General features: G+C 39.5%; 5 protein-coding genes, 2 long non-coding RNA genes and 1 other non-coding gene across 17 annotated transcripts in view; 5 read left to right on the top strand and 3 right to left on the bottom strand.

Moving 5' to 3' along the window:
- The first annotated feature begins 13,266 nt into the window (after positions 1-13,266).
- Positions 13,267-59,155, top strand: gfra4b (GDNF family receptor alpha 4b). 3 transcript variants are annotated; one of them, XM_039814295.1, is made up of 9 exons: positions 13,650-13,687; positions 43,026-43,117; positions 46,729-47,004; positions 47,290-47,370; positions 48,199-48,544; positions 49,302-49,411; positions 50,146-50,280; positions 55,697-55,863; positions 57,900-59,155. In XM_039814295.1, the coding sequence occupies exons 2-9, from the start codon at positions 43,057-43,059 to the stop codon at positions 58,041-58,043; spliced, it is 1,320 nt and encodes a 439-aa protein (XP_039670229.1). In that variant the 5' UTR covers positions 13,650-13,687; positions 43,026-43,056; the 3' UTR covers positions 58,044-59,155. The 3 variants fall into 3 exon arrangements, with proteins under 3 accessions (XP_039670230.1, XP_039670229.1, XP_039670228.1); XM_039814294.1 differs by having other exon boundaries at positions 13,669-13,687; positions 42,971-43,117; XM_039814296.1 differs by lacking the exon at positions 43,026-43,117 and having other exon boundaries at positions 13,267-13,687.
- On the bottom strand, positions 51,374-51,492 carry LOC120567492. Its single transcript, XR_005640585.1, has one exon. It is a non-coding gene; the product is annotated as a 5S ribosomal RNA (ribosomal RNA).
- A 24,402-nt stretch (positions 59,156-83,557) lies between the features above and the next one.
- LOC120567287 lies at positions 83,558-84,353 on the bottom strand. Its single transcript, XR_005640538.1, has 3 exons — positions 84,185-84,353; positions 83,770-84,052; positions 83,558-83,654 (listed from the first exon to the last, which is right to left on the bottom strand). It is a non-coding gene; the product is annotated as an uncharacterized LOC120567287 (long non-coding RNA).
- Positions 84,354-95,930: 11,577 nt separating this feature from the next.
- LOC120566767 (sodium bicarbonate transporter-like protein 11) lies at positions 95,931-122,543 on the top strand. The gene is made up of 20 exons (XM_039813404.1): positions 95,931-96,125; positions 105,631-105,681; positions 106,530-106,625; positions 106,948-106,991; positions 107,290-107,509; positions 107,609-107,690; positions 107,935-108,058; positions 108,455-108,664; positions 111,739-111,823; positions 111,999-112,124; positions 112,230-112,343; positions 112,578-112,710; positions 113,005-113,078; positions 115,098-115,377; positions 115,748-115,854; positions 116,185-116,350; positions 116,493-116,666; positions 117,507-117,702; positions 118,428-118,597; positions 120,846-122,543. The coding sequence occupies exons 1-20, from the start codon at positions 96,089-96,091 to the stop codon at positions 120,910-120,912; spliced, it is 2,556 nt and encodes an 851-aa protein (XP_039669338.1). The 5' UTR covers positions 95,931-96,088; the 3' UTR covers positions 120,913-122,543.
- Positions 122,544-122,612: 69 nt separating this feature from the next.
- LOC120566768 (ecto-NOX disulfide-thiol exchanger 2-like) lies at positions 122,613-347,141 on the bottom strand. 3 transcript variants are annotated; one of them, XM_039813405.1, is made up of 16 exons: positions 346,939-347,141; positions 342,744-342,806; positions 288,556-288,702; positions 235,503-235,634; positions 202,408-202,563; positions 190,815-191,030; positions 183,791-184,024; positions 178,453-178,665; positions 172,236-172,342; positions 168,457-168,577; positions 159,410-159,597; positions 151,623-151,760; positions 137,289-137,345; positions 136,376-136,481; positions 128,392-128,477; positions 122,613-123,309 (listed from the first exon to the last, which is right to left on the bottom strand). In XM_039813405.1, the coding sequence occupies exons 1-16, from the start codon at positions 346,958-346,960 to the stop codon at positions 123,178-123,180; spliced, it is 2,118 nt and encodes a 705-aa protein (XP_039669339.1). In that variant the 5' UTR covers positions 346,961-347,141; the 3' UTR covers positions 122,613-123,177. The 3 variants fall into 3 exon arrangements, with proteins under 3 accessions (XP_039669339.1, XP_039669341.1, XP_039669340.1); XM_039813407.1 differs by lacking the exon at positions 342,744-342,806; XM_039813406.1 differs by lacking the exon at positions 346,939-347,141 and having other exon boundaries at positions 190,815-191,021.
- On the top strand, positions 158,661-159,802 carry LOC120566771. Its single transcript, XR_005640461.1, has 3 exons — positions 158,661-158,770; positions 159,428-159,612; positions 159,715-159,802. It is a non-coding gene; the product is annotated as an uncharacterized LOC120566771 (long non-coding RNA).
- LOC120566770 (nuclear factor 7, brain-like) lies at positions 277,164-280,908 on the top strand. The gene is made up of 2 exons (XM_039813408.1): positions 277,164-277,249; positions 277,396-280,908. The coding sequence occupies exon 2, from the start codon at positions 277,398-277,400 to the stop codon at positions 279,027-279,029; it is 1,632 nt and encodes a 543-aa protein (XP_039669342.1). The 5' UTR covers positions 277,164-277,249; positions 277,396-277,397; the 3' UTR covers positions 279,030-280,908.
- A 75,753-nt stretch (positions 347,142-422,894) lies between the features above and the next one.
- enox2 (ecto-NOX disulfide-thiol exchanger 2) overlaps positions 422,895-576,716 on the top strand; it is a 192,000-nt gene continuing 38,178 nt past the window's right edge. The window contains exons 1-7 of one of the 6 annotated variants that reach the window (XM_039813277.1): positions 422,896-423,064; positions 447,539-447,634; positions 480,938-481,027; positions 523,416-523,562; positions 561,251-561,382; positions 573,528-573,683; positions 574,922-574,987. In XM_039813277.1, the coding sequence (XP_039669211.1) occupies positions 480,994-481,027; positions 523,416-523,562; positions 561,251-561,382; positions 573,528-573,683; positions 574,922-574,987 (535 nt within the window). In that variant the 5' untranslated portion in view covers positions 422,896-423,064; positions 447,539-447,634; positions 480,938-480,993. Of the gene's footprint in view, positions 423,065-447,538; positions 447,635-480,937; positions 481,028-488,160; positions 488,664-523,415; positions 523,563-561,250; positions 561,383-573,527; positions 573,684-574,921; positions 574,988-576,716 lie in introns of those variants that run through there. The other 5 variants (XM_039813276.1, XM_039813279.1, XM_039813280.1 and 2 more) reach the window with 5 other exon arrangements.

Below are 576,716 nucleotides of genomic sequence, written 5' to 3'. Positions count from 1 at the left end.
TCCACATAATCAGTAGAATTAAATAACATACCATTTAAAGTCTAATATCACACATTCAAATTTATTTATTTATAGAGCACATTTAAAAACAACAACAGTTGACCAAAGTGCACTTTACAGTATAAGGCAGATATTTAGGCACATGTGAATTAATAAATGTGTATACTCAATTTTTTTAAGACAAGCACACACACTCTCACACACACAGGAAACCACTGAATTATAGATGCAGAAACAGGAAATTCCTCCCTTTAGCCTCTGTCACTCAGGCTTCAACCTTGCACTAAATCAATTAGTAGTGCTGCAGGCAATCAGCGGACCTCCCCGGAGACTCTATGAATGTACCCTTAATTCATGAGGGCCTCTTGGACCCCTCTCCGCAGTCCCTACCTGATGGGTGGCCACCGTTCCTGTTCTTACAAACAGGACAGTCATTTCACGCTGCGCAAATCAGAGAGTAGGGGTGAGATCGTCTCGTTTCCTCTGCTGTGCAGCGGCCTGTCTTGTCCATAAAGAGTCCTCTCCTGTGTGGTCAGGAGGGTCTTGTTCCACTTGGTGACCACTGTGAAGGTCCCTCACTGTGTCCTTCAGGTGGTTTTTGTCTTTTATAGTGCTGCTTTAAGGCAAGCACTGCTATAAAAACAATTTACGGTGTGATTATCCTGGCTGAAAATGACCAGGATATATAATGTTGATCAACAATAGAATTAATGATGAAATCTCTATTGTTGTGAATTGATTAGTGCTGACACAATGAATTGATTAATTGCTAACTAATTTACCATTTGAGTCATTTATCAAGGAAAAATGCCAATGTTTACTGGTTCCAGCTCATCACATGAGAATGAACTGCAGTTTATTTCTTCCTAGCATTTCTTCCTTCCTTTATCTAGAGTTTAAATTCAACAGCGCCATTCTTAAGTGACCATTTTAGCATTTTGTCTGTCACATAACTGTCTTGGCCTCTGCCGTGTTTGTCTTGACAGTTGTGTGATTTTTTTTTTTACTTTGAGGTTGATATAGTGAACTTGTAAACAAACAGTTGCTTATTTACACATCCTGCAGGCGAAACATTATCATTCATTTCGAGAAGTGTTTGAGCCCACCTGATGAATGAATGTAATATATTTATTCTTCTTTTAGCTCAGTTTTTTTCTCTACCCCTGAGGGAAATATCTGGCTCTTAAACTGCTAAATGCCAGCTAGTCTCTAACTGTGTCTGCTGTTTGGTGCTGAGCAGGTAGTGTACTGTGGGTTTTTAGAGTTTTTTTCTTCTGAAAACAGCTGCCTGCTGCTGAAAATAACACAATGAGAGCAGTGAGAGTGAATTAAAACATGACGTTGTGGCTGGACAGCTAAACAATAAGCTAAAACTCACTACAAAGCTCTGTAAAGCCAAGGGGAGCTGCTGATTTAGGTGATAATTCTCTGTTGGTTCGACGAGGGACCCCTTTCACATTGTCATTTAATGTTATAATAAAATTAATGATTATTGCTGCTTTAAACTTTCTGTAAAACCTTATTTTTCCCAAATATGTAATACTGTCAATCAAATAAAAGTTATCATGTTTTTTGTTCTGTGTAAAATGTTTAAAAAACTCAACTCTGCATAGGAAATATTATGCAAATTATTGGTAAATAGCACACATTAGCTCTACTAATTCCACACTTTGCGGGATTGCAATTCGTCCATGCTCTGCTCCAAACTTCAGTCTGGGTTGTCTTGGCGTTTCCGTTTAGGGAACCTGACACTTACTCAAGCTTCCAGCCATTCAGTGTTTATCAGCAGGATCAATGCAGCATCTGTGTCTTTCTCCCCACGAGACTCTGTGGGATGTAATCCCTCTCTAGCCGAGCGGATCCTGAATCTTCCCATTCACTCTTGCTCCCCAGAGGACACAGAGGCACATTTCCCATGGACCTGAATAACTCGGCATGCTATTTGCACAATGTATTGCAGGACGATTGTACCATAAAGTAATGCATATGGCTCAGATGACCTTGCCTCATCCTTAAGAGTGAATGCATTTCTTGAGATAGTGATGCTAAAGTATTCACATCTTATAACCCTCAGTGGAAAAACAAATCCAGACAGGAAAGCTTGCCCTTACAACAACCCCCCATAGCTTTTCATACTTGTGTCTCACACAGTTGGAAAATACTAGATCTGAGCTCAGATCAAACAAAATGCTGTGGTTTTCTGCGTTTAACTGGGACTTTGCCGCAATGATTTCCCTTGGTCATATTTCCCTGACTAATGAATTTGAGATGCACAGATCATCAGGGAATTACACACCATACAGGGAAATAAACAGAGTAGTGTTCGGGGGAATTAACCCAATTACAACGTGAGACTTAATAAAGCAAATGATTCAATTTCAATCCATTTAATACGTCAAAGAAGCTACACACACCACACATAGAATAACACCTTGTGGTTAAAGACTAATGATACATTTTCCAAGTAAAAAAAAAGTGATATGTGAGTTTTGCTTTTGTATTTTGCGTTTAAAACTTGGCCCCAGTTTCATGCTCATAAAAGAAATTCCAGTGATTTTCTCATGTAACATTTAATTTTACCCGGTACAGTCACCAACCTTCTTGCAATTCTCAACAGCATAATGAGACCAATTATCACCTAAACTAATGGCTATTACCAAATTATCTTAATCAGCTTTGATTGTACCTCCACTTTATCGTCACTCCTATCAAGCATCCCTGTGGTTCACGCAGGTGAAGGTGAGAAGAAACCCTGGAAATGTTATGAATTTGTTCTTTTGCTGGTTTGAAAAACATTACCGAATGAAACCATTGATTGGTCAAATCCCACAGGGTAAAGCGATACAAAGAGTACAAAGTTCAGCTAAGCACTAAAAACTCACTGCTTTGACACCCTGTCCAATCCTCTCTTGGCTGGGCAATGTCATTATTTTTACGTACACCACACAAGTATTTACTTGAATCCTTCTTTAAGAACGCACTTTCCAGAATTAGTATCCATCTATTTTGTGGAAGTTTATGACAATCATTTAATCTTTTTTTGTTGTGACAATTGTGTTAAGCAGTAGAAATATTGGTAACACTTTACTTGAAGGTATCTACAGAAGAGTGACATGACACTGTCATGAACACATGACACTGTCATGACACATGAACCCTAACCCTAACCCTAACCATAACTTGTCATGACAAAAACCATGTCATAGACGTTTATGACTTGTTTATAATGTTTATGACACGTTCATGACGGGCTCATGTCACTCTTATGCAGATACCTTAAAGTAAAATATTTAGTTTGTGTTGAGTAATCTAGTAAGAATATGCGCCAGCATGTACTTCACTGGCCAATGCAGGACCTCACTCAACTAACCCTTTTGGACCATTCACTGAAGGATGAGACGGTGAGTTTTTGATTGATATAAAACATTTAGATTATTGTGGTGAAGTATTCTCATTAATCTAAAAGCAGTGTCCTGTCTCTGCCGCTTTCACTGTGACAGTTCCTGCTTCCAACTTGACATGATAATCAAAATGGAAAAAATAATTACATTATTACTTTGAAGAGGCTGTGTAATCCAAGACTATTTTGCTTTTGGCTGTTGGACCTTCTTAGTACGTCACTGTGATTCAAGCTACATGTACACTCAGCTGATTAAATCTTTAAAACTGCTACATATCAGGGGCCAGACGTATAAAAGTAGATTGCGTAGATTCACAACTAAAACTTTGTGTACGCACAAAACAGAAATATGCATACGCATTATTTTTGTCAGATTTACAAAGCTGGTAGGCGCATTGTTTATTCATAATTTTTTGTAAAGCTTATGGTAAAAGTGTTTTATTATTTATTCCAGAATAGTGCAAGCTAATGAGGATCCTAAATAAACAAACAAAAATCTGTGAAGTGCGAGCACTGTGAGATATGGGGCCCAGTTGGAGCAGTTATTTATTAAGGTAGGAGGACTTGACACCTACAGCAGATTGGCTTATTATTTATAATACTCGCTGCGCACTATGTGAGAGGTTTTACAATGACAGCTTATGAGAGCCCAGCAGTGAAGAGAGAAAAGTTAAAATCATGACACAACTTCTCTTGTGGCATTCATTGACAGGCTGTTTATAGTATTGGAGTATTTAGGATGATGTGTGCAAGTTATACTTATGTGCAGTAAACATAGTGCTGCTGGTAAAATTTACATACTGAATTTTACTATTATATATAATATACAGATTAATGATTAAAGGATCTTTTCTTCATATTAGAGAAATGAAACCATAGGAAATTGACCTTATGTAGTCAAAGACGTCTTCATTTATTAATCTATTTAAAAGTCACTCAGTATTTCTAAAGACTGCAAATACTAAAAACTAAATCTAGTTGTGGGAGCTGTGGGATATGGCTGAATAATAAAAATAAGAATGTATTTCCAATACTGATATCACAACACAGAGCACTTATGCAAAATGACATGCAGAATGATATAACTGATGTTTAATGAATGGACCTGTGTTCCACTGTTATGCATCAAATGAGATGAAACACACACAAAACATAATAAAGCTTAATAACTATTTTTCAGTTTACATTATAGTTTGCTTGGAATCACCAATTTGGAATAAATATATATGAAGATTTTAAGATAAGAAGAAACAAAAACACTATGCTGTATCTGATCGATTGCCAATACCCGAGTTCACACAGAATGAGTATCAGAGAAAAAAATCTGATCTGTGAATCCTTAATCTGAACCACATTGAATGCGAGGTATCCCTCTGCCATAACCTTCATCTCTAATTCATGAAGTAATGCGATACACTGCACACAACATAGAGTTTATCATAGAGCATGGTACAGTGCAATATTCATGGAAACCTCAGGCCAATATAAGCAATACAGGGCACAGGGAAAAACCTATACGCTGAATACTGCATGAGTTGAAGGATCACTTCTCTTTGCCTCTGGCCAAAAGAGTCAATCACCTCCTGATGCAGAGGCCTCCATAAGCCTCCATATGGGTTAAACTATGGAAAATTAATGATCACATATGGAAACCATCAAATAATCAGCCTCTCCGTACTTTTAACCTTTACAACTTTTTAACTCGCAACAAGCAGCTGCTAAATTCCCTGTTAATAGGAATCGACAAATATCATTATCATACAGTACCAACAGCAAGAAAGCGACAAAAACAGCTCAATGACAGCTTGAAAACTGCTGTGTGAACAGTCACATCCATCTGCACTGCCAAACAGCTAATTTCATGAATAACTAATTGGATGGAAGTGTGACTCATTACCAAGTGCGAGTTAATTTTCTTGCTGAAGACAGACCTCCCGACTTCAACAACTCTGCAGCCAAAAGATAAATAAAGACACAAGGTAACTTGCTACTTCAGCTTGTTTGAGGAGAAATGATGAGAAGTGATGATGACTTCAAAGAGTTTGAGATTGAATACATTATGGAAATGATGCAAATTGCTTATGAAAACTATAATATACTGTGTGTGTGTGTGTGTGTGTGTGTGTGTGTGTGTGTGTGTGTGTGTGTGTGTGTGTTGTAAGTAAAAAAGAAAAAGTGTGCTGTTGCACGCTTTTATGTACTTGTAAGTCTTTGACAAAGTGAAAATAATAATGCTCAAAAGCAACGTAGCTTGTGAGATAACAGCCAAAGTAATAGGTTTCCACTTTAGACTCCTAGAAATAACACTGCTGCTGAGCTGTTTGCTTTACAACCAGCATGGAAAACAGCAGTGATTCCCCTTTTGACCTTTGCTCTCACCAGATTTTGCCTTCTAATTTGGCTAATTGTTTTTTTTCCCAGGGGACGTGCATACACAACTGGCATGTGCAACATCAATGAGCGGGGGTCCAGGTCAGGTCAGTCTTAAAACACGGTTCATAACAAAGACATGCACCTAAAATGAGCTCCATTTCCGTCATACCAGCAACACCTTATAAAGGCTAATGTTTAATGGAAAGTGCTCTTTGTAGAGACAGACCTCTAAAGGGAGTATGGACTGTCTATATATCACCCAGGTTTTAGAACACTCAGAACGGAAACACTTTAATTTTCCTGCTGCCAACACAGCTTTCACTTAACCATGAAATGCCTTTTTATGTTAAAAGTGTAAATTTGTTAGCTTATACAGATATACATGTTGCTTGCGAAGGTGAAGTTGGTCAGTCAGCTCAAACCACTTTGTGGTTGGGTGTAATGATCAGTGTGGTCTCTCAGGGCTGTTAGCTTTCAGACCCTTAGCTTGTGTTAACCAATCTGCCGTGATTACTTAAACATAATTACTTAATTAGCCCTAAGGCCAAGTTCTTGAGCCGATTTGAGCCCTGTGTGGAAAAAAAGCAGCCCTCTCATTTATTTGAATGGAGCCAGTCTGCAAACGTCATGATGAAAGATAGAATAGTTGCCACAATGATAACTTTAATTGTAAAATCCTTTTTCATAGTTGCATAGACCTCTGTGCAGCATCTGGGCATCTGATAAACCTTTATTGTATTTTGTAGCCTCGCTTGTACCTGATTGACAAGCTGCAACTGACAATGGCTACATATGGCTATGGAACTCACAACTAGAGGTCTTGAGGGGTCCAGACGCTTTCTAATATCCAAGACCCGACTCAGCTGCGTCCAAATTACATTCAGTAATGTCCTGTTGTATTGCCACAGGCTTTGTGTCACATGTAATACCAAAGTGGGTCTGAGTAGACCCATGATCAGCTCTGATCACTGCGCATCATAATCATTGAAGCAAGACGGTGCATTGTAACACGCAACAGGTATTTTGTGTCAGACTTTGTGCTCATTTCACAAAATTTTATGAGATCGGTTTATTTCAGTTATCAATTTGCTGGTGAGCATCCCAACAGCAAAACAATTGATCATGATTTGAGCATTCATAGTCCAAAAAATGTAAGTATTTTAAACTTTGACAGAATGCTCTTCAAACTGGTTTTCAATTGCAGCATCACTTCCCACTAACATCTGCTCGGTGCTTCTAGCTTAAAAAGACGTGCGGTGAATAGCGTGAGTTCTCATCGAAGTGTCAGAGAAAACGAGACATTTATAAACACACAAAAATCTGCACACACACTTGTTCCCACACCCACACATATTTTGGTGTGTGCACTCGCATTCACAATTCCCAGGAGCATGAGTTATGGATCTTAACACACAGAGCTGTTGATCCAGGTGCCATCTGATTATTGTTGGCCACCAGGAGTGTCAGGAAATCAGTGATAGATGTTCACGGATAACCTTATCACCCCCTTAAACCTACCACAGAGATAGATTGCCCCTGCTGGAAAAAAAGAGTCTCTCATGAATTTAACATTTGTGACAGCCAACGTAACCTGATATTTTTTTACCCTTTTTCCAAGGCTCCTATCATCTTTAAATACATAAGTGATAATAGCTGAACTCTAAGGTGAAAGAAAGGGGAAGGTGTTAAGGAGATTACACTGCAGTGAAGCTAGTTAGGAGCAGATGCATGTGTCCTATATTCAGCTGTTAAAGAAAGGAAGGATTAGGAGGAAAACCATTGAGACTGTGGTGTTGCAGCAGCATTTGGTGCGAATCTTCACTGTGCTTACTATTAGAAAACTATTACAATCTTTATTTCAACACGGAGGCCCAATTCCAATCCGGTCCCTGCACTCTCCCAATCCGTGATAAGTGAAACTCTGTGTGGAGTCACACTCACAACTGAAGCACCCTTCATTAAGGTGTAGGGTATAAATTCAGCGACAAGCTTTGGGACGAACTTCCCACTGGAACAGGACCTGTCGTTACGTTTTGTAACCATGGTTTCAGATAAAGCAGCAACTGTTATACACAGCACTAATAAGGCTACATTCACTCCACAGTAGGCATTAGTCTATGGAGAAAATTCAGAATCAGAAGAAATTTGCTATGGTGTTTTGGTGCATAAACAAGAAATATAATGAATACACAATAACAAATTACAATACAAATATTTAAAATGTGTACAATGTAACCGTTTAAAATGAATGAGCTAGGCAGGAATGTACAAACATATATTCTTTTTGAGCAAAGTTTCACAGTATTAAGAATAAAAAGAATGTACAGAGTACTACTAAACTAAGAAAGGTATGTTCCGTTTCTTACAGAAACAAATGAGGGTGCAGCGCTTGAGAGGAGTGTGGTTTGTTAGCTAGCATTGATGCAGACTCACTGTTGGAGGGAGTTGTAACCCACTTTCACTCCCCACTAATTGGTTTGGAATGACATTTATTGTGGCGGACCCACCATGCAAACGCACAAATGGAGTGAGAGTGTGTAGGGAGAGGGTGTAGTGGCCAGATTTGAATTACTGCTTGATTAATTCAGTAGCGCCCTCTCTTTTCGGTTCCATGTATGTTACATCCATATGTGTGTGTGTGTGTGTGTGTGTGTGTGTGTGTGTGTGTGTGTGTGTGTCTGTTTGTGTCTGCACCTGTGTGGTCCAAATTAGGTTTAAGAGACATCTAGGCATCCGCAGAGAAGTAACATAACCTTCCACACGGTATGCAGAGACACCATCTGTTGTAGTGAGAAGTAATGGTGTCACTGTCTGTGCAAATGTCCGCCATGTAGTCTGGCACCGCTTCGAGCACTGCTCTATTTGGCATGGCACTGGCTGTGAAACACCCTTCTAGGTTCAAAATTCCTTGCATGTTTGACAAATACTGGAGTCCCTCTTGGTTCAACAATCAAGTATGGACATGACGTCACTATCCTGGGAGCAGTATGTATGGCCTGCTTCTTAATCGACTGTGAATGTTTGGAGTTGTAGAATAAAGTCCTGAAACACATGTCACAAGACTTGTTATTGCTCACTACTATATTAACTCTTGTTTCCACCTCTAACCCACCTTTCTTCCTCCTGGCCAACACGTATCTCGAATATTACATGGATAAGAGAATAAAATGTATAAGCTTTTCATGGATTATTTCTTGCTGCAGACTTTCCATTTCCTCCTCTAAATGTCAGAAAATTTACACTATTTGGAGTGTAACATAATGCCCAACCTGAAACAACATTTCTCAAATTGGACAGTGAAGTAACATTTAAATGAAGGTTTTATGTATACTGTGACAGACTATCCAGCCTGGGTAAATGTCTGTGAAACTTTATTACCATGCTGCACAACAATGAATGGCAGCTAACGTCTTCTGAAAGAAGGACAGCAAAGCTGTGATATCTCAAATTATGGTAAAAAGTAAAGAAGAGAAACAATTAAGACAACCAATTTAAAGAAAAAAAACAGGCAGATTTTAGGAAAAATAACAATATAAGGCAAAGTCAGAATTTAAAGTGACAGTCGAATATTCGATGCTTCGATCGAAGGAGCCTGATTCGACTACCAATCTCACAGTCGAATCTTCGCAGAGGTGTTATGAAATGAGGATTATGCCATTTGGCTATATGGGGGTGCTCAATGTCTGATTTTACATATAACTACCATTTTTCTCTCAATAAGTTAAAATACAGACTATTGTGATATACTGTAAATATCAACATATAATGCTGTAAATAGAAATTTGAAAATAAAGAAACTTTTAAATAAATCTTTTTAAAGTGCGTGAATAAATCCAAGCGCTCCATGACAGATTTAAGTTTCACTTTCCATGATCTGTGACCGATGGAGGAGCATCTTGGTGGCAGGGATTTAAATCTTCAAACAAAAATGTCTGAAAAAAAAATATCTAAAGTGTGGGTGCACTTTGAAATAGTAAACAATGATCCCAAAAAAGTAACACACGAGTGCAACTAGCGGACGACGACTGACAGTCCGCTGGCATGCGAGTTTCTGTGAGAACCCAAGTCCCTGGAATCGCCACTCTGAAATCGTTTAGCAGAACGTCTTGACTAAATTGTCTGGTGTGTGCATTCTTACGATTTCAATATAAGAAATCGGTTAAATCTGTTATGTCTGTGTTTTTTTTTTAAATCAGTTATGATTTGAGAATCCTCTAGTGTGCACCAGGCATTAATAAGACACAAATGGAACAGAACCTTTGTTAAGTTGCACCTGTTTCCTGCTATAGTAGGTCAAAATGTCTGAATAGGTAGGTAAATGTTACAGGGCATTTGGTGACCTCGAGTAAATTCCCGCCTGGCTCGCCCAACTTCAAACTTAACGAGGTCTAATCAGGCAAAATAAATGAAAACACCTGTGAGGCTGTGCCAGTGATGTGTAGGAGCCCAGAATAAAAAAAAAAATCCCCCAAACTAACAAAAAATTGGCATACATCAAATGGGACACTCTACTTTGAAGCAAAGGGAAATGAGGCCACTATGCTTTGGTTTGTCATGCGAAGTTAGAAGTCTGAATTTGGCAGTAAGTGTAGCTGTATGGCTCCAACAAATATTTACAAAGGCCCTTTTTATCACGCAGTTCTGGCACTTTGACATAGCAGTGATTATGAGTACAATAACTAATCCCTCATTATTGTTGTGTCCACGCTGCTGCGGCTCACTAAGATAGGAAATCAATGTACCTTTGCCTGAAGCAAGAACAGAGAGCTGTCCATCTCCAGAGCTTAAACAGCACTTACTCTCCATATTGAAAGATTGTTAGAGAAGCAAGAAATCCTGGGCCTTTTCACAGTCACTTAATATCCCTAGAACAAAATAACAATCTTTTATAAGAGGCTTTGGTTTAAGACAGTAGTTCTCAAAGTGGTCCTTGAGTGGGTTCCAGGGGGTCCCCAACAAAAAGGGGAATAATTTATTTAAACTATAATTTCATCTATAAGTAACACAATGACAGATTGTAAAACTATTTTGCTCAGTCACTCTCTGTAATAAAACAGATAAAAGCAAAAATTCTATCAGGTTGGGGACCCTGGGACAAAGTCTTATCAGATGGGGGTCCGTGTTCTAATTTGTGTTAGTTTAGGGGTCCTTGATGTGAGTTTGAGAACCACTGGTTTAAGAGACTGAGCCGGAGCTGGATCCCAGCTGAGGTGATTCAGATCACGTTAGTTTTGGGGTAAGAAAGACAAAGCCCTCTGCATCCACAATCCACTAGGAGGGAGCCAAAGACTTTATAGATTCACAGGAAAAACATTTTCTCTCTAATTATCCTAAACTGTTGATGGGGCTTTTTCATGTTTGGAACATTTAATGTTGATTTGAATTACAAATGCACATGCACATTGCAAATATATGTACTTTACCCGAAGCTCCCTATGGCTCTGAGTCGCTTTTTAAAGATTCATAAAGCACATCTTCCCCACATTTAAGCACTCTAACTCCCAATAGAGATGGTAATGTGTTGTTCCAAATATTCTCATTGCAGGCTGGTTAGGGAGTTAAAATTACAATCGTTGAGGCGTAAAGACATTTTACAGTTACAGTCTTTCCAATCTGAGACCTCAGCAAAAATAAATAAAAACTTGAAACAACTAAGGCTCTGAAAATGCTTAATGTTGCCAGCTCATGAAAGTCCAGTGAAGCACTATAGTAGAGCAGCCATGAATGGCAGTAAAGATAACACCAGCAGGCTGAAATGGCACTTCAGAGGTCTTCATTCTGTCTTTGGTACACAGCTGGATCATCCTTTTGGACCCCTGTTGTTGCATTACAGACACTGACACACATTCACAGACATATACAGTAAACCACACACACTGAGTATGTCCAATCCAACATGGTGACCCTTAGTTATCTGCTCCTCGCCAGCTTTGTTTGCATTGATCATCTGGAAACTCCATTTGTTGTTGCCGTTTTAGAGACGCACTAAAGGGGTGAGTCAACAAACTCCAAATGCACATCCTGACCCGCTGATGTTCTCTTCCAACGAAAAGAGCTGCTGAACCATAAAATGAACAGATGGTGCAAAAATTGAATTCTTAACACTGAAAAATCAATACATTTCTGTTTCAAAACAGTGAACAGCTCTGAAAATGTGCTGTGCAGCTCTGGTAGAGACCAGGAACTGGATGCACCTCTCTGTGTGGGACTTTTTACTTTTATATGGAACAAAGAAAAAAACAGTTGAGGATAAAAGAATCTACTTTTTATACAAAATGTATTTGCAAACTTTTGCCTACACCACAGGCAGTCCAGGCGACTTCCTGGTGTTCCTAACAGTCTTTTCCTCCTGTTAACATTAGAAATGTGGTGATTTGTTTTATTAAATAGCTGCTGAGCGTAAATATGGCAAATTCAGGTGGCTCACCACCTAAAGCAATATGACTTGGGAAGGAATCTACAAGAAAGGACTGTCTGTCTGTCTGTCTGTATTTGATTGTATAACCAATTAGAGGTGTGCTGTCGACATCAATTTGTACTATGAGCTCTTAAACTTTGTGCACAGGAAACCAAAATGAAATAGGTTTCTGGTTGAGAGTGCCCCACATCTGCCTCTTCTGGGAGTTTGAGTGCTATTTCTTGTATTGATATTAATCTTTTGTTTGACATTCTGGGAGAACTGAAAGACCTCTATCAGCATAAGGACACTTTTATAGAGGATATAGGCTTATTCATTGATCATGAATACTTAGGTCTCGGATTTACACTTGTAAGACATTTGATTGTGACTGACAGGAGTCAAAATTGTGACATTTCACAACAGAGGCATACAGAATAAATATATAGGGACCAGAGTGGACCAGAAAGTTATTATCGGTATGAGCACCCCAAAATAAAATATCACTCACTCCAGCTTTATAAGCTCTTTCTGCCTTTTAATTAACTCTCTGCTAAAAAAAAAAAAAAACTCACACTTTGTAATACACTATTATATAACCAAACTAAATGACAACTGTTGGACCTTGAGCTGATAAGGGAACAAATCATCACAAATCATGAAAAGGCAAGCCAGGACATCAGCCTGTATACAAGTACGGTATGAAGTAAAAATCATGTAACATAGCCTACTTTATGTTTTTAATATTATAATAAATCTATAGGATACAATAAAAGATAGCTAGAGATAGATACTTTATTCATCTCGAGGGAAATTTTAGAAGATCATATAGAAATACTATTATAATATATTATATAATATTGGAGCATCAGTTAATGCTATAACAGTATTAAAAAATACCACAAGGCAGGTTAAGATCACCATAAACTACCACAGCCACACTCCGAGTCCCTGTATTAATATTATGATAGCCTACTGGTTTTGTTTCTGAATTAACCTTGAGCCATACTTTATCAACGCCACAGAAGCCCTGACTGTGTAATCAGGCTGTGTAATGCCCTTTCCTGCACAACGCGTTCTCCCTCTCTCCCTCCCTCTTGGCAGTGGTTCTTCCCGGCAGCAGTCAGCATCTCTCCAGCAGCGGACTCAAGGACTTGTGCGACCACCTCGACGCGCAACAGAAGGCTCTCTCTCACAATACCGGAGTCGGACCATACAGCGCACAGGACAACTTTCACTCACATTATTACGCATGGCTCTGGCTTTGAGCAAAAGCGCGACTTTGACAACGTCTTGGAAGAAACAGATGGAATAAAACACAGCAAAAACAAGCTGAAAAGAGATTTTAAAAGAGATCTCCTTCTGCCAATAATGATTTCCACACATAAAACAGCATATCCTCTTCTTGCCGTGTAATCATACAGCTGTACGTGTAGGTCCGACGCGTTATCTGAAATTCTCGTTTCAAATAGAGATGGATCTGTGGGGAGTTTATCTGTTTCATCTCATAACTTTGGGTAAGTAAAAGCGTTTCTTTTAATAATAAATAAATAAACGTAGCAAATGTTGGAATTAAATGTCTTCAGCAGGGGAAATAAATAATCCAACCAGCTCCATTAGGAGTTTGATTGATCAAATCAATCCAATAGAAGGAGTTTGTCGGTCGTTTTTCCTTTAATCTTTTGAGTGCCAAGCTGCATATTTAAAAACAATAATGTAAAAAGAAAAACTTGTAGATTTATGTATAATTGTTTTACTAAATAATAATTAAAGAACATGATTTTCCTGTTCGAGATTAGCTGGGACACGGCATTATATTTGTTATCCAAAAAGAGCGTTATGCATACGCGCACGTGCTTAAATGTGTGTCTGAATACGTGTGTTTCTGTGCTATATAAAAACTGCATAAGAACGGTCCTTTTTCCCATGGGTCAGTGTGGGTTATATGTTTTTGCTTCCTAGTTTACTTACTGCAGAAGCCCATTGCATATCCCATCGATGTTTGCATCATACAATATTTATCGTAATAATCAATAGCGTTTTACCCTTAGACCACATAATATCCGTCATATTACCTACTTTATGCTTTTAAAGTTTTATACCAGACTTGCTTGATTGTTTAATCTAGTAAAGACTCTAAAAATGACCATCCTCAGCAGTACATCAGTCATTGCAGTGTCACTGAGCTACCTGCTCTCCATGTAATTGAGCAAAGCTGGAATATCGATTTCTGTGGCAACAATCCACAGTCTGGAGAGAGGAGAGCTGTGTGTTGTTGGCTCACAGTGTATCTTTGTCACCATACACAAATATGTCAATCTCAATCCTACTGCCACATTCCTAACTGTATAATTACCCACTGATGGCCATGGCACCGGAGATAATCATTCTCCTTTTAATTGGCACCAGCTTTCCTGCTTAACAAAGGCAGGAATATGCATTATGTCTTACCCCTTTATTTATTATTAATGTCCTCTTTGGAGGTCTTCATTGGATAAATGAATGAAGACAGTAATAAATGATCAATGGAAACAAATGCACTTTGCTTTTAGAATCAGCTTTTCTCTGTGTAATGACATTTGACGGTCTCACATTTGTTGGATGATTTGGCTGGTAATGGTTGATTAGAGACAGACAGGGACAGCTTGTGCTCCAGCCATATGCTTGAAAACAACTCAAGACTGCACTTGTTTTATATAAATGTAAATATATGCAGTAGTGTTGCCCTTTAGTCTGGATAAATTACTGATGAACTGAATTTAGTTCTACATATCATACAGTTTTAGGGATGCTGATTCTATCCGGTTTAGCCATTTGCTCAAATCAATTAGCAAACACCAAAAAACCAAGTTCACACATTATCCAGCTCCTCTAACTGCTCCAGATACCTGCAAGCCAAGAGAAGGATCTCAAAACCATCACAATCTTCCAGATGTTTATGGTTCAACTTAAATGTCAGTCCATTTATTAATTAACAGAAACATTACATTACTACATTACTGTAGGTATCTGATTCATGTTGGTCTGAGCTGAGACATGAACCTTGAGCAGTCATGGTGTTCAGGTCCTGAAGAAGACATTAATCTAGCAGAGGGTCAGTTGAGAAGTTCAAACTAAATTACTGTTGCCTCCACTGTTACGAAAAATAAAAACGAATCCCAGGCAAGTAGTTGACTGTCCAAGCTTTGATCTTATCCACATGATAAATGTGCACCAGGGCTCACTTTGACAGATCCACATGAAGGCTCAAAATGATATAGAATTAAGCACAATTGCGCAGTGCAAGTCTTCTTATTTTAGGTTAGATAAGCATTTTCCTACTAACTTGAAATGGTAAAAGGGGCACCATAGTCACACACAACCATTTTCTATCAAGTTGCAATTGTAGCACAAGGTGATTGCATTTAAAGAGCCCATATTATGAAAAAAATCACTTTTTCTGGGATTTGGGTGTTATTTTCTGTGTCTGGTGCTTCCACACGCATACAAACTTGAAAAAAAAAAACATCCATGCTTTTGTTGAGTGAGATACAGGTTTCTGAATGTATCCTGCCTTCAGTCTCCAGGTGAGCTGGTCAAAATGGGCAGGGTTTTCTTCGTCAGTAGACAAAACGAGGGGGCTAAACCATGCTAGCGGTTAGCCCCCTCGTTCTCAATGGCAAAACACTGCTACAACACACACAAGTTCGCCATAATCTACAAAAGAACTACTTACAAAGTTGGAAGTGCACTCTCATTTAGAAGAAGTCTCCCGGCTAATCCTGCCTTGTACTGACTGCAGTTGGAGAAACAGCTAGTTGCTAATTGTGAGCCTTACCTAGCTACTGCGCATGTTCGACTGCCAACAAAAATGTTACAGCAGTGCGATGTTTCACTCTGTAGCTAAAACAGAGACCTGAACACAGGGTGAAAAGAGGAGCTGCAGCAATGTGCAGTACAACAAAAATATGGTGTTTTTTGAAAATTAAACCATGTAAACCTATTCTGATACAACCTCAAAATACAATTATGAACCTGAAAATTAGCATAATATGGCCACATTAATATTAATGGGTCAAACTGAAAGCACAAGCGGTGATCTTAGTGGCACTCAAACTGGTAGTTGCAGTGAAAAACCAGTAGCAGCTGACAATGATATGCAAATTGGTCATAACTCTTCTCATAATTCAACATTTTCTGATTAAGGCATGTCACAGCTTTTTAGTTTGTCTTCAGATTTTTTTGCACTTTAACCTCTTAGCTTAATCAGAGATGCTTTTTTTTTAACTGCAACAGCGGCCAGCTGCAGCCTACCATCATGCTATATATATATGTTTGATTTAATGGTTTTGACATTGTGGGATATGAACTGTGTATTTAATGGAGACAGATAAGTACTGCCAAGCATGCTATTACCTAGCATATTGGCTGGCCTCTTCTAGGGCATTTGTCATGAATCTCATTTGAAGAAGGCAGTACCCATGGCAGACATACAGCCCATCACATGCTCATGCTGTCTTCATGTGGGACAGATAGGTCAGTCATTCCGTTCCCAGTGAAACGTTGGCATTATTGGTGACAGGAGATAAAGTACCCTTGACTATGGGAGTTTTACCAAGATGTTAGTATCACTTTGACCTCATGTATGACCATAGACTGTTAATATTAATGGACAAAACATCCGGTTCGGCAAAGTGCTGCAAATGCGGAAGTGCCTTAAACCTGCATTCTATCTGAATTCCAGCAGGGTGCGACACATGCAGAGCTCAGTTTCTGTAGAAGTCTATGAGAAAGTGACCCACTTATCACTTGATTTATTACCTCAGTAAACATTTTCATAATGAGTTTATGGTCTGAATCGCTAGTTTTAAGTCTTCTGCAATACAGAATGATGTTAATTTTTTGAATTATGGTCTCGTTGATTTTAAAATCGGCAATAAAGCAGGGTGTATTTTAGGGCGTGGCTATGATGTGATTGCCAGCGAAAGTGTGTAACGTAACGTAGAGTGTAAGCAGCAGTCTATGGCTCCTCCCTCACTCCTCCCTCTTGTCTAAAGTTGTCACAGCCGCAACCAGGATGGCTGCGCTCGTAACGGCAAACTCGACGACACATAGCAGATCTCCACAAACAACACTTGGTCATGCTTGTACTGTAACTGTTCAGTTTCTTACACATCACAACCAAACCAGATAATTACACAGCACCTTGTATAATTGAGTGCTTAATAGGGATGTTGTGTCAAGTGGTCACACTGATTCAATGAGATTCAATATACTTGTTATTGTGCTCAAATTGGTGGCATTTTATGGCTTTTCTTTAAAAAAAAATGTTCACCTTATGAAACGTTAATGCAACAACTGACTTTCTATAATTAGTTATATGTATTTTTGTGATTGAGGAGAGCAAAACGACTGAGAGGGCTAGAAATTACAGTACATTTTACCTACTTACTATTATATAATGCAGTAAAATGGGTGAAGGAACAGGGAAAATGCTATGGATTTTCGCATAAAAAATAGCTGCATTAATGACCTAATGCATCTGCCCTAACGGTACCTTTACTAAACTTTTAAAATAACATATTAATCCTCAAGAGTCAGTGGTGCATCTCAAGAGCCGCATGCTCTACAGGAAATACAACTATAAGGGATATGTTTTTTTTCTATCTAAACCCTGTCAATATGTCAATATTATTCACTCACTGGCAGATCTGGGGGTTAAAGCTTTAGAGACAGAAAGGCTGTTACACTTATCCTGTGGGCTGAGTCTGTTCTCCAGCCATTGTAAAAGAAAAATGCCTTTGTCTTTAATTAGTAAGGTTTTAAAATCTGCTGTTGCGCTGAAACATTGCCATTCATCTGATGTCAGTCAATCTGATGGTTCTGGCTTTTAATAGTGACAGTATTCAATTGTCTTACATAATCATCATCAAAGCTGCTCACAGTTGAAAAGACTGAGTCAAGCAGTGACATTGTCAAGGTCTGCTGGGGAAGGGTTAAAACCAAAGACATTCCATTGATTAGGCGTGATGCATGTGGATGAAAAATAAATGAGTCTGAATTTAAAGCCCTAATCCATTATCTATATTATATCACAGTTAACTCATTACTGAATGTGTTTACATCTTGAGATTTATGTGATTGAAGGCACTCTGTCAGGACAAAATGACCAACAACAAGTAATGCGAAGACACAGAATACAACTCCTGTCTATGTTACATTTATATTTCATGTTGTAAAATGCTTAGTTTGCCACTAAAAACAGGACAGACCCTAATTTATAGTTACAAAAGATGGTAAAAGCTGTAAAAACCTAATTGTCTATTCATTCATAATATTACATTTCCATCCTCATGTTCAACAGGCTTTACTACTGCTTAAGCAATTCTATTCTTATAATTTCACAAACCAATTATGTCTCATTTGTTTCTGTACTTCAGTACTTAAAGCTTCTGCGAAATCAACACTGGATCAAATTGCTATGTGTATGTGAAAAGTCTTGATTGTGGTGATGAACCCAGAGACCCTATTTACACCTGGTTTTAAATGCGTCTTGGGTGATCGGATCAAGTGGACAGAGCTAAATACAAGTGTAAATGATCACAAAGACGCATTGTGATCCGATCACTCAAACCACTAGCACACACAAACCGTTGTCTGGGACCCATTTGACCACACATCTTTTGTAGTTTAAATGCTAATGTGTCCTTATTCCCGACAAGGACATGACAGCAAAATACGTCACCAATCAATGCAGGATGTGGTTGTTGTTTTGGTGACAGCGCAGCAATGCTCTAGAACTTGCCCATTTTATGACCAGTTGAACAACATTTTGCTAGACTTTCCATTGTTTTGCCCTATGGAAGGAGATGTGTTGGCTTCTGCTGACAGCGATATCTACAGCTGTACCAACACAACCGCTAACGTGACTGGCAAGAGTGTGGATGTAATAATTGTGCGTGGGGCCCTTTGACCTTTGAGCAGAAGTCACATAGGCAGTAACAAAATCTGAACACAAGTGGTCAGCTGGAGATGCATTACAGATACAGGTGCAAACAGTGATGTGTCCGAAACACATTTTAAAACCAAGTGTAAACAGGGTCACAGACACAACTCTGCAGGTCCCCTCAGTTTTACAAAGCATTTTGGTGTCTTTCAGCTAATTGTTTTTCAGATACAGCAGGCAGCTGCCCAAAACTCAACACCGAACAGAAGGCAGACAAAGCTACTAGCTGGTTATCATAGCCTAAACTATCAAGCTCGCAAATATCATGGAGAATAGCACTAAACTTACTATTAAAAGAGTACAGCACCAATGTAACATGGCAACTTCTATAAAATTGTGGGACTCACAATGGACAGTTTTATTTTTTTAGCTTTTTGATAAAGGATCAAAATCGATGGAGCAGAGCCAGGCATATTATATTTTTATTCCTTTCATTTTTCTTCCCTGTCAAAACACAACCTACCTACCTTACCCACAATGCAACGCAAATGCCAACAGTGCGGTTTGAGATTTGGGTGTGTTATGCTAGTGCTTGATCTAGCTCACTTCTTTCTAACCCTACATACCAAAATTTATTTTCATTTTCAAACTTTTAGTCTCCCTCTGGAGCCACAAAACGCACATACAACATGCCACAGTACTGCCAATACCTGTAAACAGACTTTGATGTGTAAGATGTGCGCTTGGTGTTTAAGATTCTGCAAATTCTATAAATAGTACCAGTGCATGCATGCTAAGAATATGTTTACATAATGATATTGTAAGCCACAGTGGATATATTAAATTGCATATTGGGGTTTACAAAATCATGTAAATGATTTAAATAAATATCAATACTATGTACAAGCAACACCCTACAGTAGCCCATAGGGCTAGAATAACATCTTCCTTTCATTTGCCTTTTCCCCTGTGTTTAAACATAAGTAAACTCTCAGATGCAGTGTCTTGTTTAAAGGAAAATGCTTGTCGTTGCTTTGTTAGATTAAGCCTGGCCTATGCAACAGTAAAGGTCTTGGCAAGAAAAATCCCACTGTGGTAAAAGCTGGAGGAACATTCAAACTCATGGTGAGATGCTTTGTTTTCGTAGAAAAACTTAACACTGTGTGGTTGAAAATCGATCTTCCGAACAGTACATTTTGTTTTGTTTGATTTAATGCTTTCTGTGAACTGCTGAGCAAGCAGTTAGTTTCCATCAGTCTACTAGTTGCATTATTGGATGAAATGTTGTGGGTTTAGTGAAATAAAACACACTGCAAACGGCAGTAGAAAGGAGATGCTGTTCAGTTTCTTGAAGATGCCTCAGGATTAAGTCAATTAAACATCTGGGATGGACATGCTACACTATATATTCTCAATTACATGCAGTATCTGCTTCCACCCAACCCCCTTCCCCCTTTCCTTTGGCTGTCACAACATTACCCTCAATTATCATGTTTCTGGTCAGTGTCCGAGATCTCAAGTCTGATTCTTGCTCTCTTATACTGGCAGGTAACGTTCAAAAGTGAAATAAGGGGAAACTAAAAACAGACTGCATCACTGTCACTCAGATGAAATAAAAAAGCACCAGTGGTCATTATCTAACTTAAGTGACAGTGATATATTCACAGAATGGGTTTCCTTAAATCTGCATAACACATAGCCAAGCTTAGTAGCCTAGAAATCTAGACGCATCCTAGCAGCAGCAAATTTAATTTGCAGCCATGGGGGTCTAGGCACTCTCCTTTGGCTTGCGAGCCGGAAAAACCAAACTCTAGTCAGGCCAATCACATCGTGTATAGAGTCAGTGGATGGGCTTATGGCTGCTGCTGCCGGGAACAGCGGTCTTGGAGTTAAATTTTTCTTTGAGAAAAGAACAAAGAACGGCACTGAAATCATTCTTAAAAAAAGAAGATGTGTTCGGAGTTTTGCCGACCGGATACGGCAAAAGTTTAATCTATCGACTAGCTCCGCTACCTTCTTTGTTGCTCTGCCTGGTTGTAGCGCTATCCTATTGCGTGCAGAGGGAATCTGAAGGACAACCATTTATCCCGCTCCTCGGATTGAGCCCTGTCAGTGGTGAGTTCCCAGACCCAACATCTTGATGTGGGTTTGGCTTGTCAGGCTACAAGCTTAGAGCTAGAAGGTGAAAATTACACAGTATTTGCATAACTAGGGCTCCTGATCGGACTAAAAGCAGCATCTCCCTCTCCATTAGACCTGTTAGGAAATTCAGAAAATGGTTCAGAGGTTATAGACATACAGTGGCCTCTAAGGGCCAAACACAGGCTCATTAACACAGAGTATGCCGGTGGTTATCCAGAGAGCAAGACTCCTTCAGACAAGGAGGTACAGCCTCATTGTGACACAATTTCAAACGGAGGGCTTAAGCTCCAATTTCTTGTTGTATTTCTGGGACACTGCTAAATCTATTTGGGGTGAGTGAAGTTTTATGAAGATAGAGTGAAGCAAATTTTGGAAGAGTACATGCGACAAAGGTCCAAGGAGATATTTTCTGGTCTCCCCCCTCTAGTTAGCTGAGTGTGAAATTAGTATTTTCATTGCACACAATGCCTACAATACTGCCACTGAGTGGGCGTAAGTTATTTCACTTACTTACTTTCGTCGAGGGACAAACACCGGTGTGGCATCAGCAATACGCTCAAAACAACACTGCAGTTTTCTATTGGTGCAATTTAGAGACATAATCCTCTTAAAAATGATAAGATAAGATGTGGACTTTACTTTTACTCTATGTATATAACAATGCTCTCTCTTGATGTAATAACCTTCAGTCAATGTTGAACTTCTTTTTGATTAATATAGTGAGTTTTCTGTTTCCTCTTTGACTTGCTGGCATTAATAACCACAGGGGGCAGACAGTGAGTGACTTTTTGATAAACCAGTCATCTGTCCTATGTTATCTCCATGCAAATAGGACTGACAGCTGCTGATATTCATTCCTATTCCGCTTTCCAATGTTCCTGCTGTGAAGAGCTGCTGTATCATATAGTGGTCAGCTTTTTGGGGAGCCTTTGTTTTTTTTATAGTAATAAAAGCTTGAAAGTAAGCAGTTATTTTATAATTCCCCCCTTCTCTCACTTGGTAACCTATTCTTGCCATAAACATTGACACATTATGTTGCCCCATAAGTTTTCAAACATATCAAAGTCTTAAGTGGTGTGAGTTAAACACTGAAAAGAAATTGTGATAAAAGTTCATAAACTGACCTCAAAGCTTAGACAACGGTGCTTGCAAATGATGGATGCAGCATCCTTGTTATCATTGTGGTCCCAACACAGGATTTCGGACAGGCAGGATGAATGAGCTCACCAACTGAGCTTTTTGATATCTGTAGCTGTGCATATGTGCTGTATTATTGCTATTATTTGATCAACATAAGTGCCGCCTCAAACTTTATAGTATTTAATTACCATTATATTGTTTGTTTACATGCACAGGCAAGTGAATTATACTTCAGGCAGCAAAAGGAATAGCTTCTTATCAGCGTTCCCAGACTAGACCATATACCAGCAGAGCTATGACAGCAAGCAGTTTTTTACCGAAATTAATTCGGCATCTTTATGCCTAGAAGGAGCTCTTCAGTTAATCAAATCAGTGAAATCAGTTTGTGGCTTCGTCCTGGTCACAATAAAAAGGAATGACTGGAAATGCTTGTTTGCACAATATAAATTGAATTATTGTCTACACCGAGAAATAGTATTAGAAACCGAAATAGTGTAACCTCGCAGCAATCCATGGAGGCCCCGCGTCCTCACTCTAAACCATGTCACTTGTACTATGTCCCCAGTAGTACCGTCTACTGAATGGGAACAACAATTAGTCCAGGAAAATAGGGTCCAGGTTGAAAAAACCTGAAGTTACCCTTTAAGAATCTGTTTGCTTTGGTCTGGATATTCAATACATGTTTGTGTCTTGTACATTTTGTTCCACCAAGCCCCCTCATAAGGTGATTAGTCAACTTGCGCTGCTGTATAACCTTGTAATGTGGAGATGATAGAGGTTGATCTAAGCGCTGCTCGATTCCTCTAGTGTTCAAGGAAAGGAAACACGCCATTACCAAGGCATCAGACAGGAACCGGCTGGAGGGCACCTGTCTGTGTGAGCTGCAGTGGATTTACAACATCTGCTCCATGCAGCAGAGGATGCCACCCCGGTTCACCACTACTTGATTAATTATTTTAGAAACAGGGAATGACACAGCCAAGAAATTGCAAATTGTGTGCACAGAAGATTTCATCACAGAACCTCAGGAAGAAGTGTTTACTTACTCAACATTTGAACTTATCTAAACATGAATGATTGTGTATTATGAAGGAGATTGGCAAGCTTTACTACACATTTATATGTGGCTGGAAACCTTAGTGAGCATGTTCTACGTTCACAACTTTCTTCGACACAGCAGTACTTCACATGTCTCACTAATGGCCAGTGTGTGACGAGATGTTGGCCCGGCTTGTAGAGGCCTTTGAATCTGTCACCACCCAGTAGATCCAACTCCCTTCCCTCTCTATGCCTTGTTAGGCCCTAATTAATTGGATCAAGAGAATGCCATTATGTGCTTGACAGCTCTTTGTGAGTGATAACTGTGAAACCAGAACCACATTCCCATGGATATGTCTCTGGAGAAGAATCACTCCATATTAGGTCCATTGACTCTCTGCCACACACATCCTGGGGGATTCAATGCTGCCATTATAAGAAGCAGGAAGACCCTACTTTGAAAGCTGCAGTGGGGTTCCAGCATAATTATCTCATTGATATCAGCCTCACTGTTCACTTTCTTTACACCATATCACAGATGTATCAAGTTACTGCTAATAAATAGCTTACCGTTGTTACTTCTACTTAACAAAAGTGTTCACAGATGTGATTTTCAATTTTGGGATTCGAATATTCATTTTAAATTTTTTTAAAGTGCATGCAGGCTGAAATTCATTGTGGTGTTTTTTAGGGATTAAGCTTCTAGCTAAATGTCCGCTACAAGCAAGCAGTCTGATGTACAGGGCTGTATGGTTATAGTACTGTAGCAGCCTGATGTCATTGTCAGGCGATTTGATAAAGGTAAGCAACAACTCCTATAACAACAAAACAGTTGCTTCATCTCTCACTTTGTCTCTTTTTTTTCTCTCTTTTTCGGAATTGGACTGTGATGGACGTTTCTTTAGCCAAATGGCGTGCTCATAGAAATAAAATGGATAGAAAGGCCATTTCTATTCAAATCAACGTAACAGAATGGTCAGAGCGGCAGCCATTTTTATGTGCAAGTCGCGGAGGTGAGGTTTTGCAGTAACAAACAAACGAGCAGTGGGGAAGTAACGTTACAAGGCAGAGAGCCAGCGGCTAAATGAGTCAAATTTAACAACTTAATGCTTCACTCACACAAAGCACACATTGCTATCACCAGATGAGTGACAGATTTGTTTGGCTTGTTTTCTGTGAATGATATGGCGGAGTTAGCAAGCTAACATTAGCCGACTAACAAGTCATCTACAAGCTGGCTGGCTTGCTGGTTCCGCTGCGAATTCATACTGCATTGGTTACAGAAAATGAGCCGAACAGCGGTCGGCTGACCCATTGCTGGTGGGTCTAACTGTCCCTCCTCCTCACTCCCGCTGCTCCTTCGGGCTGCTCTCCTCCTCTTAACACATCCATGCTCTCCTCCCAGCGAGCTGCCTGCGACATAATTTACGGCCCTACTGTATTGTCACCACGACACCTAACAACAATCGCCATTTTGTTGTGTACCAATCAAATGACCACAGCCAACATTTCAATGGCCTTTCTATCCATTTTATTTCTATGGGCGTGCTCATCAATGGCACAAAAAACACACGCTAGAAGGTAGGAAAGCCAAGCAGTCAATTGCTTGTGTTATTGCTTTTGGGATATTAATCTATTGCCCTACAGTTCTCATGGTCTGCATCATAATGAGACTCAGCTTGATATCTCTTACAGCATCAGACGTTTGGTCTATAAAAGAGGAAGGGAGCTTTGGAGCCAGGTTGAGCAGGTGGGAGGTGGGAGGAGGTTTTGCAGAAAAAACTGCTGCCTGAGATTACCTGCCTCAGTACTTTTGTACATGCCCTTCGAACCTGGGAGGGACATCTGTTTGGGGTTACGGAAAACAACATATGTTGATGCTGTGCATAACAAAAGGTCATGTAAAAGCTGATTTTGCTTTCTTCAAGTCATTACAAGGCAACAAGCCTATTCAAGCCTGGTCTTAGAAACAAAGGTTGTTTCAGGATTAATGTCCCGCTCTAAGTATCTCTTGAATGCTGCAAAGGTTGGACAAAGGGACAAGACAGATGAATACACATTGAACTTTTTGGACTTTTAATCAGAAGCTAATCCACAGTGCATGTCTCCATCTATTAATGAAACTAATTTAGACATTGTTTTTAATGATATTTCATGTACTGAAATTAAACTTGAGCAACCTTTTGGGAAATGACACCACTGAAGTCAGCTTAACACGCTTTCAAGATTCAAGATTCAGTACTTTATTGCCATGCAACTAGGTTGCTAGGAATTTGGTGCAGTGTGCTCATTACAAAAAACAAAACATTCATAGCAGGACAGTCCATGCCCGTTAAAAACGCATGTAGGGCGCCTGATTGGCTCACCGGGGGCCTCATATATATAGAGGTCTACTCATCGACGCAGCGGCCACGGGTTTGACTCCAACCTGCGGCCCTTTGCTGCATGTCATTCCCCCTCTCCCCTTTCAAGTCTAAGCTGTCCTATACAAATAAAGGCCTAAAATGCCCAAAAAATAATCTTTAAAAAAACAACACATGTAGAAACATATAGACACAACCACCCCACCCCCCCACCCTTCCTCCCCGCACAAATGCATACCATTTATCCCATAATAAAATAGATAAATGTTTTAAAAAAGGAAAGTGCCAGTGCTAAAGGACACCCTACAAGTCAGTGCAGTCCAAGAGTTATAAGTGGGAATATTGTAATTTTTTCAAGCAGGTTAATCACATTGATGTGTCCATATACATTAATTTTATAACTTACACACCAGGAATCCTTGAACAAGCAGCTGAGGGGGTGACATACGTTGCATTCAGTATGAGCTAACCTTGACAGTCTTGTTATTCAGGGACGAAGGAACGTAAGGAAAGCAATCCATGTGATTATCATACAAATGGCAATGCAGCACACAATAAAATCAAACCATGTAACCTACTGCTGGCCCGGGTACTATAGCAACCGGAATGTATCGTAAATAAGAGGTCAAATCCCTATCATTCTTCTTCTTTTGTATATTCCATCATTGTTCCTTACATTCATTAAGGATTCAAATAGGAGACGCACATATGATGTGGGTCTACTCAGTGTGTGTTGGACCCACTCGCATAAGGCAGCTGCCACAAGGTAATCTCTGGTTGTCACCGTCAGCAGAGACTCCAGTCTGCAGTGTAGTTCCATCCACTTTACTGCTAAACCATAAATTACACTGAAATATATTGAATAATTACCAAAGTTAAGTTTCTGTTTTACCTCTTTCTTTCTATATGATTGCTCCCTCTCGCCCACACAGCTATGCTTTTTCTCTTTCTCTCTCTTGTTCTTTCTTATCTTTCTCTCTTTCTTTTCCAGCAGTTGGTTAAATTACATTTAAAAGTTGATAGCAATACATTTATTTCCTTCACTGATAGAAAGGCCAGTTCACCTAAGCAGCATCATCCAATATTGGCCAGCTGGTTCTAGAAGGTTCTTTCCCCACTCTGAATTTCCAACGATAACGGCAATGCTACTTGACAAGTAGTCTCGCTTTGCCAGACCTTCCTCCACAACACTGTTGAAGAGGATCTGGCTAGTCCACACAGCATTCCGGAATGGGAGAAAAACAAATCGTTATGGGAGGTGCCAAGTGCTGCACGAAGCCCTAGTGCCGCTGCAAAATAGCATCGGGAAGGAACTTGTTTTGGTGGAACATGTGTACGTTCAAAAGGTTGTTTAAGTCTTGCAACAGAAAACTCAGATTGGACAGATAGTCTAGCTAGCTGTCTCCATTTGCCCTGCAGAGATCTAAGAAGCAGTTAACCATAGATCCACCGGATTTTAGAATTCCAACACAAAGGAAGCGTTAGGTAATGGATATCCGGTTGAAAAAAAGGACATATGGCGGAATTTCCAGCAGCAACGGGACAATCCTGGAAGTGGAAGGTCGTGGATACAGACTACTTGACAAGCAAACATAGGCTCTAAATACTACAATACCCATGAGCCTCTACTGCTGTTATTATAAAGGAGAAGCCAGTTGGAGTTGAGAATCTAATCTAAAAGCTTCTTTGTTGTATTTGGAAACAAGGCACAGCACTGTGGTTGCCGAATAAATAAAAATAGACCCAGAATGTGAAACTGAATTCATTCGTGTTGCATATTGTGTCAGTTTTCTAGCTTTTGCAGCACACATAACATAAATTTAAGGTTGGATAGGATGTTTCTTACTGAAATATACATGGGAGTTTCAAATTACGTTTTTATGTGGTGATTTTTGAACACAGTTGGTTGTCTTTTGTACTAGTGATTCAACCCGGAGAGTTTCATATCCATCTTGAAATGCTCCAACTGTGAGTCACATAACATGGAGAAAATGAATGGGACTTTTACTTCTGGAACCAGGGGCGTGCAAAATCACCCCTCCAACCTTGCAACTCTATTGAGATAGACCACTGATCCTGGTCGCAATAGGGTATAAGAAAGAAGGGAGAGAAATTCCACAAAAACACTCAATAAACAGTATCATGTGTTATGTTGAAATATGCTTTTTACACCCCCTTTGTTTAAATATTGGAGGCTGCATTAGACATGTCTGTATGCATTTTAGAGCAGTTCTGGCAAACTTAAAATGCATAAAAGCAGTACAGTGAAATTTGGATAACAGTCCACCATTTTGATGGCAAAAACCTGGGAAAAAAAAAAAACCTTGGATGAAATAACTGGAACGATGCTTGGATGTCGTGTACTTGTCATATTTTTGGTTTGTACAGAGCTTATCATATTCATTTTGTCATTCTAGAAAGTTAGTCTGTCTCTGAACAGTTTTAGATTCTTCACCATTACCTACAGAAACACAGAAATTTTTTTTTTTTTTTTTTTTTTTTTTTTTTTTTACATGGTTAATGAGTATAAGTATTAATTTTATTTTTTTTTTTTCCTCAGGATGTTCTGTTTGACTAAGTAACTATGAATTTCAGAGCTGAAATTAATTAGGACATTGTTATGGTTTATTGCCAGTGGAAGTTAAATTAAAGTGACTGAAAAAGAAAATTGTAATCATTTCATACACAGCATTGCTTTTGTTCTACAAACTGTGACAGAAATGTGTAATGGGTTTTGTCCGAATAATGGATAGCTGTTTCTGTTTAGAACAAACAGCGAACACAGGATGAAGCTGTGGAAGTTAGTGTCACAAATAGTTTTCACCAGAAGATTTGAAGAGAAACAAACGTATGTAATTTAAATTTTACATTGTATATTTGGACTAATAAGGGAAGGAGAACAGAAAATGTAATAATACTGAAAAAAGTATATAGTATATGTAAGACATATTGTGCAAGTAAAATGCACATCAATAATGAAATAATTATCAAATAGATTAGCAGAGCTCCGTTACAATCTTACAAGGCCACATGCTATGTTATGAATCACTCCTGTGACATGCTAATGAGGAGAGGCTTCACTGTGATCCTATCCTTTGTGTATTCCCAGTATGTATTTTAAGATTGCTCAGCACTTCAGCATCTGACTGTAAATTGCATCTATCGCCAACAGTTTTGTAAGCATAACTGACAGTCCTGAAGATGACAAATAGGTAGCCAGGTTTTAGATCCTTGAGGAATGACTTTGACATTTCCTTTGCAATCATTTTCGGAAGTCCCACTATGACAAACACACTGAAGCACTAGAAGAAGAGATTGCTTGTTTAGCAGTGACCGTTTGTGACTTTATACTTTAGCCTGTGTTGACTGAGGGCTTATGTCCCTTTTGATCTCTAGGCCATGTGTTTTGTAGCTCTTATTCTTTTGTAGCCTTTCATCTGAGGCTTTAAAACAGTGAATCACAAAGAAGCCGTGTAACTGAGCTACTGCAGATCACTGTTGTAGTCCCACGGGTCGCGCATGATTGACAGAGTCCTGTGCTCTGGAGTCTACCTTAATAGGTTACCATCTGGTCTTGCTGACCCACATTTCACTTTTTGTCATCTTAATGTTGGCTCTGGGTGAATGATAATTTCCCTGCACTGATACTCTTGTATAAAGTGGTTTCAGTGTATGTGTGAAGACACCAATTACAGATAGAGGCAAATGGAGACAGTAAAACTGAGATGTAAGGCAGTGCTGCTTTATAAAGGCCATGTAATACATAGATAATTGACAGTCTAGACAATTGTTACACATTACCGGTGTAGTGTGCCATCTGGACCCATAAAATTAAAAAACACAGCAAAAGTCCTTGGATTTTTTTACCTTAAAAAAACAACTAGCTATGAAAAATGCCATGTTCCAACTCTTTATCGCAGTGGAGGCAAGTGGCGGCAATCAGTCCTATCTCAAGATCCATATGTGAGCTCCTCTCACTGACGCTGCATCTTCTGTATTACAACACAACAGACAGGGCTCAAGGTTTGGAGGCATGCTGGGAGTCTGAGCAACACAGAGGACTCTGCTGTTAACGAGTCTCATCAGTAAAAGTGCCCATCAATCATCGTATTGGAATGTGTGGCCCCTCCCCACTTCTGTAATCACTCTGAGTGACAGCCACAGCTGGCAGGTATTATGGTCGTGCCACAACATCAGACCCGACAGAATGTTAACACTTAATCACTTTGTTAAGGCAGCACTGCTACTGTTCTGTAAACATGTCTCTCCACTAGGCCATGGATGTATTAAGAGAACACTAGGCACACTTATGTTTTTTTTGGTACGTTTTTTGGCATCTACTGTAAAGTAGAGCGCAGATTCTAGATTTCATTTTATAACATCTTAGTTCTGATAGTAAGTTAGTTAAAATCGGCTCAATATCGGCATAGGAAAAACAATCGGTCATCGATTCAAATGGTCGACCAAATAGTTGCATTTTGTGACAATTTTTTGAGACAGTGCAAGTACTTTTTACAACTACTCACACATGTGCGACCTGCAAATTTGCCAACATTATTTTTTTTAAATTTGATGTTGAAAAACAAGGAAGAAGTGAACCTGCCAGAGTTGGCCAATGTGTATGAGAGGGGAAGGGTTCGTGGCGTCACAATCATCGTCCATGAAGTCAACCACGGGGAAAACATGCACATGCACCATGTTTCCGTGAAAATTGTATTTATATTATGGTCACACTTACAGTTTTTTTCAATTGCTTAAGCACAATTTTGAAAACAGGGACAGTCTTTTTCAAAACACTACACACAATTAGCACAACCACACACCCAATTAGCAGAACACCTCAGACCCTTTGCAAAATGAAACACTCTTGCAAAAACTATACACTAATTTATAAAAAACATATTTTGTTACCATATGAAACACACACGTTCCATATTACTTAATCCTGTTTAAACCAGTTACATACTGCTGTTGCTAACCTAAAACACTTTTAGCAATTCTACTTCTCAGTGATTAGAGTACACAGAGAAAGTGCAAATTTACAATAAGTTCACCACACACTACACTAGACCAATGCTGCAGACTGAGGAAAATATAATTTATTTCTCTCCATATACCCAAATCAGTCAACATGTCAACATGGAGAATCACAACAAAACATGTCCCAGTTTTCATGCTACTACAGTTGTTTACCTAACACTGTTAGCTCAGCAAACAACAGACAAACATAAAATACGGTATCCAGTACAGGTTACAATCACAAAAATACACAGAAATACACAGAAAAATACTAAAAATACTTCGCCTAGCTTGATCTGGCCAGATAATTTCATCAACATCACAGGCAAACATCCTCATTGGCAAGACAACCGTCTTGAATGTCGAATCCATCCTTGCGCAGCTGCGGCGTCGACTTGGTCACAGGCGTCCTCCATGGCCTCAATGAGGGGTACCTGAGCCTGGGGCCGGAGATCGTAAACCCTCGCATGAATATGGGCCCCCTTCCTCCTTGTCGTTCTCGACCCTCAATCCTCAAATGTCACAGGGAGGATTATCAAAAGTGCTGATATGGTGCATACAATGAGCAGCTGATTACTGTAACTGTAGACAGATTTCCTGTTTCCTTCCCTCGAAATGTCCTCATGACAGATGCCACTGTATATCTACTAAGATTTGACTGACTCTTAGTCCAGCCTCCCTCAGCATCAATCCGTGGTTCACAACATGGTCCACTAGTGTTGCGCAACTTTCATTTGATAAATTTGGTCCTCTTCTTCTTTGAGCATATTCTCCGGCTTCAGGTCTCCCTCTCCCTCTTCCTCTACCTCCACCTCGGCCTCTACCTCTGGGTGGGCCTCTTCCTCTTCCTCTACCTCCTTCTCCTCCTCTGTGGATTCTCCCTCTCACTCTCAGTCTTCTTCTTCTGACTCCTTCCATTTTGGTTGAGGGCAGGTGAACTTACCTGCTGCATTTTATATAGTGCTTAAACCTGACTGGTGTGTCTACAATTAAGCAATCATGTGTTTTCATACCTGGTGGCTGTGTTTAACCAATTGGTTCATGGGTGTGTTCATTTGAAAGCCTTTGCTTTGAAATTGCAAGGAAATGACATCATGATAAATGTCTGTGTCAAATGCATACAAGTGTGTTTAGTGTTTTGCAAATCACTGTGTGTGATGTTTTGCAAAAAGTGTGAAGCTGACAATGTGCTTACAGTTGTGCAGATCTAGGCTAGTGTTTTGCTTCTTGAGTGTAATGTTTTGCTACTTGTGGGAAAGTTTTAATTTTAGTGTGTAAGCAATTGTAAAAAACTGTAAATATAATTTATATTATGGTTAATTACTTTTGCTATGTTATTTAATTACATATTATTCAATCTAATTTCATGTCAATTACTTAATTACATTACATTATTTTTTACGTACGTTGGCAAGGAAAATGCTACGTAGTGATAGCCGATAAGAAGTAAGCCTACCATTAGTCCTCCTCTCTTCCCCTCACTTTGTTTAAGGTCTCAACCCCGTCTGTGAGCTCTTCCGGTCAGCGAAGACAGGTTGGTAACCCTCGTCAGTATTTTAGTACTCGGTCTCGTCACAAAATAGACCGCATTGTTGACTCGGTCTCAGACAAAAAGGACTGGATATTTTTTCAACACCACAACTGCGGGGATAACATATAATTGCCCGTGCATTCACTGATGTATTAGCATTTTTACATCAATGCTAATGTTAGCTCTGACATTTGCCACACGCGGCGGTAACGCTCCCTCACTTGAGTGTGGGTGAGAGAGGTAGAGATGTGACAGCAGAGAGCGGAGACCCTTCTATGAAAATAAAAATACATTTAAGCTGCTTGCTTTGCCTCGCCATAAGCAAACGGCACGTTACATTGATTTTGATTTTGAATACACAGTTGCCGATCAAATATATAACTATTTACCTTGTCAAAATAAATAGTGCTTGTGTGTTTTGAATGTCGTGAGCTCTTCTCCCTCTGGCTCTCTCATCACTCAATCTTAGATAATCTTAGCTATACACTTAGTTAGATACTCCCCTTTCCGTGGAAGTTTAATCACCTTAGATATAGTATGATTGTTACAGTTTTTTCCAACTGCTTACACACAAAATCTTTTCATGTCACACGATTTTTGAAACCTCTCACTCAAAGTGCAAAACTACACAGCAAATCTCCAAAACCATAAGCTATTTCTCAGCCTTTCACTCAGCTTTCAATTGCATAAAACACTTTTTTCAAAACATTAAACACAATTCTCTACCTAAGACACAAAAATCTAACAAGAAGTGACTTGCTATCCATTTCTAAACACAACCAATCAAAACGCTACACTTATTTACCAGGGCACACACACACACTCCTCACATGTGCAAACACATTATGTCATAACTGAACACTAACCAATCATTGCTTTAGTATAGGCCTATACAGAGGCCAAAGGTCAGATTACCTGTTTGGAACAATGGATGCCAACAATAGACAGAGAGCAAGAGGAGGAGGAGGGAGAGACAGGGGATAACAACGAGGAGGAGGAGGGAAGAAGAGTAAGAAGGAGAGCCATTTCTGATGATATCAGGGAGAGAAGCCCATCTTGAGTAGCTTTACAGTGGCGTCCATACTGCATGCAACTATCCAATGACTATTTCAGCATTACAAATCAATCAAAGTGCATACAATTCTGTCCCCCCCCCGCCCACACACAAGCATGCACAAACACTCACAACACTCACAACACACACACACACACACACACACACACAAACACACATATTCTTTATTCTAAAAATGATACCTTTGTCTTACATATGTTTATACTTTTTTTTTCTTGTGTCATGCTACTGTATACAACATTGGGCTACTCTTACAGACGTAATGTTTTGCCCAATACATATTTTCTGTTTTACTGTAACATTACATTGTTTTTTACAGTGCACTTTTCAACCACTTTCAGCAGACTACTTTCTCTCTAGAACATTGTAGATATAAGCCTATGAAAGACAAAAGAGCTTTAGATTTAGAACAACAGTGTGTACATGGTATATCCAAAAATTTAGTATTATGAAAAAAGTGTTTGCCATTTGATGCAAATGCTTCATTTTGAGATGTGTTTATGGTATTTTAAATGCAGTGTTTAATTTTGAAGGAGATGTGAGGCATTTTGCATTTTGTGTGTGCAGTTTTGGGAATTGTGTGTAGAGCTTTGAAAAAAGGAGACATAGTTTTGAAAACGTGTGTAAGCAGTTGGAAAAAACTGTATTTTAGTGTTAACAAAGGAGGGAAGGAGAGCCTGTATGAGGCAGAGGCAGTAATACAGCACTCTCTGAAAATCTTAGAGTTGCAAGCTTTAGCTTAGGGGCAATTAAACTTCTCAAGTAAATGTGGATTTTGCTTAGGGACGGGTTGGCTCAGTGCTTAGCACAACTAATCAAAGGCTCTGGGTTTGATTTCCTCTCAGAGAACAGGTGTTGTAGATTAGAAGAAGACGTATTTTATGAATCCCTCATTGGGGAAATTACATTCTTACACTCTGTTGTTGTTACACACATAGGCCTGAAATACACTACCTATAGACATGCATCAGTGCCAAGCATGTCTATAGGCATTTAGGGGTCCGGTGCCGGTTGCTCAAGGGCACCTCAGCAGTGCCCAGGAGGTGAACTCTCCAGCTACGAGTCCACACTCCATAATGTGGCCCATGCAGAACTTGAACTGGCCACTCTCCGGTTCCCAAGCCAAGTCCCCACAGACGAGCTACTGCCGTCTGCCACCCAAAGACGACACAGTGAGAATTTAGTCATCGTAAGACTGGTGAGAGGAGCAATTGCAATGTTAATAAGTTTGGTGCCTGTTTATTAGGAAAGATATTATATAAGCAAGACATGACTAGCAACCATCTTGCAGTGTGACAGCCACATTTTTTTTATGAATCAGGTTCAGTATGTGCACTGTGTTCTACACCCTATATTTGAAAAGACCCATCATTTGCTCAGTGCTGCAGACAGCCAGCACTTTCACACTAAGTGAAAGTGTGTGACATTGAGACCTAACTTGACAAGTCTTCACTTAGACAAACTGACGCACTCACGCGCGCACACACACACTAACACACACACACACACACACACACACTAACACACACACACACACACACACACACACACACACACACACACACACACACACACACACACACACACACACACACACACACACACACACACACACAAACACACACACACAAACACACACACACTCTAAGTATTGTCCATGAATAAACAGCCTTCATTTTATCTGGGAAAATTAATTAAATGTAACTTTCCGTTTGATGGAAACTGTTCTGCATATCAAAAGAAAAGCTTTTATAATTACATAATTATCTTTTTCAGTAACAGTGACAAGTTGCATATAAATTTTAAAAGCCCTATGCTTGGTTACGACTGGAACATAGTCTCTCCAGCAAATGACAAAGGTATCAATTACTGTAACTGGACTACTTTTAGCGGAATACATACATGTAGATATCTAAAATAATATATTTTACCAAAACAACTTTCAACCTTATTTTTATTAAATATCCACTTGAAGCCTCTCTTTTTCCAGTTCTCCTGCAAATACAGAATACTGTTGGTATGCTGAACTGCAGGATGCCTCCTGCTCAGTCAGTTTAAATTTCAATAAAAATGTTATCTGTATTTTTGTCGGATAACTTTGCCATCAGTAAAAAGTGATTGTTGTCTCAATTGAAATGATTAGTTGGTAGACAGAAAATATGTAGCAATTTTGATAATTCATTAATCGCTCTTAAAGTCTTTTTCTTTTAGCAAAAACGCAAAAATTAATTGGTTCCAGATTCCAAAAATGTGAATATTTTTTTTGTCTTCTTGATAGTAAATTAAATATATTTGGGTTTTGGACTGGACAAAACAATCAAGACCTCGTCTTGGGCTCTGAATTGTATTGGGATTTAAAAAAAAAAACTAAATGATTAATTATTTTAGAAAACAATCTGAAGATGCATAAATGATGATAATTACAGTTAGTTACAGCCCTAGTCTCTGTGCAGAAGAACTGAAATTACTGGTTCATAAAATATGTAAATATTAAAACACACCATTGTAGTATGCCAACTGAAAGAGTAAAAAGTAGAAGAGATTTGGCTTTTTCTTGTTGTTTTGATGGACAGATATCTTTACAAAAATAACCCAAAAGGCTTTTTCAGATTCAGCCAGCATACTGTGGACATATTCTTAGATAACAAAGAAGGCCTGAGTGCAAATACTATTACCATTGTTTAGAACAAACAGTTCTGGGGATTAACGCTAGCTTGCTAATTGTGCCACGCTTCCATGCTACTCTGGTTTCAGAAAATGAACAGAACAAAGTTATCACTCATCTGGCAATGTGCTTTCTACACTGTGACAAGAGGGTGTGGATGAAGCATTAAGTTGTTAAATTTGACTCATGTGTTTGAACCAATCATTGGTGTACACTTGTGTCTGGACCAATCACCGTACACTTACTGTACGTCACTCAAAGTTCTTACTGTGCTGGGAGAGGAGCTACTCTAAGATAGCTAGATCTAAAAAGTCCCTCAAAAAGGCATCCTAAGAACTACGATCATTGCTAGTTTTTTGCTGTGCGGAGGTTTTTAGAAAATGTGTTCTTGGAATTTAAAAAAAAATGTTCCTGCCTGAAAACTCCTAATGTAACTGCTTTGTCTTACTGTGTCTGCATTGGTTTTCCTCAGTTGGGAGAATTTTTTTTATTGTCGGTTTTGAGATTTGCTACCTGGAACAATTTGTCTGCCACTAATTATGTTTTATAGGAGTGAGCCTCCAACAGAGCCTTTGTCCTGTAGTCTTCTTATGGCTGAACAGGAACAAATCAAGCTGTGGATTTGTAGTCTGCTCATATGTGTGTTTCTATGTGTCAGCAGGTGGGTGGTTGTTGTGCCGGCCTGAATTTTGGCACTTGGCCCAGGGCTTTAAGAATATTTCAGCCTGCCAGTGATGTAAGCTTTGGGTGGTTCAGAAAGCTTTTAGAAACTACCTGAGGAAGAACAGTTAAAGGCTTTTGCAGAACACACACATTGGTGGAGTATGTTGCGTCTGTTTCACTTCAGTGACAATAACAGAGTGAGGAAAACAATGGAGTGACTGAGGCTGAAATTTTTCGGCCGCCTTTTTTCAGGTTAGGTTAAACATTTACATGAAATGTTTACACCAGAGCAACAACTGTTTTTCAGGTGTCTATCAATGAAACCTGATGTTTTTGCCAGACCATTGGTTTCAGGTAAAGCTGGCCCTTCTAATGTTTCATTGTAAGCAATGTTAAGCCAACCAAGATCAAGATGCTTACAACTTGGTGTAGGTTCACAACTATTATTGCACAAAGGCAAACAATAAACAATTTTTTTTGTATTAGATTAATCAAATATGTTTTCACAATATCATCTACTGTATGTACATGCATACATCAGTATCCTCAACCAGTCTATAGATCATTCAATGAGAATGGCAAAGAAGAACCACAGTTTCACAAGAGTCTCCTGCAGCACCAAAGCGGTGATCCTCTGACAACTGCACGTCTGTCGCAATTTACTGTACAGCACACATAGTTTTAATTTATCCCACTTACACCTGTGAATCATCAGACAGTGATCATTACCAAACATCAACTAGGCAATGATGATGATTTGATGATAATAATTTAGTTTATAGGACTCCTGTTAAAATTAGTTCACGAAGTGCTTTAAAAACACAGGGAGATAAAATGATGTAAAGATGAAAAAAAGACAACAATAAAGGCAGTACAGCTGAGCCCACAAAAGTAATTTAAAGTTTAGAAATGTGCCTTTGGATATTACATATTACAGGTCAAACAACCTCAAAGAATAATATTGTATATTATATTTCATCACTCACTTTATTCATTTCCACTTTTCCTGATCACAGTCAGCCTGCTATAAAAACTGTATATATCAGTCCTTCCAGGAAAATGCAGTTTTTTTGTGATTGTTGCAGGCAAAAATCCCTGATTATGCGGCACGTTTTCTTAAAAAATGTGATGGAATATGCGGGATATTTATGCAATTTTATGCGATGAAATTGCATAAAAAATGTGATTCCCCCAACACCCAAGGGGTAAGCTTTGCTTCAGAACTCAAACCTCCTATGGCGCCATTTTGATGCTACAAAACGATCACCTCCCATTAGCATTCCATTGACTGCCATTCATTTTGACGTCACTTTGACAGCGAATAACTTTACATCTGAAGCGTTTAAAGACTCTATTTGTCTATTGTTTATTTCTAAAGAAACACGACAATGTATAAAAGGCTCCATTACCTTGTACCTCACGTTATGGCTCCGTAGTAGATGTTTTTGTAAAAATAGGCTAACGATTGTGTCATAGCCATGCGACTTACTGTCGCATAGCAGAGGAATTACCGTATAGTACAGGAGAAGCTCACAGTCAGTTTCGACTAACATGAGCTGTTTAAGTTTAATTACTAATGTTAACTAGCATTTTAGTTGAATTATGCAATTCCATAATCACATTTTTCTGGAGGGACTGATATATGCATATGTACAGGGAAGAGCTCTGTATTGTGCTCTGCTTATTGTCACTGCAGGTTCTTTTTTTAGCCATAATAGCACCGTGGCGCTATGGATGGCATAAATTGAGCCATGAAATGTTGAATAGACATTCCTATTGCCTAATGATCCCCTGACTTATTATCTAGCACCAACAGTAGGTCTGAAATATCTCAACATCTACTTGATGGATTGGCCCAAATTTTGTGAAGACATTCGTGGTTCCCACATGATGTATCCTGCTGACTTTGATGGTCCCACTGACTTTTTATCTTGCAGAACCACAATGTTGACATTTGTGGTTCTAAGTGAAATGTTTCAACAACTTTTGGATGGATTGCCATTTGTTACAGACACTAATTTCCCTCTCAGGATGAATAATCACTTTGGTGATCCCCTGATTTTTCATCTATGGCCATCATCTGGTCAGTATTTTAATTTGACGAATACTTAGGTTTATAAACAAAAAACAACAAATTACATTCCAATCAGCCTCAGCTGAACATTGTCTTTGTTGCTAATTAGCAAAAACTAGCATGATAATACACTAAACTAAGAACATGATAAACATTATACCTGCTTAAGATCAGCATGGTTCCTGTTGGGTTGAACCCAATAGCCAGGCCTATAAACTCCTCCCCTAGCCAGTCACAGTTGATTAAGTATTTAAGGTGCTGCTCCTGTTCTCTAAGCAACAGAGATTATGTTAAGAAAAAGTCTATTCACTAAACCGTATGCTCTAAATCTTCATTCTTACCCTGTAGTTACCCGGCAGTGATATGATCTCCTTTTACTTTAACTGAACGCCACTGCCTGAGTCCTGTCAAAGTTGCTAATAGAGGTTGATTAACGTAATACATAATATTTAATGCTCCTTTAAATCCCAAATTCCTTAACCTTCCAGCTGCCTGTGTACTAGGGGTGCCACAGTGAGGAAATGTTCCCACAGGTTAATAAACTCGTGACAAACCTGGTGTTATCGATTACACCCGACATTTTACAAGAAAAGATATTATTCATCAATGATGCACAATATCTGTAGAGCACTTACTTTGATCTCTGAACTCTTCGGTCGAGCTTTTGCTGCAGCAGCAGTCTCACTTTTGTGGTGCACTTGAAGGTGTGTGTGTAGATTAGTGTTGCCTCCAGATGCTGCCACCTTTATCAGACAGTTTACAGATTGCCTGATTAACGTTATCAGGTTCCCAATGGTTTGCATTGGGTTTAAATCAGAAATATTGCCAAATAGGGGCATTGGCTTTAAGTTTTTACACTAAATCCTCCACCACTATCCTCTTGTCAAGTGATAAGTGAAATCTAACTCATGCGACGCGCAGAGTGGAGCAGACACCTTCAGTTTATAATTTTAGCATCTGTTCTCTGACTAAGTATTGGTAAGTATTTTACAAATTAAGATTTTTTTTATTTAATGAACTGGGTGCTGATACACAAAATGTAACTAAGTGGGTTTTATTTCTATAAAGTTGAAGGTGGTGGGCAAGTCTGTTTGTTTATTTAGGATCCTCATTAGCTCCTGCATTGCAGGTGTTATTCTTCCTGAGGTCCTTACAACTCACTTGAAAATAAGTAAGTAAGTAAGTAAGTAAGTAAGTAAGTAAGTAAGTAAGTAAGTAAGTACGTAAGTAATGTTGGAGTATGCCTGAACACAGAGAGAGAGAGAGAGAGAAAGAGAGAGAGAGAGAGAGAGAGACAGAGAGCGAGAGAGAGAGAGACTTCCGCTGTTACTAGTCAGCTCGTAGTTCGAAGAGCAAAAACAAACTTTAATGCCAGTCAGTCTGACAGCATCTAGCCCTTGGATCAAACTGACATAGTGCTTACTTGAAGCAGCCATTCGGGTCATGAATAACAACCATCATCTTCGGTGCGTTCAGATATATCATTTTTTGTTTACAATTCGCTCCCTTCACACAGCAGCCCTTGTATTACAGGATCAATTTGTACGTACGTTGGGGGGTTTAAACTGCACAGTGAGAATGTGAAATTCAAGAATACAAAAACAGAGGAAAGAGAGATGCACTTTTGAAAAGAAAACATGCCTGTGTTAAAACATGGTGAGACAACAGCATTATGCTCCTGCCTCTTGTAATGGAGAGTGATTAATAATAAGTATATTAGTCAATGCATGCGCCTTGGGGGAGAGACGTCAGCAGCATAATTAACAAGAGGCAGCTGATGGAGTTAAAGCTGAGACATTTGGTTTATTACATTTTTTATTAAATTCATTACAGTGGATGTAGAATAGCAGACATATGCAATATTGTTTGTTTTTAGGAGTTGAATGCCTGGTACTTATTATTTTAGGGATTATGTGCATTTGTTATTCAGTAAAATGTCATGTTGTGTCCATGTTTGGAGATGTGAAAAGCAGGGTGAGTTTAGACTTGGCTTCCTACAAACTGGACGACCATTTCCTCTGTAGCCGAAGCTCCTCTGAGGGAAAGCATCGATCAAAGACGGGGTGGTGGTGTTGGTGGAGGAGGGGAGATGGTTATCAGGGAACTAAATGGTTTCTATTTGGGAGCTGATGTTATCTTAGAGACGTGAGACGTCACTTAGAGGAATACAGATTTTAGTGCTTTGACAGACCTCTCAATCAAATAAGATACTTATGTGTGTGTGGTTCGGTTGTAGTGCTTAAGATTTCAGTCCTAGTTGATTTGGTGACCCTTGGTTTCTGGTGGTAGTGCAGTTCAATACTTATAATAGCTGCTCCTTTTTGTTCTGTTCTTGCTATGATAGCATTTTGCCTTTGTGGCACTTGGTGCAGCCTATACATAATCTAATTACAGTGGCTGTGAATATAAACTTGCTTGTGTTTGAAAGCATGGACCACAAACATTCAGAAGAACATTGTTTATTTCTCTCTGCCATTGGTCGTCCCTCCATCCCCAGAGCATCCTCTGTTCCAGTTTCCTAGGGTGTTTTCACATATAGTCCTCTTTAAACGAACCAAAGTAAGTCCTCTTAAATTGGACCAAAAGGGGGACCAACAGAAAAGGTACTCAGTTATTTTTGCATTAACACATTATCACTTTTCTTGAAAGAGGACTTAGTTCTCTTTTTGGTCCACTTCAGCTCTGATGGGCTAAAAAAAATTGGCCAAAGGCAAAACGAAACTGAAGCGTGTTGTGTTCACCATGCACAGGTGAAAAGAAATGCAACGCGGACTTGAAGGGAACCGTGCTCAGACCTCCTCGGGAAGAGGTTCGTTTCAGAGGGGTCTGAGTCCATTTGGAGTGTTAACATATGCCCAAAAAATGCAGACTAATAGGTCTGAGTTATTTTGGAGGGCTTAAACGGACCTTACTACCGGCTTTTGATGATATTTCCTGCATGGTGCCTCAGGTACTGCATATTGCATACTTAAGTGATATGTGTGTGCATGATCAAGATCACAGTCTTTTCTGATGAAAGTGTAAATGCTTCTCTTATTTAATATTTTGAAGTTAAATTACTACGCTTTTTCTAGGTCTTCGTGCAGTATTTGTTTGATGTCTAATATGAAGTATGATTGGAGCTGACATTGCTTTTTTTATGTAGATGGCTATTTTGCAGTCTCATTCTGCCAAATTCAATCTATTCTGCTTTGATGTCTGAAATAGCTAATTTTTGTCCCATAAAAGCAAATAATGTGGTGTTAGGCAGAGTACCAGACAGCAACATTTTATGACAGATAATACAGGCCATATCTCAGTGAAGATTATTCAAACACTGAATAATTTATATTCACTTAAGCCAGTAACTTTAAAATGTTCAGCTCCTAGAAGCAAACTATGTATAGGAAACACAAGGACCTACATCACTTTCACAATATGATGAACTTCACTTCTCTCTCGATAAAAAGTGCTATATTTCAGGAGCTTATAATGTGACCAGCAGGAGATCAAAAAAAGAATAAAATAAAATTAAATATTCACTTGGATTATAATTAAAGTGTGTCACTTACCTTTTACATTTTAATGACTTTTGATGAGTGAATTAAAATGCCGAAGCACATTTAACAGTCTAAATGTCTTTCTCCTCAGTTCAAGTTCATATTTCAAAAGGAAAACACATGAACTGGAAAAGTGTAGATTTTGAAGAAAAGAAATGTGATTGATTAAAGCTTATTTTCCAACTGCAACTGCTTGATAAGCTGGGATAGCAAAAGTAACATGAACTGAAGGAAGACAAGTTGTGTAACAAGACCAACAACATATGTATATATAAGACCTGCTACCAAAAAGACAGTCACTGCTAAATGTAACTCCTGTTGCATTGATTTTTACATCATAGACACAGTTAGCGACTAGCTGGTGAACATAGTGGCGCTTAAGAGACAGATACTTATATTTTGAGTTGGTGAAGACCAAGAAACTTGACAACATTGTCCGGTAAATGTTTGCTAACAAGTTCACCATATCAACTTAAAAGGTGATGATGGCGATGTTGTGTTCACAACCTATTTCCACTGCCACCAAGTAGCCATAAAAACAGTTGTTGCAGGTTCAAAGCCAAACATGGTACGAATAAGAAAGGTTATTGCAATAATGTCTCAATCTCAACATTCCAAATTTTGAGTTTTCTAGCTGAAAGTATGCAGAAGTAACCATGCAGTGTCTGCCCTGCTGTCCAGCCCCTTACATGGCTGCCAGTGTAAACGGGGCATGAAGAAGGAGAAGAACTGCCTGCGTATCTACTGGAGCCTTCATCAGTCCATCATACATGGTCAGTGATTACTGGATAACAGCTGTCCATACTGCCAATAAAAATCTATAAAGTTTAAAAATCATACCTTTTATTCACATACAGAAGCTAAAGAACCACCAGTCGTTAAAAAACGACAAATGAACCATAAACCATACACGCAATAGCTTAGTCTAAATCATGTGGCTGAATACACTTTGTTTGACAGCCATCAGTGTTAGAGATTAATCACTTGAAAGTGAGGTTGCTATCTTTAATCCAACCATCAAGATAATTTACAAATCTTAAGAGTACTGAAACAAATGTGATACTTATTAAGTGCACCAATATATTACCATTTTCATCCACAGCCTCACTGCTTTGTATATAGGAGTTAGGGTTACATTCCAGCTGACTTCATTAAGTTTAATTTTCCATTTTATCCCTCCTGAAGTGGACCATTAAGTCGGTGCGCAGAGGTAACTGGTCAGCTAATCTTCCTGTGATTTATGTGGCAGGGAAACTGAGGACTTAACTGAGCCTTAGAACACATTGATTACTGACATGGTTAATTGGCTAAACCCACTGGTACATTGAGACGGGCTTATTGGAAATGTCAAATCAAGTGGCTCATTTGCATTCATGATGTATGGTGTCTATTCCAGCTTCAGCCCAGGCAGCACAAACTGCAACAAAGCAGGAAGGGCCTGGGATCTCTGCCTTAAATTTGCAACTGACCATCTGGCCTTGGTCGGACATTGGCGTTTGCTGGAATTTTCTTTCCCCCAGTATCCACATGTCTGTATTGGATGCACTTAGCTGACGTGCTGATAAAGGATGAGAGCTTCAGTTATTCCTGATGTGAGTGAGACTCAGTTCACCTGTGAGGTTTGAGTAAAGATTTACCTGTAAAAGGCACATCGAACAGTGTTGACAAAACAGAAAATGTGTTGGTTTATTACTTTCTTTCTTCGAGTATGTGTGTGTGTATTTTGGAGTAAAACAGTAGCTGAGACAACTTTGCCCCATAAATACCTACAGTGTAAGCAGATGAAAGCAGCATGAAATTGAAAATGTTTGATTTAAGCAGATGAGGGTATAAGACATTATGAGAGAAAACTGAGGTGGTATGAATTTAAAGTGTTAAATAATGGGATCCTCTTGTCTTATTGCAGGTCATGCTTAGGCATACATTTTCAGAATAACCTAAGAACACAAATCTAATCATACTTCCCAGTTCTAAGGAGACAACTCATGAGTAGCACTACCAACAAACACTAATGGACAGTGTAGGGCTACAAAGAGAACATCTTTATTTTCTCTTTTTGTATAAAAACCCCACAGAGAGGGAAAGAGAAGATGGACTCAAAAGATGGGTGGCAGCTCTTTTCAACAATTCCACCTCCAGCGCAATTACCTCCAGCAAGGATCTGTATTGCTTTTGAGCTCTATAACAAAAGAATGTTGCCCATTAAAATGTTACACTGCAAATGGTCTACATTTCATTTGTACACCTGGGATCAACATCTTGATGTATGATTATGTTTTTGTAAGAACAGTTCCTATTGCTGCATATTATATACTGTAAAAGGCCTGGTTCGCAGCTGGTTGCAAGAAAGTTACTCACCCAGAAAGTTAGTCATCCATCAGGCCACTTCATGGTCTGGTTTAATACAGAAAAAGTCTGCAGTTGCTGGAATCATGAGATACAATGTGCTTATCAACATTTGACCAAAACCACAATCTTTTCCAAACCTAAAGTGCTGTTGTTGCCTAAACCAGACAGGACTCAGTATGCAAACCCCTGTCTCTATGAATATAGAGAGCTTCGTTCACTCGAACAAACGTTGCCTGTGAACATAATCAAGGCAGAGATTACGACTAGACTCAAACTCAACATACACAGCAGGATAATAAAAGCCACAGAACTTAATTACATTGGAATTCCATATTAATCTGCCTCCAATGTCAGATGTTTGCAAGAATGAAGAACAAAGAGACATACTGTATAATGCAGTCATAATGCATTTCCATTTGTCTTCCCTCAGTGTTTGACTAACAACGCTACAACTACCTCTACTGCTAGTATAGACACAACTTAACATAAATGACACTTTTTCTTTTCATCCCTCATTCTTCCCTCTTCTCACAAGGTTATGTTGGTGCACTGAGATGAAGTTCAATAAACGGACATGGTACTGCATGGGCTTTTCACCACAGCAAGGGATACTATTCTATAGTTCTTTCACTTGTTAATGTTCTCTGTATATCCAGTCACACACCTATTATTCAAGTTCTCTGGCTTGCTTAATAGACTTGACTCATGCAGCAGAACTGTAGGCGTCAAAGCAACTGTACACAGGACAAGGTCAATGAGAGCATGGTTTTACATTTGTATAATGCTGCCACTCAAGAACTTTTACACAGTAACTGCATACACACATATTCAGCATGCATTTAATACAAGAAATTAGTAAGAATGCGTAATTTAGCCAGTCCCAAAGCATGTTATACATTGTAATGAACTCAAGCCAAGTTATTATAAACTTATTAGAGGTCATGCAAAAATATACCTAGATAAAACAGCTCATACAAAAACCCTTCATAGAGTTTAGTTGTTTTTTTATCTTCATTACGAGAAAGGCTAAATATGTGTGGAAGAAATAATCTACCACAGACAAAAGACCTGATCTGTGTTATACAATAGTCTGTTTGGGATGCAAAGAGAGATGACTGTTATCATTCCTATTAAGACTCACTTTCTTCTCTTTCACTTGTAAAATATTTGGTATGAAATTTGTTTTCTTGAAGGGCTTTTCTTTATTCTACTTTACCAGTCGCTAGCTGGGCCAGCATTGACTCATCATGTTGCATGAGGTAGATTGGGTCGTCTGCCACTCACACAGCATTGGGGGTTTGATCCCAGGCTCCTCCTGTCCACATGTCAAAGTTTCTTGTTAAGACACTGAACCCCAAATTGCTGCGGGTGGTCAGGCCATCCTCTGGAGACCATGAATGTTTGTCTAGATTTCATGGCAATTCATCCAGGAGTTGTTAAGATTATGTTTGTCTAAAGTCTAGACCAAAGAAGTGGAAAGACAGATAGACATTTACATCCCTAGAGCTGGTCTGCTAGCATGGCTAAAACCACGAAATACAGAACCATACAGCAAATATTTCTTGATTGTCCCTGAGTCCCTCATCTTGAAACTATGGTGGACTGAAAACAGGCCATCACACACAATATCTTGGATTTCACCAAACTTAAGATGCATAATGCATCTCAAGTTGTGAAGCAACAGAGCAATAAGATGCATCAACTACATTGATTACATTTTTCACTTGTTGTTATGAGAGGGGTGCTGCAATGATTAAATATTTGCAAGAGAATCTCACCAGTGCATTCTCACGTTTACAGATTTACACAATGAGCCACCCAGTTTATTTAACTTAATGCTGAGTACCCCCTTACAACTGTTCACATTTCCACCCCTCAAAATATTAACTTTCCTGCACTCTTCCTTTCTTATTCCTGACATTTGTGTCCAGCTTAAGCTGACTTCTTTTTTATTCTTTATTTTCCATCTCATCTTGCACCACAACTGCCATCTCAGATCCCCCTCATCTCTCTGCTCTGTGATTTTCTCTCACAGCTCTGTTAGAGGTTATACTGGCTGGCAGAGACTGCTTGGTGGCTGGAGACTCGTGTTCAAGTGATGAGACTTGTAGTCCACGTCTGCGGACTTTGCGTCAGTGTGTGGCGGGTAACGGCAGCGTGAAGCTGGGCCCCGGTGCCCGGAGCCAGTGTGCCAATGCAGTGTCCGCCCTGCTGTCCAGCCCCTTACATGGCTGCCAGTGTAAACGGGGCATGAAGAAGGAGAAGAACTGTCTGAGTATCTACTGGAGCCTTCATCAATCCATCATACATGGTCAGTGATTACTGGATAACAGCTGTCCATACTGCCAAAAAAAATCTATAAAGTTTAAAAATCATACCTTTTATTCACATACAGTAGCTAAAGAACCACCAGTCGTTAAAAACTAAATGACAAATGAAAGATAGGCAGACTTTTATCCATGATTTAGTCGATTGGAGCTTCAGTGGCTAAATGAAAATGATTAACATTAGATAATTCTTTATTTTTCATACAGTTTAAATGAATTGTGATATTACAACATTAAAGCCAATGTTTTTACCTGTATTTTTCTTTCAGGACTCAATCTGGTGGAGCGTTATCCCTATGAGACAGTGCATAGGGATTACGACTATGTACGCTTGGCCTCTATTACAGCTGGCAAGTTCACTGACTTTCATTAAGTTTCACCTTATTTTATACAATTTTACCCTTTGAAGATGTTTTGTTCTGGCATGAATACATGACTCGACTGAATTTCCCCTGGAAGCATGCCCAAGGCAAATAGAGGTCTCTTCTGTTCTTTAGACACAGTTACACATGTATTACCAGTCATCTGAACACAATTTCAGCATCCAGATTGATATTGTTAAGAGGCTATTAAATTGAAGACCCCTAAAATTGTATTCAGATTGCGCATCTGCACTAGGGCTGGGAGATATGACAATATATCATGTCAAAACAACATAAAAATCTCTATGATATATATTTTTTCTCTATTGTTTTTAATCGCTATGCCGATAAAAACAGCGGTCAAACTGGGTTATGGCAATATTTACATTCTGATCCTTGTACGTTATGTGTATATAAAATAATGCAAAGAATCCCACTGGTTTATACTTGAGTACTTGAATACTTTGAGTACTATAAAATGAGTATTAGGAGAGGAATCGGGTCTTTTTTCATAACATAAGAAAAGAGAGCACACTCTTATACTCCTAATACTCATTTTGTTATTCTGGTCCTCAGGAAATGAGCCTCCATTGTTTATTTACAGACATTTCACCTTGAAGCTGATCTTTAATTCCAGACTACCCATCTCAACTTTCAAACTTCTAACAAGATGAGATTACAGTACATCTCAGCATGTGGAATAAACTGACTACATAAGTCACATACGCTCTTATTCATATAAACATAAAACCATTTTGATCTGTTGGTATTATATTTGCACTGATATATAGTCTTTGACCTTACTTCTATCCACAGACTCAGATGTTGGCATGACAACTGTGAATCGCTGCCTGGATGCGGCCAAGGCTTGCAATGTGGACGACTTGTGCCAGAAGCTCCGCACAGAATATGTCTCAGCTTGTATCAAACCCACTGCCAAGTCGGGCCTGTGCAACCGCCCTAAATGCAATAAGGCTCTGCGCAGGTTCTTTGACCGTGTCCCTGCTGACTACACACACGAACTGCTCTTCTGCCCCTGTACGGACACAGCATGTGCAGAGCGTCGAAGGCAGACTATTGTACCCAGTTGCTCTTATGAAGGCGGGGAAAAACCCAACTGCATTACACAGATGAGGATCTGCAACGCTGATTATGTGTGCAGGTTAGAATGGAGCTAAATGGGAAGCTTCTAATTGGGTCCCATTTATATCAATGTCAGTCTTTCTCTCATGTCTATAACATATATTACAATTATTTCTCACTTAGCCATAGTCTCATATGGATACAATAACATATTGCTCTAATATCATCAAAATCCCCAGTTTCATTTTGCTTAATGAACTCTCTCTTTTCTCAAGGTATCCCAAATCAGCAAAGCCAATGTTTCACCATTCCTAGTTTATTCAAGTACTCCTTGGATATAGGTTTTAAATATAATCACCATACATATTTGGCTCTTTGAAACCAGATAAACAGCCATTCAATCAACACAATTGCCTGCTGTTTTACCCTAAAGCTTTCTACCACCATTGGTTAGAACACCCCAGAGAGCCTGTTGGAATAACACATGAAATATTTAGCACAGATAAAGAGCCAGATGGATAAGAGTTATCGCTCATTGCTATCTCTGGTCATGGCCATTATTTTTCACAGCCCCATTACACTCAGAGGGCTTTACTAATGATCCCACGTCTAGGGGATGAAATATATTACTCTTTCTATCACTTTCACATTACAGTCCAATGCTTTCAGTCTTCACCACGTCCAACAATATTTCTTCATGTCAGAGGGGCAAACTCCCAATTAAATGAAAGTTATAGTAGAAAGAATGTATTAAAAAAGACCCAGCAAACTTTTTTACATAAAACAATACAGGCAGCTAACATGTTCTTGGTAACCAGTGCCCGTTGCTTCACTAGGTCTCGCTTGGCACAGTTCCAGTACGATTGTGAACCCTCTGAAACTTCTACTAATGGCTGCAAGCAAGGGAACCATGGAGCCTGCCTCCTCGCCTACACAGGGCTCATAGGTAGGTGCACACCTGAGAGATTATACACAGAGAGGAAACGCATAAAAGAAATTAAACGGACAGGGGTGGAGAGGGGAAGAGATGTGAATGAAGATATGTGCTATACTGTGTTAGAGAAGGAAATGTAAAGAATGTGCAACAACAAAGAGGCAGGTATAGGAGTGATAGCTAGCTACAGGGACAAATACAGAAAAAGGTTAAGGGTGTGTGGGAGAATAAAATGAAATTTCTAATTCTAAACCAAAAGACAAAGAATCAACATGGTTTTACAGAAGCATACACATTTCTCATTACAGAAAAACAGAGGCTCTTTACACAATGCAAGGTGTGTTAAATTTGTTTTATAACAGTCCGTAAAAGAAAAAAGAACAGACACTTCTTTTCCACACACACTGGAAAGAAGAGCGAACCTAAGGCATTTCAAGAACCTCAAATGGTGCCCCTCAGCACAAACACATTTCCGTTTTCATTCCTGTCTTGTATATATTAAAACACTTGAAATCACACTCTCTTGAGTATTCATCAGAATCTCTCTATTATATCATACGAGTCAGTGCACAGCCAGGCTAACCAACACTACTAGAATATTATAAGCCTTGTGCATCAGGCCAGCGTATAGGAAATGCAGTGTCCATTCATGTTTCAGATAATAAAGCACTATGAATACAGTGAAACAACTCAAAAGGACAATGAATATATAATACTGATTGAGGCCTGGTGCGGTCTCTCTGCAGGAAGCACAATAACGCCCAACTATGTCGACAACTCCACGTCCAGTGTGGCTCCATGGTGCTCCTGCTCAGCCAGTGGGAGCCGGAGAGAAGACTGTGATAATTTCCTGGGATACTTCACCGACAACATCTGTCTCCGTGAGTGTCCCTCTTATCCACAATGTATTGAAATGTACCAACACGGGTTTTGGGGTTAGTCATTGTGTTTTTATAAGGGTATAGGGTGGTAAAACATTTGACTGCTATTATTGTGTCCCGTTTAACCAGTGTTAACCACAGTTTACTACCAAGGGAAAGAACTGTTACGTGTTTCTTTTTCGGGCATCTTTATGTTTTTATTTTTCCAAGATACGTTTAGTTTCGGTTCTGATCATGACTTAGCCTAGAAATGTAGACGCACCCTAGTGGCAGCAAATTTATTTTGCAGCCAGGGGGGGTCTAGGCACTGTCCGTTGGCTTGCGAGCTGGAAAAACCAAACTTTGGTCAGGCCAATCACATCGTGTATAGAGTCGGTGGGCGGGCTTATGGCTGCTGCTGCTGCTGGGAACAGCGGTCTTCTGGAAGACTTTGGAGTTAAGCTTTCCTTTGAGAAAAGAACAAAGAACGGCACTGAAATCATTCTATTTTTTTTCTTTTTTTTTCAATTCAATTTCAATTCAATTTTTCAATTCAATTCAATTTTATTTATAGTATCAAATCATAACAAAAGTTATCTCGAGACACTTTACAGATAGAGTAGGTCTAGACCACACTCTGTAATTTCCAAAACCCCAACAATTACAGTAATTCCCTCAAGAGCAAGCATTAGCAGTGGCTATCGCGACAGTGGCAAGGAAAAACTCCCTTTTAGGAAGAAACCTTGGCAGACCCAGACTCTTGGTAGGCGGTGTCTGATGGGCCGGTTGGGGGTGTGATGAACAGTGGCGATAATAGTCACATTAAAGGTCACAGTGATGTCGAAGGTTATCGTGGAAGTTCATGTCATAGCAGGGCACATCGTGTCATACTGAGTAGTGCTGTCCCCTATACCGTATCCAGACTACTCTGTGCATAGGAACATCACAGCAGGGCGTTGCGGGATGTAGCGTGGCGCTGCAGAGCATGGGTGGATGCAGCAGGATGCAGCAGGATGCAGCAGGATGCGGCCGGGATTTGCAGAGAATCACAGAGCATAGCTCTGCGAAGAAGAAACATAAGGACTCCGGGGAGTAAACTCCCCAGAGCTAGATAAGCTTACAGCACCGGGTATTCCCAGGCAGTCTCCCATCCAAGTACTGACCCGGCCCTACCTTGCTTAGCTTCCGAGATCAAACGAGTTCGGGCGTGTTCAGGGTGGTATGGCCGTAAGCCATACCACCCTATTTTTGACAGACAGTACAACCTATGTCACCATCACAACTAACATGACATCTATATCATCCACTGTCCCGTTTTACGAATACAGAAAGAAGAAGAAAAAAAAAAAAATACAACATCATGTGCCTTACCTTACAATACATTATTCTACCAGTCAAACGCTATATTGGATTGGATCAGAACCGGTGCCTTATATTCAGACAGACAACCCCTCTATTGCCATCAGGAAGGAGCCCCAGACTTGATTAAAGATATCCTCTCTCCCCATTAATCTGTAAGTGACTCGCTCATACGTAGCCATTCTTGTCATTTGTTCAGTCCATTCCCTAAAACAGCACAGAGTAGATGACTTCCAGTGCCGCAGAATTATTCTACATCCTGTTGTAGTACACTGAAATCATTCTTAAAAAAGGAAGATGTGTTCGGAGTATTGCCGACCGGATACGGCAAAAGTTTAATCTATCAACTAGCTTCGCAACCTTCTTCAATGCTCTACCTGGTTGTAGCTCTACGTGCAGAGGGAATTTTAAAGACAGCCGTTGATCCCGCCCCTCGGATTGAGCCCGGCCAATGGTGAGTTGTCAGGCTAATCATGACTCTGACTGACTTTTCAAAATTACAGTAGTATTTTGACAGGGAAACTAGGCCAACAGCAGTGACACACCAAATGTTTCAAAGTGTACTGTAAAATGCCGTTTCTATTTAGCTCCAAGGACACACACTGCATCACCAGATGGCAACGTTTGTCCAAGATCAGAATTGCACTAATTTATTATTATGTCTTCTCAGATCATAATTGTTCATCTCACTAGCAATTATATTTTCCAATTCAAGCAGTCAAATACAACTTGCATGTCATACACCTGTAAAGCAATGTGGAATATGTTTATTTTCTTAGTCAGAAGGGGACTGAAAAGAAGCATCCTATTATCTTAGCTTAGAATAAAGACGCAAGAGGGGGGAAACAGCTAGCCTGGCACTGTCCAAAAGTAGGCTTACTACCTGCCTCCCAGCACCTCTTAAGTTAACTTATTAACATAATATTTCACAAATGTTTAATCCGTACAAAGCCGAAGTGTAAAACATGATACGTTGGGGTTTTACGGGGGGTTATGTGACTGTTTCTTTGCCAGGAGCTGTAAAAGATGACAAACAATTCCTTTGAGCCCAATTATGTACCATTTATAGATGTGGTTGGAAAAATGAGAATTCAAGCAGCTTTTTGTGTTTATGCTGCATAGGAAGCCTTAGATATACATCTCCTCAGATTAAAGAGTAAGCATATGGACACTTTCAGTCTCAGTGTGAGTATAGCAGGATGTTTGAGTATAAAAAGGCATATAAAGAAAAGCCCATCACTGCAGAGCTGCAACAAATACTGTTCCACAAATACCTCAGGTGCACCTTTGGATATGGTTTCATATAATTTCCCTTCACTACCATTACAGCCAGAGTCATTTTATTATGACATAAAATACAAAAGCGGCGTTCCCTAATCAGAATTTGCACTGATAACCAGTAACAGGGGACATAAACAGAGACTTGATATGAAAAGCAAAGTAAAAGTTTTGTGATAGAAGAAAGTGACAGGATTCAGTGAGACAGATGTTTCCCGGCATGCTCAAACAGCAGAAAATATGTATTTAAATCAGAGATCTGTGATTTTTGTAGATCTAACAGTATGCTTCCTCTGTTTCTCTCCCATTTACTCGCTCACTTCATCTTCTCTTGTTATTAATCATCCCCTTCACGCGGTTTCCTTGGTAATTCCACCTGGGTGTTCAGACAGTCACTTCTTAGTGAATTACAAGTAAGCTGGCCCTGTGATTGTTAGGTAATTGTATATTTATTGAATCGCCTCCAAACACCTGATGTACTTTCTTTTTTCTTTTTCTTTACAATTGATAGAAAAAAAGTTAGTGAGCTAACTTGTGAAAACTTTCTTTAGTAAACTGCTGATTATTTTTTAACACTAATTTCTCTCTTTTAACCCTTAAATGCATTGAGATGCAAATTTAGACAAACATTCCTTCATTGCTTGGGTCTTTAGGGACCCGTTACTAAAGCTACTAATTAATATAGCACAATTCATTCAGAATGTACTATTTACATTGACTGATGGCACTACAGTAGATAAAATGTCAGGCAATCACCAAAGTCATAACAAATTATCCCATGGAGGAAGTATGGATGCCTGAACCAAATTTCATGGCAATCCATCCAACAGTTGTTGAAACATTTCACCCAAATCCACAAATGTCAAACTCATGATGGGGTTAGAGGAAAGGTCAGGCGATCACAAAAGTCAATAGAATTCATCATCTAGAACCCTGATTCCACCTCATATTAAAATCTGTCCTGTGTGTGTGTGTGTGTGTGTGTGTACATGTCAGTTGTCTCAAAAAATCATACATTAGAAATGTGCTATGAAATTATTACAAATGTGCAATGACGTTAATGAAAAAGCGCTGTCTGTGTGCCGACATAAGGATGTCTACTGATGGCGCCGGAACCTGTGCAGAAAGTTTTTATAAATCTCAGTGTGTTCAGCTCTCAGTACGTTTGTAGCTTCTAACTGAATATCTGTGCCTTGAAGTTTAGCTTCTTTGTCTGCTTTATTTTGCTTTCAAAATAAAAACTTTATGAAGCAGCAAAATCAGGAAATGTTGGGTCTTCATCAGCAGCAACTTAACCAGACTCGAACATGAAATGAAGCGACCACTTCAAACCACAGAGATTCAGTTATCAGCTACAAAAGTACTGAAAACTAAACACTCTTGAGACTTTTAAAAACATCTTTCTCTCCTGCACAGGTCATGGTGCCCGTCACTAGACATCCTTATTTTGGCACACAGACAGAGTTTTTTCATTAGTCATCGAACCTTTCTAATGTAGATTTAGAGAGAGCTAATGTTTGCTTTAGAGAGTAACAACTGACATGTGTATACACACACACACACACACACACACACACACACACACACACACACACACACACACACACACACACACACACACACACACACACACACACACACACACACACACACACCTTATTTTCACATTATATGCATCATTGCATTTGCATATAGAGCAGAGAAGTGAGATCCGATCACAAGTGGTCACTAAAGATGTGTTTGGAGACACATTCTGCTGCCAGGTGTGAACACGTGTACTTAGAGCTATCCGCTTGTGATCGGATCACTCAGACTAACAAACTAACCGACAGACCAACATTGCCATCCATAAAGCTGAACCGATAAAATACAGCAAGAAGTTCAGAAAAAATAGTGTATTAAACAGGGTATAATATGTTCAGAGACCAGAGGTATGCATTTAAGGATTAAATGTGATTCTTGACTATCAAACATATCTAAATATTCAACTGTTACAGCCACTAAGGAAATGTTCTGAAACCTAAATGATGGGGACAGCTGCAAAGATGAGACTAAAGAATAGGATCACAATATGAATAATTTTAAATACAGGTTTATGAAGGTGAGATGGGCAATTTAGGAACAGTAGAAATAGCAGTCGTAATAAACTATTATTACATAAATAATGGAAACAATAACACAGATTAATTTCATAATATGGTGCTACATCAACCTTAATCCAGAAGTCCTGCGTGGGTGTCCTGCCATTTATTGTGTCTTCTGTTCTTCTGCCATAATTCCTAATGCTAATTCATTTATTTCCATTTCTCTTATGATCTCTGATCTGGAGTGTGAATAATTAATGGTCCCTATTATTGACTTCAGCGACCATATATCTATCATTGAACTTGTACAATGAGTATCTTTGCTTGGTGTGTGCGGGGAGGTGAATCTTTGGCCAGTCTTTCCTTGGGCCCACGGCCTAGAAAACATACAGAGAGAGAGTTGTTAGGCCAGTGCAAACGGTCTATGAGTTAATGAGGTCGATGTGGAGAGGCAGGTGCAGTTTGGATACTTGAAGAGAATACTGAGTATTTTCTGTTTTCTTTTTCTCTCTCTTGCGCCTCTGCTGACCAAATCCAAACTAGCTCTGGCCCAGCAAAACCTCACATGGAAAATTTACGATTCAGAACCGGAGGCATCTGACATGATTGAATAAGACATGAGTGGAACTCAATGAAAAAATATCAAGACGATGTTGCTGAAGCAACTGAACTGTTTTTTTTTCTTCTTAAATACTATGCTATGTCTAATGTTCTAGGGAATGCTCTTATGACGTTTGGAAGTGAATCAGACCAGCAGCCAACTGTCAGCCAGTCCAGTACTCCCAGTACCGGCCAAAGCAGCAGAGAAAACAGGAGCACTGCTTCTCCACCAGCAACCATTGAAACTATGAGGAACATTCTGGATACAATAATACCAACACAGGTGTGCAGTTTTATTTTCATTTTTAAATATTAACGCCACTTTGGGTGGAATTTTTATGTGATGATTCTAGGTATTTCTTTTTTCTAATTATTTGGGTGGCATACACTTATGTTTGTAAGAGTGGCATGCACTGTTGTCTGCCATGGTGTCAATTTGGAAACTACCACAATTATTCTACTTTTCCTTCTGTGTCACTTAGGGCTTAACTACTGACTATTTTGATAATCGATTCATCTGTCTATTATTACTTTGATTAAGTGATTATTAATCAGATAAAAAGAAAAGCTAAATTTTCATTATTTCCAGCATTTTATAAAAAAAACATTCCTGGTCTTCTTGTACATCGCTCTTTCAAACATTTGCAGTTATATGCAACTCAATACCATGTTGTTTTAGTTAATAAGGCTCATACAATAAACATTTTATTAAATTAATGATGCAGTGAGAATAAAAGGGAAATGTAATGGTATCTAAAGACCAAATAAAATTTAATTGAATTTCACAGTTTTAAATCTAAACATTCTAATTGAGTCCCAGTTTTTTTTCCTGTTGCACAAACACAAACACAAACACATTTTTGTTTGTCCATTACACAGAGACAAATCTGCCGGAAATGATAATGATATTGCTTGAGTTTCTGTTCTGAAGAAATAAAGGATTTACTTTAGACTCTCTGACAAACGGCATGAAATAATCCCCAAAAAACTGTCTATTCGACCTGATTTCCACTAATTAGCATTAGCATTAGCTTTATCTGCCGTTGTCGGCAGATTTGTGTCCATTTCATGGACAAACGCATTATTACAGGTTATTAAAAACAAACGTAACAGACATTTTGCAATGGATCAAAGTGACGTTAGCTTTATCAAACATTAGCTCTAAAATAGCATTATCAGGGATTAGTGTTATCAAGGTTAGCTTTAAAATAGCTTTATCAGAAGCCCGGCACCATTGACCCATCACATAACAGATAGAAGAGATTTCTATCCGCTATGTTTGTTTTTAATTTAAGCGGTTATCATGTGTTTGTACGTTGGCAAAATTTGAATCAATTTAATTGATTAGTTTTTGCAGCCCTAGTGTCACTGCAACATACAACAGAGGTAAATCATGTTGATTTTGATGTTTTTCAGGTTAAGTGTGAACACTTGAATGCAGTGTTTGACAAGACCACAGTAATATAAGTAATGCTGAGATCAGACTACACAATATCAGCCATATAATAGCCCAACTTAACTTGCCTCACAACGTCCTAACAAAGAGTCCAAATGTTTTAGCCTTCTCTTGCCTAGTTTAACAATTCCCATTACATGCTCCATGAAATTGGCCCATTGGATCACATAGCGTATAGCATGCACAACTGTTACATGGCAAATCAAATAAAAGAATGATGTTGTATTCCCTTTCAGGAAACCTGTAACCCTCAGGTCAGGAGCATTATTTCAAATAAATCACGCCCTTGGGTTTAACATTACCCTCTGCTCACTACATTGCACACCCACACACCCTCTCTTTAAATGGACTGAAAAATAAAACAAAGAGACCACCTTCATTGCCAAGTGACGATAAATGGTTCCAAGGTTCACTTTTATTCATAAAAACTTATATGCTGTTGGAACAGTGAGGTTCATCCATGGCACTTCACCTATGTACATCTTACATGAAAAACAGAAAGCAATGATTCTTCAAGTTCCAACGTGCATTTAGTTGTTTGACATGGCAAGAAGGTTTGACTCTACGATCATCTAATTTGATACAGTGACTATCTCATAAAGCAAAAATATTGTGTAGTCTGAGGGTCTTGTGGCTGTTCACTAACCCCTGTCCTTGCCTTTACTTTAGCCCTGTTTTTAATCCTGACCTTCAGAACTAAAATGAACCCTGACACAGATTATCACTAGTCATCTTTATAATGATGATCACCTGAAACTCAAAGGGGCTTTTTGTCACTCACTATTGTACACATTAGCAGATCATCAGAATTGAATTATCCAAAAAACTAATTGGCATAAATTGATCTCTTTGTCTCCTCCCAGGCCCTGGGAAATGAACTACTAGTGGGCCAGTCCACCCTGCCATCCAACAGCCTCCCAATCTCTGCTTCACCTCCTAGCTTAATGCTTCAAGCTGCCTTTAGCCTTCTGTTGTTGCTCCTTCATCTGCTCAACAATGGACACTAAAGACTGCAGGGGAGCATGCTAGGGACCCTCCTAGTACCAAGAAGATGGGAGGACCAGTGCAGTTGAGAGGAAAATGGACCGTGTGGCGTTACTCCTCACTCTATATATGTATAGTGACTTTGTTTTTCTATTTTTTGTCGAAGTGGTCCAGTTCCACCACCAGTGTCTCACTCAGACTGTGGGAGACCTCTGCAGATCGAAGCCATATATTGTCGTTGCGATCAAATCAAGCAGAAATTAAGTACCGCTTTTGTGGACTAACACAGCTCTCAGCTATCCAACTGTATCCATTTTCAAGACTCATTACGAAAATATACTGCAGATATGTATGACAAAAAAAAGACAAAAAGTTTGTCAGTACATGTGAAGATTTGTATTAACAGTAGGTCTTATTTCTTATTGTCAGGGAAAATTGTTGGAGTAAACCAGTGAACTTTGTGTCTTCTCTGTTCTTAGCACACAAAGTGATTGGAAAGCTGCTGCAGTATATGGGGCTTTAATACCACTCTCCTCAAGTGACTGAAAGAGAATGATTTCTGATCAATACTGGAATAGTGAAGATACAGAGAGACAATAGAGCTTCATTATGCTCCAACATCAAGGACAAATGCCATGTTTCTTACATGTATAGCAGCACTATCTGGAAGACATGCTGCAAACCACAGGACAATAAAATAATTATTGATATAATAATCATCCTCTCCATCAAAACAGCCCTTTGTCAAACTATGTCACACCATTTTACCTGTGTTTGCTAAAGCTGCAGTAGCAATTCATAGAAACAGTCCTAGCTCTCTATTGGCAAAGACAAGCGTTTGGACTTGAAAGGAAATAATCAGAAAAGCAGTAACTTTTTACTTGTAGCTGCTGTACTATGTGTTTGTGAGCGTAATACCCCTTTATTTCTCATTGTGTCTGTGAACATTACTATACGGGGGTCTGAGTCCCACAGAGGGAAGTGAATGGTTTGTCTTACTGAGCGTCGGCAATTCCAGTACGGAGCCTGTTTGAGATTAGACAGTTATGAATGATTCAGTATTTTCTGTTCTGGGGACGTGCCAGTGAATTCTGAACAGGATCAGAGGTGCCGCAAATAAAAGTTATCAGATCAATATGTTTACACATATTTTTTTTTTAAATGACACATGCTTTGTCTGGGGCTGTTGAAGTAAGTTGTGGGGAGACAGAAGCAACACAACTGGAATACATCTTTACCTAAACTAGCACATGACTTCCACAAGTACTCTGGAGTGAGAATATAACAGGATTTATAGCATCATTTAGCCATTTGTCTCTCAAACTGATCTGTCTCACTAAAAGCTCATCTACTTCACTTCAGAGCTACTGTTAATATATATATATATATATATTTTTTTTTCTGGACCTCAAATGAATTTGTTTTAGGCAAATAGAAACAAATTTCAACCGTAAAAAGGGACAGTTCACCGCAAAATCTAAAATACATATGTTTTTATCTTACCTGTAATGCTATTTATTAGTCTAGATTGTTTTGGTGTGAGTTGCCCAGGGAAACTATATGGCATTCGGCTTGTGGTGCTCAAAGCACCAAAAAATTAAATACATTTGAAAAAATCATGACCTCGTTACTCAAGATAATCCACAGACAGGGCTCCAGAATAACTTTTTGCCTTGGTTGCACTGGTGCGCCTAACTTTTTTATTTAGGTGCACCAGCACAAAATTTAGGTGCACCCAAATTTTTCCTCGCGTTGCCGTTAACGCTGAATGGCAACACACGATATATAGCTCTGTATTTTTTTACGCTAAATGTTCAGTTTTAAGTCAAAGTTACTTTTCACAAGCTCTTTTATTAAAACAGATTGTGATAAAAAAAAAATGCAAAGACAACCACTACCAGTTTGAAAATATACAGATGCAACACATGTAAATGAAAGTTATCTGAAATAAATAGCCTAGGATATATATATATATATATATATATATATATCTGAGAAAGCTCCTTCACTTGTTTTCAACAACAATAACAGATTGATTAAAAGAGAAAGAGGACGCCCGGATAGCTAAGTTGGTATATATAGAGGTTCGACTCCGACCTGCGGCCCTTTCCTGCATTTCATTCCCCCCTCTCTCTCCCCTTTCATGTCTTCAGCTTTCCTATCAAAATAAATGCCGAAATCTTTAAAAAAAAAAAAAAAAAACATACAGAAAGACATAGGGAGACAGAGGGAGCGGGGGAGTGTGATGGACTGAAGCGTATGCTCCTCACAGAGTGACGGCTGACTCATTATGAGTGGGTCCAGCACGGGTCGAATACGCTTTGGCGGGTTAGCGGCGTTACACACGTCTTGTGTAGGCTATGAAATGTCTGTATCGTCACTGCCAGGGTTCGAAATGAGGGGGGTCTGGGGGGGTCCCGGACCCCCCATAAGTCATTAGGGACCCCCTATAAGAATTTATTTTTAGATTTTGGGGGTTCCCCGACAAATATTTTTAACATTAAAAATGATTGTGAAAATTATAGGTCTTTAGTGACGTTTTATATTTATAACAATAATTAATGTATTTCCTAGCGCGATTGGGCAGCAATCAGGGCAGCTAATAGCATCACAGATTGTTGTTGTGGTCCTCCGGCGCATACAGTACAGTCTATGACGCAGACCACGTATGTTTATTGTTGGAAGGCGGCAAAAACGAAGCCTCACAAAGACTGAAATCCCTAATGAAAATCCTGTAAGTGCTTCGATTATGTTTATATCTCCATAATAATTGCTTATTATAGTAAAATATTTGGAGTTGGTGTTCCTATATCAAAAGTTGCATTAACTAACTTAGATACCCAGTGTAACGTAATGATTAGAAGAGTGCGTTTGTCAACGTTTCTTGCTAGCTGTATGTGTATGAAGCATAGGTATGAAGCCAAATAATATGCCAGCTAACAGCAGACATATAGCAGTTAGACTAGTTATTCAAAGCTAGCATAACAACCTAATTGTCCAGTCAGTGATTTTGAATAATGTGGTAACTATTGGATTATTGTCATTTTAATGGCTTTCAGTCATGTTAGAATATCTTTTTTTTTTTTTTTTTTTTTTTTTTTTTAAATGTGTCCCTAAAGATTTTAGTTCAGGTTATAGATTGACTACTTTAAAACAAAGTAAACCATCTAATGTAGGTACAGTTTTTATAGACATCATTATTATTCAATCCAGCGGCTAGTTGTTTTACAAATTCTATTAACATAAGGGATGAGAAATGCCATTTGTATTTGATCAAACCCTTTGAAGGTGCATGGTGCTGCCATAATGAGTACACCTGGTGGATTTAGGTAACTTAGTTAACTTCCTTGCTCAAGGAAAGAATTACCTGTTATCCACTTTGTCATGTCAGGGATTTATATAAGGTGCTGTAACTTTGTTGCTCCAGAATTAGAGGGTTACCTGTTAGATTATAGCCAATCCACTTCTCCAGAGACCACTACAATACTGGGACTAGCCCAAACCATGAAAAACATCCCAAGACCATTATCCCACCTTCAAAATATGTCAATATAATTTTGCCTGCAGCATATAGTGTAGCAAGGTAGTCTTCAGTATTTTTTATAATTACATTTTAGGGGACCCCCCAAGAGTCCTAAGTCATTTCGAACCCTGGTCACTGCGCTGCATTTTTATGAACTATGATAGTCTGGCCATGGGTCACATCTCTCGCCCAGGTCCAGCAGGCTCCATCTTACACGCTATTACTCAACAAACTGAAGTTAGTTGCATTTAATAACTTCTAATGTGTTTTTCGACATGGTGGCCGCAATAACAGAGAGTTACCAGCGGAAACACTGGTACCAATACAGGTTTCCCTCTCATACTTAACAATATACAGCTGTGTTAATAACAATTAAAACTGTAAAAAAATTTCAGCAGTTTGGACCAGCGGCGCTGTGTCTTTCCATGTTGCAGGGGAGCCGTGTGTGTGTCTTAGTTGCACCCTTACAAATTTTGGTCGCACTCTAGAGCCCTAACAAGTTCAAGTTCAAAGAGTTTATTGTCATATGCACAGACAGAAAGCAAGTTTCCCTGCACAATGAAATTCTTACTTTGCCGTCCACACTAAATGTCATACAATAAATACAATATCATACAAAAAATAATAAAAAAAAAATAATAAAGGAGCAATAAAAGCAATTAAAGGCAATAAAATTAAGGTAGTGCATTTCTTAATAAAAGCAATAAAAAGTGAGGTAGTGCAGTTCTAAATAAGGCAATAAAATTAAACAGTGATGTCCATGGTTGCAAACTCCTAACAGCTGTTTAGGAGTCTGATGGCAGAGGGGAAAAAAGAGTTCTTTAATCTTGAGGTCCTGCATTTCACACTTCTGTACCTCCGTCCTGAGGGTAGAAGTGTAAACAGTCCGTGCTAGGGGTGGGAGGGATCTTTGAGGATGGAAGCAGCTCTCCTGTGGACTCTGCAGTGGTAGATATTCTGTAGAGAGGGCAGTGGAGTCCTGGTGATCTTCTGTGCAGTCTTCACCACTCTCTGCAGGCGTTTGCGGACCATGACAGTAGTGCTGCCGTACCACACAGTAATGCAATTAGTCAGACACTCTCGATAACGCAGCTGTAGAAGTTGTTGAGGATCTTAGGCGACATGCCAAACCTCCTCAGCCTCTAACAGACCTAGTTGTGAGCAGTTTCATGTAGGAACTATGGTAGAAAGAAAATGGTTCCTACATGAAACTGCTTTTAATCAGGTCTGCGCTTTGAGCACCACAAGGCAGACATCTCTATGACCGATATCTCCAACACTGGGCAACTCGCACCAAAACAATCTAGATGGATAAATAGCACTATGCAGGTAAGAAGAAAAACATGCATTTTTGATTTTGGGGTGAACTGCCCTTTTAATGCCTGTCAGCATACTAACTTACAATTTTAATTTATCACTACAACTTTAACTATATTAGCACTACTTTATACTCTGCAGCATAGACAGACAGACAGGCAGCAAAAAATAAACAAGGAAATACTGAAATCACTGAAGCATTATGACTATGAGTTTGCAAGAAAGAGCTGTCTATTTCACTTCTGTTTATACACAGAAGGAAAAAAGTGATGACTTTAAGTGGCTGATTTCTGTCACCATTAACCCTCCCCTGTTTGATTGTTTACATTTTGCCTTTAGATTGCTGAAAACATAAAATTAACAGTACCTAAGTCACAACAGTCTGCATAATTAAATCCTGACAGTAACACAGGATGATGTAATTATCTGCCGTGTCAAGGATAATGACATAGAAAGACAATGCAACAATGGCAATTGAAATACATTTAAAAAAAACAACATACAGTAGGCTTAAAGGACAATGCAATTGTGCTTTTTTTATTAAATGTTCTTTAAAGAGCTACTTTTCATACAAATTATGAGATATTTGCTGTTAATTTCTTGTAAAAGAAAATGTTTTTGAAATACTGCCATTTAAATACTAGTATGTTATTGGTTAATATCACTAGTAATTATGGAGGACATTTTTTAAGCCTTGTTTTTGGAAGTGAAAAACAAAATGAGTTATCATGTTATCAATTGTAAGAAAATGAAATGAAATGAACAAAAACTATGACTGAGCTGGAATTGTTCTTTAGGCCTGTTATCACTCTAAATATTGTAAAACATTTATCAACAAATAAGCCACACCAAAAGGAGGGTGGGTTTATCTCACTGTGAAGTTAGTGTTAATGTCAATCCAGTGAAGATTTTATTATAAAAAGTCTGTTTGCTTTCTTCTACAGGGGTAGAAGACAGGATCCAACATGAGTAAGAGTGAAAAAGAGTGACAGCTTTTATCAAACTGTATATGCCTGACATATGCCTGTTGGATATATTCAGCGTACCAGACATCCTCACCCAGAAAACAATCATATAGGTCGAGTGTGCAAGCAGCTTATAACAACCCTTGTTGTTATTAGGAGACGCTCTCTATTGGCTGCAGTAAGTATAGTAAACGCAAACAAAGAAGTAATGTGACAAAATAAGAGCACCAAACTCCATGTAAGGAGTCAGGTTTGGGTTGTGGATAAGTTAAACAAACACAGGGCTGTCACTCAAGAGATTGGGCTTGTATTCCGTGTGAAACTAACGGCCACTTTTTTATATTATCCGACCTCAGTCCGTGACCTAGTTACCTCCTCATTTTAGTAGTTTTCGTGACAAATTTTAAAGTGGTGGTTCGGAGTAATTCACCCTAGGGTCCTTTGCACCATGACCTCGAGCCAAACACCCCCCCAGAAGGTTTTTTCACCTGGGTCGAACATTGGGAGAGTTAGCTATAGTAGCGTTATCAGCTGAATAGCTTAGCGCAGGGGCTAATGGACCCACGTTTGTATCTTGTAAGTTACCCCACTAATAATGCCCGAAATGATACCAAACGTCTACAAGTAGTACAAATAGGTTATGCTCTCATAAAACGATGGATTGGAAAGTTTGTAAGTACACCAGAAGTTTATGAACACAGCATCAGGTCGCACTGCGAAGACGCAGGCGACGTTACTTCCTCAAGCCCTGTCGCGGCCAAGGGGGTAAGCTTCGCTTCAGAACTCGAGCCATCTATGGCGCCATTTTGTTGCTACCTGGCCCTGGTCGCGGCATTATTTTATTTAGAAGATGCAGCAGTGAGTTAGAGAGTGAGACGAGCGTAAATGACAACAAACAAAATTAAGTCTGACACAGAAAGCTGGGACCATGGCCGGCCAGCCGGAGTTTGTCTTTGGGAGAAAAAGAATAAACGGCATTTGGAAAAACTTTCATTACATAGAAGTGGAAAAGAAAACGGAATGTGTTGTGGAAAAACATGGGAAGAAATGCGGCCACAAAATCACAGGAAAAAACACCACAAACCTTAAGAGACATTCCATAATGAAATTGAGGTAAGTCAAGACATTAACGTAACGTTACTTTCTATTTTAGAAAGCTAATGCCAACTCATGAGGCTATGATTAATGTGTCTCATTTTAACATTAGCTTTAGACGTTAGCCACTGGAGCTGTGTGTGGAGACAAATGTGTGTGTGTGTGTGTGTGTGTGTGTGTGTGTAGGTGTGTTTGAGAGAGTGTGTGGGTTCGTGGCCAACATTTTGGTTTTGTCTATACTACTAAATACTTATACTATATTGACTGGATTAAATAGAATTGCATTACATTACAGACTAAAATACAATTTTCATTAACTAAAACTAGACTAATTGTCATAAATGTTCGTCGACTAAAACTAGACTAAAATAGTCATGGATAATTCTGACTAAAATAAGACTAAAATGCTCAGACTTTTAGTTAATTACAGCTCTTCATGTAGTTTAGAGTTCTCATTCTGTTTCATATATTAAACGAGTGCTTTGCGTTGCCTAAACATAACCAATAAAATGTTAATCATGTTTATGTTTAGTTTAGTTTAACAAAATCCATTTCAGTGAACGTTAAATACATTCACTATAAATACACGATACATTTAATAAAAATATTGATTATGTAAAAAAACACGATCCAAGCAGTGTAACCTTTTCTTTCAAAACATACTTTCCGTTGCAAATTGGGGATTACTATTTGATCTAAAGAGCTCTATTTGACTGCCAATTTCACAGTCAAATAGTCAGCTGAGGAAGATGTGGTTATGAAACAAAGGAGCATGTGCTGAATGTCTGATTTTACATAGAAATTATTGGTTTCTCCCAATAAATCATGATATAGCCGATTTTAACACTATTTTAAAGAAAACTTCAATGACGAAAAATGACTGGAAAAATAGTCTTTTATTCAATTGAAAGTCACAGAATGAAAAACGAGCAGTGTGAAAGGTTTTTCCACTAACTCAACTGACTGACTTCTCTCCTGTATAACTAACCTCTTCAGACCTAATAACTGCAGTGTTTCCACCGGGAATCCAAAATGCAGCCACACAAACGATTACAACCTGGCGGGTAGGGTTTGGTAGCGTTCACAATTTTTACCAGTACCGATACAATACCTCAAATTCGTTGCCGGTACCCAAGGGTACCTTTTTCCTGTACTTTCCCTCTGTAATGACAAAAAATTATTTCAGTTGTAAAAATAATTCCAAACCTTTTTATCCTGTTTACATTGTGTTATGCACCTACACACAAAAAAAACAGAGCTGGCCATTGCTCTAAAACAGAAGTTGTATCATGTAGGTCAAAATGTGATAAGAAACTTTATTCTTTGTGCATAGTTTTAATACTAAATTATATATATTAAGCAATAAACTAGTGTGTAGCCATATCTTGAGAAGGACTTATTTAAGACACATTCAGAAAAGAGCTGAATGTAATTCCTAACATTAATGTCTTTTCTGAATTTACTTGTGTTAGTAATTAATAACACAAGTACAAGACTGGAAGTCACTACATGAAAGTGTGCGAGTTCGCATTCATTTACGCATCTGAAGTATATCCTTAAAATGACACACATTCTATGACTAAAGCATTGTGTTTTAATCCACTAGCTGAATATTTGTAAACTCCACCACTTAGTGGATATTTTATGGTATGATGTAGTATGGACTGAAATTGCAAGATGTAGGATTTCAAATATTTATGATGGGCTTTTCAGGGCTTGGTTTAAGATTTAATATAATTTGGGGTTTAGGTTTGTCCATGATCTTGTTTGAGGTAAAACAGCGGATGTAGCTTTGAAGTAAAGATGTCTCACTGCTTATTCAATTTATCAGCACTAGATGGAGGAACTGACTTATGAATTTATTATTTATTTATTTATGTGCTGGTAGAATATCCTGACACACACAAAAAAAGAAGAAATGTTTTTGTCTTTGCTTCATTCCCTTCTTATATGCCTTGTATGTTTCTATCCTTTCTATTACTAAGTTAGGGACTATTGCTTGGATTCATTCACCCCCATCGTCCTTGCCCATCCATGTACTGCAGTTTCTACCCATGATGGCTCTGAATCCAACTATGATCAATAGCAATAATCAAATGTTGCTCAAGGGTGTTAAACCCTCCTGCCATTTACCACTGGATCATTTTACCTGCAACATATCAACAAACTTTACTTGGATTTTCAAACTGCATGTGGTTCCTGTGTTTGCAAGAAAGAATAGAAATTGATTCCTCCCACTAAACACTGCAACAAAGTACAGGCAGGGCTTATGACATACACTCACCTAAAGGATTATTAGGAACACCCTACTAATGCCGTGTTTGACCCCCTTTTGCCTTCAGAACTGTCTTAATTCTTCGTGGCATTGATTCAACAAGGTGCTGGAAGCATTCTTTAGAAATGATGGCCCATATTGAGAGGATAGCATCTTGCAGTTGATGGAGATTTGTGGGATGTACATCCAGGGCATGAAGCTCCCGTTCCACTACATCCCAAAGATGTTCTATTGGGTTGAAATCTGGTGACTGTGGGGGCCATTTTAGTACAGTGAACTCATTGTCATGTTCAAGAAACCAATTTGAAATGATTCAAGCTTTGTGACATGGTGCATTATCCTACTGGAAGTAGCCATCAGAGGATGGGTAGATGGTGGTCATAAAGGGATGGACATGGTCAGAAACAATGCTCAGGTAGGCTGTGGCAATTAAACGATGCCCAGTTGGTACTAAGGGGCCTAAAGTGTGCCAAGAAAACATCCCCCACACCATTACACCACCAGCCTGCACAGTGGTAACAAGGCATGACGGATCCATGTTCTCATTCTGTTTACGCCAAATTCTGACTCTACCATCTGAATGTCTCAACAGAAATCGAGACTCTTCAGACCAGACAATATTTTTACAGTCTTCAACTGTCCAATTTTGGTGAGCTTGTGCAAATTGTAGCCTCATTTTCCTATTTTTAGTGGAGATGAGTGGTACCCGGTGGAGTCTTCTGCTGGTGTAGCCCATCCGCTTCAAGGTTGTGCGTGTTGTGGCTTCACAAATGCTTTACTGCATACCTCGGTTGTAACGAGTGGTTATTTGAGTCAAAGTTGATCTTCTATCAGCTGGAATCAGTCGGCCCATTCTCCTCTGACCATCAACAAGGCATTTTGGCCCCCCAGGACTGCAGCATCCTGGATGTTTTTCCTTTTTCAGACCATTCTTTGTAAACCCTAGAAATGGTTGTGAGTGAGAATCCCAGTAACTGAGCAGATTGGGAAATACTCAAACCAGCCCGTCTGGCACCAACAACCATGCCACGCTCAAAGTTGCTTAGATCACCTTTCGTTCCCATTCTGACATTAAGTTTGGAGTTCAGGAGATTGTCTAGACCTGGACCACACCCCTAAATGCATTGAAGCAGCTGCAATGTGATTGGTTGATTAGATAATCGCATTAACGAGAAATCTTGCAAGTGTTCCTAATAATCTTTAAGGTGAGTGTATGCACTGTAAAATATTACAGACCCATTTAGTTATTTCCACTTATTTCTTATTTTTAACTGAACAAGCTTATACAAGTTGTTTATTTTGAACTCAACTTTATGAGTTTTTGAAAGTTAAACTTGCATTTATTCGTTGGGTTGACTATTTAAAAAAATGTATGTGCTGATTTAACTTAGGTATGTAAGTTAAGTTATCAACCAATGGCAGTCAGGACTGCAACTGGTTCATTGGCTGGCCAATTCCCATGATGCAAGGCGGTAAATAGAGTTTTGTTAAAATTTGCTGAAAAGTTTGCAGTTTGTTCGAAATACAAATGTAACTTTATGAATTACGTTTATTAAACGTGTGTTTAGAATGTATTGTTTTGTTGCCTGGTAATTGTCATTGTTGTGCTGGTTTACATTTGTAACCATGAGTTAAGTGACTGTTACGTTTGGTTAGAAGAGCTGGAGTATTAGAGGTGTTAGACGTTGAGCAGTAATAGGCTTTCTTCAGCCATTAATCTGTGGCGTGTCACTTCACTAGCGGCCATTTTATGTCAAGTGACACAAGATCAGCAGAGAGGCCGCTATTTTGCACGGGCCCTGGGGTGGCCCCACCCACGGTATCTCTGCTATAAATGTGGATATGTTGTTTTAACTTGAAAGTGTGAGTTGAAATAAAGAAGAAAGGTATGTCTGTTATACTAGGCAAGGAAGGTTTCTTGCATTATGAAAGAAAATAAATTATTTGTTTGAACTTAAAGTATGAAGTTAAACCAAGTGATACAAAGTTAAATCAACTAAAAGAACAACTTTAACAAACCTAGAACACTGTAGTTACATCAACCTCATTAACTTTAATTTCTAAGTTGAAACAAAGGCAGTCTTCAAGTTGAGTGAACTTCGATTTTCAAGGCAGCAAGGGAACTTGCATTTCCAAGTTAAACTAACATGAAATTTATTACAGTGTGTCAACTTGATTGTCTCATTGCTTTCCTCTCCAACATAATAACTTGTTAGTAGTTGCAACATAATTTTACTTCCAATCAAAACCGTTATTAAAAACACACTGCAATCACAAACAAACCCCTATTCAATAGTTCTTAGAATACTGTCTGAGTTGTAAATCAGAAATGTACTCGAGAAATGAGTAATGATGATTATTAAATAGAGCGACAGGAGGGTTTGAACTGTTCACTCCAAGTTTTCTGCTAAAGCAAAACAAATTTATGTTGTTGCAAGATATCTCATTAGAATGTGAAATGTAATAGTTTTTATGTGGAGGATGGATCATGACATTTTCATTAAAAATTAAAATACACCATGACTGAATTATGTTTTGAGACCCATATCTACTGCAGCATTCGCATAAATAATGGTACCAACGACAGCTGAAATTAGCTTCAGCCTATTTAGGACTTCGCAAGCAGGATGAAATTAATATGGGTAACAATGTTCACTATAATAAGCAAAAGAAACAGGCAGCAGGTTATAACTGTTGAAAAAATATACAAAAAAAATGTATCGCCATTTTATGCCTGTCGTAGAGGCTGTAATCCCCAGAAAAGGGGCTTGTTTATGCAGTATGGTTTTTAATCAGTGTAGCTCAAGAATAATAATCTGTCTGAAGGGCATCACTGTGTTTCCCCTGCAAGAGTCAGATCCCGCTGCTATCCAGTTCTCACAGTGAGGCAAATCTAATGCAAAGTAATTATTACACTACACTACAGTGTGACATTTACAGTATAATGCGTTTTACAGAAAAACAATATCTTAGTTTAAATTTAGGGAGGTAGAAATAGTGCTTTGTAGGTTTTGTGTAAAGTAGACTTCTCTTGGGGTAATGTTTAATTATGACTGGAGATTGTTGTTTGATATAATCATTAAACGTCCTCGATATTTTCTCCTTGCTCCCATTAATGGATTTCTCTATTTCTTCAGGTGAAGTAGTGCATATTTGTAGAACAAAACTGTGACTTTCAATCTTTGACAGGTTTCTCATTTAGTTGAAAACAGAGGTGAATATTTTTGTTGCAGACACACTCCTCTAGAGTACTTTCACGTTTGTCTGCTCACATCTGTGTTTGTATGCAAGTCTGTGTGATCATGCGTATGTGTGTGAAGCATGTAGGCGTAAGTCTGCAGACATCTGTTTTTGTGTCTGAAATCTGTGTGTCCATGATGCATATCTGTGTCTTTGTGTGTGTTTGCATGAATGCACTTGCACAAATTTGTTGAATGGTTTGTTTTCTGACAGGAAGAAGAGTCAGTGTTCCTATTAATATACATATGCGCATGTGTTTTGAGTTTACAGGTGTAGACTAAAGTCTCACTGTGTCTGCATTCTTGTTACAGTTGCCAGCAGCTGTACTGTAGAAGACACCTTCATATCCCTGAGCAGGACAGCATCAGAGGGGTCAGTAATGGACCCCAACTGTGGCCTCATGGGAGCTCACTAGATTGCTCGATACTTGAGCTCTCCCTGTGGAGGCCATTTTCAGAGTAAATAACCCCTCCCCCTCACTTTTATAATTACTGCTACCGTATTTCACAGTGAGGTGGACACTTTGTAGGCTACCTTGCCATTACTCTAATGACTAACATACAGAGCTAATTTACTACCTAAAAGTAGAGAAATGTGGCTTTATTCTAGGCCAGCATCCATAAAAACTGCGTAAATATTGGACAATTCTTAATCTGATTAACTTTATCGTCATTTTGGAGGCTGCAGTTTGTGGTGCTGTTAAATTGTATTGAGTTATACTGACATGTTTCATTATTTTGACTACCCCATTTAGGCCTAAAGTTATCAATGAGCACAGACTAAATAACATAAACACCTCTCTGTATAATGACTGCATTGACAAAAGGTACCTAATAATCTGGCTTTTATCCTTTTTTTAAATCCGTAACCACGATCTTTCATTATTAGTTAGTTGCCTAAACTTAACACCTTATAACGTGATATGGCAAATGTGTGTCCAGCAGAAACAGAACAACATTACCATACATTTGAAGTTGTTTCTGTCCACCTGATGATTTTCCACTATTCACTCTGCGTCTAGCTCTGTTTTGGTTCCATTAACTTCCAGTAAAGTTGCAGGCTGTAAAACTAAATAATGACCTGAAAGGCACTAACATGTTGGGTGATTATTCTCTGAGTTCATCACTACGAGCAACATCTTTCACATTACATTGAGTCATTTGATCATTTGAAAAAAGAAATTTGATCAGAGCTTTAATCATGCCGATTGTAGTGGTGTGTGCAGTAAGATTTGCACCCTGTTGGTTCTTGAACGCACCTTAACTAGACCAAATTAGCTCCACCCAGACCAAACCCCCTCATTAGTTGAGCTTATATAAAGCACGTGTATCATCATGGTTGCCTCTTGGCTTTGTCTCTGCCTGTTGGTTGCCGCATGGGACCATCTCTGTGACTTTTAGGTAGGTAGGTAGGTATTTGTGTTAAGTTAGTTTATGCTTTTAAGGTGTTATAAGATGTATATTTTGCAGCAGTTGCTGCCTGCCTGACTGTTGTCCACTTGGGCCTGGAAGGGATTCCAAGCTCCCCTGCCTGGAGTGGTGTGATGAATTCCCTCTTAGCCTACTGAGTACATTTGAGTGAACGTATGTAACTTAAAGTAGCAAGTCTGGTATGATCACTACCTGAGCTAAATGTTATCGCCTGTTGACCACTGCTTTTAAACTTGTCATTAATGTAATCTTCTGCTGCTGGGTGGTCAGCTGCTGTTTTGTCATAGTTGTTTCTAGACTTTAATCATTTTAGTACAGCTTCGTTAGTTTCCCCAGGACACCCGTGTTTGGTTTGCTTGTATTTTAGGTTATCAAGTGGTTGTGTTCTTTACTTTGTTATTTTGCTTTGCAGTGGAGCTAGTAGCCAGCTTGTGGTGGAGACTAGGCATGTTGGTGTGGTTTCCTTCAGATTGTAGTGATAACTGCACGGTGACATTATTTGCAGTGAACCGGTTTGCAGTGACTATCGATTGCAGTGGGCACATTCGGTGGGTAAGTTGGTCTAACCCCAGCACACACCCTTAGACTGTCTCTCCACAGCTGGCCTCTGCCCACTTTCTCCCCCCTTTCCTTTTTTTAAGGATTTAAGCCATAACTGGGTGTATCAGTTTTAAAAAGTGTGTATGTATATATGTATGTGTGTATATATGTATGTGTATAAATATAAATAAATAAATAATAAAAAAAAATCTTTGCTACCCTTTTCTATTGCAACTTGATTTAACCTACATTTCTAACCATCTCTTCTACAGGCACTTCCAGTCATAAGTTATCCATTAATAAATTTATTTTGTAACCACGTCTCTGTCTTACTTCAGTTAGTGAACCGGTTTAGCCTTTTGTGTAACTGGGGTGCTTGTTGAAGTAGAAAACATATCTTGGGGTGGAAGTCCCCAGGTGGTGTTGTCTGTTAGTTACTCGGGTGGCGGCTCCTCCCCTTGCGACACACGTAGTTGCCATTTGCAGATACTGTAGAAAGAATGATTTCCTTAAAAAGTTGGCTTAGAGGTTTATGCGGAATTGTCCATTGACAACAAGCCATCCTAAAATGCTTTGAAAATAGTCAGTTTGTTCCTTTCCAAGGATGTGAAGATTTGAGAATTTGCAGTGCTCAACAATAGCCTGACGGTATGGCAGATTGTCAATAATAGAGCTGCAAAGATTAAGCGATTAGTTGTCAACTTTAAAATTAATCGGCAACTATTTTATTTATTTTTTTATTTTTTATTTTAAGACAAAAGTCAAAATTCTTTGATTCCAGCTTGTTGAATGTGAATATTGTAGTTTCTTCTCTCTGTGACAGTAAACTGAATATATTTCAGTTGTGGACAAAACCAAGACTTTGAGGATGTCATCTTAGGCGTTTGGAAACACTGATCCACATTTTTCACAATTTTCTGGCATTTTATAGACCAAACTACTAACTGATTGAGAAAATCAACAGATTAATTGAAATGCATCAAATAATAGTTAGTTGCAGCCCTAGTCAATATTTTGATGGAACATAATACTATAGGCTGCAGGTATATATCTGTACTGTAGACAAGAATCTCAAAATATCAGGAGGTAGGCTAGTTGGATTCACACTGACCTCACCTCCAGTCCAGCCTCTTCAGTTACTGTGCCATACACTAAATAAAATATAGTGCTATGTTTGTCTGAATGTGCAGTTACAGCTCAAACAAAAGGGTTTCTCCTTGCTATTCTCTATTGTTTTCCTAACAGCAGCAGAAAGTACACCCCACATCCCCCTGTGAAATGAAATCTAAACCCCCAACAGTGTGATACTACAGTACAGGGACTAACTACAGATAAGCCAGCTGGCAGCTTTGCACTTCTCACCCCTTTTGACATTTCAAAAATGCCATCTCCAATCATCCCTTGGTTTAAGTCATGTCCCACCACCATGAAGTCACTGTCCTATAATCTCTACAGGATAGCTGTTTTACGTAAGGGAATTATTGTAAGAGAACAGAATTTTCAAATGTGGGTAAAGATTCAATATATGGACCCTTCAGTCTGCATTTTAAAAACCACACATTATAAAAAAAGTCAAATTAGAATACTGTTAAGGAAGAGAAGTGAATTGATCCAGTGCAAGTTAACAATTATCCGGTATCTAATAATCCAAAAATGTAAAATAATTCAAAAAGCAATGTAGTGTTGTGAATGGAGACTTTGAGTTATATTTACATTAGGCAAGGACCTTTTATTTGTATAGCACATTTCAGCAGCGGTGCAGCTCAATGTGCTTTACATAAAACATTAAAATGGTTAGAAATTGATACAAACTAATACAAAATTAAAAATGGTTTATACAGAATTAACAATTCATGCAAAATTAAAACAATTAAAAATAGATTAAATACAGAAATAAAAGAATAAAATTCCCAGTGCAGTGCAAAGAATTAAACATAGGCTGTATCAAAAAGAAAGGTCTTCAGCCTTGATTGAAAAGAGCTGAGCGTAGGTGCCGATCTACAGTTTACCGGAAGTTTGTTCCAGATACCTGGTGCATAGAAACTGAATGCTGCTTCCCCCTTTTTTGTTCTGATTATAGGGATGGCAAGCAAACCTGTCTCTCACATTGTGTGTGCAGCTGGTAACCTCAAGCACAGAAATGCTGTGTACAAAGAAAGAAACTTGTCGACCTTCTGTTGAGTTGCACCATACAATACTCGTACTATGCCTCAATTATACTAAGAAATAAAAACAATTCTACCTGTCCTCATGCACATCTTACCCTTTGTGATTTAAGATTTGGTGTTGTTTATCTGCGTACTGCCCGGGTTTATGTCGACCAAAGTTGGTTGAGTTGTGAGCCTATTTACTTTATTTACTAGACTAAAAAAGGTAAGCGCTCAAGTTCCCTCATTAACCTCTCCAGTTCCCTTATGATGGCGAGTAATGGAGGAATTGATTACTCAAACCCATCCCTACACCTTAGCTCAACAAAATAACCTAACCTGTCCACCAGAGCACGATTGTTGAAATACTTGTACTTACATGTTCATGAACTTATTTTAGTATTAACTTTACAGAACACTGTTGCGGTTCTTCTGATTGCCTAAACAGACTGAATGGTCACTGGTCATCTTTTGGGGACGTTGTTAAGATGGTAGCACTTAATACATTGATGGGGTAGCATAATTCAGAGGGTAGATTCATCACAGAACCATATATTAGTTAGAGCGAGAACAGCAGGCGAGCGAGTACTCTTTCATTGCCAGACCTTCCTCCACAGCACTGAAGAGGAGGGTCTGGCTAGTCCACAGCATTCCAGGATGGGAGAATAATGTACTCTGGTTAATTGGCATTTCTTTAAATCAATCACAATCGCCATGGCCGGCGCTAAGCAGCGGGCGGAGCCAAGGTGCCTCTGCAAAATAGCCTCGGGAAGGAAATTGTTTTGGTGGAACATGTGAACGTTCAAAGGTTGTTTTAGTCGTTGTTTGCATGAAGAAAACTCAGATTGGACAGATAGTCTAGCTAGCTGTCTGGATTTACCCTGCAGAGATCTGAGGAGCAGTTAACCATAGTCCTCATAAATCAACAGAGTTTAAAATTACAACAAAAAGAAAGCGGAAGGTAACGGGACATCCAAAAACGGACAACTGGCGGAATTTCCAACAGAACAAGAGCAATCCCGTAAGTGGAACGTCGTGGATACAGACTAGTGAGGGAGTGTGTGAGGGAAAAGTGAGAGGAAAAAGAGACAGCTAAGATGATGTAAAGTGAGTTAACAGTAAACACTAAGCTTCTTAAGACACGGTGGCTTCATCTGTTACTGTCGGTTAAGTGAAGGGAGTTACAATGTGGAAACTGCAGTGCACACAGTGTCATGCCCACAGCACACCTTTTTGTTTACTTAAATCACACACAGTACACGCATAACAAGTGCTCAGATGCACATAACGCATGCGTTGAAATTTGCCCAAAACAACACATTCCCGATGATTCAAAGTCTTGACCTTGCACAGATTTACTGCCAACAGTAATCTTTCTGAACATTTCTGTCTGGTTTCTGCTCTACTGCTAAATGAGACATTCTGAAGACAACAGGCTGGTGGGTTGAGTGTATGGGGATGTCAGTTCACATACACCTCTGACACCAGCCATGCCCTCCCTCAGTCACTATCATTGTAGTAAAGCTGTTCAGACTAGAACATGCAGCAATTTTCCCCAAAGGGAAATCTCGGTATGGGCAAAGATAGAGGCGTTCTCTTTCTGTCTCTCCCTTTTCTGCAGTCATCCACCAACTGCTGAACAACTTTTCCACAGCTTCAGATGTAAGTCAAGCAAACACCTGCCCATTGGTAGCATATCACCTTATCCAGTCAGCCTTAATAAAACCACCTTTGCATTCCTCATCTTTGCCCAAAACAACAAAAGGAGTGATTATCATAACAGGCTTTCATGTACAAAGTTTTTTGTAGTATTGAAGTATTTTCCTCATTATTACATTCCAAAGAACTGTAGCAGATATGCTGAGATATAATTATGCTTAGCAAAATGTTCAGTACCACTTATCAACCACTTATCAATATGAAGTTTCATCTCATTTGCACTAATTTTGCAATTATAAGAAAGTGAATATAAAATTAAAAAAAAAATACAAAAGGCATTTCTAGTTTGTATAGCTCTTCTAAAGAAACTCTGAACTGGGGTTATACTGCCCCCTAATGCTTTGGACAAGGATAAAGCACTTTAAGCACAATAAATTTTACAATTGCAAATGAACAATTTGGGGTTCAGTATCTTGCCCAAGGACACTTGTACATGCGGACTACGGAGTAGGGGTCAAACCACCGATTTCCGATTAGCGGACAAACCACTCTTCCTCCTGAGCCACAGCAAATAGCTGTTTGCAATACAGCCACATCACAGTTGTTGTCACTGAAATCAAACTATTGCTCTTCCTACACAGAGTTATCCATCGTGTCTTCTGCACTAACATGACAGGTGTGATATTCAGAGCTCTTAAAGCAACCTGCAATAACTGAGGCTGTCACAGCAACCGTAGGGAACACACGCTGAGAGTCTACTCAGGTGCTTAAACATACTTATAAAGAAATGTCAAGTTGCATACACACCCAGGAGGAATGCCATTAGAAAATGGCAACTGCAAATGTCATTTATTAAGTTATCCTATTACTTTTGCATATGTCTGACTGAAAATCAGAATGAAATAAACACCTAAAAAAGATGATAGCTTGTTATTATGATAAAAATACTGTATGTAAAGTTGGCAAGGGCAATAAACAAGGCACATTTCAGTGGCATTAGGGAGGCAAACTTAAAACCTATGTTTTTAGCCATGCCTTTTATTAAACAAGTTATATCTACGTGTGGTCTATTTTATATTTAGTTTGTTTTAGTTCATTTTAATAGTTGTTTTTATTCTAGATATCTATGTATCTGTATTGTATGTTTTAACAATTTACAGTTTATGTACTTATTAGCCATTATTCAGAGCTTTTATTTATATACAGTACTGTGCAAAAGTTTTAGGCAGGTATGAAAAAATGCTGTAAACTAAGAATGCTTTCAAAAATGGAAGTGTTAATAGTTTATTTTCATCAATTAACAAAATGCAGTGAATGAACAGAAGAGAAATCTAAATCAAATCAATATTTGGTGTGACCACGCTTTGCCTTCAAGACAGCATCAATTCTTCTAGGTACACTTGCACACAGTTTTTGAAGGAACTCGGCTGGTAGGTTATTCCAAACATCTTGGAGAACTAACCAACCATTCTGTGGATGTAGGCTTCCTCAAATCCTTCTGTCTCTTCATGTTATCCCAGACAGACACGATGATGCTGAGATCAGGGCTCTGTGGGGGCCATGCTAGGGCTTTGACTTTTGTCCAAAAGTCATATTCGAAGTTTGTTTATTAATATTAATATCTGAATATTTATTAATAATATTTTGACCATTAATTGCCCTCAGTAACACCTAATTGGTAAGTTGTAGATGTTCTGTCCACCAGAGGGCAGTGTATCAGTCAATGTCAATAGGCAGGCAATGATGTTTTCAGAAGAAAAACACACTGCCACGACTGTTTTTTTTAAATTAAAAGTCAGACCCTGGATTAAACACAAACCGTATGCTTTCGACAGGAAGTTCGGAGCTTTCACCGTAGCCTACGTAAATGGTGATGTGTATACTTGTGCGCTGGTGTGTACGTCGAGCCGGCGTGTGTGTGTGTGTGTGTGTGTGTGTGTGTGTAGAGTGAGAGAGTGACGATGATTACCGGTAGCTTCAGAGTGAGTAGCGACTCTAGAGTCATAGTGAGAGGAACAAAGCGTCTCCCCTGTGTTTTCTGACTACAGTGGGAAATCTGTAGCAGGAAAAGTTAACTCTCTCCTTGATTTCACGTTGTTTATGGAGAAGGAGAACCAGGAAAAGAGTCGAGGGAAATGCAAGCCACGGCCGAGCAACGTGCGTCACTGCGACATTTTGAAATGCGTGAAAAAGCCTCGTAATATGAATTGAAAACAACGTTTACAAGCAAACACATTTACAAAACATAATGCCCATAACAGGTTTGAATATTAAGGGCTGCCTAATATTCGTTGGAATATCATTATTTTTTTAAATATTCAAATTGTATTTGAATAACGAAGTTCGGAGTCAAAGCCCTAGGCCATGCCATCACTTCCAGGACTTCTAGTTCTTCTTTACATTGAATATAGTTCTTAATGATTGTATGAAGTACATTGTGCTACATTTTTATGAATGAAAAGTGCTATATAAGTAAAGGCTGATTGATTGATTGATTGATTGATTGATTGATTGATTGATTGATTGATTGATTGATACCGCATTGTGTTATACTTGGCAATTATGCAATGAGCAGCAAAAATCATAACACTCTTCCTCACCAGAAAGCCTACATCTATAAACCAAATAGCATTAAATATAAAAGCTGAGACAACACATCTCAAAGCCCTCTATGATTATGTAATCAGCTTTAGTCATTATTACGTAATTTGCTTAGTGTCTGCCAAAAATATATACAGTAGATAAAACAACACATTTTCTTTCTTAAGATCACAGTTTCAACTCTTTGGGAACTTTTTGTATTCAATTAGCTCATCCAATTGAACAGTTAGGCTATATTAAACAGCTATATTGTACATATTTGTATCTGTATTCATTGTTTATTTTCTTTTAATATGTTTATGTACAGTATGGACCATCCACCAAGGCAAGTTCCTTGTAAGTGTTGAGCACATAACAACCAACCAGCAGGATTCTCAGCTCAAGTGAGTTGACTCGGAATCACCATCCAATCCCATTAATCTAAATATAAATATATATACACTCATGGACAAGGAAAAAAGAGACTCTACCAGTAAAGTGTACCTTATGGTTATGAAAAAGACACTGACAGGTAGGCTATAAAAAAAATAAAGTGAAAAAGGGGTGATGAAATACAGTTTGCAAAAAAATTATATTTTGTGACACATCGTCGACCAGCTTGATGCAAGTACTAGGCCTATACCTGGATTTATTTTTAGGACATGGATTTAGTTTTTCACTGTATAGGTGTGATTTGATCTTCACAACTAACAGCAACTAGCAGCTCCGAAAAAAGGCAAAATAAGGTCAACCTGTAAATAGTTTTTCCTCCTTCAGAGGAAGCTATTAAGATGTCTCTACACAAAAATACTGCACTTTTATTAACTCCATAAACTGTACAGTAACGTTAGTCACATTATAGTAAAAGTTACTTTTGAGTTTTTAAGTTACTTATTCAAGTTATAAGGGCACAAATCAACCCAAAAAAATCCAAAGATCATCACAACCTGCAACAGGTGCTGTGCAACAAGCCAAACAAACACCACAGTGAGCAAACATCTGACCACCAAACTGTATCACACTGCACATATTAATATTTAATATAATATGGGTCTTACCTTAAGGCCGGTTACACACTGGCTGCGTGGCGTGAGTGTGGCGTTTCTGTTGCATGTCAGCTGCGTGGAGTTTTCTGTCTTACACACCAGAAACATGTCTGACGCAGCGCGGCGCTGCTGCTGCTAGCCTTGTCTGGACACATGTATGTTTCCCATTGATAAAATGAAATACCATGTTAAACATAAATATATACTGATTTGATTACAGCAAAAACAACGTCGGCAGTATTGACCGCAAAATAGGCTACAGAATATTTTGTTCTGTATTGACAGGTGCAATATTAGAAAAAAATTAAATAAATGTTATTACATTTATATCTACATTTATATCAAAACCTAGACACTTTCAAACATCAACATGTCATTTATTAATATGTATTTGTGTCTAAACGACATATAAACATCTTTTCCTATTCTACTTTGCCTGGAAACGCTTCCAACACGCTTGCGTGTCGTGTGAAAAATAGGCGTCGGTTCTATTTCTAGCAGGTACGCGTGACTCAGGCGCGGCTGCATAGTATGGAAAGCCAACGAGGTCAAAAACACGTGAATTCTAACACGTTGACAACACGTTGACAGCACGTTGACCACTCGTTAACAAAGTGTAAATTTTTCAGGCGTCGTGAACATGTTAGAATTCACGTGTCTGAGTTGCGCGTGTCAAGCAGGTAGTGTGTAAGCTCTAACCTGGTAACAGGGGAGCCAAATATAAACGGACATGCCACGCAGCTGACTCTGGACGTTGTGTGAGCAAACGGATCAATCAAGTCGTTGAAGTTAGTTAACTCGCCAGGTCGGACTTTATAGCCAGAGAGTTCTTGTTGAAAATGTAATTTATTTTATCCATTTGTAAAAGCGCCATGTTGCCATGACAATAGTTTACATTGAACAGTTTTTTCATGACATTTTGAATTCATGGATGTAGCCTACTGAAGCAATCATAAGCATTAGCATCATACTAACGTTACCCATCACAGTCCTGGATTGGCATCCAGGTGAGGCACCCAAAACATATATTCGGTGCAAATAAAAGTTGATTATTGGACCAACATTGATAATACGAACCCTACGGGAGGATGGTAACTCCTCAGCAAAAGCTCAAAATAATTCACGTCGATGATATCTGAAGTGTGTAGGCTATATTAGGCAAAACGCGGATTATTTCACTTGTGTGCAGGTAAATCCCATTTAAATCAATAGAACCTGTTTAAAATCCAATATGGCGCATCATTTCTTCATTTCTCACCCACTTGACTGATTGTTCTCAGTGCTGCCACTAGTGGCTGGGAGGTACAACATTGTCTACTACTAATAACGTTACTGGACAATTTAACAACAACAGCAGCATTCCATTTGAGTTGGTGAGTTGGTATTAAATTACTGTAATACACATGAATAGCTTTGTGATATAATTTGAGAGGTGTTACAAAATATTACTGTGTAAAATTAATCCAGAACTAGCCTACATCCCCATCCAAGAAAAAGTTATTTTCTCAATTCCTTTTCATCTTTCCAGTAGCTGTCACAGTTAAAAAAGTAGGCTAAACATCTTAATATCTGGACATAAAGTTCACTTTGTTAGCTTGAATAATAATTAAAGGGGCTGATATCAACGTCTTAGCTTTGAATGGACATATTGTATTTCTGCTGCTGTGAATTTGAAAATATGCACTGATTGGAAATGAATGGATTTTCATTACAGTTTTTTCCAATTGCTAACACACTAAAATGACATGCATAGCACAATTATTTAAACAGACACACAGAGAGCAAAACCTCTTCTCAAGTCTCCAAAAGTCTAAACACATTTTCTGCTTTACACACATTTTGCAATTCAAAGTGGCACTTTTTAAATGCACTGAACACGGTTCTCTGCATAAGACACAACAATCCGACATAAAGTCACATATTTGCCATTTCAAAACACATGATCTAATTGGCCAATATATGTGCCACCTGGCCAAACACCTCAATGGTTAATTGTTACCACTTTAATCAGGAAGTAAGCATTATACTAGCCTCTTTTTTTCTATATATTCTTTCTGCAATTTTCTTTTTCAGTTTACTGTTTTTTTGTGAGCATATTTTTGTTCAGTCCAGTGTAAATATATCTGCTGTGCATATGTTGCACTGACTTGTTTTGTGAAAAATAAAAAATAAAAATGTTTCAACAGCATGTGTGTGTATCTGCAAATATTTCTGTGCATGTGAACAATCTGAAGAATCTTCTACAATTTTAACTATTTTAGTATTATGACAACACACACTAAAGATGAGAGTGCTTTTCATTATGCCCAACAGTGTGTAGTTGGTTAGACAAAAATCTGGTAACATGAATGAAGTTTGCACCATGTGGTGCAAAAGTTTGATTTTGATAATGCTAAATGTAGTTTTGGTTGCAGTGCTTCGTTTTGCAGGATATATGAGGTATTTTGCAGTTTGGGTGTGTGGTTTTGTGAATTGTGTTACAGTTTTTTTCAATTGTTTACACACAATTTTGAAAACCGGGTTCTTTTTGTCAAAATATAATCACAATTATCCAAACACCACAATCAATTTGCAAAATTCCTAGATTGTTTGCAAAATGAAACACTTACAAAAAAATACACACTTCAGTCAAAACATATACACATATTTGTAAAAATGCTATTAGTTTTCATTTTAACCAACACAGTTGTCAATGATCATACACTATTGCAGCCAGTTTCACACTGCTGTGATAAATAAAAAACACATTTGTAAAAAAAAAAAAAATGTAGGCAATTAGATTTTTGGCCAGACATTCTTATGTAAGGGATAATTTAGGTGACAAAAAATAGTGAGAAACTCACAACATCATTCATGATTTGTTTTGAGATCTAAGGAGAATGTACACAAATACTGTAGGCCAACTATAACCTTACCAAGCACTGCACAACACTTGATGCTGCAGACTGAATATTTCAAGTATTTATTTCAATACTTACAGTATTTCTACCATAATCAGTTTCAGTCATCAACCAACAATGATATCAATTACTGTAAACAAATAAAATCTGTAGACAAATAAAAATTACTGCATGAATTACAGTACATACACTTTGACTCTGAAGAAAAGTAAAGTAAAAGTAAACAGAAATGAAAGAAAGCTACAGTAAAAGCAACAAGAATACTGTAACTATTCGTCTCTCCGTCTGGCTGGATCAGGCCATAAAATTTCATCCACATCACAGGCTATGTCTTCATTGGCAAGGCACCATTGGAAGAATCGCCTTGTGTGACGAATCCACCCCTGCACTGAAGCTGCTTCAATAAGATCACATGCCTGTTCCATGGCCTGAATGAGGGGCAAACGGTCATAAGGTCACGGGTCGTATACGCTTCCATCCACCACACGCTGAAAAAAATTCTTCTATAGGATTCAGGAAGGGGGAGTATGAGGGAAGATATAAAACTTCAAAATCAGGGTGATCATGGAACCAGTTCTGGACCAGAGCAGCCCGATGGAATGGGACATTGTCCCAAACGACAATGTACCACATCTGGTCCACTTGGTGTAATGCGGTGACAATCTCAAGCAATCGGTCAAGAAATGCAAGTATCAGATTTGCATTATAGGGTCCCAGATTTGCATGGTGGTGGAGGACCACATTTTGTGTGATAGCAGCGCAAAGGGTGATGTTACCCCCTCGTGGCCCTGCACATTAGTGATTGCCCTGTGCCCTATTACATTTCTCCCTCTTCTTGTTTTTGCAAGGTTAAATCCAGCCTCATCCACATATATAAATTCATGTTGAATTTCAGCAGCATCCATTTGCAAGACTCTCTGAAACACAAGAAAATAGGATGCTATTCAATATCTATAGCACAGTATATTTTTTGTGACAGAACATTATGAGCAGTGCATGATACCACACCATAGTCAGATGAACAATGCATACCTCCACATACTCATTGCGCAGATGTTTCACTCTCTCTGAATTTCTGTCAAATGGTACCCGATACAGTTGCTTCATGTATATTTGATTTTTCTTTAGGATTCGACCTAATGTTGACAGAGAGACTCGTTGGATGTTATTGAAAATATTGTCATCATTGATGATATTGGCTTGGATTTCTCGTAGCCCGATACAATTATTGGCCAAAACCATGTTCACAATTGCGGCCTCTTGTGCACGAGTAAACATAGGGCCCCTTCCACCTTGGTGTCCTCGACCCTCAATCCTATGTAAAAAAAAAATAAGAAAAATAAATAAATAAATTTATAAATATATGACAGCCTACAGTCAAATGTCACAGTAAACAATATTGATTATACAAGCTTCAGTTTCAATTTATACTGTGTGGTTAGCTTACCTGTTTTCTCGATGAAATGTCCGAATTACTGACGCAACAGTATTTCTGCTGAGATTTGGTTGAACTCTTTGTCCAGCTTCCATCAGTGTCAGTCCATGGTTGATAACATGGTCAATAAGTGTTGCACGGATTTCTTGAGTCAAATTTGGTCCTCGTCTTCTTTGTTCAGGTTCTTCTCTTCCTCTACCTAGGCATCTTCCTCTACCTCTTTCTCCTCTTCCTCCTTCTCCTCTTCCTCTACCTAGGCCTCTTCCTCTACCTCTTTCTCCTCTTCCTCCTTCTCCTCTTCCTCTACCTAGGCCTCTTCCTCTACCTCTTTCTCCTCTTCCTCCTTCTCCTCTTCCTCTACCTAGGCCTCTTCCTCTACCTCCTTCTCCTCTTCCTCTACCTCCTTCTCCTCTTCCTCTACCGCCTTCATCTCCTCTTTGAGCTCCCCCTCTCATTCTCACTCTTCTTCTTCTTCTAACTCCTTCCATTTTTGTTGAAGACAGGTGAACTCACCTGCTGCCTTTTATAGCACACCTGAGTGCTGCGTTTTCAAATTAGCACATGTGTGCTTCCACACCTGGTAGATGTGTTTATCCAATTCGTTCATTAGTGTGGTAATTGGCAATCCGGTGCTTTGTAATGACAAGGAAGTAACCTCACAATCCTTATCTGTGTCTAAGGTGTGAAAATGTGTGTAGAGTTTTACAAATCACTGTTTGTAATGTTTTGCAAAAAGGGTGAAGCAGACATTGTGTGTAATGTTGTGCAAATCTGTGGAGGTGTTTTGCTCATTGGAGTAGAATTTTGCAAATTGTGTGAAAAATTTTATTTTAGTGTGTAAACAATCGTAAAAAACTGTAAGTATTTTGATAAAACCACACTAGTTTGCAAAATTGTGTTTTAGCAATTGGAAAAAAACTGTAACAGTACATTGTTCATCAAAACCCCCGATAAACAGGCAGGGAGAATCAAACAGGCAGGGAGAATCACAGAACCTCCCAAAACATAAAAAATTAAAGTTGGCACAAACACATACAAGGCCATTGCTTCATGTCAAATACAGTCTGAACGAAGTACATTTTCAGGATAAAGCCTGACCATGCACCGGATGTCTGCTTTGCCCCTCCACTTTAGCTCTCTGTGTTGCAGTTCTAGAAACCCCTTCGCTATGGCAAAGAACAACAAACTTCAAGCTAGCAAGATACACGTTTATTTTAAATTTGGGTCATGCAATAAGGCAGGCCTGCCTATGATTGCCTATGACTATGTGGGTATGAATATGTTTAGGGAATTTATCTAACTGAGACATTTGGGACCAATTGGCAGGATTGCTGTGGAGGAAAAACACACGGTGATACACTGGTTAGAGCAAATTATATTTAACCATGTAATGTTATCCAGCTAATTTACAGTTTTTTCCAACTGCTTACACATGTTTTCCAAACTATGTCTCCTTTTTTCAAACCTCTACACACAATTTTCAAAACTGCATTCAAAATACCATAGACACATCTCAAAATGAAGCATTTGCATCACATGGCAAACACTTTTTTCATAATAGTACATTTTTGGACATACCATGTACACACTGTTGTTCTAAATCTAAAGCTCTTTTGTCTTTCATAGGCTTATATCTACATGTACACTGTTCTAGAGAGAAAGTAATCTGCTGTGAGGGGTTGAAAAGTGCAATGTAAAAAACAATGTAATCTAACAGTAAAACAGAAAATATTTATTGGGCAAAACATTACGTTTGTAAGAGTAGCACATTGTTGTTCAATAGCATGAAACAAGAAAACAAAAGTACAAACATGTAAACCAAAGGTATCATTTTTAGAATAAAGATTATGTGTGTTCTATATGTATATGTATATGTATATATATATATATATATATATATATATATATATATATATGTATGTATATATGTATATGTGTGTGTGTGTGTGTGTGTGTGTTTTGTGTGTGTTTGTGCATGCTTGTGTGTCGGGGGGTAAAGTATGCTCTTTGTGCAAAACAAAGTCTGATTGATTTGTAATGCTGAAAATAGTCATTAGATAGTTGCATGCAGTGTGGACACCACTGTAAAGCTACTCAAGATGGGCTTCTCTCATGGTCAATCCGTGGTTGATCACATGATGAATAAGTGTGGCCCTGATCTCATCAAAGATGGCTTCCTCTTCTTCCCTCCTCCTCCTTCTCCTCCACCTCCTCCTCCTTGTTGTTGTCCCCTGTCTCTCCCTCCTACTCCCCTTGCTCTCTGTCTATTGTTGGCATCCATTGTTCAAAACAGGTAATCTGACCTTTGACCTATGTAGAGGCCTATACTAAAGCAATGATTGGTTAGTGTTCAGTTATGACATAATGTGTTTGCAAATGTGAGGAGTGTGTGTGTGCCCTGGTAAATAAGTGTAGCATTTTGATTGGTTGTGTTTGGAAAAGGAAAGCAAGTCACTTCCTGTTAGATTTTTGTGTCTTAGGTAGAGAATTGTGTGTAATGTTTTGAAAAAAGTGTTTTATGCAATTGAAAACTGAGTGAAAGGCTGAGAAATAGCTTATGGTTTTGGAGATTTGCTGTGTAGTTTTGCACTTTGAGTGAGAGGTTTAAAAAATCATGTGACATGAAAAGATTTAGTGTGTAAGCAGTTGGAAAAAACTGTAAATAGCTTACGTTGCTGTATTGTGTGAACAGTTAACTTCATTTAATATTGTATGCAGCTTTTTATTTTGCGGGGTGCAAATGTTCCACCTAAACAAGTTTCATCCTGAGTCTATTTTGCAGAGCCACCGTCATTGCGTCCAGATTGTGATTGGTTTAAAGAAATGCGAACAACCCAGAGTGTTTTTTTTTCTCCTATGCTAGAATGTACGTGTGATGTAGCCAGGCCTTACTCCACAGCACTATGGAGATAGGTCTGGCAATTCAAGACTATGTCAGATATTGCTGATGTATTACTATAATAGGATAGAAGGTTTGTACATGAATAACTCAATGGTTATAGTACGTTCCATTTATCTTGGAACTCGGAGGCCGGAGCTGGGAATGCCTATAAATAAATAAATAAAGAGGCTTTTGCTACTCTACCATTGTGAGGAATATTTACTTGCTGGCACTTCTCACTCACCCCCTGCCGAGGTAGCCACTTAGATCATATTCAGAAAAATAAAAAAACTCAAAGTAAACAATAATGACTAAATCCTAAACCAAGACTTGGAAGAGTCCACCGCCAATGAATTATATAACGAGGTTGGTCGTTATTATGTGGCAGGCCAAACTGTATGATGTCAGGTCAATTCAATTCCCACAGACAGATTTAATGAATATCTGTCCCACTGACTATCTCATCAAGTTTGGTTGTCTGGTTAGATCAGGTGGGGAGACTTGCTCTGCTTCTTAACCAATGTAATGTTGCTAGACAATGTATGTCATATACAGTGCCTTGCGAAAGTATTCGGCCCCCTTGAACGTTTCGACCTTTTGCCACATTTCAGGCCTCAAACATAAAGATATAAAACTGTAATTTTTTGTGAAGAATCAACAACAAGTGGGTCCCAATTATGAAGTGGAACGAAATTCATTGGCTATTTCAAACTTTTTTAACAAATAAAAAACTGAAAAAGTGGGCGTGCAAAATTATTCAGCCCCTTTACTTTCAGTGCAGCAAACTCTCTCCAGAAGTTCAGTGAGGATCTCTGAATGATCCAATGTTGACCTAAATGACTAATGATGATAAATAGAATCCAGCTGTGTGTAATCAAGTCTCCGTATAAATGCACCTGCTCTGTGATAGTCTCAGAGGTCCGTGTAAAGCGCAGAGAGCATCATGAAGAACAAGGAACACACCAGGCAGGTCCGAGATACTGTTGTGGAGAAGTTTAAAGCCGGATTTGGATACAAAAAGATTTCCCAAGCTTTAAACATCCCAAGGAGCACTGTGCAAGCGATAATATTGAAATGGAAGGAGTATCAGACCACTACAAATCTACGAAGACCCGGCCGTCCCTCTAAACTTTCAGCTCATACAATGAGAAGACTGATCAGAGATGCAGCCAAGAGGCCCATGATCACTCTGGATGAACTGCAGAGATCTACAGCTGAGGTGGGAGACTCTGTCCATAAGGACAACAATCAGTCGTACACTGCACAAATCTGGCCTTTATGGAAGAGTGCCGAGAAGAAAGCCATTTCTTAAAGATAACAATAAAAGTGTCCGTTTAAAGTTTGCCACAAGCCACCTGGGAGACACACCAAACATGTGGAAGAAGGTGCTGTGGTCAGATGAAACCAAATCGAACTTTTTGGCAACAATGCAAAACGTTATGTTTGGCGTAAAAGCAACACAGCTCATCACCCTGAACACACCATCCCCACTGTCAAACATGGTGGTGGCAGCATCATGGTTTGGGCCTGCTTTTCTTCAGCAGGGACAGGGAAGATGGTTAAAATTGATGGGAAGATGGATGGAGCCAAATACAGGACCATTCTGGAAGAAAACCTGATGGAGTCTGCAAAAGACCTGAGACTGGGACGGAGATTTGTCTTCCAACAAGACAATGATCCAAAACATAAAGCAAAATCTACAATGGAATGGTTCACAAATAAACATATCCAGGTGTTAGAATGGCCAAGTCAAAGTCCAGACCTGAATCCAATCGAGAATCTGTGGAAAGAACTGAAAACTGCTGTTCACAAACGCTCTCCATCCAACCTCACTGAGCTCGAGCTGTTTTGCAAGGAGGAATGGGCAAAAATGTCAGTCTCCGATGTGCAAAACTGATAGAGACATACCCCAAGCCACTTACAGCTGTAACGTCAGCAAAAGGTGGCGCTACAAAGTATTAACTTAAGGGGGCTGAATAATTTTGCACCCAATATTTCAGTTTTTTATTTGTTTAAAAGGTTTGAAATATCCAATAAATTCCGTTCCACTTCATGATTGTGTCCCACTTGTTGTTGATTCTTCACAAAAAATTACAGTTTTATATCTTTATGTTTGAGGCCTGAAATGTGGCAAAAGGTCGAAAAGTTCAAGGGGGCCGAATACTTTCGCAAGGCACTGTAAACTGTCATGGAATACTTCAATGCATTACATGGGTTTCCAAATATTTAAATAGCTATTCCATGCCTGTATTTCATGCATTCACGCATCATTCATTCACCCATTCATTAATCTATTACCCTAATCCAAACATTAGACAAGTGACTAGACAAGAAGTAACAAGCTGAATTGAGGCAAGCTCTTGGCTCTTATGTACAGATGGCGAAGTCTACATGCACTACTGTGCCTATAAGCACAGCCTCACAAAGCTGCAAGCATGGCTGTAGACTCAATATTGGCATATACTGTAGATCTTCGTTTTACTTTACCGTAGCAATTGCACGGCAGTATTTGCCTGACTGATCCAATTTATATTCCCTCCCTAACTCTCCACCAGTTAAAGCTTTAGTGCATAACTTTTTGATATTAATGAACATCTGTTACATTCAAGCCATTGCCAAATGAGTTGCTACAAAGTTAATTAAGACTATCAGCTCCACAAAACTCTCTCTATATTTCTCAATATCGCTATGTTCAGAAGATTGTGGCATCCGGTGACTTTCCCGCGCAGAAACTCGAGTGAAGATAAATACCTCTTCGCAAGAGTCCATCATGTTTCTTTAATTCATTGGTTGTGACCATTCCCATCTACCTGAAGGCCTGCCTGAAAGACCACTCATGCTGCAACTCTCACACAGGAAACACATTTTCCAATCTCAGCTCTGTATAGAGCTTTCATCGCCACATCCAAAGTATAATAGATGTTTGGCTGCAGTGCAAGAATCCTAGACCAGAAATAAGGCAAAGGAGTTCTATTTCGTATAGGTTTCGTCCTCTAAGGCTACGCTATTGGGTTTATCCCTTCGCGCATGCGCAGTCGTGAAGATTTTCTTTCCCGCCATTGTGTACAGCTCGGGCTTCAACTACGTCCGCAGATACTGTATATATACAGAGCGGACTCTTTGTTCTACTGCTGTGGGCCCACAGTCATCTGTTGTCCCTCAAAGCTGTTTACATCCCCGGGGTTTTGAACCGGGCGGCGGACCTAACAACAAGTGGAAATTGAATCCCTCTATTGTTCAGAAGCTGTGGAGCAGGTTCGGGAAAGCGGAGGTGGATCTGTTCGCCTCACGAGAGAACACACAGTGCGCACTGTGGTTTTCCTTGAGCACACGGGACAATCCACCCCTCGGCGTGGACGCCTTCTCTCACCAACCCTGGCCCAGAACCCTCCTATACGCTTTCCTCCTGGTCCCTCTGATCTCTGGCCTCCTGGAACGCATCCAGGAGGAGAATCTGTCATTCATCTTAGTGGTACCGGAGCGCACGAGCGCATCCTGGTTCCCGACTCTGGTTCAGCTGCTGGCGGGTCCTTCCTAGCAACTGCCGTGGCGCGAGGATGCTCTGTCACAGCTGGGCGGCACGATATTTCACCCCCCGGTGATAACCCAGCGGCTGTGGGGCTGGCTGCTGAGCGGGAACGCTTGCAGAAATTAGGCTTGCCTCCTGCCGTGGTGCGCATTATCAAGAATGCAAGAGCCCCTTCCACTACAGCGTGTTACGCGGGGGTGTTGGTCTGCTTTCCAGCGCTGGTGCACGGAGAAGGAAGCGGACCCCTTATCGTGTCCCCTGCTTCTCGTGTTGACTTATCTCCAAACATTACTGGATAATGATTTGGCTCCGTCTACAGTCAAAGCCTACGCAGCAGCAATCTCATCCTACCACGAAGGCTATGGAGAGAGGACGGTTTTTGCGCACCCCCTGGTAAAGCATTTTTTGAAGGGGGTCAGACGACAGAAACCTGCCGTGCCTCCTTTCGAGCCTCTGGCACAAGCCTCTCTCAGGTTGCTGTCATGAAAAACAGCACTTCTCCTTGCCTTGACGTCAGCCAAGAGATTGAGCGACTTATATGCACTGTCAGTTTCGCCGTCCTGCCTCTCCATTAGAGGGGACGGGAGCGCAGCCACCTTACATCCAAACTCCTCATTCACACCGAAAATTCTAACAAATTCTTTTCGGTCAAGGGTGTTTTCCCTTAAGGGTTTTTTCCCCCCGCCTCATGACAACGACGTGGAGGAGGTTTTCCACCCCACCTCATGACAACGACGCGGAGGAGGTTTTCCACCGGTTATGCCCGGTGCGCGCGTTATCACAGTACGTTTTACACACGGTGGACATAAGCCAGACACAGCAGTTGTTTGTACACTATAGGGAACACTCCCAAGGAGCGGCCCTTTCAAAACAGCGTCTGTCTCACTGGCTGTGCGAGGCTATCACCCAGGCCTATAACTGTGTAAATAGGCCTGTGACGGAGGGGGCGGAGCCCTCCCAGGGCATCCAGGCATATTCTACAAGGGCACTGTTGACATCGGCGGCTCTGTTCAAGGGCATGACAGTAGCCGACATCCATGCAGCGGCCTCCTGGGCATCTCCATGCCCTTTCATCCGTTTCTATCCACGTGATATGTCTGAGCTCTCTATGACCCACTCGGTCTTATCCTCACTCAACGTCGAATGATGCTCCGTTGTATGTGTGCTCTGCCTGCTGCCCCCCCTTTTTGCGCTGGGTGCTGGGAGGAGAGCGGTGTCTCATATATATGTTGTCACTGATCATGCACACCTACAATCACGGATTATGCGCCCTGCATGTGTGTTTTTTCCTTCACGACTGCGCATGCGCCAAGGTCATTAGTTTGTTAAAGCAGCATTTCATTGCTTTCCTGGCGTCTTTGTTACTGATGCTATGGTTACTGTTTGACTTATATACAGCATGGGCATGTTTTTGAGTATGAGTGGGACGAGGAGTTGAGGAGTTATCTGAGGTAATGTGCAGCTTATTCAGATGTAAGCAAGTCTTTTATTTAGAATCATAAGCGGTGTAATCCGATTTTTGATCTGTGAAAATATTGATATCATGTTAAAAGGGTAGGCAAAACATTACACAAAATTAAAAAAGTTCTGCTCTAGTGTGTTGTAATTTAAAAAGGGCGGAAGGCAGGCGATGAGACATTTTTTTAGTCAAGGTTTTTTAGGCCAGGGTTTGGTTGGAGGTTTTGGTTGGAGTTTGTGATTAGTATGCTGGCAGACTATTTCCACATGCAAATTCCACCTAAATGTTGGCTGCTAAATCTAGTTAACTTTAGTTGATTCAGTTAGTTTGCAATGGGTTGGAATAATCCCCCACACCCCCAATACACAGAGGACATGACCTCATGGTAGCTACGACCCTGTTTCAGATGACAGACATTTGAGCATTTCCATGAGCGTAGGTCTATAATCAGCTCTAAAGCATTTACAATCATCAAGTACAACTTACTTGGAGACACGCCCGCCGATAGGGGCAGAACTGGGCCCTCATTAAATTATGGAAGAATTAAAAATATTTTTTTTAAATAGGCCTATTTGTGGAAAAAAATATGTAGCATAATATTTGAATTACATAAAAGCGTTTTATTTGTTTTCTTCCTAATTGTCCTGGAAATGGTGGTCAAGAACCCCCCCACCCCCAACATAAAAATGGTTTGGCCACTGATCAAAATTTGATATTGTCACTTGATTTGAAGTTCAGTACGCTCAAAATGTCCGGTCAGCACAAGTCCGGAGCTCGGAAAAGGAAAGAAAAGAGAAGAAGGAAATAGAGGCCTTATAGATTTTCTAAACAAATATTTAAAAAAGGTGGTGACGGTGAAGCTGGAACTGTCAACGTAGAGCAAGGTAAGAACCAGCGCAGCCAACGTTTACGAGTCATGTAACGTAACGTAACAGGCCAGCTCTCATGTTAACGTCCATTAGCTTGTATAAAAGCCTGACACAACACGTTAACTTTGACAGAAACAGTTGAGTTTGGTAGCTCCATCAGTAAGGATGAGACAGAGAGAGATCCAGCTGCAGTCAGGTGACAGAGAGAGTGATGCGGGAGGGGCCCGCTGCCCCGCAACGGAGGGACAGAGTCAGGCTACCGGTGAGAGAGAAGAGAGAGAGATAGAGAGAGAGAGAGAGAGAGAGAGAGAGAGAGAGAGAGAGAGAGAGAGATGCGGGGGGGCTCGCTGCCCTGTCGGAGAGTCTGAGCAGGATGGACCAGAGACTGATTACACACTTAATTTCAGTGAGAGATGTGAGGAGAGGAAGAGCAAGGGAAAAGGAGAGATCTGGCCGCAAGGGGGGGGCCCATCTAAGATCTCGTCCCGGGCCCAGGCAACACTGTCAGCTGGCCTGCTTGGAGAAACCAAACAGCACAGTACTTTAGAGTGAGAACTATTTCAGTAACGTTCAGTTTTACTGTAAAGCTTTTAGGCCTTTCTCACCAAGAAAAGCTGCTTCTGCGATGCTGAGACTCCGAGGTACAGTATGTTACCTTTAAAGTGAGCATACAACATGGAAAACACACTTTCTTCTCAACACAAATCCTCAAACGAGTCAGATTCTGACTAATCATGTTTTTGAACAATGGACTCTGCTGCCATCTCATGGCATTAAAGGGAAAAGTCTTTCCCACACTTTGTTGTTTGCCTTGTTTTGCCTTGGGTCAAGTAATGATTGTTTTGAAAGTTAACTAACACATGTTCCAACTCTCTTACCCCTATACTCAACATGTAAGAACTTTTCTTAACTGGAGACTTGGTTTATTTTGTTCCTATCCACCCACCCATCAAAATTTATGCTGCCCTGTGTAAAATAAAAATGTACTGAGCACCTAAGGTGTGGCCTGTAACTGCCTTTGATGTCAGTTAAACAGAGCCTGTAAAATTTTACAAGGCTTGTAACTTCCAGAAAAATAACAAGCAGGTCTATAATGTGAGTAATTACATCATACAATTAGGAATTCAATGGAAGCATACCACAAAAAGAAAGTTATTGTTTATATAAGAACTATTTGTTTTGAATGCAAAATAATTTCCCTGCAGAAAATAATATACTCTTGCAAGGTCTTTCTTCTTCTTCTTCTATTTTGCTTATATTAACATTCAACCATGGCAATGAATTTGTCACTAAAATTGTCAGATAAAAACAGAATTACCATTCCTTCTTCATGTGCCCCAATCAAAAGAAATAAGTGGAGTTTGTTCCTTCAGGCCGGGTCTGAGCATTCCTCTGAAGTCAAACTCGATCAAAAAACAACATCATAGTCTGCAGAAACAAGTGATAGTTGTGTCACATATGTATCCTCCATCAGTTCAGCTTCATTCAGTCAAATCAACTCTTCTAAGACTTTTCATGACAGCCATTCAGTCTGTTGGTTGTCCCTCTTGCTATAAAGTAAAAATAAAACATATAATATATTTCTGATTTCCAGATGTATCATTTTATTGTTATGGTGTGTACGCAATTCACATTTTCTGGTCATCGTATTTTATTTCACTGTCAGCTGGGAAAAAATGTCATGCTTTGCGCTTCTCTACTAAATGGATACAATTATTGATTATGGAAACACTACTATAAAGTTTCCTGAGTAGATTTGAATTAATTAATGTAAAAGAAATCAGGAAGTAACAGCCAGTTAATGAATAGCTAAGTAGTTCTTGACTAACTCTTAATCAATACATATATAGTAGGTAATGATAATACACAATAGACTGACATAGACATATTGTGTAAAGGACAAGTTTTATTGTTTAGACATCTTTAAATCTGTATACTGACCACTTACTTTTTTATATTATTTTTGGGTATTCTAGGCCTTTATTTGTACAGGACAGCTGAAGACATGAAGGGGGAGAGAGAGAGATACTGACCACTTACTTAATGAATCATGCACAGCACCTAACTGATCACTGTACTCACAACAAATCATTGAACTAATTATGAATTCTCTATTATGTGTATATTGCCATCTGTTAAGGGTAGCAGCACGGCATAAATAATATAAAGTAAAAGCAGGAGAACAAGAGCAAGAAATATTTTATACAAAAACACCAATCTCTATTTACTTATTCATTTATTTTAAGCTACTAGAATAGTATTCAGAAAGAATAGTAGGGAGGGGGGTTGGGGGGTGCACCAACGTGATTTTGAAAAGTGGTGGAAATTACACCCTAGCATATATATAAGTATATATGTATATATATATATATATATATATATATGCACCAACGTGATTTTGAAAAGTGGTGGAAATTACACCCTAGCATATATATAAGTATATTATATATATATATATATATATATATATATATATATATATATATATATATATATATATATATATATATATATACTTATATATATGCTAGGTTGTAATTTCCACCACCCTTCAAAAACACGCTTGGAACTCCCCAACCCTCCCTACTACTATTCTTTCTGAAAGAATTTGTCATTGTGATAAACTGAAGTACAGTATATCCTGATTTTTATATCACCATTTCTATAAATGTATGTAGAAATGCAAGAGATGGGATTCAAATCAAAAAAATTTTTGCCGCGAGGACCCCCAGACACCTTTTATATATATATATAAAAAAATATATATATATATGTATATATATATATATATATATATATATATATATATATATATATATATATATATATATATATATATATATATAGGCACGAGGACCCAGCAGAGAAAAGAAAAGAAAAACACGCCTCTCACCCTCTCTACGGCCCTCCCAGTTACTCCTTCAAACAAATGTGCTGGAAGAGGGGCAGGGAGGTGGTTTTACCTCAGCATACGTGTGTGTGTGTGTGTGTGTGTGTGTGTGTGTGTGTGTGTGTGTGTGTGTGTGTGTGTGTGTGTGTGTGTGTGTGTGTGTGTGTGTGTGTGTGTGTTAAGATATTGAGAAAAAGATCACCAGTGAGTGCAGGGTATTTAGGAGCAGAGAGGAAGGATGATGTGTTGACCTTTGGAAAGCATCTTACCAAAAAAAACGTGGAGAACATGGAAGCCAAAAAGGTCCTCCATTTTGTGCCATATGGTAAGTTTTGCAGGGTTGAAGTGGGATGACAAGGTCTTTCATGGTGCAACTTAAGCCAACTGTGACAAACATGTGGAGGAACCCTCTCTACAGTATATGTGTGTGTGTGTGTGTGTGTGTGTGTGTGTGTGTGTGTGTGTGTGTGTGTGTGCTCTTTCTACAGTATGTGTGTGTGTGTGTGTGTATGTGTGCTGATAACATCTACTGTTTTTTTATAGCATATAGTGCAGGCTTTCATCTTTACAAGTACAATTATCTCATAACACTTCTATTATCTTTTATTTGCCTTCTTCTCTTGGTGCTATTTAAACTATTGATGTCTTTGTATTCTTGCTGTTAAAAGCACAGAAAATGAACAAGATGCTTTTATTGCCCAAAAGGATATGGGTCAATGTTTACAATATGGAAATAAACAGCATACTTGTCTATCATGGAAGGTTTTTACAGCAGACCTGCAAATAACTTTTAGCATCTATGTTAACACCCTTTGAATCATTCCAGAAAAGTACATTAAATTGATTTTAAAATACTTATTTGGTTAAACTTCCTGTTGTTGTATTAAGTTAGAACGTGAGAGTCATATAATCCGCTATCCCAGTTTGCTACATAACGCTTTTTCTTTTATCCTGTCATGCTGCTTTTCTTAACTCACGAAGCAAACTGAATATGTTTGAGCTATTGGTCCGACGAAGCCAGTGGCTTATACGTTATAACCTTGTTAAGAATTCTTCACTATTTCTTGACATTTTACAGACCAAACAATTTATAAATGAATTAAGAAGACAATTGGCAGATTAATCTATAATAAAACAACACACTACATATATATATATATATATATATATATATATATATATATATATATATATATATATATATATATATATATATATATATGGGTATGAATGTATTTTCTGTTCAGTGCCATTAATGGGTTAAAAGGTAAAAGGATTAGGGAGAATATACAATGAAATATAATATAAAATGTCTTAATATTCTAATTTGGCATTTCCATTCTTGTTTAAGACACGTTCTGCTTGAAATTGATGGTAATATGATGTAATTGGGATTACTATAGAAGTTGTTTCAAACCTACAGCATCCCCATCCTTTACTACTATTATCTTCAGACTTGAACCGTTATGCAGGTTTAATGTCTTCCACCAAAAACTGAATGTTATTAACAAGAGTTGGCTATTTAAAACACTTCATTTCCCAGAGCATTAATGCCACACAAACGTGTTTAAAGTCTAAGTGACAAGATAACACCTTCGGATGTATATTTTGGTTAGTGAAGTGAACTTGTGTGGCTATGATTACTGTTGGTCCAGTGGTCATATCCATCTTGCTGGATAACCAAACATCTGGTTGTTCTTATCGTCAGCCTTTGAGATGTTGAAGTGGAATGAGCTGTAGTTCCTCTTTCCTGTTATTTGCTTTATTTCAATATGAGTGTGTACATTGTGACCTACAGAGTACACACTGTTCATGGTACAGCTGCTCACGCCAAACGCTGACAAGATTGATTAAGCTTTAAAAAAAACGAGTCTTACATCTTTTATAACATGGCACGGATATGTTTTACTGCAAAGCACAGAAATTGACAAGCAGAGCTCCATATTTAAAAAATTAAAGCAGCAACGACCATGCACATTTGCGAACGCCGTGTCCCTTCTGCCTTGATGGTTTGACCTTGTACAGTTCAGTTCTCAGCTTTGTAGCTCTTGTTCCCAGAGACCCAACAAGGATTCTTCTGTTTCCTACTGCTCAAGGGCATCCTTTGCACACAGATAGCAGGCTGGCAGCGATTAATAAAAGATGCCTTAGGCTTTAAGTCAGCCTGTTTGTCCAGTGAGATTAACAGAGTGGTGGTCTGGTTTGTCAGAGTTAGAAGATAATAAATACTTTTAGATAAAAAAAAGTTTTTAAATTCCGGGGAAACAGCAGTCAGGGGCAGGGCATCTTTATCTTGAGTAATGTGGTGTATTTTGAAAATATTCCGCTGTAATGTGGAGACATTTGAAGGGAGCAATACTGTTGGCCTCCAACAACACCTCCCTCATCTGCGTTGTCAGATCAAGAGGAGGAGGATGATGGAGAAGTCAATAAATGAAAGCACAACCATGCCTACTACTGAGATCCAAACAAATACCTTTGACCCATTGCTTTGCTTGTAGTCTACATCCTTGACGTTACACTTCTGGGATTGATCCGTTGGCCCTGGAAAATCCACCTCATTTCACTCATTTAGGCCGGTTGTATCCGTTGCCTTGGGCTTCCTTTGTGTTGGCATTTTAAACTCTGTTCGATTTATGAGGACTATGGTTAATCTTTTCTCAGATCTCTGCAGGGTAAATCCAGACAGCTAGCTAGACTATCTGTCAAATCTGAGTTCTCTGTTGCACGACTAAAGCTTTTAAACGTGCACATTTGACCCGAAAAAAGGTTCCTTCCGAGCCTATTTTGCAGCAGCACCGCAGCTTTTCTCCGGTGTTTAGCACCGCCCAAGACGATTGTGATTGGTTTAAAGAAATACCACTAAACCAGAGCACGTTTTCCTCCCTTCCCCAAAAGATATGTGGAGTAGCCAGGCTCTCCTCCAGTGTGCTTTGGTGGAGGGTCTGGCAAAGCGAGACTACTTTACTCGCTACTACAACTCAAAAAGAGCTTTTATATGATGGGTGGAGTTAGCTAGTCCCCAAATCACGTTAAATTACTGCCCGTCACAGAGGGTCAACCCCGTACGTATTTTGTAACGGTACCGAGTAGCATCAGCCTCATCTGGCTCATTTTCTGTAGTTTCTGTAACGTCAACGTCTGCTGCAGTGTCACTCGAAGCAGCAGTAGCTTCAGGGGCAGGCTTATCAAAACACTAAGATTTTTGGTAAGCCTGTAATTCAGAAGTTTAACTTCTCTTTTGTTTTCTATCTCCTTTGGTGATTCACATTTCATATTTGCGAAGAGAATGACCGCCAAGCAACTGCGTTTGAAACGAAACTTACGCCCTTGATTGTACCTATAAGTAACCTGCAACACAGTGATTTTATGAAGTGTCAATCATCGTTGCGTATCCTCATGCTTTTGTAAGAGGGTATACTGAAATCCTGGAGCTTTCCTAGTGGGTATACGGCGTATGCCTGCGTGTCACGTAGACTACGCCACTGACTGTATACACCCACAAGTTTAATATGAATTTTCATTTAAATGTTACAGGGAGAGAAAGGTAGCCTAGAAATCTAGACGCACCCTAGCGACAGCAAATTTAATTTGCAGCCAGGGGGGTCTAGGCACTCTCTGTTGGCTTGCGAGCTGGAAAAACCAAACTTTGGTCAGACCAATCACATCGTGTATAGAGTCGGTGGGCGGGCTTATGGCTGCTGCTGCTGGGAACAGCGGTCTTCTGGAAGACTTGGAGTTAAGCTTTTCTTTGAGAAAAGAACAAAGAACGGCACTGAAATCATTCTTAAATAAGGAAGATGTTTTTCGGAGTTTTGCCGACCGGAAACGGCAAAAGTTTAATCTATCAACCATATAGCTTCGCTACCTTCTTCGTTGCTCTGCCTGGTTGTAGCGCTATCCTATTGCGTTCAGAGGAAATTTGAAAGACAACCGTTTACCCCGCCCCTCAGATTGAGCTCCGTCAATGGTGAGTTCCCAGACCCAACATCTTGATGTGGGTCTGGCTTGTCAGGCTAATAGCCGGGACACACTTAGCCAATTATTGGCCATTAGACAGTCTGGTGAGGTCAGTGACGCAAATCTGTTCATTGTGTCCCGTGCCGTCGTCAGTCTGGGGGGCTGTCGGCATTCATTTTGGCCGACCTGACATGATCAGTCGGCGGCAGGGCAGTCGGGACTCATCCGGAAATGGGGAGCAGAATGAGCCTGACTAGAGTCTCTCAAAATCTGACGAAAATCTTTTAAACTGACCTTTGTTGAGCTGAAATGAAGACAGATTCAGCAACTGCATGGCCTATTTCTCGCTTAAAATGTTTTCAGAAACATGTTTCAGTGAACTATTTTAGTACAATATGAGATCGTATTCTGAACGGCCGCCATGACAGTCTGGCTTTGAATTTCCGGAGAAAACAAACCCATGTGACGCGTTCGTCCAATCAGCTGCCGGTTTTCATTTCCTGGGCAACAATACAGATTAGCGCCGCCTGCTGTTATAGAGATGTATTACGTCTTGTCTCATCTCGTCTTGTTGGTGTGTTCTGTGGCACTTTTTGGACCAACACGAGGAGACTGATCATTTCAACTGGCTTTTCTGTCAACGGTCGGCCGTCGGCTATATGTGTAAGCAGCTTAAGAGAAAGGAGGGATTTTGAAATAAAAACACCTAAAAATGATTTTTAAACATATGTTTGTCATATGGAAGGTCATACAGGATTAGAACTTGTATATCACAAAATAAAAAAAACAGTTTTGCAGTAGTTTACGAACAGGGTCAGAAGACTATTTGAAAGAGTAACATCACCTACATTACATACATTCTGTCACTGTTGATGTCACTAGACAGCACAGTAAGCGTGAGGAAGTTGCCCAGCCAGCCAACAGGAAACCCATAAGCATGAGTCATCGTAACCTACAGGTCTGCAGAAAGACTGCAAAATATCTTCTCTGATAAACTTTTGCAGCAGTCTGTACTGATTGAACAATGATGAACAGAGAAAAAAAAAACAGGTGACATTTCCTACACTCCTGTCAATTCTTAGTTTTTAAGCACAAATGTCAGTCATGCCTTCACACCAATTTCACTGTTGGGGCTGATGAGAAAAGTGTGTGTTTAGTGGTAGTCATTGTCTATTGTTGATCATGATCAGAAGATTTAGTGGAGCCTATTTACAATGAATTTAGTCTATATCCATGACATTCCACTTCCAGGATTGCTCTCGTTCTGCTGGCAATTCCCCGGGATGTCACTCTTTTCGGATGTCCGTTTTCAGATGTTCCTTTACCTTCCGCTGTCTTTGTGTTGGCATTTTGAACTCTGGTTGATTTATGAGGACTGTGGTTAACTGCTCCTCAGATCTCTGCAGTGTAAAACCAGGCAGCTAGCTATCTGTCTAATCTGAGTTTCTGTTGCACGACTAAAACAACTTTTGAACGTACACGTTCCACCAAAACAAGTTTCTTCCCGAGGCTATTTTGCAGCGGCACTATGGCCATACCTGTCAAGTTTTGGATTTGAAAATAAGGGAAATTTTCCGGCGCCCACCGCAAGCAGTCCCACCACCCCAACCAAGCTCCAGTATCCCTTACATTTTAAGACAGGTGTACAAGAAAGCTAAAATCACCACTTGATGCAGAATGCTGAAAACATTTACAATTTATAACATTGCTTGTCTTTACATTTAGCCTACATTTTATTTTCATTCCACACATTCTTTTCATTTCATATTGCTTTTCTTTTACAGTTTTTCTTTTCATTTCACATAACTTTTCTTTACTCTTTTAATGAGTTATTGTATAAATTTGTTGCAGACTTTGCATTCTTTAAGATTGTTTTGGAAGGAGTGTATTAGTGGGCGGGGCCAGAGCGGTTTACAGAGTGGTTTACATGAGAGTAGAGCGCAGACAGTTCTGTTGTATGACGTGCTCCTATTCTCTGTAACAATCTTTCGTACCATGCTAAACACCCTTTTTGAACTTGCATTGCTATGGGGAATGCATAGTAAAGCCTTCAGAAGTTTTGGCAGCGCACCGTCTCTGTCGAAGCGTCCATCATCCGTCTCTCATCATCTGACCTCACACACTAGCCTCGCGACAACTGCCACCTACAGTACCTGTAGTAGGCTACTGCAGGTGGCAGTTATCGCGAGGCTAGTGACAGAGCTCAGATTGGGAATGTTTTTTTTTTTTTTTTACTCCGCCGGGCCCGGGCTATTATTATTTTTTAATAACGCAGGTTAAAATACGGGAGATTTACGGGAAAATACTAATACGGGAGGACGGCGGGAAAGAAGGGTAAAATACGGGACTTTCCCGGCCAAAACGGGATACTTGACAGGTATGACTATGGCTCCGCTTGGCACCTAGCACCGCCCAAGACGATTGTGATTGGTTTAAAGAAATGCCAATAAACCAGAGCATGTTTTTCTCCCATCCCAGATTGCTGTGTGGACTAGCCAGACACTCCTTTGCAGTGCTGTGGAGGAAGGTCTGGCAATGCAAGACTACAATGAACTTGACCAAGACAGTAAAGGTCTCAATCAGGCAGACTAAATCATTCTCCACATATCCTGTGGTACAAACAGCTCATTGCATAAGCTGTTAGGCACCCTGTAGTCATTGCAGACTCCTGTCGAGTGGAGGAGGCCTGGAAATGTTCTGTTTAATCTGCTTTGAGATATAGCCTTGCTCGGGAGCCCCCCCTGGAGCCAATCTCTGCCTCAGGCAAGGAAAAGCTCACCTGTACAGCTACAGCAGTGAGTGTTTCACAGATACATACAGATTTGTATTGCAAACGAGAGCGAAGGGGTCTCTTTTTTCAGTTTCTCAGCATGTGCCGTTTTTTTCCCTGTCCTTATTAATAACATCTTCATAACTGACATCCACTTTCTATCTTCATCATTTTGTATCATATAATAACTTTAAAGGTCATCATGGTCTGACCGAACGTGTGTCACACTGGAAATAATGATTCAACAAGCTCAGATTTTTTAGTTTCTGTGCACAGAATCTGTCCGTGTGTGCGATGGGAGCAGCTGGAGAGGATGATGCCTGCTGGTGCTGACTGTGTTTGTCGCTTGTGAAGTGAGAGCTACTGTGGCACACAGGCCAGACACAACAGGGTCAAACTGTGTCAGTCAACATGGAGTCCAGTTTCACAGTTTTATCATCATGTTCTGGTCAGTTTGTGTCTGTGTCAGACATAACAAGTCTGCAAGGATAGCTTTCATTGGGGTTTTATTATGTAAGATGTTATGGTGTTAGTGTGCCTTGGTGGCCTAGTGGCGCGGATCATGAACCAAGACTTTTGTTGCATTGCGTTCCCAGTCTCTCTCTCCCTATATTTCCTGTCATCTCTCTACTGTTGATTCTCTACTAAGGACATGAAATATACACTACTGAAATTTCCATTCCACTCCATTATAGACAGAATACCAGCTGAGATCAGTTGCATTGTTTTTTTTAATCAGGGCAGCAGTTTTCAGATTAAATTATGTTGTAGAAAGAAGTGGCTGATCTTTAATGTAATATCTACATTGCCCATTATCAGCAACCATTCAGCCAATGTTCCAAAGGCACATTCTGTTTACTAATATGATATCATTTTAAAAGGCTAACTGAGAAAACATTGGAGAACTCTTTTGCAATTATGTAAGCACATAATGTAATCTGAAAACTGCTTCCCTGGTTAAAAAAACAATGCAACTGATCTCAGTTGGTATTCTGTCTATAATGGAGTGGAATGGAAATTTCTAGGTGAACCAAAACTTTTGACCGGTAGTGTATATTAAAAAAAATGAGTATCATCAGTCTATGTCCCCTTGCAATCCACAAAAACATTTGACCAGACATACAAAAGAAATCCTCTAATAATTTTTTACTTTCTATTTTTGTTTTATTCTGCATACCATGAAATTATATTATTACATTTTCTGTAAATTTAATTGCCCTACATGATGGTCTAAATACTGTTAAAGCCTGACCTCAGTGGGTCACAGAGTATAGTATGGAAGATGACGATGGCGAAAAAAAAGTTTTGGATTCTGCATTAAGATTTATTTATTTGATTAGGACAATGCACATTAATCAACATTTCTATAAATGCACCAGTGTTAGCCAGTCAGCTAATTTTCAGCTGTAGTCCTAGTTGCATGAATGTCTTTATGGTGGGAAGAAACCCACACAAGCACAGGGAGAACATGCAAACTACACACAGAAAGGGTTGGGACGACCTGGGTTCAAACACAGAACCTTCTTGCTGTGAGGCAGAAGTGCTAACCACTGAGCCACCGTGCTGCCTTTAAATTGCTAAATTAAAGCTAAACTGATGATAATCCACTGGTAACCCGCTGGTTAGGTTTAGTAAATTGTGGTTTGGTTTAAAATACTTACTTTCATGCTAGTTAGTTAAAGGTCCAATGTGTAGGAATTTCTCCCACCTAGGGTTGAGATCATATATCGCAATCAACTCTCTCGCACCACGCAGTTTAAAGTACGTATTACAGCTACGGTAGCCTTCACGCTTCAAAAGCTGGTCTCTTGCTCATTTCAATATCCTTTTTCTTTTTCTGGGCGAAGAAGAGGACTCATGTTCCTGAAATTTGAAATTTAAATACGTGTGGTCCTCCATGTTTCCTTCTTCAAACTTGCCGGGGCCGGGAAGCTACGATACCCGTTAGCATTATTAGCAGCACCTGGGAGTTTATCATGTGACAGCGAAAATGCGAAAGGCGGAGCAGTATGTCCTGTATGTCCCTTACCGGCTAACACATTTCAAGATGGCGCATGAATATGGAGCGTCTACCCCAGTTCATGCAAATGCAAATGTAAAATTTCAAGCCAAAAGGAATACTTGGAATTGATGGTGGAGGTAGCTATTCATGAAAAGGACACGTTTGTGAACGGGCAACACAGATTTTGATAATGAACAACTAAACACGTTACACACTGGACCTTTAAGAATGTTTTGTAAGGAACGTTACATAAGAAAGTCAACTAACGTGGCCTACGTAATTTAAAAAAAGTCAACAATGACTTTTGGGACACAAACACCAGTCTCCCAGGGTTGTTTGACCCATCCACCATCAGTTGCTCTGAGCATCTAACACTGGTGCAGATGGGTGATCAAGCTTACCAATGGATGATAACGATCACTGAGCCAACTAGGAGGTAGATTAGGGCCCTACCGCATCATATCTGTGGTAGTGATAATAACTGAGGACGTCCATTCAATTGGCTGAATGATCAATATCTTTATACCAACAATGCGTCAAATGACTACTTTCAATCTGAAAGGTGTGGCTCATAGTTACCCTGCAGTTTCCACTGAACTCTCTGAAACTTTTAGCATGTTCTTGCTCATTATTTTGGTTTGCAAGGTTATGGTTTTGCTTCACTTTCACTGCTCTCACCAACCTTGTTTGCAGCAGACAGCTGTTTTTGGCTTAAAAGCTCTGATAAACCCTTTGTATGCTACCTGCCCAGCAACAAAAAGTTGACTGACAAAGTTAGCGACTATAGCTGGTGAACATAGTGGAGTATTCAAGAAGATAAATATTTCCTTCAGGAGCTGGTGGAGACCAAAAACAGAGCTGCAAGATAGTGACTTACATTCATTAGCTAAATGATATTGTTGCACTGAATCTGCTCAATGTAAATAAGCAAGTGTTTGATAATATAAGGTGATAATATATCAACATTATATATTTTATATGATTCAAACTTTTTTATAATGTGGTCAATAAAACAATAATGAACTATTATAATTTTAAATACTTTATAATAAAAAATTAAGCATGAAGTTGTGCAAATAACTTTTTTTCCTCCTACAGAAGTTCCAGCCACTTGGACGTCCAAGAATGGACATGTTTTGCAAGAAATGGGTGCGTAGCTGGAGTAATACATATTATTATGTGCTCTGATTGTTTTTCTCAGCATGCATGGGTCCTGTTATTTTATGTACATGATATGATCTGCTCTGCAAGCACAGAGGACATTATTCCTCTGAGCTCTGAGTTTTCCACTTGAGCATACAAGGGGAAATACATTCGTTTTTCACATGTAAATTTATTGCAACAGTTATTTATGCTAATGCCAATACTTCTTGCTGCTCCCTGATGACCCATTTAACATGCTGGTGAGCACAGCCTGTCCCCTCGCTGGTGTGTTGAGAGGTTAATTAATGGGTAAATAACGAGGCAGACGATCGTTGACTGGAAGCGGGAATAATCATTGCTCAAAACTTTGCTCATGAAGGGTTAAGGTTAATTCTGTAATTCTGTGGCCGTTTCTTTCTTCCCTCATAAAAACTTGCGATCGAAATGCCATATTACTTCCTCTATACAATTAAGGAATTTACGAGGGGCTGCTATTGTTATGTTGCTGCATGTCTGGTTTAAGGGGGATTTTTTTATTGGGTCTCTCTTTCTCCCTCTTGTTGTTTGCTTGTCAACAGGTGGCAGAGGGATGGGAGGTAAAATACACTGTTAATGTGGCTGGCATTGCATCTTAACCTTGTAACCTTAATACAAAGAACAGTTCTATCTCACTGTACGGTTAATCTATGAAGTGGTCTTTATCATTACTCAATTGCAAATGAATGGGAAAAAAGTACTGCAGCAAAAAAACTATAATTCTGACTAGAAACTCTGGTTCACTTGAAATTATAAAACTGTATGTAAACGGAGACTTGGTTGATTTTTGACTGTGACCATTTATTGTTTATCCACAGAGCTGCAAGGTGGGGAACAGGAGGATTGTGGGCAAGATTCACCCGTCACTCACATGGACCACATCTATAACAACCAGATCCAGATCAGTGTTTCAGGTGTGTATGTTTAAAAAGTATAACATGTTTAGTCTGTGGTGTGATTTGTTATAATAATAAATTAATAAATGAAGGTTAGGGAGAACAAATGCAAATACTCGTGTGACTTTCATTGTATGAGAATAATTTGCAGCCTCTGCAATTAGGAAATCATGTGTGCCAGCTCTGATTCCCCGAGCCATAACAACTAAGACAAAGTTCATGGACATGAACTGGCAGCTAGTGCTCTGCATTAACTACTAATACAAGAGATATGTTTTAGTTATTTCTAAGAATATGAAGAAATGATTTGTTTAGAATTCTATGTGGCTTTTATTTGCAGATCCTGAATATCCTGGGCTTGGGCTTTTGAATACAACAAGAAAAGTAAGATGTGCTTTTCCAGTCCCCCTCTCTGTGTTCTGTCATAATCATTACTGCAGAATTACTGTAGAAAAGCAGCATTTTACAGATTGTTTTTCCAACTGTCCAATTATAAAGCTAAAATTGCCAAATGTCTACCCAACTCACGCTTGATGTTTTAAACTAACTGAGAACTAAATCTGAAAGCAGTGTTACTTGCGTTGCATGTGCGGTCAAAATCCGAAAATGAACCTTTCACCTATTTGCACTATGACATTATATCACCATCAATCAAATGCCCCTTGTTTTTGGCTCACATTAGTATGTGAAGCCAATGAACTTCCAGGAGGAAGTGCGCGCCCACAGGGACCTGGACAGCTTCCCGGCCCAGGCAAGCATCCTTTTGGACGTGAAAGCTGCCACTCTGGACGAGGTCCTGAGGCGAATGTTAACTCATGTGGTGGAGGACGGCCATGGCAGCTATGATGTGGACAAGGTCATGAACTCACTGTTCACGGACGCAGGAGGGAAGGAGCGTAATGGTGAGCCAAAGATATTAGAAGCACTTTGAGATGAAGTGTTTGCTTCAGAGGATGCTTGACATAACAGCTTGTTCATTGAAATATTGAATGCTCCCACAGTTCACCTTCTGTCAGAAACCATTCAGGGGGTGACTGCTACTTCCACTGGCGTATGTTACCAGCAGTCCTGGCTTTGTGTTCTGTGAGTTCATCTACAATAATATTTATGTGAAAGGGTACTATTTTGACTAATTTTCCAGCCTCCAGCTCAGTAGGGGAAAGTTGTGTATAGTTGCTGAGTTTATTCGACTGTACAGGGACCACAACAACACATCTTTTGATGGGAAAGTCATTTTATTCATTCTAATTTAAACCTGTCAATTAGTATGCTGCACAATCAATCATGTATACACCACTGATCCAAATGAATTTTTCTATCAATTCAGCTCCAATGTGAGGAGCCTGCAGAGACGTCATGTCTGCATCGCCCGTCTGGAGAGGCCCCAGAACTGGGGAGGCAACTGCTGCGAGGCCCGCTATGTCATCCTCATCCTGGCCCCTCCTCAAACGGTAAGAGCCAATTGTCAGTTCTTATATTCAAAACTCTCTGTATTATTTTTTTAACAATCTGGATGCTTACAGCAACAATTTTCACAATCGAGTAGTCGCTTAATTTTATGGAAGAAATGTCGGAAGTTCATCACTTTTAGCCTCTTAAATGTGAATATTTGCTGGTTTTCCGAGCCTTCAATGATAGTAAACTGGTGACCTTTGGATTTTGGACTGTTTATCGGACAAACAAGCAATTTGCAGACATCCCCTTGAGCCCCTTTTCAGTATTCTCTGACATTTTATAGAACAAATGCTTAACATAGAAAATAATAATCAATAACAAAATAACCATTATTTGCAAACAAATTGACAGAACAGTCAGAATCTGTTTAACAATCTTATCATCCGTTTCAGAAAAGCACCAAGACGGCCATCGAACTTAGTAGAACATTTGCCACGATGTTCTCCGACATCTCCTTCAGACAGAAGCTTTTGGAGGTCAAGACCCAGGAGGAGTTCAAACAGGAGCTGGTCTACCAGCGACAGCAGCTCTCCATAGACACAGAGAAGCCAGTCGTAGAGGAAGTGGAGGACTCAGATCCACGTAGGGGGAAACCACTTCAGGTGTGAAAGAAGAGTAAAGTAGGAGATATAAAACAAACAGTGACATATTGGCTTTGTGCTTTAATCAGTGCACAAGTGGCCATATGACTAGCGTGAGTTGAGTATGTTGCGTAACTGTAGAACAATGATGCCAAAAAGCACAAACCTTAAAAACTAATATACAACAATACGTAAACATAACTCTCCCTAACAATGGGTTGTTTCTTGTAAAACCAACATTTATATTCTCTACAGACTGTTAGTTTCTCTCCACAACATGTGGAGACCACCCTCGTGTTTTCCGACTCCATCCAGGCATATAAGGATGTGATGCAGTAAAGTAGTTGAGCCAGATTATCTGATTATCCTGTTTCCACACTTTATCAGCCAGGGGCCGAGGAACGAGAAGCAGCTGGGCAACAAACTGAAAAAGCTGCCAAGTCTGCCATGGCTCTGACGGCAGAATGTGTGCAGCTCCATGTAATGATAAAGTATTTCATTATGTCCAGTGTTAAAATTAAGAGGAAATGTGTGTCCTCAGCAGGAGGGTGGAGAGAGGGGAACACCCAGATACTGCCTACAGAGAAAGCATGTAGTAAAAGACCAAAGTAAACAACAGATTGTGGCTACATCTGATGTCCTGAATGGTTTCAAAACAGCATTTAAATTTAGGTTATTGCTGCTAAATCACCCTTTTAACCTGTTATGCAATTCTAGTTGTATAATACAAAAAACACACAATGATGGACACTCAGGTGTGCCAGTATTTTGCCAGTTTGATATATTATACCGGATGTCAGCTACGTTTCTCCACAAATTTGAAAAAATAATAATAATAATCATTATTTATTACGTTCATTCAAAAGACCTGATATCCAGTCAGCAAATGCATTTAAATTGAGGTATTTTCAAATGAATTTCCTCAGTCTGTACCTTCTCACTCACAAAAAATCAGTCAGAGGATTTTTTTAAAGTCGTGTTCAGACCACGATTAGCACTGTGGGGATTGGAGGGGTCGTCCAATCATTATAATGGGACCACTGTGTCAGCACAGCATGGGTCTTGGTGCAGCAAAAAAGCTCCTCTGGCCAAACAAATACATGAAAGTGCACATTCCTCAGTGGTGGAGGAAGTATTCAGATCCTTTATTTAATACCACACTGTAAAATACTCTTATTTACTTACAAGTAAAAGTAAAATTTTACTTAAAGTGACTATATGTAACTTTTACACGTTTCTGAAACTGTGTAATGTTCCACCTGATGATCATAAATGACCTGTAACAGCAAACAAGACTAACAGTGAAAAGAAGGCTAGTTTTATATAGCTTTTATTAATGCCTCTGCCAGAGTCAGATTTTTCCCGAGAAGTCACAAAATGATTTACGGCAGGTAGACAGTGCTACAGAGAACACATTCTGAAGGGTCACAGATTTCGGTGTAACACCGGAAAAGCTTGTTATTGTATCAAGCCAAAGGTAGCAGGAGATTTCTTTATACAGTCCTAATTGTATTTTAATTTTATTTAAGAAGTTACCTGCTTTTGTGGCAGGGCTAGCACAGAAAATAATGAAATTAAACAACAAATTTCATTACAACAAGTACAACTAAAAGCTAAAAAGGAAAGTGAAAGACGACGGGCGAAAATGCAAGTCAATCTCGGTCGGGCTTTCAACAGATGATTCAAAAATGTCCCCGAATTGGCTTTCAGGTATGTGATAAATATTTATATTTATTATAACTTTACAATGCGCGATGTGGTTGTACATCAGTAGCCAACATTAAATTATGTCCCAATTCCATTTAGTGCGGACGTGTTATTCCTTTTAGTCTGTGTTTGTGTTGGCCTACTATTTTCTTTTCCCTTGTCCCCCTGTACTTGTGTAAAGCGTCCGTTGGTTTCATGAATTGCGCTATATAAGTTATTACGACGTTGGTTGGTACAACAATCTCTTAATGCTTTGGCTCGTGACACAGTGACAATGATAACGTTACCCAGTATAGCTCACGAGACATCCAAAGTAGGCTAAATTACTGTGTGCAACACTTGAAATGCAAAGATGCATCTGTAACATATTCTCTTTATGTAAATGAATGATTTTCTGTATGAGCAAAACATTCATTGCGACTATATGACCTCCCAGTAACGCTAACTCAGTAATCTACAGTGGGCAATACAGCACCGTAAAAGAAAAGACCTTTACGACAGCAGGTGTGGTAAAAACACTACCACTTTAGTCCAAAGCGGCTGCTAGAATCAACACAAACTGAAATTTAGCATATAGACACTTTAAGTAAAAGTATTTAAGTATATTCAGGAACATTTATTTAAAGTATTACAAGTAAAAGTACTAAATGCAGAATAATGCCCCACTGTTATACTAAATAAAAAATAATAAATGATTTGCTTTAACAATCAAAATAGTTTTTCTGCACAAATCTTAATTTGTAACTAGTAACTAAAGCTGTCAAATGAATGTAGTGGGGTAAAAAGTGCTACATTTCCCTCTGAAATGTAATGAGGGATAAAGTGGCATGAAATGAAAATAATCAAGTACCTAAAATCTGTACTTACTAGTACAGTACTTGAGTACATCTACTTCCTTTCAACCAGTGTGATTCCTGTTAGATTACTTGGTGAAATGATTGTCTTTGTAATAACTTTCCAGAGTTATAAAATCCCTTCAAATAGCATTATAGACCACTGTGCAGTGTTTTGGCATCTGATAAGCCTTCAAACTGATGGATGTATGACTCACAATGTATTCATGCTTAAAACAACCAAAACAGCCCAATTGTTTCTTTTTTTCTTGTTTTGAAACATAGTGTAATTTTCCAACTTAGTGCCAAATCTAAAAAAAAGTATTTTTTCCTCACAATTTTGAATGCTTTATGAAAATCAAGACCAGAATGTATAGTGGAGCCTTTAGCACATACATGCAAATGTCAGTGCACAGAGAACAGAAGAAGTCTTGAATTCTATGGTCCTATTAGATGACTCTCCAACTACTCAACAGCATGTGTCTCTTGCAGTTCTTTACACTAACTGAAGTGTCCTGTCTAAATGACTAAATTATGTCATGTCATTTTTCACAGTGCAAAGAATTCTTTAAAGTCGGTAAAGGTGTTTATGATGACCTCCGTCGCAGACTCCCCCTCTACCCCTCAGACTTCACAGATGGTATTAATATTTTCTTGTGTAATACTTCTTCCTTAGTGTGATCTATTTAACTTAAACAAACTGCTACAAAATCATGAAATGTCTTCTTCAAAAATCTTACGCTTTGAAGATATCTTTAGATTGTGGCTGCTTTGGCTGTTGAGTCTTTAATAAGCCTTTTAAATAATCCATCAAGGCATAACTGGGAAGGACCGCTGTCTGCTGAAGTACACTACCACTGCTATTTTCCTCTACATCGCCATTCTACTGCCTGCTATCGCCTTTGGCTCATTGAATGATGAAAGCACAAGAGGAGGGATAGGTATGGACTCCTGTCTTTGTTGTCTTAATCTGCAACAATTCATAATATTATTAGCTATTTAATCTGAAGCATAAAAAAAGTATTGAAGTTTAGTTTTTTTGACAGATGTTCAGAAGACTATTGTTGGCCAGAGCATTGGAGGAGTGATCTATTCTTTGTTTGCTGGCTCACCACTCGTCATTCCACTGACCACTGCACCACTGGCCATCTTCATAAGCGGTACGTATGATGTCCTACTGCTTAGACAGGGGAATTAATCTGTAGAGCACATCAACAGCAAAAAGGAACAGAACAACTCCATACAGTATATTACATGCAGCAAATGTGTTGCAACCCAAGCTTGATGCTGGATGTTAGGCAGCTTCAAACAACCAAGTTGGTAGCCAGGTCACCAGACATGTTATTAATTTAATGCAATCAAATGTATGTTTGTGGCTTTATGTATGTTTTTAGTCATCAGGGGAATCTGCGACGACTACGAGCTCGACTTTGATGCTTTCTACGCCTGCATCGGTTTATGGAACAGTCTATTCCTCATCCTCGGAGGCTTATTCAATGTCAGCCTGTTTATGAAACTCTTTAAACGGTAAATACACAACAACACATTTGTTACTATGACATATCACAGACAGAAGCCCCATACTTGTAATATATGTACCTAACCATTTGGCCATGCACTGAGGTCAGGTCACTGATAAGAGAAGACGCCTCTCTTATGACTTCCTGTTTTCAACCATAATTATTAGTTATGTTTAATGTGCACTCTCACTATCAGGGCCATCATTTTGCCTTGAACGGACTGTTATGACTGTGTCTGTGTTTTATTTAGATAAAACATGAATGATCACGCCATGCCTTTTCTTTTTTTTAAATCTCCCAGCTCGACAGAAGAAGTCATTGCATTGTTCATCTCCATAGCATTTGTCTGGGATGCAGTGAAAGGCACCGTCAAAAGTAAGTCGAGACAAGGTCAGATTACATTAAACTTAATGTAATCCTGGACTCCACCCTCTCTTTCCATACTCACATCAAATCCATCAGTCTTTTTTCAGCCTTTTTTCATCTGAAAGCATCTCCAGACTCGGGCCATCACTTTCTGACTCCGTGGCAGAAACCCTCATTCATGCTTTCATAACATCCCATTTGGACTACTACAATGGAGTCCTGTCTGGGGTCCCTAGCAAAACCCTAGACAGGCTCCAGTATGTCCAAAACTCTGCCGCCAGGGTCCTCACCCACACCAAAACCTGGCAGCACGTCACTCCAACCCTCATCCACCTTCACTGGCTCCCAATTAAGTCCTGCATCGCATATAAAATCCTCCTTCTCACCTACAAATCCCTCCATGCCCTGGCCCCACAGTTCCTCTCTGACCTCCCCCATCCATACACCCCACCCTGAAACCTGCAGTCCTCCGACGCTGGCCTGCTCTCCATTCCCCACACCAGACTCTGTACCTTCGGAGACAGAGCCTTTAGTGTTGCAGCCCCATCCCTCTGGAACACCCTCCCTGCAGATATCCGAAATGCTACATCCCTGGACATTTAAAAAAAAAAACTCCTGAAACACCACCTGTTTACCACAGCCTACAACCTCCTTTAGCTTAGCTACAGTAATTCTGTAAAGTGTCCTTGGGTTTCATGAAAGGCGCTATATAAATGAAAGTAATTATTAGTGCTGTCAGTTAAAAGCGTTATTAACGGCGTTAACGCAAACACATTTTAACGGCATACATTTTTTTTATAGCGAGATTAACGTTCTTTTTGGCCTAGCAAACTTTTTAGTTTTTTTTTACATGCTGTTGCAACAACTAGTAACGTTAGAAAAACTACAACACCACACCGGATCTAGCTAGACCAGAAACAAAACAGGCACGCCGCACACACTTGTTTGGACTTGCGAGCCGGCCAAAGAGTAGTTGGCTAACGTTACGTTTTGAGTGGATGGCGAGCAAGACACCGAAATGGATGCCAATAAGATTCTGAATGGAAAGTTGACTTTTAAAAAGTTGCCAAATGGTTCCACTGACAAGACCAAAGTGATGTTATGTGGTTGTAAACTGAGCTATCATCGCAGCACGTCCAGTCTGAAATACCACTTGATGGCCAAGCACACAGCTGATGCGAATTCTCCGCAACAAAAGTACAAAGAAAGTCAATCCACTTTTCTATGTTGATAAGAGCATTCAAATGAGAAAAAATAATGGGACAAAAAAGGGACAATTAGAATAGATAAAAATGTGCGATTAATTGCAAGTTAACTGTGATATTAATGCAATTAATTGCGATTACATATTTTAATCGTTTGACAGCACTAGTAATTATTATTATTATTATTATTATTAATAAACATGTTTTGAATGCAGCATAGCCATCTCTCCAAACTGTAGGGAGATGTCTAAATGTCCTGCATATCGTTTGTTATAGATAATGTAGCCCAGCAAATATACATATCCATCATGGAGTCTAGAGGAAAACCAAGCATAAAATCAAACAGGCCCCCTGTGCTTTGTGGGAAAACAGACAACCCTATAATGTACATTTCACACAGCTTCTGTTTATATCTTTTTCTAAAGGGTTTGTCACAAAAATAAATGGATGAGCACGATGGATTCTTTAGTGTTTTCCCCTCTTTATGCCTCAGGCTGTTGCTACCAAACTACATCAAAAGTTAACAAAGCTTGAATACAATGCACTGCTTGAATGGCTTGAAATATATACGGAAAATGAACACATGAAATTATATTTTGATAATGTGGTACATTATGTATGAAGACACTCAGTGTGAAATAGACATAAAGTCTACTTTTTTATATTCTCTGCATCAGCATTTTCTGCTGAGATCCAAAACGGGGCTTTTTTCCCCTAGTACTTGACAAACGTTAAATTGCACAGGTGTATTTTTATGTAAAGATATTATAATTATTTGAACATTATCTTTTCATCCCTTTCTTCTTTCTCCCTCACTTCCTAGTGTTCCGGCACTTCTACCATGGGCCCACGCTGGCGACCACAAACAGCACGTTGGTGCTTCAGCAGATTAATGAGATTCTAGAGAAGATGCAGAACCAAACAGGAAACATGCCCGAGCATCATAATGAGACCGTGTCACTGATGGGACACGCAGAAGGACATGTGTCAATCTTCCTGCCCGAGGCTCTGGTGTTGACAACACGGGAAAGGCCCATCCTCTGTCTGCTGCTTATGTTGGGGACTTTGTGGCTGGGTTACACCCTCTACATCATTAAGAGGGGGTATGTTCACTTACTGGATGACTTTATCAAATTATATACAGCAAGAAGTGGCACAAGTATATAAAGTTGGGAGATCCAGAAAAAGAGACGATTTATATCCCAGGAATCAGGCAGAAGGTAACAAATCATCTGCAATGATTTTCACTCTTCAGGTGTAATGATGTAATACATGATGTAGATAAAAGTGTGTATTTCCATGTCTGACTCCTGGGATGTTATTTTTCTTTCCCCTCCCAACATTCACTACGTAACATGGCTTACTTTTCAAGCTAAGAGAATAACTACAATAAATACAGAAGTAACACTTGTAAAATATATTACATCAGAGTTGCTAAATGTTGGAAAATGTGTGCTTCTTTTCCCCTCACAGCCCATATCTGAATTACAAAATCAGAGAGGTGGTGTCAGACTGCGCTTTGCCGATCTCTGTGCTGATATTCTCCTTCATTGGCTCCTACCTTTTCCTTGACATACAGCGTGAGTACAGATCTATCACATAAAATAACTGACAGAAGAGTACGCTTGAGACTTAAAGTCACAACCTCGGTTGTGCTTCCACTGTTCATAAATCCTCTGTTGGAGGTGGAAAAAAAGGTAAAATATTTGCTTTCTGAGAGCTTTTAACCCAGTGTGGGTTCTAAATCGATGTGGGTCAAAGACAATGTGTTGATTGTTTTTTATAAAACAAAGCTTACGAGCAGCAAAGTTCACCATTCAGGCATTTCTTTTATTATGTTTATTATTGTTTCACCTTACAAATGTGAAAAGACTGTGTGTTATTCAATGTTATGTTTTCTATTCTATTAGTTCCTATGTTAAGTGTCCACGACGGCCCTATCTTCAACTTCCCTCACTTTGAAAAGCTGTCAGGAATGAACATACTGAGCGCAGTCGGGCTGGGTTTCCTCCTCGCATTGCTCATCTTCATCGACCAGAACATCGTCATCTCACTCACACATGTACCACAACACAAGTAAGACCCTGAGTAACCATGGCGAGAAATTAACGTGTTGTAACACACACATTTCTGATTTGTTGTAGAAATCTGGAGGTTATATTGTATCTTCTTCTTCTACTACTACTTGACACACTGTGTGTTTGAATGTCTGCACCAGGTTGCTCAAAGGCACAGCATTCCACTGGGACTTAATGCTGACTGGCTTCATCAACATCCTCATGTCCTGTCTGGGGTTGCCTTGGATGCACGCTGCCTTCCCACATTCCTCCCTGCACGCCCGTCAGCTGGCCAAAGTGGAACAGCACGTAGAGAACGGACACCTCTACACGACGTGAGTAAAGTTAAAACAAGGACAAAAACCAAGTGGTGCTTTCAAAGACATCCAGACTGAAAACACCAGCTTGCCTTTAGCCGTTTGTTTGGAGGCTTTGTAACAGTGGTGTTCAAATACTGATCATAATAACTAGGCATTCAGTGAAGTAAACATATATTAAAAAAAATAGTCAGCTTTATTCATTTCAAAACTAATTGTCAAACATTTAAGTTGATCTTGAGTCTGTTTAGGAATATAAATTAAAAAAATGTTTTGATGATTATTTTTGTGTGCAAACCCTGCACATTTTTTCTATCGGAGTAGTCCTTTGATGTTATGGTGTAATGTTTATCCATTAATGACATTAGTTAAAAGAAAATACAGTAAAACATATAAAAAAGGAAAAATATATAAGTTGACCAGCTGATCAGATTTTGGCAATGTTAAAAATCATTATTTTTGGTCAGAAACTGCAAGCAGATTGGAAATTAACTTGTAATTCCAGTTTTACTTTAAGATATTTGAGGAAAATCTGTTTCATTTAGCTAAAAAAAAAAACATGCAAATCCTTGATGACATTGGTTCTCAACCTGTGGATCGGGACCCCCTAAGGGGACCCAAGATACATCTGAGGGTTACAAAAGAGATAAGAAAGAAAAACAGACATTTTTCTTACGCAAAATGAAGACTAATTTCTAATCTGTTTTTCTTGTGAAATACTGCATACTTTCACCTGTTTAGGGCCCCTAAAGTCAAAATCACTCTTTGGTTGACAAGCATGTCCATACTAGGGCCATAACCTGTGATTATATTTAACAACATATTTAAAGTGCTTTACTCTGCCTTTGTGTCAAACAGTATTGTCAGTGTGAAGGAGACTCGTCTGACCTCGTTGGTAGCCAACATCCTGATCGGCCTGTCTGCGTTCATGCTGCCCATTCCTCTGCAGTGGATCCCCAAGCCCGTCCTCTACGGCCTCTTCCTCTACATCGCAGCTACTTCGCTTGATGGGAACCAGATGGTGGACCGCATGGCCCTGCTGCTTAAGGAACAGGTGAGCAGGAAGGACACTGTGGTTTGATTAGTTGGTCTGTTTGTCTTTCCTGTTTATCCATTAAACTTCACACGGTGGCTGCACCAAATGGCACCCAGTAATTGTCTGAAAAAGTTGGATATCCAAGTATTAAGTGGGCTGAAAAAGTTTTGGGTAAAAGTTATGGCAACTTTGCTGCCACCATGACAAAAAAATGAAAAAATAAATATCATATAATATCTTGCTATGTTGTTATAACAAGTCTATATGTATGTCTATATGACTATATGATAAGTTAATTGTTTTAACAAGACATTTTGAGTTGCTAGAAAGTTTCATTATATGAGAAAAGGCGATTTGTTGTTATATCAAGAAACATTTCACATAACAAGAATAATTTGATTTATTTATTGTAATAATGAGAAAATATGTCATAATAGCATAAAAATATCATGGAAAAGATATGGTAAAAATGAAACCATGGTGGCAGCAATATGCTGCCATACAAATAAAAATGAATTCAAGCAAAAAGCAAAAATTTACATTCATGTAGGGGAAATTGGCGCCTTTTCCCACTTAATTTGTCATTCATGCTGCAACAACAGGTGTATTGTCACATATAAATATTGCCTTTACAACTGTAATGGGTATTAGTCAGTCAACCTTTATATTAGCAAAACAAAACATGAAGCAAAATGTCATTTAAAAGCATTTTAACCACATCATACTTGCACTTCTCTGTCTAGACCTCCTATCCTCCTACACACTACATCCGCCGTGTGCCTCAGAGGAAGGTGCACTACTTCACAGCAGTGCAGATGATCCAGCTGATCATCCTATGTGCTTTTGGGATGTATCCTCTGCCCTACATGAAGATGGTCTTCCCCCTTCTGATGATCTTGCTGGTCCCTGTCAGGTAACATGACCCAACAGGGGGCTGAGTAAGATCATGCAAACCAACACAGTGCTACAATGTCTGCGTAGAGTTGTCATTATGCTAAGCCCCATTCAGACCTGGTATTAACATCTGTCCTGAGTGATATCACCACCCCTGGATGGGGGTGTGATTGTCTCAATTCCCCAGAACCTCAGTGATGCAGGGGAGCCATGATTGGCCTGCTTATAATGCCTCGCCGTGGCATATGTTAAGTTCTGGGTGCGAATAGCTGTCTTATGTTCAGATACCCTTAGTTTGAGTTGATGTTTTGTTTGGCCTATATACGCCAATCCGCCAATAGAAGGTACACTACATGTGTGCTGTTGCAATTAATAAATGAAGAAATTTAATATTTCTTGCCAGTGCGCGGATGTGAAAATTCCTTCGCATTGGTCGAATTAGAGCATTGCGCACAGTTACCACATTTATAGAAACCCAGGGGTGGGTTAGGGAGCCAAGTGGTCGGAGATGGGTTGGACATGTCTGAATGGACCAATCGATCACGAATGTTGCCGGCACGCCTAAAAATAAACCTGGGCGGATTGGCGCATATGTCTTTGAGTGTCGGGTCACTCTTCAGAACATGCTAATGCTTGCGAATAATGTTTTTCATTCTTCCTGCCTCTGGAGTGTAGCCGGTCGAAAAAAATACACTGGGTGTGTGACTTAGGTTTTTTCTTCAACAGTGAGGCGCGATCTGTACTTAGAGACCATGTTTTTGTAACGTCAGATTTATCATAACCTCGTTCAAAACGGTGCGCTAAATGAGCTGCTTTGGACATAAAATCAGCTATGGTGCTACAATTTCTTCTGACTCGCAAAAACTGGCCCACTGGTATATTGTGGACCAGATGAGGCGAGTGATTGCTCTCGGCTCTTAACAGGGTGTTGCTACTAAGGGGTTTGTGATAGATGGTGGATTGTAGAATATTATTTACGTCCTTAGAAATGGTAAGATCTAAGAAATCAATGGACTGGTTATTACATTCCATAGTAAAGGACAAATAATCTGTGGAAGAATTTACATAAGTCAAAAAGTGATTTAGCTCATTAAGGGTACCCTTCCATATTAAAAGAACATTGTCTATGTATCTTCACCATAGTGATATTTTGGAATGAAAGGGGTTATTTTCAGTATTGTGTATATATTTTTCTTCCCATAAACCCATCACCAAACATAAGAGGGTGCAAAGGTACTCCCCATTGCAGTCCCTTGTAGTTGTAAATAAAATTTGCCAGAATATTTAAAGAAATTATTAGATAGAATGATCTCAACAAGATTTACAAGAAATTCTGATGGAGGCAGAACATCAGTGGGATGTTTAGCAAGGTAATGCAACATTGCTTGTAGGCCTTTGTGATGGGGTATGCATGTATAAAGACTTTGCACATCCAAAGACACAAGGAAATCATTGCTTTCACAATTCCAATCATTAATCAAATTCAGAACATCAGTTGTATCCCCAAGGTATGATGGTAAGCTGTGAACATATTTTCTTAGAAAAAAATCAACAAATTCTGAGAGAGGCTCAGTGAGGCTCCCTATGCCAGATACAATAGAGCGCCAAGGAGGATCATCAAGTCGGGCTCCCCTGCATCACTGAGGTTTTGGGGAATTGAGAAAAATCACACCCCCATCCAGGAGTGGTGATATCATTAATAAACTCCTATGGAGGGAAGCGTTTTGAATACATACACTCGGCACTTTAGAACCTCTAGGTTTAAATGAAGAATTTAATCTGACTTTCTTTCTCTAATGTCAAAGAATGTTAAAGTATAGTATTTAAGATGAATATACTTTTATTCCCATTGTATTATGAAAATTTTTGTCTGTTCTGAATCCCTTTTGACCTGTTTGTGGGCATTTGCCCTTTAATGATTGATTAATGAGTGTAACACCTTGGTTGAGATGGGTGTATCTTCAGGTAGCCAACGCCCCTCTTACGCACAATCACCCCTGATTGGACGGTTGATGATTCTTATTAAGGTCTTTATTGCCCATTCTCTCCAAGGACTCTGACGAAGATGTAACCTTACATCGAAACATTAGTCACTGTTATGCACCTTAAGAAATAAAACTATTAAGTAAGAAGACATCTGTGTTGCACCGGCAAATTTTTTGTTATTTTGTCAGAATGAATGTTTGGGACGGAAGGATTTCTACCTTTAGATACTATTTCCATACAACACACGTAACTGTACAGCATCTCTCTGTGTTTTATCTCAGGACCAGCCTGCTTCCCCAAGTAATCGACGCCAAGTATCTGGATATCATGGACGCTCAGCACATGTAGAACAGAACACACCATATGAAAGGATTAGTTTTCTCTGGTAGGAAGGGAAACAGACTCAGAACTCAATTATTGTGTTAACAACTAAACAAAATGCATTTGGACTGCAAGATTTGGATGCGAGCACTCTGCTGTTGACTGGACGACCATTTACACCCCTCATAAGCTTTCTCATTGTTCCATCATCACACATTCACTACCAATGTAGCTGATACTTTAATATCTAACATTCCTGCTTCTTTATTGTAACAAAATATAGTCATGAAGGAGTTTCTTCTGTTTTGCTCCTTTTTACAAACACACACATCTGTGGTGAGCTGGTGACTGGCTGAGTTAATGTCAGGCATCTTTGTAATATTTAAAACACGTTCATCATCATTTAATTTAATTTAAGCAACATGTTTTGCTGCTTGGTCTGTGTCCTACTTGGATTAAAGTGTGATGTGGATGAGGGGATTTCAGTGTTTTACCACCGTCAAAAATCCAGAATCATTTAACAAAGTGAGAAGGAATTTCTCACACTTGAAAACATGCAGAGTGAAGTATTACCTCACAATGATGACGTTTTAATAACACTAAAGCCAGGTATCACAAGATCTGTGTTACAGTTGTTTATATGTGAAAACTGCTATTTTAATTAATTAAGATAAGACATGTAACATTATGTTAGTATAAAGGTAATTTGTAATTTTCTGTGCATTGTAATCTTTGGATTAAATCATTTTTTGTTACACAAATAAAGCCCTTTAAAGAAACTGAATGAACATTTTTCATCATGCTGAAGCTACTCGATATTAAAAGCAAAATACTTAACATGCACCACCAATCATCGATACAGTAGGTAACAGAAGGACACCTTCTCAAATATGGTCACTCACGGCATCAGCACAATGCCATCCTTTATTGAGCTGAGAGGGACTGACAGTTCTAAAGTTCTGACTGTTAAATTTCTCCAGTAGATGGCAGTAGAAGCTCATCTTCAGGATGGTTTGAGATCAGGCTTGGCCAATGATAGATGTATACTTGCCAGTACTTTACAGACAAAATGAGGCAGATTCATATCAAGTATTCAGTATAAGAATAAGAAACTGGGATAATGACTTGGACAGACATAAAGCATGAGCAGTTTTCCCAAAATCTACCACTTTAGATTGTTGCATTATTTTGTTTCATCTGTTACTTCCTGTAGAGACAGTTTTTGAAGCCAAAAAAAACAAACACCTGACGCTCTAATTTTAAATGCATTTTACTGCCTTTGATGTGCTCAAAACTGTTATTCCACCATTAATGCATCAACTACTTCATAATGAATGTTTTTCAGGCATGTATTAACTGTCTGTTCTGAGTGCACGGAATATATTGGCAGAAAAGAAAAAAACGCAACAGTTTGAGCCTTCTGACAAGCAAAAGGAAGCTCCTTTTCACATTGTGCTACAATGAAGCAGTGGACACAATTATCATCTGTGGCCATGCGGCTGAAACCATAATCATGAACACAGCAGAAAAAAATTCACATTAAATAATTTGGAATTAAATTGTCTGCCTTTGTGAAATGAACCAGACCTGAAAGGCATCATGTTAATGTCGTCTGAGAGTGAATATGTATTCTGTTCTTGATTTATAATGATTAAATCACTGGCATGATAAAAAATGATGATTGCTGCATCCGTCTCATGTGTACTTTCAATAGCCTACACACAAAGTAGAGGGAAATATAAGAATTTATTTCACATGATTGTACAAAATCAAGAAGAGGCAAAAAAGGAAGTCAGAGAGTTGTGAGGTTGAAAGTAGACCCTGATGACCTTCCTGTGTAGCCCTTTAGTCCAGGTCTGCCAGTACAATGAGTCAACTGTGGGCTCAAGTATAAAAAATACCACCATTCCCGTGACTCTGTTGAGATTGCCTCTCTGGAGGGACTTTTAGTTAAATCCCATGATTAAAAAAAAAAGAAAAAAGGGAGAGACTGAGACATGACGCAACTGTCACCATAGAGATACATCCACCTCTTGGTCACCATAGAGATGCAGCCAATTAATAACGCCATCACAAAAACCTGTTTATTCATCTCTCTGCCACCTACACAGAACACCCCTTCCTGATCTGAGATCTGCGCTGTATAATTTGTGTTCTTGTCTGTGCAGGCGGCGTCCAGCGTCTCCGTTAGTTGTGGGCTTCCTCCACATTTCTAGAGTGTCCTCCATATACCTGTGTTGTCTTGTCTGCATGTCGTCTCTTCAATGTCCCAGAAGTGTCACCGGCAGAGTCCTACATGCTCTTGATGCCCTGAAAGCCAAAGAAGTTCCAGCGTTTCTCCAAACTGGCTCCGACACCAGTCAGCTCCTGTCTGAAGGTGCAGGGCAGCCGAGAAAGAAGAGCCTCCACCTCACTGGTGTTGATCTGCAGAAACACGCACACACACGCGCGCGCGCGCGCGCGCACACACACACACACACACACACACACACACACACAGTTAGATGCCACACAAAATTACTTTAGCACACATATGAACACAGACAACATCTCACACCTCTGCTCACACTCTTCATTATTCTCACACATTCACTTAAACAAGATGAAAAGGGCAAGCATCAAGACATTATGAGCTTCATGAAAGGATTTACGCTGGCTCACACCACACACCACCCTGGTGGGATGAGGTGAATCAGACAGGTGACACAAGTTCACTGTGAGAGCTGCTGTAGACAACCCACACTGTGTTGCATTAATAACTAGATTGTTTGAGCCCTGTGCTGATGTCAGGATGAATTAAGGTCCATCATGGAGATAGGAGTGGTGTGACATCAGAGACAATGGAGCCGTGTGAGTGTGGAGCCAGAAGATAAGCCGGGAGGATTGGGCTTGTTGTTGGAGTATCCAACAACTGACCTGATCTTCTGAATCTAGCTAGGTCACGCAGATCTCTGCTATTCCATTACAAAATTCACTTTTTTATGCGAGAAATCAACTATGTAAAGCTCAAATATGGGACGCTTCACGAAAATGGATGGCTAATTGCAAATTGGTGTCGGAGTTCAGCGCCGGTGCTGCCTGTGTAGCTGCCTCGCCGCCCGGCCTGCCTTCCTTGACAGACCCCGGCCTGCTGTGAGGTACTTGGAGCTCCGTCACGACTGGCAGCCCACAGCACTCCATACCTGCGCAAAGTCACCGTCTCTTGGGCTAATGACAACCAAATGCCCCTGCCCTGACAGAGCTCCAGGGCCTGCAACTCCCCTCTTCCTGCTAGCTAAATGCCCGGTGTATGTGAGTGAGAGTGTGGTCAGCGAGCTTGTTACGCCAGCAATCTCTTACCACAGGTTTCAGTTAATCTTTTAATGTGTGTAATTCTAATGTGTTGAGTTACTTAAACAAACGATTGGGGAAATAAACGCCTCTTGTCCGCGAGTCTCATTGATAGAGCCCGATGTATAACTTTGCAGTGTCTGAAATATGAGAGTCTCCCATGTGTTTCTATGTAGTTTGCTCAAACCAATCAGCACATAGCTCATTCGGAATATTAATGAGCATACCATATTTGGAAGAAAAGCTCTTGTTCCAAATAGAGCCATATTCACAGGGTAGTTAAGGGCCTAATAAAATAGCATTCGGGCAATTTTCAGCCCAACCAATGTTACATACCCTATTAGGAGACCTTAAGGAACAGTATAAAATACCCTATATAATGATTCTATCACCCCTTTAAAGGAACAGATAAACAGGCAAACAGCCGCACATAGACTTTCACAAAATCTCAAACACGCAACACAATCATATATAAAGCAAACCCATACAAAACACACAGGTACACCTACACATACACTACCGGTCAAAAGTTTGGGGTCACTTAGAAATTTCCATTCCACTCCATTCCAGACAGAATACCAGCTGAGATCAGTTGCATTGTTTTTTTAATCAGGGCAGCAGTTTTCAGATTACATTATTTGCTTACGTAATTGCAAAAGGGTTCTCAACTGTTGAAGAAAGAAGTGGCTGAAGAAACACTTGAAAGTCATGCTTTTTGGTCTAAACGTCATACCCAAATTAAAAGTGGTACAGCTCCCATATACTTTTACACTCAGGGGTGTGCCTGATATCATTGGAAAGGTGATTGATGCGGGTTTGTTTGTGTATTTGAGAAGTGTTGTATTTTGTAGTTTCTTGGCTTTTTTCTTTGTACTTTTTAAATGGAAATAAAAAAACTATTCATATAAAATCCAATTTTGAGTCTTCTGGCTTCTTTTTTTCTGTAGTAAGCTGAGACATGTGGCTAATGCCCTGTGTTGTCTGTCACCTGTCAGATGTGTTTACAACAGTGTATTATAATCATTTTACAGATGTATGACTTGGACGGAAATAAAAAAAACTCCATTCTAGCCTCTGTAACTCTGTGTCAGTAAGGCCTAGAATCACCCTGAAACTTGTAACAAAAACGTGAGAGTGTTTCCTTTCCAATGATATCAGGCACACCCATGAGTGTCAAAGTATATGGGAGCTGTACCACTTTAATTTGGGTATGACGTTTAGACCAAAAAGCATGGAATTTCAAGCGTTTCTTCAGCCACTTCTGTCTACAACAGTCAAGAACTCTTTTGCAATTACGTAAGCACATAATGTAATCTGAAAACTGCTGCCCTGATTAAAAAAACAATGCAACTGATCTCAGCTGGTATTCTGTCTATAATGGAGTGGAATGGAAATTTCTAAGTGACCCCAAACCTTTGACCGGTAGTGTACATGTGATGGTTTAAGGCATCAATTTGTTTGTAAAATGTATAAGAGGGCAGGAGACCAATCAGATCCAACAGAATGATCATAAAGGTTCCAGTCAGATGCAGCGAGAAGGAGTGGCAAGAGGTAATCAGAGCACGTTTAGTAAATCGAGAACGGTCTTGGTGGAATTGTGACGACAAAGCTCAGCTCAGTTATAACCCAGGAATCAGCTCAAACACAGCGCTTTGTTCAGAGAAATCAGGCTGAGAAAGAGCCTAACCTGGCAGAGGCAGGCAGCAGCAGACGGACACAGAACATGAATATATTCATCAATAGGTTGCGCATGGGGTATGGGGTGAGAGGGTCTCTACTCAGGGCCATCCAATCTCTGTACGACCAAAGTGAGAGCTGTGTCCGGGTTCTCGGCAGTAAGTCGGACTCGTTTCAGGTGAGGGTTGGCCTCCGCCAGGGCTGCGCTTTGTCACCAATCCTGTTTGTAATATTTATGGACAGGATATCGAGGCGTAGTCGGGGTGGGGAGGGGTTGCAGTTCGGTGGGCTGGGGATCTCATCGCTGCTTTTTGCAGATGATGTGGTCCTGATGGCATCATCGGCCTGCGACCTTCAGCACTCACTGGATCGGTTCGCAGCCGAGTGTGAAGCGGCTGGGATGAGGATCAGCACCTCTAAATTGGAGGCCATGGTTCTCAGCAGGAAACCGATGGAATGCCTTCTCCAGGTAGGGAATGAGTCCTTACCCCAAGTGAAGGAGTTCAAGTACCTTGGGGTTTTGTTCGCAAGTGAGGGGACAATGGAGCGGGAGATTGGTCGGAGAATCGGCGCAGCGGGTGCGGTATTACATTCCATCTATCGCACCGCAGACGGAGGCGAGAGCTGAGCCAGAAGGCAAAGCTCTCGATCTACCGGTCAGTTTCCTCTACCCTTACCTATGGTCATGAAGGCTGGGTCACGACCGAAAGAACGAGATCCAGGGTACAAGCGGCCGAAATGGGTTTCCTCAGGAGGGTGGCTGGCGTCTCCCTTTAGAGATAGGGTGAGAAGCTCAGTCATCCGTGAGGAGCTCGCGAGTAGAGCCGCGGTTCTTTCGCCCGAAAGGAGCCAGTTGAGGTGGTTCGGGCATCTGGTAAGGATGCCCCCTGGGCACCTCCCTAGGGAGGTGTTCCAGGCACGTCCAGCTGGGAGGAGGCCTCGGGGAAGACCCAGGACTAGGTGGAGGGATTATATCTCCAACCTGGCCTGGGAACGCCTCGGGATCCCCCAGTCGGAGCTGGTTAATGTTGCTCGGGAAAGGGAAGTTTGGGGTCCCCTGCTGGAGCTGCTCCCTCCGCGACCCGACACCGGATAAGCGGACGAAGATGGATGGATGGAGGTTGCGCATGGGGGGATGTGTGATCAAATTAGAAAGTGATAACTGCAACAGGACAAACGCAGGGAAGCTCTAGCTGCAAAGAAAAAACTGGCTATTGAGGTTTTACGCTATTAACGAGGAAGGAGAACCTGAGGTCTAAAAGGTCGAGACAAACAAGATTTTGACCACAGGGAAGGTCAGCGGTGCTTCGTCCTGTATCAGGAGAAAAAAACCTGGTGGGATAAACCTGCCACCCTGCTGCAACAACTGTCGATTTACTCAGCTGCCCACATTAGGTGATGTGGTTGAATCCGGTAACTCCTAGTTTGACTTTGTCACTATCACAAAGCTACTATCTGCATTTGTTTATGTCACAAAAATATCTGTATTCAGACCTATGTATTCAGAGTATACCAAAAGGGGTCATGGCTTATACCTGAAATTAGAAATCATCTTCATAGTCTACTTCATGTTCTGCATTGGATTGTTACAGATAATGGATGTCCCTTTTATATGTATAAATTAAGCTGCCAACTAAATAACATAATATCTTAACCATGTAACTGAATTAATGAAATATAGTAAAACATGATTTTTATTTTAACCACAAAAGAAAGAAGAAATAAAGTCTACACAGAGTTTAATTAGGAACTGTGCAGCTATTAATGTTTTGGGTGGAAATCAAAAGAAAAAAGAAAACAGGAGATTGGTGTCAGAATCACATAATTGCATGACTTTCTTTAAAAACTGGAGGATGTGTAATAGGCTTGTGTGTGAGTGTTGGTCCATGAAAAGAAAACAAGAACCCTATTGACAAAATAAACACGCCATAATAGCTGACAGGATCCTTTAACATATTTTTAAAATAAGCCAACATGTGCATTTGCATGCATTTCTGAAACAATCCGTAACTTTAGAACCTCCAGTTTCCTGTCAATATCAGATCATGAGCTAAAAATAACACCTGTGGAACATCAGTTAAGCTTTGTTCTGCACTCAACAACTAATCTAGTAAAGAATTATGAAATGGAAAGTGTCACTGAATGTCTGAGTATTCAACTTAAACCTACTACATCTCTGTTTTTTTAGCCTATATTCTATTTGTTTTCATACACCCATGGTATGTAACATGTATACAGTATGAGTGTGAAGCAGTGCAGCTTTAAATTGACGTGCGTGTTCACCACCCTTTACTGAGATAAATAAAGGCAAAAAAAAAATCTCAGAGTAATTGATGGCTTTCGTCTGCACTTCAGGCATGTTTGCATGCCAGGAGACTAAAATGGCACAGCAGGACCCTGGCATACAGCAGGCCCATATGTCAGCCCTGCAGGGAAATTGAATCTGTGTCACCATGTCTAGGATATATATGTGTGTGTGTGTGTGTGTGTGTCTGTTACCTTGGTGTCCAAACGCTGCAGGTAGGAACAGATGTACTCGATGCTGGCTCCAAACGGGTGGACGTGCAGGAAGGTTGAAATGATCCCTGAGGTAGAACAAATAGGTCACGCAGACATGTTAATTAAACTGTCAAAATGCAAAGACATAGCTTGTCACAAAGCTTCAACCTTTGAGTTTAAACATGACTTTAAACCACAGCTAAATACTACTAAAAATCCCGCACAACCAGGCTCAGGGACAGCATCATCCCACATGCCATTAGACTTTTGAACTTTTGAGCTCATTGCATGTCACTTTACCCTAAAACTGTCACTTTATCTTTATATACTTTTACAAACTTACATACATGTTACAACTGTTTTCCCCTCTGAATATATATATATATATATATATATATATATGTATAATAATAATTTATTAATCCCGCAAGGGAAATTACAATGTTTTCACTCTGTTGTTAGAACAGACATTACACACAGTACCTATTCATACACAAATGGAGAGATGTCAGAGTGAAGGGACTGCAGCTGTCGATGGACAGGCACCCCGACTAGTTGGGGGTTTGGTGCCTTGCTCAAGAGCACCTTGGCAGTGCCCAGGAGGTGAACTGGCACCTCTCCAGCTACCAGTCCACCACTGTACTTTGGTCCGTACGGGGACTTGAACTAGTGACCCTCCGATTCCCAACTCCCTACAGACTGAGCTACTGCCGTCCCAATATATATATATATATATATATATATATATATATATATATATATATATATATATACATACACACAGTATATATATACGCGTTATTAATGATGTTAACGCAAACTCATTTTAATGGCGTACATTTTTTTATCGGGAGAGTAACGTTCTTTTTGACCTAGCAAACTTTGTAGTTTTTTTCACATGCTGTTGCAACAACTAGTAACCAGATCTAGCTAGACCAGAAACAAAACAACAGGCACACCGCACACACTTGTTTGGGCTTGAGAGCCGGCCAAAGAGTAGTAGGCTAACGTTACGTTTTGAGTGGATGGCGAGCGCGAGACGCCGAAATGGATGCCAACAAGATTCTGAATGGAAAGTTTACTTTTAAAAAGTTGCCAAATGGTTCCATTGACAAGACCAAAGAGATCTGTGTGTTTTGTCGCTGTGAACTGAGCTACCATCGCAGCACGTCCAGTCTGAAATACCACTTGATGGCCAAGCACACAGCTGATGCGAATTCTCCCCTCGTCAAAGCCAGGCGACAAAAGCACAAAGCAAGCCGATCCACTTTTCCATGTTGATAAGAGCATTAAAATGAAAAAAAATTATGGGAGATCTCTGTATTGTGGGTCTGGAAAAAAGCCTCAGATGACGCAAAATGATGATTTTTGCGTCATCTGAGGCTTTTTTGCCCAGAGGCAAAAGACTACAGCCTGTATTAGGAGCCACATCCGCATAGCCCATAGGGGGTTGGACTGTCGGCTTTTTCCGGAGATTGCCGAGGAAAAAACGAGTGTCAGCCATATTGAATCTTCGCTTAGCTTCTCAGCAGGAGAAGAAACTGTTCATCCCGACGGAAATTTTAGAACAACAATTATGTGCATTCAAACTACCGCACACGTGTACCACCGGGATACATTGGTACAGATCGGAGAATATGCAGGACACTTTATTACAGACGCAATACTCAACACACTACGCAAGCTTCGCCTGCATGGAGACCAGCGGTGGTGCTCGATGCCTCTGGCCGGTAAAGAGACCTCATCAGTGGGGAGCGTTAAACGAGTGTGCCGGTGGAAAGCTAATGCTAGCCGGCCACCTGTTCCACCAATACTGCTCATTGAGCAAACTGGACTACATCCAACTTCAACGAAACTCCCAACGTGAGTTCAGAGACTGCTGTGCTGTGTTTTTGTTGTTGTGGAAATATTGCTGTGGACAATCCAGCCTGCTGCTCTGTCACCGGGTAAGACTACTAGTGGAGGTGGGCTGTGTTACCCATTGACATATATATAATGGACCAATAGACCCCGTTGCTCTGGACGGAGACCAGTGAAGGTTATTAGAAGCACTTTTCCAGTGATCACTTGTTTTACTGCGCAGCCTCCAACTGACAGAGACAACGTAAATGCGACGTGAGCAACGTGTCTGAAAGTTGTAAGTCTTCTGGTAGCTGTGCCAAGAGAAATCTCAATCATTCCCAATCTTACAGAGACGGAGAGTGTAGGTATATGTAAGGAGCTAACATAAGCACAGGCTAATTATTGCTAACTAACATGCTAGTTAACATTAGTAATTAAACCTAAACAGCTAATGTAAGTCGAAACTGCCTGCGAGCTTCTCCTGTATTATACGGTAATTCCTCTACTGTGCGACAGTAAGTCACTTGGTTATGACACAATCGTTAGCCTATTTTTACAAAAACGTCTGCTACGGAGCCATAACGTGAGGTACAAGGTAATGGAGCCTTTTATACGTTGTCGTGTTTCTTTAGAACTAAACAACAGACAAATAGATTCTTTAAACACTTCAGATGTAAAGTTATTCACAGTCAAGTGACGTAAAAAAAAAATGTCGGCCAGTGGAATGCTAACAGGAGGTGATACCTTTGTAGCAACAAAATGGCGCCATCGGAGGTTCGAGTTCTGAAGCGAAGCTTACCCCCTTGGTGTTACCCCGGACTGCCTGTTATAGAAATAGGGTGATTTGTATCCAACTAACTGCTAACTGCTGGTGGAGTTTGTGACTGTAAAATGCCGACCATTCTAGCTACATCCCACGCAAATTTATGGCTGTGTTTGTGATGTTTATACCACAGCCCACCAAGAGCTAATGCTAGTAGCTATGTGTTAGCCTTCTTTTATGGCTTGGTTGAATTCTAATGTAGAATGCGGTCTGTTATTTCTTGATAACAGACCGCTGCTAAGGATAACAGACCGTTGCCATGCATAGCAGAGCGTTGACATGGACACAGTTCTGTTCCCTCTGGAGCTATCAATCAATCCACTGAAAGAAGTCCGGATAATGTATCAGCTGTGGCAAAAAAGTATATGTTTTAAATGTGTAACACCACTTGAGCCACGGTGAAACGTTTTTTCGTGTATATGGTTGAAATGACAATAAAACACACTTGTTGAGTTGATCATCTCACTGTCTGTCTGTAAACAGTAGGCGTGGCTTGGGAGTAGACGCTGAAGCAGTGAAGCAAGTGCATTCTGGGATTTGGTGTCTTTCATCCACATGAGCCAAAAACACATTTTCTCGCTTTTCTCGGCCTAGAAGCAACCAATTTCTAAAAAGGTTTCACATTTCTACTACACAAGTGACCCAATTTAAATATATATTCATCTTTCCAATGGTGAAATATTCCTTTAACTATGACATTAATGCGATTAATCATATATACATATATATATATAAATAAAAGCAGACTAATAATATAGTAGTAGAGAAGTAATAATATGTATTACTTCTCATTATGCATATACATTTATTACATTCATGTTTACATTCAGTTGATTCTAGGGTTGGGACAAAATATCGATACGGCAATATATCATCGTCCTTCTATGTGCGATATGATAATCGATACGCTGGCGCCAAATATTGATATTTTAATTAATAAAACAAGGCACTCTAAATAGATTTCCCTGCTCCCAGTGTCACTACTTCATGGCTCCTTGAGGCTCAACACATGAATCAGGGAAACTTGAACATAAGTTAACTAGCTGAAGAGGAAGATGTTTTCAACAGGATGGTGGAAAGCAGAAGAAAATAACAGATGCCCCAGCCACGTTTAAATCCAAAGTCTGGACCCATAGTTGCTGTATAGTTCTGTTATTTTAATTTACAGACTGAAAAAATTGCGCTGCAGAATTGTGCTGTTTATTAACAGTTTGGACTTGCAGTGAAGAGAGAGAAAACCTGCACTTAACCTTTTCACGGGCATTTTGTAATGCATCTTCATAGGATTGTTTAGCAATATATTGATTATCGTAGAATCACTGTATCGAGATATTATCCGTATCATAAGCCATGCATTGTGTATCTTAAGGTACCCTATGATTCCTACCCCTAGTTTATTAATTTGCAATTACTGTCTTACACAAATCTATATTACCTTATTTCATATTTTCTGTTATATTTATTTATTATTTATTTTATTTTCACAAATGTAAATATGGCAGATTATAGCCTTAGGCTAATTTCCATCTGCAGACCCCCTGGCAGGTTGGTGTAACACAAAGTAATAAATACATACAGAGACACTATATGCAGACTATATACAAAGAGACAAGGACAAGAATAGTGATCACATCATGTTGATCCTATAACTGGCACTATTTAACATCTTATGTCTTAGATTGTCATTTTATTTATTTTTTTACTTGCGATTTTCTGTGACAAATCTAATTAGCATTGTTGGAGAGAACCTGAGAGCCAACATTTGAAGTGACAATGATTGCTTCTGTAATTGTTGTGCATCTGACAATAAATCATTTAAAACTTATATTATTCTTTCTGTTCTTCCCTGACTGAAAAACAAGCAAGGATGCATCAAGTGCCTTTTTCTTGTCAGACTCCCAACACTGTTAAGAGCCTCTTTTATATTGCGGCTCCAGATTAGAGGGAGTGTTTGATGACGGCTTTGATGCCGTTATCTTTCATCAAAGCTGTGTGCTACTGAAACTCTCCACAACCTCAACCAAACCATGTGCTCTCGACTCTGATAGGGCCAGGAGAGAGATAATCCTTCACCACAGCTTTTCGTTAGAGCACCACAAGGCTGATAGAAGACCCCAAAACTTCAGCTGAGATTTGGATGGTGGGTCTCCAGATGATCTGACCTCAATATGTGTGTCTGCATGTATGGCAGGCAAAGCATGTGAGCTAGGCTTAAGTTTATACGTTCTACGCAGAACAACAAGATGAAATTGAGGGATAGTTCCCAATTTATTGCAACTTATGCTTATTTTTGGCCGTTTTGGCCATCATTGTATGTAACTGATGAGATCTGGAAACAAATCATGCACGTTTGGGTCAAGTGTGATGTCTCTTGGTTTGTTTTCTCAACACACAGTAAGCCTTGATATGGTTTGGGAAATGACAGAGAAAGAGATAGAGATATCAGAAAAACAACTTTTTTTGCTCGGTTTTATTGTGGTTCCATACTAAATAACACACAGATTTGATGTACTGCTGAATGCTAAAAGATGGTGATGACGGAGTGGATTGATGACCTGCTTTAATCAAAAATCATATTCTGGTGTTGGGGTTGTAACAGGGAGTGATAAGGAAAATTGCTGTACAGACTGCGCCAAATTTATGGAAATTGCTGCAAAAATGCAGTATGCCTGTAATATCTTAAAAAATATATAATAATTATTTCAGCCTTTAGCTGAGTCATATCGGTTGCAGCATTCCCACATTGTGTGTGCAGCATTCCCACATCTCAGCAATTAAAGTGCAGGATCGTAGCTACCATTGAGGACATTGTGGTGTCCACAATAATAATTATGGGAATTTGAGGGCGGATTTTATTATTTAAACATATTAAAAATGTAATGTTTTCAGGCAGAAAACTACATAAATTGAAATAAAAGGGATATCTCCTCCTACCTGACATTGTACAGAAGGTTTTTAAAGAACATTTAGACCATAATGTAGGGAGATAAAATTAAATTGTGATATTTTGTATTTTAGTTTGGTTGGTGGCCAGGGAATAATGTCTTAGGTTGAGGTTCAGCTGGGAGAATTTGGACTCTTGAGCTCAGTATTTCTAAAATCCTAGTTTTGACTCTGTTAACTTCATTAAAATCATGTAACAGGGTAAAAATGATCACCAAATCTACAAAAAATAAGACCCAAGTTGTAATAAAACAGAATTATTATTAACAGATGATTTGATGGTGTTTTCAGAAGCACAATAGTTGTTTCATTCTTATTTGAAGAAAGAAAAAAAAACACAGCTCGTACTGGAAAGGCCTTTGCAGCTGAACAATACAAATAAAAACACTTTCATCTAGTATACTTTTGCTTCTCAGTTTTTATGAAGGCGTTCATAGATTACACAACTGTGTTCATCTACATTCACTGTGTGGAGGGAGAGAAAAGGCAAAGAGATTCAACCCTGATGAAACATTTTCCTTCAGAATTCAAGTGTCCCTTTTCTTTCCTGCGATGCTCACTTCAACTCAGCATCAAACAAGACGTCAAGAGGAGTGATTCTGACATAAAAAGGTGCCAGAATCTTTAACTGTGGCCCACCTCTTTCTGAGCAAACAGCCAGAGTGGGCATGCACAGAGGACACGCACCATTGACTACCTAACTACCTGCTATGACACACCTTTCTTCCAGTGCCAGAAAAACCTGCATCTACTGTACAGTAGATGCAGTTTTTTCTGGCACTGGAAGAAAGGTAGAACTGGACCCAAATAGAGACATATAGAAAGCTTTATTATTTGTTAAACTCTAGCATAATTTGCATTTCCTTTTTACTTCCTAACAAGACAAGTTTTATCATTCATGCTTTGAGCCAACGGATGTCCTTGACAATTAACATGTGAAAATGAAGTGCGCCGGAAAACAGGAAGCAAAATAGGACAAGGCTTTGTTTACTTCTATAAATAATGTAGTTTATTACACACCAGGGAGATAGATGTTGGCTATATTTCCCATTATCATAAAGTCACATTGTGTTATGTAATCTAATGAGTAAATCGAGCTCTTTCTCTCTTCATATCTTTCTCCTCTCTTGCTCTAACGGCTATGTAATTATGCATAATTATTACGTCAAAGCGACAGAAGCAGAAATACAACGGGGGAAAGGTTTTTTTTTTTTTTTTAAAAAAAAAAAAAAAAAAAAAAAAAAAAGAAAAAATAAAAAAAAAAAAAAATGTAATCCAATTCAACAGCTATGTAGTGTGTGTACTCCCTTTGTGAAACTATAATGTTACATTTCTGTTGAGACCACCATTTTTGAGGACGTTATTTTGTACACTTCCTGTAAGTGTTTTGGTGGCACAATTACCAAATTAAATTTGTTTAGCTCAATTTTTTAATTCAAATAACATATTAAAAAATTGTTTTAATAATATCAGAGAGCCATCATCATAAAGAACAGATTAACATATTAAAAACAGCATAAACATATGAAGCATAAGACATAAAATACTGTAGAGCAGCTTGTATAGGTCAGATAGGCTACTGAATTAATATTGTGGTGCTAACATCAGGATGCTAACATTCTCACAATGACATTGCTAACATGCTGATGATTTGCTGATGACCATTTACAATGTTAACTATACTAGTTTAGCAAGTTAGCATGCTAACATTTGCTTATTAATGTAAAACTGGAGCTGATGGAACTCTAACTAGTTTTGCAGGTTATTGGTTTATAAGAAAGTATTAGACAAAGTAAAATGGTTGACCTGATGATGGTGCTAGAGGAAAATTCAGGGAATCACTAAAGTCCTTGGGATTAACTCTTTGGGCACCGTACATAACTGTATGAAACTTCATGGAAATCTATCTGATAGTTGTTGAGATGTTTCAATCTACACCAAAGCAGAGGACTGACTCAATGACATTGCCATCCCCAGAGCCAAGCTGCTAACATGACGAAAACAGCTTAAACAGCGGATTGCACTTGGAATAAGACTATAAAACAACTAAAATGTAGGTTGTTAAAGGCACACTATAGCCACAGTTGAAAATCTCAAACTGAGTGATTAAAAGATGGAAACTTTCTGTCAGGATGTTTATACTTTAATTATATTCCTAATATTCATGTGTCCATCAACAGGTACATGTTTGTAACAGAAACTTGTAATGTTAAGATAAATGTGTGCGCAGGCAGCTTTTCATGTAATTAATGTTTTATATGGTTTAGGCTTCATTGTGGATGTGTTGTCAAAAAGACACTTTTTCACCCCCTTGATCAATTGTATTGTTGTTTTGTAAATGCAGTAATGCCATGGAGATACAGTAAGGCAGCATACCGATTAGGAGTGCATCCCTCTCGGATTGTATAGGACTGGGACGATTCTTCTCTGGAAGACCTTCCTTGTCCTGACTGCAGGACACAACTGATGATGCTGTTACATCCTGAGGAAAGACAGAGGTCACAAAACACTGTTGAAAGACCCACGTAGCACCCCAATTTAACACCAATGCTGCTGAATAACCTAAACAGGGCTCAGGGTAGTAAGAGTCTAATATTTGAGGGTGTTTTAGCAAGCATGCAAATAAGAGTGTAAGCAAATGGAAAATTAGGAATACACACAAAATAATCCATAAAAAAGGACAAGATAATGAGCACAAGATGAAGGAGCGAAAAAACAAAGCCAGCAGCTAATGTTCTGACAAAAGGGAAAAACAAATAAGAGTGGAAGAGAGAGGAAAAGGAAATGCTACGATGCTATCATGCTAATGATCAATCTGTTGTTCCTGTGAGCCTGTGACAGCCTCATACATAGATGTGAGGATAGAAGAGGAAATTTGGATCCGCGTGTGTGGCAGGAAATACATTTATGTGCGTCTAGTGAAGTTTCTAAAACGAGAATTGTGGCGATGGAAGGTGGCTTGCCCTTCAGAGTCAAGTCTAATCAGAACGCAGTGACCTTGTCTTCAAGTTCTTGTCTAATGTGAGAGTGTGTGCAAGTATGTATTAGAGTGTGTTCATTTACCCTAAATGTGCACTGTATGCTGGCCCTTCATTTTCTAACCCAGTTGTGTCTGGGTGATTTAGTGACAATTAGCCTACACTCCCTGTGAAGATTGGCCTGCAATGATATGTCATGTCAGTGGAAGAGTTACAAGGGGGGAGGAGAGGAGGTGAAATAAATACAAAAAAATAAGGGGAAGAAAAATATTTAGCGTGGAGTAGTGAGAGCTTAGTTTTTTCCCACTTACACTGACTTGATTAGCACTCTGTTCGCTCCCTCTGTCATCTTCCTTTAACGTCTCCAGCTAGAGTAAATTAGAAAAATGAGAGGAAACGTCAATGAGAAACAAGTCCCCCCACTAATGCAATCCGACACACCAAAACTCACTCTCCATCCCTCTCCAACTCTCTCAGACACACACATACACATGAACAGCCGCAGCAGCAAAAGCAGCAGCAGCAGCATGAACAAAGCCTAGATTCAGAGTGACCTTTTCTGTTCAAGTTTTGGAGACAAAGTCGGATAAAGAAAAGTCAAATAGTTTATATGAGTATATGGCTACACGTCCAAGAATAGAAACCTTGTTGGAATTGTTGGGGCTTTGTAAAATATAGTGTGTGGTCTAGACCTACTCTATCTGTAAAGTGTCTCGAGATAACTTATGTTATGATTTGATACTATAAATAAAATTGAATTGAATTGAATTAAAGGGATACTTCACCGATTTAGCATTAAGCTTTGTATCAGTAGAAACATGGTAGTATTTTCGAATGACCGTGCTTCCCTCCCTCATGTCCCCCTGAGACGAGAGATCTCTGTATTGTGGGTCTGGAAAAAATCTTCTGATGACTGAAAACGACGATTTTTGCATCATCGGAAGATTTTTTTGCCCAGAGGCAATGGACTACAGCCAGTAGTAGCAAGGGGGTAAGCTTCGCTTCAGAACTCGAACCTCCTATGGCGCCATTTTGATGCTACAAAACGATCACCTCCCGACTGCCATTCATTTTGACATCACTTTGACAGCGAATAACTTTACATCTGAAGCGTTTAAAGACTATTTGTCCATTGTTTATTTCTAAAGAAACATGACAATGTATAAAAGGCTCCATTACCTTGTACCTTACGTTATGTCTCTGTAGCAGGCATTTTTGTAAAAATAGGCTAACGATTGTGTCATATAGTAGAGGATTACCGTATAGTACAGGAGAAGCTTGCAGGCAGTTTCAACTTATTATTAGCGTTACTGTGCAGCCTCCAACTGAGCTCGAAGACGTAGCTGTGACGTGAGCAACCTGTCTGAAAGTTGTAAGTCTTCTGGTAGCTGTGCCAAGAGAAATCTCAATCATTCCCAATCTTGCAGAGACAGAGAGCGTAGGTATATGTAAGGAGATAACATAGGCAGGCTAATTATTGCTAACTAAAATGCTAGTTAACATTAGTAATTAAACCTAAACAGCAAATTTTTTATTAATAAGGGAAAAAATTCCACTAATTAACCCTGACAAAGCACACCTGTGAAGTGAAAATCATTTCAGGTGACTACCTCATGAAGCTCATTGAGAGAACACCAAGGGTTTGCAGCACTATCAAAAAAAGCAAAGGGTGGCTACTTTGAGGAATCTAAAATATAAGACATTTCAGTTATTTCACACTTTTTTGTTAAGTACATAATTCCATATGTGTTCATTCATAGTTTTGATGCCTTCAGTGAGAATCTACAATGTAAATAGTCATGAAAATAAAGAAACACATTGAATGAGAAGGTGTGTCCAAACTTTTGGCCTGTATATGGTTGAAATGACAATAAAACACACTTGAGTTGACCGTCTCACTGTCTGTCTGTAAACGGTAGGCGTGGCTTGGGAGTGGACTCTAAAGCAGCGAAACAAGTGTATTCTGGGATTTGGTGTCTTTCATCCACATGAGCCAAAAAAACATTTTCTGGCTTTTCTCAGCCTAGAAGCCACTAAACTCTTTTCACATTTCTACTGCATAAGTGACCCAATTTATATTTATATTAATATATTCATCTTTCCAACGGTGAAATATCCCTTTAATATAGGTTCCTCTGCTCTGCGTGGAAAGTCACTTATTTATTTAATAATTTTAATTTAATCAAAGTTGCATCCACAGCACAGAACACATTCACTCAGACAAAACCTTCTACAGTAAATTCATTTGAATAGAAACACACTGTTTATGATGGCACACTTACATACAGTTTAAAATGATTAAAGTATCTTCTCTTACATGGCTGAAGGCGGTGATAACATGACAACAGTGCTGACAGACAGGTGTATGATGAAAGATGACATGTTGAGAGTGGATTTAGGGACAAATATGGTAACTGCATTATAAATCAGATACACAGTATTATGAAAATAATACAGTACTGACAGCTACGATGCTGAATGCGTGTGTGTGTGTGTGTGTGTGTGTGTGTATGTGTGTGTGTGTGTGTGTGTGTGTTAGAGGAGCTGAGGCCATGTACAATGTGCTGGTATAATGTATGTCTTAGTGTATATATGTTAATGCATTTCTCCACCTAATGTGTGCCAGGAGGAAACCGTTTTATTGCGCTTGTTGCATACAATTATCCTCTACCAGATGGTGAAATAATATGAAGGAGAGGTTTCAGTAAATAAATCCACACATGTAAGTAAAAATTGGCATACTTTATTATATCCCTGTCCTAGCCTTGCTCCTTTTTTTTTTTGGTATTCTAATACTTTTTATATATTATTATTATTATTATTATTATTATTATTATTATTATTATTATTATTATTATTATTATTATATATATGTATTTTCCTGCATTACATGATGAGATAGGTCAGGTCACAGTGACCTAATAGAAGATCCAGTGCCATTAAGTGATAGCAGCAATCAGTGGTTTAGTGAAGGTAAACTGATGTAGTAAGAGCTAAAGTTTTACAGGCAGAACATTTTTGATAAAATCCATTATATGTGCTTGTTAAGGAATCGTGATCAAGATATGTACAGAGTAGGACATACCCACTTGTTCCCAAAGACTATATTTAGAGATTAGAAAAAAATGCTGCAATATGTGTTCTGATTGGTCTAAAGTCTTGGAATCTGGTACAGACATAGTTTCGACAAGTATTTAGATCACATGAAAAATTTAAAATCATATGCTTATCAATAGTCAAAGTCAGGATTTTTGAAAAATCAGGAAAACGCTACATTGTGTTTATTTAATGTCTTCCATATGAATTTGTTTTGCACTGAATACATGTGCATATCTTTGATATTGAACTTGTTATGAGTTCATAGATACCAAATACTTGATTGTGATCCTTGTAGTTTCTTAGATACAGACATTTCTTATCATACTATATTAAGTCGTTCGGCAGATGGCACTACTGTTTTTTTACTAAAATACAATGAAATATATAAAACAAACAGTAGTCCCATGTGCCCAAAGACTAAATATAGTATGATAAGAAAAACTCAGCTAAACGAAGATTTGTGCTTAGGCAAGCCCAGAAAACACTTCCACCAAAGTAAATTAAAATTGTCAGTTACAGACACAAAAGGACCTGCAGGAATGGATTTTTGGCTACTTGGGGGCAGCAGAAACAAGTTGTGTACACAACATTGACATATCATCCCCTTTGAAGTTGATATGGCGAACTGGTCAGCAAACAGTTGCTTATTTACACATCCAACAGTTACGGAGAGACATTATCATTCATTTAAAGTCATGTTTGTATCCACCTGATGAATGTTATATATTTATTCTTTTTAAGCTCTGTTTTTGGTCTCTGATTGTAAAAATATCTGGAAGCAAAATGTTCCACTATGTTCAACAGCTAGTTGCTAACAATGTCTGTGTGCTGTTTGGTGCTGAGCATATTAGAGCTTTTTTTTTTTTTTAACTGAAAACAGCTGCCTGCTTCAGCCAAAAACAACACTATGAGAGCGATGAAAGTTAGTCAAAATAGCAGTTGTGGGCCAGACAGCTAAATAATGAGCTGAAACTCACTATAAAGCTCCATTAGGGCGAGGGGAGCTGCAGATTAATGTGATTATTGAAATTATGAGTACTAACTTTAATCACACTCTTCGTTGATGGTGGGAGACTCTAATTGTTGAAGAGCGACACTTCAAAGTCATCATCCTTGTTAGGGCAGTCACAACATTTCAAGGGCTGAGACAGATTAGGAGGATGCAAACACTTTTACCTTTTACCTAGTCTCGCTTTGCCAGACCATCCACACACTACGGAGCGGAGAACGGTCTGGCTACTTCACATAGTATTCTGGGATGGGAGAAAAACGTGCTCTGGTTTATTGGCATTTCTTTAAACCAATCACAATCTTCATGGGCGGTGCTAAGCTCCGCACGGAGCCGCTGTAAAATAGTCGTGCGAGAGAAAACATGGACAGATAGTTTAGCTAGCTGTCTCAATTTACCATGCAGAGATCTGAGGAGCAGTTAACCATAGTCCTCATAAATCCAGCGGAGTTTAAAATTCCAAAACAAAGAAAGCGTAAGGAAACGGAAAATACATTCATCCAGCGGGAATTTCCTGCAGCACCAGAGCAATCCTGAAAGTGGAACGTCAAGGATATAGACTACCTTTTACCTAACAGGATTATAGAGGGATAGTGGGAGTGTTTGTTGTGGCCATACTGGGCTTGTGCTGTGTGTAGGGGCTGATCTGAGTGTTATGATTATGGTGGAGTTCGAGGCAGTGCTGCATGGTGAAGAAGTGACTGTATGTGCTCTACATGTGTAGTAGAGTCCGGATCGGGCCGAATTTTTCTGTCCGAGCCCGGCCCGCGTCCGACAGAGCCATGACCGAACCCGGCCCGAGCCCGACAGGCATTAAGAAATTTGTGTCCGAGCCCGACACAGTTAAAATCAAATTTTTTATTCATACTAATGACACATGTAGGCTACGTTTTTGTGTGGAAAGCCAACTTTTATTAAGCAACTGTAGGAAGGCATTCGGAAATGTCAACAGATGAGCGCATCAGCCCGCACGGGGGAACAAGCGCACGTTAAGCTGTTAAAATGTTCAATGTGTTAACCTTTCCTGCATGGTTCATTTCCGACCATGATCAGAAAACGTTACCTCCAGGGCCGACGTTATAACATGAATAACGTCGGGGTTAATATCCCGTTTCTGGTGAGCAAATTAATGAACTTGGCTTTCAGACTGGGGTTTATTTCGGACACCGCACACACTGTGTACAAAACTTAAACTTATTCCACCAACTCTGCTCTGGTTGCATAGCCTACGACATGTCTGCTTCCTCTTTCTCTAGCTCTCTTCTGCCCACTTTCCACACACACACACACACACACACACACACACACACACACACACACACACACACACACACACACACTCACCCACACGCACTGAGCTCTCTTAAAGGAGCCGCAGCACCATTTTACAACAAATGCCCTGATGTGACCGAGCCCGAACCGAACCCGACCATCATTTCTAAATATCTGTCCAAACCCGGGTATCCATGCCTTAATGTGTAGTCACTGTTCTCTTACTTGCTGGGAAATGAGAGGTAGGGGAGCGTGATGAAGCTGTGACTCAAGAAGCCCCATATAAAGGACAACATACTCCTCTTGTCTCTTCTGACTGACATTGCTCATGTTGCTACTTGTCAGTCTCTCACTGACAAAGGGCTCTTGGAAAGTTGAAATGCTACTGTTTTTCCAAACCTTGCAGGCTCCGCCAGCTGAAACATTTTCACTTATACTATATACACACACCTTTCTCTTTCCTACCTCTTTCTAACTGTTGTATTTGTCTTTACTTATCCAAGAATGGGAATTAAAAAAACTTCTAAAATCAGAGTGTATGAAGATGTCAATACATTATTTAAACATTAAAACTTGGAGGTCAGTTATAGTAAATAATCTATAGCTTAAAGGGACACTTCACCGATTTAGCATTCAGCTTTGTATCAGTAGAAACCCGATAGTATTTCTGAATGACCGTGCCTCCCTCCCTCATGTCCCCCTGAGATGAGAGACTTCTGCATTTGGGGCCTGGAAAAAACCTTCCGATGACGTAAAATGACGATTTTTGCGTCATCGGAAGATTTTTGGGCCAGAGGCAAAGGACTACAGCCAGTAGTAGGATCTACTTCCGTATGTTTTCAACACGCCCACAGGGGGTTGGACTGCCGAGTCTGGCCGAGGTATTCCAAATGAAAACGACTGTCAGCCATCTTGAATCTTCGCTAAACAGGCTCTCGGTTTTCAGCAGAAAACATTTACAACAATTATCTGCATTCAAACTACCGGACGTGTGTACCACCGGGATACATCGGTACAGATCGGAGAATATGGAGGAAACGTTATTACAGACGGAATACTCGGCACACTACGTGAGCTTCGCCTGCACGGAGACCAGCGGTGTCGCTCAATGCCGCTAGCCGGCTAGGGGACATCCTCATCGGCTAGGTGGAAAGCTAACGCTAGCTGTCCACCTGTCTCAGCCATCCTGCTTGCAAGTGTCTGCTCATTAAACAACACGCTGGACTACATCCTCCTTCAACGAAAATCCCAACGTGAGTTCAGTGACTGCTGTGTTTTTGTTGTTGTGGAAACATGCCTGAACAACAGTGTACCGGAACCGGGACTATCCAGCTACCAGGCTGCTCTCGCCGGCCCGTGGAGGTGGACTGGTGTAGAAATAAAATCCAACTAGCTACTGCTAACTGCTGTGGGCTGTGTTAACACCGAGTGGCGCAGAAATGTGGTGATTTGTATCCATTTAACTGCTAACTGCTGGTGGAGTTTGTGACTGTTAAATGCCGACCATTCTACATTACACACTAATTCACGGCTGTGTTTATGCTCGGTGTTTACAGCCCACCAAGCGCTAATGCTAGTATGCGTTAGCTGAACTTTACGGAGCCTATAAAGTGTGTGTACTAAATGTAGCCTGTTTTTATATAATGTCGTTTTTATATATGTTAAATGTGTAACACCACTTGAGTCACGATGAAACGTTGTTCCGTGTATATGGTTGAAATGACAATAAAACACGCTTGAGTTAATGATGCACACATGCACTATTGTTTGCACTACTGTGAAAGCAGCTTAAGTCCAGAATGAGGACAGTGGTGTTTTCTCCAGAAACAAAGAGCTTGTAGCCTTAAGATTGTCTAATGTGATAGCCCAGAAATAGTGGAACGTAAGGTACCGCCATCTCCTTCACGTCACCTGAGGAAAATGAACTCGCTGAGGTCCAGATGATGAATTATCTCTGCTACTACACAGCTCTGCTTATATAGAGAGTCCTGGGACAGAAAGAGGTGCACATAGAAGACGTAAGGAGAAATCCTCACCAGCAGAACGGTGGAAAGACTGGAAAAGCTAAACCAAAAATCTATTGTTCCTGCAGAGAGGAGATGTCAAACCTGCACTTTATTTCACAGGTCCATCGCAGAATAATTTCCTTATAATTTACTAGAAAGTTTCCTGGAAATAACTATGACATGGTTCTAAAGCCATGACAAAAGAGAGGGAGATGCAAATTGATGGCAAAACAATAACTTAGGGTGCCTGGTTAGCTCACCTGATAGAGCAGCGGCCTATATATAGAGGTTTATTCCTCGATGCAGTGGCCGCTGGTTCGCCCTTTGCTGCATCATCTCTCTCTCCCCTTTCAAGTCTAAGCTGTTCCAAAAAACAATCTTTAAAAAAACAATAACTTATTTATTTTAACAAAAGGAGCCAGGAAAATCCATAGTAGAAGGAGAACAAGCTAGAGTAAAGGAGCTCCACAAACCCATCCCTTTAGTCCTTCCCAGTCAAGAAACCGCTCCTCTAGAGGAGCCACATCAGTTTCCAACAAAACTAGAAAACAAAATCCAGATGTGGCAAATGAGGTGGTCGTTGTGGTTGCAGACGTATCCTAAAGACGTTAAGTGACGAATTCCCCACTCCTTTATTGGGTATTGTAGCACCTTATTGTGCATGGATCTGTCTCAGTGTGCTGAGGACAGGGAAGCCTGTCAGAGGGCAAGGCACAAAGAAAAAATTGCAGGGCGACATTCTATTAGCTCCCAGCAAACCAATTTGAGCAGCTCTGTGGATCAAAAAGATGACCTGAGAGCAAACAGCAAGCCACCAGAGTCATCGGGCACCACTTGCCAGTACCATTTTAGTATTATCATTATCCAATTACATAGCTGATTAAACTTGAAGGTAGATTTCATGTTCGCTCTCTTCCCTGTTACCACGCTGAGCCAAAATATGCCAGCAAGGAATTACAGCATAAGAGGTAATGGAGCACACCTGCACTAGAATAAGATCTTTGTTGCATGTCAATAGGTGACCTGCAATATGCAACATATTTGAGGAGTTTTGAAATATGTGGCTCTGTGTCTCATATGGAGCAGAAAAGCAGTTAATTTTCTTTTATTGTACGGTTCAGGACAGTTTGGTCTCTTCACAGCTTTTGTCTGTTACCTTTTGGTCTGCCTATTCTAAAAAAATCCATCTCCTACTTTATGATACAACATCAACACACAACGTTACAAGGATGAAATTGAGGACATGGCAGTGCTGGCAATGATTGTACCCGGGGTAATTTTCCCAAGATATGCAAACATTTTCCGCTTCAAACTGTAAAATAAATCTCATTTGGGAGTAAAAGTTCATTCACAGATTTGATATGCCCTTAAACGCCTTCTACCACACAGGAAACAGTTACAGGCTGTATCTTGATTTAAGAATGAATTTGAGAGAGAAATCTCAAAGTGCAAAATATAACCAGTTGAAATTTCTCTTAAGACTTCTTAGATTAAGTATAATTCCCGTTTAACATTTCACTCACATTCATTTATAACCGTTTTCATTATATCAAACCCCTTTGTTGATACCATTTATGATCAGCATTTTGTCAGCAATAGCCATTAATGCATTTGTAATTACTTCTCTATATAGTAGTTTTCATTGTTAGTGGTGGGGTCCGCCATTCCCACACAAGATTTAAATTGCCTTCACACGCATGGGATTCACAGGAAATGATACAGAAAATTATGCAGCATGTAATTCAGCAATACTGTTTGTAATTGTATCTAATGTATCTCATGTACTCTATTTACATGCACTTAAGTAACCAGGTTACTCAGACAAACCATGTTAATCGCTAATATAACTACTGCTATATGCACTTTAGTAACATAGTTACAGTAAATCTGTGTGTATTTCACGCAGGTTAGTAATCATATTTCTCCCCTACCCCCAACCTTATTTTTGAGGCATGACTTCCTTAATTTAACAGTAGAAGATGTTTCGTTGAGTTGTACAGGTTAGCTTGTGTACGTTTCAGTTTCAGTCAGACTTTGGATTTGGAGCTCTTCTTTCATCCAGCCACGCTGCTGTTTTTACATGTCTGCAATCTTTTATTTTGCACATGCACGCTTGTAAAAAGCAGTTTAGATATCTGGTTAAACGTATACAGTACATGGCAGATAAATCTAGTTTAGGAAATCAGGTTTTCCTAATCCCCTTTACCGATTACTGTAACCAGGGTTTTACATGACTGCTGGAGAAGCCTACTGTAACCCAGTTACTTTAATGCATGCAAACACTTGATACTAGCATCTCAGTTTACTGTTATCTACAACTGTATCGGAGCTGTATTTACTGCTAATGCAAACCAAACTTTTCCTTCTGCTGTCACATTAAGGGCCCTATTTTAACGATCTGAAACGCAAGTATCAAACGTGAAACGCAAGTAGCTTTGTGTGCGGATCTCAGGCGCTGTTGCTATTATACCGGCGGGATAAGTGACTCTTGCGCCCGACGCGAATCTAAAATGGGTTGGTCTGAAGTAGCTAGGTGTGGTTTGGGCGTGACGTGCAATAAACCAATCAGAGCGTCATCTCATATTCCCTTTAAGAGCAGGCGCGCTTGTTCCATGGCGGATTGCTATTATGACCGCGGATTTGCCTGGCGCACGCCAGCGGGAGCTGTCCGGGATGCGGCAAAATAATAAATGCCCATCTTGACCGGGTGGTGATGTTGCTGCGGCCTCTCGGGCGCATCTCCACAGTATGGAGAGGATTGGTGCAGCCATGGAGCGTGGGCCTCCAAACGCACCAACTGCTCCTGTTGTGCCCCTCCCTCCTCCCCCCACTCCATCTCCTCCCACTCCATCTAACGCGCCACTGACTTTAGACCAGGTTTTTCCTGGTCTGTGGCGGAATTGTTTTCTGAAACTGCAAAATAGCACCAGGGAACGTTTGCGCCGGAACACGCCTCCTCTTTTTGCTGAACCGCCCCCGGGAGCGCAAACACATTCCCTATTTTACCGACGTGCGTCTGTGGAGGGAAAAGTCCGCTGTGTGTCAGGTGCAAAATAGGAATGATACATGCGTCGGTGTACAAAGGCAATTGCGCTGAGTGCAAGATAGGGCCCTAAAAGCATTTAACTGGCAAAACACAGGATGTTTTTTTGTGAAGGTGGTATGATGGAAGAAGGCAGATTAGTGAAACCTGATTTCTTTAATGAAACAGACAAACAAAAAGTCTAAGACTGAAATGTTAAGGATGAACTTCATATGCAACCTTTGACATGATTTTGATTTAAAGGTCCAGTGTGTAACGTGTTTTGTTGTTCATTATCAAAATCTGTGTTGCCCGTTCACAACCTTTTTCATGAATATTTACCTCCACCATCAATTCCAAGTATTCCTTTTGGCTTGAAATTTACATTTGCATTTGCATGAACTGGGGTAGATGCTCCATATTCATGCGCCATCTTGAAATACGTTTCTTGTTTTCGCTGTCACATGATAAACTCCCAGGTGCTGCTAATGCTGCAAAAGGGTATCGTAGCTTCCCGGCCCCGGCAAGTTTGAAGAATGAAACATGGAGGACCACACGTATTCAAAATCCAAATTTCAGGAACAGGAGTCTTCTTCTTCGCCCAGAAAAAGAAAAAGGATATTGAAAAAGAGCAAGAGACTGGCTTTTTGAAGCGTGAAGGCTACTGTAGCTATAATACGTACTTTGAACTGCGTGGTGCGAGAGAGTTGATTGCGATATATGATCTCAACGCTAGATGGGAGAAATTCCTACACATTGGACCTTTAAATCTTTTTGTCTGTTCTGCAGATTTTTAACCTGTGCCTTAACGACCCGTATCTACCGGACCGAATAGCAATGCAGATTTCTGTACCTCATTTCGGCACCACTGATATGCCTGTGTTGCTCTCTGATGCGCCGAAGACGAATGTTAGAATAACAGAAACATCGCAGCATGTGACGCTAGTTAACATTATACTCGTCAGCAGCTAACGTTAGCCTACCATTAGCTTGCAGATGGATTAAAATGTGATTTATTTCATTGTATAGGATCCAACAGCAGTATGTTAAGCAGTGTGCTGTTGCCGTTGTTTAGCTACTTGTCTGAAGAACAACACAGACGGTGCGTCGCGGTGCATTCAAAGTTGTTGTAAAATACCCTTTTGCCATGGTGGTTGTTTTTGTCGTTCAACAGCAATTTACTAGTGAAACACGTTATTGTTATAAGTTATAGTTATAAGTTATAGTTATTACATTATTATTAAATCATTTAAATTTGACCATATGGCCTAAAGTTGTTTTCCCCCCTTAATTAGGTTTTGTTTGTCAACAAACAAAACAAAACAAAAATACATGTTTCAGGACAGTTTTTGGGAAGATGATAGACACTTTTTAGCCTTGTATCACTTACAATGCATTGAATTATTAGCTGATTTATAAAACAAATGTTAGATTTTATATCTATACCCATCTATAAAATGACTTGAAGAAGATACTATACAAAAATACTTACTCAACCTTGTATTTTCCCCCTTTTTTAGTCATTAAGTCTGATGGCTGAAAAGAAAACCACCCCCTTATGGCAGCGCTTCACCCAGCCAACACCAAAACAAAGAAATGCTGCTGGTTGCTACTGTGTGTCAGCACTACTATTGTTAAAATGGTCAATTTATTTTATTGTTCTCAGCTGTTTGATAAATGCTGCTAAGTGCACTAAACTTTATCTTTTAATTGAAAAGTTTATTCGACAAAGTTAAATTTATTTTCTTTCTTTCTTCTTACCCGTTTTGTTTACAGTGCCTTGCGAAAGTATTCGGCCCCCTTGAACTTTTCGACCTTTTGCCACATTTCAGGCCTCAAACATAAAGATATAAAACTGTAATTTTTTGTGAAGAATCAACAACAAGTGGGACACAATCATGAAGTGGAACGAAATTTATTGGATATTTCAAACCTTTTAAACAAATAAAAAACTGAAATATTGGCGTGCAAAATTATTCAGGGCCCTTAAGTTAATACTTTGTAGCGCCACCTTTTGCTGCGATTACAGCTGTAAGTCGCTTGGGGTATGTCTCTATCAGTTTTGCACATCGAGACTGACATTTTTGCCCATTCCTCCTTGCAAAACAGCTGGAGCTCAGTGAGGTTGGATGGAGAGCGTTTGTGAACAGCATTTTTCAGTTCTTTCCACAGATTCTCGATTGGATTCAGGTCTGGACTTTGACTTGGCCATTCTAACACCTGGATATGTTTATTTGTGAACCATTCCATTGTAGATTTTGCTTTATGTTTTGGATCATTGTCTTGTTGGAAGACAAATCTCCGTCCCAGTCTCAGGTCTTTTGCAGACTCCATCAGGTTTTCTTCCAGAATGGTCCTGTATTTGGCTCCATCCATCTTCCCATCAATTTTAACCATCTTCCCTGTCCCTGCTGAAGAAAAGCAGGCCCAAACCATGATGCTGCCACCACCATGTTTGACAGTGGGGATGGTGTGTTAAGGGTGATGAGCTGTGTTGCTTTTACGGCAAACATAACGTTTTGCATTGTTGCCAGAAAGTTCGATTTTGGTTTCATCTGACCACAGCACCTTCTTCCACATGTTTGGTGTGTCTCCCAGGTGGCTTTTGGCAAACTTTGAACGACACTTTTATGGATATCTTTAAGAAATGGCTTTCTTCTTGCCACTCTTCCATAAAGGCCAGATTTGTGCAGTATACGACTGATTGTTGTCCTATGGACAGAGTCTCCCGCTCAGCTGTAGATCTCTGCAGTTCATCCAGAGTGATCATGGGCCTCTTGGCTGCATCTCTGATCAGTCTTCTCATTGTATGAGCTGAAAGTTTAGAGGGACGGCCGGGTCTTCATAGATTTGTAGTGGTCTGATACTCCTTCCATTTCAATATTATCGCTTGCACAGTGCTCCTTGGGATGTTTAAAGCTTGGGAAATCTTTTTGTATCCAAATCCGGCTTTAAACTTCTCCACAACAGTATCTCGGACCTGCCTGGTGTGTTCCTTGTTCTTCATGATGCTCTCTGCGCTTTACACGGACCTCTGAGACTATCACAGAGCAGGTGCATTTATACGGAGACTTGATTACACACAGCTGGATTCTATTTATCATCATTAGTCATTTAGGTCAACATTGGATCATTCAGAGATCCTCACTGAACTTCTGGAGAGAGTTTGCTGCACTGAAAGTAAAGGGGCTGAATAATTTTGCACGCCCACTTTTTCAGTTTTTTATTTGTTAAAAAAGTTTGAAATAGCCAATGAATTTCGTTCCACTTCATAATTGGGACCCACTTGTTGTTGATTCTTCACAAAAAATTACAGTTTTATATCTTTATGTTTGAGGCCTGAAATGTGGCAAAAGGTCGAAACGTTCAAGGGGGCCGAATACTTTCGCAAGGCACTGTATTTATACAATATATGTTTTTACATTATACATGTTTAATGTAAGTATACAAGTGCAGATTGGTGTTCAAGTGTTCAATAAATGTTTTTGTTGAGAAATTTTGTGTATCTTAAGTACTTATTAGTGTTAAATTTTATCTTTCAAATAGAGGTTAAAAACAAGCAAATATCGGCCAAAAATAATCGGCAGCATATATCGGCCATTGGCCGACCCTGATTTCAAAAGATCGGCATCGGCATCGGCCTGAGAAAACCCATATCGGTCGACCTCTTATGGTTAGTACAAAAGATCTTGATGGCTTGTTCATTATTAGTGCCTTTAGCAGGGGCGTCGGACTGGTGGGAAAAAGGGGACTGAGTATATACGCCCCTCATGTGAGAAGGGGGCCCACAAAGATACTAGAATGAATAGCTGTGGTGTGGTGAGGGGCCCATAGAGGATGCCTGTGTATAGGATCCAGAATTTTGTGCTATGCCCCTGGGAAGGAGTTCCATCTCTCATCTACTGTGCTGGGTTAATTCAGGAAAAAATTATTAGGCACCAATTCAAATGCACCAACATCTTCACTAAAATGAAGCCTGTGATGTGTTGAATAATTTTACCAATATGCAACATTCGTCATGCACTGACACTCATTATGAAGTATATTCTTTCAAACTATACCACAAATGAGGCCTGTTTTTTTTAAACAATTATAAAATAAAAATAATTATAAAATAAAATAAATTATAAAATAATTACCATTTACCCAAACATAAACACGTTTGACTAAGTATGTGTGTGTGTGTGTGTGTGTGTGTGTGTGTGTGTGTGTGTGTGTGTGTGTGTTTTCTTCTGACCTGTATGTGTGTGGTCTTCAGGTTGTGCAGTCCTGACTTGAGGTCATGGATTTGGTTCTTCAGCTGCTGTTTTTCTTCTATACTCTTCTCAAGCTCTGCCTCTTGCTCCTTCAACTCATCCCTCATTCTCAGCAGTTGCTAAACATAAAGAAAAAAAAAAGAGTGGTTAGCCATTAATGTTCATGTTTGCCACGTTTCACAACTGCTGATCTTTGACAGATAAGTTAATCTGATGCAGGTTCCCAACATTAACCATTAATCAAAAGGTAAAATTTCTTGGGATAAATTCAAAATAAGCACTCCCTCATCAGCTTCTTTATTTAATGTGATGCTGAACAATTCATCAGTTACAGAGGTGCTGTGCAGTGCGTGCCAAGTGGGGTGAAAACTGAGCACCGGTCTGGAGACAGGAAGAGGGGAGGGATTCAGTTAGTTAGACCTGCACATAATGAGCTCATCTGCATATCTAAGACATCATTCATACCAAGTATTAAAAATATGTTGTCTGCTAATGTTGTCTATATAATGAATGATCCAATTACACCATAGTGTTTTTACATTATGCAGTTGTGGTCTGTGCTCTGTCTGTATCATGTTTTATTTGTGGTATACACTTTGCAGTACAGATAAGTAGACAGATGGCTGGCAAATAGCACAAATCTAATAATCATATCTGGCACAATGATGGTGGTCCAGTAAAAACTGGTGAAAGTACCGGTATTGAAAAAAGGGACATACATATACATTATGTATATGCATTGCACAACTCATGCACTGAGGCAGTTCTAGCCCTTTACATATTAAAAATAATTTAAGTCTCACAACGTCTGAAGTTAATTTGAACAATCTCTTAAGGCAGGTTTCTTTTGAAATGTAGGTTCCTGTGTCACAGGAAACCATTTGCAGCTTGAAGTATCAGCTAAGTCATCTGAACAAACAATATGATTTTACTAATTCATACAGACTATATTACTGTACATATTATTAATATACTGTATGTTAACAGGATGACTGGCTAACAAGCAGAAACCGGAAATATAAAATTAACCAGATGTAATCAGTTTAAAACCTGGTATTAACGTCTGTATTTGGAAATTTTATCAGGTAAAGGAACATATTGCACTTTGCATGTTAATGTGCAATCTGGACTGAGGTCTAACTTAAAGATGCAGTAGGTAAGTCTTATAAAACTAACTTTCTGTCATATTTGCTGAAACTGACCCTGTGTTCCAGTAGAACTACATGAATTATGTAATATAAAAAAAATCCAGCTCCTCTGGCACCACCTACAGCCTGTAGATTTTAAAGATCTGAAGAACGATGCAGATGTAGCCACATTTCTTCTCGACAGGTAACATAATTACCATGAATGATTTATCTTTCACTTGGTTATTAGTAGTCAAAAGTCCACAAAGATACGTTGGTGAGGATAATAGTAATGTTTGCACAGTGGTCGGTTACAGTAGCCTGCTAGTTAGCATCGTTTTACTTTTGGTGAGTAAAGTTAACATTGTGTTAGTGTTTAGTTATTGAAAATGTTGTCTGACATGCCTAGGCAGTTGTGTCAAACTCCCTTGTGTGGGAGGGGCTTAGGAGATGATTTGGGCTTCAGCAGAAAGGGGAGAGGGACTGAGAAGTTGTCAATGTTCAAATTTGTGGGCAAAGTCCTGGATCTTCACAATCTTACCTACAGCAGCTTTAATACTTGAACAATGACTTTAACCCTATTACTTCAAGCCTCTAATATTGACCGTTGATTTGTGTTTATCCTACTGTCTACTTTATTCCCATATAATGCCCATATTTAATGCTGTCTTTTTTTAAACTTTATCCTTGCAGTGCTATAGTTTCTATATTACTATGTCTACATTATTCTCATATTTAATGCTGATCTCTAGACTTTATCCTTGCACTATTGGACTTATTTGCACTACCACCATGACACAAACTCTAATAGAGCACCTTGCCATGCATACTGAATCACAGGGTCAGTCCCTGCCCTGTCACTGCAAGCGTCTCATGCTTATACATCCCTTATTACATTCATGTGGATTTTTTATTTAGTATCTTTGTTTTTATTGTCCATATTATTCATGTGGATTTGTTATTTTATCATCCTGTTTATGATGTATGTGTATGTTGTGTGTGATGTTTTCAAGCTACTAGGACCTTGAATGTCCCCTTGGGGATCAATAAAGTATCTATCTATCTATCTATCTATCTATCTATCTATCTATCTATCTATCTATCTATCTATCTAATGTAACAGCACATTTTGTAACTGGAATATTAATTGAACCTTGTGATTTTGTTGATTGTGCAACCTGAATCTCAGGTTGGTATAAATGTAATGTGTGCAGCAGGTGTTTGTGAGCTGAAGAACAGAAGCTGACATTTGATGTTGTCAACCATGCCCAACTACTTATCCAATTTCCTATCATGATGCAGACAGAATGCAGGTAACAACACACACTTAACAATTTCCTGATGACATATTAAGATTAAGATATATTGTGTCTTCAGTGTCAGATTAAACCGAGTCCTTATATCCAATGGGAGGATATTTTCTCAATAAGGACAATCATTTGCATAAATTGCAGTGACACCTGGCTGCTGAGGTCAGATCATAATCCAAACAAACATCTTATCAAGTTGCGTGTTTATATCTTACATTGACATTTCCTTCATGCAGATCAAACAGAGTGACTTGTAAATTAAAGCGTGGTGTGAACCTGATCGAAAAAGGTTACTACTTAACACATTATTAGATGTAAGCCCAAAAGCAGAACATTAATTTAGAGGCTTGACTCAAAACACTGACTGCAGAACTAGTGCATAATTTGTAATAATTAAGACTTTTTGCTGATTAGACTATTGGCAAGCACCAGAGGCAAATCTCCACATGATGAACAGAAGATTGTGTTTGCCCTGTTCAGCTTGCTGATGTATATGAACATGTATGTGGAAATGTGTAGCATTGGAAAAACAACAGTCAACCTTTCATAGGGAAATATAATCTTTAAAATGTTTTTGCGTTTGGCATCATTTAGATAAAGAAATAATAACAATAAAAATGTTTATTAGGTTTGAAAGTGTACATCAGAGGCCCGTTCCAGAAAGCAGGTTTAGTGAAAACTCTGAGTTGGTTAACCCTGAGATGAGGAAAACTCTGGGTTTTCCGTTCCAGAAAGAGAGGTAACTTAACCTCGGAGTCAGTTACTATGGTAACTGAGTCTGTGAACCTAACCTGGTCGGGAGCAGGTTTTCTTCAAGAAACCTCGAGTTTCTCTCAGTCTCCTCCCACTGAGAGGGAGGAGAAACTCATTTCCTCATTCATTCATTCAGTCTGTATCAGGCGCATTTTAATGCAGTTTTATCTGCATCAATAAAAAAACGAATTGGTTTATATTTGGCAGATTATAAAACGTTTTTTTCTCAAACATGTCACGTCCTTTTGTCGACGATCCCATTGATAAAAAAGCTGTATTAATTCACAGAGAGTTTACGTCGGTATTGATTCCCGACTATATATATATATATATATATATATATATATATATATATATATATATATATATATATATATGTATTTTCATTTCCACATAACCGATTTTAGAGGTATTTTTTATCACAGTCCATTAGATATGTAGATACCTTATCCGTCCTCATATCACTAACATCAACCATTGTGGACAGGCTTTAACCCTTGTGTTGTCCTTCGGGTCCCATTGACCCGAAGGACAACACAAGGATTATGTGCTTCCGTTTACTTTGTTGAGAATTACTCTCTAAAACCGGTTTCTTTTAAAGTAAGTAAGTAAAGTTTATTTCTAGAACACATTTAAACACAGTTTAAGCTGACCAAAATGCTGTACAAACAAGAACTAAGGTGCTGTATTAACCCTTGTTTAGAAAAAAAAAAAAGATATATTTTTGTCCTTCGGGTCACTGGGACCCGAAGGACAACACAAGGGTTAACATCCCAGCAGATTCTTTGTATCGCATTTTTGCAAACAGCAGTTTTCTCAACAACAGTGTAGCGGATCATACTGTAGGCTAATAGTAGGCTAAGCCACTGTATGCAGAGCAATCAGAAAAGTGTGACTCGCTCTGAAACGTTTTTTAAACTTTTTTGTAGTGTTCCCTGGACAGTAGAGCCATTAAAAAGAAATACATCATTATACATTATAGTTCTGTTAATGATCATGGTGCTGCAGCCTCAGAATGGGATTAGTATAGTTTACTTTTTCGCCTGCAGGATTGCACCTAAATGAAATTATAGGTGTAATACAATTCCAGTTTTCACCAGTAATATTATAAGTTAACTGTGATTAAATATGAAATTAATACACTGTGAATGTGTAGCTACGCATTGACTCGAGCAGCAATTTTCTCCCACACCAATTCTCTCTCTTTTGCAGCAGCAGCCGCTGTCTTGCTTTTTTAACGAAACACATGTTCAAACTCGCTGTTTGTGCGCATGAGTATTTCCGCCGACCCGTTTGTTTGTGGTTGTTACCATGGTGAATCGTAGAATCATGGCTCCATTCATACTGCCTTTTGTGCACGCGCGTAACCCTGAGTGAACATACTCCGAGTTGATTGAACCAACTCATATCAGCTGTTCTGGAACCGAAAACTCAGAGTTTCCCATCTCAGGGTAAATCAACTCAGACATCAGGGTTAGACTCAGAGTTTGTTAAACCTCCTACCTGGAACGGACCCCAGCTCTCTCCTACAGGATGCATGTTTTTCTGATAATACTTCAGGCTTTTGAAGGAACAATAACAATTTCAGGAGTATAATGTTCAAATTATCCATGTTGATGTTTTCATTTACATACTGGAGACAAATTTCATAAAAGGTGATTACAATGCACTTTGTCAACTGAGATGGAAGTTGAGAAAAGCTTTTCCACTGCCTTGAAAACTATATTTTCTATGACATCTTTACGCTTAAGGAAGAGCTGCAAGCTGGGGCTATTTGACAACACAGCAGGTGATCAGAAAAGTGGATTTCTGCCTAAGGAAGTGTTTTCTTTTTTTTTATGTGGATTACTAAATGTTCCTGAGGGTAATATTCTATTAAATATAGCCTAAAGCTGTGGTTCTCAATGCTGGTTCCTAGGATACCTTTCTTTTCTATCATTTTAGCCACTTAAAGGTGTAATTTCTGCCAAACTCTATTGTTCAATCAAACAACACATCACATCCCAACCTGTCTACAAACACATGCCTGCAGCTACCAGACATTGGATCAGATAATGGTGAAAATTATTTAGTATTAAAGAAGCAAAATGTACTTTCCCTCAAATTCAACTACAGTGAAGAAACTGAAGCAGTACAGCAGCATGTTTCACCACACTGCATTGTACAGACTAATATAACAATTAACTAATTAACTACAGCTTAAAATTAAACCATAAATGTAGCTATAAGTACGGGGAGGTCAGGATATGTTGTCGGAGTTATGAAATGTTGAAATGTATAAAATGCTAGCTAAAAAATAAAAACACATACAGCGGCAAAATCAACCAATGCGTCAACACTAGGGCTGCATATAACAATTGCTTTTATTAACAATTGATCTGATAATTATTTTCTCAATTATTAAACTAATTGTTTTGTCTCAAAAGCCGTGAGTGAGAAATACCCATCACAATCTCCAAGACCAAGCAAACATATTCAAATGCCTTGTTTTGTCCAAATAACAGTCTAAAGTCAAAAGGTATTGAATGTACTTATTTAACCCTTGTGTTGACTTTGGGTCAAATTGACCAGTTTTCAACTTTTTTGTTATATCATAAAATATGGGCGCTGAAAATGTGTAGAAGAAAAATTTTACAATTTAAAACGTTGGAAAAAGCAAAAACAAACTGTGAAAAAAGGCATAAAAAACATTGGGAAAAAAGTGTTTTTTTCAAGGTTGACATTGTGATGCCCCCACTGTGTTTCTGTTAACTCTGTGTTTTTGCAAGGAGTCTCTCAGGCAAATGGAGTATTTGTGCTAACACACCTGGCACACAGGGATATACACGGATATAAAACAGAGAAAAGCAGCAAATCCTCACATTGAAGAAACTGGAACTAGACAATTAACGGCAACAATTGACACCACATTCTAAAAACAGCAATCAAATTTCGGAACCTGCATGGCATGTTTTGGACAACATGGGTTTAAACCATTTACAGTCTATGGTTTAAACTCATCTTAAATCCCTAAATCTTTAACGTTCTGTAAAATTTTATTAAATTACATTTTTAAATTTTTACAGTTTACTTAATCTACCTGATCAGAGCTTAGCTTCTCATGACTGTGTGGGTGTGTACAGACTGTTGTCTCACTCTCTTGTTGTTGCATCTGTTAGGGCAGGAGTCAGGACAATTAACGCCTTTATCATCCTAATTGGTACATGGCGTGCATACCTCATCCCTGTATCTACTTGAGCAGAGGTCTAATCAGACAGAATAAGTGAAAACACCTGTGTGGGTATGCAGGGCCTTTAACCAGGCAAGCCAGGTGTGTTAGCACAAATACATTTGCCTGAGAGGCTCCTTGCAAAAACACAGAGTTAACAGAAACACAGTGGGGGCATCACAATGTTAAAAGTTTAGCTGCCTTCTGTTACTTAAATTCTGACAGGTGAAATCTTTGATATCCAACTTGACTAACTTAACTTTAGAACTGCCTGCAAAGGGAACATTTTCTTCCTTGTTTAAACATTTCTCAGGTTAATCTAATCTAAGTTTTTCCGTAACAGATACATATCCTTCCCACTGCTGGACAGAAAGCTTCAAGAGGTTGTTTTCTTCTTAATGTGAACTGCTTTAATACTAGTTTTAATGCTCACTGACAAACACAACAAAGTAGATAAACACTGACTTCTCAAACGAATGCCTTGTTTATGTACATTCAGGTAATTTTGCGATGTCACAGCCCTGAAGATGACCTGCAATTTCTCTGAGCTGTGAAATACAGTCTGATCTTTGATTCAATCCCTGATTACTATCAGCTGTGATTCAAAAAAAAAGTCACTTCCTATGAGTTCGCAATATCAAGGACATTACAGGAATGCCAAGATTAAAGCTGCTTTAACAGCAATAAACATTAAACTCGTGCTGATTAAAACCACACAGAAAATGGCTGAGGTTTGTTGTCAAGTCCTGTCGAGGTACCTCTTGCGTGACTTTTGTTTTGCTTCTTCTTTTCCTGATAAGTGAATAACTTCCAAGTAAGAGTGAGTAAGGACATTTCACCTGTTTTCAATGCAATTCAGTGATAGTCGGGTGAGCTCTTATTATTCTGGTAGCAAAAAAATCTTAAAACAGAAAATGCTACACGGGAAAACGAATGGTATTTGAGGGATTTGAAGAAAAAAACGACTCAAAACTGCTTGTTCAGGTGGATATTTCTTGCAGTGTAGAGGTTATGAGTATACTGATTTTGTTTAAGATACTGACATTTATTCTATTTGGTTTCATATTACCCAATAATATATTACTCATTTTAAATCATATCGCGTGTGTCAAAACAACTGACTAAAGTCATCTGTAAAGTCGTCTAAACTTGAATCACAGGATACATCTAGTGAGATGATATGTAATACAAACTCGAGAAAATTCTACTTCCAATGCTTAACTGCAGTTTTATCATAGCAGACCCGATTCTTTTAGAGACAGATTTGCATTATCTTTATGTCTCTGCATTCATTATTGTTTATTCCTAACTTCTTCCTGATGTATGAGGCATCATCGTACAGTATGTGTCTATACTACAGTAGACATTACCTTCTGCATGCCTTGCAGAGCCTGCTGCAGGAAGCTGAGCTGCTGAGAGTGTGTGGTGTCCTCCTCACTGCTGATTGGTTGGTTCTTGCCTTGTTCCTGTTTGAGCAGCTCCACCTCGTTCCTGTAGGCGTCCAGCTGGCAGCGCAGAGAGTCGTTCTCCTCCTTCAAGGCTTCTGCTTGGGAAACACCTACAGATTCATTCGGTACACAAACACACAATGACACATTATTAGACGGCATATGGAAAGGATTTATTCAGTCTAGTTTCTGTCTAAATGCCAAACGCTATGGTTCTCTCCCCCTAGGTTTCCAATTCTGGCATCAACAAGAAATGCAAACACATTTCCGTTGTTTAAACAAAAGCCGATTACCGTTTCTTGATTCTGTAACTGATTCTTGAAATTCGAAACTAATTATATACGCATAAATGCCAGTACTTTCATTAAAAAAATATACCTGATTTCTGTAAAATGTGAGATTTATATTCACAAATAGTCCACTGGTAAAAGCCAAATTGAAGCATCTGTCAACCTTACATAATACACACATTTCCACCGACTCAATACTGTAAATAACATTAACATATGTCTTTATTCTTTTAACTCATACAGAAGCATTAAAAAAGTACCATGACATTTTTCAAAATGCTGCCGTAAAATTAATTCTGTTTAATCTCAATAACAGGAGAAGAAGAACCCCCGGAGACTTTTAGACAAAGAATCATCCTCCTCCTTTTACATTTGTGAACCAAATGCAGAGTATGAGAGCATTTAAGACATGATGTTCCCATGCAGGCACTAAAATACAAACCCTTTTGAAAAATGCCTTTTATCTCTAACAGGCTTTTGACTTCAATAGGATTTTCCTTTTTCCTGTTCTTTTTTTTTTTTCCTGAATTTCCAGAAGAAATTTAAATCCCACTGACCTTAGTGTGACTGAAAGCAGAACAAAGCTGATTTATTGATTTTGATCTGAAATCCACAACTATATTAATGCTATTTTAATAAATGCCCCAAATCAGATTTTTTCTGTACACTCACAACATAGCCTTAAAGTCTGATATGATGCACACTCCAGAATAATATTCTACAATAGGTAAAGGGTTGGCTCAGACAATTTGTAGGTTCTAATGTGTGAATTAGAATAGTTTAACCTTAATCATTTCTGGCTACTAAACTATTAATAATCATGTCAGCTTCAGGCAATCTTTTAATATCTATTATTTCAAGATGCATGTTGCATTGGTGACCTTACCCTCTGACTGAATGGAAGTTAACCCTTTTACTGCATAACGTTGCCCTCAGGCAACAAACTACATGTTTGGACCTCACACTGGCCCTTTAAAAAAAAATCAAGTTAGTTAAAAAAAAATAATATCACCAGACATATCCGTAGCCAATGACATGATGGGTTGAAGTGGGTGTGGTCTTTTGTTTGGGGGTGGAGCAGTCATTTCCGGAAGCATTGCCACCAAGGGGGTAAGCCTCTCCCCGTAACGTAAGTCTCTCTCCACACCCGTAGCTCCTATGGTGCCATTTTGATGCTAATAAGCCATCACCCGCCGTTAGCATTCCATTGACTGACATTCATTTTGACAGCGAATAACTTTACATCTGAAGCGTTTAAAGACTATATTTGTCCACTGTTTATTTCTAAAGAAACATGACAATATATAAAAGGCTCCATTACCTTGTATCTGACGTTAAGGCTCCGTAACAGGCGTTTTTGTAAAAATAGGCTAACGATTGTGTCATAACCACGCGACTTACTGTCGCATAGTAGAGGAATTACGGTATAGTTTAGGATAAGCTTGCAGGCAGTTTCGACTTACATTAGCTGTTTAAGTTTAATTACTAATGTTAACTAGCATTTTAGTTAGCAATAATTAGCCTGTGCCTATGTTATCTCCTTACATATACCTACGCTCTCTGTCTCAGCAAGATTGGGAATGATTAAGATTTCTCTTGGCACAGCTACCAGAAGACTTTCAGACAGGTTGCTCATGTCACATCTACGTATTCGAGCTCAGTTGGAGGCTGCGTAGTAACACTAAGCCATCACCGGAAAAGTGCTTCTAATATCCTTCATTGGTCTCCGTCCAGAGCAACGGGATCTGTTGGTCCATTTTGTATACTGTCTATGATCGCCACATAGGAGACATTACAGCATATTGGTATGTTTACATTTAAATAATTTATTTATATAAAACAATACTTTCATGTGCATAGATATTTAAAATAAGTTTGTTTGATTGTTTAGATACTTATTTTGTTTTTATGTATATACTAAAACTGTGATCTTTTTTTTTTATTTGTTGCCTCAGGCAACATTGTGCAGTTAGTACAATTTACTTAGTCGATAGTGCAGTTAGTTTTGTTTAGGCACAATCATGCATGTGTCAATGTTTTTAGTTTACTATCTACTGAAACTCACAGGAGATGGACGCAGAAACATTTTAACTATTGTCACATACAGTAGCTCCCAAGTTAAAACACTGCTGAAGCCTTAGACCCCTCTGGAGCAAACAGCATCATGCATCTGTGTGCTGGTGGATACACGTGGATATAATAATAATAATAAATTGAATTTATATAGCGCTTTTCATGGACTCAAAGTCGCTTTACAGGACAGGGTAGATTATAAAAACATAACAAAACAAAACGAGCAAACAAAACAAGTAGAACAAAACAAGATACAGATGAAAAAGGGAGGGGGGCAGGTGGACTATGGGTAGGCTGAGGTGAAGAGATGGGTCTTGAGGCAGGACTGGAAGATGGTGAGGGACTCAGAGGTGCGGATCTCTTGGGGGAGGGAGTTCCAGAGCCTGGGAGCTGCTCTGGAGAAGGCTCTGTCCCCAAAACAGCGCAGGTTGGACTTTTGGATGGAGAGGAGACCGGCTGAGGTGGATCTGAGGGACCGTGAGGGTTGGTAGGGGGAGAGGAGGTCAGTGAGGTATGAGGGGGCCAGATGGTGGAGGGCTTTGTAGGTGAGGACCAGGATTTTGTAGGTGATCCGGTGGGAAATAGGAAGCCAGTGGAGTTGTTTTAGGACTGGAGTGATGTGGTGCCAGGATTTGGAGCAGGTAATGAGGCGGGCGGCTGAGTTCTGGACCAGTTGGAGTCGGTTGATGTTGGTAGAGCTGATGCCGAGGAGAAGTGAGTTGCAGTAGTCCAGTCGGGAGGAGATGAAGGCATGAATGAGTCTTTCAGCAGCGGGGGGTGTGAGAGAGGGTCTGATTTTGGCGATGTTGCGGAGGTGAAAGAAGGAGGTTTTAATGACTTGACGGATGTGAGGCTCAAGGGAGAGGGTGGAATCAAAGATAACGCCAAGGTTGCGGGCCTGGGGAGATGGGGAGACAATGGTGCTGTCGATGGTGATAGTGGGGTTATTGGTTTGGCTGAGTGTGGATTTGGAGCCGATCAGAAGGAATTCTGTTTTGTCACTGTTGAGTTTGAGGAAGTTGTGTTGCATCCAGGTTTTAATAGCTGACAGACAGGAGTTGATGTGGGAGAGGGGAGGATTGTGGGGGGATTTGGTGCTGAGGTAGATCTGGGTGTCGTCAGCATAGCAGTGGAAGTCCAGGTTGAAGTGGCGGAGTATCTGACCAAGAGGGAGGATGTAGATGATGAAGAGGGGGGGGCCAAGCACGGAGCCTTGGGGAACACCTTGAGTGACTGTGGCTGTGGCAGAGGTGTGGTTATGGAGAGAGATGAAATGGGATCTGTTGGAAAGGTAGGAGTGGAGCCAGCTGAGTGCAGTACCTTCGATACCGAGGTCTTTGAGTCTGGTGAGCAGAATGTTATGGCTCACAGTATCGAAGGCTGCACTCAGGTCGAGGAGGATGAGGATGTTGAGGGAACCGGTGTCAGCAAAGGTGAGGAGGTCGTTGAGGACTTTGAGGAGAGCGGTTTCTGTGCTGTGTAGGGGGCGAAAACCAGATTGGAGAGGTTCGAATAGGTTATTGGCATGAAGATGGGTTTGTAGTTGTGAGGAGACTATGCATTCCAGGGTTTTAGACAGAAAGGGGAGGTTGGATATTGGGCGGTAGTTGTTGAGAGAGGAGGGATCCAGACCAGGTTTTTTAAGGATTGGGGTGACAGCGGCAGTTTTGAAAGCAGAGGGGACAGTTCCAAGGGACAGTGAGGAGTTGAAGAGGTTAGTGAGGTAGGGGCATAGGACCGGGAGGCAGGACTTCAGAAGTGGAGTAGGGAGGGGGTCAAGGGAGCAGGTAGTGGGTTTGGAAGAGCTAATGAGTTTGGAGATTTCAGGAGGAGTGACTGGGTCAAACTGGGAGAGGAGGGGTCGGGAGGTCTGGAGGGATGGGGAGAGGAGGGTCCAAGGTAGGTGCTGGAGTAGATCCTGGGAGGTCAGATACAGGGGATAGAGATTTGTAAATGAGATTGATTTTGTCAGTGAAAAAGTGGAGGAATGAGTTGCAGAGATCCGGAGTAGAGGTAAGGAGGCTGGTGGCCGAGGCTTGATGAGGTTGTTCAATGTGGAGAAGAGGGTTCTGGGGTTTTGGCAGGGGTCGGTGAGGATGGTGGAGAGGTAGGCAGATTTGGCAGCAATGAGGGCATCTTTGTGGCATGGCGAGATGGGATTTATAGGCGTCCATGATGGACTGTGAGGGATGATTTCTTTGTCAGACGTTCAGTTGGCGGGCCAGTTTGTTTCATTTCTTCCGGGTGGTGTGTACCCAGGGTGAAGGGGTGTTAAAAGTGACGAAGTTTTGTTTTGAGGGGGGCCAGGGTGTTGAGGGAGGTAGACAAGGTGGAGTTGAGGTGGTCTGTGAGGTCATCAGGTGAGGTGAGGGTTGAGTCCAGGTGGAGAGTGGTGGAGAGCAGGTCAGAGAGATGGGGGATTGATAGATTTGAGGTCGCGGGAAGGTGATTTTCTGTGAGGAGGCGGGGGGCGGGGTTGGAGAAGGGATGGTGAACCGTATCAGTTTGTGATCAGAGAGAGGGGAAAAAGGCATGGATGGAGGTCGAGCACTGGTTGGTTGGTGGAGCAGACCAGGTCGAGGGATGTGTCCTTTTCATGGGTGGGGAATGTGACATGTTGGGTGAGAGAGAAGTTATCCAGTAAAATGGTGAATTCTGATGAGAGATTGCAGGTGGGGAGTCCATGTGGATGTCGAAGTCACGTAGCAGCAGACGGGAGAGAGAGATGAAGGCTAGTGTGAGGAGTTCAGTAAAATCAGAGAGGAAGGAGGGATTTGGTTTAGGTGGCCGGTAAAATGAGGATGACTGTCATGGAGGAAAAGAGTTTTGGAAGCGAGATATTCAAACGATGATACTGAGGGGAGGGTGTGAGTTCTGTGATCCGGAAGTTCTGATTGAAAATGACGGCGAGGGCAACCTCCACGGTGGGAGGGGGGGGCTGTAGATGTAGTTGTAGCCAGGGGGATGCTTGGTTGAGGGAGAAGAAGTCATTGGGTTGTTGCCAGGTTTCGGTGAGCAGAAGGAAGTCAAGAGTGTTGTCGAGGATTAGTTCATGGAGGGCAGGGGCTTTATTGTTGAGCGATCGGGTGTTGAGGGAGGGCAAAGTTGGCATGGTGAGAGGGTGGTGGGATGGGGGCAGGCTGGAGAGATCTGAGGTTGTCCCGGTTAGCAGTGCGTGTGGTCGTTGGGGTGTGGGGTATTGCAGTTGAGGGGGGACAGTGAGCCGATTAGCAAATGATTGGAGAGTATGATTGAGTGTATGTGAAGTGGGGAAAGCACTTAAGTCCGGTCCGGGTTTTCTGTGTAGCCTGATGATGCGTTCAACCCTATGTGAACCAGTGGGTGAAGCATTCTGATGACGTGGGACAGGTGCAACAGAGCGTGCAGGTGACCAGATGGATGGAATGGATTGTCCGTGGTGGAAGAAAACAAACTTGCGGCGAGAGCCTCTGTGGATTTAACGGGGTCCGAGCTGTTTGATGACTGGGATGCAGGATGGAATGGAGTAGTTGACGAATTGGACCAGTTGCAGAGTTGAATATTTGATCATGATGCCGAGCGGAGGGACTGAGAGCTCCGTGATAGCGGTTAGCCGTGGGCTAGGAGCACAGAGGTGGAGGTGGAGATGGTTGAATGAGGTGATTGCCAAAATGATCCACGGCATGACCGAAGGAGAGGAATGTCTAGTCTTGGTCGCGGCTCGCATCTGGTGGAGGTTGCCTATGAGGAGGAGGTCAGCATTCGGGTTAGCCGCCGTAGCTAGGGATTAGCCCCACGCCGCGTTTGGTGAACGGGGGCAGCTAGCTGCGGCTAACCGACGCAAGAGTCTGGTCAAGGAGCCCAGGCGGCTTCGGGAACCAGCGCAGAGACTGTCCAGAGGTACAGAGGCTGTCCAGAGGTAGGGGGTACAGCGAACACAAACACAAGAGAATAGCAGACGAATAGCAGATGAAATGAGCAGACGCATATAGGCGTAGGGAAGCACCCCACAGGACGGTCTCCGCTGGTGGAGTTTATGGATATAGTGGTTGCAGGGTTATGCTCAGAAAGAACTAGCTTCTATGAAGCCAGTTGCCAGAGTAGGGGGATACTGTATAGGGGATATTAGGGGGTTCTGAAGCTGTTTAACTGTCTGATTAGAAGTACTGATGGAGTATAATGGTGCATTGAAGCTTTAGTTGGGAGCTACGGTTTGAAACAACACTATTACATTAGCAACAGTCTGAGCTTTCCATCTGCTGCTTTAATCAAATCAACTGCCTGGTGACAACACAGTCTTTCCCAGAATATATTCATCCATATGGCACATAGCTCAAGAGCTTGATGTCGACCTGTGCACTTTTTACATTTCATCCTGGAAGGTAAATCTAAGTCAAACTGCTTTTTTTCTTCTTACATAGTACGGTATGATTTTATCGTTCATGCCAATAACAGCATCAGTAACATTTTTACAATGATTTTGGATATTAAGGTTTTTGTACTTTCTAAATATTTTTATTTTCTGTTTTCACACAGCTCTTAATCTGCAGATCACCTGTGGGTTTGTCAGGGCGTGAATCAAAATCAGCAAAGATCTACATGAATTAATTAACAGATAAATGTATATTCCATGAACCTTAGGCTATTCTGAGGGCAATTTCCACCAGAACAAAAGTGACACAAAGACAATTTGAGAAAGGTTGTGTGAATGAGGTTTATTCTTTCTTTCAGCACTGCAATAAATTGAACTGTAAAATCTACAGTGCCATAGCTCATTACTTTAAATGGTGTAGAGAGAGATGTTAGAACATCATTCACACATGCTGTTATTAATTAAATTATTTTCAATGTGCGCCTGCTGTTGCAATGACTGTCAGTCAAATCAGAAAGACACCCAATAATAGGATGTCTAATATTTCATCCAGAATGGCGCTGAAATGATGATGTAGATTAGACGGTAACAATATCCTGAATTGTGTTTAATATCACCTGTATGATTAACACGTGGATCACATTAAGATATCACAGTGTTTGATACTCCCATAATGGGAAGCTGTGGCTCAGGAGGTAGAGCTGTTGTCTACCAATCAAAAGGTCTGTGATAATTTCTCCTATTGGCTTTCCATCATTGTGTGAATGTGCATGATTGCATGTCTAGCTGATGAGCAGGTGGCACATGGTATGGCAGCCTTGGCCACCAGTGTATGAATGTGTGTGTGAATGGGGTGAATGGTGCCTGTAGTGTCAAAAGGGCTTTAAGTGGTCGCTATGAAACGTTTTTTTTGTCAAGAAATACATTCATTTAATTTTTATTCTTCTCAAGCTATGCTTGGAAACATTATTAAATTACCAATTTTTGATAACATAAACATGGATATGGAGACTGCAGCTTGGTGCAAATGTGTGCTTTCTCCTAGCAGTATTCACCGAGGCAGAGATGGGGTGAGGATAGTATTGATTATCAACTATGTTATTAACTTGCTCCCCAAAGAAAGCCAACAGTTTAGCCAGATTCTGTCAAATTTCCCCTGTGTGTGCTCTGAATGTTATCAACACTGACAAAGACATGTACCTGTAGGCATGCATGCACACACATACGCTCCACGCTGGGGGAATAACAACAGTTTATTTCCCCGTTAATCTCTGTGCTGTGACAGAAAACCCTCAGCCATAACTTGAGATCTGAGATTTCTTTTTCAGCTTCCTTGTGCTTATGTGTGCACCTTTTGTACCATACAGTACACCCATACATCATCTATCAAATTCCACAAAGGACGCCCCCAATGTAAAATATTTTCATTAAAGGAAGCTTCAGCAATGTTAGCGTTATTCAATATCTTTTTTTTGTTTGTTGTTGGTCTCATATCAGATTCATCAGTGCAGAGTCACTGCATTAATAATAATCCCAATATGGAGCCTTAAGGGTGCTACTTTTTTCACAAAAGAGATTTCCAAAGATTAGCTCTATTTCCTGTTTCTGCACAGCTTTTTTAAATCTCTTATTGTATTTCGAATATGAGATTACAGGATCTTCCCAGAGGTAATGCAGGCTCAGATTCTCTCTCTTTCTTTTTTTTTTTTTTTTTTTTTTTTTTTTTTTTTTTTTTTTTTTTTTTTTTTTTTTTTTTTTTTTTTTTTTTTTTTTTTTCTCTCTCTGTTTGTGTGTGATTTTAGATTTAATGATTTTTTTGTTTTCCAGGGGCTCTTTTGTGACAAACAAAATATAATGCCATTTTTGTGGAACCAATTGGATTGACCCCACTTCATCTACAACTACTATACTGAGTGATTTCCTACATTCCCCGGCATTTACTTACTTTACACATTGAAAAATTGCAAGAGACCAATACTGTGCTCCAGAGAGGAGAATCAACTGATGGTGTGTGTCAACATTTGCCATCTCTAATCAACCAGAAACAGTTTGTTAAAAGACGTAGTCAAACAGATTACAATGTACTGTTATGTAAGTTATTTTTGCTGCAATTCTGTGTATCCAAGTTTTGGTTGTACAGATTATACTAAAATTTTTAGCCAGAACCCATAGAGTGTGACGGTATCCTTTGTGGCAAAGTACCCACATCATTTAGCACCTGTACACTGTTTAGTGTCAGTCCAATTATTTTTTACCTGAGTCCTCAAAGTCTTTGCTGTTGGAACCGGTGGAATCCTCCATGTCATCATCAGACATCTCCATCTCCTCTTCTCCCCTGATGCCTATCAGCTGCTCGTTGTGCATGTTTCTAATCTTCTGCAAAACACAAAAACAGAAGCAAGTAAATATCTGCAATAAACTGCAAACCAATGCAAAATCACACAGCCATGATGACAACATCCTACACGCTTACACTGCATTTGTCAGAGGTTGAAAGTAGCAACAGTGAAACATGCCATCCCCTGGAACTCGCATTTGAGCTACCAAGGAGTAAAAAGAAATTATGAAAGCCTGCAGTGTTTATTCAGTAGATCATGATAAAATAATTTCAAATAGTGTGAAAAAACTTCGACCTTGACTCTAGACACAGTAAACCTGGTACAGTTTGACCTGCATAGAGATCATATTGTCCTGTTGACTTCTTTTTATTTGACTATTAATAGTCAAATAAAAAGAAGTCAACAGGATATAAAATATGATTTTATGATTATTGCCTGGTAAACAGATAAAAGACAACAGGATTTAAAACAGGCTATTGAGCATGTTAGAGAACTAAAGATTAAAGAGGACTATAATCTGACATCTTGTTTACACCAAGAACCCCCCTCAAATGCCGTACTAGAATGCTCCATAGTAGTATGAATAAAACATTATAAAAAACAACCTTTGTATTGTCTGTTTGTTACATACGTGACATACAACTACTGAAAGAAACATTACAATAACAATCAGCCATTTTCTGAGCAAACGCAAGGGTAGAATAACATGCAATAACTGCAATGGTGGTTACAGCTCTATATTTGTGTTCCTAAAACATCTTTTCAATTTGTCCACTTCAATTTCCTGTGCCACGTCAAAGGCGAGGGAAAACTGGTGTCCCTCAAGTGACATAACAGGCTTCACCTTAGTGAGAGCAAGAAGGGACGTGACATTTTGTCCGTGCAGATGATTTCCTCCGCAGCAGCAGAAGCCTGTACACTCGAACGAAAAACTCCATTCCATTCTCCATGGTTTTCAATACATCAAGTCTTTCACCAAACTTACAAATGTTGTTTTCAAAATAATATCATCCATTTGAAAATATGCATACCTATTTTAAAGAGCGTGTGTGGCATTTAAAACAGTGAAAATGTTAAAGAATGAAACAATTGCTGTTGAAATAACTATTTTGTTAATATCAGGGGACCTTCGTCGTCATGGGTACAATAATAACCATTTGAACATAATTACAACTGGGTTTATGGTTAAAAAAACACATTTACTGTATAGAAGTGAACAGCGGTCTGCAATATTAAAGTCCTCCATCTGTGGACCTATTACAACGTCACACAACTTCCTCCTTTGCTTCAGATGGAAGAGTTATAATTCCTACGGCCATTGGAGGGCTTGTCACTTGAAATTGAACTTAAACATATGTTTCTATGGATTTGCTGAAACTGCTGATTCTGCCTTTTTTCCTTGGAGGCTCACTTGGGCTAAATGCAAAAGTCAGCGTTTAAGATTGGATTTTGGATTTGGATTTGCTTAAATTTAGGCAACAAAAAAAACATCAAGTATAACTTGCGTCATCCATGAGATTGTGATAGAGCTAGAGCTGTATTTTGCCGCAGTCTGTCTGATGTCCAGATGGTGAAGCAGTTTGTCTTATTACAGATACAGTGATGGAAACAACACCCAGGCTGACTGAGGCACTGAGAATAATTCAGGAGCTCATTTACACTTAGGCTGAACACAAGAGGCTTTTCAACAGCAGTGGTAACAAACATGGGGATCTGAACATACACTCCCCCTGCGCTCTTAAACGTTCGATGGTGATTTAAGCCCCCAACGTCTCCTTCCAGGCAGAGCTGCAACCGTTGACTTCCAGGCACCTAACCCTAACCGTATAGTTGTCCCCTTGTGCCCGTGCCCCTCGTAGCACCCATCCTGGGCGCTGCGTTTTAACCCAAACCTAACCATAACCATAACCATTGCCTAATCCTAGTGCCTTCCAGGAAATGTTGGGGGCATAAAACACCGATAAACCTCTTAAACCTCTGATGCGAAGGCTACTGTCATTACACTGGGGGGTTAACAACAATGTGTAGAGGCATGGTGCTCCGCCTAACAGCAAATCAATATTCGTGGGTTAAAGTGGAAAGTGTGATTAATGTATCAACACTCTAATGTGGACAGCTCCCAGCAGCGGTTCTGAATGCTTGTTAATGTCATAGATCTATTTCTGGAAACGTATTAGCATTTTCATAGTTCTGCAGGGGACGAAGCAGAATAATCGCCATTCTCTTTTTGAAGCTTCATTTGCAATGACGTGCATTTTCTGTCTGTGGATATAACACATTATACACAGTGTTTCTCTGAGTGCATGAGACTGTATGTGCGTGTGTGTGTTTGTTGATTATCTGGTTGTTGATTGCACCCCTCACTCAACACTTTCTACACTCAGGCATTAAGAGACTTTTAGCAGATCAAAACTTCACCCATCAGATCTAAGCCTAATGCTGCACTCTCTATTAAATACAACACAGGCTCCATTAAACACAAATCTTCACCATAATTGACGTGGCATTTGTCTGACAGTAAATAATAATGCAAAAAAAAAAAAAAAAACTGTCAGTTTCTGAAAAGATTACGACTGGATGACCTCATTTCTGGGCCAAACAAAACATGCAAAAATGTGGTCTATCCATATATGACAGCAGGCAGCAAATGGTGAGACAGTTTAAAGCAGCAGAGAAGCATCAAAGCAACCTATACCTGGCATTAACATGCAGTCTGTTATCTGAATAATGTCATCTGATCATGGGACCTTTCAGTTTACACATGTTATTAACAAATGTTAATGTTAGCTTGATTCTGCCTGCAATACGATGTGATTTTATTTACACCTTTCGTTACCTTTCCTATCCATATGAGATATCCTGATGAAAAAGTAAAAATGACAAAAAAAAAGTCTGTCGGAGAGCTGAACGGAAATGGAGAAAAAACTAATTGCACGTTGAGTTTGAAATATACAAAAATGCACTCTATTGTTATAACGCAGATATAAAATCTGTCCTACATCTCTCAATTAATTAACAATAATGTCTAATTTCTATTCTCTTCAATTAACAAAGCCCTCTAAATCGATTCCTCACGAGCTCCTCACAACAACCAAATTTGCTGTCTTTTCCCAATATAAACTGTCTCATATTAGAGATAATATAACAATCTCTTGCAGCAATCAATCTGGCCCAGCTCCATCCTCACCGGAATTTACTGTCACAAGCTCAATGTCAACTTTCTCACCTGTTAACTCCAAAGACCTAGAGGAAGTAATTCAGTGCCTAAAGCCTAGCACTTGTTCTCTTGATTCCATCCCTACCAAACTGTTTTAATCGGTCTTTCATTGCTTTATAAATTCCATCGAAAGAAATATTAGTTGCTCTCTGCAGCCTGGCATTTCCCCTGCTTCTCTTAAGCGTGCTGTTGTCTCACCTCGATTAAAGAAAACATTCACAAAATATTCACATTTAAGAAGCTGGAATCAGAGAATCTTTACTTGTTTTTCTTTTTTTTTATTATTCCAAATGATTAATCAAAATAAATGGCAATTAATGTAATAGTTGACAACTAATGGATTATTCTTTGCAGCTCTAGAATAAACAATGGTTGATAATTAACTTTTGTATTTACCTTTTCAGATTTTTAAGCAAGTTTATATATATATATATACATACACACATGTAAAAAAATTAAGGAAAATTTAAATACCAACCTCAACCTGCGTGCGCCATATGTCCAGGTTCTTCCGCTGAGCTTTGGAGAAATGGTCCCATGCCTTTTGTTTGGAAGCAGCGTGGAATACAGACACAATCTGTTCAACTGTGGTGAGGAGGGAATATGTAGATGCAGAAAAAGGGCAAAAGAAAGAGGAAGAAAGAGGGAAAGAGAAACATGGGAATCCTTATTTAAATCATTTACAACAATTTTGAAAGTTTTGTTTGCTGAGGATTTTGTTTTTGTTTGTTTGCCTGTACTGAAATAAAAAGGTCCTATTTATCTTTTTTTATTTTTTTTATTTTGTTTAACATGTTCAAAATAAACTAAACAAAAAACAAAAAAGCTGTGGAATAATTAACTGTGTCAAAAATTGACAATACTTTATTTATTAAGTCATCATTTATTTATTTATTCAAACTAATTTAACTACTAATAGTATGGCTGGGAATTACTACAGGCCCCACGATACAATATTATCATGATACTTGTGTCACGATACAATATTATTGCAATTTCAAACATATTGCGATATTCTGCGATATATTGCAATTCATTACCTGTTTTGTCTAAAGAAAAAAATTTCTCTGGTTTGTTCATCTCACTTAAATTTTTCATCTAGTGGACTGAAAAAGCAATCAATCTTATTATTCTAGTACCAAAAGTTTAAACTCTCATGTGCAATTAATATAATAAAAGATTGATACTTGGCGTCTGTGTATCGATACAGTATTGCAACAGGTAAATATCGCAATACTATGCTGTATTGATTTTCTGCACTTATCTTAAAAATTGTGTGATTATTGGAAACACAGAAATTATTGTTTTCTTGAGAAATTGGTTCTAATAGTAGGGCCCATGAAAGATCCCTATAGTTGTTTAGAAAACAATGCTGATAGCTAAAACTGGCTACGCGGAATGAAATTGAAACTGTTTTATTGGAAGAGAATGTTTCAGATGATGAACCATAACCTGGTATATACTGTATTGTTTGGAGTATTACCGAATAATTTCCATGCTAATTTCTAAACATTGTGTACTGTAACTTGATGAGACCATCAATGAAAACATTAGCATCTACTGGCCCCAAAACTGCATTTTACATTTTGTATCAGCCAAGTGAAGTATCAGTCATCTCTTCACTGTAACAATACTCACAGGGGCAAATGTGCATTAGATGTGTATTGTATGCCATAAGGCAACAAACAGCCCACATTGATTGTTGTTTGCTCAAAGGAGAAAATGTATCTCAGATCAGACGGACGAATCATGTCATAAGACATGGCCGTGGACATTTAAAGTCCTCCTTCAGACATGTTTTAAAGTATTAATAATACATTTATTCCCTGATTACTTCAGTTTTATTGGTCAATGGGGAATGGTGGACAAGTACAGTATTAATATTACTGCATTTTTATAATAATATTGTCTATTTTACATGTTTTGACAGCATGAGGATATCTGTGTCTGCGCCAGCTGAAAACAAAATGAAAATGATAGGAGGTTGTTAAGCTTTAGAAGCAACATAAACCAATGTTTGAATCAAGTTAAAGGAACACGCCGACTTATTGGGAATTTAGCTTATTCACCGTAACCCCCAGAGTTAGACAAGTCCATACATACCCTTCTCATCTCCGTGCGTGCTGTAACGCTGTCTGATGGCTCCAGCGGCATCAGGCCAGCACAGAAAATGCAGGTGAATGGTTCCAGTAATCCTACTGCTCCAAAATAAGTGACAAAATAACGCCAATGTGTTCCTATTTACATGTTGTGATTTGTAGAGTCACAGCGTGTACAAAAAACAACGTAACATGAGACACAGCCATCTTCTAACCCTAAACAAACCGGGAACTATATTCTCAGGCGGAAGATTATAGTACTTGGGCAGAGTGATTTGCTTTGCAGCAAGCCTGTCTGAGAATATAGTTCCCGGTTTGTTTACGGTTAGAAGATGGCTGTGTCTCATGTTACGTTCTGTATACGCGTAACGACTCTAACAAATCACAACATGTAAATAGGAACATGTTGGCGTTATTTTGTCACTTTTGTCACAATTTCGGAGCAGTAGGATTACTGGAACCATTCACCTGCATGTTCTGTGCTAGGCTAAGCTACCAGTGGAGCCGTCAGACAGCGTTACAGCACATACGGAGATGAGAAGGGTATGTATGGACTTACCTAACGCTTGGGGTTACGGTGAATAAGCTAAAGTCCCAATAAGTCGGCGTGTTCCTTTAAAATACAAGTTTAAAATGCTTTGATTTAATCAACAAATCCGAGGATATTTTTATGTACAAGGACAGACTAATCAATTACTGAGTACATACAGTATGTACAAAGCCTGGAACTAATCCCCAACAAATGAATTAGCAAGTAGGGTAAGAGAACACAAGGAAGATTTGCTCAGGAAAATGGTCTATTTTATAAATTACAATTGACAAAACTACTTTACTACGACTCTTGGCTAGTTGTAAGAGGCTAGCAAACACTATGTCAGCTGGAGAAGACATAAATTAAAACATTTTCATTTGTAAACTTTAAAGGAAAACTTTAAATACTTCACCGATTTAGCATTAAGCTTTGTATCAGTAGAAACATGGTAGTATTTTCGAACGACCGTGCTTCCCTCCCTCATGTCCCCCTGAGACAAGAGATCTCTGTATTGTGGGTCTTGAAAAAAAACTCTGATGACGCAAAAATCGTTGTTTTCCGTCATCAGAGGCATTTTTGCCCAGAGGCAATGGACTACAGCCAGTAGTAGGAGCTACTTCTGCATGCCCATAGGGAGTATTGCCGAAGCAAAACGAGCGTCAGCCATCTTGAATCTTCGCTAACAGGGATCTCCGTTTTTTCTTTTCTTTTTGTTCTCTTAATACATCCATGGTCTTTTAAGCAGAAAACTTTTACAACAATTATGTGCATTCAAACTACCGCACATGTGTACCACCGGGATACATTGGTACAGATCGGAGAATATGTAGGACACTTTATTTCAGATGGAATACTCGACACACTACGCGAGCTTCGCCCGCCTGCAATGAAGACCAGAGGTGTTGCTCGATGCCTCTGGCCGGTAAAGGGACATCATCAGCGGGGAACGCGTAACGAGTGCTGGTGGTAAGCTAACGCTAGCCGGCCACCTGTGCCATCCATCCTGCTTGCAAGTGTCCGCTCATTAGACAACAAACTGGACTACATCCAACTTCAACAAAACTCCCAACGCGAGTTCAGAGACTGCTGTGTTTTTGTTGTTGTGGAAACATTGCTGAACAACAGTGTACCAGACTATCCAGCTACCAGGCCTGCTGCTCTGTCGCCGGGTAAGACTAGTGGAGGTGGGCTGTGGTGCAGAAATGGGGTGCTTGGATCCAACTAACTGCTAACTGCTGGTGGAGTTTGTGACTGTTAAATCCCAACCATTCTACATTCCATGCAAATTTATTGCTGTGTTTATACTCTGTGTTTACAGCCCACATGCTAGTATGTGTTAGCTGAACTTTACGGAGCATATAATGTGTGTGCACTAAATGTAGCTAAATGTATGTTTCGTGTGTCGGTTTTATATAATGTTGTTTTTATATATTTTAAATGTGTAACACCACTAGAGCCACACTGAAACGTTGTTTCGTGTATATGGTTGAAATGACAATAAAACACACTTGAGTTGAGTTGACTGTCTCACTGTCTGTCTGTCTGTAAACAGTAGGCGTGGCTTGGGAGTAGATGCTAAAGCAGTGAAGCAAGTGCATTGTGGGATTTGGTGTCTTTCATCCACATAAGCCAAAAAACACATTTTCTGGATTTTCTTGGCCTAGAAGCCACCAATTTCAAAAAAAAAAATGTCACATTTCTACTACATCAGTGATCCAATTTAAAGATATATTCATCTTTCCAACAGTGAAATATTCCTTTAAGTGGCCAAAACTTTGTCAAAATAAACAAAATTCCAACTGCAACAAATTAAATAAATTGCAGAATCCCAGTGTATTTATACAGTACTAGCACCTGACCCTTCTGGTGAGATATGCCTTGGTCTTGGCGGCCCAACACAGAGCACCCTTTCTTCCACAGCAGAAGGATGGGTGTAAAACAGACAACAGAGGAAGAGGATGCTTTAACTGGGCTTTTCCTACTCCTCTCTGGATGCACTGAATCGTCAAACAATCCCTCTGGTGAGAGAGAAGCACACAGGAGACGTTCCCTATGTTTCTGATAGAAGCCAGTCAAGCTTAGCAAGACATGTCAGAAACTAGCTGCGGTTAAGGCCACGACACAGCCTGTGGTAGTAGTAATACTTCTGGTCAGGTTTTTCATTTTCCCTGCTTACAGGGACACAACCATAAGGTCTTGTATTCCCTGACCAGTTAGCAGAACAGGTGTGAAATAGGAAGTCAGCACTTTATCAAATGGAGGAATGCCTTTTGGGCCAGGAAATGCTGTAACCAAGTAACTCAGCCTACCTGTTAAGATTGTGTGATGTAGGTGGTCCATAACACATTTTAAGGAAGGTGTGCAACATCTGCACAAAGCAAGTCTCTGCAACACAGGGTGCAATGACCGCTACACAGAGTATGAACATATTCAGTAAATTACACAATAGTATGTGGCTGCTTTTTGGTTGTGCCATGGCTATGTCACATTTTCAAAGCTGATCAATAAATTGACTAATTAAAAAGAAATTAAAACAGTGACAATGTCAAGAGCTTTTCAATAAAGTTAATTCTATTCAAGGTGACAGAAGTGATAATGTGAAAATTATAATGTGTCCTTGGATGGCAGCCTTTGACAAAAGCAGAGCCTGGTAAATATGGATGTCTCTTTTTTTCACAGGTGTGGTGAATACAACTGCCTCATGAGAGACCAATCTCAGTGTTGGCATTTGCATGGCTGGAACTACGGCAAGTGAAAGACAAACTCATGAATAGAAATAAGTGTTTGTATGGATTATTTTGTTGGATGTGGATGGCCTTTAATGAAAGAGAAACACAGGAAGAAAAAGAGTGAAGGAGACTGACAGAGAGAAAAAGAGCTATCTAGCTATCTAGGAAGATGACGCCCCTATTCTTAATCCTGCCTACTAAAACAAACAGCTGTCAGTGGCCACAACACCTGACCTAAATGAATCGCTGAAAAAATCTGACACGTGAAGTCAGGTTTGGAAATCTAGAAACAGGCTATGTAAGCACTGTCTTTAAGAAATGAATGACTCATTGCTAAATATTCTTTCTCTGGTCTGTATACCTTTGCTATGGCTGGAGATAGCAGCAGATAGCAGAATGGGACACACTCAATCAGCCCACATGCTCCTTAACCTGTAAACCCACTGGTCATTTCCTGTTTCTATGTTAAGACGCAATTTTGCCTTCATCACGAGTCAAGTAGGAACAAAAGCAACATTTCTAAATATAGAGTACAAACGGTGCTTAGCAAGGAAGTCATATTTCTGGAGTTAGATTGGAGATACTGAAATATCAAATAGTTGCAATAGTTGTGCAATAATTGCATCTCCTGTTGAGGGACAGAAATTAGGTTCTTTTTTTAGGTTCGATTTTAAATGATTTGCTCCTTTTTTTAACACAGTTTGAAAATTGGAACTCCCAGTACTCATGACTGGACAACCGGTCTCCTGCTGAGTAATAAATATAGCTGTGAAGCTGTTAACCCAAAACAACCATTCTTGCCTTCTTACCTGGACACTGAACTGTGAGTTTTAGATTGATTTAAACAAAAATATGTGTGACTTTGAAATCACTTCTTAAAAATCCCTTTATCCAAATTTCATGTTATAGTGTGTTTATATTCATCTGTCTTTTATATATATTTTTTATACATACAGTATCTATATTATTCATAAAATACTGTATATGTACCGCTGTTTTCATGATACCTTTTTTCTAAATTTAGTTTATTAACAGTGTTTTATAAGGTTTACCAAGAAAACTTAAGATAAAGCTTTTTTGTGTTTAAAGAAAATTAATTGTTTGCTGGTAAATGTGTGTGAGAGCCGCAGAAGAGAATGTGAATATGACTTGCATTGTCCTGTCTATGCTGCGTTACATTTAAATATGTGAAAAGTTCAAAACATTTGAGATAAAATACATGTTCTACAAAGGTATATTATACAAGTATGGTAAATTAATTGTACGATAAACATGAAGCTTCTGACCTGTGCTATCCTGAAACTACATATGCATGCACTGTGTGAGAGGACTCACATTGAGTCAATATGGTGACCATTGCGGTCTTGAACTTGTCTTTGGCCTCCTCCACCTCCTTCTCATGCTGACTCTTCTCGCTCATCAGCCGGCGGATGTGGCTGTTAGATGACTGGATCATGGAGTAAAAGTTGTTAGCGTTCCTGCGGTTGACTTCACCTCGTTCCAGCCAGGTCGAGAGCACACGCACTGCTTCAGGAAACTTACTGTCATCTGGGGAAGAAGGGAGGAGACGAGGTGGAGAGAGCAAGAGTCTGGGTCAATATTAGAACATTTCCCTCAGTATATTGACTGTCATCAGGGCAATAATGAAAGGGAAACGAGTCTATATATTAACTGCTGCCTTCACAAACTCTGTCATTTGACCAAGATAGAAGTAAAGCAGAAAGTAAAAAAGAGAAAACAAAAAGTGGTAAAAATCAATACCACAGAAGTACAATAACAAAACTGCCCCTGCCAACTAACTAAACTAAAGTTTAGTCTGGTCAAAAAGGGACAGAAGTAAAGAGCAAAAGCTGCCTGGCCAAATTTACTCTGGAACCATTTGAAGATCAGAGACATGCAGGAGGCAACAAGTTCAACAACAACCCAAATAATGAACATATTTCACAATATACACACAACAAAATTATTTCACAAAAGAAGGCAAGTAGTAAAAATCATCTCAGCTGCTGACATTTAATTTAATTATTGTTTGTGTGTTATTTTCATATTTGTACAAGCTGGCTTGACAACATCTATTCGTGTTGTATGCTGGGTTGTCTCCAAGTCGCACGCAGGAGTGTTTGAGAAAAAAGAATGAGGACATGAAGATGATGAGATGAAAATAACTTCAAGAACTTGCTGTCATTTCGGGATAAAAGGAACAGAGCGGATTAAATAAAGATTGAAGAGAAAAAATATCACATCTATACACTGAACATAAAAGATCAGGAGGTTAAATAAAAAGAACAGTGTCAGGGTGAAATCAATCAGCTCCTGTCTTTCCTATAAATATCTTTGGTAAACAACCCTTGCCAAATGTCTACAGAAAAGAGCACAGGTTTATACAGCTGCTGTTTACAAAGCTCAGGTTGTTTAGCAGTACTCCTTCTTTGTCTGGTGAATAATCAGATGATGTCAGGATACTTTATTGATTTCTATTGTTGTTATTCCAGTGTGATTGTCCTGTCCTCTGCTGCCTCGCTGGGCTGCTTACAAGTCAGAGGAGCATTGGAGAGAACACGCTCCCACACACAGATGTCAGTATACAACACAGTGCCTTAGACCTCCACAACACACACACACACACACACACACACACACAAGAGGGGTGCAAATGCATCATGTACACACATAAACATTACTTAGCATCTTTACAGATTGAGTAGCAGGGGGGGTTTTTGGGGAGGCCAGGCAAATATTTTACGCAGCTATGATCGGGCCGGGCTGGTCCGGGCCGGGCCAGGCCCTTGATCAAGCATTTGTGTTTTTTTAATCATTACTTTATTAGCCTTAATTGGTGGGGAGAAAACTATGCCTCTCCAGCTTCTCCCGTAGCTCTGGGTATGTGTCCTGCACTGACTTGAGTTTGAGGTAAACTGTGCTACATTATGTCTCCCCATCTGCAGCACTGTTGTCGGCCAGTGCGTCAGCATGCAGACCGTGGCGAAGGACAGTATTAATTAGGTGATCGAGACAAGAAAGTCTCCTATATTGTTCGAGGGCTTTGATTATGTTGCTGCCTTGATCTGTTACCCACACTATTCGGCTGAGGGAGATAGGGTCTTACGTTTCTTCATTCGGATCCATTTGCGATCCATTCCATTCTGAATAAACAAACAACACAGTTTACATGCTTCGTCCTTCTTGCATTATTAGATAATTCTAAACAGATTTCTGTAGTTCAAACAACTCGGAATTGTAGTTGAGAACGTCAGTTATAACGGCCCACGTATTAAAAAAAATGTCGGGTTTAAATCGGGCTCGGGCTCATCATTCCAGTTAATGTGTCGGGCCGACCTCGGACACAACGTGCACAGGCTCGGGTAGGGTCGGGCTTGATTTTTTGGGTCCGATCTAAGCTCTAACACACACACACACACACACACACACAGACAGACGGCATGCATGAATGATGATCTATCACAGCAACAGATATTGAATCAAGGTGTTAGCTCATGAATCCCTGAGGTGTTCCTGTTTGTTTATAGGCAGACTCTAGTCTCATAATACATGGCTCCCTGCAGCGGTATTATTAATAGACAATCTGGAGGAATATTAGTGGCATTCAATCACTGACAATGGCCAGAGGCCACATAGATTTAGATTTTCACTTAATGGGCCTTAAGCTCAGGCATTACCTGAGCATAAATACACAAATTAAGAATGTATTACCTTGGTTTTATCAGAAATAAATAACCCATTACAAAACTTGCTTCATTGTTTCTCAACATTTTTCCTTTTATGCATAAGTCAGAGCTATTCTGAAGAGAAAGAGATGGGATAGTGACAATAAACTTGCAGAAAAACGGTCCAGAACATAACAATTTTACGAGATACTATATTGTTGCGTGTGCCATTGACTAAACAACCCCAAAGAAGCTCGGTGAACAGCTGTAAGAAAAAGACTAAATCTGTGAAACATCCCAGTAAATGGTGCTGCATTTCAGCAAAAATGTAATTTTCCTGTGAAATCATCCACTGACTTTTCTCAATTAATTTTGTTCTGCCATGCTTTTTTTTTCTTTATCCAGATTCCAAAATATAATGTGAATGGAACAATCACATAACAGTTGGTCCAATGACTAGAAAATGACAAGCATTGACCTTTCCTTCAAAAATCTGACATATAGATGAGAATGGTGGTTGTTAAGTGGTCACTTAGCAGATATGAATAAAAATGCAGTCAAGGAATATGATTAAAAGGTATCATGTCACTTTAAATTCTCAGTAGGATGCAGAAGTGTGAGACACTCAAATGATAAAAAGTCTGCAGACACTAAAAGGAACACTGAATATAATGTGATGTTTAGATTACTGCCTCTGCTGGCTCTAAATAAAGTTAGAATCAACTTAAACACATTTTCATCCCTTCCTTTAATGTTCTGCACCAGGTGACATTTTGAACTGGTATATATTAAGTGTTAATATTCAAGTTACTCTAGTTATAGCTTAACCCTCATATTATGTTAAGGGTCAATTTGACCCATTTGCGTTTTTGTGTTGACCAAAATACTGGTTAACCTATCTTTTTCTCCATGAAATTGTATGACATTTCCTCATTTAGGGTCATGAACTTGTTCATAAAATCTGGACACACTGATGTGTAGTGGAATGTCTGTTCAGAGTTTGTATACAAAGATGATGTTGCGGGTCATTTTGACCCGGAGACTTTCAACACCCATTTAGGTGTGTGTGTGTGTGTGTGTGGTGTGGGGTGTTTGTGTGTGTGTTTGTGTGTGTGTGTGTGTGTGTGTGTGTGTGTGATGCTATTGACGATCCGGATTGTGAATTTTCCTATGATGAAGAGGATTCAGGGGACCAGTCTGGTGTAGTATACATTAGCTGAAAACAATGGGCAGCAATCATCCTCAACATGGACAGCTAAAGATGCTAACATAAAATGGTCAACATCAAAACACTGACGCCAAGGCAGACTGTCATCAAGATGACTCCAAGCCCCACAAGATTTTCTGCCACACTAGTTGATGATATTCAATCACCATTTCATCTCTTCATATCCCAACCAATAGATAGGATCATAGTGGACATGACCAACTTGCAGGGGAGGTGTGTATTTCAAAAGAAATGGAAGTCACTGGATCAGATTGACTTGCATGCATACATTGAAATCCTAGTCCTCTTGCGTCCGCAGCATCCACCCATGCTCTGCAGTGCCACGTTACATCCCGCAACACCCTGCTGTGATGCTCATACGCACAGAGTAGTCAGGATCCGGTATTGGAGACTGCACTACTCAGTATGACACGATGTGCCCTGCTATGACATGAACTTCCATGACTACCTCAAAGTCACTGTTCCATTATCTCTAATGTGACTATTATTGCGACTGTTCATCACATCAGCAACCGGCCCCGTCAGACACCGCCTACCAAGAGTCTGGGTCTGCCGAGGTTTCTTCCTAAAAGGGAGTTTTCCCTCGCCACTGTAGCAACAGCCACTGATAATGCTTGCTCTTGGGGGAATTACTGTAATTGTTGGGGCTTTGGAATTTATAGAGTGTGGTCTAGACCGACTCTATCTGTAAAGTGTCTCGAGATAACTCTTGTTATGATTTGATACTATAAATAAAATAAAATTAAATAGTATTAGCTGGAGTGTACAAGTCAAAGGGAGAAGCAATTGTCAGTCTGTGGAATGACGAGAGTGGAAGGCCAATATTTCTAGCAACAATGTCTTTGGAGTCAATTTATACGAAAGCTTGGGTGTTCCACAACACCAGAGCTGGTCGAGTGAAAGAGACAAACTAGCTGAGATCAGAGATGTATGGGATGAATGGGTCAAAATTGTACCTGTCTTGTACAATCCTGGTCCCCATGTCACTGTAGATGAACACCTTGTTCCATTCAGGGGGCGCTGTCCCTTCTGACAGTACATGCCCAACAAGCCTCCCAAGTATGGCATCAAAATATGGGCATCCTAGGATGCCAAATCTAGCTACTATGCATGGAATATGCAAGTGTATACCGGAAATATTTTCACTAAATAATTGGTAAAAACTGTTTTGGGGGAAAAAATGTTTGTGATGAGGAAAAAAAGTTTGTTTTGAGTGTATTTGCACTGTACGGGTCATTTTGACCCGTAACATCATCAATGTCATTTTTTTTCAACATAATACGAGGGTTAATGGATTAGTTGATTATACGATAAGTCAAGCATCAGGTTAGCAGAGCAGCTGCCCAGTGCTCCATCTACACAAGATGCATTCATCCACAGTATTGAGTGTAGGTCATCTGCGTTTTGACAGCGCTCTACACAGCCCAATACACAATCACTGTTTTTAGACACGTAATAAGAAGAAAACAGATGGGTTTAGACAGCTGGATTGTTTAAAACAGAAGCCTGAACTGTCCCGTCAGACGTGCATGAGACAGATACTGGAAAAACAAGGCTAAAACACTTTCTGTGTAGACAGAGTCTACAGCCATGCTAGTGGCTCTGTGAGTCTGTACATAGGCACAGCAGCGCTTTGAGCTAAATGGTGATCTCTGCATGCTAACATGCTTACAAAGATAATGCAAACATGCTAATGTTTATCAGGTATAATATTTATACCATTCACCCTCTTAATTTATCTAGATCAACTGACTGACATATTTGTCTATCATTGACCAACCTTTGATCTTGTCTCCCAGCTCGCTGCACTCGTGCTCTGAGTAGTGGACGATGGGAGGAGGGGAGGGCGGCCGGAGGCGATCCTCCTCTACCTTGCGCCGGTGCCTCTCCTCTCTGGCCAACATGCGCTGGCGACACTCCCACTCATAGAGGTCGTCTCTGGCCTGGGCAAAGTCCACGTGGAGACGGCCAGTGTCTTTTTTGTCTGTGCTGGAGCCCAAACGAATACGGTATCCTGTGGAGAGGAAAAGAGATTTTTAGAGCACTAAGAAAAAGTTGAGGTCTGGGGAAAATATGTACTGTAGAGATAGAGAGAAAACAGGACATGGAAGATAGCTGAGACATTTTATTGATTGGATGAGTGTGGCAACAGGGGTGACATATCAATTTTTATCAACACCTACTCAGATTCAGATGTACAGTAAATAGACAGAGATAGGCACAGACAGAATAACAAGCAAACACAAAGACAAAAGGTTACATTTACACACACACACACACACACACACACAACACACACACACACAGAAGCACGTATGTAAACAAACGTGTCTTTGACAAGGTTAAATTGATCATCTTGTCCTCATTTTCCTTCAGATTGAAAGGAACAACCTGATCTATACATCCTCTTTGTTCACCATTTGTCCTGTTACTGCAGCTAGACTCCAGGTGTATAGGCCGATACATAGACAGAGAAAAGCTGAGAGAGTCACTTGAGATATTAATTATGTATGTCCACGAGTGTGAAACACTAATTACAGCGATAGACCTGGATCACCTCACTGCCTCCCACCTGACACTCAAAGCTAGATTCCATTGCCTGAGTGTGGGTGTGAAGAGCGATCACACTCGTTTTGTTAACTGATTGGTCTGAATGATCTGTGAGAGGATGGGGTGTTTACAGTACAGTGTGAACTCACAGACTAGAAGAGCAAGCTCAGAAAGCCCTTGGCCAACCTTTCCTCCAAAAACACATGAACGTACACTCTCTTCGGGGGAAAGTCGAGATAAAGTTGGACGTTGGTGTGAGCAGAAGAAAGATATGAGTGTGAGTTTGGGGTTGTTTCTCGAGTCTGCTCTCCCTGCTTAAGGTTTGCTTTAATATTTCATAAAGGGAGACCTCAGTGTGTCGAGGCTGCTGTGAGTGTAAGGGTTTCGGGAGAAGAAGGCAGAGTGTTACGGAAAGTAGTATTTATGACAAAGCTACACAGGTCTGTCATCTGGCAAATATATATCTCCAGTCTTACCGTAGAGAAGAGGTAGATGAAATCACACACAGACACACACACAATCACACACACACGCATTAAATAATGCAGAGGGTGTTATTGCAGTGGCTGGTCTTTTAAATTAGCTTTGTGAAGACGGAAAATATGGTCTGCAATTCACAGAGAGATTTAAGGCACCTGTGCAGGAGAAGCTGCTAGATGGAGATAAAATCATATAATAAAAAAGGCCAGAAGTCTAGTAAAGACTAACTAACTCTTAGTAACTGATATGTTATATATACTTTGACATCAGGGATTTACTTGCTGCAGAATGACTGTGATTCTGACTGCATGCATATGTGGTTGTAGGGCGAGAAACAGTTATTACTCAATATTAAACGGTGTGTTCAGACTGAAAGCAATATACATTTTAGAAGCTGTAGAAACCGCTCTGGACAAATTGGGGTGAAGATGGATCCATGCAAGTTTAAACTTGAGGAAAAGGATTCTGCTTATGCCAAGCCTTTATGACTCTATGTATTGAACATATAAAGCCAGGTGGAAAAGGGCTAGGAGAGGGCTGTAGAAAAATAACAGAAAGGCCTGGTGAGTATGTCAGTAAGTTAGCTGTCAAACAAACACCTCCTTCAAGTTTCTGATGGAGATTGTTTAGGAGTCGTCTCCTTCTCAATAACACATCCAGTAAAACCATCTTCCCTGTGAAACTTCTGTTCATTGCAAACGCTGTTCTCCATAATAGAAAATAAAAGAATGTATATACAGCAATTACACAAGAGCAGTCTCATTTTCTCTAACGAGACAAGGTGAATTAAAGTTAAACTGGATGTTACTCGAGTTCTACGCCTAGTGCACCGTCGCTCTGTTTCACAGAGTAAATGGAAGAAAATAAACACAGTTACTGTGGGGAAAATAATTAAAGCATTAGACGGCCTGATCACATATGATACATCTGTTAAGTGCTTCGGTGGTAGTAACAATAGGTTTAATTGGCTAGCTACAGCAGGTTGGTCATTAACACTTTGGGCCCTATCTTTTGGGCCCTATCTTGCCCTATCAGTGCAATTGCCTTTGTACACTGACGCATACCATTCCTATTTTGCACCCGATGCACAGCGGTAAATTAGGATTGTATGTATATATATATATACAAAAATGTATTTGCGCTCCTGGTGGCGGTTCAGCAAAAAGAGGAGGCGTGTTCAGGCGCAAATGTTCCCTGGTGCTATTTTGCAGTTTCAGAAAACAATTCTGCCACAGACTAGGGCTGTCAACAAATATTCTAAATTCGAATATATATTGGAATATTATTTTAAAAACGAATTTCGAAGGCGAAAATTAATATTCAAATAAAAAAAAAAAGTGGAAAAAAACGCTCGCGGTAGCAGAGGCTGTCTGGCTGTCTGCTTTGCGAGCGGGCGCGCTAGACAAGAGTGGACAGCGCAGACAAAGCAGACTGAAATATGGGTTTCTACATGTTTATGCCTGTACAACAGGTAGGTGGGTATACTGATAAGTATTGACTAATTAGCTAATCATTGAGGGTTTATTGTAGGCTACTTACAGTAACGAGTGTAGCGTTAGTTTATCTGCGCCAGCGGAAGTAAATAATGTATAATCTGTAGCTATCGTTTCAAATCAGTTGCATGTGCTGCGTGAAGTAACGCACACACATCGGCTCTGCTGTGTGTGTGTGTGTGTGTGTGTGTGTGTGTGTGTGTGTGTGTGTGTGTGTGTGTGTGTGTGAGAGAGAGAGTGTTTGTAGCGTGGGCATCGCTGTTCAGAATCCTGTCTATCTTCCATAATGTAACGCTTGTATCCAAATGAATTGTGTTGTGAAGTTGTCATTAGCTTCACTGCTGTTAGCCTCCTCCATTGAGCCCCAGGGACTTGCTGTAATGTTAGAGCACTCTAAAGGGTGTTTACCTTTCATTTGATCGTGTTTGCTTGCTACGTTACCATCCTCTTGAACGACATTAAACACAACATATAGTTCATGAATGGTTTCATCGGCCCTGTTTAACGTGTTGAAGCTCCCCGGCGGCGCAGTAGCGCTGTAGCTGGCCGGTGAGGGCTGCTTGAAGTAGGGATGCACCGAATATTCGGCCACCGAAAATTTTCGGCCGAAAATGGCCCAAAAGGGCATTTTCGGTTTTCGGCCGAAATACCTTTATCACCGAAACAATACGGCCGAAAATGTTGTGATGACGCAAACAGAAAACGCGACCTGCACGTGTGTCAGTACCCGATCCGTTCCACCTGCAAAGCGTCTCCTAAGCAAAGAGGGTTGAGACGGACCCACGGAGTAAAAACAATGAAAAGTGCGCCTGCAGATCTGTCAGCACACGTTTCAGTGAGATCTGTTCGGATCCTCTGCACTTCATCGCGACTGTACTTGATCCGCGTTAAAAAGACCATTACTTGGATGCGGAAATAAAGCAGGGCGCACGAGAAATGATCCAGGCCGCGATGGATGAGGAGAACCCGCGTGGAGACGGAGACGGAGCAGCGCTCAGCGCAGGAGATCAGAGCGCAGAAAAAAAGACTTGTCTCGCTGCACCAGATGAGGGGCATGCACCCTCGTTGTCTGATATGTTCAGTGAAATCCTGCAAGAAAGTGCCTCAATTAATAATAATAATAATAATAATAATAATAATAATAATAATAATAATAATAATAACAACAATAGGTAAGCTATTCTGTTCTTAGGCTACTGTATACTGTATGTGACTATCAGATTGTAGCCATATTTCTGCTAGATATTTTTTTAATTAAACTTTAATATTAATTTATACAATTGCAATGCCTTGATTTTAGTAAAGTTAGTACACAGTCATAGCCATAAATGCAATGGTACTAATAATTGGCTTAATTTCTTTCGGTGTTTCGGTTTCGGTTTTCGGTCTTGGTTTCCTCTTTTTTCGGTTTTCGGTTTCGGCCAAGAATTTTTATTTCGGTGCATCACTAGCTTGAAGGCACCGTCCTCACGCTGCTGCTGCTGCCGTAAAACTGGACACGGCAACGTTAAGTGCCGCTGCGACGACATCGGGTCCTCTTCCAGCATTGCTGGAGGACAACAGCCATCTTGCACCGTCTTGTTTTTGTGTAGGTAATACGTTGTCAAATATGTTTGAACTTAGACTACCTATATAAGTATTTATGTCTCTTTGTATTAATTTGTCCTGTTATTGACGTAATGCGCGTCATTGACAAAATGCGCATGCATGCGCAACCAGATGTTCGAATAGTTAGAATATTCTGTGTTTTTTTAGAGGGAATATTCGAACGTCATTTTTGACTAATTTTGACAGCCCTACCACAGACCAGGAAAAACCTCGTCTAAAGTCAGTGGCGCGTTATTCAGATGCTATTTTAGCATGCTTGGCCATAATGTAGCGTGTGCACAACGCGCATACACTTTGCTTCTCTCATCTACATGGACTCAGTTCCCACTTTTGCAAATCATACATAATTACAAAGAAAAATATTACTGAAAATGCACTTCAGGTGTTTGGATAGGTCAGGAGGCACTTTACAGTACAGTCCTCAAAAAGCCGCAGCATTCTTTGTGGCTTGTTGTGTTTTACACAACATTTCCATGAATCATGGATGTGTTGATGACATAAATAAGGAAATATTAGAGGACTTAAGGAGACGTGATGTTGAACTACGGCGGGATTGGATTGGGATCTGGCCCGGGAGTGGCAATGCGCTCCTGGTGGAGCGGGTGGATGGAGATGGAGTGGGGGGAGGAGGAAGGGGCACAACAGGAGCAGGTGGTGCGTTTGGAGGCCCATGCTCCATGGCTGCAGCAATCCTCTCCAGACTTGGGGGGATGCGCCCGAGAGGCCGCAGCAACATCACCACCCGGTCAAGACAGACATTTATTACTTTTCCGCATCCCGGACAGCTCCCGCTTGCATGCGGCAGGCAAATCGGCCATCATAATAGCAATCCGCCATGGAACAACCACGCCTGCTCTTAAATGGAATGTGAAATGACGCTCTGATTGATTTATTGCACGTTACGTCCAAACCACACCTAGCTACTTCAGACCAACCCATTTTAGATTTGCGTCGGGCGCAAGAGTCATTTATCCCGCCGGTGTGATAGCAATAGCGCCCGAGATCCGCCCACAAAGCTACTTGCGTTTCACGTTTGATACTTGCGTTTCAGATCGTTAAAATAGGGCCCTTTAAGTCAAGTATAAACCCAGCTCCTAAAAGTTACACACATGCACACCTCGCTGGTGGTAATTAGAGAGAGGCAAGCACTTTTTTTTCGATGAATGTCGCAGTCACAGCCATGCTTCTCTGACCTTTACACCATCACTGCCTTAATTCAACTGAACATCTGTTGAGAGAGAATCTTTTACATTTGCAATAAAGGGTACAAAAGGATTATGACCTGTTAAATTGCAGCTAACTCAATCCATTTACACAATGGAGGATTGGTGCCCCTAGCGCAGAACAAAAACATATTAGGATCATAAAATATTGTATATGAGGTAACTGAACAGAAAAGAAAAACAAAACTGCAGCTGTATACTGTATATTCAAAGTTATTGCAGCTGCCAGTTGACATGGTCAGTCATTTCCACATATATGACAAGAGATAGCCTAGATATCTAGACGCACCCTAGTGGCAGCAAATTTAATTTGCAGCCAGGGGGGTCTAGGCACTCTCCGTTGGCTTGCGAGCTGGAAAAACCAAACTCTGGTCAGGCCAATCACATCGTGTATAGAGTCGGTGGGTGGACTTATGGCTGCTGCTGCTGGGAACAGCGGTCTTCTGGAAGACTTTGGAGTTAAGCTTTTCTTTGAGAAAAGAACAAAGAACGGCACTGAAATCATTCTTAAAAAAGGAAAATGTGTTCGGAGTTTTGCCGATCGGTTGCGGCAAAAGTTTAAAGTTTAATCTATCAACTAGCTTCGCTATCTTCAACGTTGCTCTGCCTGGTTGTAGCGCTATCTTAATGCGTGCAGAGTGAATTTGAAAGACAACTGTTTATCCCGCCCCTCGGATTGAGCCCTATCAATGGTGAGTTCCCAGACCCAACATCTTGATGTGGGTTTGGCTTGTCAGGCTAGACAAGAGATGCACTAATGATAAATGTGCTTATTTATAAAAAAAAAAAAAAAAAAAGTAATGACTGATGACTGACTGACTATAATAGCTGGAGTCCATTAATTTAGTCATATGCCGCTCGACTCTTTTGTTCCTCAACTATATATCAAGTATAGTTCACTTCCAAACAGTTTGTATAGAGTGCCGCAAACTTTCCATCTATCTGTCCATCCATCCACCTATCTACTGTATTTATCCGTCTGTCAAATGGTCCCGAGAGAATGTGTGAGGCTGGAGAATTGTAGTGCTGAATGATGGATATTAGCCCTTTCATTTCCATCAGAGTAAAGGTTAACAGCTCATCATTCTTCCTCCACCTGAGGTGAAGGAGGTGAAGGGGCACTGATAGCAGTGGACTGACAATATAAGCGGTCCCTACAGATTTAATATTGCCCAGGGGGGTAAGAAAGAAAGCGGTTATCCTCTGACCTTTAAACCAATACATACCTAAAAACAAGGTTGGACGTTTGTTGGGGTTTCTGTTACACAGCAGTGAGGATTGGGCATAAAAGCAACAATCTATATAGATGGCTGTGCAGATGTGTGCAGATGGCTAACCAGATGAAAAACTTTCCTTCTCTAAAAAGACATAATCAAATATACCATGATTTACCTCATTACATGAGTACTTAGAAACTGGGGCCACTGGTTTTAGAGTGAAGATATTTTACCAGAGAGGAGGAGAGCCTTGTCCACAGTAAACTCTTCAGCAAATCGGATATGGCAGAAGTTTTTCTTGCTCCTTCTGATAGCAGCAATATCCCCACACTGTCCAAAGACCTCCACGATGAGCTGCTCAGTTGCGTTCTCAGGCAAACCGCCGACAAATACCGTCTTACACCCAGGAGGGCGTTCCCTTGTTGCCGGAGGCGGAAGGTCTGTCAAACATGAAGAAAGAAAGACAAGAGACAATATTATTTCAATTGAAGGTGAAACTGTAGTCCCAGCCTCACACAGCATAAATGTAGCAGAATATTCATCAAAAGAATTCAGATTATAGTTGATTGACTGGCACTTAATTATTGAAGCTACAACATCAGTTTTAATAATGAAAGATATCGGAATACATGAGGATATTTCAGGGTTATTCTGAGTAATGCCATACTGTATAGATTCAGTCCAGCTGAGTGGGCTGGGTTTGCTTAGCAGTGCTTTCCAATAAGTCAATTATTTTCTCGTTGGCCTGTATTTCATGAGGTCGACAATCTGCCTTCAAAGATAGGTTGTGACATGATTTTAAATTTTGCTTCCATCAATTGAACCAGCAACACATAAAAAATGTAGTGCTTACAGTCTGTATTGTTTTAACTGCTTCAGTGTTTCAACCGCAAACTTTTAGCAGCGAGCATTTGTTTGCCTTTTCTAGTTCAATGTAAACCCTAAAATAGCTGGGTTCAAACGGGAAAAAAGACTTGAAGTGCGCACTGTAAGGAATACCCTGGCTGGCTATTAACTAAGCTATTGGACTCCAAATATGCATTTATGGTATTAGAAACCCAGCAGCCAATCATCTCTAATCACCTGCAACCTGTGGAGTGCTAAGTCCCTATTGTCAAACATCTTGACACAAACACCTGTCTATATTCCTAGACAATATTGCAGTGTCTGTTCCAGTAGGGCGAAGGCTAACCTCTCAGCAGGTAAGCCCCAGAAAGAAGGCCAGTTATCAACACAACCAAGTCCCTGCTCACTGCAATAACGAGCCAGCGGTTCAGTAACGTACGTTACCCATTAAAGGGCAATGATGAGATGTAGAGTAGTGGAAAGATTTCTCTATGACCATACAATGATGGAAATATAGCATGATAAGGGATGACATGGAACAATATGCTTGAATAATTTTCATATTACAGAAATAATCACATCACGCCATCCCTAGCATGAAAATCAAATCCATCTGGCCGGAGAGAGGTTGATCCTTTTGTGTCGATCGTTTGAAGCATGAAGGACATTACTGACTGAACAAAGATAAATGTTGACTGATCTAATCTCAGGAAGATCCGGCTTTCCATGGATGATATGAGTGACTCGTTGAGTCTGCACAAGGGAAACTAGGAAATTGATTGGTGCTAAACCGTCTGGGCCATCTGGGCTTTCATGTTAGCACTGTTATCTAACCTAAAAAAGATGGTATAAAGCATAACTCAAGTTTGATGTTACTATGGTTGTATAATATTAGACAAAAAACTTATAGTATAACACAATTCAACAGCAGCACAAACTGCAAACTCAAACATTACCATAAAGTTGAATTAACACCTCTCTAAAACAATTTCAACAAAAATTAACATTATAACCATCTTGAAGAAAAATTTTATTGCAGGGTATTGTATTAGACTGCAGTAGTTTTAGCAAGGTGTGCCTAATAAACTGGCAACTGAGGAGTGGTCCAAAGTAAAAAAAAAGAAAAGAAAAGAAAGAGCAGTGGTTATTATAGTCTGGGTCAGTGAACTGACCTACAGCTGTGAAAGCAACCTGACCAAATGCCCCTTATGTAAATATTCAAATAAATTGTAGCCAAGTGTTGTAGGCATAATATAACACCAGAAATAATATCCTGACCTTACAGCAGCCATCAAAAATATAATGATATTTGCTGTCCGACACACAGTACAAATTGGAGCCAGTAGTTATGTGAAAAGTACCTCAAGCAGAGCTGAAATGTAGGACTCATTCATGAACACTTTGAGCTGCTGAAACCACTTTCCCATGGCTATAAAGCTGTGGCTTAAATGATACGACTTTCCATCAATCATGTCCTAAATTAGAAAAAAATACAGAGTACTTTTCATTCAGTATTCAAAAGGTTGGACATGAAATTTTAAATTATGGGCCCAAGAAGAGCCGTTTTCCAGTCCTGTAGCTTTAGTGCTGGAGAGCCTGTAGCATAGATATGGTAAAATACTTCAAAGGTGCTTTATGGCTTTGTCCTCCTCATGTCACAGATTGCTCTGGCACATGGCCCAAATGCTGCTGTCCCCTAACCTTGGCGATGATGATGGCATTAAAACTGGAACATGCACATACTCACGGCTGCTCTCTCACTCGCATACTCAAAGCCAGAAGACAGACACACACACACACACCAATGTTAGGACAGCACCAAGGTGATAGTTTCCTGGCATTTACTTTGCAGTCAGCTAAAACATGCTGTGCTTCATTGCACGATTCAGCATTAAATTGCAATTCCTGACAGAGTTCGCTGATGAGCGAGGAGGACAATATAAAAGGACAACAAGGTAACAATCTGACATTTAGCTGACATCCTTGATTCACAAAAGCCTGCTTTTAAAAACTAAATTTTTTTTCCCCCAGACACAATAGAGATGTGACTGCATTACCAAATGTTTGGCTTTGAAAGAAGGATGAAATCCATACTGAGCACTTTTTTCGAAATGTAAGCACGTAGACAGAATGGTTTTGAAGGGCATCTTTGGTCTTTTACTTGAGGGTAATTACAAACAGACAAGCCTGACATCAATGAAAAAGTGTTGGAAAAAGAAGAGCTGCAGGAACTGATGACCATTAAAGACACACACAAAGTAATTCCCTGAAGCTATAAATGAAATGTAGGTCTTCAGCATTAAAGGGCCAGAGACCAAGATGGATTTGTGTTTGTGGTGTATAGGAGTCATGAGGAAGAAGAAAAAGTTTAATCAAATCTTTTTCAAGTGTTTCTCCAAACCCTGTATAGCAACAAAAACTGGGGCAACTGGAGAAGATGCTTATTGACAGTGTGCTTTTACAAATATAAACGTATTAACTATAAATAATATAATTCATATCACTGTCAAGACAAATCAACTTTTGTGCATTTATGCAGTCCAATCGTTTATGATTAATAAACAAGTCAAACAACAACAAAGTCATCAATCGTTGATGTCATTAAAGCCAAATAACTGTGATGTGATTTTTCTGATTTTTACTGGTATATGTGCTTAAATTGTATATATTTGTGTTTTGGACTGTTGGTTGGACACAACAAGCAAACTGAGGATGTCGCTTTGGTCTCAAGGAATTTGTGATGGGCAATTATTCCACCTTGTTTATGTCCGAGGTGGAATAGCTGGGGGGGGTGGGGGGGGTGTCCTGCTTCCTGTGATAGCTGCCATATGCAACCTGCTGCCCTCTATCCTCATCACACATACAAGCACTCACTGCTATTGCCTGCTGGAAACATAACAAATACCTTAGGAAATAGAGCACTGACTCACAATCAACCTCTAACATCACACACAGTACGTGAAGAGAGGAAAAACACACTATTGAAAGCAATATTTCTGTTCATTTTCCATGTTCTTCCTGTTATATATTTTTTTGTTCCTCACACACACATCATACTGTATACAAAAACTGTATGATACTCATTTAAAAAAAAAAAAATTTAAAGAAAGAGCATATCAGATATTTATTGTGACCCCATGCGTGGTCCCCTGTGGTGGAGCTTCATCATGCTGTGACCCCCTTAGAAGAACCCCAGAGGCTTCAATTACAGAGGAAACCTACCAGTGAGCCAAGACATCTCCTCAATGGCATCCGCTCGGTTCTGGGTGAATGTCTTTCCATCTGTTAAAATAAATTGCTGCGTTGAATTCCTAGCCTGAAATGCTGTTATTTGGTTGCCACTTTCCCTTCTTTCTCCTCAACATGTCTGCTACTGAGGTATGTCATCTGATTGTGTTCAAAGGACAGTTTTTGACACCCTCTTGGTCTATTGTAGAAGGCAACAGCGACGCCTTCTACAGTAAATTGGCTTCCTCTGAAAACTTACTTTTCAACCCACTCTTGTCTATGGCTCACTTCTTGCCTTAAAGATGACATAAAGGGAAGGGAATGAAAAATACGAGACATGATAGGAAAGAAAGGTGAGCGAGAATGAAACTGTGGCAGGAAGATGTATGAAGATGCTGTTGTATAGAAGATGGAGTGAAGGGTTAAAGTCAGAGATTTTTCTTTTTTATCCAAAATGCTTTATAAGTAGCATGAGTGCTTATATTTTGTGTTTATAAGAGGCCCATTGGAGATGGAGTCCTTAACCTTAGCAGTGTACATGAAATCTGTATCCACTGATCTGCATACAGGATGAATCTCTGGTTATGATTCTTTCTTTTAAAATCTCTTTAGATTCTTGGCTGTTTATTTTACGTATTTTGTCATATACACAATAAAAAGACTCGGAGGCTGAAGGCTTGAATTGGAGAATAACTATATTTCAGTAACATGACTCTTATAGATTTAAGAGCAAGGCTAACTTTGATTCGACAAAAAGGAGAGACAATGCCAAGTGCTAATACAATAAAAGAATGTAACCCTAGGTCATACAATGTGTGTTTATTTCAGGTTCTTGTGTTGTAACCTTGGGTGGTATGACTTCTCATTCAGCCTCAGGATTAGAATGAACTCTGTATAAACGTACACTGTTTTTCATCCCTGTGCTCATCTCTGATAACTAGCATAGCGTGTAAAGGCCTCAAGGTGTGGGGGGAATATTCATTCACTAATATATCTATCTATCGTGTGTGATAAATGTTTCTGTCTGCATTAAAGTGACAGTGATGCTTTATACTAAGGGTGAACTCTGAACTCAAACAAACTTGGTATCAAAGGCATCCTCCCGCGCTGGTTGCAGAGAGGAACTTCCACTAATAGTCTAGGTTGAAATTGATGTGGTTCATCTGACATGTAAGGCTGGCTTGAAAAAGCCTCCAGACAGACAGTTTTATCTAACAGAAGGAAGAAAGTTTCCTCCCAGAGGGAGAGAACTAGGATCACATTTAATTATTTACGGAACGCCTGTTTGAAGGAAATGTTTTACGTCCAGGGGGTTATTTTTTCTGTTTAATCCACCATATTGGTGAAACAAACAGATGTCAAAAAAATGAAATGATGACCTAAAAAATGAAAAATATATTTAAAAAAAATCAAGATTATGAAATAGTGATTAGAATATGTTCTGTAGGGCTTTATTCACAATGTCATTTGAGGCAAATGAGAAAGAGAGTTCCATAGTTTATATCTGGTTGAAAATAAACCTGCTTTTAAGAAGCTTGGATGAAGATTGAGTAGGAGCGACTGTGAATTAGTTTTACGATAAGACCTTCAATTATTTGGAAGATTTCCCACTTTGAATTTATACATGTATAAAGTATTTATTTGCAAAACATGAATATATTGTAAGATGATAAGTTTCCGTACAGATAATAACCAGATGGGGGATGTAAATGAGACACCTGACAAATCAAGGGACTCCATCGCATTGATGCAAAATATTATGATGCCATCAAGCAGTCCTGTTAATGTCTTTGCAAAATTTCCCACAATGGCCCCATAAAACCAGAGACATAAAAGGTAAAATAACTTCAGTATGAATGGTATAGAGAAATCTTCTCACAGCATACAGAGTCATATCATCTAATCCTATTTAGGTGCTTTGCTATTGAAATACGAAATAATATATTTGCGCTGCATCTTGGCATACGTTGCAATGGCGTTTTATGAAAGGCTATAAGGGGGACTGGACTTGTTGTCACAGAGGCAATGGCCCCGGTGGGAGCCATCTTAGAAACACCACTATAGTATAGGAATGGTGTTCAGTTCCTATTCCACTCCTCTGTTGCTCAGTTTTATATAATATTGGCTGTTTAACTTTTCTTGACCTGCTATTTCGTACAGTCAACACATTTTCTCCTGGTTCAGACGGCGAGCTTGCTTGCTTTTTGCAATAATAAGAAAAGTTCTCCTTTTATTCCTTCAGAACAGAGTGGAAAGATTAACCCAATTACCTATAATGGCCCACAGGGGACAGTACTGTAGTTATAAGTAATAATGGCAATTTAACAATTTAATTATGAAAGCAGGGACTTTTTGCCCCTACATCCTGATTTTCAAACCAATACATTTTGTGAAGGGTCGCAAGCCACATGCCTTACCTTGTACGGCATCTCCCGATATCACAAGATTGCTCAAGAATCACGGGATCACATATCACATGGAAATCCATCTTGTCACTTATCAAGTAATGCATTTGAGTCTGAACTACCAGCTTACCGAACTGATCAGCGTCCGGCGAGGAGCTACTGGCAGCTACGGGCGTGGTTTAAGTGCGTGTGACGGCCGCAACCGTTTGTTGAAAAACAACGGACGTAATAGACAGATGGTTCATCCAATCACCTGCCAGGTATTTGTTTGTGCTCTCACTTTTTCCAAATAGTTTCCAGTTAGGGCTGGGGGTAAACGATTATTTATTAAGGCGATTATTTTTCTGTTGCTGGATTAATAAAAACCATAATGTATCAAATAAGTACCAAAAAACAGCACAGCAAAAACTCTTCTGCTTTACACAAAATTAAATAAATACAATTATTTTACTGTTATACAAAATTAAAGGCCAGCCTGTTTACTCTTTTACAGTACAAACATAACTCTCTCATAACTCTAAAAAATTAATAAGTTATAGTGCAAAAAAATACCGTGCAGTGCAGTATAGACATTCCTGAGAGTGTTTAACACAATATAAAATTCCTGTTTTCAGTTTTACAGTCCCAACATAAATCTCTCCTGTACCATGCTACCGCAATCTGTTTGCTACTGTTAGCTAGATCTAGCAGCTGTGGTGCAAGGCTAACCAACGCATCTTAGCTCTCTGTGCAGTTGGTTCATGCTAGGTTAGTAGCTAACGTTAGCTACTATAGATAGCTGTGTTCTGCAGCCGTACGCTAGCTATGATTCAAGCCAACATTAGATGATAACTAACATTAGCTAAACACAGCTGTCTAGGCACCAGTAGCTAGCTAACCTTAACGTTAGCTACTAACCTAGCACCAGCCTAACACGAACAAACTGCAAGGAGAGCTAAGATAGTTAGCTAGCACCACCGAAATGCGCAGAGCTCAAGCAACACAACACACTACGCAAACATGAAATTATTTTAGCCAACGTTATTACGTTATTGTCTCCTTCATGAGTGACAATGGGGTGCCTCCGTTAAAGATGCTCCCACATTGCTGTTGTGCTGGTGTGGTATGCCAACTCCATTTGGCAAAGAGCGCAAATAACGACACCTTTTACGTTTGGGACTAAATTTGAAGTATTCCCATACCTTCGATGATTTAGGGCGAGCTTATTTATAGGACTTCTTATTTTATTGGGGCTTTTTGCAGGGCTTTGTTGGGAATTATGTGACGAGGTTGCTGTTTCGTTCTCCATTCTGCAATGTTTTGGTCTCCCATGTTATATACTGTCTATGGTGGCGAGCTGTGCCGCAGCGTCGACGCAAAAATATGACGTTGACGAAATTTTGACGTCGACGTCATCGACGCATTGCTACAGGCCTATTTCCAGTGACAGCTTCTTAGATGGTTCTGTGTAATAGAGTCCAGATCGGGCCGAATTTTTCTGTGCGAGGAAGACCCGTGTCCGACAGAGCCGTGTCCGAACCCGGCCCGAGCCCGACATGCATTAAGAAATTTGTGTCCGAGCCCGACCCGAGCCCGACACAGTTAAAATCTCATTTGTTTTTCCTCATACTAATGACACATGTAGGCTACGTTTGTGGAAAGCTTTTATTAAGAAACTGTAGGAAGGCATTCGGAAATGTCAACAGATGAGCGCATCAGTGCACACGGGGCAACACGCGCACGTTAATCAGCTGTTAACATGTTCAATGGGTTAACCTTTCCTGATCGCTTCGGTTCCGACCGTGATCAGAAAACCAGGAGAGACTGGTTACCTCCAGGGCCGACGTTATAACATGAATAACCACTAACTCTGCTCCGGTTGCATTATCTACAACACGCATGCTTCCTCTTTCTCTAGGCTATCTCTCTTCTGCCCACTTACCTCACACACTCACACACACTCACACACACACACACACACACACACACACACACACACACTGAGCTCTCTTAAAAGGAGCCGCAGCACCATTTTACAACAAATGCCTTATCGCGCTGATGTGACCGAGCCCGACCCGACCCCGACCATAATTTCTAAATATCTGTCCGAACCCGGCCCGTCGGGTACCGTCGGGACCCGTCGGGACCCGTCGGCCTCGGGTCGGGTATCCATGCCTTACTATGTAACAAACCATCTGGCGCGTCAGGTTACCACAAGCCCCCATTCATTTCAGATCCTGATGCACAAACATGTCATTGTAAAGATGTCCATACTGTATATGTGCATTTGTCCAGGCATGTGTGTGAAAAAGTGAGTGTGTGTTTTGACATATATATCTGCAGACCTGCCAACCTTGAAAAACTTTTTGGAGTAGCAACTTACTGATTTATTGTCGAAGTTCTGGTTCATGAACATGGCGGCACACACGTGGAAAAAAATGCCATTAAATGTCAAATCTGTATACATTTTAAACATTAGAAAATAATTATGTTCAAGTAGGCTACTTGAATTAAATAAAACATTAATTGTATTAAATACAATTAATTGGATTATAATATAATCCAATAAAATATATTACACAGTATATTTTGATAATACTTTTGTACTATTACAAAGGGAAGATGCTGAATGCAGGACTTGTCATTTGTAACTCTACAACACAGTTTTTTCTACTTTTACTGCAATACATAATCTGAGTAAATCTTCCACCTCTGGAAATCACCAACAACAGTCGTGCATGAATACCTGCAGCAGTGTTTAACACTGAAAACACACAGCTCAGTTCAGCGTTTACTTGCAGCTCTGCTACAATAGCAGATAACCTTTGACGTTACCTGCCAGTCACAAATCCTCCACGGATCAATAGGTGTTACAGTCCGACGGCTGCTCGCTCTGTTTGTTATAAGACACACACCGAGCAGATTGATGCGCTCACAGAGCCAATCTTTGCAGATGTTACCGCTCGGTGTTTGGCTAGCTAATAAGCCGTTAGTCTGTTAGCTTGAGCTTTGTCTGAAGGCGCCGAGCAGCCAGCCAAGGTCCGACAGACACCGACACATTCCGCACATCCTCCGCTCAGTTTAACCGCTTACCCCCCCGGTACCAGGCAGAGAGGCGTGTTTACTTTGTGTCTCGGTCCTCCGGTGCGTCCAGCGATGGGCTCCGGTCAGTTTTTAATTAGCCTACATTAGTGACAGTTAATTTTGTTATGGTATGAACTAGGGATGCACCGAAATGAAAATTCTTAGCCGAAACTGAAAACCGAAAAAGAGGAAACCAAGACCGAAAACCGAAACACCGAAAGAAATTATGCCAATTATTAGTACCATTGCATTTATGGCTATGACTGTGTACTAACTTTACTAAAATCAAGGCATTGCAATTGTATAAATTAATATTAAAGTTTAATTAAAAAAATATCTAGCAGAAATATGGCTACAATCTGATAGTCACATACAGTATATAGTAGCCTAAGAACAGAATAGCTTACCTATTGTTATTATTATTATTTGAGGCACTTTCTTGCAGGATTTCACTGAAAATATCAGACAACGAGGGTGCATGGCCCTCATCTGGTGCAGAGAGACGAGTCTTTTTTTCTGCGCTCTGATCTCCTCCTGCGCTGGGCGCTGCTCCGTCTCCGTCTCCACGCGGGTTCTCCGCATCCATCGTGCCTGGATCATTTCTCGTGCGCCCTGCTTTATTTCCGCATCCAAGTAATGGTCTTTATAACGCGGATCAAGTACAGTCGCGATGAAGTGCAGAGGATCCGAATAGATCTCACTGAAACGTGTGCTGACAGACTCTAAGAGCGTACTTGTCATTGTTTTCACTCCGTGGTCCGTCTCAACCTCTTTGCTTAGGAGACGCTTTGCAGGTGGAACGGATCGGGTACTGACACACATGCAGGTCGTGGTTTCTGTTTGCGTCATCACAACATTTCGGCCATATTGTTTCGGTGATAAAAGTATTTCGGACGAAAACCGAAAATGCCCTTTTGGGCCATTTTCGGCCTAAAAATTTTCGGTGGCCGAATATTCGGTGCATCCCTAGTATGAACTTAATCATAGGAAAGGCAAAACATATATAAGACCTTTGTAACAAAATTCAAGACTTTGTATACCAAATGCAAGGCTTTATTAATAATAATATAAATAATATTTCTCCAAAGTTGACGTAAATTAATTAATTTCACAATTTCACCTTTCTACATCAAATCAGTTTACTTTTGCAAGCACCGTCCTCCCTTGGGGAAACCCATAGATATATGGGGGAAACCAACCAAACTAAACGGGAATGAGGGAGGAATAAACTTGCATTTGATGCTTTCGTTTTACTATCAGTAGCCGATATCCCCGCTTGACATTAGAGGAAGGAACCCAACGCTGTGATTGGTCAAACTCTTCTTCTTTAGTTTTTTTTCCAGCATGCTCGTGGCTGCTACGCTGTTTCAGCCATAGGTTTTAGCCACCTACTACCATCAAGTGTTAGACTGAGATGGTTACTGCGCGTCAACGATTGAACTCAAAGCAGTCACCCTGATTTTCGCGTAGTTTAAAGTGAGAAATCGTATCACCATATTTTGATGTCAAAATGCGTATCTACTACGCAAAATGCGTACAGGTTGGCAGGTCTGCATCTGTAACAGTCAGAGCCTGACAGAGACCTTTTACAGAGACCTATAAGTAGTAGCCTGGAAGACTCAAAGGTGATCAAGTAATTATGTGGATTTGACCCCTTAAGCATGAAGTTGGAGAAGAGGAGATGCAGTATATTAAAGAAAAGAGCGAGAGGGAGAGCTATATATGTATATGGTACAGTAGAGTGAGCAGGTGAAGAGAGATTAGAAAAGAGATACAGCAATAAGGGTGAGTTGAGCTAAGAGGAGGACAGAGTCCATCACCTCTTCATATTGAAGACAGCATGACTGTGTTATGTGTTCACAGAGGTCACTCCTCCAATTATAGATTCACAGTCATCACACAATTGCACGCCCGCATGCACACACACACACACACACACACACACACACACACACACACACACACACACCTCAACACCTACTTTAAGCCCCCCCTTCCCTCCCTCCCCTCCTTCCTGATGCAAATCAGCTACGCTCTGCTAGACAGAGGTACTAAAGGTGACATTAAGGAAGAATAATCACTTCTTCTTTGTTGTCACACAATTTCTGGCTGAGTGGTGCATGGGTGTCTATTCAGAGCCCGAGTGTGAGAGAAGTCATAGATAATGCACACAAATGCATCAATAAATAAAACATACTCCAGGCTCACTGATGACGGGTCAGCCTGCAGCGTTTCTGTGCTGCTTATTTCTGTTACAACAGCGAGGACTTACTATGAGACTTACTGGGGTTGGGAGGAAACAGCGTGCAGCTCTTGCAGTGGATGATCTCCCTGACAACTGTTGCATCCTGGGAGAGGGGCAGGGGCGCCATGCCCAGGCCAGGCATCATGGGATTTATGGGGGTAATGCCAGTCATCAGCCCGAGATTGGGGTCAAAATCTGGAGTCAGGAGAGAAACATGGATGAGAATACGTAGCAAGAAACACAGCAGCTGCTGGGGAAGCAGTGACACACATTAAGACATTTGCTTCCTAACTGCTATTCAGTCACAGCTACCCTTTACTGTGACATCATTTGACATAATTTGAGCACTGGCTGTTTCCATGTTCAACTTTACATTGTGTACTTCCTCCATGAACACAGAGCAACACTTCTGTCAACAGTGGTGACACACAAGCAGTTTATAAATAACTGAATATATCAGCCACTCATGCATAAATCATCTGACAAAAAACATGAATATTTAAACTTTTTTTACTTATTGTCATCCTTTTTCCTCTCTCTCTCTCACACACACACACACACACACACACACACACACACACACACACACACACACACACACACACACACACACTATATTCACAGGTACTGATTTAGACTGCACCTGCACACACAAACACACAGTCCTACTCTTGCACCCATTCCCAGCTTTTTTGATATGGAAATACATTGCCCCTTCCCATGAGTCTCCAATGCACCTGCAGCAGACAGCGGCAGAGAAAGGATGTCATTGTGTGCATGTGTGTGTATGCAATGCCTTGCATACCCAGACTTCATCCCCATGAGTAACTAAAACTTGACTGAGACAAAACTGTATTGAAAGCACAACAAAACACAGATGCAATGTTCGCTCAAGAGGACTGGCATGGAGAAAAAGAAATCTAGTTTGATTATGCAGTAGAGTAGTGGGAGGGATGGAAAAAGTTATGAGTGACACAATGCTGCTGAACTAAACACTATAAAGAGGAAGAGCTGTGATACTGTGTTGGCTTGCCTGGCTTTCTCTGTCTCCTGTTGATGACCTCGACATCCATCTTTGGCCAGGTGACAGAGGGAGAGGAGGCAGCCTGAAAACACTGCTTCGATGGCAGAGCAATGAATGACTTATTCTTGTAAGGTGGAGGAGAGGAAGATGGATAACACGAAGGAAGAGAAGCAGTAAAAGAGAAACAGCCATAAAATCAGATCCAATTATACCAAGCATACCAGGATGGTACTGTTCTCATTAAAACTGTATCTCTGTATCTGTCTGGGGTGGTCACAGTTGTTGTTGTTAATTGTATTCTTATCTGTATAAGGTATAAAAACAATAGCTGGCTGCTGCATAGCAGTATATATATTTATAGCTTTCAACAGCATTACGCTGAAAGAGTGAGGTAACTGAGAAAAAAAGGAACCAGATCCACTTACTTTACTGCACTTTACTCTAATAAATAACTTATAACTTTAGCAAGTTGATTTTCATCCCATACTGAAATGAAATGAAACTAATGGCTGCTTCCAAGTTGAGAAAATTCAATAATCTACAACACTGCTGCATGGTTGGAAAATGTTCAGCATTGATGAATAAGAATACTAGGGTTGTGCCCTGTTCAAAATGTTCTATGTCGGCTCTGAGTCACCAGTTTATTACTGTGGAGGTTGAGGTTTCCGTGACTGTGACACCCCATGAGTCGCCAGTTTGGGACAAATCAGTTTCTTCTATATATGCACCTTACCAAGAATTTAGAAAAATACTATATTATTCATGTCCTTTGCCCAATTACAGTAGTAATCCAGTCCAGAGCACTGTTTTGTCTTACATTTAGGTCTCATGTTTTTAGGTCCTTGCATAATCTGTGATGTGAAAATATCGGATTTGGTCACAGTCACAGAGACAGAAAGCATTTGTCCTGATAATAAGTTCATCCTCCTCTGCATGGCAAAGTGCCATACAAACTGGACGTCACTCGGGGAAGCAGTGCCAGCATCTGCTTCACGAGTAGTTTAGCTAACATTCAGCGCCGGAACTGAGAGCATCTGCATCGCACTACTCTGCCCTTGGCAATGGGCGGCATCGCACTCCCCATCTTTTCCATTACCCTATTCTAATTAATATTAGTTTAATACTGGGATTCTAAAAGTTTATAGCATTGTTTGTGAGACAATGACACAGAAAAAAAGCAATCTTTTGACAGACTTCAAAGGCAGCCGTAGAGAATATTGTTCACTGAACAACATTTGAATTTGGACATTTTCTAGCTACATTCACAGCGCAGTTAAAATTGTTCAAAACTCAAATTTATTTCCTCTCAATATGCGTTTTCTAATCAGTAAAACAGCATTAGTTATATATAAATGCAGAGGTGTCAAAAGTATTCACATTCATTACTCAGGTAGAGGTATAGATACTACGGTTTAAAAAGACTTCTGTAGAAGTTGAAGTATTAACTCAAGCTTTTTACTCAAGTAAAAGTGTACAATTACTGGTTTCAAAACTACTTAAAGTATAAAAGTAAAAGTAATGTAAGGGGGAAAAAATGCCATTAAGACCAAAAGCTTAGGCAGCGCCACAGGGGCCTATAGTGCACTTGCCCTCCACAAAAAAACATTTCTCTAAAGGCCATAATGTACAGCCAATAAATGCTATTGAAGGGCGGGTCTTGGCATGGCCATAGGGGGATTCGTAATATCGCTGTCCGGATGGTGCAATTTATCTGGATAGGTTTTTTGTTTTTGTTTTTTTGAATGAAAACAAGCCAAACTGCAATAGGAGTAATGAGGCTATTTTTAAAATGTAAGGAGTAGAAAGTACAGATAATTGCATGAAAATGTAAGGAGTAGAAGTAAAAAGTCTGCTGTAAAATAATTACTCCAGTAAAAGTAGAGATACCCAAAATTTCTACTTAAGTAAGGTAACAAAGTATTTGTACTTCGTTACTTGACACCTCTGTATAAATGAAAAGATTTCTGTTGCATGGTCTCTTTTTTAGTTAAGAATCTGGCTTCTGAATAGGTGTTAAAAATCAGACCTGTCTGCTCTGCATACTCAGATCTGACTATCATGACGAGGAGTCAGTCTTACGTCATCAATTTGATGCTGTTGTACTACTTGTTGGCCATTGCAGTTTGGCAAGGCTGGGAGTTAGCACTAAAGATGCAACAATAGAAACAAAAAAGTTGAAGAAAAGCCTCAATGCAGCCAACACTTCCACCACAGGAAGGTATTGAAACCAAGTGGGAGAAGAAAATGGATGTGGACGTTATTGTTACTCTGTGCACGCATGACTTTTCACCATCACTGACATTTCATATTGGTGGTGGATATGGGTTACATCCTGAATGGATATGACCAGTCGTCTGGAAATGTGAGATATGAGCAGCATTTATAAGCATGAAGAACTGTTTATGCACTATTTCACCCGTGCACTGTGTCTATGTATGTCATTTATTCATACAAATGATTGTCATTAATGTATTTATTATGTTAAATTTGTGATCCTGTCCATGTCATTGTGCCTGGTTTTCTGTTACTTTTTGTACTTTCTGTAAAAAGTTTAAATAAGCCTCTGTCTGACCCAGGAAACATCGAGATCAGACAAAAAGTCGTCTCCAGGGTAACATTCCGGCTTCTCACTGCTTCTAGCACTCTGAACTCAGGTCAGCACAATTCTTTCAACAGACATGATCTGCCTGCTCAGGGCTGAGTAACTCTGCGTATATAGGCTTCTTCTACGCCTGCACATTTCTGTATTGTTACTTTGTTTATCTGTTCTGCTCCATTTGCTTGCCATGGTAATCCTATCAGACTCCAAGCATATTCCTTTACACAAGCATAAATACAGCAGGAAATGCTGTTTGTTTCTCCTGTTGTGTTCACAACTTAAATGTTGATGGAGGGCAAATTAAGTTTGTATTTTTAGTAAGAACTAATCTGATTAGGAGCATGGCCGACTCATCTCAAATGAAGCTCCATAGTGTGTTTGTTGTGGCACATCTTTAAAAAAAAAAAAAAATCATTTATTTTCTTTAACCCCTTAATCCAATGAAAAAAATTGAAAAGTTCACTGATGTGCCAATATGACAAGTATAAACAAGACTAAAATAGGACATGGTACAAGAATTATCAGTAAAATTGCCCCAGAATTTAATCTAAAACCGTTAAATTATGTGTCGGTGAAGCAAATTGGATTTCTGGGCATATTTTGGTGGTTGGTGTTGTTTTTCTTGTTTCAAAAGAGAAAATCAAACACATCTCCCGCAGAGCAGCTGTGTAGTTCAATGGAAAGAAAAAAGATTCAGCAGTATGAACCATACTGAACCAAGTCCATCAGAATCAAAGAGCGGAGGCTTGTTTCTTTTAACAGTCAGCAATCACTCTGTCAAATCATACAATCAAAATCCATAATAGAGGACAAAGAAATACATTTCTCCAAGCACCTGAATGAAACAGCCCTGAGACATAGAAAAGGTCTCCCTTTCTTGTAGAACCTTTATACTGTGCAGTTGTTGACTCTCACTCCAAAGTTGAAAATTGAGACTGCTCCAATAATAGCTGATTTAGAGCTTTGTTCAACCAGACGGGCTCCGTAAAATTTTTGACAGTTTCAGATTTTTTCATACATCAAGTCCAAAATACAACAATGTGACTGTTGCTACGACCAAGATTTACAAACCAATCAATTGTAAAACAAGACGAAATGACGCAAAATAAACTGTCAAGCTAGCATAATGCTAGTGCTAAAACACATATCTATCTTAAACTCACTTTGCAAAATCAGCATTTTATGTTTCCCTCTTATCACTGGCAGAGCACAGTTTCAATAAATATATCTCAACAACTATTTGATGGATTGACATGAAATTTGATACGGACATTCATGGTCCCCAGAGGATAAACTCTAATGACTTAGGTAATCCCCTCACTTTTCACATAGCGTCATGAGGTTGACATTTGGGGTTTTAAGTGAACTGTCTCGACAAACATTGATGTTCCCCTTGGGATGTTGTACCTTTGGTGATCCCTTCACTTTCCATCTACTGTAGCACCATCATTAGGTTATAAGTTTAATAGTTTAGGTTCGTCCAATACTTTGGTTTATGACCAAACACCTATTACACTAATAACACTACCACCAGCCTTATCTTAGCAGCCTTCCACTTTTGCAATGATCAAAGCGTTCTTGTAACATGACAAAAAAAACTTTTTATACAGTAAGTGATAACTCCTTCATTATTGTAAGTACTCACACTTTGCCATCATTACCACATTGACTAAGTCCATTTTACAGCATTCACCTGAAACAACAGTCAACCCTATTTTTCTACATCCATGCATCTACACACCAACAGTGCGCTTAGAAGTCTGTAAGAGCATGTGCATGTGCATGTGCAGAGATCAGCAGCAGCAGAGACGTGCGTGATATTATTTACTTTCTCTTCTTCCAGGGGATTTTCAGCTGCTCCGGCACTCTCATCACTATGGCAACAATGGCGCTTCAGCCCGGAAGCCATGTTTTATGTTTCATCAACGGTGCGTCGATTGAGTGTTTGAGTGGTTTCAGTGCAAAAAGGGGTCTGTACTGTGAAACTCCTCAGAGTCTCAGAGATCATGAAAGTGCCCTTAAACAAAAACATCAAGAGAAACCTTCTAGTTCTCCGACCGCCCACACAAGGCTGCCAGTCTCTGTCTGTTTATCTCTGATCTGTTTTTCTCTCGCTCACGGTTTGACTCTGTCTTTTTTATATCCATTTCTCTGTGCGCTTCTTCATTACTGCACAAGCCGCTGTTCTAAAACATTTACACAAACAGTACACCCCAATCTTGGTGCTTTTTTTCCAAATGTAAAATCTTTCCCGGAGGTTTGTTAAATGTACAGTAACTGCATTTCAGACTGCATGTGTGTAAGAAGCACAGACATGAAATTCAATTTAAAACATAAAAAATATGTTAAATAAGCTCCTGGCTATCGTTGTTGTACTCCCTTTTCCCGCTTGACACAACCTCCCCTCCCCTTTCTTCCTCCTCAAACTGTGATTTCCATAGTAAATGTTCCCTCTCAGCAGAGTCAACTATGGGTGGCGGACGGGGGGACACGGAAAGCCACTGTGAGGCATGCTGGGTAATATGGGTAATATTTTCTGATGAAGAGACATGCCTAAGCCTCCTGTAACTTGGCCTTTTACTCAACCTGCCAACTGTCCCCCCATCTGCATCTCCATTTCCCTCCTAATCTCCGCCAGATATCTCTCAAAACCCCATCAGTCTCTATTAAATACAAATAATTGATTTTCTGTATTGTGACAGATATATCACATTTGTTCAGCATATATTGTACCTCTTTAACTAATAACTCAGTGAAATTTTTATGAACCACAATTTTAATCATTTATTTTTACACTATTCATTTTTCCTCTGACTTTAGCTTATGTTAAATCGGTCTCTCGCTGGTCGCTGCAGTAGATCAAATCAGAGTATGAGAATGTGTGTGTGTGTATGTATGCTCATGTATAACTGTGTGTCAAGCAAACACAGCAGTGTAAGGCTTTTTGTTCATTCAAAAATATGCAGTAAAAATATGAAATTCTGTTATCTGTAAGATTGCAGTGAATTGCAGTGAATACTAATGTAGATACAACTATTCATTATTTACTAACAGCAGCTGGTGGTTACAGTCTAAAAACTGCAGCATGAAAAACAGTTAATCCTCTCCAGCTGACTCTGACCTCCCAATAGGGCAAGTGAGCATTGAATTTCACATCTGGAGTGAATACATCATATAAATGGACATGCTTCACCACGCAAGTTAATAAGGATATACTGAACAGGACTACACAATATAAAAGGGTATTCAGAAAAGCCACATTAAAAACATGTCAATGCCTTTTTGATGTTTTGTGTGTTGCTGATAGAGAAAGCTAATTACAGTGGTGATACCTATGAATGGGCTGCATAAGAAAACAAAAAGCTCCAAGAAAATAAGTGTTATGAGGCATGAAATCATGTTGGGTTTAGGCTTAAAGCTGGCAGCAAAACATATTGTTTAACAACCCCGCTTTTTTAAATAATGGACATCCAGGATAAATAATCACTAATTAGTTAACAGTTTTAATTCATTCACACTACAATTTTCTGCCACCGGCATTTGGTTTAGGTTAAACATTCTGTTGCTATTAGCAACCCCAACTGGTAAAGTTACAGTTCCAACTTTTTTGGTTTAAAGGTCCCATGGCATGAAAATTTCACTTTATGAGGTTTTTTAACATTAATATGCGTTTCCCCAGCCTGCCTATAGTCCCCCAGTGGCTAGAAATGGTGATAGGTGTAAACCGAGCCCTGGGTATCCTGCTCTGTCTTTGAGAAAATGAAAGCTCAAATGAGCTGATCTGGAATCTTGCTCCTTATGAGGTCATAAGGAGCAAGATTACCTCCCCTTTCTCTGCTTTGCCCGCCCAGAGAATTTGGCCCACCTATGAGAGAGAGACATCATGACTTGAAAACGAGCAAAGTGGCAGTTGGTCAAGGCCACCACTCCACCCTCCACCTTGTCCCCCTCCCCATCTCTCTCCTCAATAGCTACAGACACAGAAATGGCACATCCTAAGGGAAAGCTCATTGTGGGACTGGCACTAGTGGCTGTAATTTTGCACCAAGGCTGAATTATTGGAAAGAGACTTCAGATACAGTATAAGGGGACCACTATAAAGTTTCGTTTGGACAAGAAGATTACAGTTTTTTCCAACTGCTTACACACAAAATCTTTTCATGTCACACAATTTTTTAAACCTCTCACTCAAAGTGCAAAACTACACAGCAAATCTCCAAAACCATAAGCTATTTCTCAGCCTTTCACTCAGTTTTCAATTGCATTAAACACTTTTTTCAAAACATTACACACAATTCTCTACCTAAGACACAAACATCTAACAGGAAGTGACTTGCTTTCGTTTTCCAAACACAACCAATCAAAATGCTACACTTATTTACCAGGGCACACACTCCTCACATTTGCAAACACATTATGTCATAACTGAACACTAACAATCACTGCTTTGGTATAGGCCTATGCATAGGTCAAAGGTCAGATTACCTGTTTTGAACAATGGATGCCAACAATAGACAGAGAGCAAGGGGAGTAGGAGGGAGAGACAGGGGACAACAACGAGGAGGAGGAGGAGGAGGAGGAGGAGGAGGAGGAGGAGAAGGAGGAGGAGGGAAGAAGAGGAAGCCATCTCTGATGAGATCAGGGCCACACTTATTCATCATGTGATCAACCATGACCATGAGAGAAGCCCATCTTGAGTAGCTTTACAGTGGTGTCCACACTGCATGCAACTATCTAATGACTATTTCAGCATTACAAATTAATCAGACTTTGTTTTGCTTCACTTCGAGATGTGTTTTGAATGCATTGTTTAATTTTGAAGGAGATGTGAGGCATTTTGCATTTTGGGTGTGCAGTTTTGGGAATTGTGTGTAGAGTTTGAAAAAAGGAGACATAGTTTTGAGAACATGTGTAAGCAGTTGGAAAAAACTGTAACATTTGAGAGTAGGAGGTGGAGAATGAAATATTCCCTCTATGGTCCTTGGTAATTTAACTCGCCGTTCTGGACATTTTACACATCGCAGAGCTACAGGATGTACAGGAGTAGCCAGGACTGACCAGGGTTGATGCATTGACTGTATAAGTAAAGCCAAAACATATTGATCACTGGTGGCTGGCTGCAGAATAGGTTATAAATCCTGCCACTCCATATTAGTGGATGGGACATGAGCCAAACAAAAAAAAAATCAAAGTACACGTCAAACACATTTTTCCCAAAGATGGTGTCTGTCATTTAAAGTGGTTTTGATCACGCTGATGTTTGTTGAAGTGTTAATTTTTCTGACAGGTTTTGTTTTAGTTATTTGATGCTATATAAACAGGGTGAAGCGTCATGATTGACAGCTGTGATTGGCTCGCGATTGGTCGGGCAGGCATATGGGCGTGACTTTGGTACCGTGCCTCCACCGACCGATCACTACTGCGCAGATTCTAGCTCCAAAATTACAAGATGGCAGGATGAGCTCTCCTAATGGCTTTACAGTTTTTTTCAATTGCTTAAGCACAATTTTTCAAAACAATACACCCAATTAGCACAACCACACACCCAATTAGCAGAACAACTCAGACCCTTTGCAAAATGAAACACTCTTGCAAAAACTATACACTAATTTATAAAAAACATATTTTGTTACCATATGAAACACACACGTTTCATTTGACTTAATCCTGTTTGAACCAGTTACACACTGCTGTTGCTAACCTAAAACACTTTTAGCAATTCTACTTCTCAGTGATTAGAGTACTGTAAATTAAGTTCACAGAGAAAGTGCAAATTTACAATAAGTCCACCACACACTACACTAGACCAATGCTGCAGACTGAGGAAAATATAATTTATTTCTCTCCATATACCCAAATCAGTCAACATGTCAACATGGAGAATCACAAAAAAGTGTCCCAGTTTTCATGCTACTACAGTTGTTCAGCAAACAACAGCAAACAACAGACAAACATAAAATATAGTATCCAGTACAGGTTACAATCACAAAAAAACAACAACAAACAAAAGAATTATCTGAAAAAGTACAGAAAATACTAGACATTATCTCTTCGCCTAGCAGGATCTGGCCAGAGAATTTCATCAACATCACAGGTGATATCCTCATTGGCAAGACAACCGTCTTGAATGTCGAATCCATCCTTGCGCAGCTGCGGCGTTGACTTGGTCACAGGGGTCCTCCATGGCCTGAATGAGGGGTACCTGAGCCTGGGGCCGGAGATCGTAAACCATCATGTGAATATGGGCCCCCTTTCTCCTTGTCGTTCTCGACCCTCAATCCTCAAATGTCACAGGGAGGATTATCAAAAGTGCTGATATGGTGCATACAATGAGCAGCTGATTACTGTAACTGTAGACAGATTTTCTTTTACCTGTTTCCTTGTCGAAATGTCCTCATGACAAATGCCACTGTATATCTACTAAGATTTGGCTGACTCTTAGTCCAGCCTCCCTCAGCGTCAATCCGTGGTTCACAACATGGTCCACTAGTGTTGCGCGACTTTCATTTGATAAATTTGGTCCTCTTCTTCTTTGAGAATATTCTCCGGCTTCAGGTCTCCCTCTCCCTCTCCCTCTCCCTCTACCTCCACCTCGGCCTCTACCTCTGGCTGGGCCTCATCCTCTTCCTCTACCTCCTTCTCCTCCTCTGTGGATTCTCCCTGTCACTCTCAGTCTTCTTCTTCTGACTCCTTCCATTTTGGTTGAGGGCAGGTGAACTTACCTGCTGCATTTTATATAGTGCTTAAACCTGATTGGTGTTTCTACAATTTAGCAATCATGTGTTTGCATACCTAGTGGCTGTGTTTACAGTTTTTTCCAACTGCTTACACACAAAATCTTTTCATGTCACACGATTTTTGAAACCTCTCACTCAAAGTGCAAAACTACACAGCAAATCTCCAAAACCATAAGCTATTTCTCAGCCTTTCACTCAGTTTTCAATTGCATAAAACACTTTTTTCAAAACATTAAACACAATTCTCTACCTAAGACACAAAAATCTAACAAGAAGTGACTTGCTATCCATTTCTAAACACAACCAATCAAAATGCTACACTTATTTACCAGGGCACACACACACACTCCTCACATGTGCAAACACATTATGTCATAACTGAACACTAACCAATCATTGCTTTAGTATAGGCCTATACAGAGGCCAAAGGTCAGATTACCTGTTTGGAACAATGGATGCCAACAATAGACAGAGAGCAAGAGGAGGAGGAGGGAGAGACAGGGGATAACAACGAGGAGGAGGAGGAGGGAAGAAGAGTAAGAAGGAGAGCCATTTCTGATGAGATCAGGGAGAGAAGCCCATCTTGAGTAGCTTTACAGTGGCGTCCATACTGCATGCAACTATCTAATGACTATTTCAGCATTACAAATCAATCAAAGTGCATACAATTCTGTCCCCCCACCACACACACAGCACGCACAAACACTCACAACACACACACACACACACACACACACACACACACACACACACACACACACACACACACATATTCTTTATTCTAAAATGATACCTTTGGTTTACATATGTTTATACTTTTTTTTTCTTGTTTCATGCTACTGTATACAACACTGGGCTACTCTTACAGACGTAATGTTTTGCCCAATACATATTTTCTGTTTTACTGTAACATTACATTGTTTTTTACAGTGCACTTTTCAACCACTTTCAGCAGACTACTTTCTCTCTAGAACATTGTAGATATAAGCCTATGAAAGACAAAAGAGCTTTAGATTTAGAACAACAGTGTGTACATGGTATATCCAAAAATTTACTATTATGAAAAAAGTGTTTGCCATTTGATGCTTCATTTTGAGATGTGATAATGGTATTTTGAATGCAGTGTTTCATTTTGAAGGAGATGTGAGGCATTTTGCATTTTGTGTGTGCAGTTTTGGGAATTGTGTGTAGAGTTTTGAAAAAAGGAGACATAGTTTTGAAAACGTGTGTAAGCAGTTGGAAAAAACTGTAACCAATTGGTTCATGGGTGTGTTCATTTGAAAGCCTTTGCTTTGAAATTGCAAGGAAATTACATCATGATACATTTCTGTGTCAAATGCATACAAGTGAGTTTGATGTTTTGCTGACAATGTGCTTAAAGTTGTGCAGATGTAGGCTAGTGTTTTACTCCTTGAGTGTAAGGTTTTGCTAATTGTGGGAAAGTTTTAATTTTAGTGTGTAAGCAATTGTAAAAAACTGTAATTTTTTTTTACATCATCATATTGGTTCCCATATATACCATATGTTGATGTTAACATGTTTCCATCATTTTCACCGGAAGGCATTACAGACGGTGGTGAAAACTGCTCAGCACATAACCAGCACAGCTCAGCACATCTCCAGTACAGATCTGCCATCCATAAATGACCTCTTCACCCAGCGGTGCAGGAAGAAGGCCAACTGGATTATCAGGGACCCCAATCACCCCGGGCCACAAACTGTTCTGCCTGAGATCTAAGATTTTCATTGCCAACGACTGCTTCTCTAATTATTGTGCATATGAAAATAAATAACTCCACACAAAAGTAAAATTTCACACTGAGCTGATTAAAAGACAAAGAGGACAGGCAGCTATTGCCAAGGAAATAAACTCAGAGATCCACTTTAAAATACAGGGATGTGGCTCTGGGCAGGATTTAAATTACAGGAGGATGAGCAGCTTTGCCGAAAAACAGTAGATAATTGTGGCTGTAATTATTGGGTGTGTGAAAAATCACCCACATACGCGCTCCAGACAGGATTAAAATGACTGACCAGCACAGGTAAATACAAAATCCCCACAGCTCCACTTGAGAAATAGTCCAAATGAGGCTTGAGAAAGGGATAATACTCAACAAGTTGTACGTTCCATGACTGTAATGGATGACGCAGAGGTGAAGAAACACCTAAGGCAAAGCTGTGCATTTTATTTGTCACATGTCCTCTCTGGTCCTGCAGATGTACAATGAGTTTCACTTTCTTCCTCTTTTTCATCCTACTCATGCCGTTTTGACATCAGGAACATGGGTCCGGATCCAAGTACACATTGTCCCCAAAGTCCAGTTTGTTTAAATAATGTCAACACTGTGTACCGTACTTGAAAAGGTGGTTTTGAATACCGTTTAATGTGTACTTGGGTAGAGTTCAGGTGTGAAAACCAACTGTACCTAAACACAGAAGTGGACTGCTCTTTAACGCAAGTAGCAGTCGGCGAGTAGAGCTGCAAAGGCATTTCTCAAAGTCACTGGTCTACAAAATCTGCATCCTCTGAAATGCACGGCCATGGGCAATAAAGGAAGAAGGCAGGCCAGAGGGTCCTTTTTGACATTGTTTCCAAAATATAAACAATAGCATAATGTATAGGTAGACTTCATTGTATGGGCTTGAGATCTTGCAATGCCGCTCTTTTCTACATTGTAGCGACAACATAAACAAATGTCCCATAATGCAACAGTGCAAGTGTACTCGGGTAAGGAACAACATTACAATGTTAAAGCTGAGCGGCCGGTTTGGAGAGCGGTGGCAATTGTATTCACTGCACTGTACGAATCAATCCTACCATAATATGAAAATGCCCTTAGTTGATTTGGAAGCATAGATTCATAGTCTGGTTGACACCAGACCTTTCTCAGTTGTAACTGAGAGTGGGTCTGGGCAAGCTTCATTCACAGCCCAAAGGGGCATCACCAACGGACAACGCTCAAAAGCCTCAGGGCGCAATAGAGCTCAATAGTCCCGCCCACAGCGGGTTCCGGAAGTAAAAATACAATGCAATTTCTCCATTGACAATTGGAGTATAAGCCATAAATCATAATTGTCGATGGTAGACTTAAAACCAGCATGCCGAGATGACTAAGCGATTGTTCTCATATAAATGCCAAAAGTTCATGGGGCACCAACTTTATTTTGAGATAAATGTCTTTTATTCGCAATGTCTTGGATAAGTACTTCATTACCCACAATCCTGGACAATCCCACAATCCCACAGTGATGCCTCTGATTGGTGGAACTCATGCTGGTGAGGAGGGGGGGTGTCAGTACCCGATCTGTGCTGCCTGCAAGATCCGTCATGCGCATGTGCATGATGATAATCCTGTTTTACGAGGATTTACGACACTGCACGAATCACGATCTGTTCCACGCTTCGCCGTTAGCCTCCACCGGGAAGCTAACGTTAGTTTAGCTAACAGCTAATTTGGCTAACCGCTAGCTGACAGCTTTATTCAGTCTAAAATAACGTTACTAAACTAAACACTGGGAAAAGCAGGCTACAGTTGACGTAACAGCTGTTATATATATATTTTTTAAAGATTTTTTGGGGGGCATTTTAGGCCTTTATTTGACAGGACAGTTGAAGACATGAAAGGGGAGAGAGAGTAGGGAATGACATGCAGCAAAGGGCCGAGGTCGGAGTCGAACCCGGGCCCGCTGCGTTGAGGAGTAAACCTCTATATATGGGCGCCTGCTCTACCAACTGAGCCAACCGGGCGCCCAGCTGTTATATATTTTAACGGTTATTTTCAGGTTTTATTTTGAGGGTTTTTTAAAGTTATTACATGCCGTCTCAGCTAGCGCATAGCCGAATTAGCTGTTAGCTAAGAGAAGAGTAGTTCCTTCGCTCGATAATGAAAATATGTACACAGTCTTGTACCTTTGACTTTTTGGGGGATTTTCTGTTCGTTTTTTCACTCGAAATGATATGTTGTATGCTTATGAGTCATGTCACCTCTGGGTAGTCTAAGGCATGGTCTAAAACTTTTTATATATGGATTTTTCCAGACATCAATGGGAGAAATGAATGGGAAATTTACTTCCGGAATCTAAGTTCTCTCTGAGGAGGGGCGGGACTGTTGAGCTCTATTGGATAGTCCTTCAACCAATCAGACCAATGATCCGGGTGATGTAGCAGCTACAGCGGCATCAATGGGTTGCTGCACTTCGGTGGCCGTCATGTTGAATGTAAACAAAAAGCTGCTTGCCGTCGCTGCGCTATAGTCATTGTGTAAAGCCCGCCTCAATGGTTATGATTGGTGCCTCCATTTTGAAAAATTGGAAATGGGCTTGAATGGGCTCTTGGCCCAAGCCTCCAGGAAGAGCGCCGTGTCTATATGCCAACATGGGCTTAGCGGATAACGGTGGTACTGCACCCCAGGGCCCAGAAAGACTTTTCACATAGACATTACATGGCGAAAGAAACGTCTATATTTCAGCGGATAATTTGTTTCGGGGTATATCAACTTACCAGCTTGAACAATGAAAGGGTCATTGTTTAAAACGTTACGTTTTTAACATTTTTAACATTCACTAGAAGCGAATCCAGAATTATTAAATTTGAAATGATGAACGCGCATAATGGACACGAGCAGACGCACGGGACTGCGCACGCCCACTCACATGACTGTTCTCCCGAGCTCACGTAGCTAGCTGTAATAATGGATATAGCTAATGGTCGTAATTCACCATGTGTTCTATCAATACATCCATGGTATCATCTTATGAAGTTATGATACATCCGAGGGATGTATGTATGTTGTAAAGCCTGTTACGTGGATGTAACGTCATTAGCGTTTCCCAAACTGGCGGGGCTATCGGCTAGCTAGCTAGTTGCTAACATCAGGGTTAGCTAGCATGGCTGTATTAAGATCATGCCTACATAACGTTACTACAGACATAGTGATGACATGGCCTTGGTTCTCTCTTATGATCCATCCGAGGGCTGTATGCTGTAAAGCTTGTAACGTGGATGAGAGATGAAGCCATGGATGAGCTCTGTTCACAAAACTGCAGGCTAACTGCAAGCGCTAGCTAGTAGCTAGCTAGCTAGTAGCACGACATAATGATTAAATCTAATTGGTTGTCTAGCTAAATACATCTATCATTTATTTAGCTAAGCATGTAAACGATCAGGAACAACAAAAACACAATGTTTAACGTTAGTGAATATTTTAGACAATGAAAACGGCGAGTTCATGAATTCGCCACTTGTAAGAGCCACGAGAGATAACCTCATGAACGAGCATGTTGCTACCGACAACACAAGACAACACAAACAAATTGTTGCTAGTGCGCATGTCCACCGTGACGTCATGGGCCAAGAATGCAGAAAAGCCGAGCTCCATGTTTGCATAATGCGCTTTTGAGCACTCTCATTGGAACGTACGGGGCTTCCCGCCGAACACTGTATCCAGTTCTCTTAATACATCCATGTCTTGGCTAGACTGACTTGCAGAGCAAATCTCAAATTGCCGGAAGTTCGTCAGGGTTTTCCAAACAATATTTTTTACTGTTGCAATACTGGTGCATTAATTAACAACTGAAAACGACTTGCGTTTTACTTGTTCAGTTCATCCACACAAAAAGTAGATGTCAATATTAAGTGACCAAGAAGTAAAACTTTTACACAACTTTACAGACAAAGTCATATTTGTGGCCGGTTTGTGGCATTGTTGAGGGTTATGACAATACATTGTTGGCAAGGTTGAACAGGGGACAGAGGAATACATGGCTATAATCTGTATAAAATAAATTAAAAACCTGCCATAATCTTTCTTTAGAGTCAGAGTAATGAGTCCTCAAGTGTCTTGAAAACTCTTGAAAAAAGCTCAAATAAATCCCTGAAATTAAGTATTTTAGACATAGCTGCCAGAGTGAATAGATCCAGCCAGATTTAGAGATGAGTGTATCTGTGTGTCTGTGATAATAAGTGGTAGATTGTAAGGTTGTAAGGTCAGAGAGAGAGAGGGAGAGAGAGAGAGAGAGAGAGAGAGAGACACACCAAAATAGCGAGCAAGAAGTAATCATAATTGACAGAGAGGGGAGAGATGGAGGAGAGCCATTTTTCTGGCTATTACACGGCACTCTGCTGTCATCACAGTGTGGGTGTATGAGTCAGTGATATAACAACATCCATTCAATATCCCAATAATAACACCGTGCCAACGTACACAACCTCCATTCACTAACCCTAACTATAAAGGTATCTATTATATTGAGATCAACAGACTTCTCTCATCTTTATGGTCAACCCAACTCAAACTAAATATAAGTTTACCTGACTGAATTCAATAACATTAATCCGTGCTGACAAAATAGTACCTGGCCACAAGGAGTCAATCTATCTCACACAACCGCTGACTTAAAGGTGCAATATGTAAAACTGACAGCTAGTGTTTAAAATAGTTACTGCAGTACAAATTCAAAATACTAGAAAGAGTCGTTTCCCCCGACCCCTCCTCCACAGATTCGAAGTTCACGGAGGTTGCCAGGCTGAGACCGCAGTATCCACAATTGTGCTGCTAGACGCTTGTGTCACATAGCCAGACATTACTTCACAGCACAACGGAGTAGCTAACATGAGATACTGGCTATATTGACAGTCAGCTTAGAATTACAGTAAGAACCGCTAAAAACACAACAATCTCGTTGTCCTCTCCACCCAACGGAAAGACACACTTCCTAGGCTTAGAATTACGGTAGGAACCACTAAAAACACAACAATCTTGCTGTCCTCTCCACCCAACGGAAAGACACACTTCCTAGGCTTAGAATTACGGTAGGAACCGCTAAAAACACAACAAGCTTGCTGTCCTCTCCACCCGACGGACAGGCACACTTCTTCGGCTTAGAATTAGCTACGGTAGGAACCGCTAAAAAATAACACTACCTTGCCGTCCTCTCCACCTGACTGAACACACTTTATTGGCTTAGAATTATGGCAACAATCACTAAACAGACTGCAAACTCATAATCTCCTCTTACCGATTTACAGCCCCCCTCTCTTGGCTTAAAATAACTCACCATTGTTGGCTACGGCTGCTGAACAGGCTACGCGTTATAAACAGCCCTGGCCCACTTGCCACTGTCGCAATAGCTACTGCTAATGCTTGCTCTTGAGGGAATTACTGTAATTGTTTGGGCTTTGTAAATTATAGAGTGTGGTCTAGACCTACTCTATCTGTAAAGTGTCTCGAGATAACTCTTGTTATGATTTGATACTATAAATAAACTTGAATTGAATTGAAATTAAATTGGTCCTCCTAACGTTAACAGTTAGCAGGGTTAGCATGGCGGCGTTAGCCAGGACCAGTCAGGATCACTTTACTGGCTGTGTCTCAATTGTTTTTGCAAGTAAGCAACTCGGGTACTCTAGCTATATAATTCAATGTGAGTACACAAATGTTGACATGACATAAAATGCCCGTCCCTTGTAACGTTAGCCGTGATAAATTAGCCTGAAGCTAATGCTTACCTGTTCAGGAGGAAATTATCCAACTCTGCGTCTTTTTGGGCTCTAAACTGTTTCCATCTTTCAAATACATCTCCAATATTTACCCGTGGTTTGTTACGTCTCTGGTCATCAAACCGTTTTTTTTAGGTTGGGTAGAATCTATCTCCTTTGATCCTGTTTGTTTCTTTGCTGCTTTAATGGCTGTACTAACGTTACAGCTGTAGCGCGCTGGGTTTACGTTTTTACAGGTATATCTGGCAACCCGGCCTGGCTGTCAAACTGGGCGGTTGATAACAACACACAGATCAAAACATAAACAGAAATTCCGTCACGGAACGGAAATGTCAAAAGGAGAAAATACTGGCATTAGCATTGTTGTCAGAAAAGATAGTATTTCAACTTAGCATGTTTCCTTAATATCTGATGACGCATTGGGGTCATTTTTGGATTTATTACAGTAAATATATTACATATTGGACCTTTAAAAGTAATAGCAGTTTGTATTCTGTAAGATAACAAAGAAAAGAAAAGAACAGTCATGATAACATATCTAATAGTTCTAATGGTAAATTTGATTTAAAAAAAAAAGTAACCTGGGTCAATGGTTTTCAACTATAATTCTGTAATTTAATTTTAAAAAATGAGGGAGGAATTCAGTTGAAGCTAAACGTGCCATCCCACATAAATAAACTACAAATAACCGGATGTTTAAAACGTTTAAGTACAAAAATCGAGAGGCATATTTGCTGTTTCAAGTTTTTCAGCCTTAAAGATAGGTTGAGGTGTTGGAAAATCACATCGGATACATACCAGGGGCCAGATGTATTAAAAATCTGTATGCCACATAAACCTGACTGTAATCTTTTATTGCAGGCATCCTTTTATTTTCCTGTGTTAATGTATTTTTCTTCTTTTATTCTTCAATGTGCATCATTTAGTAAAGTTTGCTTTGATATGAGCAGTATAAACTCAACAGACTATCTTTCTGACATAATAATGGTGGTTAACAGGTATATGTGAGAAATGAATGATGTATCATCTGTGTGTAATGGTCACACATAATGACAGCTGCTCTGACATTCTTAGAGAAGTTTGCCTAAGTGGCACAATTGGTAAAATTGCACTTCTTCTTTGCTGTTCCCTCCCCCCTCCATTGACGGGTCTAAAGACAAGTGGAGTGGGCAGAAGTATTGATATAAATATAGGTGATTAAGCATGTGTCTAATTTATATTTATTTATTCAGTAAGTGTAGAAGTGGAGGCTTGTGCACATGCACCCAGTTCTACAATGATTGAGATTTACTTTATAATTCTGATGCAAAGAATGCTAATGTATAAGTCTGCCTTTGTGCGTACTTGGAGGTTTTGTTGTGAATATACAGTTTTTTTTTGCATTTGCTTATGATGTCACAGGCCTAAACTGTTTATGAGGTAAAACATAAATATACAAACAAATAACTCAGTTCCTTTCTGCACCAATAAGTGAAAAATATGATGCTTTATTTTGACCTTCAGTTGTTATACCACAAAATCATCCATCAAAGTCAGTTGATTGGTGTAATGGACAAACAAACTGATCCCATTCCTGCCTCCTGCTGCTTCATTGAAAACGTACAAAATGTAGAATTAAACCAAATTAAGCCATTTTTGTTGTGCAGACACTTTTTTACTTTTGAAGCTCTTTATTCAGTGTCATATTGTCTGTCCACACCAGTGATATTTGAGTAATAATTATCTTAATTTACACAGCACTTATTTGAAAGTGTGCAGTCTTTTGTAGCAGCTTTTTGGACAGCTCTGATTAAATTGTGGAGGATGAAATGCAGGGTCTCTTAAATCAAAGGAAAACTGTGACATTTTGGGAAATACATTTTGTTTTACCAGTAGATCAATATACATTTCATCTCTGTATGTTCATCAACATTTGTTTAGCACAGCCTAGAACTAGGCTTTCAACAACTCCAAAGCTGTCATATGTACAGATGTGAAGAAATAGAATAATGACACATTGTAGTATAATTCGCAGTAAGCTACAGTATTGGAGGTATTTACTTCACCCACTGGTTGCATGCAGCTTCTCAAAAGTCTAGCCAACGTTGTTGGGTTTAAAGGCCCTGCACAGTCATGGTACACCAACACAGGTGTTAATTATTGTGCCTGATTAGAGGTTTTCTCAAGACTGTGTGGGAATGTACAGATTTAGATTGATTGACACCTCCCTCACTCTCGCAAGTGTTTTAGCACCTTTCAGAGCGGGACAAATGACCTTATTAGTTCATGGAGTCAGGCGACGTCACATAACTCCAGCATAACTCTTCCCACATTCAATTTGAGCAGAATTCTAATCGTCCAGAAAAAGTGACACCTGTGTGGTGTGCAAGGCCTTTAAACTCTTTGATATTTCTCAACTATAACCCACCTGATGCTGAATCTTTTAGGCTGCTACCGAAATCGATATATGAGAGTTTAAAAAAATCTGTTAACATATGAGATTTGTTTTATAACAGAAACAAACCATTGTGATACAGATCCCTCCATTGTTTTTTGGTTTGTGGCCATGTTGATGGTTAAAGGTCCTATGACATGGTGCTCTTTGGATGCTTTTATGTAGACCTTAGTGATCCCCTAATACTGTATCTGAAGTCTCTTTCCCGAAATTCAGCTTTGGTGCAGAAATACAGCCACTAGAGCCAGTCCTACAATGAGCTTTCCTTAGTATGTGCCATTTCTGTGGCTGAAGCTATTGAGGAGGAGAGTGGGAGGGGCAAGGTGGAGGGTGGGGGTGTGGCCTTGACCAACTGCCACTTTTCTCGTTTGAAAGCCATGATGTCTCTCTCTCATGGGTTGGCCAAATTCTCTGGGCGGGCAAAGCAGAGAAAGGGGAGGTAACCTTGCTTGTTATGACCTCATAACAAGCAGATTCCAAAACGGTTCATCTGAGCTTTCATTTTCTCAAAGGCAGAGCAGGATACCCAGGGCTCGGTTTACACCTATCGCCATTTCTAGCCACTGGGGGACCATAGACAGGCTGGGGGAACTCATATTAATGTTAAAAATCCTCATAAAGTAAAATTTTCGTGCCATGGGACCTTTAAGATAATAAATTGTTGGCAAGTTTTAACAGGGGACAGAGGAATACATGGATGTAATCAGTAAAAAAATAAGTAAAAAGCCTGCCATAATCTTTCTTTAGAGTTAGAGTTATGAGTCCTAAAGTGTCTTGAAAACTCTTTTTCTAAAAGCTAAATTAAATCCCTGAGGTGAAATATCTTAGACAGCTGCCAGAGTGAATAGATCCAGCCAGATTTAGAGATGAGTGTATCTGTGTCTGTGATAATAAGTGGTAGATTGTAAGGTCGTAAGGTCAGAGAGAGAGAGAGAGAGAGAGAGAGAGAGAGAGTGAGAGAGACACCGAAACAGCGAGTGAAACAAACCATTGTGATACAGAGCCCTCCATTGTGTTATTTTTTTTTAAAATGTGACCAAGATACATATGCAGGTCAGTCAGCGCTCTTTGGTGGACAAACTATATAATGGTGGAACTGTTTTTAAATTACCTCAAACCTAGTATGGCATTTCTGTACTGTCATTTTATGTTTCTTATCTGCCAACATATGTAGCTCAGCGTACAGTCAGGGAGACTCCTCTTACGTTGTCTCTCTTCTCTTTACCTGATCAGCTGGGCAGTGGGTGTTACGGTTCTGTATACCAATTAGAATTGGGCACTTATGTTCTAACCAATCACAGCAGACTACCTGGTTTTAAATCTGTTCTCTCTCCTGCTTCTGTCAGTTGTATTTTCAGGCGAGAGTGCGACCCGCCTCCTCCCCTTCCGCCTCCAGGCCTTTTCGTCGGTGTTCTCGGTCTTTTCCCGGCTGACGGCTCGTTTTCTCGTCTTCGGTTTTTCTCACCACCACCAGTGTCTAGTTTCCATTGGGGGATGTGTTTGGTTTTCCTAACCATTAGATTTGTATAGATACCCCTTTACAATGGAGAATAATCTCCAAATAATTATGTTGTACTTACTTGGTTATATCTTATTATTAAATGTTGCATATCTGCAACGGAGTCTCTCCTGATTGAAATACTGTACACCAATTCCGATATATCTACAATTAGCCAATTTTGGGTGATAATGGTAATAATGGTAATACATTTTAAAGCACTTTTTTATAATACTCAAAGACACTTTAAAGAGTTCAAATTGAAAACAACACACTTAAAATATATAACACAAAATTAATCAAACATTAAGCAGTTCTAAAAAGGTTTGACTTGTGATTTGAACGTGGACTGATTGGTGCAGTCTTGGATGTATTTTGAGAGAGAGTTCCAGATTGAGGGGGCAGGTATGGGGAAGGGTCTGTCGCCCCAGGTCCAGTGCTTGGTCCTCAGTGGTAGAGGCAGGAGGTTGGCATCAGAGGAGCGGAGGCTGTAGGAAGGAGTGTGGTGGTGCAGTAGGTCGGTGAGCTAGGAGGGGCCCTGGTTATGGAGGGCTTTGTGGTGATATATCGATCCAGCTCTTCTCTCAACAAATCAAAGAGTATCTTGGATCTATGAGAGGTCTTTATGGGTTCACTTGGTTCCTAGAAACCAAGCAGTCCATCCAGGATTTCGCAATGTCGCGATCGCAAAAATTCACGTGAATTCAACCAATCACCATGAATTTAGTGTGACTCGCAATTTTGACCAATCACCGCAAATTTGACCAAAAAACAGAGTTTCCCACGACTTCAACCAATCCCAGCAGTCCCACGTGCCAGACTTTGTATCAGTATGTGACTCTGAGAGCCAATGACCAAGCGGGAGTGAGAACGTCAAATTAATTTCGCCAAATTAATTTCGCCAAATTAATTTCGCCAAATTGCTATCTGCAGCGGGCGGGGCGGCTGCTCAGTTCCCCCCACGACCGACGCGTGCAGGATGCAGGAAATAAATGGAGATGAGACGTGATGTAAAGATCAACAAGCCATTGACACATATGTTCAAATTTGATTCATTCAATAAATTATTATTTTTTGTCTTAAATCCACCAGCCATTTTCATATAATAATAACATTTGCAGCATCCTGAGCCTTTTTGGTAAGGTTCTAAGTAAAACTCAGCCCAGAGTAGTTTTATTCTCCCCAAAACAAATTTTGCAACTTTCACTGGAACTTCATTGCAACAAAAATACAAAAGACATCGCAACTTCTATCGCAACTTTTTACAAAAGCTCCCGCAAAATCAGGCATTTTTGGCCGCAACAATCTCAAAAAAAGGCTGCGAATTCCTGGAGGGACTGACCAAGACCCAACCATGAATATGTGTCAGGCCATGTCGACATTATATCACGTCTAATTGGGTTAGGTAGGATGCTGTTCTATTGCCACGGATCACACGTCTGTGTGTGAATGTGCAGTGTCATACTCATCATTTTCCTGCTCTTTTTAACAGTGGCTGCTCCTTAATTGGTAAAGCATCACACTACTGTCAGTGTTGGTCTTTTTTCGGACTGTTGAGGTTGCCCACATTTTGGGTCTGGGGTACTTAATTCGTCTCTTTCTTTCCTTGGGTCTCTTTCGGATCAGCTTAAAAAAAAGGATCCTTGAGGACGTCTATCTTTGATGTAATGATGGCTAGCTTACTCACTAACAATGACAAATTTCAATGCCAATGTCAATTTATTTATATAGCACGTTTAAAAACAACTGGGTTGACCAAAGTGCTTTACAAGGTAAAAACAACAATAATACATCAATTGAATACAGAGTACATCACAAAGAAAAATAAAGAATAAAAGGTAATAATATCTTTCCTTAACTGGAAGTAAAGGCCAAAGAAAATATGTGTTTTTAACAGTGATTTGAAGTGTTCGAGAGTAGGGACCTTTTTAATATGAAATGGTAAACTGTTCCACAAGGTAGGGACGGCCACAGCAAAGGCTCGATCACCTCTGGTTATGACGCTGGTTATTGGCACATCCAGGAGGAGCAGATTGGCTGATCTCAACACTCTTGTTGGAGAATGAGCATGAAGGAGCTCGGTCAGGTAAGGCGGCGCCAATCCTTGGATAGATTTAAAAGTTAACAGTAAGATTTTAAAATCGATCCTATAGCGAACAGGTAGCCAGTGGAGGGAGCGCAACACAGGTATAATGTGGTCCCTCTTCTTTTTTCCTGTCAGGAGGCGGGCAGCAGCATTTTGGACTAGCTGCAGGTGTTGAATAGATGGCTGGTTTAAACCCATATACAAAGAATTACAATAGTCAAGTCAAGAAGTTATGATAGCATCAACCTCTCTAAGTCATTAGGACGTAGATAGGCCTTTACCATGGCTATATTTCTCACCTGAAAGAACCTAGACCTGACAACGGAGGAAATCTGCTTCTCAAATTTAAAGGTGTTGTCGAAATAGACACCGATACTTTTTTTTTTAAGATAATTTTTGAGGCACTTTTAGGCCTTTATTGACAGGACAGCTGAAGAAATTAAAGTAATGAGAGAGGGGGAATGACATGCAGCAAAGGGCCACAGGTCGGAGTCGAACCAGGGCCCGCTGTGTTACACTATAACTATAACCTCAGTTTTGTCTCTGTTGAAGTTGAGGAAGTTTAGGCTCATCCATCTTTTAATGTCATTTAGACAATCAAGCAGGGGCTGCAATGAGCCCTTAGTTTTTAGATTTAAAGGCATATCAATTTGCACATCATCTGCAAAACTGTAGAAAGAGACCTCATATCTTTCATATATGGACGCTCATATATAATGAGTAGAGATGCACCGATTACAATTTTCTGGGCCGATTCCATTTCCGATTTTTCGTTGAGTTTGACCTGCCGATACCGATTTTAGCCGATTCCAATTTAATTTTTTCTAACCACTTTACAGCACACACAAATATTTATTTTCTATCTTTTCTTTAATAGAACATTTTACATTTTGCATATAAAATTTTTTGGACAGATAATCAATCGCTATAAAACAGAACTATATAAATTACTCCTGGTGTGGGAAATTCACACACATCTAAAGTGCAATGTTATGGAATAACCATTTACTTCTATTCACATCCAATAGCCAACAAAAAAGTGATATATTTAGCAAACTAAACCATCTATAAGCAGTAATTGTTAAGAGTGCATGTCGGAGAATAGCGCGGACACGCGTTATTTATATGCTACAGTAGTTACACTGCATTAAGATAATGTAATTAATAGTGGGTTTAATGTTATTATTTGCTATCCTATATATAATTCCTATGCATTGTGTATGGTAGCCTTTACAATGTTATTTATTTAAAGCATTTGACTGGCATAAAATCGGCATATGTCAGACTGACCGGCCGGTCGCCGGTCATGGCCGATCACATGAAAAACGGCCAATTCCGGTCACCAGCCGGTCAATCGGTGCATCTCTAATAATGAGAATAGGATAGGGCCTAAGACAGAGCCTTGAGGGACACCGCAGGTTAATGGGGCCGTCTCGGAAGAGTAATCGCCAAGGTGGACAGAAAAGCTCCTATCTGTGAGGTATGATTGGAGCCACCTGAGTACAGTACCTTAAATTCCTACACACTGTTCCAAGCGTGACAAGAGGATTGAGTGTTCAACAGAGTCGATGGAAGTGGTGAGGTCTAAGAGTACCAGGATGGCGGGGACTCCTGAATCAACAGTTAAGATTAGGTCATTAAAAACTCTTAAAGCGCCCATATTATGCTCATTTTCAGGTTCATAACTGTATTTTAAGATTGTACCAGAATAGGTTTACATGGTTTAATTTTCAAAAAACACCATATTGTTGTTGTACTGCACAGCTCTCTCTCACTGCTGCAGATCCTCTTTTCACCTGGTTTCTGTTTTAGCTACAGAGTGAGACCTCTTTTCATCTTCTTCTTCTGTACTATCTTTGATTGCACTCGCACATGCTCAGTAGCTCAGATGTAAAGCATGTCAGCTAGCTAGCTCTAGAGACAGTAAAAGAAAGGCTGTTTCTCCAACTTTGGTCAGTTACAAGGCAGGATTAGCTGGGAGACTTCTAAATGAGGGCCCACATGTAAGTAGTTCTTTTGTAGATTATGGTGAACTTGTGTGTGTTGTAGCAGTGCTTTGCTATTGAGAACGACGTAGCATGCTAGCGTTAGCATTAGCGTTAGCATGCTAATGCTAACGGTTAGCATGCTAACGAGCTAACGGTTGTGGTTAGCCAGCTCATTTCGGACTGTGACGTCACAATCCGAGCCGATTTTGAACAGCTCACTAGGAGACTGAAGGCAGGACACATTCAGAAACCGTATCTCACTCAAAACAGCATGGATGGATTTTTTTCAAAGTTTGTATGTGTGTGGAAGCACCAGAGACACAAAATAACACCCCAAATCCCAGAAAAAGTGATTTTTTCATAATATGGGCACTTTAAAAGGGCAGTTTCAGTGCTATGACGGGGTTAAAACCAGACAAGATACAACATGTCAACAAGAACATTTGGAGCTGTATTTTTCCCCTCTATTAACTTATTTGACATCTGTGTATAAAGCTAAACTTGGAACATCTCTGTACTGAACCCCTAAAGACAATACTGATAATTATCTTCTCTCCTAAATCCAAACATGACAACAAACAGAACTATTTTCCAACAGTAGAGTAGTAGTAGAGTATTCATTAAAAGTATGAATAACCTTCAAATAAATCACACACACACTGTTCAGTTGGAAAGTAATGGAGACTGGTCAGGTTTTCTGTAGTTTAGAGCCAACACTGAGCAGGATTCTTTAAGTCGTGATGGAGAGTTGATAGTCATCTGCATTAAATCAAAGACGTAAAACATGACAAGTGACTTAGTATGTGTGTGCATCTTTCTTTTATAGCTTGTGTCAAGTTATGCTCTATGTTGTGTGTGTGTGTGTGTGTGTGTGTGTGTGTGTGTGTGTGTGTGTGTGTGTTGTGTGTGTGTGTGTGTGTGTGTGTGTGTGTGTGTGGGAGGCTCATGGGGGAAGGAATGCGTGTGCTGAGTATGTTCAGAGTGGCTCAAAATGTGCAGGAGGTTCAGGGCTAACAGACTATAAATGTGTAGGTACATCGCCTGCCAAAGTCTACTGAACCTATGGATTATGGATGAAGTTCAGCAGAGGTCTCCTTTCAGCTGCCTGTTTAAGTGCAGGTAGAACAGGGATAGTAGATGCACAGTCATAACTCAGACTGCACTTAGCAGTCCACTTTGATTGACCTGAGATATATACGCTTCATAAATGGTTAAAGGGAAAGCGACAGACAGAGATGGTGGAGTCAAAGAAAAAGAACTGGTAGGAGTCCTTCAAAAAGAATGTTCTGAACAGAGATATGCATCATGTAAAAAAAAAATAACCAATGCTCTCACAAAATGACTGATAGCAGAAACGATTACAGTACTGTTTAAACTGAAGGTGTTTAAAGGAGAGCTTAATTCAAGTCCTTAATATAAGTGAAAACACATGATATCAACTTTAGATTTTAAGGATTAAGATTGAAGTCTGTAGGTTTTATTTTGTAATTTCCTTGAATTCATATGTACTCAGTTTGTAGCATGACCTACTTTATCGCATGTACCGTTTGGGTTTTTCAGTGCAACCGAGCGAAGGCTGAAACTGTGAAAGCTCTCAGCTCTCTAAAAACCCGATGAACAGCATGTGCTCTAATGTGGCTGTGGGTTGCAGCGGCTGACTCAGCTGTAATGAGACATTAATGAAGATGTTGGGTAATTTGCGCTGGCGAGGGAGAGAGGGAGGGAGGAGGAATAGGGAAGGAGGGAGGAGGAAGGAAAAGGGAAAGCTAGGGAAGCACCAGCTGCTGTTCCAGATGATCCATGAGGGGAGCCACAGCTGTCCCCTTCACCTGACCCTCCTCCCTCTCCATCTCTTTCTCCTCCCCTCTGTCCTCTCTACACCACCATTCAGAAACTGCTTCAGCAGAATGACTTTAATGAAGATATATTACCACAACTAAGGCCTTATCCATTCTTTGCCACACAGATTAAATCCCTCGATACACTTCTCCCTCTTGATGTGTGGGCAAGAGAGTGTTTCCCTCCATCTCCATCAGGGACAGCTCCCACTCTGTCGGTAATGTTTATGATACTCTTGAGAGGAGAGCTGGCCGAGGCTGTTCCGAGTGTGAAAGCAGTAAATACCAAAAATTAAATGAAATAAGTGAACTGTGGTAGTAAAGGGCAGCAACTTCCACACCCAAATTTGTAAATATGGATTCAAATGACAATCATATGCATGTATGCGAAGTGAACACACAAATGAAAAGCATGTGCTAAGTACCACAAATAAGGTAAAAAAAAAAAATAAACTACCACCAAGGACAGATAAATGACTAATCACAGAGGGAGAGCCAAACAGTGGAGCCTAACCTTATGGAAAGGGGAATTGGTAAGACTGACTGTAATGTTCTCAATGCAGAATACTTAACAATGAAGTGCTCTCTTAGTTTGTAATGACATTGTAAAATAATAAACAGATGTGCACACGGGCCAATGCTTCATTAATCTTAAAGCTCTCAGCTTTAAAATATTTATCCAGTGTTCTGAGAGTAGTTTTAATGAAGTGTTATAAGTCTCATGTTGGCTGAGCCCAATATTTTTTTTAATGAGATGGTGTGTGCTCTCTTAAGGACAAAATAATGGCACAGTGCTCTGATTGGTTAAATTTGTTCATTTATGCTCATGAGTTGAAAAAAAAGACATGTAGCAGCAAGTTTCCATGTTGAATCCATGAGGTTCTGCGTCTTTGAACAGCGTTCTTTGCTAATCCTTACCCTTATTAACTGCAATTTGAGAAAAACGGAGATCATGGATACCTTTGGTATCACCGAGGGGCCATTTGTTAATTGACTGGGCCTTCTTCAAAGTCCTAACCATGTACAGATGAAGACATGCCTGCAATGCTGCTGCACACCTTTGTCATACTCTGCAGTCTGTTTCTATTTCTGTGGGCAAGCAACCCGTACCAGCTGACAAAGGAAGATGTGAGGGCTGATTCAATAAAGCAGGAATAAAACAATTTCATGGTATTGTCAACATTAAAACTTCGAAGCTTACGATTAAAGTACATGAGCTCACAAGCTTTTTTAAACACAGCAGCTACATGAAGCTCGAAGGTCAGCTTGTCATCAATTACAGTGCCAAGATCGTTCTGCTACACAAGCTAATGATCATTGAAGTAAAGCTTGAGCTTTTTGTCTGTGACCCAAACAGGAAGATGTCTCTAGCCAACCTTTAGGACTGAGCCACTGTTCTGTGCATGTTTGTGTGTGTGCATGTGAGTGTTGCTTACATAGTCATTGAGTCGTAACTCCATCTCCCAGAGTCAGCTCAGTGTATCCAATTTAATTGGATCATTCCCACTTGACAACACAAACCAACACGGGACCTGGGCAGGGATCAAATCGAACTTTCAATTTCAAGACTATAAAATTCCCACTAATGCAATCTCAATCTTCATCTGTTATGCACAAAGAAAATAAAATAAATTTAATAAACTGCTGTGAAAGAGCCATGTGTGTGTTTAAGTTCTTCTCATTCTTCTTCAGATCACTCTATAAAAACAATTTTCTACTTGCAAAACACAAAACACAAAAAAACAACTTGTACTTACAAAGTCAAAATATATGGCAATTTATGGATCAATAAATGAATAGCCTATCCAGCAAAAAACTAACAAACACATACAGCATGTCAGCTAATAGGAATTAAACAAGAATCTCCACTGAGTGTCCCGTCATTCAATGCTTGTGCACTGTCCGATATTATAAAACGTGCAGCAGAATTTGCTCTCTAATAACGTTAAATGATGGAGTTGACGCAGGAATGTATCAGTGGATTCATTATGAGAAGCAGGGGGTGGTCATTTATTAAGACTTCAATGGCAAAATAGGTTTTAAAAATCCATCTCTCCTTCACCAGGTGTCATAATCACATGAACATTGTCTTTTCACATAAATTCGCTGTCAGGTCTGAATCAAGCAGTAAAGAACATTAATGTTAAAGTCACCGTTTGTCTAAATGACAACTTACCATTACTTTGACATATAAATGAAGCCAGCATGTTAGAAAAGGACCAAATATTAGCATGATGATTAATAACGACATAATGTATGTTAACAACAAGCCTTTACTGTGGCTGCTTTTAAAGCTTCTTAAAACACAATATAATCCGAAATGAACACGGTTGCAGATGCCAAGGCCGACAGTAGGTGTGATTCTGTTTATAATACATTAGGTGTCCACATGAGGGGACGTTTTCCCACATTTACAGTTGGTGCATTCATTAATTTTATGGCCGCATGTAGACTTATGCACAGATGACTAAGCTTACATCTCTCAGACCCTCGTGGACCCTGAGAGCTATGCAAAAAGTATAATTTAAGCTTTTAGCCCTGGGGTTCAAAGTTCTTTCCTCTGGGGTGACCTTTAATGACTACTACTTTACTGCTACTCTTGTCCATGGGAATTATTGACTCTTTGTACATGACGTACTGTAGAAAGTTAATAGAGTATAGTTATGAGACCTTGTGATTTGAAAAGTTGAGCTTTAACATAGTGTACTCAAAGTCTCTTATTGTTCAGATATGATTTTCCATAAAGAAATATCCTTTCAAATGTGGCTCAGAATAAATGTTACACTCCTTGTGACACTTTGCAAATTAATGTAGATGAGTTAAAGGTGTAGTTTATTAAAGCAATATAAGAGTGAAATTTCTCACACAAAACACTATTCCTGATGGGCAGACAACACCAGCTCCTCATTAGAGGAATTCAGCACTTTTTTAGTGTGATGTACCAATCAACACCCAGTTGAGAACTGAACTGTTGTTAGTCTAAAACTGCCTGTAAAACGGAGGTATTTGGGAGATTAAGCTTTGTTTTTTATATCAAACACAACATTACACTATGTTAATTAACCAGGGGAACTATATTCTTATTTCAGTAAAGTGGGCTGTTTATGCTTGCCTGTTCATGGTGACACCAAAACTGTCTATGGAGAAGAACATAGACTGAATGTCCATCTTGTGTACTTAAGTTTATGGTTTCTGTACAAATAATTTCTTTTATTGTTGACTGTGTTTGTATTATAGCACAGTAACTGTGCATTAGTGTTTTCAGGGCATAGCGGTACCCACTGAGTCTTACTCTTCAACAAAAGAAGTCTGCTCATGCCTCAGTTGGGGTTGTGACCTGTAGTTTAAGAAACCAGGCCTTAGAGGGATTATGGGATGTTGATGTGTTTATATATATTGACTTTAAAGGAGCTGGGTTATACAGAAGGGATTGGCATGCAGAAACATTATCTTCTCTTAAACCCCTCTGTTGTAAACTTGGCAGATTTGATATGCCAACAGACACACACTACATGCTGGCACATTATCAGCTGCTGACCAAATGTGACCTGATGAAAGCAGGCACTAGTTATACATCATAACTCTATTTCTAAGCACATAGGCTGAGCCCGCTGATATGTCTCCCATTGGAAGAGTTTGACATGTTGGGATGTAAGATAATTATTTTACTTGCAGAGAGTTAGATAAGATGCCACTCTCATATCTGTCTGTTAGACATGAAGCTCTAGCTAGCAACTGTTTAGCTTAGCTTAGCTTAGCTTAGCATAAAGACTGGAAACAGGGGGAAACAGCCAGCCCGGCTCAGTCCAAAGGTAACAAAATCTGTCTACAAGTGCCTCCAAAGCTAGCCAAGCAAGGTATTACTCTATACTTTGTTTAATCGTACAAAAAACAAAGTAAAAGACAATTTCTGTTTTTTACAGGGGGTATGTGCAAGATTTCTTTGGTGCGATCAGTAAGTCTTGTCCTTGTCCTCAAATCACTATGCTTGGCCAACAAATAGTTCCGCAGTGGCCTTTAGAGATGCTAGTAGGCAGATTTTGTTACTTTAGGACAGAGCCAGGCTAGCTCGGTTTCTTCCTGCTTTCCGTCTTTATGCTAAGCAAAGATAACCGGCTGCTGTACAGACATGTGAGAGGTGTAGATCCTCTCTTCTAGAGGACATCTCCAGCTCTCTGTGTCTCAGCAGGGCAAGGCATATAATTAACAACCCTTCCCACCCCAGTCAGCACCTGTTCAACCTCCTGCCCTCTGGCAGGTGGTACAGGTGCATAAAGAGACAAACAGACTCAAAAACAGTTTCTTCCCCTGGGCTATCAGAACTCATAATTCCTGCAAATAACATTACCTGGCAACATGGAAAAACATTTAAATTTGAAATGCATTGCTATTTTATCCCATGACTGACCCCCTCTCATGTGCAATTCTTATATGTTATTTATCTATTTATTTAATACTTATGTCCTGAATGTATGTGATGTCTTGTTTTGTTTTTATTGTTAAAACTCTTTCACTGAACAGAAGAGCTCTCCAAATTTCAATGTATGTTACCATGTTCAATGACAATAAAGGATATCTATCTATCTATCCATCTATCTATCCATCCATCCATCCATCAAACTCTGGGCAAAAAAATCAAATAATTTCAAAAACTGCATAAATCTTTCACCTATACTAAAATGTGCATTTATGTGCTCAGCCAATCAGGATGAAGCTAGTCAACCCCATGGGGGCTGGATGAGGATTACTAACTCTTCAGTAACTCGTGGAACAGAGAGGCAACTCCTTAAAGGGGTTACCACATATACTGTAAACATCCTGACCTCCTGTGAACAGTCAGACAAGGATGACTTACAGCCCCCACGGGCCCCACACAGGTACGTATAAAAGCATACACACGTCATCATCCTTTGGACACATTTGCCATTTCCAAACCTTTACTTAAGCAAGAAAATGAGCTAACAGCACATTATTCATTATAATTGCCTGGGGGAGTAGATGCAGAGGAGGGGAAGTTCTAGACATTCAAACATTGACGCATCGGGAGCTGCCCAGTGCGATGAGAACAACTTCTCCCGTGCTGATGCTCAACGACTTGCTCAAGGGCAGCGGAGGGGGAGGAAACACTGTTACTCATGCATCCTCCTACACACATTTTGTTCTAGCCAGTCTGTGGATTCAAGGCAACAACCAAAAAAGGTTCTGTAACCTTTAGGTGGCTGTTTCTCCCACCTCTAAACATGTAGGCAGCTATACCTTACTTACAGTATATCTTCCAACCACAAAAAGTGTCAACGTAAGTCTAACAAGTTCATTTTTATGAGCTGTGGGATAGAAATTCCCACATCAATATATTCCCCGTACAACACAACGCATTTCTGTGCGGGACTGTGTGATCTGTTTGGCAGCATGTAGCATGTTTTCTGTGGTACCTGGTATGGGCTGATGTCCAGTCATGCTTATCGGAGGCATTCCCAGGTTGCTCATGGCTGTTGCCCAGGCGCTGGGGTCTGACATGGGCATTGTCATGGAGTTAGAAGCCATGGTCATGTTATGGTTTGCAACTGGAGAGAGAGACACACAAGAGGAAAGAAAGAGTGAGATTTAAAATTCCCTTTTCGGATCGTTATTCGAGTTCCCCGCCCAAAAAAAGATGAGCATTGATTTAGATGGGTTAAAGGAAAGCCCAGGGTCAAAACCATAATTAAATTTAAGGTGGCTTTCGTTTGCGACAAAATTTCACACCTCACTGACACAAGTGCGTTGTGATCTCCACCCTCGTTTCAATTCTGTCACCCTGCTTTCAGCCTAACAGCCAAAACACACCGGGCGCGTAAGCGTCACATATAGCAGCGTAGCTATTTTTATTTTCGGCACCAATGTTATCCACACACACACACACGCACACACACACACACACATACACACACACACACACACACACACAATTACCACAGTTTTCTCCACTCAGCAGGTCTCTTTCTATGAGAGAGAGAGAGAGAGAGAGAGAGAGAGAGAGAGAAGAGAAAAGAGAAAAAAGAGAAAGATCGCTATATGATCTGCACGTAGAAATACATGTCTGGTGTGAATGGCCAGGCGCACGATCAGGCACGTATCTACGCTACGCGACACTTACGTACCCGGTGTGTTCCAGCTGTGTCTGTATTGACTTTTACAACAAATTCACGTCATTTACAATACTTTCCTCTTCATGAAGTTGTTTGTTCAACTACCGCACAGAGGTTCAACATCCGGCCTCTTGGCACTTCCTGTCTCAGTGACCTATGACCTCTGCTCAAAAGGCTGCAGCTGCTCGGACTGACAATGCTGTCACACACCTGTACAGACACCACACATACACTCTAAACTCTTCCACGAAAAGTTTTCATGACAACATCTGGCCCAAGAATACTGCAACTGAAAAACAGAGCACATTTTTAACTGCTAAAAGTCAAATTTTGGACAGTAAGTTAAAGATAAAAGTAAAAAATCCTTAGCTTTTACTTCTACTCATAAACGTAAGAAAAAGCCATTTATCAAATTTCTCACAACTTAAAAACAATCAAGTTGTTTAAGAGTACATCCCATTTTTTGTTTGATGTAACATGTTAAGGAGTGAGTAGCTATGTTTCCATCCACACGTTTTTATCCGAATTAAGTGATATCGAATGAAAAATGCCTTATGGAAACAGTAAAATCCGACTGAATTTCATGAATATCGACTCAAAGAAAATACGTTTGGTCTCATCGGATTTTCTCTTGATCGATATACGGCTTATGCGATAAACGCTGATGGAAACGTTATTTGCCAAATAAATAATGAATTGCGATTAAGTTTTAGTTCATTTTATGGTTGCAACCCGCCACAAAACGAAGAAGGAGAAGTTTTAGTTCATTTCCGCCCAGTATTTCCGCTCTGTTTGCACACATGACAGCTGTCAACAAAAACAGATGTAAGCGGACAAATGACGAGACGAGATACTTTTAAAATTTAATTTACCAGAAAAATATAACGGCTATTTTAGATAGCAAAAATCTAAGAAACGCCATAGGAGCTCGCGAAGGAAATGACCAACAAAGGTTACGACAGGGACATTCTAAAACGCTTAACGTGAAAAAGCTTAACGTGGTTTAATGTATCTAAACAACAATCAATCATCACCAGATGTATCATGGTCATATCTTGTCATGAACACTTAAGCCTGTCAAAAAAAACTAAATCGAAATCCAACGATTATAGAAGTTATCTCACGTTAATGTTTTCTTCATCAATTGGCCCTATGGCGAGGAAAAAGCTAACGTGGTTTAATGTACCTAAACAATGATCAATGATTACCTAATTTCTTTCTCATATTGCTCCTCATAACCACTGAAAACTGTCAAAAACTCGAACCCAAAGTCCAATTATTATGGACATTATCTGACATTAAGTGTTTCTGCTTCATTAGAGCCTATGGAAAAGCTTAATGTTGAATGTACCTAAACAATGATCAATCATCACCAAATTTCTCTCTCATATTGCTCCTCATAACCACTGAAAACTGTCAAATAATCTAACCCAATGTCCAATTATTATGAACGTTATCTGACATAAAGCGTTTCTGCTTCACAGCAGGGCAGCGGAGCGGCTGGGGGTTGACTCTCTACGGTTCTCATTGGCTTTATAAGTCCTAATGTGAAAAAGCTTAACATGGTTTAATCTAAACAACGATCAATCATCACCAAACTCCTCTCCTATATTGCTCATCATAACCACTTTAAACGGTCAAATCTAACCCAATGCCCAAATATTATGGACGTTATCTGACACAATGATGAAGAAAACATTAACGTGAGATAACTTCTATAATCGTTGGATTTCGATTTAGTTTTTTTGACAGACTTAAGTGTTCATGACAAGATATGACCATGATACATCTGGTGATGATTGATCGTTGTTTAGATACATTAAACCACGTTAAGCTTTTTCACGTTAAGCGTTTTAGAATGTCCCTTACGACAAGCCGTGGGACGTCCTGCGGAGTAAATGGAAGGCGCTCAAACAGCGATACATGTCTCAAAAAAGAGAGTTGTCTCGCAGCGGTGCCGGAGGGAAAATAAAAGGCAAGTTCCACCTTTTTGATGAGCTGGATCAGATCCTCGGCCAAAGGCCCATCGTAGCTTCCTTGGCTTCTAATATTAACAACAACTATTACTTTTGTCTAGCAAAACTTTGTTCGCAAAAGTTCGCTTGAATGTTGTGCGATTCAGTGCAAAAATAACACCTTAAAATGTCTCAAATCAAATCGATATACCAATTTTATCGCAAAACAGCATGTGACGTCATTACGCACAGGTTTTTATTCGCTTTAAAGCTGTTGGATGGAAACACACTTTTACCAGCTTTATTCGCATGAGTTTTTTTACCGAACTTCAGATAATTCGATTGACAAGTGGATGGAAACTTAGCTAGTGATAAAATAATATTCTTGGTCATGGTGAATAACAGGTTAGCTGAAGTGTATAAAGAATATGTGTGATAGTAGGTAGGGTAGTTTTAGCCAAGTATTTGTATATGATTTGAACATTTGATCCTTTTTTTGTATTTATTAGTGGTGCTAACAACATGTGGCATTCATTGTCTGGCCTTGGCAATGTGGTATTATAATCTCCAGTTTGCTTTTTTTCTTCTTTTCCTTTCAGCCTATTTCCTTTTAGGTTATATTAGGTCAGGCCTATATCTTCTTTTTTCCCTTTCTTTTTATTGCAAACAAAATAATAAAATTAAATATAAAAACACAATAAGTGCGTAGCAACACACCAAAAGGAAAAACAATATGTTCAATGTGGCCAAAATGGAGCAGGGAGAAGCCAAAGCTTGTTATTTTTCCCACACCTCATTCAACTTTAAATACTTCCTGTATATATTATATATTTTGCATATGTATGCATCATATATTTTATATTATATATTCATAGCAAGATAACAAATATGCATGAAATATATATCATTTTAAACACATTTTTTTACATTTTGCACCAACAACCCATTAACATAATCACCCACCCCAGTACAATCAGTATAATAACCCACAATATATATGGTATATATGGTATATATATATATATATATATATATATATATATATATATAAACAAGGTTAAAGACGCCTTCTCATTCAATGCATTTCCTTTTTATTTTCATGACTATTTACATTGTAGATTCTCACTGAAGGCATCAAAACTATGAATGAACACATATGGAATTATGTACTTAACAAAAAAGTGTGAAATAACTGAAAACATGTCTTATATTTTAGATTCTTCAAAGTAGCCACCTTTTGCTTTTTTATTAATAAGGGAAAAAATCCACTAATTAACCCTGACAAAGCACACCTGTGAAGTGAAAACCATTTCAGGTGACTACCTCATGAAGCTCATTGAGAGAACACCAAGGGTTTGCAGAGTTATCAAAAAAGGCAAAGGGTGGCTACTTTGAAGAATCTAAAATATAAGACATGTTTTCAGTTATTTCACACTTTTTTGTTAAGTACATAATTCCATATGTGTTCATTCATAGTTTTGATGCCTTCAGTGAGAATCTACAATGTAAATAGTCATAAAAATAAAGAAACACATTGAATGAGAAGGTGTGTCCAAACTTTTGGCCTGTACTGTATATATATATAGGCACGTTCTGTTTACTAATCTGATATCATCATAATCTGAGAAAACATTGGAGAACCCTTTTGCAATTATGTAAGCACATAATGTAATCTGAAAACTGCTGCCCTGGTTAAAAAAAAACAATGCAACTGATCTCAGCTGGTATTCTGTCTATAATGGAGTGGAATGGAAAAAAGTGACCCCAAACTTGACCAGTAGAGAGAGTGTGTGTGTGTGTGTGTGTGTGTGTGTGTGTGTGTGTGTGTGTGTGTGTGTGTGTGTGTATTATATATATATATATATATATATATATATATATATATATATATATATATATATATATATATATATATATATATATATATATATATATATATCCTTATTAATATAAGGATTCTACACAAATTAAAGAAACCTTAAATAATGAATAATAAATGAATGTATAATAAATAAATTACATGTTTTTGCTGATACTTTTAATAATTAATGGAGCAGATAATCATAGTCTGATCTTTGTTTCATTGGCTACATGGTATCACTTGAGATCTTCTATTAAAGTTCACTCTGACACAGTTTCTTGATAAATGTGTTATATTCCTCACACTTAAAACATGTTCAACTTCTAAATTGACCTTTTACAGTAGTGGAATCATTTAAAGTTTAATAAATACAAGACCTGACCAAAGTTAAACTTGACACACAATACACAAAGGGATAAAGCAGTGTACATATAACATTGCCTCAGAGCAAAGTATAAATGCATTCATTTTATCTGAGGCATAAAACACTGAAAATTCTCCAACCTACCACTACAAATACACAAAACCTCAGGCTTGTGGTTCTCTGCCAAATCTGCCAAAGTCTTGCATAGAAAAGCAAATTCAAATCCCCATAGATAAAAACCCTGCAGTAAAGTCAACAAGAACACATCATACATCCACCGGCAGCTCATTCTTCTGATCTGTAGTTCATATCACAGCTCTAAGTACTCTTACAACTCTTGCTGGTTGAGCTCCTGCTTGCAGACCTGTAAATTACCAAGGTGCAGCGGCTGCTGGCTGAGCCACAAGCCTGTCCTCCTTTTTCCTGACACTTAGTTTAACTGTTGTAACCCAAAGCAGCACTGAACAGCAATGGAATTTTACACCTTAAAAAAAGTTTTTCCCAACTGCTGGTTTAATTCTACTCACAGTGTGTGTGTGTGCGGTCCCCAGCCTGTTCATGTTGGCAGCTGTTTGTACTATATACTGTATATCAACACACTCGGCTCAGCAAATTCACTCTCCCCCTGACAGGACAGCAGCAAGAAGCTTCTTGTGCTGCTTTTCTTCAAATATGCTGGAGAGATGTTTACAGACAAAGCAGCAATATGTTTTCCACAGGACATAAACATGATAGTGTAATTATGATATTTTAACCATAAACATTTCAAGGACCCCAACAGCTTGACTATTTATATGTAATTGTTATGATTAAGGGGGAGTGATGGCCTAGAGGTTAAAGAAGCGAGCTTGTGACCGGGACGTTGCCGGACCAATCCCCAGACCGACTGGATAAAATCAGGGTGGGGAAAGTGAAAGAGCAGCGCTTGTACCTCCCTCCACTTACCACCACTGAGGTACCCTTGAGCAAGGCCCTTAACCCCAACTGCTCCAATGGAGCTGCTCAGTGGCCAGCAGATCAGACTGTGGTTGTACTGGGCAGCTTCCAGGTATGAATGTGTAACTGTGTTCATGTGATAAGTCGTCATTGCAAATGCGAATTTGTTCTCAATCGACTTACCTGGATAAATAAAGGTTAAATAAATTAACTAGCAGCTTTGCATTTTATAGCCTTATAGGCAATAGTGTTGGCTTTGACAAAAGGGAAACTATCAGTAACAGCATGCTTGTCATATAGCAACAGGCCTGTTTTACATTGCCTTTCATTCTGCTAATTACTATTCTTCTAAAAATTCCACTAACACAACAACAGCGTCCCTGCTCAGACCCACTCTATGTTGCCATGGAGAGGTCCGAAAACGCACTGATTGCTGTGGTGTCGCTATGTTAATGTTCCCGACAGGAGGTTCACAGGCCTGTTAACTGCTTACAACCCTATTAGCTGTCCTGCTGACTGGGTGGCAGTACACTCAGAGGAGAGATAATACAGTGGGAGGAGAGGAGTGGTAAAACATAAAGCTTTACTACACATCCACGATCTCTGTGATGCAGGTTTACAACACAGGGAGTGGATTCCAAATGAAAACTAATGCAGGGTTTAACAATAGACTGGCAGTAGAACGCTGATTTGGACTGGAAAAGAGGTCAGAAATTGGCCCAGTTGGGCATGTGCCCAGAAATAGTTTCCTGACTATTATTTCTCACCTTGTGACGCTGTTATCTTTCCTCTGCGATCTGCCCACTCTCCACTTTCTTACGTATTTTTTAACAAACAAGACTGCGTGCCAGCTCAGAATTAGTCAGAGCGTAGTGTGGTGCATTTGTGGGCCTGCTACTTTTGAATACAAAGCAAGAAAAGCATCAGTTACCCATTAGATGAAAACGATGAATCAATCATCACGAGGTTTGTACCATTTGTCAGCAATAAGGTGCTCAGAGCTGGCTATGTTGCCAAATACACATGCCAATAATGGCAACAAATGCCAGCAAATGTTGGCAGTAACACCTACAGTAAGCCTGAGTGATTGTAAAGTGACTAGTTGACAACCATCTTCAGTAAATGAATAATGTGTTAGCAAGATGACTATGCACTCTTGGTTTGTATTTGCAATCACACAAGCCATTAGTAGGTCAACTTAGTTGGCACCACTATAGTACAAAATGTTTACATATCAAGCCATCAATCTTAAACTATTTATCCTTCATTACATTCTTTACATTGAGCTACTGTATAAAAACACAATATTAGTTATATAAATTGTTTACAATACAAAAATGGAACTTTTAACTCCCATCTCCCAACATAAACGACCACCTGTTATCACACGACCAAAGCTCCATCCTAGGTAGAATTACATTACCCATGTTCAATTGTCAAGCGAATTTTAAGCAAACAGACAATATATAAGAAGCTCTTTCTCTGAAATGAAATTTGCATTTGTTTTCAAAGATGGCCTACTCTCTGTATCGGTGTATAAACCTTCCTCACTATATAAGCACTATACTTGTTCAAATCATGTTCGAATGGACCTCATGAATCATTCCTTTTGCCTAAATATCTCATTTGAAGCACTCAAACATGATGGTTTCAATGTCACTGATGCACAAAGTAATTGGATCCATTTCTCTAGTTGCTTTAAGATTTGGTAGCTGTATTTTGCACAACTCAATGACTGTGTTTTTATGCGAGATCTTTGCTCATCAATTAACTATTGATGGAGAACAGCTGCCCTTTTGTATCTATAGAAAGAACAAATCAGGTAAAATTGCACAAACTGCACAAAAACCATGTGCATCTCAATACAATAGAGACAAACATAGACAACGAACATAAACATAGACTGCAAACTATTTAATATTACACCAGCAAAGTCATATCTAAAAGAGTTATTTGATCTGTCAGATATTTGCTTTTCATTTCATCATGCTCAAATCCTACATCAACTGTCAGAAACAAGAGACAGTCCCAGCCAGTAATGTGCAAAACCAATTCACCCAAAGAGCCATCTTCATTCTATGAAGCTATGTGTCTCATTAACAGAGTTACGGTTGAAAGCCCCTTACTTTTAAGCTGGTGATTCAAGGGGAGATTGTTATAACAGGGTCAAGGTGAAGACAAAGTCTTATAGATACTGATAATGAGTCGAAATGCATAAAGTGAGAGGCATCTGGTAAATTTCTCATATGATGAGTCTCAGCTGGTTGCCACTATTGGAGTTTGGTTTGTCCAATTTAACATGCAGTACCATACTGTGAGTCATGAATGATTAATTCAGATTGACTCAGACAACCAAAAAGTTATTGAGAGAACGGAAAATAATGTTTATAATGTTAATTAATGTGAAAACTCATTGGGAGTAATACAGTCTGTTCCGCTCTTTATGCTAAGCTAAGCTAATCATCTTCTTGCTGTAGCCAAGTTGGTGTATCTTGAGGCAGTGTTGCTTGGCTGGGGAATTGCACGATCCAAATTCTCCTCAAAACTTGCCATTTTCAGCGTGTAACGTGCTAGCTCGAAGTTTGTTGTTTCTAGAAGCAAATAGAGTTTGAGAACGGCAACACAGAGAGCGGAAGGTGAGGAATATCCGGCGCGTTAGCCACGCAATTATCCTGGAAATATACTTCTGTTGATCCAGACGACATTCCTCCTACCATCCTTTGTCTGTCAATCAGCTAACCATGCCCGCTTGTCTAAAGACAACAGACTGATATCACAACACAAGTTACATTGCATATTTCATAAGGCAGAAACAAATTATTCCGTGCTCGTCATGTGTGAATTTTTATGACTTACATTTCGTGTCAGATACAGAACAGGCCAAAAGTTTGGACACACCTTCTCATTTAATGTGTTTCTTTATTTTCATTATTATTTACATTGTAGATTCTCACTGAAGGCATCAAAACTATGAATGAACACATATGGAATTATGTACTTAACAAAAAAGTGTGAAATAACTGAAAACATGTCTTATATTTTAGATTCTTCAAAGTAGCCACCTTTTGCTTTTTTATTAATAAGGGAAAAAATTCCACTAATTAACCCTGACAAAGCACACCTGTGAAGTGAAAACCATTTCAGGTGACTACCTCATGAAGCTCATTGAGAGAACACCAAGGGTTTGCAGAGTTATCAAAAAAGGCAAAGGGTGGCTACTTTGAAGAATCTAAAATATAAGACATGTTTTCAGTTATTTCACACTTTTAAGTACATAATTCCATATGTGTTCATTCATAGTTTTGATGCCTTCAGTAGAGAATCTACAATGTAAATAGTCTTAAAAATAAAGAAACACATTGAATGAGAAGGTGTGTCCAAACTTTTGGCCTGTACTATATATATATATATAGGCACGTTCTGTTTACTAATCTGATATCATCATAATCTGAGAAAACATTGGAGAACCCTTTTGCAATTATGTAAGCACATAATGTAATCTGAAAACTGCTGCCCTGGTTAAAAAAAAACAATGCAACTGATCTCAGCTGGTATTCTGTCTATAATGGAGTGGAATGGAAAAAAGTGACCCCAAACTTGACCCCAAACTTGACCAGTAGAGTGTGTGTGTGTGTGTGTGTGTATATATATATGTATGTATATATACGTATATATATATATATATATATACATATATTATATATTTGTTTATATAATATATATATATATATATATATATATATATATATATATATATATATATCCTTTATATAAGGATTCTACACAAATTAAAAAACCTTAAATAATGAATAATAAATGAATGTATAATAAATAAATTACATGTTTTTGCTGATACTTTTAGATTCTTCAAAGTAGTCACCCTTTGCCTTTTTTGATAACTCTGCAAACCCTTGGTGTTCTCTCAATGAGCTTCATGAGGTAGTCACCTGAAATGGTTTTCACTTCACAGGTGTGCTTTGTCAGGGTTAATTAGTGGAATTTTTTCTCTTATTAATAAAAAAGCAAAAGGTGGCTACTTCGCGTCGGACGGTTCACGCCTCGCCGTCGTCCATTAAGTAAGGGTTAATGCCCGACAGGTGTCCATTATCAGGTATTAATGGACCGGCCGGCGTGAGCGGTCCGACCCCGCGCGCCGTCGGGCCGGTTCACGCCTCGCCGTCGTCCATTAATACCTGATAATGGACACCTCGAAGGGCTTAACGACCGCTTATACCATGGTCACTTGCCAAATAACATATTTTTAAAACATTAGTTCATATTTTAATTAGTTTTACAATCGAAATCTAAAGTTTATCCAAACAATAACTCCGTTTCCCTGGTACGCCTGACGGTTTGACTAATACCTGGAACAATCATTCCCATCCATCAGGTTCTTATGCAATGCAAACGTTGTTCTCTCCCAGGAATTAGGAAGAACCTTAGATACGACTTGCCTCCCTTAGCAACCGGAGATATTTATATAGTCCGCTCAGCTGATAGAACCCTTCAGTTTAGCTACGGAGCCAGAGATACGCGCACTACGCTTGCAAGATCCAAAGTCAATAACATTGTGTACAGTTGGCAATCAGTAAAAATAATTTGACAGTATGTTGAACAACAAGACAAGCTAGCTATCCAGCCATGTCATTGTCCCCAAAACAATATAACGACTTTTACGAAGAATTTGATTCGCGATGTGTAACGTTACTGTCGGCTGGAGCGGCGCAGCCTGAAGCAGCGAGCTGAACAGTGAACGGGATGTGAGATAACGTTATTCGCTGTGAAACAAAGTCAGTCCTGAGGGCCAGTAGAACTTACTTCTTGCAGCCTGTGTTTTAGCGCCATCCTGTGGTGTTCAGAGGACGATTTGGAAATAATAAATTCACATTTCCTTTTTGATTTAATGTAGCGCATTCATATAGAACAGTAAACAGTCAGTTTCCCCGAACTCCTTTAGTAGGTGTCCTACATCACTTTTTAATGGAAACCCTGCAGCCAATCAGAATCGAGTATTCACCCAGACCATGGTATAATACCTGACAATGGACACCTCGTCGGGCATTAACCCTTACATAAACTATGTTGACATGATAATATAATAACTCCATAAAATACACCCCTCCAACAAAAAATACATTATATATATATATATATATATAGAGAGAGAGAGAGAGAGAGAGAGAGAGAGACAACCCCATAACCCAGAAAATGGTTACTCTCTGAAAAAATAACCCATCATTTTAACCCAACACAAATAACCCAGAAACTGGGTTGAAGAAATAACCCAGGAGTTTTTAGAGTGTACTATCAACATCACACAGTAAATATTGTTTTGTTTTTAAGTGCAACAATTCAGTGAGTGTTTTTGTGGTTGGCCTGAAGTGGTAAAGGATTTTCCTGCAGTATATAACATTTGATTTCTCTGCCTCTGATCATAACATTTCCTTTCCATTTTAGAGTGTACCCTCTCTGCTAAACAGGGCTTTCTGTCAACGTGGCCCCACAGCCAATTGCTTTCAATCCACTGACATTTTCTTTGCACTGTGGTAGTCAGCAGCCAGCAGAGGGTGCATTAATTATTAAATATACAGTTTAAGCAACAGGTAGGAACCTTAAGGTTCAGTATTCATTTTTTGAATCTTGCGTCTGCATGCTCACAGAGTGTTTGAACTTAAACTGCTCTTCAATGAAGCTGCAGCTCACAGTTCAACAGATAAAAAGCCTTCATCCATCTGTCTGCTTCTCTTGTGATTGGCACATTTAATACATGCATGCAGGATTATGGCTTTTGACAAGGTGTCTGCAATATTTTGCACATGAAGTTTATTATGTCATGTATCCTTTTATAATAATTGATATTGACAGGTCCTTCTGAACAGACTCTGTCTGGTTAAAATGTATTTGATGGGAAGTTGATTCCCCCTGTGCCCCAGAGTCATGAGCTCGTGAACTCTGAGGATTGATTTCAGACTAAGGCTTTACTGATCCCCCGGACTCTCCTGATTGGCCTTTAGCTCCACTAAACGCTCCCTCAGGGGAGTGAGGCTGATAGGAAATGAAGCCATTTTAAGGCCTATTGGCTGTAAACCTCCCTATCCAGAGTGAGAAGCTGGGGACCATTTTGTTAACAATGAGCAAGCTTTCAATAGCAAACCGAGAGAAAGCGAGAGGCGGAAAAGAGGGAGAAGTTTGACTGAGATAGGGAGAGAGAAACAAAGGGGGAAGCTGATGACAGAAGTATAATAAATACAAAATAACAGGCAATATCTGTCTGGCTTTGTTTGATATACTGTAAATAGAACTGCATTACTCTATGAATAAGCTAATTTTTTTTAAATACAAATAAATAAAACACCCCATTCCCAGCCCACATAATTCACCATATACATATTCTAAAAGAAAATGTGTATAAGAGAATTTGTTTGAATTCACATAATTGGTGTGGTGGGGGTGTAGACCTTTATGCAGTATTAGTTAGTTGAGGTAAGGAGACATTTGATCATTTACATGGAAAGAGAAACCCTTTGGAGAAATCCTTAATCATGAAAACACACAGCAGGCACAATAAAATGCACGGATTGCAAAACTGCCTTCTAGTAGTGGATGGCTTTTTGACCTTACTGAGAGTGTGCGTGCGTGTGTGTCTTTATATATCCTCCTCACCTACAGACAACATCAGCACAACCAAGCAAGTAAAACTACATCAGCACAAAACTCGAATCATCAACAGGAGCAATCCATCACAAATTTAACTGGAGTCAGAGTGGAGTGTGTCCATGTGAAAACAACTGTAAGGAAAGATTGAACTCTCACACCTATCTCATTAAACATTTTGCATTTACAGTAGTTTTTGGGCAAACATAATGCAGCCCAGGACGTTTTCTATAAGAAAAAGTAACTGAAAAACGTTGTTAATGAACATTTTGTGATGGCATTAAGTTTCCCACAAACTGTTAAATAGCTGCATAAGAACACAGTAATTTGTTTAACATATTATTGCACGCACACACACAGGAAAGTAAACACACAGCTGCTCTTACACAATTTTCAATATACATGTATGCTCGTCAATCAAACACTCCACCTTCTTCCCTGGTGCACGAACACAGACACAAATTATTCATGTTTTATATCTTCACTTCCCCACTGCTTTGATCTGTTACTTACAGCACAATAAAACCAGCGGGGGTCAACTAATTAGAGCTGTGTTGTGTAAGACCTACAATCTATCATTATATATAGAGCTTGGGTTTGCATAAGCACAACAAGAAGAAAAAAAACCCAAGCAAAAGAAGCAGCCAAAGACCATGAAGACACTGACACTGCTTTTCATGGAAGCTATCTCAGGATCTCAGAGTGAAATCCCACTCCTACAAGTGAAACCCCAACTAGTGGTTTTGTTGCAATATGAGATGAAGATTACTGACTGAGTCTGACTGTGTCATGTACAGTATGGAGTGTAGGTAGCACCACAACCACCAGACTTATTATTACTGTAACAGGGATTGCATCTGCCGGTACAACATGCGCATCAGTTGTGTAATGCATTAAACTAACTGTAATGCATCTGCTTAAAAACTTAAAAACTACAAAATCTGGATCTATGTTGACCACATATTTCTGTGTGAACAAAAATTCTGCCACTAAGAGTAAAGAGTAAGCATTTGTCCATACATTGAAGCAGGACCTTTCTTTTTATTAGGCTGAGGAGGCAGAGAGAGTGCAGATAGTCCATTGATGTTTGTGTGTGTGTGTGTGTGTGTGTGTGTGTGTGTGTGTGTGTGTGTGTGTGTGTGTGTGTGTGTGGGGGAGAGAGAGAGAGAGAGAGAGAGAGAGACATAGATAATAGACACAGGGAGGAAAAAGCCTGAGTTCTCTTACATCAATATAAATCTCCTCCAGCTCTGCACTTCAAACAATCAGCAGTGCATTATGAGGTTTGAGATGGACACGATTGATTGATCCTTTCTCCTTCTACCCTTGAGGGTCTACTGCCAGCAAATGTGTCTTCATCTCCCACAATTAATCTAATCAGCCTTAATAAAAGCATCCATTACCGAGGCAGCAGCATCAACAGGCAGGGGCAGGATGTTTACTGATGAATAATCAAACACAGGAAGATACTGATTGGTCTTATGATCCAAACAACCTCCAAAGCTGCCACATCACTGACCATGTATTCTGCCAGTGAGCTACTCCGTGTTCTTTAAATCAAAGTGTTCAAAAAACGTTCAGCCTGTAAACCAGCCAGTTTTATCTTAATCCTCCACAGCCAGTCAATGGTTCACAAAAATACTCAAAGGCAGAAATACCATACTTGATTTCTCAGCATACAGTGCATACATACAAATATATTACATTAAGTTAAACGGCAATGGTGACTCACTTTCTACCACTGAACTTCCAACAGAATCAACACACAATTATTAAAAACAAAAAAAGACAAGGATGATAATAGATGCTGCTTTGTAACACAAACCCTGCCATGGCTTACAGGGTTTATGTTCCCTCGCCAGCTTAAATGGGGAAAAACACAACTTCAGGCAATGTGAACACTGGGGAACAGGTAATTCTGCTATGTTCACTCTCTGTTTTGTTTTTGATGAGTAAAACCACTCAGGCTAATACCTTCAGGAATCCAGCAAGAAAAACAAGTGAGTCTGGAGACACCACCTACGAAATTGTGAATATGCCGCAGACACAAATGTCTTTTATTTTAATAAACGGAGTAAATAAAAAAAGAAAACTTATCAAAAAAAAGTAATTCAGCAACCTGTAAGCAGCTGTGTTTTGGGACTTCTTCAGGTTTTGACGTTTTATTTTCCATATTTTTTACTGTCAAAAATAATTTTTCATTTTCTAGGATGCCGGTGGCCCAGCTTGAGTCAGTTTCTGCTCTGACAACAGAACCTGCTTAGCCCGCTCTATAACCACGAGAAATAAACAAGATTGCATGTGGGCAGTACTGCAGTGAGGGGAATAACATGCTATGTAGAGAATTTGTTGGGGTTGACATAAAGCATGTCTGGGGCAGCAGGAGCCTAGAGATTAGAGAAGTGGACTTGTGACTGAAAGCAACTTCTTTGAATTTCTAGATCAACAGGGAAAATGTGGGAGGAGAGATAAAACAACTAATACTCTCACCTTCCTCAAATACCATCGATTAGGCCTTGATGAAGGTAACTTTATCGCCGGCTGCTGCAGTGGAGCTGCTTCAGGCCCAAATGTGGAAGACTTGGCTGCTCAGTGTGAAAGTGTGCAGCATGAACTTAAAGGAACCAAGAGTAAGCATGTCCAGGCAAGCTTTTACTGGTTGAATTAAATAATTAAAGTAAGTACAAAATAAACCACCTTTATATTATAATTCTCTAGTACTTGAGTGTTGGACTATATTTTCCTGTACACTGAAGTAGCGTTTAAAGGATCTTCATTAACCACAAGGTAACATTAAATGGTCGCCCCAAAGTATTTGATTGGATACATTTATGTATACATCTCTTCTGCCCTCACTATGTGTAAAGGTTCACAGCTATGCAGAGAGCTAAACAAACTTCCAATAAATGATTGAAGACAGGAGTTGGCCATTAATCAGCAGTGAAAGATCAACATTTAGTCCAAAAGAACAACATAGTGATTAATCTATTACACAGAGTCCACAAAAGTAAAAGTGTAAAAAGTTAACCCAACAGTAAATTAACAGTTAGTCAGAATGTTGTATAGCAACACATTAGCATCAGACAGCTAATGTTTAGCTTGGTTTTGATCAGCAAAACTGACTGACGTTAGCTTATCCGTCTCTGGAGCTAGCACTGCCGCAGTTCACCAGTCGGCTGTTTTGGCTCATCTTCTAAAACCAGTGTAGCATTAAAACTTAAAACATGGTGGAATAAGCAAGCTAGCTAAGTAACTAGTCAGCTATCCCCATTGATATATTATTAGAAGGACATCCCTGAAAAAAACATTGAATGTATTGTGATAAACAGTAGCCTGGATGCCAGCCAAACTTAGCCCCGCCCACAAAATTCGAGGTCGGGAAGTTCACATTCTCACTAGAATCTGAGTATGACCACGTCAGGCTAGATAAACAGTATATTCAGCAATGTTTCAGCAGTTTTTCTGCCACCATAATGCATACGCAACAACCCAAACTGTTTATCCTTTACCTAAACGACATTTGTAAAGTATCAAATGTACTGTTTTTTTTTTCTTTGCTGATGACACATACAGTACAGGCCAAAAGTTTGGACACACCTTCTCATTCAATGTGTTTCTTTATTTTCATGACTATTTACATTGTATATTCTCACTGAAGGCATCAAAACTATGAATGAACACATGGAATTATGTACTTAACAAAAAAGTGTGAAATAACTGAAAACATGTCTTATATTTTAGATTCCTCAAAGCAGCCACCCTTTGCTTTTTTTGATAACTCTGCAAACCCTTGGTGTTCTCTCAATGAGCTTCATGAGGTAGTCACCTGAAATGGTTTTCACTTCACAGGTGTGCTTTGTCAGGGTTAATTAGTGGAATTATTTCCCTTATTAATAAAAAAGCAAAGGGTGGCTACTTTGAAGAATCTAAAATATAAGACATGTTTTCAGTTATTTCACACTTTTTTGTTAAGTACATAATTCCATGTGTTCATTCATAGTTTTGATGCCTTCAGTGAGAATCTACAATGTAAATAGTCATGAAAATAAAAAGGAAATGCATTGAATGAGAAGGTGTGTCCAAACTTTTGGCCTGTATATTTTTTTGTTGCGGTGATGACTTAGAAAATATTTGCACATTGCATAACATTGCAATCAGGTTAATAAATAACACAGGGTGTTATGAGCACACTAATCATCTGTTTTTGAATTCACATTTGCTGAAATTTATAGACATTGTTAAATTCAAATTTATGTTTAAAGTTAAAGAAAATAATTTACCATGTAACATACTCGCAATGTTTAATGATAGAGACCAGAGATCTCATCTACAATGTATGTGGGGCGACCTTATGGAATGGACTGAACAATGACATCAAACAGAGCCATACTATCATTCAGTTCAAAAATAGATTAAAGAAATCAATACTTGACCAATACAGAAAGGAATAGACCGAAACATAGGAATGGAATTGTAATGTAAAGGTATTGTTGTATATTGTTGTAAGTTATTGTAAGACCTGAAAGATTGTATGCTGTATTTGCATATATATTTGTTTTGTAATAATATGATATTGTGAAGTAGGGGCAGGACCTAATAAGCTGTATGCTTCCGCCTGCTCCTTCCCCCTTTTAAATTTACCATTGGTAAATTCTGATTGTTTGTGTTTTAATTTTGTGGTTTTAATTTGTTTTGTTTTCTTTTGCAACATTGTTGATTGTTCGAGATAAATAATAAAATCAAATCAAAATGCAGTGACGCAACTGTGACATCCACTCCAAACCGGTCTATATTTATGGTTATGGAACTGTCAGCTGTGATTGCTATGACAAAAGAATGTTCAACTGAAAGCAACTGTTGGTGACAGAACAATGGCCCCTGAGTGCAGTATGAGTTTTTATCATCAATAATATTTGACAAAAAGAGAACGGAGTAGCCAAGTGTAAAAGCTGAGTGGACAAACATTAAGCTTAGTGCTCTTTCTTTATTTGAAACCTGCTGGTTTGGTGAATGCAGATAAAAGCTGTGAATCACGAAGGGGAGAAGAAGGTGCAGGGTGTTAAGAGAGGTGCTTAACCTCAAGACATGGGTTGAGCACAACAGGGTGCAATTTCACAGTGGGAAGAAGTAGACAGCAGATGTGCTTAGGATTTTGATTATTTCATTTTGATACTATACACTGATAGCACAGACCAATTTTTCTTTAAGTATTATCAGCAAACATTTTTATGATAATACTTCGGTAGGCTACTTAAAGTATCACATGTAAAAGTACTTATTATGCAGAATTGCTCATTTCAAAGTGGCTAAGTAGGCTATATTATTCTGTTTTAATCACTAAAAATACATGTAAGAGCATTTTAAAGTTGTAGTTTGTCAATGTAGAGCCAGTTTTAGATATTTTGTATATTACTGGGTAGAAGAGTATATAATTCAAGGCCATCATATATTGTTTATGTAAAACGTAACTAAGTGTCAAATAAATGTAGTGGAATAAAAAGTACAGTATTTCCTTCTGACATGTAATGGAGTAAAAGTACCTCAAAACTGTACTTAAGTACAGTACTTGAGTTAATGTACTTTCATTACTTTCCACCACTGTTAATTCTGCACACCTGTCCATCAGGTTTGCATCTCTACTGTACTGCCTTCCAGAGGTGTCTACATTGGCTAAATCCCAGCTGGCCAGTACCTTTTAAATACTCTCATTATGGCTGCTGAGAGAGAGAGAGTGCAGGAGAAGCAGTCAAGTAGATGTCTGCACACACAGTGGCGTATTCACAAGCTTGTACATGATTATCGGGTCACAGAGGTGTTTGGTAATTAAGTGGAGGAGCTCTGAGGTCCCGGAGCTGGTCAGCATCCATCCTGACAGGATGGCAGCAGGAACAGGAAGAACAGGCTGGTTAGCAAAGACAGCCACTTCCTGCTCCTGTCGCTCAAATCTCATTTCCCCTCCTGTCCTCCAGCTCCCTTTAGACCAACTGAGATTATGAGCTGTTCCTGCTGACTAGCCATGGTGGCTCTGCCGGTCTCTGGCAGTGATTGCATGTTTGCAGATGTGTGCAAGTGTGCGTTTCTCTGAGCAACACACCCTGGAAACAAACATGGTTGTCAATGGTTACACATCACCCGAATATAGTACTTTACAGTATTGTCTCCATAGAGTCATCAATTATTAAATCAGACATCTATAGACACGGAAACACACACACATAACCTTATTTTATGCCTAATTTAGTTAGTTTGACTTGCCTTTAACCCTCCAGGAAGGCTTCTCCCTTTGTTTTCCTTTCATTTTCCTGATATAAAGATGATGGACAAGCAAATATGGATTTATTTAGGGTCAATAAAAGACTCCAACTCATTTCGTCAAGAACGGGCTCCAAGCATATGGTACATCAAATACTAATCTAATCTTGCAAGGGAGCAATAAAAATTGTTTTTACTATACCGATTAAATATGTCACAGCTCAGTATGAGAAGATATTAGATGAACAATGATAGGCACACAGGTAATTACTATAGCAATGACTAGAAAACCCTCCCATAGAAAAAGTAATTGGAAAAAGTTCCTGTTGTGTGTTCATAATCAGGGTGAAATATTCAGAAGCAGAATGACAGCAGGAGACATGGATTATATTTTACATAAAAAAACAAAATACACATTAAATCATGTAAATTTAACTCTATTCGCTCCAAATCTCAAGCTGTGTGTGGAGAAAGTATTCATCAATTAAAGACAGCAGCTTAAAGGTTCCCCTCATGCAATTCATATGGCTCCTCTATTATACAGTGAGTCAGAATTTGACTTGAGGATTCATCAGAGCGGTGTGATGTGTGCTGGACGATGCATTCAATGACATTTAGCCCTCCTGCTCAACAGCCAGTCAGTCATGAAGACAAAATGGATTCAGGCAGAAAAAGAAAAAAACCTTTATGGAAAAAAAAAACAAGCCTGAAAGGAACAAAAAACACTTAATAGGCACAATAAAGTAAATAAGTCAATAAAGTCAAAAGAACAACAGCTGTCAAAAAAATCAGCCATAGAGGGCTGCCAGTCAAAACAATCCCTCAGAGATGTGCAACAGAGAAAAAACTCTGCCTCCGTCTTGTCACTCAGACAAATACAATTCTTTGGAGGCAACAACAAAAGGACAAAAACACTGAATAAGCTGTTGATTCTGGGTAATGTGGGAGACATAACAGAAGAACAGGTAGGAAGAATGGCCAAAGCCCCACTTGTAACACATTCTGAATTTTACAAGTGAAAAGAAAAAAATGAATTAAAACGTGAAATTCTTTCTCATTTATGCTTCTGTGCTTTAATTTTTTTTAACATCTTCAAACCATCCTTTAGGATTAAGAATTGAAAGGAGGGTATGCCCAAACATGTTTAAGGCTCCAGTGCTGTGTCTTCCTACTTAAATACAAAAAGGATATAATGAGTTGTGGGACTACTGCATATGTGAGATATGGACAGAGATACATTACCTTAGTCAGAGCAACATATTCACATTGATTTCTAAGTTACAAAAAAAGAACACAAAGACATTATTACAAATGTCTCTTCAGCCTATTTTAGGGCTATTGAACAGAAGAAAGAGTCAATTGGGAAACTCTTGCCGCTTACACCTCATTTCAAAATATGCCTGAACTTTGATGTGGCACACAATGGCACACAATTAATCAAAAGGCTCCACATTGAGTAAATCCCAGTAAAGGTCCTCTCCTCCTTCTAAGTGGGTGTCTGGGGAGAGGAGCAGTTGCTGTGATGTGGGCGTATGGTCAGAGATATTTATCTATACCCTCTCTCTTTGTTTCCTCCTCTCTCCCTCTATCTCTTACTCCCTGGCTTCCCTTTGAAGACTTCTCTTCAAAGTCATATGTTATTTGATTCAGAAGAGACTAGTGCTTTTAAAGGTCTGGCAATTATGGCTCCCTCACTCTTGTGTCTGAAAATAAACTTCAGCAAGTCTCTAAAAGGGGCAAATTAAACGTGTATGCGAGTACCCAATGGATGCGTTACATACATGTTCTGCACACAGCAAAATCACACACTATGCACACACAACAAAGTGGATGTGGCAGTGCACCTCCCAGTGCTTCCTGAAGTGTACATTACTATTGCTAGAAAGGTTTTTGTTTTCCAGTTGGTAAGTGTTAAGTCTATGGAGATTTGATGCATGGCCTTCAGCTGTAAACTTGAAGCTAACTATATTTATGAACACTATCCCAAACTATACACCACACTGCTGCAGGGAAAGCCAAATGTGCCATAAGATCAGGGCCAAATATAACATTAATGCTGTTCACTCCATCCATCTCTCTATCAGTGAGACTATTCCATCACTAAATACCAACTCCCAGCTGTCATTAAGATGAATGACTGTTAATAGTTCATTCCAGAACAAATGGCGATACGGGGGCTGAGCAGCATTTATTGTCTCTCTTTTCACTCTCTCCTCCAAATTGCACACAACTTTACTAGCAAACTTTAATTACTTAACTGAGCAAGCACACTTAATTTGTAGAGCACTTTTCAAAACAAAAGTAAGAAATTGCGAGAAGGTGAATTGGGAGATAAACGAAACAGAGAACACAATATATAAAACAAGGAGGAATAAGTGTATAACCCATAATCTTAGTTATAAAATCAAATGCAATTCAAATATGTGGATTGATTTGGTTTCTCTGAGACATTATATGAGGCTGTTTCAGAGTTGAGGAGCAACAACAGCAAAAGCACAATCACCTTTAGTTTTCCTTTAGTCCTGAAGACCTGATGTCTGAGATACAGAGCTGCCTGACCATGTAATAGTTTGTATATTAGGAGTAAAATTATAAAATCAATCTGTTGTAATATGTCATCTATGTTAAGTTTCTGTTAGGAGCCTCCCTGCAGAGTTCTGGCACAGTTGGAGTAGAGATAAAGAAAATTTGCAAAGACAAATGGTTGAAAGGCCTTTATTTAGGGATGCACCGAAATGAAAATTCTTGGCCGAAGCCGAACATAATGAAAACAAATGGCCAAAGGCCAAATTACCGAACATGTTTTTCCAACTTTTTCATCATTGCATAAATCAAATAGTCAAAATGTGCTTTTTACTTTTTACCATTGTTCGGTAAAATGTAATCGGCCGAACACCAAAAGTGCTTTTTTTTGCTAATTTCGTCCGTATCGGTGCATCCCTTTGACACATCTTCTTTAAATAAATTTTCATATCTTTCCAGACATCTGTTAGCCTTATAATCTTGCCAAAATTAACTGCATTTAAGGTGCAAGACTCAAATTCTGAGGCTTATTAGTCATCCAACAGTGAGATGTGAAAGTTGGCTGCAAAACATTCATGCTCTCAAATTTAAATCTTCCAGGTAAGATTTTTCGTGTCATATATGCAATGGTGTTAGGCAGCTGATCGAAATCATGGATGCTAGAGCTTCCCACACAACAACTGAGACATACTGTAATACTACAAATGCTTTGGACTGCATTACCAACTCCCAATAATGTAACTGTGACTGTGATTTATTACATATGTGAAGTAGTTTCAAGTCTCCGCAATTTTATTGTGATGTGGAACTGAACTAATGGTTTCATAAAAAGTTCATCCATCAATGTAAAACTCTGTGGCTTGTAAAATGGTCAACATAATGGGAAGTACAGTGCAGTCAGAATATATTAGGACAGCAGTATTTATTTTGCTGTGTTGGCTCTGTACTCCAGTCTATTTTTTTTAAAGATTATTTTTGGGCTTTTCTGCCTTTATTGATAGGACAGCTAGGTGAGAAAGGGGAGAGAGAGGGGGAAGACATGCAGGAAATCGTCACAGGTCAGACTTGAACCCCTCTGCGTCGAAGCATAAAGCTCTCAGTACATGTGCGCCTGCTCTACCCACTGACCAACCCGGCCACATAGTCTATTGGATTTTCACTGTAAGAATGGCTATGTTGTTTTAATGCCTAAAGATACATATAAGATACAGTATAAGGGACTGTAGTCATTTTAACTTACTCCAATTACCAATTGAAATGAAGTGGATCAGTTACCGTAATTATCACATATCATACTTTCAGTCTGGTCCTAATCAAAACACCACATCCACCATATTTGACAGATGAGTTGAGTAGCTTGTATTGACTTGGATCAGTTCCCTTTGTTTTCTCTACACTTTTGTGTTTCCATCATTCTGGTACAGGTTGATTTGTGTCTCGTCTGTGTATAAAACTTTGTTCCAGCCCTTTACAGCATTGGTGCATTAATTGTTTTGCAAACTGGTGGGGAAAACTCAAAGGTCATGCTGGACTAGTCCTCTCTTGATTGTAGTCTTTGACATCCTGGAGAGTTAACTCGATCTTTTAGATAATTGTAAAGTTTTTTGACATTGTACAAAACACAGCAAACACAGCAACACAAATGTCACACCTAAAATCAACTCTAGACCTTTTGTTAAGTTCTTGTATTTACAGTCCTGGCCAAAACTGATATTCTATTGGTAAATACTTAGAGTAGGTATACTACAAATTACATGAATGACACTTTAAAGCAGCTCAAGGAAAAAAACTAATAAAATCAATCCACTTAATGAGTCCACAGAATGCTTGAAATCCTCTCTCACACTTGCAGTTGTTGCCTCTCAATCCTCTTTACTGCAGCACATACCCATAAAGCGTTTTTATGAGAGAATGTCACCACACTAATTGTCTCAATTTCAAGCAGTTATCCATCACTTCTTTCTTTGCACATATGTTTGGCATTAGGGCATCTTGCCTGCAGTATTTGAGTGATGTATGGCAATGAACTGAACATAAAAATAAACCAACACAAATGACAACACACCGCTAACATCAGCCAACAAGAGAAAGAAAGAAATACACATCCAGATGCTACAAAGCTTAGTTACGAAAAGGCGAGAAGTGGTGAGAAACCTGTTATGAATGTGCATGCACATTTATGGTTCAGTGGTTGCTGATATGCTCTTGCAAGAGTCTAACTGTGGAGAGAAAGACCTTCTGTCTCTTATTTCTCTTCCAGACAAACTGAAAGAATAGACTGAGCTGACAAGTTAAGGCAGGCTAGAAAACAAAAGTTCAGACGTGTTCAGTGGAACTTCCGTAGAACCAGCAATTTCCGTTTCTGTGCAGTGAATCACTCTTGTGTTTCTTGTAACTCTAACCCTTTGTCAGCAGGGTGGTTTAGAGCAGAGAAACACTGTCCTAGGATGTAGAAACAAGGTTCAAGACACCGCCTCAGCAAGTACCAATTCTGTTTCAGTGTCCATGAGACATACAGTGAATCTACCACCTCTAAGGAGCTAGTAAAGTGAACTAAGTATTTTTCCCATCGGGCTCGTGATGCATAACATGATCAAGGCAAGACAGGGCTATATTCCTGACTGGCTTAAACATATTTAGGGGATTTCAGTTGGGACATAGTTAAATCCTCAGCCCTCCATCACGCTTTAACTGTGAGCACAAAAAATGAGAAGCATTTTTTTTGTCAATGTCATTGGGGTTCTCATTGGGGTATCCACAAAGTCAGACTCTGCATACTTAAAGTCTGAAAATTCCTTGTGAAAAGCCTCAACCAATTTGGCGTGATATTGCTTCATCAAAGGTGAGTGCAATATAAATCATCTTTTATCAGTTGTCAGTGGAGGAAGGCAAGATACCTTGGAGGAGTGAAATCAGCTGGAGTATTCCCCATCCTTTAATGTCAAACTTGAAGGTATCAATGCTGATTGATGTTGAAAGCATGTGCAAGACCTTGGGAGAAGTTACTTTGACTTTGGTGTTCATCATGTTTCACTGTGCAACTTTACAAGGAAACATCACAACACCACAGACTGAATGTCTATTTGATCCATTCACCACAAATGTGGTGTCTATCTCTGGGTTTTCCAGTTCCCAGGAGTTGGCAGGGAAAGACAAAAACAGACAAGAGAAATGGGATCCTGCCTAAGATATTGATTCACTACAAAATTAGAGTCCACTGGAGCCCCATGAATGAGCTGGCATACACAGAACTCCTACATATTGTGTTAACACATGATGGGTGGGGGCTCAATGAGTAGTCATGGAACTTCATCCCAACCCAGTCACATAAAGCATGTAAAAGATAGAGCTATGCATTTTACAGACACCTCCATCAGTTAGGCACTGTGGACTGCAGAGGGTGTTGCCATGTAATCAATCTGTCTTCCACCTAATGGCTCCTCCGCGATCCATTTACCAATAAAAGAAATTGTAGCTCTTTCCCAAGACCAATTAACTCATTATCTGGTCACCTCCTGCAACCAATGAGATTTCACAAAGTAAGCCTTGGTGCAAAGTTTCTTTGTGTAGAAAAAGAGATTACAGCGAGACAGAAACTGTGTTATTGTGAAGGCAACAAAAACTCTCTTTGCATGTGTTTTAGTCTAAACACAAAATTTAAACCCATTTCGTTTTTGTCATATCTAAATCTATAAATTCACCACTAAAACAGTAAAATAGAATGACCATTTCAAGGAAGAAACAGTCTGTTTAAGGCAGGCAGCCAAGTGGAGAAACTCAAAATGTGTCACAGTAAAGGGATGATTCACTGGGAAATAGCCCAGTGCCCCAAAGGCCACAATAAAACCATAATATAATGACATGGACACAGAAGATTTAAGTAGCCACATGTGGGCAAAAGTAAAGGTCTCTCGCTATTATGAGGCTTTTTCAGAACTTAAACTCCAAACGCTAATCAAAAAAGACGAAGCATTTAGACATTTATATTTTTTTTCTGTTTAGGTTAGCTGTGATTATCTAACTGCTGCTTTAGCACCCAATTATTACAGCACATAAAAAGAAGCCAGGAAAACACTGTGATAGAATACAACAGCAGCTTGTAGGTAAAGTGAACCAACCAGAGCTCTTATCTTGCCATAAATCTCCATTCAGGCAACTCTGAATGCATCGTCACAGTAATGGCAGATGATGAGATGTTGTGACTGGGGTGGTTGAAGGTGTAGGCTGCCTTCAAACATGCTAATCTCTGTTGCAATAAACCGCGAAAATAGCTGTGAGTATTTCTGAACCTTCATTATACTTGATGAATAAAAAGATTGCCAGATTTCCTCACTTTTTAAAGAGCAGCTGTTCTTATATTTATTTGTGTGAAAGAGAAATAGAAACAAAGAGAACGAGACAGGAGAAACCACGCAATTCAACAGCACAGATCCTCACGTTTAAAGAATCTTCCATAGATTATAGCTGAGGTTTTATTTTGTGAAGAAAACTTAAAAACAATAAAATAATCTGCTTCTTAAAAAAGGATGTGGGTTTAAAGTCCAAGTGAAATTAAATTGCATTTAGTTTTTTCTGCTACAGGTCGTTGACTGAGTGACCAAACCAACATCCCACCAAAGAAAAATGCAATACAACGTAATTAACTGGTGAGCAGTATATAAATATAAGTGCAAATGTCACTTGCTCCAGTAAGATGCTGGTCTGGTCCTTACTCTTCGATACCACTAACACATCTTCTATCCATTACTTATAAGCTACAGAGCAAGTTTGTTTACTTTATGTCTTGCTCCCCTGCCGCCAGTTCTGGAGCTCAGCCTGCAAGCTGCTGTCAATCAAACTCAGACACCGACCCAAAGACCCTTTTTTTATTATTTCTTTTTAATAATAAAAAACCCAGTATAAACACATTTGAAAAAGGCGTTGACATTATTTCTGACAGCAAAAAAAAATGTCTAAATGTGATTTCAGTTCAGTTTTTAGTGGGTTTTTTTTCCTGGTAGCTTACAAGGATTCCTAAAAAACAAACAAAAAAAACTGCAGTGCTGTCCCCTGGATCACCCCCCTTCAAAAACAGACATACAAACGCAAGACCAAGAACCTTTAACTCCCAGTGGTGCTGCCACTTGATGCAAAACTCCCATTGCAGCTATGCCCAGCCCATCCAGTCATTACCTCTGGGGTATTGCAGATTTTAACTTGTTTTTTTCTAATATATAAAAGGATTGCTAATTGACAGTGTTTACTTCTAAACACAAAGATTATTTTAAAGCAGCTGCCAAAAGGTGTCCATTCCTCTTGCAAGCTACATTGATAAACCAAGGTTGGACAGAAAGAGCGAGTGGCACTTTATGTTCCCTGAAGGCAACAGCAGCACACATGGTCACACACAAGTGTTCATCGGCAGAGACAGTCATGTCACGGACTGTCATGTGTCATCAAACTTGATGGAGAAACTCGACAGCCTGACCTAAACACAGACGTTTCTACAAGATGAAAAAACAACAACAACACGGGCTGAACCTCCAGTCGGCCTATCAGAGAGTACCAGTCCATCCATCTCACCAGTCCATTGTCATCATTCATTCAACACTCAGTTATACACCACCTGGATGCTCAAGGGGCAGAAGTAAGAGTCATGAGGTAAGTAGCTATGGTCAGAGGCGTTAGCCATCAAACCCATCAGAATCAAAGTTGTTATTGTTTTAATGGTTGACCTTTCTTCTTCTGGTGGGTTGACTGGAGCTCTGACTGAAAGCAGCGCAGCAAGACAAGACACTGATGGAGAGATGAGGAGTTCAGAGACAAGAATATCACAAGATGTAAAGCAGTGGCAGGCAAACAAGTCAAGTCAGGCCAAATTTATTTCTATAGCACATTTAAACGTGAGCTGACCAAAGTGCTTTGCAACCATAGGCAGAATAACAGGTCAACAGTATACAACACAACACATACATATTAATCCCTAGGGCTGGGTACCGAATGTCGATACGTTTATGGCATTTTTATTTATCTTTTGGTGCCAAATTTCGGTTCCAAAAGCGCCTGAGCGCGTAAGCGCAAGCTTATCTGTCCTCTCTGCATATTGACACAGAGCGGAGCTCCGACCGACACACACACACACACACACACACACACACACACACACACACACACACACACACACACGGAGAGGTGCAGACGGAGTAAACTGTCTGCAGTTTTGTTGAAGTCACACATGGAGACGTATTACGTTTCTCAAGTCAGTGTTGCCTCAAGTGTGTTCCGAGGCAGTTTTTTGGACCTTCGGGGACCCGACTGATCATTCCGACTGGCTTTTCTAACGACGGTCGGCCGTTTGATTGGTGTGTCTCAGCTATTAGACAAGCAGGCACAACAGTGGTTTCTCTGCCCTGATGACTGGCTGATATGCTGAGCTTGCAAGGCAAGGCACTTGTAATAATGTTACTCTGAGTGAGCAGTTTTACCAGAATTTTTTAATTTGTGTAACTGTTTTGAGTCACAATTAAGGTGGAAAATAAAAGCTTTGTATTTAATGGATTTTAAAACATATGGTATCGAAAAAAGTATCGTTAGGAACCGGCATCGAAACTGAGGTATCGAAATTGGCACCGGATCGAAAGATTTTGAACGATGCCCAGCCCTATTAATCCCCTATACCCAGGCAGAGATATATATAAGATCAATAAGATCAATGAAGGCCAATTGGTGGTGGAAATTTAAATACCTTCAAAGTCTGTGAAAAGAGGTAGGCTTTGAGCTGTGCTTTAAACAACTAAGTAGAGGGGGCAGATCTGATGCGGTGAGGCAGTTTGTTCCATTGACTCGGCCCGCAACTGAGAAGGCGGGGTCGCGCCTGAGCTTTCGCTGAGCCCGAGGGGCAACCTGAAGTGACTGGTCAGAGGAAATGAGTGGCTAGATGTGGTATAGGGAATTAGAAAGTTGAATAGGTAAGAGAAAGCCAATCCATGAAGTGCTTTATAGGCAAATAGTAAAGTGTTGAAATAAACTCTAAAACGGAGGAGGCAAGTAAAGGGGAAACAGTGGCCCGTGGGACAAATCTGGCCCTCCAACCAAAATATTTGGAACCCTGAAGTCTTACCTTTAATTCAATTTTCATAGTCAAATCATAATAGGCATTATCTCAGGACACTTTACAGATAGAGTAGGTCTAGACTACGATTTTAACTTTAAAAATGTTGTCACATATCTTCCGTAGATAACAATGTAAAGGTTCATGTAAATCCCAAATAAATGTGAAGTGTAACATCTAATACTGCTAAAACATGAAGAGCTAGTGCATGGTGCTGAAATGTAGTCAAATAAATGTACAAGATAGATTTTGTAAAGCAGGTAAATAATACAATCCGGCCATAACAGATTTGTGTCAACAGTACTTTCATCTAAACATAAAAGTAGCAGTCTCACCTCAACACTGAACATACGTTCATGTTTGCGTATACAATGAAGTGGAACAAAATGAGTATTCACAAACTTCTGTAACTCTGTAACTTCTCACTTAGTTTTTACTTTTGCCTGATGTAGGTCTAGCACCGAAATGTTAGATAGACAGTGTGCAGGAGTTTGATGGCAACTTTTGACCTATTCATCCCTTTTCTACCTACCTAGTCAGATTCACAAGAGGTAAACTGGGAATAAGCTTGCAATTGGTTGGCTATTTTGGCTAGCATTCTCCTCCCCTTCCCCTATCATGGCTATTTATTTTGCAAGGGCACCATCGCTGCTTCCGGTGCTTTTTTCTTCCTATAGCAGAATGCTAATGGGTGCTTCGAAACCTTTCTATAGCACTGACACAGCATACCTGTCTCATGAAACAAATGTGCGAAGTATTCTTCTGTTCTACTTCACTTACTAATAGGACTTATAGTATCTGCATATGGATACAATACCGTTTTATGAATAAATGTTCAAAAAGCCCAGTCTGCTCTGGCTTGCAAGAAAAATGTGGCGCACCTTTGCAAAGGTATTTCTCAAGCTGTGGTGGAGATACTCAGATGGGGAGCGGTATATTCTAGTGAGCCTGCATGTGATATATAACACATATATGAATGGCTTGTTGAATTCCATGTTTTTTGATCTGGGCAGCCCACAAAAATATTTACTGGGTTGACTGGGTAGTCTTATCTCCCAGTTTGTGGTTTGGTAGGCACTTCAGATACCTAAATGTATGTGGACAAGCAATGAAAAGGTGATTTTTTGTATGATATGTCCCCTTTAACCAAGTGCTGTGAGTAACCAAAGAAGGTTTTCTCATTATTCTGATGATGTATTTCCTGTTGCAAATGACTAGTAGAGTATATAACAAGAATCTCTACGACATAAGGTTGGTCATCAATGCCACAATATGCTCATCTCACCAATTCATGAGATTTACTTTAAAGAGATAGTTGTCTGCCTTGTTGCATGTTAAGCCCCAGTCAATCCTGTACCAGTACACCAGCCCCTAAGAGTTAAGTGTCTAATCATTTGCTGTAGTGAGCTCAGATTAAATGAACAACCCTTCCTTATTATATAAAGACCTGAGGGGAAAGGAAACCCATAAGCTGTAGCACGGGAATGTTAAAAGGCTGGTAACAAAGTGACTGCTGTGTTGATACAAACATCACAACACTACAATACCCTGTGGCCCTCATAATGAATTTATACTGACACTTCAAAGAGACAAGACTTGTTGTCACTGCCAAATTGCCCGACAGATTAGCAGAAGAGAGGACTGTACACTTTGACCATTTTCTATCTGCTGTATGCAGGACGATGTACATTAGTTGACTATAATTAGTACACTTCTTATTGAGGGTTTCCAGGGCCAAATAAAATATCCTCTGAGATACATTTTTACTAAATAAATTAACTCACATTTAGTAGATAGTGCTAATTAAGATAACATCACTGGCTTCTGCATAGCAATGTATAACAATTGTCTCTGTTGCAAAAAAGTTTTTCTCTAAAACAATCAAACCAGAGACCCGTACATTATGTTCAGTGTAGGAACAAGATGAGGAAGTCATTAAAAAGAAATATAAAAGTTGTCATTGTCACTTGTTTGGCAAAAGATCAGAGAGCAAGAGAGAGTGAAAGGGAGGAGATGCTGCACCTTTTCTTTTGGAGGAATTTAATTCTGCCACAGTTCGTCAAGCAGATGATTACATTTTCTCAGCACAGTAGATGTCTGTTGTTGTGAAGGGTCAAGGAGAGAGAGTGACAGAAACCGCCAAAATAAGCATCAAGGGAGAGGCAGAATGTCTGATTTAAATCCATCCGTCTTCTAAAACAGCAGCATCGAAATACTGCCTTTGTAAGGTGTTGCAATTTTGTTTGGTGAAAGCCATTTAAGACAATAAATAGGTAGAAGATTGTAGTGTCTTGAACAATATCTTTTATGAATAACCCATACCTGATCATAGAGCTCCTGTATCACAAGAATAAGGGCTTTGAGGTTGAGTGGTGGTTTTACAGACAACAACAAAAAGAATGTAAAGAGGATATGCAAATATGTTGGCTTGTTCCCAACATAGGGAGGCTCACAGTAATAATGAGAGGGGCAGAGAGAGACAAGTAGAGCCATGGGCCAAGAGCCGGCTGTCAAACGACAATAAAAAGCACTTGTGTGTGATAGATCAAGCTGTGAGAGGAAGAGATGAAGGGCACGCCGGGGTCAGATAGATAGAAATCCTCTGTGATCTCCCCCATATTTCACAAACACCGTCTGTGGAGACACGGAGGGGAGACAGATGGCACAGACGGAAGACAGTACAAGAAAGAAAAAAGAGGGACAAAAAGTTTGTGGTCATTTAGTCATTTTGCATTTCTTTGTGGTTGTGTTGCATGTGGTTGTTTTGCATCTTTGTAATCTTTTTGTGTCTCTTTGTTGTCTTTTTGCATCTCTTTGTAGTCCTTTTGTGTGTCTTTGTAGTTGTTCATTTCCAACAAGAAATGTTGGAAACCCTTTGGGCCCCTGGGCCTGTGCTCGGTGGACCCGCTCAGAAGTCTATCCATGGAACTAGAGGGTCTCGCAGGACATCTGGGAGATGGTTAGTTGACCTCTGGAGCTGCATAGCTGGCTGAACATATTGGATCCCACTGCTAAACCATTTGAGAGAGGGGCTGAAGGCTGCGGGAAGGAGTGAGATGGGGAAGATCTGTGGTTTAGGTATGAACCGGGCCATTCTCACATTAATCATGGTCAGGTGGAACAATGAATGAACCTGAGCAGCCGCCCCTCCCTGCTTTTTACTGGAGCTTAAAGATGATGGAACGCCAGAACCCACTGGGGCTTTCTTGGAGAACACTGTAGTGCGATATAGATTACTAGAGAAACCGTACAGGGGAATACACAACGGAATTCATTTCAGACTAGCACACCACTACTTTGAACTGTTTAACTTGTCTGCTGAAGCTCGCCGGCATTTGCCTCCTCCTAAAAATCTATTAAAGAACGGATTTACCAAACCTTATAGGAGCGTGACGACTGATGAGTATTTAAAAATCGCTCTGCCTCTCTGTGTGTCTCCTCTGCTATGGATCGATAACTCTTTTATACTGTCTATAATTGAAATGCACGGAGCCTGAGGTGATTTAGTTGGCTTTAATTTCCTTGTTCGTTATGAATACAAATACAAGCCCAAGGACATCAGATCTCCATTCATCTATAAACACATGTACTCATTCCAGCCCGTATTAACTGAGACATACCTCAGTTTAAAATATTCCACTCATCCATCCATAAAGGCTATACTATGCTAGGACTGTTGTCGATGATTACGCTGGTTATTATCTTAATTAATTGATTGTTTCATCTATAAAATATAATACAAATGGTTAGAAAATGCAATTTCCCAGGAAGCAAGTCGACAATGTCCAAAAAAATTTGGAAAGGAGATTCCGTTCACTATCATGGACGTATCAAAACATGAAAATCAAAAACAAATTCACATTTCAGAAGCTGGAGCCTGTGCATTTTTGTAATTTTTACTTGAAAAATGACAAAATTATGAAAGGATTAATTACTTATCAACATTGTTGCAGATCATTTTAATGATGTGTATTGTAAAGCACACACATGCTACTTGAGAGACATACACTTTTTTTTTTATTCAGGAATGAACTAAAATATAAGATTCTCATTCATGCATGTCTGGACGTTAAGCCAATAACAAATCGGAAAAATCTGTCTTTACCAATGCCTGGTAGGTGGCTGAGAAACGTGCAGGCTCCTGTTTAATAAAAGGCAACGAGGCACTAACCACTTACCGTTTCTACCCCTAGTTTGGCAGCACCTGTACATTTTAACCTCAGAGAAAAGCTAAATTACAGGAGGAAAGAGGGCAAAGTGGCTTCAGCATGATAGAATGAGGAGGAAAGAGCAGCAGGACTGCAGGACCTTGTTAAAAGCCCCTGTGTGACAGCCAAGCAAAGGCTGCAGCTCAGAGTCATTAAATGTGGCTGAAGTTGGGGTGAGTGACTCAAAAAAAGAGGTGGTTGCTGCAAATTGAGGGAAGGAGAACCGGTTTGAAATGGGAGATCAAGTAGTAGCTCGCCAGGGTAAAAGCATACAAGAGATGAGAACAGGGACGGACTGACAATCTGTGCGTTCTGGAAAAGTCCAGAACGGCCGTCCAACTGACGGCTGTCGGCACAAAAAAAAAAAGTCTATTAAAGCGATATTAACACCCAACAGCAGGGGGCGCAAATACAATCACTTATATGCTACGTGTAAACATTAGGCCTGGCAAACTCGATTCCTTTTTAGGATTCAGGTTATTCTGAGTCACTCACTAAACTGATCCGGGTTGTGCGAGTCACTTGAATCACTTGAGTCATGCTACATCCAAGGTGAGCTTTTGATGTGGATAAAATGCCATGTTTTCATTTAGAATCTTTTAATTTTATTTGAAAAAAATATCCATAAATATAAATGGTCTGAAAGAAAACCGAATATTCATTTAAAAATGACATGGAATTATATTTTTTAACTTTAATAGGACTGACAAATAAGAAAGCCATCTGGACTCTGAACATTTACAATGACTTAAAATCTCTTTAATGTAAATTCCATGCGCCCCTTTTTCATGTATGCACTGTATGCATTTAATGTTTTAAATGTGTATGTGCATCTGTATTTGAATAATAAAGTTTTGTGAAGTAAAAAAAAAAAAACATGAGTTGTCGGCGAGGCGAGCTTATAATGTTTCGGACTGTCTGCTCGACCTAATTGCATTTTAATATACTACATTTATACACCAAACCTACAGTAGGCCTAGCTAGGCTACGTGCAGAACATTGTATGTTATTTCAGAAGTGAAAGAATGGCTTTTGTTGTTGATTTGCATTACCCTGAGCTCGAGGAGAAGCTGCACTCGCTCGCTGCTCGCTCATCTGAATCAGATCCACTCATGACAACGTAGCCGGCTGATTCAGTTGATTCGCGGGATTTACTGACTCCCGCGAGAACTCACGAGTCATCAACAACTCATGAGTCATCGAGGGCTCGTGAGTTGTCGACAACTCATGAGTTGTCTGCGAGCCGAGCTGAGTCGAGCTTGTAATGTTTCGGACTGTCTGCTCAACCTAATTGCATTTAGCATACTACATTTATCCACCAAACCTACAGTAGGCCTAGCTAGGCTACGTGCAGAACATTGTATGTTGTTTCAAAAGTGAAAGAATGGCTTTTGTTGTTGATTTGCATTACCCTGAGCTCGAGGAGAAGCTGCACCCGCTCGCTGCTCGCTCGTCTGAATCAGATCCACTCATGACAACGTAGCCGGCTGATTCAGTTGATTCGCGGGATTTACTGACTCCCGCGAGAACTCACGAGTCATCAACAACTCATGAGTCATCAACAACTCACGAGTCATCGAGGGCTCGTGAGTTCTCGAGTGAATCCCACGGTCTGCGAGCTTCCGGCTCTGAGTCTGCGGGTCAGGACCAAGGGGGTAAGCTTCGCTTCAGAACTCGAGCCATCATGGCGCCATTTTGTTGCTAACTGGCCATCACCTCCTGTTAGCATTCCGCTGACCGCCATTTTTTTTTTACGTCACTTGACTGAGAATAACTTTACATCTGAAGCGTTTAAAGACTCGATTTGTCCATTGTTTAGTTCTAAAGAAACACAACAACGTATAAAAGGCTCCATTACCTTGTATCTGAAGTTATGGCTCCGTAGCAGACGTTTTTGTAAAAATAGGCTAACGATTGTGTCATAACCAAGTGACTTACTGTCGCACAGTAGAGGAATTACCGTATAGTACAGGAGAAGCTCGCAGGCAGTTTCGACTTACATTAGCTGTTTAGGTTTAATTACTAATGTTAACTAGCATGTTAGTTAGCAATAATTAGCATGTGCTTATGTTATCTCCTTACATATACCTACGCTCTCCGTCTCTGTAAGATTGGGAATGATTGAGATTTCTCTTGGCACAGCTACCAGAACACTTACAACTTTCAGACACGTTGCTCACGTCACATTTACGCGGTCTCTCTCAGTTGGAGGCTGCGCAGTAAAGCTGGCCATCACCGGAAAAGTGCTTCTAATAGCCTTCACTGGTCTCCGTCCAGAGCAACGGGATCTGTTGGTCCATTATATATATGTCAATGGTCAGGACTGTCTCTCTGCTCACTCAGGCGCTTGAGTTGACTTGTAGAGTTGCTGTTAACTACGAAATTGTAAGTTATAAAGCTTTTTGCAGCTAAGATGGCTAGGAATAGTAGAAGCTAATGTTGCAAGAGGTTTGTGTGTGCCGCTGTTATCATTTTAGATTGAATTGTAGTAGGACTCAACTGAACCGGGTTAATGATGCTAGAGACTCGTGATTCGTGAGTCAATTTAAAGACTCGGGTTAAAGATCCGAGTGAATCACAACTCGAACAGGTCTAGTAAACATATAACTGAAGAGGAAGAGTCGGCCTACATCGTTAGACGTGAGTTAATTTCACACACATCAGCAAAACTGGTAAGTGCCAGGAGCTGGAAACATTATAGGCTGCCTTTATCCCTATCTTAGCGAATTGCATAGTCAGCTCAACATGAGCGTGCATCATGATTATGAAAATTATCGTGCCATTTAGTGCTGTCAAACTTAACGTAGTTAATAATTTCTGTTAGGTAAATTTGAAACATTAAAACGCGTTATAAATGAATCGCGGGTTGACCGCGATTTCACTTGGTTGTATATGAGAGGTTGTAGTGAGCTCACTTTTGCTGCTAGGATGATGACTATGGTATTAAATTAAACAGGAACACATCAGGAATGCATTGGTACCACTCTAAACGTGCCAACAAACAGGGAAGGGGACTAAATAATTCACCAAATTTAACCAAAAGTTTAACCTAAAAATCATAGCTTGCACTTTCTGTCTGTCTTTCATCAGAGTACAGTTTTTCCTTGTCTTTCATATTTGCGTTTACTATTGTGGAACTGGCAAAGACCTGGGGTTTGTTTGTGAAAGCTTCACAAACTAAATTGATCAAAAGTGTAATATGACATTGAGAAAATATTAAATAGGTTATTCAATGCTAATTCTTTAACACAAAGCAACACATGTTATATACATTTATATTTGAATAGTTATAGTATATAGTAACTAACACTCTCAGTGTAGTTTTGGTATAGGCCTACAATACATCTAATCCCCATGTTCAGGTACAGCAAGTAGCCTATTTTATCTCTGAAGGTGTTGTCAGTAATACTCTGTACTGTTTTATAATTACAAGTTTGTGTAATTTGGGGTTTCTGTAGCCAGTGACATTTTATTATTTGTATTTTATTTTCAATGAAGATGTAATGGCATTGTACATTTTTAGTTTTTATTTGAAGACTGAGGCTTTATTAATAAACACAATCCCAATTATCATCATTGGTTTTGAGATGTTACTTGCTGTGAATACCTTGTCTGATAGGCTACAAGGCTACAGTATTGTGGCATAGTATCAGGACATCCTGGCTAGTGTCTGTCGTGGACTGCCACGGGCAAATGGCTAAATGATGGGCCTATTTGGGAGAAAGTCCAGGGGTGTTTTTTAGCCCCAGTCCGTCCCTGGATGAGAATGCAACAGAGAAGCAAAATTTTACTGGAAAATTAAATATTTACTCTGGTCTCTGACATTGTTATCAATTACATATATAAAAATAAAAAAGTGATGCTGGACATGCTTTATTTTCTGTTAATTCCTCAATCCTGTGAAGGCAAATAGTATCAAAAACAGGGTTTGGTTTGATGAAAATCTTATAGTTTCCTAAACATCTATATGTCCTCCAGGTGTGTTAAACAAGTGCTACCATCACAGAAGGCAACATTCACATTATTTACAGCCTGTAATATGCATTTCAAATGCTCTACAATTGAATAAAAATCTGTTGTTTTTAGCTGTCCAAGGCTCCACAAGCAGCAAACTAACGGGAGTTTTTGACCTCTGTAACAGCAGAAATATTTCACCTTATGGAATCCTCAATCATTCAATCCCTGTTACATTTTCAGTCACAGAAACTGAGTCTGGCAAATAACACAAATGAATAATTCAAACAGTTGAAGCAGCCTATCAGACAAACTAACTCCTCTGTTGTTTGGAGGCCATCTCAGATAGTGGTGTAAATCCAACAGTCGAACGCCTAATGAATAAGAGCGTAGATAAAATAGCTCAACAGCCTTTACATTTGGAAATAAGCTTTTGGATGCTTTAAATCTCCAGGCACCACTCAGGGTTCAAGAAAATGTCCAGTTTGATTTCTATAGCAGCTGAGTGGCACTGATACAATTCACAAAACATTCAGCTCTTAAAGAGTTTTCTCATGGGGTTTCTATCAGCTGGAAATACAGTATTCATTTTCTATTTAGTTTTAATGTGTCACTTAAGGAACTTTAAATAACTTCTCAACTGCTAGTGTCCCACATTTACTCATTCTTTATTTGACTTCACAAAGCCTAAGAATCTTCTTCCACACACTGCCGAATTACTAGAGAAGAGGAGAAACAATCAGGGTAGAGATAAGATGTAGTGTTACAGTTGAAGATTTGAATGGCATGATGAATGTGCTTTGAATTGACTTGCAACTTAGATTCAGTGTTTCTACTTTGCTAGACAATTTCGATGAAGAGGTGAAGTAGTATCTCTGCTCCCTCTTTACAATGATAAAAGCACTGTTTTTAACAAGAGCCGCGAAAAAAAGAAATGCTTTTAATCCGCCAACACCCTGACAAAGATGAAGTCGTCCTCGCAAGCTTTTGAGCGTTTCAAAGTCGTCCTATCAAGGTGGGAATCTAAAGCTGAGTGTCTGGGGAACAGAAACACTGGAGGGAGAGGACTCTGATTTGGCTTCAGTTCTCCTATGTTCCCTGGGCTGATGGATGAAGGGAGAAACTCATCTCATGACTAATTATTTATCTTCCCTCCAGAACTGTTGTGTCTGGGGGTTGGCAATAACACAACCCTCTGCACTGACCAAGTAGTAAACAAACTAGAATGATGGAGGTGAGCGTGTCTCCTCTTTCTCCCTCACAACACTGTAGAGCATGGCTGCCATACACACAGCCCACAGACAAAATCTGGCAGCTTATATTTCTCCCTTCGATGTTTGTGTGTGTTTCTTCAGCTAGATTACCAGTGATGTTATTACGACTATGAATTTTAATGTGAGATCCATTGCTTTTGGATTCAAACACACAAATGTTGCCAATTAGGGCTGTCACTCAAAAAATGAAGTTCATCTACGCAGTTGCAATGCTTCCACACATGGCAGCGCTATTGCTAGAGCTGGGTAACATATCAATATTCTATCTATATCGATATATGAGGCTAGATATCGTCTTACATTTTGGATATCATGATATCGTAATTTGACATGTGTTGTCTTTTCCTGGGTTTAAAGGCTGCAAAATTGTTCTAGCTGTTCTATTATTTTCCTTTATCTACCTAGTCATTATATACAGTTCACATTTCCGATTATTATTTAGCAAAACTCTCATTGTGTAAATATTTTGCTAAATATTGCTGACCTTACAATATCGACGCAATATCAACATCGAGGTATTTGGTCAAAAATATTGTGATATTTTATTTTCTCCATTTAACTATTGCCAATAGCTAGGATATTAACCAGAACAACAACTAAACAAATGTATACATTTATGCAGGGGCCAGTCAACGAACGAAAATATTTCTTTATGGACCTTACCTAGTACCCAGGCGTGTGGTCATTGTTGATACAGGAAAGGGTTTGTCCAATACTGTTGCCACAAAGTCAATGCACCATATGTTATCTATTAGTCTATTAGTCAAATGAAAAAAATGATCTATGCTATTTTGATTGTAAGAAACCTTTATGTGCTTTTCCTTGACTTAAACTTTAGTAAACTGAATACCTTGAGTTTTGGACTAGAATACCGTAATATAAAACTTGCCATGTGTACATTGAAAGAGTTATTGAATGCTGTAATCATTCCTCCTGTCACTGGCCATGTAGCGATACCATTGCTGCACAACTACACTGTAAAAAATGGGAGATAAAAGAGTCTTTTTTCGTGCAAAAATGTAATCTGAATTTTGGCAAAAACTAATACAAAGTTTTAGCAGCCCGAGTCTGCCAAATTGAGTGGATACTCATACCAAACTTACAGACATCTTAGGACAAAAGTCGGTCTTTGTGATTCCACTGCCAGTGTTGCCTAGCTAAGCTTTGGCAGAGGGATGTGTCACATGGAAATTTGTTGCCCTGTAACAAAAGACTGGTTATAAACCAACACATGATGTAGTGACCAACTTGAAATTTGACTGACTGCTGAGGTCTTATATTGGCTTCAACAGAACTTCTGATTGGACTTTTGCATAGGACCAAGTTTTTGTTACAGTGTAGTCGCTCTGCAAAGTTATCACTTCACAGGCAGAGTGGAAAAGAGGAATGATTACAGAAATCAATAACTCTTTTAATGAACATACAACATGTGAGTATTGTATTAAAGTGCTCATATTATGCTCATGTTCCATCTTGGTTGGGAGTCGCACATGTACAGTACCTAGGTAAGCACTGCTAGCTAGTCAGTTGCAGAGTATGAGGGCGTGCCACGCTAGCAGCTAGGCGAGCATTATAACTTGTGTTACAAAGTGACACTCGTTCGTCACGGAATTAAAGGCTGGACTACAATAGAGCTGTTTGGAGCAGTTTGTGAACAGAGTTTTCTGTTGGAGATGGTAAGTCCCTTTGGAGTGGACTTTGGGCTTTTTCACTTTGTAAACCTATAACGTGTACAAAAAAGATATATAATACAATAAAGGAAAGGGAAAAAGCCCAAAAGCATAAAATGAGCATTTTAAAATCCATTTAGGATTTTCCTTAAAGGTTCCATGTGGAGTTTTGGACCTATGGAGCTGTTTTTCTACAAGTGGGTCTTTGTTTTGTTTATCTCATGTGCTAATGCATGCATGCGCACGTGGGTGAGTTGATACCAAGTCCTACTTATGGATTCACACAATTCCAATGATTAACGGGTAGCCGTAACACACTAAGATATGGAGTAATGCAAGAGCAAAGGCAGGGGAGAAGAAGTCTGCTAGCAAGTAAACATGAATGTTAAAAAAATTTAAAATCCAACTGTAAATGTTAGATTAGGATGGAAATGCACTACAAATGTTTGATGGACCTCAAGGATACATGGTTATGGTGTGTAACAGTGAATGTGAACTTAACTTTAACGGGGCAGCTTTAATCGAGATGAGAACCTCAGCAGGTAGACAAGGTGTACACACATACTTTTAGCCCAATAGCTTATAATAATAATAGTTATTATTATAATAATAATAATAATAATAATAATAATAATAATAATAATGTTATTTTGTCAATGATGGTGATGTTATCCAATGACACAGTTTAGCCTGTAGTCCACCACCAGACCAGGCTTTACTGTAGACTCACACTCAGTTTAAAACTGAGCAGACACCTAGCGGGAGGCATTCAATTTTAATAGAGGAAGGTCTGTGTCTCTGGCATTTTGAGCTCCTCTAATCTCTTATTCATGTATTCAAGGTGAGAGAAGCAAGCTACAAGTGGGAGCCGACAGGCCACAGAACAGAGATGAAGAGGGAGAAAGCTCTGGTTGAATGAAGGAAGGAGTGAGAAGAAGTAAAATCATGGGAGGAGAAAAGCCCCGACTCCCTCTCAACTTTCCATGAACCAGTGGATCATGCGGAGGAGAAGAAAGGCTCGGGTCCTGGAGTTCCACACAGTCCAGGATCAAAGGGAATCCCCATCCGATCCAAATGTCGTTTGAATGTTTTATGGCAGACAAGACATTGAGGTGAGGCTTGGATAAGATGTGGCTCAAGAGAGCTCTGATCAGCGGTGGCCTGTCATTTTCAGATCAGTCACATTTCCTGAGCACATAAACTGTATATATACATAATTCAAAAATACTGAGCAAATATATATATATATATATAAATATATAAATAAGTGTTGTATGATTGGATTTTCAAAGTCTGTCTTGATACTGCCAGTCAGTGAATTCATTAACGCCTGGCGTAGGCTGTACAAGCTATTCGCATTTCAACAGTAAAGACTCCTGCAAATACACGACATGTTTAATAATGGAGCACTAAAACACTGAGAAATGATGCGTACAGCATACGCCCACATACACATATTTAAACAGACACATAACCAGTGTAACTGACAGACCAATCTGCATGAAGGCTAATTAATTTGTGTCACTGAAAGCTTAAGTACAATGTATCACTCATCTTTTTTTTCCAACCATCAGCCCATTTTCACATGCTCACACCTGCATTCCTGCAAAGCGCAGTTTGTGGATAAACCCATATGCAGCAATAGAAATACATTCAATCATACATGAATGCTGCAAATGCACAGATACTACACCGATTATTTCAGTTGTGACAAAGCCCTTCAAGGAGGCAGCGAAGCCATTGTGTTTAAAGCCTTGTTTCCTCAGAGAAGAATGTACAGGACGAGAGCATTTACAGTTCTTAATGCAGATGCCTTCACCAAGCACTCTCATGTGGTGCAAATGCACACACATGCATACTCACAAACCAATTTAGAATTTAGCATGTTGTGCTTTCTCACAGCTTTTATCTCATTTGTGCATAATACTGTACATGAAAGGGAGTTTTGAAGCACTAACATTGTAAATACATCAACAAGAAAGTAAGAAAGTGCATAGAATAATATGAATAATGCACCCTGAGAGAACCACTGCTCATATAGCTGTATACAAGCCTTTGAAGTCAAGATTGGGGACACATTTTATACCTCTAACTAAGCTCTAATGGATCAAGAAGACAAAAAAAGCTCTCGACCTGGGTCAGTAGTGAATTGCAGCCTGTAATGGGTTAACTTGTTCCAGTTAGATAAGGAAATGGGTGGAGACTAGCACTCTGACATCACTGCTGAAAGAGAAACTAAAAGGAGGAAAAGGGCCGTATGTTTTTACTTTCCTTTACAGATCTAAAAAGATTTAGACCTACATACTCCAGGTAAAGTTGCAATTTGTCATGTTTGCAGTCTGGTCTTTAGTTTTAACTAGTTTATTTCAGTAATTTCAAACAGAGCAGTAAAAAAACAACCAATGCAGATCTATTAATGTCTAACTTTTTTCAATATTTTACCTTATATTTTCTAGACATGGCTTCTGCTGCTGCTAGTAGTCTAATTGCTGAGGACAATTTTCTTTGTTCCATCTGTCTGGATGTGTTCACTAAACCGGTCTCGATTCCCTGTGGGCACAACTTCTGTCTTGACTGCATCACAAACTACTGGGACACTAACGATACTGTAATGCAATGTCCACTGTGTAATGAGAACTTCTACAGCAGGCCAATGCTTCGGGTTAACACTTTCATTGCTGGGATGGCTGCAAAGGTTAAGAAATCGATTGAAGAAAGATCTTGTGGTCCCCCTGCAAAAGCAGGAAATGGAAACGTGCTCTGTGATATATGCACAGGGGCAAAGCTCACAGCCCTCAAGTCCTGCTTAGTGTGTTTCTTGTCTTTCTGTGACACACATCTGGAGCCTCATCAGAGAATTCCCGCCATGAAAAAACACAAGCTAATCCAACCGGTTGAGAACCTAGAGAGCAGGATGTGCAAGGCGCACGACGAGCCTTTTGAGCTGTTTTGCAAGGTGGACGAAATGTTTGTATGTCAGTCCTGTAAAAACAGTGACCATAAAACCCATAAGATGGTGAGTCTGGAGGAGGAGGCACAAATGAGAAAGACCCAGCTGGGAATGGAGAAGAAAAGCATGGATCAGATGATCCAGGCACGTCAGCAGAAAATTCATGAGATCCAAAACTCAGTGGAGGCTAGCAGGAATAATGCAGCAAAGGCGCTGTCATACAACATGAGTGTGATGACTTCTGTGGTGGACTACATTAAGAGAAGCCAAGCTGAGCTGACCGAGGTAATTGAGACGAAGCAGAAAAAAATTGAAACAGAAACAAAAGGCTTCATTAAAGAACTGGAGGGAGAAATTTTGCAAATAAAGCAAAAAAGCTCGCAGCTTAATCAGGTCTCACTTACCGACGATGCCTTGTTGTTCCTTGAGAATGTCCTGTCAATTACCATCGCTTCGCCCCAGGTTAAGGACTGGTCTGATTTGACTCTTACCAATGATGAGTTTACTGTGCAAGGAGCCATGGCCATGCTGGAGACAACAGTGAGGAGAGAAGTACAGATGCTTTGTGATCCCGACTTGAAAGAAATGAAGCGACATGCTGTGGATGTGACACTAGATCCTGACACAGCAAACCCTCTTCTCAATATTTCTTCGGATGGGAAACGAATCACGCATGGAGACAGAAAGAGGAATCTCCCAAACAAACCAGAGAGGTTTGAACATGTCCTTAATGTTCTTGCAAAGGAGGGTTTCTCCTTGGGAAAATTCTACTATGAGGTCCAGGTTAAAGACAAGACGAACTGGGATTTAGGAGTTGCAAACCAGTCCATCAACAGGAAGGGGGATATAAGATTAAGCCCCAAGAATGGCTACTGGACTATATGGCTGAGAAACGGAAGTGAGTTAACAGCAAATGCCGGCCCTGCCATTAATCTTAATGTGAGGGAGATGCCTCAAAAGGTTGGGGTGTTTGTTGATTACGAGGGGGGTCAAGTTTCCTTCTATGACGTGGACGCCAGGGCTTGCCTCTTCTCCTTCACTGGATGTCATTTCACAGAGAAGCTCTTTCCGTTCTTCAGCCCCTGTGCTAATGACGGTGACAAAAATTCAGCCCCCTTGATCATCACTCATGTCAAATAAACCGGCTGAGCTCCTGTTCTGTTTTCTGGATTTGTGAAATAAAAAAAGAGACAGGGCGAGGGACTTGGAGAGAGATCACACAATAGCAGAGCGCTGAAATGTTTTTATCTGTGGAAATCCGGTGTGTCATTTGGTTTCCCCCATCCATCAATGCCAGAACTGTGTGTCGCCTGTCACACAGACAGCTGTAGATCTCCAACTGAACACACACACACACACACACACACACACACACACACACACACACACACACACACACACACACACACACGGTTACAGAAAGAAATCTTTACGAGCTTGCCATTTATTTCGATACTTTAAAGCTACTCTTGCCTGCCAACAGACCAAAGATGGGTGACATAGCATTTAAAAATATTTTATAGCACTTGTTTGTGCTTCTTGAAGTGCCTCATATCAGAACTGTTTATTGATGACACCTTTAGCAGGTTGAAATAACTATTACTGTCTTCACAAAATACTCTTTGACCTACATGGGATACAGGACAGCATGTCCCAAGATGACCCTCACAACACAACCTGCAATAGAAAACAAATCAGCGCCCTGGTGTTAACAGCATACAGAAACTATTAAATTGTTATCGTTATTATTTTTATTCAGTTCTTCTAATGTAGCTCTGGATGAGCTATTAGAATGGATCTGTCACAACACTGGAACCTGACTGGCACATAATGCCATGTTCTCTAATTAAAATCAGCCAAACCAGCTTTCCAAGTTAAAATGCAGCGAATATGTCTGGTAAAGAGAGCAACTGTTCTAATTGAGCAGAGTTGTGTTGTGTGCATGTTGTTTTTTTGGATACTGTTCTGCCAACAAGAATAGCATCAGAAGTGTCAGCAAGTGATTATTTTAACCTTAACCATCATCTCTACCTAAACCAAACTATAGTGTTGCCAAATCATAATTTGACATGACAAAGCTGTAAATAAAAGATAAAGATGTAATGATTTTGAAAGTCACAAACTATTGATGTCCTGCTGATAGAGCAAAGTATTTGAATAGAGGATTTTTATTATTTTGAATAACTCCAGTTTCTTGAGTAATCGTTTCAGCCCTATACTGTTACATTAGCCACATGTTGCACAGCATGTTGCAAAATAACAAAGTATTGTGTTGTTTGTATATGCAGGACTAGTTGTTGTTGTTGTTGTTATTGTCATGATGCTGGTTATCTGTTAAATGAGGTTGTTATAATCTCATCTGGACATACAGTAAAGTCGCTTTACGAGAGCCAGTCAGATTTTCCCACTGAATTGTTTTATCATTAAGATGCCAGAGCCGAGGGATTACACACTGGCCAAATGAGTGTGTGGACCTGTTGGAGTACTGTATCTCCATAATGTCTGTTAATAACAATCAACCGTTTTCCTTTGATGATCATTACTTTTTTTGCATTAAGTGAGGAATATAAATAACATTGTCAAATCAAAGAGGACAATGCAATGTGAAAATCCAGGTGAAAAAAACCCCACCAAAACTGGAATGGTTTACTGGTTTCAAGTTTTTTTAAAACATCAGTGACCATTTATACACATGATGTACTGTAGAAACAAATGAATAATCTGTAATAATGCTAAAACAATTAGTCAATTAATTGATTAGAAAATGAATCGCCAAAATTCTCCAATGTGAAGATTTGCTACTGTTTTATCTTCACTGTAAATTAAATTAAAAATAAAAATAAAAGAAAATCATTTTTTAAGGATGTCACTTTGAGGTCTGACAGATTGTGATGGCCATTCTCTGTTTTCTGACATTTCATTGATCTTTTAAATGATGAGTTGTAAAAAAAATAAAAATAAAAAACATTATTGATAATGGTCTGTATACTGTACGTATGTGTGTTGGATATACTGAAAAGTATCGGATGTTCACAAAATAATAAAAATGATTTACTGATTTGCAAACAGTACTCTCCTTGATTTATCTTATCTGGACCACATACTTGATAAACACAACAATCTAAGAATACTTGCCAGCAGATAAAGAAACCAAATGCTGAATTACTTCAATATGCAATCAAAGTGCATCTGTCACATTAAACACAAATTAGAGACTCTCTTGACAGCCTGAGATTACCACAACATACATTTAGCAATTTTGTAGCCACCACTCTCAAAATAATCCATTACATGTCTCTCCCAGTGCGGTTTGAAAAATGATGGTAATTCTGCCTTTCACAAACAGGAGAATGAACTTTTAATGATTTGACACAGATAATTGCATGCCATGTTGAAGTGAAAACAGGTTATCTGCAAAATGGGAATAGAAACATGGTGGTGGTGCAGATGTTGCATAAATAGACAGCTTGTGTTAATGTTATGCAAACACAGCTTTGTTTTACTGCTAATGGTCACGGGGTATTTAGATATTTCAGGGAAATAAAAGCAATACTGACATGTCAAAATGTTTCAAAAAATGTCACTTAAGTAAAAGTATTTTGAGGGTGTAGCTGGTGAAGGTGAAACTACTATTTATACTCTGTTTGGTGCTTTAACCTGCATCAGGTTTTATTAAACCTGTTTTGTATGAAAAACCTGAATCTGTAAAGTAACCAGTATGTGGAATAAATGCAGTGGAGTAAAAGAAAAAAAAAACTTTTCTGTTAGACGCTGCCTTTTATTAAATGAAGTCATTATTTATTTCTTAAACTGCACTGTAACTTATTCTTATTCTATCTTAGCTCATCGTATTCTGTTTTTAGCTTGCTTTTATTTTCTATTCTCTTTAAAGAATGTTTTAATTGATTTGAATTGCTTTATAATTTTTTCATGTAAAGCACTTTGAATTACCTTGTAGCTGAAATGTGCAATAATACAGTTGCCTTGCCTTGTCTTAAATATAGTAGCTCTACTGCATTTCAAATGTGCTCCAGTTTAATACTGTCATGGAATCAGGCTCATTATAAAGGGCCGTGTCAAGAAATTCACCATTCGTCTAAGGTTTCTGTCAAGCAACATTTTCAAATTAAAAGCGCAGTCCTGGAGCGTGCACTGTACTGCTTCGAGTGCAATAAGATATAGAATGCAATAGACAGGTGTTGATTTGTGAAGCTAACCAAGAGCACATCAGATGTTAAGTGCTATTGATCCACTCAACGAGTGAAGTCATGCTCCTCCAACACGCCAGCAGCTTTATAACTGCCCATTCTGCTCACTTGCTTTTGTTTAATCACAACAGATCTGCAAAAAGAGGACCATCGTGGACTGCTGTGAAATGTGGATACCAATAAGTTGGTACGGGGGGCCTTGAGGCAGTCTTTGTTAATCGTTTTATTTTATTTTTTATTTTTTAGAGACGCTGGTAAGGAGATGTGGAAGAGTGAATAATGTAAAGAGTTTAACTTCTATAAAAATGAACCTCAAAAGAGCTGGCAACTGAAAGGATGATAATGTGTTTGAGTCACCAACCCATCGACGCAAAGCTTTCTATAAAGCATGCACTGTACCTACGTAAGTCACTTTCCAGCTATTTAATATTAATAATTCAAAAATATTTTCTTACTCTTATACTCTAAAATATAATAATTGGTGGGGCGTGGTTGGGATTAATGTACACCTACAGAGCTTTGAAATGTATCTTCATTCAGCTGCATATGATTTCATTGATGCAGTCTGTGAAAACCTACAGTATTAGGTTAGAGTGTTTCCAACCTTGAATTTAAGCCCTGACATATGCAGAAGGGATAACTTGATACTAGCGTGGCTCTAGGAATATAAATGTCAGTCTGTCAGTCCACCACTTGGTCCAAACTGAATTATCTAAATAACCATTGGATTGCTATGTATTTTGGTGCAGATATATACATGGTTCCTAGTGGGTAAATCCTAATGACTTTGGTGATCGTCTGACATTTCCTCTAGAGCTACCGTGAGGTTAGTCATTTGTGGTTTTAACAAAATGTTTTGACTACTATTGATTGGATATTTAAGTCAGGATGAATTGTATAACTACTTTAGCTCAAATGACAACTGAACACCCCCTGGTGTGGAGAATTCGGGGACCTGTCAGTCTAGAGAAGGTATGATTTAGCTTTTCCTAACAGGATGTTTGGATGTTTGTCTCACTGTGTTAGATCATAAATACAGTCTCGGAGTACATTGGTCTGCGTAATTACAACGGCTTAATGAATGACAGTTTGTGAAAAATACAAGTACATCATGTGGTGTGTGTGTGTGTGTGTGTGTGTGTGTGTCCAAAGGACCACATGCCTTTGTCCTACAGTATGTGTATCTAATGAAGTGCCAAATGTAATGAGATAAATCTATCCATTAGGGTCCCTTAATGAGACTAAATCCACATGGCTGCTAATGAGTTGGTGCTCCATCAGTCGTCCTCGGAGGGCTGGAGGACCTGACTGAAGCTGAAGACGACATGGAGCCAGACAGACTTACACCCTCTAAGCAAGTAAATCCACAGCACCAGCTGTTGCAGACCTCCATCATTTAGCTACCAGTCCTTCAGGGAGTGACTTTAAGTAAGCAAGCGGCTACAACTGATAGACAGTGGAGTCATAGCCGACACAGGGAAACACTAATCATCTGTAATCATTGATCTGCCATTTCAGGGCCATAGTCATTAGCCTGACGGAACAATGCTGTAGAATTCAGTTGTCACCGGGCTATTATTAGCTTTCCAGCTACTGCTGTGTTCTCTACACAGGTTCTACATGCTGTGCAACATGTGGCTAATGTAACAGTATAGGGCTGAAACGATTACTCAAGAAACTGGAGTTATTCAAAATAATAAAAATCCTCTATTCAAATTCTTTGCTTCAAAGCTTTGTTTAATCTGAGTAAGTATTATATAGCAAACAAGGCTGAAAAAAAGAAAAGCAGAATCAGGCAGTGAAAACACTAGAAACCATAGAACTTTTGGGAGCATTTCAATTTGAAAGCTGCAGTAGTGACCTGGTAGCAGCACTGACAGCACTGGCAAGGGTCTAGTGCAGACCACAGGGTATAGGGATGCTGCATGTTAAAAAGAGTCAAGCCCTGATACACTGCCTACAAGGATCAGCATCCACCAGTGCCACACTAGTTTTAGAGAAACCTCCCAGTGTAAGTGGTATCTGTAAGTGCAAGAAGGGAATCATGCTGTGTAAAAAAGGAAGAACTGCAACTGGCATGTGAATACATTAATATGCCACGGAACCAACCAATTCACCAATTTAACAGCACTTCAGCCACATTCTTGTAGGTTAGTGTTTTATGATGGTGTTTAATTACATTTAGTACTCTGCAATTATAAATAACACCAACTGAGATCTGGCCTACTTGATTTTTGTCATATTTATTCTTGCTTTCAAAAAAAGACAAGAGTCTACAGTACAGCCATGGTAGCAGCTCTGTGAGGCTGTTCTTAGGCACAGCTGTGCTTTGGGATGAATCCTAAATTGAGCTAACTAGTGATGAGAAGTGCAGTTCTTTTAAGTAACACTGTTTGTGTCGTTGACCCGCCTCTAGCGAACTGACTCATGAATGACTCTTTTAGTTCACCTACATGGACAGATTTGCATTTTTGACCTGATGGTGGTGCTAGATGAAACTTTAAGGGGTCACTAAAGTCATTAGGATACATTGTCTGAGAACCATGAATGTCTCTATAAAAATTCATGGAAAATCCATACAGCCATTTTTGAGTAATTTCAGTCCGGACCAAAGTGGTGAACCAAATGACCAAATGATTTATAGAACAGCATTGCCATCTCTATAGACATGCCACTACTAGTTTAGCTAAACATACTAATAACTGTTATTATTATTTGGCAGAATGGCAGAAATTAGCTATAATTGCTGCCTTATAACATCCATCCATTATTATGTAACCACGTATCCTTTACAGGGTTGTATGGGTTTGGAGCCAGTTGAGCTGACATTGGTCAAGAGTCACCAGTCAATCACAGGGCTGACACAAAGAGACCAACAGATAAACATTCACACCTGGCAATTTAAAGTCAAGACTTTCCCTAACCTGCATGTCTTTGAACAGTGCTTACCACTGTACTAACAGCCTTTTAATTGCAATCAAAATAGTATGTGGATTTTGCCATTAAATAGAATTTTAGATGTCTCAGAAATATTCAATTGTGAATCTAAGTCATCCAGTTGCTTTGCACCCAATGCAATAAAGTAAACAGGCTTGAAGAGTACAGGATGATCACATAATGTATGAAATTCCAACGTAAAATTAATGCACTACTCTGTATTTGCAGTAGGATGTTTTTTTTGGTTATCACCCTTATTTTCCATTTTTGGACGCAAGGCATTTTTGTTTATATCGCACAATCCATTTACTGGAATTGTTGGGGCTTTGGAAATTATAGAGCGTGGTCTAGACCTACTCTATCTGTAAAGTGTCTCAAGATACATAACTCTTGTTATGATTTGATACTATAAATAAAATTTAATTGAAATTGAATTTAATTATAGGTCAACTAAATGTGCTTTACATTAAATGGACATGAAATCCATTTTTTTTGACAATTGGCAAATGGGTTGGAACTTTTCGCCCTAAGTTCCTGTAGGTTTCCGCAAGAGTATATACGTGCTACAAATGGCAGCTACGGTGGCGTGCTTTAATTATTTAATAGTATTATAAGTATGACTAACTGACAGAAAAATAATGGATGAGTTATTTTGCTCTCTATCTCTACAATGGAAGGAAAAAAACTAGGTGGCTTTTCTAGTGACAGATCAGATTTGTGCTCCACAAGGGCTTTGATCTTCAGGCTTTCTTACAGGCTTTAATCTAAGCAGACCACTCTCTCAAACACACAAGCATGCACGCACACACACACGCAAAGGTGTCTTTTATAAATGTGCCTGCTGCACCTTTTCTTTAGTCATTTTCATTGGATTTCTTGCAGCAGGTGTACATCTACTCAATATTATTAATATTTCTGTAGGGACGGAATGTCCCTGCAGAAATATTAATTTTGAGTTTGGAGGGAGAGAATGTTTTAAAAAACAAAGCGAAAATTATAAAAACTGAGGCTGAAGCTGAGTTTATTCATCTTAGGGCACCCTTGGTTGTATCATCAGAGTATGACAAAAAGCAAATAGCAGCACCTGGCTGGAAGGAAGCAGCCTTTAATCTGAGAAACAAGTGATTGAAGTCCCACACAAATAAGGCAAAGACAAAGAGAAGCTGCAGACCTGCCAGGCAAGATCATATTTCTAAACCAACTATATTTTTAATGGTCACATATTATGCTTTTCCGTGTTTTCTGTCATATCTACAATGTTATAATGTTGGATTGTCATGTTAAACGTGGCCAAATAATGAGAGAAACATATTTTAGACAAATCCCTGTGAGCTAAAACTTCACTTCGGTTTCATCATTTTTTTTCTACTCTCTGCTAAGTGTTATGCAACTCTAAACCAGCTTTCTATGACTGGTCATCTGCTCCAAGTAGGCAGGACTGTCCCATTGTCGGCATGTAACTACATGCTAACGGGGGTAAACAATGTCACCTTGGCCACCAGTGTCGTTAAATTCTCCCCAATTCCGGGTCACATTACTCCTGAAACATTTTCTGTTAGTAGTATTTGGTTTAAAAGCCTTTAGTTGTGATTTTTGACTGTAGAAATTGTTGATATATACTATTAGTGTCAACTGCTAACTAAAGTAGCTACATGGCTAACAGCAGTAAACATTGAATGTGTGTTCAGAAGCCTTTATCTGCCATTTTTGACAGTAGTGCTGCTTCGTTCCACTACGACCTAATGTTAGCATACTGCTAACTATTAAGTAACTACATGCTAACGCGACATAGCTGTAATCTTGGCCAATGCTGGTCATTTCTCCCCAAATTCCGGTCACTTTACTGCTGGGACATGTCCGGTTGTGTAATATTTGGTTTAAAAGCCTTTATTGGGGATTTTCCACGGTACAAAGTCCTGCTATATACTCAGTTGCAGTAGCTCCAGCTTCAACTAGAAGCTCCGGAGTTTCCAGGAAGCGCGCTGGCCAATCAGAGCAGACTGGGCTTTTTTCCGGGACGGAGGGATTAAAGAGACAGGCGCTCCTACAGAGCGTCTCATACAGAGGGTGAATACAGGTGCAGCAGCCATGGGCAGTATGAGAAAAACAAAGTGTTTTTAACATTAAAGCATGTAAACATGTTCTAGTACAAACACAAAATGCAAGTATAATCCTGAAAATGCTATATAATAGTTGCCCTTTAACAGTGATGTCAACATTTGAACATCCCTAAAGCAGGTTTCCTAAGTGGAGATTTACAGTGGAGCACACAAACTACTTAAAAACTACTTCATCAATTTTATTATGTAATCAACTGTGGAGGAACATGTAACTGTCTTGTTTTGCTTTGTGCTTTGTTGTACTATAATATACAACTCTAAGATGCAGGTGGATGCATGGTACACTCTGGACAGGTGTAGCAATATATTGTATATATTGTATTCATTAGCTCTTTACTATGATAATGGAGAAACAAGATATGTATTTGAATTGAAAAGCAATCTCAGCTGCCTAAAATAGCAAACCTTTGTTTTTCCGAGATTTAAAAGGATGGCACTCGCAAGGTCAACACTGTTGTTGACTGGGGAGAAACATTATTTACCTTACATTATTGGTAACATTAGCCAGTCGTGAGACTGAAAGAAAAACGGGTCTTGTGCAGATTCTCCCCAGGTGAAGACTACCTTATCTCTACCTCTGGGAATTAAATCTATAACAGCACAAAGCACACACAGATCTTTGAGGGAATTGCTGGCGACTGTCTTTGGCAAGAGAAAAATTAGCCATTTAGCCTGCTTGTGCGAGGTTCCACAGGCTGCGCTTAACTATGAGCACCACAAGTGAGTTAGCTGTTCACTGCAAGTACTGATATTAGTTTATGTGGAGGCCCTGTGTTTGTGATTGTAAATCCAGACCAATTAGTGTCACCCCGACAGATGAAAACATGGAGCAACACCTCTCTCTCTTAAGGGCCCTTTTCTTTCTACTCCTTAAAATGCAATTAATTAGAAAGCCCTTCTTTAATTAGATAGCACACTGGCCCCGATTAAAATTAGACTCTTTGAGTTAGCATTTGCACATAGCACACACACACACACACACACACAGGCAGGGGCATTGCCACAGTATTTCGTATATAACAGGTCAGTGTGTGTGAGAGGCAGGCGGATGTGAAATCTCCGACGTGCAGCTTCCTGTTTTTAGCCGTGTGACCTCCAAACAGGCCAGACAAGCAGAGCTGCGGGCTACAGCAAGCTAATCAAAAACTGCAAAGACCAAACAAGGCTACCTCTTTCAGACTGTCTCAAAATAACAGGATTATAGTTTATCTCTCACCAGCAGTTATTTGATGCCGGTAGCATTTAAATTACATTCCATCAGGAAGCATCCAACCAGACAAAGTGAGCCACTGTAATTCCAGGTAGGGCCTGTGTAGCACAATTGAAAAGCCGCAGATGACGGTTTCTTTCTTTGTTCTTTAGTGTCACGATGTCACTGTAGTGAGGTAATATTCTCAGTACCTGGAGGCAGACTGGTTCTTTTCCTCTTCTTGCTGTTTTCAGTAGTGTTTTCCAGGGAAGGACACTCCGTTACCAGTGGCCCATTAGAGCTACTGAAGTGGATAGGGTCGTTGCTGGCCGTGGGGTCAAAGGGCAGAGCGCTGAGCCCTAAAAGATGACAACAAGAACCACATTAGATGAGCCGAAACAGCGGCGTGTGATCAGCTGTGGTCACACACAGCAAAATGTATCTTAAAGACGTGTTAAAGAGTTATTTATTTTACTTTCCTATAGTACAAAATAACCATTATTTTACCATATCTGCAGGGATTTTACAGAGCTGTCTGATCAATATTGTTGTTCATTTTTATCGAAACTTAGATTGACTGCAATGGAGTGTTTGCTTTGTTACAAGACATCATTAACTGGAAACTGGAAAATGTCTTTCTTTTGAGAAAAATCATTTTGAAGACTCTTCTGAGCCAAAAGACTTTCAGTATTGATAATGTTTGCAATGGTATGGTATGCTAGATGTCTACGTACAGTAACACGCATAACAAAACATTTTTCTTTTTCACGATGACTTTTGATCCCTATTATTTTTTATTTTAAAATTTAAAACAAGACCGATAACGTCTGAAATAATGTGAATATATCTCATTGAAAGTCATTAGACAAAGTTGACATTGCCCTACAAGTAATGTCCAACAAGCTTTCTTAAAAACATGATGGACAGCCAGTAGATGAGATATAATGAGCAACAAAGAAAAAAGAACAACTAGAAATCAGCAAGGAAGCTCTGAATCCCTTTAATATACAGTATATATATATATATCCTGAGATGCTGGAGTGAGTTTCTAGATCTTATTAATGTGGGCAGACTGTCCACACACACAGACACACACGTACACGCATACACACACACACACACACACACACACACACACACACACACACACACACACTATGACTCATCAAAATATAAAAGAGCCTGGGCTTTAATGCAAATCAACCAAATCTGCCTAATGGTTCCGAGTCGTATTCTGTTATATAAATATTTTAATTTTCACCTGCTCATTTTCTCATTATTCTGTTCCTTTAACGGACTCAATAGTCTGACACAAAATGGAGCAATTATTAAAGTTACATTCTTGGGAAAAAGCAACAATAATGATGTTATTTCCAAACCCTGAGGAATGACAATCAAATACAGTCTAAATCAGCTATTGTTTGCTTGTTTTTACAATAATTTTGAGGGCTTGGAAGACACCAGCCCCATACTGAAATACATATCAACTCCTAATTCACACCTGTTTCTGCATGTCTGTTTTCCAATGGAATAGAATAGATCTATATAATGATGAGTGAATCTTCTCTCAGGTCAGCTTTATTGAGACGAAATTTCAATTTTCAATTTCAGTTATCAAACTCGGATATTGTCCTGTTTATTTTAACCAAAGGCACATTTAGAGCTTTAACTGGTATCCAGCACCACATGTCATCTTTGCAATGGGAAACAACAGAGCCATCTGGACACAAAATCCAAGAGTTTAAATGCTTCCTCGTTTATTTTGAACTGTGATGCACTACATATTTTTCTTGAAATCCAGATAACGATTCATCCTTAACTAATATTGCATGCATTTACACCTGTATTCGTCCAATCGTGAAGAAAAATGCATACTGATGTCAAGTAAATCAGGCTCACACACCACATGTACCATGTAACTTAGATTTTGTTTGTTCTAAAGGCATCTTTTTTTTCTTTGTAGATGACATGTTTACTTGTGCTCTGCTCAGTACTCACCACTCCTCACTCCTTTTTCTTCTGTGTAACTACTGCACATCAGGATGCACAGAAGGGTGCCAGCAGATGCTGACATGAGATTGGCTTCATGCATTTATAGATGCAACTCAGCCTCTATATCATTGTTGTATCTAATTCAACTTATAATTAAGTATCATATTGGACAAGACTAGGCCGATAATGTGTTTACAAGGGATTTTAATAGCTGCCTTTATTCAGCTGAGCCTCTCTCCCATTCACTATTAGACAAGGAAAGATGGAGCCTTTTGCTGCATGGTCTGTGTTTTTGTTTCACTGTATTTCTGTAGGCTTCTCCACTATCTCTATGTACATGTGGCATGTTTATATGTAAATCTATCTATCCTGCTATTTTAATGCTGACAGCCTTTCCAAATGCAGGAGAGGGTTAATGGTTTCGGAAAGAGTAGTAAAGCTTTCCTTTACACCTGGATAGCACAAATTGAAAATGGCAATAAAAGCAAAATAAAAAGGACCAAGGGTACAAACTCTGATATTAGAAGAATTATTCTATGTTTGTCTGCCTAAGCTAATGTTTTTTTCAACTAGGGAGAACAAAAAGACACCACCTACAAAGTGTTATGAGATGTGTAGCACTAATGACACTTGCAAGTACCTGAGCACAGTCTCAGAACCCAACCACATGTTGGGTCCTATGTCCAACTTATTTTATGCAATTTAGTTGACTAAAGACACAGGCATACTGTTGTCACAGAGCAGAATGATCTGGAAAGGGGTATGTAACAGAATATACTTTTAGTGGGATGAATAGATAAGTAAACTCCAGGTGGAGTGGAGCAAGGTTCAATACTGGGCACTCAGCTCCTTCAGACCACTTTAAAAGCAACAAGCAGTTTCCTAATAGGCTAAATACAGAATCCTGCCAAGCTTCTCCTGAGAGAAAAGTGTTGATATCTGTGAGACAGTCCATGTTTTCTGCATGTACTGGTCAGGTTTTGTAAAATTAAGTTATTTTAGAAGACATAATTTCGTAATATACGCATAATAGAATTGCGTTTCAACAACAACTGTTAAGCTACATTAAAATGTGTTTTCTTCACCGTTTTATGTTACCTATAGATGATGTTGATTTGTTTTTTTTCTTTACTAAAGTGATTTAAAAGGCAAACCCGAAGATACTCAGTTAACAATCATACAAGCAGCAAATCTTCACAACTGAGAAGCTGGAAGTAGGGAATGTTTGGCATTTTTGCTTTTAATGAACTTTTAATGAACAATTAAGAGAGTACTGCACCGATTAAGCATTTCACTCCTGTAACATTGTCATGCTCACATTGGACAGTTAAAAAAAAGGAACGAAAATTGATGCAGCAGAACCACAGATATTATCTTTCTTATTGAATGCATTCTTCTTTGTTGTCAAATGCTGGCGCCTACATAACCCACAATGCAACTTGACCACTGACAGTTCAGTTGGAGATTTAGGTGTGTAATGCAAGTAGCCAATAATAATGTAGCCTTAAGCCCAAAGCAGAGATGAAGATCAGGCTACAGAGGTTTGGTAATCTAACTCCACACCCCCAGTTTATATTTTTCATTTTCAAGCTTGTAGTCTTCTCAAAAATTTTGCTAATACATTTTTCTGTTGATAGACTTGACGTTTGACGTTTAATCATTTCAGCTGTAAAACTATCAAAATGATTTATGAAAAACTCCCGAAAAGCCATATGAGTGAATTGAAGACATCCATGTGTGCTTCCCTTAATTATAGCCACAAAACAAAGCGATAAAAAGGTGCCCTCAGCAGGCAGAAACACAGGCACAATTTCATGCCAAAATGATTACCAGAATTGTAGCGTGCCACCCGATAAACACAATCGCAGCTGCGTCACTTGACTTCTCTTTTAGAGCATAAACACACCAATTATTAGAAAATGAACAAATCAAAGTAAAATGGAACACCTTCATCTTTGCAGGTATTTCCATTCTAACCATTGCCTAAGAGCAGCGGTGCTTTAATCTAGAGTCTGTGGCACCAAAAACATGTTTACCTTCAGTCCCACCCTGTAAACACAGTTCTTCAAATTAACTATGTAGGTTCCCTGTTTGGAAAACCTTCCTCTGACAGTACATGTGAATACTAATGCAAGTTTTCACAAATGCTTGAGTCTGCGCCTGTACTACTACCCAAAAAGTCCTACACCTTTCTACAGCACTGAGTAACGCAACTGCCTGGGGTTACATCAAACATACCTACGCACACACACCCTTCCACCGACTCCTGAGATGTCTACAGTCTCTCTCTCTCTCTCTCTCTCTCTCTCTCTCTCTCTCTCTCTCGCTCTCTCTCTGCATGGCAGACCGAGTCAGCTCATCTTCTGTTGCTGAATTGATATTACTGCTGTCAGTCTACAAGCAGATCTTTGTCAACGTTTTATTCAAGACATTCAAACGCATAAAGAAAGGAAACATGGGGGGCAAAATATCAGAGTTTGTGAAATAAAGGAAGGAAGTGCATACTGTGTATGTACACAGGGGTGCTGCTAGAAATTCTGGGCCTCAAAACATGTATCGATGTGTTCCCCACTCTGATGTGTCTTACATCAAAAAGCAATCCCTTGCCACTCTAAACAACCACTGTAAAGATGTTGTTTTCCAGCTGTTCCTGGTATGTTCATTTTTTAGTGCATTGTGTGGATGTTTTTACTGAGCTACAATCTGTATCTCTTCTCTCCATCTGTGTCCAGACAGATTGATAGGTGTATTTTTTTTTTCCTTCAAAGGCCTTAACCTCAATTGCCTAGACTGGGTGGCAGTGTCACTAGAACTGGAGGTGGGCAGACATATTCTGGAAGGAAGCACAAACAATCTAAAAGGGAGCAAGTTGAGGTTATGGTAGTGTATGGCCAGACCCAACAGATACATTTATGCAATAGTATTATCAGCAATTAGCAATGTCTAGAAGTGGTGGTTCCATCCGAGAATTTTTTTATCACATACAGTATGATGCATTAAAGTATACTGCTGACTATTAATAAAAAGTAGTCTCCGGACCCAAATTCCTCACTGTCCCATAAACATTTTGGAGTTCCTTGAGAGAGAATAGATTGTGTGTTGTAAATTGTAAAATGGCACATTTGATGAATATTTAATGAAGCAGAGTAAAGACTCATTCGTTTTCTTTAATGTGCTCTCTGACATAGCTCTCATACATTTTACATTCAGAAAGCCTCCGCCTCTAATAATGGAAACATACCACACTCACATTTTACTGTTTGCCTGTCAAAAGTTTCCTTGCTCTAATCAAAATTTCTGTTTGAATGTATCAAATGTGAAACGTAATGTCATTTAATAGGGGTTGCTTGAAGTGCCAAACCCAAAGACAATTACTCAACTCTGCAGTTCCCCTCAGCTCTACAGTGCGTTTTAGCATCTTTCAGCTCACTGTTTGGGTTTTCTGGCCTGCAACTTTACTCTTCTGGTTCACTCTCACTCAAAATGCAGATCCAACTAAACCACTTTGCACATCTGGACAATGAAATCCTCTCTTCGTTCTTTTCTGCAAATTGCTCCAACTCAGCGCCTTTTGTCTGCATGACAAGCATCTGACAAGCATTTACAGGAGGTAGACACATTAAACTCAATACAGAGAGAGATGACCAGTAAAGAAAACCTCTTGAACCACCAACCATTAAAAAAAAAACCATGTAATAGTAATGGATCTAAACTGCGTAATAGGTAAGAGAGATCCCTGGACAACACAGCATGTCTGCTGAATATGATACCCGCTTTTATCAGTAAGATGAGACAATGTCAGGCTAAAGTACCAACACATTTAAAAAAGTGTTTAAAACATACAGAATGGCCTACTCAAGCAGCCACACCTTGTCTTTATTTGTCAGTCGTTTAAGATGCAGGGATAAACAAGGCTAAGAGTCTACAGCCATGCCAGCAGCTCTGTGAGAGTCACTTTAATCATTTTAGTCTTGGTTATAAACTAAAATATAGGGCAAATTATGAATTTGACCTGATGATGCCTGATGATTTTAGACCCCCTCGAAAACAAGATGATACATCCCAAGGGGTTTATCCTAATAAACTAATTTGAACCATGCCACTATATGAAAAGTCAGTGAATCGCCAAGGTTATTACAATTCATTCTGATGGGGACATCAATGTCTGTACAAAATTTCATGGCAATTTATCTCATACTTGATGAGATATTTCAGTCTGGACCGACTGATCGACACAAAATATAGCTAAAAAACAGCAGGGCGGCAGAGCAAAAATATTTATTAAAAGGCAGAGTTAAAGTACAAGTGACAATGTGTTTGACCTGTTCTGGCTCTGATCTGACTTTGTAAATATATCTGTTGAAAGATATGCTATTAAAGATTAATAACTGTTAACCGGTGCCACAACAGAAATGACAATTGCCACTATACCGATGAGGACTGGCAGGTTAAATCGGCCGTCCTTCTAACACAGAGTATACCAGGCAGACACACAGCCGACAACCTCGCAGCTAAACTAATTGATATGGAGGATACTTAGGGACTCACTGGGAAAGTAACTGCATGTGTCCACAACAATGCACACAAGAACATGGCTGCTAACTCTGATGAACTGGGACTCAGTTGCCTGCTTGTCTGTGAATGGTTAATCGGTTAACGAAGGCTATCAGTCAGGAAAAAAATCTAAATTGGCATCCCTATATTCTATTGTACAATACATTAACACATACAATGTAAGTAATATAATATTATGTACCCATAAGCACTAAAGCTGAAAGAAGTAGTTGAATAATCGATTACTCAATCTACATAACATTAATCTGCAACTAGATTGATAATTTTTGAGTTAGAAGCCATCCATTTTCAACCACTTATCTGGGTCATGGTGGTAGCAGGATAAGAAAGGTAGGCCAGACATACTTTCCTCTAGCCAGCTGCTGCTCCTGGGGGACCCCAAGGCCAGACGGGATATGTAATCCCTCCAGCACGCTCTGGGTCTGCCCCGGGGCCACTGCCCAGCTGGACGTGTCTGGAAAACCTCCAAAGAGAGGCATCCACAAGGCCTAGTAAATTGAGATCTTTGGCTTCAGGCTTAGCTACACAAAGACAGTCCTGTACAGTTCGAACCAACACCACCTGTCGATCTCACACATCTTACCCTCACTCATGAACAACACCCCGAGATATTTGAACTCATTTACATAGGGCAGCAACTCCCTCCCAACCCAGAGTGGGAAGTCTGAAGGCTTTTCCTGGCAGAGTACAATGGCAGCAAGCTTGGAGGTGCAGTCTCTCATGCTAACTGCTACACACAAAATGTAAATAATTTGCTGTTGCAGGTTCTACTGTGAGTATTTTCTGCTTGTGTTAATGTGGTGTGTCATTGTAAATTGAATACCTTTGGTTATCATTTGCACCGTTGGTCAGACAAAATGAGCAATCTGCATATGTCCTCCTTAGGGCTCTGTGGAATGTGCCATGCATATTTTCACAATTTTTGGGTACTTTATAAACAAATTATGAGATAAAATAATCGAGGGTAAGGGCTACATCTCATCCATAAAACGTTTAGATCTGATAACCAGGATGCTATCATGAAGGACTGTGATGACATCACAAACCAAAGCATGAATATTTCATTACTTTGATGATTAATTTGGGACACAATATCCCACTGCAGTCATTTTAGGGTCCATTCTCTGTAAGCATGTTTGAAGTGGATCATCCCACACTGTAGCTTTCTGAATGTTGTTTTATGGGCAAGTCAGCACTGGAACATGTTGAAGGAACTCGAGTCAGCTCAATATAGTATTACACCAGGTTCTCTGTCTTCCCTTCTCCTTGCTAAAAGATTTATAATTCTACATTGCACCATGTTCTCTACTGCAGCATTGGTCTGCTTTCTTTTGGAGTAAATTATCTGTGTGAATACATAGATTGTTGAATCTTGGTATGAAAATATATGCCAGTTGGCACACATTAGCAGGTGAACTTGTGCACCTGGATGTCTGTGTCCAAGAGAGAGAGAGAGAGAGAGAGAGAGAGAGAGAGAGAGAGAGAGAGAGAGAGAGATAGAAGCCAGCCATGAAAATATAAAAAAAACATGTAGATTACTGTGTGTTCATCCATCTGAAGAAGATACGGGTACATTGAAAGACATAAAACATGTACGTCATTTGAGTGAATTTAATTTCTTTTTCTACATAACTTCCCATAGAAACTCATTATTTGCCCTTGCAGCTCAGAGCATTGGACTCCTATGACAATAAAACATATCAAGAACACAGGAGGATATTGAAGTAATCATAAAGACTTCTCTGCACTGGTGTTGAAAAATATTAGAAAGAACATGCTTTATGCAGCCGTAATCTTCACAAATACACACACACACACACACATATATATATACACATATATACATATACACATATATACATACACACATATATACATACATATATACACATATACACATATATACATATACACACACACATATATACACACACACAATAGATATACATACACATACACAAACAAAATACAACACAACAAACAAACAAACACACACAAAGACAAAACACACACAGAGAGACAGACACAAAGAGACAAGGCAAGAGACAGAGAGAAGGAGCAGAACACAAACAAGAAAAGAAAAGACAAAGACAGAGAGAGACACAAACACAGCACAGAGAAAGAGACACACACACAAAAAAAAACACAATACACACACAACAGACAGACACAGAGACAAGGAGGAGACAGAGAGACAAGGAGGAGACAGACAGAGACAGACACAAGAGAGAGAGAGAGAGAGACAGGAGAGAGAGAGAGAAAGAAAGAGGAAAGAAAGAGAAAGAGGAAAGAGAGAGAAGAGAGGAAACAGAGAGAGAGACAGGAAACAGAGACAGACAGAGAGAGGTATATATGAGAGAGAGAGCATATATAGAAAGAGAGGAAGAAAAGAAAGAGACAGACAGAGAGAGAGTATATGAGAGAGAGAGAGGAAGAGGAAAGAGAGAGAGAGAGAGAGAGTATATATAGGAGAGAGAGAGGAAAGAGAGAGAGAGAGAAGAGAGAGAGAGAGAGAGAGAGAGAGAGAGAGAGAGAGAGAGGAGAGAGAGAGGAAAGAGAGAGAGAGAGAGAGAGAAGCAGGAATGGAGGGAAGGAATGGAATGGATGTGGATATGGATTGAAAAAGTAGTGAGGGAAATGGAAATGGCGGAAATGACATGGAATGTGAATGGTGGAGAAATGAAGATGACCACAAAAAAAAAAGGGGGGGAAAAAAAAAAAAAAACAAAAAAAAACAAACCCCTTTTTTAGGGGGGTCCCCCCCCACAACAAAAAAGTTTGGGGCCCCCTCAAAGCTCTTATAAGCATTGGTTCTAGAGGGCGGGGCGTTTTGGCGCGGGGGTTGTGTGGTGGGTTTTTTTTTTGCCTTTTGTGTTTCTTTTTTAAAGCCGTTGCCTGGTTACTTTGCTTTGCGTGTTTTTGGTGGGAAAAAAAAGGTTTTTTTGTGTTTTTTTTTTTTGTTTTTGGGGGCGGGGGTAAGTTGTTTGTTGTTTGTTGGCCCCCGGGGTGGCGGCGGGGTGGGGGTGTGGAAAAAAAAAAATTTGTGTTTTTTTGCCCCCTTGCTTGGTGTGTGGGGCCGGGGTGGGGGTTGTGGGGGGGGGTGTGGGTGTGTTTTTTTTTTTTTGGGTTTTGTGTTGGAGAAGTGTTTTGTTTGGTGTGGTGTTTGGTTGTGGTGTTTGGGTTTTTTTGTTTTTTTGTTTTGTGTGTCCGGGTGTTCCTTTCTGTTTTTTTTTCTGGGGAAGGTTTTTGTTTGGGTTTGTTTGGTGTTTTTTTTTTTTTACTGGCCATGTTGTAAATGAAAGGGCCGATGGTAGTGACAAACTTACATACAATAATAAATAATAAAATTTTTTCTAAATCTTTTCTGCCGTAAACTGAACAACAACTGTACAGTTTTATTTTCTCTCTCTTCTCTTCAGCCAGTGAGGCAGCGTTTCAGGAAACTGGATAAACCGACAAAATAGCCCACAAACAAAACCACAAACAGATGGCGACTGTGATGAAATAGTGGAGCATGAGCAGCTGCTAAAGAAAAAGAAATACATAATATGAGATGGACAGAAAATGACCAAACAGTATGTGAACTTTATTAATAGATGATAATATGCCAGTAGATTGTTTTTTCTTGCTTAAGCTGCCTAAATACCAAGCAAGGAATGAGCGAATATGACGTACATTTGAAAACCTCATCCATGTAATAGATAGAAGATAGTATAGAGGTGGATAAATGAAGGAGTGCAGCGGATAGGTAAAGAGGCAAGAACGCATGGACAAAGGGCACTTGTAAGGAACACTAGACATGCTGTGGCACCAGTAGTTGTGCCAATGGTACGCATGACGAATACAGGAATGGAGTAAATTTTTCTTTTAATGGAGCCAGAAAGTGTGCACAACGAATAGTCAATGGTTTGAGCTGAAGTGGTGGTGAGGTGCAGGTGCATACTGAGCAACACATGGTTTTGTGCAGTTTTGTTGAAGTCACAGTGAGCTGCAATTAAAAAACACGAAAAAAAAAAAGAAAAAGAAAAAAAGGGTTTAATATTCAATTCAATTTTATTTATAGTATCAAATCATAACAAGAGTTATCTTGAGACACTTTACAGATAGAGTAGGTCTAGACCACGCTCTATAAATTCCAAAACCCCAACAATTACAGTAATTCCCTCAAGAGCAAGCATTAGCAGTGGCTATTGGCGACAGTGGCAAGGAAAAACTCCCTTTTAGGAAGAAACCCTCGGCAGACCCAGACTCTGCGTGGGGGTGTCTGACGGGGCCGGGTTGAGGGTGTGATGAACCGTGGCAAATAATAGTCACATTAAAGATAATGGAACAATGACGTCTGGCTTAATTGACAGATATAATTGGGTGTCGTCTGCATAACAGTGAAAGTTAATTGAGTTTTTCCTAATAATATTACCTAGAGGAAGCATATATAAGGAAAATAGAATTGGTCCAAGCACTGAGCCTTGAGGAACGCCATGGCTAACTTTAGCGTACTTGGACGGTTTATCGTTAATGTTAACAAATTGGGATCGCTCAGAGAAATAGGACTTAAACCTTTTAGTGCGATTCCTTTAATGCTAACTAAGTGTTCCAGTCTCTGTAACAGGATGGTATGGTCAATAGTGTCGAAAGCAGCACTAAGATCTAATAAAACAAGTATGGAGACAAGTCCTTTGTCAGCAGCAGTTAGAAGGTCGTTAGTAATTTTCACCAGTGCCGTCTCTGTGCTGTGATGCATTCTAAATCCTGACTGAAAGTCTTCAAATAGATTGTTCCTATGTAGAAAGTCACATAGTTGGTTAGCGACTACCTTCTCAAGGATTTTGGAGAGAAAGGGAAGGTTAGATCCTAGGTCTATAGTTGGCTAAGACTTCAGGATCGAGGGTAGGTTTTTTCAGAATAGGTTTTATCACAGCTATTTTAAATGACTGCGGTACATGATCTGTTAATAAAGACAAATTGATTGTGTTTAATATTGTGGTGTTGACCACAGGTAGTGCTTCCTTAAGTAGCCTCATTGAAATAGGGTCTAAGAGACAGGTTGTTGGCTTGGCTGAAGAGACCTTTAACATTAATTGTTGAAGGTCCATAGGATAAAAACAGCTTGAGTATGTATCAGGTCTTATTGTTCTCTCCAGTCCTCCTGCGCCCAGTGGTGAGCTGTTAGAAGTTGAGGGCGAAAGGTGATGAATTTTATCTCTAATTGTTATAATTTTATCATTAAAGAAGGTCATGAAGTCATCACTACTCAGAGCTACAGGAATAGATGGCTCAGTAGAGCTGTGGCTATCTGTCAGCCTGGCTACAGTGCTGAAAAGAAACCTTGGGTTGTTCTTATTTTCTTCTATTAGTGTTGAATAATAGTCTGATCTGGCAATTCTGAGGGCCTTCCTATAGGTTTTCAAACTATGTTGCCAATCCACACGAGATTCTTCCAGTTTAGTGGAACGCCATTTAGCTACTTTCAAGTTTTCGTAAGATTTGTTTTAATTTGCGAGTTTGGGAGTTATACCAAGGTGCTAATTTCCTTTGCTTCATCGTCTTCTTTTTGAGAGGAGCGACCAAGTCTAAAGTTGTCCGTAGCAGCATCTACGAAGTTATCAATTTGGGAGGGACTAAAGTTAACATAAAGGTCCTCTGTTATATTAAGGCATGACATTGAGTTAAGTGCTGTTGGAATATCTTCCTTAAATTTCAGGATAGGCATCTAGTGTAGAAACTTTTATTTAATTTCTTATGGTCTGGTAATAGGAATTCGAAAGTCATTAAAAAATTATCTGATAATAGAGGATTCTGCAGAAGTACTATTAAATCTTCAATTTTGATTCCATATTCTAGCACAAGATCGAGGGTGTGGTTAAAACGGTGCGTGGCCTCATGCACATTCTGACTGAAACCAATTGAATCTAGTAGTGAATTGAAAGCAGTACTAAGGCTATTGCTGTCATCATCCACATGGATATTAAAATCACCTACAATAAGTAATTTGTCTGATTGAAGGACTATGCTTGATAAGAACTCCGAGAATTCAGATAAAAATTAAGAATACGGACCTGGTGGGCGGTAAACAACAACAAATACAATTGGCTGTACCGTTTTCCACGTTGGGTGTTGAAGATTAAGAACCAGGCTTTCAAACGAGTTATAATTTAGTTTAGGTTTAGGATTAATTAACAGGCTTGAGTCGAATATGGCTGCAACTCCCCCTACTCGGCCTGAGCCTCGTGGAATTTGAGTATTATTATGACTGGGAGGCTTCATTTAGACTAACATATTCATCGTGGCTCAGCCATGTTTTGGTGAGAAAAAATAAATCAATTTGGTTATCTGATATCAATTCGTTTACCAATATTGCTTTAGAAGACAGAGATCTAATGTTTAATAGTCCACATTTGATTTTCCTATTCTGTTCTGTCAGTGCAGTGGTTGTTTTAATTCCAATTAGGTTGTTGAGTATAGCACCTCTTGTGTTTATGTTAATCGATCTCAGTCGGGGAACAGACACCGTGGTTATGGGATTATGAACAGGTGGTTGTTCCAAAGGAGCAAGCACAGAGGAACACAGTCAATCATAGTTCTGAGTGTGCAAGGCGTGGTGCAAATTCTCACGGAGCACCTGGTTTCCGCGTGTATTGGGATGGGTCCCATCCCTGCTGTACAGGGAGCCACGTTTCCAAAACAGATTAAAATTGTCAATAAAACCTAGCTTGTGAATGCTGCATGTAAGCTGGAGCCAGATGTTAAGGGAAAGTAGCCTGCTAAAGAAGCGCGATCCGCGACCTAGAGATGGGAGTGGGCCCGAGATAAAAAACGACTTCCCAGTGCTTTTTAAAGCCTCAATGAGAGTGGTAAACTCTTTCTTTGTGCGTTCGGATTCCTGATAGGACATGTCATTGTGTCCACAGTGGACCACGATTCGTTTAATAGAGGTCGGGAATGAGGGTGTCAGATCCACAACTTTAGCCAGGATGTCTGCAACTTTGGCTCCAGGAAAGCCGTGTGTGACAGCATTATGAAACGTTAAATCTCTGGTGATGGAGTCACCGATAATTACTGTGGTTGGGGGGAAGAGCCGACGAAGGAGTGAGAGGGTGTGGATGGCCGGTGACGGGAGTGAAACAGTCAGTGTCGGGTACAGATGGACAAGGAAAAGAAGAGGACAACTGCTTACTGTTCGGTTGAGGAGAATGTTTTTGAGGAACGTTGTCGTGTGGCCGGTCCAAGCAGTGTATGCCACCGGATCGTCTGGCTACCGCTTCCCTCAGAAGCTGTAGCCGCGGGGTAGCGGTCCTCTTCTGTGACGGCGGCTGGTCAGTAGGCTTTGAAGCGGGTCTAGCCCGGCGAACCACATCGGCCGCTACTAGGTCCGATTCCGACAGGGTGATGAAACGGTTGGAGATGCTAAGGGCAGGAGGCGATGGAGCCCTACTCGGGGCTCTCTTTTGGCCGTGAACCACCACAGTCCAGTCGCTGTATCCTGAAAGGCCGCCGAGAGCGATGAGATCCGGAGTCACTGGTTATGAGTCACGTCCAAGCAGGCGGTTAACAAAGCATCTTTGGTCTTTAAGTCCTTGGAGAGTCGGCGAACATCTTCCTTGAGGTCAGCAATTTCTTTATTTGCGCTCTTTAAAAATGAGGAAGTTTTGTGTGGGAGTGGTGACTCGCCAAGTGTAGAGGCAGCCATGGGGCTAGCGTTGGTTTAGCACGTTGGTCTAGTCTTAATAATTTAGCGTGAAGCTAAATGCTTACTACATGTACAGATGTATCTTTATTTTTAGTTTTTTTTAAACACTATATTATTGTAATAGAAACTAGGCTATAGAGCCGATGAGTAGGAGAGTGGAGGCAGCTGCCGGCTCCCTGTTTCCCGCCAGCTGCTGTCGCTTGTGGATGACGTCGACGTTTGTTGTGATTACTTACCTGATTACTTACCTGCAGGCACAACAGTGGTTTCTGTGACCTGGGGACTGACAGGCTGAGGTTGTAAGTAGGCCTGGGCGAAAAATCGATTAAATGAATTAATTCGAATTTGTTGTTGCGGGCGATTTAAAAAATAAGTAAATCGAGTTTTTGTGTAATGGCGCATTTTTGGCTCCCCGGAGCTTCCGTAGCGTTAGTTTCACATAGCAGTATGGTAAGCGACAACAAGAACATCATAGCACACACGAAACAGCAACAGCAAGTGACAACATGGCTACCGGTGAGAGTGGGAAGTTTGTTCCCAAGAAAGGAATAAAATCATCTGTTGTGAGACACAAACAACATGGCAGCGACAGGGACTAACATTAATTAATTTCTTAACCAGTCGTTTCATTACTTACTTATCCGTAATCTCCGCCGAAATGACCGGCAGCTCGCGGTGCACTGTCCCCGGCTGACAGTCACCTATTCTGGGATAACTGAACAACCAGCTACAGCTGACCTTAAGGAGCACCATGCGGGGCACCAAACAGGAACTCTGTTGCGGCTCAACGCATCTACTAAATGCCGCTGATACAACCGAGCTGTGACGGAGGTCTGTAGCGGCTTAAACAACTTGCAATCGTCGCTCTGTTGCACGGAGCTCCGCTTCGACGTTTGTTTTTATCGCTACGAAGGAGCTTGCTACAGGTATGCTACATTCAAGAGACCATGGGATGTTAATGTACGTTACTCAGCAACAGATGGAAATAGGGGCAAGGTTGCGCAATAATGTTAAAATGATTTGAGGAACGAGAAGTGAATTACCTGTAGGCCTATGTGTGAAAACAGCTTTATCTCACGCATCCGTTTTGTTGTTGTTGAATATATAGCCCCCCCCCAAAAAAACAAAACTGGTAGGGAAAACACTCAAACCAATTTATATTTCCACAAAATTGGCATGAATAAACATAATGGTATACATGCCCCATGTGTGTGTGTATGAGTCAAAACAAAATAAAACTTGTTTTGAACAATTTCTTTGTCATCTGCAGATTGATTTTAAGTAGAGGGAGAAAAAAATCGATTTAAATCTTAAATTGGATTTTTTTTTTTTAAATCTGGGATTTTATTTTTAGGCCATATTGCCCAGCCCTAGTTTTAAGGCAAGGGAACTTTATTTCTACAGCACCTTTCAGCAACAAGGCAATTCAAAGTGCTTTACATGAAACATTAAAGAGCAATTAAAAACGGTCATGATGAAAACAAAACAGGCTAAAAAAATAATATACAAATACAAGAATACTAGTTTAATAATTATTCAATTTAATAGGTTGTAGGGACAGTTTTGGGAGGAGAGAGGGAGGTGTTTTATTTTTATTTAATTTCTGTCAGTGTAAAATATTCTGAATTAATAACAGAATGTTCTAAGTAAATAGGATAAATAGGTTTGGAATAATTTTTACAACTGAAATATTTTTTTTTGTAACAGGCAGAGGGAAAGTACCGAAAAAAGTACAGTTGGGTACCGGAACCGAATTTGAGGTACCGGTATCGATACTGGTATTGGTTCAGATGCGAAAGGTACCCAACCCTAGCCACCACATGACCAGTGTCCTGAATTCCAGGCCACCAGGATGCCCCAACTGGGCCTTAAATGTAATCACCGTTAACATGATTTAATATATAGAATAACATATATGGATAGGGCTGGGTACCAAATTCAATACTTTTTAGGCACCGACCAAATTGCCTCTAAAAGTATTGAGAATCGATAAAAGCCTTGTCATCCAATACCCAATTTACATACCTAAGGAGTAAATCTCACCAGCGTCAGCGAGCCAATAAGCATGCAGCATGCTTCTACCAAGATCTATGTCTATGATTGGCTGTCTAACGTTACACGTCGTAGAGGCATCCAGGGAAAACTCTACGTTACGCACATAGAATGGCTCACGTAGTAGGAGCTTAAAGGTCCCATGGCATGACAATTTTACTTTATGAGGTTTTTTAACATTAATATGTGTTCCCCCAGCCTGCCTATGGTCCCCTAGTGGCTAGAAATGGCGATAGGTGTAAACCAAGCCCTGGGTATCCTGCTCTGCCTTTGAGAAAATGAAAGCTCAGATGGGCCGATCTGGAATCTTGCTCCTTATAAGGTCGTAAGGAGCAAGGTTACCTCCCCTTTGTCTGCTTTGCCCACCCAGAGAATTTGGCCCACCCATGAGACAGAGACATCATGGCTTTCAAACGAGCAAAGTGGCAGTTGGTCAAGGCCACACCCCCACCCTCCACCTTGCCCCCCCCCTCTCTCCTCCTCAATAGCTACAGACACAGAAATGGCACATACTAAGTAAAGCTCATTGTGGGACTGGCTCTAATTGGCTCTAAGTGGCTGTAATTCTGCACCAAGGCTGAATTTCGAGAAAGAGACTTCAGATACACTATTAGGGGACCACTAAGGTCTATATAAAAGCATCCAAAGAGCACCATGTCATGGGACCTTTAAAAAGAAATACAAAGATTTGTGCCATTTTGTGCCAAATTGTGTAATTTATTTTTGTTTTATGAAATTGGTATCGAAAAAAATATTGTTTAGGAACCGGTATCAAAATCACGGTGTTGGTATCGGTACTGAATAATTTTTTACGATACCCAGCCCTATATATTGACATACTTTTCCGATAGGCGTTAAGGTTTGCTGAATACAGTGCCAGGCTGAAAAGTGTGCACGGTGCCATAAATGCTTATAGAATTGGCTATGCAGAGTAGGTTTTTCATGGTGACACAGTAACCCGTGGTGACAAGTATCCGTTGGCAATTGTACCAGATGCTGTTTTTCAGTTTGACTCTTTCCACAGTGATCTGAATGCAGAAAAACTGAAGATCTCAGTTGTGCCAGCTGTCAGCTGTTATACACACACAGCAAGAGACAGTACACACACAGTCACTGTCATACACAAAGACATACACATACTTGAGCATCCAACCAAGCAAACGGAGCTACACAAATGCACACAGGCATACACACTCTTTTTGTTGCGTGTGTATCACACATGCACACATGCACTTGTGCATGCAACAGTGAAAGAGCCGCACATCTTCTATGCCAGCAGTGACGACTTAGGAGACAAACTGAGCCTTGTGCGGACGGTTTGTTAACGTTCTTCTACAAAAAGGTTGGTTGCGGAATATGATGGTATCAGGTCATTTATTTAGACAGCAGAAACTGTGTGAATGAGATTGCTGGTGTGAAACGGCCTCATTTATACAGCTTTAGCAGAAGTAAAGAGGGGAGGGAAATCTAGAAAATGCTCAATGGCTATGGTTGTCATTGACAGTATAACATAGATCCTCACTGTTCTGCGCTGTGGTGATATTTAACACAAATGAGACAGGAATGAGGCATTATCCTACCAACAAAAAACTGAAAATAGATGCCTAATAGTTTGATCCAGTGATTCAACAATAAGGACTGCTAAGAAATGGAAACCATAGTTTTACTGTCAGGACTTGGCAAAATGTAATAAGTTCCCAGCTGAGAGAGTGACATTTAAAAATGAGGTTTCTTTTACAAAACATCGCCATGTGTCATATTCAGAGAATATAATTTTAACTTTCATTATTACCCAGATAAAAAAAATATTTTGGGCTACTCACAGGAGTTATACCACATCCCCACTGACATTTTACATTTATAAGGTCACTTTCTGTGTGATATTTTACCATTATTCAGGTTTTCAAATGGCTTACGTCATGCTTATGCTCGGGACACACTGTGCCTATTTTAACAAGCTTTTGTTGTGAATTCACAATGACTCCACCTCGATAACACCTCTCTTTGCACAACTTTGCCACAAGCTCTGCTTTTATCACAGTATATGATGCATGTACACACGCGCACACACCGACAACAATGTAGATAATGCTACATACCATCCTGAAAATATCAACGTCTCATTTAATCCATTTTCAATTTCCTATTCATCCCAGCTTCTCCTGTCCATCCACACAAACTCATGTTTACTTGAACAAGAACATAGTGCATTCAGGCCAGAATCATGTCATCAGTATTCATTACATCGGTGACAAGGAGAAAATTCCTCCTCAGCCGGCTTCTGTCATTCCCCCCGGGCCTCTGGGAATCCACTGAAGGTTAATTTATTTAAATCCTCCATCCACTCATCTCTATTCCATTAAACTCTACTAATAAATCTTTGGTTTGCCATGTAATCTGTTTCCTACTGTCAAAGGCCCAAGCCTCAGCTGCATTTTGCACGTATGCTTGTGGATGTGCGCTCAAAGAAAACATGGCAGCAGATAAGGTTATGTGAAAATCAGTAGATTTGATGATCTGTGCGTGTGTGTGTGTGTGTGTGTGTGTGTGTGTACACACACACTGCACACAAGTCTGCAGACGTGTGTAACTGTGCACAGACGTCTGCCCTTTGAATGTGGCCAAAAGGCCTGGTTTAATTAATGTAAGTGCAGCTCATAGTAGGGGGTAATAAAATCAAAAGGCTGAACCCTCTCAGAGCCCAGCGCAGCTCTAGAGTCCCAAAGGTCCTGTAAAGTCAAAGCCTGGTCTGAAACAGAATATCCCATCTGCTCTCTCTCCTGTTTTTATCCTATAATAAAGAATATGGTCATACCTCTCTGGCCATGACAGCGTCGATTAGTCTGAGGTACAAGGGGACCTTGGCTTTATGGACAGGCGCTGTATCATTATTACAGCATGTCATGTCAGCATTACACAGATGCTGTTATGATAATGGCTGTTAAAAAGCTCAGCTGTTGGTTTAATAGTGGGTGAAGCCGTTTGCAGTCTGCTGGAGGGGACGTCTCATTGAAGTCAATGTGGGTTTTTTTGTTCAAGAGGGTTTGTTAATGAGAGGCTCGGACTTAGCCTGATTAACACCAGACCCTTCTCAGCTGTAAATGAGAGTGGGTCTGGGAAAGGTTCATTGACAGTTCATTTCCAGAGGGGCGTCACCAACGGACGCCACTCAAATACCTCTGGGTGCCATTGGATAGTCCTTCAACCAATCAGACTAACGATCCGGGTGACGCTTTTCACATCCAACAAAAAAAATGTGATTCTGGTTTTTGGTGTCGTCGCGGACACGCGCTTCACACCGCGAGCGGGTACACGCCACACACGGCGGAGAAGTTGAGAGAAAGGAGAAAGAGACAGTGTCTCTGTCCTTGTGTGCGTGCGTCCTTGAGAACTGTAACTCGTATAACTTATGTTGTCAGTTAATTATAGCATTGACCGGTATAAAATCGGCATATGTCAGACTGACCTGCCGGTCCCTGGTCATGGTGAAGCACGGCTTCGGTGGCCGTCATGTTGAATGTAAACAAAAAGCTGCTCGCCGTCGCTGCGCTATCCTCGTCGCGTAAAGCCCGCCTCAACGGTTGTGATTGGTGTAAAGCCCACCTCAGCGGTTGTGATTGGTGCCTCAATTTTGAGGACATTGGAAATGGGTTTGAATGGGCTCTTCGCCAGACTGATCTGCAGAGCAAATCTCAAATTTGCCGGAAGGTCGTCAGGGTTTACCCAGGCTAGCTTGGACTGGAAATTGGCTCCAAAGGGCCTCAGTGCTGGTAAGGTGAGAGAGGTTAGTGCACAGTCTGAGGTGTGTTTGTGTACACATCATACCAAATACAGACAATATCAGCTCAGTGATGTCCGGACCCAAAAGTGACCATCAGGTACAACAATTGTGTAGTGGAAGACAAAAGAAGCAAATCTGGGATGCCTCATGACAAAATGATAAGTATGTCCGAATTGCCTTCTCGCATCAGATTCTTAGTCAAGAAGAAGTCAAAGTGTTAATATCCACAATGTATTTCTTATCAGATTTGTCTTCATTGAACGCAAATACTGCTGATGGAATATTGCTTCTTTACTGCCGCGTTGCTTTGCAACACTCAATTATTTCAGTCTCCAACTCATAATAACGGAGCGAGCAGAGTATAGACAGAGACAGAAGTTATGGCCACTTCATAATGGAAAGGTGCCAGACCCGTACTGACACACTGGTAATTGGACAGCAGGTGTTCTGGCAATTTACCATAAAACAACGTATTAGAGTAAAAATCTATTTCTAAGTGGAACATACTGTGCATCACTTCTGTTTAAAAGCCCACACTTTTAAAATATGCTTCCACCGGATGTCCCTCATTTCAGCCGGATGTCCGTCACCTTCCGCTTTCTTTGTGTTGGCATTTTAAACCCTGGTCGATTTATGAGGACTATGGTTAACTGCTCCTCAGATATCTGCAGGGTAAATCCAGACAGCTAGCTAGACTATCTGTCGAATCTAAGTTTTCTGTTGCACGACTTAAAACAACCTTTGAATGTACACATGTTCCACCACAAGTTTCTTCTTCAGGCTATTTTGCAGAGGCACTGTTGCTCTGTCCGGTGCTTAGCGCCGCCCAAGACCATTGTGATTGGTTTAAAGAAATGACGATAAACCAGAGCACGTTTTTCTCCTGTCCCGGAATGCTGTATGGACTAGCCAGACCCTCCTCCGCAGCGCTGTGGAGGTAGGTCTGGCAATGAGAGACTACCTCATTCATAATGATCTCCTATTCAGCATACAGTAAAGCAAAAATGTCACCCAAAGATTTCGAATATCCACTAAGCAAGCACAAAATACTAGAATTACCATGTGGCTCTCATATTACCTACCAAACATGTAACACTACCTCTGAGTTTTCCACTTGTTTCTGCCTTTTTTGCTGTGTCCACTGTTTTCTGTTGCATCAGTTTCTGTCACATCAGCCACATAGCATCCATGCCATTTTGAAAAAGCCATCAACATAAATGTAAACTAGAATCAAAATTCTTATGCTCACATGAAAGTTTATCCATCACTTTAGAAATGATAAATGATTTCCATATAGTTTCACTAAGATATCCATCATATTAAATACACCAGTGATATGGACAAATCCCATTATGTTACGTTAAAGCCCCTCCACATCCATAACTGACATGTTTTGGCTGGTGACGGCTTCTCAGGGAAGAGTGGTGTATAAATCGTGCTTGATTGACATCTTTCTTATTCTTCTGCTAGCCTCATATAACTTTTTTTCACGTTTATCGAGATCTACATAATATCTTAATACTGTAATAGACTTAGCAGTCTCAGCACGACAGCCTGACTGGTGATGGCTTTTTGAGGCCAATACCGATATCAATATTTAAAACTTTTAAAAATGTAATAACAATAAATTTATTTGCTTTACATAAACGCCAGGACTTAAGAAATAGATACCCATCAAAATTTCCCAAAGCCCAAACTATTCACTATTCACAAAAGCCAAAGATATCCAGTTAAGAAGACTTGAAACATTTGAGAACCTGAAATTGAGTGTTTGCCATTTTAATTGACTGATTAATCGACTAATTGTTTCAGCTCTAACAAACATATAAATTATACAAACATTTTGTACAAGGGTCTCTTAGATTTGGTTACTAAACATTTATGACCAAGATATGTAATCATTTTAAAATGTTACAGTTGGATAATGCATTTATCAGCACACCCTGGTGGACAAACCATGTAATTGCAAAATATTTTGGGCATTTGCGTACTGCAGAAGTAATTTCTAAATATATGTTTGTTATTGTTTTTATGGTACAAGACCGGTTCTGTGTGCATGAGGGAAAAGTCTTTCCAGACTAGAAAGCATAACACGACTTACAATTTCGACAGCAGCCAAAACTGCCAAACAGTCCAGTACTATGTGAGCTTGACTGACCCACCCTGCAGTATGCCAAGAGCACTTTTACTGTTGTTGTTTGCCTTCTCCAAAGTAATAATCCCCCTCTTTAGCATTTCTCCCTCTCTGGACCATTCATGGCATTTCTCTTCAATCAGGCAGGAAGCACAATAAGCTTACGTTCTTTTTTCCATATGAGTGTGATGATTACATATGATGGAATCTGAATCCAAATGAATTATAACCCCCGAGCGGTGACACAAGGGAGAGCTTAAGTGCCAAAAGCCGTCTTTCAAAAGAAGAGGCTTTCTCCTTTAAAGATATTCCAGTATGCAGTTAGTGAATAATCTTGGGGAGGATATCCAGATGGCTGCTTGTCATTCTCTATGAGTTTTTCACTCTGCAAACCTACAAGGGATGCTACGACATTTCAAATTCAGGGGTGTTATTATTTTAAACAATCACTTGACTTTACAATATGATGACGACTTCACACTGAGACTTAGAAAATAAAAAAACAATATTTAAATAAAATGCAAACCAACAATTCACACTACTTTTTTTTTAGAACTGAAAACAATAAGGCAATCAAGTGATTAGTTGGTATTCTGATAATCAATTAATAATATTATAGTTACTTTTTCCAAAAATGTGAGGATTTTCTGCTTTTCTCTTATACGACTGTGTATTGAATATCTTTGGATATTGGACTGTTGTTCGGGCAAATCTAGATGCCTAAAGATGTCGGCTTGGGCTCTCATTTTTAACGGTTTTCTGATATCTTACCAAAGAATGAATTGGTTAATTGAGAAAATAATCGGTAGGTTAATAGATAATGAAGACTCATTAGTTTCAGCCCCAATCCGTTTGATGAATTAAGAGAAACGTCTGAGTTTCCAGACATAATAATCCTGCAATTTAAACATTAATGGCTTTCATTCAGCATTAATTCAACAGCTCTTGTTTATGCAGTAAGTGATATGACGTATTACCTTTGACTTCATCCGTGTCTCGTTAACCAAATCGGTGGTGAGTGCAGCTCAGTCCACTTGTCACGTGTGGACAAAATAAGACTCACAATAATTTATTTGATTTATTCCGATGTCCTGGATTTTCAGGAATACATGCTAAAGCAAAGCAGTGAGTCATTTCATGACAGCTAGAACAGAGGGCAAGTCATCATTAATCATTATTAAAGTAGCTCTGTAACAAAGACAAAGAAACCAAGTGAATCAGAACTGCTGCAGGACAAACAGATGGCTTGCTTGCTGAGTAGTCATCCACTTTGTCCTAAGATTTTCTATTATCAATTTTTACATTCCAATCACTTACCACAAAGAACCTACAGTATCTCAGTTGGACAGCGGAGGCTGCTGGCTTGGGGACAGACTACACATTGCATCAGTCAGTTTCAGAGTGCTTGTTCTGACAACAGGCCAAAGTAATCCTCAGTCTACTTTTTGGGCTTAAATGAGGTAAAAAATAAATAAAAATACAACACAGGCTCCCTGTGTCGCTCTACTGAATACCTCTCACAAACAGATGATGAATTTGGATTCTTCTCAGAACCTTTTGACTTCACCATTTCCCAAACTTCTCCTCCACAGTCAAGTGGGTGCTTCCTCTGGTATTCCCCATTTCCTCCTGTTGTCATTTTGTCTCGTTGGAGGAAATGAATGGCTGAAATGCAATATGGTAGCACCAAAACACACCTGTGGAGACTACTTAAGCTTGAATTCTCAGCTGTTTGCACTATGTCTTGCTTTTGGAAAAGATGATAAAGATGAATAACACGGGCGTACTCTTAAAACAGACCTCACCGTGGAAATCTTTTACAATTTTACCACCAGTCAGACAAATGGCATTTGAATTGATAGCCACATTCGCAGGTTGCCAAGAAAAGAATCAACCTTTCAAGACAGGAAATGACCCGGTCACAGACACCATTACTGCAGTAAAGCAGAAGGATAATCAGACTGTCTATAGATGACAATTTAACGGCTGAGGAAAAAGCAACCAAGCCAGTCGGAGCTAATTTAGCTAACATTACATAGGACCTTGCAACACCGATATTTTGCACATTCAATATCCCCAAACTCGATTGTGAGGTTCACACCCTGTGATTGAACTGTCTGAAATGATAATAGCCGTCATCAAGGTTAGTTCTTCAAACTCTATTGTGAGCCCAGGATTCAGAGTTGAAAAACTGTTTTATGTAAGTCAAGTGATATTCAGTTTAATATTTCAGCTCAAGGATATAGTTTATACAAATTGTAGACTGTGATCAAAACATTTATTAGAATCTATTTAATTTAATAATGGAGAAACCAGCCCAATAGTTTGACAGTAAACAAGTCTTCAAAGGCCTACATGCTGGGAACTGGGACAATGGACATCAGTGCAGTGCTACTGATTTGTGGAGACATTGCAGAGAGATTAGCAAGGACGTTTTATTATGGAGCGACTGACCCTACTGACATCCAGACATGTTCAGACTTCCAAATACCTCACTCCCCTCGTTGTAACCCGCCTGTCTGACAGCAGCTGAAAAATAGCATGGGCTATTTCTGTGTATTGACCCAAAGAAGACCCTTCACCCTGTTTACATTACAGGCCCATCTCCTAGTTGATTTGACCTGCAGCCACTAAAACTGCAAAAGGGTAACGGTGGAATCACAGTCATCTACAACAGACGTATGTGTTCTCCCAAAGACCTAAGACCAAAGACCATAATTACTAAATATGAAACATCACAAACTACAAAAAACATGAGGATGTCACAAACACTAGCAGTGTACCTAAAGAAAAATTTAATTGGATTCTTGAATCAAAAGGGACTGTTGCCTGTCATTTAAATGAGGTACTTACTGTATATTACTGAGTGAATATGAAGGTGTTTGCAGTGACAAATTAATGTAAACAATTAAACATTAAAGCAGGATTTTCAAAGGCTTTCTGAGGTAAACAATGTATTTGGTTTGAATATATATATATAGACAAGGACGAACACATCTAGTCAGATTAAAATTTGAGTGAAAACTACTGAGATGCCCATGAGGGAAAACGTTTGTATGGTTTATGTGTGAGTAATGCTTGTCACATGTTGTTTGTTAAGTTTTTATCTGTTTTGATAGTATTGTCTGTATTGTCTATATTGTCTATATTGTCCTTTTATCTCCCTTGCCCAGGGACCACAGGTGTAAATTAGCTGTATAGCTAACTCTGGTACAGGGCCTGAACTGTGCATGGTCCCTGACAAATAAACTAATAAAATAAATAAATAAATATAGATATACAAACGTTTTCCCTCATGGGCATCTCAGTAGTTTTCAATCTAATTTGTCATTACTATATTATATATAATTGCACCCATTCCACTTTTTCTCTTCTGATACCTGTTCTGATATCTGCCAATTATGTGACTGTAACATGCAACTGTAAGAGGCCAGGGATTGCTGTATCTGAAATTAATATTGACAAAAAAAACTGCATTTAATGTGGATCCGTCATAGGGTTGCACGATATTGACAAAATGTGATATTGCGATATCGATTATGAATATTGCAATATCGATATTCATTTTTGATATTTTTAAACATATGTAAAATTACAAAAGTTACGGGAAAAAATATCAAAATAGATTCACAACAAATTAAACAAGTTTTCTTACAACACAAGGTTTATTTCAACTGACAGTCATGTGACAATGAAATGATGATCATTATACCGTTTCAAGCTCTAAATCAAACACAACTAAGCCACACAGCCAACGGATGGGACGCAGCGCTAAAATAAACTAAATATTGCATACTTATTGCAACACTTTCGATATATTGCGATAACGATATTGAGTCGATATATCTTTCACCCCTAATCCGTCATGCAATGGCCAATGCCGATCCACTTAAAAGAGTAGTATACCGATTTAGGTTTGCACTATAACACTGGCATACTTGCAATGGACAGTTTAACAAAAAGGATCAAAGTCAATGCAGTAGAAGTCTTTTCTATTCCATGCATTCTTCTGCTTGTCAAAACCTGGCAACTACCAACAGTTCAGTCGGAGATTCAGTTGTGTTATGCTAGTAGTGGTACTGAGCCTCAAGCTTCGAGAAGATACACTATGAGGAGAGGGCTCACTTCTTTATTACTACACAACCCCAGGTTTCCATTTTGAAACTCCTAGTCTACAGCCCCAACTGACAAGCCACAAAAGGCACTGTACATTTTTTTTTCACATATGCAGAGGTACTCCCTGTAAACAGATGTGTAAAAATTGGTGGAGTTCCCTTAAACCAGGTCAGTATCTGCGCAAATACCAATCCAGCTAAATCAGATCTGTGCAGCTCATATTTGTCTCATGATTAATCCTAACTTCTACAGCACAAAACAATTGTTTTGTGGATAAGACCTCCTGATAAACTCAAAGGGATTTTCTGTGACATTGTCAAAACAACTAGAGGAACTTTTACACTGAACTAAATGAAAACGCCCAAACAGTATTTAGATCTAATCCTTGCACCGCATACAGAGGCATCTCTTTGTAATAATAGAATTTGTCATTAAAACATAATTTACAGTAATATGTTAATGAAAATAGTCTGCACTTGGCGCTTAAAACTTCAACCCAGGAACATGAGCTGTGGAGTTTTAATTATTCTCAGGATTACTTGGGGCCTATTTCTCATCTTATCCAAACTATAATAATAGAAGAGTGTTGATATAAAAAGAGAGCTTAAGCAGCTTAACCTCTTTTCAGTCAGAATAGATCTCCCAGGGACATGTGAATCATGCAAGATGATTATTTGAAAAGGACTGAACTAACTGCATTAATATGTTGGTAAAAATAAAATAAGACAACACCCTTAAAAAGAGAAAGACCTGAATTTCAGGAAAAGCCAGAGTCACAGATGTATAATCTTGGAGAGTTCTTCGGAGAACTTAAACAGGGAATTGATCCTCTGAACTGTAATATAAAGTACCTTCCAGCTCATTCCCTGTAGCAAAGCTCTGAAATGGCTCTGTAAGAGTTATGATGGTCAATGCAAATTAATGTTGCCGTGATTCATGGGAAAGCCCTCCACTGGTGCCCTCTGTGCCATTTTATGGCTGTTATAAACCATAGCCTCCATCCACCTTAGAGCTGCATGCCGTATGAGACAGAACCACATGTGGACTCGAGAAATGCCAAAGAGAACAAAAAGATTGAGGCAGTAAAAAATGAGAGGGGACAAGCCCAACAGTCTGGGATCAATGCCAGAGCATTCAATGAGTATGTTTACATTCACACCAATATTCCACTATTATTCCGAATACGACAATATTCCGAATTTGATGCAGGTCATGTAAACAGCATATTCTGGTTGCATATTGCGAATAAGGCCTTTTTCCGAATAGCATTTTCCGATTAAGACGTGTGGGATATTCCGGTATTATTCGGGTTTGAGAGGCATTATTTGGACATGTATACAGCGCATTTGGAATAGGAGTCTTAATCGTGGTTTTTACCGCAGTTTATGGCCTCTTGCCTGTTTGCGGCTTATGGTGAGCTCTTTGCGTTGCTATACAATACTTTGATATTTGGATATGCGCACACATCGCTACGACAACCTTTTCAAGAAGCTGGTTGAAGGAATGAAAGAGGGACGCTGTGTTCGCACGGTCCAACGAGTCCGCCACCGCTGGTAAACATGTAAACTGCTAAACATGTAAATAGGAATATTAGTGGAATATTCACTTTCATTAGTCATGTAAACAGCTTAGTCAGAATATCGTCTTTTTCGGAATAAGGGCAAAAAACGGAATATTATGTGCATGTAAACATAGTCACTGTTCATACGACACCTCTGCCACCTGATCCCCACTTTTCACATCACTATGTAGAGGACAACAACATGTCCTCTGTGATAGTGTATTAATAGTCTTACCCGGAGTCAGGACTATTCAACTGAATAGTGTTACACTGTATTTTTTCTTGTTGGCTTTTCTGGTGCAATGCTAGTATTCCACCACGATAATCTGACGTGGGTGGCATAACAGATTTGTTAACAGTAGGAGAAAAAAACATTTAAAACAAATTACATGAAGATGCTGGGAGCTAAATGACTCATGGCATGGGCTAATGAACTAGCAGTTTTTCGCCAGCTTGACTATTCATTTTCATGTAGTTAATATCGTCAAACTGAAAGGAAATACTGAACACAAAAAGGAATGGAGCTCTGCCAACACACATGACAAAGAGCATATATGAAATGCTCTACATAGTGGCATAGCAAGGGCTGGTAAGTTTACAGTTACTGAATAAAGTCAAAAAGGAAAATGTTTCATATGTCTAAGTTCGTAAAATCTTCTAATTTGTTTGCTTAACACTGGACTGAGAGGGAAAAACAGCTTCTTGTTGTTTCAGCTCCTTAGAGGCAGTCATAGTACATTGACCTGGTTTTCTCTGAAACTGTTCATTTGAGTGACTTCAGTTGGAAAAGTGCTTTGGGCCCTTCAGGCTGTCGTGAGCAAAGAATAGAAGAGCAGCAGTTGGCATCAAACCCCTGCTTCTTTATTTTGCTGTGGCACTGCAGCAAGAAAGCCAGTTAATTAACAGTGACAAAAAGCCATCTAAATAAGGAGATGGCATTGAGGCTTGTCAGGTTTGAGCTCACTTGCTTTACAGACTCTTTTTCTCTCCAACAACGCTCCCTTGATGAGCCAGTCAAATCAAGCCAACGCCAGAGGTGGTGCACTGCGAGGTCTTCTGACCAGCGTCAAAGAATCAAAGACGACTTATGAGAAGTTGCTGCTAGGCACAAGCTACAAAAAAGCACGGAAAAAGTGTCTGACTATTATTTGTGCTATCATTTTAAGATCTGAAGGCCACCTGACTGTGCACAGCCCAGAACATCCTGCTGCTGCAGAGACCCAGGGAGCCCATTACATAGATGTTCTCATCAGTTTTGGTTGTTATAGATTTCCACAAAAAAATATTCTGATTTTTCAAATAGGAGCAGAGCAAGTTTTCATGTCTGCAAGACAGAAAATCAGAAGAAGCAGCAGAAAAGTTACAAAGTTATTCTGGATGGCTAGGTCAATTATTAATGGATCAATGATTACAGAGGCTAACTTTGTCAAATACATACAAGTACTCACTAAGAAAATAGTATTTTTCCTAAACAATCGTCGACAGTCAGGGTCCGATTCAGCCTGTATAGCCAGAATACCGTCTACATCCTGTAAGCTCAGTTTTTGATTTGAATCGATTGAGCCAGAGCATAATGCATTGGATTAATCAGCAAAAGAAGTTTAGATGACGTGGTTCGCCACATCTCAAAACTCCCAAACATTGCGAACTAATAATAATAATAATAATAATAATAATAATAATGAATAAAATGAAAGGCATACTTCATTAAATAATGAAACATTTAAACTAAATAAATCTTAACATGTTTGACATTCAAAAGCCATAATTTTTTCAAAATACATTCAAGACATTACTTATCTGAGAGCTGTACTTCTACTACTTGAATGGAAGAATCATTAGAAAAATATCAAGCCATAAGCAATTACTCTCTCCTATTGTTGCCCAATGAGCAACTCCACTGGAGAAACACAGGCAAAATAACCTTACCCGCGGCTATCTAAGTGGTGACCACTGAGGTGGGAAGGAGGGATTCTTTCTCCACATATATTTTTCCAGTTGGTTACAGATTCAGACAGGAAGCCGACCACCCAATTATTACGCTCTGATATAGCTGTAATTCACTTGTAATGTGCATACAGTGGATTATACACACCGCAGAGTAAGACAATGCCCCCTTTCTCTTCCCCATATTGTTAAGTTTCAAAGGTCTGAGCAGGTCTCCTGTCTTTCAGATGTGTTCAGGGTTAATAGAAGACTTTCTAAGCATCTGACAGCTCATCTCTTCAAAGGCTTGACCAGATAGTAGCTCTGCGGTGGGATTTGAACAGAAAACTCCCTACAGGAGCAAGTCTGCCATGGAGTGGGCACATCTCTCGTCTCAGCACTGGTCTGTTTACCTGTAGGCTATATGTCTGACTGGAGGAGTCAATGGCAGTCTGGAAACAAGGTCCTCACTTTAACAACAAACAAATAACTACTGAATGAACAGCTACATCAATTTGACTGAATAAACCATTGACATCCTGGTGTTTTACTTTGATGGCAAACGCTGTCAAATCTGTGTGTTCTTCTCTTCTTCTTTTTTCCATTTAATTGAACATGTAATTATATTACAATATCAAAGCCAATCCTAATGTAGAGTATTTATGTCATTACTCTTCAGCTGTTGGCCCACAGAGATACTTCCTGCATGCAATCATATTTAGTTCATGATCATTACTCCCCTCTAGAGCTGTGTGATTGGACATAAGGAGCTCCTGACAGATGCCATAGCCCCAAATGTCTGATAACGACAGTGACGGCTTGCCCTTGCCACATCCTCATTAAGAAAGTACAGGACAAGGAGCAAGTTGGGTAAACAAGCAGAATCCATTCTATTATTGGCTGTGGGCTCCCCTGCCACACCACCATTAATTAGCTGGTCTTACAGAGTGATAGGATGAGAGAAAACAACAAGCCATGTGCCAGAATCTTCTGCCTGGGGGCCTGACTTTTTAATTAGTTAGGCATGTCTCATGAAGCTACAACATTTCTTCCCGTATTTAATTATTACTGATGTCAAAACATTTCCAAAGTTGACCAATGTGAGGAAATAAACTGCATTTAGTACAACCAAGCAATCAACTGAGAGGTGTGACTGTTCTGGAGACTGTTGCAAACAATACAGTGATGGCATTGCAATATTCTCTAAAAGGTAAACTTAGACTTGAAAAAAAATCTTCAAAGGTCACAGTGCTTAACCTGCTGACATTTATTGCCCAACTGTAGGTCGCCCTTTGCAGCAAAAACAAGTTGTGTGTAGGTTCTGTATGTATAGGTATGTGTGAATGTGGTATCTGATGTCTCTCATGTAATCGTCTTGTGATGTACAATGTATTTATGTATCTTTGTATTTATGTGAGACCTTGTACAGACGTTGGCAACCAATATCCTTGGTAAAAGACAATAAGGAATTTTGTTTTTCTGCGACAATGTGAATATTCTATAAATAAATAAATCATTTTATAATAATTAATTTACCCTAATGCAGTATATAACCATGCAAATGTGTAATCTAAATTTAGTATGCAAAGTAGTCTGGCAATGTGTGTCCATGTGTGTGTCCGTGTGTGTGTCCGTGTGTGTGTGTGTGTGTGTGTGTGTGTGTGTGTGTGTGTGTGTGTGTGTGTGTGTGTGTGTGCGTGTGTGTGTGTGTGTGTGTGTGTGTATGTGTGTGTGTGTGTGTGTGTGTCCGTGTGTGTGTGTGTGTGTGTGTGTGTGTGTGTGTGTGTGTGTGTGTGTGTGTGTGTGTGTGTGTGTGTGTGTACATGTGGGAGAACTAAATCTTTCTCTTAAGCCTGGGTGAAACCATTCCTGATCACTTTAATTACTGAAATATGTAGTTTAATAACACCAAATCATAATTACCACCAATTCAAATATTTATCTCAATTCTGTCAACTCTGGCATCTAAAAGAGGATGGCTGGTTTCCAATTTGGCAAAACTATGTGGCCTCAGTAAATTACACACGTTCAGGTTTCTCTATCAAGAAAAAAAAAAAGGTAGTTATTATGTTAATAAATATGGGCATTAATAAAACACCCTATAATTGAGAAAATAAGTCTGCAGCCATGCAAAAAAAAGGACTGCAGAAAGAAACCTCTAGATAGTGTACACAAGTGTAAATGATAGGGGTTATTGCCGCCTTTAAGGCACATTGCCACAACATTAAGGCACAGAAGGCATTTTTTCTATTGATATTATGGTGTGACATCACATTGAGGCTGTAAAAAGATCTTCAAAGTAACTTGAGATCAGCAAGGAAGATAATACAGGTGCAACAGTGTATTGCATCAATCACTGTCAGAAAGTCTATGAAATGATTTCATTACATTTAATAAACTACAGTAAATTGCCTTCATTATTGATACCTACAATCAATGTCAGCTACGTTCTATTTGTTAGAAGCCCTCATTTTACAGCCAAAGTGGGCAAATGACCTGGAAACACAGCAAACATTATTTATATCAGTAATGTAATAAATCACTGTGGTTCTGCTGGTCTCTAAATGGCGCTGCTCTGGAGGTAACCCTCCTTATTATCCAAAGGTTCAATAGTTTGCCCCTTTGGAGCTCTGTTCCTTTTTGGTTTCATTTCTTCTTGTAAAGTTTAGATACAGCTAAGATAAGGCTTATATACTATACATATTATTTTGCTATAAAAAGGTTAAAGTCTCTCATATTCTCTAAAAATGGTGATGATGATACATTAAAATGGCAGGCAGGATTTTATATGGTTGGTCAAAACTTTAAATGTAGGCTAGTTATTTAAAATTTTTACCACAAGAATCCCATTTTCTAGCTTCTGGACAATCACCTGCTGAATCATTTAATATCTAAAACTAATACATCTTTGTCATTAAAGTCATAAAACACGACAAATGAGTCAGTCAGTCTTGAAAATAGTCTGCAGTAATGAAATTGATATGACCCATGCGCCTAACTTTAAAGGAATAGTTTGATACTTTGGGAAATACACTTGCTAGCTTTCTTGTGAGTTAGATGACAACAAATGATACCAATCGTCTGTCTGTATAGTAATATAAAGCTACCTCCAGCAGTCATTTAGCTTAGCTTAGCACAGCGACTAGAATCGAGGGGAAACAACTAGCCTCCGTCTGTCTTTTCATCTAACTCTTAACAATAATAAGCGGATTTCCCAAAATGTCTAACTATCCATCCATAGGACAAGCAAGGACAACCAGGAGCTCGGTGACACTGCCAGCTACATTGCTAAGTGGGAGTTCACAATCAGCGTGTGAGCATATGGTCTGGAGTACACCACTAAGTATGCTACATGTTTTACTCATCCTTCACCTCCTCTTTCCTTCCTCTTCCTCCTTCCTAAATTTAGAACGCTAAAAGATGGAGAGACATGCATTTAGGGGTCCACTACATTTAACTTATCAAAACAGAAGACAAACATTTATTCCTACTGTAGGTGATTGATGTGAAGCTGTCGCAATCTCAGCAGTTTGCTTTCCAATACAGCCATCACAATATACAAACAAGCATATGGAAAGCTGAAGGTCATCTGCAGGACTCTCTGTGTGTGTGTGTGTGTGTGTGTGTGTGTGTGTGTGTGTGTGTGTGTGTGTGTGTGTGTGTGTGTGTGTGTGTGTGTGTGTGTGTGCGCGTGTGTGAACACTAAGCTTATTGAATGTAAGTAGCTGTGTGTATAATACTGGTGTACCATAGGGAATAACCGAAAGCTGCAACATTAGGTTGAGAGTAAAAATGCGTGTGAATTGGCGAAGAGTGCTCTACCTTTTCCCACCGACAATTAGGCTTGATCGTTCACATTCTGCCTCTTTCTCTCTCCCTTTCTCGCTCTCTCTCTCTCTCTCACACACAAACACAAACAAGAGCATGTACACAATACTGGGCTCTTTGTTTCCCCATTATCATCCACCACAAATTTTATTTAGGTATATTTATCTCAGAAAAAAATTATCTATAAAAGATCTATACACATTCATGTGGGCAGCACCGGCTCAGCATTGCGGCGGCCAATTGTGTTCTTTATTTTAATTTTTTTTTTTTCTTTGCTGTACCTTGTATAGGATATTCCCATGTAGCAGATGTCATGCAGAGATAGAAGTGGAGTTTCACTAATGAGCTCTTTGATGTGAATGCAAGGGACAGTGTTACATGATCGAGCTGAACTGAAACAATCTGCAGCTTTAAATATTTTATTGACTGAGCAAAAATGTGTCAGGGCCATAGCAGAGTGTCCAAATCATCCAATTATGTTTGTACTATCTATTAAGTTGATATCCAATTAAGCGTATGAATCCTCTGCTCTGATTTTAACATTAAGAACTGAATTACTGTTGGCAAGGATACATAAATAGGCATCACTGGGAAATAGGATTTAAGCCTGTGCTCAATGCTGTTATAAAACTGATAAAGAGAAATAAGTACGCGGAGATTAGTACGAATGAGGAGATTGTTTGAGTATGTTTATGGAGGCGAAATGCTTTTGCTTAAAGTACAAATGCCTCTGGAGGGAGCGATTTGGTTGCCGTTTGTATCCTGCTGTATTTGCATCGCCTTCAACAGTTCATCCAATCAGACGATCCTGTGAACACCTACAGTGACATCACCCCCTCCATATCTGCCAGCGGGAACGGCAGATATCGTTCTCAACCCCATCAGTAACCAAACTCCTCCACTCACAATCTGTTTTGTCTTTAATAAATCAGCCCGGCAACACCCACATATTCCTGTGGCCTTCAGAGAGGGAATTTATCATTCAACTGTTGACCAAATCTGGCACACCCCGCGCTGTGCTGGCATCCGTCGGGGAGGTTACACACATACTGTTGATTTATTGGCATGATATACTGGACATAGCAAAATAAAATATGTTCCACGGGGCATAAGCCATTTATCTTGGAACTGTCACAAACCAATCTTCACCGCAAGGACAAGGAGAAATAGAAAAAAAAAGGAATACACAGTAGAAAGTTGACCAGGTAAGCAAAGCAGTGCCCTTAAGGCCTTCATACATTCATGCATACAGATATCTTGAACTGAAACTGCTTTATAACTTTTCGTAGGGCTGGGCAATATATCAATATTATATCAATATCGTGATATGAGACTAGATATCGTCTTAGATTTTGGATATTGTAATATCGTGATATGACATAAGTGTCTTTTACTGGTTTTAAAGGCTGCATTACAATAAAGTGATGTACTTTTCTGAACTAAGCAGACTGTTCTAGCTGTTCTATTATTTGCTTTTTCCCCACTTAGACATTATGTCCACATCACTGATGATTATTTATCTAAAATCTGAATGTGAAGATATTTTGTTAGAGCACCAATTGTCAACCCTAGAATATCGCCACAATATAATCTAGCTTCAGCCAAGTCTCTTTAGATAGCAAAATAAGTTCTTGAAGGAAAGGTTTGACTGACACCAAGGCAGACGAAGGTAGCAAAGGGCTGATGTCTTTAACAACAACAACACTGTAATCTACTACTGTATTTAGATGTTTCCAGATTTCATTTAGGCGAAGTGGATGGTGTGATTTCTGGATTTGGATGCTCATTCTGCTGACAGGGCGAGCCACAGCGTGCTCTTCTGGAGCTCTTTTTCAGTCCAGAGTGCAGACCAACACCCTCAAGCCAACTTGTCGGGAGAAAAGGAACAGATTTCTTCTAGCATATGGAATCTCAATGGGGGCCCGATAAAGCAGACCGCTGGTATTGCCCTCTGTACCTGCAAAAAACAATTAATCCTTATTCTTTCCCGCCTTGGTGGCTCTTGTTTGGACCGGTGTCAGCAGCACAGAGAGACAAAGGAAAAGGGGGGAAATCTGAAAAGATGCAGCTAGAACTCTTTGGCTACTTTTCACATTGTTTTCTCCTGTGAACAAGTATATGCAATACCAGTTTTTCTCTCTTTCTCGCAGAAAGAAAAGCCTGCTCACTCTGCCATAATAAAGAGCACAAGACAGAGATGGAGTGATAAAGGGGGTCATCTCATACTGTGCCCGGCCATGTGCTCTGACCTCTCCATTCAGTTCAGATGGCCTCAGTTTTTATGAAGTACAAAAACTCTGTGGATGACATTCCTCTCGATATCTTTCATCCTCCTAGCTTAGTCCTTGTCAGTGGCCAGCGTTTGTTGTTGCAGTACAACGAGAAGAGGGGCAAATGACTTATGAGATCCTGTGGCATATTTTCAATTTGAGCCAAACAAATGAGTCAATTAATGCAGTTTTGAATGCACTTTGATTCAAGAGGATTTGGTAAAAACCCATCAGAAATGACTTAGCCTGGTCTTCATTTCAGAAAATAAGCCAAAGGTTTAATTGCCTTCAAAAGCATGTATCATTCCAGTCAATGATGCAGGGCTTAGTTCATTGGGGATGAGTGATATCACAGTGACTCATTGCTCAACAGTTGTTTTTGCTCAGTAAAACCTCACAAAAGGTAAGAAATAAATGCTGATGCCTCCCTGCTGCTCTCTCCTGTGCCGGTTCCTCGCAACCTACAAACTACCTCTGACAAACTGCACAACAGTCCCTGAAATATTACCCATAAAGCCCAATGCCACTATAAACCTGGAGCTGTCAGCTGATTTGTGAATCCAATTAGCTTCCTCTCTGTAATGGGTGTGTTCAGTACCATGATGTAACTCAGCTGCTGCTGCTGCTGTTGGCTGTCAACAAAGATTCAGCTTTCACAGCATCCGGGACGGATAGCTAAATTAACTTTATAGCCTCACCTTTCAGGTATTGCACATTACTCCATCAAATACAGAAACTGCCATTCTGACATGAAAAACACAAAGTACTGTATGGAAGCTATAAGAAAGCCATTAGAAGCACAACACAACATGCACATGTAACATCTAACTGTGTAGACTCTCTAGCCATGCTAGCTGTGTGTCTCGATAGATACCAATCCCAGTCTGTCAGTCAGTCCACTTTTACCCGGACGGAAATATCTCAGCAATAATCGGATGCCTGAGAAAAAATGTTCCTATAGGAGACAATAAAGGCTTATCTTATCTCATCGTATGCATAGCGATGACATTTTGACATTCAATGTGCCCTGAGGATGAACCCCACTGACTTTGGTTATCCTGACTTTTACTGTAGCGCCACCAGCAGGTTAAAGTTTTCCTGTGAAATATCTCAACAGATACTCAATGGATTGACACAACATGTGTACAGACATCCAACGACCCCAGAGGAGGACATTGGAGAACCCTAGGGCTGCAACGATTCTTCGAATAACTCGAATAATTCGATTACAAAAAATCCTCGAAGCAAAATTCTTTGCCTCGAAGCTTCGTTAAATCAATGTAATTAAGGTTGTACGGCTCACTGTGTTTCCGCACGGAGGATTATTACTAACGCACAAGAGGTTTGCGCTTCTGCGGACACAAGACTGACGGCCCATATTACAAATGAAGGAAGACGAAAATAGCGAGGGTCTAAAAGGGAGAGACAGGCTAGAGAAAATGACAGAAAGTTTGGGATCATTTTAAGCTTCAAACATGCTGCTACATCACCTCTGTAACAAACCTCCAGTGTACTCATCCATTCCACGGAGCTAACCCGACACAAGGTAGCTAACGTCTGCTGCTCTCGTTCACCGCGCTGTTTACACAACTAGCCTGCAGCATGCTATTTTGCTAATAGCGATGTTTTACACAACTAGCCTACAACATGCTACTCTGCTAATAGCGATGTTTTACCAAGCTAAAACGAAAGCTGTCGGTTTGTAGTGTAACTTTTTATAAGTTTGCTTCTAATCTTTGGAAATGTAGCTGCTGCCGGAGACAAACCGGCTCCTCCCCCCAGCATGGCTACTTAATATGCATGTGAATGACGTCATCATGCATTCTTTATTCTTTCTCCTCACCATAGATATAGCTATGCTCCTCACTGTGTATTAGCCTAAGGAAAATGTGTCCCCCAGAACAGTGTAGTTGTGTAGCCCTGCTGTAAACCTTCTGGTCAGTGAACAGCTCTTTTGCATATCCAGTGCAAAGAGCCAGAGGCAATAAGGGGAATTGGCCCACCAAAAATGTACTATTGTAATGTATTTCTTTTTAAGGGTCTTGGAATTTGGCAATAAAAAATTTTGCTTTTTCTAAAAAAGGAAACCAGTCTTTTGTATATATACAAGCGACGGGTTTCCTTTTTTTTTAGTAAACAGCAATAATAAATATTTACTATTGCTGTTTACTAAGTATTTCTTACTAAGTATTTCTTATCCGATTACTCGATTAATCGATGGAATAATCGGTAGAATATTCGATTACTAAAATAATCGATAGCTGCAGCCCTAGAGAACCCCTGTCTTTTCCTCTTGCGCCACCGTGAAGCTGACATTTGTGGTTTTAAGTAAAATGTCTCGGCAAGTATCGGATGGGTTGCCATGAAATTTGGCACACACATTCGTGTCCCCCTTAGGATGAACTGGAATCACTCTGGATATCCTCGGACTTTCCATGTGGCACCATCATAAAAGTCAATACTTTGGTTTGTGACTACATACCGTCAGGACTAACAACATTCCCATCAGCCATGTATTCGCTGTACTTTGAGTGTTGTACTAACTACCAACTGTTAGCATGCTAACATGCTAAACTAAGATGGTGAACATGGTAAACATCATGCCTTCTTCTTCCTCATGCAATTGTGAGTATGTTAGAATGTCGACGTTTAGCCCCAAGTACTACTGTCGACGTTTAGCCCCAAGCACTACTGTGCCTAAGTTCAGCCTCACAGAGCCACTGGCATGGCTGAAGAAAGTGTGGTGGCTCCCATCTTCTCATCTATGGACTTTTCTCTTTAATTATGTATTTCTTTCTAAATGAACAATGGAATGTATTCATATTAAATTGCAACAGATGGGACATTAAAAAGGTCGTTAAACACATTCACACCTTCCTGCATTCATGGCCCGAACACTGAGGTGCAGAAATATATGCAGTGGAGTTTGGCATGTGATAGTGTGCTAAAATCAGTGGTAAAGAAAATGGTGTGATGAGCGTTTGCTGACAGCACTGTGGGAGTGCAAACTGAAGGTACACAACAGTTGGCATCAGTTGACATCTGGGAAAGAGACAGGTAGCTGACAGGGAGATAATCTCCACCGGAGCTGCAGCACAGTGGAAGCTGTCCATTGCAGCTGTGATGCTCCATAGGGAGCAAGGACTCCAATGTCTGCTTGGAGAGACTTTTAAAGATACAGTGAAAATTGAGGAGCAAACTATATTCTAGTATTCCAGACACTTAACATTGTCACACTAAAAGACATAAGGATAGCACATCCATCAAAGGGACTCACTGGTTAAATGAAATGCGGCTATGCAGCTATGATGACTCAGATCCCATGGGCATCTGTCACCTGCAGGAGGCCATTGTCAGGTCAGTTTGATGTAAAATTGTCAATGTGGTGGAATAAAAAGGAGAAAAAAAAGTGTAGGACAAAAGGAGGAAAAGGACAGTCCCACTGTGTGCGTGTGTGTGTGTGTGTGTGTGTGTGTGTCATTGTTCATAAGCTTTCCTTCTGTGAACGTTGAACAGATTATTTTTAGCTCTATTTCACTTTGGCATAATTCATCCAATTAAATCCTGGTCCAATATAGAAACAGTGTGCTGCATTGTATCATAGTTTGACTTATTTGTAACAGTGCCAAATGATGTCAGGACTTTGATGTTGTTGTTTTCTCCATCTTATTTCCTGCTGAGCTTGTGAAGGTCTTGCCAAAAGGCCAAGTGCCCAGAGGAAGATATTGACAGTTTCTCCACACACAGTAAGAGAGTAATTTCATTTTATTTATATTTCCTCAGGCTCAGAAAATAATCAGAGGGGGGCATCTGAACTGTTTGAGACCTGCAGCCTGCGGCCTAAAGAGGGATTCAGTTTGGGCTGACCCAGGTGGAGGTCTCCTCAGCTCACAGACGAGGCCAAATCAATGAAGGGTGCAGTGAAACGCAGACAGCAAACCCCACCAGGAAGGTGTTTGGATGCACAGCCACATGCAGAGGAGGGATGTGAATGAAAATGAGGATTCACATGGCGAGAAGGCTACAAGGATTCAAATAGGCATGAGAGGTGAATAAATGAGCCCTGACAGGAACCATAGGAGCTGATGTCTTCCACTGGATGGTTGTTGCTTCCATCTTAATGTTATAATCGTTACCATCATAGTGTCACAGTGGAACACTTTTGGAGTTACCGGGAAGAAGGGCTGGGCAATAAGACAATCTCGATGATAACGATGTTTTTTAGGGCTAAACATTTTGTTTACAAAAATCTAAAGAAATGTAGCCAAAACTGACCACTCACTTTAGTTTGCAGTTGTAGACACAAAAAAGCAAAACGTAATTGTAAGATGACTCTGTACGAGGAACTTAATTTTCTTTTGCCAGTAGAGGGAACTACTGCTCTGTTGACCGATAGGGCATCTCATGATGTGAATGTGTAATCTGTCCTTAACAAAAACATTGCGCTGAATACTGTAAAGGCATGTTTTTATTTTTTATTTTATATGTTAATAAATAGAGGTGCGATATTAAAACGTAAAAGATATTTCTCACCAAGGTGAAAAGTTGTCTCGCGATATCTGTACACAAGTGCAGAAATACGTTGGTGCTACCGAGGAACAATTCACGTTATAACTTTCCACTTCGGCAGACAGGCAGGCACAACAGTGTTCACTATATCCTGGTCACAGGCTGCCAGGCTGAGGTTGTAGGGCAAGGCAAGGCAACTTTATTTCTAGCACATTTCAGCAACAAGGCAATTCAAAACGGTTCACATAAAACATTAAAGAGCAATTGAATTAAAGACTATTTTTCCAGTGCAACTGTCAATAGGCAACTCATCTGTAGCATTGCTAGCAAGTCTACTATATACGTATACGTCAGGAAGGTAATCAGTGAAGGAGGCATGACACAACTGTCCTTGAACAAAAAATTTTTAAATCTGAAAAAATAAAAATAAAAATCATAAGATTTTTAACAAGTTTCAAAAAGTCACAAGGTGCTGATATGTGAGAGAGAAAAACTCACCACTGCACTGCAGGTCAGACACAAAGCTGAAGTTAGTTTTATGATCACCGATTGGACACGTGTCTTATCCAACTGAGTCTACATGGAGTAGAAGTTAGTTTAAAGGATGTTGTGTCCTCAGTGGCTGTCACCACTTACCACCTCCGCTCACCAATTTCTAGAGTATTACAGACTTGAGTGTAATAGACTGCTACACATGTACCAAACCACTCTTTGAAATTATAGTTTTTATGTGTACTATGTGATCTCCTCGATAAAACAAAATCTAAGAGAAAGAATGATCATAAACAGAGATCTAGGACCGAGCAAATACTACTAGTACAAATAAGCACTGCCACAGAAGCAAACAACTGAAAAACAACTCCATCATTTTGTGATGATTAACCAAGAGAGCAAGCAAATTAGAGTGTGTAAGAAATAATACAAAGCCAAAATAGTAATATGGACAGGAGAAATTGCGTTGTTAAAGAGAACGCCTGATAGACTGATATATAGGCATACTGCTGACTTTAAGGTGCATTTTACTGGTCAGAAACAGACAGAGCAATGCATTAACAACTCAAATGAAAGCTGTTTTGCTTTCCTCTTGAAATGTTACACCAGTGATGTATCACTTCCTTGTAAATGCTGACCATAATCCATTTCACAAGAAGACTTTAAAAAAAAAAAAAAAAAAAGCAACTGAACAACTTTTGGTCAGTGAGATGTGCTGAAATGCACAAAAATCCACAAAGTTATCAAAACAGCCGAAGTCTGGCCAAGCTCTGTGCGGTAAACACTCAGGTACAGGGCTTCTTTTGAGTTCACACAGTGAATCCTTCATCGCCGCTCTGTATGATATATGAGATAGACATTTACTGTGTTTATGAAAGGGTGTGCACAGTGGGGGTCTGTCAGAATGAGAATGTTTACAGCAAACAGGACACAAATTCCGATATATGATTCCCCGAAAAGTCCTCTTAGGTGAATGGAAAATTACCAAGCCGCCGTGAGGTTCCTCCATATTTTAGTAATTTTAGAAATAATTCAATCTGGAGTAGCTCTGATTCCACAAACAATCCATTATGATTTGACTTCCAGGAGGAAAATAATAATGTTATTCATTCAAAACCTGGTCTGGCAATGGCATTGTCAGGATAAAGCCTGGCATCCGGCGCGGAGCCATCAGGCTTTGCCCTTCTTAAAATCCTTCCACTACAGGAAACAACAACAACCTTCAAGATACCAAGCTACACGCTGAAAAGGGAAGGTTTAAACAAGGCAGGTCTGCTTGGTTCTTTGGGTGAATGATTGTAACTGGCATAGATCTATCAGGGACGTGTTAGCATGTTTGCCCACCAGTTAGGAATAAAGCTTATTACGCAGGGCAAGATAAAGAAATGGACATAAAAATACTGCTGACAGTTTTTGGTTTGGTTTGGTTTGGTTTATTTATGGATATAGAAAGACAAAAGCATGTAAAGGCAATGAACACTTTTTTCCAACATGGTCCCTGATGGAAGAGAACAGGACATACACACAACACATGCAAACACATACAGCCCTTCTAAGGGTAAAAAAAAGAAAAAAACTACACATCAAAAACTACCAGATAAAACACCATGAGCTAAAAAGCAATACATTACCCGGTTGCCAGTCTAGATTCTATTTTCCCTAATTATCTATTTTATTCCACAAGTAAACTCTAACTTTATGTTTAAAATCCTTTTTCCGTTTCTGCCATTTTAATATTAAGTGACTATTCCATAAAATAATTCCTGTAGTCCTGTAGTTCTACATCATATAAGAATAGTCAGAAACATATGTTACATAAGACACTACAATGGTAAGAGCAAATTACATTTAACCATGTATCCAGCTTATTTAAATAGCTCACATTATTGTTTTTGTTTATTATTGTTTTTTTCATTTTCCGGGGGAATTAGCCATTTCAGAGCTTGCCTCCCTACACGCAAACATTCCACCAAAACAGGTTCCTTCCCCAGACTATTTTGCAGCGATTCTGTCGCGACATCCAAAGCGTAGCGCCACCCAAGACAATTGTGATTGGTTTAAAGAAATGCAAACAAGCTATATCATAAAAATGTAGATTGGGTGTAGCCAGACCTTACTCCTGTGATAACACAGTGCCGTGGAGATGCCTGTCTGGCAATGCAAGACAATTCAATGTTAGACTTCCCCGAAGGACAAGAAGCACCCAGCACCCAGAGGGCTTTAGCCAGACTATTGATAATATGTTTGGTTCAAATGTCTGTATCCTCTTGGCATTATGGTTTGCTTTTCAAAATTCAAGGTATGTTTGAATCATGCAAGTGTTCATGTAGCCTGGCTCCGCCCTCCTACGTACTTCCGCTCAATTTTCATTTTCCTTCAGTACTCTGTCTGGGTTTGCGGTATATTCTTGGGTTTTCTCCGGTCAAATCTTTACCGGTCCAATCAGCGAACAGAGGGAGTGGCTGAGAACGATGACGTTGAGCGAAGCTATTCGGTCCGTTGTAGCAACGCTGCAGAATATCCAGAAGTTAAAGCCCGAGCAAGAACAATCTTTGCTGAGTTTTGTTGGTGGCCATGATGTTGTGGCCCTCCTCCCCACGGAGTTCGGGAAAAGTTAGATTTTCCAGCTCGCTCCGTTAGTGGTGAAGGAGTTAGCTAAGGCAAAAGCTAGCGATGCTAAGCCGACGTCACGACCTAACGTTAGCGATCGGTTATGGCAAATCCAGAGTGGCTCTGGGCAGATCCAATAGTTTTAAACTTCAACAGAGTACCCGCCTTCAAGGAAGTTAACACTTGTCAATGCAGAGTGGCCAGACTCTGAGTCTGGTAGGACCAGGCTAGTGTTCATGTCCCTGTTCATTCTCAAGCCGCCCCTCGAGGCATCCTATGTCTATTATGTTGGAGACATGGTTGCTTTTCAGACAAGCAATCTCAGTGGAAGCTGCTCAGTCCTGGCCCAAACCATTGAACCACAGCCTCCATGTTCCACCATTGTCGCTCCAGGGAAAATGTTCAACATATCAAGGTCTTCAGGATAAGGCATGTTATTTAAACAACATTGTCAGTAAATGCATTAAATAGAATGAGAGAGGAGTAGGCTTGATTCTTAGCAACCCTACTGGCCAATAATGTGTTTTTCATGAACGTATGGGTATTGTTAATATTCTGGCTAATATGGAACTATTACATTCTGCAAGAAATATTCACTAGTTTGACATAACTGTTGCTTTGGAGAATATATAAAAGCAATACAATACAAAAATATCATTGTATCTATTATTAAAATCTATAATGAATACAGAAGATGAGAGCCCTCATGTGTAGGACAAGGGTTGGAAGATATAATAATATCACAATAGTTCAGGGAATATCTGTGATAATGATATTCTTGATGACAAAATACTAAACACTGTTTAATAATTAATTCCAAAAATATACAATTACAACAAAATAAGTGGTATCGTTTTATTTCAGCATAAATATTAACAGTTTGCCCTTCAAATATTCAGCAAAAAGTAAAAAAGCATCTCTCTTTGGTTTGTAAACAACAGTAGCTCAAAGTGAGATTCAGATTTAGTATAGCATTTTTTTTTAAAGTACAACAAAGTGCACATCTAAACATTTGCCAAATTAACATGGCAATTACATCAACAAGTTGGAATATTGCCATTATCACGATATGATATGGCGCATCGAGTGTTGGATTTGTAAATTTCTGACTTTGGTTACCCCTAGTGGTTGTGCCAAAAATACACTTTGGCACACATCAAGCACACTAACAGGAATGTATAATAACTACATGTAAAGGATATCCTGTTACTTTTTGTTCAAGCACTTCACTGAGGCAATATCACGCTAAAACGGAGTATAAAAATCGAATAAAGTGGCACTTGTGTGGCTGTACTATTACATATAGCTAGTGGGGAATTCCAATTGTATTATGTGTCACTTTAGACGAGAGACATCGGCAGCAGGTAAATTAGGGGTGCACCGATCTGATATTAGGATCGGATATCGGCCCCAATATTGAAAAAATAGCTGGATCGGGGATCGGAAAAATTAACAGATCCACAGACCGATCCAGTTTTTTCACAGCACCGGGACCCCTGTTAACTGCGTACCCTTCTCACTCATGGTAGTAACTTTATAACACAACAATTAATAACCCACAACTAACTCTCTTTAAAAGGATAAAACACCATAGCATATAACAATTTGTGACTTAAACAGTTTCACCTTTCTAAATGTACACCGCCCAATGGCATGCTGGGTAACTGTCAGTACCCGATCCGTGCCGCCTGCATGATCCGTTCTGCGCATGCGCAAGATGTTCGCGCATGCGCAGATGATAATACTGTTTTACGACCTGCCCGATCTGTTCCACGCTAGCCTCCACCGGGAAGCTAACGTTAGTTCAGCTAACAGCTAATTCGGCTAACCGCTACCCTTTTTCTTTTTTTTTTATAAATCTTTATTAAATCTTTATGATACAAACAGTAAGAACAAAAAAAACAGAGTCAAGAGCAGAGCCAGGGGGAGTTTCAAATAAATACATAAAAAATAGAGCATAACTGAATGGTTTTAGCAGCTTTCTTATTTTTCGAGTCATAGATGGTTTTAATGTACTGTTCCGTTTCCTTACCAAAAGCAGTAAAAGAAGGTTTAGAGTTACTTAATTTGGCTTTGTGAATATGATATTTCCCTAAAATGATCAACAAATTAATTAGGTATATTTCTCATAGACAGTATATTTCTTTCTGTTTTTTACTTTTGTTGTCATGGAAACCAAACAGTACATCTTTCCACAACAAAGAAAACTCAGAGTCTAAAATAACGTTAAGTCAAACTTAATGGGAAAAGCAAGCTACAGCTAAATTAAGACTTTACAGTAATAATAAAGACAAGTATTGAGTGATTGTATTTTAAATGAGCACAAGTAAAGTAGAACTGACGTAACAGCTGTTATATATGTTAACGTTTATTTTCAAATTTTATTTTGAAGGTCTTTTAAAGTTTACATGCTGTCTCATCTAGCGGTTAGCCGAATTAGCTGTTAGCTAAACTAACGTTAGCTTCCCGGTGGAGGCTAACGACAGACCGCTACAATCAGCTAGCGGTTAGCCGAATTAGCCGTTAGCTAAACTAACGTTAGCATCCCAGTGGAGGCTAACGGCAGACCGCTATAATCCCGTAGCGTTCAGCCGAATTAGCTATTAGCTAAACTAACGTTAGCTTCCCGGTGGAGACCGCTATAATCACCTAGCGGTCAGCCGAATTAGCTATTAGCTAAACTAACGTTAGCTTCCCGGTGGAGGCTAGCGTGGAACAGATCGGGTAGTGTCGTAAATCCTCGTACAACAGCGCATGCGCGAACATCTTGCGCATGCGTAGAACGGATCGTGCAGGCGGCACGGATCGGGTACTGACAGTAAGGACGCTGACACACCAGGCCGATTATCGGCCATGGGACAGTCTGGCGAGGTCAGTGACTCAAATCTGTTCGGTGTGTCCCATGCCGTCGTCCGTCTGGGGGGCTGTCGGCATTCATGTTCGGTCGGCAGCAGGGCAGTCGGGACTCACCCGGAAATGACGAGCGGGATGAGGTGACTAGAGTCTCTCAAAATCTGACGAAAATCTTTTAAACTGACCTTTGTTGAGCTGAAGTTTTATTTATCAAGCTTTTAGTAAACATGATGACATTAACATGTTTTTGTGATATTCTATGTACTCCTGACAGTAGAATAAGCCATTATAAACCTATATAAAAGGTGGCCCATTATTGAAGGCCCATTATTGTTATTTATTTTAATTTATTTTAAGAAGTTTGATTACATATATATTTTCGATTTGAATGCACAATTGTTTTTTAAATAACAAATGAATAAGAATTCAATACATTACATCTATGTTATTTTGTCTTAGTTAGAAAGGTCTGGTGCCTTTAGTCTTATTAATTAATTCAGCAACGGTATTGGATCGGTATCGGGTATCGACAGATACACAAAGCCCTGGCATCGGTATCGGGACTGAAAAAGTCAGATCGGTGCATCCCTAAGGTAAATTTCATTCCGTTGGATTCACACCAACTCCAACCTCTGTTCCAGCCAAGGTGCTGAGAGGATGGGAAGCCAACAAACTGTCTTTAACACACTAAAGTGTCTTTTGGGTTGAAAAAGTTATAACAATAATATATAACAATAGAGCACGATCAATAAATCAGCTCTATATTAGCTCAACACCAATATATTGGTATTGGCAATATATGTTAAAAATTACAGTACAAACATGCAAAATATATGTTTGAGGTACTTTACAGTATAGTGTTGTCATTACAAGGTTCCTCCATCAAAGAGTACTGAAAAGGATCTTTATCTAAAATGTTTGAAAAAAAAAAAAAAATTATATATAAAAATATATTGTCCAAAATAGTGTTATTAGAGTTTATAATCAATCAAATATCAATGACGTATCAACCTTAAAGGTCCTGTATCTGTTAGGCTTTACTCAACTATAGTGTGAAGTAAATTTCACAATTTATTTTTATTTACAGTTTAAAGTAGCCCAAATGGTCCCACGTATACAGCAGTCTCCACCCACTGCACAGCAGCAGCAGTAGCAGTGGACACAGGCACAATCTGACATTGTGTTCTTCATCCTTAAAGTAATCCATCATAGCCTGTGTTGTGTTATTTCCAATTGTTTATCCTGGCATTGGCCGAAAGAGAAAAATGCCAGAATCACAGCAAAATCTCAGCATCACTTTGTGCCTTGAAAGAGGTCACTGTGCAGTGATGGTGATAGTCACAGTAATATTTTTTGCAGTCTTGCTGCTCCACTGACCACAACAGTTTTACCCGCACCTCCTTTATTTAAACGGGCAGAGATGGGGGTGTGGGGAATAGATGTGGTTCACATTTTTCTAAACAGCCAAACAGAGGCCTATACTGACAGGCTGAGGTGAATCCTGATATTGATGTAGCAGAGTGAGGGCTTCATTCTCAAGATATGTGAGAATAGAAATGAAAAATCTCCTGAGGTGTAATCACAGAGCTGCTCCCTGTTGAACTGTCTAAACCAGCATCCAGCTTCTTCCATCTACTCCATCTTCTCATAACTCTATTTCAACCTTTTTTTTTTTTTTTTTACGAAACTCCAATGTGTTCTTGTCATAAATTTGCCTTTTCTATTCGGTCTTCTCTCACTATTTTGAATCAGAGCACTTCAAACTCAAAAAGGGATTGTTTGCATACTAAGGGTGTCACGATTCTCCAAATCCATGATTCAATTTGACTCTCAATTTTAAGGTCACAATTTGATTACTTTTCGATTTAAACCTTGTTTTTCAACAGGAATGGCAATGCCACAATAAGAGCCACTAGATAGCAGAAGGGTATTTGCAACAATGGTTTGAGTTTCTCAAGAGTTTCTTTTAGTGGTGCAATTGAATGCAACATTAGTTTAATGACGTGTACCTGAAGGCACCAAGGAGTCCCAGCCCACATGCTTTACCTTCATTGTTTGTTTACAAAACTCACTCACAGGGAAGGCAAAATGTTGCCAATGCAATGACTTCAGGGTAGCAGGAGGATTTGCTACTGTTTCTCCGTCATCTCCGACTCCAGCAGTGGGCATGGTGTCTGGAAAAGTGCAGCTGCAGGCTTCCGGTAAGCTAGCGTTACCCTGTGCTACCAGCCGGTGGGCTACGCTTTGTCTGTTGTTGTGTTTTTCCTCAGGCGTGCGCGAGTAGACAGGGATGGAGGGAGAAAAAAATACTGGGGGAAAATCGCTGATCCTGCTTCTGATATGGATAGTTGAAATTAAAAGCTCGTTTAGATCAGTTTTCCTTCCACATATTGATTTAACACACAAACTCTGCAACTGAACTGATACCAGCTTCACACAAATGGACTTATCTGTTGAATTAGATAAGTCGCCCTATATTACGGATTGTTCAGCTTTGGGAAACTCCAAAAGATCACAAAGCTGAACAATCAGACCAGATCCCAAAGCTGAACAATCAGACCATCCCAAATGCAGTTTCAGGCAAACACAGACATCTGAACATTATTGGCAGGCTAAAACAACAGTCATTACCTAATAAAAGAAAGCCACAGGGAGAAAACAGCATGAGTGGGGAAGCAATGAGACAATGGGAAGTTATTGCCCAGACTCTGGTATAGCTCCTGCACCTGCTGCTGCAAAGTCCTTAGTTCCAATTTCTACGTTCCTTGCACGGTACTTTATCTCTGAAGTGATTAGGAACAAACAGCTCCATCAATCCGGTGGTGGAACCCCAGGGCTGATCCAAAAACATCCCGAGGCTGCCAAGTTTGTGCTGATTCTGCTGACACTCACAATGTTCAACCACACAGTCCTTCACACTGCTCTTCAAATGAACTGAGTCTGGTACTGGTAAAATATCCCACCTGTGTTGAATGTCTCAACTGGAAGAAAAGTCCAGCCAAAAAGAACAATCTGACAGACACAAAAGGATATCGAAACACAGAAAAACACAGACATTAGAGGAAATTCATTCACTGACAAACTAAGCAAGACTTTTTGCCTGATCAGGGGCTGGTTTCACAAAAGCAATTTTGCGAGGACTGCATGCACGAAGATAGCAAATGGTGCAGCGTCATATTTCACAAAAGTCTGTTTCCCACAAGTTGCAGATACATTTGAATCCCTCTCACACTCTCAAGGCTCTCACATGCTAATGACTGTGTTGCAGGTATGGTGTTTGTTTTGATGAGAGAGAAGAAAATGTTCTCATGTTGCAAATCACAGCTCGCATGTTGCAAATTTGGTGAAAAGGGGGGCCCCAGACTGAACTGCCGTTTCGTGTGACTTCATTATTCAGACTGATATGTTCATTTTAGGCAATTTCTGTTTGGGAAACGGATGCTATTTTGTTTTGCCTTAACCAATCAGTAGTGAGCAAATTCCCACCAACATCATTTTGAGTTCAAACAGAAGCTGCAATGGTGGTTACTAGGAATGGTTAACATTTGCCATGTCAATTGAAGAAATTTAGCAGCTTTTTTTTTCTATTTTCTATTCAATTTTCTATATTGACTCTACAACCTGTACAGCTACATCAATCGAATCCAATCTTGTTGCCATTTTTGTGCCAACATTTCTGGTGCCATTTTTCACTGATATCGCTATTTTTTATAGTAAGATGACATCCCAATTTTAAATAATTTGGAGGAAACAGGTGGACAGTGATTTAGAGGTATAAAACTAGGCTGAAATAGTGGTGAAGCTGCAAGGAAATCTTACATACCCACACTGTCAAAAACATCAAGCAAACAGATGAAGATTTGCAATTTCTCTATCAAGCTTTGTAATTTCCTTAGGTTTTCTATACTGGCTTTTTGATCATAGATTGAGGAGAGCTGAAAACCGAGAAAATACAAAATGTTTTTGACAGTGTCACAAAGGTGCTGATTTATTTTTATGGTACTTTTATAGTTTTGCTATACTGAACTGCATTATATTATAAGGACTTTATAATATCTTTGCTCTGCTGTATTCAGTATGTAAAGGAAGTGGACAAAATACTGCATACACCTTTTAATATGATGCAGTTCGGTACAGCAACAATTCAAAATGAACATGTTTTACAAAGGGTAGCATTTATTAGGACTGTTGAATGTAATTTGGAAGTACAGAGAAGTATTAAAACAGCATTAAGATCCACAGTGGGAACAAATTTAAACATTTACAATTCTACCCATGTAGCAATTTCTCTAATTATAATACACTGGGATAGCAACAACTGTTGTTGTATTGTACGGCCCCTCAGAGCTATTCATCTGAATATTTCACTTTTCATTATTGCTTTCATTATTTATTCTTACTTATTCAGTCGTTTGATAAATAACTTGCCAGTCAATAAAAGACGACGTTTTAAAATTCTGGGGAGTGGAAGAATTCCCAGTTTGTCCAAATAAAAACTATTCTACCATTTATTGATGCTCCAAAGGACTGTCAAATCACACTTCACAACAGCAATTGCTGCAGCATAATATATTACCTCTATTTACTTTAGTGTCTCCATATTTGCATCTAATTTCCACTGGGAAAGCGTGACAATTGGTGAAGTATAGGCGTTATTCTTTTTCATAGCATCCTTAAAAAGGCTTCAGACAGGCTAAAAAAAGGCTTCCACATGCTCAACTAGTACAAAAGTAGAAAAGCTCCATTCATTCAGTATAATTAGTTACATTTTGAGACTTTGTGATGGTGGCAGTTACATTGCCTTCACATGATTAGGCAGAGCTCAGAAACCTGGTCAAAATCAGCGTTTTAGCCACAAATCTTGTCCACAGCTACCTTTTCAAAGTGAATCTGCAATCAGCAGATGTCTGTGCTTCCTTCTGTGGTGACTTTTTTATGAAGTTGATTACAGCCCTTCAAAGCTGTCTGCTATCCTGTTATTTCTAGACTTCAAGAATACAGGTGGCAATGACTACAATACAATGACTAGAGAGCGGCTGCCAACTTGCCTTCATTAATAATTGAGCATTTCAGTTAACTTCCAAACTAATTAGCACCATTATCTATGGCACCCTACCACAATGTACCATGCAGGGTAACGCGAAAACAGGGACAACTACATGATTTACAGTACTTGTTGAAAACTTTGAAGCTACACGAGACCACAACATAGATGCAATCAAAGCCTCTCACACCGCCCACAGTCAGCCAGGAAAGAGCAACCCATCAACAATGTTGCCAGCAGTGTGAATACACAACGACAGCGCTCCATAGCACAGCTGTCCACTGCAGCGGTAGTAATTGTGGAAAAGCAACATTATGCACCAAATTCTGATGTAAAAGTGTCTCTCTCACTGTAACAAGGACATTACACCACCCTACAAGTTGAAAAAAAAAAAACAATTGCTTTTGTGGGTGTAACAACAGTACATCAGACGTGCATGAGGTGCTCAAATACAAGTGGGGAAAAGTGAAAATTAAAAACTCATTTAGAGCCAAACAAACCATGAACATGCTTTACTGCCTCAACCAAAATAAACATGTTTTCTTTCACCTGTTTTTGCAGGGAGGCACATTTAAATGAGGGCAATGTCACAGGAATACGGTTTCTATCATTGTCTTTCTGAAATGAAGACTTGGATAAGAAGCTGTTTAGGGATTCACATAAGCTCCTTGTCAGGTCGCCTGCTCAAAAGAGAAGTCTGTCTTTAGATGCAAAAGGGGGTTCAAACTGCATGTATCAATGCTGGCTTCACATGTATAAAATGCATTATGAAAATGTATCCTTGAGAAGCAAATTTGATGAAGGCCCTGCTTTCTTCATAAGTCTTTATAGTTCTGAGATACAGTATTCCTCAGATACTGCTTTAAATAATTACCCTCCGCCTTGAGGGGGAAACCCACTGATCAGAGCACTTAAAGTAATAAAAAGTAAGAGAAAAGCAATAACCTTATGGTGACCATACACCAGTCAACACTTAAGGTTGACCAAAGCCCTATTCACATGGGATTAGTATTACCTGGTGACCTCTAGTCATTTATAATAATCACAGAGGTTGTCTGTGATCTTAATCGCGTGCAAATTGGCCAGGTCCGTAATTTGTCAAGTTAAAATTCCCCCGCAAACGACCTACCATATTTCGCCAAACACTGAGGTTCTGTGATAATATTAGTGCGAATCGACATGTCTGGGATTTGGCGGGGTCATTTTTTCAAGGTTTTTGTTTCCTGTGCGCCTTTTGATCCCTCTTGCGAAGACGGATATGGGATTGCTGGGGGGCTGCAGACGCCGCCTTTGATGGCCAACCTACTCTGGACCGCTGCACGACTGGAGACCTCCGCTGCCGAGTCAACACGCTCCCCGCGGCTTCGTCCGAGAGCTGACGGTAGAGCTGGGCAATATATCGATATTATATCGATATCGTGATATGTGACTAGATATCGTCTTAGATTTTGGATATCGTAATATCGTAATGTGGCATAAGTGTTGTCTTTTCCTGGTTTTAAAGGCTGCATTACAGTAAAATTATGTAATTTTACTTTCACTTACCAGACTGTTATATTATTTGCCTTTACCCACTTAGTCATTATATCCACATTATTGATGATTATTTATCAAAAATTTCATTGTGTAAATATTTTGTAAAAGCACCAATAGTCAACACTGCAATATCGTTGAGGTATCGATATCGAGGTATTTGGTAAAAAAATATTGTGATATTTGATTTTCTCCATATCGCCCAGCTCTAGCTGACGGTGATGCTGTGTGGGTGCCACCGCGGCAGGGATAGGGTATGCACCTTTGGTAACCTCTCCCTGACCTGGCCCCAAAAGATACGGAACCCTTACCCAACTGCGGTGCAGCGGCCTCGCCCTGGCCATCCTGCGCGCGCTTCCAGGTACCCAACTCTCAGGTACAGATATGTCAGTAAATTCGAGTAAAAGCAGGCTTCGCTTATCCTGTGCGAATGCGCCACTTGAAACTCAGATGTGATGGGGGGGGTCAGTTCTAAATCACACGAGGTCCCCAGTGGATACTAATCCCGTGCGAATAGTGCTTTAGAGTGATTACACAGAAAACCATGACACAGATCTTGAACACATCTTTATACCAGCTCTACTGTGCTGAAGCTAAAACAAACAAATGGCTCAAAGCACAGTTTTGTCAGTCATACACAGTGACAAGATGTGGCTTATCTGTGTCTTTAAGAAACTCATTGGAGACAATGAGAAAAAGTAATACAGTCTAAAGCACACCATCTGAAAGCATCATTTATTTAGCTTCACCCTTTGGCTCTTGATAACAGCACTGGCAAAACTCCTCATAGACTGGCCCACAGAAAGACAAAGAGCAACTTGAAGCTAAGCTGAGGAGTTATACAGCCAGGACACTCGTTGTCTTCCTGGGCCTTTAAGGTGCTGCTGAATGATCCATAACCAGTTTACTAGAGCTGAGCATCTCTGCCTTTCAGCAGCGTACTCTCCTGAATCCTCCATTTTCAAACCGTGATATTGCCAGCGGTACTCACAGAAGGGGAGCTTCCTTTATCTCTGACTCATATTTTCACATTTCATTATGCTGCCTCTTTTCCCCATAGCCATTTTTTACTAGACGCACACTTACTGCTGAATTGTTAGCAAAACTGAGCTTACGTTTTACTCATTTAAAAGGGAGATTTACTTAAAGCTGACATATCTCTCCACACTACAATATCTCAGTCTGCTTCAGTTGTGCTTTAATTTAGCTATACTAGCACCATTATCCTGGGGCCACTGCAAAAGCAAAACAAAGCATCTCTCTCTCTCTCTCTCTCTCTCTCTCTTTTTTTTTTTTCCCCCTAAAGGCAATTCAACAATGTCCTGCTCATTGCTCAGAGAGAGGATCGGTGCAGGGTGGAGGTAAATGGCTGTCACAGGGAATGATAGACCTTAACTCAACCATGGTCGCTCCTGAGGCCACTCAGCCTCCACTTACAGTGATGGATGCAAGGATGTCGCCCATCACATTCTGGAGAGTGGGGAAGACTTTGTTCCATCGCTAGAGGAGTCAAGAAACATTAACATAAGACAACAGTTTTAGAAATTACTCGAACTGCTTTTCCCTGATGTGAACTGATGACAGGGTTGAAGTTAAACCCAACTTTGCTTTTTTCAATCTGAATGGAGCTAAAATGATTAGTCAATTAATCTTGTGGTCAATCTACAGAAAATGACAACAATTAGCTAGTTTGTCAGACAACACAGGATGTCACCATGGGCTCTTGGAACTTGGGCTGGGCCTTTTCCACCATTTTCTGACACTTTATAGACTAAACAATTAAACAGCTACTCCAGTAGTGCACCTCTAAAGTTGGATGACTTGCAAAATACACATAAAAAGATTTTAAAAATCAAAGCATCGGAGGCCGATATATCCAGACTTTTAGTCATTATACCGATACTGGATCATAATGCAACTGGTAGCATATTTTCACAACACGCTACCTGCCTGGTAAAAGGACAGTGTCTTTCATACTCCACACCCCCAGTTTGTAACACAGGCTTTCTGATAAAAACATGTTGTCTCCAGTCCAAGCCAAATGTGAGCTATCCCTGATTTGACAAAGCTCCCCCCAGAGCCACAGAAGACACTATATTGTTTCCCCAGGCTGAGTAGAACTTATCATCCTAATCATAATGAAACATTTATCTGCTAAATACAGTATCGAGGGGGTGACCTCTAGCTCACCTGGTAGAGCCCCATGTAGGCTCAGTCCTTGGCAGTGGCCTGGGATCGAATCCAACCCATGTAATCCCCTCTCTTTCCCCTCTGTCCTGCAATTCTTCAGCTGCTCTAATAAAGGCAATAAAAGCCCTAAAAATATAATCTAAACAGGTCAGCAGTATGACTGACTTAACTGCACAGCTGTGTGTACAGAGCTTCTCCCTCAGAAAATGTTTGCTTGCATACTATTCTCAACACTACGCTGGCTAGTTACTGGGGGAAATAACCATAAAATTATGAGCACTTATCCGTCATTAGACTGGCTGTAAGAGACATGGAGTAAATTCTTAATGAATCATAGCTAAATAAACTGGAGGCAGCTAAAACGGTGAGCAAAGTGTTTGACTAAAGCGGAATACTGTAAGCCTGTTTGTGGGAGGTTTTTGGATTGTATGATTCTCCAATTGCTCAGTGACCGTGTTAAAGTCTTTCATTTGACTACAGTTAAAGGATTACAAAGAAATTAGAAAATAAATGCAGGGAAAATACAAAGTCAGTGGCACTCCACTTAAACCCTAGATGACTTTAATCCAGCAGGCATATAAATGCTGAGCTCAGTAGTTTCCAAAGTGTGCTCTGGAGGCCAACAGTGTTCCTCCCCAGAAAGAATTGTTTCTCAGTGCCCATTACTAGCCTACCTAGTGAAATACTTATCTTGTAGGATAATTGTTTTTAAAAAGGTCCCATGACATGCTGCTCTTTGAACGCTTTTATTTAGGGCTTAGTGGTCCCCTAATACTGTATCTGAAGTCTCTTTCCCGAAATTCTGCCTTGGTGCAGAATTACAGCCACTAGAGCCAGTCCCACAATGAGCTTTCCTTAGGATGTGCCATTTCTGTGTCTGTAGCTATTGAGGAGGAGAGAGGGGGGGGGCAAGGTGGAGGGTGGGGTGTGGCCTTGACCAACTGCCACTTTGCTTGTTTTCAAGTCATGATGTCTCTCTCTCATGGGCGGGTCAAATTCTCTGGGCGGGCAAAGCAGAGAAAGGAGAGGTAATCTTGCTCCTTATGACCTCATAAGGAGCAAGATTCCAGATCAGCCCATCTGAGCTTTCATTTTCTCAAAGGCAGAGCAGGAAACCCAGGGCTCGGTTTACACCTTTCGCCATTTCTAGCCACTAGGGGACCATAGGCAGGCTGGGGAAACTCACTTTAATGTTTAAAAAAAACAAAACTCATAAAGTGAAATTTTCATGCCATGGGACCTTTAAGAAATTAGAGTGTCCCAAAAAAAGGAAAAGCTTGGGATCACTCAGCCATGCTGTCAGTACCCGATCCGTGCCGCCTGCACGATCGGTTCTGCGCATGCGCAAGATGTTCACGCATGCGCAGATGATGATACTGTTTTACGACCTGCCCGATCTGTTCCACGCTAGCCTCCACCGGGATTTCTTTCTGTTTTTTACTTTTGTTGTCATGGAAACCAAACAGTACATCTTTCCACCATAGACATTATATAATGGACCAATAGACCCCGTTGCTCTGGACAGAGACCAGTGAAGGATATTAGAAGCACTTTTCCCGTGATCACTTGCTTTACTGCGCAGCCTCCAACTGACGGAGACAACGTAAATGTGACGCAAGCAACCTGTCTGAAAGTTGTAAGTCTTCTGGTAGCTGTGCCAAGATAAATCTCAATCATTCCCAATCTTACAGAGACAGAGAGCATAGGTATATGTAAGGAGATAACATGGGCACAGGCTAATTATTGCTAACTAACATGCTAGTTAACATTAGTAATTAAACCTAAACAGCTAATGTAAGTCCAAACTGCCTGCGAGCTTCTCCTGTACTATACGGTAATTCCTCTACTATGCGACAGTAAGTCGCTTGGTTATGATACAATCGTTAGCCTATTTTTACAAAAACGTCTGCTACGGAGCCATAACGTGAGGTAGAAGGTAATGGAGCCTTTTATAAATTGTCGTGTTTCTTTAGAACTAAACAATGGACAAATAGAGTCTTTAAACGCTTCAGATGTAAAGTTATTCGCTATCAAAGTGACGTCAAAATGAATGGCAGTCAATGGAATGGTAACGGCGGGTGATCTCTTGTTAGCATCAAAATGGCACCATAGGAGCTACGCATTCCAGAGGCTCGCTTACCCCCTTGCTTTCCACAACAAAGAAAAATCAGAGATAGGCTAACCGCTACCCGACGGCTAGATTCAGTCTAAAATAACGTTAAGACAAACTTAATGGGAAAAGCAGGCTACAGCTAAATTAAGACTTTTCAGTAATAACAATAAGTATTGAGTGATTGTATTTTAAATGAGCACAAGTAAAGTAGAACTGACGTAACAGCTGTTATATATATTAACGTTTATTTTCAAGTTTTATTTTGAGGGTCTTTTAAAGTTGACATGCTGTCTCAGCTAGCGGTTAGCCAAATTAGCTGTTAGCTAAACTAATGTTAGCTTGCCTGTGGAGGCTAACGGCAGACCACTACAATCAGCTAGCGGTTAGCTGAATTAGCCGTTAGCTAAACTAACGTTGGTTTCCCGGTGGAGGCTAACGGCAGACTGCTATAATCACCTAGCGGTTAGCTGAATTAGCTATTAGCTAAACTAACGTTAGCTTCCCAGTGGAGGCTAGCGTGGAACAGATCGGGTAGTGTCGTAAATCCTCGTACAACAGCACATGCGCGAACATCTTGCGCATGTGCAAAACGGATCGTGCAGGTGGCACGGATCGGGTACTGACACATGCACGCCTATCAGATTTGTGGCTGGAGAGTCCGATAAAGTCAACTTATTTATCCATATCCAAGCCAAATCAAATGGTTTTTCAACAGTTCACACTGTTCCCCGGTTGCTCACAGGATGTGAAAAGGGATAAGGGAAGCGACATTATGAAGTCAAATGAGCAGGATGGATTTCATTAGTAAACTAATCCTGTCATAAAGTTTTAGAGGGGTGGAAACTTTTACATGTCATGGAACAAGTTTAAACATAGCGCCTTTACCTGAGAAAAATCGCATTTTAAATATCATTAATTAAGTCAGGGTAAGGTCGTGTTTAGGCTTCCCAAGATTTATTAAAAGGTAAATCATTGTGGAAATGTCAGTATAGTAGGTTAATATTAGTCAATAGGGATGATTTAAATTGCGCTGAATTAAGAGATTATTGAGAACAACAGTGCAACAACGGACACTGTCCAACTTTACAACAATAAATGATTTATGAAACAGAAATGTTATTACAATGCTAGCTAAAATACAACCGTCACGTTATAACAAAATAACCTGTTGGGTTCCTTCCCCAGGAACAGAGGACAAATGCCATGTAAAGCGACGAAGTCTCTATAAAGTCACTATTTACCGTATATAGACACTTTAAAAATAAATACAATGTATCTTTCTGTGTAACGTTAACGCGTGATGCTGTGAGGTTACTTAGAGCAGCCTACCGGTGTACTGCAGGAGAAACATTGTCCTCTGTCGTTGATTTTTAAGATTAAACAGTCCCACCGAAGATAAAGTCTTTCAGTCTGAAATAAATCCTTGAAGTCGTGGACTTTTCTTGGCTGTTGCGCTGCGCTGCGGTAGAAGAGACGGTGCTCTCGTACTGTATCGTATATCTGCCAGCCAACGGTGAGTGGTTATCACCTGCCCCAGCAGTCACAGCACGCTCTATGCTAGCCTACTGTCAAGTTGGCAAACGGTATAAAATAATTTCCGGTTGTGACTTTCAAAACAAATCCCACTGCGTTTTATTCGGATTGCAACACGCTTAATCAGATTTTTAAGCGTCAAATGACAATAGGGGTTTGTTAATAACTACAACAAGCAATGTTTCTTCCGCTATATCACATGACCTGAATGCCTACTTACTTTTCTTCATCTTTAAAGAGACTGCACTTTTAAATTGAAGGCAGGTGCACATAATTTCCTTTGTTGCAGATTTGGGTGTAAATATTCCCATGGGTGCAATGTACCATGGAGTGAAGTGAATTGCAGAGTGCAGTTCTTCACACCTGATAGGCTTTAATGAATACAATGACTAAAATTGTGTGTATGTGTGTGTGTGTGTGTGTGTGTGTGTGTGTGTGTGTGTGTGTGTGTGTGTGTGTGTGTGTGTGTGTGTGTGTGTGTGTGTGTGTGTGTGTGTGTGTGTGTGTGAGTGAGAGACTGAATGAACACCGGAAAATGGATAACAGCAGTCTGAACGGATAACAGCAGTCTGTCTCTGAACACCAGACCCAAAAGATCGCAACAGTAGCCCTAATAAACAAACAAATAATTAAAAAATTGGTAATGAGTAAAAGTAGTTTGACTCAAGGTCCACTCACAAGGTTTTTCTGGAGCTTTCAGACACACTTCACAGTATTTGTCAGTGGATGGAGTATACCCAGTTGTCATGTGGTAGAAATCTCCTGAAAAAGCTAGTAAGTGGACCTTGAGTTAGGAATTTCACACTAACTAACTACTACTTAAGAATAGACCATACTTAATGCCCTCAAAGAATAAAACTGGAAAAAATAAAATCACAGAGTCCCCTAAATATCTGACTTAAATATAGAGAAAATACATCAGTTACTATTTCTCTGAAGAAAATAATATTTATTGTGTTTTCTAAACATGTGATAATTTGCAAAACATAGTCTGAAGACACTATGGTATATGCTACAGCAGTGGATAACTGGGTTGTTTGTCTCTGTCCTCATTAGCACTCCCTAACCTAGCTCAGACCAAGATTGGAGGAGATGTAGGCATCTATGTTTGTGAAGCATGCAGAATGGGGGCCATGAAAACTGCATTTTCATTAGGTGAATAGGTGTTCATTATGTTACGTTGTGTCTACTTGCTATTTTGGTATCTGAATTTAAAGTTTATACATTCCTACGTTGAGGATTTTTATGTGCACTGCGAAGGTGGTTACCGCCTCCACTGAAGTCAGATTCTGGCTGGTGGAAGTGCTCCTCCCGCACCCAAACTGTCCTTGTGCTCCACCACCAACGTCTGGCTGGCTCTTTGCCTAATATCACTGAGACGTGGGAAACGGTTCTCTGAGCACCTGAGCAACACATGTTAACCAAATATGTTATCTCCTTCCAGTTAGTTTAACATCATCTGCCCTCAGTGTCCCATTTCATGTATTTTATATTTGCTTGTGGCCATTATGCACCATCAGTTTTGTAATAGGAGAAGCTTTTGTGGATTCTTCCATCACCAAAATAGCAGCAGGAAAGGAACGGCAATTTAGTCTGACAAGTATTCTCAGAACAAAGTTGTTTTGGCGGGGGTGATTTTTATATTTCTGAAGGCAGTAAAGGGGTTGTATTGGTTGATAGGTGCCCTGCCAAATTACACACCATTTACTGCAGGGGTCACATAATTTAAGAGCCTTTCAAAGTAAAAAGTTAGATGAATGCTTGGGTAACATATGACCCACAGTTTTCTCTTTACCCGGTCTGAAATGGTGTTTTGTTCCAAGGTGATTTTCTGCATTTACCAGTTGACACAAATGTCTCCTTGAAAAATGATTTTGAAATGCTGTCCCTTCACCCTGGAACTACAAAAAAGGTCAGAGATAAAAGGAATGCCAGACATATCCTAAAGTGGAAAAGAATTACATACACAGGGCATCCATCATGCCCAGCAAAGTGTTCTCAGCATTGATTTTGAAACAACTTTGATGTAATTGCGGAAACAAATGAGGCATACGCTGTTCACGGAACGCTAATGTTGATTTCTCTATCTGCACATCCATTTTCTGGATATGGAAATTATATGTTTAGAGGCAGTCTGATTATATGTCAGAGCAACACTGCATATAAAATGCATTAAAGTAAAAAAAAGACCTGATGTATGAATACATTAAAAGTCATAGCATTTTTGTGTGCCATACACAGTGCACAAAGGGTAAAATAAAATAAGAACAGGGCTTATGAGCTTAACTGGTATTTTTCTACGCTGTATTAGAACTTGTTGACCTTTTCATATTTGAAAATTTAATGTTTAGATCAACTAGCAGACCTTGTTGGCTCAGAATCTTTTGGGCTTCAAAGAGCTAATGAAGAGCAGTTGAAATGTGCAGGAGATAACTGTACGCATATGAGGTAAGGGCCTTTATTAAGAAATCTACACAAAGGTAATTGCATTCCTAAATCAGCTTCTAATGGGTAAAGCGCAATAGCTGCGTTTTTCAGTGTCACATTATCAGTAAGAATGTTTTCTTCTGAACTTTACCTTTGTTGCTTATTTAGTCATGAATATACATTTTTTTGAGAAATATCAAAGATGTGAAACCAAGTCGTTAGAGTCTTTACCAAAAAAGGAATTAGAAAGTAAAAGTATTGTAGAAAAAAATGGCACCTGTGAGTGTTTTATAATACATTATAGTACACTGTACAATACAATAGTACAAGCACTCATTTGTTCCTCACTCTATAACACTCAACCAATCAAAGAGAAGCACAAGGAGGTGATCAAAGTCCCCCCTCCCCCCACATACACATACCCCACACTTGAACTGTGTCATCCCACTCAACATGAACTGTGATTACTGGATAATGGATGAGTAAATATTTGAGTAAATATACATACTACTTTCCACCACTGCCAGCATTGTCTCTGTGCTTTAATGTAAGTGAGATATCAGTTAAGCAGCGTGCTGTAAAAGTGTTGAAAGTGCCAAAAATAGCGGTATTGATAATTTGATGCTGATGTCACTGAGCAAGGCCAGTTGGGATTTGGCTGCCTTGACTCACACTGTGGTTGAATGCAAGCGCTAAGCAGATCACAGTCGTCTTTTCTGTATGGTGCTTTGAAGACAATCTATTTTTATACTAAACATCCTCTGCTGTGTGTGCAAGATGTGCTTCATGCGTTGGCTGCGTTGGCCTTTAGTGGTCGTGCAGAAATGTACAGCCAAACGGGGCTCTCTTTTACCATCATGTTTCCTCTGAAGACAGCATTCATAAATAATCTTAATGGTTTCCAGAGTGAATTCAATTACCTTTGTCACCCAATAGAAATGAATAAAAGCCAGTATGTGCTTTCTTATTCTATTTGCATGTCCCTGGGGGATGATGTTTGCATCTCTTCAATTTTCAGACTATGGTTTGCTCTCCATGGTTTGCTTAGTCAGAAAATTCATTTAATCAAATGCTAATTTGATATAATACCTAACAGATGCAGGAAACCTTCAGTAGCTTTTATAGATTGCACTGTGCATTAAGAACACCACAGTCCTCCGTGGCAAAGTGAACTGGGTAGCTTGAAAGTGGTGGTGTAATAAATCAAAGTAATTCCTGTCAGAACATTTTCACTTCTTTTAGAAATGAGAAAAAATCTTTACCATCACAGAAAACGTCACAGTAGCCATTTCTTCAGTCAAAGAGGATGCCTTTGGCCCTGCTCATTCCAACATAAAGGCACAATTAACGGATTAGCAGGTCATTCCTGCATCTAAATGTCTTTATTTTTATTCCCCTTTGAAGGTCAATAGTATGCACCAAACACCAAGACAAATTCCTTGTAAGTGAAAATCTACTTGGTAATAAACCTTTTTCTGATTCTTATTCTTATTCTAATTAAGATAGGAAACACTCATTATTAAATGGAAACTTACTATGTTACATATGATATCTAACCCATATACTGTATACATATACTCACCTAAAGGATTATTAGGAACACCCTACTATGACCGCCTTCAGAACTGCCTTAATTCTTCGTGGCATTTAAACGATGCCCAGTTGGTACTAAGGGGCCTAAAGTGTGCCAAGAAAACATTCCATTCCAACAACCATGCCACGCTCAAAGTTGCTTAGATCACCTTTCTTTCCCATTCTGACATTCAGTTTGGAGTTCAGGAGATTGTCTAGACCTGGACCACACCCCTAAATGCATTGAAGCAGCTGCCATGTGATTGGTTGATTAGATAATTGCATTAACGAGAAATCTTACAGGTGTTCCTAATAATCTTTAAGGTGAGTGTACATACATACAACTTTCTTTATCAGACACTCCTGGTGTCCTCTCACCATTGTCACAACCACTTCATTATGAAAGTTAACCTGATTTTGAAAATGGAAATATATATTAAAGTTGAAGATCTTGGATTTGTAGATATCCTCTCTGAATGTTGTGCAGATCAAATAAAGCCATTTATTGTACTTTCACACACAGAGCAAGCTTGAAATCACAATTGGGTTCCACGTCCTTCGCAGGGTCTTCGCATCCCAGCTAACAATTTCTGGTTGTGGGAATGTTCCCTGAAGGTCAAGGTTTTGGTTAGGTTTTGGTTATGTGTGTGTGTGTGTGTGTGTGTGTGTGTGTGTGTGTGTGTGTGTGTGTGTGTGTGTGTGTGTGTGTGTGTGTGTGTGTGTGTGTGGTAACACAGTGGTTTAATAGGGTTTGAGTACTTTTTACAATGAAACTGCTGTAAGGAGGAATCATTTTCTGTAGCTTGAGGGTTTTAAGTGGAAATTGATAGAGAAACGGGTAAAGGGGTACTTGTGTGTAATATCATTTGAAGAAATATTGCAGTTAGCATATTTGAAGGGTGTGATTTGTGTTATATGTTTGTTTTTTTTGTTATTCAATCTAACAGCTAAATATTATTTGTACATTTAAGTTATTGTTCAGTAAACAATACCTTTTTTGTTAAAGAGTTGTCTGGGGTCAGTTATTCCAATACAGCACAATAGATTTGCTTGTTAAAAGTAGGGTGGTATATGACTAATCCAAAATTGGTAAACCTTCGTGGTAGCTCCGTTAAAGAAACAAATCCAAACACTTCATCATTCCAGTCTAAAGTTACTTATTGCAGCTTGGGCATTGCACTTGAAAATGCAAGTTTGTCAAGTCAAATATCCTATATGGCTTTAATAGAAAAATGTTTTTTGACGCATCGTGATGCATCGTGATACATCGAGATATCGTATCGAAGGCATGATAATCGTAATCGAATCGGGAGATCAGTGAAGATTCACACCTCTACTCTCTATTCTGTCTCTTTGTGCTATCTGCCCTTCATGCCTCATCATCATTATTCTCATTATTTCCCATCATCTGTTCTCTGACTCCTCTACATACCTTCCTGTTCCTTAGTGATTAGCAAGTGATCATTTGGACGGGGAAGGTTGAGGCGATTGTCCAGCCCGTCACAGCCACACCTCATTAACCGAGCGCCCCCCCCTATCCCAGTGAACGGGTTGGCAAATACCAGTTTGAGTGATGCAATGTACTGGGGGATAAAAAAGTGATAACAAGAAAGAGAAAGTGTGCATGAGGTGTTTTATATTCCAGGAACCTGGTGTTGAGGTCACTTATTTTAGGGGGAGGAAAGAGATTGGCGTTTTGTCAGTGGCAGCATTCAGTAAATTGGATTAAATCCACACGGAGGCCAGTCGGTCTCTAGAGGGTTTCCCAACAGCATGAATATTGATGCAAGGGTTTCATGCAGGGCACATAATAACAGGCTTAACCTCTCTCTGTCGCTGAGTCCCTGTCAACGGCAAGGGCCTCAAACCATCACTCAGAGTCTGGAGGTCACTTGAACGTAAAACATCATCAATATAGCGATGAGGGCAGGCTAAATGATTTGTTTTCATCACAAGGGGGACCAATTCCCATTAAAATGCCACAAGGATCCTGTTCTACAACACAACAGGTCCATGACAGTGAGTGGGCATTTTGGCAGCTGTGTTGCGCAGCTAGCTGGTCATGATATCTGGCCCCAAATGTGCCATCTGTGCAGATAACCATCACATACATTGGCCATTAGACAACATTACCACAAGGCTGACAGATCCATGTATAACCCATGCTAAGTTTATGAAAAAAATAACCTGGCATGTTAGCAAAAGAGATCAGGCGAGAATACTTGTGTTTAAAGGGTATTTCTGGTTCATAACAAGGTAAACAATACAAGCATTACCTAAACTGTCAATTGTAAACACCAATCACACTTTACAGACATTGAGCATTGATATTTGGCATGTAGATGCTTTTTTCTGTCAGCTCTCCACTGTCGCTATCTGCATTTACAAAGGCATTGTGTTGTTATGTGTTGTAGCGACATCAGTTCTTCCATGTGGTATGGAGGGACTCAAGTTGACTCACGTTTCTTCCAAATCGAGGGTCTAAGGATACGTGAGTGTGGCTGGATCAGATTTAATTGACAGTGGTCTGACAAAAGTCATCAGAATCTGAACCAAATGTTGCATAATCCTGATTGGTTCAAGGAAGTATATGACATCAGCTTTTTTCAGCTTTAAACCAGTGAGAAGAGCGCACACAAAACAGCACAGACAGAAGTTGCTACAGTAATGTAAAATAACAAAGACTTTTCTAACTTCGGCAGAAAATCGTTTGTATAGTAAGTATAGCTCATAATAAAAAGCTGATTGAGAAAATGTTATCAGGGCCTTTTATTGAGTATACAATGTTATCACAACAGATAGAAATAATGTCCAAAACTATGAAAATAAGTAAAATAAGACATGTATAATAAAATGGAATTATCCTTTAGATGTGCACAAATATAACCCTCCTGAACATGAACTAATCTAAACCCACATCATCTCTTTGCTTGTGGTTCAGCATGCTCATTCTCTGTTAATTATGCATCAGACACACTCCAGGTTCATTACCATCACTTTCCTTCACACGCAACATTCAAGTGCCAGTCACAACTGGTAAATGAAACCGCAGAGGCATCCAAATCCGACCGATCCTGCAAACCCTCTGCCCTGCCCTCCACCTCTCACTCTCACCAATTAAGAGGGTGTGGTTAGCAGCCCTGAACTTGACACTTCCCGTCTCTCTGCTTTAATTATGTCTGAGTCCCTGAAGGTCACAGAGAGGACAGGGTCCAATTAGTCGACAGACAGAGAGAGGGCAGTGGATGACGCCACGCTCACACAAGCCGGAATCCATCAGAAAGAGGCAATTGAGTTTGGTGGTGAATGAAAAAGCTCATCTACGGAAGAGTGAGGATAAGGGGGAGAGGGGTGAAGGATGGGAGGGATCAGAGCTGACTAAAAAGAGATGACAGATATCAGATCAGATCAGGCTAAATGTAGCTAAAATAAATCAACATCATCAGTTGGCATGTGCTGTAATCACTCTCAAGGAACTCCTCGTTTGATTTTCCCTTTATCTATCCTTGTTTTATCACCACTTCGCGTTTGATCTTTATTGCCACCCCCTCTCTCACCAAATAAGTCTCATCCCCTCTATCTCTCTCTGCCTTTTTTTTGTCTCTCACCATCTCCCCCTCTCTCTTGCAATCTCTGCTGTGCCCACGCATGTGAGCATGCTATTGTTCCGGAGCATGTCATATGTTTTTCAAGTGAAAGTTCACGCTCTTAACAACCTGTAACTTTGCAAAACACTTCTAAAAGGCTGCAGTTGTGGAGCAATGAAATAAAGACAGTCCCAGCTTGAGCTCTCAGTTTTTGGTCTCTGTACTTGTGGCCTTCAAACAAAAAATTGCATGTAATTACATAGCTGTCTTTATCAAAATGAAAAGGGCTCTCGCTTTTATCTGAGTCACAGAGGAGGCATGGAGTTGGTACATTTTGAAGAACCCACATCAGCAGCTTGTTTTAGATGGACACACAGATGCATCAGCAGGTCCTACATAGTCTACATAGAAAAACTGATTAAAGTCCTACAAGATATGGAGTCAGACAGTGTGGAGGACTGTGATGGAGAGATTGAGCTCTGGGTGTTAACACAGATGAGAAGCAGCTCTTCTCAGATCTAAGGAAAGACCTCCTCACAGGGGATAGTGACACCGTTATCAGGTGTGAAGCAGAAATGATGCCAGCTTAATCCTCTTTGTGCTGCAAAATCTGGACTATCCACGGGTTTTGGAGACCCTGCCTCTGGTGTGGTGGAACTTAACCCCCAAGCGGTTACACACACATATACAACCATACACACTCTTCTTGTGTCTCTCTAGCTTCCTCTTGAACCCATCTCCAAAATATAATAACCCTGGAATACCAATTTATCTACACAGCCACTAGTTCAAGGACACAGAGACTAATGGTTAATAAGGGTCATCGTTTTGTCTTAACCAGTCAAAAGAAAAACAAAGGATTTTTTTTTTTTGTATTTCATCTACTGCACCGCCAAGTTCAACCTTTTTGCTGACTGCTGCAGAAACTCAAGTGAGCCAGAGGAAGCTCCAAGGCGTGGGAGAGATCTGTGACTTTATAATTAGCATTCAAACGGTAAAAATGACCTGGAAGACATGAAAAAGCTGCCAGCAGATTGAAAGGAGAGTGTGATTAGCATGAAGCACCCTGAGGGTCTTATGATGTCCACAATTACTGGATTTTCAAAGTTATTATAATTTGCGTTATTAATTCGCTGCTAGTATATTCCAGCACACAATGAATGGTCACAAGTTTTACAAAGCTCCTACCACTATCCTCATACGAGAAATTACATCCTACTTTAAAGGTGGCCTGCCACACAAAACCGTTTTTACTTGTATTTTTTGAAATATGTTCGGTCCATATGTGTTTGTGTTATGTCGTGAATGTGAAAATGAACTGCTACCTCCTCTGTCAGCTCTAGCCACTGAAAAGAAATAAGCGAAGAAATCAGGCCAATTACAAAAGCTGGTCAGTGTGACGTGGTGTTGCCTGAGCTCATTACTATTCATGAGCTCGCCCAGTTGCGCTGGGTAAAGGATGCTCATAGCCAGGCTCTCATTGGCTAGCTGTTAGCCAATCAGAGTCAAGCAGCTTAGCTCGTTGAATATTAATGACAACTTGCACAAATCGAGCTGAGTCTTCCTGCAGGCTTTCTATACCACGCTTGAATGGCTTGAAACAAGGTAACCATGGCATTTTATCCACAAATTTAGTCCATGGTAGAACTTCAGACAGTACCACAAAGTAATGAAATACGTGTGGCAGGGCACCTTTAAGAAATGACACAATCAAAAGCGCTTCAACAGCCAAAGAAGACTGATGTCTCATCAGAAGTGCTTTTTTGTTTTCAGTAAAACTATTGAGTTTATTGTACAGCGAGTTGTTGCCCATCACTCAAATGTGACCTCACGGTACGAAAACAATGCAATCTGATTGATGAATGGCATTTACATTTTTTTGCATGTTTTTTAATCTGGTAGATTCCAGCTTTAGTTGATGAGTCTCTATTAAGGAGTATATGAATTAAGTTCTGAAAATGATTTTGAGTTCCTTTTTGTTTTGCAGGTATGGTCGATCCACCGCTTTGCAGCTATTCGATGGAGTACCGCAATATTTTGAACACACATTCATGGTTCCTAGATGATGCAATCTAATGACTTTAGTGATTCCCTGACTTAAATTTTTGTCCACAACTTTTGTTTATGACTAAATAAAAATCAGAATTGCTTTATTCGCCAAATGTTCAATGTACACAGGCACTGGAATTGGTGATGATGCAAAGAAAAAGTCAAGTTAAAGTTAAAAGTCAGAGAGAGGTAAATACAGAATTGCAAGAATGATATACATATAGGCCTACACAAATAGGAAATAATAAATAAGATGCATTTTACTATTGCTAAATATCTGCAAAACTAACGACAATCAAATCAACTAATTTGAAAATATTACCATGTTACATAATAAACTAATATGTACCTGCTAATCATCAGCATGTTAGCATTGCCATTGTGAGCATAGTAGCTTTCTGACATTAGACTTTAGATAAAATCACCGCTGTGTGTATCTAGAGTTGCTAGCATGGAATTAGCCTTGTTTTTTTTCCTTTAAAGCTATAGTGCGTAGTTTCTGTTGCCCCCCATGAGGAATTCTAAGTAACGACAACAACACTGTCGGCGCGTCCACATGATAAAAGCCTTACGTGATCGCGCACGCACCCCCACCCCTCCTCGATGCAGTTGCTATCAGCTAAGGATAAAAAAAAACATGATGGGGATTCTTCAGAAGAGGACTTTATCTTCACTCGAGTTTCTGTGCGGGAAAGTCACCGGACGACACAATCTTCTGAACATAGCCATACTGAGAAAGACAGATGGAGTTGTGTGGAGCTGATAGTTTTAATTAGCTTTGTAGCAACTCATTTGGCAATGGCTTGAATGTAACGGACGTTTATTAATATCAAAAAGTTACGCACTGAAGCTTTAATGAATTAGCATTAGGCAGGTAAATGCTTACCTCTGTGATTCAAATGTAATTCTAATACATGCACTAACTGAGACTCTTAATCTTTCTATTTACCACCCCTTGATCCCTTTTGTAATGGTGCTTTGTAAAGCACAGCAATCTTAAATGTGTGAAAATACTTAACTTTTTGCTTCTGCTGACCAACAGACCTTTCCAATTTATCCACAGTGTCCTCGTTCCCTCTGCCTTTCTACTCACAAGCTCAGCACCCTGCCCATCGCATTTGTTGCATACCAGAAATCCAGGCAGAAAGCTAAGGGTTTAGGACCATTGATCAATAACCTATCTTTATCTTAAATTAGGACAGGCCTAGCCTCAGCTCCAACACAAGGCCAAAGTTGTTCATTACATGTAGCTTAGTTGTCACGGTGAATAATGACCAACAAGGCAGGAACACAAGCAGTGTTGTCAAAGTCCTGACTCCAAACAAGTTTCCTTTGTTTGAGTAACTGGTCAAAAGTACAAGCTGTAAGATTGACAGTGTCTTCCCAGAGTTTTTTCATGGCTAGACATATCATGAGGAAACATCAGCGCATTTCACTGTTGCTGTTGCTCTGACAAACATATTGCGCCAGAGCCCATTTCATTTAATGAGAGGGAATTGCAAAAATCAGATCATCATGGGAGAAGAGAGGACTTTAACGCTTTTATTTCAGTTAAGACGAGGACCCGTGAGCTTTTTAATTATAATAGAAAAAAATGTAAACCACTTCTCTTAAAAGGGGGAAATATTTATAGTGGAATACAGGATTTTCTGATGAATGTTTAGGCACTGTACAATTACTTGTATATTACAAATATGAAAGTCTGACTTCCTGTTTGTTGCTTGGTGTTCAGATTCTCTACCAGTTCTGTAATTTTCCACTCTAATAACTTGGTTAGGACCTCTGACATGCACCCTTGCATGCCCTTCAGTACAGTCTATTATTGTTTTTGGGAGGTGTAGGAGGCAATCTTTGCCAAAGAAACACATTTAAACTGGGCAGTGAGTAGAGATGCTAGCTAGACACACAAAGGTAATGAAGGATAATACAGAGATTACATGACATCAGTCTAACAATGGCCAGTACTCGTGTGGTTTTGGAAACAAAACTGAGCATCTGTCGTGACATTTTATCCCGTGATGTGCATCACAGTGGAAGTCAACACCGTATCTGGGAAGCCTTGTGACATTGCGATAAAAACATTATATTGGCAACTTCTACAAGGTGTTCTATGACATTGGCCCAGAGTAGCACATAGTTATGGTAGTCAACACATTAAAAATAAAGAAAACAGTGCTTGTTGCAATTTGTGGATTATAAAGTTATTGAAGTCAGCTGCCGTCAGTGGTGTTGGAAAATGTTTTCAGCTTATTTTAAACATTAAGATGGCATAATTCAGATATTATTGCAGATATCTGCTGTTAACCTAATGTTAGCCTTTTGCTTATTATTATCATATCTGAATCATGTGTTCACAATGACGGATATCCGACTTTAATAACTTCATAAGCCACAAACCATGACAACAATAAGCGTGTCACAGCATCACTTCTACGTGTCCAACTGAAATAGTTTCCGTTGTGTTGTAAGCTTCTTGCAGCGTTTTTTCTAAATGTTGCGCATGTGTCGTCAAATTTGTCGAATTTGTTCAGGGACAACGTACATAGTGCTACAAAGAACAAGCGAAAGAGAAATTATGTTTACTATTCATTTCAGTGAACATGTAACCATTTGACTCCCATCCTCAGGTCAGTAGCGTCAGAAAGAAAAAAGAGAGATCCCACCTTCACTGCCAAGTGACGATAAATGCTTCCAGGTCCACTTTTACATGTATGCGTAAAACTGTACACATTTGTTGGTGGTAATGCACAAGTCGCTCACATAACACATTATCTTCACTGTAGCCGTCCATTTACAGAAGCAGTAGCATTCCTCAGTGAGCTGCAGTCTTTTCTGTTGTCATATGCAGCTACTACAGATTAGGCCTATTTGTGTTCAGATTACTGTTATACAGTTCAATTGTTACAGTATTGGCATGTCCTTCATCTTTCTTGGTTGATATACATGTGCTGAGCTGTCGATATTGTGACATCTAAAGTATGAGCACAATTCAAGAGGATGCTGGAGTTCTTTGGACACCAAACAATATGCTGTTTGAAAGATTTTGCTAAAGGCATATTATCCTCGGACACAACCGTTCACAGCAGCTTCTATTATGTGGAAAAGGAGAGGAGAACAATACAAAGCAGCATGGGCAAAAGAATATCTTCTGTAAATCGCAGTTCTCCACACTGAATTGGCAAATGCAAAGGCACTATACTAAAGACAGTGCAGGATGAAAGAAGCCCACATAAAACAAAAACAGCAGCATCCATTCATCACAGCCAAACTACCAATTTTCTTCGTATATACTGTATATACAGTATGCCACAGAGATTTTTCATTCCTTCGTATGTACAAGCATTCCTTTAAAGGACTTCTAACAAGCCTGACGTAACACGTGTAAGGATTATTAATGGCATGGGGCGTAGGAAAAGCAAATTCCAGCATGGTTTTGTCTGTAATCTGTCTCTGGCTAAAGAGTGCATGTTCAGATTTAAGCACATACATGAAAGTGGGGCAAATACGTAGTGTAGCTCCAGTGAGAATCCTTTAAAAGTCGTTCCAAGAGCATAAGTTCCATTAAACATGAACATTTACCATGAAAGAGGACATAACTAATCCTCTTGAAATGTAAAGTATTCCCATTTACTCTCCTTTGAAAATGAAACACTGTTAATGTCACTGTTTGTCTTAAACTTTGACTCTCTCACTGTGTTTTCACTTCATCAAAGTTGATTGGTACATTTGGGGGCATAAAAAGGTCTTGTTCAGGGATATGCTAGTAACTTAAGAAAAAGTATGCCGATTTTCTGTACCCGGAGCCGCCGGTAAATCTCAAATGGATGACTCACTTCAGAAGTGTTGAAAATCGGCAACTTTAGCCCCTTTAGTGTTTATCTTAGCGCAGCGTCATTGAATTGTGGAGAGTGCACTATTTTTTTATTCTCCCCCTCTCTTTAATCATTCCATGCAATCGCACAGATGAATCCCAGACGAGTCATGAATATTAAAGTGCAGAAGCTAGGAATCTGTTTCAAGCACTGATCAGACGACCCCCTCCATGAACACAAAGTGACCAGACAATGTCAACATATGCACCCTGTAATGGAGGAAGGAGATACACCACCACGCAGTCCATTCATCTTGCCTGGTTGAACAGCAGGAAAGCAGCAGCCCAGTGAGGCGCAAAGCAACTTACTCCACACCGGCTTCCCAGCATTGGATAAATTATACTAACTTTACCAGAACTAATTCATACTTCACTTCAAGCTAAACTCTGGTTCCTTTTCTGTAGCGGTACCTCAGTCTGCATGCTTATCTGTGTGAAGAATTACCTCATCATTTTCACTGGGAAGCAAGAAGGAACTTCTTATTTACTTCCTCCTGAGCGCAGAGTTGCGCAGAGTTGTTATAGGTAGTGGAAAAGCATGTTTCTACAAAATGTTCATCTCTGATGTCTTCTCTCCTTACCAAATAGTTTTGTATTAGAAGAAACAGTAGATTAGGATTAGGATAGAAGTGAGCTAGAAAGCAAATTTCTGCTAAAAAAAGGGGGTTCTTTTCTATGAAATATTGGATAATTTGAACAGTTATTCAAATGAAAGCATGGGTTTACTATTTCCGCCAAGGAGGTTCAATTTTAGGTTCAGTTTGTGTGTTTGTTGGTCAGCAGGGTTACTGACAAAGTACTGTCCCCATTTTAATGACACTTGGAGGAAGGGCCAAGGAAGAGCCCATTACATTTTGGAGCAAATCCAAATCACGGGGCAGATACACAAAGTATTTTTTTGCGAGAGGATGCTGCATTCATATGGAGTCCATATACCCGGAAAAAACAGTTCCCAACTGGGCATGCCTTGGATGAGGTCTGCGGTCTCTGAGTGCCCTTCTAGTGGTATTTTAGAAACATATAAGTAATGGAGTAAAAAGTACAACAAACTATATTCACCTCTGAATTACTAAAGTAAAGTACATGAACCTCAAAATTGTACTCAAGTACAGTACTTGAGTAAATGAACTTAGTTACTTTCCACAACTGATTAGAGGGGCTAAATCTTACGAAGGCCTTTAAACAAACCAGGAGGAATGAATCTAAGTCATATGGGCTAACAGGTTTTGACAGTTTTGGTCATCCCTGCACTCACATTTTTAAATTCATATATATATATATATATATATATATGGTTACCAAATGATCTGGCATGAATACATTGACTAATTATACAGATCACTCACAAGATTGCTTCCGTAACAGTTCCCTACATCATTTAATAGTGGTTAAACTTTTGAATTCAGACCCACGCTTTCAGATGGTTATGGTCTGGTTGTTTAATTAACACCATAGTACCATAGTTTGAAAGACAGCTTTAACACCAGCCTAAAGGAATTAAACCAAAAGGGGAAACACACCTGAATTATTTTGAACTGAACCAAACAGCGTATGTGTAAATGTACCCAAAGTTAAGTTGCTGTTTTCCTCTGTGGACACTCACATCACATCTAGCATCTGGAAAGTGATCACAGCTCACTTCGCCAAAATAAAAAGGTGAAGAAGGTGATTTTGAATCTAAAAAAAAAAAAAAAAAAAAAAAAATTTAAAAAAAAAAAAAATTTTTTTTTTTTTTTAATAATTTTTATAAAAAAAAAAAAAAAAAAAAAAAAAAAAAAAAAAAAAAAAAAAAAAAAAAAAATAATATAATTAATTAAATTTTTAAAAAAAAATTTTTAATATTTTAAAAATTAAAAAAAAAAAAAAAATAAAAAAAAATAAAAAAAAAAAAAATTTAAAAAATAAAAATTATTTATTTTTTAAATTAAAAATATATATAATTAAAAAAATAATTAAAAAAAAAAAAATTAATATTTTAATTAAAATTATTTAAAAAAAAAAAAAAAATAAAAAATTAATTTTTTAAAAAAAAAAAAAAAAAAAAAAAAAAAAAATTTTAAAAAAAAAAAAAAAAAATTTTTTTTTTAAAATTTTTATTTTTTTTTTTTTTTTTTTTTTTTTTTTTTTTTTTTAAAAAAAAAAAAAAAATAATAATAATATTTAAAAAAAAAAAAAAAAAAAAAAAAAAAAAAAAAAAAAAAAAAATTTTTTTTAATTTTTTTTTTTTTTTATTTTTTTTTTTTTTTTTTTTTTTTTTTTATTAAAAAAAAAATAAAAATTTTTAAGGATTATCTTTAGAGAAGGGCTGTTTGTGAGACCAGTTGGTCTTTTGTTTACAATTCCTCTTGCTCATTGAGGCTGGAACTCTTTTTGGATTGCAGGGTGACGGCACAGATTTGTTTAGTTAATGAGTCCCCGCTGACACATTTAAGACATGACAGGCACTGTCATGCTTTCATTCGCTCAAGGAACCAACAAGCCAGTGCCAGAAGCAGACGTCTGCTTGAAAGCTGGCAGAGGATCCATGCTGCAAAGCAGATGCCCAGACATAACAAATGGATCCCATCAGAAACAGAATAACAAAGGCTGAGATGGTTTGAGGGGAAAAAAAATCTGGATTTGACAACAGCGACTCCAGTATTTAATGGGTAGGAATCTCATTGTTTATAAGCAGAAAATCATTCCAAAGTGAAAACTGACTCCTCATTTACATGCTAAATAGCACAAAGAGGAAGAACAGAGTCCCACAAGAAATGTGTAAAGTGTTGGCTAAGGGAGCAAGATTCATAAAAGAATACTTGAGTAGTGCCATAGCTGCTCATCTGAACATGTCTTGTCAATCTATAACTCATTTGATTTACAAATAACTTATGCTTGACAAAATGATTTTTATTTGAAACAGGTGATCTTTATGAAATGTTTTGCAAATCATTATTGTGAGGCATTTAAGTTGGCATTCATGAGAAAATAATTGTAGTCGGAATGGGTTACACATAATTGACATCATTTTCTAGATCATCTCCAGATCATGTCAATAATATTTCATGAGGAATATTTTTTAAAAAAATGACAACGACGTTGAATATGTGATTTAAAATAACCAAACCCCTTGTGGTAATTTGTCAAGATAGAGTTAATATTTTGTGCTACAGAGACAGGTGGCAGTCATTGCTTTGGCTGCAGGATGCTGCGTGCTTGCCCAAACAGCTCCCCTGAAGTCAGGCTTGGAAAGGAGCTTTCCCACTGTTATTTATGAGAGTGCTGGGAGCCAGTGTACCTTGTTTAACAGTCTACAGCCACATGTTCTCTTTGTATCCATTTCAAGTGGGTAAGATAGGGAAATCATGCCAAGCCTTTTCTCATTTTCACATAAACATACATCACAGAGCGTCACAGAAAAGGATGCAATTTGGCAGCACCTGCCTGAATTTCTCTTAAAAAGAGAGTAGGAAATAAATACATTTTACAAACTTAAGAAGAAAAACGAAACTGCCAAAACAGTTTAAATCATTCCTGACAAGAGCGTTGAAGTAGGAAAGAAGAATGAAGCACTGCTTGGCAGCTTTAGGTCCAGAAGTATCCACGGTGCAGAGTTTCAGTTTGATTGCTCAGAAACAATAAAACGTTACATATTACCTTTTTTTGTGTACAGCTCATGTAATTCCTTGCCAACAGAATTTGCACAAAAATGAAGGACCTTTCTGTCTTGATATCAGAGTCAAGAGATTCAATGGCGAATGTTCTAAATGTATTCTTTCATTCAGGATTTCTACCTGAATACTGCTTGTATATATATATATATATATATATATATATATATATATATATATATATATATATATATATATATATATATATATATATATATATATATAAGCTTGATAAGCAATTATCCTTTTCAATCATTGACCGTTCTTCACATTGCGGATTAATGCTGCGTTCATGCCACCTCAGAATAACAGGCACTGCCCCCTGGTTACGTTGTTTTTCCGACTGGCAGCGTTCACTTGGTCGGGATGCATGTTCTTCTTCTTCTGTTATATTGGCGTTTGGCATAACAACTTCTTGCATGACTGCCACCAATGGTTGGCCGTAGCCTAGATCATCAGGCGTGTGAAAACATGGAGGCCACAATAACAAAAGATTCTCTGCTGTTTTCTTATGCGAGCATCCAAACAGCACATCGCCAGGTGTTTTTTTTGTGTTATCTGCAGGACAACGAACGGGAAAAGAAACGGATAATGTGTTGTTTTTTTATACATAGGCCTATTTATGAATACTTTTAAACATGTTATGTCTGTGCATGTTTCTTGGCAGAGGCATTTGTCCACAATAAACAGTTTATTATGATTGAAATATGTTCAGTGAACCAAAGTCGCCTCCATCAAACGTCAGCTGTCAACAACGCGTCACCAACTGGGGAACTCGGTTATCAAAATCCAGCCCAGTCCAGTTACGTGAATGGAAAAAACGTTTTTCCGATGTCTATGAACGCACAGTTAGTACTGTAGAGAAAATCTCTAAAAGAGACGTGTTCGTTTGATTTCTGAGGAGGAAGGAGAGGCTGGGGTCGAATTGAAAGTTAAGCAAAAGGTTTAATAAAACAACACGATGAAAACGACAGTCAAAACACAATCAAACATAAAACATGAAACACTGCCAGCAGTGGACTGAGTTGACATGCACTTCCACTTCAGGAATTACATCAATCAGTCATGCGACATGACAAAACAATACACTGTAAACAGCGGTCTTCAAAATGCTTCCCCTTGCGGGGTCACAGATTGAAGCCCTGGGATCATTTCAGGATCCACATTTATTCCCTACCCCTGGGTGGTTCCTCCAATCTCAGGGGCGGTTACTTTTCTCCTTTGTGAGTAAGAGCCTTCCTCATAGGCTCTTTGTTGGCATGGTGACAGGTTGGACGCATCTCGGTTTCTTCGCTGTCCTATTAGGAAGGACATGCCCTAAACTCTGCCCCCTAAGGGTCATTTGCACCTACTGATCAATAGGCTCTATCATGCAGATGTTAAGTCTTTACAAGTTTACATGAATTAACATATTGTCCTAACCCAGACTAAGGCACCAGGAGGTTGGAGACTAAAAGAAGCAGGAAGTTATTTCCTGCTGTGTAGCAGAAGGATTCTCTTTATATGATAATAGTTGGTTTTAATCTAATCTATATGCAAGAGACAGGAAGAGAGGGGGAGAGGAAGGGTCTGTCTTTACCTATTCTTTACAGAGACAAAAGGTGGTGACTGTGATAACCAAATCAGTCTCGACATTAACAGTCATATAGATTCATTCCTATTTTCATAACCTGGTTGCAGCATACAATTTATTACTTAAAACATAAAACATAAGCATGGTTTTAACTTTTTACAACCTAACAGTACCGCCTCATGTGTGAGGCGAGCATGGCTGGTCTTCATAGCGACGCCGCAGGAAACTGCCTTGACCTAACACGACACACACGCAGAACGTCGAAGGTGTGTTGAAACAAATCTGGTTTCATAAGAAGCTGGAGGCAGCCAAAAAAACAAAACACCGCTGGCTAAACTACTAAAAATTGTTTGTTCAGTACACCCCCCCGTCTGTCCCCAGTAATGATGACGCAGTGATTAGTGAGTAGATTCTCTCCGAACCAATTGGTAGTCTGCAGGTTTTTACGTCACCTTTTGGTATCGCCTCAGCTCGTTTGGAACCTCGATGGTGGTGATACAAAAAAAAAAAAAAAAGTACCTGTTAGCTCGTACCAGGTACTTTTTTTCAATGGAAAATGGAAAAACAAAAAGGCGAAGTAGAGTCAAGGCAAGGCGAGTCGAGCAGGTACCATGTAATAGAAAATCTGCACATGAATCATGACCTACTTTTATTACACACAGAAACTTACTTCCCATGTAACTGGAGGTGTAAGCCAATAATATTGTTGCAGGGAGGTGCATCAGGGGCCGCGACTACTTTGATAAATCGACATTACCAAGTGAGCGATTGTTCGCCGGGTTCCACCACAATAGATGCTACTTTGGGCAGTGAATAGCAGAGAGCTGTGAGCAGCCGGCTGTTGATACTGAATCATGTTAACTGCTCACACCTGTGCCTGCCAATTAACGCCACAGACTCTGGCACTGACAGAACACAGTCCTGAACCAAAAAGAATGACAATACCGAGTAGGAATGACGAGGAACGAAAGCAAAGTAAAGCATAAAAATAGCCACAGACGCTTGTAGCTCGAATTTCTGCATGCTGTTTGTTGTGATTTATTTTCCTCAATACTTCAAATGAAGATATCACCTTACATCAAGTTATCTGCAGCACAGTGACAATGGAATTGAATTACAAAGCAAGCTATTCAGAAAATCAATAAATGTTAAAAAAAATTATAAAAAACAATGTCAGTGTGTCGCTGAGTGTGAGCAAGGCTTCTTTCAAAGCTAACCACTTTCCACTAACAAGAATACAGAGAGAAATCCGCCATTAAAGAGGCTGCAATTTCTTTATGAACTGAACTGTTACTTTTACCGACAATAAATATTCTCCTCTCTTGTTCTTGAACCCCCTTAACTTGTTAAGGTGTTTTCAACACATGCATACCTGTTTACTCAGAACTGTCAAAATATTTTTGTGAAATGCAGCCGTACACCTGGCTCTGGGGATTTTCTGAAACTCATAAAATATAAAACGGTATCAAGCTGTCAGTGAGAACAACAGCGGACCTATTTTCATAGCGAGGTGAGAGGGAAGTGAAGTTCAGTTTTCAGCAAACTGCTTCTTTCAGCTCTCTTGAGATTTTCAGACAAAGCTCTAGTTATTCTGCAGTCAAAGCTCAAAACTAAGTCTGGGGACACACTGGAGGATTATCTAAAAGACATTGCAGTTTGGTCTATTCCTAAAATTGGGAGAAAAAGGAGAAAACCCAAAGGGAGGCTAGTTAGGAAAACACTGTATATTCAGGGAAGGTTCGAGAGGTTTAATGCTCTCAGTTTTGAAGAAAAAAAAATCAAGGCTATTACATGATGTTTCTTGGGGGACCTTAAACAATATCAGTTGACTCAATATTTATGAGCTGAATCCAATGCATTTTTTCTTCAAAGTTTCCAATGGCCAAGGTTTGGGCCGTACTTAACATATTAGCTTCCAAACAAGACACCATGAATACAAAACGTCGCCCCACTCCCTTTTCATATACCTGCTGGATAAATACCCAATTAATATGTTAATTGAAAAAGGAGTTGGGGAGACTATATTTGTAAATGCCCTTTGTGGAGAAAAGGGTCACGTGGATTTAATGAGAATCACCATTCGGGACTGACACCATGCTTACTGCGTTAGGCCTCCTGTTGTCCTCGGGTCAAATTTAACCCATTTTCAAAAAGTTTCTATATCAGAAATATGGGTTTCTATCAACCAAATTGTCAAAAAAAATAACATGGATGGTTCCACGACGCTCTTCACAAGTTAAATAAATGATCAGTTCACTACTTTCATTGAATTTTGGTGTTTTAGCATTATGTTATAGCATTTGAAAAAAAAAATTATAAAAGAGCATTGAAAAAACTGACAAAAATGTCAAAAAAAGCACAGAATACGTCAGCAAAAGCTTCAAAAACAACGGGACAAGTAACAGAAACGTCAAAAAAGTGAGTAAAACACCGGGAAAACCGACAATAGTGTCGAAACCAAACAGAGCAAAACGTTGAAAAAAAGTGTCAATTTAAAATTTGAATTTTTGTTTTTGCGTGGTCGACGGGAAGACAACACAAGGGTTAAGGCTAGCTGCTTTATCCTGCTCTTACATTAGAGTTGTGGATGTTACCTCAAATACATTTGTTAATCTCATCAGTAAATCTTCAACTTTAAAGCCACTTTTAAAGTTAAACAGTGTTTAATATGTTTGTGTGGCATTCTGAATCTTACATTTTTTGACAGATAATTTACTCTTTAAGACTGTCTTTGTGGGTTCTACTATCTTGTCTATGGTGTAGCATTCAGTCTTCTCCGATACACCGACAATACATTATGCCAAGATATAGTGTTAGAGAATTATTAGGAATTTATGTTCTACATGGCAGCAAAACATTCAAGATGAATCATTAACTGTAGAAACACTTTGAGGCTGGCTTGCAGTCACAGTTAGATTCATTCAACAGACGTATTAGACACTAGCCTAGCAACATAAAGGCTACTGTGCCAACTATCCATTAAAAAAAACTCTCAATCTGTAACACAGGAGCCAATCCTTGCTCTCCATACAAATGGGATCTGCTGTTGTGAATACATTTCTTTAATTTACAGAAAATTAACGTTCTTTTATATTCAAGTCAGTACAATCTTAAGTTGGGAACCACAGGAATCTGCACACTCATGTTTTATTTGCTCTGGCAGATACATCTGGTCCCTCTCCCGTTTAGACAGATTTCCAGCCGACCTGACCCAGGTCGGGCCAGTTAGAACCATTTATCTAATATGGGGCGTGTTTGAGAGGATGACTAACAACTTGTGGAGCTGCGAACTGTCAAACGTTTCATTGCTTTGATTTATTAAAAGGTCTATCCAGTCAATTTCAGAGGCATTTTGGTCTATGACAGTTAAAAAGAAAAAAGGAAACAGGAAATAAGAGGTTTCAGACTAACTTCAGGCTGGACTGAGGTAAAAAATCAGCCCTAGACTTTTGAGACCCAGACCCGCCCACCACAATCCGCCGGACACCAACCATCCTTGCGCTCGCCTTCAACACATGTACATACCAGCAGGGTTCAAAATTAGCACTATTTAAACAAGCCAAATAATGCAGTTAAATTATGCAAGTGGCTGGTAGATTTGCTTGACACACCAGCCAAACAAAGTAACATTTTAACATTCACTAGCTATTTGTCTGGTGGACAAAAAGTTCATTTTGAATCCTGCATACCAGCGCCTACTACTGACATTTGCGGAGTGGTATGTAAGATAGTATGACAGTGTACTCAGAGACAAAAAGGCTGCCTGGCTCTTGATGGTAAGATGGCTATAGGTTTAGGGTGGAGAGTGGCTGTCATCAAGATGTCAAGTATCGTACAGCAAACGAGTGACAAGTGTGTAAGTTAAGCTAAAGCTGCATTTTGTACACAGTATGCAACTTGTGTTATAGTGGAATGTGGATCAGTCAGAAATATATAGTACTATGTTTGCAAATGCCTTAGCTTGCTAATGCATAACTAACATTAGCTTACTAGCAGCTAACATGTCCTCTCTTGTAGACAAAGGGTGCTAAAATAATCGTTTGACATGCTTAAATCTCGTGTATTTAGCTGTTGGTACCAAGCAGGGGGTTAAACATTGATTTTAATCAAAAATGGCTCAGATTGAGCTGACTGCAGAGACAAAGGACACAGGGAAGGCAAGACAAAGGATCTTGGCCTACATGTGAATCCCAAAGCCAGTTTCACCAAACTCCTACAGGCCACCACTTGGAAGCAGAGTCGCCAAAATGGACACGAGGAGGGCAAGGCAGACTGGTGGTGAGACAAAGAACTGCTTCACACCTGTGACAAGGTTGCGCTTTTCCCATTGGCTGTCGGGCCTTTGAATGCACCACACCGCCACTAGGAGGTGGAGGAAGGATAAAAACTGTCGGCGTTTGTGTTTCTTTGATTTCCACGGTAATTCAGGAGGTGCAGTAGTCCGTACTAGTTTGACCAGTGTCACCTCGCTGGTCGAGATTGAGCTGGGACATTTTATATCTTTCTGATATACAAGGGATCCGAGGGGATACTGACCCAGTATCTCCTCACAGCGGGTTTAATCAGCCCGGATTCAAGAAAAGGACTACATTCTGCTCTTCTTGCGTCGTCGACCTGGATCGCGTGTCGTCCACTGCTCTGGACGAAACGGATCGTTAAACTCTGGCGAGAGATTAACTACAAACAACACATGTACAGTAAGAGGCTTACACAGTTCTGGGCAGACGTTAGAACTAGTGTGTTTGGTTTGTTTCATTAATGAGCAAAGGGTTCGCTACCGCTTGTTGCCATTAATGTGATCTGTGATTGTAATCATGTATTGGCCCATATCTGGTTATTAATCTGTTTCTGTGAATGTATCATTGATCACGATACTGTTGATTATGTTGTGTTAAGTAGCTGGGTAAAACCGTAAGCGCTACCTACTAAATCACTCCATTCACGGAGTTTAGTTACTGTCTGCGAGATAATCGCGGAAATCAGCTGTTAGCCACTGGGCTGGCCATTATCGATAACATAATAATAATAATAAGTGCCTCTTCCCTTCAACTTTCTTCTTTTACTAATTATATACACACACACCCCCACACACAAGCTAGCCACGTAGCTCCCGAGCTAACGCTGCTAGCTTAACCACGTGGAGTCGGGTTACGTTTGTACAGAGCTAACACATGACCTAGCATACGGTTTAAGCGTGCGCGTTGCCTAGCAACCCGCTCGACCTTTTCAACCCCTCCTCGGGCACCTAGCACCACTACCGCCCTCTTGAGGCTAAATAGTTTTGTGCAGCTCACAGGAGTAGCCATTTTGTAGTTTTTGTGTTAGAACTACATTTCGACACCCCCCCATCCACTTTCACTCACTGTTACACACACTCACTCTCACACACGCCCACACACAGACACAGACGTGTCCATGACATATGCTGCTTTGTTTTTTCTTTTTTTGGTTGTGATATTGTAAAAAGTATATAAGTTTATTATTGAAGGATTATTGATTAGCTACTGATAACTGTGACGTTAATAAATCTTATTATACTTAAATAGCAGTTGCTTGTGATTATTTGTGTACTTATTGTGATAATTTCTGGTCGAACAGGTCCGTGCTCGAATTCACCCCTTCCTTTGTTTCCTTTTAAAGGATTACTACAGAAATGAGACTGTTCCACAGTTTGATTATTGGTCCCTGACTAGCAGGGTGGTGCCCCGTTTTGATTGTTTGTCGATTTGATAAAGTTATTAATAAACATATTCATAACTTTATTAATATTGATAAAACATCTTTGATAATTTGCCAATGATCAAATCTGTACCCTAAACGTATCCTAGATAGCATAGACAGTAAAATTAATGGACAAAGCGACGCCGTAGATTTCCCACGGAGACGGGTGAAGTCTATTAGAAGCACTTTTCCGGTGATGGCTGAGCGTTACTGGGCAGCCTCAAACTGAGCTTGATGTGAGCAACCTGTCTGAAAGTTGTAAGTCTTCTGGTAGCTGTGCCAAGAGAAATCTCAATCATTCCGAACCTTGCAGAGACGGAGAGCGTAGGTATATATGTAAGGATTTAATATAGGCACAGGGTAATTATTGATAACTAAAATGGTAGTTAACATTAGTAATTAAACTTAAACAGCTAATGTAAATCGAAACTGCCTGCGAGCTTCTCCTGCCTGTACGGTAATTTGTCTACTATGCGACAGAAAGTCGCGTGGTTATGACACAATCGTTAGTCTATTTTTACAAAAACGCCTGCTACGGAGCCATAACACTAGATGCAAGGTAATGGAGCCTTTTATACATTGTTGTGTCTTTAGAAATAAATAATGGACAAATAGAGCCTTTAAAGGCTTCAGATGTAAAGTTATTCGCTGTCAAAGTGACGCCAAAATGAATGGCAGTCAATGGAATGCTAACGGCAGGTGATGGCTTGATAGCATCAAAATGGCTCCATAGGAGGTACGCTTTGTGCAGGCTCGCTTACCCCCTTGGTTTTTAGCTAGCTACCGGCACTTTTTTTCACCGCCGGTGGGGCGGGACTTAAATGTGCTCTCTCTCTCTCTCTCTCTCTCTCTCTCTCTCTCTCTCTCTCTCTCTCTCTCTCTCTCTCTCTCTCTCTCTCGTGATGGGTTGGAAGAGGGCCATAGTAGAGTGTGATTGGCAAATGTTCAGATGAGAGTGTGGTGTATGTAGTATCGATGGTGTAATGCTGTATTGAGAGGAATCCGCTGACACTGTCTCTTGATTATAAAAGTTTATTTACATCAAAGAATTCAGCATCAATTTACAAGCTCTGAAGAGCCTGGAGAGGACCTCACCCTGATTCTCTGAATGGTCTCTCTGAGGTTCTTTGTGTAAAGGACACATATCTATGCTTCATAAATTGGGTGGGATCAATAATTGACCAATGGCTACAAGCCAACTGGTCTTCTTTTCAACAATGACATCTCTATCTTGGGGGCCCCACTGATAACACATTCCAGATGTTTCCTGTGGCCATTTCCTGTGGCCCTTTTCTGTGATATTTTCTGAGTTCATTTGAATCATCATACATATAGATAGTTCAGATATAGCTTAAATACAAGTTATAGAGACTGGTCAGATACTTCAAGAGACAAACCAGTGGGCCAATCATGTGAACTCTCTCCTGTCTGTGGCCGGTCAGCCAAAGACCAAGGATGTGAATGGCCAGTGTTTACATGAAAGACACACAAGTGGCCAATCATGTGAGATCTCTTCTCTCTATGGGCCGATAAAAAAAAAAAGAAAAAAAAAAAAGTTTTCGACCAGAGTGCAGCCAACTCAGCCCACACAAATAGAGCGGCCCACTAGGAAATCTCCCAGAGGGCAATCGCACAATCTATCACGGCTTCTAACTTGCGGTGCAAGCTGCCTGATGAGAGCCTAGAGACTCTTTTAGCCTTGCTTTTGCTCAGTTTTAATGTGTCGGGTATGGCAATGTAAGGATATTGGGTTTGTAGCTTTGAGGCACAAATACACATTAAATTGCAGTTGTATCTTTTAGTAAGATAACTGCGTACAACTTATCTCACAAAATAAAAGAAATGTTGTATGTGGTAACAAAACAATTACAAATGTGAAAATTACATCTGGTAAAATCTGTGTCCTATAGTTTTTTTATTATCTTACAGCTTAAGACACACATACTATATCACACTTAAATATGTGATGCAGATTAATATCTTAATCTGGCCAACATCATTTAACCAGAACGGTAATAGAGAACCGAAAGCCATTATTGACGTCTGAATTGCTCCATTCTTTGTTCAACACTGCTGCCATTAGAAAAAAGCGTTTTTTTCGCCTTTAACATTCTTGTGATTCTCCTCTCACCACTTCACCGTGCTGCAGTCATTCGTCTCCACACCACCCCAGCAGTAGCTTCAAGCAACCCATAAATAATTCATTGTTTGAAATGGACACAATGAATACCAATTCTCTCATATTGCCCAGCACCATCATCAAGGAAGATTGCTCAACCTGAGGTCATTAACGTTTTTGGTGGCAATATGTTGCAATACCAAGCGTTCACTTTGTACTGTTGACACCAAGGTTACCCAGATACCTACTGGAAACACATTGGTTTTAGAGTATGATTGGGAGTGACATGATGAATCTATCGTGGGAGAGTCAGTTTATCTGTCTGCCTGTCTGCTTACTGACAAGCCGGACAAATAAAAATAGGAAGAAATTATTTGCTGATGGTTACATTTTTTTCAAACTGCAGACTCTCTGCCAGAAGTGAATTTGAGATCAGTGGCTGGATTGGCATCAACCACTGGTACAAGCATAAAAATAGACTTGGCACTGACCTTGAACCATGCTGTGGTATTAGAAAGTTGGAACTCTAGCAAGTTGCATGAGGGAACTTCAGGGCAACTGGGCATGTGTGGACACAATTTACATTGGTTGCTGGATTTGTAAATAAGGAACAGGCTCTTTAAATCAACTCAGCCTGGAACAGTCATGAACACCTGTTCTCAACATGGAGCTCCTCCATGCTTGAAATTATTAGCTCAGTCTTTGGAAAGTAATTCATTTTAAACAAAAAAAGACAGATACAACTTTACAAAAAAAACTTGTAACAATGGGGACCGTTAAGAATCATAGTTCTCTGTGGCGAACTCTTTGCAATTTACACCTGGGCACAATCCTCATATACAAGCCTCTCGTATATGTGCGCCTACTCTACCCACTGATCCAACCCGGCCACTTCTGCTGTCTTTTTTATGGTGGTTAACAAACAGCTTTAGGTGCGTAAGTGCCACCCTCTGACCCACTGGACTGAAGTGTGTGTCAGAATAGCTGTTTAACAAGTAGTTCCTATTACAAATACATAATTAATGGATTTTTTTGGAGACTTGGGGGTCGTGCAATCAGCTGTAAACACAACATGACAACATTAATACCTCATAAGGTTGAAACACAGAATGTGTTTGCAATAGTTAGCCAATCACACATCCACCTGACACAAAGCAACATTAGCATTCATTTTGGAGTTGTGTTTCTGGCTACCCAAAGAAAGTATGTTGATTATTCTCTTTCATTGGTGCTCTGCTTTGGTCTCCACCAACTCTTGAGGGAAGTATCTGCATCTTTAGCTGCTAACTGTGACACTATGTTCACAAGCTGAGTCAACCAGCGGAGATTCTAGGAAGTTACTGTCCCAGGTAAGAAATAGTTTGGTAGATAACCCACCATAAAATTGTTTAATTGGGATTTCCATTTAAGCTTAGCTAGCCGGCTGCAAGCTCCAGCTACATATTTACTGTCTAGACATGAGAGTGCTATCAATCTTCTCATCTAACTCTCTGCAAGGAAGCATATTTCTTAATGTCTTTTTTTTTCTTTGTTTACCTCAGCTCTCGTTTTTTTGTTCTCTGAACATACAGTACTGCAGGATAAACAGGACATGTTTCTCTTCTGAAATGCCTTAATATTGCTGTATACGACTTTTTAGTCTTGAAGTAATATGTTAATCTTTGTTTTATCATTCTCGCCATACCTACATAAAAGAGTAATGAAACTGACCTGTAATTTGCTGTTACTTGGATTTTTTCCTGATTTGCAGAAAAACTTGAAAAAACAAAGATGCCTTGTTGGAACAATATGATCTGGCATGCAGAAATCACTTTCAGTATAGATTTAGTCTTTTTGCACACAGTATATAATATAAAGTATCATTTGTAACACATGCAAAAGGCACTTTCCACTCTGCTTACCATCAAAAGACCATATCATCTTCACTTGGTCAGCATCTCTGTGACCTCCCTGTGACAACTGAAACCTGCATACAATCTGTGGCATCACACCAAGCAGTGTTATTTTACTGAATTGCATCTACAGACCAGACCTTCCTCCACAGCGCTGCAGAAGAGGGTCTGGCTAGTCCACACAACATTCCGGGATGGGAGAAAAACATGCTCTGTTTTATTGGAATTTCTTTAAACCAATCACAATCATCATGGGCGGGCAGAGCCACGGCGCCGCTGCGAAATAGCCTTGGGAAGGAACTTGTTTTGGTGGAACGTGTACGTTCAAAAGTTGTTTTAGTCGTGCAACAGAAAACTCAGCTTGGACAGATAGTCTAGCTAGCTGTCTGGATTTACCCTGCAGAGATCTGAGGAGCAGTTAACCATAGTCTTCATAAATCGACCGCCGGCCGAAAAGAGTGAAATCCGGCGGAATTTCTGGTGGCAATGGAGCAATCCCGGGAGTGGAACATCAGAGATATAGACTAACAGATGGGAACCTCCATCCAGAAACTCAAACCAAAGAAATTATTGACAACATGTTGAATCTTAAAGCAGAGACAAAAACTTTCTTTTATATTCTTTGCAAAAACGTTGAAGACTGGGCCAAAGAAGAAAAGATTCATGACTTGGAATATGCAGGATGACATGTAAAGTCTGTTATTCACAAAGACTTCGAAGTTCCCCAGCCTCCAGTAACCTCACAATAAATTAGAAAAACCTCAAAATGCCTGCATTCAATTGCCAGTTTAAAAGACAAAGCATGACTAATAACCAATTCCTGCCAACTGAAAGAGGCAAAGCTGTATCTTAACTGCTGCACATCTGAAACTTATTTTGACTGAGATTGGGACTGGTTTGTTTTTACTTTGTGAAATGAGTGGTTTCAAAATGTGATTGTGCCGATGGCACTGAAATATGCCATATTATTATAGTATTATATTGTAGAATTTCCTTTAAAATTTAATTAATTGTTAGATTTACTGTTTGTGCTGATGATACTGATTTTCTTCTATGTAGGACTAAGTACAGAAAACAACTATACTAACAACAATAGTATGAAGATTCCTTATTTCACAAAGTAACACTAAATTCACAGAGGTATGGCCGTCTTTAGTTGTGCAACAAAAACTGCACTCTCAACATGTTATGAATAGAAGCAAAGAAAGTCATTTGTCATTTGGGTAAATACTGAGATGTTTTTTGCATGTCTGTGGTATCTATATCCTGACAAGATAATAACCTATATTTGCAACATGTTGACATGACAGACTACTCAGACATAACTCAATACCAGCAGGATACAATAACACAGATCCTGCTCTCCCTCGTGCAATATGAATTTCTTCCTGCATCAGCACAAAACGCTCTCACACAGACGACACACACATTCAGAAAAAAAACTAAAATGCACACCCTCAGGCAGTAGCTCTGTCAGCAGAAGGAACAACAGGTGTCCACATCCCGGCACCGCAGTGGTCCTGGAGCGGCACGGGTTCATGCATCAGGTCAAAAATGACCAAAAATATCCTTATCCTGTTGAAACCCCAGTGGCACCTTGTTACAAACTCAGGTGCATCAAAACCCATATAACTTAAATTTAAATTCTGGTGGAGATCCCAAAGTGTCAAAAGGCTAGGAAACACATGGAGTCTTGGGGTGAAAGATGTGTGTGTTCACCAGGCAGGGGTGGTCGGTTGCCGCGGTCAGGTCATATCGTAAAGGCCGTAATCACGAGCAGCCGAGTTTGAGATACTGGGAATTTCTTCTACTTGGTGAAAAAGAACTACAGAGTTGTCAACAAATTTAGAACAAAACCATTGCCGCTAGCAGCTAAATAAAATCCAATATTAACGCTTACATAATCATTCAGTTAAGTTAACAACTTGAAGATCATGAAAAATTTCGGAAGAACAACTTCCCAACTCGGGAAATGGGACCATCCCGAGGAGCACGTAAATGCACCAATAGTTGCTGTTACTCCCTCTGCTAGTCTTGGAGAAACATCATTTAAGCAGCCTAAAGTGGTTGCATTATACTCTTACATATTTGCAGCAATTAATTAGCAGTTAATAAGTTAAAACCAGATATAAACAATGTATGCATCTTTTTAAATAACACGTTAATAGCGGTTTCCAGTATTTGTTTTCGGTATGAAGCTTTAGATCAGGGATTTTGTCCCAGACTTGTTGCTTGTCCTAAAACCACTGAAATATTGCTTTACCTGACTTTTTATCAGGGTTAATGCTAATAAATAAATAAATAAATAAACAAATAACGTTTTGAACTATTGCAGGTCACTTTACATGGACAGCAACTAACAGTTACAGCCTAACACATGAATTAATAAAAAGTGTCCTACCATCAACCAAACATTTACTTTCAACTGCCATATTTCTGCGTAATATGACGTCATCTCGGCACTTCCTGCACCAAAATGTTCGCCGAGTTGTTGTTTCTGGTTTATGTGAATTTTCCCAGTCAGAAACAAATTTTTTCTATTATTTCAAGACCACATGAATGCAGCATTTTTCTAACCATTCTGCCGACATGTGTGAATGCAGTGTAATGATGAGCTCTATCAAGTTGCATTATGGGAAGTGTAAGATCAGGCGTATATGGAGCTTGACCCAAACCGGATTTGGGCCATTTCACATTTCACATCACTGTCTCTTTCAAGCCCCTAAACTTTAAGCGAAGTATTGTACTAATTTGCTGTAATACTACTTTATAAAGGCATGTGTTCTTAAAGCCGTTTTACAGTAGCCGCAGCCAAGCTGGTGCGCGTCATCGTGACGTCAAAATGACGTAGATCGTAGATTTATGGCGCACGAGCAGAGGTCGCGCACCACTCTTTTTTTTTCAGTGGCGCGCGACAGCTTCCGGAAACAGGAAGCATGAACGAGCTCCTGGGCAACCGGATGCCAGTACTCTCAGAGTGACTGCAAGTCTCTCTTGTAAACTTACTGGGTTAAGATGAGCTCTTTTATGGTGAATGAAAGGCTTGATCCGACCAAGTAGGTCATCGAATCAAATCGAAGCATTGATGGCAATGCTGCTGCCAGTTCTGCCGTTGTTTATCTTTTTCTTCTTCTTCTAGTCTGTAGAAAGAGCAACGTCGGTAGCCTTTCCTCATTAGCGCCACCTCTGTTCTGCAACTAGTGTCGCGACCACCAGCGCGAGTATTCATAGTTACAGTGATTTCATGACGTCATATATGCGCGCGCCACCTGTAAAACACGCTTTAGAATTCAGAACAAATTGCAATGTTAACTAGAGCTGTAATCGGGCCGAAAAGGCCCGAGCCCGACAGAGTTCGGCCCGAGCCTGACAAGTACATTTTGATTGACAGCTTTTTAAAAGCCCGAACCCGTTTACAGCCCGACTGTAGGCCTACAAAAAGCCGTCTATCAACAGTCATTAGAGTGTCGGAGAATAGCGCGGACACGCGCTTCACACCGCGAGCGGGCACACGCACCACTTGGCGGAAAAGGGAGAGAAAGAAAAAAAGAGACTGCGCCGCACGCACACAGCTCCTTTGTCTTTCGTAAAAAATTAGTCATTTATACGTTTTAACATCATTTATTCATGACTAACGGAGGCTATAGGCCACTTAGAAGTTGGAACAAAGAAACCGGCTAAGTCCTCCAGAGACCAGCCTCCGTTTCACCTCCTCAGGATCCATTTTCACGCTAATCGAAACGCATCAGCTGACCGCTCATTTACCATGCAACCCGAAGCGCAAGACTGAACCCGACCGAACCCGTCGGGTCCCGACGGTCCCGTCGGGTTCGGGCAAAGATCTTCAGCTCTAATGTTAACTCACAGATATGGTCAGCCTCTTCTCCAACCATGTCACAAATGAGCATTCGTCTAAGCTTGCAAATATGTGCTATTATCACATATTCCAATGTAGCACAAACTGTGAATTACAGAGTTAGTGCTAATTTATGCAAAGTGTAAGTATTCTACTGCAGTCTGTTTCCATCGTGCAACCTCAGAAATCAAATTTTGAAAGAGAGGTCCTGACACTGAATGACCTGAAATCATGATGAGGACTAGTCTATTGTTTCCTCCCCCACTGTTTGTGTAGCTGAGCGAGCTGCTCATCTCAGTCTGGCCCAATTGACTGATGGATTTCCAAACTCTGCATCAGCCAAAGCTATTAAGTGGTCTGCTGGAGCGAAATGGCTTTACCGTTGCGGAGGTGCTGCAATTGGCTCAGCAATTCCTGCCTGCTATTGTCTCAGACCTCTGTGACTAAGTTAATTTCTTGCCAGACAAGCACAACGCGTATATGCTGACACACACAACAAATAACAAGCAAGAAATACAGTGAATCCCATTTCTAACAACCTCTTTTGTTTCCCTTCATTATCAGCACAGAATTCAGACGGAAGGTTTCGGAGGTGACCCAAACCGAATGAATTTCCCACAGAAAAGCCTTTTGTCTTTGGCTGCATAGCTTATGCTGTAACAGCTTCTTTTATATTATGATTCTGCTACAGGCTTCATCCATCATGTGTTTGAAATCTCAGAGCTCATGGTTTTTTTTTCTTGTTGATTTTTTGATTACTGTATTCCACTTTACGATTATAGCAGTAAATCCAATTTGATGATTCAGTGACATCCTACCACTGACTTAATATCAAAGAGGTATGGAAAAAGTTACGCCCCTTTGATCCTTCTTCAATACTTGCTCTTCCTGCTTCTACATAATTCATGGTCATATTTAAGTCTTAGGGAGATAAAGCCTGTCTTTACATTCATGGTGACAGACTGGATTGGCCCTGAGGAATTCAGGCCCTCTGTGATATAACTGCCTGACATGGTTGGCCAAACACAGAACAAACTGAATGCAGTTATTTCCCATAGGACCTTGTACACACACAAGGGACTTGCAGCAACAATTGCGAAACAAAAGAAAGGAAAGAAAAGACAACTTTCTTTTCTTCTTTGAAATACAGTATGTTCAACAAGGAGCCTTTAGAATGAGTGAAATTCAGAGGATTGGAAGATCTTTTACAGAAATGATCTACTGTATGCTACATAATAAAATAAATGTATATAGGCCTATAGTACATGACAACATTCAAAGGATGATAGTGATTTTTTTGTCAACTCCAAAAAATTATGTTCAGACAGCTTGGTCTCTGTTGTCTCTGGATGTCACGCTTTCTGGATTGCAAAAGAACAACAATTTTTGCCAGCGAACAGTATTGTATTTGACGTATCAAAATTCTAATACATGTATTCTGTAGGATGCACTACACTAGAGGATTCACTCAAAACAGCTGTCTTCTATGTCCAAAAACAAGCTTGATAAGAGCGGTGAGAACCAAAACAGTAAAGTTGTGGACCGTAAAACTGAAACAATGACCTATATTTTTTTGCACTTTAATTTAATTAATGAATTATTTAATTAATATCTCATTCATTTAAAGCACTGAGGACCCAATGGTTAAAGGTCAAAATACAATTCACATGAAGTTGAAGTTCAATCTCTCTTGTGTGTTATGTGCTCAGTGAATAAAGATATTTGGGGATTGTTTAACTTAATGATGTTCATCCACAGAGGACACAAACAATCCATATTAAGAAGTATGATCAATATGTTTTCCACCACTGCATAATCTTATATTAATGAATATCTCAACACTTTGTCACACAGCTCAGGTCTTTGGTGGAATTGAGAATGATTTAGCAGGAGTTGTATCAAAAGGAGAGAACTGAGAAAGACTGTCACCGTGGGACACATACTCTCTCTGGTCTGTCCCCTCCATTGTAGTGAGTGGGGTCTAGCTGCCTGGGGGCCTTATCTGGCTGTGAAGCGCCGGGCTCTGTGAAGCTGTCTCTATTGGCATGGTGATGGAGGGAAGGCCTGCCTTCCGAGATAAACCCTCCCTCTGTTCTTACTGCAGCCCGCCAGGCTTCCTGTTTGCTGCAGGCGTCTTAGTAAATAGTCCCACAACCATTAGACATCAACATGTCGGCTGGTGACAAGTTGGCCTACATGACTGGAGAAGATAAAGGATGACGTGGGAGGAGAAATGGAAGTTTGCAAGTAAACAGGTACACAGATGGCAGAGGAGGAGGGGGGAAAGTGAGGACAGGGGCATTTAAAATTCATGGAGGCACAATGAAAAAAGGCATGTTACCAAGTAATTTAGTTTAGTATTGAGTCTAAAAATCCTATTAGTTTTAGACAGCAGCTACCAAAAGTCAATTCGTTGGTCAGCCCCAAAACTTTCTGTAACATTTCAAGTTGCATTGAAGAAGTTTGAAAATATTCCATCCCACTTGCCCCTCTGAAGAGTTTTTCACTTGTTTTAAAATGTGAAAAAGTGGAACAGTAGTAAAAGTGACTGCTGTTTTCAACTGTATTACCTCAGCTTTCCAAATTTCCCTTATATGTGGAAAGGGTATTTGCATTGTAATTGTATTTATCTCTTTCAAATTAAAGAACTGGGTTTGGGCTTGAGAAAATATCTTAAGACTCAATACCAGCATGTTATAACAGATAACTTTCTGTAATGTAATAAAGAAAGACAGACTGAGGTGAGATAGATAAAAGAGAGGGATGATAGAGGGAACCCCTAGAGTTCAGGATGGAGGAAGGGACAGTAGAGGAATCCTAATCAACGTCTTTCATGAGACTCATTTCAAATGTATCGACCCTTCAGCAACACACTGAGCTGTCAGTTTGTAGGATCCACCTTCACATAAATTATACAACAAGTCCAACACAAGACTTCTGGGTTGTATTAATCAGACAAACTTTCAGTTCCATGCAACAGTTTTGTTGTTGAGCTTTTCACCCACAACTATTTCAAGGGTTTACTGAGAGTGATGCGAAAAACAGAAAATCATCATCAGTGATCCTGTAGACCAAACATGTAAGATGTGGACGGCTGACCTCGTGTGTGGTGTTGCCCCATTAAATGAGGGTTGGTGGTTCAATTGACGGCTTGTCAGAAATTGAAATGTGGGCAAAAAATGAATGTCACATGCAAATCAACAACTAATCTTATTGAATAGGTTTCAAGGTGTACTGTCGGACGCCAAAACAGATATTGATGGTACTATTGACAACATTGTGATTACAACTTTTTAGATTACAAACTATCTAGTCTCGCTTTGCCAGACCTACCTTCACAGCGCAGTGGAGGAAGGTCTGGATATTCCACATACTGTAGCACTCTGAGATGGGAGAAAAAACGTGCTCTGGTTTATTGGCATTTCTTTAAACCAATCACAGTTGTCTTGGGCTGCGCTAAACGCTGGACGGAGCACCAGTGCCGCTGCAAAATAGTCTTGAGAAGGAACTTGTTTTGGTGGATAGTCTAGCTAGCTGTGGGAGCAGTTAACCATAGTCTTCATAAATTGACCGGAGTTTAAAATTCCAATACAAAGAAAGCGGAAGGTAACGGACATCTGGCCGAAAAGAGCGTCATTCGGCGGGATTTCATGCCGCAACGGACCAATCCCGGAAGTGTAACATCATTTATGCACGTAGACTGCAAACTATCTAATAGGTGAGATCACAATCAGCAAGGAAATCTATTAAAAGGTCAGATTTGTCAACAATCTTTGAGCTCCACTGAGTTGTTGCATAAAATTATTGTAACTAAGCCGCATCACTGGTATGCTAATTTAAAGGAGTTCATTCAAAAATAGTATTGCAAAACAAATAAAAATGTCACTATGCTTTTACTATCTAGTAATTGTTGACTCTATTACTCCAACTCTGAGCGAACTCCAGGCGAACTCTCTGCTCCTCACCACGGGGATTCAGGTGCTGCTAGCAAATCACTCCGCCCAAGTAGCAGAAGTTGCAGTGCTTCGCCTTTCTGAGAATATAGTTCCCAGTTTGTATACGGTTAGAAGACGGCTGTGTCTCATATGACTTTGTTATTTTTACACCCTGTGACTATAAAAATCACAACATGTAAACAGGAACATTTTGGCGTTATTTTGTCACTTATTTGGAGCAGTAGGCTAGTTGGAACCGGTTACCTCCAGGATCTGTGCTAGGCTTAGCTAGCGCTGGAGGTGTCAGACAGAGTTACGACACGCACGGCGATGAGAAGGGTATGTATCGACTTGTCTAACTCTGGGGGTTACTGTGAATAAGCTAAAGTCCCAATAAGTTGGCGTGTTCCTTTAAATGTATTAACTTTGACATCAAGTTATTAAATGTTAAAAAAAAAACATTTTTGAGAGGAAATTAATTGTTTTACACAACATCCTGTCAACAAAAGAGCTGCATCATGACAGTTTGCCAGGGAACGGTGCCATCTGTGGACAATGTGAGGTCACTGTGAATGTGGAAAAAACATCCACCTGCACCAGGCAGCGAGGAGGACAGCAGACTGGCAGATAAGACCACCTGGCCCTGCCAGACTGTCAGCCTATTTATACCCAGGACAATAATTTGCACTAAGAATGCTCGGTGCCATTGACAAGGAGATCCAGAAGGGAGGGGTGAGGGGGGGGCTCTGTGAAGTTACCATGGTGAGGAAAAAAATTATCTAATATAGATTCACATGACCTTCTGCCGTCTTTTTCCCTGTGAGGCTTTCCCAGAGGAGTCAACCAGTGACAGTGTTCTCCTCCATCTGCTGTGACCTTCCTACCAGAAACGCCAGGGACACATTAATGATGTTTAAACATGAGCTTCGATAGATATCTGGTTAAAACTAATATGCACAGAATTCTGACATGTCACTCACATTTATTTTCCATAAAAAAAAGAAACAGTGGCATAACTGTGGTTACATGTGTGTTTGTCTCATAGTTGTTCCCATGGCAGAATGGTCCACATTACTGTGTCACGTAAGAATGACATCTGTTTAATGTCATCCCTGTATCCCTCTGAATCTTTTCTGTCGGTTTCTCACTTTTAACTATTTTATTAACAGGTTAAAAGTAACTAATTACATTTACTTTGTCTCTATAGTCAATATTTACTTTTCAGATTTATGCAAATACAATAAACATCATCACCAAATGTCATGATCAGTTTATAATACATGCGTTAGAGGCTAAACAGCTCGATGGTACATGACGCAGTTACAATTAGCACCACCTCAACCAACTGCAAAATTAAAGTACTGCTTACATGGTAATGCATCAATAAAAAATATGTAGTATTATAATAATATAACACTGACATTGTCCAATTTTCCATAATGAGTGCTGCTGCATTATGTCTGCTAATTAAGACAAAATGCTCAAAATCTGAAAAGATTAGGGACACATTTCCGTTCAAGAAGTCCCCCAAACTAAATGAAACCATGAAAAATTTAGTAAAAAATAACTTTTTTATATAGCACTTTTAAAAACTTTTTTACAAAGATTACAAAGTGCTTTGACAGACAAAGCAGAGCAAAAGCAGAATACCCAGAAGGCAATATAACAACAGGAGGCCAAACAGTCAGGCCAAACAAAAACAAGAAAACAAAAGACTCAAAAACATAGTAGAAAAAAGACAAATGAAAAACAATAAAAACATTACATAAAAGAAAGTCTATAAAAATGGGTCTCAAAGAAGAGATTTAAAACCATATGTAAAAAAAAAAGTATGACTCTTTTCTGATCTGCTACCACAGAGGTTTGGTTAAATTAAGGAACAAAAACTGTTCGCTTAAGTTTAGGAAAATATTGCGATCACGGTTACAAGAATACACTGTTGACTAAACAAGATTCCAACAGCGGCTTCCAATGTCCAAAGTTGGATTATTTATACGTGAGGTCTGGTAAGGACAGTCTTTTCCTTTAACCCAGTACATTTCCCACTAAATCAAATGCTTAAACCGGGTGTATGAAACAGTATATGGCACCATAAAATATTAAAGCACAAAGTAAAAGTAATATGTCAAGGGATAGTTGAAACATTATGTTCTGATGGTAAATTTAGGAGAAAAACACTATTCCTTGTTTTTAAATCCAAGCAAAATCTACAAAAATAATTGTAACCATCAACCTTTTAATAGTGTTAGCACCACATCCTGCTGCATAGGATTGGTACTTCAGTTCATTTTCTGCAAAAAAACAACACAGACTTAAAGTTACTTAAAAAAGTTGCTGTTACTTAAAGTGTCAAAGAGAGAGAGAGAGAGAGAGAGAGAGAGAGAGAGAGAGAGAGAGAGAAGAGAGAGGGAGAGAAGTGAAAAGGGGGGTATTTGCTGGAGCTACAATTAGTTAGCCTTTTTAATTAATAGACATCCTGTCCTTTGGCTCTCCTTTGAAAAGAGGAAAGGCTGGATGTAGGGAGGAGGCAGAGGAGGCTAAAGACATTGTAATTAGTTATTGAGTGGAGTAGGTGCGTGCTGCAGTGGACAATGTCAGCCAGTGTAACATGAGAGATTCACTGGGTGGGTGACATTAGTCTATTTGCTTTCTGTCACCTCTCAAGACACCCATGGCAGTTTTAGATAGTGTCAAGCTGTCTGGCTTTGGCTGTCTATCAACAACATTCACAAGTCCAAATGGGGAAAACAGAGCTTAACCTTAAGATCAATAAAACCTTTGTGATAATACATCAATAGTTGTGTGCTGGTGTAAAGAGACCTTTCTATTTTACAGCCAAGTAAAAGTAAAATAGCAACATATGTTCAGCTAAAATTATCAAAATATCAGCAATATTGCACAGAGTGAAGTAGCAATGTGGCTATGGGAACATTTTGGCAGCCACGTTTGTTATGCAGAGAGGTGAGAGAGAGCTCAATGTTGTTGAGCACAGTGAGAACAGGTGGGAGGCTTGTATCTGTGTGTGCATGCGCGCATCTGCACAGGTGCAACATAAAAATATCCATTCAGGTTGTGTGTGTCCGTGCATGTGGATGAATTTGTCTGCTAGTCCCAGAGGTGCACAAGTGCAAAGGAGGGGAAAATGCAGTGTTGGCAGATTGGATGTGTCTAATGCCTGATGCTTGGACACTTGTAAAGTTTCTGTTTCCCCTTTGGCTCAGTGTTGGACAGTGATCACAGGGAAGAACAGCAGAAGCTCCCGGAGCAGTGATATAGGAGCATTAGGTCCTGTGACAGCTAGTATTTATAGACAGTCTCATACTGGACCATCCTAAAACTGGATTTACATTACACTCTTTTACGGAAGACGACCGTTTCCCATTTCCCACTGACAGTTAAAGCATTAGTGCGTAACTTTTTAATATTAATGAACGTCTGTTACATTCAAGCCATTGCCAATTAACTACAAAGCTAATTAAGACTATCAGCTCCACACAACTCTCTCTGTCTTTCTCAGTATGGCTATGTTCAGAAGATTGTGTCGTCCGGCGACTTTCGCGTGCAGGAACTCGAGTGAAGATAATTACCTCTTCTGAAGAGTGCATCATGTTTTTTTAATCCTCCATGTCCTCCTTGGCTACTAGCAACTGCGTGGAGCAGGGTGGGGGCGGTGCGCGATCACGGAAGGCTTATATCATGTGAACACGCCAACAGTTTTGTTGTCATTACTTAGAATTCCTCATGGGGGCAACAGAAACTACACACTATAGCTTTAACATTGCTTTTTTTTTTAAGCTTGGTGATAATTGTTCCCTAAGCTTAACCTTACTGTAACCATGCATCATGACGTAGCTCGCCTGACCTTTAGTTAGGGCAAGTAGTCATTTTAACGCAAACACTGATCTTTCCTTTTAACCTAACCAAATAATTTTATGCTTAAATCTAACTAAATCTGAACCAGAGTAATAAGGCACTTTTATAAGTCTAAGGATTTATAAGTTGTAACTAATGCCTATATTAATGGTTAATACATAATTTACTAAGGCAATATAGATTTGAATAAGAAGAGCTTTTCGAGTGCCAGGTTGTAAAAAAAAAAGAAAAAAAAGTTGGCTGGTTGCCATCAAATCTACAGTTATAAATGTTGAGTTGTTAATAAATGGATTTTGCTCCATATTTTCCAGACAGTCACAAGTTAAACCAGTTCATTAGTGTTCTTCATGATGAATTAAGGAGGTGAAAAGACAAAGAAACTGTCATACCTGCAACCCAAAAGGTTGTTCTCAAACTGCTCTATAAAGGATAGTACATTATTTGTTAACTATTAACAAAGTTACAACTTGTAAACCCCTAGAGTGACTTGTTAGAATGTGGTACTTTTAAGATATAACACTCATCTGAGTTTTATTATTCCAAATACATTCCAAATACAGTCATAGTTTCCCAGCAGTTGCTCCATTACTCACTGTCGGTGGTTTAGTTGTAAATTACATAATTTACCACTGTCTGTCTCACTGCTATTGAGCTTGGGGAAAGCCTGATTCAAATTCACACATTCACACATTAAAGCTGAGCTGTTGGATATATCACAGTAGATTTTTGTTTTTATAAACTTGCAGTAACAATACTCACACTGTTGGTATGAGCTAAAAGACAATCACCCTCAAACATTTTGATTACAATAGCTTGAGAGAATATTTGCACAGACCAGACTGAGATCTGTCTGTTTATTTCAGGAGAAAAGAGGATTTGGAGAAAAGGATATTGGAAAAGGCACAAAATCCTGATGAAGTGAAAAGATAATCTTCAGAGAGCCACTCTTGCTTTTTTCCAAAGACAAATGTTTGTGTTTGTGACATCTGACTTGAACTAAAAAAAAAATGACTTGAAATTCTTCTAATCTCGTGACTTGGCGCTTTCATTTCAGCCCATGACAGAGCAGAGGTTACTGCTAATCTCAGGCAACACACCATCGCAAGCTGTGGAAGGCATGTTGGCTTGGACTTGCCGCAAGAGAAGGGTCCTTTTCAAATCTCAGGTCAATCAGAGGAACTCTAATTGAAACAGACCAGAAGATCTAGCCGAGGGAGAAGTACCATGTTATTAACTGATCTGTAGATAGACTTGTTGGCTTTTAAATTGAAAGGGAAAGGTTCAGACCTGATGCTAGATAATCCATTGTTCCCCCTGGACACAAGACTTCATCTGTAGCTAGAAGATAGCCAGCAGGCCTGGTATCACCTGGCTGAACCAGATAGCAGGTAGAAATAAAAATGCTCCTAGAGAAAGCTCAAAGTGTTCAACACTAATAATTTGACAGCTAAATTAAAAATAGAGAGCAACTCACGCAGGGTCCTGAGGAATAAATGCCCAGTGGTGTCTTGACAGCAAATAATATCTGCTCAGTTACAGACAGCAGTGTGTCTCTCTCTTCTCGATGTCAAATAAGATGAATATCTTACCGCCGTGTGTGACTCAGCATGCATATATGTTTGTGTATGTGGTCAAAGCATTGTTCGAGAGGCTGCATCGACTTGTGATGATACATGAGAAAAACAGCCTGAAAGGGAGGGAGAGTCGAGTTGAACTTGGCACAGATGGGACTCCAGTCAATTTGACACGAGACCTTTTCACCTTGAAATTCTCCAAAACAAAAGAAAAACTGAGTAAACCACTGCAAAAGAACACTCAGACAGCGATTCAAGTGTTTAATTTAGTAGAACTTTAATTTTCCTCCTTGTAAAGCAATAAGTATGGGACATCCCAGCGTTGTCAATATGATATTGAAATGTATCCAGGGTGAAATTAGAGTGTGGAATTAATCAGTAACAAGCCAATATGCGGGCCCCTGAATCTATTTTCTGTGCATACGGCAAGATAAATCATTGTGAACCTCATTAAATGCCCAGCAAGCTCGAGCTAATTTCCCTGGGAGGCTGCTTGGCTCAAAGCCCCCAAATCCACATGGCTGTCTCTGGCCTCGGCAGGGCCTGGCAATGCAGAGAGAAAGAGATAGAAAGAGAGAGAACCAGGAAGAGGCAGATATAGACGGAATCAGATAGAGATAGGAGGGAGGGAAAGATGGATGGCTGGGTCTTGAATGACGAGCTCTCCTCTATCTCTCTTCAGCCACTGATGGAGCTTGAGGGAGCCGTGGACCTATAGCGATCGCACTCCGCTCCAGACTCATTTTATATAATAAGCACTTCAAGCTTGCGCTCACACTGTCAGCAAATTTGACACAGTACTATGCTTTATTACATTGTTTTTAGCATATCTTGATATCACACTGTTCATTTTTCTGTGGATGTTACTGCAGCATCCGTGCGATGTCTGCAAAATTGGAAGAACAGGAAAACCTCCTGTCATTCAGACTCGGGAGAGTTCACGCATTATTCAAGATGATTGCAGCCCATTTCTAGCCTTGTAATAACACCAGTAATATACTACATTAGATCAGTCAGAGACAATTGTGTCAAAGAATTGACTTTTTAATTATGTTTATACAGTTAGATTTGGCAGAAAAGACTCTGCTCTTTGAAGGAGCTATCGAAGCTGTAGACAAATAATCTCCTCTTAATGCGTGAACATGAAAACGTTACATCAACAACATTGAAATCTTGGCACATAAGGAGGAAGTTGAGGTGCAGTAGGAAGCCGCATGTGAGCGAGAGATGGATGTTTTGGCGGCCAATTTTTGACTGAAGGTAGGACCTTGGGGAATCAGTGGGAAAACCTCCCTGAGATAAAAGTAAAGTGTTCTCAACCAAGAACAAAGTTGCAAACATGCACTTATGGAAACATGCACACCGTTTCACCAGATACAGACTGTACTGCTGCTTACTTACGTGACATACAAAAAGCTTTTGAACAAATCTATAATCCTGTTTTTCATTACAGTGTAAATCTCGATTTGTGCTCTACTGTTTTTAATCTAAAATATTTTTTCCCTGCTTAAATCCTATTTCCCTGCTCTGCAGCTAAAATGCACCGTTTGTGTCTTGGATGTGCTTGAATGACATTCGTTCAGTTCTAAACAAGTTTGCCAGTTTTCTGTCTTTAAATCAACCATTTCTATCAATTTGTCATACAGTTTACATGTTGTGGTCAAGATATCACCCGAGGGTACAGAAGCAGTCGTAAAATCACAATAACAACTCTCAGCAATTTGATCCACTCCGTTAATCACAAAAAGCTGGTGCTTTTTTAATTTAAAAAACGTAATGCTTGTTTACATTTATGAATTAAAAAAAAAATGCCTTTGGGAATCATTTCAATTGGACGTTCCATGTTGCAATCAGCCAAGCAAGACCTCAACTCAGTTTCTTGCTTCTTTCTGTTAGCTGGTGCCTCTGTGATTTATCTTACTGGAGACACAGGTCCGTTTTTTGCCCACAGAGAAACTCACGGATGGAAGCTTTACACTCAAGAGCAGATTATTACTCAAAAATGCAAGTATTCAACTTTCATCCCATCCATTTTTAATTCACGTGCTTTATTTTTATTTATTTTTTTTACCATTTTCTTGTCCATCAGGGCAGTATGAACTCTTGAGTATAATTGCTGAAACCTTGCACATCTCGTGTATGAATCACAATCACTGCTGAAATAGAGGAGTGAAACCATGCTATAAGATGCCGATAATTCATTATTGAAGGCTATTTCAATTTCATTGAGCCCTCATCAAAAAACATAGTTTTGCAGCTGTGCTCGGTTAATATCTCATTCCTTAACTGATGCACCACAAGGTTATTACAACGAGTATGCCACTGTATGTGTATGTGACACATATTCTGTGAGAGAAGTAATATGTTGTGGCGTGTTAGGCTCCAAAATGGGCTCTAGAGATCTGATAGAGGACAGTACATCCAATTCCTCACATCTCCTCTTTTCTTTCTTTTTTTAACATCAACGGATGATCGGCTTTACTAAGATTAACTAAGCCCCTCTAGGTGAAGCCATCCTCGACAGTCACCCTGCCAAAATTACCTTCTTATAGTGCTTGGTTTACCATTCAGTCAGTTGTATTGTTAAAGGAATAGTTTGACATTTTGGGAAATACAATTATTTGCTTAATTTCCGAGAGTTAGATGAGAAGATGAATACTACTCTCATGTGCATACAATAATTGTGAAGCTATAGTAAGCAGCCAATTGGCTTAGCTTAGAGGAAACATCTAGCCTTCTAGTACGTCTACAGAGTACACCTGTAGTTTGTTCCAGTACTTATTTTGTAAGGGCAAGCTCACTCATCACATTACATCTTTTTGTATGTTCATTTTGTACAAAAAATGATCTGTGAAAATTACATTTTGGGGTTATGAGAGTGGTATCAATCTTCACATCTAACTCTTACTGTACATATTTAATTTTCCTTACTTAGTGTTTTTCTTTTTACAACTATGTAGAAATAATTAGAACCCCACTACAATCAAGCAAATGCCACTTTGACAAATGGCATGTAGACGATTTTTTTTAATTGATATTCCTAAAAGGATAAACTACACTGTATGACTTGTTTTTACACAGCACTTAAAATGTCTGTTAAATTGAGTGTTTCTTCAATTGAATTTGCGTGATCAATCATTTCGTTGGACTAGGTGTCACTTTCAATTTTCTGGTTTTAGATATCTGACATCAGAGCACGCTCCTCAACTCTAAATTGGTTTGTTGACTGACAAGCCATATTGACCAACCGCAGAGGAACGACTTAGCCCTGCTGGCTGCTCGGGGATTGACTTCTAAATGATCACAGCATGTCCACCAGAGCTGTTGCAGCAGTAATGACAATGCGCCATGTACTTGTGCACCCTGCTGAGGTTGCAAACAGCCTCTCTGTACCTCTCTCATCACCTCGGTGGCAGCATCAGTCAGCAGGGACGGAGGATGAGTGGATGAAGAGGCGACAGGTGGGCTTTCAGGAACAGTCCCACAACAACAGCATGAAAAAAAACACCTAGATCACGCTAATTGGTGCCTCAGACCTTTCCTTATCTTTTTTACAGCCACAATTGAATTGTCTTTGTGCCTCTCCGACTAGTTGCATTTCTCTTTTTCATATGAACATGTATGTAATCTGTATGTGTATCTGTGTATCTGTAGGGGCATCAAAGATCTATAGTTATCCACAATGTCATATTTACTATTTCATCAACTAAAGATCTAAAGATACATGAAGCTGAACCAAATTAATTTTATCGCAGGAGACATCTGCCTACATATCACCATATAATATTAAGTCAATCATCAGTTTCAAGTTTCACTTTATTTATCCTGAAATGTAGTGTGCAGCAGGATTTCTAAAACATATACACAGTAAAGAAGCACCACCAGATGCCAACAACATTGTAAACACAACACAGGACACACATCAACACATCAATGGAGACACTCCTTCCCCCAAAACCAATGACAAAATCCAATTGGACAGTACACAGGTAAATCTGTCATAATGAACACGGACAGGAATAAATAAATAAATAATCACATACTGTATAAACATTTCAAGAACAGATAACCATCCGTACCAAAAGCGCAATAGAGCAAGATTAAGTGGGTTTCGCCACACATTGAGCAGTGACACACACACACACACACACACACAACACACACACACACACACACACACACACACACACAACACACACACACACACACACACACACACACACACACACACACACACACACACACAAAGAGTAACTAATGATTATATACCATTATATTACCACAGGTGTAGAATAACAGTGCAAACCAATTCTACAGGTGTCTTTTACATTTTATTGCATTTGTATCAATACATTTGTCCAAAAGCCCTGGTATTTGTTGTAAAGGGTTTGTTATACTGATTAACTCACTTTGCAACAGTCTCAGGTTGAAAGTTATTGTGTATTTGTTAAACTGGCATCCCCTATCAGATGGTTAGATGACTTGCTTTTGTATGAATCGATGTGAAGGGTTGAAACCTGTAGAGGATTGTCGGACAGTTAAATATGGGCACATGTTAAAACCTTAGTGCTTTAACACTGTATCCACTTATTTATTTATCTTACAAAGCTAATTTTCCCAGCTGTAAAGACATTGGCATTGAACATTAAAGGAATCTGAGGTTTTTGCAGAATCGTCAACATCAACATCCATCAACATCCTGTCTAGCAAGAGGGCTTATTGTTCATTTGTATGACAACAGTTGGTCATTTTGATCAGTTTTGCTTTGTTTTTATGATATGGAGGTGTTAGGATATACAGTAAATGTATCATTTGATCAAAACTCACACAGTGACAATCACACAGTAACCCTAAAACATTAGAAACATGTCTCCATAATGTTTCAGTATTAACTCTGTAGCCAAGGAATCAAATAGTGTAAAAAGCAATCAAAACTCAAAAAAATTGTTCAGAGTAGACATTATTTTTGGACTGGAACTTCACAGAGTATAAAGTGAAAGGTCAAGTGACTCCAATTGAACTTGCTGTAATGCTTGTTCAATCAAAAATGTAACATGACAGTCAAGCCACATATTTCCCCCTCAATACACTAAAGAGAAAATGAATTAGATTTGAGTGATAATTGATCACACTCAAGGTTGTACATATTGCACTCTTTGTACAATTACGTTAATGAATACATTAGGCCTACTGATTTTCAATAGGTTCCACATCAGGACAAAGATGATTAGTACATACATCAGCACCCATCAGGAAAGAGGTTGAATTATTAGCTTATTGATGTGGGTTCAGTGTAATGAGCACAGGTCATTGTGGAAGACTGAGTACCCAACATCTGCAACTACTAACAGTGCATGAGGACAGGAAGGTAATATGAAAAGGAATTAAGAAAAAAGACCCAATCTGTGAGGTGATGAAATGCAAATTACAACAGGAATACGGTTTGCATAAAATCTATTAACACTGGGAAGATTTTTATGGAAGGGATGAAAGGTAATGCAGAGTTTAAGGACACAGTTTGGCATGGCTGGCATCATTTGCAGTGTGGTTCATAGGCACAGGGGAAATTAGTGGAGATAGTGCTGCCTGAGTTTCAGCTGGATCGCATGGAAATAAGATCCAGTTACAGCGACCTGAGAGGCAATCGCATGTACCTGATGATATCCTGCAAGGGTGGCAGCGGTTGCATCAGGAATGTTGTCAGTGGAGGAAACCTGTGTCTAGATATACTGTACTGTGGTGAAACACACGGCAAGCCTTCGATTTAACTGCAGCAGAGGTGTCAAGTACAAATACTTTGTTACCTTACTTAAGTAGAAATTTTGGGTATCTATACTTTACTGGAGTTATTATTTTAGAGATTTTAGAGACTTTTTACTTCTACTCCTTACATTTTCAAACAATTATCTGTACTTTCTACTCCTTACATTTTAAAAATAGCCTCGTTACTCCTATTTCAGTTCGGCTTGTTTTCATTCCAGCTTGTCATCGTTCAGAAAAAAAATAAAAAAAATAAACAACCTATCCAGATAAATCACGCCATTCGGATAGAGTGAATTTGATTGTGAAAAGAACTTGAGTGAAATATCCCAACCAAGCACCAGCGAGGAGGTTGGTAGCCAGGAAGACCAGCCAACCCTTCTACATCTCTGGCCGTACCTGGAAGAATTTTTTCGAAATGGTTGGATGCAAAAACAACTCCTTTCCAATGCGCTGCGAGCTCTGCTCACCCAAATCTTTCTTCTCCTTTTTTTCCCCATAAAACATGTTAATGCTCAGTAGTACACATATATGGTTCTTTAATGTATTTGCATTGTACTAAAATGCACTCATTTTCCATGGGCATAAATGCGGCTGAAACAGGTGCACCCCAAATTTTTCAACATTAACATTTTAATATAACATTATAGTCATTATTGCCTTTAGAAAAATGGCCCCTGTGGCGCGGCCTAAGCTTTTGGCCTTAATGGCATTTTTTTCTCTTACATTACTTTTACTTTTATACTTTAAGTAGTTTTGAAACCAGTACTTTTACACTTTTACTTGAGTAAAAAACTTGAGTTGATACTTCAACTTCTTTTTTTTTCTCTATTGCAGTTTTGACATTTTTTTTTCAGTTTGGTGTTGTCAGAAGGGTTTTTTGGGACGTATCTTCTAATGCAGAAAAAATAATGCAATGACAACATACAGTATCACTAGAGGTTTTATTTTGATGTGAAGACATTTTATAGGATGAAGCTTTAAAGGAGTCAAATACCATAGACTTTTTGGTGGTTAAGTTAAGACATTTATATTTACTACAGGGTTCATACACATTTTGGCCAATAGATTTCGATGATTTTTTGTGATTTCTGTGTATACATGATAAAAATGTGTAAAAAACGAACCATGATTATTCACTAGTATATTTATATACTGTAGGACAGGGCGGTAATTCAATTTCTTTTACCAATTATCAGTGGAAGCGTATTGTAATGATATTATATAATATGGTATCATGATTGTATAACTTATACATACTAATATGTACACTGGCAATGTTTTTTTTTTTTTTTCCCAGTCCACGACATGTTATTTTTTGTATCATTTAGACATTGTAAGTCTAATAGTAGGTAGGATAGTAGGCGTACAAAGTACAGGTGTTAACAGGGGAAACCATGTATTGGGTCCCATGTGTGATTGGTTTTAGCCCACAATAACACTTTGGTTAGGAAAAGGATATAGATAGTGTTTTTTGTTGAGGGAGTGGTCCAGAGATTTAGTATTGCACTTCCACAAAGTTGGGAAGTTTGCAAGAGACACCTTTAAAAAAGAATGGTCAAAATGAATGCAGTGGAGACAGAAATGTCCTGACATTTAGTCCCTACTATAAATCAAGCTCCAGAACTTAATGGCGTCCTTTCTTAGACTTAGGCTACCCTGCCTGGTAAATGCTCACATCTTTCAAACTCCAAGCTCCATTTTATAACGTAGTTTGCTAAATACTTGTCGTCTGCTGAGATAACCCTGATGTCACTATCAGGATTCTTTTTTTTCTTCTTCATAGTTTAGACAGTTCCCTACAGAGCCACAGATTAAACTGGGTAGTAATGTCAATGACAAGTACATTTAACTTCATGTGTAAAATCGATGATGTGCACCTTTAAATATTGAAAAATCAACACCCTGTCTTTGTCGTCTTTGACTAAGACAACGATCTTTCCCTATCCTTCAAGAAGTGCCCTGAACATAACCAGAAACATGTTAATTAATCATGTCATATTAGTACATTTGTATGTAAATGTAATATTTAGGAGTCAAGACAGTCAAAAGGCAAGACCGACAGGCCTCCGCCCAGACAGGGCTGGAACTTTTAGGCAGCCTGTATACAAACATAAGAACAGAGATACCCTAACCCTTTGAAAAGCTATTTCCTCCCAGCACACATCATTTCCTGTACAAAACAAAGAATAGCACGGCAACCATCAATCAACCAGATCCTTTCAGCAAACGCGTCACTCATCAGTACAGTACAGCTGTGTCCTCAGCACTGCAGCCTTGAATTAGAGATGATGCTCTGATCCTAGGACTATGACACAAAGAAGTGAGACCTATTGATGGCGCCTGAGAATTATCCTCCCTATACTCAACAACAGAAGTACAACGTGCCCCCAAAGTAACTGTGTAGCACTCTCTCAACTGCTCGCTAATTACAGCCAAAGGGGGGAATGTAACACTCAGTTCCACAGCCCAGTGAAATATGCACAGCTATTTATTACTGTACAGTAAGAGAGAGGGAGAACAACAGCATATTAAAAATCACTGCGGGGGATAGTTTCAGTGGATTAAAAAGAGGGTGCGGCTCACTTTCATTTTCCTTTTAGTTAGCATATATTGGCAACATCTCTGAGGGGGGTGGTGAGGGATTTGTTTGTATAATCCTACAAATATGCAAATCCAGGCTGCTTCTTCATTATTCCGAGCATGATAACCTCTGGCAAATGCTTAGCTTGTGTGGAACGAGCACGGCCCGTTGCATTTTTAAGTATATACGCAGAAGCCAAGAGACACCCTACTTTCAACAGTGCAGCTCTCTACATAAAGCCCATCTCCAAGTTAGGAGAGAGTTATCTCTCAGTTTGTGCCCCTGCTGCACCAAAGCAGTGGGTTAAAGTGAAGACTTCAAACCTCTATAAGAAGAATTGATGTGGGTATAAAAGGTATTGATAGTCCAGCCCAGAAGCACCTCCCTGTGTTACCTTTCAAAGTCTGTGAACAGAGCAGATCTTCACTCCGCCAGCTCCAAATGGCAGTGCATTGATCAGAAGGTCAGACCAGATTGGATTCAGCTGTCTAATTCATTGTGTCACTCCATGTCCTCACTCCAACAGCTGTCAATTATGCTACTGGTAACGGAGGTCAGGAGCAATCATGGCAGTTCATTGCTAAGCTAAGGTTTACGGTCCAGTTGAAGGAGGATATAGGAAATGGACAGACATGGAAAGCACAGCTCTTCATGGCTGGTGAGAGGTAGAAAAATGCTTTGAAGGGAAGCAGAATAAGGCCATAAAACACTAATCATGTTTACAATGGAAGTCTCAATCAAAATTAGTTGTAACTTTTTAACCAATGGGGTCCTTGATGTCAGGCTTTTTGCCTTGGATATGCAGCTTTAGCCTTAGTATTTTAGCACAATGTCATGTTTATCAAGTGCATATTCAAGACTTTCTCAGAGTCAGCGAGAAACATTAAAAAGTCAGCCAGAGACCATGTCTTCCACCAACCTCATGGAGCTAACGTTAGCTTAATTATAGCTGATCTGTGGGGTCATCACTATGTTCCCAGGGTCCTGGATTGGTAAGTGCTATCTTCACAGTTCAAATTGCAAACAATCAAGGGAGATGGACGTTTCAAATGCAGTTTGAATGGTGAAAATTCATTCAGCCACTCTGGAAATATCAATCTCTAAAGTCAAGAAAACGGTCTGTTCCGCAAATTTGCAAGCGCATGTTTCAAGGAGTATAACATCAGCACAGGCGACAAGCTATATGTGGGTGATTTCAACATAACTGACCGAGGTAAACATACATTGAACATTAAACCTGGGGGAAAAACCATTACTGAGAACATAAAACCTTTTGAAAGGTCTCCTAAATGAGTCATATTAAGGAGATATTGAGTTGGGGAACATATAACCCTGGGGACGTACTGTAGATACGCTCCCCAATCGGCCAGTATTAGTTGTCATTTCAGCCGACAAAAATCAACAGTTGCCGGCTAGAAATGAGAAGCCTGTATTTGCAGACCTCAGTCAGAAATCAAGGATCTACTTGAGTGGGAAAACTGACACCGTTATCATTGTAAACTGCATATGTGCCATGCAAGAATTGAAAGGTTGAGTAACAGTAATTATTGTGGGGCAGGGTTTATATGGCCAGAGAAAAGACAAAGCATCTAAAGCATCAGTAATGACACTGTCAACTTGATGAACACTGTGCATGCATCCATAACCTAGATAGTATGTGTCCCATTGATCCTCATTCAAATGTTTTGTCTCCTTCTCTGCAGGGGGGTGTTGGCATGCTGGGCCACTGGCCTGAGGGACATTCAGCTGTGTCTAATGTCTTCTCAGCTTGCATCAGGCAACACAGTGTTGACACAGACAGAGGTGAACATTGAGAGTGTCCTGTAGGTCATGACAACCACACGTTTTCCTCCTTTTAACCGCAGACGAGAGGCAGATGACAGTCAGTGATGTGTCAATCTCGCTGCTGTAGTCTCAACGTTCCTCCGTCGAAGAGGGGAGAAAAACAGGTTGAATCCTTTTGCACAATAATCAAGATAGCTGGCCGCAATTTTAAAAGCCTCATTGTCATTCTCTGACATTTCGCAAGCCCCTTCTCTGAGTCTTTGCTCATACTGACTGAAATGAGGATTGGGGCAATATGAAATTTAGATGCCTCAATCGATGATCAGCCCAAACTCTGTCCTGATTATCTTTGAAAGCTTAGACAGTGTGTCAAACTTAAACAAATGAGGAGTAAAATCGAACACATAAATCAACATGTGTTCTGCATAATTTAACATTGACATTTTGAAGTCATTACTAATAGATGCCATTTGGTGTAGATTACTTATGATTTAAGATTATATTTCACAAATACCTTTTTTTTTTATTTAATGTTAGAAGCAGAACGTTAGGAACTAACTGTATTGGAGCTTTTGACTGTATTTGCTGGAGGACCATGGCTGAAACTAGCTGGGCTGCACCTGTTGTCTGCTGCCTTTTCGACTGTTTAGCTGGTAGATAAACCCTGGGGCTGTGCATGGAACATACTGCCTGCATCGACATCACCTAAACACATATGTTATGGATCAATTACTTATCCCCTGTACTGCAGAATGCCAGATGGAAATGTATGAATGTGGTTGCCAGAAGAAGCTTTTTGCACATTACCCCACATTATAATTTTAGCCTGAAGTATAACAAAAGTGATTGTTGTTTCACTGATTTGGTCTCTATTGCCCTAATTATCCTCCCCCCCCCCCTCCCCCCCCCCTCCGGAACCGTTATTTTTTTTTGGGGCGAAGTTAACAACTTTTCCACAAGAGAAAATATCAAAAAAACGGATGAACAAATTTGTTCTGTCCTCGTGCTGTTTCTTTTTTGTATGCGTCTCACATCCCTCCCCCCCGCCCCTGCCCCCCTCCCCTCCCGCGGCTCCCCCCCCAAACCCCCTCCCGGACCCCCTAAACTGCCTCAGACGCGTTCAAAACAACCAAAACTCGCCAATTTTATCACAAGTGATTTCTCTTTTTACTAGAAATTCACAAAGCATTTAAAAAACCTAAAAAACCAACCAAATCACCACCCCCATCTCTCAAAATTCTCATTCCCTCTCTTCCCCCCCGAACATAGTTTTTTTTAAAAAAAAAAAACTAAAAAAAAAGAAATAAAAATAAAAAAAAAAATAAAAAAAAAAAATACTTTTATTTTTATTTTTTTTTTATTTTCTTTTTCAAACTATTTAAAAAAAAAAAAAAAAAAAACCAAAAAAACCACCCAACCCCCACCAAACCCCCCCCCCTTTCTCCCACACAAAAAAAAAAAAAAAAAAAAAAAAAAAAACGCGTTAATTTAATTAATTTCTCATTTCCAACCTTTACAACAAATTTATTTTTTTTTTTTATAAAAACATTTTTTTTTATTTTTTTAAACTTTTAAACAAACCCCCTCAAACTTAAAAAATTCCCGAATAGGGAAAGAAAAATAAAAAATAATAATAGAAAAAAAAAAGAAAAAAAAAAAAAAAAAAAAAAAAAAAAACCACCCAAACCCCCCCCCCCCACCCCCCCCCCCCCACCCACCACAAAAAAAAAAATAAAAAAAAAAAAAAAAAAAAAAAAAAAGGACCCGCCCCCACACCAAACCCCACCCGCACAAAAAACAAAAAACACGAAACCCCAGCCACAATCATAAAAAATAAATATATTTTATTTTTTTTTGGAAACACTAAAACCCCCCCCCCCCCCACCCCCCCCCCCACCCCCCCCCCCCCCTCCCCCGGTCCCTCTTCTCAAAACCCAAAAAAAAAAAAAAAAAAAAAAAAAATTTTAAACCCCCCCCCCCCCCTCCCCCCTTTTAAGTGTGATTAAGTTGTTTGTTTCTTTTTTTATTCGATTAAAAAGTTTTTCATTTTTTTTCTTTTCTTCTTTACTCCTCCTCTCCCTCTCCCCCCCCCCTCTTTTTCCCCCCACTTTTGAGAATTTAATATTAAGGGGGGTAATATTTTTATTATTTCCTTATACTCCCTTCCCCCCTTCTTTTCTCTTTTAAAAACACCCCCACTCCCCCCCCTCCTTTCTTTTTTTTTGTTTTACATAATAATGTTAAAGATTAATGAAAACGCCCACCACCCCCCCCCCCCCCCCCCCTTTTATTTTTTTTTTTTTTTTTTTTCTTTTTTCTTTTTCTTTTTCTTTTTGTTTTTTTTTATTATTTTATTATTTTTTTTCTGAAAAAAAAAAAAATTTTTTCCTTCCCCCTCCTCTTCCTTTATTAAAAAATAAATATTATTTGTTTTTTTTGTTTTTTTTTTTTTTTTCCTCCCTCCCCCCCTCTTTCTTTCTTTTTTTTTTGTTTTTATTATTTTCTTTCCTTTTTTTTTCTTTTTTTTTTTTTTTCTCCCCCTCTTCGGAGGTGAAAATTTTAAGCGTCATTTCTAATAGGCTTGGTCAAAGGGGGCTTAGACAAAAGGTCATTACAGTATGCATAGTATACCACCTAACAATAGGATTTCTTCACAGCTTTAAGTTTGACTTGTCATAGTTTAAAGCTCAGGTGTTACTAATAGCCTTAATGATGGCTAAATGAAAACTTCAGTCATCATTAATTGTATTATTTACTCCAGGGCTTTTCCTTCTGTGACATGTCAAAATGTCTTCAATGAAAAGGGGTCATTAACCAGATACCAGAACACTAGCACTGTGTCCAAAATCACTCCCTTATTCACACTACACGTCATATAATTGACACTTTTTGAGCACACTACATACAGTAAAGTGCTCATAATTCAGACAGTCGAATAAAATGTAAACTAAAGTGCAAGATATAGTAAATAGGGAGTGATTTTAGACACAGCCTGGAACTGGCTAATCCAAATTGAATTTAGTTTTTTTTTAGTTGGACTTGGGCTTTTCCTGTTTCATGTCTAAATGCCTGCTGTAAAAAAAAAAAACACCACCCACCTAAAGCGGGATTGAGGCAGCCCAAGAGACCTACAGGTCTTACCATGTGGTTATACATAAAACATAAAAAAAATTGTATAAATGTGTCAGCTCTAAAATAACCACTCACCAAAAGTGACACTGTTAGATTGTGGCAGATACTTGCCGATGTGTGCAGACATCTAACTCCATTAGCTTGAGCTGAAAGGATGCCCTTCAGGTTATTTACGACCGGTAAGATTGACCAAGGTAAGAACCAGCAATAATCTCCTTGTCACTTTCACTAATTTATATCAAACAGCTCATGCTTCATCACTGCTGCCACTGATGGCTCAATTCCAGCAGCAAAAATACAATCAGCGCCAACATTGACCAGCTGTCTATGTGAAAAATATGGTGTTTATGAGAGTGAGGCAAGTAAGTTCCAGGAACATCGTGAGGATGAACTGCATTAAATAGCTCACAGCATTTAGGTCAACCACTGATGATTGGTAAAGGGGAAAAAAGTACAATGTCTCAACTCATGAACATCACTGTTCAGTGAATTCAAACATGTATCGTGTGCATAACACTGCAACACGCCTTTTTGTGGTGTAGGATTAGCATAGCACTGTTACCCACATGTCAACCTCAATCAGAGTGACTGCTCAGTCAGAACTGAGTTTTCAGGCTTACTGGTTTATGAAATTCATTTACTCCACACCTCTTCTCAGACTTCATCTTAAATCAGTGGCCATTCAGCTCTGATGGGAGGATCTATGGCATGTGGCTGCCTGTAGCAAATTCAGCGGAGAACTTTGCACTCCAGAAGGAAATGTTGGCAGAACTAGATGTAAGGTTAGAATAAGATGTGTCTGTGTCATCTTTGAAATAGAGATGCATAATGCATAATGCTACTAGTGTGTTTGTTTGTGTGTGTGTGTGTGTGTGTGTGTGTGTGTGTGTGTGTGTGTGTGTGTGTGTGTGTGTGTGTGTGTGTGTGTGTGTGTGTGTGTGTGTGTGTGTGTACAGTGTTGATGCCGGCAGCAGCAGGGAGCCGAGGATCAAAACAAACTCTGACTTTAGCTTTGTCAGGGACATGACCATGCCAAAATGTTTTTGCATAGAAAAACATTCATTTATATATTTATGTGTTTGCTTTTTTTTGTTTATATCCCAATACAGCGTTCCTTTGCCAACCATTGTATTGTCCTGTGCAAAATTTTAAAAAAAAGAAGTCGTTTTAGCTTAAATTCAATTGACATCAAGGGTCGGGGTGGATGGTTGGATCACCAAAACATTTGAATTTGAGTTTTCAGTTACAGTTACAGTCAGTCAGTGTTGGTTTCTTTTAACCACTCTCCAGCATGTAGGCACCTGGCTATGATAAATAGACTCAATATGGACTCAATTTACTTGTTATGGGTCATAATCTGGAAATATTTAATAGCTCTCATCTTAATTTTGTAAAGTATTAGTAATGGCTTCTCCAATTCACTACACGTTTTATTTAAATACCTATTAAAAGAGTTTTTTTCCCCTTATTTATTTACTGGCTTTACTCGAGTTTAGGTTCCTTTTGTGGCTTATGTGATGTGATTTGTTATCTGTGGGGTTTTGAATTGATGATATCACCCTTAACGGTTGCACAGTTAAGGGTGTCTGTAGGCTCTATTGCAAACATGATTTATACTCATGGCATTACTTTGTTTTCTTTTGTTATCTATTTTTACTTTTTTTGTATCATTCTATGATTACCACATTGATTGTGAAACACACTGTGTTTCTGTGAATAATTTTGGTTAATTATTTTCATATCTTAAATACAGGTTTATTAGGCTACAACATTTTTAACAGCAAACTCTCCTCACTATCCGCGAGCTGCCTGTCCCCTGAACACACTGTAAAAAAACACGGTCTCTGTAGACAGCCCAGGCTCCACAAACGGCAATAAAAACAAGCTGTGTCAACCTGCACCACGAAACATAACAAACAGTGTTCCAGCGTTCCAGCCAATAACCGACAAGAAGGATTTTGGGTTGGGGGGTCAGTGCGCGGAAGCACGGAAGGAAGGGGGAGGGGATGGGATGAGGAGGAGGGAGAGGCGAGCTAGCCTCAGATTTGTTTGACAATACTTTGAACATCAACAAGAAGTAACTTCACCCAACATCGCTTAGAGCACCTTTAATTGTTATTGTACTTTGACAAAGGCTCAGCTAATGAATATTAATTAGATGACGTTGGGTGACAGCTTGTGGAGTGAAAACGTTGCCGAACAACTGCAGTGTCACCTAATTAATATTCCCAGCTGAGCCTTCGCCCTACCGTAGGATTCGTAATTTCGCAAACCGGTAACAAGTCTCAACTACCTGCTGTACTGCAGGCCCTAATTTGAGCCCTACAGAAGATGACGTGAATGCAACATATGCCTTCATTTTGTTGTTACTGTCTCCCTTTAACATAACCTTTGACTGGTTAACATGTCGCATCAGATCAGGTGGGTGTGATTAAGTTAATATTCCTATTAAAATATTATGTTACAGTGTTACTGTAAATATGTTTTCATCGTGGTGGGTAAAAAACTGGGTAAGAATAAGCTGATGATGATATGGTTCTTAAATATCTTATTATCCTGTCACACTTCTTGACAAAATATTGGTATTGTTGGATTATGTGATTCACCTTGGCCCGTCAATGTAGTTGCAGCAGCAGGATCGTTGACTGTGACAGCTCATGGAATTAAGGTAGGCCTACCGGTACTTTAAAACCTGACTGACACACTCCTTCTCAGAATCATAATCTTTTCACATCTAAACACACAGACATGATACACATATTTTTAGAATCAGTGTGACTTACACTTTCCGAGAATGGCACTTAATCCGATGTGCATCATGAATAAAAGGTCCATAAATCTGCTTAGAAATTATAGAAAAGACGCTCCTTGTAACTGCACTACTTACCTTAGAATCATAAAAAGTTTGAGTTTTCTTTAGTATCAAAACAATCCAGTCTTAGTTATACATCACTTGATACATTGCAAGCAGAAACTGCTACTAGCTTATTCGGCATACATTTATTGGTGCCACTTTGCCAAAATGTTAACAAATATACTTTGACTAAAAAACTAGATGACTCGTGGCCGGGTTGGCTCAGTGGTAGAGCAGGCGCACATGTACTGAGAGGTTTATGCCTCGACGCAGAGGTCCAGTGTTGGACTCGGACCTGTGACGATTTCCTGTCTTCCCCCTCTCTCTCCCCTTTCTCACCTAGCTGTCCTGTCAAAAATTAAAGGCGGAAAAGCCCAAAAAAATTATCTTAAAAAAAAAAAACTAGATAACTCACTGACTTCATGGCAACATTCTGTTTAGATCCCCCAAATCCCCTAAATTACGGGAACCGTTATTCCAAAACCAAGAGCAGAATTGAATTGATGATTAGCCCCCAAATAGAAGTAGGACAATGAATAATATTAGGAGTGACAATATTCATTAATATTAAATTATTTATGTTGCACTATCAATATGTATATAGATTTTTTTAAATAACCCATCAGCATGGTTCATATGCAGACTGAAACACATCTGTGTTGAAAACGTGTGACAAAACAAAATATTATATGGCGGGGACTTTGAAAACCATTGGTCTACTGTATTATGGTACAGAACATAGAAACAGTACATAGAAATGGCATATTCTGCTTATGTGTATGTTTCTATGGAGTCTGATTTTGGTGGAATGATGCAGGAAATACTTGTAAAATTCTGTAAAACTTTGATATTTCTGCTGGCACCAATCTTCTTCTGTCATCCTAGCACACACGTATTAACCCAGATTTACTTGGGTCCTTTGTCTGACTCACCAGGTTCTACCTTCCAGGCAATTAGTCAGTCAACGCTTTATCACCCAATCAAAAGGCATTCATAATAACCAGTGGGATACCCATTAGAATGAGGTGCTCATATGTCCCACACCAGGTTTCACCCTTCTACATTAATAGGGCTGAGTTTGGCTGTCACAGACCAGAGTATTACTGTACACTTTCAAACTGAAATAGATCGGAAGCTAGAAAATCAAATAAGATTTTGAAGTTACTGAAATGGAAATCTGCGCCATGAGTCTGCGAACATATCCCAGCGATGAAACAAGTGCCTCTGCTCTGATCCACAGATATCATGTCATGATTCAGCCTGTGTCAGTGTTGTTTAGGGTAAAGATACCGCTGTTCCTCTGACAGACAAGCACAGCCTATAAAAAGCATATTGATCGAATGGAATGGAACCTCCTCACATCTACATCTTTTTCTCGTCTGGCTGATGTCCTTGAGGGTCAACACAGTGTCTTTGGTAATTGGAAATGCTGCCAAACCATCACTGTGAAGGACAAAAACAATTTTGACCAGGGTGGGTAATAAACGGGACTAATGTCTTTGCCGTTCAGATGCTGTCTGCAGGGCTGAGTTTTGTGTATACAGCCCACGGCGGTGGAAATGTTGCTCTTCTTGGGTCAGCTTTGACAAATCTCTGAACCCAGCCTGGTATAAACCTGGAGGGAAAATGAAACATCAGGCAGCAAATATAGAAGTAGGCACTATGAAAATAACCTATATCAATAATATTGACAAAGACATGGACAAGCACAAAACATACACCTTCAAAAATAACGAACTGCCCCATAACAGTGTGTGCTTTTAGTCTAAAGAAGTGTTCAATAGATCTTCAAATAAAGCATCACATCATGAACACCACTGCCACGCCAGTTATATTATATACATAATGTTATTTTATTAATAGTAACCCTAAAGACACAACAAAAAAAATGACGATAAAAGGCTATGTTCCATAGCTGTTCCATGTTCTATGTTTGCAGTGAGTGTATCCAAATCTTTACAGGAGGTGGACTTACACTAGTGCAATAGTCGTATAAAAAAAAAAAAACCTTTTAAGATTTAGCCTGGTGATATTCTATAGCACATCCCATGAAAGATTGGTGTAACCAAAGCCTGATAAAGTTTCTGTACAACAAGAGGTACTAAAGACACACCAGTGAACCACACTGGTGACATGTTCCCTCATTACCATAAACACGCACACTGTAGTTTATTTTGAATCTATCCCCCATACATCACCCTGCTGCTGTAAATACTCAGTATGGGGTATGGTTTTTATCTGCGTCTGAAAATAGTGCCCATGAAATGCAATATTTACTTCAGTTTGAATAATGTTTGCTAAAAAAAAACAGTGCCCAGCTGTTTTAGGAAATTACTCAGACTTTAAAAATAAAACATTGTATTCATGACCCGTTTTTAAAGATTTATATCTTCAGTAAGAATGAATGGGCTTGGGGCTGAGTGCCACAGACAGAGTAGGGAAGTTGGAAAGTATTGAGAGGCTGCCTAACACACTATTGATTTTGGTCTTTTCATGTAATGTGTTGACAAAAATATTATATTGCCAGCCTTATCATTTAAGCTTAGAATGTTTTGTTAAGACAGTGTCAGAGTATAGTTGACTCAACTCTGTGTTCTTTCAAAGTTTAGGATATAGTTTGTTATATTGTGAGATGTAGGATTGTACAGTGTACCTATTATTTTGCTTATAATATTTACCCCATAACTTGCATTCCAAGTAATTAGAAGAGAAAGCCAGTACACAGTAACAACTGCCGAACAAACCCCCATCTATCAATCCATCTTCTAGGTACTTATTATCCTTGTCAGGGGTGCAGTTGCAGCAGGGCGAGCTCAGCAGTTTAGGCCTCCTTTGCCCCACCAAGCTCCATCCACCTCTCCCTTGGGGTGCACAAATGGAGATGCAACCCCTCCAGCATGTCCTGGTCTGCCCTCTCCCCTCAGCCTACCTGGCTGGTCTTTTCCCATTAATTTGTGCTTGAAACACATCCAAGGGGAAGGCCCTCAGGGGGCATCCTAACCAGGTGTCTGAATTACCTCAGATCCATTGCTTCTCATGTTCAGGGCGCATGCAGCTCCAAAATGCCTCTGATGGTGTTCTGCAAAGCCAAGATTATTAACTCCTTCCCAGGACTACACACGCAACACTTTTCAACACTTCAAAGCCAAACTGTTTGTTTAACAAGGCATAGTTTGACTGATTTTCTTATTTGCATTCTTGCTGAGAGTTAGATGAGAAGCTCAATACCACTCTCATGTCTCTGTACAACACATAACTGCAATCAGCAGCCTGTTAGCTTAGCTTAGCATAAAGAATAGTGTAAAAACACTAGATGTGGTTTCATTTTCTTTGTCTTGGCTTAAAGGTGCGCTAAGCGATGTTGGGGGGCGTCACTTCTTGTTGACGTTCGAAGTATTGTCAAACTAAACGGAGGCTAGGCTCGTTGTCGTTGTCTAGGACAGCTCTCCTCTAGCTAACTTCCCTCTTCTCTCTCCTCCACCACTCCCCCTAGACACTAACTACATTCCGTTGCTCTGTACTTGTGACATGTGAATGACAATCAAATTGAATCTAATCTAATCTAAGTCTATTTTTTTCAGCATTTATATCACTGTGTGCAAGTTTTTATATATTGTTTGTGTCCAGACAAACTATCTACGAGCCTATATTTTAGGAATGATATGCAGAATCTAACGCATTACTTCTGCTAATACACTCAGTTCTATAGCACAAACAACTGTGTCATGGATGCTTAAAAGCCTCTCCATCACACATAAGTAACCGGCATTGATTTCTTAGGTAAGCTGTGGACAACATTCGACTTTGCTGCTCCTCTCCTCACAGCTTCAATCTACTGCATGTGCTGAGCTGCGACTTCAGAATAATGCAAAGCACAGCAGCTAAATTTGAACGTTGAAGAAGTTATGCAAACAGTACAACATGTTCAGGTAAAGGCCTCTACTGTATACGATTTTCTTCAGTGTCTTTACTCTAATAACTACATAGGAAACTTGCTTGGTGAGACAGAATAATAAAGTTATCATGTTGCGGAATTCACTCGTTCCCCATTTTATTGGTATAGTATCAGTCTATGATCATAGGGCTTAATAAATGAGAGAAGGGTTTATCTGTAATCCAGAGGCAGTGATTGTAAGATTAGATTGTTTATTCAGTCTCACAGTGTTGCTTATAGTCTGGTTTTTGCAGAGGAAGTGTTTTTTTTCCGTAATTGCTTTGAAAGGAACTTAGGGGGAAATAGATGAGTTATCAGCTGTACTGGAGTTTTTCTTTATTTTCATCAGTAAAATGAACAAAATAAGCAGTTGCACGTTATTTCTGCCGGTAGGACCAATTTAAATGTGTACCAAGCTGTTCAGAGGAAGAATTAAACTCATATTAAGATATTATTGAATTTACTAAACTTTAAAGCCAATTATCCAGGTGGATTTAATCTTTTTAACTAAGTCAAGGATTTTTTTTAAATATTGGGAATCATAAAGTGGAACAAATAAACAGGCCCATTTATCAGGATGAATATTATTAATGATTATTATTATTATTAGTAGTAGTATTGTTGTTTGAGCCTACCCCCCTAAAAACCACACTAATAAACACACAGATCTCCAGTTCCTAAAACCAACATACTGTAGAGCCATTTAGTTTGATGTCAATAAAAAAGGCAGATCAGGTGACAATGACATGGATGCAGGTCACATGGTGCAATGCAAGGTCATATCATATGCAGGATCAATCGGACAGATTAATGAAGCACAGCCTGCTGACATGACAAATTTGGACACCACTACTACATCAACATTCTGTGGTCACCGACCTTACACAAATCCAATGGCCTATAGTATACAGATGAATGTTTCAGCAACTAAACAACCCATGCTGGCCTGTAACAGCATTTCAAGGTCTGTTAGCAAAATTCCCTTTCTAGCTGAGAGTTTCAAAGATTTCCACAAATGCCTTCAGTATGCCTCATCTTTTATCAACTCCAAAACTACAATTCTTGCATGAATTCATGAAGACATTTTGCTCTACAGTGATACGAGGGTCAAACGCAGCAACCCAGTCTCCTTGAAATTACATTTAGCTTTTGTGGAAAACATAATTGCTGCCTTGCTCATGATCGAGGGTAAAGTATTTTTCAGGGAACATAGTGCTACATTCTTGTACCAGATGGAAGTCGTAGCGAGGTGTTCAGGGTGGATGATGGGCTTACAAAGTGTAGGACTTCAATACCGAGGACTGGGTCCTTGTGTTCTGCCTGTGGTTAGGTTTCAGCAACAAAAGACTAACAAAATAGTAGGAAAAGATTGTGGTTAAATGTTATCAACAAGAACACTTACCCACGTAATTGTAAGAAGAAGAAAAAATACGTTGTCAGTGAATATACAGATACATTCAGTGAGAACATCTTATGACTTGGCACAATACCTGTGTTGATAAAATCTTAATTGGGGCGGTATTACATTTTTTCTCTAAACATGTTTGCTGTGGCAAATTGCTAATGTATAAACGCAATTTCCAGAAGGTTGAACACAGAGCTCAGGGCTATGAAAGATGAAAATGTTTGTGCGCTGAGGGTGCCTTACTATCAAACAAGTATAGCCCCAGAAAATGTGTTTACCAATATCTTTTGTTCTACACAGATATCCAATAGAAAGTATGCTATAGCAAGCTATAATCGGATTTGTCCTGTCTGTCAGAAATGAACACATTTCTCATAGTGATTTATGAGAGCATCTGCTCAATAGCAGCAACATCCTGTACTGTATAGCAAATCTCCCAGTGGTTGATTTTTCAGTGACAATTATTTGTTGTTGGAGGTGCTGTTTGTTCTCTCACGGAGCAGATGTGGCCCTCGGGCAGCGGTTCAAAACTATATGGCAGTGTTAAAAATGAAGTGTGATGGGTGTGGAATTATGGAAACTCTGCCACACCAGACTTTTACACTCTCTGAGATAAATTAACACCTTTGTTATAGCATGTCGAGTTATCAGGTGCTGCTGCAGAGCTTTACACAGACAGAATGAAGAATACATAAGAGCTGAGAAACAAAAGGTTCTGCTTTTGGTAACAGTGAAAAGTTGTATAAATCCTTTTTGTTTGTCTCAGTTTTTTGTTAATCTGAAAACACATTAAATATGTGAAGAGAAAAACCTTCTACTTTCCTACTCCATTTATCATCTCACAACCCCCCAGATTTATCTTGTAACCCTTTGGAGGGTGCCCGACCCCTAAGTACTGGACTAAACTACCTAGTTGTGTAGTGTGCACCTCCACCTTCTAAAACCCCGATGCATCAGTATAAACAATCTAATACTGTGATATAATAATAAATCAGTCACAGGGGACATTTTTCTGCAGAAAGTTTACTTTTGATGATTTAAATACATTTTGCTGATAATACTTCTGTATAATTTTAAATGCCGTATTTTTACATAGTTGTATTTGTACTTTTATTTTGGCAGAGGATCTGAATACTTCTTCCACCACCTGACTGTCGGAACATTTGTCAAGATATTCCCCTTTCAGTGATAAAATGTTTCACCTTTTCTGAACTGAATATGAATATTTCAGTTGCTCCCATGCATTTTACAACAGCAGCTGTCCTGGTTTAATCCCTCAATCCCCTATAATAACGCAACTGATTGTCAACATGTAGAATTAAACCTGAGAAGACATGTCGCTACAGTTCCGGGATCAGTTTTACAGATATCAATATTTCACCAACTTAAGCCACAAATGTCTTCAAAGTCAGCCTCCTGTAGGTGGAATTCATCTCATCATAAACCCACTTGCAGATAAATGCGGAGGCTGCATAGGTAATGATCTGTCATGTTTTTGTCTAGGTGTGAGCTCTCGGCTTTGGTGTCCTCATCAAAGAATTATCTTCCAGGCATTTGGGGAAGTTCCATCTTGAAAAGCTCTCTGCTCTCAGATTCTTATATTCTCATGCTTAGCATCAGCACATTATCCACGATTTGTCACACTGCTCAAGGACCCAGTTGGATTTATAATTCTGTGTTCGGGGACTTTAATAAAACCGATTTTTTTCTTATTATTACTAATTTTACTGTATCATATCATACTGTAGTACTGCTAATACATATTGCCTTCCCAGCACTAGACTGTATATCAAAGCCCTTACTAGTTATGGAACAGATGTTGGCGGTATGCAATAGAAATAATTACTAATGTTTATATTTTTCTATTTAAATAAAATCATATAAGCTGTTATCTGAGGGGGTGGGAGGGGTGGGGGGGGACAACCATGGTGGCTGTGCATTTGCAGCTACGAGTACCTTTAGCACATCAGAAGCACAATGTATGCAATTGATTATCATTCCATATACTGACGAAGTATCTGAACAGAATATTTTTTCTCTCTCTGCAGGATATAAAAGAGCTACGAAATAACTCTCTGCTACTGCATCACCGATATGAATTGTTATTTTGTAACTTTATACAAAATATAATTATTATTAGCCATCAAACGGACAAAACTAATTTGTCCCTAATAGCATTCAACCTTTTTGATCTCCAATTATATGGATTACTTGGTTAAAAAAAATGCATTTCATGCATAAAAAATAAAGACAAATGTTTATCTGTCTTGATGTACTGTGTAATTACCCAATTACACAATATACCCGAATTACAAGTGATACTAATGGTGTGTTTGGTCACTTGAATGTGATTTGATCCAGGGTGACAAATTACTGCCTGGTTTCAAATCGCCCACCGGAAAAGGCATTCTTCTTCTTCCTCTGTGTCAAATATGTAAAGCAAAGTCGGGCATGGAATTCATTGAGAGCTGAATATCTGAAAATTCAAAATAAAGAAGACGTGTAAACTTTCATGTTATAGTCTTAAATAATTCTGTTTGATAGAGACAGAGCGTAACAAACTGGCTTAGGTCTTTACATAGCCTTGTGTTTTCTTTTGTTCTTCAAAGTAGTGATTCAAATGTGAACTGAGAGAAAATAAGCTAGTTACACTGCCATACAATGCAGAAAGAAGAGTCATGTGTTTTTAAGGCATCCCATTTCTTACCGTGATGAATTTCTAGTGTTTTTGCCTTTGAAGTGCTCTGACCTTCAAACAAATATGTGTTGCGAAGTGATGTTCTGATAAAATAACCCAAACATATGATGCCAATAGTCACTCTGCATCTTTTTTAGCTTTTATGTCTGTGCATATAAATATCCACTGATATTTAGAGCATGAGTAAAGTTAGTGGTAAAAAAGGACAGAGGCAAAACCATCCACAAGAGAAGGTAAAAGCTATAGAGGCAACAACGTATACTCATTCTTTATTTGGCTCCCTGTGCACTACCGTATTGAATTTAAGACCCTCCTCATCACCTACAAAGCACTCTATAATCTCGCACCCAGTTACATTTCTGACCTCCTACCAGGCTACGTCCCTGCTCGCTCCCTCCGCTCTTCCTCGACTGGCCTCCTTGTCACCCCCACATTCCGCCTCTCCACCATGGGGGCCAGGGCCTTCAGCTGCTCTGCACCAAGACTCTGGAATACCCCTCCCACATTCGACAGGCAGACACAGTCATGTTAAAGACCTACCTTTTTAAGAAAGCTTTTAATCTTTAAATCTTCATAGTACTACATCGCCATAGAAACCCTCCCAACACACTTTTTTTAACTGCTTTTCTGACGTTTTTAGCACTTTTCAGATGTTGTGTATTTTGTAAAATGTATTACTATGAAGCTAAATGTATTTTAATGTATTTCCTTCTTTTATGCCCTCTTAAACATGTAAGATGTCCTTGTGTATATAGAAAAGCGTCCGCCAAATAAAATGTATTATTATTATTTATTTTTTACAAAACTATTCAAATGGTAAAAGTACATAGCCTGTCATGTACAAATACACAATACACAGGAATGCCAATAACACATTTAGCAATTTAATATCAATATAATGTAGTTATAGAATAAAATATACTATATATAAGGTTAAATACATTAATGGAATGAATTAAAGTCAAATACATGTCAAAGTTATAAAGTAAAGTGTAAACAGTTGCTGGGTAACTTTGTGAATTTGCAGCTCCAACAGACAGCAAGAAGTAACTGTGTGAAAGCTGAAATTCAGTTTAGTGTGAAATCCACAAAGCACATGTTTACCAAGCCAGCTGGTCTGTGATGGCTTTTTACCAGTGCATACCAGAGAGACGAGAGGTGGAAAAGATTTAATTTGCAAGTCAAACTTTTCATGGTTGCTCAATTTCTGCTTTTTAGAAGTGAGCATAAATTAAACTTTTTTTTTTTTATTTTCTTAATTCTTATCCATGTCTAACACCCGAATTCAATTTGGGTAAGCACAGTGAGCCTCGTGAGTGTCAGTAATAGACGTCATGGGACGGTCTCCTCTCTAGTATTAACACTTTATGAGTTAGGATGAGAATAAAAGTTTGATTTTATAATTTAAAAAAAACTCTCCTGGTGCAGCGTTAAGGTAGAAAACTGCAGACAATAGCCGGCTATAACCAAACTATGCTTGCTTTCTCTTGCTGTGGCACGCTGCTCGTCTTGCTGGCTTCTTTATGGCTTTTCCCAAAGTTATTTTTTCTCACTGCAAATTAAGTGTCATATGTGTAAACACAATACAAATGGAAACTAAAGTGGTAAAATGTGAATTCGGCTCCCTCAGCATCTCAGGCTGAAAGCGTCTGTGGGGTTTTTCCTTAGTTGAGTGTCACAGGGTAGAAGGGTAGAGAGTGCGATAAATCCACAAAGGACTTACATTTTGCTATAAAATTATCTTCACACTGATCACTGGTAATCAAGGCACAATCCGATGCAGTGACACACGACGAATCCGTAAATGTGACCCTCAAGTGTGAAAGACTTGGATGGTTTACTTCAGCAATCACCACCGAGCACAAATACCTCATTGGGTCCATTTTATCTGAGCTCATGTAAAAATCAACTGTTTGGTAAAGAGGGATTACATGCACTTCTGCTCTCACTCAAGACAAAAAAAACATTATTTCTCTGGTTTGTGATTAAAACAACCTTTTGATTGCTTGTTAAAACTTTCTCATCATTTCCTAGAGAAGCAGTCCTGTTGATTCTCTACTTATGATGGCCACAGGCGATAGCCAATCAAAGCTGGCTGTTGCTAGGATACCAACCTTTCCATATGTGAATCACCCTGGAAATGATGAGATTTGTGCAGGCTTGACACTTGAATGCATTGCATCATTCCACACACTATGCACTTCAAAAATACTTGGGATGCATAAGAGTGGGAAATCTAATGAGAAAAGTTGAACAGACTGGTGGAGGGACCACAGACAGCAGCTTGGAAGGAGATTGGCTGCCTGCAGGAGGGCTGATATTGAATGCTCCCTCATACACTGTTGATGAGAAACGACATGTTTTCTCTAGTCAACAGCAACTTATATTGTGGAGGTAATCTCTCTTTTCACGTCTCTGCTCGGATGTTTTACCATCAAAGCCCTGTAGCTGACAGAAAGAAATCTCTTTAACAAACGTTTGAAAAGCATGCTGTCCAAAAATCTGTGTCCTTAAAATATTCTAGACAGTTTGGGTAAACAATTTTTCTTTCCACTTTAATTTCCTCAATGTTGAGGAAAACATAGCACCATTCACATCATGCTGAAATCACCAAAATTATTCTTACACATTTGTGTACTGTGGCACATCTTATGAAACAGGGATGCTATTTTAACAAGTATTCACATTTACATGCTAATGAATACATTATTTTTTCCAGCAGTTTTGTGTTTATATGTGTGAGCGGGATTTATTCAGTTTGGGAAATGCCACGGTCTCTAAAGCTACAGCTCAAAATTGTCTGGCTGACTAAACAGGAAGGGACCCATCTGGTAGAGATAGGGGCCGAGACTGAGAGAGCTACATTTAGCTACATGGATAAATATGCACCAAACAAGCCACTTTGAAATTTTGCTGTTCTCATGAATACAAAAGATGGGTGACCCTCCCCCTAGACTAAATAAAACTGGATGACCCTCCCATCAACAAAGAATAAAAAGACATGACCCTCTCCTATTTTCCTCCGGTGGTCCATTCCATAAATACAGAACGCTCCCATAGTTGAATTTTAAACATAAAATTTTGCAGCTGAATTTGAGCAGGGTGAAAATATATTAATTGAATTTTAAACATTGTATTTTGCATCTGAATTTGCTATATTGAATTTTTTTATGTTGAATTGTTGATTCTCAATTTATGAAAATAAAGGTCAAAATTAGTTGTTGAAAATTTGAAGAGTAAAATTCAGAGGCAAAACATTCAGATACATAATTTCAATGCATAAATATTCAGTGCTAGAAATTCAATGGCTTTTTTATTTCAAAATCCAATGAAACAGATTTACTTCCATACGAACAGGCGTATTTCCCATAATGCCAAACTATTCCTCTAACAAAGCAAACAGGTAGGCTTTGTAAGTTTGTAGTTAACTACTGTACAATATAAAACTCTCTCAGTTAGGAAGACTTACAAAATGCCTACAAACAATGTGACAAACCTGCAGTTGTCACAGAAGAAAGAGACAAATTGAAAATCTGGTTAGTGGACAGCCTCTTAAGGATGTGTAACTAAAATACAATGGCAAGACAACTGTATGTGCTTAATACAATAGCTTATATCACATTATAGAACTCCAGGCTTTTGCAGCTGATGCTGTGCAGTAGGCATCTAATTGAAGCAACCTGCTGTGAACAAGGTACAATGCATCTTCCAGCTGGGAGAGGCATGTTAACTGGGATTAGTGTTAAATTCGGGAATATTAATGGCTCATTAAGCATTAATAGATCTTCAGATCAGTATTTACTCTGTACCAGTTTTTCCCTTCTAGTTGGAGTGAGCCTTAATAAGTACTGATGTTTAGTCACACAGAAGAAATAGACGTTTGCTACAGAGCAAATAGTGATTACCAGGTAGTTCAATCAAATGCAAACAAACCAAGGAAGATAAATGCTGAGTTGTCAAAACATGTCAAATATCATCATGGGCCTGGGGGGAAGGGTGGGCACAAAAAAAGCATTAGCAATGGTGTAATTAGCTGTAAATGGTCCAAAACACTTAATGATGTGGGAGTGGAATGCATGCTGGCATATATGATAATCCCCTTGTAATGAGAATTCACTAGATATCACTGGCTTTGTTCATGCCCCAGCATCTCTGAAAGAGCTCAGCCCCCAGAACAGTAACAATAAGCTGTAGAGTAGAAGATGGCATGGAATACAAGTGAGAGAAAAGTGAAATTACACACAAAATGAACTAATTTGCTTAATAAGGAAAAAAGTAATACTAGAGGCTTTTAAATGACATGTCCATTATTTTTCTGCTTTTGGATGATTAAATCAAGTCATTGTAGTGGTTAAAACGAGTCAACGAGGGCACTAAGTGGTGAGACAACGAGTAGATTCAGCTTTGAGCTATTTTAGTTGTTAAAGATTAGGATGCAGACCAACTAAGTCTCACAAATCCCAAGCCCAAGGTGCCACAGAAACAAAATGAAGAATGAGGAGCAAGGATAAACATGTCACAAAACCCAGTTGTTTGGAGTCCGGCTTTTCATCTCAGTTATAATTCACGGCGGCTTAGCAAGAAAAGTTGTCATCACAACTCAGAAGTAGACAAAGTATATGTAAAAAAATAAATAAAAAAAATACACATAAAGGTCCTACATTCAAAATCCCACATAAGTAAAATTACCAAAGTATTATCAACAAAATGTACTTAAAAGTAAAAGTACTGTTTCTGCTGAAAAATGGCCTATGTGGCTGATGTATTGTTTTATATGACATTGTTAAATTGTTAATCCTGATACATAGCAGCATCTTAGTATTGAACGATCTGAGTTTTTGAGAGGGGTTATCTTTTGGTGGAACTAACAACTCATAGACATCTGAAATGCAATAAGGAGTCCCAGATGAGCCAGAAAGGTTGGGAAGCACTAGTTTAATCTTCAACAATACATTCTTTTTTTTTTTTATAAATGTATTATCTGTTTTTAGTAAAAAGTAGGGCTGTCAATCGATTAAAAAAAATTAACTAATTAATCGCACAATTTGCTGTAGTTAATCACGATTAATCGCATTTTTAAATTGAGACTGAAGCTTGTAGTAATGGATATTTAAATAATGCTAAATCACTTAACTTTACAAATATGAAGAGAAAACAAACAAGGAAAGGTTCTGCTAAGTTCAGAATGTTTAATATCTTTCAGAACAACAGCAGCAACAATTTGGCTTATTTAGTCCTGCTGAAGGCTGCTGAAACGGCTAGAAACTGTCCGACTTGGGAGCAGATTTTTGTCACCACCCCCAATATTAGCCACATACCTAATATACCATATTCTGAATAATATATATATATATATATATATATATATATATATATATATATATATATATATATATATATATATAGAATATAAATTACAATCTAGGCAGTACTTAATATCATAAATATTATAATATACATAGTGTGCTTAATCTGAATGACTAAGCAAAGCACATATATCTAAACACAGAAATGCACATCAATATCAATGTTACACATTAAACCAGTAACCCAAAACCACAAAGGTGTATGTTGGCCTTAAGGGAAAACATTGAGTGTAGTTTTAGATAGCGACGCTGTGCACAGCAATCCATTACCAATGTAAAGCGATTGACTACATTTCCCTTCCAGCACCGCAACCAGGAAGTAGCTTGTGTGACAGTGAGACGCACCAATTTCAAACATTTACTGGAATATAGTCACGGATACTATCGAGTCGACAGCGTTAAACATCAGACTGCAAATAAGGTTTTATCAGCGTGACCAACGTAACAGTTATCAAGCAAACAAATCGCGCACGTACATATCGGCAGCACAGCACGGCGCATGTAGCGAAACAGCAGCTTACCGGTGGCGCATCTCTCCTGACGAGACAACATGTCGGAACTAGTACTCGGTCCCGTTATAGCCCGTGCTCATTCATTTCTGGATTCTAACACATCATCTTTTTTCTCTTTTGGGATCTTACTGGTCCATGTTTCAACTCTTGACTGGCCCGTAGGCCTACTTCAATCAGGTAAATCCCTCCTAGAGTAGCGCCGCCTGCTCTGGAGACGTATTACGTTTCTCAGCCGCCACATGAAGTAAACAAACACAGCTGCATTAATTTCGTTATTTTTTTTTAACGAGTTAAATATAAAAAAATTAACGCAAAAATTAACGCGTTAATTTTGACAGCCCTAGTTTTTACGTAAAATCTTAATCTGCAAAGTAACTTGTAACTACAGCTAGTTTCTAGCTAATGGAGTAAAAGGTAGAATGTTTCTCTTAAAGTAGTATAAAATGAAAATACTCAAGTAAAGTACGTCAACATTGTACTTATGTACAGTACTTGAGTTTGTATTTTGTTACTTTACACTACTGTCGCTATTGTGTATTTAGTTTCACTCTATGAGCAAATGCAGACTTGTATGGGTTCTTATTAAATGTCATATGAGAAAGAGTACGCTGTCTATATTCAGTGGAAAGTTTTCTTTTGGAATGTCAGTGAATATCTTTCTCATGTAAGGACAAGTCATGCAACTTTAAATTCCATCATACCCATCTACATAATAGTCTTGTAGTCATTGTAATTTGATTTTAAAGGGAATCTATTAAATAACTGCAAAAGAATAATGACTCTTATAAAATAAAATAATGCTCTTGATACATTGAATTCAAGACTTTTATTTATAATGAAGCATTTTGTACATTATGGCATGGATCCCGACTGAACAGGGCTATTGAAAGAAGGTCATGAGTCCAAACTCATCCAGCAGAACCCAATATATATATATATACAGTACTGTGCAAAAGTTTTAGGCAGGTATGAAAAATGCTGTAAACTAAGAATGCTTTCAAAAATGGAAGTGTTAATAGTTTATTTTCATCAATTAACAAAATGCAGTGAATGAACAGAGGAGAAATCTAAATCAAATCAATATTTGGTGTGACCACGCTTTGCCTTCAACACAGCATCAATTCTTCTAGGTACACTTGCACACAGTTTTTGAAGGAACTTGGCTGGTAGGTTATTCCAAACATCTTGGAGAACTAACCACAGATCTTCTGTGGATGTAGGCTTCCTCAAATCCTTCTGTCTCTTCATGTTATCCCAGACAGACTCGATGATGCTGAGATCAGGGCTTTGTGGGGGCCATGTCATCACTTCCAGGACTTCTTGTTCTTCTTTAAACTGAAGATAGTTCTTAATGACCTTGGCTGTATGTTTGGGGTCGTTGTCCTGCTGCAGAATAAATTTGGGGCCAATCATACGCCTCTCTGATGGTATTGCATGATGGATAAGTATCTGCCTGTATATCTCAGCATTGAGGACACCATTAATCCTGACCAAATCTCCAACTCCATTTGCAGAAATGCAGCCCCAAACTTGCAAGGAACCTCCACCATGCTTCATTGTTGCCTGCAGACACTCATTATTGTAACGCTCTACAGCCCTTTGGCGAATAACCTGCCTTCTGCTACAGCTAAATATTTCAACTCATCAGTCCAGAGCACCTGCTGCCATTTTTCTGCACCCCAGTTCCTATGTTTTTGTGCATAGTTGAGTCGCTTGGCCTTGTTTCTATGTCGGAGGTATGGCTTTTTGGCTGCAACTCTTCCATGAAGACCACTTCTGGCCAGACTTATAGCGTTTTGAGATATATATATATATATATATATATAAAATTATAAAATATATATATTATATAAAAAATAAAAAATGTTTCTTTTAATATTATCCTCCTATATCATGGATTAAATGTTGTTTTAAATTGCTCTCTACACAGCATGATTCTGGTAGAGGATACTGAATAAGAGTCTGCCTTATTTGTGTGTAATTCTATCATGCAGCTCCACTTTATTAGCCTGACAAGGCAGACCCACATCAAGGGGTCTGGGAACTCACCATTGACTACGTTTACATGCAGCCAATAACCCGTTAAAAACCGGAATATTAGCAATAACCCGGTCGCGCACGGCCATGTAAACACCGACAAAAACCCGAATATGCTCATATTCCGGTTTTTAAAAACCCGAATATGCTACCTGGGTTACCCCTTTTCTAACCCGAAATTTTGGTCATGTAAACGCGTATCGGCATATCTCCATCAAAAGGAACATTGATTTGTGTTCTGCGCATGTTCTATTCGCTTGGAATCTTGGTCTTTTGAGTAGAGGAACTTCTTGTATGCGCCAGAAAACATAGTTATAATAATAATTATATACTATAATAATATAGTTATATATATATGTCAATGCAGAAAACCTGCGGGCACAGTATACCGAAGAAGTAAACAAGAAGTAGAGGTAAACATGGCGAGACGCAGCACAGCACCACACTTTTGGAGCGAGGAGGAAACCAATTTCTTTATTAGTATGGTGAAAACCATGAATATAATGTCTTTTGTTTACGGCAGAAAGTACAGAGATAGTGAGATTTATAAGAAGGTGACCGAAAAGTTATTGCGTCTTTTAAGGTTGTCCGTAGGAAACTCCCGCGATGCTAATCGCCGCTGATGCTGCCCGGGATATTGCCATTTGATTACAAATGCCATGTATACATGAGTAACTCTCTCTGCTCACGCATGTAAACGGGTTATTCCGAATGTTTCAGAAACCCGAATAGTGACCTTAACCCGACCATAACCCAAAAATTGACAGCTTGTAAACGTAGTCATTGACGTGGCTCAATCCGAGGGGCGGGATAAACGGTTGTCTCTCAAATTCCTTCTGCACGTAATCGGATATCGCTTCAACCAGGCAGAGCAACGAAGAAGGTAGCGGAGCTAGTTGGTAGATTAAACTTTTGCCATATCCGGTCGGCAAAACTCCGAACACATCTTCCTTTTTTAAGAATACAAAAGAAAAGCTTAACTCCAAGTCTTCCAGAAGACCGCTGTTCCCAGCAGCAGCAGCAGCCATAAGCCCGCCCACCGACTCTATACACGATGTGATTGGCCTGACCAGAGTTTGGTTTTTCCAGCTCGCAAGTCAATGGAGAGTGCCTAGAGCCCCCTGGCTGCAAATTAAATTTGCTGCCGCTAGGGTGCATCTACATTTCTAGGCTACCACTTTATGTCATTAAACCCCCAAAACTCCCAAAAACTATCACTGAGGACATGTCACATTAATGAAAGTAGCCTGAATGATCGTAATATTTCTTTTATTGCTATTATGGTATTTTATTGAAGAAATACTTGTTTTGCCAAAGGGAAGTTGATTATTCATCATCCTGAGCACTTTTATTTGCTCTCTCTCTGTTGAGTACATATGAAGCCCATTTCCCCGCTCTTCCTTCTTCATTGCTTTAGTTGTATTGTTGTTAAGTTAATGTTTCTGTCATTTTTTTTATCATCATGTAAAGTGCCTTTGAGTACCATTCAAAGCACTATACAAATACAAATGTATTATTAATACAGTATTTCCACCAGTAAAAGAAAAAAAAGATGAAAACTTATCCTTGTGATTAAAACAATGCAATAAGTCATTATAAGAACATTTCTCAAAAAAGTTATTATTGTAGTATCTCAAAATAATGACTTAGTATTGCAAAAATAATGACTTAGTATCTCAAAATAATTCATTTGTATCTCAAAATAATGAGAAACTTTCTCAAAATATGCTCATTATCGTGATAATAACTCATTTTATAGGCTACTATAGTCATTATTATAGAAATCTTCTCATTATAATGACTTATATCATTTTTTTAAATCACATTGCCGTAAATGGGCTTCCTTAAGTAGGCTACACGAATTTTGACCATAGACAGTGAAAGAAAAATTTTGACGGAACCAAAACGAAACCATTCTTTTATTTCGCCCACAGGGGGCTGCGAAAAAACGTCAACAAACAGCACGTGTCGGCATCACGCTTGCCGTACTTGGCTCCGCCATTGTTAGACAGCTCTCGTTGCTAACCAGAGGCTTTCCTGGATACCTACTCAACAAGAACAACAGAAAGAAACTTCTAAGGGTCCTGTGGATTTTTGAGACGACTTTCAGCGCCACAGAGAGCATGAAAGAGGACAGACGTTAACGTTACAGCCAGGTACCTCTATACTTCCTCCTTGCTTTCCTCTTTCACTTCTCAGGCGCTAACTTCCGACAACGGTAACGTCAGTTAGCGTTAGCTCTCTCAAGTTTACAATGAGGCACAATATGGTAAAAGTTGACGGCATATTATACCTACATTTGAAACCTACAAAACACTTTAAGTTTAATCTGAAGCGTTATGTTACTATGAAGTTGGTCTAACTAGCTGCCTTTTGTCCAAATAACGTAACGTAAAGTTAAGTTAGCTGACTTATCTGACTGCTGAGTTTACATTCGTGTATTCGAGCAGTGTGACATTTATTAGCGTCGTTTTGAGCATCTCTATTAAGCTAAATACTCTTTCACCTTTATACATGAATCAGTCATACAGCTGGTTTTTATGGAAGCCCATTTCCGCCAATGTGATGGAAAAAAAGATCCTGTAAGTCATTATAATGAGACACTCCCAAAACATAATGACTTAGGGATTGTTCGTTACTTATTTCAGGGGCCACCGGAGGAGTTTTGGGACCTTTTAGTCAAAATAGACATGACCCTCCCCTCGCCAGTAACAATTTTTCTATGACCCTCCAAAACGATTTGGAAAAAAGGCATGACCCTCCCCAACAATTTATCGATACCTTCTGCACTGGTTTGCGGTCAAGCCAGCCTCCACTTCAAAATGAGCGGTCAAACTAGCCACCCCTATATTTCGGCGGTGCGCGTATACACTTGCTGTACGGTGAAACTAAAAGGGGGAATTTTCTGACGAAGGCAATTTCCCATTCATTTATTCTGTCTGCCTGTCTGTCTATCTGCCTGCCTGTCTGTCTGTCTGTCAGAAAGAAAGAAGGAAAGAAAGATTTTAGCACACCTCACAACCTCTGTGACAACTGCATGATATGCTGAATTCCAAAATAAGAGCCCCCCCAAAACTCAAATATTAGCTGTTTTGTCTACACATTAAGAAAATCATGAAAATAAAAGTCCTAGCTTCCACAGACCAATTTCACCTCAGATGGAGAGGACTCCTTCTCAATGTGTGATCTACAATGTTTCAGGACATTCTGATGTTATTTTCCAAAATAAGAGCCCCCCAAAACTCATATATATGCTGTTTTGTCTACACATTCAGAAAGTTATAAAAATAAAAGTCCTAGCTTCCACAGACCAATTTCACCTCAGATGGAGAGGACTCCTTCTCAATGTGTGATCTACAATGTTTCAGGACATTCTGATGTTGTTTTCCAAAATAAGAGCCCCCCAAAACTCATATATACGCTGTTTTGTCTACACATTCAGAAAGTTATAAAAATAAAAGTCCTAGCTTCCACAGACCAATTTCACCTCAGATGGGGAGGACTCCTTCTCAATGTGTGATCTACAATGTTTCAGGACATTCTGATGTTGTTTTCCAAAATAAGAGCCCCCAAAGCTCATATATACGCTGTTTTGTCTACACATTCAGATAGTTATAAAAATAAAAGTCCTAGCTTCCACAGACCAATTTCACCTCAGATGGAGGGACTCCTTCTCAATGTGTGATCTACAATGTTTCAGGACATTCTGATGTTGTTTTCCAAAATAAGAGCCCCCAAAACTCATATATATGCTGTTTTGTCTACACATTCAGAAAATCATAAAAATAAAAGTCCTAGCTTCCACAGACCACTTTTACATCAGATGGAGAGGACACCTTCTCAAGGTGTGATCTACAATGTTTCAAGACATTCTGATGTTGTTTTCCAAAATAAGAGCCCCCCAAACTCATATATACGCTGTTTTGTCTACACATTCAAAAAGTTATAAAATAAAAAAGTCCTAGCTTCCACAGACCAATTTCACCTCAGATGGAGAGGACTCCTTCTCAATGTGTGATCTACAATGTTTCAGGACATTCTGATGTTGTTTTCCAAAATAAGAGCCCCCCAAACTCATATATATGCTGTTTTGTCTACACATTCAGAAAGTTATAAAAATAAAAGTCCTAGCTTCCACAGACCAATTTCACCTCAGATGGAGAGGACTCCTTCTCAATGTGTGATCTACAATGTTTCAGGACATTCTGATGTTGTTTTCCAAAATAAGAGCCCCCCAAACTCATATATATGCTGTTTTGTCTACACATTCAGAAAGTTATAAAAATAAAAGTCCTAGCTTCCACAGACCAATTTCACCTCAGATGGAGAGGACTCCTTCTCAATGTGTGATCTACAATGTTTCAGGACATTCTGATGTTGTTTTCCAAAATAAGAGCCCCCCAAACTCATATATACTGCTGTTTTGTCTACACATTCAGAAAGTTATAAAAATAAAAGTCCTAGCTTCCACAGACCAATTTCACCTCAGATGGAGAGGACTCCTTCTCAATGTGTGATCTACAATGTTTCAGGACATTCTGATGTTGTTTTCCAAAATAAGAGCCCCCCAAAACTCATATATTAGCTGTTTTGTCCATACATTCAGAAAATCATAAAAATAAAAGTCCTAGCTTCCACAGACCACTTTCACATCAGATGGAGAGGACACCTTCTCAAGGTGTGATCTACAATGTTTCAAGACATTCTGATGTTGTTTTCCAAAATAAGAGCCCCCCAAAACTCATATATACAGCTGTTTTGTCTACACATTCAGAAAGTTATAAAAATAAAAGTCCAGCTTCCACAGACCAATTTCACCTCAGATGGAGAGGACTCCTTCTCAATGTGTGATCTACAATGTTTCAGGACATTCTGATGTTGTTTTCCAAAATAAGAGCCCCCCAAAACTCATATATTAGCTGTTTTGTCCATACATTCAGAAAATCCTGAAAATAAAAGTCCTAGCTTCCACAGACCAATTTCACCTCAGATGGAGAGGACACCTTCTCAAGGTGTGATCTACAATGTTTCGGGACATTCTGATGTACAGTTTCAAAATAAAAGCCTGTCAAAGTCTTGAATATGAGACAAATTAGATATGATTTTGGATTCAATTTAAAAGAAAACACCCTGTTATCAAACAATAAATCCACTTTAGGGTTATATTACACGACCCCGTGGTGTGACTCATTAAGTATCAAGACATTCTGATGTACAGTTTCAAAATAAAAGCCTGTCAAAGTCTCAAATATGAGGCATATTTAGGCTGGTGACAAATGGTCAAAAAGGGCTTTAGTTTTTGAGATACCCCTACTGGAGGTTGAACTAAACCCAACAATGTTTTTCCTCATCCCTAGGGTCTCCCATATATGAAATTGATTCTTGGCTAAAGATATTTTACTGCTAAGATTGTTAAATTAACAGATATTGTTACACAACCCAAAACCAAAGAAGGACTAAAATATAGCCTGTCCATGGGAGTTAAGGCATCTAAACTAATGCAGATCAATCACACAAGCTCTGAGAGCTTTGAAACTTAGCATGTTTGTAGTCAGGAAGTTGCTTTACCTACTAGAAAAGACTGGATATGAATATCATGATGTATGGAATAAATAAAGACATACCTAAAATAGGCGAACAAAAAATTAATATCTATGCAGAATGTTTTCATTTACTTTGTGGTTACTTTGCCAGGGATTATAATAGAAACACATATGATTTCTTGTTGGAAAAGTGGGGTTGTGCTTAATCCAGCAATACCAAATGTGTAAATATAGCATGACAAATCAGGGTGTTCTTTCACTCAATGTATGATGTGTCTAAAATGAAAGAAGATGGAACACTGACATAATTTAGTCTCAAGTCCAAAGCCCATTATCAGTGGTATCATATGGCACCTTGTACTATATAGTCCATATGGAAACAAAGATTGAAATCAAAAGATAACACCTTACCATTGCACAAACAGGAGACCAGGATTCAGGATTGCAGTTTGACCTTAATGAGCCTTTTAATAAAACTATAATTTAACACAATACAAATTAAATGACTGTCTTAAACAAACAAATGGCAATCTAACAAAATAAACACTGTGAGGGGGAATGACCCCCCTCATCACTGAATCTCAAGCTCTTTCTAGCAGCAACCATTTGGAACATGAACTGCTTTTGGTAGTCATTCTGGGGGTTAGGCCATCTCCAGTGGCCACTTTGGGGAGGTCAGCTCCCCATGATGTTACCACTGCAACACACCACTGTCACTCATCCACATTGTCATCAGTGACAAAGTGGGTCATATTTGAATAGCCTGGGGAAGGGCAAGAGCAAGACTCTGTGCAGGTCAAGCCCACTGAAAGACACTGGCATTTGGTAGCATCGTTGCAGTTTCCGTCTTTACAGCATAGTAGTGGGTGATGTCTCTAACTTCTTTAGGTGCTGGTGTCTTCTGTAACATCACAGGTTCAATGCACCCATCTTCTTTGAGCCTCCATCCTCCAACTGGGTTCCAGAGAAGAGGTTTGACCAGGTGGCTGTGACGCCACACTGCTGTTTGGTACAAGGCTCTCAGCACTTGTTGGCCCAGTACTGGCGATATAGGTGCTGACAAAGCTACATACAGGGATATTCTTGAGCAAAACCTGTAACACTGTGCGTGATTTGAGGCTAGGACGGAGGTTCACCTTCCAGCAGGACAATGACCCCAAACACACCTCAATCAAATAGAAAATCTGTGGTCAGACTTAAAGATTGCTGTTCACAAGCGCAAACCATCCAACTTCAAGGAGCTGGAGCAGTTTTGCAAGGAGGAATGGGATGATGTAGATGTGGCAAGCTCATAGAGACTTATCCAAAGCGACTTAGAGCTGTGATTCCCGCAAAAGGTGGCTCTACAAAGTATTGACTTTAGGGGGGTGAATAGTTATGCACATTGACTTTTTCTGTTTTTTATTTCTAAAAAATAATTTTATGTATATTTTTCTCATTTCACTTCACCAACTTAGACTATTGTGTTTTGATTCATCACATAACATTCAGATAAAAAAACAACATTGAACTAAAGCCTCTAATGTAACAAAATAGGTAAAAAGCCAAGGGGGGTGAATACTTTTGCAAGGCACTGTACATGCAATACACCTTGCACAGTCACATTCTTGTCTAATTGTTGAATGTGATGATACAGATGTAATAGTTTTGCTGCTATACTATTCAAGCAAAGGGATGTTTGGATCCTCAGCAGTGTTTATGCACTCGGGACATGGCCTTAAGGAAAGATTTGTCCCTAGTTGATCGCTCAGAAGCTTGGAGCAGTGCTTTGTGATTGTTTACCTGCATGACACGTCCTCACAGGTTGTAACACCACAAGCAGTTTGTACAGAATTGGGAAGGCCACTGCCCTCACAAGACTGAAGACCCATCTTTGTAAGTTACAGGCAATTACTAAATGTGGACTCTCTGGTAGCCTGGAAGAGGCTTTGCCTGTGGCAAGAAGGTATGCCCTCCTTCTGTATGGCCGGCAAAGAAAAAGTTGGATGGACATCCAACTTGGATGTGCTGAGGTACAGATTAGCATCTAGATTCGTCAGCAGCAAATCTACCCCCAACAGAAGATGCTTTCCAGCATGTCTTCATGCTTTCCAGCTTCCAGAATGTCTTGATACTTACTGGGTCACACTATGGGGTCGGTTACTATAACCCTCAAGTGGAATTATTCTTTGATAACAGGGCGCTTCCTTTTAAAGTGAATCCAACATCATGCAATTAGTCTATATTTGACATTTTGACAGGCTTTTATTTTGAAACTACACATCAGAATGTCTTGATACTTAATGGGTCACACCAAGGGGTACTATAACCCTCAAGTGGAAATAGTCTGTGATAACGGGGGCTTCCTTTTAAATTGAATCCAAAGTCATATGTTCTATTTGAGACGTTGACAGGCTTTTATTTTGAAACTATACATCAGAATGTCTTGATACTTACGGGGTCACACTATGGGGTCGGTACTATAACCCTCAAGTGGAATTATTCTAGGTAACAGGGCGCTTCCTTTTAAATTGAATCCAAAATCATATCTAATTTGTCTCATATTTCAGACTTTGAGAGGCTTTTTTTGAAACTGTACATCAGAATGTCTTGATACTTAATGGGTCACACCAAGGGGTCGTGTACTACAACCCTCAAGTGGAATTAGTCTGTGGTAACAGGGCGTTTCCTTTTGAAGTGAATCCAAAATCATATCTAATTTGTCTCATATTTGACTTTGACAGGCTTTTATTTTGAAACTGTAAATCAGAATGTTCTGAAACATTGTAGATCACACCTTAAGAAGGTGTCCTTTCCATCTGATGTGAAATTGGTCTGTGGAAGCTAGGACTTTTATTTTTATAATTTTCTGAATGTATGGACAAAACAGCATATATATGAGTTTTGGGGGCTCTTATTTTGGAAAACAACACCAGAATGTCCTGAAACATTGTAGTTGACACCTTGAGAAGGTGTCCTCTCCATCTGATGTGAAATTGGTCTGTGGAAGCTAGGACTTTTATTTTTATGATTTTCTGAATGTATGGACAAAACAGCTAATATATGAGTTTGGGGGGCCCTTATTTTGGAAAACAACACCAGAATGTCCTGAAACATTGTAGTTGACACCTTGAGAAGGTGCCTCTCCATCTGAGTGTGAAATTGGTCTGTGGAAGCTAGGACTTTTATTTTTAGATTTTCTGAATGTATGGACAAAACAGCTAATATATGAGTTTTGGGGGCTCTTATTTTGGAAAACAACATCAGAATGTCCTGAAACATTGTAGTTGACACCTTGAGAAGGTGTCCTCTCCATCTGATGTGAAATTGGTCTGTGGAAGCTAGGACTTTTATTTTTATGATTTTCTGAATGTATGGACAAAACAGCTAATATATGAGTTTTGGGGGGCTCTTATTTTGGAAAACAACATCAGAATGTCCTGAAACATTGTAGATCACACCTTGAGAAGGTGTCCTTTCCATCTGATGTGAAATTGGTCTGTGGAAGCTAGGACTTTTATTTTTATGATTTTCTGAATGTGTGGACAAAACAGCATATACATGAGTTTTGGGGGCTCTTATTTTGGAAAGCAACACCAGAATGTCCTGAAACATTGTAGATCACACCTTGAGAAGGTGTCCTCTCCATCTGAGGTGAAATTGGTCTGTGGAAGCTAGGACTTTTATTTTTATAATTTTCTGAATGTGTAGACAAAACAGCATATATATGAGTTTTGGGGGGTCTTTTATTTTGGAAAAACAACATCAGAATGTCCTGAAACATTGTAGTTGACACATTGAGAAGGTGTCCTCTCCATCTGATGTGAAATTGGTCTGTGGAAGCTAGGACTTTTATTTTTATGATTTTCTGAATGTATGGACAAAACAGCTAATATATGAGTTTTGGGGGGCTCTTATTTTGGAAAACAACATCAGAATGTCCTGAAACATTGTAGTTGACACCTTGAGAAGGTGTCCTCTCCATCTGATGTGAAATTGGTCTGTGGAAGCTAGGACTTTTATTTTTATGATTTTCTGAATGTATGGACAAAACAGCTAATATATGAGTTTTGGGGGGCTCTTATTTTGGAAAACAACATCAGAATGTCCTGAAACATTGTAGATCACACCTTGAGAAGGTGTCCTCTCCATCTGATGTGAAATTGGTCTGTGGAAGCTAGGACCTTTTTATTTTATTTTCTGAATGTATGGACAAAACAGCTAATATATGAGTTTTGGGGGGCTCTTATTTTGGAAAACAACATCAGAATGTCCTGAAACATTGTAGTTGACACCTTGAGAAGGTGTCCTCTCCATCTGAGGTGAAATTGGTCTGTGGAAGCTAGGACTTTTATTTTTATAATTTTCTGAATGTGTAGACAAAACAGCGTATATATGAGTTTTGGGGGGGCTCTTATTTTGGAATTCAGCATATCATGCAATGACAGGTTGTGAGGTGTGCTAAAATCTTTCTTTCTCTCTTTCTGACAGACAGACGAACAGACAGACAGGCAGACAGAATAAATGAATGGGAAATTGCCTCGCGGAAAATTCCCTGTTTTGGTTTTACCGGTCTCACCGTAATAGCAAGTGTATACGCGCACCGCGAAATATAGGGGTGGCTAGTTTGACCGCTCATTTTGAAGTGGAGGCTGGCTTGACTGCAGTAATTGGTTTGCGCTTGGCAAAAATACAGATTACCATTGTTTTTACAGCAATGACATACGTGATTAAACCTCTGCATTCTCGTCTGATGCATCACACTCCTCTGTTATGGTGTGGTGGCCATTTCAGTAGATTTACTCACTAACGTTGTTGTGGAAACACAATAAGCATGGAAAATAAATGTACACTTCCTGCATTACTGCATTACTTCAAATACTAAGTTACTCCATTCAGCAAAGCACTCTGGGTAACATTCAACACACAAACTAGTTGCTATGGACTCGTCACTAGGCTTCCTCCACTTCGCCGTTTAAACAAAGTGGAATAAACGTAAGTCCAAATCTACACAAAACCCGCAATCAATTAGTAAGCTGACATCAAATGTGGCATTTAGGAAACCTTTATTGCAACCTTGGCACGGTAAGATGTTCAGACTAGCAACATTCATTTTCGTTTTCTACGTCCTGCTGCTCCCATCATCAGCCAGGAAATATTTTTTTTACTAAAGCAGTAAATGCAATCAGATGTATTACCTACCACCATTTAGTTGTTTTGTGTTATTTAGCTAAGATATTGATAAAATATCTGGTCGTGCCAGACGTAATTATTCCACTCATTTTTTAAACAATGCAATTACCCGTTTCAGCCACCAGGGGGGCTCCCTCTGCCCCCCTGCAAACTCATGGGTCAGACCCATCTGGTAGCGAAGGAGGGCCGAGGCTGAGAGCTACATTGAAAAATATGCACCAAACAAGTCACTTTGAAATTTTGCTGTTTCTATGAATACAAAAGTTGGGTACCCCCCCCCCCCCTCTGGACTAAAAAATGTTGGATGACCTTCCCCTCAACAAAGAATTAAAAGCCATGACCCTCCCCTATTTTTCTCCGGTGGTCCATTCCATAAATACCGAACGGTCCCTTAGTACCTCAAAATAATTAAAAACTTTCTTGAAATAATGACTTAGTATCTTAAAATAATGAGAAGCTTTCTCAAAATAATGACATAGTATCTCAGAATAATGAGAAACTAGTTTGGGGTCAAATTATTGTGCTGTTAGAAATTTGAGAATGCCAGGTTTGCTCTTTGCAATAAGAATGTTTTATGAGCGCTGTGTAGTGATATGGAAATAATAGGAATCACCATTGTGGTACTTATCTAAATTTTCAGACGACCATTCTTTGATGAGGGCACAGAAGTGGTAAGCTCGCCTCTAAAAATATGGAGGATCATTACCGAAGACAACTCTGCAAATACATCCATTTCCAGAAAGGATGAGGTGCATTTCTTTGGAGAGATTTGAAGGATTACTGAGTCATTAATGGTAACCTAATGCCAGTGATATGGGTGTCATACAGGTATTAAGATCTAAGTCCAATAATGAGCAAAATCATGTCTTCATAGGTATCATCCTAAATCTTGACTCCACATTTTCGATGAGAGGCACTGTTGATAGCAAAGGTTAATCCTCCTATTTATTAAAAATGGAGGATGCACTTTGTTCTGGCCCACTCTGAGTCGCTGTTGTCAGACATACAACCAGAATCTGGGCAGAAAAAAAATGACATTTGAGGTGCTTTAAGCTAACCACCTTATTCAAGGAGAAGCAACTTCGTAGGTATTTCTATGTGCTGCGGAGCTGTGGGCCGATATACACAATGTTTATTTCAGTGTTTTGTAATTTTATGTATTCCCTGTGATGCTGTGAAGCCTTACTAAGAGCAAGGAGGTGATTCATTAAATGACTGGGCAGTAGATGACGTACATACCTAGCTAATATCAAAATAAAATATGCAACCACGCATGCAATCTTTAATCAGTGTTTAATTAAAAGACCATGCCTTTGCCCCAATGTGATGAAATGATTAGTTGATTGATTTATCCTATTAAAGGAATATTTCACCGCTGGAAAGCTGAATATATCTTTAAATTGGGTCACTTATGTAGTAGAAATGTGAAAAAAATATTGAAATTGGTGCCTTCTAGGCCGAGAAAAGCCAGAAAATGTGTTTTGGTCTTATATGGATGAAAAACACCAAATCCCAGAATGCACCTGCTTCGTTGCTTTGAGTCCACTCCCAAGCCACGCCTACCGCCTTACAGACAGACCGACAGAGGCATTCAACTCAACTCAAGCGTGTTTTATTGTCATTTCAACCATATACACGAAACAACGTTTCATTGTGACTCAAGTGGTGTTACACATTTAACATATATAAAAACGACATTATATAAAAAGGACATACGCAAACAGGCTACATTTAGTACACACACTTTATAGGCTCGGAAAAGTTCAGCTAACGCATACTAGCATTAGCGGCGGGGCTGTAAACACCGAGCATAAACACAGCCGTGAATTAGTGTGTAATGTAGAATGGTCGGCATTTAACAGTCACAAACTCCACCAGCAGTTAGCAGTTAAATGGATACAAATCACCACATTTCGCGCCACTGCGGTGTTAACACAGCCCACCTCTTTTACCTGGCGACGAGAGCATCTCTAGCTCGGAGGGCTAGCAGGCCTGGTAGCTGGACAGTCCGGTACACTATTCAGGCAGGTTTCCACAACAACAAAAACACGGCAGTCTCTAAACTCACGTTGGGAGTGTCGTGGAAGTTGGATGTAGTCCAGTTTGTGGTCTAAATGAGCGGACACTTGCAAGCAGGATCCGTAAAGTTCAGCTAACGCATACTAGCATTGGTGTAGCTAAACACAGAGTATAAACACAGCCGTGAATTAGCGTGGAATGTCGAATGGTCGGCATTTAACAGTCACCAAGCTCCAGCAGCAGTTAGCAGTAGCTAGTTGGATTTTATTTCTACACTAGTCCGTTTAACACAGCCCACCTCCACGGGCCGGGCGAAGCAGCCTGGTAGCTGGATAGTCCCGGTTCCGTACACTGTTGTTCAGGCATGTTTCCACAACAACAAAACACAGCAGTCACTGAACTCACGTTGGGATTTTCGTTGAAGGAGGATGTAGTCCAGCTTGTTGTTTAATGAGCAGACACTTGCAAGCAGGATGGCTGGGACAGGTGGACAGCTAGCGTGCGCTTCCACCTAGCCGATGAGGATGTCCCCTAGCGGCTAGCGGCATTGAGCGACACCGCTGGTCTCCGTGCAGGCGAAGCTCACGTAGTGTGCCGAGTATTGCGTCTGTAATAACGTTTCCTCCATATTCTCCGATCTGTACCGATGTATCCCGGTGGTACACACGTCCGGTAGTTTGAATGCAGATAATTGTTGTAAATGTTTTCTGCTGAAAACCGGAAAGCCTGTTTAGCGAAGATTCAAGATGGCGGACAGTCGTTTTCATTCGGGAATACCTCGGCGACTCGCAGTCCAACCCCCTGTGGGCGTTTGAAAACATACGGGAAGTAGATCCTACTACTGGCTGTAGTCCTTTTCTGGCCCAAAATCTTCCAATGACGCAAAAATCGTCATTTTACGTCATCGGAAGATTTTTTTCCAGGCCCCAAATGCAGAAATCTCTCATCTCAGGGGGACATGAGGGAGGGAGGCACGGTCATTCAGAAATACTATCGGGTTTCTACTGATACAAAGCTGAATGCTAAATAGGTGAAGTATCCCTTTTAACAGAAAATTAATTGGCAACAATTTTGATTATCAATGAAGTCAATTTCCAAGTAAAAAATTTCCAAACATTTGTTGTAGGGTTGCAGCTAACCACTAGTTTCACTAAGGATTAATCTGCCAGTTATTTTAATAGTTAAATTAATCTTCAGTCTATCAAATGGTAAAAAATAGTCAAACAAATTAGTATTTCCAATTTCTTAGAGGCCACGGTGATGTCTGCAATTAGCTTGTTTTCTCCAACTAAAAGTCCAAAACCTTAAAATATTCAGTATGTTGTCATATATTACAGATGGAAAGACAAAGAAGAAAATATCTGGTATTAAAAATTACTGAAACAATAAATTGATTATCAAACTAGTAGTTACTGATTCATTTTCTCTCGATCAAATAATCAACTAATTATTGCCTCTCTAATTTTCTGCTTCCATCTTCTCAAGTGTGAGGATATTTTCTTGTATTCTGTTTATTGTGTGAAGACTTAGGTTCAGTAGTTTACCTGCCTCCTTCTACTTGGCCCTGATTTATTTAAGCAGTGTTAAGGACTGCAGGACGAAGATGTAATAGGGGTGTCAATATTCGTCTTGTCAGCAGGTTGTGCTTCATTAATCTGTCTGATTGATCCAGCATCCATGTGGTTCCATGACCTTGCTTTGCACAAATAAGAACTGCACCCATGCCAGTGTTACCTGATCTACTGCTTTACTTTGTTGATGGATTTGTGTTTGACTTATTGGAGGCACAGGACAGAGACATATGGACACCACTGTGAGTGCTGAGGGAATTCTACTTGTGTATCAGAGTAGGAGGCTTATTATTACATGTTATGATGTCATTGTGCTTTGTTGCATTGTTTAAGTCTGATCAGCTGGGAACAATGGTTGGCTAGCATATACTTAATAGGAGACGCTAAACAAAACAAATTTTAAACAATCCGTCAAACCTACACATAGGCCTTTTAACCTGTACCATATTCCTAAACTTAATCATCTGTAACCAAATAAACAGAATACAGACAGCCTTCCTTGGAGCTAATAACCCCATCGGCTTCCTTTGTCATTGTCAGCCTTCTCAAATTCATATTTAATCATATAATGATTGCTAATTCTACTTCCATATTAACTTACACCGTGACCAGAATATAACTTGATTTTGTCTTGTTTAATTAATAGTAAACCAGCTTTTTTTAATTTAAATGAGGATTTTTTTTTTTTTATTGCAAACAGTATGTTAGATCATGAATGGGTCTCTGAATCTTCTTTGTTAGAGAGGCCCATCAACATCCATTTAAAAGAAAATTTATTTTTTGCGATATGCTTTTGTCATAAACTGCTCTAACGATCATCATTTTATTAAACGTGCACATCTCTGCACAGCATTTTAGATCTTCCAGTTCAGTTAAATGTGGATGTTAGGTAAGGTGACCCTGGCTGCTTGGATGGAACAGAACTAGGCTTCAATAAAAAATGCAATAGCATTACATTTGAAGTCAAAAGCCTGCCCTGCCTACAAATCTAGGTTTGTTTTTCACTTCAGAATTAAGATAGCCTGGTTATAATATGATCTTAGTGTCAAAATAGATTCTGGCCTGTGCTTTGGGCTTTGCCTCAGTGTACGTAGGACTTACATGAGGGACAGAAATCAATCGTCACATGAACGTGTTTTGTGGTTATGAGCTGCTGATTTCAGAATCAGTGACAGCTCTGTATTTGAATCAGAAAACGCATTATAAATAACCTGAGATGCTGAGTTAAGAATTAGGCTGGATTAGGTTGACATTGATCTATAAAATTGGATGCAATATGTGCGTGGGTGTGCATATTTAACGGTCACCATGTCATTCATACTGATGGACAATACATGTATGTTTATGTCCCTAAGCAGTGGAGTGGTGGTGGTGATGGCGCATGCCTTTAGTGTGGGAGATCCGTGTTCGATTCCCACTTCGATACATTAACCAATGTGTCCCTGAGCAAGACACTTAACCCCTAGCTGCTCCAGAGGCGTGCAACCTCTGATATATAGCAATTGTAAGTCACTTTGGATAAAAAGGTCAGCTAAATGACATGTAATGTAATGAGTTATTGATGGTATATGTAAAATAACCCTTCCTCTGCATGACCCATCTTTGTGGACACAAGGTGAAATATGTTGTTTCCTTCTGCCATTTATAATTCAGTTTATTAAAAATCATTACCATAACAGCACACCCACTTAGTTTCCAACACCATATGGTCAATATTTTTATTACTTGAAATTGCTGTGAGTGGTGGGCAGTTTCTCTGCTTTCAGAGCCCACATATAAAGTGTGTCATGTCCTTGATAATCAGTGTGCAATGTTAGAGTAGCTGAAAGCTTGTTTAGGAATGCTAATGAGGTGTGCAGGTTTACATGCAAATAGTCTAGATCTATAGTGCAGTTTAATTAAAAACATGCAATTCTGCTGTATTGCATAACGTGTTTTTATAGCACGCATAAAATCATAGCGAGACATTTTGCTGGTGTACCACAGCTGTAGAGTGCTGCTTTTGTAAAGACTACAATTGAACTTCAATATTTTGTTCATGCTGAAGGGGAGGCTGTCAAAATCCTGTCCAAACCTTCCTGCTACAGCAGTCCTAGACAACGCTCTGCTCTTCACAGACACAACATTCAAAAGACTGGAGGAAACCATTAATGGTCAGCTGTGATACAGGTTGTGTGTACTTAATGTAGAGCTATTAAGCTGTCAAACTAAATTGGATTGTTTTCTAGAGCTGAGTCGACTAATTCATTAGTTAATTGACAAACTTTTAAGTGGCTTATTCTTTTGAAGCAAAAATGGCAATTCTCTATTTCCAACATCCCACGTGTGGATTTGCTGCATTTCTTTGTTTATGTGATAAACTGTATACCATAGATATAAAACAATTAGATGTGACCTGCAATTCTGACTTGCCATAAAGTTTCTGCCCATTGGTGGCAATTGTAAACAGTACCCCAGTAAGATGGCAGACGGTTATCCCATTAGTTATGACATCATGTCACATCTATTGTTTTATGCTGAATACAATGCAAATAAGCATTAGTTGCAGCCATAGTTGTGGCCAAAAAATAACTAAGTCACGATATCCTATAGGCTACAGTAAAAGCAGAGTTACTCCCAAAAAGGACAGAGGCATTGTTACAGTTTTAAATCTTTTGGTTTTACTTGAAAACAATATTCATATCAGGTAACAACAGCTAATAAATACCATGTGTGCAAACCAATTACTCAGTTGCATTAATTCTGCTTATGTCATGTCACATGCCTAAACTGTTTGCAGGATAAAACATCAACATGTCAGCACCCACTGCTCTCAACGCTCACATCTCTTGTTCCTTAGAAGCTTTTAGGCCCCTGTTTAAAGAAGGTTTCCATATTTTGATGAAAAATGCTTCATTAGGAAGTAGGATGTCCCAGTATTTACTGACGTAAACAAGCCATTCCTCTACATCCAGTAGGGCTTTGACTTTTGCCCCAAAATCATATTCGAAGTTTGTTTGTTTATTAATATTCAGATATATTAGAATATTTATTAATACTGTTTTGACCATTAAATGCCTTCAATTAGACCTATATTGGTATCAAACTTAATTTTTTTTTTTTGTATTAAAAGTCAGACCCTGGATTAAACACAAACACTATGCTTTCGACAGGAAGTTCTGAGCTTTCACCGTAGCCTACGTAAGTGGTCTGATGTGTATACTTGTGTGTGTGTGTGTGTGTGTGTGTGTGTTTTTGTGTGTGTGTGTGTGTGTGTGTGTGTGTGTGTGTGTGTGTGTGTGTGTGTGTGTGTGTGTGTGGGCAGTGTTGCCAACTTAATGACTTTTCAAACCCCCTTAGCGACTTTTTTTCACAAAAGCGACTAGAGACAAATCTGGTGACTTTCTGTAGAAAAGACAGTGACTTTCTGTAAGAAAAAAAAATAAAAAATTCGCCAGTATTGTCCAGCGAGCGCACAAGGTATTTCTCTCCTATGGCCCCCAAAACAGTCCCCTCTCTCTTCTGTTCTGTGACTGAGGAACAGCCCCGCCCTCCCCTCTGTGCTCTCTCCTCATGTGCAGCAGCACTGAGCAGGCAGGTAGAAAGGGGCGAAGGGTCAAGGTGCGGGGGCCGGTGTAGGTAGGAGAGACAGCGGAACGCGACGGGAGAAAGACGCCGCTGAGCTGGCCTGGCCCTGGGCCAGCCAGCCTTCTTTGAGAATTAGGGGGGAATGCAACGCTACCGAGCCACAGCCGAGAGACGTGCGTTGCTGCGACGTGAGGTTACATTTGGAAATGCGTGAAAAAGCCTCGGAATCTGAACTGAAAACAACGTTTACAAGCAAACACATTTACAAAAAAATAATGCCCATAACAGGTTCGAATATTAAGGGCTGCCTTATATTCGTTCGAATATCACCATTTTTTTAAATATTCGAATGATATTCGAATAACGAAGTTCGGAGTCAAAGCCCTAACATCCAGTGTAGGCCTGTGACATCAGCCTAATTAATGCAACTGAATAATCAGCTGGCACACCTGGTATTTATTCGCTGTTGTTTCCTGCACTAATTATTATCCAATTTTAAAGTTATATCAAAGGCTTAAAGTTTTTTTTAGTGACTTTCCTCATAGATGTCTTAAATATCAGCCGATCTCAACCTGATGTCCTTGCATGTTATTGAAGTACTGCATCAAGATGATTACTCCACTAATCCCATCATTAACGTGAATGTAAACACTTGTCAGTCTATTACAATCCACCACTGACCTTTTGCTTAGTAATATTTGTGTGGTGTTTCTTTCTTCAATTTCAGTTTGTTTGTTTGTTTTAAATGTGAGACTGTGTCCTTACTGTTTGTTGTGTCTTGTGTAAAAGTGCCCCAGCACTATTTTGATTTCATCCGCTAAATCTGTCTGACTAGTCTTTCTTGCCTGAGGCTATCTTGCTAAACTTAGCTTAGTGGATGGCACCATGTTGAGAACATTCCCCATGTTCTGAACCAAATTGTTTTTGTCCCACTTCGGGTGAGGAAAGGTGACATTTCTCATTATGAGATGTTTTATTGACCCTCAAGGGAATTTGGGAGTCGGATAAAAAAGAGGCAGGTGGTGGGAGGGTGCCATCTGAGCGAATCAATAAGCTTGTGTGTATTTTGGGTCTGTGCTCACAGTACCTAACCACCAAAACAACAAAGTGAGCAATCAGAATAGTATAAAGAGTTAAAAGAGCAATTTAAAATCTATAAATTAGTGCATGGGAAGTATTTTTTTGTTGGCGTCAAACACAAAATTATAAACCGAACTGAGCTATTGACAAAAGCTCCAATATCATGCTTACAACAACCACCATCATGAAAACCTGACAATAAGTAAGAGTATGTCTCATTCGCCTTTAACCAGTATGGGGGCTTTAAATTGTGTTAACTGTTTTTTATTTTTATTTAATTAAGTATTGTATTCAATTGGGACTTTTTACTCTTTAGTATCGCATAATGCTGAGTTCAACTGGATATACAGTATTTGCTTACTTACTTACTTACTTACTTAGCACAGTAAGCCTTGATTTGATGTTTGATTGCTGAAAATTGCATTAAGAAAACATACATGCGGTACAGCTTTCCTTTAACAGATGAAAATAATATTAAATACAGTGTCCTAGGTCTAAGTGTTTTGTATAATATCGATAGAAAGAGGGTCGTTAGTTACATCTTAACTGTTATGGCAGAAATGTTTGGAAAGTTCAGATGCAGGTTTCAGCCTACAGAATAGGTTTAAAGGCATTGTACATCTGCCAAGTGTCGATAATATGCTAACAGTTTTTTTTAACCCAATTTCAATTGTCAGGATTGGGTTAACTCAGGTTAACTTTTTAAGATAAACCATTTTCCCACTGTCAGTTCTCATTCCTAAAATAACACAATATACTGGTAAAGGACTGATACAAATTAGAATATTAATTCCCTTTGTATGGCAATCAAAGGTCAGAAAGGGAGATTATTATTATTTTTTTTTAATAAAATGTTTTTCTCATCACTCCAAGCGTCAGGATTTTTTCTTATTTACAACTGCATGTGCACTGCAGGGTTAGAAATGAGGGCAAAGTTAAAGTGATGGTTCGGAGTAATTTCACCCTAGGGTCCTTTGCACCATGACCTCGAGCCAAACACCCCCCCAGAAGCTTTTTTCACCTGGGTCGAACATTGGGAGAGTTAGCGTAGAGGAGCGTTATCAGCTGAATAGCTTAGCGCAGGGGCTAATGGATCCGAAGTGTCTCTTAACATTACCCCACTAATAATGCCCGAAATGATACCAAACGTCTACAGTAGTACAAATAGGTTATGCTCTCATAAAACAATGGATTGGAAAGTTTGTAAGTACACCAGAAGTTTATGTAAATAACACTTGCCTGCTGGCTTCTGCTCTCTGCTGCTGTTGTTGTTGCTGCTGTAAGACGAGTGCTTAGGGCCGTCTACAAATTACAACACCGAAAAGAGATGCAACAAAAATATTTATTATTTTAACTTGTTTTTTTTTTAAAGTAAGTGCTGTACAATAACTAGCATGAGACAAGTTATAATTGAGGTAAGTTTGGAGACATTAGCTTATTTAATCATTAAATTAATAAATATTTTTGTTGCATCTCTTTTCGGTGTTGTAATTTGTAGATGTCCCTAAGCACTCTTACTGCCGGTAGTAACAGCAGCAGCAACAGCAGAGAGCAGAAGCCAGCAGGCAAGTGTTATTTACATACACTTCTGGTGTACTTAAAAACTTTCCAATCCATCGTTTTATGAGTGCATAACCTATTTGTACTACTGTAGACGTTTGGTATCATTTCGGGCATTATTAGTGGGGTAATGTTAAGAGACACTTCGGATCCATTAGCCCCTGCGCTAAGCTATTCAGCTGATAACGCTACTCTACGCTAACTCTCCCAATGTTAGACCCAGGTGAAAAAAGCTTCCGGGGGGGGTGTTTGGCTCGAGGTCATGGTGCAAAGGACCCTAGGGTGAAATTACTCCGAACCATCACTTTAATGTGCAGATGAAGACATTAGTAACTTAATAATAGTTCCCTCCCTCATAGAGGTCTTTTGTTACCTTCTGTTTTACTTCACTCAAATGGCATTTAAAAATAAATCTATTTCACAAGTTTAAACATCACCTACTTTTCTGGTATAAAAATAAACTAGCTTAAATGACAGTATGAGAGCATACCCAGGAGGCTTAAAAAAAATAGAGCTCTTATACTCCACGTACCACGTGGGATATGCTGTAGGTCTATGTAAAGTAGAAGATGAATGGAAATCTCACAATAACCTTGCACTATACACATATGATACGCATTGGCATTGGAAGTGCATTGGTTATACACATACCTTCAGGGCATAGAGGTTCCATTTAGTCCTAAACACTCACCTGCTATACAAAGCCTATTTTGTCCTTAGGCAGACTGAATTGCTGTTGAAATTGGTCCAACCACCTCAGTGCAATATCCTTTATCACTCCCTGTGGTCAGTCATTTAGGCTATGTAGCTTTCAGCTTTAGGGTAGATCTCCACATCAGATCTCAATGGACGTTGATCTTTTGTGAAGTCTCCGAAAGGTGTGAAGTAAATTAATTTTATACCCCGGTAAGATGCAGTGACATTGACAAGAAGAGGTGTGGATGTGCTTTCATTTTAATCCAGTGCAGGAAAAATGCAGTGTTAATCACACCCAAACATTAACGACTTTTGAAATTCATGAGCTGAACAACACTTGCAGGCAGTATTTTACACTTTGTTTTTCACTGATTACCTGATCATCTGAGGATGACCCTGGCGCTTTTGGACAGGGCAGTTACTTAAAAAAAAAAAAAAGGCCATATTTTTCATAAAGATGAAAGCCACACTTTTAATCAGGCGGTGCTGATTATGGGTTATAATTTTGGTGATTGAACCAAATCTTCAGTTGTCGTGATGAGCTGTGAGGACTTTGATTATAGCAAAAAGTGGTCCCACCATCATTGCATACTTTACCATTGGATATCATTTCCTGTATGAATGACATCTACATATTTCAAGCTAATGGGAAGTGGAATCAGATACGGTGGATTTTGAAGCCCTTGATTCGTTGCCATCTGTCTGTCTTTTCTGGTTTTATCTTAATGTGCTTTTATTTGTAGGATTGCAGCATGAGTAACATACAAAGAAAACCTATTTATCTACCCGTTTTACATCCAGAAACAAAATCTGTAGCAGGCTTGCTGCTAGACATGTGCCACACACTGAATTCGTTTATGTGATTTCTCTCAAACACTCCTCTGAAACACCAACACTTTGAATGACTGTACAACTGAAACACAATCTTACCCTGGTAGATTTTGTAAGGATAGTCTTGGCCCTTTCACTGTGACTTTTTGATGAAAGATAGCAGCTGATTAGCTGCCAAGACATTTAAAATGACTCCAGCTCTAAAGCCAGGATACAATTTTGACAGAGCTCCATGTCAGAAGCAGCCAGACATCTGGATTAATGTGTGAAAGGATTTGAATGGTTTTCCTCCCTCAGAGCACAGGAGCGCTGGAATCAGCGATGGATAGATTTTTAGAAATGTTGATCCTTTTTGTTTCATTAGGTGACTCAGTGAAAGATGTACTTGTCCAATGAGTATGTGTATTTGCCCAATAAATGAAAATTAAAATATGTAGATTTTTATAAATAATTTATATTTATTAAACAGGATAATACTGAAACCTCATAATACACAGGTGCATTGGAGTAAATGTTATTCATCAAAGTAAGAACTGTTTCCTTTTATAAGTGAATTATATAAATACATGGTTTCAGTAGAAGCATGGGGGGGGAATCCGGTAATTTATTAGGTTAAAGGAGAGGGGTTGGTAAGTCTGTATTCATCTTCCAATGCAGTTATTAGACCTAATGAGGGATTGATCTGCTTTGCCGGCATACTATAGGCTGGGTGCTGTTGGCTCTCATTTAAAGAAAATGTCCATCTCTCCTTCTGCTTTTAAAAATGAATTCAAACTTTTCATCATTTTTCACAACTTAGAATTTAGAATGTCTTCTTTGCCAACTCTGTCAAAGGGACATACATGTACTGTACGTACTCTTCATGCTTGTTTGTTTATGGTTAGATCAGCTGTTCAGTAATACAAATGCGTTTTAAGGTGGGACTTTAAGTTTAGGCTTATAACCTGAAGGTTTTTTTGTAGGGGGGTGGGGCACGTAAATATAAAATCCCTTTTGGCAAATTCTCACATTTTTATCTGCCCCTTCTATACTCTGTCCATCAGACTTTTTTCTCTGTCATGCAGTACAGTAGCAGTCTTTTGCTTATGTACTGGTTTGCTACTGTAAACGTTTGAATTATATTTGGGAAATGCATTCTCCAGCATTTTAAAGATGCTGTAAATTGCATTTAAACACTGCTTTAATATGCAGTGTATGCAGTATGTATGTCTTATATAATCTTTGTTTATGCGAGGTTCAGTAGCTAATGTTTATTGGAAGTAGTTTAATGTTACTTAAGTGTCCATAAATGGGATTCAGACAGTTGACTGTTGAAGGCATTTAGGAGAACTGCTTAGCAATGTAGTCTGTAATATGGCATTAAGGACTGTAAGGAATCTGTATTGCATTGAGAAGGGGACATACTCTGCGAGTGGTAGCCAAATATGAGAAATACATAAGGCAAATACAACAATGAGCGGATTAATCAGTGTGCCTAATTTGCTGAGAGAAACCACAAGTGTGTGGTTATCTTTCTTGCTCTCAAAATTCACTCTGATTTTAAGGTTTCCTGCCTCTTGTGTAACCTGTATTCTGTCTTAGCCTTAACCTCTGCTTTGGTATGAACTGCCACATGTGACGGTGGCCTTGGTTTACCTGGGAGGCGACTGACAGCTGTTAGAATGAGAATGAGGAGTGACACAGGCAATTAAAGGGCTAGATTCAGTCTGGGCTGACCTTCTGATCAATGCACTTCTATTTAGAGCTGGCAGGCTAGAGACCTGCACTCTTTTTCCAGACTAATAAAGACAGCACCAAAAGCAGCTCCTGGGCTGGACTGCCAATACTTTTAACACCCCCATTGATTTTCATTACTGTTAATGGTTTCTTTGCAAGTGTGAGCCGGATGTTGAGGAGGTTGTGGGTGGGCATGGGTGTAGTCAGAGATTTGGCTTGGGGGAAGAGTCATCGTATTATGACCCTGGTCAGTGGAATGGCTCAGACAGTTTTTCAGTGTGTTGGAAGCAGGAAAATGTCAAATAATAGAATGAATTTTGCAATAATCCTCATTAACTTGCTCCAGACCTCTAAATTTCTGCCCACGTCTACGATTTGTTCAGCAAGTGAAATGGGTCGCTAGAGTCACTACTGATCGGTTTGGGCAAACAAAACAAGAAAGCAGCTAACATGAACAAAGTGTCAGGCTAAATGAATGTGAAACTAAATGGCATTTCAGTCTGATTATTAGGCTACATCTTTATCAGCTGGGATCAAAAAATAACACCACACGCCTGGTTTCTCTATGCAAAACAAGCACACCTATCCATCCCCTCATTGTTGTATTTGCCTCCGGAATTTCTCCTATTCAACTACAACTCCAGGGTGTCCTTTCTAGAGCTGCAAAAATGAATCGATTAGTATTCAACTATTCAATTAATCGCCAAGTATTTAAAGATTCTCTGATTCCAGCTTAAATGTTAATCTTAAAACATTTTTTAGTTACTTCACCCCTCTATGGCAGTAAAGTGAATATCTTTGAGTTGTGGACAAAACAAGACATGTGAGGATGTCATCTTGGGCTTTGAAAAACACTGATCAACATGTTTCACCATTTTCTGACATTTCATAGACCAAACAATTACTTAAGAAAATTACAATTAATCAACAATGAAAATAATCGTTAGTTGCGGCCCTAGTCCCTTTTATCAATACAAAGTCATTTCTGAACATCCTGTATAATCCCGACTGAAGAAGCATCTTATATAGCTGTGTATGCAAAACACATCCGCTCCAGCCTTCACTCTTTGGAAATCCAACCACAGTAATGGGGCAACAAGGACGAAGATGAAAAATATGTAGAATTTCTTTTTAATCCCCTGTAACAATCCACTCCGTGCTGGATCTATAGCAGGTTGTGGGGCTGTTGTTCTCCTCTCTTATGCTGCATTAAATAGCCCTACCTATTTTAGAGCCCTATAGAGCTGTGTGTTTTATTCATTCTATGGCTCTAATTAGTGAGCAGCCTGGATTGTAATGCATCTTCGGGTTATATGATTCTTATTTTGCTTTCTTAGGATAATTCTTCAAACAGTAGTCTGCTACGGTAGGCTGCCTCTGAGTTTTTCTTCCTCACTTAAATGTTCTGGGATTACAGCAACATTGACTACGTTTGCATGCACATAATTAGTCAGTTTTTATTCCGAAAAAGACGATATTCCGACTAAGCTGTTTTCTTGGCTAATGAAAGTGAATATTCCACTAATATTCCCGTTTACATGCAGCCGTACAAAATACGATTTTTTTCACAGTTTTCCAGTGGTGGCGGACTCATTGGACTGTGCGAACACAGCGTCCCTCCTTCATTCCTTTAACCAGCTTTTTGAAAAAGCTGCTGATATCCAAGTCTTTGATAATGTTTAAAAGTTGCTCTGTTTCTCCTTCTTATCAGGTAACTGTTGGCTGGTTGGTTTGTTTACATCAACCGTAGCAATGCACAGAGCTGAACGTAAACCAGTAAGAGGCTGTAAACTGCAGTAAAAACCCAGATTGAGACACATTCTGAGTGCGCTTTATACATGTCCAAAGAATGCCTCTAAAACCCGAATAATACCGGAATACCCCATATGTCTTAATTGGAAAATGCTATTCGGAATATCCAATCAGAATATGCTGTTTACATGACCTGTATCAAATTTGGAATATTATCATATTTGGAATAATAGTGGAATATTGGTGTGCATGTAAACATCATTTCAGAATTCAGTGCTGCACCATGGAAAAACAATGCACGGGATTGTGTAGGTGTGTAAACATTTTGCCACAGGGTTAGGGTAAAGAAATACAAAATACAAACAAACCAGGATAAAAGTTTAAAATGCAAAGACAGTGGTTTATGTCCTCGTATTCCTCTGAGCTCTGATTGTACAGGTATGGAAAGGTAATCACAGCAGTAATAACTTTCTCCCCCATCCCAATGCTGGCCAGCTAGGCAGCAAATTAGTACATTGCTACAAGATCCACACACACTACAAGGTATTTTACTTCCAATGTGTGCTTGCATGTATTTGATTGGAAAAAACTGTGTGTTTTGTTTAATGACCCAACATTGTGCTGTTGGTTTAACCCTTGTGTTGTCTTCCCGTCAACCTTTTTTTTTCGACGTTTTTGATGCCTTTGTTTGTTTGTTCGTTTGTTTTTGCTTTTTCCAATGTTTTAAATTGTACATTTTTGCCTCTAAACATTTTCACCGCTCATTTCTACGTCCCATATTTTCTGATATAAAACAAAAATTGAAAACGGGTCAATTTGACCTGAAGTCAACACAAGGGTTAAAAAGGCCAGAAACCAATGTTCCCTCTGCGATAGGATCTCCCTCTGATACACAGCAGTGGTCTCATTGAAATGAGTGAAGAAGCTTGAGCTTTTGCAGCAGTGCTGTTGTCAGTGTGAAAGCTGCCTTGGGCTGCACTTTAGCGTCCCAAACTGAAATGTGCTATATCAAAATTGACTTAATGGTGAGTGCTTTAGTTCCAAAGCTCTAAACCTGACTGAGAACCAATGTTTTTTTTTCTTTAGCAGTGTGGGCTTCATTTTCTACATTTGTGTTTTGCAGGATCAAAGATGAAGCCAAACTACTGCAACGTCCTTTTTGCCAGAGTGCAGTGGCCTGGTACTTTAGAGAATCGGTTCTATGATGTCAACAACACAGGTACAATCTCCATGGCATTCAAGATCCATTCTGTTCAAATCTGAGTAAGACAGTGATCCACCACTGCCTTATGCAATGTATTTTTCCTTCGACCCTTTAGGTTTTATCAGCATGTCTCTAAAGTGATGTTCTTGTTATTAATTCAAATAGTCAGTTTACAATTCACCATTTAACAATCTTACTTTTTTGGTATTTCGTTCAATTTCCACCATTTCCAATTTTTATTTCCAAACGTAACACTTCTGAAGCACAATTTTAATTAACCTGAGAACTTTAGCAGGAAACCAGTTGTTGAGAGAAATTTTTTTTTTATTGAAATGTAGGCTACTTGCTACAGGCAGAGTGGGCAAAAGAATTAAAACAATTCACATAATTGTGCCGATCTGAATTAAAATAGGCCTATTTTCCATTTGCTAGGCTGAGGAAATAAAACAATACAAACTACAATATAAACAAACTGGCTCATAAAATTATCAGGTGCGGACTTGAATCAAAATAATTGTAAATAAGTGTCTTTCTGCAGCTCGCGATGCGTGTAAGCCTCTGCCTTCCCCAAAGCGACTTTGCTGCGCTGTTTTGATGCGGATCTGCAGGGAGAAGCCTCTCTCTGCTGGCACACTGGAGACGGGTTTTATGCATGCTACCTTGGCCAGTATGACCCACTCTGGATAGATTTTTACCGTAATCCCAAGAAGTACCTCGCAGGCTGTTGAGAAAGTCAAGCCTCCGTAACCACGGAGAGCTGTCATCATATGGCATCTCGGTGTGCGTCTGTGGCATTCACGTTAATGGGAGGGGCTGTAGCTGGCGTCGACTCGTCCTCGCTGGCAATTTCTTGGCTTCATATACGTTCGACTGGCCGCTGCTTGGTGTTATGAAGTAATTCACAATATTTCCCTGTTTCACCAGGGCTTGGGCTTTGACTTTCCCGCTTGCTTGTCGCCGTTTGTTGAAAATCTACGCTAGTCCTCTGCATTCAATCAGAGCGAGAACGCAACATGTAGTATTTCCTTTATTGCATATGCTACAGTCTAAAGTAATTTCTAAATGAAAAAATATGATTGTTCATTGTTTTGTTTTAATAGAAAAAAAGATCTGAAAATCACTGTAGCCTATTTTAACACAATTCAAATTGTGCAGAGGGAATTATTTCATTCTGACCGGAGACAATTAGATTTCGGTCCACATCATTATGTTCCGGTCAATGACAACGGAAACTCAGGTTAAATGATTAGTTCAAATTATTTCCGTCCTTTTAGTTAATCTCAAGTGTCATTCTGCTGGGAAAGTTTGTTCCTTACTATTATTTTTTCTTTTTAAGGTGGACACTTGTACCTGTAAATTCTTGTTAGCCAAGAGCGCCTACACAAACAGCTGCCATGTAGTTAGGGTTTGATGTCTTTATGTTTTGTAAAAGATTTGAAGCGGTTCAATTTAAGTTGAAATGTCCTTCACTACAAAGTAGTACAGCAAGGTAAAACAGTGCTTAAAGTATTTTTGCTTGCAGGATATCTGCTGTTCTTTGTTGTCCCAGAGGCTCAGGTGCTGCTTGCCTCTCAGGCTATTAATACTGGAATCTGCCTTCAGATTCAGCAGCAGATAACAGCAGCGGTATCTCCTCTAATTGCCTGTGGCCTAAGAACTACTAACTACTGGAGATGTTGGCTGAATGCCAAATAGTTTTCCCCAACTAGATTATGTACCCGAGTTTGGGCCCATGCACAAATTAGAGCCTTGTTCATTTGAATATACTGCAGTGTTTTTTTTTCTGTCCATGGCATAATTATCTAGCCTCTGTTTTAATGTAGGAATTAAAGGCATATCACCATAAGATCTCTTAAAATTGTAACCTAATTTGGAGAAAATAAAATGCATGGTCAGGATTGCTGAACAACATTCTACTGAGCAAACAAACTCTGATTTGGCATTAAAAAACATTTTAGTTAAATTGTAACTGAACAGGCAGTACTGCGTTATTGTGTAGTCCTATTGGGATCCTAAACTCATATATTAGCTTGTTGCTGATTAAGTCCTCATTCTAATTTTACAGATGCCAAATGTCCATGTGATACTCATCAGACAGTATTATGTCCTAGTTTAATACCCAATGTGGAAGCAAATAGGTCAAAGCTCCCGTTTTTAACTGGTCACAGAAGAATCTCCGCCACTGCAGCTTTTATAAAAAAAATAAATAAAAAAAAACTACTTCCAAGGTGAAGGATTGGATTAGAGCAAGGACTTTCTTCACGCTGTTAGTTGAGTTTTGCGTCACAGCAAGAATCCTTTGTCACTGCAAGATATTTTTCAGTTTCTGGTCATCCTGTCTCTAAAAACACCCACTAGAGCCGCCTGTAAGATGTGATAAGAGCTTTTCCTGTTCTCTTTTTATCTAAATCATATTCAAAATACTGATGTGCTGTTGTCTTAGATTTTTGCTGAGAGCAGCTTACTTGACGGCACAGCAACTTAACACAAACACACATGCCATAGAATTGTTCGTCAACCTCTTACTGGTTATTACTGAAAACAGCTATTTGACATTTGAGAGCAGCCCAGATACTACTGTCTATGTGAAATGGAGAGGATATTACCTGTTATTCAGTTAGTAGTGCGGACATTTTACAGACCAGGACAAATCGCTGTCAATTTCTCATTTAACATTCTGATGGAGCCATTTTCTGTTAAGTGCTATGTGCATTTTGCTACTGCTATTTTCTATCTCCTGTCTGTTTTGCATGGTTTACACTTTAATACTATACTGTGAGAGGGTGAAAGCATGCATTAAGGTGTGTAGGGGGAGTAATAGTAGAGGTCCACTGCTCTGAGCTCTTTTTCAATAAATCAAAAATAACCAAACAATAACACACACCTCCACTTTTTTGTCTTAAATTTAGAGCCTCATTGACTGCCCAAGGCCCTCATCAGGGATTTATAACAGTATGAAATAGTGTGAAAGCAGGTTGGCAGTTAAAGCACAGCATTTATTGACAGAAGGCAGATACAGTTCATTTCAAATTTCTTGTGTGCGTGCGGTTTAAACTCTGCAACAAGATAACAAAAACCTCCTTTAGGCCTAACAATAAATCAGAACATGAACATAAATTGTGTGCATGAAGGGGCAATCAAAACAACATTAAAGTATATCAACCTACAGGATGCACACATCATGGTTGAGGTGGAAAAGATTGAACAAAGGGAGGAAGGCTGTATATATAGCCTTTAATTGGGGTGATAATTGCACCTGAAGGGGGCGGTTTTTTCCCATGCAGAAATGGTGGAGTTAACCTCCCTGTCTCAGGTGTGGTCAGGTGGCCTCTGCTTGGGGACTTTTAAAGCAACACTATGTAACGTTTCCCGCTTTGTTCCCCCTAAAGGTTGGAAGCGGAATTGTCCATTACATTACATTATGCAAGTTTGCCAGATCGGGTAGCGGATCTGTAGTTGAACTGGACAATATAATGTAATGGACAATTCCGCTTCCAACCTGTAGGGGGACCGAAGCGGGAAAAGTTACATAGTGTTGCTTTAAATGTAAGCAAGAAAGCAGATAATATCCTGTCTAACCCCTTTCAAGGAGTCAGATGCGATATTTCTGTATCTAAGCTGCAAAGTCTGACAGGCAAACCAATACTAGTAGTTTTTTCTCGACTAATTGGGTGTAACGTTCACTAGGCATCTAAGAAAAGTGTGAATTTGATAGAATTGCAGCTGCTGTAACTGCCACTGATTTCTTTTAGAGCAAAGAAAGCATTTGTTAACCTCTTGCCCAAACCGACATGCCATTCACAGCAGCAGACTAATATTAGCACTCACCTTTGCTCCAGGTTTTAGTCTATCTCGCTTAACTCTCTTGTGTCACAAGAGAGTTAAGCGAGTTAAGTGTGCGTGTGTGTGTGTGTGTGCATGTGTGTGTGCGTGCACACACACACACACAGTCAGTAAATTAGCTTCACCTGTTTCCCAGGCTCAGTACTAAACTAACTCTTTCTTATCTAAGAGAGAACAGATGTGATTGCCAGAATACTCGGCACCCTTTCACATCAGCAAATACAGCCTAACTTTCATGACAGTCGCTCAAAAGCAACATACAAACCAAGTTAATGGAACTCATGTGCAGTCTCAATTCATAATAAACTTAATAAATATTGTTCATTAATCTTTAACTCTTATATCTAACCTATTTTTTTTATCATCATTAGAGCCTGCTGTCTTCCCAATGCTAATCTCTATTTTGTTTGAATATATTGTAAGTGCAGAATATGAGAAGCAAGTGGGCAAAGCCATACAGTCTAAAAGTAGTACAGTCACAAGTTGGTTCAAAGAACACATCATGAAAATCTTTTAATGTTTTTTTCTCTAGCATTTTCCACAGCAGCAATTTTTGCGATGGTGGTAGCTAATTACAATATCTTCGACTCATCTCTGCCTCCAGCCTTTTGTATTTTGGAAAAAGAATTCTGGAGCTTGAGACACACACACACACACACACACACACACACACACACACACACACACACTCCAGCTCTCTCTTCCAACAAATATGAAGTCACATGCAGTATTTTTGTTGTTTTACTCAGTATTTTTAACAAATCTGCAACACTTTTCCAAAGTGTGCTCTAAGGTTTAATTTGGTCTCTTAGGCAAAGTTTCTGGAGCTGCTATCTTTAATATGGTAGGAATGTGAGGGCAGGCTCCCCTTCAGTCAGAGAAAGTTTTGATAAGTGGATATCTGCTTGTTAGAAATTCCACCATTTTGAAATGAACATTTAAAGGAATAGTTTAACATCTTGGTACATTTTGGTATGCTTATTTATAATTGTTTTAATCAATCAATCAATGCATTTTATTTGTCACATGAAATCGTACGAGGTACATTTCCAGTGAAATGTTAGCCCAGTTGAAGGAACTGATGGCATCGGCTCCTTCAACTTGTGCATGATTCATTATAAAGCAGAATGTGGGATGACAAGAGTCACCTGGTTGAATGGCGCCATGACTTCAGGATCCAGCCAAGTCTCAGTGAAAGAACACCCCAGCTCCCAACATCCCGCTGGAAACCGAGGACACCCACTTTGTTTTCCAATGCCCGCACACTGGCTAGCAGGACGCCCAGCAGAGATTCCTCCTCACTTACCTCACCTCACTTAGAGATGGTCTTGCTTGTCCACATAGTCAGGATCGTAGCCATAGTTCGTAACTGATCGCCATCCTTACCTTTTCCTCTGTGTTTACTCTGATGTTGACATCTAAAAACTTTGACCTGCCAGGATAGCACCTTGTGTCCAAAAGTTAAAAATCTGCCTACATGTACCACCTCTAAAGCTCAGTAATAACATACCTTGTTTGCTTAATGTGGACCAAAACCAAATGTCTCAGCTGAGAAATAGTCTGGCACATAATCAATCTTCTCTCTGTTCATACATGTGGGCTCAAAGAAGCAGGCTCTCTCTTCCCTCTCACAAGCCTGAAATGTGTGTATGTGTTTAGTTAAGCACGCAATTTACATACTTGGCTGTGATTGGACAATTGTTTTTCCCCATTGCCACTGTACTGGTGTACAACAAAGTAGTTAATTTCCATAGCAATGCGTTCCCATCATTCCCAATTCCCAGCACTTTGTTATAATTCAATCACATTGAATGGGGAAGCCTTTTACTGCAATGACTGCCATTTCCTTCATTTGTTTAAGGTGCTTTTACTTAGTTGAGTTGGAGCTATCAGCTCAGCTGCTAACAGCTGTCTAGTCTTTATAATTTTGGTGAGAATGAAGGACTCCAAGTTCAGTAACCGCAACATATAAACTGTCACTATGGTTGTATGAACTGTGATAATGGGTCTGATATGTAATTTCTGAATGATTCAAATTCTTTACTTGTATTGGATCTGTTAAACACAGTGACACGTTAATTTCATTTGGTGACATGTTCATTACTGTGTGAAACGGTCTCTGAAATGAAATATTGGTGCCACCAAATTACGAGCCTGTGCCACTAATGGGAAAATGTCAACCACGGCAGGAGCAAAAAAAATAGAGCTCTTTGGGGATTTTGAGTTTAAACAACTCGTTGCCTGGTTTAATTGCAGTGTGGTTTACTACACAATTGTAAGATTACTACTTTTAGAATTTAGAGTTTGCAGAGCAGATATGACACAAAGTATATTTCAGTACATGCCCACGTTTACTTGCAAGCCATTAAGCTAGATGTGCTGCTGCTTGTCCTTTGTAGATTTTGGTTGATCTGTTGGTTTTTGTGATGTCTGACACCACCAACTCGGACTTGTGCGTAATCAAAGACTTTGTTGCAGTCCTGTGTAGCATTAAATGTATATAGGTCACAGTTTTATTCTCAGCTGGGAAAAATATTTGTTATTTATGTCAAGTTATCATCATAAAATATGTCTCAGGTGTCATATTTATTGCTTTCAAATCCTCTCACAAATCCACACAACCTTAAAAAAGTCACATCATTGATATATATTCACTTTAAAAACACACATACAATCCAGGTCATGTTTAAACCGTCATGTACTGTATTTGTGTTACCCTGACACATTGAGGCATTTCTCTCCTGGCTGAAGGACCATACAGTGGCAGAGGACATTGTCATTAGTTCACTTCTCTGGGAAATCCTTACAGGGAAAAGGAAGGCAGTGGCCCTTTTTTTAACTTCACCATGGGAGCGTCACACAGAGCTGCCTTACACTGGGTCTCTGTTTCTCTGCTCCTGGTGTAAATTATTGTCAAAGTATAAATAGGCTGACAGTCTGGCAGGGCCAGGTGGTCTTATCTGTCAGTTCAGTGTTCTGCTCCCTGCCTGGCAAGGTGGCTGGGTGGGTGTTTGTCCCCACATTAACATTAGCCTTAGTACCCACAGTTAAAAAAACAGGCTAGTTTTTGTATTGACGAAAAGGTGGCCAGATACTTTTAAAATATTGTATACATAGACACCTGATCTTTCAATAATTGAAAGGCATAATATCAAATGTATTACAATTTGTGGCTTAAAATGAACATATGTTTTGTTCACCTAGGACATTTGAAACAGTGTGAAGTAAAAACTAGAGCTGCAACAATGAATCCATTAGTTGATTGATAGAAAATTAACTATTTTAATTAGGCATGTTAATTGATTAAACGTTTAAGTATTTTTTCAAGCAAATGTTTAATTTAAGTTTCAGTTTAGCTTCAGCTTCTCAATTGTACAAAAAATAAAAGTGCTGATTTTTCTTGTCTTAGCAGACTGAACATTTTTGGCTTTGGACTGCCAGACAAAACAAGACATTTATAGAGTTGACTTTTTTGATAAATGAGTTTCAGCCCAACTGATCCGCGCTTGTTTCTTAAGACGACATTTGTTTTGTTTACATTCACGGCATCATGTGTGTTATTCTTTTCAAATAAGCTGAAAAGTAGAATTTAACAGTTTTCTACCCATACTTAATGTTTATTGTGCTGTAAATTATTATAATTATAAGGAGAGACAATATTAGTGCATTCAATTATGCCTCCTTGTACCCAATCTCTTGCCACCTGGAAACAGTATGGCTGCTGAATATTCAGCATAACAAGGTTTTCCCCTTGGTGACAGTTTTGAGGCGGCAGCAGCAGCAACTACAAGCATCATTACTATGTGGGTTACTACAACCTGCCTGCCACAGATTTTCTTTTGGGGATTTTGTTTCTTTATTGTGTACAGTAATCATTACATGCAATCTTTTCAAGCCTCTGTGTGGTTTTTACGGAACTTTCATCAACATTTGCTTCTAACTTAGCAATGTCTTTTGTTCAGCCTCTGGTTTAAACATGCTAAATTGCTTTGATACATGTACTGGTATTGCTGATAATGCTGCAAAAGAAGAATACTATAATTTCCATCAGTTATTTTCCTATTAAAGCTGTTTAGGTGGCCATCCCAGTCCAACTTTTCCCCCTAGTTTTGCCTTGTTCCTATGTTGTCTTGACCATTTCCCCCGTCATCACTTTCCCCCAACTTCAGTTGTTTCCAATCAGAGGTGCCAACATGTCACCAGCAGCCCTAAAGCCTAATAGCTATGGGAACATTTTCTCTAAAATCTGCAGCAAACATGAAGCCTGCTGGGCTGCTGGGAGAACAGAGGCAGGTTTATCTGGGATGTGATGCCTTGCCTCCATCACCATGCCAATAGAGACAGCAGGACAGAGTTTTGCACTTCACAGCTAGATAAGGCTCACAGACAAAGAATCACTGCAGCTAGACCCCACTTACTACAAAGGAGGGAGTAGGGGACACACAATGTGACTCATAACCCTTGACAGTTTGCTCCAGTTAAATACTATACTTTTAGCCTCTGAGTTGCTTGTATAAGTTACGGGTGTTAAAGCCAAAGGTATTCATTATACAAAACTGTTTCTTGTTTCTGACCTCATTTCCAAGGACTAGTAGGCTGAACATATATTCACAAGTAGACCGAACATATTATAATCTTGTGATTAAGCATGTGTAGGAAATTACTGAGCTTACATTGCTCTGTTAGGCTCCAAGGTTAACTAGGCTGGGCACATAATCGCCACATATTAACTGCCTGATTCGCTTTATTATTTAGCATTTGCCATTTTTGGCAATTATGCAAATGTCCTATTCACACTTTACTCTGACTCTCATTGTGCACATTTAACATGGTTACAGATCCTGCCTCAGAATAAGACTAGTTCATAGTTTAGCTTTTCATATTTCTTTCATTTGTTCTGCTTTCCAACAGTCAGCATGTTATGTAACTGGTTTCTTAAGCTGAATTTATAGTTCGGTTTTAATGGTTAGAGTGGCTACGGAAATACCATGTGGGGGAACTGTAGGAACTATGCTTGACTTCTTGTTTTTTCCCCTGCAAGTGTCTGTTGGCGATAGAGATTGTTGAGTGTGAAGACAACAATAAGCAATTTAAAGAAAGCCTCATATTATTATTATTATTATTATTATTATTATAGTATTTTGCTTTTTAAGTACCACAAATTTAGCAAAACCATCTTGACTTTCTCCTCATCGTGATCTTTGGTTTCTATCACAGTGAATCAAACAATCTTAATACTGCATTGTACTGTGCTCAAAATCTTCATGATATATACCACTACACACTTGATAAGTGTGTTTTCTGTGTGTGGGATGACTAAAGATGGTGTGTAGACTAAAGAATATTCAAGTGATTAGTGCATGCTGACACCTACAATTATGTAAACAAATAATTGAATCACTTCTCTCAGTAGTTTTGGATGCTTGCATACCAGCATTTATATTAACAATTAAGGCGCGATTTTTTAGTTCTTTTTTCCACATTTGCAAGGAGCTTACATCAGCCAGTGCCTTCCTTTCACAATGTCCTTAGGCCGCATGCATATGCAATGCACCTTTACAAGTCCTTGTGGGATGAAGCCACATTCAGACATCTGGACTTAGAAATCATTTTTTGTTTGGTTAACCATCGCAAGCAAAGTGCCACAAGATGCCTAGGCCATCCAGTCTGTCAACATGAAGAGTGGATTACTCATATATGACCAGAAATAATGCAGGGTAGGATAGGGTCTGCATCCTTTTCCACATTCTACAAAAAAGATTTTTTTTTCATTTTTTTTTTTGTATGGTTTATACTGTAGACAGAAAGTAATTGTTCAGTTAATGTATTTGGCCATGAACAACATAAATGTATCCAAGCAGACAGGGTTAAACTTTCCTGAATACTACAAGCCTTGTATTAAATCCGAAGTCTGGCATAGTGAATGGGTAATCCATTATAGGTATTTATTGTATTACACAGTGGCTTCGAACACAGTATTGGTCTATTACTATGCCAATGCCTAAGCATGAAAAAAAGAGAGCCATTTACTCAGATTCCTTGAATGAAACTCATTTGGCATGGGTCATCTCATGCGACCAACATTTTTAGCTGAAAGTAAATAGAGAAAATAGAGTAATTCAGATGATTTAGTTTTTTTGTTATTTATTGTGTGTGTCGGCAAAAGTGTTTGTGCTTGTCTGGCAAGAAATTAACTTAGTCACAGTGGCCCTAGACAATAGCAGGCAGGAATTGCTGAGCCTGATGTTGCACTCAGGGAACAGTAAAGTCATTTCTCTCCAGCAGACCACTTAATAGCTTTGGCTGATGCAGAGTTTGGAAATCCATCAGTCAGTGGACCAGACAGAGATGAGCAGTCTTGTGAGTGTCAGTGTGCTTAGTATGTGAAGAAACGGATAGCAGGACAATGGAGCTACTCTCATTATGAGCTTGAGTCATATAGACCGTGTTTACACTTGGTTTTTAAAATGCGTCTTGAGTGATCGGATCACAGCGCTAAATAGAAGTGTAAACAACCACCTACATGCATTGTGATCCGATCAGTCAAACTACTTGCCGAGATGGTCTGGGACTCATTTGACCACATACAGTATCTTGTGTAAACGCTAGGGGTGTGCATCTCTCACTTCTAAGATGATCCGATACGTGTCTAGATACATGGGCTACGATATGGTTCAGAGATGATACATTTTAGTATGGAACAATTCAGTGTGGGGGACCAGGGAATAGCAAAGCTAAGACATTCTAATAGTATAACTTCAATTGAATTAGCTAGCCACTTAAAACACACCAAATAAACACATCAGCTCCAAAATAAATAAAACCGCCTCCTTGCTGCTTTAATCTGTAACTCAAACATAGGTCTACGTTACACAGCCATTGTGAGCACTTCATTACGCAAGTACACATGAGCACAATAATACTGTTGTGAGCGTTAGCATGCGTCTAGCTAACTTTTATGCTAATGCACTGAACATTTTAGAACATGTAAACGTCAATATAAACCTAACACACCCAAATACATATCTCTATATATTTATACCAGTCTACTCACATGTTTATGAACGCACATGTGGATGGATGACTCACAGACCACAGCTAGTACAATTTACAATATCCACAATGTATTCCTCGCACCGCTAACTCCAAAAACGAAACGTCGCAGTTGGCACGTATTTTTTCTGCTAACCCAAACAATCAGAATCAGAATCAGAATCAGAAATACTTTAATAATCCCAGAGGGAAATTATTTTCGTTACCACTCCAGATATACAAACAACAAATAAAAACAACATATTATCAATACTTTAAACATATATAATAAAAACAAATATACAGTAATAATATATAAGATATGAAATGTACAGCGATAATGTACATGCAAATAGTGCAATAAAAAAGAGAAAATGAATTGTCTGTTGAGATGATTATAGTGCGAAAAAAAAAAAAAAAAGGGAGAAGTGATTGTCTATTGTCTATGTTTGAGATGAGATGCTTACAGAGAGGGGGTGTGTGACTCTCTAAGGGAGGTGTTATAAAGTTGTATGACCACATAATGACCAACCACAGGCAGGAACGATTTCCTGTGGCGCTCTGTGGTGCATCTGGGTGAGAGGAGTCTTCTGCTGAAGGTGCTCCTCTGCTGGGCCAGTGTGTCGTAGAGAGGGTGGGAGACATTATCCAAGATGGACTGAAGCCTGGACAGCATCCTCCTATCAGGTACGGTCATCAGTGTGTCCAGCTCCTCCCCCACGACATCACCAGCCCTCCTAATCAGTTTGTTCAGTCTGTTGGTGTCTGCTACCCTCATCCCACTGCCCCAGCATGTGACAGCGAAGAAAATAGCACTGGCCACAACAGACTGATAGAACATCCTCAGCATTGCCCGGCAGATGTTAAAGGACCTCAGCCTCCTCAGGAAAAAGAGTCGACTTTGGCCCTTTTTGTAGACAGCCTCGGCGTGTCTAGTCCAGTCCAGTTTATTGTTTAAGTACACCCCCAGGTACTTGTACTCCTCAACAGTGTCCACAGGGACCCCTTGTATGGAAACAGGGGTCCCAGATGATTTTGCCCTCCTCAGATCCACTACAAGCTCCTTTGTTTTTGTCACATTGAGCTGCAGATGGTTAAGCTCACTCCAAGTGACAAAGTTGCCCACAACAGTCCTGTATTCATTCTCATCACCCTTTTCTATGCAGCCAAAGGCGCTGATTGGCTGATCCCTGCCACCCCGAACATGAACCAAGTCCTTCATCACACACATGGCGAGGCTTTTGTCTCCCTGGCACACAAACGCACATCTGTCTCTTTCAACGGCATCGCAAACACCGCAGCAGCTTTGTTGAATTGACAGCAAAGCTTCAGTCAACCAATTTGTAACGTTAAAACCGGGCCATCGCCCAAATCTTGGTCCATTTAGATCGATCCAGGGGTCCGTGTATCGATGTAGCTGTATATGTGATAATACAACTGGATACTGATTCATATCTGTCAATCTTTACACCCTTAGTAAACAGCGATATCTCCAGCTGTACCAACAAAACCGCTAACGTGACTGCTAAAGAGCTTCGTGCCTTGCGAAAGTATTCGCCCCTTGAACGTTTCGACCTTTTGCCACATTTCAGGCCTCAAACATAAAGATATAAAACTGTAATTTTTGTAAAGAATCAACAATAAGTGGGTCCCAATTATGAAGTGGAACGAAATTCATTGGCTATTTCAAACTTTTTAACAAATAAAAACTGAAAAAGAGGGCTGCAAAATTATTCAGCCCCTTTACTTTCAGTGCAGCAAATCTCTCCAGAAGTTCAGTGAGGATCTCTGAATGATCAATGTTGACCTAAATGACTAATAATGATAAATAGACCAGCTGTGTGTAATCAAGTCTCCGATAAATGCACCTGCTCTGTGATAGTCTCAGAGGTCCGTGTAAGCGCAGAGAGCATCATGAAGAACAAGGAACACACAAGGCAGGTCCGAGATATTGTTGTGGAGAAGTTTAAAGTCGGTTTGGATACAAAAGATTTCCCAAGCTTTAAACATCCCAAGGAGCACTGTGCAAGCGATAATATTGAAATGAAGGAGTATCAGACCACTACAAATCTACAAGACCCGGCCGTGGCTCTAAACTTTCAGCTCATACAACGAAGACTGATCAGAGATGCAGCCAAGAGGCCCATGATCACTCTGGATAAACTGCAGAGGTCTACAGCTGAGGTGGGAGACTCTGTCCATAGGACAACAATCAGTCGTTATACTGCACAAATCTGGCCTTTATGGAAGAGTGGCAAGAAGAAAGCCATTTCTTAAAGATATCCATAAAAGTGTCGTTTAAAGTTTGCCAAAAGCCACCTGGGAGACACACCAAACATGTGGAAGAACGTGGTGGTCAGATGAAACCAAAATCGAACTTTTTGGCAACAATGCAAAACGCTATGTTTGGCGTAAAAGCAACACAGCTCATCACCCTGAACACACCATCCCCACTGTCAAACATGGTGGTGGGGCAGCATCATGGTTTGGGCCTGTTTTTCTTCAGCAGGGACAGGGAAGATGGTTAAAATTGATGGGAAGATGGATGGAGCCAAATACAGGACCATTCTGGAAGAAAACCTGATGGAGTCTGCAAAAGACCTGACACTGTGACGGAGATTTGTCTTCCAACAAGACAATGATCCAAAACATAAAGCAAAATCCACAATGGAATGGTTCACAAATAAACATATCCAGGTGTTAGAATGGCCAAGTCAAAGTCCAGACCTGAATCCAATCGAGAATCTGTGGAAAGAACTGAAAACTGCTGTTCACAAACGCTCTCCATCCAACCTCACTGAGCTCGAGCTGTTTTGCAAGGAGGAATGGGAAAAATGTCAGTCTGTCGATGTGCAAAACTGATAGAGACATACCCCAAGCGACTTACAGCTGTAATCGCAGCAAAAGGTGGCGCTACAAAGTATTAACTTAAGGGGGCTGATAATTTTGCACGCCAATATTTCAGTTTTTATTTGTTTAAAGGTTTTAAATATCCAATAAATTTCGTTCCACTTCATGATTGTTCCACTTGTTGTTGATTCTTCACAAAAATTACAGTTTTATATCTTTATGTTTGAGGCCTGAAAGTGGCAAAAGGTTGAAAAGTTCAAGGGGCAATATTTGAGGCACTGTAAAAACACTTGTGTGCACAAAACGTAGCAAAGTAAATGTAGCCTAAGGCTATGTTCACACTTGGTGTCTTTTTTTGACAAGAAAAAGTTGACTAGGGCGCTTTTGTAATAATAATAATAAAAAAAAATTGGCAGCATTTTGGTTCCAAAAAGCAGCCGACAGCGTCTTTCTTGCAAAACAACAGCTACTGCTACGGTATCCTAGAGTGCTTTGTGGAGCGGTGCTAACGTTAGATAAAACAAAGTGGTGGAGTGAGCTAGAGAAATAACAGAGAGAGGGAGCGGTGCTAATGCTAACGTTAGATGAAACAAAGTGAGTTCCCTGAACAGGGAGCACTCTCGGTCATACCATATAAATTCCTGTGCTCAGACTCCATTTTTTCTTGTTGTTATGGAAATGACCGGTCTGGCTACTCTGCTTGTCATGACGTAGGGTGTTTTTTTTTTCTTTCAGAAAAGTTTAAAAAAGTTGGCTGTGGCGTTTAAAAAAGCGTTCAGGATGTTTATTTTCGAATCTGTGATTTTACCAAGACCCAATTCTTTTCCTAACTTTAACCTTAAAAGTTAGGGGAACTCCACCCATTTTACAGATCAAAGTCTGTTTACAGGTCTTGGGGAGTACTACTGCATATGTGAAATATGTTGTATATAAAGCCATTCGTGGCTTCAGAATGAGTTGCTTGAAAAAGTGATGTCACTTGAATCCGTGTCGGTTGGGGCTGAAGACTACAAGTTTAAAAATGAAAGAAATCTACAATACCAACCCAAAGCAAAATTACATATTTGGGCAACACCATCCATGCATCGCTACAGCGAGTTGTCCATGACAACTATGAAACTATACTAACTAACGGGATCTGACTAATTGGTCTGCACTGCCGGCATAGCTACGGTCCAGGATTGCTGTGGTTAAAATGAACATAGTTCCTCGTGTGAACTTCTTAAGTACAATGATCCCCTTACCCCCACCGATACATTTCTGGAAGAAACTTGATGCCGTAATCCAGCAGTATATTTGGAATAGTAAACAACCTAGGCTAAATACTCTACCTTGCAACGTACCATGGACACGGGAGGCCTGGCCCTCCCCAACCTTAAAGTGTACCATAGAGCCTTTCAGCTACGGGCCCTCAGAGTGTGGATAGACCCCTCATCTACAGTCCCATGGAGAGAAATTGAGCAAAACCTCACTGGAAGTCTAAGATTGCAAGACCTCGCCTTTGCAGGTGTGTGTCCAAAAAAGTGTATGCTAGCCTATGGCCCTATTATTAACACATTGACCAACTTTAAACAGGTTGAGGAGCAAATTCGCTACACCAATAAGTGGCATTTGAGCACCCCAATTTGGCACAACATGCACTTAGTGTCTGGTAACAAACCTTTTTTTTATAACCAGTGGAGCGACAGAGGTATTTATACTCTAGACCAGTTATTCAATGGGGAAGGTATGTTGAGCTTTGAGGACCTGAGAACTAGCTTTGAGATCCCTAGGACATCCTTTTTCCTTTATCTTCGCTTAAGGTCAGCCCTAAAATGTTATGGAGTACCATGGGGAAACAGTCTCGAGACTCACCCAATCATTGAATGGCTTGTTGATTTTCCTGAGAGAGGATTGGTGTCCAGGATTTATGCTAAACCGATGCAAGTATCCGTAGGAGAACTCCCAATAGTAAAGAAATGGGAGCGAGAGTTGAGCCCGGAGGGGAAAGTAATTAATTGGGAGACAGTTTGGGACATTTCCCACTGTTCCAAGAACCCAAATCACCAGCAGATCCATTTCAACATACAGTGCCTTGAAAGTATTCGCCTCTGAACTTTTCGCCTTTTGTCACATTTCAGGCCTCAAACATAAAGATATAAACTGTAATTTTGTGAAGAATCAACAACAAGTGGGACACAATCATGAAGTGGAACGAAATTTATTGGATATTTCAAACCTTTTAAACAAATAAAAACTGAAATATTGTAAAATTATTCAGCCCCCTTAAGTTAATACTTTGTAGCCACCTTTTGCTACATTACAGCTGTAAGTCGCTTGGGGTATGTCTCTATCAGTTTTGCACATCGAGACTGACATTTTTGCCCATTCCTCCTTGCAAAACAGCTCGAGCTCAGTGAGGTTGGATGGAGAGCGTTGAACAGCAGTTTTCAGTTCTTTCCACAGATTCTCGATTGATTCAGGTCTGGACTTTGACTTGGCCATTCTAACACCTGGATATGTTTATTTGTGAACCATTCCATTGTGGATTTTGCTTTATGTTTTGGATCATTGTCTTGTTGGAAGACAAATTCGGCCACAGTGTCAGGTCTTTGCAGACTCCATCAGGTTTTTTCCAGAATGGTCCTGTATTTGGCTCCATCCATCTTCCCATCAATTTTAACCATCTTCCCTGTCCCTGCTGAAGAAAAGCAGGCCCAAAACATGATGCTGCCACCACCATGTTTGACAGTGGCGATGTTGTGTTCAGGGTGATGAGCTGTGTTGCTTTTACGCCAAACATAACGTTTGCATTGTTGCCAAAAGTTCGATTTTGGTTTCATCTGACCACAGCACGTTCTTCCACATGTTTGGTGTGTCTCCCAGGTGGCTTTTGGCAAACTTTAAACGCACAACTTTTATGGATATCTTTAAGAAATGGCTTTCTTCTTGCCACTCTTCCATAAAGGCCAGATTTGTGCAGTATACGACTGATTGTTGTCCTATGGACAGAGTCTCCCACCTCAGCTGTAGATCTCTGCAGTTCATCCAGAGTGATCATGGGCCCTTGGCTGCATCTCTGATCAGTTTCTTTGTATGAGCTGAAAGTTTAGAGGGACGCCGGTCTCGTAGATTTGTAGTGGTCTGATACTCCTTCCATTTCAATATTATCGCTTGCACAGTGCTCCTTGGGATGTTTAAAGCTTGGGAAATCTTTTGTATCCAACTGCTTTAAACGCCTCCACAACAATATTCTCGCCTGCCTGGTGTGTTGCTTGTTCTTCATGATGCTCTCTGCTTTACACGGACCTCTGAGACTATCACAGAGCAGGTGCATTTATACGAGACTTGATTACACACAGCTGGATTCTATTTATCATCATTAGTCATTTAGGTCAACATTGGATCATTCAGAGATCCTCACTGAACTTCTGAGAGAGTTTGCTGCACTGAAAGTAAAGGGCTGAATATTTTGCACCCACTTTTCAGTTTTTATTTGTTAAAAGGTTTTGAAATAGCCAATGAATTTCGTTCCACTTCATAATTGGGACCCACTTGTTGTTGATTCTTCACAAAAATTACAGTTTTATATCTTTATGTTTGAGGCCTGAAATGTGGAAAAGGCGAAACGCTCAAGGGGAATACTGCTAAGGACTGTATATGCCATAGGACATATTGGACTCCTCAGAAGAAATACGTCTCCAAAGGCATTCCTACTCCCTAGTGCACATTCTGTCAACCTGAACAAACTGGAACTTTCCTGAACATGGTCTGGGAGTGTGAACAGGTGCATGAGTTTTGGAATAAAACATCAATAATATCCGATGTGATAGGATGTCGAATTCCTACTGACCCGATTGTTTTATTTCTTAATGACGACTCTAAATTACATCTGCTTGGGAGACAGAAGAAAATTTGGCTAGCCGGCTCAACCGCGACCAAGAAAATGATAGCTCAGCGCTGGCTCCCCCACTCGCTTTGTGTAAAACAGTGGTTGGTGTATTTTCTAGACATAATTATACTTGAGCTCTTTACAGCAAGGATTAACAAAGCCAAATCATCGACTATAGACCTATGGAGAAACGCAGCAGCACAAGTATCAGTCCTAATGACCTCAGCATCACAAGAAGTAGAGGAGGGCAACTAGGCAAGTGTTGATTTCTGATTCCTGTTTTTGTTGGCTGGATGTTTTTTTTGTTTGTTTTCTTTCCTCGAGACCGCAGAGGGTGGGGGTGGGAGAGGGTTTTTATTCTTGTTCAATTGTGTTTGTATGTTCTGTATGTTTAAAAATATAAAAAAATAAAATAAAAAATTGATCATTAAAAAAAATTAAAATGAAAGAAATCTGGGGTTGTGGAGTTAGAAAGACGTGAGCTTACCAGACCTATGTAGCCCTCTCTTCATCTCTGCTTGAGGCTAGCGTAACACACCCAAATCTCCGACTGAACTGTCCAAGGTTGAGTTGCATTGTGTGTAGTCTGTATGCACGACATTCCACTTCTGGGATTGCTACTTTGCCACCGGAAATTTGGGCTTTCTTTGTGTTGGAATTTTAAACTCCGGTCGATTTATGAGGACTATGGTTAACTGCTTCTCAGATCTCTGCAGTGTAAAACCAGAAAGCTAGCTAGATTTATGAGGACTGTGGTTAACCTTTTCTCAGATCTCTGCAAGGTAAATCCAAAAAGCTAGCTAGACTATCTGTCCAATCTGAGTTTTCTGTTGCACGACTAAAACAACTTTTGAACTTACACACGTTCCACCAAAACAAGTTCCTTCCCGAGGCTATTTTGCAGCGGCACCATGCCTCTGCCCGGTGCTTTGCGCCACCCATGACGATTGCGATTGGTTTAAAGAAATGCCAATAAACCAGAGCACATTTTCCTCCCATCCCGGAATGTTGTGTGGACTAGCCAGACCCTCCTCCACAGCCCTGTGGAGGAAGGTCTGGCAAAGCGAGACGACTTTGTGTGTAATATAGGCGCCAGAGTATATCAAGGAAGAATAATAATTGAAATAAAAAAGACGATATCTCTTGTTCTACTGCACTGATTTTGATCCTTTTGTGAGTCTGACTATAGTAAAGGAGTGCAACACTAAATCTGTTGAGTAGCCATAGGTTTAATGATGAAATGCTAGTTTCAAAAGCCTGCATCCACACCTCATACTCTTACAAATAGTGCTCAATGAGGAAACCTTTCTGAATAAACCTGTGGGCTAGGGATGCACCGAATATTCGGCCACCGAAAATTTTTAAAATGGCCCAAAAGGGCATTTTCGGTTTTCGGCTAATACTTATATCACCGAAACAATACGGCCGAAATGTTGTGATGACGCAAACAGAAACCGCGACCTGCATGTGTGTCAGTACCCGATCCGTTCCACCTGCAAAGCGTCTCCTAAGCAAAGAGGTTGAGACGGACCACGGAGTGAAAACAATGACAAGTACGCTCTTAGAGTCTGTCAGCACACGTTTCAGTGAGATCTATTCGGATCCTCTGCACTTCATCGCGACTGTACTTGTTCCGCGTTATAAAGACCATTACTTGGATGCGGAAATAAAGCAGGGCGCACGAGAAATGATCCAGGCACGATGGATGCGGAGAACCCGCGTGGAGACGGAGACTGAGCGCGCACGGAGCAGCGCCCAGCGCAGGAGGAGATCAGAGTGCAGAAAAAAAGACTTGTCTCTCTGCACCAGATGAGGGGCATGCACCCTCATTGTCTGATATGTTCAGTGAAATAATAATAATAATAATAATAATAATAATAATAATAACAACAATAAGTAAGCTATTCTGTTCTTAGGCTACTATATACTGTATGTGACTATCAGATTGTAGCCATATTTCTGCTAGATATTTTTTTAATTAAACTTTAATATTAATTTATACAATTGCAATGCCTTGATTTTTAGTAAAGTTAGTACACAGTCATAGCCATAAATGCAATGGTACTAATAATTGGCATAATTTCTTTCGGTGTTTCGGTTTTCGGTCTTGGTTTCCTCTTTTTCGCGGGCGTGGTCGGTCGTCATAGCGACGTCGCAGGAAACTGCCGTGACACACACACTGAATTTCAACAAATTTTGTTTAAAAAAAAAAACACAGCTGGCTAAACTATTTAAAAATGTTGGGTTTGTTCAGGACACCCCCGTCTGTCGCTAGCAATGATGATGCAGTGATTTGTGGCTATTTTCTCCGACCAATCAGTAGTCTGCAGGTTTTTCACATCACCTTTTGGTATCGCCTCAGCTCGCTTGGAACCTCGGCGGAGGTGATACTTAAAGTACCTGTTAGCTCGTACCAGGTACTTTTTTTCATAATGGAAAAACAAAAAAGGGCGAGTAGAGCAGGTACCATGTAATGGAAAAACGCCATTTGAGGCTCCCAGCTAACCTCAGTGTCAGCACACTGGTCTGACTGGTTAGGATTGCAAGCACACTGCCACAAATGAAGTAAATCACCTTAGGTAGCCCAATCAGCCATTGGTGCTGGGCAATACAAGGGAATACAAGGGTATTTACTGGGTCCCACAATACATTTTTTTATACTTTGCTTCAAAGTAGATAGCTGGATTTGGTGGAGAGAGGAGTGACTGCAGCAGAGTAAATGGTGAAGAAAAAGACAATTTTATTGTAAGCGACTCATCTAACAATTTAGTGGCTGTGTGTCGTTTCTCTTTTAATTTATTCCCATTGTGACTGATCTCATCAAACCACAGTGTAATCATTTGAAAAACAGTTATGTAAGCAGAGATATTGAGGGCTAAGTATTAAAGATTCAATAGCTGCAAATAAATGGAGCCTACTGGAATAACTTTACCCTCTTTTATTTCTTAAGACTTGGAAGCTATGTGAGTTGCAAGTAAGGGTTCATTTATGTGTTGCTGTGTTTTTGTTTTTTTTTAAGATTATTTTTTTTTTTTTTTCCTTTTATTATGAAGTGACAGTGGATAGACATGAAAGGGGGAGAGAGATGGGGGATGACACGCAGCAAAGGGCAGCAGGTCGGATTCCAACCCGCGCCACTGCAGGACTTAGCCCAAAAGGGGGCGAACGCTCTTACTGGGTGAGCTAGAGGCCGCCCCGTTGCTATGTTTTTTCTTTTAAATAAATTGGAATTTGTTATTGATGCGTGCTGTGAACATCATGCGATTTTCAATCATTTGCTGGTTCAAGTTTCTAAAATGTTTCGAGTTGCTGCTTTTCTCTGTTTGATATTGTACATTTGATGTTCTCTGGTTTTAGACAGTTGGTCAGACACAACAAGACATTTGACTACATCACCTTGGGCTCTGTAAACTTCTGATTGGTATTTTTCACTCTATTGCGATATTTTATGGACTTACTGATTAATTGATTAATCAAAAATCAGCAGATGAATGTAGATAATTGTAAACTGCACAGTTTCTCTTTACTTCTAAGCAGCTCAAACCTCTTATCAGAGGCAGCTCCTATGTTGAGACAAGGTAATTAGCTGTTAAGAGAGGAGCCTGCATTGAGGACCAAAACAGACTCCTCTGTTTTTCAATCAAAGGCTGTGCCCTCTGGCCAGGGCCTGGAGAGAACTCGATGAAACAGCTGAATGAGGATGCCTCCTCACAACTTGTACTGGGTGAACGAATAGTATTATTATGAGTCACCAAATTTTTATTCTTTTAAACTGTCGATACTTCAACAAAGGACTTACCTCAACTCTTTATTTCTCATTTTAATTTGATCGTTGATGAGTTTGAAAAGCTGTGGAACAGTGCACACCCAGTCCATGTGTTGGCTCGGCAGAAACAGGAGCCGTTAAAGGTGAGACCGCTGCACTCACTCGGCTTTAGTTGACACAGAACACAGAAGATTGCGCCTATTTTAGCTTACTTAAATGTTAAAGGTCCCATGGCATGAAAATTTCACTTTATGAGGTTTTTTAACATTGATATGAGTTCCCCCAGCCTGCCTATGGTCCCCCAGTGGCTAGAAAAGGCGATAGGTGTAAACCGAGCCCTGGGTATCCTGCTCTGCCTTTGAGAAAATGAAAGCTCAGATGGGCCGATCTGGAATCTCCTCCTTATGAGGTCATAAGAAGAAAAAAAAAAAATAGAGCTAACAGAAAGATATTTTTATTTTTTTTAAATGAATGCATAGCGAATTCTACTGTCTGTGTTGATTCTCACACACACACACACACACACACACACACACACACACACACAGTATACTGTTGTAATACAAGGCAATGCCCTCCCCAGGTCAATGGTTTTTTTTGGTTGCATAAAAAAACGTCAGGGAGCATCCTTACCTTCAAAGGGTGCCAGTTTGTTTGAAGTTTATCAATGTTTTCCAAGTTATGAACTCCAAATCAACTCAACTTCTATATTCTCTATTCTACTTGATATGAGTTAAACATTTAAGCCCTAATGTCGTAGGTCTTTTTCGGCACATCAGAGTTAAAGACAGGGGCGTCCTCCCTGTCTCGTCCTATCCTCTCTGTACACATGCTTTAGCCTGCCCTCCTTCCCTTATGTAAGTACCAGGGATAGCTGAGCCCCATCTAACCCTTTTAAATGGACAAGCAGGACTGCTTTTTAAACCTTTATTTACTAAGGGTTGATTGACTCAACACCTCTGCTCTTCTCAGCAATGCCCAGCTACGCATTCCCAGTTGCACATATTCAAACTGGGAATGTGCCATGTCTCTTAATAGACTGTTGTGCACTATATATCAAACTTTGGAGGATATTGCCTCCATTAAAGGGCACAATTTTAAGGATAATGTTTACTGGATGGAGGTTGAAGATAATTACAGAGACCTTAAAAGCAACACTGCAGTGTTCTTCTTTATTGTTGTCATCAGTCATTTACTCTCAATATAAGTTCCCTCTTTGTCATTCATTGTTTAATGAACATTATAAACTTATGGTACACACTTGAGCTTTTTGTATGTTCTCAGAGGGAAACTAATCCGCAAAGTAATACCCTGGCCACCTAAACATGTCTGTTCCCCTGCACCTGATATTAAATCCTGTTTATTTTCCCTCTTTTTGAGTGAAATTCTGTGCTTTTTGTTTGTTATTATTACAAATTATATACTGGGCTGGAGCTTTCCGTGTATGTAAGCAAGAGAGAGAAAATGATTTCCCTGACCTTCTCATTGGCCATGAATGCAAAGAGAGCAAGTGTCTACGGCTGTTAAACAGTACACACATTGGCTACCAGCCCACTCGTAAATTACAGAGCGAAGGCTTCTCCCGAGACTGCATTCTGTGAAACAGTTAAGTAAGTGAGGTTGTTTCCCATATCCAGCACCTGTCAGTGGCTGTCAGTTAACAGTTTTGTGGCCCAGAGACTGTTTACAACTTATGAAAAGCAGCTTCACTAGGGTCATTAGTATTTTTGTTGCCTGTATTTTGTTACATGCTGAATTAATTTCTTTACTGTACTGTTGTACTTTCTAGACATCAGGACACTAATGGTTCAGTGTTGGAGTTTTTGTGGCATGCTTAAATGAAAAATACTCGAGTATAACGAGTATTCTGGGATGGCCTCTTATTCACCAAAGGCTTCAGAATGGGTTCACTAGCTTGTAGACACAGTGAAGTACTGTAGATAGACGGACAGCCAGACAGACAGTACCACACATACAAAACGCTGATACACACAGGTATAAAGAATAAAAACATAAGCATGAGGACAAAAAGGACAAAAACACAGCAGTTAAATGACAGTCTAGCCACCAGAACTACTACAGAGAGCTGTCACTAAAAAGTAATTAAAAGTAAGAACTGTGCAAGAATAATGATTACTGTGGAAAATATAAACTACAAAGATATAGAATAGATATTTGTTATATAAACAAATGCAAATTGTGCATAAGACTAGCATAGCCAGTAACTGACTGACAGTTCAGCAGCCTAATGACAATGCAGGTGAGCATTCAATCAATTTCACTCCGCCATCGCTGGGAGGAGTTGAATAGCCTGGGGTACAAAAGACTTCTTTGTCTGTCTGTTGAGCAGAACTGATACAGCAGTGTGCCACAGTATGTTCTCTTTGCTTTGTGTGACTCTTAAAACTACCATTACACCAAAGCTGTAGGTCTTGTGTAAATGTTTCCATAAACCTAGGATGCAATTTCATTTGTTATTTGAGGATGCACACATTTTTATTGCTTTCCTCACACTTAGGGGCTTGTTTCCTGTCTTGCGGTGATAGAAAATAGTACTGTTTGGCCCTCTGGCTATGTCTGTTAACATTGTGGAAAATAGTTTTTCTGGTCAACATCAGAGTTTTCAGCCTGAGCAACGTCCAAATGATGGAGGATGTCCTTGTAACCAGTTTCCTCCTCTTTGATCGTTGTTTTGCGGAGACCAGTGGACAGTCTGCTTTGCTCTCTCTGTCCTCTATTTGCCCTCGGTTAAAAACTTTCACGCTTTCAGTGATATGTGCAAACCTTTAGTGTACCACCAACACAACTACACAAGCAACTCATCAGTTGGTAGAAATGCTATACGGATGATTTATAGCACACATACTTCTTTTGTTGCACTGATTTTATGACTCACTGCTCAATGGAGTGAATGTTAGTAGCTTTTTAAATTGTTGATATAAACTGTTTCTGGATCCGTTCACTATCTGAATGAAATGATTTAAATATTTATGACAAAAAAAGATCTACAACCATATCTTCAAGAAATGCACTCATAGGGCACAGATGACTGCTTGCTTTAGTGTTTCTGTTTTTTAGAGTTATGAACTGTATTGACATTGTGGCCTCACATACTGCAGCATAGCGGTGATGCCATCTCTCCAACATGTTTGCCTTGTGTGTAAGAAGGCTTGACAGACTGTCATCTCTTCAAAATGTCTGCAGGGGCTCATTAACAGACAAATACGGTACCACGATTGCACGTTTGTAATGGCGTGGGAACAGTTGTGGCTGTATTTTCAGTACACCTTACCATTTGTATTGTATGCAGATACAAATGTGAATTCAATTTACTGTAGAGTACACACAGTTGTGCAAATTGTGATTGGAGGAAAGATGACAGAAATACCCACATCATTACAAACATGACAGTGCTTCTATCCAGTGAAGCCATTTCATTCCCACAACGCACATTTAACGTCTGACAACATCAAAGGTTTTCCTTGTAATTACTCATACTGTATATTCTCCAACCAACTATATAAAACCATAATAATCTATTGTGGACTATTGCCTGTAAAACAATATTACTAATATTACTTTACATATATTGTGCTCTCATTTTTTAAAAATCTTGCCTTTAACAATAGCAGTTATCAGATGTATGAACATTGCACTGTGAGGGTTTGTTTTAGCGATGCCAAGGATCTGTGGGTAATCAGCTTTGAACTTCCTGCCCTCACCATCTCGGGTCAAGTATTTACACACATGTCATTTGTTTTTCTTTGCTTTCTCTACTACTGAGTTTGTGACCAAAACATTTACATTAATAATATATTTAGAGCTGGGCGATATGGAGAAAATCAGATATCATGATATTATTGACCAAATACCTCGATGTCGATACTGCGACAATATTGTAGGGTTGACTATTGGTGCTTTAAAAAAACATTTTCACAATTAGATTTTAGAAAAATAATCATCAACAATGTGACTATAATGATTAAGTGGTTAAAGGCAAATAATAGAACACCTAGAACAGCCTGGTAAGTTGAGGAAATGACCTCACTTTACTGTAATGCTGCCTTTAAAACCAGGAAAAGACAACACTTACAATATCCAAAATCTGAGACCAGATCACATATATATATATATATATATATATATATATATATATATATATATATATATATATATATATACACATACATACTGCCCAGCCCTTATTATATGTACCTTGACTTGTGTTCGGTGTTGGAACAAGGTTATTACCGCTCACAAAAATATCTTTTTTAAAAGCTCTGACTCCAGTTCAATAACACAACAAACATGGTACTAGTCTGATAGTTTTTAAATGTCTGTACACAACCTTGAATAGGAAGCATGGTGGCCCAATGGTTAGCACTTTGGCCTCACAGCAAGAAGGTTCATACACTAGGTTCTGGTTCAAATCCAGGTTGTTCCTGGCCTTTCTGTGTGGAGTTTGTATGTATGTTCTCCCTATGTATGCATGGGTTTTCTCCGTGTTCTCCGGTTTCCCCCACCATCAAAACATGTACTAGGTTCTCCAGTCAGTGCCCTTGATCTGATCTGGAGTTGGTCCCCGGGCGCTGTAAATGGCTGCCCACTGCTCCCTTGAGGGATGGGTTAAATGCAGAGAATGAATTTCGCTACATGTATGTGTATGTGTCAGTAAAGTATCTTTTATAAAGCAAACCATGAGTGGTTACATTTTTGGAGAGTAAAGATTGGAGATTCTCGTGCAGTTTCTTTAAGAAGATAGGGCTTGGTTTTACTCACTGAAGAAAATGAATGCACATCTTCGGCAATGGAGGGTTTCTGCCCTATTCCCAGGCGTACTTTGAGAGACATTCCATTGAATCTGCTATGCCGTATAATTAGGATACAAAAGAGCAAGTAGATATACAATAATGTATTGTATTATTAACCCGTTTGTTATTTTTCCCCCCTTGTGAGTTATACCCAACAAAATGATATAACTAAACAGCAGCATTTACTATAATGCAGCAGCCCATTGCTTGCAGCAAGAAAAAAAGCTGTGAGCACCCTAGCTTATCAATATAGGTAATGTCATCATTTAAAAAAAAACACAAGGTGTATCATGCGGTTCACAGGTTGTCAACAAAAACTGGAATACTTTACAGTGCTCACACCAGCTTACATGGTTTCCTAAGAAATTTAAGATTAAGGATTTTCAACAGTAGACCTAAATAATAAAATCACCTGTAGCATCTTTAGAAATATTTAAGTTAAATGGGTACATCATCACCTGTCATCAACAATGCAAAAGAAAATCCATTTGTTGTATAGTTGCAGTAGTCGTTTGGTTGTGCTTTTTACCCTACTTGATGTTGAAGACACATTTTTATGATTTTTTTCAGACAAATGTAAAAACCTTCGAGCCTTCTATTTGTTGCCCCTGAGTGGGAGATGAGGTAGTTTATCACAGAGATAAGCGCGCAGGCTGAGGGATAGCTACAGGAAAGAAAAGTTACACGAGAGCTGCTTGTGAAGTACCGATCGGTTCTTGTGAAATTTGTATGATTCATCCGATGCTGCGAATTGTTGCAGAGGGCGATTTGGTTTTTGCCTTCCCAGGCTGCCGTTTCCCTGCTGTGGAGACAAAAGATGAATGGACCTATCGGGGCTATTACATGTTATCTCCCTTCTCCATCATTATATAGGCCAGTTGACTCTGATAATGCTCTTTTCACCTAGGGGATCCTCTAATCCCTGCTAGACAGCCCTAGTCTGGCCTCATGCATTCATCAAGATGATGTACTAATGTACTGAACTGTGTATAAAAATACATATGAAAGTAAACACATACTTACACAAGGCTAAACACATGGAACATGTCTGAATGATGAATATCTGTAAGAGGGGATGCACCAGAAACATCTAATGGCATTATGAAGCAGTTAAACTGACATTGTTGCCCATTTGCTGTATTGATATACGAGTTAAATAGTCATCAATAACAAAGCTGTGATGTGTTTTTTTGACTACTGAGAAATTAGACCAAACCCGTATATCATTTGAAGCAACTTGTCCGTACTAGCCACCTAGCTGATTGCTTGTACACAATTTTCTAGTTGCATTTCTGCTACACAGAAAATCTGTTGTTTAATTTCAGTAACGTTTATGGTCCCAGCAACTGTGTCTGCATAAAACTCTGTTTAAAATACTGTCTCCCCAGCTTTTGTGCTTACTCTGAAGCTTGCATATTGGTAAGAGTGCTGGATCTGAATTACAATTTCAGAGACTGATTTCAAAGACTAGTGTGAAACCTCTCTCTTCCCAGTTTCTTGGCTTCATTCATTATCATTAGTGTACACATTTTCTCAAGTTAGCAACTGAGGCTTTTTCCCAACTGTAGAAAAATACTTTAGAGCTAAGTGTGTGGAAATGAAAAATGTTGGTAATAACAAATATAATAGGGAATGTGGGTGCCTTAAGGGTGATGAATGCCATTAGTTGTGCCCACAAAGGACTTAAAAAACTTATTTTCTTTGCACCCCACCCCATCATTTTATTTCCCCAAATTAAAATAACTGTCATTATTCTTCTGAAGTTTAGGCTAATGCCATTCTGATGGTGAATAAGGAGCCTGTTTTTCTCTCCTCACAGCGGGAGTTTGTACTTTTTCTCCCTGGCCTTGATTTTGCTTTGTGGTTGCCATTACTGTGGTGAATGGTCTGCTCAAATTTTCAGCAGTTTCACTGGCTCTCAGTGTAACAGCACCTATAGGTCCAAATGCCAGTGCAAGGGCTAGTGATAGACCGATTTTATCGGCCGGACGATATTTGCGTTTTCACGTGTGTCGGCATCGGCCGATACGTGGCTGCAGCGTTCGCCGATAGTTATTTCCCTGCATTATTTACAGACAGGCGTCCACAGGCAGCTCTGTGTTGCTGGAGACGCTGCACCCATCCATATGATGCACATTACACACATAATTTGGGTCATATGAATGTAAGCTGATCGCAGAAGTGACACTGATCTGTGTTTTTGTTTATTATTTTAAAAGAAATGGCAGAGCAGATTCCGAAAACAAATCCAGTGTGGCAGGGTTTACATTTTTATGATGTAAATTCAGGGAGCAAAAGCAGTATTGGCTCCAAATATCGGCTCAAGAAAATCGGCAGCCGTATCAGTCATCGGCTAAGGCTGATGAAAAAACAAATTGGTATGGGCATCGGCACTAAAAAATCCATATCTGTCGATCCCTAGCAAGGGCAGAGCATATCAGTTATTCTGGTCTCCTGTTTACAAGTATACTACTACAGTGATGTCTAAAGACAATGCACTAACAATTCAGTAGATCGTATTGTGTTTGCCTGGCTGCTATACATCATCTCATATTTTAGTTTAGCTATCACAGTACTGGATGGTACCGTTCTGTTGTCTGTATTCATCACAAGAGACGCAGTTGAAGCAGCAGAACCCAGGGGGCCAAGAAGATGGTGTGTCTTTAAAACTGAGTTACGTCACAGAAGTAGGCTAATCTGGATGCCACGCTGATGCTGATAGAGGCACACATTGTTGATTTAAACACTGTGACTGTGATTTTTAAAACTTGCAAAAATGACAAATTGTGACCACAACAATAGAAAAACCCTAACAAGATAAAACTTTTGGATACAAGATAAAAAAAAAATTCTTCTGTGTTTTACCTTGACTGTCTCATTTCTTAGGTTTGACTGTACCTAGAGTGCCAAAAACGTGGAAAGAGAAAGCTGCAGTATAACAGTTAGAATAAATGTCCAGCCCTGTCTCTTATGAAATATGTTCATATACTTTACTTTACTTTACTTGCATAAGTACTTTTTGGAGGAAACATAATACACCCAGATTGTGATTTTTATCAGCATAGTGGCAAAACCTTTCTGCTGAATGCATCTGTAAAATTTTCAAAACTATTGACAGTTATGGTTATCAATCAATCAATTATCATCAATTCAAAAATGATTTCATGGATGGTAGCGATGCCTTACAGTGTGCTGTGAGTTGCTCATTTATTGTGTAGGTTTTATAAGAGCATGTTGCAAGGACGTACGCATAGTAGCTTGCAAAGATGCCATTAAGATGTTGTTGTGTGTGCCAAGATCTTATTGTGCCTGTCATATACAATAAGTGTCAGCATCAATGTAACTACATGTCAGGCAGTGATAAATATCTTATCACTGCCTGACACGTAAGGAAGAGAATAACAGAACTGATGCACTATTGTGACATGAAACATGATGGTCGATGGCTTCTACTTTATGTGACATATATTGTCGTGTTTGTGTGTGTGTGTGTGTGTGTGTGTGTGTGTGTGTGTGTGTGTGTGTGTGTGTGTGTGTGTGTGTGTGTGTGTGTGTGTGGGAGGGTGGGGGTGCGTGTGTGTGTGCGTGCAAACGTTTTTTGGAATATGTATTATTTTGGGCTTTGATTATTTTCATTTTGTGATTATTATTTTTAAGTCCATATAGTTTAAGAAAATGGTGAAAAAGACCGCCTGACTATTCCCCAGAGCCCAAGCTAACATGTTCCAGTTGCTCATTTGTCTAAACAGCAGTCCAAAACCCCCAAATTTAAAATGTACAATGATATAATATTCATCATAGAAATCCTCACTTTTGAGAAGCTGAAACCAGAGAATATTTGGCATTGTTCCTTAATCAGTCCTTCCAGAATTTCGCGGCCTTTTTTTGAGATTGTTGCGGCCCAAAATGCTTGATTTTGCGGGAGCTTTTGTAAAAAATGTAGATAACAGTTGCAATGTCTTTTGTATGTTTGTTGCAATGAAGTTGCAGGAGAAAGTGAAAGTTGCAAAAAATGTTGCGATTTTTATTTTATTTTTTTATAGTTCTTTAAAAATAAAAAGGAAACTTGTTTTGGGGAGAATAAAATTACTCTGGACTGAAACTTCAGGTTATTGGTCAAATTTGCAAGTCGCACCAAATTTACGGTAATTGGTTGAATTCACATGAATTGGCGACATCGCGAAATCCTGGAGGGACTGCTTAATAAAGGACTGAAATGATGGTCACAATTGCTGTAGATTAATTTTCCGAATTTTTGTCGATTGTCGTTTTGTCAGCTAATTGTTTCAGCGCAACAGACAACACATACAGTGGGTACAGAAAGTATTCAGACCCCTTTAAATTTTTCACTTTGTTTCATTGCAGCCATTTGCTAAAATCAAAAAAGTTCATTTTATTTCTCATTAATGTACACTCAGCACCCCATCTTGACAGAAAAAAACAGAAATGCTGAAATTTTTGAAAATTTATTAAAAAAGAAAAACTGAAATATCACATGGTCATAAGTATTCAGACCCTTTTAGTGTTAATTTTGTCACCTATTTTTAATTTAGTCTTAGTCTTGTGCCAACATTTTTTGTTAAGTCTCATCATTTTAGTCAAAAGAGAACTCAAGGTATCTTAGTCAAGTTTTAGTCGACTAAAAGTCTCGCCATTTTAGTCAAGTTTTAGTCAAAACATTTTAGTCTTTTTTCAAATAAATTATTTCTGATAACCATTTCAGTCAAATAGTTATAAAAATAAATAAATGATATGAAGTTATATAAATATTGAGCCTCTTCCTTATTTCACCAGTAAACGACAAAAACAACCACTGCACGGGAAAAGGATATTTTACAATAAAATAAATGCAGCACGAAACTGGCGAGGCGTATTTCAAGTGAAATTTCAGCGTTTTTGGACATTGGCGCAGTCTCGTCATCGTCTCGTCTTAGTCATGGAAAAAAAGGTCGTTGACGAACATATTTAGTCTCGTCTCGTCTGACAAAATTAACACTAGACCCTTTGCTTACACTCATATTTCACTCACATGCTGTCCATTTCTTCTGATCCTCCTTGAGATGGTTCTACTCCTTCATTGGAGTCCTGCTGTGTTTAATTAAACTGATTGGACTTGATTAGGAAAGGCACACACCTGTCTATATAAGACCTTACAGCTCACAGTGCACATCAGCAAATGAGAATCATGAGGTCGAAGGAACTGCCCAAGGAGCTCAGAGACAGAATTGTGGCAAGGCACAGATCTGGCCAAGGTTACAAAAGAATTTCTGCAGCACTCAAGGTTCCTAAGAGCACAGTGGCCTCCATAATCCTTAAATGGAAGAAGTTTGGGACGACCAGAACTCTTCCTAGACCTGGCCGTCCAGCCAAACTGAGCAATCGTGGGAGAAGATCCTTGGTGAGAGAGGTAAAGAAGAACCCAAAGATCAATGTGGCTGAGCTCCAGAGATGCAGTAGGGCGATGGGAGAAAGTTCCACAAAGTCAACTATCCCTGCAGCCCTCCACCAGTCGAGGCTTTATGGCAGAGTGGCCCTACGGAAGCCTCTCCTCAGTGCAAGCCATATGAAAGCCCGCATAGAGTTTTGCCAAAAAAAACATGAAGGACTCCCAGACTTTGAGAAATAAGATTCTCTGGTCTGATGAGACCAAGATTGAACTTTCTGGCGTTAATTCTAAGCGGTATGTGTGGAGAAAACCAGGCTGCTCATCAGCTGCCCAATACAATCCCAACAGTGAAACATGGTGGTGGCAGCATCATGCTATGGGGTTGTTTTTCAGCTGCAGTGACAGGACGACTGGTTGCAATTGAAGGAAAGATGAATACAGAGATATCCTGGAAGAAAACCTCATCCAGAGTGCTCAGGACCTCAGACTGGGCCGAAGGTTCACCTTCCAACAAGACAATGAGCCTAAGCACACAGCTAAAATAACAAAGGAGTGGCTTCGGAACAACTCTGTGACCATTCTTGACTGGCCCAGCCAGAGCCCTGACCTAAACCCAATTGAGCATCTCTGGAGAGACCTGAAAATGGCTGTCCACCAATGTTCACCATCCAACCTGACGGAACTGGAGAGGATCTGCAAGGAAGAATGGCAGAGAATCCCCAAATCCAAACTTGTTGCATCATTCCCAAGAGGACTTATGGCTGTACTAGCTCATAATGGTGCTTCTACTCAATACTGAGCAAAGGGTCTGAATACTTATGACCATGTGATATTTCAGTTTTTCTTTTTTAATAAATTTGCAAAACTTTCTACATTTCTGTTTTTTTTCTGTCAAGATGGGGTGCTGAGTGTACATTAATGAGAAATAAAATGAACTTTTTTGATTTTAGCAAATGGCTGCAATGAAACAGAGTGAAAAATGTAATGGGGTCTGAATACTTTCCGTACCCACTGTACATTATATATCGTATGATATATAATGTATGTGTTTGTTACTGTTTGTAGTCAAAGTAAATACATTCCAAGTCAGAAGCAAACTTATTGGTACTAAAAAAGTTAAAAAAAAAAAAAGCCCACTTAATCAAGCCCCTAAACAAAAAGGTAAAATCACAAGAATGCAGAACAATAGTCTTGCTTTCAATAAGAATTCTGGGGCTGCAGTCAGCAGAGAAGATTGAGGTTTGGGGATCACTGTGACCTTCTCAGTGGCCTGAGAGTGTGTTGGCATGGCATGACTGATGCAGATTATCATAGCTGGAGAAAGCCAATTACTCTGGTCATCACGGCACCCTCAGGACCCTTCTCAGCGGAATGAAATGCATTACAGAATTCTCTGTGCATCCTTCTGGCAGCGTTTTGTATTTCGTCTATGCTGATCCACCCAGTTTAAGTGTTAATAGCGCAGTCAATGGGACCCTCCCGCGCCTCAGAGCCCTCTTTGGCTCGGATGAGCTTCTGCTTCACAAAGCAGGGAGGTCGTGCCTCTTGGAGAAGGGGATGAATTACATTCTCCTCTGTTTGTCTTCTCTCTCTGTTCAAGACAAAGCCCTTTTATTTCGGCCGCTTTCAGTCAGTGTCCTTGAACGAATAATGAAAAAGTCGGGTTGCAGAGTTGTGGTGTAAGACACTGCATTTTTATGTAACAGAACAAACAGCTGATCAGACCTTTGTTATTCTTTATTTTTGTTTTCCAAAACAGATTTGCTACAAGACCAGAGAAGCTGAGAACACACACGACAACGCTGCATCTCTAGCATGTACAAAGACTACAGATCAAGCCGAGTCACCGGTAAGAGGCCTGCGCAACTTCTAAAGGTCTTATTTTGTATCTATCTCAGAAGATCTTCGTCTTTTTAGTGAAGACTTAACCCTCTGAATTTTCCTCTCTCCTTCCTGGATTGTAATCAGTTATTTTTGCCATTTTCACTTTGGTTTCTTTTTGTGCAGACATCCAATCTGCCACATCCTCTCAGTTATAGTGTCATGGCTTCTGATTCAAAGTGTTAATCTCATTCAAGCACAGACATATGATTCATACGGGACTCTGACACAGCAGCGACACACAGAATTGTGTTATCGCGTCTCCAGTCCGGCTGTTAACTCCTACTGTTTTGCCTTTTTAACTGCCACTGCATGTAACTACGTGCACAATACTGAATAAAGGGATAATAGTAATGATTAAATGGACAGTCAGCTGTTCATCATGTTCGGAGAAACTGCAATACATAGGTTATTCAATATTCATTACATTAGGCATGGCATTAATATGTCTCTGTGAGCTGTTATTGTATTTTCTGAAACAATGGGATGCTACAGTACATTGTTCGAGAACAGAAATTGAACCGAGTAAGAAACTGACAGATTGCTTAAGAGAGAGGAAAGAGGGGGGGAATGAAAAGCGCCTCTCTTGCTGGGCTTTCGCCGATGAGTGTGTCCTTTCCCATTACTCTCACACAGGGCAATATGCAGGTCAGTCAGGTGATAATGAATGCTCTGTCTGATACTTGGCCTTTCTTCCTCCCTCCTGCTTGTCTGGCCTGCTCTCTCTGTTGTATCCTCTCTCTTTCTTCACCCTTTTACACTGCAGAGTTTTCTACAGTATCTAGTATATTTGCCTTTTAGTGTGTTTTTATCTATCTCCTACACCACGTTCGGTAATGAGCAGTTTAAAGGTGTCTCAGGTCAGTTTGTGAGACAATGAAGGTGTCAAATTTTCCATCTCTTTCATCATTACTTAAACACTGATTTAAGGCCAAAGTCTATTACATTTCGAACCTAATTTTATAAGGTTTATATAGAGCATTTGCTTTAATCTCCAAAGTGCACACAGGATTGAATGAACTAATCAAATTCTGTGCACACCAACCCCCACTGTACGACCGTCTGCAACATGAAGGGATGTAATAATGCATTCAGCCAACGCTTTCCTAAAATACGTGGTTCTGGGTTCAAGGTTTGATATGCTGGTGACATTTCTAGTAAACTAATGTTTTTTTCTTATAATGTTAAGAATAAACAGTTTGCTATGTGTAGCATCAAATCACTGATGACAGTCCGTCAAAACTAGACAATGGTTTCTTTCATGTTAAGAGATGGGCAGTGGCAGTATTTACAAAGAGTCTTTTGATCAAATATGATTGAAATACTACTTGACTGCAGATTATTAAAGCTTTTATCCATAAAAAAAACAAAACATGAATGTCATATTTGCATTCATGTTTTTATGGATAAAAAAAGCTTTAATAATTTTAACAAAATGTCACATTCGGTATCAGTAATTTATGACAAAGCAATGTTTTGTGCAAAAATACCTTTTTTCCATTTTTGTGGGGATTTGCACATGACTTTTGTGTTACTAATGGGGCCAAAAGTTTGACGGAGACTTCTTTTCTACCCACAATCAACAAAAATGTCTCTGCTGTCTAGAAGACTAAAGCATATTTCACAGTGACTATTTTGGCATCTTCTTTGACCCACGTTAACAGTCACTGTTCATCTGGTAGTATTTCATTATTACATTTATCAGAAGAGAGCTGTCCAATGCTATGACTAATACTTGGCAAAACTTATTTGACATTTTCTAGATTTCAAGCAAGGCTCTCTTACTCTCAGGATTTAGAGGTATTTTTATATCTGCAGGTATAGGTCAGCATGTAATTTAGTAGATGAATGGATATGTGGAAATATGTGCAAGAGTTGTTCTTCAAACTAAGAGGGGATAAAATTTTCACTTTCCAAACTCTTTTTTTTCATTCCTCATTCTTTAGTCTTTTCTGTTGACCTGTGGTGTGAGCTAGAAGTCTGGCTACAAGACTGTCTTAGTGGTAATGTTGACTTTGGGCCAGCAAAGTTTGATGTGTGTGTAAGGCTGATGGCACATTTGGTGCCAGGAGTCCCAACCAGCTTGCTGCACAACACAGCTGCCAACATGCAGCACAGTGCCCACTGCCCCTTGCTCTCATAAACGGCTTTTGCTTGTATCAGCTGACTTGCAGCCTTTTAATGCAGTGTGGGTACATGGTAGAACAAACAAACATGATTTGTCATCACCTCTCCTTGTGGCTATATTGGTGGCAATGCATGAGTGGCGTTTGAGTCAAGTGATTCTCTGGCTGTGAATTATGACAGGGCAGCGAGTGTTGTTAACAACATTTCAGCAATGCAGAGGGGTTAACAGTTGTTTTGGACTCTGTTTGAGACCCATTTCCATCAATATTCATGCTGTGGGAAAATTCTCTAGTAATAGGCCTGGCCTCCTTTTGACTAATCCGGTTTCCAGAACAGATGCTGCCGTCACCAAGGCGCCGACAGTTACTCCCTCCTCTCACATGAAAACTATGGCAAACATGGTTCTGCATCTCAAAACACATTGCATCCAGTTACTTTTTATTGTCTCTTGTTACTCTGCAACTCATTACATTTATCCAAGTAGGGATAGGCCTACACCAGTATGTGAACTGGGACACTGTGAAGCTCAGTTAAAGTGCTCATATTATGCTTTTTGGCTTTTCCCCTTTCCTTTTTTATGTTATATATCTTTTTGTGCACGTTATAGGTTTACAAAGTGAAAAAGCCCAAAGTCCACCCCTAAGGGACTTAACATCTTCCAGAGAAAACACTGTTCACAAACTGCTCCAAACAGCTCTATTGTAGTCCAGCCTTTACTTCCGTGACGAACGTGCGTCACTTTGTAACACACGTTATAATGCTCACCTAGCTGCTAGCGTGGCACGCCCTCATGCTCTGCAACTGACTAGCTAGCTGTACTTACTTGTCATGTGCGACTCCCAACAAAGATGGAACAGAAGTGAGATGCCTCACTCGGTAGCTAAAACAGAGGGCTCAACACACAGGGTGAAAAGAGGAGCTGCAGCAATGTGCTGTACAACACATTTATGGTGTTTTCTGAAAATTAAACCACATAAACCTATTCTGGTACAACCTCTAAATACAATTATGAACCTGAAAATGAGCATAATATGAGCACTTTAATGAGGTTGTAAGCTGGGGAGTCACCTCAACCTTTCCTGTCCAGATGGTAACCATCAGTCAGGGGGCAGGGATGTGAGGTAAGGAAGAGAAGAAGGGATAGGTAATTAGAAAGGGAAGGATTAAGGAAGATAGAGGTCAAAGATAACTAGCAAGAACCCAAAAGACAGAGATGTCCCCCATCCTCAGGGCATATTCTTGCGCTGGCTATCTTCCTCCATAGAGGGCAGTGGAGTTAATGACATTTTTCACTCGTGCCTAAGCAAACACACCATTCATTGATCTCAAAATAGAAGACACCAAATACTACTGCAGGCACTTTTAACTGATATGCTTTCAACTGAGCATAACCTTTTTAAATATCATCCTCTCTCCCTCTCTGAAGGCGTCGTGGAGAAGCTACCTGAACCCTTTAGTTTGATTGGAAAGGGCATATTGATACAGCATGGCACGCTCTTACCAAGTTAAAATAGCGCTGTGTGATTTGGCAAATTACTCGATAGAGACAAATAGTGCCATCATCTCACAGGACAGCTATCATAAATGTTTAGTGAAAAGGGAAATATTGACTGAAACAAGTGCTAGTTACGAAGAAGGCTATGCCTCTCAGAGCCCTTGTTAAAATGTTACTATAGTTGTCGATGAGGCCCAGCTCCCGTTTAATATGCTGTAATTGAATTTGAATAATTCATTATATGAGATATTTCCCTGTTAACTAAACAATTGCATTGAGCAGGAGCTTAGGTTTAACTGGCTCGACCATTCTATACATTTCTGCTTTAAGATATAAAACGGAGATGAGCTGGATGATATGAGCACATGGTTTATGGAACATGTTTGCATCAGTGAAGTCTTCTCGTATGCTTTTTTTATTTTTAAGAAATGGTGAAATCTTCCAGACAGAAGAACTTATTCCACCTCTTTTTTTAAGTCAGGCAGTTTATTTGACTAAACAGGGCTGTAATGTCATTAAACACACACATTCTTTTCTCATACGAAACCATAAAAGCAAACCAAGGCTGCTTTCATCTGCTGGGGCACAGAGTCAAATTTGATTTGAATGTTTTGCTACACTAAGCAGGCCACAAAAAGAACATCATTGTTAAAAAAAAATCAAGACATCAGACAAACATCATTCCCCAGGGACACTGAAATTGAATGAGAACATGCACTGGCTGTTACTCATTACTACTGGCTGACAGGGGTAATTGAATTCTCCCTTGAAAAAATTATGTTTATTTCTCATCCTTTCTTGTGAAAACGTGAATTGCTAAAAAACAGTTGGTTGCTTTGCTTTTTTTATATCCCTATATGCAGAATGATAGATAAGTAACTCCTGGTTGATAATACTGTTTTTCTATCTGCTGATGTGTCTCTAAAATTTGAGCTTGATGTGTGTGAATGTGTTGTGCTATTTTTTAATTTTTTTATTTTTTAAAACCAACCCACTTCACGGAGCATGTGAAGTAGTGAATAATAAGCTTGTCCATCCAATATTTTTCAAAGGCTAGGCTGCAGTCCAAATGTGAGCGAAAGACAAGTCCCCATATTATTTTGTCATGTTTCTGAAGTCTTTCAAAGGATCTTAGCCTGAATAATACATTTTGGGGTTTTGGGGTTAGTTGCATAAGATAGTTAAGTTTCATCTACAGGACAGGTCGGTTTTGAAAGTGTGGGGATTTATAGAAAACATTTGCAAGAACTATAACCGAAACAATAAGTCTGCATATAATAATAATAATAATAATAATAATTCAGTTGGAAGAGAAAAAGATCTTCGACAGTTGTTCTCGAGCCGCCTTGCAGTTTGTTCAGTTGTACCTGCAGAGGGAAGGTGTCAAGTGGTATAATCTTTTTGTCTACTTTTTATATTTGAGCTTAGTACTGTCATTAAATGTATCCTAATCATGCTTCAACAGTGGCTGAATGTAAACCTGCTGTTTTTATTTCCAGGAAATAACAATGAATATCGAGCAAACACTGTTGTTTTCTGAAGACAAAAAACGGGTTTATTTCTCAATAAATCAAAGGTGTTTAGAGAGTCACAGTGTAGTATGTTACTGTCATAAAAGCACCTTGTATCAGTACCATCCCACCCTGTTTGTAGAATAGTGTTCTCCTGACTTCACAGTGGACTGGCAATTGAGAGCAATTTGAGTTTTTTGGGGGGGGAGAATAATTAAATAATTATTTTATGATGGCAGTGGAAACAGACTTATTGGTTGGGCAGAGGATAATATAATTTGAATGCAGCTCTTGCCTTTGAAAATCACAAAGCAGGGGCTGGCTCGACAGTAATGGTTGCCAGGTTGCCACTGGCAACCATATTGAGAAATTGGCAACCACTTTTTAAGTCTGTGGTTGACAAACACACCGCCGCAGTGACTTCATGGAGAAACTTCATGGTTATTTTGGAGGCTGTAGTTTATGGTGCCGTTACAAAAAAGTGTTTCTAATATTAAGTCCACCACATTTATATAAATGATGGTAGAATCAATATTAGAAACACATCTCATCTCAGTCAAAACCTCTCATTTTCAACATAAGCACAATATTCATAAATGTGGAATTAATTGCAGGGCTGTTGTATTAGACTACATAAGTTGTAGCCAGGTGTATCTAATAAATTGGCAACTAATCTATGTATGCTGACCTATTCAAGCTCATAATACATGGAACAATTACTCAGAAAAAAGTTTACTTTTTTTTTTATAGAAAAATCTTTTGAGTATCAAGTGAAATGTTCCCAAACTGAGCCCACTGTTTATATCAACTTAAATAAATGGTACACCTGTTTGATATGCTGTTACCATTAGAAGTTGAACTGAATATTAAATGTACAATATGTAATTTTTTGCCGATATGGGTCTTCATAGGAGTCTTTCAATTGAAACACAGACCTTTTGATGACGCCATTAAGTTTTGTGGGATCATGGGAGCTGTTGTCTTCATTGTAAAACAACTACGATGCACGATGAAAATGCATCTGTGCAAGGAGGAGTTTATGTTTTAAAGTTTTATAGACGTTAAGTTTAGTAACGTTTATTCATGTCATGCCATTCTAATGAAAAATAGACATTTTAATACAGAAATATTACATATTATATCTTCAACATTGAACAGCTGGGGCCAGTGCCTCCTCCAGAAGCCAGTCTGAACCAGACTGAAGACTGAAGATCAGGAATAAACGACTCAGCTGACCACTGCAGTGACTCAGTAGATATCGTTTCCATGCACATTTTCTTTATGACTCTGTACACAGCCTGGGTCTAATTATGGAAGTATAATAGTGTTTGCTCTGTTTCCCGTGTGTAATTAATCTTCCGGCTGTGTGTTGATCAAACCAAGGGAAGCCTCAGTCATTTTCATTTCAACATATTTTCTGTTGACGGCATGAGCTAAAGATTATACAGATCTAAGGATGGATGCTTCTTTACAGTATCAGAATGGACACACTGAGCCAATGTAGAAACCTGGCTGGATACAGGTACTATTTTCAAGTGGGCAAACAGACTCATCATCAGACGTCACACAGTCTTACTATTAACAGCTCTTGAACAGACTACAGTTTTAACTAAATTAGTGTAATCCCACTGATTCCTAATAAATACCTTAATCACTTGCAACAACTTGGATAAGTAGTCCCGTGCTGTATTTATTTTTAAAACACAGTGTATCTTGAGCCTTGGGGATGACAGGAATGCCTTTCAACACAGTCTGTATTCTAAGCATTGGTATTGAAATGATAATGCCTTTGCTTCTTCTCCTCCAACTGGCAAGCTACAGAATGACACCTTCTTTAAAGCACAGCTGTCAAAAGTTTTGGACAAATAACCTTCCTTTTTGGGGCATTTACCGCTTGGATGCCCGCGCCTCAGAAAATGTCTTAACGCAAACTCGGAGGAGGGGGGCATATCTTTCCAATCCAAATTGTAGTTTATTTGGGATTCAACTCAGGAGTGGATAGCGTGTTGGGTGATTCCTCTCGTAGTGACTGGCCGTAAGGATCGATTGGCTGCAGCTCTCGATGGAAACGACGATCCCCTCCTGACAGTTCACCAGTGCTTGAGCTCACCCGCCAGCGGACTGACAAAGAATTCCGAGCAGGAGTTTGGTTAGTGACTGTATTGCGCCCACCGAAACACAGCCTAAATAGTTCGCCTGCACGCTGCGTGTATCTGAAGCGTGCTAGTATTCTGCTTCAGTCGCGAGCCGGCCGGGCACGTCGTGAGGGCGGGCTCGCCAGCCGTAGCTAAAAGGTCCCGCTTCGACTGCTGCTCTCATTGCAGTCCAGTCTGCCGAGCGGAGCGGACTGACTGAGGGACAAGCCCCGTCTCCATTCAAGGATTTTACTTTGTACACTTCGTCCTACAGAAGACGACCGACAAGAAACGCACCTCGCCTTCGGTGGACAATGTTTCTCTTGCAGTACACAGGTACATGTTTCAAGTTTTATTCTGCTCTCGCTGTTCCTTCACACGGTCTTTATGTTGACAGCGGAGATGTTATTTTCTGTCCACACACACACACACACACACACACACACACACACACACACACACACACACACACACACACACACACACACACACACACACACACACCGACTATACTGGACGTCAGAGTTGTTTGACATATTGTCATATTTTTGTCGCTCCTCTCTACGCTGTTTGATACAATGTATAACAGCAAGCTAAGATATATTTCTTGCTGAGTTTAGTCCGTAATTGTCGGGCGTATTCCAGCTGTTGAGACCGCATAAGAAGAGCTGTGCTGCCTCTCTCCTGTGTAGCAGCTTTTCGTGTGCCTCAGCACTTGATGTGTAATGGTGTGCTTTATGATGATAAATGATCAACAATAATTTCCTGTACGCATTTTACACTTGCTTATCAGTACAATAGACGCGAGCGGTAGCTATTATCTTGAATGACACACGCCTATACTGCAGCGGTTTATGGATGAAGTTTTCAGAATAGATTTCATGCCAGCTGACGCCGGATTACTGCTATTGAAATGCATATTTTTCACATGCTTTTCAATCCGCTTTCTATTACATTTAGTCACATTGTAGTGGATATAGGCCTGTAATGTAGGGGCTTGTGAATTGTTAGCTGTTTATAGATATAGATATAGATATAGATAAGTTGTTTGGTTTCTTTGCCTCGATGTCCATCTATTAAAATTTCCATGTCATGTATTCCCAATACGCCACAACGCATAAATAGCTAGATTTAAATGGGACATTTTCTCACATAATCTAATTAAGATAGGACGCCGTTTGAACTTGCACATTAACCTGCTTACTGTGCTTATTTCTGGTACTCTGTTCACCAGCTTCCTCTGTTTATAGTCACTGTAAATTTACCTCTGATGTCCCACAGCTTTTCAGTTGTTTATGTGTTCATAGCCTAATTGCTATACTTTCCTTTAGCTCATAAAAGCAATGACTTGTCAAAGATTAGTCTCATGGCAGTAGTTTGTCACCGCTGTGAGTATACTGACTAAAAAAAGAAACTGCAACCACTTTGTTTGCTTATCCCCCCATCTCATATGTTAGAACTTTACAAAACATTATATTCTTTATATACTTTTTAGAAGCAGACTGTGCAGTTGTCTTAGCAAAGTAGGGTTTAATTAATTTAGTAAAAAAGTTTATTAGAATAATTTCACAGTGCATGATTAATAATTCAGTGTTCAGAATATTGCATTTAGTCTGATAAGACAAGTAGTTTAGGATAAATAGGACATAATGACTTTGTGTTTCTTGTCCTCTGATTGGAAGGTTTTTGTTTTCTCCGTTACACTGTTGTTTATCTTGCGCAGACAGACCAGATCAGTTCCCTTCTCCTCTATTTCCTTTCCTTCCAGAGGCACAGACATGCTTTGAATCAAATTGAGGGAATGGGAGCAAGTGCCTCCCTTTGACCACTAGGAGATAAAAAATGTCCATCAGGCCTTGTGACAGCCATTTACCTCCAAACTGCGCTAGTCCTCTCTGATCAATCGGCAGAGCATCCTTAGATTGCCTTTAATGGTGTGAGGGAGGGAGGCACTTTGCTTAGATCTGTCAGAGAGGAGAGATTTAAAGGTTGTACATGGAGTGCTTGAGAAGGAGCTTAAATATTTCAGCTCTCTTTGGCATAGGATGATAGTGCCGCAGCACAAATTAAGACTGGATACAGAGTGGACTGCAGTACAATACCAGGAGATTTGGCAGCTTTGAAAACTCAAATTTTTAATTGGTTGTTGCATGATGATTTGTGGGATTCTCATAGCAGTAGCTGTCGAGGGAAAGCAAAAGTGACAAAGAAAAAGCTGAAACACAAAGTGAAAATTTTTGTCAAATTTGGTGAAACCAGTTACCTCAATGAATATAACTAAGTGGAAATGTATTTCTGAGGATAGACCCTTAGAATTGTCAGTGGGGTAGGCTGTCTATTATCCCTGGAACTGTACAGCTTTTGTGGTAGTTTTAAAATATAGCCCCATATATGATTCTCAGTTTGTCTTAGCACTTTAAAAGCATGAATAGCTGCCTTGACAAACTCTGCTGTAAACCTGCTAGACAAAATTTACATAATAATGTAGTGCCTATTAATTTGGAAGTGAGCGTTATTGTCCAGGCTGAAAGTAAAATGTGTGCACTTACCAGCAGTGATTATTTGAATAAAGCTGAAGTTATCCAGGACCAAGAAAAAAATGTGCCAAGTGAATGCAGAATGCAGACCAGCCAATCTGTTCGTCTTTGTCTTGACAATCACAAGCACTTCACCTGAAAAGATAACAGAGTTTGCTACCGTTTTCATCCACCCTTGTTACAAACTCCCAGAGCTATTCACTGACTCAGCCTGCCAATCTGTATTCACTCGAGTGCTCAAAGCTGAGCTCACAGACAGGTAGGAAGCTCTTTAGTTTACTGACGAGGCAAGTTTTGCGCATAAACAAAAAAATGCTAATTTGTAAAGATTTTGCATTGTCTTGGTTGCTGTCTGTTAGGTGAATCAAGCTAGTCAGGGTTATATGCTCATACTAACAACACCATTGATATGCCAAACGATAAGCAAAAGCTCAAAGAGCCTCCACATCATTAATTTTATTCATTAAATTATAACAACACTGAAGTAGGAGTAGAATACACAGAAATTGTTCAGGTCTAGGAATGTTTTGCCTTTGGAAATGGTCACATAAAAAATGTTAACTCATTTGTAAAAACATTACCTGAGTATTTCTATAAACTAGACATTGGCTAAAACAGACTGGGATGAAAGTCTGTATCCCCCAGTGTTCAAGCTGTTTTTCAGTGCATTTAGATTGGGTCAAAGTAATACATTTAGTGGGGCAGATTTATGTACATTGAATGGCCACTGCTGCAGATTTTGCACATTTCCAGCTTGTATGTCTTATTTTTAATTCTAAAGATATTCCAATTATTCAAATGTTTTTTTTTTTTTTTCTTCTTCTTTCAGAGCAGATACTAAAATACAGAATTACCCAACAGGATGATCAGTTAATCTACTAGAATTCCCTAATTTGTCCAGTACTGACATTGTTGACCAGCTGAGTCCCTTATGGCAGTGTTTAACATCACTACTTAAACGACGACTTGCCACAGACCTTGGACCTTTTGTGTGCTCATGGCAAAATATGAATGCAATTTTCTGCTGCAACGTCAATGCATTTCCATAAAAGGATGTCCCTAGATGTCCCCTAATACAATTCCATAGCTGTCACCACAGAAGTGAATGTTCTTGAATCCTTCTTCCACCCCACTAAATGTAGTTATATATTGTTTGGCTTATGAAGTTGTGATAAACATGACTATGTCCTCCTGCTGTGAGCTTTTCTGTTTACAACTGCTAATGATGGATGAATGGATAATAGTGTTGTACATATTGAAGGACAGAGATGAAGTTATGGTGAAATAATAACTGTCATCTACCCCCATCTTTGTTTTATAATAAGTAAAGATGTAATGTGCTGGTGTGCGTTATCAAGGAACCTCTAAGAAAATAATGGAAAAAGAAGCTTTGTGTTTCTCCTTTCTCCACCGCTCTTGTCCACTTTCAGGAAAAAAAAGTTGCCGTAGAGACAATATGGTTGGTGTGGTGTGTTACAATCCATGTTAAGAAAGGAAATAGGTCTCCGTGATCCTAGTCTCGCTTTGCCAGACCCTCCACCAAAGCGCGCTGGAGGAGAGCCTGGCTACTCCACATAGCATTCGGGGATGGGAGGAAAACGTGCTTTGGTTTATTGGCATTTCTTTAAACCAATCACAATCGTCTTGGGCCGTGCTAAGCACCCGGAGAAAAGCTGCGGTGCTGCTGCAAAATAGGCTCGGAAGGAACTTGTTTTGGTGGAACGTGTACGTTTAAAAGTTAGACACATAGGGCCCTATCTTACACTTTACAGTACAATCCTCAAAAAGTCGCAGCATTCTTTGTGGCTTGTTGTGTTTTACACAACATTTCCATGAATCATGGATGTGTTGATGACATAAATGAGGAAATAGAGGACTTAAGGAGACATGATGTTGAATTACTGTGGGATTGGACACTCCGGCGGAATCTGGTCCGGGAGTAATGCGCGATGCGCTCCTGGTGGAGCGGGTGGACGGAGATGGAGTGGGGGGAGGAGGAAGGGGCACAACAGGAGCAGGTGGTGCGTTTGGAGGCCTACGCTCCATGGCTGCAGCAATCCTCTCCAGACTTGAGGAGACACGCCCGAGAGGCTGCAGCAACATCGCCACCCGGACAAGACAGGCATTTATTACTTTGCCGCAACCTGGACAGCTCCCGCTGGCGTGCGCCAGGCAAATCCTCCGTCATAATAGCAATCCGCCATGGAACAAGCGCGCCTGCTCTTAAAGGGAATGTGAGATGACGCTCTCATTGGTTATTTTCACGTTACGCCCAAACCACAGCTAGCTACTTCAGACCAACCCATTTAAGATTTGCGTCGGGCGCAAGAGTCATTTATCCCGCCGGTATAATAGCAACAGCGCCCGAGATCCGCACACAAAGCTACTTGCGTTTCACACTTGCGTTTCAGATCGTTAAAATAGGGCCTATAGTCTAGCTAGCTTTCTGGATTTACCTTGTAGAAATCTGAGAAAATGTTAACCACAGTCCTCATAAAATCGACCAGAGTTTAAAATGCCAACACAAAGGAAGCCCAAGGCAACGGATATCCGGCCTAAATGAGTGAAATCCGGCAGGTTGTTCCAGCGGCAACGGAGCAATCCCGGAAGTGGAACGTCAAGGATATAGACTACAGTGATCCGTACTGCTGGACAACACCGTGGAACTGGACACTGTTTTATCCTCAACTCTACATCATGAAACAACATCCATTCATTGCTTTACAAAGCGCCCAATGGGGAAAACTGTGTCAATGCTTCTTCACACACTTTTTACAAGATGCTTGGCTGCTTTTGTCAAGTTATCCCCCTTCACGTGGTGCTTTCTCTCCAGCGGACCCTCTGTTCAGGCTGATATTTAAGACTCATTGCCTCACCACTCATCCTAAATCTCGGTGGCAGCCTAATGTAGGGTAATGATCGTTGTTTATTTCTGTGTCTAATGCTCACTTGTATGTGCCCTCCAGATACCCCATTTGACTTGGTCTAATTGTTCAGCTTTTGAAACACAACAGCAGCATTAGAATGAGGCTTAAATGTTGTTCAGATTGAAGAAAAGTATATTAGCTTGTGTGGAAGATCCCTGGGAAGATCAGCAGTGTTGGCAGCAGCAGCAGTTCAACCTGCCATCTGGTATTGAGTAGCTAAGAGGGCTTGGCAGCCTAAAGGCATCCAACTCTGGGGCTCCAACAATATCACTGACAGAGCCCTTCATTTCTAATCACTTTCATGATAAGCAACCATGCTGGGAACTTTGAAATTAGAGCTAAGGACTCTGCAACAGCATGTTCAGGAGCTACGTGAAAGATGAAGTGAGCCATCAGCCTTATTCTGCATTTGCTGTATATGAGCGGTGTGTGTGAGATGGGATTGTGGCTGCAGTGCTGCTGTGTTAAACCCTGCTGACAGTTCCTTTGAGCAGATGAGAAAAGAGAAGTAGATTGAAGAAGCTGGATTATGTTCACCAGGGAGTTGCTGTACAGTATTTTCAAATCTACTCTAAAAAAACATATGAAAGCCCACGTATCTTGGAGTAGGGTAAAACACACATTGGAGGCATGTATTCTATATTTGACTCCAACTATCTGCCATGCTTAACAAAAAGATTATTAAAAAGAAGAATTTATGTATCCTGCTTAATGCAAGTAAGTAGCCTCTATTCTGGAACCGCGTTGTGCGACCGACACAAGTCCGCTGCGGTTTGCGGCATGTACGTCTGAGCCCGTCTCCACCGCATACACCTGTGAGGTCGTCAGCTGTGGGTCTGCCTGGCATACTCTGCGTGTAGGAGAGCCGATTTAACCCGCCAGTCCTCACTGATATATATGCATATGTCACGTAGCTCTCCGCTGTGAGCACCGTCCAGCAGAGAGCCACGAGCAGAAAAAAAGAGCAGCTTAAAACACAACTTGCTAGTGCAAAGTTACCTAGCAGTTAAGAAATGCATTGTATAGCATATTGTTCTTTTTAATATGCAAGAAGTGTTTTAATGACTTTTTATTTTTGTTTTAATAAAATTGTTTTTAACTTTTTAACCGATAGTGTTAATCGGTCAACATTCTTACTGTAATCCTTACTGTAGATAAATGTGAAAAATAATCTAATATCTTATTTTTTTCAACAAACTGTCCAAAATATTCAGTTTACTACAATTTAACACCAAGAAAATGGGTATATATAAATATCCTATGACCTGGGTGTCAGTCTTGACTGTCAAACCTTTGCAACCCAAAAGTAAAAGACATCCTGACTAACATGCAGTACCTGTGCTTGTGTTTTAGTAATGAGGGAATCCACAGCTGTCACTTTAATGTGCAGACATACACATAGCTGCATCTCCTTGACTGTCCCACTTCAGTGTACTGAGAGATGGAAGAGGACAACTCTCTGGGTGAAACAATCATAGACATATTGTACCTACCTGGCAATGTGACATTCCCGAGAGACAGAATGAACATCAGTTTGTTTTTAGGGTGGCATTTTTTTCCCTTTTACCAGCAGTGCCAAGAGAAGCAACTGAAAGTAGCACAACACGTGGCATGATAGATCACCAGAGGGATGTGGGACACTACTGCTGTAACTCTCTGAAGTTACGTGTACCTGTGTCCACTGCTGCCTCAGAGATTGTATTCCAATAAAAGCTCTGCCTTAGCACTAGATGATAAATTGAGCCACTACATCTTACTTTTATGTATGGGTTGCATTGTGTTATGTGGGTTTTTTCTTTAAATATCATAAGAATCAGCTTTACATATACTGTGGATTTATTTTTGAGGAACCCAAATTTATTGCAGGAATTTCTGTGACATGTATTACACTTTTGTTGCTATGAATATACGGCTGTGTTGGAGTTGACCCTCTCAAAATCTGTTCTTCTGCACGTTGATATGTTGAACATTTCCCCCCACAGAGAGAATGGAGATAGCTGAGACTGTGGTTCAGTGGGTTGGACCAGAGAACAGGGGTGTTCATAGTGATTGCTTGTCTGGAAAGTAGCCATCACTCTACTGTAATAGAGACTGAGAGCCCATTCATATGGCTTTTACTTTGGGAAGCAGGACTGGCTTAAAGGGGAAAAAAAGGAGCATGAAAACAAAATGGAAGCAGGATGGATGGACGGAATGTAACCAAGAATGCATTATTAATAGTGTAGCAGAGGTTCTGTGTATGCTGCCTGACTTATGGGGGGATTTTCCTCTTAGTGAAAGACTGAAAGAAAGTGCTTACATGGGTTAGTTGGTAGAATATGTCTGCAAGACTAATAAGTTTATGTTCTGAACCATGTTTATGTGATACCATGGCCCTCTGTGGGAAGAGTTGGGGTAATCCAGGAATTTTCCATTTGCAGGAAACGTGTTTTTTTTTTTTCTGGTGAATTTTGTTTGGGCTGTTTCTTTCCATTTTGAAATCAACAAACTCACACTCACAGATCCCCACTGTGCAGAAGCTTTCATAGTGCAGGAAAAAAAAAAACTTTCTGAAATGTCATTGGAACTGCTCTGAAAGGTTTGGTGTTTAAGCTCAAAGGAAGCCCTGTACTTGCATGTTTACTGCACTGAGCTTGGCTAAAGTCAGACCCCTGCTGCTGGATAAATGCAAGGCCTTTTCTCTGCTCAGTCAGCACATTTTACTAGCCAATATTAGTTCAGTTTTTTTGACTTTTTCTGAAGAATGGGAGGTCAGCATTTATGGGAGGATGATACAACACCCATGTAACATTTTGACCAGGGAATGGGGTGTAGTTTTCAGTTGGGTTCTTTTAAATTATAGCTCTGTCTATTTTGGACCATTGGAATGCCATTGAGGTCAGCAGTTAGGTCAACTTGAGAGCTCTGTCATGTCAGTGGCAAGTTGAATTGAGGACAGCAATTCCAAGTTCAAAGCGCAGACTTTTTATTCTCACTACACAGGAGGTAGTTGCTCACTGCCTGTTGCACAAACTGTGTCCCGAGTACAGCATAGCTTTGTTTGCAATATTGTTTTTATCTTTCGGTACACATTGTTGAAGCTATTTCAGTACAACAATGATGCTTGAGCCTGCCAATACTGATTAGCATTGCAGTTCTTTATCTGCGCTGGAAACGTTCCCCACTCAACTTGTGGAGAGGGGTAGAAACATCTCTGTGGTTGGGTTTCCGTGGTAATCAAAACGAGTGTGATCAGCTCTCCCTTTAAATCTCTGTAGCCCAGTGGGCACTGCAATGTCCGGTCCGATTCACAATAAAAAGCAGCCTATCACTGTCCCAGTTTTTGAGTACGTATACATGATCTGTGAACTTTAGGCATGCTAACCATATATGTTTTGAAAACAAGACGGAGAAGGATCTTTATTGCAGTTTTATCATAGTTGTACAAAAAGTGCTCAGACTGGGTCATCCTTGTGGCCAAGGAGCTTTGTTGCATGGCATTCAATTCCTTCTCCCCTCTTACTTTCTGTCAGCATTAACTATCCAATAAATCCCCCCAAAAATCTAGGTGTGTAGCCCAAAAGGTGCATGATCTTTGAGGCGATACTGATATTAAGATTATAACTTTTTGAATCCAATAATGACATGTCTGCAACAATGACATACACAAGCTTCCCTTTAATTTTTTATTATTATTTTTTAAATAATGTGACCACAGTATGTGCTGAGCAGGACATTTCACAATTGAAAAATAGAGCAAATGCTCTCTGAGGGACCAACTATGCAATGGCGACATTGCTTCTAAATGAATGATGATGGCCTGGTCCAATTATCCATCTATTCCCATTTAAGACAGCTGAGAGTAAAATAACTGGACTACACTTTTAAGTCTGACAGTTTCACAGTTTAATAGAAATAGTCTGTTGATGGAGTTATTTTGCAACATCTCAAATGTGAATTACATGATCAATGGTTGGAAATCCTTGACCTCAGCTTCTTGCCCTGTATTTTTTATTTTTTTTTAGCACTCTCTGCCATCGAGTCCTCTCAATCAGTATAGGTCTATACATCTTTAACTGGTCTTTGCCCCTCTCTCTGTGTTTGTACCAGCAAACTAAACTTTTGATTTTGGCTTCCCACAGCCCATCCACCTTCTTGAGCTACTATTAATCAAGATGGTTATTTAGATGATCAGGCCTAGATGCTGAATGTATTCCTTGGGGAGGCTGTAGCCTTAAGGACATATGCTGACAACAGCTGACTTCACATCATGGCACTGAACACAGCCATTACAGACAGGGAGGTAATTGGATTCACAAATCAGCCATGACTCCCGGTTTATAGTGGCATTGGGCCTTAAGGGTCATATTTCAAAGACTGGTGGGCAGTTTATCAGAGAGGGGGCTTGGTGGTAACGAGAAACTGGTGCAGGAGAGAGTCAGAGGAGCATCGAACTCTTCTTTTTGCCTCAGGGAAACCGGTGGAGAAACAAAATACACAGATAAAGAGTTGATCCTGAAACCTGTGTCCCCAAACAAGGTAACAAGTTTATCTGAGTCCCTTTTTTGTACTTTACATGTAACTTGTGCCTCTAAACCATTTATTGTATACATCTATTTCTTCCTGCTTGGTTGTTTTCTCCCATGTTGACAAGTAAAGTGTGTGTGTGTGTGTGTGTGTGTGTGTGTGTGTGTGTGTGTGTGTGTGTGTGTGTGTGTGTGTGTGTGTGTGTGTGTGTGTGTGTGTGTGTGTGTGTGTGTGTGTGTGTGTGTGTGTGTGTGTGTAATCGTGCGTGATGCTGCGACTGACTGAGTGGGAGAAAAAGCTGAGGAGAATCTTCTTCCTGTCTTCCTCTCATAGAGCTGAAACATACTGCAGGTTGTCCGTCATGCTTTCTGTGCTTGTCCCAACAGAAGTCAGGAAGGCAGATCGATATGAAGATTAATTATTGTGTCCAAGGCGAGGGCTGCACCAACAACCTGCATTTTTCAGGCCTGTAGTGAGTGTCCAAATTCCGCCCTTTCTGACGAGCGTTGAGCTTAAGCTTGTTAGTGTGGTCTCTGGACCGAAGCTGTGCTGAGAGAAAATTGGACCAGGCTCCAGGGGTAACGCGCTGAGGCTCAGTGCAGCTCAGTACCACCAACAAGCAAACCAGGGGCCCCACAACATTTCCATGGGCCTAATAGAACCTCCTGGATATTAGGTGATAGGTTAACTGTTCTGAGAAATCTGATGGGGAGGTGTACCTCAAACTGTAGTGGAATTATATATGTTCCTCTTGGGCACCTAAAATGCCTTAAATGAAACATTTTCTTGGATTGATCTGCTTTGGATCAGTTATAAAAGTCCAGGCTAAGATGATTTTTAGTCCAATGTATGAGCTATAAATAATTAATCCCTATTTATACTGCATTGTATTCTGTCAGTCTGCTTGTCTACATGAGGATTATAAAGTAGATTTGTGCTATATACAGTATCAATGTGTTTCTAGCACATTGATAGATTGATATTGAAATTTCCAATATGTCATGTCAGTAAAGTGTTTGGGTGTAGGCCAGAATTGCCTTAGCAGGGAAATTTGGCTAACAGCAGAATGATAAATTCCCCTCCTAAAGGCCACTGTAGCATTTCTTAGTGTTTTTTAAAGGTGTGGATGTGTTGAAATCATCAGATTAACTTGAATCCGTTGCAAACGGGTGTCTAAACAGACCGTAGATGTAGCAAAACAGATGATATCAAGGTTGTCAAAGTGCGTCTATCTCTCAGTCACTCTATCAAAGAAGATTTATGTTAAAAATGTATTCAATTTATAAATGCCTATGTACTTATAAAACATATTCATGTATGTCATGTCCACATATTGTGGATATATTTTAATAATTCCATTGTAGTAAGGTCTACTTGCAGGAGAATATCACTGAAATATGCTTATTATAGTTTAATAATATTTTACCGGAGGTAAAAGATTGACCATGAAAATAAGCCTGAATAGAAAAGGACTGAGAAAGGGGAACGGCTCATGTTCTTTTGTTTTTGGCTTTGATTTGTAGCCGGAGCATCTATAAAATACATGTTGGATTCAGGGTCAGTGGAGCAGCTAAATATTGTGCAGGACAGCCAGTCAGTTATTTGGGTCTTTGATTCTTTCCTCTCTCATCCCTCTAATCTTGAACACTTCTGCTCTGCAAAATCTTTGACATTGTCCATTTCCAGTTCATTTTCAGATTGATGTTAAACTTTGGTCTACTATCTTACATCTCATCAGGAAATGATGCAGTAGAATAATCTTTGTACAGAGTGAGTCTGTAATGAGTTGGATACATTGCGTAATGTCTTGATGGACAAAAATGTCAACTGTGATGATTACATAATTATGTTAAAGGTTGTTTTTTTCTTCCTTTTGAGAATTTGACATTATGCTGTGGTTGTTTTCCTGTTGCAGAGCACCATACTAGTCACACTCTCTTGCTGGAACTTTGAGACATAGCATTCATTGCTAGTCTCCAGTTCACCGACAATCCCATTTTCAAATAACTTTTGGAATGAAGCTGTCAGCACCAACAACTGTGAGAACAGTTGGTGGTTGTGTGTGCACACGCACGCTTGGATGCTTTATTTGTGTGTTTACCCTATCTGCATGGAAATGTCTGCTGTTGGAATTGAGAGAACTCCACATCACTCTCCTCTGCTTCTCAAACGTGTATTTACAGTTCATGTGCTTGGTTTCAGAGATTAAAATTCATAGCAATGAAGTATTAATTGTCTTATTATTATTATTATTATTATTATTATTATATGTGTAGGATTGCAACAAGGATTATTTTCACTATGGATTAATGTGCCATTTATTTTCTAACTTTTGGTCTATACAATGTTAACAAATGGGGAAAGATGCCTATTCCATTTTCCTGAATGCTAAGCTAACGTTTTCAGAACGCTTGTTTCGTCTGACCAACTGTTCAAAACCCAAAGATATTTATTTTACTATCAAACACAACTAAGAAAAACAGAAAATTCTCACATTCAAGAAGCTGGAATCAGAAAATGTTTGCCATTTTTGCTCAATAATTGTTAATTGACTAATTGTGTCAGCTCTAATCTTTATATTGTGCTTATTAAAAGCTAAAAGGTGGTTTACTGTTGAGACAAAGGACAGGAGTAAAAAATATTACTAATTATTAATAATTCATATTATGCTTCTTGATCTTAGCACAAATTTCAGGAGCTTCAGTTCTCAGGCTGTAACTGATCTGAGAATGAGGAACATGGTAAGAACCAGACAGCCGCTGAGAGGGTTGCCACAGTACATGATAGGTAAACATCACTCAGCAAACTAGGCTTTTTTTATGTAGTTAGTAATCCGTCGGACATTACCATCTTGTTCTTGCCACACCCTTTCTTTCCTGTTTCCTCTCTTATCACATTAGCCTTTGATAACAGTGTGACCACAGTCCCCAGTCTGGCGTGAGGAGAGACAGGAGAGAGAAAGGACAGAACAGATGAGTGGAGACGGGCTCAGCCAGATCATAGCCTCCAGAGCTATCCTTTGCATGATCTATGGGGCTTCATTTGTTTGTGCTGTTTTGGTAATTAAACAGGGGAGGCCCACTCAGTGGAGTCTGGCTGTTGGCTTAGTTTCTCTCCCCTAATCTTCCCATAAGACCAGATAATTAATGGTGGAATGGCAGGAGTGCCCGAGGTCTTTCTGTTAATGGAAGGGATTCATCTTGTTTACTCAACTTACTTCTTGTTACCTTATTCAGAGCTTGGCCAGGGTGTCATCGCTGTGGTGGTCTATTATTTGAGATTTGGCATCTGTCCAGACGTCTAATGGCAGATATCGTGACAAGCCCTGGAGCACCCATGAATATTCTTAACTAGGATAGGATTTATCCCTCATCCTAATTGTCTGACATTGATCATCATTGTTTGTTTTAGCCCCATATTAAATGGATTAGGAGAGTGCTGAAAGTTCAAGCATTTCAATTCCACCAAATCATCTAAATAGTTTCAGTTTAGTGTGTGTGTGTGTTTGTGTAAACAAACTAGTGTCCATCGTTATGACTGAACATGTCACCCAGTACAATGGTCTGGCTCATTGTTGAATTGCTAATAGTTTCTGGACAACAATGGATGTCTATGGCACACGTAAATAGTATGTATCCATATTTGGAAGATTAAAAACTCAAATAACACTATCAGCTAATTGTATATATTTTAACGCACAGAAGGATCTTGGTAAGAAGTAGATTTTTTCTTTATGTATCTTAGCCACAATAATAACACAAATCTAAGGGATCTGCAGATCTTCAAATTGATTGTTTATGTTTAAAACAATCACTATTGGCTGATAGATTTATTGTTGTTGGAACTCCTAAATATCAGTATCGGCTTCAAATATCCAATAGCAGTCGGGCTATAAGAGTTAGTATTCATCGTTGGTTTTGGTCTTTTCATGGGATTTGTTGACATCACAAAGAATATAGAATATCACCAGACTTGCCCTTTGAGAACACAAAGCAGATGTAAGTCTGTATAAAATGTAGCTTACCATATGATTTAGCTTAGTACTATTCCCCCTGATCGTGGATATTTATACATTTGATATACATGCATATTAATATATTTGATATTAGGGATAAGTGACTGAATGTGGTTTGTCACAAACAGTAGTTGGACGTGTGGCCTGCAGGTAAACAAAGCAGTTGTGAAATGAGAGATATACCCATGGTAGAAATGTTCCTGTGGGCAGCTAGCTGCTCAATTCTCCCCTGGAGCGATATTTTGACAAAGGCTTCTGAAGAGCTGAGCTGTCAGCATCAGCCTCCTGACCAGACTCTCATTAGCCAACACCACCACCAAGAGAACAGGCGAAATGGAGACACCTCTTCAGCTGCACTCCAGAGAAAATGTCTTTTAAACTGCAAATTAATTTTGGAATAAGGGATTTGTTGGGTGAGGAGAAGGTGGGGAGCACACTTCGTATTGTCTGGTGAAGTGGGCTTCTTTGTATGTGTGATATGACACACAAATTCTCATTAATGTGTATCCTAGGTAGAACCGAATCCCTAGGAGCTGCTTAAAGATAAACACAGCAGTGTGGGGATGGGAGATATTCCCACGGTAGACTAGTTGTTTAGGGTTGTGTTTAATTGTCTTTGTACATGTTGCCTGCTGCTTAAGTCTCCTATTAAGTCCTTGAGTCTTTGTAGTCGAGAGGATATAATACTATGATTATTAACATGCAGAGAGCGACATAAGCAATCGCCCAGATAGCTGGCTCCAAAATGGGGATTGGCTTATGAATAATTTTTTAAACTTCGCTTTGAGATCTCAAGGACACTTTGTCCTGGTGAGGTGCCCTCAAGATCGTTTAAGGAACAAAAATATGAGTCAGTTATTGTTACTTATTGTTCTGTTATTTTACTGCTCTGATCAACGAGCTGAGACATTTAAAGCACTCATTTCAAGGATGTGTGGTTTGTGCTGGTTAGGGTACACTGCACTGGAAAGAATTTGGAGTTGGCTTGATGTGACCCCATTGATCCAGGTCTGATGGAAGAATCTGTAGTAGAGCCCAGACATGACAACTCTGCATGTCCTCTCTTAATTTTGATGGGATTTTGTCACCATTGAATATATTGATCTTGCATTAGAGCCCTTGTTAATATTTACATTTTCAGTTTCCAATATCAGATTTGAACTTTGAACCTCAAAATTTACAACAGGGTGAAGGGATAAAAGCACATATAGTTACAAACTTTTCCAATTTTCAACCCGAATCCCAATATTTTTATGTGGTGAGGGCATGAAAGTGTAATATAACAATGTCCTCTTGAGCTCACCCCCATTGGTTCTGGCTATTTGATCCAGGTGAATTACCCAGCTATATTTCCATCTCCCAATAGGCATTTAGTGAGCCATAGCAGTATGCTGCCTCCTACCACTCACCCTATGGTACAATTGCGAATAGAGACCATAGTATATAACAGCCATAATACCACACAAAGTTTGTATCTGCAGTAAAATTCCATAATTCAGTTTCACATTCATTTGCATTGACAATCATAATTCCTCTGGAGCCAGTCCAGAATAACGCTTGTTAAAGTTTAGAGGGCGTCCTCTTCCCAACGGAAGCCCTCACATATTTTAGCAATATATCAGATGGAAATCCCTGCATTTTTTACTTTTCTAAGTGTATTGGGTTGTGTGTCTGAAATGAATCAGAAGAGTTAGTAGTTGTGTCAGAATAGTCAGATGCCATTTACATTTGTCTAGGCTCAAGGGAATATAAAATGGAGCAGCTTTCACTTTACATTTGGACACCTCCCATGAGTTTACAGCATATCATGCATACATGATAAACCTTACTGTCCAGTCTTTTACCACAAACATTAGAGATGAAGTGGCATCATGAAATTCAGGATCATTCATTAGATATCTTACTCTTTTGAGGTTTTCAGACCAATGGTATGGAACTGGGTCTTGTAGTACAGACAGGATTAGGGTTCTTCTGCTGTGGTCCATCATCCAGAAATAGCACAGGCTGTGTGCCGGCTGCTCTGGGACTGAGTGGTTACCGGAGGGCTTCAAGGTATTTAGAGGTCTGACTATGTTGGAGTCTCACCAAGGCCGGTTCTATTTAATGAAAAGTCTTTGCTAATCTGTCTAGAATTCTTCCACAAATCACCAGTACATCAGTAGATTATTTTGTCTATCCCTTAAAATCCATTTGTAGTATTTAGTCTTGACATCCAGATCCATTAGCTTTAGAATATTGCAATATTGTTTGTCATCCCTGTAATGTTCCAGATTGAGGTTAGGAAATACTAATATTTCTTAACCTCAATAATGTTTAATAATAATATTTAATTTGTTTCTTGTCCACCTGTCTATAAACCATGCTAAATATTTCTTTACTTAAGGAAAGACCTATCTACAGCTTTGGTACGCTAGAAAATAAAAATGTTGACGTCATTCCTGCGCCAATTCAAAGTGCTAGACATGCCGATTTTCTAATGAGAACCCCCAGAAATATTACTTGTGTCTTGGGAGGCCAGCTTTCATTCTGTTCATTAACTATCTAAAAATGTTCCCTTTTTTTAAAACATAGCCAGAACCCACAGGCTACATGACAAGAACCAGGAAGCTTTGTGACTCACACTTTTTCATCAAGACTGCAGAAAGGAACTAAGACTGGTCCAAATGGAATGAGCATCGCAAGGCAACACTAGTAATGTAATTTAATAATGTCGCACTGTATTGATGTTGATGATGTGATATTATTGAATGATCCTAATTGAATATATTGTTGTATTCCTCCCATAAACAACTGATGGAGCATTATCATTGCTGCCAGATACCAGAATGCACCTTTGTGTCGAGTATGTTAATTCATGAATTACATGAAGAACATCAGACAGTGGTTTTCTGAGAAAGGGTGTAAGATGTACAGTGTGCCAGGCAACTGCTTCTCCTGTTAGACAAGTGCTCTATTGATTGAGAAGGAGAAGGAGATTGAAATTGATTGAGAAGGAGACTAAAATCGCTGAATCACTCCAGTTAAAACTATGTTCCTACTCTCATATTTCAATGGTTATACATTCTGCACAGGGCAGGTATTACTCTGTGGTAACTAGGGCTGGGTGATAAATCGATTTCATCGATTAACTCGAATGCGTAGTTAACATCGATTTGTTTAAATGAAAATCTGTTTTCTCCTTAACATTCGCCGATGCTCCCCTCTGGGCTCCCGTAGTTCCGCACAGGCTCAGCCCCTCCTCCCGTGCGTTTGCCATAGAGATACACAAACAACATGGCAGCGACAGGGACTAACATTAGTTATTTTCTTACTAGTCGTTTCATTACTTACTTAACCGTAATCTCCGCCGAAATGACCGGCAGCTCGTGGTGCTCTGTACCCGGCTCACAGTCACCTATTCTCAGATAACTGAACCACCAACTACAGCTGACCTGACGGAGCACCGGAGCCGGTTTTGAGGAACTCTGTTGTGGCTCAACACATCTACTAAATGCTGCTGATACGACCGAGATGTGAGGGAAGTCTGTAGCTGCTTAAAAAACTTGCAATCGCCACTCTGTAGCACGGAGCTCCTCTTCGACGTTTTTTTACCGCTAGTTACTATGAAGGAGCTTGCTACAGGTATGCTCCATTCTTGAGACCATGGGATGTTAATGTACGTTACTCAGCAACAGGTGAAAATAGGGGCAAGGTTGCGCGAAGTCAAAATGATTTGAACGTTTAGGCGAGGAACGAGAAGTGAATTATCTGTATGTGTGAACATCTTTATCTCACGCATCCGTTTTGTTGTTGTTGAATATATAGCTTAATTATATAATTTTATAAAAACACTGCTTCCACTTTTCCACAGTTCTTTAGCATTTTTTTTCTGTACAAGGACATGTCTTTTTCTATGCACTGAAAGTTACTTTACTTAATTCAACCAAAATCAAACAAAACTCAAGAAAGAATTGTTAAGTACAAGCTATACAGTAGCGTCAGATATAACATAAAAATCGAATCAAGCAAGAGCTGCACTGTTAACCTTGCTTCCGATACTAGAAAGCATTTGCCCAATGCATTAGATCTCTTAATGGATATATGCCCGGTATGGAAGTAGGACTCTTTATTCCTTTCGCCGATTGAATGGCCTCTGCTGGGCTTGGTCGCCTCCTCTATAGCTGGATAAGTGTGATCTATAAACTGGCTGATTGCCTTTGTCCTGATTGCTTTCATGACCAGGCCATTAAGTGTCTTGAAATGTCATTTCCTGTCCTAATTCTGTAGTATCCATCTGGGAGATTCAGCTACAGCAGATATGACTACTGTAGATGGTAATAATGCAGTATTATTGTTTGGTTTATTTGTCAAATGATTGAAGTCTCCTAAGAGATAGCATGGAATGTGGAAACAGCTGGGAATGTATAAGAGGCCAGCAGATGGTTAACTGAAAGCTGTCATGCTACAACTGTGCCACACAGCTCCTGCACGAGGTCAGAATGAGGAGAGAAATTGAAGATTAGCAGAGGAAGTATTCATTCCTTAGGGAACTAAAAGAGCAGGGACTCCTACTCACTTGTCCATAGCTACTGTGAGAGATTGACTCAACATGTTGTTCACCCTCCAGTTTTGACCTATTGCCAAATACTGTACTTGACAGAACATTTGCATTCAGTGTAACTGAGCCTGCTCTTTTTGGCAATGAACATTTAAGTAGCAGATTTCTTTTCAAAGCTGAGAATCTTTTGTATCCATTACGGGTAGACATACATGACAAGAAATACTGTAGGATTTGACCAACCTCAAGAAAGCAAAGGTAGTTAAAACACAAACAAACTTAAAGCTTGGTTTATTTACAGACAGTTTTTAGAACAACTACTTAAGATTTATATTTCAAAAAGGACTTTTGGCTTTGACACAAAGACACCAGAGTGACAAAATGTGTTCTATTCTGGTGCTTGCTGGCGAGGGAGATAAGCGGGACGAGGACAGATTTGACAAAGTAAAGCTGTGATCGAGCATCAGTGGGTAGATAGAAGACAAACTTGATTTTTTCCAACTAATGTTATTAATAGAGTATGTGCTGTCACTTATAAATATGCAACTCTCTCTGAACACACATTTTGCAAGTCATACATTAGGGCTGAAACTAACATTTTTATTTTTATTAATTCATCATCTTGTCATGTCAGAAAATAGTATAGAGTGCCCATCACAAGTTCCTAGAGCCCAAGGGGACATCTTTAAATTGCTTGTTTTCTCTTTGTTTTTTTGTTTTTATAAATATTACTTTTCTTCAATAAACCTTACCTACAACTATGAGAAATATATTATTCACTCCCCAGCCCAGTTAGTGTCAATTCAGCGCACTTGCAGAGCAGCGACCCCACAGTAAACTCCTTATCAGCCTACCCACATTTTAGACCCACATTTGAATGCCTTTGTTGATCATCTGTGATTTGGGAATGAGATTTCCACTAAGTAAAAGTGTGCGTCCAGATCTTAGTTCTAGGTGTGTAAGGAAAAATCAATACACTTGAGTATTGCAATACTGCAATTTTATTTTGCAATACTGTATTTTCTGTGTACTGAATGTCTTTTTTTTTAATATTAGTTTTCCTAAAATTATACTTTAAAAAAATCCCAATATATCTCCTTACGCACAATATCGAAATATATTGAATCGTGACCCATGTATCGTGATATGTATCGTCTCGCCAGATTCTTGCCAATACACAGCCCTACTTAGTTCCATCATAAAAGCCTAGCAGAGCATCTCTCCTGCTGGCTGCTGACAGTGTTGTCATCTGAACACTCAGTCACACTGGATGGCAGGTTGTACCAGCTTCTGGTTCAAAAGTAGTTTAGCTGACATCAGCACTGGAGTTGAGAGCCTTTCGAGCAGCCAAGAGACACGAGTCGCGCCGCTGCCCTGCCGCGCGCTGCCCTGCCGCGCGCTGCCCTGCCTTACGTTTTCTATATATGATGGATGCTGTCTCACATTTATTATTATTCTGTCCAGCTGGCATGATGCATGTGTTTTGCATCCTCTTCACTGTTGTTCTCCACTACAGCTGACTGGTCCAATAACAAAATAAAAAAATCACCACTATGTAGCCATTTTCTCCATTCTGAAAGAGCGTTGTTAGAACACAAGCCAGTAGAGTTTAGTTTTGGAATAACTTAATTTGCTGATTGGAGTATTTGGAAACAATATTGGCAATAATCCCACTACTACAGATCTGCCAAACTCTTATTTTGAAACAATTTAATGTGAATGGTGTACACATCTTGCCCAACAATATTAGTGTCTGCCTTCTGTGTGTGCAGTTGCCATTTGACAGAATTTTCTGCATTACTATTCTTCCTACAGTGGCATACTTTGCTTGTGAAGCTTTACCAGGGGTCACATTAAAAAGATGATTGACTTTACCCTTTGTCACCGTTTCTCTCTTTAAATGAGTCAGTGCTTAGCTTTAACATGCATCAGTGGAAACCCAAGGCATTTGAATAAATCAAATAAATCATTGTGTTCCTAAGTGGGTGTTTACTTGACTTAGTGAAACCTGTGTTGTGACCCCCAAGCTCTCAGCCTCCCCGAAGTAAAACAAAGATGTTGTTTTGCGCTATTCTGCCCCTCTTTGCCTATTTGCTTTATTTATGCCTTACATTTCAGCGTGGCAGCTTTTGGAATAGATTCTTCCTGACTTGTTCCCTGGTCATTACAGGATGAAGTTTCTCTTGCTTCACTGACTAATTCCTTCTGGCACACTAAAACCCCTCTTTGCAACAATCTCATTCCCTCCCCCTTTCCAGTGACAAAACAACAAGGGATTTCAGACAGTGAGTGCTGACATTTTCTGCCACAGGGTCCATTAGCACTCTCATGTGTGACTAAATATTGTTTGATTTTTATTGCACTCACAGCTCCAAATGTTAGCATGTCTGTAAAGTAAAGGCAAAAGTAGACAAAAGACAAAAAAAAATCTTCATGTAACACTTAGATTTTAAGCGTGGACACTCAAACATTTTTGTGTTATGCCATTTAAAAGACAAGACTCTTATGTCTTCAATTTCATGTTGATTTTGGAACCAAAACAGCGTTGCCAAGTGTGGGTACAGAAATGAGATCCATTCTTTTTTCAGTTAAATCTAAAAGGGGTATTCCACTGATTTTACACAATGAACAATGAACTGGTGTTTACTTACCATGATAAGTTATCCGAATTGAGCTTGATAATTAAGATCTCTTGCAAAAAGCCTGCTTTACAAACTGGTAAGTGCCCATATCTTTCGAACGTCATTTCCCGAGACAGGGACCCATATACATGGGACTATAAGTCAGGATCTCTTGTAGGGATGGACGATATGCCCTAAAATTATATCAAGATATTTCAGGGTATATCTGCGATAATGAGATGAATATTCCTGTGCAAAAACCGCTGTCAACGCACTGTAGGCCGTGTTTTGGACTTCCTGATCCACAAGTGAAAGCAGAGGCGGCTGAAAAGGTAGCAACAGGAACGTCTGCAGATGAGAGCTGTGACAAGTGAAATCAATGAGTAGTATCCCGCATAATATTATTAATCACAACAGAATCCGCACATGCAATACTGCATACATAACTGTCAACTTTTGAGGGATTCAGACTGGGTTTTCACAAAACTGTCTAGAAGTAGGAGCTGTAACTACTAAAAGCAAGAAAGTGCCTTCACTTGTACACTCATCAGCGGTTATATCAAGGCAGCATATGTGTCCCTGTTAGCAGTGTAGATCGTGATCAACATCAGACTTCACAGTGAGGACTTCAGCTTACTGGACCAGAAATCAGAGCTCCAACTTGTGGAGAATGACAAGTAGCCATCTGGTAATTCTTCTCTTCAGACGTGTATGGGAGCTACATCCCGAAATAGCATCAAAGGCAAAGAGTTGTCTTTTGAAAACGGGCTGTTGCATCTAGAGTGCTGAGATCTCGCTTGCATTGTCACTCAGGGGGTCTGATACATTTGGATGAGGATACGATCACACTCATTCTCATTTCAGAGAGGGAAACAGACGAGACCAACAATACAAACGAATAAGGCGCATTTTTATTAATTGACACACAAGGGAATAAGGCTTCTTATCTGCTCTCCTTGAAACTAAGCACAGCCTCTGGGATGTTTCTAAAGTGTACTGACAGGTTGTAGGCATGCTTTTCAAAACCAGACTAAAGCAGGGTTTGCAATGAAATCTGTGAAGTTGCGACATCGATTGTGAGGCAAGAAAACAAATTTTTTGGAATGGCTATGAATTGATTTTGCCTAATAACGCAAATGTGGCATATATATATATATATATATATATATAAAAATACTGCATAGAGTGACCCATTCACTTAAGGTGTAAATAAAGACTATTGAGGCAAACTGAAATGCAAAAAGGGGAGAAAAGCCTGTTGCTTTAAGTCATTATGTATGTTGAGATAATGACTAGTGATAGCTCTACATCAGGGGTATTCAATTACAATTCAAAGAGGTTCAGTTACTAAAATTTCCTCCCAGTAAATATCCAAACCTTATGTCTACGTCCCCTACGTCTGTCAAATACATGTCATATCATTCCAACAACATTTATTGTCACTTTTTAAAGTCAGATTTTTTTAGCAGACACATTGAACATGTATGGAAAACAAATATCTATCTTTAAATTGGCCTGTGACTGCACTGGTAGTTGTTTAAATCCTGTCTTGAATGGAGTTACAGTAGTGCTAAGCTACAGTAGTCCATTCCCTCACAAGGATAAAATATAGGTGGTCTGAAGCACATTATAGAGCAAATGAGATTTCAGAACAGGCAGCAAATAAGACGAAAAAATAAAAAAGTCGATAGCAGCTGAGCACCGGAGTGAAGAGAAGCTTTCGTTTGAGAAGACAGAAGGGAGAGAACAAGAGGTGGCGTCAAATGAAGTCAAGGTTTATGGACAAGCAGATGGTGCCCAAAAATTGTGATATACATTTGAAGCTCTGAAAGAACAGTCAGTCCCCGCTGCGACCTAATCCCATTTTAATTAGGAGGAATGACCTGAACCTTATTCTAAAGGAGCATTCATATTTGTTTTAAATAGTGTCTGTCACAGTGTCGAAAGCTTCCATAAGCATCAGCTCAGCTGCTTATTATCAATCAGAGTGCATCATGTGCAACCTCAAAGAGAGACACTACGCTGTTTGAGCCTCTATGTTCAACAGGAACAGGTTTTAACAACTAGCAAGCGTTTTCAGCAATTCAGTTGTCGAGCCAAGTGTGTGCTTTACAGATGACCATTCACAGCTTTAATGGCCGCACTCAGACACACACAGCGCTCCCTGCGTGTCTTTGTAAAGTACATTGGAGCCAGCGAGCCTCTCATTAGCCATTCCTCTGGAACACAAAAACACATCGACATAGGCTGGATGTTTTCCTGACAGACTGCGAATAGCTTCACCAACCATTTAAGGTAAGGGTGAGCGTTCCCAAAGTCATTAGCATTAGTGTCCATGCCAATCGTTACGCATGCCATGCTGTAATAATGATACAGCAATTGCCCACATGGCAATATATCCTTTGTACCGCAGCCTAAATGTTGATATCTTGATCCGACCATACACAGCATGCATTAAAGTATCCTGTCTTTCAAATCAGAGGCCAGATGGTAGAAATGCTGGGGCCTTGAGAACAGTATAAAAGAACAGTTCGCCTTGGAGAAACCTACATTTTCACTTTATTGCCGCCTACCACAAGAGCCTCGTAGATCTATTAGTCCAACGTTAAGCATTGCTCTCAGAAGACATTGCACATGCACGTGTAAGCTAACATGACCTTATCAACTGCTGTGTTGTCTTGTAAGACACACACACACACACACACACACACACACATTTGCTCACTACATTGCAGTAAGGGCATGGGCCTTTGACAGTTGAAAGCTGATTAATCTGTAAACCAGAGTTTTAGTGAGTTTAATGAAATAGAGATGAGTGGATGGGAGATTTAAATAAATTAACCTTCAGTGAATTCCCCAAGGCTTGGAGAAATGAGGGCTTCTGAGGAGGCATGTTTTCCTTCTCACTGATCATATGAATAGTCATGACATGATTATGGTGAGCTAGTTAACCTGAGCTTGTGTTTGAAACACAGCAGAAGTGAACACTGAATATATTGACAAATTCAAATGTTCCTAGGAGTGGAAAACAAAAATGAATTGTCCTCCCTTCACATTAATAACCCTTTGCGTTTTGTATTTTGCCCTTTTAAGTGTCGCCGTGTGTTCCATCTCCATATGCCAATGTATTTGTAGAGTCTATATCGCATGCAAAGTAGGGGAAAATTCGTAAATGCACAATGAGATGCTCCAATGCTAGCATTGTTTCAAAATGTCATCACAACATCAGGGAATATATTAACCTTTACCTATCTCCCAACTGTAAGAACATTATTCTTTCTATGTACTTATCATGATATTAACCCTGATTGGTGCCCTATGGCATTTACTTAAAGATGCAAAATGCCGAATATTCTGGATATTCTCACTTCTGTATTGATTGGGATGCGATAACTTACTGTAATTGTAGAAAAACTGGGATGTTTGGTCTATATTTTGTGTGTTTTGAAACTGCCATTTATTTATGCCAGTTAAGTGTTTTTTGTCCTGGAATTTCTTGTCATTGACACTTCCCTGGCTCTACAGCCTTGTCTAATTCCCCTGGTGCTGTAAATGGCTGCCCACTGTTCCCTTGAGGGATGGGTTAAATGCAGAGAATGAATTTTGCTACATGTATGTGTATGTGACAATAAAGTACCTTTACCTATTTTGGGAAACCTGTGCAGTGCCCGTTCAAAACATACCTGTTTGGAGCTTGCCGATTGCTTGGCCTGTGGTATTGCTGCTTGTAGCTTTCTTCAAAACAATTGTAGCACAAACTTACTTACAGAATCTGGATCCAAAAGCACTTAATATGCAACCCTACTGAAAACTACTGATTTACGGTGTACTTGTACTAGGAAAAAATTGCACTACTAAATTTACCTGACAGAGAAATGTTCCTGGTTACGTTGCAGTTTCAGTGTAAAGTAGAATGGATGAACGGTTCTCGAGATATTCTAAAGACGCACACACATACGCACACACAGAGGGTCCGCGATTTCATAGTTAGATGTCAGGTAAAAATTTTTTTTGTAATTTTAACAAATGTAGTTAAGTATTTCTTTATGTATTTTATTTATTTATATTTACAGTAAAAAAAAACTGAGTTTAACCGGATGCCAGAGTAAAAACTTTCTACAGAAATGCTAATATCTAAGCTATTTAAATGTCATGTATATAAAGGCTTGACTCATGAAAACATAGTATGCAATGTTTGATAACATAAACCCAAAAAGCTTTGCATTGTGAAATGCGATTTAGAATTTGAGTATTAAATATACTGTAGTTAATTACATTTTTGTCAATGTTTAACTTTATCATGGAACTATTTGACAGAAGCTGAATGAACACACACAACCAGCAGGTGTATAGTGGACAAATTGTCTACGTTGTCTGTGATGTCCTCTTCCACTGTCGTGTTTACAACCGAGCTGACAGTTTACCCAGCTGAGATCCTTAGTCTCTCAGCTGTTGGCAGATCTTCATGAAAACAATCAAAGTTAACAACTGCATCTTTTACCACCTTCCTATGGCCTAGAGGTCACTATGGGTAACCGTGTCACTGTGGGCACGTTATTCACCATAATCAATAAGGGTTGCACGATATATCAGTAGCCAATATATTATTGTCTGATAAGAAACTTGGAAACTTGTTCAGAGTGGGAATTGTTTGCCTCTTTGTCTCCTCTCTGCTCTTTGTTCAGCTGCCTGTTTGCGGAACAGCAGAACAAAGGCCACAGGAAAGCGAATAAAATAGCCTTTAGGTTGCATTTTATTTAAGTTGACGACAACAATGCTCGTTCTCAATCACTGCAATACAAATCTGCCCATAAACGAGGCTGTACGAGCAATTTATCAAACACATGTTGAACAAGCAGAACATACAAGCTTACAGAAATGCAAAATTTTTTACCTGCAGTCAACTCGCTTTCCCTTCTTCATCCGCACGCGTTCAACTCTGAAACTAATCTTTTATTGTCAGACACTTAGTGGTTATAGATGCTGAAGCTTTTCCAGTCCAGGCTGCCATCTTAATGGTCTTTTTAATTGTGTCTGGTTTTAATGAAAGCAGAGGTTTTGTTTTACCTGGTTGAAGTCTGTCACTCCTGATAAGGAACATGAGCAGATGGCGTATAAACACCCAGAGAGTACTCCTGGTGACTAACTTCTTTGTGAAGTGAATTTTTCATTAAAGCCCAGAACGTGAAAACTTATTAGTTACACTACCTGATGTTATATTTGATTGCGATAAAAGCACACATACTGTAGTCTAAGATGGAACCGTGGCGCATGGTGTGTAAACCATTGCTGACCACAGTTTGCATGGGCAACGACCTATTGTCAGAAACGACGATCTCGGAAATTAATTTTCTTTGTTTAAATGAGCAAAGCCTGTGGGGTAGTGCAGCTGTCCAGAAAATGGCCCTGTGTGTCCACCACTTGTATGAGCTGCATGTGTTAACTGCTCTTTGTCTTTGCTATAAATACACAGGAAGTGAAAAGCTTGGCTAATGGCCTCATGAGAATACCGCAGCTGCTTGGCATTCTTTGCCATCCATTGCTAAGCCACATCAGTCAGACACCTTGTTTATACATCTGCTAAGGGCACTCATAACTGAAGTCAGCTACATTTTTAGGAGGCTCGGAGCTTGTGCTCATAGTCCATATTCTTTTGTTCTGATGGACACTCCAGGCTATGAATAGAGCAATATCTCATTTTATTGTGGTGACTGATCTTTAGCGAGACCTAATAGAGGTCTTGTGACTTTGTTTTATCCTTAACCTTTCAGGTGACTAAAGGCTAATTTGGGATCGTGTTTGTAGACTTGCCAGCTGCCAGCTGATTTGAAAGCCTATGGCTGCCACTTTACTGCGACCCATAGCAGCCAGCTTTGCAGTGATTGCAGTGCAGCATGATTTATTGATATGATATATACTAGAGCTGTCAATCTTCCTCTACAATAACATTCAAATTTAATTTGTTATTTTTTTGCTCATGCTCCAATGCAGCGTATTAATACTGCACTCCTCAGGCTTATGCATTGTCAATGCCACTATAAGCATGTGGTTGTTGTTACATGGTCTGTCCACTAGAGGGACTTCTAACATTAGCCTGACATTGAAGGGGACCTACGTCATGGCACATTGCACGCAACTTTGTTCACATTCATTTTCCACCACGAGCACACCGCGAAAAACCCAAATCAACAGAGAACTCTGTAATGAAACGTACAAATGTAGTGTAGAGGCTCGGTTGTGAAGGCTAACAGTGCTCGGTTAGCACAATGACATCATGTTAGAAAGCGCAGCCGAAACTATTTGTCATAAACTAAGTAACAATAGTGTTAGCCAGTGACACATGCGGGTAGGCCAAGGCGAGAAGAGGGAGATTAGCTAACGTTAGCCAACATATTTATAAAAAAAGGCACATTCGAAAAGTAATTTCAGCTTTATATTCGACTTTCGTAATTCGTATATATAATTTCTTGTATCAGAATGTGACTTGTGACCTGATTGTCTAATGTATTGGTGATGGACAATGTGACCTTTCTTAATTCCTTTTTTATTCCGGTTTGCACTTTCCACCCCAACCACATGGTCGGCATTCTGACTTGAAATATTAACAACATGGACTATAATTAGATGGACTGTAATTGAACTTAGTGCTTTTAACAATTTGTTGATCGATACATTTAAAAAAAAAAAAAAAAAACTCCCAAAGAAAGCTGCACAGTGTTATTATTCATTTTCTATTTCCTAGTCTGTCTGCCTACACTTACAGTACACTGTTGGTCAGTTCTCTGTGCTAATCAGTGATGTCTGTTGTTGGTCTGAAGTTTAGAGAGAAATGAGCTGTATTTCAAAGAAAAATAATCAAAGAATAAAAACCAAGAAGCCTTGGCTTAATGAGAAAAGGGCTCTGGGAATCTTTCCTCCCAGTTCTTTCTGCTGTCAGTCATGAATTAATGTTTTCTTTTTTATAGCATTAATTCAGTCAGGTACTGTAGATCCAACTGTGAGCTCATGACCTTGTAAAACTGCAGTTGTATTTGTGAAGGCATTTTCTTGTGTCTTCTTATGTTTTATCTTTTGATCATATAGAAACTTACAATCTCGAAAAACTTCCTTCGGCTGCTGATTGACACAAGACTCTGATCATTTCTCATTGACTTTTAAAATCGACTATCTTCGAGACAGGGGGACATGCATCGCTTGGAGAACATTCTTTAGCCCTTTACAATGCTACTTCTCTATGACTTTTTCTGTTTAGCATTAAAACATGAATCTTGTACACCCTCTTCAGATTTCGTCCAGATAGGTGAATGTGTTTAAAGATACAAATCACTGGAGCTGAAAGGCAGTTTTTTTGACAATTATGGTTTAGTAATGAAGTGGAATAGTCAGTGAAGCAAATTTACTTTTGAGGTTGGGGATATGTAAATGTTGTGTGCCACCATCTGGCCCTTTGCCGTATTCAGATGCATACATGGCCTCTATACAGTATGTTTCTCAGTGCTATCTTAGATTAATAGTCCACTGCTTAGGCCGTCCTCCCCACTTAAGCACTTACCTGTAATGTTGTGCTGATGCACATTTCCTAATGTTCTGCATTATTCATCGTGCACTGTTGGATTTATTAGCTGATAAGAGTTAGATTAAGGATTATAGGAGAATATACAAATGAGAAATATACAAGTGATCAAAAAAGATCACAGGTTTGATCCCCACAGCTGCCAGTCTACTATTAAAAAAGAAAGGATTTAGTCATTCTGTAATGGCTCTCATATTTCATGTTCTGTGTTGCAGCAAACTTGATTACCTCCATGCCCTGTAATTGGTGCGTCTTTTCCCAGACTGCTATTTACATCATTATTTGAGATGTGCAGATGTATTTATATACCGACGATTAACTTAATGCTGACAAAATAACGCAATAATACTTCAACGCGTAAATCAATTGTGGGGCTTACTTACAATTGCGATTGATATCCATAGTGAGATCTGCTGGTTATTTAGTTGATCAATCATTTGGTCTATAGAATGTTAGAAGTAAGTTTTTTTTTTTAAATGGTCAGAATTAAAAAAAATTCTGATGTCTTCATATTATTGATTTGGTCCTAAACCCAAAGGTCTGTGCTATCATAAAAGACAAGGCAAACAACAAATATTTACATTTAAAGGTCCCATTACATGGTGCTCTTTGGATGCTTTTATATAGACCTTAGTGGTCCCCTAATACTGTATCTGAAGTCGCTTTCCCATAATTCAGCCTTGGTACAGAATTACAGCCACTAGAGCCAGTCCCACAATGAGCTTTCCTTAGGATGTGCCATTTCTGTGTCTGTAGCTATTGAGAAGGAGATAGGGGGGGCAAGGTGGAGGGTGGGGGTGTATCCTTGACCAACTGCCACTTTGCTCGTTTGAAAGCTATGATGTCTCTCTCTCTCATGGGTGGGCCAAATTCTATGACCTCATAAGGAGAATATTCCAGATCGGCCCATCTGAGCTTTCATTTTCTCAAAGGCAGAGCAGGATACCCAGGGCTCGGTTTACACCTATCGCCATTTCTAGCCACTAGGGGACCATAGGCATAAAGTGAAATTTTCATGCCATGGGACCTTTTAAGAAGCTAAAACCAGTTTATTTTCTGGCATTTCGCTTTAAAAACGTACTTTATAACATGTTATCAAACCCATTACAATTGTTGCCTGTTAATCTTCAGCCTATCAGTTAAACAATGAATTGACTAATAATAATTTCAGCTGTCCAAGATTCACAAATAATAATTAAAGTTGTTAGAAAACTGTGAGTAGCCTATCTATTTTACATCTGGTAATTTGTATTGTGCCTTAATTATTATAATATTTAACACACATTACTACACATTCTCCATGGGTTAGATGAACAAGTTTGTTCCTCATTCAAGGCAGTTAAATGGTGTTTTAATGACCTACTGAGTTTCATTGCATATTATAATGGTCCTGTCTTTTCCTGGCCCGCTATACCATTAATGGGGCATGCTGATAATGCATCCTTGATGTGAGATTAGGTCACTTTCATTTGTGATATATTTCTTGTATCCCATTCTGAGGCCACAGAGCATAAAGTTTGTCTCTTAGTTCAGCGTTTTCATTTCCTTCATTTACTCTGCAGCCCCCAGCTGTCTCCACCCAGCCTCCTGGTATTTATTTTCCTCATCCCCTGGGGGGTGATACTCACTGACATCACTCCTCCCTCTGGCCAGATGTTGAAACTTAAACACGTCATCCATCAGCCTACAGACAAACGAGTAGCACAGTAGACAGGTGCGATGACCTAGCAAAGACGCTCTTAATATACAGGCACACACAGAAAGAGACTTCAGTCCTAAGCTGTGTCCACACCCTTCGTTTGCTGTAACTGTCCGATTACTGATTCTGAACATTGACAACCATTCGAAAGATCAAACTCAAAGATTAAATGAAGAAAAACGATTTACAGCCAAAAGCTGTTTTATTGAGGCTGAATCTGTGAAATGCTTTTCTTCACTTTTGCCTCAGAGCTTTTATACTGTAGTAACGCTATCACTCGAGATCAAGATAAGGTATCGAAATGCACATAGAATGTACTGGATGAAGTCCGTCATGTAGCTCTGCATCAGTTTTAAAACCCACATTTGAGTGATTCATCCTCTGCACCAGTCACCTTTTATACCACATTTAGAGGTCTGGTTCTCTTATAAATCCATTTAGGAGGCAGGGTTGTGACATTTTTGGACAAACCCACCACTATGAGCAAAAGTAACTTCTTGCCTTGATCTTGAACTGGAATGACACATGACTTGCTTAAGTGGAGTGGCATTTCCCTGTCAGCTGTTCAGTACAGTTTTACTCTTTCCATTAGAGATGCACCGATTACAATTTTCTAGACCGATTCCGATTTTTCATTTAGTTTGACCTGCCGATACCGATTTTAGCCGATTCTGATTTAATTTTTTCGAACCACTTTACAGCACGGGTTTCTATTTTTTCTTTAATAGAACATTTTACATTTTGCATAGAACATAGAAAAAAATTTGAACAGATAATGGATCACTATAAAATAGAACTATATAAATTACTCCTGGTGTGGGAAATTCACACACATCTAAAGTGCAACGTTATGGAAGAACCATTTCCTTCTTTTCACATCCAGTATCCAACTAAAAAAATATCCATGATATATTTAGCAAACTAAACTTCTGTATGTATGAAAACAGGGAAAAAAGGTAATGGCAATAAAATAATATATAAATAACAAATTAAAATTAAAATTAAATAAATATACCGTATTTTCCGGACTATAAGTCGCTCCGGAGTATATGTCGCATCAGTCAAAAAATGCGTCATGAAGAGGAAAAAAACATATATAAGTCGCACAGGACTATAAGTCGCTTTTATTTTGAATTTATTTATTTATTTATTTTTCATCTGTCAACTACACAATAGCACACAGAACAACAGGCTGAATACGGTAGGTGTCCGGTATGTTAACGTAACACATTAACAGTTATTGAACTATACAATAACGAGCATTCTAGTTGTCACAAGCCTAGAGCGCCCTCTCGCGGCTGTAGACGGTAATGTTTTCAGTATGAATTAACATGTAAAAACATGTTAAATTATATATATTTTGATATATAAGTCGCACCTGACTATAAGTCGCAAGACCAGCCAAAGTAGGAAAAAAAGTGCGACTTATAGTCCGGAAAATACGGTAGCCTTGCAGTATAAAGATATTTCACAAAACACACACACAGGCCTGTTTGAACGTCAACAGTAACGTTACCTGAAAACCTTTTTTTTAGCAAGTTTGCTTAATTTGTCATTGTGCATAAATATGAACACCACCGTTGCTGTCAACGGGCTTATCTGCTAACGTTAGCTACCGATGGTTACCTCGGAACAATCCAGCAAATAGACGGTACCTGAAACAGATGATTTAACGTCACCGCTCATTTTACACACAGTTTAGCAACAAAACTAAATGCTGAGGGAAGATTACTACGTTTTTAATGTTGGTTTTGAGCGGTATGCATCCCCACTAACCTGGAAAGCGTTTTAAACAGTAACGTTAATACAACGTGTCGGAGGAATACAACGTCTCCTGCAGCGGGGCGTCAGAGGCAGAGGGACCACAGCGTTCGCTAACGTTAGCTTCTTGTCTCATCTGGGGTCGGATAAACAGTAAATTCAGTATGCCCAACGCTATTTTCCGATAAACTGTAGCTGTTTATCGGTAGCTGTCTCCAGTTGTTGAGAGAGAGAGAGAGAGAGAGAGAGAGAGAGAGAGAGAGAGAGAGAGAGAGAGAGAGAGAGAGAGAGAGAGGCTGACCGTTCGCCTGAGATCAGTAGAGCAGACGACTCTGCAGGGCCGTGTATAATTACAACTTTATGACATTTCATAAACAGCTGATGGAGTAGCGTGTGCACGTGTGATGCTGATGTTGCGCAATGTTAATCATGCGGCGCCCGAGTGCATTTGACCGGCATAAAATCAGCATATCAGACTGACCGGCTGGTTGCCGGTCATGGCCGATCACGTGAAAATCAGCTAATTCCGGTCACCAGCCAGTCAATCGGTGCATCTCTACTTTCCATGGTTTCTCTTGGCCTGTATTCATTATTTTTTTTTTTTTTTAAGATTCTTTTTTGGACATTTTTAGGCCTTTATTGACAGGACAGCTGAAGACATGAAAGGGGAGAGAGAGGGGGAATGACATTCAACAAAGGGCCGCAGGTCGGAGTCGAACCCAGGCCCGCTGCGTCGAAGAGTAAACCTCTAATACGGGCACCCATTCATGGTAACTCTGAAAATTCTGAAAAGCTGTCTCTTTAAATGTAAACCGTTGCTGTTTATTAGTGACAGAGTTAACATTGGCAGGGTAATGGATTTGTTTCACTCCCAACACTATTGGCGTTCATCTTTAAAGAAGTGGGACAGATGGGTAGAGATCGACTTAAGGTCTGTGTGTGAGCTTAGATAGAAGGTCTATTTAGATCGACTCTGCAGCAAATACACAGTCTTCTCTGCCTAAATCAAACAAATCTCCCACACACAGGTTTATGTATTTCAAGGCCCTTTTTCTCAGCATGTGGTTTGTAATTATAAGCATGACCTTTGCCTCAGCATCCTTTGACCCCTTAATAGAATGTCTATCCAGTTTCCCTTTGCATGATAACTGAGGAAATATGGAAAACATTGTAGTTTACATACAGTAAAAGCAGAGTAAATTTCTGTCACGGATTAGACTGAAATATGCTGTCGTACTCTGCTTTTTCAAAGTTGGGTTTATTTTTCTTTGTTTTTTTTCTTTCTTTGTCTGAATTGTCTGTCTTTGTTAAGCTGCTGATCAATCTTTGCTTTTGACCGATTGAATTAAAGAAAAGAAAAGACACCGTTGACACACAAACCTATAATCTCATTTGGTCGGGTCTTACATGGAAACAAGAAAATGCACCAAAACACACCTAAAATTGCACTGTGTCGAAACACAATGTGAGAGTCTTCATTTTGTAAAGTAGATAAACAACGACCACAGTTAGAATCCTTAAGAATGATGTTGTTGTCGTTTAGAGCACTGAGTTTGATACTAACTTGATTAGGGTCCTGTGGACCTCTGATAAAGCCACATCAATGTGGGGCAGCTTCTGTTCTGTTGTGCAATAGAGGGAAAAACAAATCTGTGCACAAAGAAGTGTCATGAATTTTTCATGACTGTAGACCCAGTCTCCCCGGGACCCTGCTCTGAATTCTAAACAAATACACAACTCTTAAAGAGTGGGGAATAGCTAATACATTAAGCAGAAAACACGAGTCAAGTTGTTTATCATTATTTGGACTCGGGAGCAATCTTGACATTGTTTTTGTTTTCATTACTTATTGATGTAAGTGTTCTTATTGTCTTGTAGTCATGATATGAATTGATTCTGTTTATTGTAAGATATCAGTGAGCAAAATCAAAATGTTAAAGAAAACTTTGCTTCCAGAACAGCCTGGCCTCATTACACAGTACATCTGAGCTTGAATTTTTCTTTTTTAGAACTACCTTTACATGCATGTTCTAATTAGGATGAAATGCTGTTTTTGTGGACGTACTGATTTGGTATGGAACATTAGATTCTTCACTGCATTATTTAAGAAAAACAGTCTTAGTGTTATTTGCACCATATTTGTTAGACACATTTTTATTGTTAGTGTTTGTTTTTTTGGGACCTTTTTTTTAGGCCTTTAATTCCGCAGGACAGATGAAGACATAACAGGGGAGAGAGAAGGGGAATGACATGCAGCAAAGTGCCACAGGTTGGAGTCAAACTCGCGGCCGCTGCGTCGAGGAGTAAACCTCTATATATGTGTGCCTGCTCTACCAACTGAGTTAACCCGGCCACGTTTTGGGCCTTTTTTTTTTTAAAGTTGACTTTGATTGGAAGAGAAGGAAACGGTGCACGCCTTGGTTTGTCTGTGCACGCACGCAATATTGATTCAGGAGCAAGCCAACTAGCCCACCATTTGGCCTCTTCTTTGTCTGGGATCAGTACAGAAATATTCTAGTACAGAACATAAAATCCTCTTGCTGAGTAAAGTAAAATTTCTCTTTGATAAAGTGATTTGAAAATCTACAACTTCCTGGTATCTACTCTCTACAAATATTTTAAATTAAAAAAACCATTGCGACAAATTATTATTTTCTGTCTTTTTAACCTCCCGATTATTCGGTGAATCAAGTAGTTGCTGAGCTTTAAAACATTAGTAAATTGTGAAAAATGCCCAAGATGAGGTCTTCAAGCGATGTGTGTGAGAATGGAGCCCACAGGGTTTGGACATGAAAAGCAAAGAAGCGATGGAACCTCATGTTGCTTTCCCTTTTTTCATCTTTCCCAGTGTGGTCAGGATCCATCACTTCATTTACTATGATGTGGCTCTCTGTGTTGTCTGTGTCTTCCAGGACTCAACACTCTTCCCTTTGATCCAGCAACCAACAACGACCCTCTCCATTTCAGCAGTTCCAGTGGGCAACTGATGTCAGAGTGTCCTCCTCTGGAAAACACCACCGAGAATAGCAAGAAGAGGAAGAGAGCCTGCCTGCCTCCAGGTACTGACAACAACTCCCTCACATGTATTGCACCACAGCTGCAGGATTACTCTGTGGTCTCAAATCCTCACCGTTTTGCCCTCAGCCATGTCCAATTTTAAATGCTAGTGCCCATAACGCTCAACAGAGAATGCCTCTCTTCATTCAGAAAAGCTTTGATACAACAGCTAGAATTTTTACCTCGAAATTACTCTTCCCCTACCTGTACCAACATCAAATAGCTGTGATGGGAATTGTTGCATAATCCCATCATTTGGTGGCGGTATGAAAAAAGAAAAGTGGCTTAGCTCAGTCTTTGTTGTTTTTGATTAGCTTGCCATGTCCTGAGGCTCTGGTTGTTTGGCCTGCTTGGAGGTCAGGCAGCTGCAACTGCTCTGCTGAGATTGTGTGCCTGACTGTCTGTTAATGTACCAACACCACCTGCCAATCAAAACGGCAAACACGCCTCCAGCTTACACACACACACACACACACACACACACACACACACACACACACACACACACACACACACACACACACACACACACACACACACACACACACACACACACACACACACACTGTGTTGCAGTGTGCTATAATTAAACAGTAATTTGAGTTAGTGGCTAGTAATGTGACAAATTAAAGAAGAACTTTCTAATTAAAGAAGTACTGACAAATTAATTGCTTTGTAAGTAATAGAGAGAAGAGGGCCCTTAAGAAGGAGAGGTATTGTTCCATGTTCTCTTCTTTCTTGGCGATGCTAATTGGACTGGATTAATACTTCACATTAACACGGCCCTAATCAGCAATTCATCTTTTTTTCACATCTTCACGTCACAAGTTCACGTCTTGATAAAGTTTAATATTTTAATTCACTTACCAGGTAAAACTATAATTTGATAGTGTATCATGAAGGATTATCAAACAAATAACCAATGTCTGTCCAAATGACGGATTTATTTAAAGGGGTGATAGAATGCAAAACCGATTTTACCCTGTCATAGTTGAATAACGACAGTTCGGTGGGTAAATAGGACATACATAGAAGCTCAAAGTCCCACTGACACCCCTTTACTATGAAAATCTCATATTTTGAAACTGCCGCTGAAAACGGGCGAATCCCAACAAAGCTGAGTTGCTTACGTAAGCGTCTCAAAATCCGGAACCTTAAGAGAACAGTCACGCCCCAACATTTACATAGGCTACACAACTGACCTGAGATCAGGTAGTCTTCTGAATCTAGGTAGGTCACGCAGATCTCTGCTATTCCATTACAAAATTCACTTCTGAAACTTTTTTATGCGAGAAATCAACCATATAAAGCTCAAATATGGACTTTACGATAAAGGAGGGCTAATTGCAAATTTTCTCCGACTGTGTGTCGGAGTTTAGTGCCGGTGTTGGTGCTGCCTGGGTTGCTACATCGCCGCCCTGACCGCAGTGTCAGCGAACTTGTTACACCCGCAATCTTTTACCGCAGCCCGCAGGTTCCAGTAAATCTTATAATGGGTATGTGTGTTGAGTTATTTAAACAAACAATCGGGGAAATAAACGCCTCTTGTCCGCGAGTCTCGATCATTGTTAGAGCCGCGGTGAGATGGAGTCCATCAATGAGAGCTAGCTAGCCTCCTCCTAACTCTGACATTCACAAAAATACATTCAATTGATATCCGAAATCGGACAAGTGTTAGCTAAGCTTTGTAAGACCTTGAGGAACCTGTAATATTCATGCCGTGACGAAATTCAAACTGTAAATATACTTTAGTTATACGAGAGGTAGCAAGCTGCGATATTTCCCCATTGTAATGAATGGGACATATAGCAAGCAGCTGCTCGATCCTACAAAGAGGCCTTGCGTTCACAAAAATGCCTTAAAATCAAATCGGACACAACGGTTAGCTTTATAAGACATTGGGGAATGATGTAATATAAGTGGCGGACGGAAATTCAAACTGTAAATATAATTTAGTTATGGCGACAGTGTAGCTAGCTAGCTGCGGTATTTCCCCATTGTAATGAATGGGACATATAGCAAGCAGCTGCTGGTCCTACAAAGACGCCTCACGTTCATAAAAATGCCTTAAAATCAAATCGGACACAACGGTTAGCTTTATAAGACATTGGGGAATGATGTTGTATAAGTGGCGTGACGAAATTCAAACTGTAAATATAATTTAGTTATGGCAACAGTGTAGCTAGCTAGCTGCGGTATTTCCCCATTGTAATGAATGGGACATATTGCAAGCAGCTGCTGGTCCTACAAAGACGCCTCACGTTCATAAAAATGCCTTAAAATCAAAGTGGCGTGACGAAATTCAAACCGTAAATATATTATAGTTATGCCGGCAGCTGGCCGCAGGCCCGTAGTGCAGTATCCACAAAGGGTGACTTGCGCTGGGTATGGAGCCCACCGGCTGCTGCTTTCTCGTCGAACTGTGTGGAGCTCCTAAAGTCCGACCGCGTCTTACTAAATTTGCAATTAGCCATCAAATTTTGTAAAACGGACCATATTTCAGCTTTATATAGTTGATTTCTCGCTTAAAGTCTCAGAAGTGAATTTGGTAATGAAACATTGCAGTGTCTGGAATATGAGATTCTGTTGCTTCTCTAATGTATGTGTATTGGGGATTCGCTCAACCAATCAGCGCGCGTCTCTAATATGTGCGTATGGCAAGTCGCTCAACCAATCAGCGCGCAGCTCATCTAAATATTCATGACCATACCATATTTGGAAGAAAAGCTCTTGTTACAAATAGGGCCAAAACACAGGGATGCATAAGGGCCAATAAAATATCAACCAGGCCATTTTCAGCCCAACCAATGTTACATACCCCATTAGGAGACCATAAGGAACAGTGTGAAATACCCTATATAATCATTCTATCACCCGTTTAAATGCTGTAAGTTTTAAATGCTGTTGGTCAGTACGTTAACATGCGCACCGGTTACTCAGAGAAATAAAATAAGTCAGAAAACCTGTTTACGTCCGATTTATTAAACTGATAACCAGAGCTGTAGAACTACTTCACTACTCTACTTAAGTACTAAAAGGGTGTATCTGTACTCTACTGGAGTATTTTTTTTTTCTCCTACTTCCACTTTTACTTGAGTACATATTTTCAATGAGTTTAATACTTTTTTTATGTGCTGCATCGTTACTCGTTACTGTTGTAAATTCCTCACGCTACGGAGACTGTGTAGGTTACAGTGTGTGTAGTTACGTACGATAATTACGCAATTTACGTAATAAATCCCAGAGATCGCGTCATGTTTCTTTTCATTGCGGTTGCCCGTTCAGAAGTCAGAGTCGATGTAAGTTTGTACTCTTTCTATTTAGCTATTGTTGCAGCAGATGAAGCTATTCCTGAGTTGTTTCAGTCTGCAGTGAGTACTGAATGTTAACCGTTTGACCCTGTGATGTGAAGCTGCTAGTTTATCTGTATGTTGCTAGCTTGCTAACTTTCCTGTTCATCACACATGTTACTAGCTAGTGTGTGATACGTTTTTTGGGGCTTTAAACGTTACTGTGCTGGAGAGGATGTTCATTTTACTTGCACAGTGTGATAATTGTACATTTTATTTCAGTATTTGTTAATATTTGTTATTTTTAATATAATATTTAATATTTGTTAATTCCTTTTGGCTACAGCCTTGGCTAAACATTCAACATAATAGAAACAATATGATATTCAAACTTTTGACTGCTTTCTTTAATAACTAAATAACACAATACTTGTACTTTTACTTTTAGTACTTGAGTAGTACATTTTAAAGTACAAAAAATGTTGAATACTTTAGTACTTCCACTAAAGTGTTGTGCTTAAAGAGCACTTCAACTTCTACTCAAGTCGCTTTTTTGATAGAGCACTTGTACTCTTACTCAAGTATGGGTCTCTAGTACTTTATACACCTCTGCTGATAACTGTGATACTGTGTATACATGCAGGAGGTCAGTAATCAGATTTCTCCCATCCCCCCAACCTTAATTTGGAAGCATTGCTTTCTCTCTTTAGTTGTTGTAATAGTGGTACAAGTCACTGCTTCCTGTTTGTTGAAGGGCTGAGAGCACAGTGAGAGAGCAGGCACTGTAGGGAGAGGTTTTCATTGCGTCTGAACTTTACAAATTGTTAAATGCCCAGCAGTGGAAACCAATGTTTTTAGAGTTCTAGCGGCTACTCTGTGTTAGTTTCAGTTTGGTGGAAGGATGCACAGTTATGTGTAATGATATATCTTCTTATCCTATCACTCAGCTGTCCCAGCACTACTTTTCCTGTCGGAGGTCTTTGTCATACACATGTAAAAAGCCGATTTAAAAACCTGGAAGCGCATATAAATGACAAAGAAATATGTTTTCTTCACAAGCTGGAGAAATCATGTTTCTTTACTCCCCTAACCATTTATAGAAAACAGGTTTCGAGTTAAAATGTTTAAAAACAACGACAACAAAAAAAAGGGTTGCTGCAGAAAGCGGATTGTAACTTGGTTACTTACATAAGTGCATGTGAACGCAGAGGTCTTGAAGAGCTGGAGCTGTGGATTCACGGCCAATCTCCAGTCTTGGTCAGGTCCTCCAGCTCTCTGATGGAGCACCGACTCATTAGCAGCCATGTTGATTGAGGCTTATTAAGGGACCCTGACTCCGATTCTCCACTGGGCTCGTCGTCTGTGCTGCGTTCCGGTTTTTGGTAAGTTGACTGGATGATCTTGCGGATTTACGTCCTGCCTGGCTGTCCGCAAATAGACCTGGCGCTTATCTTTAGCGGAGCGGAGAGCTGCTTCACGCACGCTTCTGTGGCGCGGCCGGTGGAATATCAAGCATTGAGTTGAGTGGCAGCGATTTGCTCGGGGGGATCGCAGCGCCTCCTGAACGCAGCGCAAACGCGCACAGTGGAAAATAGGGGTAATGGATAGATTTTTGTTATTACAATTGCCATTACACTTGATAATCCATCATACATGTGTGCAAGCATCCATAGCAGCACATACACTTTTCTTAAACATTACACAGCTGCATTATATTTCAATAATTGGTTTAAAAGTTAAAAAGGCAACAAGCACATTACCTGTTAATGTGGCCCATGAGGAATCCAAGTCATTTCAGACTTAATGCCACCCTGCTAATAGATTATTTACTTTACCGAGACCAAACAACATGCAGCCTGATACCTACAGTAATTAAGACCTCCTGTAAACAGTCACAGGAATTGTTTGAAGTTAAATTGATATTGTGTTCACTCTGCCACACGTCTTTGCTCTTTATCGTTTGAGTTTTCTGCGTTTATGTGGACCCACTGAATGTGTGTGTGTGTTTAACAAGCCAATAATAAGGCACACTGCAAGGATTTTCCTTACTCTGTCATTTTTTTTAATCAGTTTTACAACACAGCCAGAGATGGCCATTTCCCCTCAAGTCCTGCTGTGTTTAAGCTGCAGGTGGTAAAGCGAATGAGATTTTGAAATGCTGCTCATTTCTTTTTTTTGTGGAACAGGATTCCCCCTCTTACAATGAATATAAATGTCAGTTTAGTAGCACCAGCACTAGCTGGATTTCATTATCTAGCACCTGTTATGTTAATGTAATAATAATAATAGAAAATAATCTTTAGTTGTGAAGCTGTTCAAAACAAAGTTAAGTGTTATTTGCAAGGCGAAATAGAAACATGGCAGAATTAAAAGGTTTTATAAAGGGAACACTAAAATTGGGGAAAACAGGATGTTTCTGGTAAGCAAACAAGTTATGTTAAAATAGTGTTATTCAACAAACAACGTTGTGTGTAGCCTTTGGTGTAAAACATTTGTTGATTGCATTTCCTTCCTCATAAAACATTTGCAAATCATTTTTTTCAAGTATTTTAAATCATTGTTTACATGTTTTCTTGCCAGCAGTCTTCTTCTCCCCTGCCTTTGTTGGCACAGTGCTGCTTAACTTGGCATTTTACTGCCACCCCTTGGTCAGTAGAATAGTGTGAAACCATTGGCAGGACTGTGCATTTCATCATCTGTATGTTTTGTTCATCTTGTGCAATAGGCGATGGACTCCTTTCCTATTGACATAGTTTATGCCTTTTTTGTCCGGTGTGTCACGTTCCAAGTCTGTTGCGGTGGTCAATTGTTTATTTTTGTTTTTATTTTTTTACGTCTGTTAGTTATTCATTCTCTCTTTTAAACTCAGTGCTGAATAATTTGGACCAAGGTTCGAGCACCCCTTGCACGGATCTGGACGCTGAGAAAAAGAGTCACTGAAGTTACCGACAGGCGACGTGCGTCATAGCATCGGGCCGGAAAACAGGCGACGATTAGCGCGTCCATCCGGGTGTTATGTTTCCATCACTGCCGATCAGAGCTTGAGCAGATAAATACCCATGACTAATACAGAGTCATTTGTCCCTGTAATGAATGCCGATTGTAACCTTTCCTTCTAAAGACAAAAGGCAGATGTTATTGAGTTTTTTTTATCCAGATGGAAAGGGGCTATAGAAAAACAGTTCCACGGTGCTACTAGAGACAACTCTCTACAGAGAACCTTTTAAGGCTGGCATTGGTTTTGCGGACCTGAGAGTGCTGAGTTCCACAGCTGTGGTTCCCAAAGGTCCTGTAACCTTTGGTAATGAGGTGTGTTTTCACTGACTGCACACAGTGCCTGCAGCATTCCTTAACTAACATCCTACACCCTTTGCAGTCTACTTTGGGTCAATAAGAGCATACAGCTCAAAACAGCCTTACTTAAAGGACCATAACAACATTTTGGAAATTTGGTCACATTACCTAAAACCTATGTGACATGAGGGCATGCATCTCATGAGAGAATTAATTATTGGAAGACCGCACCGATCAACAAGCTTTCAACAAACATCTTCTACAGTTTACCATATAGACTGCTTCAACTGGAAACTATCTGTGTCTGTGCAGCAGCAAATACGGATAAATGTATTTATATGAAATCGCTTTTCCTAGTAGAATGTTTGGCCTTTGGCTGAATGGGTTTCAAGTACTCTTGTAACAAGGTTGTGTGACTGAAAAAAAAATAATATTGAGTAGTGGTCAGAACTGAAGCATATTTTCAAACCTGAGGCCATGTATTTGTCGAAATCACTTCCAATGTCAGGATTAAAGAAAGGCTTGTTCAAAGCCCTAGTTTTAGCAAATAAAATAATTGTACTCTCACCAATCCAATCTCTTGTGCATTAACCTTTAGTGGGAGCTAAGAGAGAGGTGTTACATGAAATGCTATTGATCCGTAAGCAGTAAGGTTAAGGTCATTGAGCAAGGGAAAATAAGGATACGTGTTGACCAACTGGAACATTATGTCATTGACCAACTGAAACATCATGTCATGACATGTAGCAGCAAAGGTTTATCTGGATACATATTATTACATCCGAGCATTGTATGTATCCTTGAGGCCTGACAAACATGTTGAGTACACTTTGTTAGATTTCCTACATGATGCTTTACATCAGGCACCAAATGTCACTTTTCTAAAGCTGTTGTTATTGCGAGGTGAAAAGCTAGTTTTTGTTATGTATAATTGTTTATATTCTTATATATTTGTATTCATGTTTGCTGAGTGAGAATACAAGCAACACTTTCTCACATTCTGGGGAGAAATCTGTGTGGTCTGAACAATGGCCTGTGTCTTTCCACTTTACCCTTCAAAAGTAATTAATTAATAGGAAACCACAAGCTCTAGTATTTTTTGCATGAAAGGGGGGGGGGAAGAAAAAGTTTCAGTCAGAAATATTTCCACTCTTCCTGTAAATTTGAATTACACATGCTTTCTTTAATGACTAAAAGCCTTGTGTTGTTTCTATATGCCTGTTAGTCACTGCACTTTTACAGGTGTGAGCTATGATCAGGGTTTGTATTTGAGATTCTGAAACCTTTTTGTCAGTACAAGATCTCCTATGGGAGTGTGTGGTCCACAAGCCTGTATTCTTTACTCAGGCCTCCTGATGATGAATGGTTTTCAGTCTGACTGGCATTTCCTGTGTGGATCACCAAAACCCCAGAAAAAAACTGCACTTCAGCAAACTGAGTGTGGTTTCTCGTTTGAGATGGTTTTGCATAATAGTTTCCAAAGTTACACACACTGTTTCTTTTTATATATTTTGTTCTGCACCAGATGAGGGGCATGCACCCTCGCTGTCTGATATGTTCAGTGAAATCCTGCAAGAATTGCAATGCCTTGATTTTAGTAAAGTTAGTACACAGTCATAGCCATAAATGCAATGGTACTAATAATTGGCATAATTTCTTTCGGTTTTCGGTCTTGGTTTCCTCTTTTTCGGTTTTCGGTTTTGGCCAAGAATTTTCATTTCGGTGCATCCCTAATTAACATATATAACAGCTGTTACGTCAGTTCTACTTTACTTGTGCTCATTTAAAATACAATCACTTAATACTTGTCTTTATTGTTATTACTGTAAAGTCTTAATTTAGCTGTAGCCTGCTTTTCCCATCAAGTTTGACTTAACGTTATTTTAGATCTAGCCGTCAGCTAGCGGTTAGCCGAATTAGCTGTTAGCTAAACTAACGTTAGCTTCCCGGTGGAGGCTAGCGTGGAACAGATCGGGCAGTGTCGTATCCTCGGTAAAACAGTATTATCATCTGCGCATGCGTGAACATCTTGCGCATGCGCAGCATGGATCGTGCAGGCAGCACCGACACCGAGTCAAAGAGCTTATGTTAACATTTGTTAGCTTGTTCTTGTTTTCTAACTGCATCGCGAGGTATAGTAATGTTAGCGTAGCTGGGAGCTTCATGAAGATAGCTAAAGGTAATGTTAGCTGCCCTACAGCTGTCAAGAGTTAGCTTCTACTTCATATATTACATTTTAATAGCTGTATTCTCAGTAACGTGACAATCTGCAAGAAACAGGTTGCTTATAAATCACTAAAATAGTAGTGACAACACCGTTTGGCTTAGTTATTAATGCCGTCATTGTTACTTACCTAGCTAGCTAGTTTATGGCAAAATGTTTCGGCTGTGCTTTCTAACATGATGTCATTGTGCTAACCGAGCACCGTTAGCCCTTACAACAGAGCCGCTTCACTACAATTATTGATAATGTTTCATTACTCTGTTGATTTGTGTTTGTCGCTGTGTGCGTGGTGGAAAATGAATGTAAACAAAGTTGCGTGCAGGTCCCCTCAAGGCAAGTCTAATGTTGGATGCCCCTCTAGTGGACGGAACGTGTAACAATAACCACATGTTTGTAATGCCATCGACAATGCATAAGCCTGAGTAGTGCAGTACATATTATTTATTGCAATTCAGCATTAAATATTCGAATATTATTTGAATATTAAAAAACATATCAAATGGAATTTGTATGGTATTATAAAGGAAGATTGACAGCTCTAGTGTGTGTGTGTGTGTGTGTGTGTGTGTGTGTGTGTGTGTGTGTGTGTGTGTGTGTGTGTGTGTGTGTGTGTGTGTGTGTGTGTGTGTGTGTGTGTGTGTGTGCGTGCGTGTACACAGAGTTATTGCTGTTGGGAGATCTACAGCTGGATGTCAGTCTTTGTGATGCTGAGGCCACACAGTGACACACAAGATTTAGGCTGATGGATAGGAGACACAGGATGACAGACTGAAGTTAAAAATGAACTCATTAGCTCACAAACATAATGTCTGCAGGCATTTAGGGCAGTATAAAGGGTACAGTTGTTCAGTCTGGAAGGAGAACCTGCCTGTGTCGGCATTCCTGTACTCTATTATGTTTTAACTCCAGGGGAGAATAGTGATTGGAATGCATGCCAAGCTCTTTATTTATCTGGGATTCCTCTGCTTCAGTCAGAACATAACTGTCCACTTGTCTCCAGTGCTCCTCAGGGAGAGATAAGGACTACATATCGCCTGCATGTCTGTATGAACAATATGTGCTTGTATAGGCATAGCAAGCATAGCATGAGTATTTAGAAAAGTGCTATATACATTAGGGCTAGTGTCTTATAATTATTGTCATTATCAACTAATCTTCCTATTTTTTCCTAATTAATCAATTCATCATTTGGTCTATAAAGTGTCAGAAAATGATGAAAAAACATCTTAATTTCGTGGTTTTGTCAAACCTAATGTCCAAAACCCCAAAGATATTCATTTCGACATCATTATATGCCAAAAAAAAACAGCGAATGATTTGATCAATTATCAGAAAGGCTGCAGAGTATTCAATTGTTTCAGCTCTAATAAACAAGAGATCAGATGTGTTATTGGTAGTGTTATAATACGGCAGTATCTTAATCATACCAGGTTGTCTGTGATCCAGGTCAAAGTGGAGAGCTGAAGTCTCATCCTCTAGCCACTCTAGCGATCCATCACCAAACAGCAAAATGAAATTGGGGTTCATCCTTTATCCCTTTTCTCATTTCTCACCTCCATCATTTTTAATTGTGCTCTCTTGCTCCCTGTCACTCTTCTGCACGCCACAGTGGTCAGGGATTTAGTGCCCCTTCACCCCATCTCGCAAAGCCTACAAACATGAGATCTAAATAATTCACAGTGCCAGAAGGCGCTCTGCTCTGTCTGTAGACTCACGTAAAAGCTAATGGCTCAAGCTCCGAAAAGATTCTAATATAAAAACAGAAACCTTTTAGCCCTTTGAAGATTTTCTCTTTATCCTTCAGCATTAGATACATAGAACAAAGGCCAAATAGGTTGTCTTCTAGCAGTGCTTTTTAATAATATTCTCAGATCTATTTTGTTAAAATAAATAAAATAAAAATGTTCATCATAAACAAATAATATCCTCAGATCCATTTTTGGTTATTACCTCTGCAACTTTGCTAAATTGATTTCAAATTAGGACAAGGTGTTGTATCAACAGCCCCTAAACAAAGATTATCTTCTTTCATTCTTTTTTTCTTTAAATCTGATAAAGTATTTAATAAGAATACTGTGTGTATAGTAGTTGACTTTGCCAATGTACTCTTTCATGACAAACAAGTAAGGGTCTTCATCTTCAATCTTACAAATCTAGTGAAGCATAAATAAAAGTTTCTTGCAACTTGTTCCAGTTCCTATAAAAAGTATTCACTATACAGAGACCTGCTTGGCATTGAAGGGTCTTTTTGTGTTGGTCAGTGTCAGAAAATCAAATTTTCAGTGTTGTAGATTTAGTCGATTGAAAGAAAATCGATTGTCATTCTCAAATGTGAGAATATGCTGCTCTTCTTATTGTTCATTATATTAAATTAAATATTTTGGGGGTTTGAACTATTGGTCGGACCAAACAAGACATTTATTAAGTCACCTTGGCCACAAGGCAATATCAGAATTTTTTTTTTGGACCAAATTATTAATCGACTAATTCTGAAAATAATCAACAAATTTACTAATAATGGAAAGATACGGATATTACCTGTATCTTTAATCCAAGTATTGCCTCTAAAACTTCCTTTTTGTGGATTTTGTCTTTAATTTTGATTTTGAATATTCATATTTCCAAATTGCTTTTTGCTTTGTGGAATTTAAGGGACCTAAATACTGAGAAAAAAAAACAGCGGTTCGAATTGCGTCCTCACGGGTCTCGCAGACCATTTGGTAAAGTACTATGTGTTTTCACAGACACATGCACTAACATTCACGCGCGGCTGAACCGGCTATCAAAACAGAAAACAGAGAAGCTTGGATTACAACACACGCATGTGGGATTGTGACTTTATTCTCTGCTCAGGACCCCATTACTCCACTATATCTTTACATATCAAATAATTGTTTGCTGCTATGTTAATGTTCTGGATATCGAGTACAGCCTCTTTTAAGGCATTTGAAAACAAATGCAGAGAAAGTCAATTGAAAGTCAAAAATGCTCTAATGGCTTATCTCTGTCTTTAAAAGAAGGCTGCACTCTACGCAGCACTTCCCCTGCATCTCAACCCTCCAAACCCCCTCCTTATTTTAGTTGAAATAAAATCTGTAATTTCCTCTTGTTGAGCTTGTCCTCTAACAGAGGATGGTCCAAGATGTAAGGGCTCTGAGGGTTCAATTACAAACTTTAAAGCTAAAGAGAAATTTTATCTGCAGTATTTTTCATTAAAAGCCACCAGCAACTGTCAGATTCCTGCACGTCTGAGAAGCCCTCAAAACACCAAGGACTAACTGCTCTCCTGTATAGGTCGGATTACCGGATGAATTATTTACATTGTCTAGGTGGGAGAGCCGTTTCTCCAATACATTAAGCTGAATTTGGTTTCGTTGTATATTTTTTTTAACTCATTTAATTTGTATTTGAAGAATGTTTGGCCTACATTACAAAACTTCCTTCTTTTTTTTACATACATACAAAAATTCGGATACTTAATGTTGCTTTTTCTGTCTATTTTTTCTTTCCTTTTTTTCTTGGCATGGTCTGTGCTTCCTCACATCAGTTACCTCAGAGAGAAGCTGTAGGAATCTCCCTGTTTTTACCCAGCGCTATGCTCACAGCAGCATGTTCACTACAGAGACCCTGCTGTTCTCCTTTTCTTCTATCAACACCTCTGCCTCCTCTGTCCATCCATCCCTCCCCTCCTCTGTCCTTCTGTCTACTATCTAAGCCTCCAGCCGGGTTAACTGATCCACACCAGCTGCCTCTCACTGCCTGACATTAGTGCTCTAAACCGTAAAATGTGCTGAACATTTTCTTTACCTCTTTTCTTCTTTATCATCCTGCCACCTTTTACCAAAGCGGTTTACATACAGCATGTAATTACACAAGCAAGCAACATTTGATCTGTACACAACATTTCTTGTCAAGGGAACTGCAGTGTATACACAAACGTTAGTGTGTATAAGAGCGTTTGTACCGAGGAAGGACGTGAAAGATGCATTACTTGCTTGGGATATTGGCATGATGGCCAATAACCTTTTCTTTTAAGCAGTCATTTTATTCTTCTTCCAGTGGTAGTTGTGTGTTAATGCTACAGTATAGCCAGGCTGAGGACTCACCCTCCTCTGTCTTTCAGATGCTCACTGAAGAATCCCTCCCTCAGTCTCCCGTCTGTCAGATATTGAAAATGAATCTGTTTTATGACTTTGTAGCAGGCAAATGTGGTTTTGAGGTTTCAAAACTACTGCTTTAAAAAGTAATGTACAGGTGAAAAAGATTTTTTTTTAAACTTCAATGACGTTGACCGACTCTTGACAGCAATGTAGTTTACTTTTTTTTTTTTTTAGATACTTTATTTTCAACTTTTTATAACGGTTACAATGTATTTTACTTTTATCTTGTTAATGACAAATTGTATTAGTTATAAACTTTGAATATAGTGTATATTAGAGCTTCAACTATTGATTATTGTCATTATCGATTCATCTGAGGATTATTGTCGCATGAAAAATGCCCATTGCATGTTTCCACAGCCCTAGTAGTTTTAATGTCATCTTTTGTGAGACAAACTGTTCAAAATCCACAGATATTCCATTTTAGTATCATAGAAGACGACAAAAAAAGCTGCAAACACACATTTGAGAAGATGGAACAAGTGAAATTTTTGCATTTTTGCTTTAAAAAAATTATGATTCCCATTATAGTAGTCGACTAATTAATGAATCGCTTCAGTTCTCATATACATGTATAATGTATATGCACCACACTGTAAACCCAGATTTAGTTGTAATTAAACTTTTTAGTGGTCACTACTTATTCTTTCATGTTTTGTTAAAAACCATAGTCATTTCTAAATCACATTAGTTGTTTGTAATAATCATCTTAAGTATGCAGTGCACAGGTCATATTAAGTAGAGATAACTAAGGATGTTAAGTTTCTGATGGGGTCTGGGCAGTGGAAGAGTGTTTGGTCACACAGATCCATGCAGAGCTAGTTGGAAATTACAATCTATGCATTGTCATCCTTTCTGTTTTATTGAACTAATGGATTGAATACATTGTTCTTAAAACTATACTGTAGTAGAGCCTTGTATTTATTATATTTCAACAAACGTAACATATGTTTACTAATGATTTTTAGTAATGACTACTTATATAAACTTGATTTGTCTACTGAATCAAACTACCAGTCTGTGCTAATAAAACTTGACCTGTTAACTTTCACCTCGTCTAAAAACTTAACGGTTTACGGGTTTCCATGCAAATTTCTAGGAAAGTCAACTAATTTTATTTTTCTCATTGTTTCTCATATTCAATTTCTTTTGAGTCTTTACTTCAGTGATCCTGACCGGACTTTATTAATAGACATACCTTTTTTAACTTTTTTTTTTTTCTAAAGGGCACCAATGTCACTGTTCTCTGGCAAGCAAACTGCCAAGACAAACTCAAACTTTCATCATATAGGTTTTTTTTTTTTTTTTTGCAGTTTGAGACTCCATGACATGTAAGAAGGACAAATGTACTTTGCGCTGCCAAAGTCGAATTATATCCTCAACAAGCCCCTTCTCCAACAATGACTAACGCTGCTCTGGATCCAGCTTCTGCTTTCACCTTTCTTTTATTCCGCGTCTTCCTCCTTCCCTCCTAGTTGTTGGAAATCATTCTCATGTGTGGGTGGAGGAGCAAGATGACAGTATTACAACTTCCTAAGATAGTCTTTACCTACAGTAGTTACACTTTGAACACTGTAGACACAGGTTGTGCACATGGGACTCGTGATGTACACTTTTGAAACAGGACTTAAATTCTCTTTTGGAAATGGATGACCTAATTATCACAGCCTACAGTGATGCATTTGTACATAAAGTAGAATAATGAAGAAGTCAATAGTGACATGGTAGCTATGGGAAATCTAGACTGGCATCAGTAAAAATAATTACAAGGACACAACCCCAGTGGAGCATGCCGATGAAATATATTGAATGATTTCTTATTTATCACAGTAGTATTTTTAATATACATGCTAATTAAATTGATCAAATAAGAAAGGCATATGGTTGCTGATCTGACAGTTTCACAGACTGACTGGTGGGAACATGTTTTTGCTTTTTGATGTGTCGGTTCTTATTTATTGTGGAGGCCTCAGGGTATTCTAGCATGATGATGTTTGTATCAACACAGCGGTGGCTTTGTTAGCAGCCTTCTGACGTCCACCTGCCTGCCTTGACTTCCCCCTCAGGTATTGTATTGTATAAAGAGGACTAATGGGTTTAATCTAGAGTCAGCACACCACATGATTAGGGTTGTTAAATTCCAAAGTTTGTTGAAATGGCATTGACCGGAATACCGTTTGAGCCATTTGTCAAAGCCACTGGGAAGGAATCTCATGTTTGTTGTGACTACATTCCCTCCCTTTCACTTTTGCCTATTCAGCCAGTCATATTGCAGTGGTTCTTGTTTTGCTTTGAGGCAACGGTCTTCTCCCCTCTCTCTTGCAAAATTTGGGGTGCAGCTGGTATTCCTGCGTTATCCTGACCTGTGTTGCTTATGTTGATGACGAGTTGGAGGTTTGAGTCACTATCTAATAGAGCTAAAACAATTGTTGGTAGTTCAAAACAAGCAATAAAAAACTAATGAATACAAAAAATACAAAAGAAGCAAATTACACTATAAGAAATTGTAACTGCATTCTTCATTATATTTCTGATATTTTATAAACCAAACACTTAATGTAGAAAATAATAGGCAGATTAGCTATAACGAAAATAATTTAGTTGCAGCCTTACTTTTGAGTTTTTAAAACAAAAATAATTGTATGTAACTTCTATTTAACCAGCTAAGTCCTATTGAGGTTGGAAGCCTCCTTTTGCAAAGGAGACCTGGCCTAGACCCTGGTATAAAAAGTTGCAGACACACAACTAGGCAATGGATAAAACTATACTAAAAACAGATGAGACTAGTATAATAAGCTAACAGAAATGATTAACAAAGGACAGAAACACTTATCATTCATTTTGTAGAGTAGATTTTTGTAAACAAATACTTTTTTTCCCATTTCTTTCGACATGTGATATAGACAGCAGAAATATGTCTTGTGATCTGAAATAATGATTTTAACGTTAAGTCTGTGAAATCACTTCTCAGAGATATAATGGCAGTTTTCCCAGAGTGGCTTTAGAAATAAAAATATGAGTCAGTCAACATATGGACAGAGATGCAAGCACACATGTTGAGCCCTGAAGGCACATTCTGGCTGAATACAGAGAAAGTCATGGTTTGGCCTTTCTCTCACTCAAAGCCATAATATTGGGGGTTAACCGCTGTGACTGTCCAGTGGGAATGTGTACAACCACACAGGAAAAAATGTCTTTGCTGTGGTGTCGGTTCTATTTCAAGCCAGTAGAAAGAAGGGTTTACTAGGCATTAGATGGTCTGCATTATGTTGCTGCCACTGCAGGTTTCTCTCATGGCTCTAGTCAACCATACCTCCATTAGAGAAATGATGAACCATTCAAATAACTGCAGTGACCTCCATTCTGAAAGCTTTACTAGAGAAAGCACCAGACCATGATTCATTCAATGCTCCATGACTCTGGAGGTCTCTGTCTGCTCCAGTCTTGGATGTGGTCTTAAAAGCTAGACCATGCTGTTATGTGTCTCCATTAAGTTTCAATGACCAATGATGCAATTGATGATGACAGAAATGTGCCTCACAGCCCCAATGGCTGTGAGGCACATTACAGTGACAGTAAAAGCATCATGTCTTGTCATCCCCTCTTATTTTTCTTACCATTATTGAAGTAGTACTTATCATGTTTGTAGGATTTTGAATTGCATAACCGTGCCAGCCAAGGTATATGTTCTACAGTGGTACAAAAGAGGAAAGAAAAACAGTAACAATGGATTTGTCCTTCACTCTTTACGGGTCTTCAGTTGTTCTGGAAAAGAGATATGCTGCCATAATCCAGAATAATGTGTTTGTCTTTGTTGCTATAGTAGTGTCTCTGTATGTGCTTGGTGCTTCTGTGTTTTTTTTTAATGTGTGTCTGTGCACTTATACCTGTGTCTACTGTATGCTACTTGTGTTGCGTTTTTCTCATGCCATCAACCTGCCAGCTGTCATGATCTGGAATAGTCGTGTAATTTTACTTGTCTATGCTTATGTGTTCTTGTTTTATGCTTATGTGTTGTATTGTTGTAGCTTATCTTTTGTTTTTTTAAACCATCAACCTGCTATGGGCTGCAGATGAAAATTAGCCTGCATGGCTTAATCTAGCACATTTACATTTTGGACTCTGCCCATGTTGATTAAAGTGTGTTGTCCCTTTTAAATAAAGAAGTCTAAAAATTGTTTTAATTGATTCTTTGGTTGAGACTGGTGAACAGATGTTTATTACCTGTCATCCATGTCAAGAAGCTGTGAAAAGGAGAAAGTAATGTCTCTATCTCTTACACTGTTATCAATCTGAGAAGGCTGTCTTATAAATAACCACATGCATTGTGTTCCACACTTCTCAGTTATCTTTGATTTAGTTTTTAATATCTTGTGTAAGCTTCTGTATTCAGTCTAAACACACACACACACACCCAGCTGGTGCCAAGTGAATAATGAAAGGATTTTGTGGGTTTCTAGTCCTCAACTGTCAAAAGCAGACTAAAATATTTCAGTTTTCCAAAAGTGTGAAGTCTTTCTGGGCGACTTGCTCTTTTGAAACCCTGCTGTACCTCCAGCCCTTCTTGTCACAACATTGCACCGGCAGCCTTTACTGCGACTCAAAGAAAGCTGCCTGGATGGAGAGGCGGGGCCAGATAAGAGCCCTGGCAAGTTCACTGAGCTGTTGACATTTCCTCACAGCAACTCCCCTGGTTCTAATTGGCTACCGCTGATAAGATTCCCATGTTGTAATTGGCAGCTGCTGATATGATGCTGTCAGCTGCTGCAGCAGTCAGCAGCATGGTGCAATGACAACAGCTCAGGAGTTGGTGGGCAGATGGGGCTAAATCCAGGGCCTGAACCTTGTTTTACAGAGATACTATTCCAGACAGGGATTGGCATACTGGCTATGACAAACTTTTAGACCGGAAAATACTGTTTTAATGGCCCTAAAAACATATTTTCTCAACCTATTTCTTACTATAAATGCAGACACTATTTCCAGCGGTGTTGGTTATTTCACAACAGACATTTCTGTCTGTGCTGTTTTATCTGTGCTGTCACTGGTTTGATTGAGGCTAATTTAGAAAAAGGCAAGTCACGTATTTTGTGCATCAATCAAAGTTTAGCACTGAAATCAAAATTACTGTATTGAAACTGAAACTGTATTCGTGGCTTGTTAATGTATGTTGCCAGGCCACTTTCAATCAAATCTGATGAAACTATTCCCACATTAAATTATTGATTTAATTAGGGCTGCAGCTATCGATTATTTTAGTAATCGAATATTCTACCGATTATTCCATCGATTAATCGAGTAATCGGATAAGAAATACTTAGTAAGAAATACTTAGTAAACAGCAATAGTAAATATTTATTATTGCTGTTTACTAAAAAAAAGGAAACCTGTCGCTTGTATATATACAAAAGACTGGTTTCCTTCTTTAGAAAAAGCAAACAAATTTATTGCCAAATTCCAAGACCCTTAAAAAGAAATACATTACAATAGTACATTTTTGGTGGCCCAAATGTTAATATTTTTCACCCAATTCCCCTTCTTGCCTCTGGCTCTTTGCACTGGATATGCAAAAGAGCTGTTCACTGACCAGAGGGTTTACAGCAGGGCTACACAACTACACTGTTCTGGGGGACACAGAAGCCTAATACACAGTGAGGAGCATAGCTATATATATATATCTATGGTGAGGAGAAAGAATAAAGAATGCATCATGACGCTCATTACGTGCATATTAAGTAGCCATGCTGGGGGAGGAGCCGGTTTGTCTCCGGCAGCAGCTACATTTCCAAAGATTAGAAGCAAACTAATAAAAGTTACACTACAAACCGACAGCTTCGTTTTAGCTTGGTAAAACATCGCTATTAGCAGAGTAGCATGTTGTAGGCTAGTTGTGTAAAACATCGCTATTAGCAAAATAGCATGCTGCAGGCTAGTTGTGTAAACAGCGCGTGAACGGGAGCAGCAGACGTAGCTACCTTGTGTCGGGTTGGCTCGTGCGAATGGATGAGTACACTGGAGGTTTGTTACAGAGGTGATGTAGCAGCATGTTTGCAGCTTAAAATGATCCCAAACTTTCTGTCGTTTTCTCTAGCCTGTCTCTCCCTTTTAGGACCTCGCTATTTTCGTCTTCCTTCATTTGTAATATGGGCCGTCAGTCTTGTGTCCGCAGAAGCGCAAACCTCTTGTGCGCTAGTAATAATCCTCCGTGCGGAAACAGTGAGCCGTACAACCTTAATTACATTGATTTAACGAAGCTTCGAGGCAAAGAATTTTGCTTCGAGGATTTTTTGTAATCGAATTATTCGAGTTATTCGAAGAATCGTTGCAGCCCTAGATTTAATATTAAATGAGAACGTTTCCCCCAAAATTTTAACTGCGATTGTTAATTTGGAATGTATATTTAAACGTGCAATAGCTGATTTTTTTCAGCCACTTGATAGATAGATAGATAGATAGATAGATAGATAGATAGATAGATAGATAGGAAAGTTTGGGGTCCCCTGCTGGAGCTGCTGCCCCCGCGACCCTACCCCGGATAAGCGGATGAAGATGGATGGATGGATATATATAAAAGTTATTATATTTTAAATATTTGAATTTGACCATATGGCCTTAGCAATAAACAAGCTCTTCTTTGTTCTCTGTTTTATCACCGGTATAAAAAGAACGTTACCAAACCCTAATCAGATCTAAGCTAAGTAGGAGGTCGTGAACAGGGTACAATGGTGTTGATGACCCATATATGCCATTATGAGGTATACCCTCACACACCCATTCTTCCATTATCTACCTATAGCGTCTTCTATCCATGTCCTGGCAGCACCAGGCTTGTCATGTCTCAAAGATTAATTTGTCTGCCATACCCCAGTGCTGTACTCAGTAATGCACACCTTTATTCTGCTAAATCCAACCCAAGCTTTTTTTTCCACTTGGCCATGTTTCAGGCCATACTCATAGATTTAGCAGATGTTTTTGCTGGCAGAAGTAGCCCAAAGTCTCTTGGGCTTGAGCTGGAACTGCTGATGAAGACATTTTTGTGCTATTGTGTCCTTAGCCTAGATCTCTATGTAATTAATACACTTAAAGTCCCCACTTCTCTCCTAACCTAACTTTCTGTATGTCCTCCATGAACTGCAGGCCATTGTTCCTTATTGTCTGTATCATGCACAGCAGGCATCTTTTTTTATTGATCTCAAGGAAGCAATTATGCTTCTTGTTTTTAGTCGGAATGCACAAGAAGCTTTGCCTGGTGGACAAACTGCTTCTTTTGATATCTTGCTACACTTGCTACAGCTCCCAGAGCCTGTCTATGGGAGGGTACGTGGGTGTGTGTGAGTACTAACTGGGTGAAGGCATTTATCTCGGTTCCTCTCCATCCAACTTAGGGTTAGGAAGACAAAACCCTTGAGTTCCCACGAGATTGGGAGCATGCCGGCCTCTCTAGCAGCATGCCTGCACATTCAAAACTATATGGTTAGCTGTAAGTCTTTACTATATTTCCATCATGTAGTGTCTCAATCTAAGATAAGATAGACTGTATTGATCCCACACTGGGGAAATTCCCTTATTACATCAGCTCAAAAAAATTCACAACAGAATAAGGAAAATACACATTAAATAGAAATAGAATAGAAAAAAATATATGAAAACTTATAATAAGAAATGGAAAAGAATAAGAGTAATAATAGTAATATGTACACTATAGACACTTCTATTATATAAAGACAGGTAAGCACAAGGTCACCTTACTTGGTGTTTCTGAAGCTTTCAGCCACATCTCATTGTCTTCTTCAGTGGATGTAGTTTTCAGTATGTTGTTGTTAATATGGATTTATAACATAATTATATCTGAAATAATGAGTTGAATAATCCATTCATCATTTATGATTAATTGTTTTGAGCAGAAGAAAAAGCGGCAAATATGATCTGGTTCCAGCCTCTAAAAAGGGAATGTTATAATAATGCACTAATCGTTAGTATCCCTTCCTGTTATGACAGGTGGAGGGAGATTGTAACCCCTGCCTCGTTCCACTTACCCCAGCGCCCAGATCTCCGTTCTCATCTCCCATCTCGAAACCTGACCCTGGATTTTGGCTGGCTCAAAGGCTGTTGCTCGAACTACACGTTCGGACATACGGGTCACAAAGAGTATAGAAGGATATCAACAGAGAGAGCCGCCCCTCTCTCTCAAACTCAGACCGAACACAGATTAAACTGTAAAACTAGACGGTGCTATTCACAGTCCCTCCAGAAAAACGCGATTATGCGATCGCATAATTCAATGCATAATAAGCCAAAGTCCGCATATTGATGCGGGGGCCACATTTTTTCAAATATGCCGCACTTTCGCCGCATAAATTGCCGATTTCCGCACAAAATATGCGGTGCTTGCATGATTTGATAATCCCCGCATTTTCGTTGCAAAAAAGTCACATAGCCTATATTTTAGCAGAAAGTTGAAAACATTTTGCGTTTACTTCACACAAAAGCAGCCATTTTCCCCTGTTGCCATGGGAACGTTATGAAGTGACATAATTACGCAACGTGAACATCATCGTAAAGCAGGTGTTGGAGGTTGAATTTGACATGTACTTTGAGTCTCTTAAGTTGGTATCCAATAAGAAAGCTATATCTTAATATCTGATGTCTACTCAAATTTCTTTAAGTGCTCCTGCTGTCTATATTATTAACAATTTATTGGTGTTGGGGGAATCACTTTTTCTTCTCTTTTTCATCAAACTGCAGTTTTTGCAAGTACCCGCAATTTTTGCAAGTTCCCGCAATTTCATCGCATAAAATTGCATAAATATCCCGCATATTCCATCACATTTTTTAAGAAAACGTGCCGCATAATCAAGGATTTTTGCCCGCAACAATCACAAAAAAAACTCCAGGACTGTATTCAAATATAACCAAGATTATGTTACTGTGTTGCCTACTTCTCGCCTAAAATGTTTTCAGAAACATATTTTAGTGCACTGTTTAGCAGATATACGAGTTTGTGAACAGGAAGTGAGCGCCATATCGTTTTTATCTATTGCGAAAACGGAGACAGCGCTAATTAATTATCTATCTATCTATCATATATATATATATATATATATATATATGTGTGTGTGTGTGTATTTATGTGTGTGTGTGTGTGTGTCTATGTGTACTATAAACTAAGACTCTGTTACTATAAACTAAGACTATATTGCCTATTTCTTGCCTACAATGTTTTTTAGAAACCTATTTTAGCTTACTCTGTAAATGTAATACAAGATTGTTTGGGAGCGTTTATTGGTCTGGTGCCGTGCAGTGCATTCTGGTAGTTGTAGGTTTTCTACCCTTTGAGCAAAAGGTATTATTGAACACTTTTCTTTTTCTCTGTTTTCTCTGGCCATGTAGCACCAATTAAAAAATGTTTTGCACCATTCTACTGCGTAGACAATTAGTTTTATGAAAAAGACCCTCTTTCCAGCAGTTAAATACTTTTTTAATATGATGTAAGAAAGTTTCCCAATTAAAAAAAAAATGAAACTGACTATGCATTCAAGGTTATTCAGTGGACATTCATTATATATTTAGGAGGCTGAATTGTGGAAAAAAGCAGTGTCTGTCATAGACTCGTAATTTTTTTAAACATTTTGCTTCAGGACTTTTCCAGCTGTTGATTAACCGTGACTATCAAAGATGTTTTCTCTCTAAGCGTGGCAAAATATAACAAGCTATGGGGACTTATGGCACTTTTATTGCTTTTACCACAACAAAGAATGACAGTCCCACAGCTTTTTCCGGAAGCCCAGGTCTCTTGTTCTGACAGTTTAAACTTCAAAGGAGAGAGAGCGAAAAAAAAAAAAAGATTTAAAGAAGCTCTCCAGCCTGTTTTTTTTCTCCTAGAGGGTGTCAAGCTGTCCTTCAGGCATCAATAGACACATTGAATTTATGCGTCTTGTACTAAACAAGGGTTTGGTGGTGTAGTGAGTACTTGTTAAACAACAAACTTCTACAAACTGGAAACAGGCTGTCTGGATATTTTAGAGTGTTAAAATAACTGAGGATTATTCATCTGATGTGACTTATTGGGCTCAAGGTTTTGAATCCTAAACATCATTTTGTATTTCAATGTTCACCGCTTAAAATCGTATCACCTCAGGAGGCCACCTTAATGGACATTGCTTGGGTTCTGAATTTTCCAGTCTCATCATATTTGTCCTACCCTTCAGTCATCTGATGGGGGTCCCCCATCTGGCTGAATATGTTCTCAGATTTCTTTAGATAAAAAATATATCCTCACACTGTATAGCAAGAAGAAGAGTATACTTTTCTTTTCTTCTCCATATTCTCTGGGGAACAATGTGGGACATAAAGAATGACAGCACTGAGGAGGAAATTAATTAGGCCCTCAGAACTTCACACTTGGTCACTCTAGAGATTTCTGTCTGTGGATCTTCTGGGGAAAGACAGTGGATTTCTCTATGACACTTCCTTTCCTTGAAGTCTTCCCTTCTCCTTCCTCTTATAAAAGAGTTTGCCTAATGACAAATCAAGACCTGGGTAAAGCTATTAAAACATACTTGATGCCCATAACCACCTTTTGTTTTGAGAGATGATGTATACAACCACAACATTATGAAAATGAAATTAAGGGCAATGAAAGGTAAACTCAAGAAAAGAGGAGAAAGTGTTTGTACTAATGAAGTTCTCAGCAGGTCACGATGGAGCTCATTGTATTGATTACGGCAATTTTTCAGTTTTAATTTTCAAACGAATGTCATGTCGTAAATTGTGACCTTTTGTAATGAAAACAATTTGGATAATGAAGGTTAAAACCGATGAAAGCCGTACTGAGGAGTGGAAGCAGATTCAATTTCTAAATCTCAACACAGACAGACATATCAAATTACACATAAGCAATAAATCCGAGGATGCCAATCTCATGTCCCTGCTGTAAGTTGTTTTGGATATCACTTACCTCTCGGCACAGAGCAGGATTTTTAGTCTGAGACAACTTGCGTGCTAGACATCGCATGTGGGATTAATTATTTTGCACAGCTGTTCATCTTCCCATCAGATTTAACTGCTCTGTACAATAGACTATAGTACAGTTTGGATCAGATGCATTGTTTTCGCCCTGAATCTGGAGGCTTTTCTTTTATTCTCCTCGTCCAAGTCACCATCTGATCCACCCTCAGTTGGCAAACAAAGCTTTCAGAATTGTTATTGATCCTCTTGTCTTTGCTTTCTGTTGCTTTGGCATTGTGTTTTGGTCATTAGAGGCGATTTCAGATAAATGATGGGTGACGGAGCCAACCAAGAAAACGCTGAGATGCTTAGTTGCACGTATTCGTAGTAGTCTCTTGCGGAAACATTAAAGTGGTGGTTTGGAGTCATTTCACCCTAGGGTCCTTTGCACCATGACCTCGAGCCAAACAACCCCCCAGAAGCTTTTTTCACCTGGGTCTAACATTGGGAGAGTTAGCGTTATCAGCTGAATAGCTTAGCGCAGGGGCTAATGGATCCACATTTGTATCTTGTAAGTTACCCCACTAATAATGCCCAAAATGATACCAAACTTCTACACTAGTACAAATAGGTTATGCACTCATAAAACGATGGATTGGAAAGTTTGTAAGTACACCAAAAGTTTATGTAAATAACACTTGCCTGTTGGCTTCTGCTCTCTGCTGTTGCTTAGGGACGTCTACAAATTACAACACAGAAAAATATAAATATTTATTAATTTAATGATTAAATAAGGTAATGTCTCCAAACTTACCTCAATTATAAATTGTCTCCTGCCAGTTATACTACAGCACTTACTTAAAAAAAAAAAGTTAAATTAATAAATATTTTTGTTAAATCTTTTCGATGTTGTAATTTGTAGACGGTCCCTAAGCACTCTTACTGCTCTGTGGCAGCAGCAACAGCAGAGAGCAGAAGCCAACAGGCAAGTGTTATTTACATAAACTTCTGGTGTACTTACAAACTTTCCAATCCATCGTTTTATGAGTGCATAACCTCTATTTTACTAGTTTATAAGTTTGGTATCATTTCGGGCATTATTAGTGGGGTAACTTACCGAGATACAAACGTGGATCTACCCCCGCGGTAGTTAAGCTGTAACGCTAACTCTCCCAATGTTCGACCCAGGTGAAAAAAGCTTCTGGGGGGTTGTTTGGCTCGAGGTCATGGTGCAAAGGACCTTAGGGTGAAATTACTCCGAACCATCACTTTAAGTGAGAGAGAGATATATGACATTTAACAAATTCCCAAGCTGAATTTGAACCCAAACCGACACATGGTATGCACCATTGCATTTTATGTTCTGACACCTGAGTGCCATGGCATTGTGTGTGTATTGCTGTGTGTATTTTATTTAAGCCTTCGTTTGAGTATGTTTAATTATATGTGTGTATTTAAAGATTGTGTCTATCGTCTACTTACTAAATTGACGAGATGCATCAGGGAAAACCTTTCGAAACTTCCTGTCAATCCCTGCAGGTTGAATATTAGTCAAATAGACTGTTAGACATAGTAGGACTTGATTGGCAAAATAGCTATAAATGTCCTTTCCTATTAAGTGGACCCTGAGCTGCTCTTCAGTAATACATCTTGTTCTTGTGTGGTTTCTAATTTAATGAGTATGAATCTACTGAGGTAGTGGGCGAGGAACACTAAACTCGCTAATTTTTAGCTGCCTGTCCGATGCAGTTTATTTCTTTTCTGTTCCTTTCTCCTCATATCTGCTCAAATCGCTTCATATCTCTCACTTTAACCCTCAAGATGAACTCATTAATGGGGTCTCCATTTGTCTGTCTATGAACCACTGAATATGTCTGAGAGCGACGAGATACTATAGTGTTGGATTTTTTCTTTGTGGTGTAAATGAATTCTCTGTTGCATTGTTCTGTTTTTGCTAAAAGTTGATTGATTCTTACCTTTTATAGAGTTCACTTACCTTTTGATGTTAACGTTAGATATACATCTGCTACTTGTTACATTTCCTGTTTTACTTGCTGGTTATTTTGCTTTGTCTGAAAATAGTTTGATTTGTTTGGTTTAAAGACAAAATTGCTTATAAGTCACGTTCCAACGTAATGCATAATGGATGAGTGAGAGTGTTCAATTATTATAGCATGTATATGAACCTAACTGTCTTACTTAATTAGACCCCATCTTTATCTAAATTCAGTTCCAATGACGTTCCTCGCTCCGGATGAAGCCTCAGGAGATTAGCTCATGTGAAAGTTGAGCACCCCGTGAATTTATCAAATTGGAACATATAAATTTTTACTCCCTGCTGTCGTATCATTGTGGAATTATGCACTTTGTTGAAACGCTGCAGGAATGTTTCCCAATGACTTCTTATGAGGGACTCAGTTCAATTCCTGTTATAATTAAACAGGGGCTAAAAGTTGTAATACCTTTTTGAATTGCAAATTTGGCAAATATAACTAAAATGAATGAATCGGAGTATACAGTATGTGTTCAAATAAAATTTATAAAATAAAATTTCCCTCGGGATGAATAAAGTATCTATCGCTATCTATCTAAATGAAAACACAATTTCAATCGTATCATTCATAGTAGAGGTTCTTCCTTCTATGACTATTTATTGATATTTTTCTTAACTTGATTTTACATTTTATACTCTTCAGTTTTAACTTATCATGATTGTAGTGTAAAAAAAGAAGAGGAAATATAAAATAAATGGCAGTTTGAGTTGTAGCATCCGTGGTCTGACTGGTGGCACTATTTAGGAGTAGCTGATCTGTGACTGCTCTCGTGGGCATGTGTCACAAACTACTTCAAAAACAGTAGTGAACGGCTCTAGTGTTTTCTTGGTTGCTCAGTAAATGGACTCCTGGTGACACATTGATCAAGTTACTCAAAGTATAGATGTGAAGTGGGCCTAACTAAGCATTCATATGGTGGTCAATTGCACAAAGTTCCCTGTCTCTTCTCAGGGAAAAGCCTAGAATAAAAACAGGGGAAGAAGAGAGCATAAATGCATTAAGATTACAAATTTTTCATAAAATAAATAACTACAATAAATTCTTATCTTGAAATAGTAGAGCATAAAATAGCCATGCATAGACCCACATCCAGTACCTGCACTAGAACGTGTATCTGCTTGTGTAATGCCATCAAAAGAGTCACTAAATGCTCCAAGTTAGCCAACATAGTCCCAACAATACACTGATGAGGTTCACTGTGTCGGAGCTAATTTCAGACTCGTCAATTTTATCTAATAAAAGTCATAGGATGCTTTATTGATCCCTGGTTGCTCATACAGTACATGCACAGATGCTAAACATATTTCATCTGGTTGAAGCAGTTCATTTTTATGCACTTAACTATGTGTTTCACATAAATTATTGTCTCAGGTCCTGCAGGATTTTATCCTTTTGGACTACTCACTTTAAATGATCAAATTGCCAATTACCTCCCTCCTCTTTAGATTGTTATTCTTGTAATATAGTCAGTGTATTCACATCTGTACCACACTGAGTATTAGATTGCACTCACAAATCAGTATTTACTGATGTGACAGCTTGGCCATCATGAACATATTTCAGATTCATAGTCGCTACCGTTGTCACTCATCTACTCCCTCCAGTACAGTGAAATAGATGCTGTGCATCATTTGCACATTAAAATGAGATGGCATTTCTCCTGCCCAGTAATTAGTCTGTTGGACTTTTTTTTTGTACAGTCCAAATGTAGGATAGATTTGGAATAAAATGCACATCTCAAATATTTCTTATGGCCTGGAAGCATATTTTGTGTCAAGCTATATATAGCTTTATGTCGTACTTCACTGGTTCATTGTGCATGTTTAAATGAATATGCCAGTAAATGACAATAGGGTTTTGCTTCAGTAATTCATTGTGCGTGTTCAAATTAATAAGGCAACAAATGAAAAAGAGACCTACTCCCATCCTTAATGTTTGTCTCACAGATGTCCCATCTGTGTTGCAGGTGTGACTGAAACACAGTACAGTAATCAGCGTCTCTGTAATTGAGCAGATCTTCAATGCTGTCATTGTGGACAGAAGGATGTCTGAAGCCGTCTCAGCAAACATTGTTCATTAAAGTAACTTCCTGTCTCTTAGAGCTCATCATTCTTTCATATTAGTTAAGATTAATGCATTTAAGATCAATGCTACAGTCAGTGTGCTCCTGCATCCTGTTACTCATCTAGTCCTTTTCCTGCATCAGTAGTGTCTTAGTTAAGGATGCTTCCAGTATTGATGATTACAGCAGAGCTTTTCAACAGACTAATCTGTTGTGTGTTTAACCCCAAGGGTTAAAGGACAACACATTAAATGTTTGGCCAGAAATTTACTTTTTAACTCGAGAGAAAGCTTTTTTTTCCCGAAACTACAGTGTGATACATGCTTTAGAGTAGAGGAATAGATGGTCAAGAATTAACTTAAGAAGTCTGAATTTCCATGTACATTAATTAAAAAAAAAAAAAAAAAAACGTACATCAACATAGCCTTTCCTACCGTGTGAGGAGGCTGCACAAAGGCTGTTGACATGGTGGGGATCAGGGCTTTAAATGAACTTTTTTTGATCACCAGCAAACATGGCTAGTAGATTTTTAAAGTTGCCAGCCAATAACATTTTCACAGGCCATATGTTTTTTGTTTTCTTGTAATCGATACCACACACGCTAGGCACGTAGCCAACAGTTATGCCACATCACAACATAGTGTTCATGGGAAATGTAGGATTAGTACTACAAGCAGTGTTTTCAGATGAGGAATATGTTTCCAAGCCAAGCTCACACAAACCGCCCAGATTTCTTGGCGGACAGCAGGCAAATCTGGCAACACTGACTCGTCGCATCGTTTCTGGGTTGAACTCAGTTCTGCTTGCAGGTAAAGACTTGCATCTATCAATGTCACCTCAGCATAACATTTTAGTTATTCTGACCAATCAAAAATCAGAATCTAACGGCAGTATATCTGGGAACAACAACAACAAATCGACAACATTGGAGGCCCAAGTATAAAGTTTGATTATTGCCACCTCCAAATACCTAATCGCTTTGCATTGTCCAAGCATAGCAGCACACTTTGCTGCTTACACTTTATCCTCACAATGCGGCTACCATCTAATCAAGGCATTCAAATGTTAGCATTTCAGAAAGCTCACCAGGCTGTGTGCCACGTAGTCGTTATTGATCGCTTCACCAAACACCAGTTTTACAGACATGTAGCACTTTTACAGTCAAGCCCTGTTTGTTGTATTATATATTCCACAGACAACCTCACATCATAGTATTTTGAGTCCTTTGATAGTATAGATGTGGTGTATTTAAGATCTCTTTTTTTTTTCTCTCTTTAATGTGATTTTGTCCCCCTTTCTCCCCACCTCCCAGATAGCCGAGTAATCTGTTCTTGTCTGTCACCTCTCAGCCCGATAAGGAAGGAGAGAGTCATGCTCCTGTCCAGGAATGGATGTTCCTCCTTGACAATTGACACAAACACAAATGCCTCTGTTCCATTTGTATATAAATAGCTCCAGATAAGGCAATTAATACTCTGCACAGGAAAGTCTTCAGTAAGATAGAAAGGTCAGTGCTGATATTTACGGTGCATCTCTTTTTCTCTGCCTGTGCATGTAAAATAATATAAATTTATCAATAAAGAAAAACGGTTGTCCTATCGGGTGTATGGCTCTGCAGCTCTTGGTGTGCACTAGTATTGCATCAGTCTTTGCTTCATAGCTAAATCTAATCTTACATTATTTATAATAAAGAGCCTTCTTCAGCATTCGGCAAGCCAAGAGCTTAAACTAATCTAGGGAATTGTAATTAGGCATTTAGCTGTAGTTGCTGAGTGAAGATTGTTGGAGTCATGACAGAGCAGCTTTAATTTGTTGGTTTATTATGTCCGCAATATTATTCAATCCCTCTCAATGTGGGGGATTTGTTGGGATGAATGCATATAAGGGTGATTTTTATCATGTTTAATGTAAACACTGTAACAGTAAGAGCAGTTGGGACTCTGCAGGGGTGGGTGAATTAATTCTTGTGCGACATCTGCATGTCCACAGATAGAAAGTTATATTGACTTGCTGCAGAGCTAAAATTACAAATATTTAGATATAATTACATTCTCACTCATTATGGGTCAAGACATGATCAGGACTCTTCACTGTGGTGTAGCCCAAAAGATAAAACAGAAAATCAGCAGTTTATTGAAAGCAGAGGCAGTGTACACAGATTGATTGCTTTGTGGTGATTGGCAGTTTGATGTGGTGTGTATTTGCGACTGGTCTGCTTTCATTTAGTCAAGTAAAGAAGGTAATTGGTCATATTCAGATGAGGGTTGCTGCAGGTCAGATGAGCGAGTTTATGAATCATGTATGGAGGATGTGTAGGATAGGGTGCATTTTGACTCACAAGACTTAATCATGAGTACCGCAAATGGTCGCATTTCTATGAGCGTGAGCACCTGATTGGACTATAATATGGGTTGGATAGGCATTACTCTTTTAGTGTTATGTCAGAGTTGGCGTTTCAGTAACCTCTGCTATGGATTGGGTTCAGGTTAGTTTTTCCAAACCAATTTTGGAGACTGTAATTTGATTTGACAATCTCCGCTGCCACCACCTCGCTAAAGCAGTGGTCCCATACATACAGACACACTTCATGTCTGTTAGACACAGAGGCAACATAGATTCACTCCCAGCCATCAAATTGCAATGGATTTATTTGCAACGGAGCCTTGTCTCTGCATTCAGCTCATTTTTCAGCAGGTCTTTAGGGCTTCAGTATTATGATCACATTTTAAACACAGAATTCAAAGTCTATGTGGAGGAAATTGCAAGATGTCTCTCACTCAGTTTTGGAGGGCAATGAAATTACTTTTTTCTATAACCGTATAAAGCCATCACTTTTGTAGTTTCAGTAATGACATTACAGTCCTGTCATTTAACAAGCAGGTCCTCCTGTTTTACATTGTTTAGCCTCTAAAACCTATTAATTGTTGTAATATCTCATTAAAGATTCTGGTCAACTTAAAGGTACCTTGTGGAGTATTTTTGGAAACAAAATTTCTGTTTACACTAAGTATATATCCTTTAGGTCTAACAATAAACTCAATCTAAATTTGCAAAGCTGTATTTGTTTACATCCTCGTTTACGTGATAGCAGTTCTCTTCATACCTGCCTTTGCTGATGCAGTGTCTCGTTACCACCACCACCTGTCACTCTCAGTGGATGATATGGAGAAAATCCTCTATCACGATATATGTAATTTTATATTGTGATAGCAATATATATCCTTATACTTTTTCTGGAATGTCACTTTAGAAACAGACAGGAATGTTTTGTCTCCTTCATTGAAATAATTACCTGATAAATTAAGAAAATTCATCACATTGATGCGGTTTGTTTTATGATTGGCAATTATATATAATTATTTTACAATATGTAGTGTCCTATTGCCAACCTGCACTAACCAGTCAAAGACAACAGCATCCGAAGCACACTCTTTGCAAGCGATGTTCTGCCATAGTAACAACCATAACCGTACGTGAGGTGTGACATGTGGTCAGTATCTGTCTCCTTCTTGGCAGGAGCTGCATTTTTCAGAATATCTCTGTCAATCTTCACAAACTCCAGAATATAAATATAAATATATAAATCAGAATATATCGAAATGATTGAAAGAGAAATGGCAGAGAGAGTTCCTCCCACTTTTTTTTTTTTTTTTATCTCACATGAGGTCTGGCTGTCTTCAGGCCTCTACTGTCATCTTTACATCTTCACTTTGTTGTCGTCGTTTCTGGTCCTAAATGAGATGTGGTGTAGTGTAACACTCAGGGCACTCTTCACTGTGACATAACTAATCACCAGACCCGTACCAGTTTTATCGTAATTTACAGATCAAAGAAGTGGAGAGAAGAGCAGTCATACATTATTAAACAGACACTGTGTGTGTGTGTGTGTGTGTGTGTGTGTGTGTGTGTGTGTGTGTGTGTGTGTGAGGCACATAAGTAATTGAAGAATAATATAGTAATCTTTAAGAACACATTTCTCTAGTTTCAGTAGGCTTTGATAATTCATCAGTGATAAAGTTGTACCCTTTAAACAGGGTTTTTCTACTGATGCATACATCTTATCTTCATGGTTTTAGCTTCTTCTCACATTGTGATGACATATTTTTCAAGATGACCCCGAAAGTGCTTTTCTGACGTACCACATAGACAAACATACAGACCTGTATTCAGGAGAAGATTAAGCTCAAAGAGGCATCCGCTCTCAGAGAGCAACCGAAGAAGCATGGAAAGCACCATGCATAAGTATGGACACTTCACACAGCCTTGCAGATGGGAGACATCTCCTCCAATGTTGTGTCTCAGAATCAGAAAGTAGACAGCAACAATTATTTGGAGTTTTATTTTTCCCTTTGGTTGGAGAGGACATATATTGAAACTTTGAATTTCTCCCATCTATCGTTGAGATCGTATATCGCAATCAACTCTCTCGCACCACGCAGTTCAAAGTACGTATTACAGCTACGGTAGCCTTCACGCTTAAAAAATCCGGTCTCTTGCTCTTTTCAATAGCCGGTTTCTTTTTCTAATCGAAGAAGAGGACTCATGTTCCTGGAATTTGGATTTTGAATACGTGTGGTCCTCCATGTGTCCTTCTTCAAACTTGCCGGGGCCGGGAAGCTACGATACCCATTAGCAGCATTAGCAGCACCTGGGAGGTTATCATGTGACAGCGAAAATGCGAAAGGCGGAACACAGATTTTGATAATGAACAACTAAACACACTGGACCTTTAATTACGCTCATCTATCTGCTCAACCACTTTTGTTTTCAGCAATGACATTCTGTTATACACTAATTGTAGGTTTTCTCAATTACTACTTTGTGGTAATGACTATCATCAGGTCTCTGTTCTTTATTCATTGCTGCAATGTCCAAAGTTCAATTTAAGGTCACTTCCATTATCTATCTCTTCTTTCTGTTATTTTGTTTTGTCAGCATCACATCGGTCTATTAAAAGCAACCTTTTCTTTCCCTTTTTTGTTTCGGCCCCTCATCTTTTGAGCAGCCTCTTGAATTACGTCTCTAAAGGCTGTAATAAGCCTGTAGTTAGCTGTTAAAACCATGTGCATTTTAGACTAAATGGCCCCTAGTGTTTCTTTGCCTGCTGTTGGGGCTTACAGCCAATGGGCCTTAAAATGACTTAATTTCCTATCTACCTCCTGGGGGAGCTTTTAGGGAAGCTAAATGGCGGTCATAGCCCGCAGAGAGTGAGTATCAGGGAAGCTTTGGGCTGGTGTAGCCCCCAGCTGAATTAAAATCACTATCACTTTAATTGCCATGGCCAGTATCCACGCATAAATGTATCATGATAATACTGGGGTAGAGTTGCAAATTGTAAATTATGTCCATCACAATTTCCACGAATCTAAGTTGCCATATTTAAATTGTTTGTTTTTTCCAAGCAACAGTTTGAAATGCAACTATTTAATATCCTAGAAGGAAACAAAGAAAATATTCACCAGTTAATTTGTGGCATTTTTGCTTAAAAAAATTACTTAAACTACTGATCGATTATCAAAGTGGTTGCCAATTGATTATAGGTGCTCACAATGACTAATGTAAAGTATTGATCAACTAATTAATTTCAGCTCTATATTGCATTTTTTGGAGAGTTATCATTTAGCTTTATACCCTTAAAATCACATTTTGAATATGTTTATTACTTCAGTGTTAAATTTGTAATATACCTCAGTGAATATAAATGTACTTATTGAGTTGTCTTATATGATGTTATTTTCACAATAAGTCTGTTGATTTGGTGATTGTACTCTGCCCACCACATTTGGAAACTCTAATGTTGACGTCCTGTGAGAGGAGATAAATGTAACCTCCACCTGTAGTTCTACTTAACCAGACTACACGCATATTAAGCTCGGGTCTACGGAGCTCTACATTTGGATCTCTGTGTCTTGAGGTCTTAGCATAAATAGATTGTTCTGTTTATATAATTAGATGTGGCATATGTATGAGTTTAAGCTAAATTGAGCCAACAGCTGAAAATAACTAGGCTTATTTTTTTCTTATAGTTTCTCTGATCCCTTGACCTCGGAATAAACAACTAAATGCTGGGATTCAGTTCGGTAATTTTCATTCCATGCAAACAGTTGGCTTCAAAACAGAAAAGCAGAGTCCATGTTTTTAGTTAAAAATATTTACCAACGTTGATTCCCTCATTGGCAGTATTGTCCCTGGCTTCTATTCCTCCTCTTTGGCAAGGTTAACTTATGTGTTGTGTGTATCTGTTCCTGTGGTGTGTGCTCGCACATGAGTTTATCCATGTGTTGGTTTTCTTAGCAGCTGTTTGCTGTTCCTCCCTCGGCTCTATATATTGATGTGATGGTGTAGGATGGTTCTTTAAGTAGAGCCAAGGCTGACTCCTGCCCTCAAGGTCACTTTGCCATAACAAACTCAAAAGCCCTCAGTTACTGACGCATAGAGCTGCAACTCTGAAGAGTATAATTGATTCATGGAGGAATGTGTGTGTGTGTGTGTGTGTGTTGGGAAAACATGAGACAATGGATGGCAGTTGAGTCGATGCAGGGCGGGCAACAGAAAAAAGAAAAGAACAGAGTTAAGGACGATGAAAAGAAAGAGGGTGGCACAGGAATTGGATGCACTAAATGAATGGGAGCACCGGGGCAGACAGATGAACTGAAGGGTGTGTGACAATTGTCAGCAGGGCCTAAAGGCCACTGTAGTTCACTTGACCCAGCACTTGCAGTACGCTTTAACGTGCTCTATGTGCCATCCAGTCAAATGGACAAGGCTTTCGAATGTTAGCCCAGTCAATAACAACACTGACCTCCAGTGAGGAACAGGAATTAATTCTGCTGAAAGGTCTTTGGAAAGCTATTGATGTCCAATGATTCCCCATCAAAGGCCAATGCCTTGTTGTGTTTTCACTCACAATTCAGTAGATTAGATGGGATCACAAATAGACATTTAGATTTTTTTCAATGCCAAAATCATATTTGTCCAAAATAGAATTAGATGATGGATTTATTATTATTGTAAATTGAATATCTTTGTTTTGCCTAATCAGCGGCATACCTGTCAAGTTTTGGATTTGAAAATAAGGGAAATTTTCCGGTGCCCACCTCGAGCAGTCCCACCACCCCAACCAAGCTCCATACTGTAATGTTCTCCCTTACATTTTAAGACAGGTGTACAAGAAAGCTAAAATCACCACTTGATGCAGAATGCTGAAAACATTTACAATTTATGCTTGTCTTTACATTTACATTTTATTTTCATTCCACACATTCTTTTCATTTCATATTGCTTTTCTTTTACAGTTTTTGTTTTCATTTCACATAACTTTTCTTTATTGAGTTATTGTACAAATTTGTTGCAGACTTTGCATTCTTTAAGACTGTTTTGGAAGGAGTGTATTTGTGAGCTGGGCCAGAGCGGTTAATTTTACATGAGAGTAGAGCGCAGACAGTTCTGTTGTCTAACGTCATCCTATTCTCTGTAACAATCTTTCGTACCATGCTAAACACCCTTTCTGAACTTGCATTGCTATGGGGAATGCAGAGTAAAGCCTTCAGAAGTTTTGGCAGCGCACCGTCTCTGTCGTAGCGTCCATCATCCGTCTCTGTTTTTTTTCTTCTTTTTTTCCCCCGCGTTGTCACTCATCATCTGACCTCACACACTAACCTCGCGACAACTGCCACCTACAGTACCTGTAGTCATAGTAGGCTACTGCAGGTGGCAGTTATCGCGAGGCTAGTGAAAGAGCTCATATTGGGAATGTTTTTTTTCTTTTTTTTTACTCCGCTCGGGCCCGGGGTATTATTATTTTTTAATAACGCAGGTTAAAATACGGGAGATTTACGGGAAAATACTAATACGGGAGGACGGCGGGAAAGAAGGGTAAAATACGGGACTTTCCCGGCCAAAACGGGATACTTGACAGGTATGATCAGCGGTCCAAATAAAAATGAATCCTCAATCGAAAAATTATCAAAAGATTGATCGATAATGAAAAATAACAGGCTCTCAGCCCTGATTGTGATATCTCAAAAGAAATACCTCAATATCAATGTATAAGGATGTAATTTGCATCACAACTGTTGCTCAAGGAAACACTTTCAACATAATTTGTCATAAAATGGGTTGATTTTTTTTATATAAAAACAATTAATATATTATACTATATTAAATGGCTTCTATCACTTACAGTAACTGTAACGTAGAATGTAAGACAACATTTAGGATATCTCAATATTACAATTACCAAATCTCAGACCAACATCATCAACATGTTGATTTTTTAGCTATAAATTTTTAGCTATAAATAATCATTAAGCCAAGCAAGAGGACTGTGTGTGAGTGTGTGTATCCATGAGCACTACAATGACTGCAGTTAATGCACTGTAAACTGTAATAAAATAGCTATAAAACAGCTCACCACCGCTCCTCTCCTCCTTCATTTCAAGTCCTCAAAAGTGTCCCCTGTTAATAGGGCTGTGTTAGTTAACAAGCTGGTGAAGTCCTCGTCAGCAGCATTATTACAGCGACACACAGACACAGACGGTTTTATCAGGCCTCTCCATGGCAGGGACAGCAGACAGCTTTGAAATTAGTAGCTCGGGGGGGGGGGGTAAAGAGGCAAATAACATTATTACACATAATGCCAGCTGTGTCTGAACACCAGGAATACTAATGTTATAGTGTTACCTCCACAGTAGGCTCTGCCACAGACCTTCTGAGGTGTGAAGTGTGTGCAGGATGCTGCACTTCTCATTATTAACAGTAGTGTTGGCTTTGGCATCAGAAGAGAAAAGGGCAGCTTGACTCAGCCAGCAGTCACAGGAATTTACAGGTCTGACAGATAGAAAGAGGTCGACCAGAGGAGAGAATTAAAAAGCATTTAGAGCTGTGAAATATACTGCAGACTGGGAGAATGAGCCGCTGGTGGATGTATGATGCGTTCATGTTGACTTTACTGTAGGGTTTTTATTATGGGGATCTAAATGTGTTTGCTTTATTATGCAACACTTGGCAAAAAGAACCATGTGAGTTTGAGGTGATGTGTGTATTTGTCCTGCTAAGTTGGAGATGTTTTTTCCAGGTTTAGTAGAAGAGTGCCTGGCAAATGCCCGATAGCATCAGTAGCATAATCTTGTTTTATGCTGTATTATTTTCTTACTCCGGCTTGCAAATGAACGCTCAGCTCTTTCACTGGAGTACTCATTGGTCTACATTTTGTGTGTAGATATATGAATCCATTCCTGTTTTTTTTTATCTGCTTCTGACGAGCAGGAGTTCTACTTTCGTGTGACAGTTCTTTCTGGTCATACTACAGTATTTCCAACCTGAAAGTGAAACGGAACAAACTGCAACAACGGGATGAGTAGATTGTTAATGGCAATGGTTGTTGAAATCACTATGTTGTCAGGCTGACTGCAGAGTCACAGTGGGCTCCGCTCTCTTCTTCCCTCAGACAGAACACAAAATCAAAGGAGGATTTATAGAGTGGAAGCGGCAGGAGATGCCATGACAGCGCCACACTGTTGAAAACAATCTTCTACCTCAGTCAGTGACCGTAGCACGATTCCTCTTCTGGCATGACCCTGTATCATGATGATTTATCAGTGACCGGAATGATACTGACTCTTCTCTCTTTCCCCCTTTTTTTGTGTGTCTTTCTGCAGAAGGTATCTGCAACATGACAATGGACTCCAACTCGATGACGATGCCCATGTCAGACCCCAACGCCTGGGCAACAGCCATGAACAACCTGGGGATGCCTCCCATCGGAATCACTGGACAGCAACTCATGCCAGGTACCACACTGCCTAAACCTTACCACACAACACCTAAACTAGAACTACAGACGCCTTTGTGTTGAAAGTTTATTTCAATATTCCACCGGCACAGATACTGTTTCTGGAAGCATCATAGACAGGCTTTTATATTTTCACGTTTGTTAGTGTATTTATCTGATGTCCTTCAGTCTAATTTAATCTAATTTTGCAACAGCAACATTTCATGTAGATGTATTCACTTCAGAGCATCTCGTACTCCTATGATATCATAAACATTTGATTGATTTTGGTTTTTTTTCCCCCTCTGGCTATTTTCACTATAAGACATAGCAAAGTGTTTTGTTGTGTTTTTAACCTTTAAGTCTGTGTGTTAAGTTATGCAAGAGCAGTCACAGGTTTTAGTATAGCACAAATCACTGACACTTGCATACTTGCAAATTAGCTGTGTTTAGTGCCATTGAAAGCCTCAAACTGTCAACTCAACTTGCCACCAAGCTGAAATGAAAGTTGAATGTGAATCATTAATATTTATTTCAACCACAAGAAAAAAATTCAAATTGAGTTCCTTTTCCAAGCTTATGTCATGATTTTACATCAAACCACATTTGCTTTGTTCAACAATAGTGTTATCATTTCTGCTCTTCTACTTATATCATACACTGTATATCAGGTAATGTGCACTCTAAAGAGCTGAGCTCAGCACACTACAATGACTGAAAGTCTATTGCCTGTGGTTTAATAGCATCTGTAACAGTTGGGAACCAGATGTTTATGGGGATTAAAACAATGACATTTCATTCATTTGATTATTTCTCCTGTATTATTACAACCTCCAATGAGCATTTTGTAAGGTTAAGCTACTGTATTCTGATCTGCCACTATGATATTCAGCCTTAATGATTGCTTTGCTATCTATAACAGTAGGTTCAGCGGCACTCTCCCACTCTCCATCTCTGAAGAGTTATATTTTTTTCTATCCTCAGTAGAAAGCCTTTCCCTAAAGCCTTTTATAAATCACTTCCCACTTCTTAGCTGAAATGCACTTTCATATTTGAAATATGCCAGGCTCGTCTTGTGTGCGTGTGTGTGTGTGTGTGTGTGTGTGTGTGTGTGTGTGTGTGTGTGTGTGTGTGTGTGTGTGTGTGTGTGTGTGTGTGTGTGTGTGTGTGTGTGTGTGTGTGTGTGTGTGTGTGTGTGTGTGTGTGTGTGTGTGTGTAGATGCATGTGCGTAACGGTCTCCCAAATGCACTCCTGGAAAAAATATTAAGGGAAACACACACGCCCGCGCACACACACACAAATGGCACTTCTAATAAAGGGAAGTGGAGGAACTGAACTTAATGTTAGAGGTGAACTCTGGATGCTGGACACACACATCTATTCAAGAGTGTGTTCTTCAGATGAAATGTGCACTAAAGATGCCAACTTCCTTCTCTTGAACTTTGCAGTGTTTGAAGGCCTTTTGTACAGCAGACATTTGAACTTGCCAAAGCAGCTCTGTTCCGTTTTAAGTGCGTCATTAAGCCGTACCGGTGATGTAGCATGTGCAACGCAGAGCCCTGAAACTGGCACACATAAATCGAATGCAGCAATTAGTGATGTTATTAGGCGGACCTGTGTTTGACAAGTCAAAATGTCTGCTGTAAAGAAATGTCAAATAAACTGATCTTACATTTAATCAGGCCCTCTGCCAGTTTTGGCCCGCAGTCATACTTGAAAACAGGTGCATTTAGTTGGTTTTGGACTGTTTTTGTGTAATGGAAAGGAAAGGTAAGAGACCAGTTGTTGATCTGTGCGTAAAAGAATAAATCTTTTTCACAGCAGACATTTTGACCTGTAATAGCAGGAAAAGTACAGATCAAACTAATTTGACCTCAGTTCCATCAAGTCTCCCAGTAAGCTACGTCAATGAGCCAGCCGGTGATGCACAATACCAGGACCCTGGAACTTGCTCACCTAAATGGCATGCTGTGGATTTTAATGTTATAAATTACACCTATGCCTTTCCTACTATATCTTGCCAAGATGTCTGCTGTGAAAAAGGATAAGGGCCTGCACACCCGCACAGGTGTTTTCACCTATCAATATGGGATGGATGGTAGAGACAGGCAAGATTCATTACTTCACCGGACAACTCAAGACAGTGCTATGACTGGACAATCGGTCGTGTAAGGTTTAAAAATGCTGTGTTTTGACAATTTAGCACTATACCCATAAACGTTGGGTTTTGACGTAAAGCATCCATGCTTGTTTTGTTTTATCAGGAAATTCTGGATTATTTACAGCCAAGTCGTATACATTGCAGCTTTAAGAGGTTTCTCAGTTGCTATTACAACTTATACTTTGACGTCAACGCTACACACAAGTTCGAAACTGCTTATCACGACTTTATGACATGAACGTGACATCTGGTTGTGGGTTGTTGTAGCTATGCAGGAATTACGTTAAGTACGTTCAGCTCACATGATCCCATTTATTAAAAACAAAGACATTTGTCCCGTCCTAACAGGTGCAACAAACTAAGGTACACAGTCTATAAACACCCCCACAGTCCTGAGAAGAGCTCAAATCAGGTCCTGTGTGGGTTTACCATGGGTGTTAAGGAGCTTTTTAAGCCTCAGCTAGGGTAATACATCAGGTATCAGAAAGCAGTTTCAGAGGGAAAAGAAGGAAGGAAACCGTGATGGAGAGGGAGGAGACTCAAGTTAATGTGGATCACCTGGAATAACAGCTAGTGTTTCCCTAATTTTCCCTCTTCTTCCTTCCTTTCTACTTTCCTGTTCCCCCCGCTTCCTCCCTCCCTCAGCAGCCTAAATTACCCAACGTCTAATTTATATCTCATTACAGCTGAGTCAGCCACTGTAACCCAGAGCCACATTAGAGCACACGCTGTTCATTTGCTCTTCATAGAGCTGAGCTCCTTTACACTGAGTCACACCGACATGCTCCTATGGGCTCAAGCAGCACGTACTGTAAACCAAAGGTGTAGGCAGCAATTGACAAATAATTACATAATGTGTCAATAAAGTAATTGTTAATACATTCAAAACTAGTTTTTGTCTTGTAGATGGACAGTAAAAATCCTTGATATGTACGTATGTTATTTCCCAAATGTGCTGCTGTGTTATCATCTCATATATATATATATATATATATATTTTCCACCCATGCATTTTTCACTCAAACCAAAAAAACTTAACTTGTTGAACTTCAGGAGAAATATGTAAGAAATGCACTAATGGTACAGATCCACTTTTGCGACACGACTGTCGCGTGGTGTCGCGACGTCATACAGCCATGGTTGATGCTCCACGCCCCCGACCAGCAGCTGATTGGACGAATGCGTGACGTGGGTGTGGCTACTCGAGAAGTTCAACAGAGTGTCATGGCGGCTCGTCGAGAATACAATCTCGTATTTTACAAAAATAATTCACCGAAACGTGTTTCTGAAAACATTTTAAGCGAGAAATAGGCCATGCAGTTGCTGAATCTGTCTTCATTTCAGATCGACAAAGGTTAGTTTGAAAGATTTTAGTCTACTTCTACTGGATAGTCGCGTTGCGTTCAACGGATTCATTTGCATAAAGCTGGGCATCGGCCAGCTTCTAGACGCGCAGCATTTTTTCCAATGTAGCGTTTTTCTCAATTTAAAAGAAGTAATGAGGATGAAGAAGCCCAAGGTTATGCAGTAACAACGCCACAAAATTACATACATTAAGTCTATTTAAACTATTTAGTTCTGTTTTAGGTGAACTTTGTGCTGAACATTGTATCTGCACACCTTTCTTTTGCTTTATGGCATTGCCGTCTTTGAGGCACGCACTTTCACATGATGTTACACACAGTCTTATTCTGTCCTGCAGGACTTGTTGCCAGAGCACCTTGTGCCTTTGAAGTAATCCACGTGGATTAGGTATTGATTCTCCATCATGACTGAACATCATCTTTTCTCCTTTTTGTTTCACCTCTAAACAACAGGGGAGAATTCACTGTCACTCTCTTTGTCCTTTCCCATTTGATCTGTGAGCGTGTCTGTGCATGCATACGATTGGTCACGTTTGCTGCACGTAGGTTTAAGTCGGTTTTTATGTGTCAGCTTCCGGCTCATTCATTAAAAGAGACTGCCTGAGCCGGAGTGCTTTCATTACACATTAGAGTTTGCCTCCCTTTCATCCACTGTGAGCCTGGAATATATTTCTTCACCACAGAGTCTTTTCCTGCCTCCAGCCAAGTGAATTTATCCAGACAGACAGCTGGATAAACAGACCACTGTGGGCAGTGCCTTGAACAATCTGCAGCCTCACAAAGGCCGTTGCAAGTCTCCACTGATGACAGTTTTATTTCTATAGATGGACTGGTTGTGTATGTTAGAAAGTTATGATTACATGTTTGTGTTAGCGAAGTGTTTGGAAAAAAGGGGGAAATTTGACTCAGGCCACAGGCATAAGTCAAGTTTGTATGTACTGTATGGTAAATGGTGCACAAAGTATATAGGAGTTCGGAGGTCTTCTCTGATCCACAATCTTTTTATGTTTGTACTTTTGTACATAATATTGTCATTCTGTTTCTTCATATCATAGTTTTACCATTGCTACGTACTTCTGTCTATTCTGCATGTAAGACATCTATTGTATGTCTGTCTGTCCGGGAAGAGTTTCTCTCCCCATTTTTCCTTGTTAAAGAACTTTTTCCTCATCTGAATCAAGTATCTGAGGATAGAGGGTGTTGTCTTTTGGATGGATTTTAAAGCCCTCTGAGTCAAATTTGTGTTTTGTGATTCTGACCCAGCCCAAGCTGTCCCCTCCAAAAATCTTTAATTTAGAGACGCCACCCCTCCATAGACAGAAATCAAAACCATAAGAGGAAAAATGTCAGTAACTAGAAATATAAAGTTGCAAAACTTAGCAGAAATCCAAAAACAACTCCTAGTACTAGTGTACTAAGTTCAGTGGAAGGAGCCAATGTATTAAGTACAATGTGTGTTCTACAAATTGCATCCAAGTTCAAGGTGTAATGTTAGTGGGGTAGGGTTTAAGGGGAAGGGTCAATATCTTGGATGATGTGTGTGTGACAGTCACAGTTAACTTGCTGGGTAGCTGTTGTCGCTTGAAAGGTGGAGATGGCCCATCTCATCCAAACAGCTCAGGGGGGAGGGGCAACACAGAGTCCTGGGAACAAACTATGTGATGAGGAGCTAGACTTCAGGACAGAGCTGAATGTAAAGCCCGGGACACACAGGGCCAATTATCGGCCGCTGGACAGTCTGGCGAGGTCAGTGACTCGAGTCTGTTCGTTGTGTCCCGTGCCGTCGTCAGTCTGAGGGGCTGTCGCCGTTCATTTTGGCCGACCTGACAGGTTCAGTCGGGACTCACCCAGAAATGGCGAGCGGAATGAGGTGACTAGAGTTTCTCAAAATCTGACGGAAATCTTTTAAAGTTGGTGTCGTCTCAGTGTGTCCCGAGGCAGTTTTTTGGACCTCGGGGATGCGACTGATCATTTCCACTGGCTTTTCTGCCGAGGGTCGGCCGTCTGGTTGGTGTGTAACCACTTTAAGGGATTTGTTTCCACCATGGTAGGGTCTGGCATAAATCTGGACGAACAATGTTGCATATTCTGCCCTCATAGTAGCTGCAGCTGCGGTCGAAGATCAAAACATGCCTTATCAGTGTCAATTTTAATCATTGTGCTATTCTGCAGAATGTGTTGGGGAGCATAGAACGGCAGTTATTTAGGTTTTTAAAACCCCATGATGTAAATAGTAAGCTGAACCCCTTTTAAACTGTTTAGACAACAACGCAGAGACAGTTTCTGTGGTTATGGAACATTTTGAAAAGTCACAGCGGGGTTTTCCCTTTGGTCAGAGAAAGTTATGTTGAATGATCCAGGTTTTGGATATACCATGAGAAATTTTTTTTTGTAACCAAAAAGTGTTAAACACGGACTCTGGTTTCAAGGGGATGTAGTTTCTTTGAGAAAATGTCATTTATGTCATGAACATTACATGGATAAGTCATGTCTTATGGTTAGAATGCCCCAAACCTGGTGAGTAAAATCCCAGATACTGTATAGTGTGTGAACTGTGAGAACTGCGGAGAAATGGGAACAGTAACAGCAAGAATCAACATCTGGTTTCTACATCTTTCACATCTGACAGAGACTGAGAGAGAATAACCTTTTCCAGGAGTGTTCACCATGTATTTCCCCAACCTCCATCAGCATTCTCTCTAGCACGTCCTAACTATAAGCAGAACCAGATGGAAAGGTATAGAGTTCCTCCTCTATATTTCTCTCAAAATACAGACCTCCCAAGATGTTTTTTATTATGAGACACTTGACGGTATGTATTGTATCACTGTTCAGTACATTTGGCTTTGATCAAAAGACAACCAGTGACTTCTTTATGTTTTAAAGCACTTTGTAAAATGTGTTTGTTAGAGAAGTAATCTAAGTCCTCATCACAGGTTTTTCTCTCATTGTGGACATGAGTTGTGAGGAGATCAACCAAAGAGAGATTTTTCCTTTTCAGGTCTTTTATTTTAATGTTTTTGGAGACCTGAAGTGGTGAAAGTATCTAGTATTTCTCAGAAGAAGAACAACAATTAGATGAAAGTCAGAAATATATTCTTTTCTTTTTAATCTCTTTAATCATTTTATGACCATGACCATTCAAATTTATCCAATCCTAAATCCCAAATTTTAAGAGCCACCAACCCCCTTTCACTTTGTGAAAGTAGCAGTAATGCTTGTCTTTTTCTGTTACCAGACGTTCTCATTTTTGTGTTTGTCTGAAAGTTAAGATTATTTTGACCGACCAATACCTGCTAATAGCAGCTCATTGGACAAAAGGAAAATGTGATTAACTTATACACACACACTCCCCCATAAGAAAAACATTTAGTATTTCACACAGAATTAATTTAGATGCGAACACACACACACACACACACACACACACACACACACCCTTGGGAATAGATAAGCAGGCTCCAGGGACAGTTCCCTGCATAAACAACCACTCCTTTGTCTGCTGCATCCTACTCATTCTCATCCCTTTCCCCACGGTTGACACAACCCCCTCCACCACTGTACTCTGTGTACACACACACACACACACACACACACACATACACATATATATATATATATATATATATATATATATATATATAAAAAACTTAGTGTCATGCTTCGTAGCCAATCATCTAACAATGCTCCTCATGAATTTAGAGGGCTCAAGACGCCCCAGATATGAATCAGGGTCCTCTCATTTTCACACATTAGCTCACCTGGATTAACGTTAGGAAATACATCGGCTGACAGTCATTCCTTTGCCGTAAGCGTTTTCCAATCCTTGGACTGAATGCTGTGTCCCTTTCTGCTGACTACTCAGGAGCTGCACTGGTATGATGCCAGAGGTTTTTGGCTGCATGTAGGCTGACAGAATGGATATACAGTGTGTCTGGGGAAAGGAAATACAGCAGTAGTTATAGGGCTACAGAAATGGGACTTTCTGACAGTTCCCCCTATCCATGGCAGCTATATTAGATTGTAGGCTAGATTTGTTATGGAGATTTGACAATGGAGGTGTCTGATAAATAAGACGGATTCTGGAAGGCAACATAAGGAAGCAGATTGTCATTCAGATATAATGCCATAAGGAGATTGATTAACCTTTATAAACAAGTTTTTTTTTTATTCTGTCGTGCAGGATGTAGGCACAAGAAATGTTCCTGTAAGAGAAATGGAGTCTGAGATGTTCCTATAAAAATGAGAGTGTGACTCTTGGCGGAGATTGAGAGAGGCAGATTTCAGCCACTGGTAGAGTTCCAGGTGGCGTGGCTAGCTCGCCTCATTAGAGAATATTATCCAGCATGCCTCACAGCAACCGCCTATGTCCCCCCACCCCCACTCCCGCCGCAGACTGCTAGAGGGGACATTTACCCTGGAAATCAGAGAAGAGAAAGACAGGGAGGGGAGAGGAGGATGACATTAATAGCCAGAAGCTTCACACAATCAAATGTCAGGTTTTCTTTTCTTCGTTTTTTTTCTTTCTGCACTTCCTGAGTGATGGGCAGCTCCAGATGTAATTACTTTGAATAAACCTTCAAGAAATATATTGTTTAACAGTATGTTGAGGGTAGAAGGAAGGAGAATTTGTACAATAGTCCAAGAGGCATCGTGTGTATGTGTGCATGTGCACTCATTTGTGTTACTGTACAAGGAAGTGATGTGAGCAGGGAGATGTTTGTGAATTTCAGTTTTCTAACATTAGTGAGAAAAGAGACTGAAGCTTGTTAGACAAGAGTGGTAAAAAAGGATCAGACAGGAGTGTGGCCGTGTGTGGGTGGATCAAACCCTAGGTTTCTCTTGTCTCTTACACAATACTAAAAAAATACAGTTTCAAGACAAAGAGAACCACCAATTATTCCCATTTGAGAAGCTGGAATGTCTTTATTTTCCTTAAATTATGACTTAAATGTTTAATTCATTAAGAAAATTGGTGCTGATTAATTTCCTGTTGATCGAATAATAAAGTAATCAACTAATCATTTCAGCTCTTCTCTCAAGTAGCCTGCTTTACCGCTGGAATCATCCATTTGTACAATTGTTGAAGCACCCCGTCACGAGCAAACTCATCTATCTAATCCATCTCAGGCTGGTCTCTAAATTTCCATTCATCTAGTTTACCCGTTAAATAAATTAAACATAAGTAATGGTCTCATAGAACTATTAGTGTGTCTTGTTTTGCTGACCAACTGTCCAAAATCAAAGTCCTGCTGTCATTACTTTCCTTTCCTATAGATGGTGTTTTTTGGCGTTGAAATGATCTGACCGCAGTGCTCACTTGTGTAGAGAATATGCAGCCTGTTAGATTTTAATGTGTGTTTGTGAGTGACTAGCTGGTCCTTTAGTAACTTCTTTGACAGGGCCCTTAAAGTTACTATATATATGACGGGTCACAGATATATTTGTAACACCGGAAAAGCCTGTGCAGCCAGGTAAAAGGTAGCAGGAAATTTCTTTATATAGGCCCAATTGTATTTTAATTTTTTTTTACAAGTTACCTTTTGTTGTTATGGTTGATACTGGGGCAGGGCCATCACCTTAAAAAAAGGAAATAAAACCAAGACCAACTAAAAGCTAAAAGGGAAAGTGACTAAGTCACTAAGTCTAAGTCACACTCGGTCGGTCTTTATCAGATGGAGACAATTACAGGATTGTAAATTATTCAAAAGTGACCCCGAATTGGCCCTCAGGTATGTAATATGTCATTCATAACTTTACAATGCGCGATGTTGAGGTTTTACGCCAGTAGCCTACATTAAATTACATCCCTCTTCCATTTAGCACCCGGTTTTATTTCTTTTCAGTCTGCGTTTCTGTTGGCCTACTGTTTTCTGTTCCCTTGTCCCCCTGTACTTGTGTAAAGCGTCCTTGGGTGTCATATAATGCACAATATTAATCTTTAATTAAGTTATTATTACGTTGGTTATCGCTACAAAAAACTCTTAATGTTTGGCTCTTGACAGTGACAGTGATAACGTTACCTGGTTGAGCTCACGATACAGCCAGGCTAAGTTACTGCACGCAACACTTGAAATGCAACGATGCATCTCTAACTTATTCTCTTATTGTAAATGAGCCACTTTAAACTCTTGAACAAACTAGAGGATGCACTTTTCATACTGGCTAGCAAAACAGTCATATTCACTGTTATAATGCCTTTTCAAATGTAAACTGTACTCCAATAAATAACATAAAATAAATTTATATCTGGAACATCTAGCAGCAAATCCCTCAGAAAACTGCATGAATACATACTGTGGAGCAAGTGCAAGTCTGCATGTTCATCTGTGTCTACTTACAGCATACATTGTAACGAGTTGCACGGCAGGAGGGAGAAAATAATGGTATGTTCATGATGAAACATGTCCTCGAGCTACATTGTTAAAAGTGGTGATGAGAGAACTCGGCTGTAGCTGGAAATCCTTAGGATGAAGTAAATAATCTCCTTTATTACACACTGCTCTGCTTCATGCTTGCTTCAGGTCTCAGGCTCTTAATGGATGAGGAAAGATTGATAGGCGTGCGCGCGCGACACACACACACACACACGCACACACACACTCACACACTCACACTCCAAAGGGAACATAAGCATGGGCAGCACTGCAGTCAAATTGAACCAGCCATGCCCTGATTTAACCAGAATGTTTCCTCCATGTGAGCTGAAATCTAAAATTTTGTTTGCTTTGCATCAACATACGACATGTGAACTCATAAGCATGCTTCCTAATTTAACCAGTAGAACAGTAGAGCATTAGCTCAGGAATTGAATTTTGATTTCCTTGCTCCATGCTTTCTTCTTTTGCAAACACCCACAACACAACATAAGGGTCAGTCTTAGTGTATACTCTGTTTTGTTTCCTCAGTCCTTTTCGATGTAAAGTGTTTGGCATTCAGGTTGGTTATTGCACCAGCCTCCCATCTTCCATCCACCCTTTCTTATCTTCCCTCCTACTATCCGTCTTCTCTTCATTCACCTTAACGTGCGAAAGAAGCAATCAATCGCCTGGCACCTAGGGTCCATCTTATCACATGTTCCCTCTCAATTGGACACATGGTTAGCGACTGATGGTGAGGTCATCAATAGACATATGGTTTCCATCTATTTTCCTTTAATAGAGTTCACGTATAGTTTGCCTTTCTCTATCTGCCCCTATTTCCCTCCTCATTTTTGTCTTTATTACACCCCTCTCTGGTGGTCTTCTGTGATGTGCATATTTCTTTATTCTTCAGTCATCCATTTTCTCTCCTACAGTAGATTTAGAGGAAATTACTTATAAGCAAATGTATCTTATTGCCAGTTAATGGGTGTATATTATAGAACAGTAAATATTTACACTGGATTTCAGTTAGAATTGTTGGAATCCACATAATGTTTGTTGCAGTTGTTCTCTTTTGGAGGTGAATATCACAATTAACTTCAAGTGAATATTTATTTACAGGTACAGATATTTAAATTCAAAACAAAGTATTTTCAAAGTTTATGAAGCTTATAAAAGTCAGTTTTAGTTCTGAGAGGTGTTAATTCAACTATTTGTTTATTACTGAGGTCATAGTACATTGTGCTGGACTTCAGTATATTGAAAGGTGCAATGTTTTGCCCAGCACATTAACAAACATGAGGGGGGAAGAATATTAGAAACAGCAAGTACAACCGTAATAATAAATGTATAGTTAAATTAAAACATCTCTGACAGTGTCAATCAAAACTGAACATTGACTGTATATCTTTCTAAAGGTAGTATTTATTGATAAACTGCTGTATTTCTCTCGGATTCTACTATTGTGTTGCTTGTTTATTTAAGCACTTCATTAGTCGACTGTGTCTTATAGTCAGCAAACAACACCTTCTGTATAATTGTTTTTTTTCCCCAGTGGTTCAGATTTATTCTGCTACATATCTAGTGTATTACATTGTGTGTATAATCTCCAGTGAAGGATTTGTTTTAGCGAGCCCTGCTCCTGCATGCACGTACACAGGTGCGTAAACATTACACACCCTGTGGCATAATTGTCAACTACAATCCTCTGCAGGTGATGTTGAGGCACATACTGGAGGGCAGCATCATTTCCATTTCAAAAAGCTCCATACTGGGATGCGTGTGCACATAAAAACATGGTGTCTATGGATGCCAGTACTTGTGTGTAGGTGTGCGCATGTTTACCCAGGTGCAGTGTAAATCGATATTTGTAAATATAAGCTTCTCTGATACGTAGGTTTTAGACCCAACTGGCCAACTCTAATCATAATCTATAAGGTCATCATTCAAGCTGCAGGAGTGACAGAGAGAATGATTCAGTAAAACTTCTTGAAGTATGCATGTTGTTTACAAGATGATTTATTCATGAATGGCTGTGTATTCCATTATGAGTAGGCTGGTTGTGTGTCACTGGTGTTGACCGAAGAACCAGGCAGGGAATAAGTACACAACGTGAAATGGAACTTAGAAGATTTATTATGGGCTAAAGTTATACCTGACCAAAGGTTAGCTGTTGGTAAACAAGTCTGTGTTTAAAACTTACTGTCTATGTGTTCTCTTCTTTCCCAGGAAGGAAGAGCTGTGTGATCTCATTTATATTTCTGTCCTACCTCCAGATTTTGATCCCAGCCTTGGTATGATGGCTGGAATTACCCCCCTGAATCCCATGATGCCTGGCCTCGGTATGGTGCCTGCCCCCCTCTCCCAGGATCTGCCAGTTGTCAAAGAAATCATCCACTGCAAGAGCTGCACCCTGTTCCCCCCCAACCCCAGTAAGTCATAATATCATGCTAATCCTGCGCCTTCCACGACAACCTGCTCCTTTACCAGCGCCTCCATGCAAAAGAGTCACACCACAATAAAAGGCATCTAACTCTGTTATATTATTAGACACACAAGGTCCAACTTACTGTTTTTTTAAGTTTATTAACCACATCTCATTGCCTTTCCCTTAAGCAGATGGAGTAGCTCAGTTTTTTTTATAAAAAGGATTTAGTTGTTTTAACTTAACTTGAGTATGTAATTTAGGTCACATGATAGTATAAGGGCTACATTTATTTTCTCAAATAAGCAATTAATAAGTGGATCCATAAAACATCCATGGCATTTTCCCAGAGCCCAGGGTGACATCAGCCGTATTTCCATAAACAAATTGTTTTGCACATTTGGAAATATAGCATTAGAAAAGCTGAATTGAGGAAATTCAATACAACTTCCTCAGTTGCGCGAAAAGGTTTTTATACGCTCGCTTGATGTGGTTTTTGTCTTCGAAAAAGAGGTAATGCGCTTAATGGGATATGGAAACGCCTTTGCCAAATAAGTTCTGACAAAGCGAATATTTAACTCACATGAGTGATCAGCTGTTTCCACTGTCGGCGTCTTCCCGAATATTATATTAATATGTCCTCCGGACAGGATGAAACATGGCCCATAGCTGACATGAAAGAATAATTAAAACTTGCCCAATTGAACCAAGTTGATGGAAATAAACCTTATTCTCATTTCTTTTTTTGCAACATTTCTTAAATTCGCTTTACAACGAAAACAGGGCTATCTTCAAATTTCTTTGTTCGTCAAGTTCAACAGTTTGAAACCCATGCAAGAAAAAATATAATGTGACAAATGAGTGTGGTTATTGCAGATATAAGCATATATATTTGTTTGCAGCTTTTACTTCTGTAAAGACTTGAGATTATGCTATTGTTACATATGTCAGACCCAAGACTATTATTCCATTCCACTTGGTATTCCATTATGGGAAACAACAATCAACCATGCGATGTTCATCTGTGTTGTTCCTCTTTATTTTTTCTCCCCCCTTTCTTCCCAACGATTAACCTGATCACCATGAACTGCATTTACATCCACACAACAAACTTTCAGGGCAAGTCACTTTGTATTAAGCTGTTTTGTTGTTTATATGTATCTCACCTCCACCTTCCAATTATCCAGAGTTAGAAAAGTAATAGTAGGGGGTGCTTTTGATTGATCCCACCTTTTGCTTTTTCAGATTTCCTGCTAGAAAAGTTTCTGCCTGGGGACTTTATTCAAACAAGTCTTACAAGTCATCTTCAAGGTGAACTAAAACAAAAGCTCCTCAACGCAGTAGTACTGTATTTGGGAGTTCACAATCCTTTCACAAAACACACACACTTGCATTCTGTTAGGCATTTATTTTTATCACACGTATTCAGATGTGCTTGCATGTATGTGGTTTGCATTATGTCTCATTATAAACTGTCACTGTTACAATATGGTGCTGAGGGAAAAGCTGATGAACATCTTTCTTGTTGCTTGTTGTTAGCGTAGGGAAATTAACAAGGTACTCTGTGCAAGGGCACATATAAACCCTGAGGCTGTGTGAGGGATCAGCTTGTCAAAAAATTAACCAACTACTTTAGAGCCTGTCACAATAATACCAGTTTACAGTACTGTAATCTTTGCCCCAAAGTCTGAAGCTGTTTCCTTAGTGATGTATGGACACAACCTTAAAGGTCCTATGACATGATGCTTTTTGGATGCTTTTATATAGCCCTCAGTGGTCCCCTAATACTTTATCTGAAGTCTCTTTCCTGAAATTCAACCTTGGTGCAGAATTACAGCTACTAGAGCCTGTCCCACAATGAGCTTTCCTTAGGATGTGCCATTTCTGTGTCTGTAGCTTTAAATGCTATTGAGGAGGAGATAGGGGGGCAGGGTGGGGGTGTGGCCTTGACCAACTGCCATGCTTCGCTTGTTTACAAACCATGATGTCTCTCTCTTTCTCATCAAGGGGGTAAGTCTCTCCACACCCGTAGCTCCTATGGCGCCATTTTGATGCTAACAAGCCAACAGCCGCCGTTAGCATTCCATTGACTGCCATTCATTTTGACGTCACTTTGACAGCGAATAACTTTACATCTGAAGCATTTAAAGACTTTATTTGTCCATTGTTTATTTCTAAGGAAACACAACAATGTATAAAAGGCTCCATTACCTTGTACCTCATGTTATGGCTCCGTAGCAGACTTTTTTGTAAAAATAGGCTAACAATTGTGTCATAACCACGCGACTTACTGTCGCATAGTAGAGGAATTACCGTATAGTACAGGAGAAGCTCGCAGGCAGTTTCGACTTACATTAGCTGTTTAAGTTTAATTACTAATGTTAACTAGCATTTTAGTTAGCAATAATTAGCCTGTGCCCATGTTATCTCCTTACATATACCTATGCTCTCCGTCTCTGCAAGATTCGGAATGATTGAGATTTCTCTCATCATAAGGAGGAGATTCCAGATCGACCCATCTGAGCTTTCATTTTCTCAAAGGCAGAGCAGGATACCCAGGGCTCGGTTTACACCTATCACCATTTCTAGCCACTGGGGGACCATAGAATGTTAAATGGGGAACTCATATTAATGTTAAAATTTTCATGCCATGGGACCTTTAATTGTGGACCTTTCTTATCTTCATACTGAACTTCATACTTTCTCTACCCCTATGCTTTTTACCCTGTCCCAGTTACTCTTTACTTGATCTCAATCTCTATTTTAGATCTTCTTGCCTCTCAGTGACAACATTTTTTTAAATAAAATTCTCTAAGCCAAGTATTTTGAAGAGGCAGACATCTGAGAAAAACAGCCTAGGCTTAATTCTTCTCAAAAAAGTCAAGTAACTCTGTAAGATTCAGCTCTACATTGTACACTGAAGCCAACAGAGATGACTTACGCCCTGATAGAACATCCACCAGAGGGGGTGGATTGTGTGCCTCTGTGACCCTGCGAGTTGTCACAGCAGCAGCTCCTGATAGCGTCTCAAAAGACAAAT

This window comes from Perca fluviatilis, chromosome 10 (genome assembly GCF_010015445.1).
Source record: "Perca fluviatilis chromosome 10, GENO_Pfluv_1.0, whole genome shotgun sequence".
NCBI classification, from domain to species: domain Eukaryota; kingdom Metazoa; phylum Chordata; class Actinopteri; order Perciformes; family Percidae; genus Perca; species Perca fluviatilis.
Note: the sequence above shows the minus strand (reverse complement) of the source record. Positions and strands in the feature narration are given on the sequence as shown.

Coding starts and splice junctions, on each gene's coding strand:
- LOC120566768 (XM_039813405.1), bottom strand. CDS start 346,960: ATGTTTCTCCTGCAGTACACCG. Junction 235,635..288,555: donor AAGAACCAGTCTGCCTCCAG/GTACTGAGAATA, acceptor CTCTCTCTCCAG/TTGCAAACCATAACATGACC. Junction 168,578..172,235: donor TATGGCGCACGCAGGTTGAG/GTTGGTATTTAA, acceptor TGTGTTTTGCAG/AAGATTAGAAACATGCACAA.
- LOC120566767 (XM_039813404.1), top strand. CDS start 96,089: ATGGAAGCCAAAAAGGTCCTCCATTTTGTGCCATATG. Junction 115,378..115,747: donor CTCTACATCATTAAGAGGGG/GTATGTTCACTT, acceptor TTCCCCTCACAG/CCCATATCTGAATTACAAAA. Junction 118,598..120,845: donor ATCTTGCTGGTCCCTGTCAG/GTAACATGACCC, acceptor GTTTTATCTCAG/GACCAGCCTGCTTCCCCAAG.
- gfra4b (XM_039814295.1), top strand. CDS start 43,057: ATGAAGAAGGAGAAGAACTGCCTGCGTATCTACTGGAGCCTTCATCAG. Junction 49,412..50,145: donor CGCCTACACAGGGCTCATAG/GTAGGTGCACAC, acceptor GTCTCTCTGCAG/GAAGCACAATAACGCCCAAC. Junction 50,281..55,696: donor CACCGACAACATCTGTCTCC/GTGAGTGTCCCT, acceptor CTAATGTTCTAG/GGAATGCTCTTATGACGTTT.
- LOC120566770 (XM_039813408.1), top strand. CDS start 277,398: ATGGCTTCTGCTGCTGCTAGTAGTCTAATTGCTGAGGACAATTTTCTT.